At 34.8% G+C, this 576,716-nt stretch overlaps 5 protein-coding genes, 1 long non-coding RNA gene and 17 other non-coding genes across 26 annotated transcripts; 9 read left to right on the top strand and 14 right to left on the bottom strand.

Moving 5' to 3' along the window:
• The first annotated feature begins 194,188 nt into the window (after positions 1 to 194,188).
• LOC101893254 (tyrosine-protein phosphatase 10D) lies at positions 194,189 to 492,670 on the top strand. Of its 3 annotated transcripts, none has more exons than XM_059121458.1 (13): positions 194,189 to 194,556; positions 204,546 to 205,739; positions 459,966 to 460,212; positions 476,570 to 476,851; positions 477,241 to 477,288; positions 482,357 to 483,454; positions 483,517 to 483,948; positions 484,007 to 485,097; positions 485,178 to 485,484; positions 485,828 to 486,510; positions 486,581 to 486,839; positions 486,914 to 487,042; positions 492,415 to 492,670. In XM_059121458.1, the coding sequence occupies exons 2-13, from the start codon at positions 205,350 to 205,352 to the stop codon at positions 492,444 to 492,446; spliced, it is 4,998 nt and encodes a 1,665-aa protein (XP_058977441.1). In that variant the 5' UTR covers positions 194,189 to 194,556; positions 204,546 to 205,349; the 3' UTR covers positions 492,447 to 492,670. The 3 variants fall into 3 exon arrangements, with proteins under 3 accessions (XP_058977441.1, XP_058977440.1, XP_058977442.1); XM_059121457.1 differs by lacking the exon at positions 492,415 to 492,670 and adding an exon at positions 489,340 to 489,713; XM_059121459.1 differs by lacking the exon at positions 477,241 to 477,288.
• Positions 470,006 to 470,076, bottom strand: TRNAG-GCC (transfer RNA glycine (anticodon GCC)). The gene has a single exon. It is a non-coding gene; the product is annotated as a tRNA-Gly (tRNA).
• Positions 470,327 to 470,397, bottom strand: TRNAG-GCC (transfer RNA glycine (anticodon GCC)). Its single transcript has one exon. It is a non-coding gene; the product is annotated as a tRNA-Gly (tRNA).
• On the bottom strand, positions 470,820 to 470,890 carry TRNAG-GCC (transfer RNA glycine (anticodon GCC)). The gene has a single exon. It is a non-coding gene; the product is annotated as a tRNA-Gly (tRNA).
• TRNAG-GCC (transfer RNA glycine (anticodon GCC)) lies at positions 471,387 to 471,457 on the bottom strand. The gene has a single exon. It is a non-coding gene; the product is annotated as a tRNA-Gly (tRNA).
• On the top strand, positions 471,657 to 471,727 carry TRNAG-GCC (transfer RNA glycine (anticodon GCC)). Its single transcript has one exon. It is a non-coding gene; the product is annotated as a tRNA-Gly (tRNA).
• Positions 472,604 to 472,674, bottom strand: TRNAG-GCC (transfer RNA glycine (anticodon GCC)). The gene has a single exon. It is a non-coding gene; the product is annotated as a tRNA-Gly (tRNA).
• Positions 473,028 to 473,098, top strand: TRNAG-GCC (transfer RNA glycine (anticodon GCC)). Its single transcript has one exon. It is a non-coding gene; the product is annotated as a tRNA-Gly (tRNA).
• On the bottom strand, positions 473,312 to 473,382 carry TRNAG-GCC (transfer RNA glycine (anticodon GCC)). The gene has a single exon. It is a non-coding gene; the product is annotated as a tRNA-Gly (tRNA).
• TRNAG-GCC (transfer RNA glycine (anticodon GCC)) lies at positions 474,170 to 474,240 on the bottom strand. The gene has a single exon. It is a non-coding gene; the product is annotated as a tRNA-Gly (tRNA).
• On the bottom strand, positions 474,607 to 474,677 carry TRNAG-GCC (transfer RNA glycine (anticodon GCC)). Its single transcript has one exon. It is a non-coding gene; the product is annotated as a tRNA-Gly (tRNA).
• Positions 492,671 to 498,590: 5,920 nt separating the features above from the next.
• TRNAG-GCC (transfer RNA glycine (anticodon GCC)) lies at positions 498,591 to 498,661 on the bottom strand. Its single transcript has one exon. It is a non-coding gene; the product is annotated as a tRNA-Gly (tRNA).
• Positions 498,662 to 504,431: 5,770 nt separating this feature from the next.
• On the top strand, positions 504,432 to 504,645 carry LOC131802264 (small nucleolar RNA U3). The gene has a single exon (XR_009342125.1). It is a non-coding gene; the product is annotated as a small nucleolar RNA U3 (small nucleolar RNA).
• A 3,136-nt stretch (positions 504,646 to 507,781) lies between these two features.
• On the bottom strand, positions 507,782 to 507,852 carry TRNAG-GCC (transfer RNA glycine (anticodon GCC)). Its single transcript has one exon. It is a non-coding gene; the product is annotated as a tRNA-Gly (tRNA).
• A 104-nt stretch (positions 507,853 to 507,956) lies between these two features.
• Positions 507,957 to 508,028, top strand: TRNAG-UCC (transfer RNA glycine (anticodon UCC)). Its single transcript has one exon. It is a non-coding gene; the product is annotated as a tRNA-Gly (tRNA).
• Positions 508,029 to 508,669: 641 nt separating this feature from the next.
• On the bottom strand, positions 508,670 to 508,740 carry TRNAG-GCC (transfer RNA glycine (anticodon GCC)). Its single transcript has one exon. It is a non-coding gene; the product is annotated as a tRNA-Gly (tRNA).
• Positions 508,741 to 509,543: 803 nt separating this feature from the next.
• On the top strand, positions 509,544 to 509,614 carry TRNAG-GCC (transfer RNA glycine (anticodon GCC)). Its single transcript has one exon. It is a non-coding gene; the product is annotated as a tRNA-Gly (tRNA).
• Positions 509,615 to 509,726: 112 nt separating this feature from the next.
• TRNAG-GCC (transfer RNA glycine (anticodon GCC)) lies at positions 509,727 to 509,797 on the bottom strand. Its single transcript has one exon. It is a non-coding gene; the product is annotated as a tRNA-Gly (tRNA).
• A 54-nt stretch (positions 509,798 to 509,851) lies between these two features.
• On the bottom strand, positions 509,852 to 513,461 carry LOC101893421 (TBC domain-containing protein kinase-like protein). The gene is made up of 7 exons (XM_005183169.4): positions 513,134 to 513,461; positions 512,044 to 513,059; positions 511,829 to 511,984; positions 511,387 to 511,771; positions 511,054 to 511,325; positions 510,699 to 510,992; positions 509,852 to 510,049 (listed from the first exon to the last, which is right to left on the bottom strand). The coding sequence occupies exons 1-7, from the start codon at positions 513,324 to 513,326 to the stop codon at positions 509,945 to 509,947; spliced, it is 2,421 nt and encodes an 806-aa protein (XP_005183226.1). The 5' UTR covers positions 513,327 to 513,461; the 3' UTR covers positions 509,852 to 509,944.
• Positions 513,462 to 515,483: 2,022 nt separating this feature from the next.
• LOC101893588 (uncharacterized) lies at positions 515,484 to 516,802 on the top strand. Its single transcript, XR_225574.4, has 5 exons — positions 515,484 to 515,652; positions 515,886 to 515,983; positions 516,157 to 516,211; positions 516,407 to 516,483; positions 516,679 to 516,802. It is a non-coding gene; the product is annotated as an uncharacterized LOC101893588 (long non-coding RNA).
• A 917-nt stretch (positions 516,803 to 517,719) lies between these two features.
• Positions 517,720 to 519,174, bottom strand: LOC101893697 (small ribosomal subunit protein uS5). Its single transcript, XM_005183170.4, has 2 exons — positions 519,039 to 519,174; positions 517,720 to 518,609 (listed from the first exon to the last, which is right to left on the bottom strand). The coding sequence occupies exon 2, from the start codon at positions 518,606 to 518,608 to the stop codon at positions 517,799 to 517,801; it is 810 nt and encodes a 269-aa protein (XP_005183227.1). The 5' UTR covers position 518,609; positions 519,039 to 519,174; the 3' UTR covers positions 517,720 to 517,798.
• A 708-nt stretch (positions 519,175 to 519,882) lies between these two features.
• Positions 519,883 to 521,028, top strand: LOC101893860 (transmembrane protein 256 homolog). 2 transcript variants are annotated; one of them, XM_005183171.4, is made up of 4 exons: positions 519,883 to 520,036; positions 520,136 to 520,299; positions 520,352 to 520,612; positions 520,674 to 521,028. In XM_005183171.4, the coding sequence occupies exons 2-4, from the start codon at positions 520,192 to 520,194 to the stop codon at positions 520,818 to 520,820; spliced, it is 516 nt and encodes a 171-aa protein (XP_005183228.1). In that variant the 5' UTR covers positions 519,883 to 520,036; positions 520,136 to 520,191; the 3' UTR covers positions 520,821 to 521,028. The 2 variants fall into 2 exon arrangements, with proteins under 2 accessions (XP_005183228.1, XP_011292385.1); XM_011294083.3 differs by having other exon boundaries at positions 519,894 to 520,036; positions 520,139 to 520,299.
• Positions 521,029 to 552,662: 31,634 nt separating this feature from the next.
• On the top strand, positions 552,663 to 562,818 carry LOC101894033 (synaptic vesicle glycoprotein 2B). Its single transcript, XM_005183172.4, has 7 exons — positions 552,663 to 553,028; positions 559,330 to 559,443; positions 559,513 to 559,837; positions 559,902 to 560,268; positions 561,544 to 562,030; positions 562,099 to 562,255; positions 562,322 to 562,818. Exons 1-7 carry the CDS (start codon positions 552,986 to 552,988, stop codon positions 562,545 to 562,547), a joined length of 1,719 nt encoding a protein of 572 aa, XP_005183229.1. The 5' UTR covers positions 552,663 to 552,985; the 3' UTR covers positions 562,548 to 562,818.
• The last annotated feature ends 13,898 nt before the right edge of the window (positions 562,819 to 576,716 follow it).

Raw genomic sequence — 576,716 nt, 5'->3', positions numbered from 1 at the left:
CCTGGAATGTATTCTTTATTTAGAAAGTCTTCTTTATAGAGAAGACTCCTAGAAGGTCACCTATATTCAGAAGTTCTTTAAAGAATCTTTTGCCCGTAGACCTTTCGAGGGTCATCTCGCTGTAGAATATTTTGAAAACATTTCCCCTTCATAGTAGAAATGTATAAGGTCTTCTTTGTATGTAAGATCTTTGGAAGGTCTCTCCGGTATAGAAGGTCCTCTCCGTATAAAAAACCTTTATAAGGTCTTCTTCGCATATAAAAACTAAGAATGATCATCTCGGTACAGAAAACCTTTGGGAGGTATTCTTTCTATAGAAGTCGCTTTGAAGGTTTTCTCGTTTTAGCGAAGACCTATGGAAGGTCTCTGCCAAGGAAAACCGCTATAATATCTTCCCCATATAGAGAAGATCCTTATATGAATAGGTATAAAGAAAACCGTTTTATGGTCTTCTCTGTATATAGGAGACCTTGGGCAGATGTATATAGCAAAGGCTTTTAGAAGATATTATCCGTATATTGAAGAACTTTTCTACGCAAGGAAAACCCTTGGAAGGTCCTCTCCATATAGGGACGATATTTAGGCGATAGGTTAGATTTTTGGAGGGTCTCCTCGGTATGGAAGCCATTTCGAACATATCTTTCTATAGAAATCCTTTGAAAGGTAATTTCCGCATATCGAAAGCTTTTGGAATGTTTTCTCTCTGTAGAGGAAACCTTTGGAAGACTTTCTATGTATAGGTAAGAACTTTGAAAGATCTCCTCCCTATGGAAGACTTTTTAAAAGTCTTGCCCATATTGAGGGTCTCCTCATGTGAAAAGACATTTCCATTTAGATAAAAACTTTGAAAGGTCTTCCCCCCATGAAGACTTCTAAATAGAAGGAATATGGAAGGCTTTCCCGTATAGAATAACTTTGGTAGGTTTTGTCTATATAGATTGCCTTCTCTTTTCTATATAGAAAACCTTTATGATGCCTTTGTCTTCAGATGACACCTTTTGGTTGGTAGGTTCGGTGCCTCTACTATTTCGCTCATTACTTTTAAATTTTAATTTATGATTCCCTGTATCTCCGATATTCGGGTATATTCGCCAACGAAATTTTCACATAAAATTATGGTGCATTTCACCAGCTAAATATTATCCGATGACTATCCAAAAAGCTGGTCTTCAACGCTGTCCTTAGTTAAAACTGTAGGGCGATACAAAATCTTGCCAATTTTTGAGTTTTTAGTCTATTTCATCACTTTCAAGAATCTTCGCTCAATATGATACAATATTAAGTTGAAAAATATCCGACGATTCCACAACCTTTTATTGTAAACCCTAATGAAATATTATAGCATAGTTAAGAAACTCGTAAGTAAATGAGCAATATATAATAGAAGAAAACATTGTACCTCATTTAATCATTACTCTCACACCCTATCATATTAAAAATTGTCCTAAATCACGAAGGGCGCTAAAAATGTTAATGACATCAGTAAATGAAACAGTCAGTCAGGCCATCAGTGATCACATTCAAAAATATCAATTTAATAAAAACAATTAAAACAAGTAAGCAAAGGCTACAGTCGAGCGGGGCCGACCGTTGAATACCCTACAACACTATAATAAACGATACAGTTTATATAGGCGAGATACTCGAAAGAATTGCACAAGATATTGTGACAAATAATAAAAGATAACCATCAGGTTTCGTTCTCCAATTTTCGAATAATAGCAACTTAAACTAATTTGCTCATTTCCAATTTATTGGTAGATGTTGCACTTAAATGGTCTTCCTAGATCTGGAACTAATATTTCCCAAAGACCCATAATCTCTCAGAAGTGGAAAGATTAACATTTATTATTGGTTTTTGACTGAAACGCATCCATATGAGATACAGACATTTGACTATATTCTTCAACTAAATCCGCGTTAACGAAATAGTCAGAAGTGCGTCTTTCCTGTATTTGTGAATTCTCCAAGAAGTCACTGTAATGGACATTTTCGTATTTTGTCTACAAAAGTTGGCAAACTATTTCACACATTGAATATTTTTGGATGGCCATCCAAAACTGCTTGGCTTTTGCAATGTCCGGTAACCCCCATTCAAATGTGCCTGAGGATCGGGCGATAATTACGACCTGCTGACAATTTTGCAGTTTTTTTGGTCCATTTCAACCCCTAAATATATGGCGATCATCTCCAAAAAGAGTAGGCATCTATTCTGACCCTCATCTTATCCCCTTGCAAAATTTCGTACGGATCGGGCCATAAATGCGATCTGTATATGATATCCTAACTACTTAGTTTTGTTAGCTGTAGAAATATTACCAAATGTTTAATTCAAAATGAAAATATGCCAAAAATATGACAAGATTGAAAAAATATGAGAAAATTTTACAAAATCAATATTTTCATCTTTAGAGAGATATTTTTATACGATTTTTTTAAACGTTTTTTCTTTCCTGCCAAGAGGCCATTCTGAGAGAAATCAGTTTAGCCGTTCTCGACATATAAGAGATCTTTCAAGCATATCTTCTTTGATAGACATATATATCGCACATATTTTGCTATATATCCGATGTGTTGGATGTTAACATCAACGTAAAGATCAGAAGTAACCTTGTCATGGCTTTATGATTTCGCCGGGATTTAAAATATTCGCGGTTTGATGAAAAATTTTGAATTTTTTCAATACAAAAGATATGGTCTATTTTACCCGCTAAATATTATCCGATGACCACCCAAATTGGTAGGCTTCTTCCCCTCCCTAAACTCCAGCTACATGCGAAATTCCGCGTCGATTGGTCTATAATTGCTTCTGCAAAATCCGACATTTTTTCAGTATTTGGTCCATTTCAACCCCTAAACATTTGGCGATCATCTCCAAAAGCAATAGGGTTCTATTCTGGTCCAAGCCCCACCTACATTCTAAATTTCGTGAAGATCGGACCATAATTGCGACCTGTAGAGTGATTACAAATTAACATGGACAGACTGACAGACGGACAGACGGACGGACGGACATACATAGCTAGATCGACTCAGCTCGGCGAGCTAGGAAGATTCATATATACTTTCCTATATGGGAAATCAATATTTCGAGGTGTTACATAAATTCTGGCCCAATCAAACTTATAATACCCCCAACACATAGTGTTGTAGGGTATAAAAACAGTAAGTTCGGCAGGGCCGTTCTTTGAATACCCTCCACTATTTGGAAAAAATTTGCAAATTTTCAAGAAAAAAATCCATTGAAAACTATCGCTAAAATCCTAAAAATAGCGAAAATAGGAAATTACTGTTATATTGAGCCTACACAAAGATGGGGACATGTATATGCCATTACGGCATTCAAATGCGAAACTTGAAATAATTCCGGTGAATAATGTCGCTAAAATCATCAAAATACCAAATATCGGGAGGTACCCATATATGGGGGCTATACGAAGACATGGACCTGTACAGACAATTTTCTGTCATAGACCGTAATATCCATTACAAACTTCAAATACCAAATTTGAAACATTTCCGGTGAAAAATATCGCTAAAATCACCAAAACGCCGAAAATAGGGAGGTACCATTATATGGAGGCTATACCAAAACGTGGACCTACATGACACATTTTCAATACCAAAAGTCCTGCAGACATAATATACATTTGAGTAAAATTTTATCAACCTACTTTATTTTGCTCGGAAGCTAGAATGATTTCCACAGACGGACAGACGGACCGATATCGCTATATCTACATAGAATTTTATGCAGATCAAGTATATATACCCTTTTTTGGGCCAAAAATTATATTTCGAGGTGTTACAAACGGTATGATAAACCTAATATACCCTCCATACTATGGTGGAGGGTATAAAAAATTGACTCAGTTTTGAACGACAAACATTTGTCACATTATCTTGTCAATCGGTTAGACAATAATGTGAATCACGGCGACGAATGACGTCGCTTCTAGCTCTGAAACATTTTCAAATGAAATGAAAATTATTAATTAGAAAAATCGTGATCCCTTAGTCGGCATGTCGAAATAACACATGTTTTCCATTAAGAGGATTACAAATGAATCCAACTGTAAAGCAGCAATAGAATTTCACGACTATACCATGGGTATTGTGTGAAATTTATTCATTGCAATATGAATTGAACATTCTTTTGAAAAATTACAAATTAAAAAATCATTTATTACTTTTAGAATTAGTAGTAATGGTTTTATTATGCGAATGCATTTTAATTATATTGCCATGAGTGGCTTGATGCTGAAAGGAGGGGGAGAGGGATTGATTATATAGGACGGGCGTAATTTGGGTGAAGCGATGTTCGTCAATAGGGTTGCCAAGGAAAAATCCTTTAGAAATTATGTTATGACAAGTTTTACAAAAAATCGAAAAATGTAAATTGTTAAATTTTTCACTTCATGTCTTTATAAAATTAAAATTATTTTTTTTCGAGTCCGGAGTGCCCCAAAGGCAATGTATGAAAAATATTTAATTTCTTAAATATATATTTTCAAATATTTAATTATATTTAATATTTAAACCAGTAAAGAAAGTCTTAAAGTCGGGCGGGGCCGACTTTTTGATACCCTACACCACTTTGCTAATTTAGTAGAGCTCCGCATAACAATTAAACGTTTTTATGGGAGAATTCAATCAGACATAATTATAATTTAATTTTATAAGCATTTGTATCTTTTAAATTCGGACTTGTATTGGCCATTTGGGGCACAATTAATTTGAAATCGGATAAAAATATATATGGGAGCTATATCCAAATCTGAACCGATCTTGATAAAATTTGCAGAGATATTTCTGAGCTGTATTTTATATATTTCCCTGAATATCGTTGTTACGGAGTGCATATTACGGCTGTGGGTAACAAATATAATAAATCGGATGAACAGTATATATGGGAGCTATAGCTTATTAGCTTCTAGACTCAATTCGCTAAGTGCCGTTTGGTGCACAATCAAAAGTAAATCGGACGAAGTTATTATTATCTGAACCGATCTCGCTAAAATTTAGCAAATGTATTTATGAGCTGTATTTGATATATTTCCCCAAATATTGTTGTTACAGAGTGCATATAACGGCTGCGGAGGACAAAAATAACAAATCGGATGAACAGTATATATGGGAGCTATAGCTATATCTGAACCGATTTCGATCAAATTTGTCATACTTATTTTCAGGTCCAATCTAATCGTACTTGCAAAATTCCATACTATTCGGGCTGATATTACACGTTTGGTGCACAATAAAAGGGCAAATCGGACGAACATATATATGGGAGTTATATCTAAATTTCGACCGATTATCTCCAATTTCTATAGGGTTCGTGCTTGGGCCAAACAAATGACTTGTGCAAAATTTCATTTGAATCGTCCAATGAATGCGACTTGTACTTTGTTTACAAAAAAAAAAATACATGGACAGACAGACGGACGGACATGCATAAATCGACTGAGAATGTGATTCTATGCAGATCATCAAAAGGAACTAAAATGCACAAAGACATAATACCCTGACCACCTTGTGGTGTAGGGTATAAAAATCCAGAAGGATTCGCAAATTTCACACTGTGGCAACACTGGCTATTATATTTTCAAACGGTTGTTGTCACTGTCTTGACAGCTTAAAATTGCTCCAAAGACATGATAAATATGGGTATGGCTAATTCGCATTGTAGTTGTCTTCGCTGGCAAATAACTTATTTACTTTTGTTGTTGTTGTTAATGCACAAATAAATACATTTATCACACAACACATATGTATATGTATTCAGTAACTTGCCATGGTTCATTCATTACTGTCTCAGTGAGAGTTTGCGAATTCTTACCGGAAAATTTTGTTTCTGCAATAACTTTCAACTCTTCTTCTTCTATTTTGGAAGCAAAGCGAAGTAACCAGACAGACCTGATTTCGTAGTTGTTATTTTTCTACAATACACATCAATATTTTTTTATTCGAATTTAAATGTTTCCATAAGCATCATTAGCAGTATTAGCATACAATGTGTTATAGTTTTTTAATGGATCGGGATGTGGGAAGGATAGCTGACTTACAAATAGTGGATTTTATTTTAATAAAATATGATTAAACAAGTTAAAAAGTATCAATCGGTTCTGCCGACAGCCTAATACCCTCAGCCAGCGTTCGATTATTTAAATATATTTTGACTTTTGTTATAATTATTCAAACTGTTAACCCTCTGTGGAGTGGGTTCTGAGGGAATGGGCCAATATTTTCTTTTTCGTATGGGAACTAAATAAATACGACATAAATATCCACTTCACTTTACATGACAAATGTGATAATTTTTAGAAAATGTGAATATGTGCGAAAGGTACTAGGTATAGTCGACCGAAGTATTACATTTTCATTCTTTATCTAATACATATAAAAATATTGGTATGGGCGGAATTACAAGAAAATCGAACATTTATAATACATTTTATGCGAAATCACAAATGCAATATTCATCCCAGGTTTCTGGTTGACAGAAATGTTTAGATATAGCAAGTTGTAAAGAATCGCTGACTTTTTTCTCAAGTTATGACAAATAAAAGTATTGAAAATTTTAACCCTTTGTGGGTGAGGTACCAGAAGGGGTTCGCAGATATATATTATCTTCACAACAGATCTTTTATTAGCAAAAATGTTTCTACGTGTGAAATTTGAGGACAGTTGGAGGTTTATTTCGCTTTCTTTGATAGTTTTGTTATTAAAAATCTTGGACCATATGTTGGCAGGTAGCAAAAGAAATGATCCTATCTCTACCATCCTTATAACAGATCTTGTGTTGATGGAAATATTAAGATGTACCAAGCCTGAAATGGAATCGGATGTTAATTTTGCTTTTTATGAGCTTTATGAATATTCAAAATTTTGATCCTTTGTGCAGGAGGTACCGAAAGGAGTGGACCGATATAGCACAAATTCACAAGAGATCTTGTGTAACTAGAAATGATGGGATGTGTGATATATAAAGACAACCTGATGCTTATTTCGCGTTTTATGACCTTAATGTCAAAATTTTGACCATTTGTAGGAGAGGTATCAGACGGAATCTTCCGATCTCCACCGCTTTTATAAAAGATCTTGTGTTGATAGAAATATTGAGACGTGTCAAGTCTGAATGGAATCGGATGTTAATTTCGCGTTTCATGAGTTCATGGATATTCGAAATGTTGCACTTTTGTGGGGCAGGTACCAGAAGGAGTGGACCGATATATTCCATCTTCCCAGCAGACCTTGGGTTAGTAAAAATATTGCAATGTGTGTCATTTGCAATACAATCAGACTCTTACATCACATTTTATAAGAGTTATAATTATTCAAAATGTTGATGCTTTGGGGGAGGTACTTCAATGGAGTGGACCGATATATTCCATATTCGCACTGGATCTAGAACTGTTACAAATTATGACTTGAAAAGTTGGAGCATTAGGATTTGAGAAGTTGGAGCAAAATCAGATCATCTTTTTCCTTCTGTGTAGTGAAATATTATCTTTGAAAATGTTGACCTTTTGTGGGGGAGGTATCAGAAGGAGAGAACCGTTATTGCCCATCTCCCAGCTCGATCTAAGTTTGATAATAATATTACGATGTTCCAAGTTTGGACCAAATTTGATACTCCCTTCGACAGTTCTCGTGCGCACCAGCCGGACATACGGACGGACGTTGTCATATCAAATTAGCTGGCAACTAGGCCTTCACGATCAAGATTTTTTTTATTATTTTTATAGATATTTCATACTAAAATACAAAATGAAAATTTTATTATTTTTTGTAAACTCCATATACATATGGAGAAAATATGGATATGATATTTTTAATTTAATTTTTAAAACAGTTTTTAGAAATCTTTTTATTCCAAAATACTGATAACTACCTGTAACCGATTTTACCATTTTAAAATGATTACTTTTGATGAGAAAAACATCAAACGAAATTGGGAACCTCATTAAATAAATACCGCAGCATTTATGCAAAATTCCATTAAAAGCTATCGTGCGGCCATCTGCACGGTATCTTACCATACATAACCTAGTTCTGTCCACTTTACGATATAATAAAGTTTCACGATTTTTGTTTAATATCTTAGTTTTATTAACAAATTCAAAAATTGGCCGAAACATCAAAATAGACGTTTAAGAAAGATTTAACGAAATGAGTACCGGCATATATCGTCATCGATATCAAATACCCTTTGAGCGATATTACCATGTGCTTAAAATTTTAGAAACCGATTGTGATTTTATCAGGTGATTAGACTGATGGGCGTGGCTATAGACCCCTGATTATGCCCATATTAATATACTGTATGAGGTTTCTAATAAATATTTTAAGGTGTTGCCAAGAAAAACTATATAAATGTGGATGTCCTTCCCATGATTAAGCTTTTGCAAAGGCTGCAGCTATATACATATTGGTAGCCCATAGTAATAATGGCAGTGGTGGTGGTTGTGCTGATGTTAAAAAACTTGTTAACATGCTGCTACAGCTTCTTGCGCTAAGAATTATCGCTTCTACCTCTAACATTCTAATGCTGTGTGTGTCTTTGCCAAGCCATTTAGCAGAGAACCCTCCTGGATCATGTGAGAAATTCATTATAACCAGATATATATGTTGTCTGAACATGCATGGCTCTATATGGCTGTTCGTTTTTGTCTTCGACCATTGCATTGTTTTAAGAAGTTTTCATTTGGTTGTCGTACAACAATTGCAATGTATTTTGTATTGTTAATTTAGTTTTAAATGTCATAACAATACTTATTACGGATTTATGATCCATAAATTACCATTGTTCGTTTGTCGTTCAACGTCGTTGTCGATGGGTTGTGGAGTTGACGTTGTTGGGATTTTCTTTTTAATTAAAAGTACGGCAATGGTTGCTCCACAGGCACTATGTGTGTGTGTTTGTAGAATTGTGGAAATGTTGCATGAGATTGATTGACTTTTCCGCTCTTGATGACTTAATAATAGGAATTTAATATTCAATGTTTTTGTTCTTCAGTGTGGCATGGCCAAGAACAACAACAACAACAACAAAATATGGTGCTTAGCAATGTCAAGTTAAAAAAGTTTGCAGCTTTTTGCTGGATAATAACTGGAACAAAAATTCTCATAGAAAATATGAGGAAAGATGTATTAAAAAAATTGAGAAGATCGCAGATTATTTGTGGTGAAAATTCAAAATTATTTTGATTGGTTGGATATGCATGTAGGTATGACATGTCATGTTATGTGACGGAAATGATACATTGTCATGCAGACTGATTTTATGAAAATCGGGACAAACTTGACATGTACTTATTTTTAATAGTCGTATGTGATAGTCTTTCTGTGGATAGTCTCGCTTTCTGGATAGTCCCGCTGTTAACCTTGCTTAAGCTGAGTATACATAAAACGCTTTTTTTTTGACTGGCATAAATCATCAGCTGGCTTCTTCGTAAAGGAAAAAAATGATTTTTAGGTTGACTTAATTCGATTTTTGCCCTAAGCTCCTTTGTTTTTTTTCCTGTCAAAAAACTTTTTATGTATTCTCAACTTTGGACTCAATTCACATATTAAATAATTGTTATACCCTACAACGATATGTGGGGGGGGGTGGGGGTCTATTATAAGTTTGATTCGGGCAAAAATTATGTAACACCTCAAAATATTGGTCCCTGATATAGTAAACTATACAAGGATCTTCCCATCTCGCCGAGCTGAGTCGATCTAGCTTGTGTGTCCGCCCGTCCGTCTGTCCATCTTAATTTGTAATCACTCTACAGGTCCGATCCTCACGAAATTTTGCATGGAGGTGGGGTTGGGGTCAGAATATATGAGATGATCGCATAATATTTAATTTAATCGACGCAGAATTTAGCATGGGGCTAGAGTATAGGGCTGGTCAGAAGCCTACCATAAAAATTTCAATTCTGACCGTTACATTGATGCTCTTATGCAAGATATCACATATATAGCAAAATATCTACAATATCTGAAGGAGATTTTAGTTAAACCGCTTATAACTCAAGAACGGCTGGATAGGTTCCGACAATTCGCACAATTCAGAAAAGGATAAAATATAAGAAAATATGCAAACAAATTAGTGAATATTTTTTTTTTTTTATATTTTTGTCATAATTTTTATCTAAGTGATTTTTATACCCTAAAACACTATGTGTTGGGGGTATTATAAGTTTGATTGGGCCAAAACTTATGTAACATCTCGAAATAGTGGTTTCCCGCATAGGAATGTATATATGTATCTTCCTATCTCGCCGAGCTGAGTCGATCTAGCTATGTATGTCCGTCCGTCCGTCTGTCCATGTTAATTTGCAATCACTCTACAGGTCGCAATTATGGCCCGATCTTCACGAAATTTAGAATGGAGGTGGGGTTTGGGCCAGAATAGAACCCTATTGCTTTTGTAGATGATCGCATAATATTTAGGGGTTGAAATGGACCAAATACTGAAAAATTTCCTGATTTTGCGGTTGCTCTACAGGTCGCAGTTATAGACCAATCGACGTGGAAGTTAGCATGGGGCTAGAGCTTAAGGCTGGACAGAAGTTTTCCAATTTTGATGGTCATCGGGTAATATTTAGTGGGTGAAATAGACCATAGTATTTGTGTTAAATAAAACTCAATTTTTTTATTAAACCGCGAACATTTTTAATCCCGGCGAAATCACAAATAGATGAAGAGGTCAATTCTGACTGTTTCGTAGATGCCGATAGTAAATATATCTGATATATATCGGGAAATATATACAATGTAAATATACAATGGTAGGGGATGTTAGCTAGAATGCATATATCTTAAGAATGGCTGGACCGATTTTGACAAATTTTGTCAATTCAGAATACCCTCTTGTCATAAGAGAATAAAATCTAAAAAAATCGCATAAAAATGTGACAATAATGGTGTTATTATAGATGTTGTAGTATTTTGTGACATTTTTTTATTTTTTCATATTTTTTATCGCATGCGATTTTTTCAATTTGACTTATAATATTGAAGTGTACATTTTGTAATTTTTTTTCACCTTACAACACGGGTTGGGGTTATTATATACAGATTGCAATTATCGTCCGATCTTCACGAATATTTTCACAAGGGTAGAGTTAGGCTCAAAAGAGCTATTGTTTTCAAAGATGACCGCAATATATCTTGGGGTTAAAATGTACCAACAACTAAAAATGTTCCTGATTTTGCAGCCGTTATAAGGTCGCAAATAGAAACAAAAGGACATGAAATCTCGCATGTAGTTAGAGTTTTGGACAGCGGCTTGCGGCTTGGATTATATTTAGCTGTAAAATGGATTACAACAACTAACAGCACGATGGAGTGCGCAAATGTCTCTGGTCAAAATGCTAAGGGCAATATCTGGGCAGTGCTCCTTGACAAAATTTCAAAAGCGAAATCTTCCAAAATGGACTTGGACATATTGTAGTGTTGTAGGGTATCACATGGTCGGCCCCGCGCGACTATAGACTTTGCTTACTTGTTTTTTTATATTTTTGTCATAATTTTTATCTAATGCGATTTTTTCATATTTGACTTACAATATTGAATTTTACGTTTGGTAATATTTTTTACCTTATTACACTATGTTTTTGGATTATTATATTCAAGACGAAATTATCATCCGATTCTCAAGAAGTTTAGCATGTGGATAGAATTAGGGTCAGAATTGAAGTCTATTGTTTTTTTTTTTTTTTCAAGATATATATATATTTAGGGGATCAAATGAACCAAAAATTAAAACTTTCCTGATCTTGAAGAGGTTCTACAGGTCACAATTTAAAACCAATCGACACGGAATTTTGCATTAAGTTAGGGGGTTATGACAGCGTAGAAGTGTAGCATTTTGGACGCTTCGAGAATTATAGTTAGCGGAAAAATGGACCACAAATCAAAGCAACATATGTGTTGGACAGTACTGCATTATTTCAAACAATCAACTAAAATGCGTTTGGGCCTAAAGAGGTTTTCCAATATATTATGATGTTGTAGGATATCACATGGTCGGCCCCTCACGACTATAGCCTTTGGTTACTTCTTAATATATAATATGATTCAGGTCTTTGTAAACATGTCTTCAGAAATTTATAAAAAGTCAAAGCGTTTTGCCTCGAAGATAAAAAGATAATCCATGATTTTTTATCTGGAAGTCCTTAAAAAATTAAAAAAGTCTAGTTAAACCTTGTTAATAATTTTTCCTAAGAAACCATGATATTTTTCTAGAAGATATTGTAAAAAGTATTCTTAAAAACTCCAATTTTTTTGATCACTATATTTTAGAAAATTCTCTTTCAAAAAATCTTTATAAAGTCCCTGAGTTGTGGGCGGAGTTTTCTAAAACATCTTTTGGAAAATCAAAAATTGTTCATACTGAGTTCCTGGAAACTAGTTCTTTACAAATTCTTTACAAATTACCAAGATTTTTCGTCCTTCAAAAAAAATCTTTAAAAATTAAAATTTTAAATAAATTCGTTAGTGGAGGTCTTAAGAAATACTCGCAAAAAGTATTCCCAAGAAATCTTATAAAATCAAGATTCTCAAATTAACGAGATTTGACAACAAAAACCTATAAAAAAAACTATGACTTTTTATAAAGAGGTCCAAATTAATCATTAATTAAAGTAGTTTTGAAAACATTCTCAAAAAAAGCAATAAAAAATTTTCTCCCGATGTCACGAAAAAAATATTTTCATGATTTTGTCCACAACATTTTGTCCTCAGAAATGCACAGTTCTTGGTCCAGATGTCTTTAATAGAGTTTAGATTGGGAGGTTCTTTAAACACAAAAATCCTTTATAGAATCTATTTATAGAAAATAGGTCCTTGGCATTTTTTCTTCAAAAACTTTACCACATTCATCAGGAGGTCCTCCTGGAGTTTTTGGCCAAGGTTCTTGAAAAAAAAATTCTTCAAAAATCTACGATTTTTGCCCTAAAATGTATTCTTAAAAAATCATTAAAAATCAATTGAGTTTTTTAAATCTCTGAATAATTCAAGACTTCAGATCAGGAGGTCCCTGAAAAAGTCATCTTAATGGTCTACAACTTTTGCTCAGCTGCATACCTGAAAAAATTGTTTATAAGATTTTTAGTCAAGAGTTCCTTTAAATTGTTATTAAAAAAAATATACAATTTAATTTAATTTAATTAATGTAAAAGTATTTTCAACAATTTTTTTAAACCCAGATTTTGGAATGTCTTTAAAAACTATTCCCAAAAATCTTTCAAAATCCAAGATTCTTGGTCTGAACATCACTGAAATATCCACATTTTTTGAAAAGAGCATAAAAAATGTATATGTATTTCAAAAGTTTTACCTGGAACCACAAAGTAAGGTCATCTCTCACCAACTGTGTTCTCCATTCCATATTGCCCAATATTGTTGGCAACACTATTCCTAAGCATACTTTTCCTAGTTTATTAGCCATTTTTATTTGAGTTGATTGGGTTGAGCGTGTGCCACAAGTTGTTGTCCTTGTAAGTGCAATTGATGTTATTGTTGTTTGCTTCTTCAGTTCTCTTGGTGATAGAAAAAGACAAAACACCAAAAACTTCAGTTATATAATTTTAGTGCCTGGCTGACAACTGTCATCGGACAGGGTCATAAAATCATATGGTTTATATAGAGCTTGTTAAACATTTGTTTTCTTTGCAATTTGTTGTGGCTGTTGTTGTTGTTGCTAGTACGGATTTGGATTTAGCAACAAATACCTGCACCGCCATCCGAGCAACCAACCAACCAACCTGTTGCTGCTGCTGGCTATGCGGTCTTGCCATGCCAAGTAATTCCTTTTCGGCGATTGACAAATTGTTGACTGAAATTATTTGTTTGAAAATGTGGTCGTTTGTTATTGGCCTACGTTTGAAGACATTTTCGTTTTGCCTTTTTTGTCAGAGTGGATGTTAGTTTTTTGGGGGGAATATACGTTTCGATGATGTTAGAATTTATGAATGAACAAAAAAAGACGAAGAAGAATTTCAATGACTACCAAAGAAGGAAGTTTAAATAAGGATAACAAGAGAAGCGAAAACATAAAAATGGAATTAAAACTAAAGAATTTCAAAAATTGGTGGTCATTATTAGTGCCTTGGGAGTCCATTTGGGAAGATCACAAATTTTGTGTGGCAGTGACAGTTAAGTTGAATAAATGGTAGTTTATCTAAAATAAATATAACTTTATTTTATTAGAAATATGGGTTTGTCGTACAAATAATTTTAAATGCACGGAAATAAAATATCAACTAGTCGGATAGACTCAAATACACTAAACATTGTACTATAATAAAAGAAAACTCGTAAATTAAAAAGGGACGAGTAGAAATGAAATAGTCATAAAAGCAGGACAATATCGATTTCTGGTCTTTCAAGGTCTTTGATCTTAAATCTGTTGAATTACATTGATGTAGAATATTTAAATGTAAAAATATGTAATTTTGTGCCACTTTCTTCCGGTCCAAAAAAAAAAAAAATGGAATATTAAAGGATAAAAGTAATAATGTTTATACAAATTTAAAATTCTTGAAATAAAAATTTCATATTGGATTAAACGTTAAATGTCGCAAAAATCCAGTTCATGAAATGCATTCTAAAGTATACCACTCGTACTAAATTTGTAGGAAAAGAACTGAATTTCTTAATTGCGGAAAAGTTCTAAATTTCTATATACGAAGAAAAATGTACCAAACTTCTAAAATGGTATTATAGGGAAAACTTGAAATATAATATGAGAACCAAGGTTGAAAACCAAAATTTATAGGGTGAGATAAAAAACAGTCAAACGCCATAATTTTTAGATTTTTTTTAAATTTTATTGAATGAAAGCAAAAAATGTCGGAAACATCATCAAATTTTAGAATAAGTTTAGATTCGTTCGAATTGATCACCTTTGATACGAATTATGGCCAATGAAACCGTCACACGCTGCCCGAAGGTTGCTCTGCGGTATTTTGGCCCATTCCCGGCGAAGCGTTTGCTTGAGGTGATCGACACTTTGGTATTTTTAAGTGCCAACCTTGCTTTCCAAAATACTCCAGACACAATAGTCCAACGGATTGGTATCCCGAGATTTTGGTGGCCATTATGCGCTGGAAATGAAGCGGGGAACCTCATTTTGTAACCATTCTTGGGTGGCGCGTGCTGAGTGCGATGGTCCTGTTGGAATGTCCAAGGTCTGCGGCCAAAATGTTTGCGTGCCCAAAGCTTTGATACACCCTCCAGAATATTTTCGCCATAATATTCGGCATTTATTCTGATGCCACGGTCGATTCATACGAGCGGAGAGCGACCATCGATTGTTATGGCGGTCCACACCATCAACATGGCCGGCGCTTGAGTTCTAGTGGCCAACCGTAGGAGCACATTTTCGGCTGACCTCTTTGGCAAGTAAACACGATTTTTTGCTTGTTTACAAAATGCTGGACAATGAATGTTTTCTCATCGGAGCGGAAAAAACTAAATTCGGCAGTTCACCACTTTCGGCCAAGCGAAGCAACTCTTTAGCTCTTTTGAGCCTATCTGTTTTCTGTTGCGGTGTAAGTTCTTCTACTTTTTGGAATTCTTGTACTTTTTGGAATTCCCCGAGCTCATGTTTTCAATATTTGCGATCGAAATATTGCTATATGTTCAGCTCACTAAGGTATCATAAAGTCGACCAGCCCGACTTTAAGCCTTTCTTCACTGGTTAATATTTTTACGAAGAGTACTAAATTGAAATAAATTGAAACTATTTCCTATATAAGTTTGAAACTGCGTCTTATATTTGTACTAAAAGTTCTAAATGATACTAAATCTGGTATTGGGTGGAGGTATTGAGCTGAAATTTGATATAGATGTCATTATTGGTGGCTGTGCTTAAAATAAGGAGGTCTTTTGAGAAATGTGTACTAAATATGTTCGAAAAATACTAAGTGGTACTAAATTGGGTATTGGGTGAAGGGATAGAGCTGGAATCCCAAAATTTGATACTGATCACTCTGTTGGTATTTGGAATTGATATATGGTTGTTTTGGTGTAAGAAGTTTTTGGAAATGTGTAATATAATTGTACGAAAAGTACTAAATAGTACTTAATTTGGTACTGGGTGAAGGAATTGAGCTGAACTCTTGAAATTTGATATGGATGTCACTGTTGGTATCTGTGGTTGGAGAAAGGAGGTGGTTGTTATTTTTACATGCGTACTATAATTGTACTAAATGGTACTATATTTGGCAATGGGGAAGATTATAGAGGTGTAAATCCTAAAATTTTACATTGAATTCATCATTGGTTTCTAGGGTTTACATATGGAGACGTGTAAATGGTTTTGTCCGGAAAATTTGGATATGGCTCCACCGCACAATGGTTTCACTTATACCCCTCTCGATTAACTTCAAAATCTAAAAGGTTAAGTTGATTTTTTTCGCTGCAGAAGTAGCGGGCACTTGCTTCACTATATGAATCTTATTGGAAAAATATAACTGACCTTTAAGTCCTTAATTAAGATATTATGACATCCAAGTGGTTTATGGTAAATGCTGTAAATCCTGGGGCTTTAGGACTCTCTTCTGTAAATGATATGCCTGAAAAAAAAAAAAAAAAAATAAACATCCACACCTTCCGACCATACCATTCATATTCTCCAACATAACCTAAATCAATTGCTTAATTTGTGGCATGCAACTTGCTGTATACATATGTTCTCCTTCCCATAGAGCATAATACTCATAAATGTGATAACAGACAATGTTTGTTACCGCTTCAATCATCCTCATCATCGTCGTCGTTGTCATGACAGCACTGGCCAACACCACTAACAACAGCAGCAAACAATGTAACATCTATTGCAACATCCATTACCCCAATCAATGCTCTGTTCGATTGGAAAACAAGATAAACTATTCAATTAATTTGAGAATCATTTAAATGGACAAATCTAATTTCAATGCCAAGTTGAAGTTTGAAATGTGTGATGAGTTTTTTTTATATATTTTCGTAAAGGAACTGGTTGGAAGTAACTCGCCCCTATGATAAGGTGGCATCCGTATGATTTGCATTCATATATCAATAAATTGACTTGAAATAATTGGAACCAGTGGCTTATGTGTAAGATTTGGGACAAATCATGCTTTTTAATGAGGATATACTAAGAGCATTTTTGCGTTTTATTTATCTGATTTATACGCAAATATTCAGTAAAGAAATATATTTTAAATTTACGATTTTGTGTAAGAAGAGTCAACTAATTGTAACAAAATAATTTCCGTTTTTATAACCTCCACCATACATAGTATGGAAGGTATATTAAGTTTGCCATTTGTAACTTATCGAAATAATAATTTTAGACCTAACAAAGTTCATATATTTTTGATGGGCGTAAAATTCTAAGACAATTTAGCCCTGTTGTAATCACGCTAAGATTGGAAGCTAAGATTTTGGATATATCTGTTTTTGTCTGCAGGAGGGTCAAGTTCGAAGATATTACCCCGATATTTTGTATTTTCATGATTTTAGCCACATTTTCAATGGAATTGTCTGAAATTATGCACAAGGAGGTTTTTGTGAGTACTTTACCCTCTAAAAGTTTTTTATTTGTTATAACCTACAATATATGTATTTTCCTATCTCGCTGGGCTGAGGTGGGGAGGTGGGTTAAAGTCAGACTAGAAGCCAATTGGTTTTTTGAGATGATAGCACAATATTTAGAGGTAAAATTGGAACAAAAATAAAATATCTCGCCCCTCCCCATTTCGCCCCTCAGCCCATTTCGATTGTTTAAATCTATTTTGACTTATCTTATGATTATTCAAATTATTGACCCTCTATGTAGTAACTTCCGAAGGAATGGGTCAATATTGACCATATCGTATCGGACCTAAATAAATATGATAAATATATTGATACGTGCCAGGTTTGGACTATACTGGCCTCTTTCTTCAATTTATATGAGATATGTGATGGTTTTTAAAAAGTTTTGAAATGTGCGTAAGGTGAGGTGAATATTGGTATGGGCATATTTGCCCATTTATATTCAATTTTATGCGAAAGAAACATTTAGATATAGCAAGTTATAAAAAATCGCTGTCTTGTTTCGCAAGTTATGGCAGATAATAGTATTCAAAATGGGGACCCTTTGTGGGTGAGGATCCAGAAGGAGTTCGTAGATATATATCATCTTCACAACAGATCTTGTGTTTAGCAAACATGTTTGTATGTGTGAAATTTAAAGAGAGTTGGATGCTTAAACCTTTGTGGGGGAGATACCAAAAGATATAGTCCGATCTCTACCATCTTTATAACAGATCTTGTGTTGATAGAATTATTGAGATGTGCCAAGTCGGAATGGAATCGAAACATAATTTCGGGTTTGATGAGCTTCATGGATATTCAAAATGTTGACCCTTTGAGCGGGAGATAATAGATGGATGGTGGCCGGATCATCATTTATCTTTCTGTGCATTTTTTTGTGGAAAATTTCGACCTTTTTTGGGGGAGGTACAAGAAGGAGTGGATATCGGTCCACTATCCCATATTCACAGCAGATCTTATGTTAGTATAAATAATGGTATGTTTGATATATGATGATGGCCGGATGCTTATTTCAAATCTTAATTCGACCTCTATCATCTTTATAAAAGATGTTGTGTTGAAAGAAATATTGAGATGTACCAAGTCTGAATGGAATCGGATGTTAATTTCGCATTATATGAGCTTCGTGGATATTCAGAGCCAGAAGGAGTGGACCGATATTATCCATCTTTACACCAGACCTTGGGGTAATAAGAAAATTATGATGTGTAATTGGTAGACAATCGGACTCTTACATCATGTTTTATAAGAGTTATAATCATTCAAAATTTTTTTTTTTTTTTTGAAAATTTCTACTTTTAATTTGGGATGGCATCAGAAGGAGTGGGCTGTTATTGTTGATCTCCGAATTTGATCTAAGTTTGATAATAATGTAACTATATACCAAGTTTGGACCAAATCGGATACTACCTTTGAGACTTATCGTTTGCACCAGCAAACCAGACAGACGGGCGGACATCGCTAGATCGATGAGGGTATAGTAATACGAAAATGTCTTTTAAACCGCGAAAATTTATCGTCCCGGCGCAATCAAAAAGACACGAAAAGTTAATTTCTGACCGTTACATTGATGCTTATATCCGAGATATCGGATATCTACAATCTCATGTATCAAAGAGGGGGATGTTAGTTACACCGTTTATAACTAAGAACAGCTGAACGCATTTTGACAATTTTCACCAGCTTTTGGCAGAAAAGTATAAAAACTATAAAAATCCCATATTATGACGATAATAAAAATGTAAATATTTTTCTGTAATATTTTGTGAATTTTTTGTCAGATTTTTTATAGCATGAGATTTTTTTTTTAAATTTGACTTACAATATTGAATTGCACATTTGTCAATATTTATTTTTACCTTACAACCCTTAGTGTTGTGGATATTATATTCAAGTCGCAATCATTGCCCGATCTTCAAGAAATTTTGAATGGGGGTAGGGTCCGATCGGAATAGAAGCCTATTGTTTTGGAAGATGTTTACAAAAAATATATTACCCGATGACCATCAAAATTGGAAGGTTGCTGCCCAGCCTTAAGCTCTAGTCCCATGCTAGGGTCCGATCGGAATAGAAGACTATTATTTTGGAAGATGTTTACAAAAAAAATTAGGGTTTGAAGTTGACCAAAAATATAAAAATCGTCTAGATATTTCAATGGCCCAACAACTCTCAACAAAGGACCTTGAATTTTTTATGATGTTAAGGTTTATGACAGCGCTGAAGCCTACAATTCTGGATGGTCATCGGATATTATTTAGCTGGAGAAATGGACCACAATTTTATGTGAAAAAATATAAGAATTAACAAAATTAAAAATACATGATAGACGCACCTCTAACCTTTACACTGATGCTAATTTTGTTGAGGAATATAGTCATATATCGGAGATATAGGAAAGAACGAATAAGTTAAAATAAGTTAATTAGTTAAACATTGCCGCCAATTTTAGTGTTGTAGGGTGTTAAATGGTCAGCCTCGCCAGTCTTTGGCCTTTGCTTACTTGTTTGGTCTGGCCGCACCTTATTCCATTTTTTTCTGTTTTATAAAACGTAAGTGTATTCAACATTTGAAGAAATTTTCTTATTCTTAAAGTTTCTTCACCTACCGCTGTGAGTAATGCGTATCGCAAAAGCAGTCGTAATTAATAACATTTTGGGAATAATTACTTGAATTTGATTGAAATAATCAATTTTTGCAAACAATGTGAAACTCCTTAAGTGTGTGCAATATATCATAAAATTTTAAGAAAAATCAATATGATTAATTAATTATAGTACAATGAACTTGCAAACTTATGTATTGATTGATTGGGTTGATTGATCTGGTGCTTCGATGTCAATACATTTATTCCACAAACGTGAAAAGTAATTATACCCTACAACACTATGTGTTGGGGGTATTATAAGTTTGATTGGACCAAAAATTATGTAACACCTCGAAATATTCGTTTCCCACACACGGAAGTATATATCGATCTTCCTATCACGCGGTCCGTCAGTCAGTCTGTCCATGTTAATTTGTAATCAAGCTACAGGTCGCAATTAAGGCTCGATCCTCACGAAATTGAAAATAGAGGTGGGGTTAGGGTTAAAATAGAACTCTATTGTTTTTGGAGATGATTGCAAAATATTTAGGAGTTGAAATGGACCAAAAACTGAAAAATTTCCTGATTTTGCAGTTGCTCTATAGGCCACAATAATGATCCAATCAACGCGGAACTTTACATGGAGTTGGAGTTTGGAACTGCCAATTTGGGCTGCCATCGGACAATATTTAGCGGGTAAAATAGACCCTAACTTTTATATAAGAAAATAGGAAAATTTCCCCTACACCGCGAATATTTTTAACCCCAGATCACAAATACATTTAAAGGTCACTCCTGACCATTAAAGTGATGCTGATAGCCCAGAAATCAGATATATAACAAAATAGGAACAATATATGTTAAAGAAATAGATCTTATTTATTCTGCTTATAAGTCAAGAACCGCTGGACCGATTTTCACAATTCACATCAATTCGGAATGGTCTCTGGCCAGAAAACGATAAAATCTAAGAAAATCGCGGAAAAATATACCGATAAAAAGTGAATATCTTTTGTTCTATTTTTTCAATTTTTTTTTTTCATATTTTTTATCTCATGCGATATTTTCAATTTGACTTACAATTTTGAATTGTATTTTTTTAATTTTACACCCCTCAACACTACGCTTTGAGGGTATTATATGCATGTCGCAATTATCGTCCGATCCTCACAAAATTTTGCATGGGGGTAGGGTTAGGGTCAGAATTAAAGCCTATTGTTCTTAAGATGTCTATTTAGAGGTGCAAATGGACTAAAAAAATTACTTTTTTCTAATTTTGTAGTCGCTCTATAGGCCACAATTGAAAACTTATCGACACGGAATTTCGTATCAGAAGAGAGTTAAGGACAAGGAAGAAGTCTAGCATTTTGAATGAACATTGGATTATATTTAGCTGTATAATGGACCACAACTTTCGTGTGAAATTGTTTTGAATACTTAAACAACCGGGCCAAAAAACTAAGGGTAACCTCTGACGTTATTTCAAAAACGAAATCTTTCAAATTGGATTTGGATATAAGGGGGCTTCTAACATATTGTATATTAAAAATAATATTTAGATTTTTTGGTGGAAATTTGATTTTTTAAATATAGCATATATTTTTTGCGACTGGCTCACTCTTAAAATTAGCATATTTTTTATTTTGATATCATAGTTTTAAAAATAATTTTTTAATTCTTTAATCAACTCACCTCCAGGCATGTAACCTTACACCCCTCTGACGAAAACATCAAATTCGCCATTGTAAACTAATTAAAGGCCTATCAAACTACTGAATACCGTTTAACGATTTGGAACACATAAAATTAATGGTCATTAATTATCGAATTATAAAGGAGGTTTTTTCTATAAGAACTAAGCGGATTATTAGCAATAATTGCGACTAATCAAATTTTTAATCGCCTGATAGGCCAGGTGTTAGAAATATGTGTTAACAAAAAAAACGAAGAAAAACACAATAATTTCGCTTGAGACCTGAGGTTCTTCTCTAAACACCAGATACCACTGAATCATTCAATAATGCTATTGTGGCAGTTGTGAAATAACGGTTTGTTAGGCAATACGCCAGTAGCTAAAATAATATGAAGAGAATTTGATTGGGTTTAGAAAAACCAAAGTGGCCGATTAAAAATTTTAAATATTTAAATGTTATTTTTAAAATTTTATAAACAACAAATTAGCTCCTCAATTTGAAATTTTTTGAGAAGAATGAAAGTGCTTTAAGGGACATGTCGACTAGAAAAATGTTGGCAACAAATCGAATAATTTTCTAAACATGCTGATGCCAGAAAATCAACCGGCAAGCAATGGTTATGGTCGCGGTAAGGATTCTGCCTTTCTGAAACTCTTTTGACTAGAATGAAGGTTCCCCTAAGAAACATCCCCATATTTTTATACCCTCAGCCATATGGCTACAGAGGGTATATATCATTTGATACGGTCAAAACGTGCCTAATCGAAATAACGGTTTTAGACCCTAGGTCTCTTTGGACCAAATCCGTTTCAGAACATTTGGAGTCGATCTAGCGATGTCCGTCCGTCTCTCTGTCTGTCTGGCTGGCTGGTGCGCATGATAACTCTCGAAGGGAGTATCCGATTTGGTCCAAACTTGGTACATTGTAATATCTTTGTCAAACTTAGATCGAGTTCGGAGATGGGCAATATCGGTCCACTCCTTCAGGTACCTCCACCACAAATGGTCGAAATTTAAAAAAAAAAAAAAAATTGCACAGAAGGAGAAACGATGATCCGATTTTGCTCCAACTTTGCAAATCCTAATATATGCGTTAGTGTTAGGTCAGGTGTGAAAATGGACAATATCGGTCCACTCCATCAAGTACCTCCCCCACAAATGGTCAAAATTTTGAATAATTACAACTCTCATAAAATATGATGTACGAGTCCGATTGTCTTCAAATTTCACACATCCCAATATTTATATTAACCCAAGGTCTGGTGTTAAGATGAGCAATATCGGTCCACTCCTTCTGGTACCTCCCCCACAAAAGGCCGAAATTTGCAAAAAATATATTTTTTGCACAGAAAGAGAAAGGATAATCCGATTTTGCTCCAACTTTGCAAATCCTAATATTTGCATCAGTTCTACGTTAGGTGTAAAAATGGACAATATCGGTTCACTCCTTCAAGTACCTCCCCTACAAATGGTCAAAATTGTGAAGAGTTACAACTCTCATAAAATGTGATGTAAGAGTCCGATTGTCTTCAAATGTCGGACATCCCAATATTTATATTAACCCAAGCGCTGGTGTTAAAATGGAATGTATCCGTCCACTCCTTCAGGTACCTCCCCCACAAATGGTCGGAATTTAAAAAAAAAAAAAATTTTTTTGCACAGAAGGAGAAACGATGATCCGATTTTGCTCCAACTTTTCATATCCTAAAATTTGCATCAGTGCTAGGTCTGGTGCGAAAATGGACAACATTGGTTCACTCCTTCAAGTACCTCCCCCACAAATGGTCAAAATTTTGAATAATGACAACTCTCATAAAATATGATGTAAGAGTCCGATTGTCTTTAAATTTCACACATCCCAATCATTTTATTAGCCCAAGGTCTGGTGTAAAGATGGAGTATATCGGTCCACTTTTTCTGGTACCTCCTCCATAAATGGCCGAAATTTTAAAAATATATATTTTCTGCACAGAAAGGGAAGCAATAATCTAATTTTAAAAAACATATCGCTCAAAGAAACCGAAATAAGGATCCAACTCTCTTCAAATTTCACACATACAAGCATTTTTGCTAACACCAGATCTGTTGTGAAGATGCAATATATCTGCGAACACCTGCTGGTACGTCAACCACAAAGGGACACAATTTTCAATATTTTTATCTGTCATAAATTGCGAAACAACTCAGCGATTCTTTACAATTGATTTATCGATCTGCTATAATAATATTTATACCCTATTTATTTAGGTCCGATACGAAATGAGCAATATTGACCTATTCTTTCAAAACCCACTCCATAGAGGGTGAAGAGGGCTGAGGGTATACATCTGTCGGCAAAACCGACCGATACTTTTTTACTTGTTTTAACATAATTTAAACAAATGTTTAACTACCTGCTCCTTTTTTTTGAATAATCATCACAGATTTGGAACCAATATTTGTTAATCACCTACATCCTCAAAAAAAAACGTAAAAATTTTCCATCTTCAAATTTACCGAGGAGGATATTAGTTTAACCATTGCATTATGTACCCACATCCAGGCTTCGATACGAAATTTCAGAATTCCATCTCTATCCCAACAACCAACGGCATATTGTGTGGCTTTTTACATTCTTTGTACGTTTATCGTACGCATTTACACAACCACCTCCTTCTCTTAACTACAGACACCAACTACGATAAATGTCGTCAATCGAATTTCAAGATTTCAGCTTTATCCCTTCACCCAATACCCAATTTCGTACCACTTAGTACTTTTCGAACAATTGTAGTACGCATTTGCAAAACCAGCAGCAGACGTGACCAGTCGAAATAATAGTTTTAGATCCTAGCTCTCTTTGGACCAAATCCGTTTCAGAACATTTGGAGTCGATCTACCGATGTCCGTCCGTCCGTCCGTCTGTCTGTCTGGCTGGATGGTGGCACGATAACTCTCGAAGGGAGTATCCGATTTGATTCAAACTTGGTACATAGTAATATTTTTGTCAAGCTTAGATCGAGTTCGGAGATGAGCAATATCGGCCCACTCCTTCTGGTACCTCCCACACAAAATGTCAAAATTTTCAAAGAAAATAATTTATGCACAGAAAGAGAAAGGATAATCCGATTTTGCTCGAACGTTGCGAATCCTCATATTTTGATCACTGCTAGGTCATGTGCGAAAATCGACAATATCAGTCCATTCCATCAGGGACCTCCCCTACAAAGGGTCAAAATTTTGAATAATTAAAGCTCTTATAAAATATGATATAAGACTCCGATAGTCTTCAAATTCCACACATCCCAATAATTTTATTAGTCCAAGGTCTGGTGCAAAAACGGAATGTATCGGTCCACTCCTTCTGGTACCTCCCCCACAAAAGGTCGAAATTTTCAAAAAATATTTTTTGCACAAAAAGAGAAACGGTAATCCGATTTTGCTCGAACTTTGCAAATCCTCATATTTTCATCAGTGCTAGGTCATGTGAGAAAACGGACAATATCGGTCCACTCCATCAAGTACTTCCCACACAAAGGGTCAAAATTTTGAATAATTAAAACTCTTATAAAATGTGATGTAAGAGTCCGATTGTCTTCAAATTTCACATATCCCAATATTTTTATTAACACAAGGTCTGGTGTTAAGAGGCAATACATCGGTCCACTTCTTTTGGTACCTCCCCCACAAAAGGTCAAAATTTTCAAAAAAAAAAACCGATACTTTTTAACTTTTAATTTTAGACTCATTTGCGAAACAATTAATATCAAACAAATAAAAGACGTATTTTTAAATTACCGCCAAATCTCAAAAACTGATACAATAAAAAAATCTAATTCAGTACTTTTCGTACAATTATATTACAAATCTCCTAAACCAACTCCATATTTTCATTCTACAAATGAACAGCGACCCTAGTACGAAATTTAAGATTTCAAGCACTATTTCTCCACCCCTTACCGAAGTATACCAAATATCGTACTATTTAGTACTTTTCGTGCAAATATATTACACATTTCCAGTTACCTCACTCTAAATCAAACCGTTCCAAATTCCAGCTTCAGCCGTTTCCTCTGGATTTCACTACTCTTTATATGGCTAAGGGTATATATCATTTGATACGGCCAAAACGTGTCTTATCGAAATAACGTTTTAAGAGCCCAGGTCTCTGTGGACCAAATCCGTTTCAAGACATTTAAGGTCGATTTAGCAATGGTCGCGTGTCTGTCTGACTGGTGCGCATTATAACTCTCGAAGCGAGCATACGATTTTATCCAAACATAGTACAACGTAATATTATTACAAAATTTAGATCGAGTTCGGTGATAGGCAATATCGACTCCCCCACAAAAGGTCGAAATTTTCAAAAAAAAAAAAAAAAAATATATATATATATATATATTTTGCACAGAACGAGAAAATATAACCCGATTTCCCTTCAACTTTGAAAATCCTAATATTTGAATCAGTGCTAGGTAAGGTGCGAAAATGAACAATATCGGTCCATCCATTCAGGTACCTCCCCCAAAATGAACAATATCAGTCCACGCCATCAAGTACCTCCGCCCGAAAGCTCCACGCTTTTGAATAATTTTAACTCTTATAAAATGTGATGCAAGTGTCCGATTTTCTTCAAATTATGCAAATCACAAATTATTAACCCAAGGTGTGGTGTGAAGATAAAATATGTCGGTCTACTCCTTGAGGTACCTCCCCCAAAAAAGTTCGAAAATTAGAATATCTATGAAGTTTATAAAACGCGAAATAAACATCCGATTCCATTTAGTCTTGGCACATCTGAATATTTCTATCAACACAAGATATGTTATAAAGATGGTAGAGATCGGACCATTCCTTCTGGTACCTCTGCCACAAATGGTCAAAGTTATGAATAACCAAAAGATTATAAAATTCGAAATAAGTATCAGGTTCTCTTTATATTTCACACATGCCATTATTTCTACTAACACAGGATCTGTTTTGAAGATGTTATGTATCAGTCCTCTGCTTCTGGTACCTCCCGACAAAATTTTGAATATCCTGGAGCTCATAAAACGCGAAATTAACATCCGATTCCATTCAGACTTGGCACATCTGAATATTTTTATCAACTCAAGATCTGTTAAAAATATGGTAGAAATCGGCCCTTCCTACTCATACCTCCCCAACAAAGGGTCAAAGTTTTGAAAAACCAAAACGATTATAAAATCCCAAATAAGCATCCGGCTCTCTTTATATTTCACACATCCCATTATTTCTACTAACACTAGATCTTATGCGAAGATGAAATGTATCGGTCCAGTTCTTCTTGTACATCCCACACAAAGGGTCAACATTTTTAATATCCTGGAGCTCAAAAAACGCAAAATTAACATCCGATTCCATTCAGACCTGACACATCTCAATATTTTCATCCACACTAGTTCTGTTATAAATATGATATAGATTGCACCATTTTTTCTGGTACCTTCCCCACATAGGAACGCTCAAAATAAGCGAAATAAGCATCCAACACTCTTCAAATTTCACACATTTTAAGGAGAAGAACTCCTTCTGGTACTTCGGCCACAATGGGTAACAACTTTCAATACTGTGTTTGTGTGTGTTTGTTTCTCTTTCGAGACGAGCTTAATGATCTGAAATTTGCAGTGAAAAGGAAAGCCAGATAGACACTATCACACACTCACCACTATGCGACGCGTTTTGCCGTTGGTTAAGCGGCTCATAAGGCATATTTGGTGTGGATTATGGCCTACTAGGGCCGATCTGTGGAAAGTAGTATTTATTTCGAACTTATTGCGATTTAGCATATGCGAATCAAACACTAGAAACTCTCCAAGTTCGAATCAAGTTCTATTAGCAGATCTTTTTCACAGCAAAGTTTGTTCTTGTAGTGATGAATTTTTTGTCCACAACAACTACATAGCTTCCAATGCATACACTTGTTTCAGTGCTGCTTTAGGAAGACGGGTTAATGGCCCTGAACTTTGAGACGGTAACTTCTATACTTTAATACTTTTATTTGTCATAAGTTTCGAAATAAGTCAGCGATTCTTTAAAATTTTCTATAATTTGGCCTATACCAATATTTTTATTTGTACTTCGGTCGACTATATCTGGTACCTTAGGCACATTTTAACATTTTCAAAATAATGTCTCATATCACATATATAAAGTGAAGGAAGTAACCAATATAGACCAAACGTGGGTCGTCGCAATATTTATACCATATTTATTTAGGTCCGATACGAAATTGAAAATATTGGATCATTCATTCGGAACCCACTCTGCAGAGGGTCAACAATTTGAATAATCATAACAGAAGTCAAAATATATTTAAGTAACCGAACATTGGCTGAGGGTATTCATCGGTCGGTAATACCGGCTGATACTTTTTAACATTTTTTTTTTGGTTTTTAGTTAGTCAACATTTTGGCATTGACTCCTGGCCGATTTAATATGTTTTTGGATCCTTCGGTTCTATCCGCCGCAGGTGTTATATGGTATTTTGAAGTCCCAAAGAATAGTCATCATTCTCGCAAAAGTTGGTTGGAAAAGCCTCGGAATAGCTGCAGATAATCATAGGTATTTTGATGATCATTCACAAGTTTGCATTTCGAATACTTACAAACGATCTGTTATTTAGGAAAATATTCCAAATTTGTGCAAAGTTTTGGCATTTGGCCCAAAATCGAACCGATTTGATGGTAACCAATTTTAAGCCATATGGCAGAATATATTCTCATTACGAAATTTTAGGGCATTTTGGATTCCAAATTTTAACGAAAAGTACTTTACAAACTGTCACAATTATCCAAAAATAAATCCAAAATTCTACAACAACCTATATGATGCATGTGCATACCATAGTACAATAAAAAGGTAAGGTAGAGCTCCCAGTTGATTACAATTTTTTTCTAAGTGTGCCCGACTTCTGCCAATTTTGTGTATGTATTTGTTGTTTTGAAAAATAAAAACAAAATATATTCAAAATCAATATTTGGTGGAAAATTAATTTGCGGGGCGCGCATTAATAATTTTAACCAGATTTGCCATGGAACTGAAAGATTGAACACTTTAGAACATATTCTTGAGAAAACATCCAGGTATTTCATTCATCTTTCGCGCTATTTGAAATGAAAACCATTTGTTGCCTATAATTTTGAATAATTCTGACAGGAAGCAAGCGTAGCCTCAGGGCTGTATTTCTGTACTTTTACGAAGCTGTTCTACCTCCTTATTGTACCATGGTGCATACTAATTTTTCAATTTTTTAATAAGCCCATAATGTGGTTAGGATATTTTTCCGACTACGCTAGGATATTGAAATTAATTTATATTAAGTTTTATTATTAGTAAATATTATTAACTTATTACCATTCCAAATATATTTATGCAGCAGGCATAAGACAACTAACGTATAATTCAATGGCATCTTTTGCCCATTTTTCATCATCACCGTTGACAACTTTTACTGTGACCTCCTCCAAGGCGGCGGCGTCTTCATTTTAGCATAGCAAAGAGGTGAAAGAACTCCCTTCCTCTTGTGTTTATCATATCGCATGCGGAACTTCCGCTTTTGCATCGGCAGTCGACAAACAGAAGACACGGCACCCTGTCATTGTACTACCGCGGAATTTGAAAGTCAACTTCCCTTTCGGTAAATCGATACAAGTCAACGACTCATGTCAATGTTCGCACAATAATCGATAATCCCAATCGTCATAATAATGAGTAGTAATTTTTTTTTTTTCATTTCATTTCTTATTTGATATAAGCCATCGGTGTATGAATGGCCATAATATGCCGTTTATGAGTTAAAACCAAATTGTGTCACTACGCTTAGTGATAATTGTCTTACAACTATGGTTATTCATCAGTCTGTCTGTCCGTCCCGTTGGTGGATTATTAAATGACAGCCATGATAATCGGATGGATTGTAGACATAACGACAGTGGGACGAGACGCCGGACTGACGGAGAGCCAGACAGGGGAACAGATTGACGGACAACGGCGACACCGTCATCAACGACGACGAACATTTATGCTACTGACCAGCGGGAATGTCAAGTCAAAGTCAGTTTGTATTAACTCATTTGCTATGCACAAATTGTGCCATTTTTATCACGCACACACACTCACACATACCTCCCAATGCTGCTAGCGGAATATTTGGCCCCATGTGTCCGTCCCGTCCCATCCATCCATTGTTGTTGTTGTCATAGTTTTATTGTCAATATACTTGTAATTTTCATATTTTGTTCACTTGATGTCTTGACAAAATCCATCCATGTATGTCTGTCCGTCGATCTGTCCTTCCGCCTGCCACTTTGAGTTAAGGTTTTTAGGGATTTTCAAGCCTCTGGCTACGGAAAATGTAATATTTATCCAAAAAAATACAAAAAATATTAAAAAACTTGTAACAATAATAAATTGTGCCTGTAAATGGTGGCCAATGTCAATGTGCTGTTCGTGAAAAATAGCGACACTGAACATTTATGTAAAGTTCAATGACAATTTTATGTTTTTTGTGGCCCCGGCACTTACAAGAAGTTCGTCAGGTATCAAGTTCATATGTAAATGACATTACATTGCCATCTGAGTTTTGGTTTATTTGGTTAAATAAAAAAATAATTATTTAAATGCCCCGCTAAAAATGTATGGGAGCACAATTGTATATGTGTGTGTGACAGGTCATTTATAAATTGTTAACTGCTAAATATCACATATTTTTGCCGACTCTAGCAGTAGCTAGTGATTTTTGGATATGTCATTGCCAGTGCATAGATTGCCATTTGTCTTGATCAAATATGGCATTTATTTACTGGAAGTATTTAATAATTTTTTGAGGGGATGAATTACATGAAAATACCAGAGAATAACTGTAGTCTACAAAAATATGGTGGCATATTTTGATAGTATCAAATGAAATACCCTGTATAGCAAATATGGCTGAGGTTCCGAAATTGCAAATAAGAGTATGTTTTATACTCATATGTGTATAAATCATTTGATGAGGCCAATATGTGCCGAATCGATCCTGGGCTTTTTTGGATAAAAATCTGTTGGGTGTCCATCCGCCCGTCTGTGTGGTTATTGTTCCAAACCTGGCAATATTTCAATCAAATATAAGTCGAGTTCAGATAAGAGTATTTTCGGCCCTTTTGGTATTTTCCCCACTAACGATCAAAATTGTCAAAGAATATAATTTACCTCATAGGAAGAGAAAGGATTGCCTGATTTTATTCAGATTTTTTCAAAACCTAATATGCTTTTCTTGAAATATGGGATATAGAGGAACACACCTTCTGCAAACTCCCCCAATAAAGGGTCAACATTTTAAACAATTATAAGTGTCACAAAATAATGAAAACAAAAAAAAAACAATAAGGAAAGGTCAAAAGTCGGAAGGGACCGACTAGTAGTAGAGTTCCTGTGACAAAAAAATTTATATTGGGAATTTATGAACCGATCTCGAGGAGTATCTGATGTCTAGTGTTAAATTTTATTGTTTTGGAGTGCATATTACGCATGTGAGGGACTTAAAACCCTAAATCGGATGAAACATATTCATGTAGCAATATCTGAAGCAATATCTGTTTTTAGGCTGAAGTCGGTCAGAAATGCCAAAAGTTTGTCCATTTGGGATAATATTGATCATTTGGTGCACAAAAAATCTGAAATCGGATAAAGTTATATATGGGAGTTAAATCCGAATCTGCACCGATCTTGACAAAATTTTCAAATCTCATTTCTGAGCTGTATCTTATATCTGGTACCAAAGACTATTTTTGTGGAGTGCATATTATGCATGTAAGGGTTTCAAACACCAAATCGAATGAAACATATTTATGGAAGTTATAGCTATATCTGAACCGATTTTCACAAAAATTAATGTACTTACTTCTTGACTGAAATCGAATGTGCCAAAAATCTGGTTATTGGTCTGCAATTAACCTGAAATTAGTTGGAGATATATATGGGAGCTATATCTCAATCTGAACCGATCTCGATATCAAATATCGTTCTTGTGGAGTGCATATTACGCATGTGAGGGACTTAAAACCCCAAATCGGATGAAACATATATATGGGTGCTATAGCTATATCTGAAGCGATTTTTTCTAAATTTGATGAAAACATTCAGATCATCATTGGGAGCTATATCTGAAACTGAACCGATTCTCACCAACTTCAATAGGGTCGCCCTTGGGCCAAATATACATTGTTAGGAAAATTTCATCCCAATCGGATAAAAAATGCGACTTGAATTTTGTTCACAAAAATACATGAACTGGCGGCCATGCTCAAATCGACTTAGAAAGTGGTTCTATGAAAATTCTCAAAAGTAACTATGGGTCTATTTCGATCCGATAGGGATATAAACTTGAACTTTGGTCAGGGATAGGAATAAGGTTTGTTGTAAAGAGGTGTTTTTGAAAATGTTTGCCAAGCTGACGAACTGTACCAATTTTAGTATAATTTGGTATCCTTTAAAAATTCTTTAAAAAATCCACGTTTATGGTCTTTTAAATATCCTTTAAAAATTCTTTAAAAAAAAGTAAAGGTGGAATATTGAAATGTTGGTATCTGTTGGGTATGGTCAAAATGAAGGGGTGGTTTTGGAAATGGGTACTACTAGCATACGAAAGGTATTAAATGGTACTTAATTTGAAATAGGGTTACGAAATTTTGCACTAGGGGCATTCTTCTGAAATTCGTACTAAAAGAGTCGGAGGAGTACTTATGTAGGAGAATGAGGTACAATGAAAATGAAATTTGTTAATACAGTCACTGATGGAGTGCAGAATAGATGTACGAAAGGGTTTTTGAAAAACGGAACTTTAAGTTCTCAAAATGGTACTAAATTTCTAAAATTGATAGGGTTAAAAACTTGAAATTTGGTATGAAAATCAAGATTGGAAATTAAGTTCGATATACTATACAAAATGGTACTATTTTTTTTTTTTTTTTTTTTTTGAGATCTGGTAGTGGTTTTGGATATGCGTACTATAGTTGTTCGAAAAGTGTACTAAATTGTACTAAATTGAGTATTGGGTGAAGGTATAGAGCTGAAATCCTCAAATTCAATATTGTAGTCCTGTTGGTATCTGGGATGGGGATATGGAGATGTTTTCGAAAATGTGTATTATAAGTGTTGAGAAAGTACCAAATAGTACTGAATTTGATATTGGGTCAAGTAATAGAGCTGAAATTTTGAAATTTGATGTTGAAGTCACTGAAATAGTTTTGTACTGAAAAATTTGATGTGGGTCCATAGTGCAATAGTTTTACCAATACCCTCCTCGGCAAATTTCAAAAGGAAATATCTTTGGTATAAAAGGAAAACAGTTTTCTAATATTCTTTCCGAAAAAGGAAATGCTTGAATAAAATATAAAAACTTTAAAGTCTGAAAATTTAGTTTCGACTAAAAATTTTTGTCAAACTGCACAAGTAGTGCATTTTGAGTACTAACAAAAAACAGCAGCTAAGTTCGTGCCGTGCCTTGCCGAATTATTAATACCCTCTCCAATTTGGAAGGAAGTTGAAAATTTTCAAAAAAAAAAATCCATTGAGAAATATCGCCTAAATGAATGAAATATCGATATATGGGAGTTATACGAAGACATAGACAACCATAAGTAATTTTCTGCCATTCCGAGCTTAAAAAGATATGGGGGTTATACGAAAACGTGGATGGCCGATTTACGAACATACCCTGCATATTGGCAAAATTAAAAATTATTCGTGATGGAATTCAAGCGTGCTCTCTTTATATTTTTCTAGAGAACCACAAGTGGCTATCTTTAGAGCACTCCGGCATTTAAATGCGAATAAATATTTTGTGTCTCATACCATCGCTCGTTGCCGTGATACTGGTAGCGAAGCCCGACGTCAAGCAAGTAGACGGAAGAAAACAGCCACATCAGCAGAAATGGTTCGAAAAGTAAAGAAGCGACTTGATCAAAACCCGCGTTGCAGTAGCCAAAAAATGGTTCGTGAGGTAAATATTGAAAAATTAGCTCGTGGTAAAGCCATTGAAATTCCGAAAAGTGCAAGAACTTACACCGTAACGGACAAAAATAGACTCAAATAAGCTAAAGAGTTGCTTCGCTTGACCGAAAGTGGTGAGTAGTTTGTTGTTTAGTAGTTTGTAAACAAACAAAATGAACCTGTTTGCTTGTCAAAAAGGTCAGCTGAAAATGTGCACCTTCGGTTGGCCACCAGAACTCAAGCGTCGGCCATGGTGATGGTGCGGGCCGCCGCAGTACTTCAACATTCAACAGGTCTCAGCACCATCGCATTCGGCACGCGCCACTCAAGAATGGATACAAACTGAGGTTCCTCGCTTCATTTTCAGTGCACAATGGCCACCAAATTCTCCGGATACCAATCCGTTGGACTATTGTGCCTGGAGTATTTTGGAAAGCAAGGTTGGCATTGAAAAATACCAAAGTGTCGATCACCTCTAGGAAGCGCTTCGCCGGGAATGGGACGAAATACCGCAGAGCAACATTCGGGCAGCGTGTGACGGTTTCATTGGCCGTTTGAAGGCCATAATTCGCGCCAAAGGTGACCAATTCGAACAAATCTAAACTTATTCTAAAATGTTATGCTATTTCCGACATTTTTTGCTTTCATTCAATAAAATTTAAAAAAAAAAATGTAAAAGTTATGGCGTTTGACTTTTTTGCGGTTTTTTTATCTCACCATTTATAGACAGCTAGTTCAACACCGTTCAATTTGCTTTTGTCGTAAGAGGCGCAATTTTCATCACATATAACGCACCTGAGTACCTTGAGGACCCCTTGCCCATCTACGCGTTTGCAAATGAGTCTTACGGGTTGCATTTCATTAATAAACACTGAGGTCTCCGACCTTTGTTTTGTTATGGTAGAAACTTCTGGGTCAAAACTAATTAAAATATTAGAATAAAGTATACTTGAAATATTATTATTTAAGAATTTTTAATTTTTATTTTTTATAAAAACATTATTTATATAATTATTTTCTCTCCCTTTCAGACAACTTTAATTGGAAATTTCCTTGCGTCTGCACCTGAGGTAAGTAATAAATTTAATTCGTTTATTACGAACTAACAAAAACACATTTCAACATAATAAACTTAGAAAGTAATATTTCATCGAATTCCACCACCTGTGGCTAAAACATAACTTCTTACATGCCACACTCGCCACGAACACCCAAACAAAAAACACCGAGTTACAAAACATTGAAAACCATTAAGACTTTTAAGGCATTAGAACAGTCAGAGCAGAGAAGAGCACACGCCATAGGAGCCGAAATAAAACCGATAATTATCCGCTTTATTGTTGTCGGCATAATTGTTTCATTTCTCTCCCTCTCTCTCTCTCCCTTCTTATTTTCCTCTTGCCAAAGTTAATTGATGGCTCCCCCAAAGCAATGGAAAGCCCAAATTAAGATAGGCATATCCATAACAAACCCAACACCCGTCCGCCCGCCCGCCAATGGCATGTGCCACTAGCTTAGCGCCCTTTCCAACTTCTAAGGAATAGCATGCGCCAAATTCAAAAGTTAAATAAAAACACTGAATGAATTTATATCGTAAAAATTTACGCTCAACTGATTTTCATGCCGTCAATTGTTGTTGTCTATAGTTAAATGCTTACAAAAACAAAAACAATGCTTATTAAATTAATTAAAAGCCACTAACGGTACTACTCCCGTGGAGTTTGGTTAGTACCTTTACTGCTACATGGTCATAACTAGAATTCCACTAAACTAAGGCAAAGAAGAAGAAGATGGTGGATGATGCCATGTCAGGCTGTATTCGTAAATCAGCATTTTCCAAATACTGGAGGCGGCCAACGACCATAAAAGTCCAGGTCGAAAAGAATTTTCTTCGCAACTGCGGCAGTGTGTGGCATATGTGTTGTGGCAGAGCAATGGAATTATTGCCGTATTTGTTTGTTTGTTTGCTTATGCTCATGTCGACACAGCAATTAGCTGCAGAATACCACCTTGTCGTTGCAGAAACTAATTTCAGTCATCCTAACCTTAAACTTGAGATGTCCAGCTCACCTGAAGTTGCTCATGTTGACTGATAGCTAGCTAGTGATGTAAACGCATCTAGTTATGGCCTTCGATGTTAGAATTACTGCATATGGAATTTATAAGATCGTACGCATACAACAGTTGTAATAAAGACATACAGTGGGTCATATAAATGAAATCGACGATATATGTTGTAGATTATTAGGTAAGGACCCAACTAAAACCAGTAAGGAAAAGTCAAAAGCCGGGCGGGCCGACTATTTGATATCCTACAAGAATTTATTTGAAGTAGATCATACCACCCCTAAACATTTGGCTTAAGGGCTGTTATAGTTTGGTTTCATGGGGAACTAATATGTGGGTGGCATATCCAATTCTAAATCGGTTTTCACTAAACTTAACGGAGATTTTTTATACCAAATAATATTACTATAGAGTGAATGATATCATTTCGAGAAGGATTATATTAAAAAATATATATCGGAGCCGAGTTTCGACAAATGCAAACGTACGTCTCGAAATTCACTCAATTTGGGCTGATATTAGCCATTAGGTGCACAATAAACCTGAAATCGGATTAAGGATACATATGGGAGCTATATCCAAATCTTAGCCGATCTCGATAAAATTTTGCAAAGGTATTTTCGAGCCCTATAAGATATCTGGTACCAAATATTATTCTTGTAGATTGCTCATTACGAATGTGAGGAATTTGTACACCAAATCGGATGAAACATATACAGGATGAGATGAAAAAACTATAACCAACTTCAGACTGCCGTGAGAATTTTTTACAAAAAAAAAAATTCAAGTGTGATTGTGTGATTTCTTTATATTTGGCTGGAAAACCACAAGTGGCTATCGTTAGAGCACTCCAGCATTTAAATGTGAATATATCTTTTGTGTCTCGTACCATCGCTCGTTTCCGCGATATTGGTAGCGTAGCCCGACGTCAAGAAAGTGGACGGAAAAAAACAGCAACATCAGCAAAAATGGTTCGAAAATTAAAGAAGCGAATTGATCGAAACCCGCATCGCAGTGGCCAAAAATGGCTTGTGAGCTGAACGCATCGCAATATTCCATTCGGCAAATATTGAATAATTAACTCGGGGTAAAGCCATTAAAATTCCAAAAAGTATAAAAACTTATACCGCAACAGAAAGAAAATAGACTCAAAAGAGCTAAAGAGTTGCTTCGCTTGGCCGAAAGTGGTGAACTACCGAATTTGGTTTTCTCCAATGAGAAAACATTCGTTGTCCAGCAGTTTGTAAACAAACAAAATGATCGTGTTTACTTGCCAAAGAGGTCAGCTGAGAATGTGCACCTTCGGTTGGTCACCAGAACTCGAACTCCGGCCATGGTGATGGTATGATCCGCCATAATAGCCGATGGTCGCTCTCTGCTCGTATTAATCGACCGCGTCAGAATAAATGCCGAATATCACCCAAGAATGGTTACAAAATGAGGTTCCTCGCTTTATCTCCAGCGGACCATGGCCACCAAAATCTCCGAATACCTATCCGTTTGACTATTGTGTCTGGAGTATTTTGAAAAGCCATGTTGCCACTAAAAAATACCAAAGTGTCAATCACCTAAGGCAAGCGCTTCGCCGGGAATGGTGGCACGCGCCACCCAAGAATGGTTACAAAATTAGGTTCCTCGCTTCATTTCTAGCGCACAATGGCCAACAAATTTGGAAAACAAGGTTGGCACTAAAAAATACGAATGTGTCAAGCAAGCGCTTCGCCGCGAATGGACCAAAATACCGCAGAGCAACATTCGGGCTGCGTGTGACGGTTTCATTGGCCGTTGGAAGGCACGAATTATGGCCTTCAAAGGTGACCCAACCGAACAAATCTAAACTTATTCTAAAATTTGATGCTATTTCCAACATTTTTTGCTTTCATTCAATAAAATGTAAAAATTATGGCGTTTGACTTTGTTGAATTTTTTTATCTCACCCTGTATATGGGAGCTAAAGCTATATCTGATCCAAATTTGATGTGCTTGCTTCCAGACTAAATTCGGTCAAATGTACAAAAATTCAGGCCATTTGGACTGATTTTGGCTATATAGGACACATTTAACCCGAAATCGGTTGAAGATATATATGGGAGGTATATCCAAAGCTGAACCGATTCTCACCAATTTCAATAGGGTTCGTCCTTGGGCCAGACAAATACTGATTGGAAAATTTAATCTCAATCGGATAATAAATGCGACTTGCATTCTTCTATGAAGATTGTCAAAAGTAGCATTGTTTCTATATCGCTTCGTTCTCCATGTTACAAACAAATGCAAAAAGGCATAATACCCTTATCACTATGTGGTGTAGGGATAACAATCGAATTATTATATTTTACAAGTATGGATTAGAGAGAGGAAGCGTATGAGTTACCAGCTAATACATTTTCTGATGTCGAAGTCCGAGGCGAAGGAATAACTCGACTTAAACTACGGGTTTTAATATTTATACCTTCAGAGAGTATGCGGCACAGATAGTTTTATCGTAATTACGGTTTATCGTGCTTCTTTAGACCAAACCCGATTCTGGATATTTGGAGTCAGTCTAGCAGTATATACCTGCCAGCCTAGTCGGTATGCACGAAGACTCTAACTGATTTTGAAAATGGTTTGTCCCTATTGGTGGCTGGTTTGTGATAAAGAGATGGTTTTGGAAATGTGTACCATAATTCTATGATATGAACTGAATTCAGAATTGGAGTAAGGGATAGAGATAGAAATTCTGAAATTTGATATTTAGATGTCTAAGCAATATTTTTAGAAGGACTTTCCAGATAACAATTATTGATTTTTTATATTTATTTTACATGGACTTTCCAGACCGAAGACTGTGATTTTTTTGTGATTATAAGTTTGATTGGGCCAAAAATTATGTAACACCACGAAATATTGATTTCCCACATAGGAAAGTATATATGGATCTTCCTAGCTCGTCGAGCTGAGTCGATCTAGCTATGTATGTCCGTCCGTCCCTCTGTCCGTCTGTCCATGTTAATTTGTAATCACTCTACAGGTCGCAATTATGGCCCGATCTTCACGAAATTTAGAATGGAGGTGGGGGTATGGAATAGAACCCTATTTATTTTGGAGATGATCGCATAAAATTTAGGGGTCGAAATGGACCAAAAACTGAAAAAATTCCGGATTTTGCTGTTGCTCTACAGGTCGCAATTATAGACCAAACAAAGCGAAAGTTAGCATGGGGCTAGAGCTTAGGGCTGGGCAGAAACCTTCCAATTTTGATGTTCATCGGGTAATATTTAGTGGGTGAAATAGGCCACAACATTTGTGTTAAATAAAAGTCAAAATTTTCATTGAACCGCGAATATTTTTATTCCCGACGAAATCACAAATAGACGAACGGGTCAGTTCTGACCGTTACGTCGATGCCGATAGTAAATATATCGGATATATATGGCGAATATTTACAATGTGTATATACAAAGGAAGGGGATGTTAGCTAGAATGCTTATATCTCAAGAATGGCCGGACCGATTTTGACAAATTTTGCCAATTCAGAATGCCCTCTTGGCATAAAAGCATAAAATCTTAAACAAATCGCATAAAAAAATACCAGTTGTGATGTTAAAATAGATTTTGTAGTATTTTGTGACATTTTTTTATTTTTCATATTTTTTATCGCATGCGATTTTTCAATTTGTCTTATAATATTGGAGTGTATATTTTGTAATATTTTTTCAGCTTATTATTGGGGTTATTATTATATTATATTATACAGATTGCAATTATTGTCCAATCCTCATGAAAATTTTCATAAGTGCAGGGTTAGGCTCAAAAGGGCTAGGCCTATTGGTTTTAAAGGTGTCCGCAATATATTTGGGGGTTGAAATGGACCAACAATTCAAAATGTTCCTGATTTTGCAGCCGTTACAAAGGTCACAAATTGAAACCATGGGCATGAAATCTCCCATGAAGTTTGAGTTTAGGACAGCGGGTTGAATGGACTATTACTTTTGTGTGAATAAATACCAGCATTACCTACATGCGATATCCGAAATACACAAAGGCGAACTTCTGGTTTTTTTACGTGACATTATTTCAAATGCGATATCTTCTGTAATTTGGATTTGGACATAAGGGGGCTTCTATCATATTGAAGTGTTGTAGGGTATCACATAGTCGGCCTCGCACGACTATAGCCTTTGCTTACTTGTTTTTTTTTTTAAGAATAATCAAAGCTTCATTGACAAAAAATTGAAATAAAACGTCCGAAACTATGGCTTTTCTAGATAAAAGTCGTAGTTTTTTTAATGAAACTGTTTTAGAAGGACTTCCCAGATACTTATTTTTATTTATTTTTTTCAAAGACTTTTTAATTTTTTCAAAATATTTCTACAAAGACCTTCCCTCCGAAAAGTGGATTTTAAAACAATACATTAACAAGCATTAGCAAAAATTCTGCGTACATTCAAGGTCTTCATGCCCAGAAATCGTGGACTCTGTAGAGACACCATTTATTAATAACATCCTGACCAGAAATGGTGGATTTTCGTTAAGGAACATATTTTTTCTTCATTATTTTATGTGGAGCTTTCAAATTATTAACAACAGGTTGCATTTAATATAGGCACGAAATAGGTCCACAATTTGATATAAGAACCAGTTAAAGGCAGCTCCAGATATTCAATACCTCGAAAAATGTTTTTTTTTTAAACAAATTCTGTTTTTGAGCATTTCGTATGTTTCAACACCAATTTCGAACTGAATAGGCATATTTTTAAATATTAATGGATAGAAAATACGTTCAGTGTAGGTTCAGGGTTTTTTAATGCCCTCATAAAACGAAAGCGTACAATTATGGTTTGTAATTGAAACCATATTTGCAGGATTACAAAATTAAAAATTGCAGCCCGAATATACCTTCAAATCAATGCCGAAGTAATAAAACTCCGAGTTTTTCCATATAATACATAAGATTTTGTTTCGGAGTTGAACCAGAGTTAAAATAGTTTAAAGAGAATACGGTGTTGGAGGTTTATTAATAATGGCTCTAACCCGCGGCATTGGTATAAGCCACATGATATAAAATATAACAATGATATATGCAGTCTGTTTTTTCTAAGAAAATGAAAAATACTGGGATTATTTATAGACCCATTGGAGTTAAACCTCGAAGTAGTTCTCAACAATAACAATTTTTTTCCTTCCCTTAAATATCATTTTATTTCCCCATACTTCACTGTGCCACAATGGGTGATCATTTCTGTTTAAAATGACCACCTCAAATGGACTTTTATCATTAAATGTTTTGATCGATTGAAGGCTGACTGACTGATTTGCTGGCCGGTTAGTTCGTTGGTCCGGCTGTGACAATTGTCGTTTTATTTCACTCCTGGTTATTGTCCATAATTGTCGCACACACAGAGACGCTTAAGGAAAAAAGTCTCCAAAGATTTGGGCAAATATCTCATTAAAATCTAAAATCAATTGGAGCTAAGTTCTGCGATAACCATCGTTGTTGTTGCTACAGTTGTTGTTGGTTAGTCATTCAGTGTGGTCTTACCAAAGTTGGGACTGGCTTGGTGGTTTTGTACTATTTTAGCCAACATTAATGACATTATTTCAAGGATTATGCGGACAATGTCGTCGCTTTAACATTTAGTTATTTTTTCTTAACAATATTTTCCCACTGAATGTTGAACGGCAAGTTAGGGGCATGCTGTGCATCGGCTTGTTTGTGATTGTATATATTGCATATGTATGAGTGGAAAATGAATAAAAATATATATTTTTATTAAATACTTTCTGTATGAAATTAAAAATATTTGCTATTTTTGTGAAGGATAGGTATTTTCTATTAGAGGTTTAAGTTTATGTTACACTTTGGATAACCCAAGGTATCTCATGTGTCAGGGTTCTCGGTAGATTTATGTCAAATAAAGGGACATCTTTTTATATCCTAAGCCATATGGCTATATACCCTCTATATATCATTTGATACGGCCAAAATAACGTTGGAATCGAAATAACGGTTTTAGGCCCTAGGTCTCTTTGGACCAAATCCGATTCAGGACATTTGGAGTCGGTATAGCGATGTACGTCCATCTGTCTCTCTGGCTGGTTGGTGCACACAATAACTCTCGAAGGGAGTATCTGTAATATTATTATCAAACTTAGATCGAGTTCGGAGATGGACAAAATCGGTTCACTCCTTCTGGTCCTCCCCCACAAAAGGTCAACATTTTCAAAGAAAATAATTTACAGAACAGTGTTTGGCTTGCTTGTTTGGGATACCATAGTATTTTGTTGTTGCAAAATCGTCAGGCAAAATCCCATTATTGTTGTTTTTATAAAAACAACGTTTGTTTTTTATAAAAACAACAATAATGGGATTTTGCCTGACGATTTTGCAACAACAAAATACTATGGTATCCCAAACAAGCAAGCCAAACACTGTTCTATTAATAGACACAGGCACGGTCGACGAAGGGTTTTTTGTTGTAACAGACAAAACAAACTTACATGGTTATGTAACTTCGTTCAGGTTGAACGAAAGCATAACAAGTGGAGAAAGATGTAAATGTTTATAAGTGCGGTTGTAAGATTTAGAAGATTTTCCAAAAGAATTTCAGTTTTATGTAATTCTTTTGTTCCTCTTCTATTGAGCTTACGATCTCGTCACTTGGGTAAAAAATGTTTTTTGTCATAGAAGTTATTTTTTAAAATAACTTCTGGGGAGAATATCCCAGACAAGAAACAAGGGAACTGATGAGGATTGGTGGCTCTTTCCGAAACCTAGGTATTCCCTGCCTTACCCCCTGGTAAACATTACCCCCTGGTCCACTCCATCATGTCCCTCCCCCACAAATTGTCAACATTTCGAATATTTATAACTCTTATCATATGTGAAGTAAGAGTCTGATTTTCTTCAAATTACACACATCACAAAAACTTTCTTCTGGTATGAAGATGGAATATATTTGTCCACTCCTTCTGGTACCTATACAAAAGGGTCAACATTTATATAATAACCATGAAACTCATAAAACGCGAAGTTAGACTTGGCACATCTCAATATTTCAATCAACACAAGATCTGTTATGAAGATGATGGAGATCGGACCATTTTTTGTGGTACCTTCCACACATAGGGTCAAAAACATCCGTTTCTCTTTATATTTCATATCGGGATATATCGGTCTAATCTTTCTGGCGAAGCGCATGCTTGGGGTGATCGACACTTTGGCATTAGGCATTAAATGTCAACCTTGCTTTCCAAAATACTCCAGACACAATAGTCCAACGGATTGATATCCGGAGATTTTGTTGGCCATTGTGCGCTGGAAATGAAGCGAGGAATCTCATTTTGTAACCATTCTTGGGTGGCGCGCGCTCTGTGTGCGATGGTGCTGAGTCCTGTTGGAATGGCCAAGGTGTGCGGCCAAAATGTTTGCGTGCCCAAGGCTCCAGAATATTTTCGCGATAATATTATTCTGATGGTCGATTAATACGAGCGGAAAGCGACAATCTGCTGCTATGGCGGCCCACACCATCACTATGGCCGGCGCTTGAGTTCCGGTGGCCAACCGAAGGTGCACATTTTCAGCTGACCTCTTTGGCAAGTAAACACGATCATTTTGTTTGTTTATAAACTGCTGGACAACAAATGTTTTCTCATCGGAGAACCACTTTCGGCCAAGAGAAGCAACTTTTTAGCTCTTTTGAGTCTATTTTTTTTCCGCTGCTGTGGAAGTTCTTGAACTTTTTGGAATTTCAGTGGCTTTACCCTGAACTCATTTCTGCTGATATTGCTGTTTTCTTCCATCCACTTCCTTGACGTCGGGCTACGCTACCAGTGTCGCGGTAACAAGCCATGATACAAGACACAAAAAATTTATTCACATTTAAATGCTGGAATCCTCTAACGATAGCCACTTGTGTTTTTCCACCCAAATATAAAAAATGACACTACCACGCTTGAATTCCATCACGAATAACTTTTTTGCTGGAAAATTCCCACCAAAATTCTTTCGTACGCTGATAAACAATATAATGAGCTGTCACTGGAATAATTTTAACAGCTATCGGACGTGTGGCTTAGAAATGACATCAGTCTGAAGTTTGTTGCAGTTTTTTCATCTCACCCTATATATATTTCATCCGATTTGTTGTTTAAATCCCTCACATTCGTAATATGCATCCGACAACAATGATATTTGGTACCAGATATCAGATACAGCCCAGAAATTCTTTCCCCAATTTTATCAAGATCGGTTCAGATTTGGATATAGGTCCCATGTATATCTTCAATGGATTTAACGGGTTTATTGTATTTTGAGCAAGTGCGCCTCTGAAAAAATTTGAGAAAACTCAATCTTCGATGTAGTTCGGGAGCAAAATTCATTTAAAATCGAGCAGATTCTACCATTGTCGAGCACTTTTTTAGCTTTTGTTTCTATGAAAATGTATTTTTCTGTACAAGATTAACCCCCTCTTTACCTCTCTTCTACAGAACGCAGCGACATCACATCAGGAGTGACTCGGGACTGCTCCCACACAAAATGGATGAGTAAAGAAAAGGAGTAAATATGTGCTCTGTTAAGAATAATTTGGCAATTCATTAAAAATTATTGCAAGATCCTTAAAAAAAACATTGAGGTGGGTATTACTGTTTTGCAGTGATGAATTTTGTAATTTGGTCTTTCGAAACCTTTTAATTTTTTTCGCAAAAATAATTTCCAATTCTTCATTCTATGTATTTTTGGAATTCATTTCTTTCATGTTTTTTCATTTTTCAAAAACGAAATATAAATAAAAAAAATTCTACCAACAATTTCATCTAACGGAACAATCATTTAAGACCAATTATTGCTGTTTTGTTACGTACGTCTTGTCTCATTCATGCCAATGGTCATTGCTTTTAAACCAAAAAGAAACGAAACGAGACGAGAAAACAAAAAACCTAGCCGTCTGACACCACTAATTAATGGTTGTCTGAAAATCAGACTCTAATCGATTTCAGTGACACTTAGTTTTCCAAAGAATAATAAATATTATGCCAAAAAAAAAAAAAAAAAAAAAAAAACAAGTCAAACAATTACCCCAGGGTAATGCCGTTGAAAAGAAAGGAAAACAAAATAATCGAATTTCAAGCTTTCGTTTGGGCAATTATTAACGATAAATGACTCTAATGATCCGCGAAGAAGCTTCAAGTAAAACGTAGACATGGACTAATTGAGCTACTATCGCAGAGGGGAAAATTCCCGATATAAAATCACTCATCACCGGTTGCTGGAAGATAAGTGTCATGAGCTAACTTGAGGGCTAGATGAAAAAAAAAAAAGAAAAAAAATGCAAATCAAAATTTTGAAGAATGAAATTTCGAATTACAATACCGGTAGTCTAATAAAGCACGCTATTTGTGAACTTTGGCGTCCGGTTCATATCTACGGCCAACGGCAAATTTATTTTTTTTTTTCGTAACTTTTCTTGTGATTAAAAGTTACAATGATTACTGGACCGGTGGTAAAGCCCACCGACAAAAATTACTGTCTTTCTTTTGCCGAGAGTTATATTTATGGCATTAGCACCTCATCAGAGTGTGTGTGTGTTTGTGTGCGATTTTTTTTCATTTCGATCGTTTGATGCGGTCAATAGTTCTATAGTTTTTTGTTCTTCCTCCTTCTCTGCTTTTCTTGCAATATTTCTTTTCACATGTGTATGTCTGGCGGAATTCATTGAACCTTCCTTCCAGTTCACACCCAATGAATGCATTTTATTTGCGATCCAGACTTAATCTCACGTTTGATCTTAACGTTCTGCGATAATCGAATTGTAGTGTTGCACCGGCGCAGAATTGTATTTTTACGTACGTTTCTGCTGATTAGATATGAACTTACTATTATTTCCTTTTTTTATTTATTCTGCTCTTCTCTGCACTTCGGCGGCTGTATGTGATTCTTTGGGTTTCTTATATGCATTCTCTAGATTGACAGTAAATTCCCAAGACATCCAATTTAGTGGTGCTGTTGCCGCAGCCGATGAGGATGATTTGTGAGTAAATTGGACGCCATTGACAGAAAATTGAATGGAGTTACGTCGTCGAGTAAATAATTGAGTATTGTCACTTTTCACATTTTTAAGTGTTCGGCAACAATGTATTATACCAAATTATTTTTGGAATATTTGTTAAGTTTTTGTATTAACATTAGGCAAGGTATCTTCTGGCAAGTAATTGTTTGTGATAAAGAGATGTTTGGGGAATGAACATGGAGAAATATTTTCGTACTGGCAATATTCTGGCAATTACTATAAAAATTAAATGTAGTTCTTTGGTAGTTATATCTGTTGAAATTTTCGTCTGAGGTTTTATGGAAAGAAAAATTGGCCACGTCCACTTTTGACGTGTACCTTTTGAGTAATTCTGTTTTAATCCTATTTATGTCTTTGATTAAGGAAAAAAATCAAGCCCTCTTTTGCGCTCACTATCTATATATACACAAATAAGTTGCATAGTGTTAGTCATTGATGTTCTCCGGAATGCATAAACCGATTCAGTTCCAGCAAACTTCATTTCAGCAAGTAAAAAAACATCTAAGTTTGGCTGGGCCGAACTTTAAATACCCTCCACGCTTTTGAAGGATCTTGAAAAATTTCCCAAAAAAAAAAAAAATGAAAAATATCACTTAAATGAAAACCCATAGACTATACAAAGACGTCCTTCATAATGTTTTGTCATAGGCTGTGGTACCGATTTCGAACTTCAAATACGAAAATTGAAACAATTTTGTTCAGCAATGTCGCTAATATCAAATTTGCAACAGTTCCGGTGAATAATGTTGTGAATATCATTAAAACCCGAATAAAGGGAGATACCGTTATATGGGAGCTATACAATATCGTTGACCAATATAGACAATTCTCTCCCAGAAGGAACTCCTTCTGTAGAACTTCAAGCAATTCCATTGAAAAATCTGGAAAAAATCATTAATAATACCGAATATTAGGAGGTACTGTTATATGGAGGCTATACGATATCGTGGACCGATATAGCCCATCTTCGAACTTGACCTGCCTGCACACAAAAAACTGATCTGTGCATTGAGATAGCTTTTTATCTTAATACGTTTTGACTCTAGCGTGATTACAAAGGACGGACATGGCTAAATCGATGAGATGTATGGTGGAGGGCTTAAAAATGACGTCAATATCAAAGTTGTTATATCCTCCACCATAGTATGGAGGGTATATTAAGTTTGTCATTCGGTTTGTAACACCTCGAATATTTACAAAGTATATATATTCTTGATCAGCATAAATTTCTATGTCGATTTAGCGATGTTCGTCCGTCTATCCGTCTGTGGAAATCACTCTAGCTCCCGAACGAAATGAAGTAGGTTGATAATATTTTACTCACATGTATAATATGTCTGCAGGCCTTTTGGTATTGAAAATGGACCATGTAGGTCCACGTTTAGGTATAGCAGATATATAATGGTGCCTTCCTATTTTCTGTCTTTTGGTGATTTAAGCGACATTATTCACCGGAATTGTTTCAAATTTGTTATTTGAAGTTCGTAAGGGATGCCACAGCCTATTACAGAAAATTATCTATGCAGGTCTAGGTTTCCGTATAGCCCCTATATGAAGTATTTTGATGATTTTAGCTGCATTTTTCTCCATCAAGTTTCGTAATTGAATATTGTAATGACCTATGACCAAAGTTGTCTATGGAGGTCGACGTCATTGGTATGGGCAAAATTACAAGAAACTCGAACATTTTATTTTTATGCAAAATCATAAATTCCATATTCATCTCAGGTTTCTGGTTGAGAGAAATATTTAGATATAGCAAGTTGTAAAGAATCGCTGACTTGTTTCACAAGTTATGGCAGATAAAAGCATTGAAAATTGTGACTTTTTGTGGATGAGGTTCCGAAGGGGGTTCGCAGATATATATCATCTTCACAACAGATCTTGTGTTAGCAAAAATGTTTGTATGTGTGAAATTAGAAGAGAGTTGGATGCTATTTCGCCTTCTTTGAGGGTTTTCTTTTTCAAAATCTAGAGTCCTATGTGGGACAGGTACCAGAAGTAATGGTCCAATCTCTACCATCTTTAAAACATATCTTGTGTTGATGGAAATATTGTGATGAAACAAGTCTGGAATGGAATCGGATGTTGCTTTCGCTTTTCATAAGCTTCATGGATATTCAAAACTTTGAGCCTATGTTGGTGAGGCACTTGATGGAGTGGATCGATATTGTCCATTTTCGCACCTGACCTAGCACTGGTGGAAATATTAGGATTTGCAAAATTAGAGCAAAATTGGATTATTGCTTCTCTTTCTGTGCAGAAAATATTTTTTTCTTGAAAATTTTGACCCTTTGTGGGGGGGTTACCAGAAGGAGTGGACCGATATACTCTATCTTCACATCGAACCTTGGATTAATAAAAATATTGTGATGTGCGTAATTTGAAGATAATCCAGATTTATAAAAGTTATAATTATTCAACAATTTAACCCTTTGTGGGGGAGGTACTTGATGTACCTGATCTAGCACTGGTGCTAGATTTGCAAAGTTGGGGTAAAATCGGATTATTCTTTCTCTTTCTGTGTAGTTACGTATTTTTTGAAAATGTCGACCTTTTTGAGGGAGATGCCAGAAGGAGTGAACCGATGTTACCCATCTCCGAGCTTGATCTAACTTCGATAATAATATTGCGTTGTAGCAAGTTTGGACCAAATCGGATACTCCCCTTGAGAGTTGCCGCTCGCACCATCCAGCCAGACGGACAGAGGGACATCGCTAGATCGACTCCAAATGCTCTGAAACTGAATTGGGTCAAAGAGACTCATGGTCTATACACGTTATTTTGATGAGGCACATTTTGACCGCATCAAATGATATATACCGTCTCCAGCCATGTGGCAGAGGGTATAAAAATATATTTATATATCTAACAAGTAAAAAAGCTGCTAAGTTCGGCCGGGTCGAACTTTTTTTGCCCTCCACTATTTGCAAGAAAGATTTGATAAAAATGTCGTCGGAAAATACCGCTCACATGAAAAACGTTATAGGGGGGCTATACGATGACGTTATCCTGCAATTTGTGTCATTGGCTGTAGTAACTGTTCTGACTTTTATATACGAAATTTTAAATAATTGCTGTGAGTAATGCTGCAAAAATAATGAAAAGACCGACTCTGGGGGTACTGTTATATGGGCGCTATACTGAAATGTGGAACTATTTAGATGATTCTCTTCTAGAGGGGTAAAGTACTCAGAAGGAACCCCTTGCGTAAATTTAAAGACAATTCCATTAAAAAAATTGTCTGAAATCATCAAAGTACCTAAAATGGGGTGGGTGTTATATGAGGCTACACGATATCGTGGACCTATGTAGACAATTCTCTTCAAGGGTATAAAGTACTTACAAGGAACTTCTTGTGTGAATTTTCAGACAAATGTAGCTAAAATCATCAAAATACCGAATATCTGGGGGAACCGTCATATGGGGGCTATACGATATTCTGGACCGATATAAATAATTCTCTTCCAGGGGGTAAAGTACTCCCAAAGAACTTCTTGTGTACAATTTCAAACAATAAAATCATCCAAATACCGAATATCGGGGGGTAACGTTATATGGGAGCTATAAGATATGGTGACATACCTTTGCAAAATTTTGGCTTCCTATCTTTACCTTCGTATGTATGGTGGATTGTATAGAAATATGATTTATACAGCAGTGTGAAATATCTTTTGCTCGCCCACATCGGATATTGCCTCCTCGTAATTGCCTTTTATTTATGAATAGCGAAAACCCCCTGCTTTGTAACTCTAGTTCATGCAGCTTGATGCTAGAGACTCAAGCTACTTTTCTAGTAGCCTATTAAATTCTAATCATTGTTGTTTTGCCCCAAGGAAACGTTTCTATTTTTTTTTTTTTTTTTCATTTAAAAAAACACGGTTGTGTGGGTTTTTTTGTTCGCTGAACTTTTCTTTGTTGCTTTCGATGGTGTTGGGTAGTTGTTGTTGTCGGTGCCTTGGTCATTATACGCTGATGCTCATGTTGCATGTGGCTGCCACTAAATAACCGCTGAAACGATATTTTGCCATTTTGCTATGGAGGCGTCTTTCGATGGGCATTGTTTGGTTAACGCCCAACTCCTACTGTTTGGCGTCGGTTCATTTCATTGTTTGTTGTTATCTGCATTTATTTATTATTATTTTGTCGGTTTGTTTTCATTTCATTTCGTTTTATTTGTTTGTTTGGATGGTGTGATGCAAAATAACAAAGATTGCGATTTTCTTGACTTGGGATTATGATTTGTATAAATTGTCAAGATTCTTATCGTCGGAACAAAAATCGGGGGAGAACTGTTGGGAATAAATGCATTTGATATCCGTGGCGTTTTGCTACTTGTTTCTCGTACGCTCTTCAAAGCTTTGTCTGTTTGCATGTCTTTCTGACTGACATTCGACAATGGGTCTGGTTTGTGCCCATAATTACCTTTAAGTGTTGAACTGTCAAGGTGTAGGGGTATGTTTTTATTTTTTGTCATGACCAAAGAAGTTAATTATTTTCTTGTTATTGCTGTTGTTGGGAAGTCCACAGCCAGCCAGCCATTATTTATAAATATCAATCAATGTCAAAGGATAATTTGCATTCAATCATTTTGATGGTTGCGGTGGGGTGTTTGTTTGGTTAACGACTGACTGCATTTGCAATAACCCAGTTTCAACTGGTAGCGGCAAGAAATTTGAGGAATTTATTGTAAAATAATCGATTGCAGAAAAACAAAATGAAACCACTTACAAAATGATGATAATTGATTCCAATAAAGGATCAATCAAAGTCAGCATCGGACACATGTTTGTCACAATTCATTATGCAAATATTACTGTGCTTAATAGTTTTTTTTTTTTATTTATTTAAATAAATTCATCAGCGAACAGCAAGCATGTTCGGCGTGTAAATATGTGAAGAATTTTTTCAATATAGGTCAATTAGAAGCACACGATTAACTCGTTAACTTAGATGGTAGTTTTTTTTTTTAACAGAGATTTCTGCTCTCATTCATGTTTAGGGAAGTAATTAGATATTATCCATTTACTTAGTGCACCATTTCAGTCCATTAGAATTAGATTATTTAGAAATTGAATTTTCCAAAAAAAAAACTAAAAACAAGTAAAAAAAGCTGTAAGTTCGGCCGGGCCGATATTGAATACCATCCACCATTTGGTACAAATTTCGCAATTTTCAAAAAATTAAAATCCATTTAAAATTCTGTTAAAATCTTAAATATACCGAATGTAGTCGTATATTAGGGTCTATACGACGACGTGGACCTGCATACGCAACTTTTGTCATAAGTCTGCACAAAGAATTTTCTGGCCAAGGCTGTATTATCCATTACGAACTTCGAATACCAAATTCGAAACAATTCCGGTTAATAATGTCGCTAAAAACATCAAAATACCGAATATCGGGAGGTAGCGTTATATGGGGGCTATATGAAAACGTAGACCTACCTGGCCCATTTTCTGTCTTATGTTGTAGTATCCATTACGAACTTCGTATACCAAATTTAAAACAATTCCGGTAAAGAATGTCGATAAAATCATCAAAATATCGCATATCGGGAGGTAGCGTCACATGGGGCTATACGAAGATGTGGACCTACATGGCCCATTTTCAATACCAAAAGTCCTGCATAATACACATTTCAATAAATTTTTATTAACTTACTTCATTTCGTTCGGAAGGTAGAGTGATTTCCACAGACGGTTAAATCGACATAGAACTTTATGCTGATCAAGAATATATATACTTTGTGGGGTCTAAAATGTATATATCGAGGTGTTATAAACGGAATTACAAACTTAATATACCCTCCATACTATGGTGGAGAGTATAAAAAACTAGTAAGGAAAAGTCAAAAGTCGGGCAGGATCTACTATATGATACCCTACACTACTATGGATATTTAGTAGAGCCCTTGTAACAAAAGAATTTATTTGAAGTAGATCATACCACCCCTCAACATTTGGCTTTAGAGCAGTTATTGTTTGCTTTCAGAGGGAACTAATATATGGGAAGCATATCCAATTCTGAATCGATTTTCACTAAATTTGACGGAGACTTTTTAATGTTTTATATCAAATAACATATAGAGTGCATGATATCACTTCGAGAAGGATTCTATAAAAAAAAATATTTCGAGCCGAGTTCCACAAATGGAAATTCACTCCATTTGGGCCGATATTAGCAATTATCTGCACAATAAACCAGAAATCGAATTAAGAGCTATAAAAAAATCTGAGCCGATCACAAAACAATCTTGGAGAGGTACTTCTGGGCTGTATCTGATATCCAATTGAGCTGATATTAGCCATTACTTGCACCATAAACCAGAAATCGGATGAAGATATATATTGGAGCTATAACCAAATCTGAACCAATCACAAAACCATTTTGGAGAGGTATTTCTGGGCTGTATCTGATATCTGGTACCAAATATAATTTTTGTCGAATGTTTTTCAACAAATTTGATCTATTTGCTTTTAGACTGAATTCAATAAGATGTGTCAAAATTCAGGTCATTTGGACTGATATTGGCTATTTGGTGTAATATTAACCCGAAATTGGTTGAAGATATATACGGGAGTTATATCCAAATCTGAACCGATTTTGATAAAATTTGGCAGAGGTATTTTCGAGAAGTATCTGATGCCCGGTACCAAATATCATTCTTGTGGAGTGCATATATCGCATGTGAGGGACTTACAACCCCAAGTCAGATGAAACATATATATGGGAGCTATAGCTATATCTGAACCGATTTTCACCACATTTGGTGTGCTTACTTTTAGACTGAGTTCGGTGGGATGTACCAAAATTCAGGTCATTGGAATTTATATTTTGCCATTTGGCCCACAATTAACACGAAATCGGTTGAAGATATATGGGAGCTATACCTAAATCTGATTGAATTATAAACAATTTCAATAGGGTTCGTCCCTGGGCCAAAGAAATATTGTTTGTAAAACTTTATCTCAATCGGATTATAAATGCGACCTGCATTTTATTCACAAGAATACATGGCCGGACGGGTGGATAGACGGATTGACACACATAAATCGACTCTGAAAGTGATTGTATTAAGATCCTCAAAAGTAACTATGGATCTATCTCGCTCCCTATTACAAACAAATGCACAGATACAAAATATCCTTACCACTATTTGGCTCGGTCTCCCAACGTGTGAACATGCCAGCAGCAGCTGGACATGAGAAAAGCAGGAACATGATAAATTTAGTCCGCATACACGAAGGGGTTGTCCTTCGGATTTATTAATTTTCTAGCAAATGCCAAGCGTTCAGGAAACTGCAATCTTTTGATATTGAGTGGTATTTCTGTTGCAATTAGAGGATTCGATGTAGCAACATACTTCCCCGTAATAATCATATCCTCAATTAAATTTTGTGTAGTTTTTTACTTTTAGCCTAATACCATTTCAAAGGCGTTGTGGGTCAATGCTTTTTAATAAAATAATATCCCAATCTGAACCGATTTCAATATGATATGACAAAATTTACTTTTACACCGAATTCCATAACATCTTCCATTTTTCACCGAAATTGGAGGTACATACCTTGTTTGGTGCATCAAATATGTAAAATCGGCCGAGAATATATATGGGAGCTACACTGGTGGCCAAAACTAAAGCAACTGAAATTACAAGGAGAATGAATGCCATGTAACTTTTTCAAAAATTAAGAAAATGAGAAAGTTTTTCTTGTTTTAAATTAGGTACTTTATTCACTTTTTAAAAACCTAAAACATAAAACCAAAATTCATTTTTATATAAAAAATAATGTTTGGTAAAGTCAATTAACCCGATTTTGGCTTGGACAAAACAAAAGCAACTCTGTTGTACATTCATATAACCGCTGCAATTTCAGTGGTTTTTACTGTGATATTTATCGCTTTTTGCTTCCTTCGACAATTTCGCTTGTCATAAATCCTTTTTGAGAAGTTTTTTACAACAGTATATGTTTTTCTTTTCGTTTTTTAAGTACTGCCAAAAAAATTTAAAAATGGCTAGAAACAAATACTGTACCTGAATAAAACAGCAAATTATCAGTGATTATCAAAACAACATATCACAGAAAATGATTTCCGAGAAATATTTCATAAATATTTATGTGATTTCATAATTATGTCTGTGCACTAAGTCGGTTTTTTGAAACTGGATCAGTAGTAACAGTCCATAACGGATGAAGGCCGTGAAGAACTTCAGCCCATACTGATCCACAAATTGTGAGAGAAATAAAAAACAACTATTTAAGAGTTCAACAGGATTGGTGAGAGAGCAATCATTGGATATAAGCTCGAGATCAGTGCGTAGACGAGTAGTGGCAGCTGGTCTGCGTGCCCGTAAGACATCAAAAAACCATTTATATCTGAAAAAATCAAAAAGGCTTTCGGAAACGATAATATTAAGTGGAATCAAGCTCAATGGAAAAAACATTATTTCTGGGATGAGTCTACGTTTAATATTAAAGGCTCAGACGTGAAAAATTTTACGGTGAGAAGACCAAAAAATGAAGGACTCAAGCCGCAGTGTTGCAAAGGTACAGTGAAGCATGGGGGAGGGTCAAAAATGGCGTGGCGCTATTTTTCTTTCTATGGACTTGGGTCTATCCATAAAATAAAGGAAGTTGTGGATCCGTTTGTTTACAAAGATGTGTTGGACATCACGTTGTTCCCTTACGCTGAGTAAAATATTGGGCTGATTTGTGTGTTTCAGCATGACAATGATCCCAAACTTGTATCAAAACTTGTCAAATATTGGTTGCGGGAGTCAAAAATTCATGTTTTGCTATGACCGGCACAATCACCTGACCTAAACTCCTTAGAAAGCCTTTGGAGTATCGTAGATAGGAAGATCAAGAGAGATTCCGAAATAAATAAGCACAACATTTTCTAAAGAATTCGGGGTGCCTGGGAAAGCACACCCAAGGATCAAATTGAGCGTGTTATAGATTCAATGCCTCGTAGGTGTGCAGCTGCTATCAAAAATACTGGTTATGCTATCGACTACTAGCCAAAATTTAATTATTTTAAAATAAAAATCAAAAGTTGCTTTAGTTTTGACCAAGCAAAAATTGGGTCATTTTAGTTTTCCACATATTATTTTTCGTTCAAACTTATTTTTGTATTTTTATTTTTAGTTTATTGAAAGAGAATTAAACCCCTCATTTAAACTGGAAAAATAATTACGATTTGTTTATTTTTGTAAAAGTTACAGGACATTTATTGTCTTTGCGATTTAAGTTGCTTTAGTTTTGGCCACCAGTGTATATCTAAATCTTAACCAATTTCTAATTAATTTGTCAAATTTATTATTGTAACCAAATTCCGCCCCACGCTTAGAATTTCATTGGAATCGGACATACATATCGTGTTTGGTGCATAACATGAAATCGGCCGAAATATGTGTATGGGATCTATACCCAAACCTCCACCGATTTTAGTACAATTTGGCAATTTTTTTTTTTTTTTTTTTTTTTTTTTTTTGGTACCAAATTTCGTCTCTCTGCCCGTATTTCATTAAAATCGGACATACATATCGCGTTGGGTGCATCAAATATATTAAATCGACCGAAAATATATATGGGAGCTATATCCAAATCTGATATATCCATTTGAATATAATATCCATTTGAATATAATTTGACAAATTTATTTTTGTACCAAATTTAGTCACTCATGCCGAATTTCTTAACACACATTCCAAATTTCGTTCGAAAATATATATGGGAGGTATATACAAATCTATACCGATTTCAAAATAATTTGGCAAATTAATTTTTGTTTTAAAGTCCGTTACGCATTTCAAATTTAGAGACTGTATCTGTAATCGATCAATAGATATGTAAATATAAAATGTAAATTTTTGGGAGGTAACTCCGATTCTGTTCCAAGTGGAATTTCAAAAATATGTATAGCCTATGTTACTTTCTGGCGATGTTGCAGTATACTTGGAAATTTTCAGGAAAATCTGTTCAGCGGTTTTCGAGTCCATAAATTACAAACTAGCATTTTCCTCTTAATATACCTCCGGAAGGTAGCGTTATATGGGGGATATACGAAAACGTGAACCTGCATACGAATTTTTTGTCATAGGCTGTAGTACCCATTAAGATCTTCCAATACGAATTTTGGAACGATTCCGGTGAATAGTGTTTCTGAAATCATCAAAATACCGACTATAGGAGGGTACCGTTATATGGGCGCTATACGAAGACGTGGACCTGCCGACAAAACTTTTTGTCATATGCTGTAATACCCATTACGAACTTCAAATATGAAATTTAAAATATTTCCGGTAAATAATGTCGCCAAAATCATTAAAATATCGAATATCGGTAGGTATCGTTATATGGTGGATATGCGAAAAAGCAAACCTACATACGAAATTTTTTGCCATAGGTTGCAGTACCCATTAAGATCTTTTAATATCAAATTTGAAACGATTCCAATGAATAATTTTGCTAAAATCATCAAAATACCGAATATCGGGTGGTACCGTTATATGGGGGCTATACGCAAACGTTGACCTGCACAGACAATTTTCTGTCTTAGGCTGTAGTATCCATTACGAACTTCAAATACCTAATTTGAAACAATTCCGGTGAATGACGTTGCTAAAATTATTAAAATACCGAATATCGGGTGGTACCGTTATATGGGGGCTATACGAAAATGTGGATCGACATGGCCCATTTAAAACAAAATTTGGTCTTTAATTATCTCTTTTATTTCCGGCAAAATTAACATTATTCCTAATTCGTTGTAAATTTTCTCATAATTGCACCGTCCAATAGCCAGTCTATGATGTGGAAAATTTCAAGCGGATTTAATTAATCTCAGTGTTTTAATCAAGACCCCAGAAGAGTTTCGTCTTCGTAGTCCAAGCTTTGTTAAGTTTTTTATAGCCTTAATCGCCAGAATTTAAGGAGAGCGTGGAATACTAATCCGAAAATGCTCGAAAAATTTAAAAGAGGGGCTAATTTGCCCCTTCTATTTAGGTGGTTTTTCTTTCTCAATCTGCTTGACTTTTCCTCTAATTATTGGAAAAAAAATAAATTTGTCGCACATTGTAATAGCAGAACAATACCAGAATTCTCCTGTCCATCATAAACAAACATATTTATCAAACATTCTAAATGTAGACCCATTGTGCAGCACACTTCTATCCATCTGATTTGTTCCTCCATATATTACGTGTATATGCACCCAGACACTAATGATAGAGGTAGGTGTTTGGGTGTAATTTTATTACCTAGTATCTTAACCACCGAAAATTGTTTTGTGTTCCTTGGCAGATTGTTGCAGAAAATAAGGCTTTTGTTGAATAAGTTAGCAGCGATGGTGTTGCTGGCACACAGCCTGCACTGAAGTAATAAAAATGTCTCTCTCTCCGTGTATTTGACCATGAATGGTGTGGTGTAGCTGCATTTGCAATAACAACAATCTCGGCTATCTTGTCGCATATTTCTCCTCTGAAACAGATGTGGTGGCAATAAACTAATTTTTAGCCTTCCTAACATACACACAATTAGTATGTTTGTTGTCGATGTTGGTGTTGTTCTGACTCCATTTATTATTGACGGCAAACTGTGCGGGTCGGTAAATCATTATTTGGCGTTTTCTGTCGTCTCAAACAATACCCTCAGGATAGTCTCCACGAAAAACTCGTTGGAGTGTGGCAAAGTCTTCGCAGAACAAATCATAAACAAATTTTGATTTAATAGGGGCGTTTGTCTGTGGACACATTTTATTTTACCAGTGTGTGTTTTTTGCAGTTTTTTTAATTTTATTTGTCCCAAAAAATCCTTAGGCTATTTGAACGTGCTTAGAATGTTTGACAGCTAATTGTTGAAAAAATGCAATTTGTGAAGACATTAACATTGGTACGCAATTGAAATTTTATAAATTAATAATTGTAGGTTCGTTCAACACTTTCATCACATACACCCGGGGGTTATGATTTTATGCGGGATGTTTAATTAAGGTGTCCTTTTGGGATATATATTGAAAGTATGAAGAATACATTTAGGCAAAATATTTTGTAAATTGCAATAATTTTGAATCAACATGTGTAAAAGTTTTGCCGGCATTTGCAACACCAATGCAAGAATCTACAGCACGTTTTTAGATATTTTGATTATCAAAATGTTGTAGTGACGGAAAATATTACTTTCGTACGTAAAACTTATCAAAAGCTTCAGAAAACTTCGGGAAGAAAATCAATGTCCTGTTCTTCCAAGTAGAGGTCAATTTTAGTTACCCTTTACCTTTACCCCACAAAGCATATATATTCTTGATCAGCATAAAGTTTTATGTCGATATAGCGATGTCCGTCCTTCTGTGGAAATCACTCTAGCTTCTGAACGAATTGAAGTAGATTGATAAAATTTTACATAAATGTATAGTATGTCTGCAGGACTTTTGGTATTGAAAATGTAGATCCACGTTTTGGTATATCCCCCATATAACGGTACCTCCCGATATTCGGTATTTTGATGATTTTAGCGATATAATTCACCAGAATTGTTTTAAATTTGGTATTTGAAGGTTGAAATAAATACTACAGCCTATGACAGAAAATTGTCTGTGCAGGTCCACGTCTTCGTATAGCCCCCATGTAACTATACACCCTGATATTCGGTATTTTGATGATTTTAGCGATATTTTTCACCGGAATAGTTTCAAATTTGGTATTTGAAGTTCGTAATGGATACTACAGCCTATGACAGAAAATTGTCTGTGCAGCTCCACGTCTTCGTATAGCCCCCATATAACGGTACCTCCCGATATTCAGTATTTTAATGATTTTAGCTACATTATTTACCGATTTTTTTTGTTAAGTTTCGCATTTGAATATTATAATGGCTTATGACAAAAGTTACCTATGCAGGTCCATGTCGTTGTATAGACCCTAATGTAACAGCTACATTCGGTATTTTTAAGATTTCAACAGAATTTTTAACGGATTTTATTGTTTTTGAGAATTGCTAAATTCGTTCCAAATGGTAGAGGGTATATAAAGTTCGGCCCGGCCCAATTTACATCTTGTTGTTATTCTTCACAACGGCAGAATTTCAATAATACTGTTGCCTTATACAAGTGGTGCATTATTTAATAATATTTTGTACATTTCGCACCGCCATATAAGGCATTTTATGAAATAATTGCAGTTCTTAATACTACATTCATTGAAATACAGTGGCTGGGTTTTTAGAAATTCGAACTAAAATGGTACAAGTTTTCCGTAATTTGTAATGAGAGTCACTGATGTAGTGCAGGATAGACGTACCAAACGGTTTATGTAAATTTGAACTTTAATGTTATGAAAAGTTAAAAAACGTACTGAATTTCTAAAATGGTTCCAATTGGTATCGTGTGAATGGATAGAGCTAAAAACTTGAAAAGTGGTATAACAATCAAGGATGGGAATTTAGCTTGATATTTGAAGATGGTTTTGGAAATGTGTACTAAGCGTGCGGACTGCAGAAAATTGTACTAAATTTTGGAACAGTTTGGTTTGGGATGAAAGATGAAACTGGAATTTTAAAATTGTGGATTAGGTCCCCTGGTGGTGATAGGTTTGTAATAAAGGGGACACTTCGGAAAGTCCACAAAAAGTACTAACTAGTACTGTAATTGGTACAACTGTGTTATTGAGTGAACAGAGAGTACTTCAAATCTGAAAGTTGGTATAATGGACATATGGTGTTGGTTTTGGAAATGCGATTTATATATGTACGAAAATTACAATTCGGAACTTTGATACCTAAATTACTGATGGTATCTGTGTTTCAATATTTGGTGGAGGTTTGGAAATGCGTACTATATTTGTACGAAAAGTGCTAAATGGGGTATTGGGGAAAGGTATAGAAAAGTAATCACGAAATTTGATATTAAAGTCTTTGTTGTAGTAAATGGTACTAATTTTAATCACAGTACTACAGTTTGAGATATGAGTACTAAATTTCGTATTGGGCTGGGATCCTAAAATTTGATATTGAGGTCTCTGTTAATATCTGGAAATGGGTATTAAGTGCGCGAACTGTACTTAATGGTACTAAATTTGGAACGGTTTGGTTTCGAGTGATCGGATTAAGCTAGAATTACGAGGTTTTGTATTGGAGTTCATGTTGATTGTAGGTTTATGATAAAAACGTGATTTTGGAAATGTATACTACAAGTGCACAAAAAGTACAGAACCGTACTATATTTGGAACAATTCGGTATTGATAGATAGATAGATAGTGCTTGAAATCTAAAAAGTAATATTAGGGTCGCTGATCATGTGTAGCCTGGACATATGGAGGTGCTTTCGGAAATGTGTATTATAATTATGAGAAAAGTACAAAATTGTACTATCTTGGCAATTGGTATCAATATAAAAAATAAAATTCTAAAATTTCATATTTAGATTATTGATGGTTTTTGGAATTGAGATATGGAGGTAGTGTTGGAAATGTGTGCTATGTACGAAAATCACTAAGTGTTATCAGAGCTGGAATACAAATATTTAAAATTGAGGTCTCTCTTGGTATTGGTCTTGGTTGTTGAGACCTGGTAGTGGTTATGCAAATGCGTACTACAATTGTACGAAAAGTACAATTTATAACGAAATTTGATATTGGCTGAAGGAATAGATCGAAAATCCTGACATTTGATACATCTATCTTTTGGTATCTGAGAGTGAGATTTGTAGGTGAATTCAGAAATACATAATATATTATACGTAATATATTATATTAGTAAATTTGGTTTTGGGCGAAGGAAAAGAACTGGAATCGTAAAATTTGAGTTTGAGGTCTCTGTTAGAATCTAGGATTGATATATGGAGTTGGGTTGGGAAATGTATACTATAATTGTACAAAAAGTACTAAATTTCACTAAATTTTGTATAGGGGGAAGGAATAGAGCTGAAATCCTGAAATTTAATATAAATGAGACGGTTAGTATCTGATGTTGATATTTGAAGCTGGCTTCGGAAATATATACAATATTTGTACAAAAAGTTTTAGTGGCACTAAATGTGGGATTGGGTGTTACAAAGATAAAATTCTGAAATTTAATATATATAAGGCATATAATATATATTTTAAGGCGTCTTTCGAAAAGTACTAATTGCTACTAATTTTGAATCAGTTTTGGCGTCTAGGATGGAAAGAAGTAGATTGTTTTGGATATGCAGGAAAGACATTACAAATTGTCAAAACAAAAAAAAAAAGAAACAGAATACGTTAAAAATACTGTTAAAATCATAGAAATATCTAGTATAGGGAGTTACCGTTATACTGGGGATATACGAAGACGTGGACCTGTATCAGTAATTAGGAACTTCAAATTGCAAATTTGAAACATTTCTGGTGTGACACAAAACAGGTACAATTATATGAAGAATATACCAAAACTTGGAACTATATTGAATATCGATGCACTCCACTAAGTACCTACCCCACAAAGGGACAACATTTTAATTATTCATAAATCTCATAAAACGTGAAATTAACATCAGATTCCATTCCGACTTGACATATCTCAATATTTCTATCGACATAAGATCCGTTATAAAGATGGTAGAGATCGAACCATTTATTCTGGTACCTCCCCTACAAAGGGTCAAAGTTTTGAATAAAAAAACGATCATAAGATCCGAAATAAGAATCTTGCTCTTTTCAAATTACACACATCACAAAATTTTTATTAACCCAAGGTCTGGTGTGAAAATGGAATATATCGGTCCACTCCTTCTGGGTTGAAATTTTGAATGTCCATGAAGCTCATAAAACGCTTAATTAATTAACACAATATCTGTTATAAAGATGGTTACCACTAAGAGTCAAAGTTTTGAAAAAAAAATCAAAATATGCATCCGGTTCTCTTCATATTTCACACATTCCATTATTTTTGCCAACACAACATCTGCTGTGAAGATGGGATATATCGGTGCACTCCGATTCCATTCAGACATGGTACATCTCAATATTTCCATCAACACAAGATCTGTTATAAAGATGGTTGAAATTGGGCTTCATATTGTACAAGACTTTAAAAAACAAAACGTTCAAAAAAAGCGAGTCTAACTCTCTTAAAATTTAACACATATAAACATTTTTGCTAACACAAGATCTGCAAACCTCTTCTTGTGTCTCACCCACAAAGAGTGACCATTTTTATACCCTCCACCATGGGTAGGAGGGTATATTAACTTTGTCATTCCGTTTGTAACACCTCTAAATATTCGTCGTAGACCCCATAAAGTATATATATTCATAATCAGCATAAAATTCTAAGACGATTTAGCGATGTCCGTCTGTCTGTTGAAATCACGATAGAGCCCACATTATTTGACGTAGACCTTTGAAATTTGGCACAAGTGTGTGTATTGTCCCTAGGATGGTTGGTATTGAAAATGAGATATATCGGTCCACGTTCTGGTATAGTCCCCATATAACGGTACCTCCCGATATTCGGTATCTTGATGATTTATGCCACATTTTTTCACGGATTTATCTGAAAATTGGTATTTGTAGGTCATAACGGGTCCCTGAGCGTGTGGCAAAACATTGCATGTATAGGTCCACGTTTTGGTATAGCCCCCATATAACGGTACCTACCGATATTCGGTATTTTGATGATTTATGCCACATTTTTTCACGGATTTGTCTGAAAATTGGTATTTGTAGGTCACAACGGGTCCCTGAGCGTGTAGCAAAACATTGCATGTATAGGTCCACGTTCTGGTATAGTCCCCATATAACGGTACCTCCCGATATTCGGTATTTTGATGATTTATGCCACATTTTTTCACTGATTTGTGTAAAAGTTGGTATTTGTGGGTCATAATGGGTCCCAGCTCGTGTGGCGAAACATTGTAATTATAGGTGCACGTGTTGGTGTAGCCCCTATATAACGGTACCTCCCGATATTCGCATTTTAATGTTTTTTGCCACATTTTTTCTAATGTTCTTTTACCCTAGGGTGGAGGGTATTAAAAGTTTGGCCCGGCCGAACTTAATGTTTTTTTACTTGTTTTATCTGTCATAGAGATGAATGTGGAATGTATGATTTCGCATAAAATTTGATATAAAATTTAGATTTTCCTTGCGCATACCAATATTTTTATGTGTATTATTTGAAGCTTGAAAATGGAATACTTCGGACGACTACGTATTGAACCGCACACACATTTTAACATTTTCTAAAAATTATATGGAAGTAACTTATATAGTCCAAACCTGGCAAGCTCCAATATTTATATCATATTTATTAAGGTCCGATACAAAATGGACAATATTGGCCCATTCCTTCGGAACCTATTCCATAGAGGTTTGACAATTTGAATGATCATAACAGAATTTTAAATATATTTAAATAATCGAACATTGGCTGAGGGTATACATCTGTCGGCAGAACCGTCTGATACTCTTTAACTTGTTTTTCTAACAATTAATATGTTGCAATTTTTTAATTTCCTTTGAATTCCTGCTCAAGATTTAATATCAAAATTTGAATGAATAACATTATTATAACTGTTCATCGTGTGCGGTCCTTTTTGCATCTCAGGAATTGCATTGCTCTGCAAATATAGAGTCAAACAAAAAAATTGAACAAGCAACCACTTCTAATTATGTTGTCATGGTTCTTTCAGATGCAATAAAATCAGCCAAGCAAAATTCTCTTCCTCCTTTTGGGATGGCAATTAAAACCGAAACCAAAAAACCATGTACCACGAACATGATTTATGGATTATGGCAAAATGGTAAATTGTTGCCTCTGTTCAAGTTGTTGTTCATTCCGAGGCTGCTCATCATGCTCATTTTTTCGATAACAATCAGTTTGTCATACCCGAACGAGCCAAAGAAAGAAAGACTTACTCCTCTTTGGAACATTTTCTTGACTTGATGTCAATACCTTTGAAAGTATTTTTTTTTTTCGTTAGAGAAAACAAAGCGAAACACTAAATGAAGATTTGGTAGAATTTTTGTTTAATTGTTGTATTTCAGGCAGCCAGCCAGCCAGCCTGCCAAGCAGTCCGGAAAAATGTAGACTTCTTACCAATCATTAAGAGTGGCGCAAAAATTAAGCTTCGCCAGTCATTTAGCGAATGAATGAATGACTGATAATGTCTATGTTGTTGTTGTTGCTGTTATTTTCTTTTTTACTCCACGGCACGGGGATGGGATGTTATGAAATATGCCATTTTGTTGTTATTGTTATTTTTTGGTTAGGGATGACTTAAAGCTTGGAGCATGAGCTGGAGAGATGGTTGGAGTGATGAATATGTCAATGCTCTGTAGCGGTAAAATGTCGAAGCTGATGCGGATGAAGAGTAAAATGTTAATGATTTGGTTTCTTGATTTTGTCATTAACACCGGAACGAAATTCCATGAAGAGCATGAATTTGCTGCCGTTGCTGCGGCTGCTGCTACTTAAAGTTGAATGGAACAAACAAGAACACTTCCTAATTAGTTTTAAGTAATGATGACAACTCTGTTTTTTTCCAAATGGCATTACATCATGGATTTTGGGAAAAGGGGGAGAGGGAGGTGATGATGGAAGGGGAGTTAGTTAAGATCACTAATAATATTCTTAAGATCTTAGTGAGGTCTTATAAATTTCTAACAATATTAACAACAATTAAAAAAATTATCTCCAGAGGGGGATAAATCTTCATCCCGGGTAAACAAACTCTGGACCTGGATCCTCTCCCATAACCTGCCACGATTTTTCACTGCTATATAACACATTTGTTCAAGTCAATTGAACATATGATTTATTATCTGTCTTGCAGTGCGTTCTTAATACGTCAACAAAACATTATTTTGACATTGCAAAATTACTGAATTTTAAAATGGAATTAAATATTACATTGGTTTTTTTGTTTGCCCTTTGCAAAAAATTTTAAAGTTAAAAACAATAAAACAATAAATCAATCATCGACACATTTTTGAAACAGAAATGTTAAGACATTGACAATTTGTTTGCATTTTTTGTTGTGTGGCTGTTGCAACATCTTTTGTTTTAACCGAACGGGAAGATGATCAACATTGGCGACAGTTATGGCATTGCGAGGTGATGTACAACGAGATAATGGGCGGTGGTAGATCTAACTATCGATTGAATGTCAAGGGTAATTGATCATGTGATAAAAAGGTAAATTATGAGATTATCTTTCGATTTTCTGGATGTAAAATATAGACCAGACAATTTCAACGATCTTTTTAGTCGAGAGTATGAGCGATTTCGAAAATGGGGAGTCCGTTTTTGGAATTGTCAGTAAATCCTGGAGATCCTGTAAATATATCCTGGAATATATTCTTTGGAGGAGACTTTAAAACGAGGTTGGGGAGAAAAAGATGTATACTGTCGGCAAAAAGGAACCTTGAAATACGAAAAGGGATGCTGAGAACTGAAGGTATGAAAAAAGGCGTTGGACTAGAATGAGAATGAGGGGAGATCTCGTCGTGTTTAGTCAGACAAATACTTTTAGTAGCATTATATGTCTCCAATGCTCCATGTTTCGAAGTGGGGAAGTAAAAATCGAGATCCATCAGAGTAAATTAATGAAACGATAAAAATGCTGCAGTCCGACTAGAGATCCTTGGGTCAGTAATACAAATACCCGAGCCTGCAAAAAATGAAGAGCTTGTCAAACATATACACGGAATTAGGCAAGAATTAATATTCATAACATTGGCTGAGTGGACAGGGTGTCCAACAAACATTAAGTGTAGCGACATTAAATACAAGTCGAAAACTAGTGTTCTAAACTAACACATACTTGCACTTGGTGGCAAAAGGCACTAACACGATATTTCCAGATTATAGGATTTAGGAAGATATTTAATATTAAAGTGTCTTTAATTAAACCATTATTTGGTGATGAGATCTGAGAGAACAGAACAATGAGATCTGATTGTCCACGAAAGATCGACATTTGGCCAGGAAATCCTAAAAAGTTTTTTTTCAAAATCGGCAAGTACTTCTCAGGACGGTTTTATAAATATTTTCGTGAAACATCTGCAAATTTCCCCCGAATCTTAAAAAATCACGATTTTTTGCCATTAAGTCTAGAAAGAGTAAATTTATATATATGCGCACCAGCCAGCCAGACAGATGGATAGACAAATCTAGACCGACTACCAATGTTCTGAAACGGAGTTGATCCAAAGAAACTTAGGGTCTAAAGCCGTTTTTATTACCGACATTTATGAGATTAAAATTATATATTTATATATATATTTATTTATATATATATATATATATATATATATATATATATATATATATATATATATATATATATATATATATATCCTAATTTTAATCTCATAAATGTCGGTAATAAAAACGGCTTTAGACCCTAAGTTTCTTTGGATCAACTCCGTTTCAGAACATTGGTAGTCGGTCTAGATTTGTCTATCCATCTGTCTGGCTGGCTGGTGCGCACGATAACTTTCGAGGTATGTATCCGATTTGGTCCAAAATTCGTACAATATGTGAGTTCGAAGGTGGGCAACTTCAGTCCACTCTTTCTGGTACCTCCCCCACAAAAGGCCAAAATATTAACTGAAAATCATTTACATCATAGAATGATAATGAATAGTACCTCCCCCACAAAGGGTCAATATTTTGAAATATTATAACTATTGTAAAATGAGAAATAAGTGATGACCGACGATACATTTTTACTGGTTTTCATACTAATTTTGGTAAATTCTGGTAATTTGAGTAAGATAAAAACATCCTTCCAAAAGATTACCAATGTAGATCCCCATATGAAGGAATCCCCTTATTGCTAAGGGCGTAGAAAATCTATTCGCCGAAATTTTTCAATATAGGTCAATGTTTTCAAGTAGCACCAATATATAGGTTCCTCCTGATTTTACCTATTTCCAGGATCAACAACAGCAACCTATATGTAGCTAATATATATATTAAGGCTACTTTGGGGGTAAAGAGCCACTTTACATAAGAATGTTTACCTATGTAAATTTTCGTATAGATTCCAGCTCCCAGCTTTACGTGCTGAGATTGATATGGTAGAAGTTACCTTATGCCCAAATCCAGGGACCTTTGCCTAATATTTACGCACTCCGTCGTGCTGTTAGTTGTTGTGGTCCATTTTACAGCTAAATATAATCCAATGGTCTGCCAAAATGCTAGACTTCTTCCTGTCCGTAACTCTCTTCTCAGGCGTATCGATTGGCTTCAATTGTGTGATTAGGAAATGTAAAAATAAAATACTAAATATTTTGCGATCATCTCCAAAAGCAAAATACAGAGGGGATCTCCAAATATAGACTAATCTATATGATTTGCCTGTCTATGATATTTGGCTATATTCGTCAAAGAAGTCAGCATGAAAAAGCCAGAATTTCGCCTTTTGTATATTTTGGATATCGCCTGTAATGTTGGTATTTTCTTCACACAAAAGTAGTTGTCAATTCTACCCGCTGTCCTAAACTCCAACTCCATGCAAGATTTCGTGTCCTTTGATTTCTATTATCTTTATAACGGCTGCAAAATCAGGAACATTTTTAGTTGTTGGCCCAGTTCAACCCCTAAATATATCGCGGATTTTTAAAAACAATAGGCCTATCTTTTCTGAGCCTTACCCTACCCTTGTGAAAATTTTCGTAAGGATCGGATAATAATTGCAATCTGTATATAACCCCAACCTGTGTTGTAAGGTGAAAAAATATTACAAAATATTATAAGTCAAATTAAAAAAATCGCATGCGATAAAAATATGAAAAACTTAAAAAAATTCAGAAAATACTACAAAATCAACATTAACATCATTATTGGCATCTTTTTATGCGTTTTTTTTTTTTTTTTTTTTTTTTTTTTTGATTTTATACTTTTATGTCAAGAGGGCATTCTTAATTGACAAAATTTGTCAAAATCGGTCAAGCCATTATTGAGATATAAGCATTCCAGCTAACATCCCCTTCCTATGTATATACACATTGTATATATTTCGCTACATATATCCGATATATTTACTATCGACATCTACGTAACGATCAGAATTGACCTTCTCGTCTATTTGTGATTTCGCCGGGATTAAAAATATTCGCGATTTAATGGAAAATTTAACTTTTTTGACAAAGGTTATGGTTTATTTCACGCACTAAACATTACCCGATGATCATCCAAATTGGAAGGCTTCTGTCCCGCGTCGATTGGTCTATAATTGTGACCTGTAGAGCAACTGCAAAATCAGGACATTTTTCAAATATTATGCGATCATCTCCAAAAGCAATAGGGTTCTATTCTGACCATAACCCCACCTCTATATTCAATTTATCGGGCCATAATTGCGACCTGTAGAGTGATTACAAATTAACATGGACAGTCGGCTTGATCCAGGAAGGATAGGAAGATTCATATATACTTTCCTATATGGAAAACCAATATTTCGAGGTGTTACATAATTTTTGGCCCAATCAAACTTATAATACCCCTAACACATAATGTTGTAGGGTATAAAAAGCAGCTAATTTTGAGTGGTCCGAACTTTTTATACACTCCATCATTTAGAAAATATATCTGTATATGCCGAAATTCGACTATTCGAGAGATATGCGTCACTTCTGTTATTAGCACCATCAAATCCAAGTTTCAAACAATCAAAATATCGAATATGGAAGGAACTGGGCTACAGAAAAACGACGACCTTTAAGAAATTGTTCTATATAAGCAGAAGATCCTATTACGGAATCAAACTACTCAATTTGAAGAGATTCCGTTAAAATGTGGCTAAAATCGTAAAAATATCGAAGGAGCTGTAGTAATACTTGAACCTATGCCTCCATACGATTTAGAAACCTTTACAAACTCAAAACACTAAATTTAAAAATATTCCTAAAATGTGGCTAAAATCGGCAGGTACAATTATGTGGGGGATATTTAGAATCTTTTTAAAATTTGAACCTTTAGAGACACTTTTCTGCAACAGGATATAGAATCCATTATTAACTCCAAATACCGAACTTTATGTTATTCCGCTATAAACTGAGGCTTAAATCATCAAAATACCGGATATGAAAATTATCACTCACTGGTTTCAATTTCGAATTTTTGTGAGGAGACACCTGACGGTACTGACCGATATTAAAAATCGATGTGCAATGTTTGGACCCAATCGGATAGTCGATTCGACAGATATCCTGCGCAAATTGACAGATGGATAGCAACGCCACAACTATTCATACCCTCAGTAGTCATACTTTTGTGTAATCTGCTCTGCCTTTTCCTTTTTTCTACATAACGACATTTGTAGCGAAACCAAAAGCCACCTACCACTCGATTCCCAATGCCAGGAGCCACTTGTTTTCGCTTTCCATATCCAACACCACACCGAATTTATTTGTTTGTGCAACAGAAATTCAGTTTCATTTCAACAAAAAAAGGAACAACAGAAAAAAACAGCGCCCAAAGATGACTTCACAGTAAAAACACAATTTAATTTGTCATCTTCAAAAGCCTTTAAGGTAATCAAAACATAACATTAAGGCAATCGGGCTAAATCGAAGATCACCGGCCAGACCAAAAAGTAAACCCTCAAAAAAATCTGTGAATATAAACACCAAGCCATGTGTAGGCTCCATAAATGGTCAACAGCAATACAGTAGCCTGCATTGTTTTGGCTTTTTTATGGTCTTTTTCTTTTTTTTTTTTCATTTCAAAATTGCGTTCAATATTTGTGTCTGTGATGATAAAGTAGGTCAACACTAAATCCAAAAAGTGTTCAAAGGCGACTGCTCCCCAAAAACCGATTTTCGACGACACACTGGCGGATAGTGAGACAGGCGCAACAGTCCAGGCACTTATGAGTCTGCCAGATATAGCCTTAAGAACATATCCAGCCACTAAACGCCAAGAGCTTCCAACTTTTTTCGTTTGCTTGCTTTGCTTTTTTGTGGCCACCAAGCAGACAGAGAGACAGAGTTTAAGGCAATGTAAAGAGTATCCCTCATCTGTTGAATACTAATTAGTAACAAGCCATTGTTTCATTTAATTCTTTTGCCTTTTTTTGTGGAATGTTTTTTCGTTCGTGTGTTTGTTTGTTTTTGTTCTTTGTATGGAAAATGCGTACAACTTCGGAAAAAAATCTGGCAAATATTCTACAAACAAAAAATTGCAATGACAGAGGTCTCACGAATTCGTGTATGTTAGCGGTGTCAAGAAGAGGATTGTCTGCGATTTTTTTGAAATAAATTTTGAAATTGACATATGGCCTGTGTTTAAACTGTCAACCAATTGTCCATTCATCCATCCAATTCCCTCCAGCTCCTTAGAACTCCTTCTTTCTTCACAAAACCGATTTGTTAACAGTTTTATATTTTCCTCTTCTTTTCAAGCTAACCTGCAATGTCTTATTTTGTATCACTGATGGGGCAAATTAAACAGTTCCATTAAATTTAATTATTTAATTAATATGTAAGTGGAAAGTCAGTGACCATCAGTTAAACGTAATGAGTTTTCTTTGGTTTTATCTTTTACGCTCATACATGTCGGCCACATCACTTTTCTACCGTTCTACGATGTGCTTACACTCAAATTCCAATCTATAATTTTGATCAATACTTTATGTAATAATATTTAATGTCATATTAAATTAATCTAATTTTTCCTTGCAGGCTTTTCATCGATGCCATCGAATGGACATGTCTTTTTAAAATGGAAGGCCATTTCATTGCTTGAGATTTATGGAGAGGTTTGGGGTGGCCAGGTAAGTGAAATAATCCACGTTTATGTGTCCTAACGGTCCTTGAAAAATATTTCTTAAAATTAACGTTTATGTGTCCTAATGGTCCTTGAAAAATATATCTTAAAAAATCTACGTTTATGGGTCCTAATAGTCCTTGAAAAATAATTTTTAAAAAATCCACACTTTTAATAGACCTTGAAAAATATTTTTTAAAAAATCCAACCTTCTAATAGTCTTTGAAAAATAATTTTTAAAAATCCAAGCTTTTAATAGAGCTTGAAAAATATTTTTAAAAAAAATCCACCCTTCTAATAGTCCTTGAAAAATCTTTAAAAAAAATCCACCCTTCTAATAGTCCTTGAAAAATAATAAAAAAAAAATCCACGTTTCTAGTAGTCCTTGAAAAATATTTCTTAAAAAATCCACGCTTCTAAAAGTCCTTGAAAATTAATTTTTAAAAAATCCACGCACCCCATAGTCCTTGAAAATTAATTTTTAAAAAATCCAGTCTTCTAATAGTCCTTGAAAAATATTATTTAATTTTTTTTTTAAATCCATGCTTATGGTTGTTATAGTCCTTGAAAAATAGTTTTTAAAAAATCCACGCTTCTAATAGTCCTTGAAAAATAGTTTTTAAAAAATCCACGCTTCTAATAGTCCTTGAAAAATAGTTTTTAAAAAATCCACGCTTCTAATAGTCCTTGAAAAATAGTTTTTAAAAAATCCACGCTTCTAATAGTCCTTGAAAAATAGTTTTTAAAAAATCCACGCTTCTAATAGTCCTTGAAAAATAGTTTTTAAAAAATCCACGTTTCTAATAGTCCTTGAAAAATAGTTTTTAAAAAATCCACGCTTCTAATAGTCCTTGAAAAATAGTTTTTAAAAAATCCACGCTTCTAATAGTCCTTGAAAAATATTTTTTAAAAATCCACGCTTCTAATAGTCCTTGAAAAATAGTTTTTAAAAAATCCACGCTTCTAATAGTCCTTGAAAAATAATTTTTAAAAAATCCACGCTTCTAATAGTCCTTGAAAAATAATTTTTAAAAAATCCACGCTTCTAATAGTCCTTGAAAATAATTTTTGAAACTCCACGCTTTTAATAATCCTTGAAAAATAATTTTTAAAAAATCCACGCTTCTAATAATCCTTGAAAAATAATTTTTAAAAAATCCACGCTTCTAATAATCCTTGAAAAATAATTTTTAAAAAATCCACGCTTCTAATAATCCATGAAAAATAATTTTTAAAAAATCCACGCTTCTAATAATCCTTGAAAAATAATTTTTAAAAAATCCACGCTTCTAATAATCCTTGAAAAATAATTTTTAAAAAATCCACGCTTCTAATAATCCTTGAAAAATAATTTTTAAAAAATCCACGCTTCTAATAATCCTTGAAAAATAATTTTTAAAAAATCCACGCTTCTAATAATCCTTGAAAAATAATTTTTAAAAAATCCACGCTTCTAATAGTCCTTGAAAAATAATTTTTAAAAAATCCACGCTTCTAATAGTCCTTGAAAAATAATTTTTAAAAAATCCACGGTTCTAATAGTCCTTGAAAAATATTTTTTTAAAAAATCAACGCTTCTAATAGCCCTTGAAAATAGTTTTTAAAATATTCACGCTTCTATTAGTCCTTGAAAAATAATTTAAAAAAAAATCCACGCTTCTAATAGTCCTTGAAAAATAATTTTTAAAAAGTCCACGCTTCTAATAGTCCTTGAAAAATAATTTTTAAAAAAATCCACGCTTCTAATAGTCCTTGAAAAATATTTTTTAAAAAAATCAACTCTTCTAATAGCTCTTGAAAAATATTCTTTAAAGGATCCACGCTTATATGAGTCCTTGAAAAATATTGTTTAAAAATCCACGCTATGGGTCGTAATAGTCCTTGAAAAATTCTTTTCAGAAAATCCTCGGTGTAGATTTTTCCAATTTGGCCAACCTAGTTCATGTCTCCAGAATTTTTTCAATATTATGTCAGATATTAGGAAAAGTATCAGGTATTACAGAACAATTGCAAAACAACCAACTACCATTTAATTAAATTAATTAATGTTCAAACAAAACATTAAAAACCCACAGACAATCATCAGCGACAAAAGATGCACCTGAATGCTCCAGCAGTACCAACAATACATCCATTCGCAAAGGAACTAAAAGTTGCTTCTTTTTTCTGCTTGCCAAAGTCCAAGCTAACGGTTCTGGTATATCAAGCTATTTATATTTCACGCCTTCGAGTTACATACAAAAAAGAGAGAGAAAAAATTATAGTTGGGATATCGAAATGATAAGGCATTGCCATCAACTACTTCATCATCATGCCCATAATCGTCAACAGCTGCAGTTGCTGCTGCTGCAGTTCTAATTCCCGATGTATGTGTTTCATAATACGCCTTAGATTTGTAACGCCAGGATTGGTGACCGACCAACCGACCACATAATTCTGCATGGAATATGCAGCAAGGCGTTTGTTGTTTGATAGACTGTCGTTTCCGTCTGTCCAACCCAGCTAGCCAGCCAATCAAACACTTGGCAGCGGGCCTCACCACCACAACCGGCGAACCGGTCATGTAAATTATCCTCGTGTTTGACGCGTGTATTTAGAAAAGTCCATTACATTCCTGGTATACATTTTTTTTTTGCAGATTCAGACTTAAGATTGTACTTGTTTCGAATTAAACTTGTTATTCAGTCATGTAACATCTTGTAGAACAACAACAACAAGTTCTGCCATGCATTTCTAAGATATGAAATTAAAAACTTAAACAAAAAGAGATGATGACGGACACAGTCAGTGAAAGAAAGATGATGTGATATATTAAGAAGAGGGAAGATTCTTAAAATCACAGAGTCACGTCTATTTGCTTTAGGCCATTTGAAATCAACTTTTTTTTTGTTCTGCAAAAGTTCGAATCGTAGTTTTTAGTTTTGGAGTGATGGTTAATTATAAATTAACATTTGTAGTTCTTTAATTTTATGTTTCATTACTCTATATTTAGATTTGTGAATGAAAGAATGATTATAAAAATCGATTATTTAAATTGAAGTCAGTGCTTTGAAATGATAATTAATGGGTAATGAAGTGATATGAGGTCACATGACATAATAAGAGGACTTAATGATAAGAGATTGGCAAGAATGCTTTGAAATCTTGCGAAAATCATGGAATGGACAATTTGTGGTTGAAGTTAGAACCTGGCTCCTTGCCAAGTAAATACCCCCTCTTATAGACGAAGAAGTGAGCTAAAATTTTCTATGTTCACAACTGACCTAAATTACGATTTTAAGCTTTCTTTTGCTTTTTAAGCTTTCTTTGGTACATGTGGACCGATGTGGCAAAAATCATTAAAATACCGAATATCGGTAGAGCTCATTATGACCTACAAATGCCAATTTTTAGAAAAATCTGTGGAAAACATGGCAACAATCATGAAAATAACGCCACCGACTCCAGAACCCATTACGAACTCCAAATACCAATTTTTCGAAAAAAAAAATGAAAAAAACTTTGACGAAAATCATCAAAATACCGAATATCTGAAGATACCGTTATATGGCGGCTATACCAAACCGAAGACCGATACATCCCATTTTCCACACCAACCATCCTAGACACAATTCAAATTGTTCTGCCAAATTGTGAAGCTTTGCGTCAAATAATGTGGGCTGTATTGTGATTTCAACAGATGGAAGGACACCGTTAAATCGACTTAGAATTTTATGCTGATTATGAATATACAGGGTGAGATAAAAAAACTGCAACAAAGTCAAAAGCCATAATTTTTACATTTCATTTTTAAATTTTATTGAATGAAAGCAAACAATTTCGGAAATAGCATCAAATTTTAAAACAAGTTTAGATTTGTTCGAATTGGTCGCTTTTGGCACGAATTATGGTCTTCAAACGACCAATTAAACCGTCACACGCTGCCCGAATGTAGCTCTGCGGTATTTTAGGTGATGGACGCTTTGGTATTTGTTTACAAACTTCTGGACAACGAATGTTTTGTCATCGGAGAAAACCAAATTCGGCAGTTCACAACTTTCGGCCAAGCGAAGCAACTCTTTAGCTCTTTTAAGTCTATTTTCTTTCCGTTGCGCTGTAAGTTCTTGCACTTTTTGGAATTTCAATGGCTTTACCCCGAGCTCATTTTTCAATATTTGCCGAATGGAATATTGCGATATGTTCAGCTCACGAGCCATTTTTCGGCCACGGCGACGCGGTTTCAATCAAGCCGCTTCTTTACTTTTCTTTTTTTAAAGAGTGTTGAATGCTAATTTCGCTTTCTTTGAGTGCTTTGTTTTCAAAATCTTGAAACCTATGTGGGGGAGGTAGCGAAAGAAATGGTTCGATCTCTACCATCTTTAAAACAGATCTTGTGTTGATGGAAATATTGAGATGTACCAAGTCTTGAATGGAATCGGATATTAATTTCGCTTTTTATTGTCTTCAAGGATATTCAAAATTTTGAGCGTTTGTGGAGGAGGAACTTCATGCAGTGGACCGATATTGTCGACTTTCACACCTGACCTAGTACTGAAGCAAATATTAGGATTTGCAAAGTTGAAGCAAAATCGGTTTATCGTTTCTCTTTCTGTGCAGATTTTTTTTTTTTTGAAAATTTCGACCTTTTGTGGGGGAGGTGCCAGAAGGAGTAGACCATTGTATTTCGTCTTAGCACCAGACCTTGGGCTATTAAAAATATTGGGATGTGTGAAATTTGAAGACGTCACATTTCAAAAGAGTTGTAATTAATCAAAATGTTGACCCTTTGTTGGGGAGGTACTTGATGGAGTGGACCGATATTGTCGCACCTTACTTAGCACTGATGGGAATACTAGGATTTGCAAAGGCAACATCGGATCATCATTTCTCTTTCTCTGCAATGAAATATTTTCTTTGAAAATTTCGACATTTTGTGGAGGAGGTACTAGAATGAGTAGACCGATATCGCCCATCTCCGAACTCGATCTAAGTTTGATGTGTATCTTACGATGTACCAAGTTTGGATAAAATCGGATACTCCCTTCGAGAGTTATCGTGCGTACCAGCCAGCCAGACAGACAGAGAGATGGACGGTCATCGCTAGATCGACTCCAAATGACCTACGGTCAAAAACCGTTATTTCAACTAGTCACGTTTTGACCGTATCTAATGATATATACCCTCTGTAGCCATATGGGTATAAACATAAAGTGGTTGTGGCCGTTGTATGAGGGCCATGCCAAAACGAGAACCTCTGCTCCGTCATAAAATCTTCTTAAATACCAAATTGAAACAATTTCGATAAATGTGACTAGGACTATCAAAATGCTGATTATCGGTGGGTAGCTTTAAACGTGCGCTATAGGGAAACATGGACCTAAATACTCAATGTTCTGCACCGAGCTAGAATCCATTATGAATTACAAATACACATTTTTAGACAAATCCGTGGAAAAATGTGTCAAAAATCATTAAAATACAGAATATCGGGAGGTACCGTTATATGGCGGTTATACCAAAACGTGGACCGATATATCTTATTTTCAATACCAATCATCCTAGTTACAATACAAGTTGTTCTGCCAATTTTTGAAGCTGCACGTCAAATAATGTGGGCTCTATCGTGATTTCAACGCAGACACATACGGACAGACAGACAGGCGGACATCGTCAAATCGACTTTGAATTTTATGCTGATCATGAATATATGTACTTTATGGGGTCTACGACGAATATTTAGAGATGTCACAAACTGTACGACTAATTTAGTATGCCTTCCTTTTCAAGGTAGAGGGTATACAAATTTCTTGTTTTGTAAGGGACTCCACTACAGAATTCAGGACTATTCTGAGCGAAAGTTTTTAAGTTGTCTCAGATTGTAAGAAATACTTTGTACATACTTTTGAGTGCGATTGAAGCGCTGGGAAAATGTAGCAATAGAAAATAAATGTTCTAAAATTAAATATTTCCCAGCCGCCATAAAATATCACATGTGAAGAATTCAGTGATCCTGTGCGCTGACGCATACGACAATGTGTCAGATAATAAAGGTTATGACCCACACGCACAGATATCGATGCGTTCAGTAGATGCACAAGACCACTTGAATGAAATGTCAAGCAGCCCTGCAATGTTCTCCATTCAATATTAGAATAGATATGAATAATTGTGTGGCTGCGATTAGGTTAAGTTAGATTAGTTTCAGTAGCACTTAAGAAACATATTTTTTAAATAAAATCAAAATTGAATCAACAGCCAAACCATTCGGTCGGATTTCTCTTCTCACAGAAAAAAGGATAGAGTTGACAATCGAAGAGGGAGATTGGACTTTATTCTTATCATTAAAAACATAGATCCTCCGAGCAGGATCCAGAACAGAATTGAAATATCACCCTAACGAAGCAGTCGTGTTTCTTTTCTTACTAAATATTGCTCCTGTCGAGCCGAAAACGGAATAGAGTTGACAATCGAAGAGGGATATTGGACTCTATTCTTATCATTAAAAACATTGATCCTGCGAGCAGGATCCAAAACAGAATTGAATCCACAGACAAACCTTTAGGTTGGTTTTCTTTTCTCACCGAAAACAGAATAGAGTTGACAATCGAAGAGGGAGATGGGACTCTATTCTACTTTACACAGATTAATTTCAAGATCATCTCAAAATTATTTTCCATAGTAGAAACCGAAGGCCGGATATAGTTAACTATTTTTCTGTTCAATAATTTCTTTTAATTTTCAATTTTGATTACTTTTGACAGAGTAATTGCCCAATCAATTAAATAAATCAGTTTTAGCCTGACTAAAATATAGTCAATCCCGTACTTTCCAAATACCAATAACATCAAGCCAAAAACTCACACTTTGTTGTGGCGAATTAAATCCCATCAAATACAAACTGGTCTTCAATAAATCGATTGCAACATTGTTGCAAGTTTGAGATGTCCGATTAAACTATTAAACAACTATTGTTTGTCTTTTTGCAAACAATCAAATCCCTGTTCTTTTCCATTTTTTTTTTCTCATGAATTAAAAAGTTAACACATGATTCTGCTGCGAAAGAGGCGTTTTGTATTTATTTACTCGTTTAGTAGCAAGTACCACCATTTAATCAGCAGTTGACTTCCGTTTTCCGCTTTATTGGCCAATTACTCATACTTCCCCAGTGGAGGTGTCAAAACATCAGCTGTTGGAAAGGATGTCTGCATTGTTGGCATAATACAATTTCCACATTCGTGCAAGAGGTAAGGAGACTTTGTCATTTAACCATTTACATTTTAATTTGACAATAATAATGAGCGCGGAAAGAAAGAAGGAAGGCTGACATGCGGACGTCTTTGTTCGATTGTCTATTTAATTGTGTTTCATGATTATAATTGTAGAATTATTGTTTTCTTTTTGTCTGTTTTTCATTTGTCGCCATTTCTGTTATTTGTCGCAACGTTTAATACCACATTAAAGGGGGAAACAACTATTCACCGGGCGGCATTTAAATGTGGCTAATGGGACATGCCACCCATAAGCTCATATGACACATTTATGATGGAGCGATGTGACCACGACTTGAGTTCACAAATGTCGATGGCATTTCTAGCTTTGGCGAATAAGATGAAATGTAAACGTCCACAATAGGCATGGCTTTCTTTCTCTCTCTTTCTCCTTTCTTCCTTCTTTTTCACCCGACCATCATTTCAGTTAAGGCAATCCCCGATGGTGGACAATCGCACAAATGACTGACTGAATTTATGTCCGCTAATTGTATTAAATGACCATTTTATTGTAATTGCAGCTACCAGAGTGCAATTTTTAAAGAAGCTCTCCTTCTCCTAGATTCTGTCATTAAGAGATGAATTAAAAGCAAATGGTGGTGCAATTAAATATTGCGGAATTTAATTAAATTTAATTGCATTTAGGAAATAATTTTCTATAATATAAAATAAATTGCATAAGCAAATTATGTCAAGTCGTATTCGAATAAAAAAAGATGTAAATTATACAATAAGAGGCTTAAATCATTGAAAAATAAAAAATATAAAATTGCTATGAAAAATGTTGTATAATCAAATAAAACATAATGATTTTTAATCGTCGTTCTTGACATATTACCACTTGTTATAATCTACATCTTATATATGGATATGTTATATTACGATTGTTATTTCGTTTGTAATTCATCGAAAAAAAAAATCATTTAAAAGCTATAAAGCTTAAAATTCTGAACCTATTTTCATATGTCCAAGGTAATTAATCTAAAATTCGCAGGAATCGTCATTTTCCAACATTTGGATTTCCAACATTTGGTCCATGATTACATCATGTATTGGAATGGAAGATATCGATCCACTTTTTTTTGTAGAATTTTCAAGGTTTTCACATTTTCCAATGAAATTACGCATACTTTGTATTCTGAGATTCACAAAAAACGTCAACCTTGTACAAAAAAAAAAAAATAATAAATAAATTAATAATAATAATTACAATAATAAATCAGTCCAGACCGGACCCGTTTTTGGATATCCCAAACACTAAAGAAAACCAAAACCAGTAAAGAAAAGTCAGAAGTCGGACAGGACCGAGTATATGACACCTATCCTATATATTATCTGAACCGAACTTGATAAAATTTGATCTATGAATTGCTAGGCTGTATTTGATATCTGGTGCTAAACATCAGTCTTGTGAAGTGCATATAACGAATGTAAGGGACTTAAACAGCAAAATTGGATGAAACATATATATGGGAGCTATAGCTATATCTGAAGCGATTTTCACCAAATTTGAAGCGCATGCTTGTATGCTGGATTCGGTCGGATGTAGCAAAATTTACGCTATTTGGACTGATATTAGCCATTTGGTGCACAAGGAACTTAAAATCGAATGAAGACATATATGGGAGCTATATCTAAATTTGGACCGATATTCACCATTTTCAATAGGGTTCGTCCCTGATCCATCTCAATCGAATAATAAATGCGACCTGCATTTTGCTTACAATAATACATGGACTGACAGACAGACGGACGCGGACGGATATGCATAAATCGACTCAAAATGTGATTCTATGCTGATCTCCAAAAGGAACTATGGGTCTATCTCGTTTCCATCTCCATGTTACAAACAAATTCACAAAGACATAATACCCTTACCATTGTGTGGTGTAGGGTATAAAAATGTTCAACACAGGCAAAAAACAAGTACAAAAGCTGTAAGTTCGGCCTGGCCGAAATTTGAATACCCTCCACCATTTGGAACAAATTTGGACATTTTCAAAAAAAAAAAAAACAAAAATTAATAAAATCCTTTAAAAATAATATACGAAATTTGAAACAACCCCGGTGAATTATGTCCCTAAAATCGTCGAAATATCGAATAACGGGAGGTACGATATCGTGAACCTACAAATATGGACATTGCTCTTCCAAGGTGTAAAGTGCTTAGAAAGAACTTCAAGTATGGATTTTAAGACAAACCCAAAAATGTAGCTAAAATCATCAAAATACCAAATAAAGAAAGGTACCGTAATACATTCCCCATATAACGTCATCGTGGACCTATATAGACAATGCTCTTCTAGGGACAAAGTACTCAGAAGTAACTTCTTTTCTGAATATTAAGACAATTTCATTTGAAAATATGGCTATATCACCATATGGATGCTATACGATATCGCGGACCGATATAGCCCATCTTCGAAATTAATCTGCCTGCAGACAAAATTCTGAGCTGTGCAAAAATTCGTTTTGACTCTAGCGTGATTACAACAGACGGACGGGCTGACAAAGCTATATCGTCTTAGAATTTTACGCTGATCAAGAATATATCTCCTTTGTTAGGTCTAGAATTATTATTTTGATGAAAAGCAAGCGGCATGACGAACTTAATATACTCTTCATACTATGTATGTATGGTGGAGGGTATAAAAATTACGGAAAAAATCCAGCACATTATGAAAGAAAGGGCTAAACAAGTTATGTGGCAGAGGTACCAGAAGGAATGGTTCGGTCTCTACCGTTTTTATAACAGATCCTGCGTTGATAGAAATATTCTGATGTGCCAAATATTCGGATGTTAATTTCGCGTTTTATGAGCTTAATGGATATTCAAAATTTCAAATTTTGTAAGGGAGATACCAGAGAGAGCGGGCCAATATATTAAAAATTCAAAATTTTGACCCTTTGATGGGGGAATTACTTGATGGAGTGGACCGATATATTCAAATTTTAAAATTTTGATCCTCTGTTGGGGGAATTATTTGATGGAGTGGACCGATATTGTTCATTTTCACACCTGACCTAGCACTGACGCAAATATTAGGATTTACAAAGTTGGAGCAAAATCGGATTATCGTTTCCCTATCACTGCAGAAAATATATATTTTTTGAAAATTTCGACCTTTTGCGGGGAGGTACCAGAAGGAGTACCTAGACTTAATAACAACCACAGACAACATGAAGACGCCACATGATCTACATACAAATGTTGAGGTTTTCCGATTTTGGTAGTTCATTTTATTTTTAGCTTACAATGAGAGATTCGCAGCTTTTCACATTGGTTTTGGAAACTCAAAAATCCTGTTTAACCCGAAATGAAATTCTTAACATATCTCTTGAATTATTGACATTTAATCCTAAGGCTAAAGTGTTTCTATTTATTTATGCACTTACTAACATAGTTTTATAGCTGATGTTGTTGTTGTATATTAACAATGGGCGTTTGCGTTTCATATTACACAAATAATGTCAAGCGGTAAGGACAAGCTTTGTGTGTCTGTGCCTCACGAGGTGGTTGTTGTGTCCCCACTTCAACTTTATATGAATACATAGCAGTGATACTTCCTCACAGTGATTAAAATTGGATAATTTAAAACATCAAAAAAAGATAAGTAGTGGAGAATTCAGATGAGATGAAGAAGATGTTCCCTACTCCCACAATTTATTTTTACTGAACCAAACCCCTGCTTTTGGTTATGGCCAATATCTTAAACTCCTTTCCGCATGTATAGTGGTTCCGTATATAATAAAAGTATATTTCCAGGATTTGGTCGAAACGTTATAACTTGATATATTCACAGGTACAAATTTGCATCTGCAAAAGTTTATTTCCAAAATATTTGTTACATCCCACAACAATTAATTCCTAAACTGCCACAGGTTTTTGCTTCAACAACATATTCAGATTTTCCAGCTAAAAAAAAAATCATAACCAATAAATTCCCATATTTTTTTAACTATTTTTAATTAAAACCCAATGGCTGAGTGCATTCATTGTCAGGATAGGAAATTAATAAAAGAAAGGAAGAAGTGGTTTGGTTTGAAGTGGCCACTTCTTGTCGTTGCCATTGTTTTTGTTTCTAGTCTTGTTTATTACCTTGGCACTGACCAGCTAGTAAAGCAACAACCTCCACCAACACTGCACTCCAGCCACTCAAAGTTGGCCTGGCACACAACAAGTGTTTCAGGATTTCCAGTTTTTCCAGCACTGCCCTCCATACGGCCTTCAATTTGCACTTTACCATGGTGGGAAATATTGGCCATCTGTAATGGTGGAAGTCGTGTTCATAGTCGTAGTGGGTATTATGTGTTAGTAGTGTATTATGTCCATGTCGGACAACTGCCAGCTGGCTATCTCTCAGGCTGTCCGGCTAACAATTCGTCTGCATGGATTGCCGCCAGGCAGTCACTCAGCCAGCCAACTATCCAACCATCCACCATATATCCATAATAATTTCCCCACCTTCGTTTGCTTCCATTTTTGTTAGTTGGTTTGGTCATTGGGAAAAAAGAGTCAAACCTTTTAACTTCATATGCCGGTTGGCTGGATGGTTATACTTGTATGTATGTATGAGTTTCCCAGTGTTCGGTTTGTTTTCTGTTTATTTTTCGGTAACCAGATTTACTCTCTGCACTTGTGGTTGTAACGGTGCCTTGATTGCTTTTCAATTGGTTACTTGTTTTGGCCATTAGCATGTTGTGGGTTTCCAATAACTCTTAATTATGCAAATTTGTTTGTCTATGGCTGGATTTTCGTTACATCGATTTAGATAAATATTGTCTCATAAATTTTCGAAGCTGCAGGTTGGTTTTTGTGTGCGGCACTATCAGAACAAGATAGCCGAAGGAAGCTGAGATAAATTGTGGCAAAATTCAGGAAGCCATAGAAGCACTCAGAGGGGAGTAGATATTCATTCTAGTCATTTTTAATTTCAAATTGGAATTTCATGTTCAATTATGGCATTTTTATTGGATATTGAGTGTAATATTTCTGATTTTGTTGTTGGGAAATTGTGGGGGGGATATTTTATACATTCAATATTTGGTTGCATTGATAATTGATAATACTGTCAGGATTTTATTAAATAAATAATTATAAGATAAGAAAAAAGGTAGGGCTCTTAAAACGTTTTGCAGAAACAACGTTTTAAGCAGCTAAAAAATTTGGTAAATGTATTAGCAATAAATAGAACAACTTGGATCTCTCCGATAAAATTTTAGATAGAAGCCGCAAAATTGTTCAGCATTTTTTTTTTTGTCCATATTTGAGTTGCGACATGACCCCCCCATGTCTCTGCTTTCTAAAGTAAGTAAAAGAAAACACGATTCTGCACCAGTATAGGCGCAAACATTATATTCAGGGTGAGATGAAAAAACTGCAACAAAGTCAAACTCTATAATTTTTACATTTTTTTTATACCCTACACCACAAGGTGGTCAGGGTATTATGTCTTTGTGCATTTGTTTGTAACAGGCAAAAGGAAACGAGATAGACCCATAGATCCTTTTGATGATCTGCATAGAATCATTTTCTGAGTTGATTTATGCATGTAAGTCCGTCTGTCCGTCCGTCCGTCTGTCCATGTATTTTTGTGAACAAAATGCAGGTCGCATTTATTATCCGATTGAGATGAAATTTTCCAAACAACATTTGTTTGGCCCAAGGTCGAACCCTATTGAAATTGGAGATAATCGGTAAAAATTTAGATATAGCTCCCATATATATCTTCGTCCGATTTGCGTTTTATTGTGCACCAAACGTGTAATATTAGCCCGAATAGTATGGAAATAAGCATGCCAAATTTGATGGAAATCGGTTCAGATATAGCTATAGCTCCCATATATATTTTTCATCCGATTTGTTATTTTAGTCCTCCGCAGCCGTAATATGTACCCTGTAACAACAATATTTGGGGAAATATATCAAATACAGTTCAGAAATACCTTTGCTAAATTTTATGGAGATCGGTTCAGATTTGGATATAGCTCCCATATATAATTTCGTCCGATTTAACTTTTATTGTGCACCAAACGTCTAATATTTGTCCAAATGGGATGGAATTTGGCACATACCCCCGAATTGAGTCTAGAAGCTAGTATGTCAAATTTGGTGAAGATCGGTTCAGATATAGCTTTTGCTCCCATATATATTGTTCATCCGATTTTTTGTATTTGTTACCCACAGCCGTAATATGCACTCCGTAACAACGATATTCAGGGAAATATATCAAATACAGCTCAGAAATACCTTTGCTACTTTTTATCGAGATCGGTTCAGATTTGGATATAGCTCCTATATATATCTTTATATGATTTCAAATTAATTTTGCACCAAATGGGCAATACAAGTCCGAATTTAAAAGATACAAATGCTTCGGCATATTTAGTCCTTTGAACTTTAAATTATAATTATATTCATAGCGTGTATGATTGAATTCTCCCATAAAAACTTTTAATTGTTATGTGGAGCTCTACTAAATTAACAAAGTAGTGTAGGGTATCATAAAATCGGCCCCGCCCGACTTTAGGACTTTCTTTACTGGTTAGTCCTAGTAAAGTCACGAATTTGTCTCGTCTGACCGGTTTATTGACGCTCATATCCAAGATATAAAATCTCATATATCAATGAATGAAAGGATGTTAGTTAGACAGCTTATAAGTCGAGAACGGCTGGACGGATTTTGACAATTCTCACAAATTCGGGATATCCAAAAAGGATAAAATCTAGAAAATCGCCTGAAAATATGCCAATAAAATAGTTCACATTCTTTTTGATTTTTTTCATATTTTTTATTGCTTAAGGTTTTTTAAATATTTGGCTGTTTAGGGGTTCAAATGGACAAAAAGTTGAAACTTTCCTGATCTTGCAGGGGCTTTAAAGGTCACAATTAAAAACCAATCATCACCGAATTTTGCATGAGGTTAGGGTTAAGGGAAGCGCAGAAGTGTAGCCTTTTGAACGACCCTTGAATTATATTTAGCGGGTAAAATGTACCACAATTTTTGTGTGAAAATATCCCCGGTAAAAAACCCAGGTAACATTTGAGCAGGAGAATATGACATTATTTTAAATAAACGACTAAAATGTTTTTGGTCTTAAGGAGGTTTTACAATATATTACAGTATTGTAGGGTATCACATGGTCGGCCCCGCATGCCGATACTACTACTTGTTATAAAATACCTTTAGGTGTAGTGACACCAGAAGAAGTGGACCGAGATTGTCATTTTTTTACATTTGACCAAAGTCCGTTAAAAGTAAATTTCAACTAAATCAAATTCGCTCATCTATTTCTACGATGTATGTGATCTCTTTACGCTCTCCCCCTCTCTGTTCTCTCTATAATCTAAAAATATTCCACATAATGTTGGCTATTTATAGCATTGTCATATTTCCAAACACATTTTAAGCGACAAGAAATATCACTTACTGAAATTGTACAAAATCTATAACTCAACATGAAATTTGAGACATCTCTTTTAATATTCCAGACGAGTACAAATTACAAAATAATATTTCGAGTTTATCACACCCAACTTCTTGTTTAGGAGCCAGCTGTGCGTACATCAAACGATATTAAATGGATTGCCACGACATGGAAATAACATCGTCGTCAGGACATAATATATTACACAGCTAATATTACAATGTTGCTGTGTTGTCGTCGATTCAAAAAAACTGAAATCAGGTCAAACAAATACCGTAGCCCGATGTCCGTCCATCCGTCTCATCATTACAACTCAATGGCATTACCGAAATGTATCAAATTCAGCTAATAATTTTAAATATTTAATAACATTATCAACTGTGTAAGCGATCCGTAAATGTTATATTACGCTACGCAATGTCGGCTACTTAAAGACAACAACAAGTCATCTCAAGGCTAAATGCAAAATAATTTACACACGAAACATTATTCACTAGTCTACTTTTTTCGGTATGATTTGAAACGGTCATCGTGCAGTTTTTGCATTGACACCATGGCAGTCGGTGTTGCAAAATAAATTTCAAATGACACTTTAGCATGCAAACATCCGCGGCTGGTTCCAAACGGAGTGTAAATGAAAGAATTCACCAGAATTTCTAACTCGTATTACCATCAAACAAATTGTTACACTCCAAGTGTCCACATTGGTTTTCTGTTTCTATGTATTTTGGTCGCATTCGTCGGTAAGAAACAACGCAGCAAGTTTGATTTGCATATGCGAAAAAAACGAAATTCATGGATGGACATTTAACATATGGCAGGACATTAATTTAAATTACTAAAAAGCTGTTCAAATTTGGAGTGGCATCGTCATGAAATACGATTCACGCATGTTGTATGGTGACAAACAGCACAGTAGCGGATTCAGTTTTAAGAAAGAACAAGTTCGAATGTCTATGTCTGTTTTTGTCGACGTATATAAGACCTATGATCTGTATTGGATTGCACAGGAAAACAAGTTAAAGAATATCAGTTGGTTTTGCCGACCGATTCATACCGATTCCTTTATTAATTTAATTTAATTTTTTTATACCCTCAGCAATGTGGCTAGAATGGTTATATATCATTTGACTCATCGCAACGGTTTCGACGGTTTCTCTTTGGACCAAATCCGTTTCAGGACATTTGGAGTCGATCTAGCGATGTCCGTCCACCATCCGTCTGTCTGCTGGCCAAGCTTGGTACATCGTAATATTATTATCAAACTTAGATCCTTCTGATACCTCCTCAACAAAAGGTCGAAAATTTCAAAGAAAGTAATTTACTGCACAGAAAGAGAAGGGATAATCCGATTTTGTTCCAACTTTGCACATCCTAATATTTGCATCAGTGCTAGGTCAGGTGCGAAAATGGACAATATCGGCTCACTCCACAAAGGGTCAAAATTTGGATTAATTATAACTCTTATAAAATGTAATGTAAAAGTCCGATTACCTTAAAATTACACACATCACAGTATGTTTATTAACCATGGTCTACTTCGGTACCTCCCCCACAACGGGTCAAAATTTTAAATATCAATGAAGCTCGTAAAACGCGAAATTAACGTCCAATTCCATTCAGACTTAGCACATTTCAATACTTCCATAAACACAAGATCTGTTATAAAGATGGTAGAGATCGGACCATTCAGATTGATCCCCACAAAGGGTCAAGATTTTGAATAATGAAAACGATGATAAAATCCCAAATAGCCTTCGATTCTCTCCATATTTCACACATCCCATTAGTTCTACTTACACAAGATCTGCTGCGAAGATATGATATATGGTACATTCCCCACAAAAGGTCGAAATATACAAAAAATACTTTACTGCACACAAAGAGAAAGGGTGATCAGATTTTGCTCCAACTTTGAAAGATTTGGAATAGCCATGAAGCTCGTAAAACGCGAAATAAGCATCCGATGCCTACCAAACTTGGCACATCCCAATATTTATATCAATGCAAGATCTGATGTGAGAATTGTGGATATCGGTTCACTCCTTCTAGTACTTCACCCTCAAAGGGACAACATTTTGATTAACCCAAACGCTAATAAAATGTAAAATAAGCATCCGATTTTCTTCAAATTTCACACATGTCAATATTCCTACTTGCACAAGATTTGCCGCGAAGATGGGATTTATTGGTCTATCCCTTCTGCCAAACGGGTCAAATATTCGAATACCCATGAAGATCATAAAACGCGAAATAGGCATCCAATTCCTTTGAAACTCGGCAAATCCCAATATTTTTATCAGCACAAGATCTGGTGTTAAAATATCTATCGGACAACTCCTCCTGACACCTTCCCACAAAGGGTTTAAAATTGTAAGTAACCAAAACCCTCGTAAAATGCGAAATATGCATCCGATTCGATCAAAACGCTTATAAAAGCGAAACGAGCATTCGATTCACTTTAAATTTCACACATCCCAATATTCATACCTACCAAATATCTGCTGTGAAGGTAGGATGTATCGGGCCACTCCTTCTGTTAATTCCCCGCAAAGGGGTAAACATTTGGTATAATTATATCTCTCATAAAATGCGAAAAAAGGCCTTGTAATGTTCAAATTTTGCCACATTATTTTGAGGATGAATATTTAACCTACTCTAGGCCACGTTCTAATTGAAACTGGAAGATTTAAAGGTGGAAACAAAGTAAATTATTTATACCCTACAACACTATGTGTTGGGGGTATTATAAGTTTGATTGGGCCAAAAATTATGTAACACCTCGAAATATTGGTTTCCCACATAGGAAAGTATATATGGATCTTCCTAGCTCGCCGAGCTGAGTCGATCTAGCTATGTATGTCCGTCCGTCCGTCTGTCCGTCTGTCCATGTTCATTTGTAATCACTCTACAGGTCGCAATTATGGCCCGATCTTCACGAAATTTAGAAGGGAGGTGGGGCTAGAGTCAGAATAGAACCCTATTTCTTTTGGAGATGATCGCATAATTTCTTGATTTTTTTATCATGTAGCTAGAGTTTAGGGCGGGGAAGAAGCCTACCAATTATGGTGGTCATCGGATAATATTTAGCGGGTAAAATAGACCATGTCTTTTGTGTTGAAAAAATTCAACATTTTTCATTAAACCGCGAATATTTTAAATCCCGGCGAAATCACAAAGCCATGACAAGGTTACTTCTGACCTTTAGATTGATGTTAACATCCAACAAATCCAATATATAGCAAAATATGTGCGATATATATATATATATATATATATCAAAGAAGATATGCTTGAAAGGTCAATTATATGTCGAGAACGAGTGAACTGATTTCGACAGTTCTCATTAATTCAGAATGGCCTCTTGGCAGGAAAGAAAACCCGTCTAAAAAAGTCGCATAAAAATATCTCTCTAAAGATGAAAACATTGATTTTGTAACATTTTCTCATATTATTTCAATTTTGTCATATTTTTGGCATATTTTCATTTTGAATTAAACATTTGGTAATATTTCTACAGCTAACAAAACTAAGTAGTTAGGATATCAGGATATCATATACAGATCGCATTTATGGCTCGATCCATACGAAATTTTGCATGGGGATAAGATGGGGTCAGAATAGAAGCCTACTCTTGTTGGAGATGATCGCCATATATTTAGGGGTTGAAATGGACCAAAAAACTGCAAAATTGTCGGCAGGTCGTAATTATCGCCCGATCCTCAGGCACATTCGAATGGGGGTTAGCGGACATTGCAAAAGCCAAGCAGTTTTGGATGGCCATCCAAAAATATTCAATGTGTGAAATAGTTTGCCAACTTTTGTAGACAAAATACGAAAATGTCCATTCCAGTGACATTTTGGAGAATTCACAAATACAGGAAAGACGCACTTCTGACTATTTCGTTAACGCTGATTTCGTTGAAGAATATAGTCAAATGTCTGTATCTCATATAGATGCGTTTCAGTCCAAAACCAATAATAAATGTTAATCTTTTGCCACTTCTGAGAGATTATAGGTCTTTGGGAAATATTGGTTCCAGATCTAGGAAGACCATTTAAGTGCAACATCTACCAATAAATTGGAAATGAGCAAATTAGTTTAAGTTCCTATTATTCGAAAATTAGAGAACGAAACCTGATGGTTTTCTTTTATTATTTGTCACAATATCTTGTGGAATTCTGTCGAGTATTTCGCCTACATAAACTGTATCATTTGTTATAGTGTTGTAGGGTATTCAACGGTCGGCCCCGCTCGACTGTAGCCTTTGCTTACTTGTTTTAAACTATTTTTAGGATTTTCAGTCCAAAAGTCAAAATGTTTTTAACATTTCCTACCCAAATTATTTTCCGTTTTAAATTTCCTGTCCAAATATTTTTTTTTTTAAGAATTTTTAAGATTTTCTTGCCCAAACCCGTGAATTTTGTCAACATTATTTTTTGAAGAACTTTGTACATTTTGTAAATACTACAACCCATAACCTGTGATCACACATTGTTCGTACATACATAAATATATGTCTTCCAGTAGCTTATTTTTTTTTTAAAGTTTTAAACCCACAGTGTATGGCACACATAATTCGGTCCGATCGCATTCAACACCTTCTTTACTTGTTTTCTGAAAGTGACTTAAAAAAGAACAATGAATTTCCAAAATTTTCTAAATCCGCCTATGCCACCCCTACCTCGGTAATTTATGGACATTAAAAGGTTTTTGAACTTTTGCAAAAAAAAAAAAAAAAAAAAAAAACTAAAATAAAAATAAACCATCAAAAGTGGGTTCATAAATTTATTTTATAATGTAAATTTATTTAATTTTTCACAATGAATAATAACAATATGTATGTGATTTTCATTAGAGGGTTGACAAAGAACAAAAAAAAACGGTAACAATAATAGCAATTCTAAAGCGACGCAGTTGTCAGGTCAATAACCACACTAGCACCCATCTAGTAGTTAGTCGACTAGGCAACAAAAACCCCCCAAATATCCCCAGCTTTACGCTCGATCAATCGCAGATTATAGCAAACAACAGAGCATTTCTTTGATCAATTGTGCCAGTGACTTATGACAGCTTAAGAAGAGAATGAGATTAATAAACACATACTCGTGGACTAAGGCAAATCGCTAAACCATATACCCCTCCTGGCTGGGACCTAAAACGGTACAATAAATAAAATTAAAATAATAACAATGATTTCTATATTGAACAATAAAAATTTGAAAAATAACAAAAAAATAAAGTGTCATCTCTCACATTTGCAAAATAAAAGCAAACTGAAAAACAACATCTGCTGCTGCTGCTGCGGCTACGCGCGTACCACTAACCAACTAACAAGCCAAAGGGAGGCTATTGTTTTAAAATTTGCTAAGCAGCTATGAACTATGGTTAGTTAGGAGAACAATACAACCAGACACATGCTTTCAAGAATCGCCATTGTCCGTTACAATTATTATCATAATAATACGACTATGTGAATTTTGGATATTAAATACATATATTTTTTATAGCATGTTTTTAGATGAAGACTTGATCTGGTACTCTACACAAGGCAAATGCGAAATCTAATTCATATTACGAGAGAACCCATTAGATGTCCTTTAATTTTACTTGGGTAGGTAGGACGTATTAAATGTAGTCGAGGGATGGGAATTCCAACTATTTGTGGCAATTTCAGCAAGGACGTTCTTTATGGTAGAATGGCATTTTAAATTGAATGGGAATTGATATCATATTCTTCGGGAGTTAATACATTCAAAGTTTGTTCCTTTGCGGAGGAGGTGCCAGAAGAAATAAAATAATTTAAAAAATATCAGTCGGTTTTGCCGACAGATGTATACCCTCAGCCAATGTTAAATAATTTTACTATATTTTGACATCTGTTATGATTACTCAAACGTTTGACCCTGTTGGTAGGTTCCAAAGGAATGGGCCAATATTGTCCATTTCGGATCGGACCTAAGTAAATATTGGATACTTCCTTCACTTTAAATGTGATATGTGATGAATTTTTGAAAATGTTATAATGTTCCTGATGTACCGGATATAGTTGACCGAAGCATTCCACATTATTTGACGTAGAGTTTCAAAATTTGGCAGAACAATTTGTATTGTGTCTAGGATGGTTGGTATTGAAAATGAGATATATCGGTCAACGTTTTAATATAGTCTCCATATAACGGTACCTCCCGATATTCTGTATTTTAATGATTTTAGCCACATTTTTCCACTGATTTGTCTAAAAATTGGTACTTGTAGGTCATAATTGGTTCTAGCTCCGGCGTTGAAACATTTTATATATAGGTCCACGATTTTGTATAGCTACAATATAACGGTACCTCCAATATTCGGTGTTTTGATGATTTTTACCACATTTTTTCACAGCTTTGTCTAAAAATTGGCATTTACATCTCATAATAGGTTCTAGCTTCGGTGGCGAAATATAGTGTGTATAGGTCCATGTTTTGGTATAGCCCCCATATTACGGTACCTCCCGATATTCAGTATTTTAATGATTTTTACCACATTTTTCCACTCTACGATATTTATAACAGATCTTGTGTTGATGGAAACATTGAGATGAGCCTAGTATGAATGGAATCTGATCTTAGTTTCACGTTGTATCAGCTTCATGGATCTTCAAAATTTTGAACCTTTGTGGGGGAAGTACCAGAAGAAATGGTCCGATCTCTACCATCTATATAACAGATCTTGTGTTGATCGAAATATGGCGATGTGCAAAGTCTGAAACGAATCGGATGTTAATTTCGCGTTTTATGAGCTTCATGGATATTCAAAATTTTGAACCTTTGTGGAGGAGGTACCGGAAGGAGTGGACCGATATATGCCATCTTCACATAACATCTATTATAAATAGAAATAAGTGGATGTGTGGAAAACTGCTAGAAACGGATGCTTATTTCGGAATTTGTAGTCGTTTTTGTTATTCAAAACTTTGACCCTTTGTGGGGGATATACCAGAAGAAATGGTCCGATATCTACCATATTTATAAAAAATCTCGTGTAGATAAAAATATAGAGATATGCCAAGTCTGAATGGAATCGGAAGTTAATTTCGCGTTTTATGACCAGATGGATATTTCGATTTTTAATAGTTTGGTTATTCAAAACGTTTATCCTTTCTGGGGGAGGTACCTGAAGGAATGTTCCGATATTTACCATCTTTATAAAAGATATTGTGTTGATCAAAACATTGACAGATACCAAGTCTGAGGGTTATTAGACGGTAATTTCGCGTTTTATGAGCTCCATGGATATTCAAAATTTAGAACCTTTTTGAGAGTGGACCGATATATCTCATCTTCACAGCAGATCTTGTGTTAGTAGATAATGGGATGTGTGAAGTATAAAGGGAACAACGTGGCTATTTCGGATTCTATCAAAAGATTGACCCTTTGTGGGGCAGGTACCAGAAGGAGTGGACCCATATATTTTATCTTCACACCATACCTTGGGTTAATAAAAATATTGTGATATGTTTTATTTAAGACAATCGGACTCTTATATCACATTTTAAAGGGTTATAATTATTCTAAATTTTGTGCTTTTGTGGGAGAGGAGTGGACCGATATTGTCCATATTCGCACCTGAATTGGCCCTGATGCAAATATTAGGATTTGCAAAGTCGGAGATTATAATTGCTTTTTCTGTGCAGTATTTTTTTTTTTAATTTTAGAACTTTTGTTGTGGAGGTACCAGAAGGAGTGGACCGATATTGCCCATCTCCGAACTGGATCTAAGTTTGACAACAATATTACGATGTACCAAGTTTGGACCAAATCGGATACTCCCTTCGAGAGTTATCGTGCGCAACAGCCAGCCAGACGGACGGATATCGCTGATCGACTCCAAATGTCGTGATACAGATTTGGTCCAAAGATACCTAGGGTCTAAGACCGCTATTTCGATCAGACTCGTTTTGGCCGTATCAAATAATATATACCATCCGTAGCCATATGACTGAGGGTAAAAAAATGGTCGATTCCGGGGAAGATAATTTTTGGCCGGAAGTAATATTTTCACACTTGGCAATTATATTGATATGTGCGAAACCTCAAGGTAACGGGCACTTATATCACATTTTTCGAGCGTTAATACTATTCAAAATTTGATTCTTTGCGGAGGAAGTGCCTGAAGAGTACTCCCATTATTAGCACATTTATGGTACTAAAATGAGACTCCTCTTGAGATTAGGCTCCTAAATTAGGTTATAAACCATTTAGATCAATGCTGTCGAATTTATTTTCTTTCCCATATAATATGGCTACAACACAAGTTCTATTTTTTCTCAAATTATAGTTTTTCAGCAAAAATTAAGCTTAGAGCTTTAAGCTTGAGCCTTTACTTTTGTAGTACACCTCTAAATTCTACCTCTGCCAATTTTGTATTTTCTCCCCACCAAAAAACAGAGCCACGAGCCTATTGTCAAAATATTTGCAAATTTTCAATATCAATCATTTGTCCGAAATCAAGACATTCATATTGGCTTCTATTGTTTCGCAAAAAAAAAGCAGAACAAAAGACTAAAAATAAAATTTTTGCAAACTCACAAATTTTTAGCACACCATAGAACTCCGTCTAGACCTCTGACATGTCATGAAAGAGAAACAAAATTTTGCCGAAATTTATTGAAACTTAAAAAATGTTTGCAAATTTCAAAGTATAAATAAAAATAACCAAACGATTAGATTATGATATCATTAATGTTGTCTACGCGCTGTGGCTGCGAGGTGACAAAGAACCAACTGTAAATGTCATCTGCTGGCAGATAAAGTGCCATAACTAATTTTTATTGTATGAATGTATAATTAAATAGACGATATGCATTCTTTGTGTTTTGTTTTGTGGTCTGATCAGTTTTGGTTAAATCGAGGGGTAGTTTGACAGTCGGTTGGTGACTCAGAGAAGAACTCGAGTGGTTATTGTATATGGGGCGCATGAACAACTCGAGTATTTCTTAAAGACCTACCAAAAAAAGCCTTCCGGAAACTTTCGAAAAATTAACTTTTCTGTATAAAAAATTTAAAAAAAAATACTATCATCTTAAGCTAATTGCAAATGGACCAGATAAATAATTTTGTATTATTATTATTATTATTATTATATTATTATTATTATTATTATTATTATTATTATTATTATTATTATTATTATTATTATTATTATTATTATTATTATTATTATTATTATTATTATTATATTATTATTATTATTATTATTATATTATTATTATTATTATTATTATTATTATTATTATTATTATTATTATTATTATTATTATTATTATTATTATATTATTATTATTATTATTATTATTATTATTATTATTATTATTATTATTATTATTATTATTATTATTATTATTATTATTATTATTATTATTATTATTATTATTATTATTATTATTATTATTATTATTATTATTATTATTATTATTATTATTATTATTATTATTATTATTATTATATTATTATTATTATTATTATATTATTATTATTATTATTATTATTATTATTATTATTATTATTATTATTATTATTATTATTATTGTTATTATTATTATTATTATTATTATTATTATTATTATTATTATTATAATTATTATTATTATTATTATTATTATTATTATTATTATTATATTATATTATTATTATTATTATTATTATTATTATTATATTATTATTATTATTATTATTATTATTATTATTATTATTATTATTATTATTATTATTATTATTATTATTATTATTATATTATTATTATTATTATTATTATTATTATTATTATTATTATTCTTATTATTATTATTTTTTTGTTTTTTTTTTTGGTTTTTTTGAAAATCTAGAATGTTTGCGACTCTGTTTTCTGAAAAAAAGTAAAAAACATTAAGTTCGATGGGACCGAATTTTTAATACCCTCCACCTTAGGGTAATGGAAAAACTAGAACCAATTTTTATACATATTCATGGGAAAATGTGTCATAAATATTACTAAATTTGCTATTCAGTGAAGGGATAAAATCATCAAATTTGATATTCAGTTATCTGGCGGTATCTGGAATTAAGACATGGAACGGTCGGGAAATGAGTTCTAAAATTATACAAAAAGTACTAAATGTTACTGAATTTGGTATTGAGTAAATCAATAGAAAATTTGATATTGAGGTCACAGTTTCTATCTAGTGTTGAGATCTGGTGGTAGTTTTGTAAATGTGTACCATAATTGTACGAAAACTACTTAAAGGTACTAAATATTGTACCATTCATAGTGGGACAAACTGATAGGGTAATAATATTTGTTTATTTTTGAATGAGGGCTCACTGATGTAGGCATGCCAAAGGGTCATTTTAGTATTCGAACTTCGTCGAAATACAAAAGGTAACATAACTAGTACCTTTTGCTACTTTAGTATTTTTCGTACACTTGTGGTTCGAATATGAAATGTCTATGCTACGCCACACCAGTGAGCCCTTATTTCAAATTTCAAAATGCTGCAGCTATTCTTTCACCCCAATAGAAATACTACTATTTTTAGTACTTTTCGTACTCCTAATATTCGAATTTCCTAAAAACACTTTACCAATGAGCCCTCATTTCAAGAATTCGGACTCCCTCCGTTCACTCCATACAAATGATACCATATTATATACCTTAAAGTGCTTTTCGAGCAGAGAAAGGTCGAATTTCCAAAACAAACTCTTTGGTACACTCCACAAGTGAGCCCTCATTCCAAATTTCAGAAATCCGACTCTATCGCCAATAAAAATGGTACCATATTTAGTACATTTTCAATTTCCAAAAACCAAAAAAACCACCTTTGGTACATCCATGCTACACTCCACCAATGACTTTAAAATTTCATAATTTTGAAATGATACCATATTTGGTACACTTTGATACTTTTCTTAACCCTTTAATATGAATGTTCAAAAATCCAGCCTTTCTCACACCTTCTCCCCAACAAATGTCAATATTCCAGCTTCAGCCAGTTCTTATGGGAGCTGATGAATCAGTCAGTCAATCGAACTAGTAGAGGGTAAAATAAACAGACTTCTTTTGATTCCAGTACCACATATTTCGCGCTTCAAAGCAAAAGTGACATTCTATCGAAATTTAGGAACTTTAATCCACCTCCATGGGTGGCCCCTCATTCCAAAATTTAGAGTTCTAAAATGGAATCAGATTTGGTACATTTTAATACTATTCGTAACCATTTAGTATAAGATTTCAAAAATATTTGAACATTGTTGGTACTTTTTTGTACAATTTCTGTATACCCTGTAATTTTAGCGCCTCACGCCAGTAGTTACATCCATGGTCAAATTTAGGAATCCCAACACACCTCCTTCGTATATTTTGTGCCTAAAACTTCCCATTTTTAATTTCGAAACTGGAATCAATATTCAAGTTTCACAATCTCTAACGGTATAATATGTATGTACTCTTGGTAAATTTTTAATACACATTTCTAAACAAACAACACCTTATCTGTTGCCTTGCTCATATAGTGGCTTGCATCCGAAAATTTAGAATCCTAACTGATTGTAAAATTTGAAGATTGTATCCTCGTAAATATAGCATTTTTAGTCCCTATAAAGATGACTTTATGGTATAACTATTTCCAGCGGGACAGGCAGATTGACACGTTCGCCATCTTTAGTCCTGAAACGGATGTCTCATCAAAAACCAGTTATTTATATATAATTACCATAACTGTGTATAGGACATTTTTCAGATTATAAATTTTTAGTCCTGTGAACAATTTAGTGGTCTGGAGGACCCATTCACATACATTTTTCAACTTAAGTCACATTCTGACATATTCCGTCCTTGGCGAAATTCTTCTTATTTTTACCCGCGATTTGCTGTCTTCACATCTGTTCATTGGCGCTTTATCATCTTCTCGTCGCCACTCCATATTTCATCCCTTTTATACCCAAATTTCCTAGCCACTTCTTTATGCGGAAATAAAACACGTCCCAACCTCATAGACAAATCAAAAGCATATATTATTCGAAACAATAAATTCATGCTAAGCTTCTTAGCATTTTTATGAGCGAGTTGACACATCGCGTTTTTAAACGTCAACATCTTATTTACAATAAAATGTGACAAATGGTCATAACTGAAACACTTTGGCTCATATCTCAAACACATACACACACACACGTACACAGATACTCTTTTGACATCTGGAGAGCCAAGAAAACCTAGCATCTGTCTATTGTCCATAACCACGTCTGGTTGGAGAATTTCATGGCTTTTTCAAGACAATACAAATCTTGGATATTGAATTTCAATTTCACTCTGATCACTGGCGATTTACATAATGTCAACATAATTTTCAATGGCCAAATCCATCCCCACAGCCACAGTGGAGCTGATAGACAATGCGGCAGCCCCCCAACAATAGCCACCGACTTAATCATTGTCTTTTTGTTCAATTTCATGCATAATTAAATGCTTTTTCTTAACACTTGAAGACAATGGGGGAATTTTTGGATTAAGGCAAACAAAAAAAAAGCTCTATTTTGATACAATATTCATTGGCATCATCTTCTGTGCGGATTAAGTTTGAAAAATGTATCGAAATACGTTGACACCAGGGGAGAATATGAATTTTTGGTGGCTAGACTTTCCGTCCGATTATTGTATGAATTTTGGAATTCTGGAAGATCAAGATGACTTTCGTATTTCCTCTTTCTCACCCTCTTGACAGAATCGAATTCTGAATTTTATTGATTTTGTAACTAATTTATAGAGTTCCTTTCTCTACGGTTTTGTAACATATATTACATATTAAATGGCTCATTAGTTCTGAAGAATGAGAAAGATTCCAATATGATTTACAAAGCATTGGATTAACATAAATTTGCGTATGAAAGGAAAGAGTGTTTTTTTGGAACTAGAATATGCTCTATAATGTCTGGTCATCATATTTCATTCATTGGTAGATGTAAATCTAATGTTTACACCAAGCTTTTTCAGTCTGGCTAGATCGAACGGTTTGTACATTTCATTATGACATTAGGTTGCAAAAATCTGAATTTAAATGGCAAATATCATCCCAAATGGACTGAATTTTGAAAATTCTGACTTCATTTATCCTAAAATCTAGTGCTCCAAATTTTGGTGAAAATCAGTACAGATATAGCTATAGCTCCCATATATATCTTTCATCCGATTTGGTGTTTAAGTCCCTCACATATAGCCCAGAAATACCTCTGCCAAATTTTATCAAGATCGATTCAAATTTAGATATAGCTTACATATATATCTTCAACCGATTTCGGGTTAATTGTGCGCTAAATGGCCAATATCAGTCCAAATGACCTGAATTTTGGCATATCCAACCAAATTCGGTGTAGAAGCAAGTACATCAAATTTGGAAAATCTGTTCAGGCATAGCTTCAGCTCCCATATATATGTTTCATTCGATTTGGTCTTTAAGTCCCTCACATACGTAATATACATTCCACAACAATGATATTTGGTACCAGATGGTTATTTGCTTATCGAAATCGGCCAAGATTTGGATATAGCTCTCATATATATCCTAAATTCGATTTCAGGTTTATTGTGCAAATAATGGCTAATATCAGCCCAAATGGAGTGAATATGGGAACGTACGTTTGCATTTGGTTGAGCTCGGCTTCGACATATATTTTTATACCCTTCACCAAATTTTTATACACCTCGAAATATACATTTTAGACCCCACACAGTATATACATTCTTAATCAGCATACAATTCTATGTCGATTTAGCGATGTCCGTCCGACTGTGGAAATCACTCTAGCTTCGGAACGAAATAAAATAGGTTGATATAATTTTACTCAAATGTATGTTATGTCTGCAGGAATTTTTTTTATTGAAAATGGGTCAATTTAGGTATAGCACCCATATATTGGTACCTCACTATTTTCGGTATTTTGGTGATTTAAGTTACAGAAAATTGTCCGCCTATGACAGAAAATTGTCCATGGAGGTTCACGTCTTCATATAACCACCCATATAATGACACCTCCCGACATTTGGTATTTTGATGATTTTAGCTGCATTATTAACCGGAATTGTTTCAAATTTGGTATTTGAAGTTCATAATGTAAGCTACAGCCTATGACAGAAAATTGTCTGTGCAGGTCGATGCCTTCGTATAGCCCCCATGTAACGGCACCTTCCGATATTTGGTATTTTGATGATTTTAGATACATTATTCACCGAATTTTTTCTTCAAGTTTCGCATTTAAATATTGTAATGGCTTATGATAAAAGTTGCCTATGCAGGTCCAGGTCGTCGTATAGACCCTAATATTTTTAATATTTTTGAGATTTTAACGGAATTTTTAAGGGATTTTATTTTATTTTTTTTTTAATTTCTAAATTTATTCCAAATGGTGGAGGGTATTCAAAGTTCGGCCCGGCCGAACTTACAGCTTTTTCACTTTTTTTTTATTTTTTTTTTGAGTTTTGAGTGAGAAAAATATTGAAGTGCTCATATTTTCCTAATATATATAATGTTAAGAGAGAGTTCTTTATTTCGGTAATTTATAGTGTGTGTTGGAAATTTGCATAAACTCATATAAGTACAGTTTTAGGTAAGATTTAGCTTTGATGTATTCTGAGACCTATAGCAGAATTATATGACAAACTAGCAAGTGCACGCCACTTTGTCAGCGAAAAGGCCACTTTAAAATTTTAGATTCGTTCCACCAGTACATTTTAATCCTCCCAATTTACAATTTGTTCATTATTTCTTGAAATTTTCAAACAAAACTTCTAACATCGTACTAGCTTTTCGGTTACACCAGTTCGATAGCATTTTATACATATTCAAGTTTCTTCTTTATTGAAAAGGTTAATCGAAAAATGAGATTTTTTTACCAAAACTCTTTAAAATCTCCGTTTTGAAGTTTACCGAAGAGCATATTAGTTAAATCCATGCACAATGCTTCCACATCCAATTTTCTGGCCAGAACTATTTCAATATCTTTTCGTAATAAAACTTGGCCACCAAAAGTAACTTCAATGTAAAATTTCCGGATTCCAGCTCTACCTATTCACTTAACGGCGAATTTAGTACCATTGTAGTACGCATTCCTGGAAATGTGCACCTCCGGTTGGCCACCAGAACTCAAGCGCCGCCCATGGTGATGGTGTGGGCCGCCATGACACCCAATGGTCGCTCTCCGTTCGTATTAATCGACCATGGCATCAGAATAAATGCCGAATATTATCGCGAAAATATTCTGGAGGGTGTATTAAAGCCTTGGGCACGCAAACATTTGGGCCGCAGACCTTGGACATTCCAACAGGACTCAGCACCATCGCACTCAGCACGCTTCCTCGCTTCATTTTCAGCGCACAATGGCCACAAAACTCTCCGGATACCAATCCATTGAACTATTGTGTCTGCAGTATTTTGGAAAGCAAGAATGGCACTTAAAAATACCAAAGTGTCGATCACCTCTAGCAAGCGCTTCGCCCGGAATGGGCCAAAATACCGCCGAGCAACATTTGAACAGCGTGTGACGGTTTCATTGGCCGTTTGAATGCATAATTCGTGCCAAAGGTGATCAATTCGTACGAATCTAAACGTATTCTTAAAATTGATGCTATTTCCGACATTTTTTGCTTTCATTTAATAGAATTTAAAAAAAGGAAAAATTATGACGTTTGACTTTGTTGCAGTTTTTTATCTCACCCTGTATGTATCGATAACAGTCGTCCACTCACTCTGCTAACTCCACCCCAAATCGATGGTTCTTTAAATTTAGTCTAAACTTATGCCCAAAAATGTATCAAAATTATGTATGGTTCGAATCGACGAATTCAATATCGAAGCACACAATCAAAAACCCCCACTAGATATGGAGACAATTTTTTGAAAAAAAATCTAATTAAAAAAAGTACCCTATATCTAAATAAAATTCGAAGACGAGTCCCTTTATGTGTACTTACTAAGAAAATATCAAATTTTATACAAGATTTTTAATATGATTTTTACAAATAAATTTTCTAAATAGATTTTGCTAGTCTACGGTAAGGATAATTTTCGAAAGATTGGCCGAAGTATTTGTAAAGTTTAAAATGTCACTCTCTTTTGAGGATATTGTGCAATTCGTTTGTGTCTCTCAACCAAACATTTTTCCGGAATCGGAAGGGTATTATTTTTCTCGACTAAGACTCAACTACTCAATTGGACAGCAAACATGTCATGTCACAGAGAAAAATAATATCATATTCTTTTTATCATTTTCTTAAAAACTTTTTGCAAAAATGAAGTTAAAAAATATTTTGCAAAATGTTTTCAAATCATCCATTAAATTCGGAAATATTTACACATCAACATTTTGAACAACACTTCAACTTCAATACAAAACCGCTAAAGACTCCATTTTAATTCTCTTATACAAACTACATGGCACATACACATATTTGAACATCTTCCAATTCATTTAATTCTATTAATAACCCGTTTAATCTAAATAAAAAGGATAAAAATGTCAATACGCCATTTAACTAATGTTAAATAGAATATTATTACTCTGACATTAGTATTTTACATAAACTATTTGCAATAAATGAAAAAATAGAAATAACTGACTGGATCAATTAGTTTTAAAACGTCATCCCCATAGCCAAGGTGCCATAGAAATGTTTAAAATATGACATCGGTGCTGCAACGTCAAAAGAATTCCCTTGGCGGCTGTTTGGCAGATGTTAAAAATCTGATTTCTTTCTTCTTCTTCTTCGAGGAAAGTGTCGAAGCCAATAACTAGAATCAATTAAATACAACTGGGATGGCCATGATTTGAACATTAATTGTAACAGATGGAAATCTTGTTTCTTTTTTCGCGTTAGATGTAAAATTTAAATATTTCAAGTTTTTTGGTTTGCAGTATCGGCCTACATTAACGCAGAGCTTTTAAGTTATGAGTGAAATATTTGATTTATGTCTAACTGGATCACTTATTAAAAAAAAAATATGTATGGTTTTTCGACATGTGCTTGTCATTAAACTGTTATTAATATGAGATGGGTTGATTTCACATTTAATTTTCGGTTTGGTTGACGATTAGACATGTTTCTACTGCAGGAGGGTTGTCGGTAGTTTCTGATTTTCTGAATAATTTACTGTCTTCAGACTAACAGAATCGTTAGTCAGGAATACAGGGTCATTTACACAAGGTTTTCGGATCGTTATTCCACAGGAGCTTCGGCTTGTTGTCCAGTAGGAGCTTCGGATCTTTGTTTCACATGGGTTTCTGTTCGTTATTACACCTCTTCACAGGAGCTGGGTTTCTTGTCCAACAGGAACTTGCTATCATTGTTCCACAAGGGATTCGGCTTATTTTTCCACAGGAAACTCGTCTCGTTGCTCCACAGGACCTTTCGCTTGTTGTTCCACAAGATCTTCGACTTTTTCTTCCACAGGATTCTTTGGCACGTTGTCCCACAGGATCTTAGGCTCGTTGTCCGACAGGACTAACAGTCTAACAGGACTTTCGTCACTCTACAGGAGTCTTTGTCTTGTTCTTTCATAGGAGCTCGACTCGTTGTTCAACAGGATCTTCGGCTCATTGTTCTACGGAAACTTCGGCTCGACGGTCAACAGGAGTGTACCGTATTGTAGGTCAAACATTGGAAGTAGTCATTAACCAAACTTATCCACAGAGTGCTGCCGAATCCGAACGAGTACCGAGTCCATCTTAGCAGGTCTGGACTTCTGCTCCCTAACAGAAGTCTGAGTTACTTCTGAGCTACAGCATCTAAGACGACTTGGACATCTTCTTCCTAAAATTTCTACCGTGAATCGCCGTAATCGATCAACTGTCCCCCTATCGGTCTGAGAAGACCTGGACATCAACCTACATCGTAAACCCTGATTATCTTCTACTCTACAAATCCCGATTACGGCGACATTACATCCATGTAATGGTTCGCTGGGTATACACCCTGTAAAGATTGCCTCACTTAATGTCGTGGTTGTGACTTTATGACAGATAAAATTATTGTGAGCCTTTGTGGGTGAGCTACCGGAAGGGGTTCACAGACATATTTTGTGTTGGCAAAAAATGTTTGTATGTGTGAAATTTGAAAAAATTTACCCCCTATGTGGGGGAGGTACCAGAAGAAATTGTCCGATCTCTACCATCTTTACAGTAGATCTTGTGTTGATGGAAATATTGAGATGTAGTTAGTCTGAATGGGATCGGATGTTTATTTTCAGTTTTATGAGCTTCATGGAAACCCAAAATTTTGACTCTTTGTGGGGGAGGTACCTGAAGGAGTGGACCGATATATTCCATATTCACACCGAACCTTAAATTAATAAAATTATTCTGATACTTGTAATTTGAAGAGTACAGGATGCTTATTTAGGATTTAATGATTGTTTTGTTTATTCTAAACTTTGACTCCTTGTGGGGTAGGTACTTGAAGGAATGGTCCGATCTCTACCATCTTTAAAGCAGATCTTGCGTTGACAAAAATATTGAGAAATGGCAAGTCTGAATGGATTCGGATGTTAATTTCGCGTTTTATGAGTTACATGGATATTAAAAATTCAGACCCTTTGTGGGGTTGGAAGACGTCCGATTGTCTTTAAATTACTAACAACACATTTTATATGAGTTGTAATTGTTCAAAATATTAACCCTTGATGGTGTGGACCAATTTTCACACAATTTTCGCACCTGACCTAGCACTGATCCTTTCTCTGTCCAGTAAAAAAAAAATATATATATATATATATATATATATATATATATATATATATATATATATTTTTTTTTTTTTTTTTTTTTTTTTTTTTTTTTTTGATATTTCAACCTTTTGTGGGGAAGTACCAGAGTAGACCAATATTTACCTTCTTCAAACTCGATTTAGGTTTAATAATAATATTGGGATGTATCAAGTTTGGATCAAATCAGACACTCCCCTCCAGAGTTACCATGCGCATCAGACAGCCAAAGGGTCAGACAGACGGAAGGACACCGTTAGATCGACGTATACAATTATACATATCTTGTGTAGCTATATGGCTGAGGGTATAAAAAATATATATATAATATATCGTAAAATCCATCCACTTTTTGTTTAGATCTGGAAAATGCTGGTCCACTTCCTATTGACAACATAATTCTTACTTTCATAAAATATTAAATGAGTCATATATCAAATCCAAAGTCGGTAACAAAAATTAAATAACATGCCGGGATGGTGCCAGAAGGAGGCATTTATATATTAAATGCCTCCTTCTGGCACTTCCTCCACAAAAGGTCAAAAGCAAATTTAAGACAATTGAAAATGTGTACCCTATCTCTCTTGTAACCTAAACACAAAAGGTTGAAAACCTAAAATGGTCAGAGCATCTATTGAAAAATCAAGGGAGTCTTAGAATCAGTTCTTACTGTGTATGGCGGTATGCATATCCACGATATTTGTCTTTAATATTTTGGATCTCTCGCTTAGATGAGCAATGTATGTCAAAAACGTCTGTTTGGAAAATACCCCATTTCAAGACATATTACACTGCCCATCAGTCTATCTGGATGGTATTCAGGGTAGTTGAGTTCCTAATTCCGACTATTTTATCTCTCTTTAATATTTTTTCTCTCTCTCCCTCAAATGGGTTATTTGTGTCAAAAACGTTAATTAGAATTTTTTGGAATCGAAGGTCAAAATTAAACATTTAACATATATTTAGTCATAAGACGAGAATATACATCTGTCAATATGTAAGCATTGTTAGAAAGGTATTTTGCCATCCAAATTAATTTTCAATGCCATTAATTCTTGTTCGCAAATTTTTCATTATTTTCAACCGTTGCTTTCACTTTAATTTATGAAGGCAAAAATGTAGAATTTATAGCATGTTATGCAATTTCGTTAAATACCTCAATTCGACACTAAATTTTCTGCTATATATTGTCAAAATTTCAAACAAAAAACCGACCACTTTTTTTTAAAAAGAATGTTAATAAAGAAATTATTAAAACTTAATTCAGTATCAATCCAAGAATTTTCTCCGGAAAAATAGACGAAATATTTGATCAAATATTACGTTCATAACCAGCCGTAAACATTTCCCAGTAAAATGGCTCACACTTTTTTTGAAGATATTTATCCGCAATAACAATCTACAAAATGCCGCAAATGCAATTGTGGCCAAACGATAACAATAAAAAAAAAACTACAACAACTACATGCGTCTATATCTCCAGCGATCAGCCAACACCTCACACCTATGCAATACATCATAATTTTCCTGTCACTCATTGCAGCGGGCAAGTTTGTTTTTCCACCACCAACAACAACAACGTCATCATTGCCAATGCCAACTTCATCGTCATGGCCATCTATCGTATATGAATCATTAAGACAATGATTAAAATGCCATAAGATTGGTTGGGTTGTTTGGCTAGCTGGTTAGCTGGCTTGGCTTGCCATTGCTTTGTTGGAAAATTGCAAGCAGTGACATTAGCACCAACAACTGAAAAAAGTGCTGCTAGCATCAGCAGGCCACAAACAATAATAAAATGCTGACAAACAGAGACCCCACTGCCAAACAATGGCTGGCGCGATTTACAACACGTCAATCAAACAACAGCTGCGGGAGTTGGTAATATTCGAGAATGGCTGAGATGTGGAGTGGGCTAACTTAAGTTTCCTTGAAAGTTAGGAACCTTTTCTTTAAATATACATGTAGGAATGTATATAAATTTTATATTTTCCCATTTTCCTCAGACTTTGTCGTCTACGGATAAATTCGGTTTAAAGAAATGTATTTCCGTGTAAGTCTGCCGGTCTTTATAGTTTTTATACCCTCAGCCATATGACTACAGAGGGTATATATCATTTGATACGGTCAAAACGTGCCTAGCCGAAATAATGGTTTTAGACCCTAGGTCTCTTTGGACCAAATCCGTTTCAGAACATTTGAAGTCGATCTAGCGATGTCCGTCCGTCTGTCTCTCTGGCTGGTTGGTGCGCACAATAACTCTCGAAGGGAGTATCCGATTTGCTCCAAACTTGGTACATCGTAATATTTTTGTCAAACTTAGATCGAGTTCGGAGATGGGTAATATCGGTCCACTCCTTCTGGTACCTCCCCCACAAAAGGTAGAAATTTTCAAAAAATATATTTTTTTGCACAAAAAGATAAACAATAATCCGATTTTGCTCCAACGTTGCAAACCCTAATATTTGCGTCAGTGCTAGGTCAGGTGTGAAAACGGACAATATCGGTCCATTCCATCAAGTAACTTGCCCACAAAGGGTAAAAATTTTGAATAATTTTAAGTCTTATAAAATGTGATGTAAGAATCCGATTGTCTTAAAATTTCACACATCCAAATATTCTCATAAACCCAAGATATGGTGTTAAAATGGAATATATCGGTCCAATCCTTCTGGTACCTCCCCCACAAAAGGTCGAAATTTTGAATATCAATTAAGCTCATAAAACGCGAAATTAACTTCGGATTCCATTTCAACTTGGCACATCTGAATATTTCTATCAACACAGGATCTGTTAATATCCATATCCATGAAGCTCATAAAAAGTGAAATTGACATCCGATTCTATTCAAGACTTGGTACATCCCAAAATTTCCATTAACACAACACAGTCCAAACCTAGCACGTCGCAATTTTTATATCATATATAAAAAAAGCACAAACTATACAGGGTGAGTAAAACGTTTGGCACGAATTATGGCTCTCAAACGGCCAATGAAACCGTCACACGCTGTACGAATGTTGCTCTGCGGCATTTTGGTCCATTCCCGGTGAAGCGCTTACTTGAGGTGATCGACACTTGGGTATTTTTTAGTGCCAACCTGGCTTTGTAAAATACTCTAGACACAATATTCCGACGGATTGGTATCCGAAGATTTTGATGGCCATTGTGCGCTGCATTATGTAGCCATTCTTAGGTGGCGCGTGCTGACTGCGATGGTGCAGAGTCCTGTTGGAATGTCCAAGGTCTGCGGCCAAATTGTTGTGGCTTTAATACATCCTCCAGAATATTTTCGCGGTAATATTCGGCATTTATTCTGATGTCACGGTCGATTAATACGTGCGGAGAGCGACCATTGGCTGTTATGGCGGCCCACACCATCACCATAGCCGGCGCTTGAGTTCTTGTGGCCAAACGAAGTTGCACATTTTCAGCTGATCTCTTTGACAAGTTTGGAATTTCAATGGCTTTACCCCAAGCACATTTTTCAATTTATTTACATTTAAATGTTGGAGTGCTTTAACGATAACCACTTGTGGTTTCCAGCCCAACATAAGGAAATCACACTATCACGCTTGAATTCCATCACGAATAACTTTTTTTCTGAAAAACTCTCACCAAATGCTTTTCTTCGCTTGTAAGCAGTATAATGAGCTGTCACTGGAATAATTTAAATAGCTGTCGGACGAGTGGCTTAGAAATTACAGCAATCTGAAGTTGGTTGCAGTTTTTTCGTCTCACCCTGTATATCATGAAATGTGAATGTAGTTGTCAATACATTCCAAAACTGACACTTGTAGTATTTGTATTAGGCTTAGATGGGATAGGAAAAGGATAATGTTCCCCATAAAAGTTTAACAGTTTGAAGAATCATAACGCAACGCTGAGGACATACATCTGTCGGCAAAACCGACTGATAATTTTTAACTTTATTTTTACATTATTTTTTTATAAATTTCACAATTTCCGTAGTGCCCATGAAGAATTCCTTTTTGATGTAGCCGGGAATTCCTTGAAAATGTTTTTAAAAAATCCTTGATTTTTACATTGCCTCGAAGTCCTTGAAAAATAATTTAATACCATAAATTCCATGAAAAATATTTAAACAAATTTCATGATTTATATGCAGACAAAAAAATGGGGAATACTTTCAAACAATCTACAACTTGAAAAATATTTTAAATAAGTTCACGATTTTCTGCCAGGAAATCCTTGGGAAATAGGTTTTTTTAATTCACGGTAAGACCTTAGAAATATTAAAAAAAAATGTTTTTCCTAAAAAAATATTTAAGAAAATCCTAGGATCCTTCAAAAATATTTTAAAATAATGCATGCTTTTTATACAGCCGAGAAATGATTGAAAAACTTTATTTAAAAATTTCCAATTTTTATAAATAATCTTTGACCATTTTCGTGAGAATATCCGACAAGCATTGCCGATATATTCCCATGATCCACCTGATCTAGTATTTTTTCGATGTTTGAAGGAAATCGGACATCGATTTCACACTGTACGAGTGTGTTTACCATGTTTCAAGGAGGTACAAGATGTAGTTTATCAAACAGTCATTTTTAGTCGTATCAAATCATATATTCTGCCTACACTTTGATTGCAACTTTATTGATTTGACTCACTTCTGCACTCAACGCTTTTATGGTGCCAACAAGATGCAAGTTGTTAGATAAAGTTATTAAAGAACCGATTGACAATGAAACAACTTTACAAGTGCAGCCAGTCATAGCTACAAAACGACCAGCAAACATTGAATTGCAACTGCAAACAGTTTGCAAAAACAAAAAAAGCAACAATTTCATAATAACAATAATTGGTCAAAACCCATTGCAGAGAATAAAATCGGCTTGGAAGGAATAACAGACGGGGAGAGAGAGAGCGTGACAAACACTATAATCCTAACATGAAGAACTCGTAGGTGATTTTATTCAATTGATCGTGCTTACATACATGTGTACATTATCTGTATGAATATCTACAGAGATACCAGATTGACTGGATTTGTGTGTGTCTGTGTGTGTGTGTGTGAATGTCATGATGCCCGGCTGGATGACAGACTGACTATCTTTTGGCCCCATTGAGTGGAGTGCACGTCATCTGGCCCAACAACAACATCGGCAAACACTTTAATTGCTTTAAACAATTGTACATAATTGTAATAGAATTTCAATTAAATGATCTTGTTGTTGTTGGTAATTATTGTTTTTGTTGATGGCTTGTTGTTGCTGTGTTGTGTTGTGTTGTAAGACAGGCAATGTTATGTTAAACATAATATTACCGAAGATGTTCGAATGGGGTATAAACGATGGATGAGAATGCTTATTTTGTAAATACTAGAATCATTTTCTTTTTTCTTCCTTTAAAAGAGTACCCTTGGTTAATAAACATATTTAAACCTTAATCAACTGTATTTGAAAGTAGGATACACAATTTATGGCATTCAGTTAATATTTAATAAAAATACTAAATGTTGGATTTAATCAACAACAAGTAAAAAAGTATCGGCCGGTTTTGCCGACAGATGTATACCCTCAGCCAATGTTCGCTTATTTAAAAATATTTTGACTTCTGTTATTTAATATTTCGAAAATTCACGTTTTATGAGAGTTATAAAAAATGTTGACCGTTGTGGGGAGTTAGCAGAAGGAGTGAACCAATATTGTCCATCTTCACAACAAATCTTGTGTTGATAGAAGTTTTGGGATGAGCCGAGTTTGAAAGTACTCGGATGCTAATAATAATAATTGTATGTGCTTAATGGTTATTATCCTTTGTCGGGGAGGTTCTATAAGGAGTGGTCCATTCAATCCATTCTTCATATTGCTTAAGTAGAAGCATTTCTATGCGTGAAATTTGAAGACAATCGGACTCTTATTTCATATTATTTATTTATTATAAGAGTTATAATTATGCAAAATTTGATAGAGTAAACCAATATGGTCGATTTTAGCACCTGACATAGCACTGGCAAAAATATTTGGATGTACAAAATTTGCATAAAATCGAACGATCCTTTCCATTTCTATGAGGTCAATTATTTTTTTGGAAGTTTTGGGCTTTAAGGGTGGAGTGAACCGATTTTGCTCACCTCCGAACTCAATCGAAGTTTGACCATAACATTACTATGCACCAAGTTTGCACCAAATCGGATACTCCCTTCGAGAGTTATCGTGCGCACCAGCCAGACAGACGAACATCTCTAGATAGACTACAAATGCCTTGAAAAGGGTTTGGTCCAAAGAGACCTAGGGTCTAAAATCGTTATTTCGATTAGGCACGTTTTGGCAAATGATGTATACCCTTTATAACCATATGGCCCAGAAATACCTCCCTCAAATTTCATCGGTTTGGATATAGCTTCTATATATATCTTGATCTAATTTCACGTGGAATGGATTTTGGCACATTCAACAGAATTTTTTTTTTATTTGGTGAAACTCGGTTCCCATAATGGTTATTAGGGATCTTTATCATTTCAAAAACATTTTTCAACGAAGGTGTTTCAAACTTGTTCACAATATGTAGTAGATAAATAGCTACATAGGTGCAAGTTTTGGTATGGCCCCATATGACTTTGATGAGTATACCCTCAGCCATATGGCTAGAGAGGGTATATATCATTTGATACGGTCAAAACATGTCTAGTCGAAATATCGATTTAGATCCTGGGTCTCTTTGGACCAGATCCGTCTCAGGATATTTAGAGTCGGTCTAGCGATGTACGTACGTCTGGCTGGTTTGTTCAAACTTGGTACATCGTAATATTTTTGTCATATTTAGATCGAGTTCGGAGATGGCCAATATCGGTCTACTCCTTCTGGTACCTCCCCCCAAAATGTCGACATTTCAAAAAAAAAAATATTTTATTGCACATGAAGTGCTTGGCCAGGTGCGAAAATGGAAAATATCGGTCCACTCCATCAAATACCTCACCCACAAAGGGTCAACATTTTGAATACTTATAACTCTTATAAAATGTCATGTAAAAGTCTGATTGTCTTAAAATTTCACACATCTCAATATTTTTATTAACCCAAGGTCTGGTGCTAAAATAGGATATATTGGCCCACTCCTTCTGGCACCTCCCCCACAAATGGTCAAAATTTTGAATATCCATGAAGCTCATAAAACGCGAAGTTAACATCCGTTTCTATTCACACTTGGTACATCTGAATATTTTCATCAAAACAAGATATGTTATAAAGATGGTAGAGATCGGACCATTTCTTCTGGTACCTCCCCCAAAAAGGGTCAATTTTTTTAATTACCAAAACGTTTGTTAGATCCGTAATCATTCCGTAATAACATTTTATTTATATTTTACACATCCCATTACTTCTACTTACTTAAGATATGCTGTGAAAATGGGATACATTGGTCCACTCCTTCTGGGACCACCCCACAAAGGGTCAAAATTTTGAATATCCATGAAACTCATAAAACGCAAAATTAAACATCCGATTCCATTCAGACTTCGTATATCTCAATATTTCCATCAACAGAAGATCTTTTAAAAATATGGTCGGGATCGGACCATTTCTTCTGGTACCTCCCCCTCATAGGGTTCAAGATTTTGAAAAGGTCAAAGAAAGCTTAATAAGCATCCAACTATCTTCAAATTTCACACACAAACATTAAAGACTAATATCTGTCATAACTTGCGAAACAAGTAAGCGATGTTAATTTCGCGTTTTATGAGCTTCATGGATATTCAAAATTTTAACCCTTTGTCGATCTTCATACCAGACCTTGGGCTAAAATATTGTTATGTGTGTAATTTGACTACAATCGCAAACATACATCACATTTTATATAAGTTCTAATTATTAAAAATCTTGACCCTTTTTGGGGGATGTACTAGATGGAGTGGACCGATATTGTCCATATCCGAACTCGATCTAAGTTTGGCCATAATATTACAATGTACCAAGTATAGATCAAATCGGATACTCCCTTCGACAGTTATTGTTCACACCAGCCAGGCAAATGGGCGGACATCGCTCGATCGACTCAAGATGTCCTGAATCGGATTTGGTCCATAGAGACCCATGGTCTAAAACCGTTATTTCGAAGATTCACGTTTTGGCCGTATCAAATGATATACCCTCCCTAGCCATATAGCTGAGGATATAAAAATAATTCGGACGTCTAATAAAAAAATTCAATGTATTTTTCCTTCAAGGTTCGGGGTGTCAAAATTTCAACAGGGCAGGGGTTACAGGGGGTATATATCATTTGATACGCAAACATATCTGGCTGGCTGGTCTGCACTGTAACACTCGAAAAAGCACAAAATTTGCACCCCTTAAATTTTTTCCTCAAACTGAGATCACACAGAGCGAGTTGTCCCACACATTCGGGTGAAATACTTCCAACCACAGATCTAGTGTAAATATGGGATACATGGGGCCACTGTTTGCGGTACCTAACCCGAAATATCAATAATAATATCTCTCGTAAAATGAGAAATAAATGTCTGATATTCATCCTTAGAGTCCACTCTTTTTAGTACTTCTTCCACCAAAGTTCAAACATTTTTCAAAAAAAAAGCTATGTTCGGCCCGACCGAAATTTTAATATCCTCTACCATTTCGAAAAAACCTAAAAATTAAAAAAAAAAAACGTCGAAAAATACCGCTCAAATGAAAACCGTTTATTAAGGTTGTAAAGACGTGGTCCTGCATAAGTAATTTTTTGTCATAGGTTGTTATATTACCAAACTTCCAAACCAATTTGAAACGATTCCGGTTAATAACGTCGCCAAAATCATCGAAATACCGAATAACGGAAGGTTTCGTCATATGGAGGCTATACGAACCGTTGATTGATATGTCCCATATACGAACTCAACCTGCCTATTGGAAAAATATGCCAAAATTTAGACTTCTTCTCAATTCGTTAGCGAGATAGCGAGTTTACAACAAACTGATAGACGGACAGACAGACGGCCATCGCTAAATGGACTTAGAATTTTAGGCTGATCAGGAATATATACCAAGTAACCTTATATTTGCAGCCATGAAACATTTCATTTCTCGTCAAAAATGTTTTATAAAATATTCTTTCTCCAATTCGCCACCAAGTTTTATATCTTTTTGGGTAGCGGAAGGAGTTTCTTAACTTATAAGAGCTCAAGATTTGCAAAGCTCCTTCGTCTTAATATGGTAGATTATTCTTTATTGCACAAAACACTCATTTTTTGATATCTTCCCTGCAAAACATTTTTTGATGGAATTAAATCACTTAAAAACTACATCCCACTGTGCACTGAACAGAACAAGTGTTGGTGCTTCATCACCTAAAGACACCAAACGTCAGTCATCCGAACGAAACAAAATTATTAGGCGGCATGTGGAATTTGCAAAGCTTCGACAGATAAGCAAACACACCAACAAACCGACTGTCAAATATACAGACATTGAAAACGTTACAATTTAGTTTCGTCCCGATTTCATACCCTCTCTCTCTCTGTCTCTCTTCTTTCGCCTCAAAAGATCGCGTGCCAAACACTCGATTGAAATACAACATCGCATCGCACATCAGAATCTAGCCCCGATATTTTCTTTCTCAACAAACAATCCGTAAAGATTTACATTATGCCGGCCAACGTAAAGACGGAACTTGCGGCGGCACGTACTTGCAAAGTAAGTGGATCTATCTGCCTGGCTGCCTACCAATGGATGATGTACAACGATGCTCAAACCAAAGAGAAAGAAAGAAAACGACGAGGAGGAGGTGGATGAATGAAGTTAAACATATTATTTAGATATGTAAAAAGTACGCAAAGAGGAGGAAGATGATGCTGCTGCAGCTGGTCTTCAGCGATGTGCGCACGTATGTATTCATTATTTATATTTTTTCTATTGCAGTTTTTGGTTTTATTTTGAACAAGTAACTCCACATTCATATCAAAAGTACCCCATTCTCGCCTTGCTGGGATTTATGAACGAAAATTCAGTAGATGACAGCCAGTGAAGTATGGCCAGCCTGCCGGCTTGACAGCGTACTTATTCTTAAACGATGTCCAGTCGGCCAGCCAGCCAGCCTGCCTGACAGGCATGCATGCAACATAGTAAGCCTTAAAACTAGACTTGGATAACTGACTGCCACACTTGCCTAGTTAAATGTTCCTCTAGATGAGTGGTAGATGAATGACTGACTGACTAGTAAGCCGGCCTGCCTGCCGACCGACCAAAGCTGGCTGCGTGAGTGACCATCGACCAGATATGTAAAAAGAAATAAGTCTTAATATTTTTAGGAAAACTCCAAAAATGGAAAACAGGAAGTCATTTGCAATATTCTTGATATCAGGAATTACGCCATGTTTAGCGTTGATTGCAAGCGTTGTAAGCGATGAAGACGACAAACGAGATGTTGGATTCGCAAGGCAATTGTAAAGCTCTAGAGTTGTGTGTGTGGCATGAAAAAGGCATATTTTTATAAATTATACCCTGCAACACTAAGTGTTTAGGGTATTATAAGTTCGATTGGGCTAAATATTATGTAACACCTCGAAGTATTGGTCCTCGACATGGGAAACTTTATATGGATCTCGCCGAACTGAGTCGATCTAGCTATGTATGTCCACCCGTCCGTAGGCCCATGTTAAATTGTAATCAAGCTACAGGTCGCAATTATGGCCGATCCTCAGGAAACTGAAAATGGAGGTGGGGATAGGGATAGGGTCAGAATAGATTTTTTTGAAATGATCGTGAAATATTTAGGGTTGAAATGGACCAAAAACAGAAAAATTTTGCTTGATTTTGCTGTTGCTCTACAGGCTACAATTTTTGCATGGGCTGGGCAGAAGCCTACCAATTTGGACAGCCATCGGACAATATATAGCTGGTAAAATAAGCTATAACTTTTATGTCACATAATACGAAAACTTCCACTAAACCGTGAATATTTTTTAACCCGGCCTAATCACAAATGCAAGAAAATTTTACTTCTGACCATTACAGTGATATTGATAGCCAAGATATGGGAATTATATTTAACTGTAAAATACATCACAACTTTCATGAAAAATGTTTTTCAATACCTATCAGCATGACAAAGAACGTAATTATAGGGCAAATGCCCCCGGACAAAAAGCTAAGGGTAACATCTGAACAGGGCTCTATGACATCATATCAAAAACTAAATCTTCCAAAAGGGATTTGGAGGTAGGATATGCTATGATGTGGTCGGCCCTGCACGACTAAAGCCTTTGCTTACTTGTTTTGTAATCAATATACAGGGTGAGATAAAAAAACTGAAACCAAGTCGAACGGCATAATTTTTACATTTTTATACCCTACAACACTATGTGTTGGGGGTATTATGAGTTTGATTGGGCCAAAAATTATGTAACACCACGAAATATTGGTTTCCCATATAGGAAAGTATATATGGATCTTCCTATCTCGCCGAGCTGAGTCGATCTAGCTATGTATGTCCGTCCGTCTGTTTGTCTGTCCATGTAAATTTGTAATCACTCTACAGGTCGCAATTATGGCCCGATCTTCACGAAATTTAGAATGGAGGTGGGGCTAGAGCCAGAATAGAACCCTCTTTCTTTTGGAGATGATCGCATAATATTTAGGTATTGAAATGGACCAAAAACTGAAAAATTCCCTGATTTTGCAGTTGCTCTACAGGTCGCAATTATAGACCAATCAAAGTGTAAGTTTGCATGGGGCTAGAGCTCATGGCTGGGCAGAACCCTTCTAATGTCATCGGGTAATATTTAGTGGGTGAAATAGACCATAACATTTGTGTTAAACGAAAGTCAAATTTTCCATTAAACCGCGAATATTTTTAATCCCGGCGAAATCGCAAATAGACAAACAGGTCAATTCTAACCGTTACGTAGATGCCGATAGTAAATATATCGGATATATATAGCGAAATATATACAATATGTATATACAAGGGAAGGGGATGTTAGTTAGAATGCTTATACCTCAAGAATGGCTGGACCGATTTTGACAAATTTTGTCAATTCAGAATGCCCTCTTGACATAAAAGTACAAAATCTATAAAAATCGCAGAAAAATATGCCAATAAAAATGTTAATATAGATTTTGTAGTATTTTGTGACATTTTTTAATTTTTTCATATTTTTTATAGCATGCGATTTTTTCAATTTGACTTATAATATTTTGTAATATTCTTTCACCTTACAACACAGGTTGCTGATATTATATAAGTATTGCAAATATCGTCCGATCCTCACGAAAATTTTCACAAGGGTAGGGTTGAGCTCAGAAGGGCTAGGGCTTGCTTTTGGAAATGATCGCAAAATATTTAATATTAAATATAATGAACCAAAAACAGAAAAAATTCCTCATTACACAATTGAAGCATTTTGGATGGAAAATGGACCACAAAAACTAGCAGCATGCTTAAATATTGGGCAAATGTCTCTGGTCCGGTCAGTACTCCGCGACATAATTTCAAAAGCGAAATATTCCAAAATCGATCTGGATATAAGGGGGCTTCTAACATATTGTGGTGTTGTAGGGTGGGTATCACATGATCGGCCCCGTACAACTATAGCCTTTGCTTACTTCTTTTTATCTGTGTTAGATAAAATGAAATGCTTTGGTCCAATATATCTGGTACTCCACGCGTTCTTCAACATTTTCCAAAAATAATTGAATATCTCTTATAAAGTGAAGAAAGTACTCAATATAATTCAGATACGAATTGTACACAAGCATTTTGGTGATAATTTTCCAGAAAAAAAGTTATTCGCGGTGGAAGTTAAGTGTGATTTTTTTATATTTGTCTGGAAAACTCCAGCATTAAAATGTGAATAAATCTTTTGTGTCTCGTACCATCGCTCGTTACTGTGATACTGGTAACGTCAAGGAAATGGACGGAACTAAACAGCAACATCAGCAGAAATGGTTCGAAAAGTAAAGAAGCGACTTGAACGAAGCCTGCGCCGCAGTGACCGTAAAATGGCTCGTGAGCTGAACGTATCGCAATATTCCATTCGGAAAATATTGAAAAATGAGCTCGGGGTAAAGCCATTGAAATTCTAAAAAGTGCAAGAACTTACACCATAACAGAAAGAAAATACACTCAAAAGAGCTAAGGAGTTGTGCCGGCTATGGTGATGGTGTGGGCCGCCATAACAGCCAATGGTCGTTCTCCGCTCGTATTACTCGACATCAGAATAAATGCCGAATATAATCGCGAAAATATTCTGGAGGGTGTATTAAAACTTTGGGCACCCAAACCTTTTTGCCGCAGACTTTGGCATTCCAACAGGACTCAGTACCATTGCACTCAGCAAGCGCCACCCTAGAATGGTAACAAAATGAGGGTCCTCGCTTCATTTCCAGCGCACAATGGCCATCAAAATCTCCGGATACCAATCCGTTGGACTATTGTGTCTGGAGTATTTTGGAAAGCAACGTGGGCACTAAAAAATACCAAAGTATCGATCACCTCTAGCAAGCGCTTAGCCGGGAATTGGCCAAAATACCGCAGAGCAACATTCGGGCAGCGTGTGAAGGTTTCATTAACCGTTTGAAGGCCATAATTCGTGTCAAAGGTGACCAATTCAAACAAATGATGCTATTTCCGACCTATTTTGCTTTCATTCAATAAAATTTTAAGAAAATATATAAAAATTATGGCGTTTGACTTTGTTGTAGTTTTTATATTATTTTATCTCATCCTGTGCATTGTGGAGGGTATAACAAAGAACCTTTAACTTTTTATCTAAGCTAATTGTACATACAGCGATCTTATATATGAAACTTTCATATTTATCACCTGATTTTTCTCATTTTACATGCAAACTGCAAGCTTGTGGCATGTTCTCAGATTCTGAGATTTATTTTTAATCCTGTTATCGATAATCTGCATGAAGATGGAAATTATGTTCATACTATGGAATCACAAATTTCATCCCTTAACCCAGTAGCATTGGCAAAAATCACAAACAATTCAAAAAATCACAATCCTCATATTTTGCCACTGCCTGTCTCTGTAAAAATAGAAATGCTTAAAAACACCTTTTCATATTCCCACGCTTGTGTTGTCAGCTTGTGGATTTTAAGGACAGTTTTGAATAAAAGAACAAATGAAAACAAAAACATTTCTCAAATCTCATACGCCCTTTTGACGATCATATTTTTGAGGATCAAACAATGACAGCCATTCAAACATGTGTGCCTAGAAACAATGGATGTAAGAGTATTTGCTGCTAAACGAAAAGGGAAGAGGAGATATCTACAAAATAAATAGAAATAAATATCGAATTGCAAAATATGGACCTAAAAATATATGCAGGACAATAGATAGATTCTTCTATTTCCCAAAATGAAAAAGAGCAAATGGTGACACTCAATTTATTTCCTTTTGGTGGCTGTGTGGATTTTGTACTAAATATGCCAGAATTGCCATTTTACACGTACCTGCAAAAACATGTAGGCCACCACCATCTACCTGCCCTAGTTTAGTGTCCCGATTTTATGCAACTGAAAATGGCATTGCATAAAAATTAAAATTCTAACATTTACTTTTGTTTTGAGAACTTTGTGTTTAATCCTCTCCTGAGTTCGAATATCATACAAAATCCCATTTAAATCTCTTTTGTCCAAAAAAAAATACTAAAATGAAAGTGACAAGGACGCTGAGGTCAAAGTGAAAGTGCTCTAGTTATGGTCACTGCTAACGTAAAGGATTTATTTTTTTAGCTACCTGACCGTTGGGTCAATTGAATATCCAAATGGTTTCCTTTTTATTCCTGACTACCATTGTTATCCTTTTGTATTTTCGATAATTAGTTTTCGTTTATCATTATTTGCTTATCATGCCAAAGGACATACGACATGAAAATTGTTCTGAAAACTTGGAAAAGTGAAAGTGTGCCAATTATGTTGGAATCTTTAATGTTTGAGAATGGTTAAATACTTTTAAATGAATGAAGCCTTGAAATGGACAATGAAATTCTTTGAAGAGATAGTAAATGCAATGCTATAGTGAGAGGTCAAGGTTGGTAGTTATCGTTGCCTAAAATTGACAGCTAATTATTTGGTCTGTTTGTTACTGAAGGTGTAAGGTCCCATCCATATTAATTAACGAGGAAGGAGATTCACGGATTGGACCATGAACTCCAAGGCGAAACAACTGCAGTTAATAGAACCTTGAAATTCAATATGATCTCATAAAAGGATGATAAAAGGCTGGATTTTAGGAAAATAGTACTTATAATTGCGGTGGGTAAGACCAGGGTCTGTGACACTTTGCTTGAATATCATGGGTAAAAGGATCTTCGGTGAAATATGTTATAGTGTTCGAAATGTACTCAAAGGTAGTAAATAGTACACCATTAAATTTGCATGGAAATCGCCTTGATTGAATTTTTCGAAGAGTCGCGCTTTAAGAGTACGAAATGTGTCTCGAAGTGGATTTATGTAAATTTCAAGATGAAAGGGATTCCGAAACTCCATATTTTAATAATTCGAAAATTGCTATACAGTACAAAATGGAACAGCATTTCTTTCGATCGACCTATATGAGCTAGAACTTTAATATTCTGCATGAATATCATTCTTGGATGAGATCAGGATGACCTTTTGGAGATTCGTACTTTTAGTGTCTGAAAAACACGAAAAGGTACTAAATAGTACTAGATTGATATAGATCCATCGAATTTACACAAGAATGCTTGGGGGAGATAAGATGGAATTTTTTGTAGATTTGTTTAAATTTACGATAAGTACTGGGAATTAAATATGGTAAAACAATTGTGACAGAGGTAAAATAGCAGGAGATTTTTGATAATTTGTAGAGGGTAGAGATCGGAGATATTCATAAATTCACACTTTAAGAGAACGAAAAGAAATTAAAGGTACACCATATTTATTTAGCTATGGCAAAAATGGTTAATAGGCGTAAGGTATTCTTGCTTGGGGCTAGACTTCGGAAGAGAGACGAGATACCGTGGGATTCTCCAAACTTTGTACTACAAGTATACTAAAGTATTATAATTTTCAAAAGGGTACACAGTTTCCATTGGACTATAGATATGAGCTTTCACATTTTGGAATGAATTCTGTGAGATTATGTAACATTTAAAAAAATTCGTAGTGTAGAGTACAAAAAGTTCTAAAATGTTCTAAATAGTAAAACATTTATAAAAATCTTTCGATTCGGACAAGACTAGAAAGAGCACGTTACTTCGTCAGCGAAGAGTCCACCTTGAAATTTTAGATGCGTTCCAACAGTTCGTGTTTGGCCTTTTATAACCTCCACCATTGTATGGAGGGTATAATAAGTATGTCTAAAATGTATACTTCGAAATATACATTTTAGACGCCACAAAGTATATATATTCTTGATCAGCATAAAATTCTATGTCGATTATCGTTCGTCTGTGGATATCACTCTAGCTTCCGAACGAAATGAAATAGGTTGATAAAATTTTACCCAAGTGTGTATTATGTCTGCAGGACTTTTGGTATTGAAAATTGTCCATATTTTGGTATCGCCCCCATATAACGGCCCCTCCCGATATTCGGTACTTTGATGATTTAAGCGACATTATTAACCGGAATTGTTTCAAATTTGGTATTTAAAGTTCGTAGTGGATACTACAGCCTAAGACAGAAAATTGTCTGTGCAGCTCCACGCCTTCGTATAGCTCCCATATAACGGCACCTACCTATGTTCGCAATTTTGATGATTTTAGCGATTTTTTCAATTTTCGCATTTGAATATTTTAATGGCTTATGACAAAGGTTGCCTATGCAGGACCAAGTCGTCGTATAAAACCTATTTTTAATATTTTAACAGAATTTTTAACGGATTTTATTTATTTATTTATTTATTTATTTATTTTTTTTTTTTTTTTGAAAATTGCTAATTCGTTCCAAATGGTGGAGGGTATTCAAAACTTTTTTACTTGTTTAGTACTGAAAATGTTAAATTTATTCAGTTTGGCCAGAATGATGTTAATCAAAACTTCAAACATCGTACAAAATTTTCTGAAAGTCTGCATTTTTTTACATATTTTTGGTTTTCGAAAATAATAATAGGATAATGTTTACATCTTACACCAAAAAGTCTTCAAAACTTTAACGTCCCAATATAACAACCCTGGAAACCAACAGTGACCTCAATATCGAATTGGAGCTCTATTCCTTCACCCAGCAACGTATCTAGTAACATTTAGAACGCATATCTAAAACAATCTACATCTCTCCATCCTGGACACAAAGAGTAATCCATAATTAGTATCATTTAGTACTTTTCGTACATTATAGTACTCATTTCCAAACCCACCTCCATTTCTTAATCCAAGGCGTCACCAGACACCTAAATATCAAATTTTAGGATTGCAGCTCTATTCATTCACCCAATACCCAATTTAGTACAATTTAGTACCAAACCCAACTCCATAATGTAATCGCCTAACACCATCTGCATCAAATTTCAGCTCTATTCCTTCACCGTATACCAAATTTATTACTATTTAATACGCTTCGTATAATTCTAGTTCTAATTTGCAAAATATTTCATATTTCAGTCCTAGACACCAACTACTCGTTTGCAAAACTCCTAACATAACATTTACAATAACAAGTTTAGTACCTTTCGTTCAAATATGGGATGTATTTCCGAAATCTGCATATCTTAACCAGAACACATTTCCAAAACCACCTCAATTCTCAATTCCCGATACCAACAGAGACCCAAATATTAAATTAGAGGATTTCAGTCCTACCCCTTCACCCAAATCCAAATATAGTACAATTCAGTACTTTTCGTGCAAATATTAGACGCAAAAATCGATACCTTCAGTAATCTAAATATCAAAATTCAGAATCTTATTTGTATTCCTTCCTTCAAAAGGTCTCCAATACATAATTTCAAAATTTCCACTTCATTCGTTCACCCTAAACCAAACTTTATCAAATTTAGTATAATTCGGACACTTACCACATATTTCCAAAACACTACCAAATTTCAAGTTTTTAGCTCTATCCGATCACATAATACCAATTGCTACCATTTTAGATGTTTAATATCATGTCACTTTTCGTAACCTTAGAGTCCGGATTTCCAAAAAACCATTTGACACAGCCTTATCGCACGCCTACGCACCAAGATTGACCTCGGTCAATATTTCAAAATTCTTCAGCCGTTTCGTCTGGGCATCGATTCTAGATCAGTTAGTTATTTCACTACTCTTTTATGTATTCAGATGATATGAATGTATCCCCATCTTACTTACTTACTTAGTTATAAAAACGAGTAAACTGAAGTTGATGTTTTCCCTACCAAGTTTTAAAAGGCTCGCGGTTGACCATTCACGTCCCAACTGAAATATACGATCGATTGCAAAAGTTCCACAGTATCATATACAAATTCTTGAAGCGAAACATTCATTACTTTGGAGTGGCGATGACAGATTGTACATCCCTTCGACTTCCTAAAAAAAAACGCAGTACCACAGTATATTCCTGAATCAGTTCAGTCGTTTTTAAATCTAACAGGAACATATCCCATCTCCAAATATTGTTGTTACAGAGTGCATATTACGGCTGCGGAGGACTAAAATAAGAAATCGGATGAGGTTCGTCCTTGGGCCAAACAGTACATAATAAATGCGAACTGTACTTTGTTCATAAAAATACATGGACTGACGGACGGACGGACATGCATAAATCTACTCAGAATGTGATTCTGTGCCTGTTACAAACAAATTCATAAAGACATAATACTCTGACCACCTTGTTGTGTAGGGTATAAACATAATACCATGACCACCCTGTGGTGTAGGGTACAAAAATAGAGTTTTATAGATATGGACATAGCTGGTAATGAATAAAATAATGAAAATAAAAATCGGTCACATACAAGAAACTGCCTTCACATTTATGTAAACAATATTTAAATTTACATATTTACCGGTGGTTATTGATTTTATCAGATTTTTTCTCTCTAATCCCCAGATTTATGATAAAAATTAATTACAACTTAACTTCGACCACACACATTCTCGTTCAGCCATCGATAACAAATAGATAGTTATCCATCACGAAACGGAAGAAGCTAAGAAAATGACGTGCCGACAACTTTTAAAACCAATACATACGATCGAAGCAGCACACCTGTACTTATTTTTCCAACTAAGTGAAAGAAGCAAAAGAAGAACCCACTTCTAGGAATTACTAAGAATTATGATTTTAATTAATTTAATAAAAAATATTAAAGCTCATAGAGAAACAACAGATGTTGAAATTTATAAAAAGTTGAATGCACTGAAAAAATGAAACAATTCTATTCTCGGTAGCAATTTAGAAACAAAATGAAAGTAGTGGCTACTATGAAGAACATTAAACTGATTAAAGTAATTAAAATAAAATATATGTTTCAACTACCTCGATAAATCAGCTGTTGATTGGACGGCATTCATTCTTTGAAACATATTTTCTTAATTCAAAGCTTAGATCATGACATGCCTTAAAATAATATTATTAAAGGTATGATAACAGCTCTGACAGTCCGTCATAGGGGTAGATGATTCTGAGTCTTTCAATCCTTGAAAAATCTTTTTCAAGTACAGAATTGAGTTCACGTATCAAAATCTATATAAAGGATATACCAACTAGGATGCAGATATTTAAAAAAATCGTGAAACTTTATTATGTCATAAGGTACACAGAATGAGGTTATGCATGGAAAAATATATCGTGTGGCACACATGCGATTTTTTTTTACGAAATTTTAAATGAACGTTTTGCATTAATGCAAAGACTTAAGTCGTAGTCGATTTATTCGCGTAAACCATTGAATTCAAAGACCCCAAAGAAACATTTCTGAAGGTGTCAAATTTAAGAGCTCAAAACCCCGAAATAACACGACCGAAAAATGACTGACGCAGCAATTGCATTTTTTCTCTGGCAGTATGACATATGTCGCCGTCTTGTTGCAACCACATACCCTTCACACTCGTTTCTTCAATTCTAGGCAAGAAAAAACAGATTATCATTTCACGATACCGATTTCACGATTGCGTTCGTGTTGGGATACCCTTTACAGGGTGATATGAAAAAACTGCAATCAACTTCAGACTGCTGTCATTTCTAAGCCAACCGTCTAATAGCTGTTAAAATTATTCCAGTGACAGCTCATTATATTGTTTACAAGCGTACAAAAGCATTTTGGTAAGAACTTTCCAGAAAAAAAGTTACTCGTGATGGAATTCAAGCGTGACAAGTGGCTATCGTTACAGCACTCCAGCATTGAAATGTGAATAAATCTTTAGTGTCTCGTACCATCGCTCGTTACCGTGATACTGGTAGTGTAGCCTGACTTCAAGGATGTGGGCGGAAGAAAACAGCAACATTAGCAGAAATGGTTCGAAAAGTGGAGAAGCGACTTGATCGAAACATGCGTCGCAGTGGCCGAAAAATGACTCGTGAGCTGAACATATCGCAATATTCCATTCGGCAAATATTGAAAAATGAGCTCGGGGTAAAGCTATTGAAATTCCAAAAAATGCAAGAACTTACACCGCAACAGGAAGAAAATAGACTCAAAAGAGCTAAAGAGTTGCTTCGCTTGGCCGAAAGTGGAGAACTGCCGCGTTTGGGTTTCTCCGTAAACAAAGAGGTCCGTCTGAATCGCCTTTTTACTTTTCGAGGTGGTCAACAAATATTTTGGATTTGAAATGGACCATAAACAGAAAATTTGTCGCTGTTCCACAGGTCATAATTATAGATCAATGAGGGCGGCATTTTGCATAAAGCAATAGTTTAGGACGGAGCTAACTCCTAGCATTTGGAGTGGAATATACCATAACCTTTATGTCAGAAAATACGAAAATTTCCATCCGAAAATCTCAAGAAAGGGATATTAGCCAGACCACTTATAGCACAAGAACGGCTGGACGGATTTGGAAAATTCTGACCAATTCAAATTAGCATCTCGGCAAAAAAATAAAATCGTATAAAAATATGCTAGCAAAAATGTGAATATTTTTATGCCCTCAGCCGTATAGCTAAAGAAGCTCATTGATACGGCCAAAACGCGTCTCATCGAAACAACGGCTTTAGACCGTGTCTCTGGGTTTTATGTCTCTCTGGACGAAATCGGACATTTGGAGTCGATCTGGATTTCGTCCGTCTGTCTGGCTGGCTGGTGCGCAAGGTAACCCTCGAAGGTATCCGATTTAATCCAATCTTGGTACATCGTAATATTTTGTCAAACTTAGACCAAGTTCGAAAATGGGCAATATCAGTCTACTTCTTCTGGTACGCCCCACACAAAATGTTAACATTTTCAAAGAAAATAATTTGCTGCACGGAAAATGAAAAGATAACCTGATTTTCCTCCAACTTGAGACTCCTAATATTTCCAACAGTGCTAGGTAAGGTGCCAAAATGGATAATATCGGCCCACTTCATCAAGTACCTCCCCCAGAAAGGGTCTACATTTTGAATAATTATATTTCTTATAAAATGTGATGTAAGTTTCCGATTGTCTTAAAATTACACTCATCACTACATACACTATTCAGACTTGTGAAGATGGGATTTATCGGTCAGCTCATAAACGCGAAATTAATATCCGATTCCTATCAGACTTGGCACATCGCAATATTTCCATCGACACAAGATCTGCTATAATGATGCTAGATATCGGATCATTACCTCCCTCACATAGGGTTCATGATTTTGAAAAACAAAGCGAAATAAGCATCCAACTGTCTTCAACTTTCACACATATAAACATTTTTGCTAACACAAGATCTGTTGTGAAGATGGTATAAAACTGCGAACCCCTTCTGCTACCGCATCCAAAAAGGGTCACAATTTTCAATTTCAAAAATCAAACTATATTTAAATAATCGAACATTGGCTGAGGGTATAAATCTGTCGGCAAAACCGACTCATATGTTTTAACTGGTTATTTCCTTAAATTAATTAAATTGTATTTCCAACTATATTTTTTTATATTCAGGTCTGTTTTAAATAGTCAATGGTGATGGTGAACGTCTGCTTCCTCATTTCCTTTCCCTTGCGGTTTAGGCACGAGTTTTTGTTGTGGAGCTTTAATGGGGCGGTTTAGGTTGACTGCTTGTTTTCATTTGTGGGTGTTCTTTTTGCTGGCCATGAGTGAGTGAGTGCTAAGCACGAGTTCAACACACATGAGCCGTCGCGCATGCGCCTTTCTTGTCTTGTGCTTACTCAGAAAACAAGAACATTGTTCTGGTTGTCAGGTGCAGTCAAGCCTCAGCAGAAGATGTGTGGTTGGTTTGGGTGGTGGAACAATCATTTCACCAGAATTTCCTTTCTTTTTCGTAGCAAAGAAGGGGGGTAGTGGTGGCGATGGCGACTTTGGTGGTTACGGTTGCTATTGGTCTTTGTTGTTGAATTTTTTCTTTCTTTATTGCTTGTAAAAAAACTACTATTATTGTCTGGAGCATACGTCAATATTTCTCGTATATGGTGGTCATAATTTATGGGCTTTTCTTCGTTGGTTCGTTTCTTTATTGTTATTTGTTTAAAATGGGCGAATGCCTGGCTGGCTGACTGCCTGCCTGACGAACCCGACACATGAATAATGTTTTGAGTGTGGTCTTTTTGATCCTCTTATTTTGTTCCTCGGCTTGTTTATGTTTTGTTTTTTTTTTATGATGATGGGTCAGTCATATAAGCTTTATTGTTCTCGTCAGCCGATATAAGTTAATAGGGCATTTGTGGTTGGAGATATCATATCATTCATGATGGCTAGTTGGCACATCAAATACCGACTTATTCATAAATAAGAAATGAGTGAATGAATGAATGAACGAATGTGAAGATTGGAGAACTAAATTGCAGATAAAAAATTATATGTTTGCACTTAGTCGGAAACTAGTTATCATTACGCACTGTTAACCGTTAGACGGAGGGAAGTATTTGTGTCTATTCGAAGGTATATTTAAGTAGTTCATAGATCGTAATTTTGTGCTCATAAATATAAGGTTGGCATGTGTCCATTCTTATTTAGAACTCATAAAGGGAGCTGCCCTCTTTTTTTCTATAGCTTACCCCAATTTTCAATTGAAAGAAATAAACATTTCAGAATTTATTATGACGAATTCTAATTCGAAATAAATGAAATGCAAAAGTAGTTATAGTTAACTAAAATTGTTGTGCAAATTAAAGTTTGTATAGAAAATAAAAAATCCAATGTTTCAAAAAAGTACAAAAATAAAATTTTTACTCGTAAGAAAAAGATTCAGGAAGGAGTCGACCGAAAACAGTACAGGGTGTGGAAAAAACTGCAACCATCTTCAGACTGCTGTCATTTATAAGCCACTCGTCCGACAGCTGTTGAAATTATTCCAACGACAGCTCATTATATTGTTTACAAGCGTACAAAAGCATTTTGGTGAGAATTTTCCAGAAAAAAAGTTATTCATGGTGGAATTCAAGGGTGATAGTGTGATTTCTATATATTTGGCTGGAAAACCACAAGTGGCTATCGTTAGAGCATTCTAGCATTTAAATGTGAATAAATCGTATGTGCGTCTTACCATCGCTCGTTACCGTGATGGTAGTACCGTAGCCCGACGTCAAGGAAGTGGACGGAAGAAAACAGCAACATCTGCAGAAATGGTTCGAAAAGTAAAGAAGCGGCTTGATCGAAACCCGCGTCGCAGTGGCCGAAAAATGGCTCCTGAGCTGAATATATCGTAATATTCCATTTGGCAAATAATTAAAATTGCACCGCAACAGAAAGAAAATAATCTTAAAAGAGCTAAAGAGTTGCTTCGCTTGGCCGAAAGTGGTGAACTGCCGAATTTGGTTTTATCCGATGAGAAAACATTCGTTGTCCTGCAGTTTGTAAACAAAAAAAAATGATCGTGTATACTTGCCAAAGAGGTCAGCTGAAAATGTGCACCTTCGATTGGCCACCAGAACACCAGCGCCGGACATGGTGATGGTGTGGGCCGCCATAACAGCCGATGGTCACTCTCCGCTCGTATTAATCGACCGTGGCATCAGAATAAATGCCGAATATTATCGCGAAAATATTCTGGAGCCTTGGGCACGCAAAAATTTTGGTCGCAGACCTTGGACATTGCAACAGGACTCAGCACGCGCCACCCAAGAATGGTTACCAAAGTGTCGATCGTCTCAAGCAAGCGCTTCGCCGGGAATGGGCCAAAATACCGCAGAGCAATATTCGGACAGCGTGTCACGGTTTCATTGGCCGTTTGAATTCCACACTTCTCGCCAAGTTTTTTTTTATTTCACCCTGTATTGAGATGTGCCAAGTCTGAATGGAATCGGATGTTAATTCCTGTTTTATGAGCTTCTTGAATATTCAAAATTTTGACCCTTTGCGGGGAGGTACCAGAAGGAGTGGACCGATATATTCCATCTTCACAGAAGATCTTGTGTTATTAAAAGTATTGTGATGTGTGGATTTTACGGACAATCAGACTCTCACATTACATTTTATGAGAGTTATAATTATTCAAAATTTTGACCCTCTGTGGCGGAGCTTCTTGATGGTGTGGACCGATATTGCCCTTTTTCGCACATGAACTAACACTGATGCAAATATTAGGATTTGCAAAGTTTGAGGAAAATCGGATTATCGTTTCTCTTTCTGTGCAGTACTTTTTTTGGAAAATTTCTTAATTTTGTGGGGCAGGCATCAGAAGAAGCCCATCTCCGAACTAGATCTAAGTTTGATAATAATATTACGATGTTCTAAGTTTGTACCGGAAAGTTAATATACCCTTCACAGATGGATTGTGAAGGGTATAAAAATGTCAAACCGACCGGCCGTTCGAACTGTACAAAGCGGCCGCTATGTAACTTGCTTAAAATTCGTAGTCCTTTTCAAAAATTTCTGGACAAGAAAAATAGATTTTAAAAAAAATATTATTCCGAAGTCCTCCCAAACGAAAATCATGGATATATACAAAAAAACAAAATGAACGATTAAAAAACAAAGTCTTTCCGGAAAGACATTTTAACATGGTAGATGGTACAAAAAGCTTGACCATTTGTTATATAAAATAATATTTCCTATCTTTAAAAATTATCAATTTTTTGGAACTTATTATTATTATTATTTTTCAGCAGACACTATCGACCACAGATGCAACGTCACATTAAGGCAGATAATTCTCTTCCCAAAAAAAAGTTTCATTGCCAAACATACATTGATTGCCAACAAGTCCTTTGAATCACGATTTTTGCAACATTGTAGCAGCTAACAAGGAAATCGGTTGTTAACAAACAACTACATTATGATTATGGCTAACAAGAACTTCGACAACATGTGGCAAGAGGCAACACAATACTGGCAAAGGTAAGAACGTACATTATGGTAGCATATCATAGGGACAACCATTTTTAAATAAGATGTCTAAAATGTTAGTAATTGTTTAGAAGTTGTTCAAAAAAAATAATTATTGGTACTTCGGAATCTCGATAGATTAACTTAGGTAAAATAACACCATATTTTTGAGTGGAATTTTCCTTAAATGATCTACATATCAGAAAAGTTTGATTTTTTTGAATATAATACTTTTGCCAAGTTCCTACAAAATATAGGGTATTGGAAATTCGTTGAAATCTACCACCAAATTTTCTATAGTTCTACCATCCATAGGTGGGCCCACCGACACGATCACATTATTACATGTCTTGTGCACATTTGTCAACCACATGTTCATGCTTCAAAAACAGAAGCTCGTAACTGGGCTGGACATCTCCTTCGTGTGGTTGTCCTCCTTTTTTTCAGATTTATCGATTATATGAGTTTTTAATAGAAACGTTGGTGTTTGTGACATTTTTTTTTTCATTATGATCGCCCGGATTTCTTTCTAATACTCCTCTCATACTTGGTTAGACAAAAACTACAGTAGCCCATCTAAATCGTTTCTCGTTCACACACATAGTCCAATAATTGTCTATTATTACTTCATTGTTATTAATTTGATTTTGAGTGCATTCGGGAATAGTTTGCAGTTATTTGAAATATGTTAAACGTTGACTTGATGATTTGTTTGTTTTTTTTTTTTTTAAATATTTGTTTTTCTTTTCTTGTGGCTGGGTATTCACTCAACCGACCAGGTATTTAGATCAAAAAGACAAGTTGTCAGGCTGGCGGGATGGGTTTGGTGTAGGGATGTCGGTTTTGAAAATGTTTGATATTTAACGAATAAGTGTATATTTGATATTTTGTTTACCCACCATAAAATTGGGTTAAATTAAGTCGTTTACAATTCACTTTTAAACTTCCGACTGTATCCCATATTTGTGTCTCCTACAATGTGATTGTATAGCTATATTCAACACACCCAAAAGTTAATTTCGAAAGCATTTCGTTGAGCCCAATGGAATATGTCTGGTGAGTGTCATGTCGAAAAATTCAAAAATTAATTGTCTTATTAATTTGGAAGTACTTAAATATGTTTTTTTTTTTTTTAATCGAAGTATTTGTAGTAGATCCGGCTCCGGTTCCGGTTTTTTTGCAAGACTTCTATTATTTGGAAACCTCGTAAATTCTACTCTGTCTAACTAACATCTTCCAGCCTCGAAAAGGGCCTGCGATTAAAAGTTCTCATTTTGGTACGGTAATGTTAGCCACTAAACAAGGTATGAACAATTGAAAGATTTTTTTATAATAGCAAAAATGTCGATAATTGAAAAAATATCAAGTCCATCTATTACTGTTATGACGATAATTTTACAGCTCTGATTCCGAATTTGCCTTTGTGGTCAAAATTCGGTTACTTTAAACTGATAAAATTATATTTTTATACCTTTTCCTTGGTTTTACAATTACAATCTTCAACTTTTGTAATAAATGCTTTATAGTCGGACTGGGGTCTGGCTAAGGCCACCCTACTATGAAGAGTATATTAAGTTTGTCATTCCGTTTGTAACTCCGCGAAATAAGCATTTTATATCCCACAAAGTATATGTATTCTTGATCACATTAGATTTTATGTAAATTCGGCCATATACGTCTGTTTGCTGAAATCCCGAACGGAAATCATCACGAAGAGAATGGAGTAGGTGATCAACATTTTCCTTAAATATATTTAAGTTCTGTAAAGTTGCTGGCATTGAAAATGGGATAATAGGTCCCACATTTGTTATAGCCTCCATATAACGCTATAATCTGCATTAGGGTATTGCTGAGGTTTTAGTCATATTTTTAAACGAATTGGTACTGGAATCGACAGATTCTTTTACTAGCGGGAAAAAAACTTTCGAAAAACTGTCCTTATATGTCCAAATGGTGATATGGATACCATATATCAATACCTTCCGACATACTGTATCTAGACGATTTAAGACACATTATCAAAGGAATTTTCTCAAAGTTGTCATTTGGAATTCTCAATAGGTACCATTTTTTTGCGGCAGATGATTTTCTATACAAGCAAACGTTTTCGTATATCCCCCATGTAAGAGAGACCCCCGATATTCGATATTTGAAAGATTTTAGACAAATTATTTAACTATTTTTTTCCAAAGCTTCTATTTGGAGTTCGTAATAGATCCCACCTTTGTGGTATTTTTCTTGTAGTTCCCACATTCCCTGCTGAAAGTCTATCCAGGTCCACGGTTTCGTATACCCCAATATTACGGTCCCCCACGATAATCGGTATTTAAATGACACCTTATACCACAATATTCGGTATTTGGATCATTATACCCTCAGCCATATGGCAAAAGAGGCTATATATGGTCAAATCGTGCCACATCGAAAGCACGGTTTTAGACCCTAGTTTTCTTTGAACAAATTCCGTCGATATAGGGGTATCCGACCATCTGTCTGCTGCGTAATAGGTGCGCACGATAACTCTGGTAGGGAGTATCCGATTTAGTCCAAAGTTAGTACACCGTATTATTATTGTCCAACTTAGATCGAGCTCGGAGATTGGCAACATCAGTCCATTCCTTCTGTCACCTCCCCCACAAAAGGTCAAAATTTGTAAACAAAATAATTAACCTGATAGAAAGAGAAAGGATCATTCGATTTTGTACAGACTTTACAAATCTCAATATTTTTGTCAGTGCCAGGTCAATTGTTGAAATGAGCAATTTCAGCATACTCCGTTATGTACCTCCCCACAAAAGGTAACTATTTTCAATAATTATAAATATTGCAAAATATGAAATAAGCATCCGATTCTCTTCAAATTCCACACATCTCTATATGTATTTGAACACAAGAAGAGATATATCTTTCCAGGCCTTCTGGCAACCACCCCAAAGGGGGTCAACATTTTGAATAACTGTGAAGCTCATAAAACGCAAATTGAGCATCCGATTATTTTTAAACTTGGCACACATAATCAGGTGAGAAGATGGAATATGTCAGACTTCTGGTACCTCCCCCACAATGGGTCAACATTTTGAATAATTATAAATCTTGTAAAATTTGAAATAAGCATCCGATTCTCTTCAAATTTCACACATCCCTTTATTTATTTTAATACAAGATCTGGTGTGAGGACGGATGGATATATCGGTCCACTCTTTCTAGTTCCTCCCCCACAAAGGGGACAACATTTTATATACCTATAAAGCTCATAAAACGTGAATACGGCAGCTGATTATTTTCAAACTTGGCACACATAACCAGGTGTGAAGATGGAATATTTTAGACCTCTGTACATCCCCCACAGAGAGTCAAAATTTTGAAGAATTATAACTCTTATAAAATGAGATTTTCTTCAAATTTTACACATCACCATATTTCTACTAAAGCAAGACCTGCTGTGAATTGGCGCACCCCTTCTGGTATCTCCCTCACAAAGGGTCACAATTTTCAATATTTATGTCTCTTATAATTTGCGAAACTATCAGCGATTCTTTTAAAACTTAGTACACATCGGCTCCTCCTTTTGGTACCTCCCTCACAAAAGGTATGAATTTTGATTAATTATTCGCATCAACTTGCAAATAAATATTAGATGTTCATCCAAATATTTTTTTCAGTATTAGATAAAGTGGAATTCTCCGGTCCAATATGAATATGACACTCACGCACATTTCTTATTTTTCCAAAAATTATTACATTTCTCATGTACACGTGAATGAAGTAGTCGATATAACCCGAACCTGTCAAATTTATATCGGTCTCCTTTGGAACCTGCCCCATAAAGGGTCAACAGTTTGAATAATCATGACGCAAGTCAAAATGCATCTAAATAAGCGAACAGTTGCAGAAGGTATATATTTTTCGGCCAAACCGACAGATTCTTTTATATAGACATTCCGATTTTTTTAACCACTACAGGTTGAATCAGCAGCAATTTTATATTTGGAGTGCTCATCATAATCACTTTCTCCTCACATACATTTCCCCCTTGATTTTTAGTATTTTGAAGATTCCTTTCACAATTACAAACCAAATGAGCAAAACTTTGACATTTCGGAGTGACAAAGTTAGTATACCCTCCATAGTATGGTGGAGGGTATAAAAATGTTCGGCACATAATTTGGTGTAGCCTCCATATAAAGTTAATTAATTAGGAACATTTTCTTATCACAAAAAAGTTTCGACATGGGTCCAATTTATTCCGTAGTACCCTTATACCAGTCGCTCTTAATTTTCGGATTTCTATAAGCTGAAATTTGTCAAATCGGGAACCCAATATTTTTTATACCCCCACCTTGGAAAGGAGGATATATTAACTTTGTTATTCCGTTTGTAACATCCTTAAATATTCGTCGTAGACCCCATAAAGTATATATATTCATAATCAGCATAAAATTCTATGTCGATTTAACAATGTCCGTCTGTCTGTCGGTCTGTCTGTTGAAATCACGATACAGCCCACATTGTTTGACGTAGAGCGCCAAAATTTAGCAGAGCAATTTGTATTGTATCTAGGATGGTTGGTATTGAAAATGAGATATATCGGTCCACGTTCTGGTATAGTCCCCATATAACGGTACCTCCCGATATTCGGTATTTTGATGATTTATGTCACATTTTTTCACGGATTTGTCTGAAAATTGGTATTGGTAGGTCATAATGGGTTCCAGCTCCGTTGGCGAAACATTGCATGTATGGGTCCATGATTTGGTATAGCCCCCATATAACGGTACCTCCCGATGTTCGGTAATTTGATGATTTTGCCACATTTTTTCACGGATTTGTCTAAAAAGTGGTATTTGTTGGTCATAAAGGGTTCCAGCTCCGGTGGCGAAACATTGCATGTATGGGTCCATGATTTGGTATAGCCCCCATATAACGGTACCTCCAGATATTCGGTTTTTTAATTTTAATTTTGATATTTGTGGGTCATAATGGGTCCTAGTTCGTGTGGCGAGTCATTGTAATTATAGGTCCACGTTTTGGTATAGCCCCCATATAACGGTACCTCCCGATATTCGGCATTTTAATGGTTTTTGCCACATTTCTTCTAATGTTTCCTTTACCCTAAGGTGGAGGGTATTAAATGTTTGGCCCGGCCGAACTTAATGTTTTTTTACTTGTTTCATATTATGGCCATGTGTATCATAACGGCATCCCTAGTTGAAAGGTTCGCTTGCTAGCTGCCGACATGCCTGTTGGTCTTTGGCTAAATTCCAGGTTTTTGCTACAAAAACACGTCCACCTATCTGTGTTTTCCATAAAAACGACAACAAAAACATATTTATTTTAACTATATGTAGTTTACGCTTCTTCATCGTTGTTGTCATTGTTGGTGTTGTTTTTTTTTTTTTTGTTATTTTGTCTAATATCCAAACGTCACCTTGACAGTCATCAAAGTGGCCGTTTGTAGTGTTGTCTTTTCGCGCTGCGGCTTATCATCGATCACTTATGCAATTGTACGTGAATTCTCGTAGCCCGTGATACAAATAAGTGTACACACACACATACATATATGTACGAGTACACATATGTACATACATACATATGTAAGTAACCATCATCACATCGCAACTACTCCAATCAACTTCGTCGTAGCTGATTGAACATAAAATTCTTGTTATAATCAAATGACAGCTTGGTTTGGTTTGCCCGTCCTCCAACTGCAACTTGTCGGGTTCGTTGTTGCTATCGCAGCGGCGGCGGTGATGGTGGTGACGATGATCACGATGAGGACGGTGACGGTGGTGGTGGTATCTATCAAAAGCCTTAGTTTTCCTTGAAAAATTACGCCGGTGAACTGGATTTTTGTTTTGCTTAGGAATTTTATTAATTTGTGAAGTTGTGTGGATGTTTTTGTTTTTTTTTTTTTTTTCTCTTCAGCCTGATGTAAGAAGGAATTTCTCTATTTGTCATTTTTTTCCAATCGTTGTTGTTTTTCCATCATCTCCTGTGTTTCTGTGTTCTTTGATAGGCGTTTGTGTTGATTGCAGTCTTGGTATGTCGTCGGTGTCCCCACCACATTACACCAGTCATCGTCTGAGCAAACATCCCAGCAAATGACATAGAATCAATTTATAATCGACATACAATTTATTACAGGTTTCTTCGGCGTGTGCGTATTCGTTGGTAATCAGGACATTTCAATTACACCAGGCAACAAAGTAATCTTGAGTAGCATTGTGGGGAGGTAATTTTGGAAATAAGTTTATTGATTTTACTTTGTCATATATCAATCAGCGGGATGGAAGAATGAGTTCTTAATTGGAAGTTGAATGTCTACCTTTGTGGTTTATTTTAAAAATCAGTAGTTGTTCTGGTATTGCTACTGCATATTCTCCCCTGTTTTTTGACGAAGGACCTTGGTTGCTTGTAATCTTTTTTATTTTGGCTGATTTTCATTGAACACTTAATGCAGGGGTTTACTTTCGTTTTCGAAAAGTCCACTCTGAAATTTTAAATTCGTTCCAAGAGTTCGTCTTAGGCCTTTTTATGCCCTCCACCATAGTATGGAGGGCATATTAAGTTTGTCATTCCATTTGTAACATCTCAAAATATACATTTAAAACCTACATAGGCATATATTCTTGATCAGCCTAAAATTCAATGACGATTTAACGATGCACGTTCGTCTGTCTGTCTGTCCCTCTGTGGAAATTACTCTAGCTTCCGAACAAAATGAAGTAGGTTGATAAAATTTTACTCAAATGTGTAAAATGTCTGCAGGACTTTTGGTATTGAAAATAGGCCATGTAGGTCCACGTCTTCGTATAGGCCCCATACAACGGTATCTCCCGATATTCGGTATTTTGATGATTTTAGCGACATTATTTATCGGAATTGTTTCAAATTTGGTATTTGAAGTTCGTATTAGATACTACGGCTTAAGACAGAAAATGGGACATCTAGGTCCATATCTTCATACAGCCCCCATATAACGGACCTCCCGATATTCGGTATTTGGATGATTTTAACGACATTATTTACCGAAATTGTTTCAAATTTGGTATTTGAAGTTCGTAATAGATACTTCAGCCTATGCCAGAAAATTGTCTGTGCACGTCCACGTTTTATAACCCCCATGGCACCTCCCCATATTCGATATTTTGATAATTTTAGCTATATTATAAACAGATTTTTTCAAGTTTCGCATTCGAATATTGTAATAGCTTGTGACAAAAGTTGCCTATATAAGTCCACGTCGTCGTATAGACCCTAATATAACGGCTATATTCGGTAGTTTTAAGATTTTAACATAATTTTTAACGGACTTTTTTTTTTGAAAATTGCACATTTGTGCCAAATGGTGGAGGGTATTCAAAGTTCGTCCCGACCGAACCTACATCTTTTTTACTTGTTATACCCTCCACCATAGTATGGTGAAGGTTTGTCATTCCATTTGTAGCACCACAAAATATACATTTTAGACCCTACATAGGTATACATTCTTGATCAGTCTAAAATTCATTATCGATTTAACGATGCGCGTCCGTCTGTCTGTCCCAAAATTTTACCCAGATGTGTGTTTGACCTGCTGGACATTTGGTATTGATCCACGTCTTCGTATAGCCGCCATATAACGGTACATCCCTATATTTGATATTTTTATTATTTTAGCGACATAATTCACCAAATTTTTTTCAAATTTCGTATTTGCACTTCGTAATAAGTACTGCAGTCTTTGACAGTACTGCAGTACCGCCATATAACGATACCCCCAATATGCAGTTCTTGCTGATTGAAATTTTTCTAAGTTTCGTATTTGAATTGCATATGCAGGTCTAGGTCTTTATATAACGGTACCTCCCTATTTTCAATATTTTGATGCTTTTTCAAACATTATTCACTGGCATTTTTTTAAGTTTCGTATTTGAATAATGGCCTATAACATAACTTGCCTATGCAGGTCCACGTCTTTGTATAGGTTCTCTATATTCGGTATTTGTTATGACGTTAACAATATTTTTCAATATTTCAAAATTTTTTTCCAAATTCCCTCCAAATGATAGAGGGTATTAAAAGTTCGGTCCAGCCAAGCTTAAATGTTTTTAACCTGTTAGTCCTCAAAATGCACAATTTTCTCAGTTTGAAAAACATTTTTTTAATTAAAACTTCATGCGTCGTACTAAATTTCCGGACTTGGAAGGTTTCATTTATAATTAAAGTTTTTTTTCCTTTTCGAAAAGATTAATAGGAAAATGTAAAAGTCGTAAAAATCTTTAATTTTAAAGTTTACCGAGGAGGTTATTAGTAAAAATTTAGTACTTTTCGTACAATTTTAGTACACATTTTCAAAAGCAACTACATATCTTAATTCCAGATACCAACAGAGACCTCAATATCAAATTGCAGGATTGCAGCCCTATCCGTTCAGCCAATTCCAAATTTAGTACCATTCAGTAGTTTTCGTACAATTGTAGTAGATATTTTCGATGCCATATCTTAACCAAAGACTCCTCCATACCTCAATTCCAAATACCAACTGTCTGAGGTCTCCCCATATCACATTTAAGGATTCCAGCCCTATCCGTTCACGGAATTCCAAATTTAGTACCAATTGGTACTTTTCGAAAAAAATTGGAACAGCATCGCTAAATATAGTACCACTCAGTACTTTTCGTACAATTATAGTATGTCCAGGCTATGCATGAAAAGCTACCCTTATACCAAATTTCAGATTTCAAGCACTATCTGCTCACCCAATACCAAGGATAATAAATACGGTATTATTTAGTACTTTTCTTTTATTGCTATACACTAACAGGAACCCTAATTCCAAATGTCAAGCAATATTAGTATTTAGTACATTTCGTACGCTTTCTGAACGTATTGCCAAACCCAACTCGTTATCTTAACCCTACCCACCAACAAAGGCCCCGATACCAATGTTTAAATTTCCAAATCAATCCCTTAAGCCAAAATCAATTTGTACCGAATTTAGAACCATTTAGTACAGTTGTTAAACTCAGTACACATTTCAAAAAATAACTACTTCCCAAACATAATTTTTATACCAAATGTCAAGGTTTTAGCTGTATCTGTTCACAAAATACCAAACGGTACGGAATTTACAGCTCCATTGGTTCACCCAAATCCAAAATTTTACCAAATTTAGTTCCATTTAGTACACATAGGTAGATATTTACATAACTACCTGTATGATTCAACAGAAATCTTATTTGCAAATTTCAAGATTCCATCTCCACCGGTTCTCCCAAAATTTAAATTGTACCAAATTTAGTACGGTTCAACCAAATTTCGTATTTCTACCTCCATATGCCAACATTAATTTTAAATTTAAAATTCAGGATCCCATCCGTTGCGCCAAATTCAAATTGTACCAAAATTTAGGTCCACTCCTTCTGGTATCTCCCCCATAAAAGGTCAAACTTTTCACATAATATAATTTTTCGTAAAAAGCAAGAACGGGTCATCCAATAATTTTATCTAACCAGTGCGGAACCCTAGCATGGTCAAAAGCTAGAATAATTATAAAGCAAGTCAATAAATATGTAAACAAACACACATTGGCTGAGGGTATACATCTGTCGGCAAAACCGACTGATACTTTTCAATTGGTTTTTGTCAGTTTTTCGCATTGATTAGATTACCTATTCTGCTCCTCTTAGATTTCACAAGGACTCCATTAAAAGTAGTACGTCCATCGGCTTTCAATATATTCACCACCGATATACTGACCGATATAAGTCTAAACAACTTGGTCGAAGTTCTTATATATTTTGACAACATTCCATCATTCAATTTTATAAACCTAAAAACCTTAACCTATCTCTTAGCACATCATTTTCCTCACAATATTGCCTCTCATAATTACCTGGCGTTCTCTGTCAATAAGAACAGACATGCCTTACATAATTTCATGTTTTCATGTTGGCATTGTTTGTTGCTGTTGTTTTTTTTCTTTGCATCGACGACATTAAATAAATTTAATAAATTATTGTTTTCTTCTTCGTCGTTATCGCGCAAATTGGGTTGTCATATCCTTTAGAGACCGGTTGTAATGCTTGCACAATCAGCATGCAAGTGCATGTAAATCTATAATTTTATAGTCAGCAGTTCTAGTTAATGCCAATCAAAGAGGCAAGCAGGCAGGCTGGCAGCCCGATCAGCCATAAACTAATTCGCACGGAAGTTTGGACAGTTCTGCTATTTCCATCTGTTTGGCATCAAAAAGGAAATAATAAGTAGGTGTGGAAAACCAAACAACAACAAGAACTACAACGAAACAATTCAAATTGTCTAGCAAATGAAGATTTATGAAATGTTTATGAGAAAGGCTTAACTGAAGAGCGGGGTTAACAAACTCATTAGAAACAAAGAAAAAAAAAACAACCAAAAATTGATCACTTCCAGATGTTATGGCATTGCTAGATTTTGTTAATTCTTTTAAATCTTTTTAATTCACAAAATAAATGATTATCACCCCTTTAAACGCTCAAAGGACCTTGAATAAGTTGAGAAGAGAAAAAAAGACATTTGAAAATAATTTGCCCCTCTTCCTCAATTCACATGTCTATCAAACAAGTGACAGACACAGGCTGGCAGATAAGGGTGCTGGTGTTGCTAGGGCGACGACATCGGCCTTTTTCATGAAATAAGGAAATAAGGATTTCTTTGCTTTGTTCATTTGCTAAACGATAAGTGTGCCTCGTCATAGCCTTGAGCCATGGGAATTTATAATCAATTTGGCATAGAGCAGGTAAAATTAGAAAAAAATGGCTCTCTTTCTGTTATGAAGAGCATTTTGAGGTGAGCCTTGTGATCAATCTTTGTTCATGCGTTAAGGGCTCTTGTACAGCTGAATGTCCTTTTGAATTTCGAAATGAAATCTCTTCACATTTCTTTATGCGTTGAACATAGTCATCATGCGAACTTCCATGTGAATTATTGACGGTGGCAAATGGTTTTTCCGGGAAATCTGAGATTCTGCCCATTTTTATTACAGGTGCTGCTACTTAATATGAAATTTGATATTTTTCGCTAACATATTTTTTTTTTTTTTTTTTGGGAAAATTATGATCCGGATGTGTGGTGAAAATCAAATGCTACAAATATTTGAAATGATTTTTCATATAATTTTCTCATCACTTATTTGTAGCTGAACTTAAATTTGAAAACCTTCCCTGTTCCGCTTCATTGTTCCCCAGGTTTTACATCTTTGGTGCTCACTTGTAAATAGTCGATGTATAAAGGAAATATCTTGCCAGGAAATCCTTAAAATAATTTTCAGACATTTTTCGATTGGTTTTCAATTACATCAAACTTAAGTAGTCCTCAAAAATGCTCTTACAAAATCGGCAATCTCTTGATTCGAAGCCCATAAAAAGTATGGTTCCAAATTCCTTGATTCTTTTTTATAGCATAAAGTCCAACAAAAATATTTTTTTATAAAATCCACGATTCTTAAAAATGGCCTTTAAAAATCCATGATTTCTTAGCGGGAAATCTTAAAAAAATGAAAACTAAAATTTAAAAAATAATTTTCCCAAAAAAAAAAAACAATAATTCTTTACAAGGAGGTCTCTAAAAACAAGTTAAAAAGTGTCAGTTGGTTTTGTATTCCCTCAGCCAATGTTCGATTGTTTAAATATACAGGGTGAGATAAAAAAACTGCAACAAAGTCAAACGCCATACTTTTTACATTTTTTTTTTTAATTTTTTGAATGAAAGAAAAAATTTCGGAAATATAATTAAATTTTAGAATAAGTTTAGATTTGTTCGAATTGGTCACCTTTGGCACGAATTTTGGCCTTCAAACGGACAATGAAACCGTCACACGCTGCCCGAATGTTGCTCTGCGGTATTTTGGCCCATTCCCGGCAAGCGCTTGCATGAGGTGATCGACACTTTGGTATTTTTTAGTGCTAACCTTGCCTTCCGAAATACTCCTGACACAATAGTCCAATGGATTGGTTTCCGGAGATTTTGTTGGCCATTGTGCGCTGGAAATGAAGCGAGGAACCTCATTTTGAAAACATTCTTGGGGGGCGCGTGCTGAGTGCGATGGTTCCTGAGAGGCCCAAGGCTTTTATACACCCTTCAGAATATTTTCGCTATATTATTCGGAATTTATTCTGATGCCGGAATATTGCGATATGTTCAGCCCACGAGCCATTTTTTCAGAATATTTTCGTTATAATATTCGGCATTTATTCTGATGCCTCGGTCGATTAATACGAGCGGAGAGCGACCATCGACTGTTATGGCGGCCCACAACATCACCATAGCCGGCGCATGAGTTCTGTTGGCCCACCGAAGGTACACATTTTCAGCTGACCTCTTTGTCAAGTAAACACGATCATTTTGTTTGCTTACAAACTGCTGGACAACGAATGTTTTCTCATCGGAGAAAACCAAATTCGGCAGTTCACCACTTTCGGCCAAGGGAAGCAACTCTTTAGCTCTTTTGAGTATATTTTCTTTCTGTTGCGGTGTAAGTTCTTGAACTGTTTGGAATTTCAATGGCTTTACCCCGAGCTACTTTTTTAATATTTGCCAAAAGGAATATTGCGATATGCTCAGCTCACGAGCCATTTTTCGGCCACTGCGACGCGGGTTTCGACCAAGTCGCTTATTTATTTTTCGAACCATTTCTGCTAATGTTGCTGTTTTCTTTCGTCCACTTCCTTGACGTCGGGCTACGATACCAGAATCACGGTAACGAGCGATTATACGAGAAACAAAAGATTTATTCACATTTAATTGCTGAAGTGCTCTAACGATAGCCACTTGTAGTTTTCCAGCCAAATATAAAGAAATCACACTATCACGCTTGAATTCCATCACGAATAGATTTTTTTTCTGGAAAATTCTTCCCAAATTTCTTTTGTACGCTTGTAAACAATATAATGAGCTGTCACTGGAATAATTTTAATAGCTGTCGGACGAGTGGCTTAGAAATGACATCAGTCTGATGTTGGTTGCAGTTTTTTCATCTCACCCTGTATACATCTCATCCGATTTGGAGTTTAATTCCCTCACATTCGTAATATACACCCCACAAGAATGATATTTGGTATCAGATATCAAATACAGCCCTGAAATACCTCTGTAAAATTTTGTAGATATCGGATCAGATTTAGATATAGCTTCCTTATATATTCTCTATCCGATATCAGGGTTATTGGGCTAATATAAGCCCAAATTTTCTTTAGTCTATTAAGCAGCCCAAGTAGACTAAATTTTTGGAAATTCCGACTGAATTCATCCTAAAAACAAGTACTTCAAATTTGGTGAAATTCGGTTCATGTATAGCTATATCTCCCATACATATGTTTCATCCGATTTGACGGTAAATTCCCTTACATGCGTAATATGCACTCCACAACAATGATATTTGATACCAAGCACCAGATACTCCTCGAAAGCACCTCTGCCAAAATTTATCGAGACCGGTTTAAATTTTTATATAGCTTCGATATACATCTTCATCCGATTTCATAGTTATAGATCACCATATATGTAATATCAGCTCAAATTGAGATAGATTTTTTCATATTCAACCGAATTTTACCATTTGGTGAAACTCGGTGCGGCACATCTATTGCTCGAATAAATATTTTTACACCCTCCACCATAGTATGGAGGGTATATAAAGTTTGTCATACATCCTTGTAGCACGTTGAAATGTACATCTTAGAGAGCACAACGTATATATATTCTTGATCAGCTCAAAATTCTTTGTCGAATTAGCGATGCACGTCCGTCTATCCATATGTGGGAATCACTCCAACTTCCGAACAAAATGAAGTAGGTTGATAATATTTTACTCAAATGTGTATTATGTCTTCAGGACTTTTGTTATTAAAAATGGGTCATGTGGGTCCACGTTTTGGTATAGCCCCCATATAACGGTACCTCTCGATATTAGGTATTCTTAAGGTTTTTAGCGACATTATTCACCGGAATTGTTTCAAATTTGGTATTTGAAGTTCGTACTGAATACTACAGACTATGACAGAAAATTGTCTGTGCAGGTCCACGTCTTCGTATAGCCCCCATATAACGGTGCCTACCGCTATTCGGTACTTTGATGGGTTTAGCGATATTATTCACCGGAATTGTTTCAAATTTACTATTTGAAGTTCGTAATGGATACTACTGCCTATGACAGAAAACTGTCTGTGCGGCTGATTTTCTACTTATGGATTTTTACAACTCATTCGTATAGCCCCCTTATAACGGTACCATCCGACATTCGGTATTTTGATGCTTTTAGCGACATTATTCACGGGAATTTTTTCAAATTTGATATTTGAAGTTCGTACTGAATACTACAGCCTATGACAGAAAATTGTATGTGCAGGTTCACGTCTTCTTTTATTTTAGCTACATTATTCACCGATTTTTTTCAAGTTTCGCATTTAAATATTCTAATGGCTTATGACTAAAGTTGCCTATGAAGGTCCACGTCGTCGTATGGACTCTATTAGAAGGGCTGCATTCGGCATTTTTAAGATTTAACAGAATTTTTAACAGATTTTATTTTTTATTAATGCGAAATTCGTTCCAAAGATCGGCCCGGCCGAACTTACAGCTTTTTTAGGTTCATAGTCGGCATGTTCTACCTCACATAAATTCCTACTATAAACTCTTTTGTTACGGGAGTCCTACTAAATACGCATAGTGGTGTAGGGTATCAGAAAGTCGGCCCCATAATGCCTTTGACCTTTCCTTACTGATTCGATTTTGCGGCCTGACTCCCATACCTGTTGCTGCCACTACTCATTACGTGGTAATGAGGAACAAAACTTATTTTGCTTTGTAACTTTTTTGCAGATTAACGATTATTTTCAACCTACTGGTAATGCTGGTTTATGGCTGTCAAATTTTTGCAGAATATTACTCCATTCCCAAAATAAAACAATCGAATTTTCTTGTCTACATTACATTATCTATGATTTCTCATAGGCAGACTTCTTGCCTCCAAAAGTACTACTTACTTCGCATGACTTCTTCATTTTCCCACTAACCTATAAAAATCAAAACTTCAACCTAACTCCACTTTTTAAATGAATTTGACCACCCTGTGATACGATTATTTTGTAATTAGCCAATAAAAAAACATTAAAAAATTAATTGCTTTCACATTTCGTATTTCACACGAAAGACATAAATCAATATTATGGCTGCCATAAAAATGTTTATTTGTGTAAATTTGTTGGCTAATTATGTATTTTGCATAGATTAGTGAGAGAGAGAGAGAGAGAAAGAGAGGGAAAAAGCAAACTACAACTAAACGACTACTGAGTGGCAGATAAAAACTAACATTAAAAGAATAAGTATTCATTTTGTTCTGTAATAAACTTGTGGCAATTAGTAGCGTTACGCTTCGGTATTTCTCCACCTTTGAGCATTTGATTTATGAATGGACTTACGCTAATCATGTATGGGAATATTAACATATTTCAATTTTCATAGAATAGAACCAACTGAGAAGAACCTAATATTATTGTAATTTAAATTTGTTTATGACTTCATTTCTATTTCCAGTAAAATGCCAAAGGCTAACAAAACAGAATTCTTAACTGCGAATTCTAATGACGATTGCGAATGCAAATGGCTGAGTTAATGTAAGTTGTTTTCTTTTTCCACTTTTTTGCATTTTTTGCCATGATTAGCTAAAGAGATTAACAATGCAAATGCCAGCTGAGCTTTCAAAAAACGATCATTATCATTAATAATGTTTGGGAGAAAAATTGGAAAAATACTTCAGTGAGTGAAGAATTTTTCATTCAAACCATAGATAAATGCATAGATTTAGTTTTTTACAAATAATTTATCTTTGCGCGCGTATTTAAATATTTACTAAATTCAAATGGAACATAAAATACAAATTACCATAAAGCAGGAGAAAGAGAGAGAGGAGGGAAATTGTAAGATTTAAATGCAGATTGTTATGCGATGCGTCGTCGATGTTTGTCAAATGAAGAATATGTATGATTCGTGTTCTTTGTTTCTTTTTCGTTCGTTCAGAATTTCTTAGGAACTGTCTTTTTTTGTCTGAACAATAAATCTCCCATAAAGGAATCTTTAAGAAAATTTATGTTAAATCACAAACTAAAATCAATATGCAAGTGCTAACGAGGTGAGTGTGATAAGAGATGTTTGCATGTCTTGAAACACATTTTTGGTTAAGTTCTACTAAAACAAGAGATAAGTTCGCTGGACCGATCTTTTTATACCTTCTACCACCTAATTCCGTTGAATATCGAGGCCGAAACCTTCAAAATGACGATGATCACGAAGTACCCCTGCATCCAAGCTATACCAAATAATGAACCTACAGGTCACGAGCCATTTTTCGGCCATTGCGACGCGGGTTTCGATCAAGTCGCTTCTTTACTTTTCGAACCATTTCTGCTGATGTTGCTGTTTTCTTCCGTCCACTTCCTTGACGTCGGGCTACGTTGCCAGTATCACGGTAAGGAGCGATGGTACGAGACACAAAAGATCTATTCACATTTAAATGCTGGAGTGCTCTAACGATAGCCACTTGTTGTTTTCCAGACAAATATAAAGAAATCACACTACCACCCAAAATGTTAAGTTTCAGCCCATATGGGCAGAAGTTGTCTAGAAATCTTCAATATACCGAAAATCAGGAAGTGCCGTTAGTTTTTCCGATGAGAAATATGGCCTTTATAACATCAATCTTCAAATTAATGACAATGAAGGTTTACTGTTTTTCTTGTAATGAAACCCCAAAATGACATATGACGGTTGACTTTGTTAAAAATTGTGGCTGAAGACTCCAATATATCCTTAATAGCGAGGTACACTTATATGGGATGTATGGCTCTGAAGCTTTTTCCCACAATTTTTCTCCTAGAATTCAAACAGAACTGGTCTTTGATAGAAATATTGTTCTAGAAAAGGTGTAAATATAGGAACAGTTTTTCATATATATGCCACATAGCATAAATCCCATAATAGCGGCCGATTCTAGTTATTTGGTTTTTATTCCCATATTTTCCATTTCGAGTGTCTGTAAATAGAAAATTGCAAAAAATGTTTAATTTATATCCATATTTCGTCATATATGTATGCATTTTTCATAAGCCATCGGACCAAGAATGTGGAGTTTTTGAATATTTTTCTCCTGACCGTCGAGGCTTTTTAAGGAAAATTTTGCCGTGGGTCTCGTAGTTTCCTCCTCTCTGTATATTTTCATTTTTTTCGAAGACTTTCTTCCCAGGCTTTTTTTATAAGACAACTAGACCGAAATTCGTTCTTTAATGTGCTCAAGAATTCACCAAAATCGGAAAATCGTACATTATTTAAGACCAAAATTCGTAAAATTAAAAAATATGTTTTTAAGAGTCTTCTGGCCGAAAAACTTTGATTTTCATTTAATGGCTTTCAAGACCTACTTTTTTGAAAATATTTCTACCGACCTCCTGACCGAAAACTGCGAAGATTTTGAAGGATCTCCTAACGGACCATAACAGATTTTTAAAAACATGGATTTTATATAAAATTTTGTTCTGAGACTTCCTGTTCGTAAATCATAGCTTTTTTGAGAAAATATCTTCAAGGACTTCCTGATTGAAAAATCCTAGTTTTTAAAGTGTCTCATTTTATTAAAGGGCTTTCGTGGAGACAAGGACTTTCTGGAAATCATTGTGCATATTTTCAGAAAATGTTTAAGGATCCGCAGATCTAAAATCGCTAATATTTACAGAAAGTGATTCAAGGACTTCCTCTTCGAAAGAGGCGTGTTTCAAGAAAATATGTTCATTAACTTACTGACCGAAAACAGCCCATTGATTAAGGAAATGTTTTCAAGGGCCTTCCGAAGAGGCCCTGATTCTATCCAAATATCATGAATTAAAAAAAATCAAATATTTTCAAAGAATCAAAAATGTTGGATTTTTAAAAAAATTTTGAGTCTAATGTGGAATACTTTCTTGGGTAAAATTTGAGGGTATTTCAATGTTTTTAAAACTCTTCTTAAATAATTCCTGGCAAAATGTTCAACAAAAATCGTGATTTTTTTCAAATTTTAATGGACCCCCAGACTAAACATTTTCTTTTCAGAGATATGTGTTCAAGATCCTCCTAAACTCGAGAATTTATTAGATTTAGATTGTTGTAAAGGATCTCTAAAGGGAGTTTAATAGAAAGTTTTAAGAAAAAAATTTTGAGAAAGAGTTTTCAAGGACCCCTCGAACGAAAATCATGCATTTTTTTAAGGAAACGTTTTGAAGACCTCCTGACTAAAAGTCTTGAATTTTGAAGGACTTCTTGGAAAATCCTTGAATCTGAAAATTGTTTTTTTGGGTAAATACTTTATATTTGTTTTGAAACACTTCCTTAGAAAAATCTAAATTTTTGATAAAATGGTTTCAAGGACATTTTTTTAAAAATCTTGGTTTTTAAAAAAAATCGTGGATTTTTAATGACACTATCAAGGACCTTTATTTATCAAGAATTTATTTGGAAAATGTTTTGAAGGGTCTCCTGACCAAAAATCATTGATATTTTTTTGAGATTTTTCTTGAACAAAAAGACAGGAAGTCAAAAAAATAATAAATCAGGCCTCTGGCCGAAAATCTTAGATTTTAAGAAAATTTTCAAGGAAATCCTGATCTAAAATCGTACATTCTTTAGAAATTTTTTAAGACTTTAAGGCGAAAATTCGTAGAAATTTTTAAGACATTGCTTTCAAGGCACAGCTGACCGAAAGTCGCGGATTCAAGAAGAAAATTTTCTCAAGGACCACCAGACACAAAATAATGGATTTTTTGGGAAAACATTTTCAAGGACTCTTGAACTAAATTTCTGGACTTTAATGTTGCATTTTTAAAGAAACATTTTGAAAAATTCCAGAATAAAAACCTTAGGGTTTTCAATAAATGTTTGCAAGAAACCCCTGACCGAAAATCATGGAGTTTCAAGGAAAATCTTCTCAATAATCACCGGACCAAAATCATGGTTTTGGAGAAAATACATAGAAGTCCCTCCTAACCGAAAATTGTACATTTTGTAAGAGTATTTTTCAATATTCTGTTGACCTGCTAGATTTGTTTTACAAAATGTTTTCAAGGACCCCCTATCCGAAAATTGTGGATTTTTGCGAAAATATTTTTGACCCTGAATGTAAATCTTCGATTTTTTGTAAAAAAAAATATTTTTAAGGGGCGAAAATTGTAGATTTTTAGGAAAAACGTTTCAAGGCCTCCTGACCGAAAATCGTTTTAGGAAAATATTTTTAAGGGCCTTTGGACCAAAAAGTTATTTATATTATTCAAGTTTTTTGTTTGAAATGAAAATCGATTTTTGTAAGAAAACATGGTCAAGTATCTTATGACCTTCTTAAGCATATTCTGGAAAACCTACTTAGAATCTTGCCATTCTATTAAAACTATTCTAGGACTAGGACTTCCTGAAAAAAACGTTAAAGAACATGATGACAAAAAATTTTAGGTTTTAGGGACTACAGAAATGGGCCTTGAGTTTGATGCTAGACACAAATATGTGGATATTTAAGCTATTTTTTTCATAGTCCTTTAGACCGAAAATCATTGATTTTTAAGGATTTCCTAGAATAACCTCGAGTTTGGTGTTACTCAATAAATTTCTTGAACAAAATTAGTGAAGTTCTTATAAAAGCCTTTCTTTAATAGCTTCCTGCATCGAGGATTTGTGTAGGGAAATATTCAGAGAACCCTCCAGATAGACAATCGTTTTCTTTAAATGATTTAAAGGATCTACTTACAATAAAGTTGTTTTTATATATTTTAATGAAAGTCCTGGTAAGGAATAGTGCATTTTTAGAAAAAAAAATAACATTTTCTGCTTAAAGGTCATAAATTTCTTTTCAAGGAATTCCTGGTAACTTACTTAAAAAAAAATTCCAAGCATTTAGAAGTTAAAATCTCTTTTTAATAAAAATTATTCACCAAAAATCAAGGATTTTATAAAAAAATGTTCAGGACTTTATTCTACTTGGGAAAAGTTAGCCGAACGAACTTTGTAACTTTGGATTTATTTTAAGAACGTTGTTTAAGATTTCCAAATTGACGTATACATACTTGTTTCATATTGTGAAAAAAATGATGAACTTTAAAACTTCTGTCAAAATCTACATTAGAACCATTTTTTACCAAGTTCACCAGAAAAAATATTTAAACATTTTTTTTTTTTAATTTTTGAAATTTTTTATATGCTTTATGAAAATTTCCCAACACTTGTATGCCAACCATCCACCTTTACAATAACAAAAAATATATTCAAAATTTATTAACAATTAAATATATTTGCCAATTGTATTCGAAGTGGTGTTCCCTGTGAAAAGTTGATGGTTATGGTCAGCTAAAAGACGGCAAACAGCCACAAATACGCAATTCATTGTTGTGTTACAACTTTTACTTTACAACTCCCAGGCTGCTGGGATTTGAAAAAATCGCAACGACGACGAAGAAGAAGAAAAGCATTGTTTACAAGGAACGCATGCCACAAATACTTGATTTAATGTTATGCCACAACAAGATTTCGAAGGCAAGCCGAGGAGGAGAAGACGAAGTTGACGAAGAACAGCCAACAATCACTAGCAATGACAATAAAACAATAATCATAAGCATCAACGGCTTGCCGCATCATTTTTTCGTAGACATCGGGTTTGCATCCTCTCAAGTTTGGTAATAGTACCGCCATCGTGATGTTGTTGCTGCGTTTGATCCTTTGAACAATTGACAGTTATTCAAATTTTGACTTTTCCAACGAAAGGTCCAGCATTCGTTTTCGTGAGTGTGTGCGTGCGAATACATTCAATAAAATAAACCTGCAACCTTAGTTGCCGGTTGGTGTTGCAATCTTCAAGGTTTCCCCTGCAGGAATATTGGGCCCCTCTTTCTCTTTTTTTGCTTTCGCATTGGCAAAGAACCCAGCATGACACTACAATGATTGGCATGCCATGGACTCTGACTCGGATTTTATTTCTCTGACTCCGACAAGTCAGACAGTGACTTTTCTGCGGTTATTTCACGTCCACGCCGCACAGACTGTCTGGACGACTTTGTGGCAACATGTTTGCTTTGCCAACCAAACCAAATCGAGAATCGAAAAATTCATCGTGTTGCATTTCTTGGCTATATGCAGATCCCAAGCTCGCCTGTATTCCTGACCAACGGCATATGCAAGCCACTTTACAGGTGTGCGTTGCATGCCGCACATTTCAATGGATATGAGTTGCATGCTAATTGAAAAAGATCATTTAACAGCGAAGATGAGTGCAGCGAATAGAAATGGTCGTGCGATTTTCGTTATGGTTATTCGATGTGAATGGTCGATATTTTGCGGAGAGATTACACTGAGAGAAAAGGCTTTTCCAAGGGTCGTCATTGCAGAGAATACATTTAAAGGACTTCTAAGATGTTCTTCAATGTTTTCTTTTTTAAGAGAAGACCTTCAAAAGGTCTTCTATGGCGAGAAGACCTTCTACAGGTCTTCTATGGCGAGAAGACCTTCTACAGGTCTTCTATGGCGAGAAGACCTTCTACAGGTCTTCTATGGCGAGAAGACCTTCTACAAGTCTTCTATGGAGAGAAGACCTTCTACAGGTCTTCTATGGAGAGAAGACCTTCTACAGGTCTTCTATGGAGAGAAGGTCTTCTATGGAGAGAAGACCTTTTACAGGCCTTCTATGGAGAGAAGACCTTTTACAGGCCTTCTATGGGGAGAGAAGACCTTCTACAGGTCTTCTACCTTCTACTGGTCTTCTATGGAGAGAAGACCTTCTACAGGTCTTCTATGGAAAGAAGACCTTCTACAGGTCTTCTATGGAGAGAAGACCTTCTACAGGTCTTCTATGGAGAGAAGACCTTCTACAGGTTTTCTATGCCGAGAAGACCTTCTAAAGTTTTTCTATAGCGAGAAGACCTTCTAAAGGTCTTCTATGGAGAGAAGACCTTTTACAGGCCTTCCATGAAGAGAGAAGACCTTCTACAGGTCTTCTACCTTCTACTGGTCTTCTATGGAGAGAAGACCTTCTACAGGTCTTCTATGGAGAGATGACCTTCTACAGGTCTTCTATGGAGAGAAGACCTTCTACAGGTCTTCTATGGAGAGAAGACCTTCTACAGGTCTTCTATGGAGAGAAGGTCTTCTATGGAGAGAAGACCTTTTACAGGCCTTCTATGGAGAGAAGACCTTTTACAGGCCTTCTATGGAGAGAAGACCTTCTACAGGTCTTCTATGGAGAGAAGGTCTTCTATGGAGAGAAGACCTTTTACAGGCCTTCTATGGAGAGAGAAGACCTCCTACAGGTCTTCTACCTTCTACTGGTCTTCTATGGAGAGAAGACCTTCTACAGGTCTTCTATGGAAAGAAGACCTTCTACAGGTCTTCTATGGAGAGAAGACCTTCTACAGGTTTTCTATGCCGAGAAGACCTTCTAAAGGTTTTCTATGGCGAGAAGACCTTCTACAGGTCTTCTATGAAGAGAAGACCTGCTATAGGTCTTCTATGAAGAGAAGACCTTCTAGAGGTCTTCTATTAAGAGAAGAACTTCTAAAAGTCTGCAATGGCGAGAAAACCTTCTAAAGGTCTTCTATGACGAGAAGACCTTTTAAAGGTCGTCTATGGCGAGAAAGCCTTCTAAAGGTCTTCTCTAGAGAGAAGAGGTCTTCTCTGGAGAGAAAACTTTCTATAGGTCTTCTAGGGATAAAAGACCTTCTACAGGTCTTCTAGGCATAAAAGACCTTCTACAGGTCTTCTACGGAGAGAAGACCTTCTACAGGCTTTCTATGGAAAAGGAGATCTTCTAAAGGTATTTTAAGTCTTCTATAGGTCTTCTATGAAGAGAAGTTCCCAGTTGTTCTTGGGAAACAACCTCGACAATTCTTCTGTAAATAGTAGTCCTTTTAAAACCTAGAATAATTTCCAGAAGCCTAAGTAGATTAAACCATCTCAAGATTTTCTTTGGGTGGGAAAACTAGTTTTCCTTCAAAATATTCACATCCTGTAAAATATTAAAACCCAAAACGAACATTTTCCCTCCGTGTAATCACTGGAGAACGCATTATGCCACGCACGTTTCGCCGCAACGCAAGGCAAGCCATTTCTTAGGCGCCTTTTGACGTCAGTTTATTTTTGAAATCTTTTACGCTTTGCTATTTGCTTATGGGCCCGGTGTGCGTCGGTCTTCGTGTTGTTTGTGTAAATCTACTTTACACTTCTATCAGAATCGGGTTACCAAACAAACACCTGAATGAATGAATGAACGACTGAGTGACGTTTGCTTTGGTCTTCGATTTTATTTCTCTTTTGGTTTCTTTCTAATCTAAGGTCTTACATTTCGATTTGTTTTAGCAGCCGCAACAAAAAAACAACCATCAATTACATCAAGAGCACGAAACGAAAAAGAACTGTTTTGCAGAACATGATCTGCAGGCGAACTTGCTGCTCGATACAAATCGATTTTAACATTCAAATCAATAACGCATATCGTAATGCCGATGCCAACTTAAATCACGGCTCGATCATGCGCGTTGAAAAAAAAAGACAAGAAATGAAGAATGTTAGCGCGTACGCAATCGTAAACTTCAATGAAATCCTTATTAAATAACGGTGCCACAGAGGTACATACCCATACATCTAGTATACGTTTAGGGTACATGTATTACAACCAGAACTATGACCATAAATATGTTATTGAATAGAAGTAAAACATGGTTGAAAGCAAAATATATGAAGACAGTGATATTGGAATATTTAGATTTAAGAGGATCATTTTTAAGACAACTTAAATGAGGAATTGTTAGAACATATCGTGAATTTCTAAAAACAATTTTTTGGTGGAGATTCCGGAGGTCAATCTTGACCATTTCGTATCAGATATAAGTCTGATATTATTATTACAACGTGCCAATTTTGGAATATATCGAACATTTTCTCCACTTTATAAGATATATTTGATAATTTTTGAAAAATTTTGAAATTGGCGAGAGGTACCAGATATAAAGGATCAAAGTATTTCACGTAATATTATACTGATGCAAATATTGGGATATGCAAACATTAAACAAAATCGAATATTTTTTCCAATTTTATGCGATTAATTGTTAATGGGGGAAACATCCCAGAGGGAGTGGGTTGATGGTTGTGAGAGATAAAAGTAATGCAAATTGTGAACCTATGGCTGATGGTATAAAGAACATATCACAAGAAATTAGTAGTTAATTTCTGGTCACTAGAAGTTGATAGATAATCTTATACAGGGTTGTCCATATTCGACGGACCCATCTGGCAACGCCATAACTTTTGACAGAGATGTCACATCGCTTAATGACATACCGCGTTTGAAGCGTCAGTCCATGCAGATTTTTACCATGAACCAATACACGCCACGAGCCACGTCACAGGAGAAGTCAATTGTGAAAACTGAACGTTTTTTTTTCAAACATTAAATATGTGAGAAGTGCGCCTTCTAAGAACACCATTAAGCGTTTATACGAGCCGTACGAGCCAGTGTTGAGAGGTCCCCAAGAACATCCCAAAACGCCGTTCTCAGCAGTTGGGCATGGCTCGGTCCACTTTACAACGGATTATTCGCATTGATTTGCATTTGTTCCCGTACAAAATTCAATTGACGCAAAGAATGTTGCCTACGGAAAAGCCTCGTCGATTGGAATGGGCCCAAAGAGTCATGGGTCCGTCGAATATGGGCAACCCTCTATAATGACTTTTCTAGGCTGCACATAAGATGTTATGTATGGATCTCCCCATCTCGCCGAGCTGAGTCGATCTAGCTATGTCCCTCGCATCACTATACAGCTCCCTCGCAAGATTCAACATGGAGGTGTTTTATGGTCAAAATAGAAGCAGAAAAATTTCCTGATTTTGCAGTTGCTCTACAGAACGCAATTATACAGGGTGAGATGAAAAAACTGCAACCAACTTCAGACTGCTGTCATTTCTAAGTCACTCGTCCGACAGCTTTAAAAATTATTCCAGTGACAGCTAATTATATTGTTTACAAGCGTACAAAAGCATTTTGGTGAGAATTTTCTAAAAAAAAAAAATATATTCGTGATGGAATTCAAGCGTTTTAGTCGGATTTCTTTATATTTGATTGGAAAACCAAAAGTGGCTATCGTTAGAGCACTCCAGCATTTAAATGTGAATAAATCTTTTGTGTCGTACCATCGCTCGTTACCGTAGCCCGACGTCAAGGAAGTGGACTGAAGAAAACTGCAACAGCAGCAGAAATGGTTCGAAAATAAAGAAGCGACTTGATAGAAACCCACGTTGCAGTGGCCGAAATATGGCTTGTGAGCTGAACATATCGCAATATTCCATTCGGCAAATATTAAAACATGAGCTCGGGGTAAAGCCATTGATATTCCAAAAAGTACAAGAATTTACACCGCAACCGAAAGAAAATCGACTCAAAAGAGCTAAAGAGTTGCTTGTCCAAAAGTGGTGAACTGCCGAATTTGGTTTTCTCCGATGAGAAAACATTCGTTGTTCAGCAGTTTGTAAACAAATAAAATGATCCTGTTTACTTGCCAAAGAGGTCAGCTGAAAATGTCCAAACTCAAACACCGGCCATGGTGATGGTGCCAATAACAGCCAATGGTCGCTTTCCGCTCGTATTAATCGACCGTGGCATCAGAATAAATGCCGAATATTATTGCGAAAATATTCTGGAGGGTCTTGGGCACCCAAACAGACTTGGACATTCCAACACGACTCAGCACCATCACACTCAGCACGCGCTGAGTGGTTACAAAATGAGGTTCCTAGCTTTATTTGCATCGTACAATGGCCATCAAAATCTCCGGATACCAATCCGTTGGACTATTATGTTTGGAGCATTTTGGAAATCACTAAAAAATACCAAAGTGTCGATCACCTCAAGCAAGCGCTGCGCCGGAAATGGGTCAATATACCGCAGAGAAACATTCGGGCCGGGTGTGACGTTTGATGACCTTAATTCGTGCCAAAGGTGACCAATTCGATTAAATCTAAACTTATGCTAAAATTTAATGCTATTTCCGACATTTCTTGCTTTCATTTTATAAAATTTTAAAAAAAAGTTATGACATTTGTGGGGGAGGTACCAAAAGGAGTGGACCGATATTGCCTGTTTCCGAACTCGATCTAAGTTTGATTTAATTAACAAATTTCGAAATGTGTTCATTAAAATAGCAGTAATTCATTAATTAATACACAAACAGACACAATTTATACATATTAACCTTAGTATAACCTTATATGAAGTTTGCAGAATCAAAATGTGTTCACGCATTGTAGAGAACATCAATAACTAACACAGCACAACTTATTATATCCTCAGCCACATGGATACAGAGTATATATATCATTTGATACGACCAAAACGTGCCTAATCGAAATAGCGTTTTTAGACCCTCGTTGTCCGTACGTCCCTTGGTTTGTCTGGCTGGTGAGCACGATAACTCTCGAAAGGAGTATCCGATTCGCTCCAATCTTGGTACATCGTAATATTATTGTCAAACTTAGATCTAGTTCGGAGATGGGTAAAATCGGTCGACTCCTTCATGTCAACATTTTCAAAGAAGTTAATTTACCTCATACAAAGAGAAAGATTCATTCAATTTAGTGAAAAATTTACAAATCATAATATTTTTATCAGTGCCAGGTCAGGAGCGAAAATCGACAATATTAGTCCACTCAGTCAAATACCTTCCCCACAAAGGATGAAAATTCGGAATAATTATAACTCTTATAAAATAAGAAATAAGTCCGATTGTCTCCTAATTTCACACTTCCTAATATTTTTATTAACGAAAGATCTTGTGTGATTATGGGAAATATCGGTTCACTCCCCCAGTTACCTTCCCCACAATCTCCCCCACATGGAACTCATAAAACGCGTTATGGGCAATATATCTACTAACACAAGATCTGGTGTGAAGATGGAATATATCGGTCCACTCCTTCTGGTACCTCCCCCTTAACGCGTCACAATTTTCAATACTTATATTTCTCATAATTTGCGAAACAAGTCAGCGATTCTTTTGAAATTTGTGAATATAAAATTTATCGGCTCACTCGACAAAATTTTAAAATTGTGATTAACGTTTATTCGCATAAACTTGGAATTAATGTTAGATTTTCTTTAAATTTTGATCATCCCAATATTTTTTCAGTAAAAATCGACAGATAATCTTTAACTTGTTATACCCTACACCACATAGTGGTAAGGGTATTATGTCTTTGTGCATTTGTTTGTAACATGGAGAAGGAAACGAGATAGACCCATAGTTACTTTTGAGAACCTTCATAGAATCACTTTCTGAGTCGATTTATGCATGTCAGTCCGTCTGTCCATGTATTCTGGTGAACAAAATGCAGGTCGCATTTATTATCCGATTGAGATGAAATTTTCCAAACTATATTTTTTTGGCCCAAGGACGAACCCTATTGAAATTGGTGAGAATCGGATCAAATTTAGATATAGCTCCCATATATATCTTCATCCGATTTCGGGTTAAATGTGCACCAAATATTCACTATCAGTCCAAATTACCTGAATTTTGGCACACCCAACCGAGTTCGGCCTAGAAGCAAGTATATCAAATTTGGAGAAAATCGGTTCAGATATAACTATAGCTCCCATATATATCTTTCATCCGATTTGATCTTTAAGTCCCTCACATTCCTACTATGCACTCCACAACCGTGATATTTGGTACCAGGTATTAGATGGAGCACAGAAATAGCTGTTTTAAATTTTATCGAAATCGGTTCAGATTTGGATATAGCTCCCATATATATCTTCATCCGATTTAGGGTTAATTGACCACCAAATGGCCAATATCAGCCCAAATGGCCCGAATTTTGGCACATGTGACCGAGATTAGCCTTAAAGCAAATACAACAAATTTGGAGAAAATCAGTTCAGAAACAGCTATAGCTCCCATATATATCTTCATCCGATTTCGGGTTAAATGTGCACCAAATGTCCACTATCAGTCAAAATTACCTGAATTTTGGCACACCCAACCGAGTTCGGCCTAGAAGCAAGTATATCAAATTTGGAGAAAATCGGTTCAGATATAGCTATAGCTCCCATATATATCTTTCATCCGATTTGGTGTTTAAGCCTCTCACATTCGTAATATGCACTCCACAAGAATGATATTTGGTACCAGATATAAGATACAGCCCAGAAATAGCTGCTTGTAATTTTATCGAAATCGGTTCAGATTTGGATATAGCTCCCATATATATCTTCATCCGATTTCGGGTTAATTGTGCACCAAATGGCCGATATAAGTCCAAATGGACTGAATTTTAGTACATCGGACCAAATTCAGCCTAGAAGCAAGTATATCAAATTTAGTGAAAATCGGTTCAGATATAGATATAGCAACCATATATATGTTTCATCCGATTTAGAGTTTTAGTCCCATACATTCGTAATATTCACTCCACAACCGTGTTATTTGGTACCAGGTATTAGATGGAGCACAGGAATAGCTGTTTTAAATTTTATCGAAATCGGTTCAGATTTGGATGTAGCTCTCATATATATCTTCATCCGATTTCGGGTTAAATGTGCACTAAATGGTCAATATCAGCCCAAATCACCAGTCTGGAAGCTAATACGTAAAATTTGGAGAAACCCGGTTCAGAGATAGCTATAGTTCGTAAAATGCACGATAGAATTAGATAGATTTTGATTTTGTACCAAATATCTCATAGAGCTCTGAAATGCCCTGTATAAACCTTTTTACGAGAGCTCTACTAAATATGCATAGTGGTGTAGGGTATCATATAGTCGGCCCCGCCCGACTTTTGAGCTTTCATTACTGGTTTTTATAATCATATTATATTATTAAATATAAAATAATATTTTTATCCACTGTTCTGCACAACATGAGACCGCACTATTTGTAAGCAATTTCTAATAACACGCTTATGTTTGTTTTTTTTCTCTGGAGGGAAAAGTGCGTGTTTTAATCGAAAACATTTTACCTTTGTTTTTTCGCTTCACTTCCTTATAAAGCGTAGAATATGTTTTGCATCTTTGCATTTTGTTGTAATTCATTCTTTACCAAGTAAAAGTTTAAAACAACACAAAGAAAAAGAGGAAATAGAGAAAAAGTAAATACACAATACGACTAAAGTTCAACAATGAACATTTTTTGCTTTAAACCCATGTGATTAGTTTTTCCTTTTTTTCATTTTCCAATAGGAAAACAATCAACCTCTGAGATATGTTATGTAATTTTAAAGGTTGCAATAAACGTATGGGAAAGATCAGATAGAATCATTTTATAATAATTTTCCTTTAATTCGTTTCATTGGTTCTTCCTTCTCCGGAACGTGATCAATGGAAAAAATTAAAAACTTTTCTGCTTTATTTCCTTTTCACTGGATTCTTGTCATGTGACGGCTTCTTTTTACTGTTTAGCTGGAAATATATTAAATTACAGTTTTTAATATTTTCAATTAAACAATAAAGAGAAGCCATGACATGCCAATAATCTGGTGAAAAGGAAATAAAAATATCATATCATCATATGAAGCGAGGAACCTTATTTTGTACCCATTCTTGGGTGGCGCGTGCTGAGTGCGATGGTGCTGAGTCCTGTTTGAATGACCAAGGTCTGTGGCCAAAATGTTTGCGTGCCCAAGTTTTTAATACACCCTCCAGAATATTTCCGCGATAATATTCTGCATTTATTTTGATGCCACGGTCGATTAATACGAGCGGAGAGCGACCATCGGCTGTTATGGCGACTCACACCATTACTATGGCCGGCGCTTGAGTTGTGGTGGCCAACCGAAGGTGCACATTTTCAGCTAACCTCTTTGGCAAGTAAACACGATCATTTTGTTTGCTTACAAACTGCTGGACAACGAATGTTTTCTCATCGGAGAAAACCAAATTCGGCAGTTCAACATTTTCAGCCAAGTCTTTTGAGTCTATTTTTTTTCTGTTGTGGTGTAAGTTCTAGCACTTTTTGGAAATGCAATGGCTTTACCCCGAGCTCATTTTTCAATATTTGCCGAATGGAATATTGCGATATGTTCAGCTCACGACCCATTTTTCGGCCACTACGAAGCGGGTTTCGATCCAGTCTCTACTTCACTTTTCGAACCATTTCCGCTGATGTTGTTGTTTTCTTCCGTCCACTTCTTTGATGTCGGGCTACGGGCTGCCAGTATCACGGTAACGAGCGATGGTACGAGACACAAAATATTTATTCACAATTAAAAGCTGGAGTGCTCTAACGATAGCCACTTGTGGGTTTCGAGCAAAATATAAAGAGGTCACACTATCACGCTTGAATTCCATCACGAATAACTTTTTTCTGGAAAATTCTCACCAATATGCTTTTGTACGCTTGTAAACAATATAATGAGCTGACATTGGAATAATTTTAAATGCTGTCGGACGAGTGGCTTAGAAATGACAGCAGTCTGAAGTTGGTTGCAGTTTTTTCATCTCGCCCTATAAATATACTATCTGCTAAAAAGTAATTTGGGATTTAAGGTACATTTTAAAATATTTTAAATGTGCACTAATGTTCAACATAGATTTAGGGTTTTTTTTACAGAAGAAGTAGTGGCATTTTGTTTAACAGACGATTTCAACCTTAAATTATATTGTTAATAAAATTTTTAGTAATTTTCTTTTATTGAATTTTTGGAAATTTTTATAAAACGTCCATCTTCTATTACCTTTCTCCCAACATTGATGTAATGAAAACTTAATTAAAATATATTTACTTTATTACGACAACAGCAACAAAAAAATGCCTGACTGGCAGACAGCAAGGCAAACACTTAGCCCAAAGTAGATATCCCCACTGTCATGGCTGCATCATTCCCGACCCACATGACAAACCCGAGTAAATAAAATTCATTAAAGACTAAAGGAAATTCCCTTGCCAGATAAGACGAAGAAGATACTCGACGTAGTCGTCGAACAGCAACCTAAATAATGGTCTTGCCGTCGAGTCGTTGTTGTTGTTGCAGTTGCTGTTCTGTTGATTTTGCAGTCACGGTGTATCATCACCCTCACCCAGGGCGGGCGACTACATGTTAAACTTACGATCGATGTTTAAACATATTTTGAAGGCTTAAGTAATGGTCATTAATAGTGGTTACACCCTCATCGCTAGCAGAACAAAAAAAAAAGAAAAATACCAATGCACATTGGGGCTAATATAATTAAATTTTTTAGAGGCATAACATCAAAACGATTCCTTTCAGTTTAGGGTACCAAGTCAGCCCTTGCGCAGACTCCATGACTGAAAATATTTTAGTGGAAATAACCTGGAAGAAACCCTGGCAGAGTATTTTTTTATAAAAAAATGTTGATTTCCCAAGGCTGAGTGCTTCCCATAGAAAAATTCTCAGACACCATGGCTCAGACAGACTGCATTTCTCCATTCTCCGGGCATTTTTATTCCCTCTACCCTGGTAAGGATTAAATTTTTGACCCCATAAAGGATATAAATTTACAATCAGCATATATTTCTAAGTCCATTTAACGATGTACGTCTGTATGTCCGTCCGTCTGTTGAAATCTCCATACAGTACCTACAGTACACAGTATTCGTCGTAGAAATTTGACACAATAGTTTGTATGGTGACTACGATGGTTGGTTTTCGTATAGGCTCCATATAAAAGGTACATCCCAATATTCGGTATTAACCACATTCAAAATTGTTCTAAATTTGGTAATGAGAGTTAATAACGGGTTGTACCTCCGGTGTCAGGACATTGTATGCATATGTCCACTTTGTTCCAGTAGCACCCATAAAACAGTACCTCCCGATAATCGGTATTTTTATTATTTTAATCCTATTTTTCAATGGAATTGTTCCAAGCTTGGTACTAAGAGTTTTTAACAGGTTTTACCTCTGGTGGCTGAACATCGTCTGTATAGGTCTATGTTTTACTTTAGCGCCAATATAAAGGTAACTTCGGATATTCGGTATTTCGACGAGTCAAACCACATTTTCTATCGAATTTCTCTAAAATTCAGGTTTTGTAATTCGTAATGGGTTCAAGCTCGGTATTTTGACCATTAAGGCCACATTTTTTTATCGGATTTGTTTCAAATTCGGTATTTATAGTTCATAATCATATAGTTCATGCCATCTTCACAGCAGATCTTCTGTTAATAAAAATATTGAGATACGTGAAATTTGAAAAGAATCGGGTTCTTATTCCGTATTTTCACAAAGATATAATTATTCAAAACCTTGACTCGTTGCGAGCGAGGTACCAGAAGGATTAGTCCTATATATGTTATCTTCATACCAAATATTGTGTTGATAAAAATATTGAGATGTGCAAGAAGACAGTCGGACTCTTATTTCACATTTTAATCCAAAATTTTACCCTTGGTGGGGATGTACTTGATGGAGTAGGCCGGTATTGTGCATTTACTTGGGCACTGATTCGAATATAGGATTTGCAAAGTTTGAACAAAATTGAATAATCATTTCTTGTTCTATGAGGTACATATTAATACCCTCCACCATAGTATGGAGGGTATATTAAGTTTGTCATTCCGTTAATAACACCACAGGGTTAGATGAAAAAGCTGCAACCCAGTTCAGACAGCTTTCATATTTAAGCCACTTGTTCGACAGCTGTTACAAAGGCATTTTGGTGAGAATTTTCCAGAAAAAAAGTTATTCGTGATGGAATTCGAACGTGATAGTGTGATTTCTTTATATTTGGCTGTAAAACCACAAGTGGCTATCGTTAAAACACTCCAGCATTTAAATGTGAATTAATCTTTTGTGTCTCGTACCATCGCTCGTTATCGTGACACTGGTAGTGTAGCCCGAAGTTAAGGAAGTGGATGGAAGAAAACAGCAACATCAGCAGAAATGGTTCGAAAAGTAAAGAAGGGACTTGATCGAAACCCGCGTCGCAGTAGCCAAAAAATGGCTCGTGATCTGAACATATCGCAATATTCCATTCGGCAAATATTGAAAAATGAGCTGGTGGTAAAGCCATTGAACTTCTAAAAAGTGCAAGAAAGCGCATCAGAAAGAAAATAGACTCAAAAGAGCTAAAGAGTTACTTCGCTTGGCCGAAAGTGGTGAACTGCCGAATTTGGCTTTCTCCGATGAGTAAACATTCATTGTCCAACAGTTTGTAAACAAATAAAATTATCGTGTTTACTTGCCAAGGAGGTCAGCTGAAAATGTGCTTTCGGTTGGCCTTCAGAACTCAAGCGGCGGCCGTAGTGATGGTGTGGGATGCCATAACAGCCGATGGTCGCTCTTTACTCGTATTAATCGACCGTGGCATCGGTATAAAAAAAATATATATTATCGCGAAAATATTCTGGAGGGTGTATTAAAGCCTTGGGCACGCAAACATTTTTGCCGCAGACCTTGGACATTCCAACAGGGCTTAGCACCATTGCACTCAGCACGCGGCACCTACAAAATAAGGTTCCTCGCTTCATTTCCAGCACACAATGGCCACTAAAATCTCCGTATACCAATCCGTTGGACTATTGTGTCTGAAGTATTTTGGAAAGCAAGGTTGGCACTAAAAAATACCAAAGTGTCGATCACCCCAAACAAAGTATCGATCACTTCCCCGGGAATGGACAAAAATACAGCAGAGCAACATTCGGGCAGCGTGTGACGATTTCATTGGCCGTTTGAAGGCCTTAATTCGAGCCACAGGTGACCAATTCGATTAAAATTAAACTTATTCTAAAATTTGATTCTTTTTCCGACATTTTTTGCTTTCATTCAATAAAATTTAAAAAAAATTAAAAATTATGACATTTGACTTTGTTGCAGTTTTTTATCTCAGCCTGTATATGGAATCTATAGCTCTATCTCAGCCAAATTTAATCAAATTTGGCAGCTTTGATTCTAGGTGGGGTCTGCCAAAATCATCCAAATTGAACGAATATTACATATATGGCGCACGATAAAATTTAAGTCGGACGAAGATATGTATGGGGGATATATCTTAATTTAAGACTTTTTAAGATAAATAACTCACCCATCTCAAAAGGGTTCGCCCTTGTGGAATATCTCATCTCAATCGCATAATAAATGCGATTTGTACTTTGTTTTCAAAAAATACATCGGCAGACGGACTGACATTCATAAATCAACTCAGAATATCATTCTATGAAGATCATCAAAATGAACTATGAGTCTATTTCGTTTGCTTCGGCAAATACATGATAACCTGCACCACAATGTGGCGCAGCATATAAAAATAAAAAGACTTTCTGACCAAACATCGTGGATTTATTGATAAAGCTGCTGAAGGGCCTTCTGACCAAAAATCGTGGATTATCTTAAGAAGATCCTTTGAACAAAAGTCTTGAATTTTTATGAAAAAAGTTGATAGCTCACGGACCAAAAGTCTGGGTTTTTTATGGAAAAAAATTGAAACACTCTGACCGAAAATTTTTGAAGGAAACGTTGTAGGACTTTACTACGAAAGTAGTGGATTTATGATTTAATAAGTTAGAGGACACACTGACCAAAATCATGAATCCTTCTAAGAAACAAGTTGAAAGAGCCTTTGGCAAAACAGGCAAAACATAGAAATTATCGTCAAAGTGTTTTGACATTATTTTTGGGATGTTTGACATTCAAAATCGAAACATATTGGTCCACGTTTAGGTAAAGCCCCATACAAGGGTACCTCCTGATTTTCGATATTTTGGAGGTTTCGGTGCTAACTAAATCAGCAACAAGTTGCTGTTTCTTTGTGGGAATATTAACTCTACCTCAGACCGAAAAAATATTTTTTAACCAGTAAAAAAGCAGTAAGTTCGGGCGGGCCGAACTTTGAATACCCTCCTCCATTTGGAACGAATTTGGAAATTTTCAAAAAAATAAAATCCTTAAAAAATTCTGTTAAAATTTTAAAAACACCGAATATAGCCCTTTTATTGGGGTCACGACGTGGACCTACATAGGCATTGTTGGTCATAAGCCAAATTCGAATCTTGAAATAGGGAGGTATCGTTATATCAGAGCTGTGCGAAGATCTGGACCAGCATAGACAATTTTCTGTCATAGGCTGTAGCATCCATTACGAACTTCAAATACGACATCTCAAACAATTTCGGTGGGCATTGTACCTAATCTCTTCAAAATACCGAACATAAGGAGGTACTGATATATGGGGCCTATACGAAGACCTGGACCAGCATAGACAATTTTCTGTCACAGACAGTAGTTCCCATTACGAACTCTGAATACGTAATTTGAAACTACTCCGGTGAATAATGTCTATAATCATCAAAATACCGAACATCGGGAGGTACCGTTATATGGGGGCTATATGAAAACGTGGACCTACATGAATCATTTGCGAACTTAACCTGCCTACTGGCAAAATAAATATGTGTACAAAATATTAGCCTTCTATCTTAATTCGTTCGAAGGATAGCGTGATTACAACAGACATACGGACATCATTAAATCGAATTAGAATTTTACTCTGATCAAGAATATATATACTTTATTGGGTCTGACATGAGTATTTCGAGGAGTTACAAACGAAATGACAAAGTTAATATAACCTCCATGGTATGGTGAAGGGTATAAAAATATTTACTGTACTTTGTAAACAAATCAAATGCAATTTACAGATATTATCTCTGCTTCATGGCAGATATCCATCAGCAAACCAGATTATCCCTTCCAATCTAACCATTGCAAGTCCTTACAACATGTCCCAGAGATCGATTTTATATTTCAAAATTATTTTAGCCTAGCTACTATGTCCTCCATGTTATGTGCCAGCTTTGAAATTTAGGATCGCCATTAAGCCAATGTGGCCAAGCTGAGAGCCAGCATTGCCAACGAACCAACCAAGTTAAATAACCTCAGACCTATACTGAGTTTGGAACACCGCATGTGGTGAATCTGAGTGCCGTAACATGCTGAGAATGTGTGCAAATAAGAAAGTCTGAAGGTGTGTCCAGAATTAAGTGAAAAAAGAATACCTACCAACAACAACAATTCCGAAAAAAATGAAAAATTGTGGAAAAATAAATGAGAAACTGCATCCCAAATGCACCAACAAAAAATAAACTCTTAACCAAAAAACAAAAACAAAAAAAGAAACCAAAACAAAGTGTCAGACATTAGGTCACAGCTGATGAATGCAGGAAATGTTCAAACCAATGGCGTGGACAATCTCTCACGCAGTCAGACAACGAACTGGGCGGACAGACAGCAAACTAAACAAACTATCCGATACATTTCTCTGCCTGAAAGGTAGGAAGTGTTGCATTAGTCGCTGACTTATGATTCGGCTGATGAATTGGTCACCACGAAAGGGAGGGCCAACAGACACAAGGATGGTCATTACAATGTTTTATTGACACAGTCCATTTTAAAGCATTTTAGATGTATGTGTGTGTTTGCGTGCGTGTCCATGGCTGGAATCATAAATGTAAATGAGTTTCTTATGGATTTATGACACAGCCCTGATGGATATGACGGACTGACTGGCTCTCTGAGTGGCAGACATTAATATCCGAGGTATTCTTATTTTTATTGATTTGTGTGACATCGCAGACGCCACCCGCCGTCAAACTACCGGAATGTCGTTATTCAATGAATAGGCATAGAGTTAAACCTAAAGGTTACACTTGTTGTCATTTCTCTCCAATTGCAGGATATTCGCAAAATTCTCAGCATGTTGTTATCTAAGGAATCTTAGAGATAAGATAGTGTGCAAGGATTTTATGAAATTAGAAAATTTTATTTAGGGTTGGGTTTGCAGTTATGGCGAAGGGAGAAAATATGTTAAAGTGAAATTTATGTTAATAAGAATAACTTAATATTGTTCTTAGAAATTGTGGGTAATAAATATTGAAATTTCACTTGATATTTGGGGACTCAGGAAATCCTTTATTAACTTTTATTTACCAACTGTGCATGCACATTTTTTGAAATTAAAATAAAATTTATTAGAAACCCGTTCATTAGAATAATAATCCCACAGACTGAAAATACAGAGGTGGTCTGTCGGTAAGCTTCATTAAACAGACATCGAATTAAAAAAGTTGTAAAATATCATCAGTTGGTCATGCCGACAGATGTATAAATGATGACGCTTGGTGGGGAAGGCACCAGAAGGGATAGGCGGATATATATCACGTTCATATCAGATTTTGTGTTGATAAAAATATTGGAAAGTGTGAAATGTGAAGACAATCGAATGAAGTTTTCGCAATATATGAGCGTTCAGTTTTTCAAAATGTTGAAAATGTTCCCAACGTGACAACTCCTAAGCTGAACGATATATGATATTTTTTATACCCTCAGTCATATGGCTAGTGAGGGTATATATCATTAGGCCAAAACGTGCCTAATTAAAATAGCGGTTTTACACCTTAGGTCTTTTTGGAGCAAATCCGTTTTAGGACATTTGGATTCGATCAAGCGATGTCCGTCCGCCCAATAACTCTCGAAGGTAGTTTCCGATTTGGACCAAACTCGTTGCATCGTAATGTTATTGTCAAACTTAGAACAAGTTCGGAGATGGGCAATATCGGTCCACTTCTTCTGGTACCTCCACCACAAAAGATCAAAGTTTTCAAAAATTATATATATATTTTACTGCAGGATAATCTAGTTTTGCCCCAAATTTGCCAATCGTAATATTCGCATTGGTGCTAGGTCAGATGCAAAAGTGGACAATATCGATCCACTCCTCCCCTCAGCACCTCCCGCTCAAAGGCTCAACATTTTGAATAATTATTACTTTTATAAAATATGAAATAAGAGTCTGCTAGTCTTCAAATTTCGCACATTCCAATATTTCTACCAATACAAGCTGTGGTGTGAAGAAGGAATATATCGAACCACAACGGATCAGTATTTTGAATAACTATATCTCTCATGAAATGCGAAATAAGCAGCCGAATCATTCTTAACTTCATACATTCAAATATTTGTACAAACACAAGATCTGAGGTGAAGATGGTAGATATCGGCCCACTTATTCTGGTACCTCCCACACAACGAGTCAAATTTTTTTGACTAACCATTAAGCTCATAATGAGCATCGGTTCCAGTCAAACTCGGCACATACCTATAGTTATATCAACGCAAGATCTAATGTGAATAAGGTATATATCGGACCTCCCTATTGGTACCTCCACCACAATATTTTAAATATTTATAACACTTATAGAATGTGAAAATAATTATCCGATTGTCTTCGAAGTTCATACATCTCAATATTTCTATAACCACAAGATCGGTTGTAAATATGGGATATATCAGAGGACCCCTTCCGGTACCTCCCTCACAAATGGTCAACGTTTTGAATAACCAAAAGGATAATAAAATCCGAAATAAGTATCCGGTTCTCATCATATTTCACACATTCCATTATTTCTACTAACACAAGATTTACTGTGATGATGGGATATATCGGCCCACTCCTTCTCGTACCTCCCTCACAAAGGGTCAAAATTTTGAATATTCATGAAACACATTAAACGCGAAATTGTCATTCATTCAGACTTGGTACATCTCAATATTTCCATCAACACAAGATCTTTATATATATAAGGTAGAGATCGGACCATTGCTTCCGTAGTGCTCCTCCACGTAGTGTTCAAAATTTTGAAAAAACAAAACGCTCAAAGAAGGCGGAATAAGCATTCAACCGTCTTTAAATACATCATACCGTCATACATACAGACATTTTTGCTAACACAAGATCTCTTGTGAAGATATTATATATATATATATATATCTTCATCTTCATCTATTAGATGAAGTGGAATATTTCGGTCCGCTAAATCTGGTAACTCGCCCACAAAGGGGCACAATTTTCAATACTGTCATCCGTTTTTTTTTTTTTTAATTTTGTCCATACAAATATTTTTATCTGCATTTGATGAAGTATGAAAATGGAAAACTTCGCTCGACTATATCTGGCACCACACACACATTTTAACATTTGGTAAAAATTATCACATATGTCATATATAGTCCAAACCTGACACGTCGCTAAATTTATATCATTTTTATTTCGGTCCGATACGAAAATGTCAATATTGGCCCATTCCTTCGGAATCCACTCCATAGAGAGTCATCAATTTGGATAATTATAACAGAAGTCAAACTATATTTAAACAATCGAACATTGGCTAAGGGTATATAAATCTGTCGGCAATACCGACTGATACTTTTTGTTTTTTTTTTTTTTTTTTTTTTTTTTTCAGGGCAAGCTTGATCATTCCAAGTTTTCATCTCCAATATTAATCCATGAAGATATATTGTATCTTAAGGAAAGTTTCAATATATATCAAAGGCTAGGTTGAATCATATATATATGAAAAATAAAAATTATTTTTTCCCAACCACTTCAGAATACAATGCTATTCGTGTAAGCAATGCTCACAAGTGTAAATCTTCCTCTCAAATCCCAAGAGTATGCCCAAGTCCATTCCCAACTATTAATCGTACAATTACTAACGCCTCAACCACCTCATACCCCAAGAGAACAATTGTGCTGTGTAATTGGTGATAGAATTCATGTTTGCCTCGCTTCGAAATTTGTAATTCATTGCAAGTGGAAAACGTTTTTCAATGCTTCGAACTTGGTATTCAAGATATTTTTGTGTTTTTCTTTGCAGATTTTGTTTTTACTTTGTTGTTACTGTTGCATAATTTTCTGCGCAAGTATGTACGTATGTTTCATTTTCCATCCCGACTGAACAAGTGTTGGATGGGGTTTTGTTAGGATTACTGCAGTGAGTGATGTCTGTTGTTGCTGTGCTCCCAGCGGAGTTGAAGGTGGCAGAGCAGCAGTGGCATTAGTGGTGGTAGCTTGGTGTTTCCATCTCATGTTGCATATTTTTGTCAGATAGTTTTTTGCTAATGCAAATGGAACGGGTTTACAGGTATATGTGGGAGATTATGCAGATTTTATTGCGACATTTCTATTAAAATTTCTATTTAGTATACTAGGGTAAGTGTGCCTAAGTTCGGCATGTCCCAGTAGTCGGCACTTTTTATTTTTAAGCCCAAATAAATGAAACTGTTATAACTAAATATATTTTGTTTACTTCAAATATATTGTCAGCTATCTTTGTGCACAATTTTGCTGAGAAAAGATGAATTATTCTAATAAAAACTAAATTTTTTGTCTGTGAAGGTTCTCAACAATTCATATTCTTAAGAAAAGTACAATAAAGATGTCGAATCAGTTTAACTAAACAAAAATATTATATTTTAATGAATTAATTTATTATTATTATTAATTATTCTTACAAAAAAAATTGGTATGCCGACTACTGGCAAAAACGCATTGTTTTAATAAAACTACAAATTTATGAAATTTAATAAAAAGTTATTAAAACTTTATTTATTATTGCAAAAACTATACAAAATTTCGAATCTGAATAAATTAACCTTGTAATAATTGAAAAGTTCCACTCAGAATGGTGAGCGATTAAAAACGCGAAAATCCTAAAAGTGCCGACTACTGGTACACTTACCCTATTTGAGTTTTAATATAATCTTAACAAATTTTGGAGGGTCCATCTGTAAAATGATTTTTATACACACCTCCAAAAAGTGCCTCATCGAAATAAAGATTTTAGTTTCGTTTATGATCTTAGCAGATATTTTAATATTTAAAATATATATTGCTTTTCACATACAATACATGTAAACGTATGTTGTCATAATACTAGCTTCAAACTTGCTATACCCTTAGTGCGAATCGTGTTGTAAGTCTAGAACAATCTACATGGCCATGGTTTTCATTATTAGCGTCCATATTTCATAACAATGAATATGAAGGAAAAAATGGAAATTGCCTATTTATGTAGAGGTAGACTACTAATTAGTATGCTTTCCTTGTATTTCCATTTATTTATGCTACAACATTTATGAAGAATTCCTTCACAGATACTTTGGATTCTATTACATTTAATAAGCGTATATTATAGTGTAAATGACGAGGGATGCGCGAAAATTTGCAGAAGTATTATTATTAATAAACGTTGGTAATTATATTTTATTCACATATATTCAATATGAACTTTAAACACACATATTCAGGGTGAGATGAAACAAGTTAAAAAGCAGGAAGTTCGGCCGGGCCGAACTTTGAATACGCTCCACCATTTGAAACGAATTTGGAATTTTTCAAAAAATAAAATCCATAAAAAAAATTCTATTAAAATTTTAAAAATACCGAATATAGCCGTTATATTGGGGTCTATACGACGTGGACCTTAACATACATGAGCATTGTTTGTCATAAGCCATTACCATATTCAAATTCGAAACTTGAAACTTGAAATAAACGGTGAATAATATAGCCAAAATCATAAAAATATCGTACAGAGGGAGGTACCGTTATATCGGAGCTTTGCGAAGACCTGGGCCAGCATAGACCATCTTCTGTCACAGGCTGTAGCATCCATTACGAACTTCAAATACGACATCTCAAACAATTTCGGTGGGTATTGTACCTAAACTCGTCAAAATACCGAATATAAGGAGGTACTGATAAATGGGGCCTATACGAGGACCTGGACCTGCATACACAATTTTCTGTCATAGACTGTAGTTCCCATTACGAACTGTAAATACGTAATTTGAAACTACTCCGATGAATAATGCCGCTAAAATAATCAAAATACCGAATATTGGAAGGTTCCGTTATATGGGGGCTATACGAAGACGTGATCCTGCACAGACAATTTTCTGTCTTAGCATGTAGTATCCATTACGAATTTCAAATACCAAATTTGAAACAATTCGGGTGAATAATGTCGCTTAAATCATCAAAATACCGAATATCGGGATGTAGCGTTATATGGGGGCTATATGAAAACGTGGACCTACATGGCCCATTTGCGAACTTAACCTGCCTACTGGAAAAATAGACATGTGTGCAAAATTTTAGTCTTCTATCTCATTTTGTTCGAAAGATGGCGTGATTACAACAGACTGACGGACGGACAGACAGGCGGCACCGCTAAATCGACTTAGAATTTTACGCTGATTAAGAATATATTTACTTTTTTGGGTCTGAGTATTTCGAGGAGTTAAAAACAGAATGACAAAATTAATATACCCTCTATAGTATGGTGGAGGGTATAAAAACTGCAACCAACTTCAGACTGCTGTCATTTAAGCCACACTAAGCCACTCGTCATTATTTTGTTTACAAGCGTACTAAAGCATTTTGGTGAGAATTTTCCAGGAAAAAATGTATTCGTCATGGAATTCAAGCGTGATCGTGCGATTTATGTATATTTGGCTGGAAAACCACAAGTGGCTATCGTTAGAACACTCCAGCATTTAAATGTGAATAAATCTTTTGTGTCTCGTACCATCGCTCGTTACCGTGATACTGGTAGCGTAGCCCGACGACAAGGAAGTGGACGGAAGAAAACAGCAACATTAGCAGAAATGGTTCGAAAAGTAAAGAAAGGACTTGATCGAAACCCGCTCCGCAGTGGCCGAAAAATGGCTCGTAAGCTGAACATATTGCAATATTCCATTCGACAAATATTGAAAAATGAGCTCGGGGTAAAGCCATTGAAATTCCAAAAAGTGCAAGAACTTACACCGCAACAGAAAGAAAATAGACTCAAAAGAGCTAAAGAGTTGCTTCGCTTTGCCGAAAGTGGTGAACTGCTGAATTTGGTTTTCTCCGATGAGAAAACATTCGTTGTCCAGCCGTTTTGTAAACAAACAAAATGATCGTGTGCACCCTCGGTTGGCCACCAGAACACAAGCGCCGGCCATGGTGATGGTGTGGGCCGCCATAACAGCCGAAGGTCGCTCTCCGCTCATATTAATCGACCGTGGCATCAGAATAAATGCCGAATATTATCGCGAAAATTTTCTGGAGGGTGTATTAAAGCCTTGGGCACGCAAACATTTTGGCCGCAGACCTTGGACATTCCAACAGGACTCAGCACCATCGCACTCAACACGCACCACCCAAGAATGGTTACAAAATGAGGTTCCTCGCTTCATTTCCAGCGCACAATGGCCACATAAATCTCCGAATACCAATCCGTTGGACTATTGTGTCAGAAGTATTTTGGAAAGCAAGGTTGGCACTTCGTGCCAAAGGTGACCAATTCGAATAAAATTTAAACTTATTCTACAATTTGATGCTATTTCCGACATTTTTTGCTTTCATTCAATAGAATTAAAAAAATTAAAATTAAATTAAAATTATGGCGTTTGACTTTGTTGGAGTTTTTATCTTACCCTGTATAAACCCATGAAACCAAAGCCAAAATTAGTAACATTTAGTACTCATTTGCAAATCTGTCCCATATGTCAATTCTAGACCCACAGTTATAGCAATATATACTTCACGGTATCAAGCCCATTCATTCACCCAATACCAATTTTAGTACCATTTAGTACTTTTCGTAAAAATATATGAAATATTTCTAAACCATCTCGAAATGTCCTGCCTACAGATGAACAACCACAAACGACATTTCTAAAACAACCTACATATCTAAACCACAGACACCAACATTGGCACCTATAAAAATTTCAGGATTTCAGCTCAATACCAAATTTTGTACTAGTTAGTACTTTCCGTACAATTATTGTACACATTTCCGAAATCACTTTTACATTTTCCGAACCTCTTTGATATATAAAACTTTATTTCCAACCTTGATCTTCATACCAATTTTCCAGGTTTTGACTCTTTCCGTTCACGTTATACCAAATGGTATACAAACAACTTTTCGTAACCTTTCCAAAAACCCTTTAGTACATTGAGTCCTGCACCCTATCACTAATTTCATTTCAAATTTCAGAATTCCAGTCGATTCCGTTTATCTAATACAAAATTCAAATTTTTGATACACTTTAGGACTTTTGGTACTCTTTTAGTATGAGTTTCCAAAAACGCCTGCGCACCAAGAATGATCCTCGTGCAAAATTTCAAGATTTTACCTTTAGCCGTTCCGTCTGGCCGTTGATTCTCAGTCAGTCCGTCATGTCACTACTCTTCTACATATATAGTTATAGATGTAAAAAACTGATTGATACTTCCTATCATGTTCTATTCCTCTTTATATGTTTTAGGCGGAGCTCCATCAATATCATTCAAGAAAATCATTTTGCACTGAGGATGAGCCTCGTACATTAATATCATATCTGTTTGCCGTTCATGTTACTCATCCTCCTTTGAGACAAAAAAATATTTCATACATTTTTATTTCTCAATATAGACATAATTAAATTCTGTTTATTTTTTAAGTCAAGTTATTTGTTGATGGAACATGCCACACTGCTACATTGTATGTCTTAACCACAAAGGGCATACATCTGCTGTGGTTGTTGCTCAATATATTTTTCAATGAAATTCAGAAAATATATGAACATATGTATACAATAATACATATATTTAACAAACACAAACTTGAACAAAATACGAAAGCAAATGAAAATCTAACTGACCCATTTAAGAGAAAAAAAATTGCACTTTGGAATAAATTATTTCTTATATACTTTCCTTACATTTACTATTTCCATAAGAAGTTCCACCTGCATTTGTCCATTCTATGGTCCACGATGAAATTTTTAACGCATTTTCAGAATGTCCAAACCCCGAGAAAAACTCTACATTCACATCCTTACATACCATATGTACTTTTACCATTACCACCAGCAGCACCACAACCACCATCGCCTTAAAGCTACGCCATTGTACACCAAAACACCAAGAACCTGCAAAAATAATAATAAATTATTACATTTGAGATTGCGCACCACAACAATTTCCATTTTAATGCGGAGAGTGAATTAAACGTGAGCCAAATTAGATGGTGATGATGGCGATGATGTTGGTGGCACGAGAATAATAGAAGTCATCGGCGAAGACATGACCACCAAACCTTGGTTGTGGTGCAACAGTGTTTCAATTGCGAGTTCTCGGCAATAAATTGGAGAAGGGAATATCTACATGGTCTACCCCAAAAAATGTCGAAATTTTCACACAAAAAGTTAGTGCACAGAAAGAGAAAGGATAATCCGATTTGGGTCCAACTTTGCAAATCCCAATATTTACATCAGTCCTAGGTCAGGTGCGAAAATTGACAATATCGGTTCACTGCTTTTGGTACATCCCCCAAAAAAGGTCGAAATTTAAAAAAAAATACATTTTTTGCACAGAAAGAGAAAGGATAATCCGATTTTCACAAATATTTATATTAATCCAAGGTCTGGTGTGAAGATGGAATACATTGGTGAACTCCTTACGGTACCTCCCCCCAAAAGGGTAAAAAAATTTAAAATAACTATGAAGCTCATAGAACGCGGAATGAGCTTTCGATCCTTTTCAAACTTGGCATATCCCAATATTTCTAGAAGGTGAAAAGGTGGAATATATCGGTCCACTCCTTCTGGTACCTTCCCCACAACTGGTCAAAATTTTGATCAATAATTAAGCTCATAAAACACGAAATGAGCTTCCGATTCTTTTCGAAAATTGCACATCACAATAGTTCTAACCACACATGATCCGGGGTGAAGATGGCAAATATAGGTTAACTCCTTAAGGTACCTCCACCACAAGGGGTCAAAGTTTTGAATAACCAAAAGGATTATAAAATCCGAAATAAGCATCCGGTTCTCCTCATATTTCACACATCCCATTATCTCCACTAACACAAGATCTTCTTCTAATACCTTGAAAATTTGAATATTCATGAATCTCATAAATTGCGAAATTAACATTCGATTCCATTCAGACTTGATACATCTCAATATTTTCATCAACGCAAGCTCTGTTATAAAGATGGTAGAGATCGGACCATTTCTTCTGGTACCTCCCCCACAAAGGGTCAAAGTTTTAAATAACAAAAACGATTATAAAGTCCGAAATAAGCAGCCGATTTCTTCATATTTTACCCATCCCATTATTTTTACCAAAACAATATCTGCTTTGAAAATGGGATATTTTGGTCCACTCCTTCTGGTACCTCCCCCACAAAAAATTAAACATTTTGAATATCTATGAAGTTCATAAAAGGCGAAATTAACATCCGATTCCATTCAGACTTGATATATTTCAATATTTCTATCAACACAGGATATGTTATGAAAACGGGGGAGATCGCACCATTCCAAAGGGTTCAATATTTTGATAAACCAAATGCTCAAAGAAAGCGAAATGAGCATCCAACTCTCTTCAAATTTCACACATGCAAACATTTTTGCTTGCAAAATACCTCTTCTAAAGATGATATACATCTGCGAACCCATTCTGGTACCTCACCCACAAAAGCTCACAATTTTCATTACTTTTATCTGTCACAACTTGCGAAACAAATCAGAGATACTTTACAACTTGCTATATCTAAATATTTCTCTCTACCAGACATATAAGATGAATATGGAATTTATCAGAATTTATAACTTCGCATAAAATTGGATGTAAATGTTAGCTGAAGGATGATAATGGAATACTAAGGAATATCTAGTACCTAACGCACATTTTAACATTTTCTAAAAATTATGACATATCTCACATGAAGTGAGGGAAGTGACCAATATAGTCCGAACCTGGCACGTCGCAGTATTTATATCATATTTATTTAGATCCGATGCGAAATGGACAATATTGTGTCCTTCCTTCGGAACCTACTCCATTGAGGGTCAACAATTTGAATAATCATAACAGAAGTCAAAATATTTTTAAATAATCGAACATTCACTGAGGAAAAACCGACTGATACCTTTTAACTTTGTTATTTTAATTTTGATGATTTTTGATGATTTTGAAAACACTGTGCCAAAAATACAACTTCCTCCTAAATTGCTGTTATATTATTAAATCCATTTTTTTTTGTTTTCCTGCTCATTCTGTGGAGCACTGGGCCAGCGAGGCATCAAGTCACTGGTGATTTTCGCTAGTTGTCTCGTTACCTAGTCTGCACGCCTGCCAGCCTATCCAAATGGCATGTCTCTTCTGGTGGTGCATCCATGTTTCTGTCCAGCAATCCTCTTATCTATCTACTCATGTCTTTTGGTGGGTATGTACGTCCCCCTCTCTCTCTCTCTCTGTGTCTGTCTGCCCGCCTTTTTATTTACTAGCCATTGTTTATGTTTCCGAGTTATCCCCCGTCTTTCTCTGGAATATTGCATTTCAAAAACAAAAAGGTATGCGTAGGCACATTCAACTCCCGCGGAACATATCCCAGACACCATCTCTCAACAACAACATACACATACCTACAAACAGACCACTAATGTGTGGTAAATATCTAAGCATGTTCAAATCATTACTCGCTATGGAATGGTATGGCATTAGTTTACCATAAGTCGACTAAAAACCACAACTTTATCTGAAAATAGCTGAAGAAGGAAAAACATGAACAGCAACCTAAGGGTATGGAGCAGCCACAGCAACAAGTACCCAGAATACAATTATCAATAGGCATGACTTTAGTTCAAGTTTTGTTCTACTCCTTGGGTTTGAAATGATGTTCACTTGGTGTACTTTTATTCTGCCGATATACGTGTGGGTATTACTAGTGCATGTAAAAACATGTGTGTGTTGAGTTAGGCGTATGTGTACCTTCAATTTTATATATAGCTGTAGGCTATAAGGGTACGTATCATTTAATACGGCCAAAAGTGTTTAGATCCTCTGTTTCTTTGGAGAAAATCCATTTCAGGACAGTTGGAGTCGATATAAACATCGTGATTATGACCAAAATTGATACGACAAAAGTTAAATTTTCAGATTTTCCAAAAAAAAAAAAAAAAAAAAATTAGGTTCGAAAATTGTTGCGTATCTTATCCCAAATGGTCAAAATGTTTAACGATATTATCTTACATATTCGCACAACCCTATATTAGGTTTCGGTTCACTCATCTTAGCATCTACATCTCTAAAGTTTAATATTTTAAAAAATATACGTATATACTTCACAGAGATCGAAGAAGATGTCCGATATAGGTCATTCATGTCACTGGGTTATATTTATATCGAACTTATGTCAAGTTCAGTTATTTGTCCTACCTCTCTTACCCAAGCTCAAAATTTTCAATATTAAAAAATTTAATGAAATTGTAAATCCGTATCCGATTTATTCAAACCTTGCAATCTCGTGTCGACTTCTTGAAATCGAAATATTGTTAGTAATATTAAATCTGTTATGAAATCAAAATGCAGGGTGAGATAAAAAAAACTACAACCAACTTCAGACTGCTGTCATTTCTAATCCACTCGTCCGACAGCAGTCAAAATTATTCCGGTGACAGCTCATTATATTGTTTACAAACGTATAAAAGCATTTTGGTGTGAGTTTTCCAGAAAAAAGTTATTCGTGATGGAATTCAAGAGTGATAGTGTATATATTTTGCTGTAAAACCACAAGTGGCTATCGTTAGAGCACTCCAGCACTTAAATGTGAATAAATATTTTGTGTCTCGTACCATCGCTCGTTACCGTGATACTGATAGCGTAGCCCGACGTCAAGGAAATGGACGAATAAAAAACAACAACATCAGAACTGAAGCGCCGGCCATGGTGATGGTGTGGGCCGCCATAACAGGCGAAGGTCGCTCTCCGCTCGTATTAATCGACCATGGCATCAGAAAAAATGACGAATATTATCGCGAAAATATTCTGGAGGGTGTATAAAAGCCTTGGGCACACAACGTTTTGGCCGCAGACCTTGTACATTCCAGCAGGACTCAGTACCATCGCACTCTGCACGCGCCACCATGTTGTTACAAAATGAGGTTCCTCGCTTCATTTCCAGCGCACAATGGCAACCAAAACCTCCGGATACCAACCCGTTGGACTATTGTGTCTGGAGGATTTTGGAAAGCAAGGTTGGCACTAAAAAATACCAAAGTGTCGATCACCTCAAGCGAGCGCTTCGCCGGGAATGGGCCAAAATACCGCAGAGCAGCGTGTGACGGTTGGCCGTTTGATGCTATTTCCGACATTCATTCAATAAAATTAAAAAAAAATAAATGTAAAAATTATGGCGTTTGACTTTGTTGCAGTTTTTTCTTCTCTCTCTGGCAAAAACTGTGGATTTTTTCAAGGACTTCATTCTAAAAAATCTGATATATTTTTAGATTATTTTTTCAAGAATTTTCTAACAATATTTTTATTTGAAGATTTCATTTTCAAGGATATTATCCCAAAATCGTAAATTTTTTAAGATTACTTTTAAAAAAGTATTGTGGACTTTGTGTTTTTAAGTGTTTCATCCCAAAAAATGTCTTGAATTTTTAAGAATGCATTTGCAAGGGCTTTTTATCCAAAAAATGTTGATGCTTATAAGGCTTTATGCTCTATAATCGTGAATATTGTAAAAAATTCTTTAGGACTTCCGGAAACTTTGGATGTTGTTAGAATATTTCTAAAGGATGTCATGCCGAGAGTTCGTAGTTTTTAATAACATGTTTTTGTCCAAAAATTCAGGAATGTTGAAAGAATCGATTTTTTTTTTGAATTGAATTGAACGAACAATGGTAAAAGTATTTTTTTGAGGCAAAAAAATTAAACCTTTAAAACATCAACCAGATTAAATCATGAAAGCTCATGAATTACATCAAATTAGCATTCGTCAGGTAATCCCTAAAATTGTCACACAAAATCCCTTTTTTATGGCATGATGTTCTTGAAAAAAAATTAATCTTTATTTGTACGAATCATATAATTTAATGTTTGGAGATTATTTTATGCAAATGTTGACCACGACTTCGCCTCAAAAAGTCCATCCGCTTATTGAAATATTGGCATTCTCTTTCCAACATTTCGGCGAACAAATATATCATTTTTGTTCTCCAATGCGTCAATTGAAGCGGGGTCGTCTGTATAGACATAACATTAACAAAGCTCCACAAAAAATTGTCTAAAGGTATATAAAATTCTAAATCGCTAGATTTAGTCGATTAATTTGTCTGTCCCGAAAGTGAAATATTTTATTTATTTTTTTTTTTTTCTAAGAAAGAAAAGAAGGTCTTTTGGAAAATCTGTTTTTTTATAGTTTTGATATAGCCAAATAACCATACATAAATGGATAAGTTTAGAAAAAAATCAAAGTATGTACATTGTTCTTAAATTCCTATACAATTACAGAGACATTTTTACACAGGTTACAGACTACAACTGCCATACTTAGAGTATATTATCCTTATCCTATGCCGAAAAACAACTATATTTTATCCAAGCAACTGTCTAATATGCTCTATGTTTGGTCTGCAATTCCGCCCATTTAAAAACTCATTTATTATAAAACACAGGCCTCTTAGAACATCTTACATTATCAAGATGTCATTCAACCTCATTTCTTATTCTTCCCATTTTAATCATCGCATTGACTTGTGACAATGCCAATCACATAGAAAAAAATCTGTCAATATTGACAGATAAAGTAATAGATAATAGAGGACAGATTATTATGGCCAACAATTATGCACATTTTTAGTTTTGCACGAAGAGGTTTTGATGTTCTTGAATTACCCCAGGATGTATTGATGAGCGTAGGCATAGTGGGAAGTTTTTTAAAGATACGATACCAAAAGGCAATTGAAAGGATCTTAAGATATAATCATATAAAATTTCGAAATTTTTGTTTTGTTGTTGTAAAATTAGAAAGAAATTACCAGAAAATGAGAAAAATAGTGGTTCCAAACTTTCTTCATAGAAATTCATATATATATATAGATGATATATAAATAAGCATGATCCACTATAACTTCTTTTTTCCTGGAAAAATTCGAAAATCTATTCACCACCGCTACGCACTCCAAAAGTACACATGTTTTGTAACGTGTCTGTTAATTTTCTTTTTTCTTCTGCTTTTCCTTGCTGTTCTTACAAGTAAGTTCATGTTACGAAATCATGTTGCCACAATGTGAAAAATAATAGCAAAGAATAATGATCTGCAACGAAACTGCTGAATAAGTGATAAGTGCCCCAATGCGTTTTATTTTGTTACGTATGTGGCTGTTGTTGCTGTCGCAATGTATGTATGTTTGTATGTATGCAACTTTTGCAAGAGAAGGAAAACTAATTAAAACGGAAAAGGTATGATACAATTGACCAACTTTCCATATTTGGTGGAAAAATGTCGGATCTTGTCTTTGTTATGGTTTAGTTTGTACAATGTGAATGCCAATATTGCCACAATGGTGGGGCCAAGTATGAACCAAGAAGAAATAAAAAAAAAACTTGGCAAAGCTTCTCAAATAAGAGCTATAGGTCTTCTCATAGAAGAGCTATAGGTATTCTCATAGAAGAGCTATTGGTCTTCTTATAGAAGAGCTATAGGTCTTCTCATAGAAGAGCTATATGTACTCTGATAGAAGAGCTATAGGTACTCTCATAGAAGAGCCGAAGGTCTTCTCATAGAATAACCGAATATCTTCTCATAGAGGACCCGAAGGTCTTCTCATAGAAGAGCAGAAGGTCTCCTCATAGAAGAGCAGAAGGTCTTCTCATAGAAGAACCGAAGGTCTTCTCATAGAAGAACCGAAGGTCTTCTCATAGAAGAACCGAAGGTCTTCTCATAGAAGAGCCGAAGGTCTTCTCGTGGAAGAGCTATAGGTCTTCTCATGGAAGAGCTATAGGTCTTCTCATAAAAGAGCTATAGGTCTCCTCATAAAAGAGCAGAAGGTCTTCTCATAGAAGACCGCAAGGTCTTCTCATAGAGGACCCGGAGGTCTTCTCATAGAGGACCCGGAGGTCTTTTCATAGAGGACCCGGAGGTCTTCTCATAGAGGACCCAGAGGTCTTCTCATAGAGGACCCGGAGATCTTCTCATAGAGGACCCGGAGATCTTCTCATAGAGGACCCGGAGGTCTTCTCATAGAGGACCCGGAGGTCTTCTCATAGAGACTCGGAGGTCTTCTCATTGAAGACTCGGAGGTCTTCTCATAGAAGACTCGGAGGTCTTCTCATAGAAGACTCGGAGGTCTTCTCATAGAAGACTCGGAGGTCTTCTCATAGAAGACTCGGAGGTCTTCTCATAGAAGACTCGGAGGTCTTCTCATAGAAGACTCGGAGGTCTTCTCATAGAAGACTCGGAGGTCTTCTCATAGAAGACTCGGAGGTCTTCTCATAGAAGACTCTGAGGTCTTCTCATAGAAGACTCGAAGGTCTTCTCATAGAAGACTCGGAGGTCTTCTCATAGAAGACTCGGAGGTCTTCTCATAGAAGACTCGGAGGTCTTCTCGTAGAAGTCTCGGAGGACTTCTCATAGAAGTCTCGGAGGACTTCTCATAGAAGAGCTGGATGTTTTTTCATAAAAGAGCTAAAAGTCCTCTCATAGAAGAGCTATAGGTCTTCACATAGAAGAGCTATAGGTCTTCTCGTAGAAGAGCTATAGGTCTTCACATAGAAGAGCTATAGGTCTTCTCGTAGAAGAGCTATAGGTCTTCTCGTAGAAGAGCTATAGGTGTTCTCGTAGAAGAGCTATAGGTCTTCTCGTAGAAGACCTCCGATAGGTCTTCTCGTAGAAGACCTCCGATAGGTCTTCTCGTAGAAGACCTCCGATAGGTCTTCTCGTAGAAGACCTCCGATAGGTCTTCTCGTAGAAGAGCTATAGGTCTTCTATTAGAAGAGCTATAGGTCTTCTCGTAGAAGAGCTATAGGTCTTCTCGTAGAAGAGCTATAGGTCTTCTCGTAGAAGAGCTATAGGTCTTCTCTTAGAAGAGCTATAGGTCTTCTCGTAGAAGAGCTATAGGTCTTCTCATAGAAGAGTTATAGGTCTTCTCGTAGAAGAGCTATAGGTCTTCTCATAGAAGAGCTATAGGTCTTCTCATAGAAGAGCTATAGGTCTTCTCATAGAAGAGCTATAGGTCTTCTCATAGAAGAGCTATAGGTCTTCTCATAGAAGAGCTATAGGTCTTCTCATAGAAGAGCTATAGGTCTTCTCATAGAAGAGCTATAGGTCTTCTCATAGAAGAGCTATAGGTCTTCTCATAGAAGAGCTATAGGTCTTCTCATAGAAGAGCTATAGGTCTTCTCATAGAAGAGCTATAGGTCTTCTCATAGAAGAGCTATAGGTCTTCTCATAGAAGAGCTATAGGTCTTCTCATAGAGGGCAAATAGTTCTTGACTAGAAGGTGAATAGGTCTTTTCAGAGCAAAACCAATTAGTCTCCTCATAGAAACCCGAAACTCTTTTCTCTCCCATTTTCCCAGTGCCGCTTACTGACCCTCCCAGCCTTTGAAAAGGGTTTTTTTGTGAATTAGAAATGTCGTGAATCCTCTGCATTTACTTCATTTCACATATGTATGTCTGTCTAAATCTTGAGATTATTTAAGTTTTTTTCCTCCAGCCTTTCCTTGCCAGAATAGCAAAAAAAACTTGAAAAAACGTCCGAATAATCCTAGACTAGACCGGACCAGATAAAGTGCAATGGGCTGGCATGCAAGCTCATGAGACTGGCATTTAGTTGGGACAACAGAAAAAAAAATAAACTCAGAGCCCGGTTTGATCACATATTAGACAAAACATCATTATAGGCATCAATCAGAATTGTTGGCCATATATGGCCTGACATCTTCCAGAGATTCTCCTCGTCGAGAACAACATTAGCAACCACATCTTTGCAAAGAATAGGGAAGCTCGTGATGAATTTGACATTTTTTTTTTGTTCAATACAAATAAAATCTCACGTTTTATGGCTTTTTTATTGATTTCAGCCCGAAAATAGCATTCGCAAGAGCAGCACATACATGGTACATGTTAGTATACGAGTGTGTGTGTGTGTAGTTCTGTTTGGGATGGTTAAATTCTAGTTCGGAAAACATAGCTGACAAGACATTCGCTAAATGTTGAACAAGTGCAAAATGCAATTAGTTGCGCTATATTTGCAACATTAAAGGAAACTTTGTTTTACTGACCTCTCTCATTTCGTTGCTGTTGCTATTGCTGTTTCCGCTTTTTTTTTTCTCTTTTACGCGGCACCGGCATAACGCTGTTTTGACTATCTTTAGCAGTGTTTTCGTACCCCAGTTTAACAAAACATTGATGCATTTACTGCTGATTATAGGATCGTAATGCACAGTGATTCAAGATACAAGAAACTTTACTTGTTTTCACAATTTTATAAAACCGGACTACTAATGACGTCCACTATTGGGAAGGTCGGAAACCATAGAAAATCTCGATAATGTATCGAAGTACTTTCATGGGTGTGCTGTTCCAGAATATTGCCAAGAACCAAAATTTTTTTTAATTTTAAGAATGTTACACATTTTTATTCCCTCAGACGCAATATATACGGGGTGAGATAAAACAAGTTAAAAAGCAGTAAGTTCGGCCGGGCCGAACTTTTAATACCCTCCACCATTTGCAACGAATTTGGAAATGTTCAAAAAATAAAATCCTTAAAAAATTCTGTTAAAATTTTAAAAATACCGAATATAGCCGTTATTTTGGGGTCTATACGACGTGGACATACATAGGCATTGTTTGTCATAAGCCATTACCATATTCAAATTCGAAACCTGAAATAAACGGTGAATAATGTAGCTAAAATCATCAAAATATCTTATATAAGGAGGTGCTGTTAAATTGGAGCTGTGCGAAGACCTGGACCAGCATAGACAATTTTTTGTCACAGGCTGTAGCATCCATTACGAACTTCAAATACCACATCTCAAACAATTTTGGTGGGTATTGTACCTAAAATCGTCAAAATACCGAATATAGGGAGGTACTGATAATATGGGGCCTATACGAAGACCTGGACCCGCACAGACAATTTTCTGTCACAGGCTATAGTTCCCATAACGAACTTCAAATACCAATTTTGAAACAATTCTGATGAATAATATCGCTAAAATCATCAATATACCGAATATCGGGAGGTACCGTTATATGGGGGCTATACGAAGACATGGACTTGCAAAGACAATTTTTTATCTTAGGGTGTAGTATCCATTTGGAACTACATGGCCCATTTACGAACTTAACCTGCCTACTGAAAAAATAAACATGTGTGCAAAATTTTAGCCATCTATCTCAATTCATTCGAAATATAGCGTGATTACAACAGACAGACGGACAGACGGACACACAGACGGAAATCGCTAAATCGACTTAGGATTTTACGCTGATCAAGAATATATATACTTTGTTGGGTCTGACATGAGTATTTCGAGGAGTTACAAACGGAATGACAAAGTTAATATACCCTCCATAGTATGTTAAGTCCATGTTAATTTGTAATCACTCTACAGGTCGCAATTATGGCCCGATCTTCACGAAATTTAGAATGGAGGTGGGGATAGGGTCAGAATAGAACCCTATTTCTTTTGGAGATTATCGCATAATATTTAGGGGTTGAAGTGGACCATAAACTGAAAAAATTCCTGATTTTAAAGTTGCTCTACAGGTCGCAATTATAGACCAATCAAAGCGGAAGTTAGCATGGGGCTAGAGCTTAGGTTTGGGCAAAAGTGTTCCAATTTTGATTGTCATCGGCTAATATTTAGCTGGAGAAATAGACCATAACATTTGTGTTAAACAAAAGTCAAATTTTCCATTAAACCGCGAATATTTTTAATCCCAGCGAAATCACAAATAGACGATCAGGTCAATTCTGGCCGTTACGTAGATGCCGATAGTAAATATATCGGATATATATAGCGAAATATATAAAGATGCCAATAATGATGTTAATGTAGATTTTGTAGTATTTTGTGAATTTTTTTTATTTTTTCATATATTTCAGTTTGACTTATAATATTGAAGTGTATATTTTGTAATATTTTTTCATCTTACAACACAGGTTGGGAATATTATACACAGATTGCAATTATCGTTCGATCCTTACGAACATTTTCACAAGGGTAGGGTTTTGCTCAGAAGGACTAGGCCTTTTGTTTTAAAAGATGTCCGCAACATATTTAAGAACTGGACCAACAACTAAAAATGTTCCTGATTTTGCAGCCGTTATAAAGGTATAAATAAATCATATAGATGTGTCTAAATTTGGAAATACAGAGGGGTGTCTTGCTTTTGGAGATGATTTCAAAATATGGCTGGTCAAATGAACCACAAACAGACCAAATTTCTTGATCACACAATTTAAGCCCATCGACACGCCTGAGTAAAGAGTAAGGAACAGGGAACAATTCTAGCATTTTGGATGACTATTGGATTATATTTAGCTGTAAAATGGACCACAAGAACTAACAGCACGACGGAGTGCATAAATATTGGACAAATGTCCCAGGTCAAAATGCTAAGGGCAATATCTGGGTCGTGCTCCGGGACATAATTTCAAAAGCGAAATCTTCCAAAATGGATTTGGACATAAAGGGGCTTCTAATATATTGTAGTGTTGTAGGGTACGACTATAGCCTTTTCTTACTTGTTTTTATATATTTTTTTAATTTTATTGAATAAAAGGAAAAAAATATCGGAAATTGCGTTAAATATTAGAATAATTTTAGATTTGTTCGAATTGGTCACCTTTGACATGAATTATGGCCTTCAAACGGCCAATGAAACCGCTCGTATGTTGCTCTGCGGTATTTTGGCCCATTCCCGGCGAAGCGCTTGCTTGAGGTGATCGACACTTTCGTATTTCTTAGTGCAAACCTTGTTTTCCAATATACTCCAGACACAATAGTCCAAGGGACTGGTTTTCGGAGGTTTTGGTGTCCATTGTGATCTGGAAATGAAGCTAGGAACCTCATTTTGTAACAATTATTGGGTGGCGCGTGGCTGAGTGCGATGGTGCTGAGTCCTGTTGGAATGTCCAAGGTCTGCGGCCAAAATGTTTGCATGCCCAATGCTTTAATACACCCTCCAGAATATTTTCACGGTAATATTCGGCATTCTGGACAACTAATGTTTTCTCATCGGAGAAAACCAAATTCGTCAATTCACCACTTTCGGCCAAGCGAAGCAACTCTTTAGCTCTTTTGAGTCTATTTTCTTTCTGTTGCGGTGTAAGTTCTTGCACTTTTTGTAATTTCAATGGCTTTAACCCGAGCTCATTTTTCAATATTTTCAAACGGTCAATGAAATCGTCACACGCTGCCCAAATGTTGCTCTGCGGTATTTTGGTCCAATCCTTCTTGGGTTGCGCATGCTGAGTGCGATGGTGCTGAGTCCTGTTTGAAATTCCAAGGGCTGCGGCCAAAATGTTTGAGTGCCCAAGGATTTACATATCCCCCAGAATATTTTCGCGATAATATTCGGCATTTTTTCTGATACCACGTTCGATTAATACGAGCGGAGAGCGACTATCGGCTGTTATGACGGCCCACACCATCACTATGGCCGGCTCTTGAGTTCTGGTGGCCAACCGAAGGTGCACATTTTCAGCTGACCTCTTTGCCAAGTAAACACGATCATTTTGTTTGTTAACAACCTGCTGGACAACAAATGTTTTCTCATCGGAGAAAACCAAATTCGGCAGTTCACCACTTTCGACCAAGCGAAGCAACTCTTTAGCTCTTTTGAGTCTATTTTCTTTCTGTTGTTTCTGTTCTTGCACTTTTTGGAATTTCAATGGCTACTGCGACGCGGGTTTCGATCAAGTCGCTTCTGTACTTTTCGAACCATTTCTGCTGATGTTGCTGTTTTCTTCCGTCCACTTCCTTGAATCCGGGCTACTCTACCAGTATCGCGGTAACGAGCGATGATACGAGACATAAAATATTTATTCACATTTAAATGCTGCTATTAGAGCACAATAATAGCCACTTGTGGTTTTCTAGCCAAATATAAAGAAATCACACTATCACGCTTGAATTCCATCACGAATAACTTTTGTTCTGGGAAATTCTCACCCAAATGCTTTTGTACGCTTGTAAACAATATAATGAGCTGTCACTGGAATAATTTTAACAGCTGTCGGACGAGTAGTTTAAAATTGACAGCAGTCTGAAATTGGTTGCAGTTTTAACATCTCGCCCTGTATAATTAGGTATTAGGATCACTTTATGTTCGATGGGGTTGATATATGGAGAAGTATTTTGAAATACTTAAAAAAAGGTTCGAACAGTACTAAATTGTATTGAAAGTGGTATATAGTGTAGAAAGAGGTCTGTGATTGTGCATTTTGGTATCAGGATCGTTGTGAGTATGTAGCATCTGATAAATGGGTCACTGGGGTTGAATTGCGTGTAGACAATAGGTTATCCCGGAAATCCGTACCATATTCTTTTCGAAAATTACTACATTTTGTATAGAGCGTAGAATGGAAATGAGATTCTGAATTTTGGTATAAGGCTCCACTAAAATTGTGAATTTAAAAATTTATTTAGGGTTAGAGGAATTACCAAAAACAGAGCTGAGTCAGAAAAAAATGAATAATTCATTAGAGGAGATTGAAAAGAGTTATGAAGATTTAAAAATTTAGGCCTTGCGGGAGAGGTACCGGATGGTGTAGGTCGATATTGTTGATTTTCTCAACTGAAATCTTCCGTTTGTATGCCAAAGTAGGAGGGAGAGTTACAACCAAAGGAAGCGACCTAATATAGGCGCAGCCTCATGCTACTAGGGATATATAACATTTATTTCGTTTGAGAACTTTTAGAGTCGATCTTGAGATGTCTGTCTGCTATTCAGTATGGCTGGTAAACTCATGTAGTAACTTTGGACTTTATAGGAAACACAACTCGTTTTATATGAGATTATCAAATTTCGTAATGAGATACCAGGAAGGGTGGACTGATATATAGACTCTTTTCTGTTATACCCCATTTTCAGCAGATGTACAAGTTTTCATTTACATATTCGGTATTTCTGTGATGTGCCGAGTATACACCGAATAAAATACCGCATTTGAGAACTGACATACACACCAGCAATCCAGACAGGTTACATCGAATCAAAATACTCTGAAGCGATTTTGCCCAAAGACCTATAGGGTATAACACCGTTATTTCGATGGAACAATAAACGTATACCAAAGGTCATTTTTTTCTTGGCTCTTGGCAACTAAAAACCTAATCTTCCAAATAACAACAAATTGTGTGTAGTACACAGACAATAATGATTTAATCCACTGTTCGCCACTACGTAATAGGCAAATCACTCGTCACACCGCATCGCTTTTTGCACAATCCACCATGGCACGTTCTATCCTTTTTATTCCCGTTGTTCACCATTTTAGCTAGTGTAGACATCAAAAAGGAGGCTCTAATTAAACTGTTTGTCTTCGCCAAGTGGCCGTCGCAGCTCGACTAGTCGTTCGTTGTGTCACTTTGAGTGTTTTATTGATTTCCTCAAGACATGAATTATTGCCAATACAAATACGGCGAGATAATGTCTGGAGACACGCGAATAGTTTAATATGGTCAATCGAGACCTATAATTGGTTCATAATATAAACGAAGAGAATATTATTGTTGATATGCCCAGCAGTTGTTGGGGATATGAACAAAATGTGATATGTAGATTGATCTGACACAGCGCCATCCAACGGTGAATAGCAGTACTACGAATTTATGTATTTTTCGAATTTCGTAATTCACAGCGAAGACGTATTTTTCGGAGTTTACATTTAAGTCTAGACACAATCTACACTCGAGTTGACAGGGTTGCCTAGGTCATAAGGGTTACTCTATAAAGAAAAACTTAAGTTTTCTGTAGCTTTGTTTGAAAGTTGAAGAAATTTTCTAGAGAAATTAAGTCCACACAATATATTATTTGTACCAAACAGATATCGATCCTAATAATGCTTTATGATGTTTGTGACTTTTCGAAGGAATATTTTTACATTCGATAAAGTAAGAAATATTTAATTGTTTACAGCTTTCAAAAAAATTGATTATTATACCCTCAGCCATATGGCTACAGAGGGTATATATCATTTGATACGGCAAAAACTTGTCTCATCGAAATAACGATTTTAGACCCTAGGTCTCTTTGGACCAAATCCGTTTTAGGACATTTGGTGTCGATCTAGCGATGTACGTCCGTCCGTCTGTCTGGCTGATGCGCACTATAACTCTCGAAGAAAGTATCCGATTTGATCCAAATTTGGTATATCGTAATATTATTGTCAAACTTAGATCGAGTTCGGAGATGGACAATATTAATTCATTCCTTCTGGTACCTCACCCATAAAATGACCACATTTTCCAAGAAAATAATTTCCTGCACAGAGAGAGAAAGGATAATCCGATGTTGCTCAGACTTTCCATATCCTAATATTTGCATCAGTGCTAGGTAGGGTGCGAAAATGGACAAGATCGGTTCAGTCCATCAAGTTCCCTCCCCTACAAGTGGTCAATATTTTTAATAATTACAATTCTTGTAAAATGTGAAGTAAGATCACGATTGTCTTCAAAATTCACACATCTCAATATTTTTATCAACCCAAGGTCTGGTGTTAAGATGGAATATATCGGTCCACTCCTTTTGGCACCTCCCCCACAAAAGGTCGAAATTTTCATAAAAATATTTTTGGCACAGAAGGACAAAGGATAATCCAATTTTGGTCCAACTTTGCAAATCCTAATATTTGCGTCAGGTGCGAAAATGGACAATATCGGTTCACTCTATCAAGTACCTCCCCCACAAAGGGTCAAAATTTTGAATAATTATAACCCTCATAAAATGTGATGTAAGAATCCGATTGTCGTAAAATGTCACACATCCCAATATTTTTATACCATCATTTTAACAAGATGTGTTAAAATGATGGTAGAGATCGGAATACTCCTTCTGGTACCTCCCCCACAAAGTGTGATAGTTTTGAATAAACTACACGACCATAAAAATCCGAAAAAGGCATCCAGTTCTTTTCTCAAGTTAGACATATCACAATATTTTTATTAGCCCAAGGTCTGGTGCGAAGATGGTATATATCGGTCTACTCCTTCTGGTACCTCTCCCACAAAGGGTCAAAATTTTTAATATCCGTGAAGATCATAAAATTAATATCCGATTCCATTCAGACTTGGTACATCCCAATATTTCCATCAACACAAGATCTATTATAAAGATGGTAGAGATCGTACGATTTCTTCTGGTACCTTCCCGACATAGGGTTAAATATTTTGAAAAATTTTCACATTCAAACATTTTTGTTAACGAAAGATCTGTTGTAAAGATGTCACCCCCTTCTGGTGCCACACCCCCAAAGGAGTACATATTTAAATACTTTTATCTTTACAACTTGCTATGTCTAAATATTAATTTCAACCAGAAACCTGAGATGAATATGGAATTTATGAATTCGCATAAATTTGGATATAAAAATTCGATTTACTTGTATTTTTTACTCCGATATATTTATCTGTATTATATGAGGTATGAAAATGGAATTCTTCGGTCGACTATACCTGGTACCTCCGGCACATTTTAACTTTTTCTAAAAATTATCATATAAAGTGAAGAAAGTTGCCTATAAAGTTCAAACCTGGCACGTCGAAATATTTTTACACATTTATTACACAAAATGAACGTTATTGGTCCATTAACATTAACAATTTTCATAAAAGAGAAAGCATAAAACACAAATTGGTTGGAAATTATCGACCATTTCGAAAAAATATTTGCAGGGAGTGTGAATATTAGCAAAAACCTTAAATTTCAACCAAAGCCGAGAAAATATTCAAAATCAGGAATCACATGTAGAATATACAATATAGTGGATTTATTTTAAGGAAGAATTTATACAAATTGAGAACACGAAATTACAGTCGATCGATTTTTTACTGAATAGTTCAAAATGATGAAAATGTGGTATAAAGGTAGCAAACGTCTCTGCGAATGTTCTAAGCTCTGCCCAAAATATTGCAAATTCTGTAGAAATTTTTACAGCCTGCAGATGGTCTGTTATAGTTTACATATACCATCGATTTGCAAAAATTAAATTAAATATTGAAATTTCTATATATTATACATTAATTCACATTTTTTATTGCTCTAATACAAAAGACTTAAGCACCAAACACGAGTTTTTTTTTTCACCATAGCTCCATCTAGTGCTTATAGTCACTCAGTTAACGCATAGCAAAGTCAACAACCTAAACGAATAAGATAACAAGATAAAAAAATTCACATGGGTAAAATGTTTGTATTGTCAAAGATACGAACAGAGAATGGATAATAAAACAGAATGGGCATAATCATAGACATACACATATGACACAATGGAGGTTGATATATTTTCCATATAACAGGTGGCTCTCAAAATCTTTTGCTCATTTTTTTACCCTCCACCATACTATGAAAGGTATATTAACTTTATATATATATTCTTGATCAGCGTAAATTCTAGGTTGAATTGGCCATGTCCGTATGTATGCCTGCTGCTTGTAATCACGCTAAATTGAAACAAATTGAGATGGAAGTACAAATCAGATTAAGTTCGTGAATAGTCCGAGTCGTTTTGCGTTTTCGTGTACCCCGCATATGACTGTACCTCCAAATATTCGGTATTTGGATGACTTTAGCGACTGTATTCACCGGAATTGTTTCAAATTTCTAATTTCAAGATCTTAACGGGTACTACAACCTAAGACACAAAATTATCTATGCCAGTGCACGACTTCGATACTACAGTCTATGACAAATAATTACTTATGCAGGTCCTCGTCTTCGTATAGTACCCATATAACGGTTTTAATTTAAACGGAATTTTTCTCCGAATTATTTTCAAAAAATTTTAAGTTCCTTCCAAATGGTGAAGGGTATTTTAAAATGTGGGACCGGCCGAACTCTCTCTCTCTCTCTCTCTCTCTCTCTAGAAATAATAAGATATTTTTCAAGTGCATCTTTAGCACGCCGCTGGTGATGAAGGTATGATGTATTATACAGGGTGGCACAAAAGTAATTTTACTATCAGAGTGTTATAAATCTAAGATTGACCCCTAAATGTCTTAATTACAGCAAAAAAACATTGGAAGTTTATTTCTGCAACAACAAATTCATAGCATTTTCTGATAGGAGGATTACTTTTGTCCCACCTTTTATTTAAGTAGCTAATTTTGCATAGCAAGCGCTTATTGACCGAAATTTATATGGTGCCCATATGAAGGCGATTGGGGATATAGGAGAATTATATATTTTATTTTTTCGTAGTTTACTCTTATATCACCATTTGGTTGAGAAATTTATGTTGGGTTGAAGATGTTCAATAGGAATGAAATTTATGAAATATCATCTAATTCAGATATTGACATATATTCTTATCCGAGGCTAGTTGTTGGTGAAGGTCTGGGTGTAATTTGGTTGTATGTGTTTCTGTGAATGATGCTAAAATGGTGGTAACGATAGGTACCTCAGGATGTTCTTTTACGAAAATTTCAGCCGACTACTTAAGCCAGTAAAAAAATTCTGCAATGTACTTGCACCGTGTATCCAATGTCTCAAAAAATAATAAATAAAATTCGGTTAAAATCTTAAAACTACCGAATGTGGACCTCTATAGGCAATCTTTGTCATAATCCATTACAATATCCAAATGCGAAAGTTGAAAAAAAAATCGGTGAATAATGTAGCTATAGCTGTACCAAAACGTGGACCTGCACAAACAATTTTCTGTCTTAGGCTGTAATATCCATTACGAACTTCAAATACCAAATTTTAAACAATTCCGGTGAATAATGTCGCTAATATCATCAAAATACCGAATATCGGGAGGTACCGTTATATGGGGGCTATACGAAGACTCGAACCTGCATAAACAATTTTCTGTCTTAAGCTATAGTATCCATTACGAACTTCAAATGCCAAATTTGACAATTTTCTGTCTTAGGCTGTAATATCCATTACGAACTTCAAATACCAAATTTGAAACAATTCTGGTGAATAATGTCGCTAAAGTCATCAAAATACCGAATATCGGGAGATACCGTTATATGAGGCCATATCAAACATGGCCCATTTTCAATACCAATAGTCCTGCAGACATAAAATACATTTGAATAAAATTTTATCGACCTATCTCGTTTCATTCGGAAGATTTATACAGACGGACGGACTCTGCTAAATCGACATAGAATTTTATGCTGGCCAAGAATATATATACTTTGTGTGGTCTAAAATGTATATTTCGAGGTGTTACAAACGGAATGACAAACTTAATATACCCCCCATACTCCTGGTCCTATATTCACGAGAATGAATCTTGAAACTTTAGACACACGAAAGGATCCATTAAAAGGAGACCATAGATTCAAAAAGAAAGACCGACGTCGTTAAATCTGACTCACAGACCCCGGCTTCTTCTCCACAGCCTTGGTGTTTAGAAATAGAGCATGAGAGTTATTTTCTATAGGTATAAGTAATGCCAGGTAAAAAAAAATGTTTTCATCTATGATGATATATATGATCATCAGAGTGATGATTCTCATGAAAACTAAAATTAGCAAAGGTTCGTTTTCGCAAATTTTACTCCGATCTGAAGAGGTCTTTATTTCGATTTTTTCTCATATGTGTCTCATTAAATGTAAATGACTCCATCTCCAAAGAAATGCAAACACATTTTAACTCATAACCAAAACAAATTATTCAAAATATTTTATCTACCGCATCTAGATAACGAATTGTGATACAAATGGTACGAAAAATTGTACACACACCAAACAGATTTTGCATCCCTCATATTCCAACCAAAGCAAACATACCAACAACAACAACAACAGCAAACACAAATTCCAATTGAATTCACAATGAGAACCGTGATGACTGTGTTGTGTTCGCTCGCTCGTTCATTCATTGCGGCCGTCATTCGAGTTTCAACCGTGTTCGAGGTAACATCGTGTCGACGGATAACGTGGAAAAGTGACGCGAATTTGCTCTCTTGTGGGAATTTTTATACGCTGAGAGGAACTCTCTCGCCGGAGAGAAGAAAAAACACCGAAATAAAAGTAAAGGGAAACAAAAATAGTTATCGGTACGCCGCGTGTGTTTGTTTGTGTGTTTGAATGTGATGATTATTCTCCTCATTGTGAGTTAAACAAGTGGAAAAGGAAAAATTCAGAAAAAAAATTAAAGTTATACAGATGTGTGTATGTATGGATACATACATGCATGAATAAAGTTGGATACGGAGAATAAGAAGAAGAGAAGAAGCAGAAGAGCAAAAAGGTATACAATATGAAAAATAGCAACAGCAAAAACAATAACAACAAAACAAATATAAATAAATACGGAAACAAGAAATAAAGAAAAGTGCAATACATACAAACGCACACACCGCCAAACATAATTTTTTCGAGGAGGAAAAGTGCGTGCGTGCGTGTGTTTGTAAAGAAAAAAAAAACAACAACAATAGAGGAAGGTGTGTTTCGAAAAAAATGAAATTGGAAAAAAATTAAAAAATTATAATTAAAAAAAAAATATTGGAGTCTGTAAATTGGATATTCAACGCCCGCTCCCACCCATTATGTAGCAGTGTGTGTGTGATCAAAAATTGTTTAATGTTTGTGTATTTTTTTCTTTTCAATGTGAGAGCGGTATTTTTTTGCAGTGTTTGATTATTCTTTGTTGTTTTTGTTGTACCAATAAAAGAAAGTATTTCTACCGTCTGGAGTTGTTGTTGCTTTCCGTCTGCCCACTCTAGTCGGTTTTGTTTACCATGCGTGCGTCTATCGTTTTTATTTTTTGCTCTCTGCCATAAAAACGTCATACTGTCTGTCTGTCTGTCGGCCTTTCTTTCTGTTTTTAACTCTCATTGCCGTCTGTTATTTTTTTGTTTTTGCCTTCTCGTTTGTTGACGCGTCACATACCTTTGCATTGTCTGTCTGTCTGCTTTCATGTTTGTCGGTTTCATACCAGCATAACAACAACTCCAACTCTCAAATCAAACCAAACTCCATCCAACTCTCATTGCCAATAACAATAACAACATTGGTGTGCTTTGCTCAAAGCAGAGCTGAGAGTCACAAAGGCCATGATGATGATGCTCTTTCATCTGTGCTCCCCCCTTACAAATGACAGCGGGCCTTTCAACTGAGAATTTTTTTTGTTATGAATATGAAATAAGAAAAGAAAAACAACCCAGCCGAGAAGCATTTCTTATGGGAAGGATATTTTTTCCTGTGTGATAAGATTTTTCCGGGAAAATTTCACCTGTGTCTTTATTATTAAAAAAAAAAAAAAAAAAAAAAAAAAAAAACAAACAACAACAAGAGAATAATAATTTCATTTAAAAATGGTGGGAAACTAAATTTTGTGTGCCTCTTTTCGTATTATATCCCAAAATGTAACCGAAATAAATTTCACCCAAAAATAAAAGAACCGGTAAAAAGTGATCGCAAACAAAAACAACAACAACAGCAAGCAATTTGGATTTGATTTCTTTTCATTAAATATGTTAAACACGTTTCTGACTGACTAGCTGGGCTGGCTGGCTGTGTGACTGGCTAAAAAGATACCAAAAGCGAAAGAAAAAATAAAACGGCCAAAGAAAACAACAAAACAAAAACCAAAAATAAAATAATTTTAATTAAAATGCCAAATGAGTTTATCCAACCGAAAAAAATGTGTATTCCAAAATGTGTTAAGGAAAAAGTGTTTTAAAATTTGGAAAAAAATAAATGAAATAATATTGAGAAAAGTGAATAAAAGTATTGTCTTCTTGATAATATATTATAAGAAATAAATTGGAATTTTTGAAATCAATGTGATCATGAATATCAAAGGATAATTCCCGTACAGTGTTTCATTAGTAAACTTAAATTTTTAAAAGGAAAAGCCTTTACCCTTAGTAAATAGAGTTGGGCTTTGGCTGTGTGGGAATAAATGCACGGGAGTATTTAAATTCTCAGTTTTATTTATACCCTACACCGCATAGTGGTAAGGATATTCTGTCTCTGTGCATCTGTTTGTAATTTGGAGAAGGCGGCGAGATAGACCCATAGTTACTTTTGAGGATCTTCATGGAATCACTTTCTAAATCGCTTTATGCATGTCAGTCCGTCCGTCCGCCTGTCCATGTATTTTTGTGAACGAAATGCAGGTCGCATTTATTATACAATTAAAATGAAATTTTGCATATACACTGGTGGCCAAAACTAAAGCAACTTAAATCGCAAAGACAATAAATGTCCTGTAACTTTTACAAAAATAAACAAATCGTAATTATTTTTCCAGTTTTAAATCAGGGGTTTAATTCACTTTTAAGAAACTAAAAATAAAAATACAAAAATAATTTTGAACGAAAAATAATATGTGGAAAACTAAAATGACCCAATTTTTGCTTGGTCAAAACTAAAGCAACTTTTGATTTTTTATTTTAAAATAATTAAATTTTGGCTAGTAGTCGATAGCATAACCATTATTTTTGATAGCAGCTGCACACCTATGAGGCATTGAATCTATAACACGCTCAATTTGATCCTTGGGTTTGCTTTCCCAGGCACCCCGAATTCTTTAGAAAATGTTGTGCTTATTTATTTCCGAATCTCTCTTGATCTTCCTATCTACGATACTCCAAAGGTTTTCTAAGTAGTTTAGGTCAGGTGATTGTGCCGGCCATAACAAAACATGAATTTTTGACTCCCGCAACCAATATTTGACAAGTTTTGATTCAAGTTTGGGATCATTGTCATGCTGAAACACCCAAATCAGCCCAATATTTTACTCAACGTAAGGGAACAACGTGATGTCCAACACATCTTTGTAAACAAACCGATCCACAACTTCCTTTATTTTATGGATAGGCCCAAGTCCATAGAAAGAAAAACAGCGCCACGCCATTTTTGACCCTCCCTCATGCTTCACTGTACCTTTGCAACACTGCGGCTTGAGTCCTTCATTTTTTGGTCTTCTCAACGTAAAATTTTTCACGTCTGAGCCTTTAATATTATCAATAAAGAAAAAAAAAAAAAAAAAAAAAAAAATATTAAACGTAGACTCATCCCAGAAATAATGTTTTTTCCATTGAGCTTGATTCCACTTAATATTATCGTCTCCGAAAGCCTTCTTGATTTTTTCAGATATAAATGGTTTTTTGATGTCTTACGGGCATGCAGACCAGCTGCCACTACTCGTCTACGCACTAATCTCGAGCTTATATCCAATGATCGCTCTCTCACCAATCCAGTTGAACTCTTAAATAGTTGTTTTTTATTTCTCTCACAATTTTTGGATCAGTACGGGCTGAAGTTTTTCACCGCCTTCATCCGTTATAGACTGTTACTACTGATCCAGTTTCAAAAAACCGACTTAATATACAGAAATAATTAAAAAATCACATAAATATTTATGAAATATTTCTCGGAAATCATTTTCTGTGACATGTTGTTTTGATAGGCACTGATAATTTGCTGTTTTATTCAGGTACTGTATTTGATTCTACCCATTTTTAAAATTTTTTTGGGCAGTACTTAAAAAACGAAAAGAAAAACACATACTATTGTAAAAAACTTCTCAAAATGGATTTATGACAAGCGAAATTGGCGAGAATCGGTTCAAATTTAGATATAGCTCCCATATATATCTTCAACTTATTTCGGGTTTAATTGTGCACCAAATGAACTGAATTTTGGAATTTCCGACTAAATTCATGCTAGAAACAAGTACTTCAAATGCGAAAATCGGTTCAGATTTAGTTATAACTCCCATCAGATACCGTTCGAACATACCTCAGCCAAATTTAATCGAGATCGATTCAGATTTTTATTTAGCTTCGATATACATCTTCATCCGATTTTACGCTTATTGTCATAGGGTGAGTTAAAAAAAAACTGCAACAAAGTCAAACGCCATAAATAGCATCGGAAATAGCATCAAATTTTAGAATAAGTTTAGATTTGTTCGAATTGGTTACCTTTGGCACGAATTATGGCCTTCAAACGGCCAATGAAACCGAACCGAATGTTGCTCTGCGGTATTTTGGCCCATTCCCGACGAAGCACATGCTTGCAGTGATCGACACTTTGGTATTTTTTAGTGCCAACCTTGCTTTCCAAAATACACCAGACGCAATAGTCCAACGCATTGGTATCGGGAGATGCTGATGGTCATTGTGCGCTGGAAATAATTTTTTTACAGTTATTGAAATTCATTTATTTTATGAGAGTTATTAACAGAAGTAGAGATCAAATATAAATACTGACTTAGGTTGAACTACATCGGGTACTCGACTCGAAAGATAAGAATGATTTACGAACGATATATACTATTTTCACATTTATTCTAATAAAGAAAAATTCAAAAATTCGTCTATTTCCGTTACTCAAATTTTGAACTTTTGCGACGGAGGTACATGAATGAGTAAACCAATAGTGGACATTTTCACACCTGATAATCGGTTTTTAAATGATTTTTGCCACATCTTTTTCACGGAATTTTCTAAAAATCGGCATTTGTAGGTTATAATGGGTTTTAGCTTATGTGGCGAAACATTGTAGGTATAGGTCCACCTTTCGTCATAGTCCTAATATTACGGTACCTCCCGATATTCGGTGTTTTGATGATTTTTGCACAATTTTTAATGGATTTGTCCAGAAATTGGTATTTGTAGTTCATAATGGGTTATAGCTCGTGTGGCGAAACATTGTGTGTATAGGTCCTCGTTTTGGTATAGCCCCCATATAACGGTACCTGCCCGATATTCGATATTTTGATGGTTTTTGTCACATTTTTCCACGGATTTGTCTAAAAATTGGTATTTGTAGATCAAAGTGGGTTCTAACTCCAGTGGCGGAACTTAGTATATATAGGTAGCGCACATATAACGATACGTACCGATATTCTGTATTTTGATACTCCTAGTCACATTTACCTCATAATTGTTTCAAATTTGGTGTTTTAGAAGAGTTGATAGATGACAGTACTTGAAGTATAAAATTATCTACACAGGTTCCCGTTTTGGTATGGCCCCACATGACGGCTTCACTCACTTTTTGGATTTTTGATAAGTTTAACTTCATTATCCAAATGGTCTTACTGGTATATGAAGTTTAAAGTGAAACAGGCTTGAATTCAGATACATTTATATAAAAATGTTTCTTTACCCTAAGGTAGAGGGTAGTTAAAGTTCGGGCCGGCCGAACTTAATTTTTATACCCTACACCACAAAGGTGGTCAGGGTATTATGTCTTTGTGCAGGCAAAAGGAAACGAGATAGACCCATAGTTCCTTTTCATGATCTGCATAGAATCACATTCTTAGTCGATTTATGCATGTGTGAAACTTTGCACAAATCATTTGTTTGGCCCAAAGACGAACCCTATTGAAATTGGAGACAATCGGTAACAATTTAGATATAGCTCCCATATATATCTTCGTCCGATTTGCCTTTTATTGTGCACCAAACGTGTAATATCAGCCCTAATAGTGTGGAATTTTGCACGTTCGATTAGATTAAGCCTGAAAATAAGTATGCTTAATTTGATGGAAATCGGTTCAGATATAGTTGTAGCTCCCATATATATTGTTCATCCGATTTGTTATTTTTATCCTCCGCAGCCGTAATATGATCTCTGTAACAACAATATTTGGGGAAATATATCAAATACAGCTTAGAAATACATTTGCTAAATTTTATCGAAATCAGTTCAGATTTGGATATAGCTCCCATGTATAACTTCGTCCGATTTACCTTTTATTGTGCATCAAACGTCTAATATTTGTCCAAATGGCATGGCATTTGGCACTTACAACCAAATTGAGTCTAGAAGCTATTATGTCAAATTTGGTGAAGATCGGTTCAGATATAGCTATAGCTCCCATATATACTGTTCATTCGATTTGTTATATTTGTTACCCACAGCCGTAATATGCCGTAATATGCACTCCGTAACAACGATATTCAGGGAAATATACCAAATACAGCTCAGAAATATCTTTGCCAAATTTTATCGAGATCGGTTCCGATTAGGATATAGCTGCCATATATATATTTATCCGATTTCAAATTAATTCCGCACCAAATGGGAAATACAAGTTCGAAATTAAAAGATACAAATGCTTCGGCATATTTAGTTCTTTGAACTTTAAATTATAATTATAATCAAAGCGTGTATGCGGAGCTCTACTAAATTAGCAAAGTGGTGTAGGGTATCATAAAGTCGGTCCCGCCCGACTTTAAGTTACTGGTTTTACTTGTTTTTAATTTTTCTTTTTAAAAACAAAGTCTAATATGGTTTAGTTTTCATTTAATATTTTTCTATGACAAACATAAACATTTTTCAGTACAAAAAAAAGTCTGTTACGATAAAAAAAAAGAATATGTTATAAATTGAAAATGTTGTCAATCATTGGTGGAAAAATCGTTAATAAGTGTTCCCATCAATTTTTTCGTTTTCTCATTTCCTGTTAACAAACGAAAAACAAATTTGAAAAGAATTTTCATTCACATACTGTTGTAAAACCAAATATGTATTCTGGTCGGAAGGAACCAAGATTTTGATGAAATAAATGTAATCTCTTGAGGAAATTACGGACTAGTGTAAGACATTGATTTTTATTGGAACAAATAATTTTCAATATTCCATATGTTTTCCAAACAGTGTCATATAGTGCTTAACCTTAGATTTTATTCGATTTGAAAGAAGGGATAAAAATGCCCCAATCATTACAAATAATTCTCAGTGAAACAGTGCCAAAATGCAATACATTTTTTTTACAACAATCTAATTTTCCAGTGAAAATTTAAATGTCGACGGGTTCTAATAAAACTTTCCAAAACAAAGTTAAAATTACTAAAACTGAGTGAATAAAGGCAAATACATTTGAAGGAGTGAATTAAAAAAGTAAACCATAATAACTGAAATCGTGTAGCAAAAATACACCAATAAACACCTTTCCAGCAGAAAAGAAATCACACCCAACGTTCAATGACAAATCAATCTGAACTAAATTAAATCGCTTAAATAAAACCAGACTCCGCTAATAAAACAAATATTTTTAACACATTTCATTGGAATTACCCTCTTAAAACTTGTTTTGTTACGATTTGGTATTGATGTTCTTTGCAGCTCGCTCGTACCTTTGATTCAACCAGTTTGTGAAACCTTTTTGCCAGTTTCTGTTTTTGGGTTTTATTTTTGCCATTAATTTTATCATATTTTTTTTTTTGCAAAGTCCAAAATCTGAAATGTGCCAAAAAAACCTAACCATTTTTAGCATGACTATTTGCTGCGTTTTATAGAGAAAAGTGAAAGAGGTTTGTGGTCATTAACTTAGAGAAAAGTTCCATTCAATTGCAAGTATTTCATTAACGCTTTTTTTAGCTTCCTCATGTGATCGCAAGTTTACTCTCAATTTTTTTTGAGTTGTTTTGTTGTTAATTTTATTATCTTCGGAGTACTAAATAAAGACTACAATGGTTGAATCTTATTTCAAGTTCCCCATTCGCAGTGGCCGCAGCAGCACACATTTTGGTATTAAAGTTTAATGTTATGTGTGTTTTGTTCGATGATACTTTCGGGTGGAGAGTTTAAGCGTTATATGGCATTACCAGATTCGGTTTTTATGAAAGGGAGTTTTTTTTAGCATCAGTATTTATTGCATTTTACACCAATTTCAAATAAATAATTCAATTAATTCAAACCCGATTTAGTTATCTATACTAGTCCAATCTGATGCTACGTTATGCCTCAATTTTTAACCGAATCAGCTGTAATTTTAAACAAGTAAGCAAAGGTTGAAGTCGGTCCATTTGGTAGTCTACTACAATACATTTTGCGGCAAAGCTTCTGCAGATCTGAAAACTATAATGAAGATTCCCCCAAAAAACATATCTATCACATAATAAAATTAAATCTCTAAAAAAGCATCGATATTTTACCAACTACTACTTCAAAATACCTAATTCGTTCCTGCGGAGAGATGAGAAATATCGCAATCATGCATTTATGATTTCTCTAATTTTCGTATTTTTTCACATCTCCAAAAAAACATCGGTATCTTAGGAAGCGAAAAATACGAAAATTTTCACACAAAATTGTTGTCCATTTCAACAGCTAAACATTATTCAATGACTACCCAAAAAGCTTGGCTTCAGCGCAGTCCTAAACTCTAACCTTATTAAAAATTCCAGTCTATTGGTCCTCAGTTGAGAACTGTAAAGCGATCGCAGAATATTAATTTTTTTTTCAATTAAAACTTTCCAAGCGAACATCTTCCAAAACATAAGCTTCTATTCTAATCGAAACCCTACCCCAATAAAAATTTCGTGAAGATCGGATTATAATTGCGATCTGAATATAATATCACCAATACATAGTATCGCAAGGTGAAACAAGTTAAAAAGCAGTAAGTTCAGCCGGGCCGAACTTTGAATACCCTCCACCATTCGGAACGAATTTGGAAATTTTCAAAAAATAAAATCCTTAAAAAATTCTGTTAAAATTTTAAAAATACCGAATATAACGCTTATATTGGGGTCTATACGACGTGGACCTACATAGGCATTGTTCGTCATAAGCCATTACCATATTCAAATTCGAAACTTAAAATAAACGGGAAAAAATGTAGCTAAAATCATCAAAATATCGTATATAGGGAGGTACCGTTATATCGGAACTCTGCGAAGATCTGGACCAGCATAGAAAATTTTCTGTCATAGGCTGTAGCATCCATTACGAACTTCAAAAACGAAATCTCAAACAATTTCGAATGTTGCTCTGCGTTATTTTGGTCCATTCCCGGCGAAACGCTTGCTTGATGTGATCGACACTTTGGCATTTTTTAGTGCCAACCTTGCTTACCAAAACACTCCAGACACAATAGTCCAACGGATTGGTATCCGCAGATTTTGGTGACCATTTTGACCTCATTTTGTAATCATTCTTGGGTGGCGCATGCTGTGTGCGATGGTGCTGAGTCTTGTTGGAATGTCTAAGGTCTGCGCCAAAATGTTTGCGTGCCCAAGGCTTAAATATACTCTACAGACCATTTTTGCGAAAATATTCGGCATTTAATCTGATGTCGATTAATACGAGCGGAGAGCAACCATCGGCTGTTATGGCGGCCCATACCATCACCATGGCCGGCGCTTGAGTTTTGGTGGCCAACCGAAGGTGCACATTTTGGCAAGTAAACACGATCATTTTGTTTGTTTACAAACTGCTGGACAACGAATGTTTTCTCATTTATAAAAATCAAATTCGGCTGTCCACCATTTTCGGCCAAGCGAAGCATTTCTGCTGATGTTGGTATCAACTTCTTTGAAGTCAGGCTATACTACCAGTATCACGGTAACGAGCGATGGTACAACACACAAAAGGTTTATTCACATTTAAATGCTGGAGCGCTCTAACGATAACCACTTGTGATTTTCCAGCCAAATATAAAAAAATCGCACCATTACGTTTTAATTCCGAATATCTTTTTTTCTGTGTAAAAATACCGAAAGTCGGGAGCTACCGTCCTATTGGAGCAATAGAAAAACGTGGACCAAGATAACCCATTTTCCTTTGCAATCATCCTAGATTCAATTGAAACTGTCATACCAAATAAAATAATTCGGACATCTTTATTTTGACTTCGATAATATGGGTATCACACTAATAAGTCTGAATCTATAAAAGTTAGTGAAATATATGGCACCAATTAAGATATGTTAAAATTTAAGCTTTAATTCAAAATAACATTTGTCACAACCTAAAAGGGATCATTTTTTTTTGTTTTTGTTGTAGATTTTTTTTAAAAATCCAAAAACCAGTTTTTGTTTAGAAAATGTAATTAGCTATCACCTTAAACCCAGTTTCATATCTGAACTTAAGACATCCATTTCCCGAAAGTTTACCTTGCCAGTTTTATAAGGGCTGCCTGTGGTTTAATTGACGGTTTTTTCCACTACGTTCCTCTTAACAAAATTTTGTCCATTTTTTGTTTTGTTTTGTGAGTATAAAACTTTTTAAGATTTGCTACTTTTTAGTTGGATAGAAACATATGCTTATTTTAATATTGTATAGGATTTACTTTATGTTAACTTTTTATTTTCTCTAAAATAATTTGCCTAAGATGGGCAACCCTGTAACAATCACTCAGCGCTGCAAAATATTCAATAAACAAATCATTGCAAAGCAAGTTAAATAAATCTCCTCTCACATAATTAATCTCTATTCGAGTCAAAGATCACGGTTCTAATATTTGCATTCCTTCTCTTTTTTTCTTTACAGTTATCTCTTACGGCGGTGGTACAACTCTACATCTCTCTCCTAAAAAATAAACAACATTTTGTAAAAATGTTTGACATATCATTGCAGTTTTGACAAATTATTTAAATCAACAACCAACCAATACAACAACAACAAACTTCCAATAAAAATCATGACCAATTTATCAAAGACTTAACGTATAACCCAAAAACAAACTTAGTTTTTAATAAATCAAACAAAACTCCAAATAACAAAGAGTGGCTCTCTTTCGCTCTATTCATCTCTCACCAAGCAACTCCCCAAAACAAAAAATCACAACAACAGCAATCGAAGATAACAAAAGCAGAAATTAAAATACGCACAACAACTATTTGTGGTGGGGTCTGTCTCTTGCTCTCCACAGTTGATTTTTGTTATTCTTTTTTTGTGTTTTATTACACCCAAACCAGTTTGTTGTAAGCTGTGTCTGTGTCCGTCTCTCTCGCCTCCCCGTGTGTCCCTGTCTCTTCATAATTTGTGCTACGTGAATAAAGTAAAGTGTCTCTCTCTGTGTGTAAACGTGTTTGTGTGCAATGCCCCACTGTTAAAGTAATAAATATTTTAACTGGATACCACCTCCTACACCGATTTCCACCCTCCCGGCCTAGAGCGGTGTTTTTGCAAATAAATTGAGAAAAAAAAATAACAAATAATAACAACAAACACAAAACCCCTCAACAAACAACAACAACAATCATCATCATCATTAGCATCCAGAGAAAAATTATTGTCGATTTATGTGTGGAAGCGAATATAAGAAATTATTAACAACAAAACAGCAAAAAAATGTTAATAAATAAACATTATTTAAATGACTTGAAGTCTTCAAAAATGTTGGCCGCCAACAACACCGCCATCACCATTACCGCCATCTCTACCACCACCGATTGCCCCACCAACAGCAGCCGCTCTTCTACGAACAAACATAAAACCAATAGCAAAAATAGTAATCCCACCCCAACCATGACCACCAACACCCCCTCTACAATGTTTACACAGCGGATAAAACAGCAGCGGCAAACGCAGTTATCCATTGGAGGAACGTCAGCGCCATCGTCTTTGTCGTTGCCGACGTTGCTGTCGTCATTTCGTCGCTCTCTATCATTGTCGTCACCTCCAGTACCAACACAACGAAATCTTCTCATTGGATTTATTTTAACTATTTTATATGTACAGGTGAGTGTGCAATGAACGGTAGAAATAGTACTAGTCGTCTCTCGTAGAATAAGCTAGCCCGCCAGTCATCCAAAAAGCCAGCCAGCCACCAAATCTCTGAAGTGAATGGTCCCGTCCGGTCCGATAGCTTTGAATAAACAATTGCTTGGAGACCTGTTTTATACCTTTGTTTAATTCAGTTGTTCTTGTTGTTGCTCTCCGTGTGTATTTCTGGTATTTCTTATCTGTCGTTCTTTGCAGTTCTTTATGTTTTCATTTTTTTATGTTTATTCTTCGATTCATTGAAGTCTGTGTTGTGTCTATTGGAAGCCACACCAAACGGAATAGTAAATTGGCCTGCACCCCCCTCCAACCTCTCGGATATGGTGGGTTGTGGTGGTGTGTGTAACTGTTTTATGGCAATTTTTGAAATACCTTTGGTCAGCTGTTTGTTTGCTTGACCAGTTTTCCATGGCTTATTGGTTTCGAATCAGAATTTAATGCAAGGCAGCTGGTTTTTCTTGTCATAATAAAGAGCTCAATAATATGTTCAAATTATTCCTAATTTTTTTGCGATAACCCAAAAGTCTAGTAAATGAAAACGATTGAAGAGAGCAATTTTAGCAGGTGAGTCAGTGAGGTTTACAAATTCTTGCTTGGAACATTTTTGCAGAAAGAATTATCCAGTATTATCAGGAGATCATCACTTTTATACCCTTCACTATAGTATGGAGGGTGTATAAAGTTTGTCACACCGTTTTTAACTCCTCGAAATGTACATTTTAGACCCCACAAAGTATATATATTCTTGATCAGCATAAAATTCTATGTCAATTTAGCGATGTCCGTCCGTCTATCCGTCTGTCCGTCTATGGGTATCACTTTAACTTCCGAACGAAATTTTTGTAGGTTGATAAAATTTTATTCAAATGTTTTTTAATGTCTGCAGGACTTTTGGCGTTGAAAATGACCCATGTAGGTCCATGTTTTGGTATTTTCCCCATATAACGATACCTCCCGATATTCGGTATTTCGATGATTTTAGCGACCTTATTGGAATTTTAGCGACCCTGGAATTGTTTCAAATTTGGTATGTGGAGTTCGTAATGTATACTACAGCCTAAGACAGAAAATTGTCTATATAGATCAACGTCTTCATATAGCCCTCATATAACGGTACCTTCCGATAATCATTTTTTTTTTTGGTGATTTAACCGACATTATTCACCGGAAATGTTTCGAATTTAGTATTTAAAGTTCGTAATGGATACTACAGCCTATGACAGAAAATTGTCTGTGCAGGTCCACGTTTTCGTATAGCCCCCATATAACGGTAACATCCAATAATCGGTATTTTAATGATTTTAGCGACATTATTCGCCGGAATTGTTTCCAATTACGAATTTAGAGTTCGTAATGGGAACTTCAGTCTCTGACAAAAAATTGTCTATGCAGGTCCAGGGGTTCGCATAGGCCTCATATATCAGTACCTCCCTATATTCGGTATTTTGACGAGCTTAGGTACAATACCCAGCGAAATTGTTTGAGATGTCGTATTTGAAGCTCGTAATAGATGCTGCAGCCTGTGACAGAAAATTGTCTATGCTGGTCCAGGTCTTCGCACAGCTCCGATATAACGGTACCTCTCTACATGCGATATGTTAATGATTTTAGCTAAATTATTCGCCATTTATTTCAAGTTTCGAATTTGAATATGGTAATGGCTTATGACGAACAATGCTTATGTAGGTCCACGTCGTATAGACCCCAATATAACGGCTATATTCGGTATATTTAAAATTTTAACAGAATTTTTAAGGTTTTTATTTTTTCGTTCCAAATGGTGGAAAGTTCGGCCCGGCCGAACTTACTGCTTTTTAACTTGTTTTGGTCTCAAAACGTGTCTCATCGAAAAAATGGTTTTAGACATTCTTTGGACCAAATCCGTTTCAGGATATTTGGAGTCGATTTAGCGATGTCCGCCCGTTTGTCTGTCTGGCCGGCTGGCTGGTACGCACTATAACTCTCCAAGGGAGTATCCGATTTGTTCCAAACTTACGACATCGTAATATTTTTGTCAAATTTAGACCGATTTCGGAGGTGGGAAGTATCGGTCCACTCCTTCTGGTACCTCCCCCACAAAATGTCAGCATTTCAAGAAAATAATTTACTGCACAGAATGAGAAAGGATAATCCGATTTTTTTCCAACTTTGCAAATCCTAATATTTGCGAAAATGGATAATATCGGCTCACTACATCAAGTACCTCCCTCACAAACGGTCAGAATTTGGAATAAATATAACCCTTATAAAATTTGATGCAAGATTCCGATTGTCTTCAAATTATAGACACCACAATATGTTCATTAATCCAAGGTCTGGTGTGAAGATGGAATATATCGGTCGGGTACCTCTCCCACAAAGGGTCAAAAAAAAGAAGCTCATAAAAAGCGAAATTAACATCTGATTCCATTCAGACTTGGCACATCTCAATATTTCCATCAACACAAGATAGTAGAGATCGAACCATTCCTTCTGGTACCTCCCCCACAAAGGGTTAAAATTTTGAATAACCAAAACGATTATAAAATTCGAAATAAACATCCGATTTTCTTTAAATTACACACATCACTATATTTTTATTTGCCCAAGGTATGGTGTGAAGATGCAGGGATATATTGAGGTAGCTCCCCTACAAAGGGTCAAAATGTTGAGTACCCATGCAGCTCATAAAACACGAAAATTACGTGCGATTCCATTCAGTCTTTATCCATCTAAATATTTCCGTCTAAATTCATTCATCCATCTTCTGAAATTTACCACATACTAACATTTTTGTTAACCCCAGATCTGTCGTGAAGATGATATACATCTGCTAACCTCTTTCTGATACCTCACCCACAAAAGGTCACAATTTCCAATACTTATATCTATCATAATTTGCGAAACAAGTATGCGATTCCTTACTACTTGCTATATCTAAATATTTCTCTCAACATGAACTCTGATATGAATATGTCATTTATCGAAATTTATGATTTTACATAAAAATTGGATATAAATGTTCGATTTTCTTCAAATTTTGCTCATACTAATATTTTTATCTGTTTTAGATGAATTATGAAAATGGAATACTTTGGTCCGCTATATCTGTTACATCACGCATATTTCCACGTTTTCCAAAAATTTGCACATATCTCATATAAAGCCCAGGAAATAATCGATATTGTCCAAATCTGTCACGTTGTAATATTTATATCAGTCTTAGGTCAAATACGAATTGGTCAATATTGGCCAACTGCTTCGTAACCTCCCCCATAAAAATTCAAGAGTTTTAATAAACATAATGCGGAGATGGGGGTATCAATCTGTCGGCAAATACGACAGATACTATTTGACTTGTTTCTTTTTTTTAATTTCAATGTACACAAGCCTCTATGGGTTGGAAAATTGCTATTGAACTTGATAGTACTCGTTTGTAGATCTAAATCGCAAATAATTTTATATTTGCAGTTCGTAATAGGCTCTACAGCCGGTGTCAAAACATATTTGTCCACGGTTCCCAAATAACGGTGGACATTCTGTATTTTGGCAATTCAGCTACATTTTTCTGTAAAATTGTTTAAATTTTGCCATTTTAGACTCGCAATCGTTAAAAAATCTTTCAGTGGAACATTATTTATAAAGGTTCCTGTTTTAATATGACTTTTATGGTATTTTGAAAACTTTAACTGGACTCTGCAACGAAACTCACTGTTATTTCCAGTTTAAAGTGACATTTAAATTCGACGCAGCCAAACTTAATGTTTTTTTATTGGATTTTGAAAGTTTTGGATTACTTTAATGGTTCAAAAATGGGTCATGTCTGTCCACGCTTTGGTGTAGCCCCTTTAAACGGGTAAATTCCGATTTAAAGAAATTTGTATACCCTCAGCCATATGGCTACAGAGGGTATATATCATTTGATACGGTCAAAACGTGCCTAGTCGAAATAACGGTTTAGACCCTAGGTCTCTTTGGACCAAATCCGTTTCATAACATTTGGAGTCGATCTAGCGATATCCGTCCGTCCGTCCGTCCGTCCGTCCGTCTGTCTGTCTGGCTGGCTGGTGCGCACGATAACTCTCGAAGGGAGTATCCGATTTGGTCCAAATTGGGTACATCGTAATATTTTAGTCAAACTTAGATCGAGTTCGGAGATGGGCAATATCGGTCCACTCCTTCTGGTACCTCCCCCACAAAAGGTCGAAATTTTCAAAAAAATATATATATTTTGCACAGAATGAGAAAGGATAATCCGAATTTGCTCCAACTTTGAAAATCCTAATATTTGCGTCAGTGCTAGGTCAGGTGGGAAAATGGACAATATCGGTCCACTCCATCAAGTACCTCCCCCACAAATGGTCAAAATTTTGAATATCTACAACTCTCATAAAATGTGATGTAAGAGTCCGATTGTCTTCAAATTTCACACATCCCAATATTTATATTAACCCAAGGTTTGGTGTTAAGATGAACAATATCGGTCCACTCCATCTGGTACCTCCCCCACAAATGGTCAAAATTTTGAATAATTACTATCTCATTAAATATGATGTAAAAGTCCGATTGTCTTCAAATTTCACACATCCCAATATTTGTATTAACCCATGGTCTGGTGTGAAGGGTGAATACATCGGTCCACTCCTTCTGGTACCTCCCCCACAAAATATTGAAATTTTGAGTACCCATGAAGCTCAGGCCAAATTAACATCCGATTCCATTTAGACTTGGCACATCTGTCGCAATATTTCTATCATATTTTTGGGTCCGATAGGAAATGGGCAATATTGGCCCATTCCTTCAGGACCTGCTCCATAGAGGGTCAAACGTTTGAATAATCTTAACACTAGTCAAAATATATTTAAATAATCGAACATAGGCTGAGGGTATATATCTGGCGGCAATACCGACTGATACTTTTTAACTTGTTTTTGTTGAAGTCATATTTTCCATTAAAAATGGCCAATCTTCGGTATTTGTGAGTTCTTGTTATTTTTAAACACTTCTTAAAAATTAACAATATATGTCGACCTTTTGTTATAGCTCTAACCCAGCAAAATTTTGGAAGGCGGTCCCAACACAAATACTTATTAGAAATCAATCAAATTATTATTTCAACAAGGACAAGTGGTGCCGAATTTAAAGAAAGTTTTTCCGACATACCATTAACCATTTTTAATGGATTATGAATTAGGAAAGATTTTCCTTCAATGTATGCCACAATTTTTCCATAGATGTTGAACCCCCCATTAAATATTACATGCTAAATAAAAATAAATTAGCTTTCCTCGACTTAGTAAATGTCAAACGCCGATTCCGGATTCTCGGCTCTGTTTTTCACTTGTCTTTCTCTCGAAAAATTAATATTTCAGCGAGCATTTTGATATTTGCTAATGAACTTCAATATTTCAGGCACAAAAAAAACGAGCATTAACCTTAAGTGCACGCCTACAGATAAACATTTAAATACATTTTTTTTCGTTTATTTACAACAACGGGTTTTGCAAATCTTTCACAATCTTTATCAACGTACTTCTCAAACAACAAAATTATGCGAAAATACATGAAAACATGATTTCTCCTTTATTTGTTGAACATAAACGATTTCACATAACTTCCAAAACGTATGCGTCATTCCGCATCATGGTGGTGGTGGTGCGGTTTATTTGTTTTCTTACATTTTTTGCCGATGCCTATCGCACCAGTTGTGGGAGTAAAGTCATTGTCAGTCGATGATTTCGTTTACCGACAGACATTCAAAAATTAAACCTTCGGCTGAGAATTAGTAAATTTCAAAAACAACAACCAATTGTTTGCTCAGTTTTATATGGGGTTTGGAATTAAGTATTGAATACCTTGAATTTTTTGCAGTGGTTATTTGTTTTGAATATTGTGTTCGAAATACTTAATGGTTGTGAGAAAATAAATAAATTCCCATCCAACCCTCGAAATATGATTTCATATGGATTTTGAAATATATAAATCATCGAAATTGTTCGAAGACTTTTTTGTTTTTCCTGAATAAAATTTCCTTATTAAAGATATGAGCAAGCCTATACAGGGTGAGATAAAAAACTTCAACAAAGTCAAACACCATAATTTTTTTTAATTTTTTTTTTTTGAATGAAAGCAAAAAATTTCGGAAATAGCATCAAATTTTAAAATACGTTTATATTGGTTCGATTCGGTCACCTTTGGCACCAATGAATCCGTCGCACGTTGCACGAATGTTGCTCTACGGTATTTTGGTCCATTCCCGGTAAAGCGATTACTTGAGTTGATCGATTCTTTGGTATTTTTTAGTGCCAACCTTGTTTTTCAAAATACTCCAGACACAATAGTCCAACAGATTGGTATCCGGAGAATTTGGTGGCATTGTGTGCTGGAAATGAAGCGAGGAAACTCATTTTGTAACCATTCTTGGTTGGCGCGTGCTGAGTGCGATGGTGCTGAGTCCTGTTGGAATGTCCCAGGTTTGCGGCCAAAATGTTTTCGTGTCCAAGGCTTTAATACACCCTCCAGAATATTTTCGCGATAATACTCGGCATTTATTCGGATGTCACGGTCGATTAATACGAACGGAGAGCGTCCATCGTCTGTTATGGCGGCCCACACCATCACCAGGGCCGGCGCTTGAGTTCTGGTGACCAACCGAAGGTGCACATTTTTACCTGTCCTCTCACGATCATTTTGTTTGTTTACAAACTGCTGGACAACGAATGTTTTTTGATCGGAGAAAACCAAATTCGGCAGTTCACCACTTCACCATTTTCGGCCAAGCGAAGCAACTCTTTAGCTCTTCTGAGTCTATTTTCTTTCAGTTGCGGTGTAAGTTCTTGCACGTTTTGAAATTTCAATGGCATTACCCCGAGATCATTTTTCAAAGTTTGCCGAATGGAATATGGCGATATTTTAAGCTCACGAGCCATTTTTCGGCCACTGTGTCAATCAAGTCTCTTCTTTAATTTTCAAACTATTTCTGCTCATAATGCTGTTTTCTTTCGTCCATTTCCTTGACGTCGGGCTACGCTACCAGTATCACGATGGTACGAGACACAAAAGATTTATTCACATTATAATGCTGGAATGCTCTAACGATAGCCACTTGTGGTTTTCTAGCCGAATATAAAGAAATCACACTATCACGCTTGAACTCCATCACGAATGATTCTCACCAAAATGATTTTGTACGCTTGTAAACAATGTAATGAGCTGTCACTTGAATAATTTTAACAGCTGTCGGAGTATGAAAATGATCTCAGTCTGAAGAGGGTTACAGTTTTTTCACCTCACCCTGTATGTATATGGGAGATATATCCTAATCTCATCCGATCTCAATAAAATTTGAGAGAGGTAGTTTTGAGCTCCATAATTTATCTAATACCAAATATCATTCTTGTGGAAAGCATAGTACGTATGCGAGGCACTTAATATCATAAATCGGATTAAATATATATATGTGACAGCTTTACGTATATCTGAACCGATTTTCACAACCTTTCATGTACTTGCTTCTACACTGAATTCGGTGACAAAATTCAGGTCATTTGGACTGATATTGGCCTTTTGGTGCACAATTAACCTGAAATCGGTTGAAGAGATATATGGGTATTATATCTAAATTTGAATCGATTCTCACCTAATCACAGACGGACTGACATGCCTAAATCGACTCAGAAAGTGATTCTATGAAGATCCTCTAAAGTAAATATGGGTCTATCTCGCTTCTTGCACAATGACATAATATCCTGTCTACAGTGTGGTGTGGGGTATAAAAATATTGCAAACTTTAAATATTTATATTTTTGTCTAAATAGTTTTGATTATTTTATATATAAATATTATATTTTATTCATCAAAATTGAGAAAATTCTTATTTCTAAAACTTGATTTTATATGCAAACCCCCAGTTTGGTCACCCTAATCACTGCAACCCAACTATTCTATGGTGGGGGAATAGGATTATTTGCAATTAGTTTGATTGTAATTTGTTGTTGTTGTTGTTGTTATTGTCATCTTCAACACAAATGAATTGTTTGCATGCATTTCAATTGTTAATAAATCCAACAAAAGCAACAACAAATAATAATAACACAAAGCTTTTAGGCGATCGAAACAAATGGAAAGAAGATTAAAAAAAGGCGCAATTCAATTGAGTAGATTGATGATACCGTTCTGTTTTTTATTTTTTCATCTCCGAGGAAGGGGGATGAGGAAAGTTTGGATTACAAAGTAATTAGCCATATATCTACAATTGCAATTAATAGTGTAATAAACATTACATTAATGAAAAACTAAACATTATATATGTGCATGCTAATGGAATAATAATTAAAGTCATTTCATTACGTGATGTTTTTTTTTCGATATTATAAAATTAGAAAAAAATGGAAAAAATTGCTGATAATTGTTAAGTAATGAAGTGGGAAATTAATAGACCTATAGAACGTTATTTGTGGAAATTTAATTTGATTTATAAATGGTTTTAATTTAAATTTACTTTCATCAATATGCGGTTTATACCCTTAGCCATGTGACTATGTAACCTATCGGCTCACTGCTTCTCGTACCTCCCGCACAAAAATGTTGATTAACAATTATTAACATAAAATTGGAAATAAATGTTCGGTTTTCTTTAAATATTCCATATCCCAATATTTTTAAGGGTAGTGGAAAACTTCGGTTCACTTTATCTTGTACCCTTGCGCATTTTAACATTTTCCAAAAAATATTACATATCTCATATAAAATGAAGGTAGTGGTCGATATAGTCCGAATTTGGCCCGATGTAATATTTATATTAGTCTAAGGTCAGACTATTCCCTTGGAGCTTCCCATAAAAAATCAGTTACACCTACATCGTCAGCGAAAAATCCACCTTAACATTTTAGTTTTGTTCCAACATTTCGTGTTAGACCCTTTTCATACCCTCCACCATACATATACCCTACATACATTAAGTTCGTCAATCCGTTTGTATCTCATCAAAATAATAATTTTAGATGTAACAAAGTATATATATTATTGATCATCGTAAAATTCTACGACGATTTAACCCTGTCCGTCTGTTGTTATCACGCTAGAGTAAAAACGAATATAGATAGGAAACTAAAATTTTGCACAGATCAGTCTTTTGTCTGCAGGCAGATCAAGTTCGAAGATGGCCTATATTGGTCCACGATATAGTATGTCGTCTATATAACGTTACCTCCGGATATTCGATATTTTTCAATGGAATTATCCCCATACAACGGTACCACCGATATTCGACATTTTGATGATTTTGGCAACATTTTTTTATCGGAATTGTTTTAAATTTATTATTTGAAGTTCGTAATGTCCACGTCTTCGTATAGCCCCCATGTAACGATACCACCCGATTTTCGATATTTTAATGATTTTGGGGACATTATTAACCGTAATTTTTTCAAAATTCGTATTTAAAACTAGTAATGGCTACGGGTAGGTCCACATATATTCATATAATCCACATATAACAGCAACTTCCTTTATTCGGTATTTTGATGATATAAGCCACATTTTTTACAGGAATTACTTCAAATTTCGTAATTAAAGTTCGTAATGGGTACTACAGCCTATGACAAAAAATTACTTATGCACGACCACGTCTTCGGAAAGCCCCTATACAACGATTTCCTTTGAGCGGTATTATTCGACGGAATTTTTTTTTTTGGAAATTTTTCAAGTTCCTTCAAAGTGTTTGAGGATATTCGAAGTTCAGCCCGGCCGAACCTTCTGCTTGTTTACTTGTTAGTACTAAAAAGCCACAATTTGTTGACTTTGACAACATTTTTTAATCAAAAATTCATATATCGTACTAAATTTGAAAACTTTCAAGGTTTTATATATTAGTCAAATTATTTCTTTTTAGGAGAGAATATCAGGAAAATGTTTACCTTTTACACCAAAAAGTCTTCAAACTCTTTCATTTTGAAGTTTGCCGAGGAGGAAATTAGTAAAATCATTGCACAACGGACACACATTCACTTTTTCTGTCCAAAAATATTTCAACGTCTTCTTCTATAAACCCTAGAAACAAAGAGGGATCACAGTATCAAATTTCAGCCCTATCCAAATACCACCAAATACCAAATTAAGTAACATTTAATGCGCATATCCAGAACAATCAACATATCTCTACCTCGGAAGCAAACATCGATCCAAAATCCCCATTTAGTAGTTTTAGTTCAAATATTGGACTCATGTCCAAAAAACCTCCATATCTCAATGCCTGATACCAACATAGACCACAATCGGCCCTATTACGGTTTTCGTCGGCGTCGCAAAATGAAGTCGAGGCGACAATAATGATATTAGGGTTGTCGTTTTTTGTCGATAGCGACAAATGGTTGCCATTATCATTGTCGATACAACAGTCGACGTGAAGTCGATTTTTGAGAATATCTGTCGCCGTAAAAAATTGTGACGACATAGTACTTTTTAGTCGACGTTGATATTGTAAGCATTTTGTATTTGATATTTGACCATGAAAATAACAACAGCAAAACAATTTGAACTTTTGGTTTCCGAATTGATTGAGGATTTACCAAAGGTCATGTTCCAGCAAATTTTAATTCACATTGGGAATCCATTACTACAAAATTAAATGTAAACGGGCCTCCGATTAGAGACTCCGATGGCTGGCAAAAAGTATGTAAAAATTAAAATTATTTTTGTATGTTTTTATTAGTTGGTTTTCTAAAATTGTTCTTGGTTTGGAAAGATTAAAAATTTAAAACTAAAAAGAAACTTGTGCACAACAAGGGTGAAACCAGCAGCAATGGAAGTGGCATTTTTAAGCAAATGAGTTTGTCGCCTTTGGAGGAGTCTGTCGCGAATATAATGCAGTTTCAAAAGTTATGGAATCCACCAGGTCGTGCACTTGGAATAGAAAATAAGGAAAACATAAGTGTAATAGACGTTATAGTTCATGAAAATGAGCATGTGGACAATGCTAAAAAAACAATGTTAAAAAGTCACCAAGGAAAGCAGAAACTATTGAACTCTTGAAAGAGCGGCGTAAACTTTTGGAACAATACAATCAAGAGCCAGGCAATGCAAATATGTTTGTTGGCTGCCTTAACACTCGCCGCTGCACTACAAATACATTCTTCTCTTCATCCTCCCTTGAACTTAAGATATGTAACGCATTTATAATCTTCATTTTTTCACTATATTTTTTATTTTTCCGAAAGAGTCCAAATTAGAATTCAAAATACCAAAAAAATATATATTTTTTTTTTGTCAATAACAAGGAAGTGTTGCCAACGTTTTTTTTTTAATTGTTGCCAACTTTTATTTTAAACTGTCGATGTCGCTTCTATGCCTTACCATAATACCATTTTTGAATCGAAGCGACGGCGAGGGCGACTCGCACATAAAGTCGACGACGACTATAGCAACGACAGCCGTAATTGGGCCGAATATCAAATTTCGGTACTCCAGTTCTATGCCTTCCTCAAATACCCGATTTAGTACCATTTAATACTTTTCAAACAATTTTAGTACACATTTCCCAAACCACCTCCTAAATTTGGAGATCCTAGTTAATTATAGTACCAGTACTTTTCGTAAAATTATTGTACACATTTCCACCACAGACACCCACGGTGACATCCATATCAAAATTCACCCAGTACGAAATTAAGTAGCATTTACTTCTTTTCGTGCAGTTAAAGTTTGCATTTTAAGTACACTCTCATCCTATGATTTTGACTTCATTTCAGGATTTCAGCTCCTTAATTTGGTACAATTACCAATTTGGTACAATTATAGTACACATATCAAAATCCACCTACTTCTCTCAACCAGAGACACCAACAATGTCATCGATATTAAATTTCAGCCCTATCCTACTATTTAGTACTTTTCGTACAGTTATAGTACACATTTCCCAAACCAGTAAATAATCACTATAGTAGCACTAAGTACTTTTCTAAAACAGTACCATTTGGTATAATGTGAACGAATAGTGCTGGGAAAGTAAGTTTGACATATAACTGTGGTTTTGGAAATGTGTACTGTGCAAACTATATTCACACATTTCCAAAACCACAGTTATATGTCAAACTTTGTTTCCCAACTCTATTCGTTCACATTATACCAAATGGTACTGTTTTAAAAGTTAAGTAACATTTTAGATCTTTTCGTAACCGTAAAGTTCGAATATCCAAGAACCTTTTGTTTCATCTATTCTACACAACATCAGTAACTCACATACCAAATTTCTGAATTCTAGCTCATTCATTTTAGTATTTTTCGTACTCTTTTAGTACGAATTTCTAAAAACCCAGCCATATCACACGCCTACGCACAAAGACTCGCCCCTCAGCTTCAGGCGTTTCGTCTAGCCGTTGATTCTCGGTCAGTCAGGCAATTATTTCACTACTGATACCTTTTAACATATTCTAAACGAAATGTAATGCATTTATTTGAAATATGTAACACAATTTTTAAAATTTTTTTGTTAACATTAGAATGTATTAATTGTTAGACGCGTAAGTGTAATACTCATGTAAGTGGACACGTGTTTTAAACTGCCAAATTGTGCCGCTGTCAATTACACATTAAGTTATGAACAACAAACACCTCAATCTCGAATGCTTCAATTAAAAATACATACATCATTAATTATGTGTCTGACAAATTGGAAATTGGCTTTTGCATAAAAGTTTCGTTGACTTTTTACCTTTGGCGGCATTATTGGTCACAGTGCTTAGATTCGATGTATAATTTTTTTTTTAATTGCAAATAAAGGAAAATGATTTTTGTGATAAGAAAAAAATTTAAAAATCCTAAAACATCAACGGGAAATGTAGGTCCCTGTGGGTACATTGGACATTGGACATATATCACAACTCCCGAAGGCTTTTCCGATTTAGTCTAAACTTTGCACTCCCCAGGATAGTGAGGTAAAAAAATGGACAATATCGGCTTAATGTGAATAAAAAAACCCTCAGTCCTATATTAGGTGCAGTAATTTTACATGTAAATCCAGTACCAAATACTTTTATCATCTTTGGCTCAAATTTTTTTAAAGGTCATTTTTTTACAAACCATGACATTTCAAAAGACATTAGCGATTTTGTCCAATTTTTGAGGTGCTAAGGCTTTTAAAGGATATATTTTTTTTTCAAGCCCAAGACCAGATTCTCCTCAAAGAGAAATTTTGCCAAGAATAGAGACTACTTTTCAAAGGTCGTTAATTTTTAACATTTTTTCAAGGACTTCCGTGATTATTCCATACTAATCCAAAGTTCTAAAGGCCCTTACATGTTTTGACCCTACGTAAAGGGACCCATATGTTTTGAGATATATTTCGCAATATTTAGAATAGAGCATTGTAATTTGTTAGAGATCATTGGATTACTCCCAGGAACATTGGTACGAAAAATGAGTCATATCAGTCTTTGAGTATTTTGAGTTCTTATTATGTGGAAAAGCTATTTACAAACAAGGAAAAACGCCTAAGTTCGGCCCGGACGTACTTCAAATACCCTCCATCATTTGGAAGAAACTTGAAAAACCTAAAAAAAAAATCATAGAAAAATACGGTTTAAATGAAAACCTTTACATGGGGGCTATACGAAGGCAAAGACATAGGTTTAAAATCTTTCAATACATTGTTTCGAATTTTGTATTGGAAGATTGTAATGAATACTTCAAACGGTCTATAACAGCTATGGGCAGCCTCGGACGAAAAAGTATAAACAAACCAACACGAACTCGCAATGAGAATAAGAATCAGTCGTCGATGAGACACCGACGAATGAAGACGTGTGTGGCTGCTCGCATTGCTATCGTTGATGCACTTAGCGAAACAATAGTTTCATTATTATTTTATTTCAGCTTAACTACATACCAGAATGCTACAATCATATTTTATGGTTAACAAGTAAAAAAACATTAAGTTCGGCCGGGCCAAACTTTTAATACCCTCCACCCTAGGGTAAAAGAACATTAGAAAAAATGTGGCAAAAACCATTAAAATGCGAATATCGGGAGGTACCGTTATATAGGGGCTACACCAACACGTGCACCTATAATTACAATGTTTCGCCACACGACCTAGGACCCATTATGACCCACAAATACCAACTTTTACACAAATCAGTGAAAAAATATGGCATAAATCATCAAAATACCGAATATCGGGAGGTACCGTTATATGGGGACTATACCAGAACGTGGACCTATACATGCAATGTTTTGCTACACGCTCAGGGACCCGTTGTGACCTACAAATACCAATTTTCAGACAAATCCGTGAAAAAATGTGGCATAAATCATCAAAATACCGAATATCGGTAGGTACCATTATATGGGGGCTATACCAAAACGTGGACCTATACATGCAATGTTTTGCCACACGCTCAGGGACCCGTCGTGACCTACAAATTCCAATTTTCAGACAAATCCGTGAAAAAATGTGGCATAAATCATCAAAATACCGAATATCGGTAGGTACCGTTACATGGGGGCTATACCAAAACGTGGACCTATACATGCAATGTTTTGCCACACGCTCAGGGACCCGTCATGACCTACAAATACCAATTTTCAGATAAATCCGTGAAAAAATGTGGCATAAATCATCAAAATACCGATTATTGGGAGGTACCGTTATATGGGGACTATACCAGAACGTGGACCGATATATCTCATTTTCAATACCAACCATCCTAGGGACAATACACACACTTGTGCCAAATTTCAAAGGTCTACGTCAAATAATGTGTGCTCTATCGTGATTTCAACAGACAGACAGACAGACAGACAGACGGACAGACAGACAGACATTTTTTATTTAACTACTTTTGTATCGATTATTTTTAAATTAATCAGTGAATTGTTTTTTTTAATTTAATTTAATTTTTTATTTATGTTTTTAGTTGAATTAAAACTAAATTTAAATATTGGTATTTATAGAAAACATTTCCTCCTATAATATGCTAGTACACTGTAATAATAATAATATCATTATGCATTAGTTGGCGCCAACAACTCATGAAATTTCTTTGAGTGGACGTTCACTCTCTCGCACTAATACACACAGTGATGCCAACATTTTGAGAGCTAAAAGCGTAATTAAAAACCAGAAAAGCGTAAATGGCGTAAAAATTTTCCTTAAAAAAGCGTAAAAAGCGCTATGTATTTTTTTCTAACCAAAATTGTCAATAAAACACTTTTTTTAAACTAAATACTGTTTTATTCAAAAATTTAGATCGTATCTTATATAAACATTTCATTAAACAAACGTTGTTTTTATAAAAACAACAATAAAGAGTTAAAGCCTGACCATTTTGCAACAACAAAATAAACATTTCATGTATATAAGCGCATACATATTTTTAAACAAGTAAAAAAGCAGTAAGTTCGGCCGGGCCGAACTTTGAATACCCTCCACCATTTAAAACGAATTAGGAAATTTACAAAAAAAATCCATTAAATATTCTGTTAAAATCTACAAAAATACCCAATATCGGAAGATGCCGATATATTGAGGATATACGATATTGTGGACCTTACCGACAATTCTATTTCAGGAGGTAAAGTACTCACAAAGAACTCCTTGTGTAGAATTGCAGACAATTCCATTGAAAAATGTGTCTTAAATCAACAACAACATATATAAATATTTCATGTATATAAGTGCATACAAATTTTTAAAAAAATATGATATATTAGGAACATTTTACATGTGGTTAAAACTTGCAGACATACACATTTTTACAAACAATTATGTTCACCCATAAAACCCATAGCTTCAAATTCAGTTGAAGTTTTGTAAACTCGTACAACAAAGCAGCCATGTATAAACTTACGTTTTTTTCTCGTTCATTTCACTTTTCCTTCAATTGGTTTATAATACACAAAATTCTTCATTTTATTATGGTTTATTAAAAAAGAGTAAACAAAAGAACTTCAATGACAGGAATGACACGTAAAGAATTTGTAAAGAACTTGCGACAAGTAGATGTCATACTATCAAAATATTCGAATGTATAAACATTGTTATATTTAAAAATCTAAAACGCGCTAAAAGCACCAACAGAAAAGATGAAAAGCGTAGGTACAGTGTTTTTTTTTTCGTTTCGCGCTATGCCCACTATTTTGGCGTTTTAGGGGGTCTAAAAAGCACCATAAATAGCGCGAAAAGCACTAAGTTGGCATCGCTGAATACACATTCATTTTTTGTTTTGAGCACCCCTGGTCTATAATGTCGCTAAAATCATCAAAATACCGAATAGTGAGAGATACCGTTATGTATGGGATATATGGAAACTCAGTCCGACATGGCTCATATAAGAAATTAACCTGCCACTAGCAAAATACACATGTGTGCAAAATCTGAGCCTTCTATCTCAATTAGTTCGAAAGTACGGACATCGGCAGACATACGGACATCGTTAAATCAACTTAGAATTTTCACATTTTTTACTAGAATATATATACTTTGTGAGGTCTAACATTAGTAGTATGAGGAGTTACAAATGGAACGACAAAGATAATTTACCCTCCATAGAATGGTAGTGGGTATAAAAATTTTTAATATGGGTCCAACTTTTGATTACAAGGGTCTGGGCCACATTTTGTATTTTCTGTTTCAAATTTCCATTATTTTCAACATTCTGGTAATGTATAAGGTAGTTTGTTTACATTACCTAGTAATGGATTAATTGTCTCATATAGTTTGGTTATTACTAGGTTTAATTATGTGCTCCCCTACATCACAAATACCAAATTTAAACACCTATTCCATAATAAAATCACCTAAATCCGCGTTTCTTTACACTGTCCTAAGCGATAGTCTCAATTTGACAGATAAATAATTTTTGTGTTTTTTTTATTATTTATCGTAAGAGCGTAAAAACAACAACTGTCTACTTTTCAATAATTAAAATTGATTGATGTAATTGAGTACACTTGGGCTGATTGTTGTCACCAAATCGATTACGAATCGATCGAAATGATGGCAGTGACTGAGCGAATGCAACAATTATCCGGCCAACAAACATATCACAGATACTGGGTACTCCTCTAGCAAGTCAAGTCCATTAAAGACTCAGTCGCATACGTGTGTGTGTGTTGGGGGACGTGTGTTGGGAGTGCGAGTTATGTGTTGGCTATTTTCTATAATTATGTCACTTTAAGGTGATTGATTGTTTATTTTGGTTGCAGTTTTTTGTTTTTCTTTTCTTTTTTCTCTTTCTCTCTCTCTCCTCAGGAATGCCAAAAGCACTGGGTGAAAATAACTTTCACTAATTGAATGGTGCGCGCAAAAATAAAGAAATAGTCGAGTCGAGTTAAATCATTTAATTGTTTAGCTAGAAATGACACAGCGTTTGTGTGTGTGTGTCCTACAAGATACAGGGAGGAGTTTGAATGGTTTTATGTGTTACACAAAATAATTGATTGATTTTTTTTTTTCAATTATAAATGGGGTTATAAATAATTCAGTGCATATTAAATTATTGTTATTTAATGACATAAATATGAAGACATATTTTACTTCTACTCAATGTTGCATATCATTTATTTTAATAGGACTACTTTATACCCTCCACCATAGTATGGAGGGTATATTAAGATCGTCATTCCGTTTGTAACTCATAAAAATAATAATTTTAGACATGACCAGCGTAAAATTCTAAGACGATTTATATCCGTACATCCGTCTGTTGTAATCACCCTAGAGTCCAAACAAATAAAGGTAGGAAGCTAAAATTTTGCACAAATCAGTAATTTGTCTGCAGGCAGGTCAAGTCCGAAGATGAGCTATATCTGTCCACGGTACCGTATAGTCCCCATATAACGGTACCTCCCGATATTCGGTTCTCAGTACTTTATCCACTATCTACATAGGTCCACAATATCGTATATCCCCCATATAACGATGCCTCCCTATATTCGGGTTTCTAATGGTTTTACCTACATTTCTCAATGAAATTGTCTAAAAACCCATACTAGAAGTTCTTGCTAAGCACTTTACACCTTGGGAGATTTATTGGATATTTTGACGATTTTATGGGCATTATTCACCGGAGTTTTTTCAAATTTCGTATTTAGAGTTCGTAATGGGTTCTAAAGCCTAATTGCTTATCCAGGCCCAAGTTTTCGTACAGCCTCCATATAACGGTACCTTCCTATATTCGGTATTTTGACGATTTTGCCGACATTATTCAGCAGAGTTGTTTCAAATTTCGTATTTAGAATTCGTAATGGATAATAAAGCCTATGACAGAAAATTGTCTATGCAGGTCCAGGTCTCCGTGTAGGCCCCATATATCAGTTCGACCTATATTTTTTAGTTTCTGATTTGAATATTGCATTGTCTTCGTATAGATCCCAATATAACGGTTATATATAACAGAATTTTAAACGGATTTTCATATTTTGAAAATTTCCAAATTCGTTCCAAATGTTGGAGGGTACTCAAACTTCGGCCCGGCCGAACTAACAGTTTTTTACTTGTTATTTATTTATTTTTTTATACCTTCGGCATATGGCTTGAGAGGGTATATATCATTTGATATGGCCAAAACATGCCTCATCGAAATAACCGTTTTAGAGCCTGAGTCTTATTGGACCAAATCCGTTCCAGGTCATTTGGAGTTGATCTAGCGATGTCCGTCCGTCTATCGGGCTGGCTGGTGGCACAATAACCCTCGAAGGGAGTATCCGATTCGGTTCAAACTTAGATCGATTTCGGAGATGGGCAATATCGGCCCACTTCTTCTGCTACCTCCCCACAAAGGGTCAACATTTTGAATATCTATGAAGCTCATAAAACGCGAAATAAACATCCGGTTCGTTTCAGACTTGGTAAATCTCAATATTTCTATCAACACAAGATATGTTAGGAAGAAGATATATATTGGACCATTCCTTTAATATACCTCCCCCACAAAGGGTCAAGGTTTTGAATAGCCGAAACCATTATAAAACCCGAAATAACCATCCGGTTCTCTTCATATTTCACACATCCCACCAATTCTACTACCACAAGATCTGCTTTGAGGATAGTTTATATCGGCCTCCTTCTTGTACCTCTCCTTCTGGTACCTCCCCCACAAACGGTCAAAATTTTTAATATCCTTGAAGCTCATAAAACGCAAAATTAACATCCGATTCCATTGAGACTTGGTAGGTCCCAATATTTCCATTAACACAGGATCTGTTATAAAGATTTTACATATCGCACAATTTCTTTTGATACCTGCCCCACATAGGGTTCAAGATTTTAAAAAGCAAAACGCACAAAGAAAACGAAATAAGCTTCTAACTCTCCTCAAATTTCACACAGACAAACATTTTTGCTAAAGAAGGATCTGTTGTGAAGATGATACACACCGGCGAACCCCTTCTGTTACCTCACCCACAAAGGGTCACAATTTTCAACACGTTTAACTGTCATAACTTGCGAAACAAGTCAGCGTATCTTTACAACTTGATATACCTAAATATTTCTCTAAACCAAAAAACCTGAGATAAATATGGAATTTACGATTTGGCATAATGTAGTCCAAACCTGGCACCTCGCAATACTTATATCATATTAATTTAATTCCGATACGAAATGGACAATATTGGTCCATTCCTTCGGAGACTACTCTATAGAGGGTCAACAATTTGAATAATCATAACAGAAGTCAAAATATATTTAAATTATCGAACACTAGCTTTGGGTATACATCTGTCGGCAAAACCGAATGATCCTTTTTAACTTTTTTTGGTTTGACGTTCATATCTCATAATTTAAGATTCGTGGAGACAGTGGTAAAAAATGTTATGTGTCATTATCGATTCTGTAATTGTTCTATTCACATTTAATCATAAGTTAAAATTCTGCATCTCTTTTAATTTGAGGCATTAGTCAAAGGATGCTTCTTCCGAATGCCTAATGTTCGACAAGAGTTTGTTAATGTTGATATACCGCATTATCACTATTTTATCGTCTTCGTAAAATTCATTTCATATCGAAAAATTGTTATTAATCTTCTAAGAAGCGTTTATTTTTATATTTTGTTAATCTGACGTAAAATCTCATTTCAGTTATGTTTAAAATCTTCAGCGTCCTCACATGTTTTAAGCAAAACAGCCTTTTTTAGCTACGTTGAATAAATAATTAATTATCATAGTAGGCCTCTCTTCGCTCATCCACATTTCCATCTTTGGCGACCTATTAATTTCTTCCCACGCACACACGCTACTCTAACAAAGTTCAAAGACCTATCTATTTTCGTTTTTTTATTGTCTGTTTATATTTTGTTTATAAATATGTTTTTGTTTACAGTTTGTATTTTGTTGTTGTTGCTATTTTGAATTTAGATCAAATAACCTTAGAGCGTGAAGGTGATAAATTACACAGTAGAATGGAGTGACACTTGTATACATTGTTCAAACAACTAATGCTGTTACATATTTGAATTGTATTTAGGGGTCAACATTTTCCTTACACGTGTATATTTGCCCGATAAGATATTTTCTCTAGGGAAGATCTTAACAAGGTCTTCTTTCTGTGAAATAGATTTAATACATTTTTTGTCTATAGTCGGTCTTTATTGACTATAGAACAATTTCCACAAGCTTTTCCGTTTATAGCTGACTTTTAAGAGGTTAGGTTAGGCTAAAAAATCACTAAAAGAGCTTCTGCCTATAGAAGAACTAGAATATATCTCCGAAAATGGAAATGCTTTGGGAAGTTATCTCTTCATGAAAAAGCTTTAAAAGATCTTCTTCAGTCGGTTTTTTGTCGACACATCTATAGCCTCAGCCTATGTCAGTTTATAAAATATATTTTGACTTCCATTGTTATTGCTCAATATGTTGACCCGTTAAGAAGGAGATACCGAAGAAATGAACCAATATTACAGACTTCTCATCTGAACTAACGCTCATATATTTATTACGACGTGCCCTATTCGGACTTAATCTGCCTTCACTTTATGTGAAATAAATAATAATAATTTTATTTTAATTTATATACATGAGGTATTGGACTAAAGGATTCCGCTTCATTTCATACTGATAAAAATATTAGGATGTACAAAATTTGAAGAAAATCATACATTATTTGGGAATAATTGTTAATCATAATTGTAATCCCTGTGGGGGAGGTTCCAGAAGGAATGAGACGATAAATTCCATATTCACTTTAGATTTCTGGATGATTTGCATTTTATGAGGGATATAATTATTCAAAATGTTGATTCTTCTTCATACAAATATGTAGATTTACTAAGTTTGAAAATAATCGCATGTACATTTCGCATTCTATGAGAGATATAAATATTCACAATTTTGACCCCTTTCTGGGGGAGGTACCAGAAGGATTGTACCAATATATTCCATCTTCACACCAGATCTTTTGTCAGTAGAAATACTGTGTTCTAAGAAAATTGAAGAGAATCGGATGCTTATTTCGCATTTTATATGGGTCATAATTATTCCAAATTTTGACCCTTTGTGTGGAAGGTACATGTTGGAGTGGATCTATATTGCCCATTTTCGCACCTGACACAGCACTAATACAAATATTGGTATTTGCAAACTTTGCAGTAAATTATATTTTGTAAATTATTTTCTGTGAAAATTTGTACCTTTCGTGTGGGAGGGACCAGAAGGAATGGACCGATATTACCCATTTCCGAACTCGAACTAATGTTGATAATAATATAAGAATGTACCAAGATCGACTCTAAATATCCTGAAACGGATTTGGTCCAAAGGGATCTTGGTTCAAAAACCCTTATTTCGTTGAGGCACTTTGTGCCGTATCCAATTATATATACCCTGGATGAGGGAACAATTTCCCTCTTTCACTAAACATTTACAAAACTCTCCTTTCCATAGAAATATTTTCTTTTTTATAGAAGACCCTTTATTTGCATATTAGACGTTGAAAATGCATAAAAGGATTTTAAAGGTTTCCTTATATAAAAAACCTTTTAAGGTCTTTCGTGTCATAGAGAACTTTTAAAGAACATTTTCTTAATAGACATTATATATTCCAGGTAAAAATGACCTCTGAAAAACATTCGTCCGATATTGAATATTAAAAGATATTCTATTTTTTCTGGAGACTATTGTAAGGTTGTCTTTTTAAAAGATTGCAGGCTCTCATAGAGGCCTGACTAAGAAAAAAATGTTTTGCCTACAGAACACTTTTCCGATGACTGTTTATAGACAAATCAGAAATCTTCTGTCTATAGAAGACAGAGGTTTAAAAAATCTTCATTCTTCAAAAGACTTCCATTCAAAGAAGTCCTTCTCCTGTGGCAGTCCTTAAAAATACTTTTTCTATGAAAAATTTCAAACGGTCTCTATAGAAGTCTTTGGAACGATTTTCTCATTGTCGGATTTTTATTAAAAATATTTTACAACGTTTTCATAGACAAAGAAATTGCGGATTTTTAATATCTTCTATTTTTCTAGGACCAAAATAACCTTATTTTACAAAAATTTCCTTCAAGATCAGCTGAAATCTTGAACTTTTAAGGAATAGTTTTAAATGGTCTCCCTTTTGGAAAATGGCAGATTTTTAAAGAATATATTTTCAAGGACCCCTCAACGAAAATCATGAATATTTAATAACATTTTCGGAAGGACACACTGCCCGCAATTTTTAAATTTGAAAAAAATCAAGGATATGCCGATTAAAAATCGCAGATTTAACAAAAATTGGAAACCTCGTACCCGTGTTTAAGACATTTGCCTAGGACTTTCGAGTTATATTTAAGAATATTTTGTCGGGGTCTTGCTGGACAAATTTTTTGATTTATTACAAATTTCATGTTTAAGATTTTTTCAATGTTCTTTTTACCAAAAACCATGATTTTTATAAAATTTTTAAAGAACCTCTTGATCGAAATTCAGGGATTTTTAAAGTAAAACTTTGTAAAGGACGTCTCGGCCAAAGAGTTTTTTTTTTTTAAGAAAAATATTTTTAAGAACCTTTTGACGAAAACAATGAATTTTTTAAGAAAAATTGTTTCAAAATCACCTCAACGAAAGTAGTAAAGTATTTAAAAGGAAGGCATCAGGTCTTTTCACTTCAGAATTCATTTTAAGTGTATTCTGTGCACGAAAGACCCCTCAAAGCTCTAATCTCCATAGAAAAGTTTTATCAGTTCAATATAAGACCTTAAAAACACACATGAAAAAGTCTTCTCTTTACGGAAGACCTAGAAAAGATCTCTCCATAATAATGGAGAATGATCTACTCCCAATAGAAAATCGTGAAAAGGTATTTGTTTTATAGAAGTACTGTCAATGGTCTTCTCTATATAGAAGACTTAGAAGATTTCTTTTTTCATAGAAAGACCTTGATAAGATTTTTATCTCTTCGAAAGACCTTTGAAATGTGTTCTCTTTGTACAAGACCTCTGAAAGGATTCTCTCTTTATAGAAGGCCTCGAAACGGCATTCACTAGATGGAGGAAATATTTTCTCTAAGAATACCTTGAAAAGGTCTCCTTTTAGTAGAAGACTTTGAACAGGTCTTTGTTCTACTGAAGAGCTTTACAAAAGTTTCCTGTTATAAAAGGCCTTAAATTATCTTCTCTACAGAAATGCTTTTCTCTCTGTAGAAAACCTTTTAAATGTCTTCCATCAATAGACCTTGAAAGGGTTTTCTCTTGACGAAAAACTTTAAAAGTCTTCGTTCTTTAGAAAAAGATTTAAAATGTGTCATTTTCAGGTTTTCTCTCTATAGAAGACCTTTAAGGGCACTCCCTTTTGAAGAGGTCTTTTCTTTATAGAAATTTTTTTTCTATAGAAATAATTGGAATAAAAATGCCTTGTCTCTATAAAAGTCCTTAAAAAGTTCTTTTCTCTATAAAATTCCCTGAGAAGGTCCTTTAGCTATAGCTGACCTCTAACTACCCTCTAAAGAAGCCCCTAAAATTATCTATCATCAATAGACTACCTTAGGAAGGTCTTTTCTTCATAGAAGACCTACATTGAGTCTTCCCTTCATAGAGGTCCTTGAACGGGTCTTCAGCCTATAGTAGACTTGAAAAATATCTTCTTTTTATGGAAGCTATTCCCTCTGTAGAAGACTTTAAAAAAATATGTCTCAATAGAACAAGTATTACTTTTATAGAAGACTTTGAAAAAGTCTTCTCTCTCCAAAGAAAACCTTGGAAAGGGTTTTTCCCTATAGTTGACTTTTTATCTATCTATGGTCTTCTAACCGTAGAAAGTCTTCTGCCCATAGAAAACTTTTAAAAGTTCTGCAAAAACCTGTTTTCAAAATTGTTTCTCTTTAAAACTTTTCTATCTTTTTGGCTACCACATCTCTTTATCGCTCAAGTTTCTGTTTTATTTAATAACCAGATATATAAAAACATGCACACACACACACATACATTCGCATAACACTCTCAAATTACTCTTATATAAAATAAATTTAAACTTATTAAGCCAGCGCGAAACGTGACTGAATGTCAGAATTTGTCATTCGCTCGATATGGTGAATACTGAAATTTGCCAAACAAAATGTGACTATTCAGTTAAACCATAATTTATTTATACAAAAAAAATCTATAAAAAAACTCAAGCACAATACGAGCGTTGAGCCACGGTTTTAAAGAAATTTGATGGACTGACGGTGCGGATGATGATGGTGATGACGATGACGCTTTCATGATAAAATAGCCAAATGATGTGGAAAATGAATATTTGCCATATCGAAAATATTGTGATTATAATGTGACAAACTTGTTCATATTACATTCCTTCAAAAATGACATATGTGTTTGCGTGAGTGTGTGTGTTTTATTTTCCATTGGGTTATCTAACCAAAATAGGGCTGTGGAATAAATTTGTTAGCGTACATACAGGGTGAGATGAAAAAACTTCAGACTGCTGTCATTTCAAAGCCTCTCGTGCAACAGCTTTTAAAATTATTCCAGTGACAGCTCATTATATTGTTCACAAGCGTACAAAATCATTCTGGTGAGAATTTTCCAGAAAAAAAGTTATTCGTGATGGAATTCAAGCGTGATGGTGTGATTTCTTTATATTTGGCTGGAAAACCACAAGCGGCTATCGTTAGAGCACTCCAGCATTTAAATGTAAATAAATCTTTTGTGTCTCGTACCATCGCTCGTTATCGTGATACTGGTAGCGTAGCCCGTAGTCATGGAAATGAACGAAAGAAAACAGCAACATCAGCAGAAATGGTTCGAAAAGTACAGAAGCGACTTGATCGAATCTCGCGTCGCAGTGGCCGAAAAATATTCCATTCGGCAAATATTGAAAAAATGAGATCGGGGTAAAGCCCTTGAAATTCCAAAAAGTGCAAGAACTTACACCGCAACAGAAAGAAAATTAACTCAAAAGAGCTAGAAAGTTGCTTCGCTTGGCCGAAAGTGGTGAGCTGCCGAATTTGGTTTTTTCTCCGATGAGAAAACATTCGTTGTTCAGCAGTTTGTAAATAAACAAAATTATCGTGTTTACTTGCCAAAGAGGTCAGCTGAAAAGGTACACCTTGGGTTGGTCACCAGAACTCAAGCGCCAGCCATGGTGATGGTGTGGGCCGCCATAACAGCCGATGGTCGCTCTCCGCTCGTATTAATCGAATGAATAAATGCCGAATATTATCGCGAAAATATTCTAGAGGTTGTATTAAAGCTTTGGACACGCAAACATTTTGACCGCAGACCTTGGATATTCCAACAGACTCAGCACCATCGCACTCAGCACGCGAGTTAATTCTTGTAGTAATCCGAGTATAAAAAAAACACAAGTTTATTCGTTGGTTGCTCAAAAATTACTCCTGTTTATTGAAAACAATAATTAAAAATGAAAGTTACGATTATAAACTTATTTAAAGTGAAAATTGCAATAACTGCATTTTGACAATTTATAAAATTATTAGTAATTCTATAGCTGGTGGCCTGTTTACAATTCTTTGAAATTTAAATATATGCTTATTTAACAATTCTTTTATTGAACAATTCTTTATTTTACAGTTCTTTTTCGGTCTGTTGAACTATTTAAAATTCTTACTAATTTTATATGTAGCAATTCATACGGTTATTGACTTATTAGCAATTCTTAATAATTTTTATTATTTATTTGCTTGATTTAACCTTGGTGGCTTTGTAGGTGCTTGTGTTAATGTTGTTGTTGTTGATGTTGTTTCTGTAACTCCTCCCCCCTTAGTATGGAGCGATGGCCAAAAGAATTGATGGTCAGAAGCGACAACAGTATTGGCGGGAAGTTCATTTACCACTAATTTTGTCTTCTGTTTCATTATATAGGTGAAAATTACAATTCCAATTATTAACATTAAAGTTCCATAATTTATGTGTCTGTGAAGTTCTGTATTGTTTGATAACTCTTCGATGGCTAACTTATTTTCTAGATGGTACTCTTTGAGTTTAGGTATATTTAAAGTTTCTATTGTAGACAAAGGTTTTATGTTTATTTCTGTGGGTAGTTTTACAATAAAATCGTCCCAATATATGTTTGGGTTATCTTCGTAGATAATTCCGTTAATAATAACATTACAGTTTTTAAAATTTATTAATAAGTTGCCTTCAATATTATGTTTTTCGGAGTTACATGATGTTTTCATTTCTGTGGTCGGTAAATTTTTTATTAACACAAGTCCTTGTTCAGGTTGTGATATTTCTGTAATTTGGCCTATATTATTGAGATTACAATTAGCTTCTAAATTACTTATGATTTTTCCAAAGCATGAAGAATTTTCCATAGTTTCTTGTAGTGAACTTTCTTTACAATAATATATGTTTTCGATTTTCTTACATAAATTTTCGAAATATTGAATTTTATTATTATTATAAATTGTGTAAGGTTTTATAACTATTTCTTTTGTTTTATTAATTGGTATAGGAATTGTATGGGAAATTGTGTAATTGGTTAATGGGATGTGGGGAATTTGAATGTTAAAAACGATATTGGTATCATTGTAAAATGCCTGTAATTGTAAGAGTTCATATAAATGTTCTGTTGTATCAATTTTAATTGACTGATTCTCTAAATTGTTCCCTATTTCTTCTAACTCTTGCGTATTTAATATCATCTTGGGTATAATTCCGAGGCTAGACAATGTCATCGCTTCAGAAACATCTTTAATATGATTTGTCAGTAAATCAATGTGGAAATTAATCTGATTTAAATACTGCATATCATTTATAAGTCTTGAGTTGGAATTTATGCTATTTTGAGAATTCTTTATTGACTCTACTATTATATCTTGTTCTTTATTTATGTGGTCTGTGATATTTTCTATTCTTTCAATGATTCTAGTACTAAGTATATTCTGTTTACTGGTTTCAGTTTGTAATTTATTTGTTAGATTAAATATAGCCTGGTTAATACGGAGAGCATCATTATCGTCCATATTACCTGTGATAAATTTAACTGCTGAACCTATACCATTAAATAATCCTCTTTTCCTGCGGTATTTAGGAGTTATTGAATTCAATTTATCCTTAAGGTCTTTAAGTTTAAATTTTGTTACCTTTAAGGAATCTCTGTTGTAATATGTGGGAGTAAATTGTTTGACAGATTCCTCAATTTTCATGACATTATCCTTATAAGAATCTAATTTTATTATATGTATAAGGTTGATATAGTCAATTATTGTTTTAGCAGTTCCCAGTTTTATTTGTAATAATCCCTGGGTGTCTTTTAAATTGTGTATCTCCAGTGTTTGTGTGTGTATCATGGGTATTAATAATATTAAAATTATAGTTCTTATTGACATTATTGTTGGTAACGTTGACTGGAATCGGTTGTCCTTAAAGTAGTTTTCCTTGGCAGATGTCCGTACAGATGTCCTCTCTTGTTGGTTCTGCTTTTCCTCGTGATGATCCGTCACGGATGCTGGTTCTGTTCTGTTCTTTTCAGACGATTATCCTTCGTCTTCTATGTAATTCCGTGCGCTTTTTTTTTTTTTCGTTTGCGATAAACCGTCACAACACTTATTTAATTTTTTTTTTTTTTTTTTTTTGTAGCGCAGGAACCAGAACTACCCGACTGCGCCAGTTAATTCTTGTAGTAATCCGAGTATAAAAAAAACACAAGTTTATTCGTTGGTTGCTCAAAAATTACTCCTGTTTATTGAAAACAATAATTAAAAATGAAAGTTACGATTATAAACTTATTTAAAGTGAAAATTGCAATAACTGCATTTTGACAATTTATAAAATTATTAATAATTCTATAGCTGGTGGCCTGTTTACAATTCTTTGAAATTTAAATATATGCTTATTTAACAATTCTTTTATTGAACAATTCTTTATTTTACAGTTCTTTTTCGGTCTGTTGAACTATTTAAAATTCTTACTAATTTTATATGTAGCAATTCATACGGTTATTGACTTATTAGCAATTCTTAATAATTTTTATTATTTATTTGCTTGATTTAACCTTGGTGGCTTTGTAGGTGCTTGTGTTAATGTTGTTGTTGTTGATGTTGTTTCTGTAACTCGCGCCACCCAAGAATGGTTACAAAATGGGGTTCCTCGCTTCATTTCCAGTGCACAATGGCCACCAAAATCTCTGGATACCAAAACGTTGGACTATTGTGTCTGGAGTATTTTGGAAAGCAAGTTTGGCACTAAAAAATACCAAAATGTCCATCACCTCAAGCAAGCGCCTCGCAGGGAATGGGCCAAAATACCGCATAGCAAGGTCATAATTCATGCTAAAGGTTACCGATTCGAACAATTCTAAACTTATTCTAAAACTTGATTCTATTTCCGACATTTTTTGCTTTTATTAAACCTAATTTAAAAAACAAGTAAAAAAGCTGTAAGTTCGGCCTGGCCGAACTGAATACCCTGCACCATTTGGTACACATTTGGTAATTTTCAAAAAAATAAAATCCGTTAAAAATTCTGTTAAAATCTTAAAAATACCGAATGTGATCGTAGATTAGGGTACATACGACGAAGTAAACCTGCATAGGTAACTTTTATCATAAGCTATTACAATATTCAAATGGGAAACTTGAAAAAATCTGTTTATAAGGTAGCCCAAATCATCAAAATACCGAATATAGGGAGGTACCATGGGGGTTATAAAACGTGGACCTGCACAAACAATTTTCTGGCATAGGCCATTACGAACGTAAAATACAAAATTTGAAATAATTCCGATAAAAAATGTCCCAAAAATCATCAAAATACCGAATATCGGGGGTACCGTTATATGGGGGCTATACGAAGACTTGGATCTGCACAGACAATTTTCTGTCATAGACTGTTGTATTCGTTACAAACTACAAATACCAAATTTGAAGTAGTTCCGGTAAACAATGTCCCTATAATCATGAAAATACCGAATATCGGGAGGTACCTTTATATGGGGGTTATACGAAGACGTGGACCTACATAGCTCATTTTCTGCTGTATTATCCATTACGAACTTCAAATGCCAATTTTGAAACAATTCCGGTAAATAATATCGCTAAAATCATCGAAATACCGAATATCGGATGGTACCGTTATATGGGGGCAATACGAAGACGTGGATCTACATTGTCCATTTTTTGTGTTATGATGTAGTATCAATTACGAACTAAAATACTAATTTTGAAACAATTCCGGTAAATAACATCGCCAAAATCATCAAAATACCGAATATCGGGAGGTACCGTTATATTGGGGCTATATGAAGACGTGGACCTACATGCCGATTTTCAATACCAAAAGTCCTGCAGACATAATACACATTTGAGTAAAGTTTTATCAACTTACTTCATTTCGTTCGGAAGCTAGAGTGATTTCAACAGACGGACGGACATTGCTAAATCGACATAGAATTTTATGCTGATCAAGAATATATATACTTTGTGGGGCCTAAAATATATATTTCGATGTGTTATGGAATGACAAACTTAATATACCTTCCATACTATGCTGTAAAAATTATGCTGTTTGACTTTGTTGCAGTTTTTTTATCTCACCCTGTATCTGTCTAAAAATTTCCCATTTTCTTTTTGTAGGCCAAATGCCAAAAATGTTATTATATGTGAGCAAAAAAATACTATGTAATTTAATTTGTTATATTATTGTGGTTTAATAATAAAAAATACCATAGCATATTAAAATAATATGTTGAATATTTTAATAAACTTGAAATATTTAACATTGTTGTTTATTCGTGGATTCTACTGGCTTAACAGAAATTTAATGTAGTTCATGTTTGTAGCAGTGTTTTGTTTTTTGTATGACTCCGCAACAACAGCAGCAACTAACCCAAATTATATGCAGATAATATTCATTATTAACATACCAAATGACCCAAATACAATTGCGAAAAGAGAGAATGCTGACATTAAAAAAAAAAAAGAAGTCACATGTGTTGGTTGGAGTTTTTTCACTTCTTTGGTTTATAAATACGGTTAAAACGACATTAATATAACCACAATTAATGTGGTTGAATTTATGAAGTGGTAAATAATTTACAAATTAACCTGAAAAAAGTGGACAAAGTATCACTAGTTTTAATGCAATTTAGACAGATTCTGAGCCAAAACTGGCCAATAAAAAAGTGAAATTGTGAAATTTTCAAAGAAAGACGTTGGGATACGCTATCAGTATCACGGTAACGAGCGATGGTACGAAACACAAAAGAATGCTGGAGTCCTCTAAAGATAGCCACTTGTGGTTTTCCAGCCAAATATATAGAAATCCATCACGATTGACTTTTTATACCCTCAGCCATATGTCTACAGAGGGTATATATCATTTGATACGGCCAAAACATGCCCACCCGAAATAACGGTTTTAGGCCCTAGGTCTCTGTGGACCAAATCCGTTTCAGGACATTTGGAGTCGACCTAGCAATGTCCGTCCGTCTCTATGTCTGTGTGGCTTGTGCGCACGATAACTCTCGAAGGAAGTATCCGATTTGGTCCAAACTTGGTACATCGTAATATTCTTGTCAAACTTAGATAGACTTCGGAGATGGTCAATATCGGTTCACTCCTTCTGGTACCTCCCACACAAAATGTCAAAATGTTCGAAGAAAATAATTTATTGCACGGAAAGAGAAGGGATAATCCGATGTTGATCTAACTTTGCAAATTTTGATATTTGCCTCAGTTCTCAATCAAGTGCAAAAATGAATAATATCGGTCCACTCCATCAATTACCTCCCCCACAAAGGGTCAACATTTTGGATAATTATAACTCTTAAAAATATGATGTAGGAGTCCGATTGTCCTCAAATTTCACACATCCTACTATTTTTATGAACCCAAGGTCTTGCGTTAAGATGGAATATATCGGCCCACTCCTTCTGGTACCTCACCCACAAAATGTCGAAATTTTCCAAAGAAAAAATGCTGCACAGAAAGAGAAGCAATAATCTGATTTTGCTCCAACTTTGCAAATCCTGATATTTGCCTCAGTTCTCAGTTTGGTGCAAAAATGGATAATATCGGTCCACTCTATCAAGTGCTTTCTCCACAAAGGGTCAACATTTTGAATAATTTTAATTTATATAAAATGTGATGTGAGAATGAGATTGTCTCCAAATTCCGCACATCCTAATATTTTTATTAACCCAAGATCTGTTGTGAAGATGGGATATATCGTTCCACTCCTTCTGGTACCTCCCTCCACAAAGGCTCAAAATGTCGAATATCCATGAAGCTCATAAAACGGATAATTAACATCTGATTCCATTTAGACTTGGTACATCTCAATATTTCTATCAACACAAGATTTGTTATAGATGTGGTAGAGATCGGATCATTCCTTCTAGTACTTTCCCCACAAGGGGTCAATATTTTTAATAACAACAAGAATTATAAAAACCGAAATAAGCATCTGAATCATTTCAAATTACACACATCACAAAATTTTTATCAACCCAAGTTCTGGTGTGAACATGGGATAGATTGGTCCACTCCTTATGGTACCTTCCCCTCAAAGGGTCAACATTTTGAGTATCCATGAAGCTCATAAAACCGAACTTAACAATTGATTCCATTTAGACTTGGTACATCTCAATATTTGCATCAAACCAAGATCTGTTATAAAGATGGGAGAGATAGGACCATTTCCTTTGCCAACTGCACCACATAGGGTTCAAGATTTTGAAAAACTAAACGCTCAAAGAAAGCTAAATAAGCATTCAACTCTCTTCAAATTTCACACCCACAAATATTTTTGCTAACAAATGATCTGTTGTGGAGATGATATATTTCTCCTTCTGGTACCTCACCCACAAAGGGTCAAAATTTTCAACACTTTTATCTATCATAAATTGCGAAACAACTCAGCGATTCTTTACAACTTGCTACATCTAAATATTTCTCTCAACCAAAAACCTGACATAAATATGGAATTTATCGGAATTTATGATTTCGCATAAAATTGGATATAAATTTTTGATTTTTATACCCTACAACAATATGTGTTGGGGGTATTATAAGTTTGATTGGGCCAAAAATTATGTAACACCTCGAGATATTGGTTTCCCATATAGGAAAGTATATATGGATCTTCCTATCTCGCCGAGATGAGTCGATCTAGCTATGTATGTCCGTCCGTTCTTCTGTCCATGTTAATTTGTAATCACTCTACAGGTGGTAATTACGGCCCGATCTTCAAATTTTAGAATGGAAATTTAGAATGGAGGTGGGGCTAGAGCTAGAATAGAACCCTATTGCCTTTGGAGATGATCGCATAATATTTAGGGGTTGAAATGGTCCAAAAACTAAGCAATTTCCTGATTTTGCAGTTGCTCTACAGGTCGCAATTAGCATGGGGCTAGAGCTTAGGGCTGGACAGAAGCCTTCCAACTTTGATGGTCATCGGGTTATATTTAGTGGGTGAAATAGACCATAACATTGACCAACAACTAAAAATGTTCCTGATTTTGCAGCCGTTATAATGGTCACAAATAGAAACCAAAGAACACGAAATCTGGCATGAAATTAGATTTTAGGACAGCTTGTTGTATGGACCACTACTTTTGCGTGAAAAAATACCAACATTTCCATTCTACCGAAACGCTGAAAACAACTTGCATGCGAAATCAAAAATACACAAAAGGCGAACTTCTGGCTTTTTACGCTGATTTCGTTGACGAATATAGCCAAATATCGTAGACAAGCAAATCATATAAATGAGACTAAATTTGGAGATACAGAGCAGCCTCTTGCTTTTGGAAATAATCGCAAAATATTTAGGGGTTTATATGAACCAAAATGGATGGATCATATTTCGCTGTTGAATGGACCACAACAACTAACAGAACGACGGAGTGAGTAAATATTGGGCAAATGTCCCTGATCAAAGTGCTAAGGGCAGTGCTCCGTGACATAATTTCAAAAGCGAAATCTTTCAAAATGGATTTGGACATAAGGGCTAACATATTGTAGTGTTGTAGGGTATCACATGGCCGGCCCCGCACGGCAATAGCCTTTGCTTACTTGTTTTATTAGCATTAGATGAAGTATGAAAATAGAATAATATTTTCAAATCAGTCTTGCTTAGGCTTTCGCAATTGTCAGACGTGCAAACTAACTATCGCTCTCTAGAAGTTGCTTACTCGTTAATAAAAAAAAAAAAAAAAAATTCCAAAACGAAATCTGTCCCATTGCTTGGATGATGAAGTCGGCATGTCTTCATCTAAAATTGCTAAAACTGGGACCAGACGAAACCGTTGGACTCCCTTACAACTCTTAGACAATGATGATGACAATTCAATAACTGCCATGAACAGTGAACAGCCCCAAAGCGGCCAAAATAATAAAATTTCACCCATTAAAGTTTTAACTAAAAACAGTGATATTATAATCAACTTGCTTAATGATAGAAAGATTGATGATTTCTTAGTTAAAAAAATATCAATTGGTTTAAAAATTTTGTGTAATACAATAACAACATATAACAAAGTGATTGCGGTTTTGCAGGAAAAAAACTATCAATACTTCACACATGATCACAAAAACAACAAACCATTTAAAGTTGTCATTCACAGACTAGATAATAAAACAAGCACAGAAGTTAAAAATGAGTTAATATCTCTCGGACTAAAGTGCATTGACGTTAAAGAAGTGAAACGTACTTATGAAAAATATGTTGATACTCTTTACATTGTCCACCTTGAAAGAAGCAGTGTGAAACTACATGAATTGAGAAAAAATATTCGATCTCTTTTCAAAATTATTATTACATGGGACTACCAAAGGCGTATTAAAAACAAAACGGTTCAATGTCGAAAATGTCAAATGCATGGTCATGGAGAGAAAGGTTGTCATGTTGCCATTCTATGTTCGAACTGTGCTGGAAATCACCTCACTTCTGAGTGTCTAACACCAAATAAAATCAAGTGTGCCAATTGCGGTAAAAATCATAAGTCCACTGATGCTTCATGCCCAAACAGAATTATGTACCTAGAAATGAAACAGAAACTAACTTTAAAAACTCACCACAGTAAGAGAAAGAGCATTGAGTTCAACACTAACAATGAGAACTTTCCTCCACTATGCAAGTCTGCTAATAAACCTGTTGTTGTAAACAACTGGAAGCATGTCAACAACAATGATGCCTCTTCACATAATCAATTTCCCGTTGCGGCTGGCAGTACTCTATTCTCTGAGCAAGAATTTTTGCAATTGACATCTGAAATGATCTCCAAACTTGGTCCCTGCACTACCAGAGAACAACAATTTAATGTAGTAGCTGAACTAGCCTTTAAATTTGTTTACAATAATAGTCATAAATGAATTATTCTAACTTAAATATAATATTTTGGAACTCTAGAAGTATCCGAAACAAAATCGTTGAATTAACACATTTTATAGTTTCTAACCATGTTGATATTTGTTGTTTATCAGAGACTTGGTTGAATGACAGTGACGGTTTCAATATTCCCAACTACAAATATGTTAGAAAAGACAGAGTTGGGCAAGCTGGCGGAGGTGTGGCCATAATCATTAAAAATAATATTGAGTTTAAAATTGTCCAAAGTATACCAACCCAAATAATTGAAAACACAGGAATAGAATTAAAGCTAAATGATTCGCAATCGATTAAGTTGTATAGCATATACTTTCCTGGAGGTGTGAATAGTAGTACACTCCGCAGCTTATTTAAATCTGATTTACGTAAAATCTTAAACACCGATGGTAACTATATTTTCTGTGGCGATTTGAATTCTAGACACCGTAATTGGAATTGCCTTCGTTCAAATACCTGGGGTAATATTCTTAATGATTTAAATCCACTTTACCCTTTTACCATCTTATTTCCGAATTGTCCAACCTATATCCCTGCTTCCTCAACGTGTAATCCATCAACTCTAGATTTAATTCTAACTAACATTCCTCTTCTTTTAACAAATCCTCACGTCATTAATGATCTCTCATCCGATCACCTTCCCGTTCAATTTAAACTTTCTGGTAATCCCTCCCGGTCATGCACTTACAAGTTCAATTTTTCTTGTGCCGATTGGAGTGCATATAAGCAGTTTGTTAATTTAAAGTTTCAACACACTAACTTACAGTTTGATATACCTGCAGACATCGATGATCACGTTGACTTCTTCACAAGCACATTGTTAGAGGCAGTTAGACGATCTGTTCCTCTTTTTTCTCTCAAAACCAAGTACTGTAAACTTCCTAATTATATTCTTAACCTTATAAAAATAAAAAATAAGTTTCGCAGAGACTGGATTCGGTATCGCCAAATTGTTGATCACAATGCAATGACTAAGTATAGTTTGATTATCCGTAATGAAATACACAAATATAGAAATTTAGAATGGAATAAAATGTTGCAACATTTGGATAAAGGTTCGAAGCCGTTTTGGAATGTATCCAAAATGTTAAGGAAGAAGTCTCGTTGTTGTCATAGTTTAATTTCTGGAGACCAAGTTTTAATAACAGATATTGACAAAGCCAATGCTTTTGCTAAGACATTTAGTGAAAATCACACAATATCTGACAATATTGGTATACCACAACACATTGAGAATGTAAATGAAACTGTTGAAATGTTAGGAAATATTGATATTGTTACTCCTAGTTCCGAATTTATTACAACTAGTGAAGTTGAATACATTATACGTAACCTTCAAAAAAGAAAAGCTTGTGGTTTGGACGAAGTCAATAATGAAATGCTAAAACATTTAACCGGGAACGCATTAGCATATCTAAGTAATATATTTAACGCATGCCTTAGATTTCAATATTTTCCAATTACTTGGAAAACTGCAAAAGTCATCCCAATTGCTAAACCAGGTAAACCTAATAATAAACCTGAAAATTATAGACCTATTAGCCTACTAAGCACGCTTGGAAAAATATTGGAGAAGATTATTAAAAAAAAGATTTCAGAATTTGTCCATGAAAATAAAATTCTCCCTAATGAACAATTTGGTTTCAGAGACGGGCACTCTACAATACATCAAGTGAAACGTTTATGCAATGACATTCGTATTGGCTTAAATGGTGGGCTGTCTACAGCTTTAGTTTTATTCGACATAGAGAAAGCGTTCGATACAGTATGGCATCGAGGCTTAGTCTATAAACTTATGATTTTTCATTTTCCATCTTACCTCATAAAAATTATTGAACAATTCCTAAGCGGTCGACATTTTTGTGTTTCAGTTAACAATTCTTTTTCAGACTTAATGCCTATTCATGCTGGAGTACCGCAGGGATCCGTTTTGGGACCAATTCTATACAATTTATACTGTTCAGATATGCCGTCTCTTAGTCCGTGTAAATTCGCTTTATATGCCGATGATATTGGAATCTATTATACCGGTCTACTAAGTCATAATATATTAAGCAATGTGCAACATTCAATTGATATATTATGTGACTATTACTTAAAATGGAGAATTAAATTGAATTATACCAAAACACAGTCAATATTTTTCACAAAAAGAAGAAAATCTTGTTTCGTACCCAACAATAACCTTGTTTTAGGAAACGACAATATAACATGGTTAGACAATGTAAAATATCTTGGCATTTGGCTCGATAAAAAACTAACTTTTAAATATCATATAGATCATGTTTTAAATAGGGTTAATATGTACAAACAAATTCTCTATCCATTAATTAATAGGAATTCATTGCTAAGTAATGATAATAAAATCTTAATCTTTAAGGTTATTTTTCAATCCATCATCCTCTATGGTTGCCCAATATGGGGACATTGTGCAAAGTCACATATTAAACGATTGCAAATTGCACAGAATAAAATTCTTAAGATGGCATTAAAACTACCTTGGGATTTTCCGACGGATTGGCTTTACTCTATAAGTAGTGTAAATACGGTTCTATGTTGCATTGAGCAACATATTAGTAGATTCAAAGCCAAATGCTTATTTTCTGAAAATCCTCTGATATTAGGTATTTACCTAGATAACTAAAATACATGTATTTGTGTAAATATTATTTTTGTATAGAAGGTTTTTGCTTATAGTTTTCCTTCAGACACTTTATGATTTATTACTATGTAACTGAATTATTTAAATTTTTTATTATATAATGCTTTAGATATAAGGCCTTGCCACATCTGTGCAATGATTTATAGAAACTAAGATGAATTGTAAATATTAACTATTTTAATAAAGAAAGAAAAAAAAAAAAAAATATTTTCAAATGTCTCATATAAAGTGAAGGAAGTAACCAAACCTGGCACTTCGCAATATTTATATCATATTTATAGGGGTCCAATACGAAATGGACAATATTGGCTCATTCCGTCGAAACTTACTCCATAGAGGATCAACAATTTGAATAATCAAAATATATTTAAATAGGCTGAGGGTATACATCTGTCGGCAATCCGACTGCTATTTTTTAACTTGTTTATATGTCGATGGGCAAACCAACTGAAAGATAACCCAAGGAAAGTAGACTAAAAGTGAAAGGATTCAAACAAGTTTTGGCCGAACAAAAACATCGCATCAAACAAAAATGTGTACTACTAAACTAGTTCAAGGTAAATTTGTTCCATTCATACAAAACAAAACTAAATTGCATGATCTTCTTCACAAAGGGCATTTGATATGGATGGATAACTTTCAATGGATATACAAATGTACAATTTTTGTGAATTGTAATAACAGCGCATATGTGTCTCTGAGTGTGTGTTTTTAACCTAAATGACGTTCAAAAGATTTGTTTTCTTCGAATCACAGCTAATTCAATGCATTTGCCAAAGAGAAAGTCTATTAAATGTCATTATCTCTTAGGCGATTGACGTTGCGTTTCTCTCCTCAGTTTTAGGTAAATGCGTAGCGTAGCAGATGATATGACCAAGTATATATTTAATTTCACCCAAATAAAATCCCAAATGAATGCCAATAAAAGTCAAATGCCGTCAGTAAAACGCAAGAGGCAAACATTCAAGAGATATCAACAAATTGCCAATGGTTATCGAGGCGTTTGACATGTATCAAAGTGACAAGCTTTAATTGGCGGGACAAATAAGTGGCATACTATATTACAATACTAAGATATATTGGGGATAACAACAGCCAATTTTTAAACCCTCCACCATAGTATGGAGGGTATATTAAGTTTGTCATTCCGTTTGTATCACCTCGACATATACATTTTAGACCCCCACAAAGTAGTTTAACATTCTATGTCTATTTAGCGATGTCCGTTGTCCGTCTGTGGAAATCACTCTAGCTTCCGAACGAAATGAAGTAGGTTGATACAATTTTACTCAAATGTATATTATGTCTGCAGGTCTTTTGCTATTGAAAATGGGCCATGTAGGTTCACGCCTTCGTACAGCACCCATAAATCGGCACCTCCCGAAATTCGGTATTTTAATGATTTTAGCGACATTATTCGCCGGAATTGTTTCAAATTTGGTATTTAAAGTTCGTAATGGATGCTACAGCCTGAGACAGAAAATTGGTTGTGCAGGTCTTCGTCTTCCTATAGCTCCCATATAACGGCACGTCCCGATATTCGGTATTTTTATGATTTTAGCGACATTATTTACCGGAATTGTTTGAAATTTGGTACTTGAAGTTCGTAATGAATTCTACAGCCTAGGACAGAAAATTGTCTGTGCAGGTCCACGTCTTCGTATAGCCCCCACATAAGGGTACCTCCCGATATTAGGTATTTTTATGATTTTAGCGACATTATTCACCGGAATTGTTTGAAATTTGGTATTTGAAGTTCGTAATGGATACTTCAGCCTAAGATAGAAAATTGTCTGTGCAGGTCCACTTCTTCGTTTAGCCCCCTTATGTTGGTATCTCCGATATTCGGTATCTCGATGATTTTAGCGACATTATTCACCGGAATTGTTTCAAACTTGGTACTTGAAGTTCGTAATGGAGATCCAAGTCTTCGTATAGCCCCCATATTACGATACCTCCCGAAATTCGGTATTTTTATGATTTTAGCGACATTGTTCACCGGAATTGTTTCAAATTTGGTATTTGAAGTTCTTAATGAATACTACACCCTAAGACAGAAAATTGTCTGTGCAGGTCGACGTCTTCGTATAGCTCCCATGCAGCGGTACCTCCCGATATTCGGTATTTGAATGATTGTTCACCGGAATTGTTTTAAATTTGGTATTTGAAATTCGTATTGGATACTACAGCCTAAGATAGAAAATTGTCTGTGCAGGTCCACTTCTTCGTATATCCCCTATATAACGGCACCTCCCGATTTTCGGTATTTTGATGAGTATTGCGATATTATTCGCCGATTTTTTTCAAGTTTCGCATTTGAATATTGTAATGGCTTATAACTAAAGTTGCCTATGCAACTTCACGTCGTCTTAAAGACCCTAATATAACGGCTTCATTCGGTATTTTTAAAATTTCACCAGAATGTGGATTTTATTTCCCAAATGGTGGAGGGTATTCAAATTTTATTTCGGTTTTCGATATTTGCTGTTCAACTGAAATTCGACCTAAATCGATTTTTTAGGGAATGGAAAAACAATGAATGCATTCAAAGTTAAACTTTTTTATACAGAAATTCAATGTATTAATTAATTGAAAGTCCAGTTACTCATCCCTTCTGCACACACCGGATATTTGTCTGTAAATTCATTGAAAAAAAACACACAAAAGTTTCAATAAAAATTCGAAACAAAAATTTCATTGAAAATGTCAACCGAAAAAAAAACTCGAAATCAAAACAAAACAACGCTGTACGCTTCACAAATAAATGCGGCATAAACAAAAAAAATAAAATACAAAAAATAAATATGTCAACTAAGACAACGAATATTTTGCGCAGAGAAGCTGCAACAACAAAGCCACAACAAACAAAAATAATTTAAACGCTAAGCGGTGGCTACTCCCTCTCACATAAATAGTATCCGAAAAAACACACAAAAATGTACGCTATTCAAACCAATAAGGCCGCACCGAAAAAAAAATATATGGAGCAGCCGACCAACCAACTCACCACCGACAACAGACCATTAACTAGTATGATGTTCGTTTAAAAAGTGCCTCGTCGGGCGTCAATGGGATGATGGTTTTAATTTGTGAGACAATGCTTGACAGAAAAAAAAAATTACAAAAAAAGACCAGGCATTCATATGCATGAATTGTGCTTTGAATTGAACAAACTTTGATACCCACATTCATAATTTTGCGTTTTTTCGCTTCTTCTTTTCCCGCCATGACATTTTCAATTGAGTTATAGCATAATTTTTTTTTTGAAGCCAATTGGAGAGAGAAAGAGGAGGTGGTCAGTGTATAAGGGAGTGTGGGGGTCAGTAGCAACACTGTTTCCAAAAGAAAAAAGAACAATTATGGGAGAAACACTCAAATAAAACAAATTTGGAATATAAATTACGATTCACTCATGTTTAAAAATCATTAACTATATCAGAGCCTATATTAAATTAAATTGACGGATATATTTCTAACAAAAACAAACTTAACAAGCTTTAATATCCTCCACCATTTTGAAGGGACTTGACAATTTTCCAAAAAATTCTGTCGGTTGGGACGAACTTTTAATGTCCTCCACCATTTTACTCGGTTGGGCCGACCGTTTGATATCCTCTACCATTTTGAAGGAATTTAAAAATTTTCTAAAAAAAATCTGTCGAAAAATACCTCTCAACGAAAAACCGTTATATGGGACTATACGAAGACGCGGTCCTGTGTAAGTAATTTTTTGGTCATAGGCTGTAAATACGAAATTTGAAACAATTCCGGTAAAAAATGTTGCTAATACCATTAAAGTATCAAATATCGGTGCTAACGTTGTATGGAAGGACTATACGATATCGTGCACCATATGGACAAGTCTCTCCCAGGGTGTAAAAGTACTCAAAAGGAACTTCTTGTGAGGATTTGCAGACAATTCCACTGAAAATTTGGATTTTGCCTTTGATCTACAGGTCACAACTAAAGGGCAATTGCATGACGTTCGAGTTTAGGACAGGGTGAGATAGGAAAACTGCAACAAAGTCAAACGCCACAATTTATACATTTTCTTAAATTTTATTGAATGAAAGCAAAAAATGTCGGAAATAGCTTCCTATTTCATTTTTGGTCACCTTTAGCACGGCCAATGAAAACGTCAAACGCGATTTTGGCCCACGCTGCGTTATTTTGGCCCATTCCCGGCGATGCGCTTGCTTTAGTGCCAACCTTGCTTTCCAAAATACTCCAGACACAATAGTCCAACGGATTGGTATCCGAAGATTTTGGTGGTCATTGTGCGCTGGAAATGAATCGAGGAACCTCATTTTGTAACCATTCCTGGGTTGCGCGTGCTGAGTGCGATGGTCCTGAGTCCTGTTGGAATGTCCAAGGTTTGCGGCCAAAATGTTTGCGTGCCCAAGGCTTTAATATACCCTCCAGAATATTATTGGATAATATTCGGCATTTATTCTGATGCTACGGTCGATTAATACGAGCGGAGAGCGACCGTCGGCAGTTATGGCGGTCCAAACCATCACCATGGACGGCGCTTGAGTTGTTGCGGCCAACCGAAAGTGCACATTTTCAGCTGACCGCTTTTCTGCCGGTTTCGATCAAGTCGCTTCTTTACTTTTCGAATCATTTTTGCTGATGTTGCTGTTTTGTTCCATCCACTTCCTTGACGTCGGGCTACGCTACCAGTATCACGATAACGAGCGATGGTACGAGACACAAAAGATTTATTCACATTTAAATGCTGGAGTGCTCTAACCATAGCCACTTGTGGTTTTCCAGCCAAATATAAAGAAATCACGCTTGAATTCCATTACGAATAACTTTTTTTCTGAAAAATTCTCAATAAAATGCTTTTGTACGCTTGTAAACCATATAATGAGCTGTCACCGTGGCTCAGAAATGGCAGCAGTCTGAGGTTGGTTGCAATTTTTTCATCTCACCCTGCATGTCCCAACCTCCCACCTAATCTTGTGTTGGCAGGTGCGTTTGGATGTGAAAAGTTTGAAAAGAGCAGGAGTGTAATTTCACCTTTTATGAGAGTTATATTTATTCAAAATTTTATCTCTTTTTGGGGGATGTTCCTAATGGAGAGGGCCGTCGATGGGCCAAAAAAAAACAATTTCCGAAATTACATTGCCAACAAGATGGATATTTCTTGTGCAACTAAACTACTATATTTATTTTTATCTAATAACTATACAATAATAACTGTACTAACTTTATTTTTTTCTCATTTCAGGTATGTGTCAAACCCATTTTGTATCTAAAAACGAGGTACTAACCTTCTTCATAAAAGGTAAGAACAATACCATTTGTAGGTTTCGACTTTTAGACCCCAACTCCTCAACTCATACTCACATATAATCTAATTTTTTATGCCCGATTAATTAAATTAAATGTTGTGCTTAATAGGATCACTACTTTACAAAGGGTGATTTTTTAAGAGCGATAGGAATGTTTAAAAAAATGATGAAAAAAATGTTGATAAAAAAGTGGACCATTGGACAAAGAGCCCAAAAATTTAGCGAAATTTAGTCACAATAGCCCAAATAACCGCTTCAGTGGTGTCGATTAAACTGACCATAAAATGGAAGAAGCACGCGGAGAACCTTCTTGACGAAGTACGCATTTTATACTACAATTCAATGAGGTTTTGGTTTGTGAGACGATTCACAAACTAAAAATGTTTGACAGTGAAACAAACACAAAACGTGCGTGAGCTATTTAAACCATAGTTTCCAAAAAGATAATAGCTAAAAAATTACCCTTTATAAGCGGTATAACAAGGAAGGACAGAAGGACCGATATATCCCATCTTCACAACAGATCTTGTGTTAGTAGAATGGGATGTGTGAAATATAAAGAGAACCTGATGCTTATTTCGGATTTTATAAACGTTTTGGTTATTTAAAACTCTGACCCTATGCGGAGGAGGTACCAGAACAAATGGTTCGATGTCTACCGTTTTTATAACAGATCCTGTGTTGATAGAAATATTCAGATGTGCAAAATCTAAATGGAATCAGATGTTAATTTCGCGTTTTATGAGCTTCATAAATATTCACAATTTCGAACTTTTGAGGGGGAGGCACCAGAAGGAGTGGACCGACATATTCGATCTAATAACTAGATCTTGGGGTAATAAAAATATTGGGATGTGTGAAATTTGAAGACAATCGGGCTCTTACATCACATTTTACAAGAGTTGTAATTATTCACAAATTTTTACCGTTTGTGGGGGAGGAACTTGATGGAGTGAGCCGACATTGTCCATTTTCGCACCGGACCTAGCACTGACGCAAATATGAGGATTTGCAAAGTTAGAGAAAAATCGGATTATCGTTTCTCTTTCTGTGCAGAAAATATATATTTTTGAAAATTTCAATTATGTGGGGGAGATACCAGAAGAGTGGACCGACATATTCCATTTTAATACCAGACGTTGGGTTAGTAAAAATATTGGGATGTGTGAAATTTGAATATAATCGGTCTCTTAGATCACATTTTATACGAGTTGTAATTATTCAAAATGTTAACCGATTGTGGGGAAGTACTTGATGGAGTGAACCGATATTGTCCATTTTCGCATCGGACCTAGCACTGACTCAAATATTAGGATTTGCAAAGCTGGAGCAAAATCGTATTATCGTATCTCTTTCTGGGCAAAAAATATATTTTTTGAAAATGTCGAGCTTTTGTGGGCGAGGCCCATTGCCCATCTCCGATCGATCTAAGTTTGACAAAAATATTACGGTGTAACAAGTTTGGACCAAATCGGATACTTCCTTCGAGAGTTATCGTGCGCACCAGCCAGCCAGACAGACAGAGGGACATGACTAGATCGACTCCAAATGTCCTGAACGGATTTGGTCCAAAGAGACCTTGCGCCGTTTGACGTTTTGACCGTATCAAATGATATATACCCTCTCTAGCCATATGGCTGAGGGTATAAAATCACTATATTTTTGGATAGAAAGGAGAAATTCAACCTACTTCGAACTCGAAATGTGTGAGTCCTGCCGGCTCAATTGGAAATTGGTTGATAAACCTATTATTTGGTAATGGAAGTTTTTTTTTTCTCGTAACCCCCTCCTGCCTCCTTCTCTTGATGAATAAATGCAATTTTTTTTAATAAAATCATATTCTATGGTTTTGCGACAGTCTTGAGTCTTCAGGACTTTATTATCATTTTTTGGAAACCCCAGGAAATAACGATTTAATTTTCATTTTAATTGTTATTAGTTGAATGTCGAAAAATTTCGCATACTCGCATTTTATTTCGGCATGGACCTCCCTCCCAACAAACGTATACTCGTATAACACAACAGTAGCGATTTTTTTTGGCGCTCACAAATTTAAACGATGGCTAATGAAAATTTCCTTTGTTTTATGCAAATTGGGCATGAGAATAGAAACTAAAACAAAAACAAACAAAAAACAGAAAACAAACAAATTATGAACGAATTTTAATGTTCCACGACGACGGCCCAAGAGATTGTCGTTGTCGTCTGACTGCCTCCGTTGCCAATGAAAACCGTGATGATGATGGCGCACTGGTAAAACTAATGCCGACGATGACAATTTCGATTATGTGGATGATGATGCACCACTGCTCGTGGATTGCTACTGCTAACGCCTCAGATGACGATGCTACTGCTGCTGATGATGATTGTGTCTGTCTGTCTGTGGTGATGACGTTGATGATGCTATTGATGGGCGGCTGTTTTGCAAGAGATTCAAATTTTTGTGAGAATTTTCCGTTCACTCACTCATTCTTCTATTGTTTACATTTTGCATAGCTACTGGCTGGCTGGCTAATGATGGGTATTTTAAAAGTTGACATAATATTTTTCTGTTTTTTTTTTCGATTTTTTTTTTTCAAAACAAAACAGCTATTAATCGAAACATTTGTTGGGTTTGGTTTTTATCTGTTTATTTTGTCTATGAAAACATTATCGTTTTTGTTGATTGTTTTGTTGTCCGATTTTAAAAGAATGTAGCAATTTGTTGTCTATTGGCTACAATTGGGATGCGCTAATATTGGCGACCACAATTTTGTTGTTGTTGCTGTGGATTTCTGCGAATAGATATACAAAGACATCAATTAAACATTAATTACGATTTATTGCAGCAATTGCTCTGTGAATAAATTCTGTGCATTAATCTGGGAATATGGCTGCTGCATTTTGGGTCAGCTTTATTGAAATATTAACGAGAGACAGCTTGCAACGTTTGAAGGTTGGTCAATAGGCTTGAATTAAATGGAAATTCAATGAAAAATAAATTATTGGACTAACCTATAAAACAAATATAATGCATGGATCTCACAAATGCATATATCAATATTCAAATTGATTTATCTCAATGACTTTAATCGATTCCGCAAGGTCCATCTTAGCCTCCAGGTCACTCTATATTATAAAGAATAACAAAGAGTCGTGAAATTATTGCTACCGTAATCGGATCTAATTCGAGGATGAAATACATTGAATACATACAGAAGATTATGGAAGTAGAGGTAAAAATTTAAGATGCGTGAATCTAATTTTCAAACGTTAAAATCGAAAAGTAGCCTTTGGAAATGTTCGGATTAGGATTCTTTGAAAACCATTCATTTTAGGTATATTGTGTATTCGTGTCTTAATTCGAGGAAAATTTTGATCACACATTTTGGGTTAAAACTCTCCTTAAACGGGATTGTAGCAAGTCAAAATATTCTAAAACAACACAAGTTAAAACAAGTAAGCAAAGGCTACGATCGTGCGGAGCCGATCATGCGATACCATACAGCACTACAATATGTTCGAAGTCCCCTTATATACAAATCCATTTTGGAAGATTTCGCTTTAAAAATAATGTCAAAGAGCCCTACCCAGAGGTTACCCTTAAGTTTTTGACTCGGAGAATTTGGCCAATATTTACGCAATTCGTAGTATTGTTAAGTATTCAAAACTATTTCACACAAAAGTTGTGGTCCATTTAACAGCTAAATATAATCCAATGACCATCCAAAATGCTAGACTTCTTCTCTGTCGTTAACTCTCTTCTGATGCCAAATTCCGTGTCGATTAGTTTTCAATCCTGGCCTATAGAGCGACTACAAAATTAGAAAAAATTATTTTTTTAGTCCATTTGTACCTCTAAATGTACATCTTAAGAACCATAGGCTTTAATTCTGACCCTAACCCATGCAAAATAAATAAATAAGATCAATTCTTTTACATATATGTTGTACCTAATTTGCTATATATCTGATTTATTGGCTATTTGAATGGCTGTAATGGTCAGAAGTGATCTTTTAATGTATTTCTGATTTGGCTGGGATTTAAAATATTCTCGGTTTAGTGGATATTTTCAATTTTCTTACATAAAAATTAGGGTCATTTTTACCCGCTAATTATTATCCGATGGCCGCCCAAACTGGTAGGTTTCTGCCCAGTCCTAAACTCTAACTCCATGTTAATTTTCGCGTCAATTGGTTCGTAATTGTGGCCTATAGAGCAACTGCAAAATCAGGAATTTTTTCAGTTTTTGGTCCATTTCAATGCCAAAATATCGTGCGATCATCTCCAAAAACAATAGGGTTCTATTCTGACCCTAACCCCACCTCCATTTTCAATTTCGTGAGGATCGGTTCATAATTGCGACCTGTAGCTTGATTACAAACTAACATGGACAGACGGACAGAAGGACGGACGGACATACATAGCTTGATCGGCTCAGCTCGGCGATATAGGAAGATCCGCGTATACTTTCCTATGTGGGAAACCAGTATTTCGAGCTGTTACATACCCCCCAACACATAGTGTTGTAGGGTATAAAAACATTAAGTTGGGCCGGGCCGAACTTTTAATACCCTCTGCCATTGAGTGGCAGAGGATATGGAACACGTTTGGGTGGATACAAACGTGTTCCATTTTGAACAACAAATACCTGTAAGACCGTGTGGATAATGAAGTTAAACTTTTTAAAAAACGATAAAGTGGCTGAGGCTGTTATATAGGGACCATACCGAAACGGGAAGCTATATAGACAATTTTATTTATTTAATTTAGTCTTAAATACCAAATCTGAAACCATTTCGTGGGTAAATGTGGCTAGGATCGAATATCGGCGGGTACCTTTACATGTATTCACTATTCTGCCGCCGAAGCTAGAACCCATTATGAACTACAAATACCAATTTTTATATCCGTAAAAAAATTGGCAAAAATCATCAAAATACTGAATATCGGGAGATACCGTTATATAGGGGCTATAAGAAAACTTGGTCATATATGTACAATGTTTCCCCACCAGAGCTGGAACCCATTACGAATTACAAATCCATAAAAATTTGACATACCGAATATCAGGAAGTACAATTATATGGGGCTATACGAAATCGTGGATCTATGTCTACAATGTCCCTCCATCGTAGCCAGAACCCACTATGAACTGCAAATACCAATTTTTAGACCAATCTGTCGAAACATGTGGCAAAAACTATCAAAATACCTATTATCGAGAGGTACGGTTATGTGGAGACCATACCCAACCGTGGACCGATATATTTAATTTTCAATACCAACAGATGGTACAAATTCTTCTACAAATTCTTGTACCAAATTGTGAAGAGTTACGTAAATAATGTGGGCTGTATCGGAATTTCAACAGACAGACGGGCATCGTTAAATCGAATTAGAATTCTATGCTAATTATGAATATACAGGGTGAGATAAATAAAAACTGCAACAAAGTCAAACGCCATAATCTTTACATTTTGTTTTGACATTTTAATTGAATGAAAGCAAAAAATGTCGGAAATAGCATCAAATTTTAGAATAAGTTTAGATTTGTTCGAATTGATCACCTTTGGCACGAATTATGGCCTTCAAAGGGCCTATGAAACCATCACACGCTACCCGAATGTTGCTCTGCGTATTTTGGCCCATTCCCGGCGAAGCGCTTGCTTGAGGTGATCGACACTTTGGTATTTTTTAGTACCAACCTTGCTTTCCAAAATACTTCAGACACAATAGTCCAACGGATTGGTATTCGGAGATTTTGGTGGCCATTGTGCGCTGGAAATGAAGCGAGAAACCGCATTTTGTAACCATTCTTGGGTGGCGCATGCTGAGTGCGATGATGCTGAGTCCTGTTGGAATGTCCAAGGTGTGCGGCCAAAATGTTTGCATGTTTGAGTTGTGGTGGCCGACCGAAGGTGCACATTTTCAGCAGACCTCTTTGGCAAGTAAACACGATAATTTTGTTTGTTTACAAACTGCTGGACAATGAATGTTTTCTCATCGGAGAAAACCAAATTCGGCAGTTCACCACTTTCGGCCAAGCGAAGCAACTCGTTAGCTCTTTTGAGTCTATTTTCTTTCTGTTGCGGTGTAAGTTCTTGCACTTTTTGGAATTTCAATGGCCGAGCTCATTTCTTAATATTTGCCGAATGAAATATTGCAATAGGTTCAGCTCACGAGCCATTTTTCGGCCACTGCGACGCCGGTTTCGATCAAGTCGCTTCTTTACTTTTCGAAGCATTTCTGCTGATGTTGGTGTTTTCTTCCGTCCACTTCCTTGACGTCGGGCTACGCTACCAGTATCACGGCAACGAGCGATGGTACGAGACACAAAAGATTTATTCAAATTTAAATGCTCAAGTGCCTCATGTGCGTGAAGATAAAAACGTTTTTAATTTTCGAACACTTTCAGTTGTATAACAGTGTATAACAGTTCAAAAACGTTTTTGTATATGAGCGGAAAATAAAAACGATTTTCTAGGGTATAATAAAAACGTTTTTCAACATGTTAGACTTTTAATCTAAGTCATTTGTTTGATATACGAAAAACAATTTTTATTATCCCCTAGTAAATAAAATACTAATACAGAAATAAACACATGAAATGAAAATACATAATTTAAATTGTCAATGTGTAAGAATTATGATTATAAACATTTTTGCATTACATTTATTGCAAAAAAGAATTTGTTGAGAAAATCGTTCCGAATATGAATTGACCCAAGCATTTCATTGTAGAAATTTTAAGAAAAAAATTTATCATCGAAAAATACGATTTTAAAGGACGAAATATGTTTTGGCCTATATCTCAGGATCAAAAAAGGATACGCGTATATGGAAGGTATCGTTAGAAAGGTTATTCCTTCTACTTTCCGAATATGTATTGATCTAAGCATTTCATTGCAGAAATTTTGAGAAAAAAATTTATCATTGAAAAATACGATTTTAAAGGACAAAATATGTTTTGGCCTATATCTCAGGATCAAAAAAGGATACGCGTATATGGAAGGTATCGTTAGAAAGGTAATTCCTTCTACTTTCCGAATATGTATTGATCTAAGCATTTCATTGCAGAAATTTTGAGAAAAAAATTTATCATCGAAAAATACGATTTTAAAGGACAAAATATGTTTTGGCCTATATCTCAGGATCAAAAAAGGATACGCGTATATGGAAGGTATCCTTAGAAAGGTGATTCCTTCTACTTTCCGAATATGTATTGATCTAAGCATTTCATTGCAGAAATTTTGAGAAAAAAATTTATCATTGAAAAATACGATTTTAAAGGACAAAATATGTTTTGGCCTATATCTCAGGATCAAAAAAGGATACGCGTATATGGAAGGTATCGTTAGAAAGGTAATTCCTTCTACTTTCCGAATATGTATTGATCTAAGCATTTCATTGCAGAAATTTTGAGAAAAAAATTTATCATCGAAAAATACGATTTTAAAGGACAAAATATGTTTTGGCCTATATCTCAGGATCAAAAAAGGATACGCGTATATGGAAGGTATCGTTAGAAAGGTGATTCCTTCTACTTTCCGAATATGTATTGATCTATGCATTTCATTGCAGAAATTTTGAGAAAAAAATTTATCATCGAAAAATACGATTTTAAAGGACAAAATATGTTTTGGCCTATATCTCAGGATCAAAAAATGATACACGTATATGGAAGGTATCGTTAGAAAGGTGATTCCTTCTACTTTCCGAATATGTATTGATCTAAGCATTTCATTGCAGAAATTTTGAGAAAAAAATTTATCATCGAAAATTACGATTTTAAAGGACAAAATATGTTTTGGCCTATATCTCAGGATCAAAAAAGGATACGCGTATATGGAAGGTATCGTTAGAAAGGTGATTCCTTCTACTTTCCGAATATGTATTGATCTAAGCATTTCATTGCAGAAATTTTGAGAAAAAAATTTATCATCGAAAAATACGATTTTAAAGGACAAAATATGTTTTGGCCTATATCTCAGGATCAAAAAAGGATACGCGTATATGGAAGGTATCGTTAGAAAGGTGATTCCTTCTACTTTCCGAATATGTGCTGATCTAAGCATTTCATTGCAGAAATTTTGAGAAAAAAATTTATCAATGAAAAATACGATTTTAAAGGACAAAATATGTTTTGGCCTATATCTCAGGATCAAAAAAGGATACGCGTATATGGAAGGTATCGTTAGAAAGGTAATTCCTTCTACTTTCCGAATATGTATTGATCTAAGCATTTCATTGCAGAAATTTTGAGAAAAAAATTTATCATCGAAAAATACGATTTTAAAGGACAAAATATGTTTTGGCCTATATCTCAGGATCAAAAAAGGATACGCGTATATGGAAGGTATCGTTAGAAAGGTGATTCCTTCTACTTTCCGAATATGTATTGATCTATGCATTTCATTGCAGAAATTTTGAGAAAAAAATTTATCATCGAAAAATACGATTTTAAAGGACAAAATATGTTTTGGCCTATATCTCAGGATCAAAAAAGGATACGCGTATATGGAAGGTATCGTTAGAAAGGTGATTCCTTCTACTTTCCGAATATGTATTGATCTATGCATTTCATTGCAGAAATTTTGAGAAAAAAATTTATCATCGAAAAATACGATTTTAAAGGACAAAATATGTTTTGGCCTATATCTCAGGATCAAAAAATGATACACGTATATGGAAGGTATCGTTAGAAAGGTGATTCCTTCTACTTTCCGAATATGTATTGATCTAAGCATTTCATTGCAGAAATTTTGAGAAAAAAATTTATCATCGAAAATTACGATTTTAAAGGACAAAATATGTTTTGGCCTATATCTCAGGATCAAAAAAGGATACGCGTATATGGAAGGTATCGTTAGAAAGGTGATTCCTTCTACTTTCCGAATATGTGCTGATCTAAGCATTTCATTGTAGAAATTTTGAGAAAAAAATTTATCATCGAAAAATACGATTTTAAAGGACAAAATATGTTTTGGCCTATATCTCAGGATCAAAAAAGGATACGCGTATATGGAAGGTATCGTTAGAAAGGTGATTCCTTCTACTTTCCGAATATGTGCTGATCTAAGCATTTCATTGCAGAAATTTTGAGAAAAAAATTTATCAATGAAAAATACGATTTTAAAGGACAAAATATGTTTTGGCCTATATCTCAGGATCAAAAAAGGATACGCGTATATGGAAGGTATCGTTAGAAAGGTAATTCCTTCTACTTTCCGAATATGTATTGATCTAAGCATTTCATTGCAGAAATTTTGAGAAAAAAATTTATCATCGAAAAATACGATTTTAAAGGACAAAATATGTTTTGGCCTATATCTCAGGATCAAAAAAGGATACGCGTATATGGAAGGTATCGTTAGAAAGGTGATTCCTTCTACTTTCCGAATATGTATTGATCTATGCATTTCATTGCAGAAATTTTGAGAAAAAAATTTATCATCGAAAAATACGATTTTAAAGGACAAAATATGTTTTGGCCTATATCTCAGGATCAAAAAATGATACACGTATATGGAAGGTATCGTTAGAAAGGTGATTCCTTCTACTTTCCGAATATGTATTGATCTAAGCATTTCATTGCAGAAATTTTGAGAAAAAAATTTATCATCGAAAATTACGATTTTAAAGGACAAAATATGTTTTGGCCTATATCTCAGGATCAAAAAAGGATACGCGTATATGGAAGGTATCGTTAGAAAGGTGATTCCTTCTACTTTCCGAATATGTATTGATCTAAGCATTTAATTGCAGAAATTTTGAGAAAAAAATTTATCATCGAAAAATACGATTTTAAAGAACAAAATATGTTTTGGCCTATATCTCAGGATCAAAAAAGGATACGCGTATATGGAAGGTATCGTTAGAAAGGTGATTCCTTCTACTTTCCGAATATGTATTGATCTAAGCATTTCATTGCAGAAATTTTGAGAAAAAAATTTATCATCGAAAATTACGATTTTAAAGGACAAAATATGTTTTGGCCTATATCTCAGGATCAAAAAAGGATACGCGTATATGGAAGGTATCGTTAGAAAGGTGATTCTTTCTACTTTCCGAATATGTGCTGATCTAAGCATTTCATTGTAGATATTTTGAGAAAAAATTTATCATCGAAAAATACGATTTTAAAGGACAAAATATGTTTTGGCCTATATCTCAGGATCAAAAAAGGATACGCGTATACGGAAGGTATCGTTAGAAAGGTGATTCCTTCTACTTTCCGAATATGTATTGATCTAAGCATTTCATTGCAGAAATTTTGAGAAAAAAATTTATCATCGAAAATTACGATTTTAAAGGACAAAATATGTTTTGACCTATATCTCAGGATCAAAAAAGGATACGCGTATATGGAAGTTATCGTTAGAAAGGTGATTCCTTCTACTTTCCGAATATGTATTGATCTAAGCATTTCATTGCAGAAATTTTGAGAAAAAAATTTATCATCGAAAATTACGATTTTAAAGGACAAAATATGTTTTGGCCTATATCTCAGGATCAAAAAAGGATACGCGTATATGGAAGGTATCGTTAGAAAGGTGATTCCTTCTACTTTCCGAATATGTATTGATCTATGCATTTCATTGCAGAAATTTTGAGAAAAAAATTTATCATCGAAAAATACGATTTTAAAGGACAAAATATGTTTTGGCCTATATCTCAGGATCAAAAAAGGATACGCGTATATGGAAGGTATCGTTAGAAAGGTGATTCCTTCTACTTTCCGAATATGTATTGATCTATGCATTTCATTGCAGAAATTTTGAGAAAAAAATTTATCATCGAAAAATACGATTTTAAAGGACAAAATATGTTTTGGCCTATATCTCAGGATCAAAAAATGATACACGTATATGGAAGGTATCGTTAGAAAGGTGATTCCTTCTACTTTCCGAATATGTATTGATCTAAGCATTTCATTGCAGAAATTTTGAGAAAAAAATTTATCATCGAAAATTACGATTTTAAAGGACAAAATATGTTTTGGCCTATATCTCAGGATCAAAAAAGGATACGCGTATATGGAAGGTATCGTTAGAAAGGTGATTCCTTCTACTTTCCGAATATGTGCTGATCTAAGCATTTCATTGTAGAAATTTTGAGAAAAAAATTTATCATCGAAAAATACGATTTTAAAGGACAAAATATGTTTTGGCCTATATCTCAGGATCAAAAAAGGATACGCGTATATGGAAGGTATCGTTAGAAAGGTGATTCCTTCTACTTTCCGAATATGTGCTGATCTAAGCATTTCATTGCAGAAATTTTGAGAAAAAAATTTATCAATGAAAAATACGATTTTAAAGGACAAAATATGTTTTGGCCTATATCTCAGGATCAAAAAAGGATACGCGTATATGGAAGGTATCGTTAGAAAGGTGATTCTTTCTACTTTCCGAATATGTGCTGATCTAAGCATTTCATTGTAGATATTTTGAGAAAAAATTTATCATCGAAAAATACGATTTTAAAGGACAAAATATGTTTTGGCCTATATCTCAGGATCAAAAAAGGATACGCGTATACGGAAGGTATCGTTAGAAAGGTGATTCGTTCTACTTTCCGAATATGTATTGATCTAAGCATTTCATTGCAGAAATTTTGAGAAAAAAATTTATCATCGAAAATTACGATTTTAAAGGACAAAATATGTTTTGACCTATATCTCAGGATCAAAAAAGGATACGCGTATATGGAAGTTATCGTTAGAAAGGTGATTCCTTCTACTTTCCGAATATGTATTGATCTAAGCATTTCATTGCAGAAATTTTGAGAAAAAAATTTATCATCGAAAATTACGATTTTAAAGGACAAAATATGTTTTGGCCTATATCTCAGGATCAAAAAAGGATACGCGTATATGGAAGGTATCGTTAGAAAGGTGATTCCTTCTACTTTCCGAATATGTATTGATCTAAGCTTTTCATTGCAGAAATTTTGAGAAAAAAAATTATCATCGAAAAATACGATATTAAAGGACAACATATGTTTTGGCCTATATCTCAGGATCAAAAAAGGATACGCGTATATGGAAGTTATCGTTAGAAAGGTGATTCCTTCTACTTTCCGAATATGTGCTGATCTAAGCATTTCATTGTAGAAATTTTGAGAAAAAAATTTATCATCGAAATATACGATTTTAAAGGACAAAATATGTTTTGGCCTATATCTCAGGATCAAAAAAGGATACGCGTATATGGAAGGTATCGTTAGAAAGGTGATTCCTTCTACTTTCCGAATATGTATTGATCTAAGCATTTCATTGCAGAAATTTTGAGAAAAAAATTTATCATCGAAAATTACGATTTTAAAGGACAAAATATGTTTTGGCCTATATCTCAGGATCAAAAAAGGATACGCGTATATGGAAGGTATCGTTAGAAAGGTGATTCCTTCTACTTTCCGAATATGTATTGATCTAAGCTTTTCATTGCAGAAATTTTGAGAAAAAAAATTATCATCGAAAAATACGATATTAAAGGACAACATATGTTTTGGCCTATATCTCAGGATCAAAAAAGGATACGCGTATATGGAAGGTATCGTTAGAAAGGTGATTCCTTCTACTTTCCGAATATGTGCTGATCTAAGCATTTCATTGCAGAAATTTTGAGAAAAAAATTTATCATCGAAAAATACGATATTAAAGGACAACATATGTTTTGGCCTATATCTCAGGATCAAAAAAGGATACGCGTATATGGAAGGTATCGTTAGAAAGGTGATTCCTTCTACTTTCCGAATATGTGCTGATCTAAGCATTTCATTGTAGAAATTTTGAGAAAAAAATTTATCATCGAAAAATACGATTTTAAAGGACAAAATATGTTTTGGCCTATATCTCAGGATCAAAAAAGGATACGCGTATATGGAAGGTATCGTTAGAAAGGTGATTCCTTCTACTTTCTGAATATGCCTTACTGAATTAATTTTTTTATGAAAGTTACCAGTACATGTCACTGTGCAAGGAGGTTTAGGTCCAATGCTGACACTTCGTAAATGTGTATAGGAAAGGATTGAAATTGGAATTAAAAAACATGCTATCAAGTACCTGCCCAATTAATATATTTTTGTACAAAAGAAAAATATGTTAAAAGTCACAATTAGGTTGTTTAAAAAGTTGTCATCAAGTAGGAATCGAACTTAGGTCGTTCTGAAATCAAACGAAACGGTGGCGCACGCGCATTCCACTAGCCTACAGGCGCACGGGAACAGGCGATAGCTTACATGCTATATATACTGTTATATTGGCTTTGCTTATATGGCAGTATACTGAAAATCTGTTATAAAAGAGCAACAGCTTTTGCTAATAAAAGCTTTCAGAGCTTTTGCAATACATTATTTCTGAAAGTTTTGATCTTTTGTAGGTACAGACCGTCACTTTTATACGAAGAATCGTAAATCTTTGGAATTTTTTGCCTTGGGAAAATTTTCAACATAATTCCCAAATAATGGCACCATAGTGTGTTTGTTTCATTTTCGAAATGAAACAGGAATATATTAAAGTTTTTGGTAATATAAAAAAATAAAGCTTACTAAAATTTTATAACAATGTCCTTGTCGGGATTTGAACCCACGACACATTAAATGTCAACAAAACTGCTTAGCCGACTCGGCCACAGTTTCGACGTGAACGTGGTGGTATACTGTTGTTAATACTACTGAACGTAGGATATTATGTAGATCTTTTTTTGTTGTTGTCAACTTTGATCTTTGATCTAATTTTTATTTATATTATTAATTTTTTATTATATTATTAATTTTTATTTACGTTTTTATGTACATTTATAATATTTTTTAAATTTTTTTTGTACTTATATTTATATTTTCATTATATATATTTTTATATTTAAACTAATACCTTTTTACATTTTTATTTATTTTGTTGTTAAATTTAATCATTTTATTGTATTGTAATACCAACACTACGTTATTTTACACATGCTGGTATCACTTCATTTTTTTTATCCATTTGCATTTATGCGGCATGTTCTATCTAAAAAGCAAAAATGCAAAGAATGTGTGAACCGTTACTTTTCGCACGCACCATTGTTGTTGTGTGTGTTTCAAGTTGATCGTTTGGCAACAACCCTTGTTTATGTTTCCACGAAAAAAATGTTTATGCTACTTTTACAATTCTGGTTCACCATCGCCGCGAGCAAGTGATAGCTCAATTGGTAGAGCGGTTGTGTTTTCGTATTCTGTGTCGCGGGTTCGAGCCGTGGTCAAGGTTTATTTTTTTTAAATAGAATTTTTTTGAATATATTTTTTATTAAGAAAATTTTTTCAAAGCAAGTAAGTAAAGAATACAACTAAAGTATATATATGTATTATATAAGTATATATATGTATATTATATGTATTTATATAAGTTATATTATTGAAGTTTATATGTTGGTTGTATGTACTTATGTGTATGACGTTTTAACGGTATGTAAGTTATTTGTAACTTTTACAGTAACCTTATGTTGTATAACTTATTTTGAAAAAAATTAGTTAATAAAAAATAAATTAAAAAAAAATCCTATTAAAAAAATGAATAGACATACCATGACCGCGGCTCGAACCCGCGACACAGAACACGAATACACAACCGCTCTACCAATTGAGCTATCACTTGCTCCCAACACTGGTGAACCAGAATTGTAAAAGTAAAATAAACATTTTTTTCGTGGAAACATAAACAAGGGTTGTTTGTCAAACGATCAACTTGAAACACACACACAACAACAATGGTACGTGCGAAAAGTAACGGTTCACACATTCTTCGCATTTTTGCTTTATGGATAGGACATTCCGCATAAATGCAAATGGATAAAAAAAATGAAGTGATACCAGCATGTGTAAAATAACGTAGTGTTGGTATTACAATACAATAAAATGATTAAATTTAACAACAAAATAAATAAAAATGTAAAAAGGTATTAGTTTAAATATAAAAATATATATAATGAAAATATAAATATAAGTACAAAAATATAAAAAATATTATAACTGTACATAAAAACGTAAATAAAAATATGAAAACACGAATATAAATTAACGTAAAAATATACATATGCAAGCGAAAAACTGTAATGATAAAAATAAATATAATAATAAAAATAAACTAAAATTACCAGTAAAAATGTAAATAACAATTAAATTAAATATAAATATAATTATAAATACAAAAAATTTAATTGAAAAGTATTTTGTATCGTTGAAATTATATATATATATATATATATATATATATATAATATTTGTATAATTCCATATTTATTTATTTTTATTTTTTTTTATTTCGTATTTATATATATTTATTTTATATATATATATATATATATATATATATATATATATATATATATATATATATATATATATATAAATACGAAATAACAAAAAAATAAAAATAAATTTATAGAATTTAAATATATACAAATTAACAATTAAAAGTACAATTATTAGTATAAATACCAAAATAGTTGCCAATATGTAGGTTCTTAAACATGCCTACATACGTTAACCTGTAACACACTGTCTAAGGGGTTAGATCAATGAAATTAACGTAACCGATTTTGTGTTGATTTTCAAAGTTGACAACAACAAAAAAAGATCTACATAATATCCTACGTTCAGTAGTATTAACAACAGTATACCACCACGTTCACGTCGAAATTGTGGCCGAGTCGGCTAAGCAGTTTTGCTGACATTTTATGTGTCGTGGGTTCAAATCCCGACAAGGACATTGTTATAAAATTTTAGTAAGCTTTATTTTTTTATATTACCAAAAACTTTAATATATTCCTGTTTCATTTCGAAAATGAAACAAACACACTATGGTGCCATTATTTGGGAATTATGTTGAAAATTTTCCCAAGGCAAAAAATTCCAAAGATTTACGATTCTTCGTATAAAAGTGACGGTCTGTACCTACAAAAGATCAAAACTTTCAGAAATAATGTATTGCAAAAGCTCTGAAAGCTTTTATTAGCAAAAGCTGTTGCTCTTTTATAACAGATTTTCAGTATACTGCCATATAAGCAAAGCCAATATAACATGTATATATAGCATGTAAGCTATCGCCTGTTCCCTGCGCCACCGTTTCGTTTGATTTCAGGGCGACCTAAGTTCGATTCCTACTTGATGACAACTTTTTAAACAACCTAATTGTGACTTTTAACATATTTTTCTTTTGTACAAAAATATATTAATTGGGCAGGTACTTTATAGCATGTTTTTTAATTCCAATTTCAATCCTTTCCTATACACATTTACGAAGTGTCAGCATTGGACCTAAACCTCCTTGCACAGTGACATGTACTGGTAACTTTCATAAAAAAATTAATTCAGTAAGGCATATTCAGAAAGTAGAAGGAATCACCTTTCTAACGATACCTTCCATATACGCGTATCCTTTTTTGATCCTGAGATATAGGCCAAAACATATTTCGTCCTTTAAAATCGTATTTTTCGATGATAAATTTTTTTCTCAAAATTTCTGCAATGAAATGCTTAGATCAGCACATATTCGGAAAGTAGAAGGAATCACCTTTCTAACGATACCTTCCATATACGCGTATCCTTTTTTGATCCTGAGATATAGGCCAAAACATATTTCGTCCTTTAAAATCGTATTTTTCGATGATAAATTTTTTTCTTAAAATTTCTACAATGAAATGCTTAGATCAGCACATATTCGGAAAGTAGAAGGAATCACCTTTCTAACGATACCTTCCATATACGCGTATCCTTTTTTGATCCTGAGATACAGGCCAAAACATATTTCGTCCTTTAAAATCGTATTTTTCGATGATAAATTTTTTTCTTAAAATTTCTACAATGAAATGCTTAGATCAGCACATATTCGGAAAGTAGAAGGAATCACCTTTCTAACGATACCTTCCATATACGCGTATCCTTTTTTGATCCTGAGATATAGGCCAAAACATATTTTGTCCTTTAAAATCGTAATTTTCGATGATAAATTTTTTTCTCAAAACTTCTGCAATGAAATGCTTAGATCAATACATATTCGGAAAGTAGAAGGAATCACCTTTCTAACGATACCTTCCATATACGCGTATCCTTTTTTGATCCTGAGAAATAGGTCAAAACATATTTTGTCCTTTAAAATCGTATTTTTCGATGATAAATTTTTTTCTCAAAATTTCTGCAATGAAATGCTTAGATCAATACATATTCGGAAAGTAGAAGGAATCACCTTTCTAACGATACCTTTCATATACGCGTATCCTTTTTTGATCCTGAGATATAGGCCAAAACATATTTTGTCCTTTAAAATCGTATTTTTCGATGATAATTTTTTTTCTCAAAATTTCTACAATGAAATGCTTAGATCAGCACATATTCGGAAAGTAGAAGGAATCACCTTTCTAACGATACCTTCCATATACGCATATCCTTTTTTGATCCTGAGATATAGGCCAAAACATATTTTGTCCTTTAAAATCGTAATTTTCGATGATAAATTTTTTTCTCAAAATTTCTGCAATGAAATGCTTAGATCAATACATATTCGGAAAGTAGAAGGAATCACCTTTCTAACGATACCTTCCATATACGCGTATCTTTTTTTATCCTGAGATATAGGCCAAAACATATTTTGTCCTTTAAAATCGTATTTTTCGATGATAAATTTTTTTCTCAAAATTTCTGCAATGAAATGCTTAGATCAATACATATTCGGAAAGTAGAAGGAATCACCTTTCTAACGATACCTTCCATATACGCGTATCCTTTTTTGATCCTGAGATATAGGCCAAAACATATTTCGTCCTTTAAAATCGTATTTTTCGATGATAAATTTTTTTCTCAAAATTTCTGCAATGAAATGCTTAGATCAGCACATATTCGGAAAGTAGAAGGAATCACCTTTCTAACGATACCTTCCATATACGCGTATCCTTTTTTGATCCTGAGATATAGGCCAAAACATATTTTGTCCTTTAAAATCGTATTTTTCGATGATAAATTTTTTTCTTAAAATTTCTACACTGAAATGCTTAGATCAGCACATATTCGGAAAGTAGAAGGAATCACCTTTCTAACGATACCTTCCATATACGCGTATCCTTTTTTGATCCTGAGATACAGGCCAAAACATATTTCGTCCTTTAAAATCGTATTTTTCGATGATAAATTTTTTTCTCAAAATTTCTGCAATGAAATGCTTAGATCAGCACATATTCGGAAAGTAGAAGGAATCACCTTTCTAACGATACCTTCCATATACGCGTATCCTTTTTTGATCCTGAGATATAGGCCAAAACATATTTTGTCCTTTAAAATCGTATTTTTCGATGATAAATTTTTTTCTCAAAATTTCTACAATGAAATGCTTAGATCAGCACATATTCGGAAAGTAGAAGGAATCACCTTTCTAACGATACCTTCCATATACGCGTATCCTTTTTTGATCCTGAGATATAGGCCAAAACATATGTTGTCCTTTAATATCGTATTTTTCGATGATAAATTTTTTTCTCAAAATTTCTGCAATGAAATGCTTAGATCAGCACATATTCGGAAAGTAGAAGGAATCACCTTTCTAACGATAACTTCCATATACGCGTATCCTTTTTTGATCCTGAGATATAGGCCAAAACATATTTTGTCCTTTAAAATCGTATTTTTCGATTATAAATTTTTTTCTCAAAATTTCTACAATGAAATGCTTAGATCAGCACATATTCGGAAAGTAGAAGGAATCACCTTTCTAACGATACCTTCCATATACGCGTATCCTTTTTTGATCCTGAGATATAGGCCAAAACATATTTCGTCCTTTAAAATCGTATTTTTCGATGATAAATTTTTTTCTCAAAATTTCTGCAATGAAATGCTTAGATCAGCACATATTCGGAAAGTAGAAGGAATCACCTTTCTAACGATACCTTCCATATACGCGTATCCTTTTTTGATCCTGAGATACAGGCCAAAACATATTTCGTCCTTTAAAATCGTATTTTTCGATGATAAATTTTTTTCTCAAAATTTCTGCAATGAAATGCTTAGATCAGCACATATTCGGAAAGTAGAAGGAATCACCTTTCTAACGATACCTTCCATATACGCGTATCCTTTTTTGATCCTGAGATACAGGCCAAAACATATTTCGTCCTTTAAAATCGTATTTTTCGATGATAAATTTTTTTCTTAAAATTTCTACAATGAAATGCTTAGATCAGCACATATTCGAAAAGTAGAAGGAATCACCTTTCTAACGATACCTTCCATATACGCGTATCCTTTTTTGATCCTGAGATATAGGCCAAAACATATTTTGTCCTTTAAAATCGTAATTTTCGATGATAAATTTTTTTCTCAAAACTTCTGCAATGAAATGCTTAGATCAATACATATTCGGAAAGTAGAAGGAATCACCTTTCTAACGATACCTTCCATATACGCGTATCCTTTTTTGATCCTGAGATATAGGTCAAAACATATTTTGTCCTTTAAAATCGTATTTTTCGATGATAAATTTTTTTCTCAAAATTTCTGCAATGAAATGCTTAGATCAGCACATATTCGGAAAGTAGAAGGAATCACCTTTCTAACGATACCTTCCATATACGCGTATCCTTTTTTGATCCTGAGATATAGGCCAAAACATATGTTGTCCTTTAATATCGTATTTTTCGATGATAAATTTTTTTCTTAAAATTTCTACACTGAAATGCTTAGATCAGCACATATTCGGAAAGTAGAAGGAATCACCTTTCTAACGATACCTTCCATATACGCGTATCCTTTTTTGATCCTGAGATACAGGCCAAAACATATTTCGTCCTTTAAAATCGTATTTTTCGATGATAAATTTTTTTCTCAAAATTTCTGCAATGAAATGCTTAGATCAGCACATATTCGGAAAGTAGAAGGAATCACCTTTCTAACGATACCTTCCATATACGCGTATCCTTTTTTGATCCTGAGATATAGGCCAAAACATATTTTGTCCTTTAAAATCGTATTTTTCGATGATAAATTTTTTTCTCAAAATTTCTACAATGAAATGCTTAGATCAGCACATATTCGGAAAGTAGAAGGAATCACCTTTCTAACGATACCTTCCATATACGCGTATCCTTTTTTGATCCTGAGATATAGGCCAAAACATATGTTGTCCTTTAATATCGTATTTTTCGATGATAAATTTTTTTCTCAAAATTTCTGCAATGAAATGCTTAGATCAGCACATATTCGGAAAGTAGAAGGAATCACCTTTCTAACGATAACTTCCATATACGCGTATCCTTTTTTGATCCTGAGATATAGGCCAAAACATATTTTGTCCTTTAAAATCGTATTTTTCGATTATAAATTTTTTTCTCAAAATTTCTACAATGAAATGCTTAGATCAGCACATATTCGGAAAGTAGAAGGAATCACCTTTCTAACGATACCTTCCATATACGCGTATCCTTTTTTGATCCTGAGATACAGGCCAAAACATATTTCGTCCTTTAAAATCGTATTTTTCGATGATAAATTTTTTTCTCAAAATTTCTGCAATGAAATGCTTAGATCAGCACATATTCGGAAAGTAGAAGGAATCACCTTTCTAACGATACCTTCCATATACGCGTATCCTTTTTTGATCCTGAGATACAGGCCAAAACATATTTCGTCCTTTAAAATCGTATTTTTCGATGATAAATTTTTTTCTTAAAATTTCTACAATGAAATGCTTAGATCAGCACATATTCGAAAAGTAGAAGGAATCACCTTTCTAACGATACCTTCCATATACGCGTATCCTTTTTTGATCCTGAGATATAGGCCAAAACATATTTTGTCCTTTAAAATCGTAATTTTCGATGATAAATTTTTTTCTCAAAACTTCTGCAATGAAATGCTTAGATCAATACATATTCGGAAAGTAGAAGGAATCACCTTTCTAACGATACCTTCCATATACGCGTATCCTTTTTTGATCCTGAGATATAGGTCAAAACATATTTTGTCCTTTAAAATCGTATTTTTCGATGATAAATTTTTTTCTCAAAATTTCTGCAATGAAATGCTTAGATCAGCACATATTCGGAAAGTAGAAGGAATCACCTTTCTAACGATACCTTCCATATACGCGTATCCTTTTTTGATCCTGAGATATAGGCCAAAACATATGTTGTCCTTTAATATCGTATTTTTCGATGATAAATTTTTTTCTCAAAATTTCTGCAATGAAATGCTTAGATCAGCACATATTCGGAAAGTAGAAGGAATCACCTTTCTAACGATACCTTCCATATACGCGTATCCTTTTTTGATCCTGAGATATAGGCCAAAACATATTTTGTCCTTTAAAATCGTATTTTTCGATGATAAATTTTTTTCTTAAAATTTCTACACTGAAATGCTTAGATCAGCACATATTCGGAAAGTAGAAGGAATCACCTTTCTAACGATACCTTTCATATACGCGTATCCTTTTTTGATCCTGAGATATAGGCCAAAACATATTTTGTCCTTTAAAATCGTATTTTTCGATGATAAATTTTTTTCTCAAAATATCTGCAATGAAATGCTTAGATCAATACATATTCGGAAAGTAGAAGGAATCACCTTTCTAACGATACCTTCCATATACGCGTATCCTTTTTTGATCCTGAGATATAGGCCAAAACATATTTTGTCCTTTAAAATCGTATTTTTCGATGATAAATTTTTTTCTTAAAATTTCTACACTGAAATGCTTAGATCAGCACATATTCGGAAAGTAGAAGGAATCACCTTTCTAACGATACCTTCCATATACGCGTATCCTTTTTTGATCCTGAGATACAGGCCAAAACATATTTCGTCCTTTAAAATCGTATTTTTCGATGATAAATTTTTTTCTCAAAATTTCTGCAATGAAATGCTTAGATCAGCACATATTCGGAAAGTAGAAGGAATCACCTTTCTAACGATACCTTCCATATACGCGTATCCTTTTTTGATCCTGAGATATAGGCCAAAACATATGTTGTCCTTTAATATCGTATTTTTCGATGATAAATTTTTTTCTCAAAATTTCTGCAATGAAATGCTTAGATCAGCACATATTCGGAAAGTAGAAGGAATCACCTTTCTAACGATACCTTCCATATACGCGTATCCTTTTTTGATCCTGAGATATAGGCCAAAACATATTTTGTCCTTTAAAATCGTATTTTTCGATGATAAATTTTTTTCTTAAAATTTCTACACTGAAATGCTTAGATCAGCACATATTCGGAAAGTAGAAGGAATCACCTTTCTAACGATACCTTTCATATACGCGTATCCTTTTTTGATCCTGAGATATAGGCCAAAACATATTTTGTCCTTTAAAATCGTATTTTTCGATGATAAATTTTTTTCTCAAAATATCTGCAATGAAATGCTTAGATCAATACATATTCGGAAAGTAGAAGGAATCACCTTTCTAACGATACCTTCCATATACGCGTATCCTTTTTTGATCCTGAGATATAGGCCAAAACATATTTTGTCCTTTAAAATCGTATTTTTCGATGATAAATTTTTTTCTTAAAATTTCTACACTGAAATGCTTAGATCAGCACATATTCGGAAAGTAGAAGGAATCACCTTTCTAACGATACCTTCCATATACGCGTATCCTTTTTTGATCCTGAGATACAGGCCAAAACATATTTCGTCCTTTAAAATCGTATTTTTCGATGATAAAATTTTTTCTCAAAATTTCTGCAATGAAATGCTTAGATCAGCACATATTCGGAAAGTAGAAGGAATCACCTTTCTAACGATACCTTCCATATACGCGTATCCTTTTTTGATCCTGAGATATAGGCCAAAACATATTTTGTCCTTTAAAATCGTATTTTTCGATGATAATTTTTTTTCTCAAAATTTCTGCAATGAAATGCTTAGATCAATACATATTCGGAAAGTAGAAGGAATCACCTTTCTAACGATACCTTCCATATACGCGTATCCTTTTTTGATCCTGAGATATAGGCCAAAACATATTTCGTCCTTTAAAATCGTATTTTTCGATGATAAATTTTTTTCTCAAAATTTCTGCAATGAAATGCTTAGATCAGCACATATTCGGAAAGTAGAAGGAATCACCTTTCTAACGATACCTTCCATATACGCGTATCCTTTTTTGATCCTGAGATATAGGCCAAAACATATTTTGTCCTTTAAAATCGTATTTTTCCATGATAAATTTTTTTCTTAAAATTTCTACACTGAAATGCTTAGATCAGCACATATTCGGAAAGTAGAAGGAATCACCTTTCTAACGATACCTTCCATATACGCGTATCCTTTTTTGATCCTGAGATACAGGCCAAAACATATTTCGTCCTTTAAAATCGTATTTTTCGATGATAAATTTTTTTCTCAAAATTTCTGCAATGAAATGCTTAGATCAGCACATATTCGGAAAGTAGAAGGAATCACCTTTCTAACGATACCTTCCATATACGCGTATCCTTTTTTGATTATGAGTTATAGGCCAAAAATATTTATAATCATAATTCTTACACATTGACAATTTAAATAATGTATTTTCATTTTATGTGTTTATTTCAGTATTAGTATTTTATTTACTAGGGGATAATAAAAATCGTTTTTAGTAAATCAAACAAATCACTAAGATTAAAATTCTAACACGTTGAAAATCGTTTTTATTATAACCTTGAAAATCGTTTTTATTATAACCTAGAAAATCGTTTTTATTTTCCGCTCATATACAAAAACGTTTTTGAACTGTTATACACTGTTATACAACCGAAAGTCTTCGACAATTAAAAACGTTTTTATCTTCACGCACATAAGTGCCTCTTGGCCTCTTGATGTTTTCCAGCCAAATATAAAGAAATCACACTATCACGAATTACTTTTTTGCTGGAAAATTCTCACCAAAATGCTTTTGTACGCTTGTAAACAATATAATGAGCTGTCACTGGAATCATTTTAACAGCTGTAGAACGAGTGGCTTAGAAATGGCAGCAGTCTGGAGTTGGTTGCAGTTTTTCCATTTCGCTCTGTATGACAAACATTTTTGTATACAGGTCCACGTCTTCGTATAGCCCCCATATAACGGTACCTCCCGATATTTGATATTTTCATGATTTCAGCGACATTATTTACCGGAATTATTCCAAAGTTCGTAGTTGAAGTTCGTTATGGGTACTACAGTTTATGACAAACATTTTTCTATGTAGCTCCACGTCTTTGTATAGCCCCATATAACGGTTCCTACCGATACTCGGTATTTTTATGAGTTGTGCAACATTATTCACCGGAATTGTTTTAAATTTCGTATTGGGAGATTTTAATGGTTACTACAACCCATGAAAAAAATTTGTATGCAGGTTCACGTCCCGTATGGCCCCTATATAACGGTACCTGCCGAAATTCGGTATTTTCATGATTTTAGCGACATTATTTGCCGGAATTATTTCAAATTTTTTATTTGAAGTTCGTAATGGTTACTACAGCCTATGACAGAAAATTGTCTGTGCAGGTCCACGTCTTCCTATAGCCCCCATATAACGTTACCTCCCAATATTCTGTATATTAATGATTTTAGCGACATTATTCACCTGATAGTTTCAAATTTTGGTATTTGAAGTTCGAAATGGATACTACAGCCTATGACAGAAAATTGTCTGTGCAGGTCCACGTCTTCGTATAGCCACTATATAACGGTACCTCCCTACATTTGGTATTTTCATGATTTCAGCGACATTATTCACCGGCATTGTTTCAATTTTGGCATTTGAAGTTCGTAATGGGTACTATAGCCTATGAAAAAAATTTTCTACGTCTTCGTTTAGTCTACATATAACAGTTTTAATTTTAGTGGTAGTTTTCGAAAGTTTTTTTTTTGAAATTTTTTAAGTTCCTTCCAATTGGTGGAGGCTAATTAATGTTCGGCCCGGCCAAACTTAGTTGCTTTTTTACTTGTTTTTTTTTGGAAAACTTTCCTATTTGTATAAAAATACCCTTTATAAACAGTTCATTTTATGCCAGTACAAATGTACTCTTATTTAATTTAAAATGTGTTTAAAAATAACTTATTTTTGTCATACTCAGATTTATAAATTTCTTATTAAAAGACACACAATTTGTGGTTATCAGATTTAATTAAAAATTCTAAATCCGGTACTTGTACGGCAATTAAAAATTCCCTCAATCGTTTTTTGCCATACATTTTTTCATCTTCTTGTTTGTTCCATTCATATTTTAACATTCCTGGATCGAGTTACAATTTTAATGGCAGACATTAATAAATCTTGTCGCTTCTATGTGGAATTTAACATATTTCGATTTTCCACTATTTCATAGCAACAATAACTGGATAATGCGTTATTTATGTTGTGGTCAGTGCATAAATTTAATAAAAAAAAACAAAAACTAAAATGAAAAATAAAATAAAAACTAAAATCCCCAACCCCTCCTTGCACTCCTGCCCCATAATACCTCCTCGTGTGCAGAAAAACAACATTTATGTTGAAGGTAAACAAGTTTGTCTGCAATTTCCAAGTACCAGCAGACAACGAGTTTATTCATGAGCAATACACAAAAGACAGAAAGAGACATGAATGAACATGAGAAGAAATACAAAAAACCGCGCTACCACCACAAAATCTGTGTAGAAATCTCAAATAAGACACTGGTGTTTATTTTTAAATGTACTGATTTTTTAAAGGAAAAAAATAATAATACTAAAATAGCAATTATTGTCAGATGTGAGGCTTTGTTTGGTTATTTTTGGGATTTACTTTGCAGGCAATTGTTGCTCATAACAAAAAGCCACAGTTATATCCCAGAAATTTTGCGCAAGTGGCACGGAATTGTTTACGATTTTTTAGTAAACAAATATCAAAGAGAAAAGAAAGTTGGTATATAACAATAAAATCTATTGACAGAATTGCGGATTCATGTTTTTTACTACAAAATTATGACTGAATGTTATGGATTTGGTTTTTATACCCTCAACCATATGGCTACCGAGGGTATATATCATTTGATACGGTCAAAACGTGCCTAGTCGAAATAACGGCTTTAGACTCTAGGTCTGTTTGGACCAAATCCGTTTCAGAACATTTGGAATCGATCTAGCGATGTCCGTCCGTCTGTCTGGATGGTGCGCACGATAACTCTCGAAGGTAGCGATTTGGTCCAAACTTGGTACATTGTAATATTTTTGTTAAACTTAGATTGAGTTCGAAGATGGGCAATATCGTTCCACTCCTTCTGGTACCTCCCCCCCCACAAATGCTCAAATTTTTGAATATCCATGAAGCTCATTAAAAGCGAAATCAACATCCGATTCCATTCCAAACATGGTACATCCCAATATTTCCATCAACACAAGATCTGTTATAAAGATGGTAGATCGTACCATTTCTTTTGCTACCTGCCCCACATAGGGATTAAGATTTTAAAAAACAAAACACTCAAAGAAAGCGAAATAAGCATCCCCCTCTTTTCAAATTTCACACATACAAAGATTTTTGCTAACACAAGATCTTTTGTAAAGACGATATATATCTGCGAACCCTTCTGGCACCTCACCCACAAAGGAACACAATTTTCAATACTCTTTTCTGTCATAAATTGCGAAACAAGTCAACGATTCTTAACAACTTTCTATATCTTAATATATGTCTCCCAAGCAGAATCCTGAGATGAACATGGAATTTAAGATTTACCATAAATTGGATAAAAGTATTATTTATATCATATTTATTTAGGTCCGATACGACATGGACAATATTGACCCATTCTTTCAAAACCCACTCCAAAAAAGGTCAAGAGTTCGAAAATTCATAACAGAAGTCAAAATATTTTTAAATATTCGAACATTGGCTGAGGGTATACATCTGTCGGCAAAACCGACCGATACTTCTTTACTTGTTTTTTTTTTTCTAATTTTCCTAAAGATGTGGTTTTTGGCTTTGTCGACAGGATATCACAGTAGATATAAATATTTTTGAGCTATTAAAGGCCATTCCAAAATGTCATTCTCATAAATCTTCACATAATTCGTTGATTATAGTGTGAAGTGCAGGAAGATATATTCTCGAGGATGAACAAATAGTTTACAAACCACCCGAATTTAATGGGTTATCAAAACAGGTTGATAAAGAGGGGCCGTGACAGTGAGGCGGAGGGAAAGTAAGGGGAGTTTGAAATAAGATTTTCAAGAAAAAACGCGACCGACTATATGTACCCTACTCCACTGTGCGTATCTAGCAGAGCTCCCGTAACAAAAAATTATATTGGGAATTTAAATGAACTATGATCCAAATAACATTGCTGTATAGTGCATGATATGATTTCGATAAGAATTATATTAAAAAATATATATTGGAGCAATAGATATACCGGACCGAATTTCACCAAATGGTAAAATTCGGTTTAATATGAAAAAATTTATTCAATTCTGACTGTAGTATCAGCCAATATGTTGAGAAATAACCGCTATATAAAATTCTGAACCGATCTCTGTAAAATTTTAAACACTTATTTTTGAGCTGTATTTGATATCTGTTACCAACAATTATAGTTGTGAAGTGAGTGCATATTACGCATGTGAGGGACTTTAACACCAAATCGGATGAAACATATATATGGTATCTATTCCTATATCTGTACTAGCTTCTAGACTGAATTCGGTCGGATATGCCTAACATCAGGTCATTTAGATTGATATTGCCTATTTGGTGCACAATTAACCCGAAATCGACTGAAGATAAACATGGGAGCTGTATCCAGATCTGAACCGATTTTGACGAAATTTTAAACACTTATTTTAGAGCTATATGTATTATCTTATACCAAAGATGATTGTTGTGGAGTGTATGTTACGCTCGTGATGGACTTTAAACTCCAAATCGGACGAAACACATATAAAAGAGCTAAAGCTATATCTGGACAGATTTAAACCAAATTTGAAGTACTGGTTTCTAGGATGAATTCAGTCGTAAATGCCAAAATTCAGTTCATTTGGACTGATATTAGCCAATTTGATTTCAGATAGTTATATGTCTGGGAGCTATATCCTAATCTGAACCGAAATTTTAGACCCCAAAAAGTATGTACATATATTCTTATATAGAATAAAATATATTCTTGATCAGCATAAAATTCTATGTCGATTTAGCGATGTCCGTCCGTCCCTCTGTCCATCTGTGGAAATCACTCTAACTTCTGTTGATGAAATTATACTCAAATGTGTGATAGGTCAGCAGGACTTTTGGTGTTGAAAATGGGCTATATGGGTCCACGTTTCGCTATAGCCCCCATATAACAGTACCTCCCTATATTCGGTATTTGGAGGATTGTAGCGACATTTTTCGCCGGTATTGTTTCAAATTCCGTTTTTGAAGCTACCATCTGTGACAGAAAATTGTCTATGCAGGTCCAAGTTCTGGTATAGCCCCCATATAACGGTGTCTACCTACATTCGGTATTTGGATGATTTTAGCGATATTCAAATTTCGCATTTGAATTTCGGTATTTTGATGATTTCAGCAACTTTATTCACGGGAATTATTTCAAGTTTCGTATTTGAATATCCTAATGAGCTTACACCCAAAACGTTTTCTTAAATACACCCAAAACGTTTTCAATATAACGATAATCCCCGATATTAAGTATTTTTATGATTTTTGCAACACTTTTCTACAGTTTTTTTTTTTTTTTTTTTTTTTTTTTTTTTCAAAATTTGAAAGTGTCTTCCAAATGGCGGATGGTATTCAAAGTTCGGCCCGGCCGAACGTACTGCTTTTTTTCTTGTTTTCATTTATAAAAGACAATAATCGTACCTATCTAACAGAAGAAAAATAAACCTTTTATCGCATCGACGTAGCCAAAAATGACTTTCGAACAGACCCCTGAAAAATTCGCCCGAATTCGAGCAGGAGGCCTTCAGGCAGCAGAATTCATTTTTTCGATGTTACTCGAATAGGAGTGAGCATATTTTCCATGTTTTTTGAGAGAGAGCATTTGTCCCATTTCTACGTATGTCTATGTGTGTTTTTTCCGTACATTTTTCTCCTTCGTCTCAAAACTAATTTGCTATTATATACACATGCACACAAATCAGAAAACATTTTTTTTTTACTGGCTTACAGTCTATGAGCATACTCTTGCTCCATTAAGAGTGATTTTGGTCCCACTCTTATTTTTCAAAAAGCGCTGATTCGGGAGTTCTCACACACAAAACAAAAGTTATATTGATATTATAATTGAAACAAAGCGTGGAGCATTCAGTTTTTATTTTTTTCAGTTAATTTTCTATACCAAATATCCCCATCTTATTGTGGAAAATGTAAAAGCTCTGTATGAGGAAATATATATCAATTCCAATTTAATCCTACTCAAATTGCTTATCTTCCTTATTAAATGCGTCAGCAGTGTACCATAGCCAGCTTTTTAGCACTACTTGTTGACTATAAATAATAAAACGAGCTGAAAACAAAACAATACGCCAACAGAATTACAAGTAAAGTGCAGTTCAAAACAACGGCAAAAGCAACAGCCGCGGGAACAGCAGCAGCAGCAACAGAAACCTAAAACCACAAAAATAGCTAAAAAAAGGCATAAATCAAACAGCCAATATTGTTGTTTTATTTGCACATAGATACGTTGTTTTTAAATGTGTGTACGTATGTAAATAATTTACACATATCTATAGATATACATCAAAAATAAATACACTTAAAAAATAAGCCAATAAATAAGTTTGCAAACAGAAACAGAAAAAACCCAAAACGCAAGCAAATCAAAGCCAGAGCAACAGGCAAACGGACAGACTCGGTGGCAGCAGACGATGGCAAATACGTCTGTTGTCTATTTTTTATGTTTTCTTTTATTTCTCTTGATTTTGTTAACAAACAAATAAAGGCTAAGACCAGTTTTGTTTTTATTATTTGTATGCGAATTGTTTTTTTTTTTTTTCGAATTTACTTTTTGCATTACTCTTTAAATGCGACCACGGCGCGGTGGTCGCATTAAAAATTACACATTTTTTGTGTTGCAAAAAAAGGCAAATGGTAGGGAAAATAAAACTTAGTTGATTTCTTTGCCCCCAAACATCATGAAATTTTGCAACCATTGTGAAGAATTACGCAAATTTCAAAGTAAAGCTACAGATATTATATTTTTAATCGCCCATATTGACTGTGAACATGAAATGTGTGTGTGTTTTTCTTCCTCTCGGTTTCATATTTAAGCGGTTTATTTTTGCGGTGCACTTTGTATTTATTATTATGTATTTTGTTTGTATTTTTTTTTCGAATTTTATTAGGTTACCACTTTTTTTCGCTGTTGTCTGTCCTCTCACACTTCCGTTTGTTAGAGATGGTTAATAATAAAAAAAAAAATGAAAAATACGACTATGAGCTAATAAAACGATTTTAATTACACTATGCAACAAAGAAAAAATAAATAATTACAGGTAAAATCTAGCAGATTATGAAATTGCAGCTAATAATAGAAGACACGTGTATAGGCGATTTGAAAGTTTGAAGGAGCAAGTTTCCGCCCCTTCATTTTTATACCCTACACCACATAGCGGTAAAGGTATTATATCGTTGTGCATTTGTTTGCAACATGGAGGAGAAAACGAGATAGACCCATAGCTACTTTTGAGGATCATCATAGAATCATTTTCTGAGTCGATTTATGCATGTCAGTCCGTTCGTCTGTCCATGTATTTTTGTGAACGATATGCAGATCGCATTTATTATCCGATTGAGACTACATTTTACAAAGAATATATGTTTGGCCCAAGGACGAACCCTATTGAAATTGATGAGAATCGGTTTGAATTTAGTTAGTAGCATCATATATATCTTCAACTGATTTCGGCCAATATCACCAAATGGCCAATGTCAGTCCGAATGACATGCATTTTGGCACATCCGACCGAATTCAGTCTAGAAGCAAGTACATCGAATTTGGAGAAAATCGATTCAGATGTAGCTATTGCTACATATATTTCATCCGATTTGCGGTTTTAAGTCCCTCACATGCATAATATGCACTCTACAAGAATTATATTTGGTACTCGATAGCTTATTGATCTTGAAAATACATCTATCAAATTTTATCGAGATAGGATACAGCTCCGATATAAATCTTTATCCGATATCAGGTTTATTGAGCACCAAATGGCTAATACCAGCTCAAATGGACGGAATTTCGGCAATTCCAACTGAATTCATCGTAGAAACAAGTTCTTCAAATTTGTTGAAAATTGGTTCAGATATTGCTATGGCTCCCATATATATGTTTTATCTGATTTGGTGTTAAAGTCCCTTACTAGTGTCATATGCCCTCCACAACAATAATCTTTACTACCAGATATCAGATACAGCTCAGAAATACGTGTTGAAAATTTTGTCGAAATCGGTTCAGATTTGGATATAGCTTCTACATATTTTTATTCGATTTCAGGTGTTCTTTTGCACTGAATGGCTAATATCAGCCCAAATGGACTGAATTTTGGCAGTTCCGAGTGAATTCATCGTAGAAACAAGTACTTCAAATTTGGTGAAAATACAGCTCAGAAATACGTTTTTAAAATTCGGTTCAGGTTTGAATATAGCTCCTATAGCTATCTTTATCCGATTTCATGTTATTTATTTTTTGCACTAAATGGCTAATTTCATCTTAAATGGACAGAATTTTGGTTCTTCCGACCGAATTCAGCCTAAAAGCAAGCGCTTCAGATTTTGAGAAAATCGGTTGAGATATAGCTGTAGCTCCAATATATATTTCATCCGTCCCTCATTAAAGTCCATCACTTGCGTCATATGCACTCCTCAACAATGATATCAGATACTGCTCGAAAATACCTCTGCCAAATGTTATCGAGATCGGTTGAGATTTTTGATATAGCCTCGATATACAGGGTGAGATAAAAAAATGCAACAAAGTCAAACGCCATAATCTTTACATTGTTTTTTGAATTTTATTGAATGAAAGCAAAAAATGTCGGAAATAGCATCAAATTTTAGAATAAGTTTAGATTTATTCGAATTGTTCACCTTTGGCACGAATTATGGCCTTCAAACGGCCAATGAAGCAGTCACACACTGCCCGAATGTTGCTCTGCGGTATTTTGACCCATTCCCGGCGAAGCGCTTGCTTGAGGTGACCGACACTTTGGTATTTTTTAGTGCCAACCTTGTTATCCAAAATACTCCAGACACAATAGTCCAACGGATTGTTATCCGGAAATTTTGGTGGCCATTGTGCGCTGGAAATGAAGCGAGGAACCTCATTTTATAACCATTCTTGGGTGGCGCGTGCTGAGTGCAATGGTGCTGAGTCCTGTTGGAATGTCTAAGGTCTGCGGCCAAAATGTTTACATGCACAAGGCTTTAATACACCCACAGAATATTTTCGCAATAATATTCGGCATTTATTCTGATGCCACAGTCGATTAATAGGAGCGGAAGGCGACCATAGGCTGTTATGGCGGCTCATACCATCACCATGGCCGGGGCTTGAGTTCTGGTGGCTAACCGAAGGTGTACATTTCAGCTGACCTCTTTGGCAAGTAAACACGATCATTTTGTTTGTTTACAGACTGTTGATCAACGAATGTTTTCTCATCGGAGAAAGCCAAATTCCAAATTCGGCAGTTCACCACTTTCGGCCAAGCGAAGCAACTCTTTAGCTCTATTGATTCTATTTTCTTTCCGTTGCGCGGTAAGTTCTTGCACTTTTTGGAATTTCAATGGCTTTACCCCGAGCTCATTTTTCAATATTTGCCGAATGGAATTTTGCGATATGCTCAGCTCACGGCCATTTTTTTTTTTTTTGCCACTCCGACGTCGGTTTCGATCAAGTCGCTTCTTTACTTTTCGAACCATTTCTGCTGATGTTGCTGTTTTCTTCCGTCCACTTCCTTGACATCGGCCTACGTTACCAGTATCACAGTAACGAGCGATGGTACGAGACACAAAAGATTTATTCACACTTAAATGCTAGAGTGCTCTAACGATAGCCATTTGTGGTTTTCCAGGCAAATTTAAAGAAATCACACTATCATGCTTGAATTGCATCACAAATATTTTTTTTTCTGGAAATTTCTCACCAAAATACCTTTTTACGCTTGTAAACAATATATGAGCTGCCACTGGAATAATTCTGGAATTATTCTGTATTCAATCGAACACTTATTTTATCACTCTATTTCAGACTTTATCACATTATTCCCTCCTTCACACAGTTCCGACCCCTTTCTTTCTGTCTCCCTATTCTCTTTGCATCCAAAATTCCTTAAACAATTCATCAACTCAGTTTATTTTTGTTTACATCGGGCGAATGATTTCAAATAGCATTTTAATTAAAATTTATTAACATCGTTTATTTACAACTACGGCAACGACAACAACATCATCTCCTACTCCAACTGAATGCCGCTGATGCAACATCGTTGCATGCTGCCGCTGCTGATGCTGCTGCACTGCCATGCATTTCATTACAAATAGTTATGGTTGTTTGTTTTGATTACAGGATATTAACCCTTGACTCCACCACCGCCATCTCAAGAACGGGAGGATATTAAAAAGTGGAAATGTCTTACTCTTGTGTCTTTTCTTGCTGTCTTGAGCATTTCCAATTTTAGGGATTTTGTAGAAGAAGAGTGTTATTATATCTCTTCTCAGACGAACCTAACATAACATGTGTGCACATCGCCTTTGTGTTTATCTGTGTGTGTATATGCCACCTCATTGTAGGAATTGTTGTCAATTTTTTCCTCTGACTCTCTCCATTGAGATATTCTCTTCAGTGAATGCACTTAAATTTAATTTTGTGGTTGAGGACTGTAAGTGTAACGCTTGCCGCCTTTCTTTGGTGCAACCAATCATAGAGTTTCTTGGACAGTTTTCGTAATGACTTTCCTACAATAATTTAAAAAGTATCAGATGTATACCCTCAGCCATTATTCGATTATTTAAATATATTTTGACTTCTGTTATGATTATTCAAATTGTTGACACTCTTTGGAGTATCGGACCTAAATCGGACCTAAATAAAGATGATCTAAATATTGCAAAGTGCCACGTTTGGACTATATTGGTTACTTCCTTCACCTTATATGAGTTATGCGATAATATTCTCCATTTCGTATCGGATTATATTGGTTACTTCCCTCACTTTATATGAGATATGTGATAATTTTTAGAAAATGTGTGAGGTATGGACAATATTACAAGAAAATCGAACATTTATATTAAATTTTATGCGAAATTATACATTCCATATTGATCTTGAGTCGCTGGTTGAGAGAAATTTTTAGATATACCAAGTTGTAAAAAATCTCTGACTTATTTCGCAAGTTATGGCAGATAAAAGAATTAGTGAAGTACCAGAAGGGGTTCGCAGATATATATCATTTTTACAACAGATCTTAGCAAAAATATTTGTCTGTGTGAAATTTGAAGAGAGTTGGATGCTTATTTTGCTACTATTTCTTTGAGAATTTTTTTTTCAAAACCCTGAACCCTATTTGGGGGAGATACAAGAAGAAATCGTCCGATCTCTACCATCTTTATAACAGATCTAGTGTTGATGGTAATATTGAGATGTACCAAGTCTGAATGGAATCGGAAGTTAATTTCGCGTTTTATGAGCTTAATGGATATTCAAAATGTTGACCCTTTGTGGGGGAGGTACCGATATATTCCATCTTTACAGCATATCTTCTGTTAGTATAAATAATGGGATGTTTGAAATATGAAGGGAACCCGATGCTTATATCGGATTTTATGGTCGCTTTTATTATTCAAAACTTTGACCGTTTGTGGGAGAGGTACCATAAGGAACTGTACCATCTTTATAACAGATCTTGTGTTAATAGAAATATTCAGATGTGTCAAGTCTGAATGAAATTAATTGTTAATTTTTTGTTCAGTGAGCTTCATGATTATTCACATTTTAACCATTTGTTGGGGAGTTACCAGAAGGAGTGGATGATATTATCCATTTTCGAACCAAATTTTGGGATAGTAAAAATATTGTGCTTTGTGTAATTTCAAGACAATCGGATTCTTACATCACATTTTATAAGTTAGGGTTATAATTATTCAACATTTTGACCCTTACTTGATGGAGTGGACCGATATTGTCCATTTTCGCACCTGACCTAGCACTGATGGAAATATTAGGATTTGCTAAGCTTGGATGATCGTTTCTCTTTCTGCGCAATTTTTTTTTTTTTTTTTTTTTTTTTTTTTTTTGAAAATTCCGACCTTTGTGGGTGAGCTACCAGAAGGAGTGGATCAATGAATTCCATTTTAACACCAGAACCTGGGTTAATAAAAATATTGGGATGTGTGGAATTTGAAAACAATCGGACTCTTACATAACATTTTATGAGAGTTGTAATTATTCAAAATTTTGACCCTTTGTGGGTCTTGATGGAGTGCACAGATATTGTCCATTTTTGCTAACCTAGCACAGAGACAAATATTATGATTTGCAAAGTTGGAGCAAAATCGGAGTATCTGTTCTCTTTCTCTGCAATGATTTTTTTTTTTTGAAAATTTTAACTGTTTGGGGATACCAGAAGGAGGGGACCGCCCATATCCGAACTCGATATAAGTTTCATAATAATATTACCTTGTACCAAGTTTGATCTTAATCGGATACTCCCTTCGAGAGTTATTATGCGCACGAGCTAGCCAAGCAGACGGAGGGACAGACGTACATCGCTGGATCGACTCCAAATGTCCTGAAACGGATTTGGTCCAAAGAGACGCAGGGTCGAAAACCGCTATTTCGATGAGGCGCATTTTGGCCGTATCAAATGATATACACCCTGAGGGTATAAAAATCGATCAAAACAAGGAGAGAAGCTACCAACATTTTATGCAGTAAAACACCCTCAACCAAATTTAACTTATTTTAAATATTTTCAAAAAAAAAAACCGTTAGCAATTCTATTAAAATCTTAAGAAAGCTGAATATTGGGAGTTACCGTTATATTGCGGTCCATACGAAAATGCGAATGTACATAGCCAATTTTTGTCATAACCATTATGGTATTCAAATACGAAACTTGAAACAATTCCGCAAAAACATAAAAATGCCGAATATAGGGAGTATCGATATATGAAGGCTATACAAAGACCTAGACCTGCACAGGCAATTTTCTGCCACAGATTGTACTGCAAATATGACATTTGAAACCGTTGTGGTAAGTAATGTCGCTGAAATCAGCAAAATACCTGTCACAGGCTGTAGTACCTATTAGGAACTTCAAATACGAAATTTGGAACAATTCCGGTGAAAAATTTCCCTAAAATCATTAAAATACTGAATATAGGTAGGTACAGTTATATGTGGGCTATATCTAAACGTGGACCTATATGGCTCATTTTCAATACCAAAAGCCCTGCATACCAAACGCACATCTGAGTAAAAATTTTATCAACCTTTTTCAATTCATTCGGAAATCGACATAGAATTTTATGCTGATCAAGAATATATTTATACTTAGTAGGGTCTTAAATGTATATTTTGAGTTGTTACAAACGGAATGACAAACTTAATATACCCTCCATACTAATGAATGGTTATGGTCTTAACCGCCGATTTTAGAAATTTCTAATGAAAATTTCACTTTTTTAAGAAATCTTTAATAGCCGATAAAAGTATCCGCAAAAATAGTAAAAATTCATATGAAATTTAAAAAGCCTAAAATCTAAGAAAACTTAGGAAAACCCAAAATCAAAATGATAATTTTCCCTATAAAATCCCCAAATCGGTAATACTGATATCCCTGCTCCGAATCCAAATCGTTTGGGTGTGCATTCATAAAGGTTTCATTTGAACACTTGGATATGAATGAAAAGAACATGGTTTCCTCTTTGTGTGAGCATCATCGTCATTTCTCATCATTTTCCATCAACGCTTTTTGTTTATGCTGCTGCCGCTGATGTTGATGTCTATTTGAGATTTCATGGCTTTACCGCAGATTGCTGTTTCGGTGTGTGTGTGTGTGCAAGTGCAACATATTGTTGCAAGACACTTTTTCTGTTCGTTTTCTTCATTGTGTTCATCTTCAATTTCAATTCATGTTTGTAGACGTTCGAAATTGTTGGTGTTGTTGTTCATGCCACTGTTGTTGTTGCTGGTTTTGTTATTATTAGTATTTGTTTTGTACTTCCTCTCTCTGTTGCTAGTTGGCTGCCTTGCTGCCTGTCTGCCTTTGATGGGTGGTTGGTATTCCAAAGTTTTATTTATTTCCACAGACCCAGACAGAGGGGAGATAGATGTCTGTCGGAGTGAAGTGAAGAAAATGGAATCCCAAATATTTTCTTTGTCTTTTTGGAGACTAACTGCACTTGATCAAGCATTTTTGCCATTTAGAGTTGCCCGCCTTCCTGGCTTTGCTCCGACAGTCTTTCCGTCTGACTGACTGACTGTCTGTCTGTCCATATCTTCGTCGCACTATGTTTCTTTTCGTGATTGTTTGTCTGCATGTCTATCTTTCTGACTGTCTGCGTGTCTCTACTTCCATGCTGGGCTGAAGTGGATAATGCTGTTGTAATTTCACTATTTTGTCGGTGTGTTTTGTTGTTGTTGCATTTGAATACCAGGCGTATTTCATATTGGGTGTAAATGAAGTTCTTCCTCTCAACTGCATCATCACTCGCTGGCTGCTACTTGGGGTGTCAGCCGCTGATTACACTGTCCAATTGACTTGGTGTGGTGTTAATTTTTTCTAATTTATGACTTCTTTTTGTTATTCGTTAGTTCGTTCTTTTGTGCTTTTTCAAGTATCGACCACAATTTGAAATGGTTTAGAGATTTTTAATTTCTTTGTTTTTGTGGTGCGTAAAGCAATTTGTCTTACTGCATTTGTTGGGGATTTAAATGGGCTTAGATTGTGTTTTAGTTGATGTATAAAGACAATTGAAGAAATATGGATTATAAATTTAATTCTTGGAAAATATATTTTTATAAGGCGAAAATGTTTATCGACAGTAGTAGCTGTTGATTTTTTGTGTAGTTTTGGAATTTTTTATGGGCTCAATGATGTGTATGTAAATAATGGAATGACTTGTACCAAATTTATAGAAATTATGTGGTGATAGGAACAATAAACCAAAACCGCAGTATGAATATATTCAAATGCTTCGCACAAAGTTCAAATTTCTGCCAAAGGGGTCTTCACTCAAACCATATAACCCAGTTTAGTAAATTTGTAATCATTCTAGGGGTAAATCTCTTAACTTTTCCATATTTCTAATAAAAAATGTTCCGATTATAGACAGCATGTAAACCTTCTCACATATCTCTATGGAACAATGAAGGCGTAGGGAAAACAACAAAAATTCTATGGGGCGTCCCCAATGAGATAAAAATTAATAACCTTTTATTACTAGGTAGGCAGGAGATTAGTAAGGTAACAGGCATCCTTACGGGGCACCCGGACCTACAAGCTCATCTATATAAGATAGGATATGCAGATAACAGCATATTCATGGCATGCGGGGAAGATGACGAAACTTTGGAACATTTTCTCTGCCAATGCACAGCGTTTTGGAAATATCAGATCCCTATTCTTATGGAACGACTCCATACCAGACCTCAGATCATGGTAAATGATACAAAACAGTTAACAAATTAATGCAACTGAATTTCAAATATAATAGACAATAAACTGCCCGTCTTCTTTCAAAACCCTTTAGTCTATAGCACACAACAGGCCCAGAGTGTGAGTCAAAGTCAAACGCCATAGTTTTTAAATTTTTTAGCATCAAATTTTAGAATAAGTTCAGATTTGTTCGAATTTGTCACCTTTGGCACGAATTATGGTCTTTAAACGGCCAATTAAACCGTCACACGCTGCCCGAATGTTGCTCTGCGGCATTTTGACCCATTCCCGGTGAAGCGCTTGCCTAAGGTGATCGGCACTTTGATATTTTTTAGTGCCAACCTTGCTTTCCAAAATACTCCCGACACAATAGTCCAACGGAAGGGTATCCGGAGATTTTGGTGGCCATTGTGCGCTGAAAGTGAAGCGAGGAAGCTCATTTTGTAAACATTCTTGGGTGGCGCGTGCTAAGTGCGGTGGTGCTGAGTTCTGTCCAAGGTCTGCGGCCAAAATGTTTGTGTGCCCAAGGCTTTAATACACCCTCCAGAATAATTTCGAGATAATATTCAGCATTTATTTTGATCGGCTGTTATGGCGGCCCACACCATCACCATGGCCGGCGCTTAAGTTCTGGTGGCCAACCGAAGGTGCACATTTTCAGCTGACCTCTTTGGCAAGTAAAGGAGAAACCCAAATTCGGCAGTTCACCACTTTCGACCAAGCGAAGCAAATATTTAGTTTTAGTCCATTTTCTTTCTGTTGCGGTTGTGGCATTTTTTGGAATTTCAATGGCTTCACCCCGAGCTTATTTTTCAATATTTACCGAATGGAACATTGCGAGATGTTCAACTCACGAGACATTTTTCGAGCCACTGCGACGCGGTTTTCGTTTATGGTATGCCTCATTTAAAGAAAGACGGGAAATGGGAAATCATCCTTTGGAAGATTTTTGCACTTTCTCATAGAGGGGTCATAGGAGGATTTACCCGATTTTACTCCTACACGAAAACAAGGAAATAGAGTAGACTCGATTTGTGTTATATTCACAGACTGAAACTATACGATCTATGATTAATAGACCTTCTCATAAAAATCGTCATATCCTTTCTAGTTCTATTTTGTACTCTCAAATATATTTTTCATAAACAAATTTTTAATCAATATTTTTTTTAATTTCAGGTACGTTTGCTTATATCCTTTCTGAATTGGTTCGTAGAGGACGGTAAGTGGGACGGGAATCCATTTTTTTCCAAGCACAGATTTTCTCGTTTTCACTCTGGAGAGAAACTTGCTCGCGAGCGGGTGTGACCGAAGTGTGGGAATGCTCGGGAAGTGTAGAGTCTGCTTGATTCCGGGCAAATTTTGCTCCCACTCTTAATCCCGTAAAACGTGCTCGGCATCGGAAAATAGAGTATACTGGATTCTTTTTCTACTCCCATAAGTGCTCCTGCTCCAACTCGATATAGTGTCACTCTTTGTTCGAATTTGAGAGAGTTTTTCAGAGGTCTAATTTTTTTTAAAGCAAAAACCTAAAATGTGAATTTGGAATGAATCTTCTGCAAATAATCGTATTTACTGGTTAAGCAGTAGATCATAATTTTTAAAGAAGTTTGCACACAGAGCAGCAATAAAATTTAGATGTGATGAATTTTGGCGAATTTATCGCTTTGCACATTAGTTAAGATAGGAATTGTGTCATTCTAACAAATAAAAAAGTAGCTAAGTTCGACCGGGCCGAACTTTTAATACCCTCCACCATTTCGAAGGAACTTGAAAAATTTCAAAAAATTCCGAAAACTACCACTTAAATGACAACCGCATTGGGTTTTAGTGTTGCCATGCTAAGTGTAAAATAGGCAAATATATGTGGATTATACGAAGACGTGGACCTGCATACAAAAATTTTTGTCATAGGCTGTAGTACCTATTACGTACTTCAAATACGAAATTCGAAATAATTCCAGTAAATAATGTCGCTAAAATCAAGAAAATACCGAATATCGGGAGGTACCGTTATATGGGGGCTATACGAAGACGTGGACCAGCACAGACAGTTTTCTGTCTTAGGCTGTAGCATCCATTACGAATTTCAAATAGGGTAAGTGTACCAGTAGTCGGCACTTTTAGGATTTTCGCGTTTTTAATCGCTCACCATTCTGAGTGGAACTTTTCAATTATTACAAAGTTAATTTATTCAGATTCGAAATTTTGTATAGTTTTTGCAATAATAAATAAAGTTTTAATAACTTTTTATTAAATTTTATAAATTTGTAGTTTTTTTTAAAACAATGCTTTTTTGCCAGTAGTCGGCACAACTTGCCAATTGTCGGTATGGCATGTTCCAACAGTCGGCATACCAATTTTTTTTTTTGTAAGAATAATTAATAATAATAATAAATTAATTCATTAAAATATAATATTTTTGTTTAGTTAAACTGATTCGACGTCTTTATTGTACTTTTCTTAAGAATATGGATTGTTGAGGACCTTCACAGACAAAAATTTAATTTTTATTAGAATAAATCATCTTTTCTTAGAGAAATTGTGCACAAAGATAGCTGACAATATATTTGAAGTAAACAAAATACATTTAGTTGTAAAAGTTTTATTTATTTGGGCTTAAAAATAAAAGGTGCCGACTACTGGGACATGCCGAACTTAGGCACACTTACCCTACCAAATTTGAAACAATTCAGGTGAATAATGTCGCTAAAATCATCACCGTTGTGCCTACTGGCCAAATAAACCTGTCTGCTAAATTTTAGTCTTCTATCTCGATTCGTTCGAAAGATAGCGTGATTACAACAGACAAACGGACGGACCGACAGACACACAGACAGACAGACGGACATCGCTAAATCGACATAGAATTTTACTCTGATCAAGAATATATACTCTTACATGAGTATTTCGAGGAGTTACAAACGGAATGACAAAGCTAATATACCCTCCATAGTATGGTGGAGGGTGTAAAAACCTAAAGATGTGTACTCCTCTACTTTCAAAGATGGAGTTGCTGTCGTTTTTGTCAACAACCGAAGAAAGATTGGAGCAGCTAAAAAACATTTTTATTGAGGTCGAAGGTTTCTATTCCAGCTAAATTGTTCAACTCCACACCCCTATCCTCTATCCAGTTATTTTTTTTTTTGCACTCCTTTCTAAGCAAAAGACAATATCTGCCATAAATAGTTTACATAATTCCTATATCCAGTCCATGTCAATATTCATAGATTTCCCCATCAACTAAACAAATACAAAAGAAAATACAAACTTAAAATTTTTCCATTTAAAGTCCCCCCTTAATGAATAAATGTACCAAGTCATTCATTCATTTTTCAAATACAACAACAACATCAACAAAAACCCAGAGACAAGTAATTAAGCCAGCATCTGCACAAATAAAATATTTGTAAATTAAAAACTATGCAATAGCTTGTTTTAAAGGCACACAAATGACATCCAACTCCATGATGTTGAAGTTCCTACAAAAAAAAAAAAAAAAAAAAAAACAAAAGGAAAAAGATAAAATGTTAACATTTGTTACGATTAGAATTTGATGTATGTTTTAGTTGCTGCATGCTCTCGTCTTGCATTGTTTTTGGATGCATTCATAGAATGGCTCATAGATTTTTCCTAATATGTGTATGTACGAATAGTTTTCCCCCATCTGTTTTCATCTGACTCCGAATAGGAGGCAATTTCTGTTTTCGGGTTGTTGGCTTTTGTTTGCAACACAAATTACAAACAAACACTCACACACCCACCCATGATCTTTTAGTTATAGATGGCATAAAACTCTCATCAAAATGTTCTCTCAATATTTTCCATGTAAATAGGATGGAGTGCATATTTTTGCTGGAAGTTTATCTAATTCAGCTCCCCACCCCCCACATAAAACTAACTAAAACTCATCTATATGTAAACAATAGAATTTTCGGAATTTATTTGTACAATATGTATTCATCAGGGAAATGTGGGCATATTTTTGTTATAAGGTGTGGATGTGTGTGAATGTGGTGCACAGTGATGTCTGGGGAGATATTGTCTTGTAACTTTAAACTCTGAATGCTGATATTAATAGAGTTCAGAATCTGAATTGCTTGACCAATGTAAATAACGCTGCTACTCTACTGATTTACATTTTCAGTCAAATATGTGAATCGGCGTTAGATAAAATAAGTATCTTGGAAAATGACAATATATCTGAATTTCGGAAAAAATCTCTAAAAAATTCTAAATAATACGTTGGAGCTTAAATTAAAAATCTAAATTAAAATTCAATTTTTGTCACTGCCGATAGTAATATTAATACTAGATAATCCGGCGTTCTCCCAAAATCGAAAATCGAATATTTTATCATTTGACGAAATATTCGTCGAAAACTCCATGAAGTTATACAGGGTGCGGTAAAAAACTGCAACCAACTTCAGACTGCCGTCATTTCTAGGCCACTCGTCCAATAGCTGTTAAAATTATTCCAGTGACAGCTCATCACATTGTCTACAAGCGTACAAAAGCATTATGGTGAGAATTTTTCAGAAAAAAAGTTATTCGTGATGGAATTCAAGCGTGATAGTGTGATTTCTTTATATTTGGCTGGAAAACCACAAGTGGCATTCGTTAGAGCATTTCAGCATTAAAATGTGAATACATCCTTGTGTCTCGTACCATTGCTCGTTACCGTGATGCCTGGTTAGTGTAGCCCGACGTCAAGAAAGTAGACGGACTTGCTCGAAAACAGTGTCGCAGTAGCCAAAAAATGGCTCGCAATATTCCATTCGGCAAATATTGAAAAATGAGGTCGGGGTAAAGCCATTGAAATTCCAAAAAGTGCAAGAACTTACACCGCAACAGAAAGAAAATAAACTCAAATGAGCTAAAGAGTTGCTTCGCTTGGAAGAAAGTGGTGAACTGCCAAGTTTGGTTTTTTCCGATGAGAAAACATTCGTTGTCCAGCAGTTTTTAAACAAACAAAATGATCGTGTTAAATTGCCAAAGAGGTCAGCTGAACCTTCCATTGGCCATCAGAACTCAAGCGCCGGTCATGGTGATGGTGTGAGCGGCCATAACTGCCGATGGTTGCTCTCCGCTCGTATTTATCGACCGTGATATCAGAATAAATGCCGAATATTATCGCGAAAATATTCTGGAGGGTGTATTAAAGCCTTGGGCACGCAAATATTTTGGCCGCAGACCTTGGACATTCCAAGAGGACTCAGCACCATCGCACTCAACATGTGCCACCCAAGAATGGTAACAAAATAAGGTTCCTCGCTTCATTTCCAGCACACAATGGCCAAAAAATCTCCGGATCCTAATCCGTTGGACTATTGTGTCTGGAGTATTTTGGAAAGCAAGTTTAGCACTAAAAAATACCAACGTTTCGATCACCTCAAGCAAGCGTTTCGCCGGGAATGGGCCAAAATACCGCAAAGCAACATTCGGGCAGCATTTGACGGTTTCATTGACCGTTTGAAGGTCTCAATTCATGCTATAGTTGACCAATTCTGGCCTTCGAACAAATTAAAATTTGATGCTTTTTCCGAAATTTTTTGCTTTCATTCAATAAAATTTTAGAAAAATGTAAAACATATGGCGTTTGACTTTGTTGCAGTTTTTTTTATCTCACCCTGTATATAATTTGTTGCGGCCAAAACGCGCCTCATCAAAATACCTGTTTTAGATCCTACGTCTCTTTGGACCAAATGCGTTTCAGGACATTTGGAGTGGATCTAGCGATGTCCGTCCCTCCATCCGTTTGTCTGTCTGCTGTCTGGTGCACACGATAACTCTGTATACGGAGTATAAGATTTGATCCAAACTTGGTACATCGTAATATTATTATCAAACATAGATCGAGTTCAGAGATGGACAATATCGGTCCACTCCTTCTGGTACCTCACCCAAAATGGTCGAAAGCTTAAAAAAGGAAATATTTTACTGCACAGAAAGAGAAAGGATGATCCGATTTTTCTTTGCAACTTTGCAATTCTCAAAATTTGCATCAGTGCTAAGTCTGGTGCGTAAATGGACAATATCGGTCGACTCTATCAAGTACCTCCCCCACAAAGGGTCAACATTTTGAATAATTATATCTTTTGTAAAATATGGTGGAAGAATCCGAGTGTATCCAAATTCCGCACATCCTAATATTTTTATTAACCCAAGGTCTGGCGTTATGATCGAATATATCGGTTCACTACTTCTGGTACCTCCCTCACAAAGAATCCATGAAGCTCATAAAAAGTGAAATTAACATCAGATTACATTCAGACTTGGCACATATCAACATTTATGTCAACAAAAGATCTGTTATAAAGAATGTAGAGATCGAACCATTCATTCTGGTACCTTCAATACAAAAGGTCAAAATTTTGAATAACCAAAACGATCATAAAATCCGAAATAAGTATCCAGTTCTTTTCATGTTTCCCACATCCCATTATTTCGACTTCTGCTGGTACCTTCCCCACAGAGGGTCAAAATTGTGAACGTCCATGAAATTAACATCAGATCCATCCATTCAGACTTGGTACCTCCTCCACAAAGGGTCAAAATTTTTGATTATCCGTAAAGGTCCTAAAACATGAAATTAACATCCGATTCCATTCAGACTTGGTGCTTCGCAATATTTCCATCAACACAAGATCTGCTATAAAGATGGTAGAGATCGAACCCCTCCTTCTGGTACGTCCCCCACAAAGGGCCAAAGTTGTGAATGACCAAAACGTTTATAAAATCCAAAATAAGTATCCAGTTCTCTTCATGTTTCCCACACCGCATTATTTTTACTAACATAAAATCTACTGTGAAGATGGGATATATCGGTCTACTCCATCTGGTACCTCCCCCACAAAGGGTCAAAATTTTAAATATCCATGAAGTTATTAAAACGCGAAATTAACATCCGATTCCATTCAGACTTAGGGTATCTCAATATTTCCATCAACATAAGATCTTTTATAAAGACCGTATTTTTATCGTTCTTCATATGACCTTAATTAAGGACTTGTCTCCAATATATTTTGAATATCTCAGATCGGGATTTAGAATTTGATAAAAGTGTATACAGGGGTATTGAAATTCTACTGTTGTTCTGCATTGTGGCAGGAAGCCTTCAAACTCCTGCCAACACCCAGATTATCTGCTTCCGTTCTGTTTATGTTATATGCCTAATGCCTATTTTCTAACAATATTACCGTAGTTAAATTAACGCCTACCTTCATGTTCCCATACAAATAAATGTAAATGATTGTATTGTCATGACAACATAGAAATTCAATTCTGCAATTTTCTATCTGGTAGTTAACCACACACATTTTCTCTTCAACGGATGAAACACACTGTACAACCTGCATTCTGACAGATAGATGTCATTGTTTTATTATAACAATGACATGAGAGGAGGACGGCAACGAAGACAAAATCCAAGCATGAATGTCACTGTGACAAATTTCTGAATGAATGGATGAAACAAAAGACATATTTCTATGTCGTATTTCTTGTTTGTTTGTCTTTTTTTTCATTTTTTGCACCGACTGACTGACACTAAATGCAAATCTATGGCATGGAAGTAATTCATGAATGAGAGAATTAAATGAATGAATGCAGGAACGAACGAACGAATGCAAAAATGTGAACTAGTTGAGATAATGAATGTTGGCACATGCATATGGGGGAAATCTCTGAGAAAATACGAAACTATTTTCATCTGAAAGACAAAAGTGACACTCGTACTGAGAGGAAGGGGGAAATTGGTGTGTAACTTTTTTCGGGAGTTAATGAAAATTGGAATTAATAAAAAAAGCATTTACGTAAGAACATTTGCAATTTTTAAGAAAATCATTAGGAAATCTGAAAACTTTTTTTTGGCAGATTTACCTTTTGGTCATTCATGAGAACACTTTCGGGAACTCCCCTCTGGTCTTCTATAGGAAAATTTTCTGGCCTTATATGAGAATAACTTCTGGTCTCCTATGAGAATATCTTATGGTTATCGATGTCAACACCTTTGAGCTTTCTATGAGAAGACTTTCTCGACTTCTACGAGAAGACCTTCTTCTGGTCTTCGATGATAAGACCTTCTTCTGGTCTTCGATGAGAAGACCTTTTTCTGGTCTTCGATGAGAAGACCATCTTCTGGTCTTCGATGAGAAGACCTTCTTCTTGTCTTGATGAGAAGACCTTCTTCTGGTCTTTTATAAGACGACCTTCTTCTGTTCTTCTAAAAGAGACCTTCTTCCCTTCCTTCCATGAAAATTATTTCTGGTCTCCTGTGAGAAGGCCTTCTGGCCTTCTATGAGAAGACCTTTTGGCCCTCTATGAGAAGACTTTCTGGCCTTCTGGGACAACACCTTCTGACCTTCTATGAGGAGACATTCTGGCCTTCAATCACTATATCATCTGGACTTCTATGAGAAGACCTTCTGGCCTTCTATGAGAAGACCTTATGGCTCTTCTAAAAAGACCTTTTGGCCTTCTCTAAGAAGACCTTCTGGCCTTCTCTAAGAAAACCTTCTCGACTTCTCTGAGAAGACCTTCTGGCTATCTTTGAGAAGACCTTCTGGCCTTCTCTGAGAAGAAGTTCTGGCATTCTCCGAGAAGACCTTCTCGTCTTCTCTGAGAAACCTTCTGGAGAAGATCTTCTGGTCTGCTATTACAAGACCTCCTGGTCTTCTATTACAAGACCTTCTGGCCCTCTATAACAGTTCCTTCAGGCATTATCTGAAAAGACCTTCGGGCCTTCTGTGAGAAAACCTTCTGGCCTTCTCTGAGAAGACCTTCGGGTCTTCTAGGAGAAGTATTTTAGGTCTGCTGTGAAAAGACCTTCTGACCTTCTATAAGAAGACCTTCTGGCCTTCTCTGAGAAGACCTTCGGGTCTTCTAGGAGAAGTCTTTTAGGTCTGCTGTGAAAAGACCTTCTGCCTTCTCTGAGAAGACCTTCTGGCCTTCTCCGAGAAGACCTTCTGGCCTTCAATGAGAAGACCTTCTGGTCTTCTATGACAAGAACTTCCGGTCATCTATGAAAATACCTTCTGGCCTTTTATGACAAGACCATCTATGAGAAGACCTTCAATGGCCTACTGTGTTCTGTGAGAAGAGCTTCTGGTCCTCTATGAGCAAAACTTCTAGTCTTTTATGAGAAGCCCTTAAGGTCTTCTATGAGAAAACGTCGAGTCTTTATGAGAAATCTTTCGGGTTTTTATGAGAAGGCCTTCTGATCTCCTTTGTGTGGAACAGATGTTTTACTCCGTGATGCACAAACATACCCTCAGGAAATGCTACAAACAAAAAGCACGCAGATACATAATTTATGAGAAATACCTTTAGATAAACCCATTTCATCCAACCTCCCCTTCGAAATCTCTGTGTACGTAACAAGGCCAACATTTACTAATACACACATACACATGCACACAATGAAAGTTTCAGAATTTCTTATCACACATTTTTAATGCAATTAAATCTAACCCTATCTCACAGAGCAAAAATATAACCTGTATCTCACGTGCCAGCACCATCACCACCCCCATTAACATTGGTTACCTTCAACCCATTACAATGGTCTTCCTCCCCCCGCCCTCATTCAACACAGAAGATTACGCACAACAATGGGTCAGCACAAGAAAAACCTAATTATATTAAACCACGGGAGGTTGAATTGATTATGGAAAAGTGGAATGAACACAAAATCATGGGGGTTTATTTAAACGGCAATATTCTGAGCTGTTTTTTTTTTTTTTCAGTTATGGCAAATATTTAGCGGCCGTAAATGTTTGCAAAAAAAAAAAAAAACACACGAAAGGGTTGTTTGTTACAGCGCCACCATCCAACCGCCAATTTTATCAGCACCATCAGCGTCATCAGAACGAATATGTCATTGATGATAAATCCCGGGGTTATGAAGAACAAACCACATTCCATAGCCGCCGATGATGGTTGTTGTTGGCGATGTGGTAATGTTGTTATACACATATGTTGTGTCTGTGTATGGGTGGGAGGGTAGGCATTGATAGTGGATGACCCAACCAACGCTGTCCAATGTCATTTTGAGAAATGTGGTCAACAGTGCAATTAATTGATAAATTATGTCGTTAAAGATGTGCCAATTATAATGGGGGTTTATTAAATTTGCAAATATCGGAATAAACGACAACAACAACAATGTCAGGGGATATTGGATATTAAGACGTGCGAATATAGATATTACCAGAAGAAGAAGGTCATCAAATAGAAGACGAGAAGGCAAGAAAGGCGATAAGGTCTTCTAATAGAAGACGAGAAGGTTTTCCCGTAGAAGACGGGAAGGTCTTCTCACAGAAGACGAAAAGGTTTTCCCATAAAAGACGGGAATGTCTTCTCATGGAAGACGATGAAGTAGAAAACGAGAAGGTCTTCTGATAAGAAGGTCTGGATGATAAGAAGGTCTTCTTATGGCAGACAAGAAGGTCTTCTCATAGAACACAAGAAAGACTTATCGTAAACGACCAGAAACTCTCATCATAAAAGTCCAGAAGGTCTTCTCATAGAAGACCAGAAGGCAAGAAGGACGACAAGGTTTTCTCAATGAAGACGAGAAGGTTTTCTCAATGAAGACGCGGAGGTCTTCTCATAGAGGACTAGAAGGTCTTCTCATAGAAGACCAGAAGGTCTTCTCGTAGGAGACCAGAAGTTCTTCTCATAGGAGACCGGAAGGTCTCCTCATAGAAGACCGGAAGGTCTTCTAATAGAAGACCGGAAAGTCTTTTCTTAGAATACCGGAGACCAACACGTCTTCTCTTAGAAGTCCAGAAGGTCTTCTCATAGAATACCAGAAGGTATTCTCGTAGAAGAAGAGAAGGTCTTCCCATAGAAGGCGAGAAGGTCTTCTCATGGAAGGCTATTCTAGCCTTCTATCTACTCATAGAAGGCAAGAATTTTCATAGAAGACCAGGAGGTCTTCTCATAGAAGACCAAGAGGTCTTCTCATAGAAGACCAAAAGGTATTCTCATAGAAGACCAGGAGGTCTGCTCATAGTCTTCTCATAGATCAAGAGGTCTTCTCATAGAAGACCAAGAGGTCTTCTCATAGAAGAACAAGAGGTCGTCTCATAGAAGACCAAGAGGTCTTCTCATAGAAGACCAAGAGGTCTTCTCATAGAAGACCAAGAGGTCTTCTCATAGAAGACCAAGAGGTCTTCCCATAGAAGACCAAGAGGTCTTCTCATAGAAGACCCGAAGGTCTTCTTAGAGAAGACCCAAATTTTTTCTTGTAGTAGACCCGCAAGTCTTCTTGTAGAAGACCCGAAGGTCTTCTTGTAGAAGACCCGAAAGTTTTCTTATAGAAGACCCGAAGGTCTTCTTGTAGAATACCCGAAAGTCCTCTTGTAGAAGACCCAAAGGTCTCTTTGTAGAAGACCCGAAGGTCTTCTTGTAGAAGACCCGAAGGTCTCTTTGTAGAAGACTCGAAGGTCTTCTTGTAGAAGACCCGAAGGTCTTCTTATAGAAAACCAGGAGGTCTTCTTATAGAAAACCAGGAGGTCTTCTTATAGAAAACCAGGAGGTCTTCTTATATAGTACCAGAAGGTCTTCTCATAACAGATGAGAAGGTCTTCTCATAGAAGACAAGATGCCACGTTCCCTTGAAAAGCGGACATGATTAAATCGTCATAGAAATTTTTAACAGTATCAAGCGGAATACGACAATTTTCAATTTTCATAGTGAGGTGAAGGGTAAAATCAGCTTCCAATGAAATGAGGTGTGAAATGCAAAGAAACCCCAAAAATAAATAATTATTAATAAACCAATCAAACAATAGAAAACAGATTTTATGCCCTCTGACAGGGTATAACGGAATGTCTTGATCCAGCGTGAACATTTAAATACAGAATTGAAATAATCTACCATAAACAAAAACAGAAGAAAAAAAAACACCCAGATGAAAGGGAAAACATAATCTATTCATAGACGATGAAAAATCATAACGGAACAGAACTGCTGCTGTTGTGGCCGGTTGGTGCACCGGTGAAAAGTGAAATACTTTCACCCAAAACAGCAGCAGTTTAACGAAGCGCACAGGGCAAACCGGAGAGTGAGTGAGTGGTTTGTTGGCCTGTGCAGTTATCAACACCATGGTGCCATTAACACTAAAATGAAGCAGAACACAAACAGACACACACCGCCGCCACACACTTTCCGAGGTGAGAAAACACATGAGTCACGTGTTGGATTTCTGCTAACCAGCCAGCCAGCCACTCAGCCACTCAGTCAGACGGTCATACATTTCTACGGCTGATGGAATCTACTGGCCGTTCATTGAAGGCATCACGTTACAATAAAAACAGATTGTCAGCACACGTTAGTGAAAGATTTTCCAAACGGAGTAATGAAAGTTCCACTGCAAAGCGTAATGAGATGAATGCCATAAGGATTCTCGGTGTATTATACCAACCCCCAAAAAATTCTCTTTGCAGTCCAACATTTGTCTTTGTAATCCATTTTCCAGCATTCTCTGTGTTAATAATTTATGTGTACGGAAGACTTTGCATGTGACAAACAGGGTGGGTTTTCAATTTTTTTTTTTTTTTTTTGGATTTTTATTGCGGCTATGTTGCAGCAAAAAAAGAAGAGGAAACACAAAATTTCTTCTCCCTTTTACGATACAAACAGGAATGAAAGAGGGTCGAAACTTTCGTCCATGGCACAAAATCCAACAGTTGCAACATGGTGGGTATAAATGTTAGTTTTTAATTAGCTTGGGGTTTTCCACTAAAGTTTTCCATGTTGCTGTTGTTGTTGCTGTGGGATGGAAGTCTCATACATTAATGAAAAGGGGTTGGGTTCTCTCGGTAATACTCCTTTATCTGAAATTTGTGTGTTATGTTTCCACATGATAATCCTTCGTTTGGGTTCTTTGTTGAAATTGACACTCTTACTAACAATATTTTTATTATTGTTGCTGCTGCTACTGTTCGGTAATTGTCTGGGGAGGGGGATGCCTGCTGTTTTGCCCTTTGCCCCCGTTCGCTTTCACTCTGCGTTTCCTTTGCTTATGACTTTTAATCACAAAATTAAACAACAATATATGTTAACGAATTTCTAATTTACATAGATTACATCTAAGGATTTGTTTGTTTGGTCAAATGCTTTTTAAGGTTGGTTGAATCTCCATACAAAAAAGAGGTTTGTGTGTTGTTGATATGGAGATTATATTTTATTATTATATGAGGAAATGAGCTTTGGACATAATAAATTTTAAAGCATATCATAAACTCTGCATTTTTTGTGTTCTCTCTCAGCTTAGGAACTTCAAAAAGCTTTTTTTACCCTCCACCATACGTTGAAGGGTATATTAACTTTGTTATACCCTTTGGAACTACCCGAAATACTCCTGATAGACCCAACAAAGTATATATAGCCGCGATCATCGTAAAATTTTAAGTCGATATAGGGATGTCCGTCTGTCTGTTGTAATCAAACTATCTTTCGGACGAATTGAGTTAGAGGGCTAAAATTATGGAGACACGAGTATTTTCTCAGTGGGCAGGGTAAGTTCGTAAATGGGTCATGTCGGCCCACGTCTTCGAATAGCCCCCAGATAACGGTACCTTCCTTTATTTCGTATTTTGGAAATATTAGCGACATTATTCATGGGATTTTTTTCAAATTTCGTATTTGAAGTTCGAAATTGGTATTAAATCCCATGACAAACGTTTACTTATGCAGGTCCTTGACTCCGTATAGCCCCGTGCCTCATCGAAACAACGATTTTAGACCCTAGGTATCTATGGATCAAATCCGTTTCAGGACATTTGGAGTTGATCTAGCGGTGTCCGCTTGTCTCTCTGGCTGGTGCGCACTAAAACTGTCGAAATGAGTATCTGATTTGGTCCAAACTTGGTACATCGTAACATTATTATTAAACTTACATTAAGATCGGAGATGGGCCACTCCTTCTGGTACCTCCCCCACAAAAGGTCAACATTTTCAAAAAATATATTTTCTGCACAGTAAGAGAAACGATAATCCGATTTTGCCCCAACTTTGCAAATCCAAACATTTTCAAAAAATATATTTTCTGCACAGTAAGAGAAACGATAATCCGATTTTGCCCCAACTTTGCAAATCCAAATATTTGCGTCAGTGCTAGGTCTTGTACGAAAATGGACAATGTCGGTCCACTCTATCAAGTACCTCCCCAACAATGGTTCAAAATTTTTAATAATTACAACTCTTATAAAATGTGATGCAAGAGTCCGATTGTCCCCAAATTTCACACATACCAATAATTTAATTAGCCCAAGGTCTGGTACCTCCCCTACAAGAGGCCGAAATATTCAAAAAATACATTTTCTGCACAGAAAAAGAAACGATTATCCGATTTTGCTCCAACTTTGCAAATCCAAATATTTGCGTCAGTGCTAAATTAGGTGCGGAAATGGACAATATCGGCCTACTCTATAAAGTACCTCCCCCACAAAGGGTCAACATTTTGAATAATTACAACTCTTATAAAATGTGATGTAAGATTCCGATTGTCTTCAAATTTCTCACATCAAAATATTTTTATGGATCTGGTGTGAATATGGAAAATGTCAGTCCGCTCCTTGGGGTACCCCCCCCACACACAAAATTTCGAAATTTTGAATATCCATGAAGCTCTTGATGACTTCCCACATCTGAATATTTCTATCAACACAGGATCTGTTATAAAGATGGTAAAGATCGGATCATTCCTTCTGGTACCTCTCGCTCAAAGAGTCAAACTTTTGAATAGCCAAAACGTTTAAAAAATCCAAAATAAGCATTATGTTCTCTTTATACTTCACACATTTCCACTAACACTAACAAAAGGCTTAACAAAAGGCCTGTTGTGAAGATGGGATATATCGGTCTACTCCTTCTGCTACCTTCCCACAAAGGCTCAAAATTTTGAATATCCATGAAGCTTATAAAAAACATCCGATTCCATTCAAGACTTGGTACATCTCTATATTTCCATCAACACAAGATCTATTATAAAGATGGAACAGATCAGACCATTTCTTCTGGTACCTCCCCCACAAAGGGTCAAAGTTGTGAATAACCAAAACCATCATAAAATCGGAAATAAGTATACGGTTCCCTTTAAATTTCACACATCCCAATATTTCTATTAACACAAGATCTGGTGTGAAAAAATTATAAATATCGGCCCATCCCTTTTGGTATCTCCCCCACCAAAGGTCAGAAATGCCAATATTAATAAAGTAGGTGAATGAAGTAGTCGATATAGTCCAAATGAGGCACATTTATATGAGAATTAGGTCAGATACGAAATGGACAACATTGGCCCCCTCCTTTGGAACCACCCCCCATAAAGGGCCAACAGTTTGATTAATCGCAGAAAATGTTCAATTTTCTTAAAATAATTGAGATGAGATGAAAAGGAATGCTATGGTCCGCTGTATATAGTACCTCCCGCATATTTTAACAATTTATAAAAAATATGTCATGAATGAAGTAGTCAATATAGTCAAAACTGGTGCTTGTAATATTTATATTATATATATATATATATATATTGATCAGATACGTAATGGAAAATATTGTCGCACTCCTTCTAAACCACTCCCATAAAGGGTCAATTGTTTGAATAATCATATCTCTAGGCTGAGGGTATACATCTATAGGCAAAAAACGACTGATTCTTTTTAACTTGTTTTTCATATTTATTGACTCCTGTCGGCATTTGAGAATGAGAGAATGATTATGTGTGTGAGTCATGTCAGGGTTCTTAGGATCATACAAAGGACAGACACATGTCTGAAATCATTTTTCAATAAATATCTCGTTGCGAAATTAAACTCCTCTCTCTCTCTCTCTCTCTATCTGTCTCTTGTCTTCAATTATAATTTCAAAATATTTGCATTATCACAAACAAGATGACAATGATATTCAACTTGTCAATTATATATAAAAATAACATAATACTCTTGGATCCCTCAATCAAGAAACCTTTCAATGTGAATTCAAAGAAAATATTGCTGGTTGCCATTGACGAACAGACATATATCAACGTGTGGGTGTGTGTGTGTCATTCTGTCAGCAACAGCAGCAACATTTTATGATTCATGGCATAAATGTCAAATTTAATATACGGCCAATGAAATTAGAAAATGCTATCAGTTACAAATGAACACATACACATTAACTCATACATTTTGCTTTGTATTATGCTTTTAGTCATAACAATCAAAAAAGCTGTAAGTTCGGCCGGGACGAACTTTGAATACCCTCCACCATTTGGAAAAAATTTGGTAATTCTTAAAAACAATAAAATCCTTTAAAAATTCTGTTAAAATTTTAAAATTACCGACTATAGCCGGTATATTGGGGTCTATACGGCGACATGGACCTGCATAGGTTACTTTTGTCTTAAGCCATTACAATATTCAAATGCGACACTTAAAAAGTAGGTGAATAATGTAGCTAAAATCATCAAAATACCGAATATCGGGAGGTACCGTCATATGGGGGCTTTACGAAGACGTGGACCTACACGGACAGTTTTCTGTCTTAGGCTGTAGTATCCATTACGAACTTCAAATAGCAAATTTGAAATAATTCCGGTGAATAATGTCGCTAAACTCATTAAAATACCGAATATCGGGAGGTACCGTTATATGGAGGCTATACGAAGACGTGGACCTGCACAGACAATTTTCTGTCTTAGGCTGTAGTATCCATTTCAAAATTCAAATACCAAATTTGAAACAGTTCCGGTGAATAATGTCGCTGAAATAATCAAAATACCGAATATCCGGAGGTAACGTTATATGGGGGCTTAACCACGTTTTGGTATAGTTTGATATATAATGGTACGGTAAATGGGCCATTTTCAATACCAAAAGTCCTGCAGACATAATATACATTTGAGTAAAATTTTATCGATCTACTTCATTTCGTTCAGAAGCTAGAGTGATTTCCACAGACGGACGGACATTACTAAATCGATATAGAATTTAATGCTGATCAAGAATATATATACACTTTGTGGGGTCTAAAAAGTATATTTCTAGGTGTTACAAACGGAATGACCAACTTAATATACCCTCCATACTATGGTGGAGGGTATAAAAATGGGCAATTGAATTATGCATTAATGAAATTAAATTTTCAACGGGAATTTTCACATGTCAAAGGAGGTGGTGGAAGGGAAGATATTTCTTAGAGTTCTTAATCTCCTGTTCGCAATAAACTCTGCAGCAAATAAATGCTATTGAACTATTGCAAAACGAGTCGAAATAATTGCAAAGGCTTTGTGCACCACCCTCTGGAATAAAGTCGTTGACACTGTGGTGGGTTGGCGTAAACGCCCCTTTACTTTTGGGCTACCCACCTACCCACCTCTACATTTCAAAAATGTTTGTAATTATAGTAGTTACAATTTCGATTTGCAGAATTTACTAGCTATAGCTATGGCTTTGTTTCATCAAGTGTGAAATTTGTGCAAAAATTACTTCATTTTTGGCAGTCGCCAGCCCTCAACAAACGCTGGCTTATGTCTGGGTCATAATTATAAGTACTGTTACATTGAGAAGTCTTTCATTAAGGTCTCATGTTCAAGGGTAGTATTGCAAAATACCAATTCGTTGCGAGTATTTTGGTGGTATGTGTGGGTGGCCAGCCATATGTTGCTGTGTTCTGTTTCTTATAACTATGCCCTTTCTCTGGAATTGTACGTTTGAGTCCAGTGGCTTTATTAAACTTAAGTATCTATTACTTTAAGAAATATGTTTCTTTTTTAATTAAGTTTGGCATTCAAAATCGATTTCCGAAAATCTATTAAATTTAATACGGGTATTATCGTTCAAGATATTTGAAAAGGAAGCTTTATTGCCGGCCTATACAAATACATAGGGGTGCTTTTAATGACCCTTTGAATTGTATTTGAGAGAAAAGTTTACGAAATCATTGAACTAATTTTGAACAACTGCTGAGCACGTCTTACGGAGGGTCATAATCATCGATGATATTTTGAATTTTATTTTGGGAAAAGGGATGGTAATTTACCATAAATCATTACTTTTATTGCAGTATTGAATGGATGGAAATTCTAAAATAATGTGTTTGGAAACATAATAAAGCATCCATTAGGCTTAGTTTTTTAAGGGGCAGTATCGAAACAGATGAAACGTTGCCAATGCGTAACAAATTTGTAATGTTGATTTATTTGATATAATTCAAACCAATTCAATAATTCAAACAAATTTTCGTCGAACTACAATGGACCCAAAGGCCACACATAAGAAAGTGTATAAAGAAGCTGTAAAAAAAGAGTTTGAATTTAACAGCAACATCCCACAGCCTATTAACCTTTTTAAAAAAAAGTTAAAAAGTATCAGTTGGTTTTGCCAACAAACCCATCGAAATGTTTTTCGGAGAGGTCCCAACCGTCAAAAAATAAGGGTTTTACGCAATATTTCGTAAAAACATCTAAAAGTTTATCCTGGCTATGTCGGTATTTTGACTTACATTTAAATTGTGACCTCTTATGGAGGAGATACCGAAGGAGATTTTTTAAATTTTTACTGATAATAATATGTGGATATGCATAATTTGACGAAAAGCAGACAGCTAACCATTTTTTTTCGAATAAATTTGGATCACTATATTAAACTTTTTGGGAGAGTTACGAAAAGGAGTGAGCCATATTTAAGTCAGATCTTTGATTGAGAAAAATATGTAGATATATCAAATTTGAAAAGAATCGCCGAGTTGTTCACAAGTTTTGAGTATTGAAAATTGTAAATTTTTGTGGGAGAGGTACCAGAGGGCATAAGCCGCCGATAAGCAAAAATGTTGGGATGTATGAAATTTGAAGAGAATCGGATGCTTGTTTCGCATTTTTGAGAGACATAATTATTCAAAAAATTTATCGCTTGTGGCGGTGGTACCGGAAGGAGTGTCCAATATATTCAATCTTCTAACCTGGTCATGCGTTGTAGGAAATATTGAGTTGTGCCGAGTTTGAAAGGGATCAGATGCTTATTTCGCATTTCAAGAACTTCCTGGCTATTCAAACTTTTGATCCGTTTTGAGGGAGAAGGTATCAGAAGGAGTGGACCGATATGACCCATCTACACAGTAGATCTTGTGTTAGAAGAAATAATAGAATGTGTGAAATACGAAAAAGAATCGGATACTTATTTCGGATTTTATGACCATTTTTGTTTATTCAAAACTTGGACCCTTTGTGGGTCGGGGAGGTACCAGAAGGAATGGTTCGATATATACCATCTTTATATCAGAACTGTTGTTCATAGTAATATTGAGATGTACCAAGTCTGAATGGAATCGGATGTGAATATCGAGTTTTACCGTCTTCATAAATATTAAGAACTGTTACCCTTAGTGGGGGAGGTACCAGAAGGAGTGAACCGATATATTCCATCTTCACACCAGACCTTGGGTTAATACAAATATTGTGATGTGTGTAATTTTAAGGCATTCGGATTCTTACATCACATTTTATAAGAGTTATAATTATTCAAAATGTTGATCCTTTTGAGGGGAGGTACTTGATGGAGTGGACTGATATTGTCCATTTTCGCACCTTTTGCTAATAATAAGATTTGCAAAGTTGAAACAAAATCGAATCATCCGGAGTGGACCGACATTGCCCATATCCGGACTCGATCTAAGTGCGACAATAATATTGCGATGTACTAAAATTGCACCAAATCGGACACAGCCCATGACAGAAAATTGTCTATGCAGGTCACGTTTTGGTATAGCCCCCATACAACGATACCTTCCGATATTCACTATTTTGATTATTTTAGCGACATTATACACCGAAATTCTTTTAAATTAGGTATTATATTCGCGATGGATACTACAGCCTATGCCAGAAAATTGTCTGTGCAAGTCCACGTCTTCGTATAGCCCCCATATAACGGTGTACCCCCCGATATACGGTATTTTGATGATTTTAGCGACATTATTTACCGGAATTGTTTCAAATTTGATACTTGAATTTCGTAATGGATACTACAGCCTAAGACAGAAAATTGACTGTGCAGGTCAACGTTTGGGTATAGCCCCCATATAATGGTACCTCCCTATATTCGGTATTTTTATAAGATTGGCAAAATTATTATTCGGGGTTGTTTTCAATTTGGTATTTAAAGTTTGCAATGGATACTACAGACACAACATAAAGTTATCTCTGCAGGTCCACATTTTCATATATAATGGTATCTCCTTATATTCGGCATTTTCATGATTTTTAGCTACATTATTCATCGAATTTTTTCTAAGTTTCGCATTTGAATATTGTAATGGCTTATGACAAAAATTGCCTATGCCAAATTCGTTCCAGGTTATTCAAAGTTCGGCCCGGCCGAACTTACAGCTTTTTTATTCTTTTTTGAATGTACACCTAAGTCTGTTTTTACACGGTCTTTTTGTACACGGTTTTGATATAACACGGTTTGAAAATTGAATATTTTTAATTTTTTTACACGATTTTATTCCATTTAGCACGATTTGAAATGTTATGTACTTAAATTTTTAAATTTAAATTTAATTTTAACGCATTAAGATAAAAGGTAAGCCAAAAAATATTTTGTATTTATTCAGTTATTTATGTTTTTTAATTTTGTTAAATATTTTATGTATCACTAAAAGAAAATGTCAGATAAAAAACTAAAAGAGAAGGTACTTTCTTTGTAAACCAAGATTAAAATTTTAGATCGCCTTCGAAATGGAGAAGGCTCAACTGCTCTTGGTAAAACATTCGCTTTAAATGAAGCCACAATAAGAACTATAAAGAAAAATGAAATTGCAATTAAGCAATCGGTGATTTCATGAATTCTTGTTCTTAAAAATTCTTGGTTTTCACTAATTTTAATAGGTTTTAGAGATTAGGAACAAATCACCCATTTTTGTATAAGACCAATGTCTTTTTTACACGGTTTTTTTTACACGGCTTCTTCTGGAACCAATCTACCGTGTAAAAACAGACTTAGGTGTATATATGCTATCTATTTTAGAAATAGAGTACAGATGGCGCTCTTCAGCACATCTGTAACATTAGCGTGTTTCGCACCAGTTTTAATGATCCCCGTCATATCTTAATTTTATTGCAACCATTTCAAATATTTATTTATTATTATTTTTTATTTTTTTATGATCATTATTATTTGTTTTTTTTTTTTTTTTTTTTTTTTTTTTTTTTTTTTTTTTTTTTTTTTTTGTAAAATTAAATATCATATTGATACTAATACATTTTCTTTTATCTAACCTTATTATATTAAGCAAGCGTGAATATTAAATTAAATATAGCCATATTCTGGCGAATGGTGTTCACAAGAACTCTACAAAAATTCATCGTATTGATCCCTATACTCAAAAAATCTGTCCATTTTTTGAATATTTCAAAAATATCCAAATATCATTGTTTTAACACATTTAATTTGGTGATTGAAAACGTTTAAATCCTTATCAAGCTTCCCCTCACCACCTTCCCAGAAAATACTTTTTTTTAGTTTTTTTTTTTTTTTCTGTACACCGCCTTAAATTCAATTCGTGGCCGATTTTACGATTTTTTACCTTGCCTTACCCCTTGGTAAACATTACCATCGTTCTCCACTAATAAACAAACGTTGTTTTTATAAAAACCACAATAAAGGGATTAAGCCTGACGATTTTGCAACAACAAACAAGCCAACACTGTTCTAAAATCGAATATTTGAAAAATTGACAAATATTTTTTTGGAAAGAGCTTTTATTTTAATAGAGGTTTTTCCCTTTTCTTGGAATACATAAAAATAATTTGACCCGAATTTGACATGCGATTATAATCTATTGATGAATTGCTGCAATGGAAGTGCTCAAATCAATACCAAGCTCCTCTTTGGTAACTCCTTACAAAATATTTTTATTATTATTTATTTATTTTTTTTAATTTTTCTAATACACCTCCCTTGAATAGAGTCATTTTCCATTTTTTCCTCGAACACGACTCTTTTAATCCTACATGTTAGAATTTAATTTAGTTTTTTTTACTGTAACTCAAAAGAATGTATTTGGTAGACTACTACAACCTTTTGCATAGCTACGAACGATATTAAATTTACAATGTTCGCAATAAAAACAACGTTGTGTATTAACATGAGAATTGTTATTGCATGGGATTTACCAGTTAGATGGTCTCACACCATCTGGGATTTAAGCTGTAGTAATGGGAAACGATCTAAACTCGAACAGAACACAATAAACGATACTGCAAGGGGAGATGGGGGTAGTTTTTTTCGTTCTGATACTGACAACTATTCCATGGTAGTTTCTTCAATCAACAACTGCCGCCACCCCCTCTGGGTGCTGTCACTCTCTCTGGTCCATAGAAACTCTTTTGTTTGCCTATGCCTTCCTCCTCCTCCTCCTCCGCCGCTGCAATTCTCGTGTGTTGTCGTTTGCAGCTACAATTTAATAAAAGTGAAAATTATAATTATTTTTTGTAGGAAGGTTGCTTGCTGACTCGTTAACCAGGGGGCTGCCCTCTTTGTCGGCTTCTTTTCATTATTATTACTATTGTTGTTCTTGTTGTCGATGTTGCTTTAACTCACTCGGTGAGAAAATATTCCATAAAAATTTATGTTTTTGGGACGTGTTAATGACCATATTTTTGTTGTCGTAGTTGTTTTATTCGTTCGATGCACAGCGCACAGCATCTAAAAGTTGTTCTTACTTTAAATGGTGTTGCATGTTAATGCTGCCGTTGTTGCCTTGACTATCGCCTCACGTTTATCGTGCTGTGAATTATGCGATTTTCCCCCTTTCATTTGTTTGGTTTTTTTTTTTTTAATCGCAAAGTTTTGTCGTCTTCCATTTTGGGTAATAAAAATGACAAAAATGCAGTAGTGTTTGCTGTTAGCTCGACAGAGGGTCGTTGAACTTTTAACACAATTTTCGGAATATAAACAAAATAAAATGAAATATTTATGTTTTGTTTGAAATGTTGAAAGATTTTTTCGATTTGTCATAATTCAATCAGAAATATTTTAGTAAATGAATAACCATATAATGTAGCAAATGTCTATTTGTTTTAATAACATAAAATATTTATTGAGAGAATAGTTAGCTAGAAAGTATCGGTTGTCTCCCCTTGAGACACCCTCATTCTATGGCAACAAAAAAATTAATTTTGAAATGGGTACATCTTTAAACTTTTAAAAACATTTATCGTCTTCGCCGTAGATTGTACAGCTTGTCAGGAATGTTTAGTGTGGAAGATAGCTACAAGGCCCTTTCTTTGGAAAGACTTTCAAACATTTTGCATTGAAGAGAATGCAGATTAAAAATCAGAAAAATCCAAGATTTTCTCAAATTTTCGAAGCAATTCTTCTTTCTAAAGGCAACATATTTAACAAGTTGACAAAAAATTTGTAATCAAAACTTTATATTTCATACAAGTTTTTCAGACTATAAAAGTTCTGATATTTTATTCAAGTTTTTCCTCTTTCAGAAAAAATAATAGGAACATTTTTACCTTTACACCAAAAGTCTTCAAAATCTTTCATTTTTAAATTTACCGAGGAGGATATTAAAAACATTGCATAATTGACCCACATAAAATTTTTCTCTCGAAAACTATTTCAACGTCCCCATTTAGAAAATAGAAATCAAATTTAGTAACATTTAGTACGCAAATCCAAAACAATGAACCTCTCTTCATTGTAGCCACCAATAGTGTCCCAAAATTAACACCATTTAGTACTTTTCAAACAATTATTGTACGCAATTGAAAAACACCTCCATATATTAACCAGGGACACCAACAGTAATATCCATATCAAATTAAATTATTTTTACCATATTCCTTAATTTAAAATCAAAATTGGCACTTTTTAGAACTTTTTGCACAGACATAGTACATCTTTTCAAACCCACCTCCATATCTCAATTCCAGATGACAAGAGAAAACTCTGTATCAAATTTGAGGATTCTAACCCTATCTCTTCAACCCCAAATACCAACAGAGACCAAAATATTAATCTTTTGGGATTCCAGCGCCATACATTCACTCAATACCAAATTGACTAAATTTTTGTACTTTTTGTATAATTGTAGTACTCATTTGAAACACCGTTCCACATCTCAATCCTAGACACCAACCGAAACCTTAATATCAAATTTTGGGATATCAGCTCTATCCCTTCACCAAATACCAAATTTAGTACAGTTTAGTACTTTTCATACAAATATAGGACGCATTTCTGGACTCACCTCCAAATCTTAACCTTAGATACCAACAGTGACTTTAACATCAAATTTCAGAATCCCAATCCCAGAATCTATACTTCAGAATCTATCCCTTCACCCACTCCCAGATGTATTAACATTTAGTACTTTTCGAGCAATTGTAGTACGCATCTTCAAAACAATCCCAATATCTCAACCTCAGACACCAACAGCGACCTTTACATCAAATTTCAGGATTTCAACAATTAGTAAAATTATAGTAGGCATATTCAAAACCATCGCAGTATTAAATATCAATATTAAATTTCCAAATTCCAGCTCTATCAATTCACCCAATATCCAATTTAGTACCACTTAGTACGTTTCGAAAACAACGTCCATATCTTAACCACAGACACCAACAGGGACCGCAATGTCAAATTTAAGGATTCCAGCTCTATTCCTTCAAATTTAGTACTATATAGTAATTTTCGTACAATTACAGTACACATTTCCAAAACCACCTCAATATGTCAATTTCAGATAGCAACAGAGACCTCATTATTAACAAGTCAGAATTTTATCTTTATTCCTTCATCAAATATCTAATTTAGTACCATTTAGTACTTTCCGCACAATTATAGTACATATTCCCGAAATCACTTCCATATGTCCAGACTATACATGAAAAGCGACCCTAATACTCTATTTCAAGTTTCAAGCTTTATATGTTCAACCAATACCAAATTGAACAAAACATAGTACCATTTAGTGCTTTTCGTGCACTTGTATACACATTTCCAAAACCACCTCTCTATCACAAACCTACCTCCGACCAGGGACCAGTTTTAAAATTCCAGCTTCATCTGTTCACCTTAGACCAAACTATTCCATATTTTAGTACCATTTAGTACAGCACTCACACTTAGTACAAAATTTCCAAAAACACCTACATATATCAAATTTACTTTTCAACCTTTGGACTCATATCAAATTTCAAGTTGTTAGCTCTATCTGTTCACATAACACAAAATGCTACCATTTTTTAAGTTTTGTACATTTTAAGAACTCTTCGTAACCTTAAAGTTCGAATTTTCAAAAACCCCTTTGGTACACCTATTTTACTCTCCATCAGTGACTCTCATTCCAATTTTCTGAATTCCAACTCATTCCGTTTGTCCAATACAAAATATTCAATTTTTAGTTTATTTTAGTACTTTTCGTACTCTTTTAGTACGAATTTTCAATAACCCAGCCTTTTAGTACACATTTTTCAAAACAACCTTCATATATCAAACTTATTTTCCATCTTTGAGTACCATACAAAAATTTCAATTTTTTAGCTTATCCGTTTTCGTATAGGTCCCAATATAACCGTAAGTCCCTATAATAGGTATTTCTATGGTGTTAGCTGATAAATTATCCTTTTTTTATACCCTACAACACAAGGTGGTCAGGGTATTATGTCTTTGTGCGTTTGTTTGTAACAGGCAAAAGGAAACGAGATAGACCCATAGTTCCTTTTGATGATCTGCATAGAATCACCTTCTGAGTCGATTTATGCATGTCAGTCCGTCCGTCTGTCCGTCTGTCCATGTATTTTTGTAAACAAAGTACAGTTCGCATTTATTTCCCTATCCAGATGAAATTTTGGACAAATCATTTGTTTAGCCCAAGGACGAACCCTATTGAAATTGGAGATAATCGGTCAAAATTTAGATATAGCTCTCATATATATCGCCCGATTTGCCTTTCATTGTGCACCAAACGTGTAATATCAGTCCGAATAGTATGGAATTTTACGATCAGATTGGACCTGAAAATAAGTATGCCAAATTTGATCGAAATCGGTTCAGATATAGCTATAGCTCCCATATATTTTGTTCATCCGATTTGTTATTTTTGTCCTCCGCATATGCACTCATATGCACCGTAATATGCACTCTGTAACAACAATATTTGTGGAAATATATAAAATACATCTCAGAAATACATTTGCTAAATTTTATCGAGATCGGTTCGGATTTGGATATATCTCCCATATACAACTTCGTCCGATTTACCTTTTATTGTACGGCAAACTTCTAGTATTTGCCCAAATTGGATGAAATTTGGCACTTACGACCGAATTGAGTCTGGAAGCTAGTATGTCAAATTTGGTTAAGACCGGTTCAGATATAGCTATAGCTCCCATATATACTGTTCATCCGATTTGTCATATTTGTTACCCACATCCGTAATATGCACTCCGTAACAACGATATTCAAGGAAATATATCAAATACAGCTCAGAAATATCTTTGCCAAATTTTATCGAGATAATATCTTTCATAAAATGCGAGTATATTGCCCAGTTCTCTTCAAGGTTCGCCCGTAACAAGTAACGTAATTTTGTTACTTGTTTTGAAATTATTTTTTTTTTAATATTTCTATTGTCCATTCATTTCCTTTTATTCTATGTGTCATCCTTTCGCAATAGTTGTCTCTTGTTTTATTGTTTTATCACGAGAGCAATGCGAAAGCAATTTGTTCCTCCGAAAATTACAGCAACGATAGCGGCGACAAAACGACCGTTAAACCACCCTTTAGCAAAGCAGTCCATACACAAAAACGATTTAATATCAATTGCAATCTCTCACACACACCACCCTAAAATAGAATCTTAAATCTTGAACTCGGATATGGCGAATATCTACCAATAGTCTTGCAAAAAGTAGTGAATTATTTCACAGAGTGCAGTCGCTCGGATAACGAACGCGGCAACAAAAAGGAGAAAACAATAAACATGACATAATTCAATTGAACGGCAATCGAATCAAAATCTCAATGCAATTTGTTGTGATCGCTGGCAGCAGCTGCTGGCTGGATGGTCGAAGTGATGGATAAAAAAGAAACATCCCTTCAATTGGGTTGCGATAAAAAAAAAATCTGGTCATCTATGGAACAAAAAGTGTTGAAGGCGACGGGGTGGTAGATAAAAAAATAGACGGAAATTCTTTGCATTTTGGGGACCACTGAATAAATAATGCAAGGAAATAAAACTGTTTTTGTTTTTTCTTTGGTTTCATCCTTCCGTTGGCATCCATGAAATCTTTATATGCTGATGCATGGCACATTTACGTCTCGGATATTCCAGTAATTTGTTCATAAATAACTTTTTGGCCTTAATTTCATCAGTGACATTTTATTTGACACTTGCCGCTGATGTACTGTGACATTTCCTTAAGTGACAGTTGAAAATAAGTCGTTGCAGGAAGTGTTTTTCTTTTGGGGGAGAAGGATATGTGTATTAAGATTTCAAGAAGGATGGCATCATTCGCATATCCCTCACACTCTCTAGTCTCTCTTAAGTTGTCCTTGTCATGTGTTCCCAAATAAATGTTTGCTCCCATGTTTGAGTGTATATGTGTGGTACCAAGGTTCCCCTCCCCAAAATAATGCATTTTCACTCCCGAAAGAAAAACAAAAGTAAATAATTGCTTGCTCCGCAGGATATCAAGTATATCACTTACACACACATCCCATCGTCCTGCCAGAATTTATCTATGTGCACTCAAGTACAATTCTTTGTCAGTCACTTTATCAAATCCTTAAATCTTCTATTGTTTTTGTTGTGTTGCATTAATGGATCTGAAGAGAAGGGGAGCGAGGTTGTATGTGAGCGTGTCCTTAAGACGTGAGTAAATACGGATATGTGATCGTACGGCGTACGCTGACTGTGTAAATATTTATTATTATGGGTGTTTCTTCTTGAGGTTATTTTTTGGAGGGGGTCAAAGTTGAAGAGATTTTCATTAGGGCAAAATAGTTTTCTTTTGTTTGAATTCAAACAAGGGAGCTAAGAAGTTCATAAATAAACTATTTTGTGAATAAATGGAATTACGTCCTTTATTTTGGTGTATATCTTTTTAACTACCATTTTCGATGCGATTTATGAAAAGGATATCTTTTAAATGCGGCGCGGATTTTGGGGTGGTTCATTTACTACAACCAAACTCTATTTGGGATCTAAGGCCATATCCATGTTACATATAGGAAGTAAATGGATGAATATGAGTTTTGAATTTGTACTGCTTTATTCCGAACCCACATTTTTGGGTCATCACCGAATTCTGCAAAATATTCGGGATTTAATAGTAGATATAAAAAATTAGAACACTATATTTAAAACTGAAAACTTGCTGCTGAATACAAAAGCTTCTGCTTCTTTAAGACTTTTGTTTATTGCAGGTTTTTTTTTTGGGGAATATATTCCGGATCACTTTCAGTCGATCTAATCATACGAGCGTGTGTCTGAACGACTGATGCTCACGATAACTTTCCAAGGGATTTTTCGATTTATAAGGGAAAACAATGTCAACTGAAAATTTAAAAATATTTTGTATGTGGTAGGACACGAATCCAGTCCAGTAGTGGAATTCTGAAACTCATTTTCTGAGTTACCGAAAAAAGTCGGTAAAATTCAAATTCTTATAATTTCGGTAATTAACGTCGTCGCTAAGACATACAGAAAGATACGAATGTGGTCAACTTTTATTTGCTTTTTATAACAAAATTTTACATCTGAAAGTTGCTGATTTTTGTCTGTAACTCAAAAAATGAGTTAGAGAATCCCACAGGTCTCTGTGGAGGAAATCCATTATAGAATACAGGGTGAGATAAAAAACCGCAACAAAGTCAAATGCCATAATTTTTACATTTTTTTATTTTATTTATTTTATTTTTTTTTTTTTTGTTGAAAACAAAAAATGTCGGAAATAGCCTAAAATTTTAGAATAAGTTTAGATTTCTTCGAATTGATCGCCTTTGGCACGAATTATGGCCTTCAAACGGCCAATGAAACTGTCACATGCTGCCCGAATGTTTCTCAGCGGCATTTTGGTTCATTCCCGGCGAAGCGCTTGCTTGAGCTGATCAGCACTTTGATATTTTTTAGTGCCAACCTTGCTTTCCAAAATACTCCAGACACAATAGTCCAACGGATTGGTATCCTGAGATTTTGTTTCCATTGTGTGCTGGAAATTAAGCGAGGAACCTCATTTTGTAATCATTCTTGGGTGGCGCGTGCTGAGCTCTTTTGGAATGTCCAAGGTCTGCGTGCCCAAGGCCTTAATACACCCTCCAGAATATTTTCGCGACAATATTGGCATTTATTCTGATGCCTCGGTCGATTAATGCGAGCGCAGAGCGACCATCTGCTGTTATGGCGGCCCACACCATCACCAAGTCCGGCACTTGAGTTCTGGTGGCCAACCGAAGGTGCACATTTTCAGCTGACCTCTTTGGCAAGTAAAAACGATCATTTTGTTTGTTTGTTTACAAACTGCTGGACAACGAATGATTTCTCATCGGAGAACAACCAAATTCGGCAGTTCACCATTTTCGGCCAAGCGAAGCAACTCTTTAGCTCTTTTGAGTCCATTTTCTTTCTGTTGTGGTGTAAGTTCTTGCACATTTTGGGAATTTCAATGGCTTTACCCCGAGCTCATTTTTCAATATTTGCCGAATGGAATATTGCGATATGTTTACGAGTCATTTTTCGGCCAATCAAGTCGCTTCTGTACTTTTCGAACCATTTTTGCTGATGTTGCTGTTTTTTCCGTCCACTTCCTTGACGTCGGGCTACGCTACCAGTATCACGGATTGAGCAATGGTACGAGACACAAAAGATTTATTCACATTTAAATGCTGGAGTGCTCTAAAGATAGCCCCTTGTGGTTTTCCAGCCAAATATAAAGAAATCGCACTATCACGCTTGAATTCATCACGAATAATTTTTTTTCTGGAAAATTCTCACCAAAATGCTTTTGTACTTTGTAGACAATGTGGTGAGCTGTCACTGGAATAATTTTAACAGCAGTCGGACGAGTGACTTAAAAGTGACAGCAGTCTGAAATACCAATTTTTAGTCAAATCCGTCAAAAATCATCAAAATATAGAATATCGGGACGTACCGTTATATGGGGGCTAAACCAAAACATGATCCTAACATACAATGTTTCGCCACCGGAGCTAGAACCCATTACGGCCTACAAATACCAAGTTTTAAACAAATCTGTGAAAAAATTTTTTGCAAAAATCGACAAAATACCGAATATCGGGAGGTACCGTTATATGGGAGCTATACAAAAACGTGGACCTGTACATACTATGTTTCGCCACCGGGACTAGAACCCATTATGACCTACAAATACCAATTTTTAGATAAATCCGTGGAAAAAATTTCAAAAATGCAAAAACGTCGACCTATACATACAATGTTTCGCCACCGGAGCTAGAACCTATTATGACCTACAAATACAAATTTTTAGACAAATCCTTGAAAAAATGTTTGCAAAAACATCAAAAGGCCGAATATTGGGAGGTACCTTAATATGGGGGCTATACAAAAACGTGGACCTGTATATACAATATTTTGCCACCGGAGCTAGAACCCATTATGACCTACAAATACTAATTTTTAGACAAATCCGTGGAAAAATTTTTCAAAAATCATAAAAGTACCGAATATCTGGAGGTACCGTTATATGGCGGCTATTACCAACCATTCTAGACACAATACAAATTGTTCTTCCAAATTTTGAAGCTCTACATCAAATAATGTGGACTGGATCGTGATTTCAACAGAAGGACGGAAATCGGAATGACAAAGTTAATATGCCCTCCTTTTCAAGGTGGAGGGTATAAAAATAAGTAACTTCTTTGAGAAATGACACATTTTTTTGGCTTACTAGTAATACACAGATTGTATAGCTGTCATTCCTTGTTGGGCTAAAAGTGGCAGAAGTGTTTACCAAATATTTGCAAGGTATAATCTATACTGTACTTTAGCCATCTATAGTGCAGCCAGTATTAAACTCTCCATATTTGAAATCTTTTGCAATGGACTTCAATAAAAAACATTTTCATATATTTGTTGCCTTTATTTCTTCGAATTATTGAATGACTACTTAATTCATCGTTTAATATTTGATTCCGTACTGAAGGCTAAATTGTGTGTTCAAATAAAGCAAAAAACATCCATCAAAAAAAAATACGACAAAAACAATTTGTTCACAAAACCTACAAAAAAAAAACTATATAACTATGGATGTAAACCACGCATTTACCCCTGAACTACAATTGCATAAACAATGACAACAATAACGTAAATTATGGCATTGTACGAATAATCGAAAAAAAAAACGAAAAAAGAATTAAAACACAACAAAAAACAACAGCAACAACAATAACACTACTGGTATTATCCACCATACATACAACGGACATAGATACTACGGGGGTGGGAGGATGACAATGTCATACACGAGGCATTAAATGAAAGCATTAACGATACAAACCCACAATAAAAACAACAACAAAAAATTGCCGAGACCATACCACCATCATGCAACAGCGGCAAACCAACAAAAGCGGCAGCAGTACTATTCCATTGAACTGAATAAAATGCTTGAAAGCCAGCCTCTAGCCCCTGGCTGGCGGTCAACAGCACCAGCTTAGAGTAGTAGTAGTAGTTGTGGGTAGCAGAGGCAGTATTTTGCCGCAAACCCTCTTCATAACTGAACTAATTTTTATGCAGTTAACGTTTTGCCGGAATTACTCGCAACATCTTAACTTCTCCCCATGGGTTAGTGTGCCATTACTTCCTGCAGTTGCAGAAATCAAATGGAATTTCTCTTCCTCTCTCACCCCCTTTAGCCTAGATGGCGACGTGGTAGTTTGTATTCAAATTGTTGTTCATGTATTTAATTCTCAAATGGGACCTGGCAAAATAGTGCAGTAATCTCTGTGGTGGCAGTGAATGTGGCGGGTGGAAGGAAACAATCGGCTGTCCTGAATTTGTGATGTTCCTGTGAACAGGAATGGTGTGGTAAACAGTTGGTTTCTTTAGAATATAAGCCTTTTTTTAGGTAATGTATTAAATACAGATCACCAATCCGATTCAGGAATCTAAGCTGTATTTGGGACATATACAAAGTCATGAAAAATTGGGAAATGTATTTTGTGGCTTTGATTCATAAAAAATCGGTGTTTAAATATAAAACCTCGGGGTCGGTAGATACATACTTCTATCGCAGATCGTATATAAAAAAATAGCAAGTGCCCGCTACTTAGTTAGCGAAAAGCCCACCTTAAAATTTAAGATTCGTCCCAACAGTTCGTTTTAGGTCTTTAGAGTACTCAAAATGCAAATTTTTTACTAAATTTTTAGACTTTCAAGGTTTTATATATTTTTCAAGTTTTTTTCGAAAAGTATTATTGCAAAATATCCACCTTTTACAACAGAAAGTCTTCAAAATCCTTCGTTTTGAAGTTTTTCGAGGAGTATATTGGTAAAATCATTCCACAATGGACGCACATCCTGTTTTTCTGTCCAAAACTATTTCAAGGTCCCCATATGTAAACCCTAGAAACCAACAGTGACCTCAATATCAAATTTCAGAATTTCAGCTCTATCCGTTCACATAGTACCAAATTTGCTAGCATTTCGTGTTTTTCGTACAAATTATCAAAATAATTTTCATATCTCAACCTCAGATATCAACAGTGACCTGATCAATCTCTGTAATTTCCCCCCTTACCAAATTTGGGACAATTATAGTACACATATCCAAAACTAGCTTCTCAACCACAAACACCAACAGTGCCCTCCATATCAAATATCTGGATTCCAGCTCTATCCCTTCACTCAATACCCAATTTAGTACTACTTAGTACTTTTTGAACAATTATAGCGAACATTTTCAAAACTATTTCCATATCTCAACCTCTGATACCAACAGTGACCTCAATACCATATTTTTAGATATCAGCTGTTTAATTTCCCCCATTGGAAAAATTTGGTACCATTTAGGAAATCATAGTACGCATATCCAAAACCAACTCCTTCTCTCAACCACCGACACCAACAGTGACTTCAATATCGAATTTCTGGATGTCAGCTCTATCCCTTCACCCAGTACCAAATTAAGCACTATATAGTCCTTTTCGTGCAATTTCCAAACTCAGCTCCATATCTCAATGTCAGACATAAACAGAGATATCAATATCAAATTTCGGCATTCCAGTTATGCCTCACCGCCATACCCAATTTAGTACCAAAACCAATTTAGTCCAAAAGCACTCCCATAGCTTTGCCATTGACCAACAGTGACATCTGTATTAAATATAAGGCTTCAGCTCTATTCTTTCGCCCAATACCAAGTTCAGTGCTATTTAGTTCAATTTCGTACAATTATGGTACACATTTCCAAAATCACCTCCCTATCTTAATTCCAGATACTAACAGAGACCTCAATATCACTATTCCTTCAGCAAATACCAAATTTTGTATCATTTAGTACTTTTCGTACAAATGCAGGGCGCATTTCCAAATCACCGCCAAATCTCAAATACAGATACTATCTGTAATCTAAATATCAAATTTCAAAATATTTTCTCTATTCCTTCACCCAATACCAAATTTTGTAATATTTAGTACTTTTCGTATAAATATAAAACTACTTCCATATCTTAACCACAGATACCAAGAGTGACATCTGTATTAAATTTCAGGTTTTCAGCTCTATTCCTTCACCCAATACCAAATTTACTACTTAGTTTCTTTCATACAATTATAGTACACATTTCCAAAATCACCTCCATATTTCAATTCCAGATACCAACAGAGACCTCAACATCAAATTTTAGGATTCCAGCTATATTACTCCAAAATTTAGTACCATTTAGCACTTTTCGTACAAATAAAAAACCTAATTCCAAACCACTGCCAAATCCCAAACACAGATACCATCAGTAATCAAAATATCAATTTTCAAAATTTTATATCTGTCCCTTCACCCAATACCAAATGTAGTAACTTCCGTACTTTTCGTACATGTATAGTACACATTTCAGAAACCACCTTTATATGTCCAACCTACATGTGAACAACTATCCTAATAGCAAATTTCAGATTTCAAGCACTTCCTGTTCATCCGATAGTAAATTGTACCACATATAGTGTTATTTAGTACTATAATCAACTCTTTATAACAAAGCTACCATCAACAGGGATCCCATTACAAAATTTCGAAATTCCAGCACAGTGTGCACACTTAGTACACATTTCCATAACCACATTCATATATCAAACTTACTTTCCAACAATTATTTTCCTATCGAGTTTCCAGTTTTTAGCTTTGTCCGTTCACATAGTACCAAATGGTACCATTTTAGAAGTTTAGTAACATATTTAAACTTTTCGTAACCTAAAAGTTCTAATTTCCTAAAACTCTTTGTTACATCGAACCTGCACTCTATCAGTGACTCTCTTTCCGAATTTCAAAATTCAAGCTCATTCCGTTTATCCCATTCAAAGTTATAACCTCAGCCATATGGCTAGAGAGGGTTTATATAATTTGATACGGCCAAAACTTGCTTCATCGATTTTGTGCAAACTTTGCAGATCTCAATATTTTTGCCAGTGCTAGGACCGGTGCGAAAATGATCATATATTGCTTCTCTACATCAAAAACCTCCCGCACAAGGGTCAAAATTTCGGATAATTATAACTTATAAAATGTGAAATAAGAGCCTGATTATCTTCCAATATTCCAATATTTTTGTTAACACAAGATCTGGTGTGAAGGTAGGATATATCGGCCCACTTCTTCTAGTACCTCCCCCAAAACGGGTCAAAATTTGTAACAACCATGAAGCTCATAAAACGCGAAATGAGCATCCGATTACTTTCAAGCTTTCAATTCGCAATACTTCTGTCAACACAAGATATGCTGTGGTGATTGACTATATCGGACTACTCCTTCTGGTACCTTCCCCACAGCGGGTCCAAATTTTAAATAATTATAACTCTCATAAAACGAGATTTCGAAATTTTATCAAATATCTCATATAAAGTGAAGCAAGTAGTCGATATAAAAACCTGATACGTTTTAATACTTTTTTATCAGACTTATGTCAGATAAGAAAAGGAAAATATGCAGGAAAAAAATATTCGGAACCTCTCCTATGAAGGGTCAACAGTTTGAATAATCATAACGCAAGTCAAAATATATTTAAATAACCGAACATTGGCTAAGGGTATACATCTGTCAGCAAGACCGAGTCATACTTTTTAACTTGTGTTTAGTAAATTTTAATACTTTTCGTACCCTTTAGTAAATTTTAAAAAAATATAGGAGATAATTTTATTCTCAAACGTGGAAAACTTTTCACCTTCCCGGAAAATGTTTTCCTCCAACGAGTTTAATATATCTACTCACGTAGGAGATGTGGTCCAGTAACGTGGACAATTTTATGCAATCTAAAATGAGTCGTCTGAAAAAAATTATAAATTTTCGCAGTATTGGAAAAAATTTACTCAAATCCCCAAAATACTTGAGACACTCTAACCAATAAAAATAAATTAAATTAGCAATTCAATTATACCATTCAAGCCGAACTCAGAAAACTAACTTTAATGATGCTGTAACTACGACATAAAATTCTAATGGAACATCATCACTGCATCATCATCGTCCTCCTTCTTCAGTCAGCAGTCTAGTGTCACTCTAGACGAATAATACCACAAGAGGATATCTCAAAAGGAGCACACATTGACTTGATTCAATGTGAAAATTGCCACAATTTTCCCATTTTCCAGGAGTAACTGGCAAAACTATAAAATATGCCCTTTGTGCAAACATACTTGTTAGAGTCAACACTCCGACATACATACTCACATGAGTACCACAAAAACGAAAAGCACTATGAATTTGTTACTCATACGTATGTGAGTGTGTTTGTACGTTCTTGTGACAAAAATGCTTTGTTGCTGCTGTTGGATTTCTATATATTTAGTTTAGTTTGTTAGTTTATTTTGTGTATGGTGTCCTTAAACTTGCCACAGACTGTGTGGCATGTGACTTTATCAAACATTCACGCCATGGTGCCACAGACAGTTCTAGGCGGCCAGCCAGCCAGCACACCATCCAGGCCAATTGGACGGACAGAAAAATGTCTAGTCGTTGAAAAAATTATTTATATTTTAAACGTCATTCCGCCACAAACGTTTCCCCATTGAAAATTGGTGGTGGCCGTGGTTGGTGGTCGGTCATTATATTGGAAGGGAGGATGTTGCATGGGTCTTTAAAGGGAAATCCACATTTTATAACTAGACATGCAATGTCAATGCCAATGTTATTGGAGAAAAAATGTGCACAAGAAGAAAAAAAAGGGAAATATCGAAACCAAAAATACTACTTTTTCTTTCGGAAAGTGCTAAGAAATGTTTTGAATTGAATGGCAAGAAAATAGAAAGGAATGTTATCGAAACATTACGATATTTATGGCAATGATTATGGCTATTTTATTTTACCGAAAAACACAAACAAGGATATAAAGGCGTGGCATTTGGATGTTGATAGCCTACATGTATTGAAGTTCTGGATTGGGAAAATGCGCTATTTATAGATTGAATATTTTTTAAAGGCTGTATCACAGTAGAACATTAATTCAGTATGCAAAAAAGGAAATATTTTACGTTCTGTATTCGTGGGATCACAGCTAAGAAAAAATGCCTTTTGGATGCAAAGAAGACCCGAGCGGAAATATACAATCGAAGAATTCTGGTCGAATTTTTCACATTGTTATTTATTTTTGGATCTAATAATAAAAATTCCCTATCTCTTATAAATAAAATTTAGTTACTCGTTTTTCGGGGTAAAGCCATTGAAATTCAAAAAAGTGCAAGAATTTACACCGCAACAGAAATAAAATAGACTCAAAAGAGCTAAAGAGTTGCTTCGTTTGGCCGAAAATGGTGAACTGCCGAATTTGGTTTTCTCTGATGAGAAAATATTCGTTGTCCAGCAGTTTGTAAAATAAAAAACAAAACAAAATCATCGTGTTTACTTGCCAAAGAAGTCAGCTTAAAATGTGCACCTTCGGTTGGCCACCAAAACTCAAGCGCCGGCCATTGTGATGGTGTGGGCCGCCATAACAGCCGATGGTCGCTCTCCTTGGTATCAGAATAAATGTCGAATATTATCGCGAAAATATTCTGGAGGGTATATTAAAGCCTTGGGTACAAAAACATTTTGGCCGCAGACCTTGGCATTAAAAAATACCAAAATGTCGATCACCTCAATCAAGCGTTTCGCCGAGAATGGACCAAAATACCGCAGAATAACATTCGGCGAGTGACGGCTTCTTTGTCCGTTTGAGGGCCATAATTAATGTCTAAGGTTACCAATTCGAACAAATCTAAACTTATTCTAAAATTTGATGCTATTTCCGACAATTTTTGCAAAAATGTAAAAATTATGACGTTTGACTTTGTTGCAGTTTTTTATCTCGCCCTGTATGTACTGTATAATTGCACGAAAAGTACTAACAGATACTATATTTGGTATTGCTTGAAGTGATGAAGATAAACTTCTGAAATTTAATATTTAGATTACAGATGGTATTTGTGTTTCAGATTTGGGGGGTGGTTTCGGAAATGCGTTATATATTTGTACGAAAAGTACTAAATTGTACACAATTTTCGTATTGAGTGAATTGATAGGGCTGGTATCCCCAAATTAGATATTCAGGTCTCTGCTGAGATATGGAATTGGTTTTGAAAATGTTTACTATTAACAAAAATACTAAATATTACTAAATTTGGTACTGGGCAAAAGAGTAGGACTAAAATATTGAAATTTGATGCAGGAGAGTGTCATTGTTGGTGCCTTTGGTCCAGATATGGAGTTCGTTTTGGAAAAGTTCAAATAGTCCTAAGTGGTACTGAATTGGGTATAGGGTGAGGGGATATAGTTAAATGTGGGATTGAGATAAGTAGGTGATTTTGGAAATTGTGCGAAAAGTACTAAATAATACTGGGTGAAGGAAATGAGTTGTAAGCCTGATATAGGTGTCATTGTCTGTGATAGAGAGAAGGAGCTGGGTTTGGATATGCGTACTATAATTGTAGTAAGTGTTACTAAATTTGGAAATGTGTACTATAATTGTACGAAAAGTACTGAATGTTACTAAATTTTGGCATTTGGTAAACAGATAGGACTGCAATCCTCAATTTACATATTGAGGCTCTTTTGATATCTGGAATTGAGATATGGAGGTTAAACTTCTTAAATAGTACTGGGTCAAGTAATAAAGTCGAAATCTTGAAATTTGATATTGATGTCACTTTTCGTGTCATTGGTGTCTAGGGTTTACAAATGGGGACGTTGAGATTGTTTTGGAATGAAAGATTATATTTGGGTCCATTGATGATTTTGCTTACATCTTCCTCGATAAACTTCGAAATGAAGGATTTTGAATATTTTTGGTTGTAAAAGGTAAACATTTTCTAATTATTCTTTTCGAAAAAGTTAAATCTTGAATAATATATAAAACCTTGAATGACTGAAAATTTAGTACGATGTATGAAGTTTTAACCAACAATTTTTCGAACTGAAAAAACTATGCAGATTTACATATGGTCTCTCCGCTTAATTAAATTTTGGCATATTCTTCTCAAGTATTCGGTCTGAGAAGTGAAATAATTTTTTCACCGAACTCGCTTCTCAATTAGTCCACACGCGTTCTACGTGGCAGTTGCACCTCCTTGTTAAAATCAAATGTCATATAAGTCAAAGTCTTACATTTTGGACAAATAAAAGTTAGATATAGTCTCACTGTAGCGCTCACCATTCACAGTTACGCTTCGATACCCAGCATCTTTGAAGAAGTTTGGTCCAATGATCTAGTAGCCCATAAACAGCTCCAAACAGTGACTTTTTCGGGATGCTTGGTAAGCTTTTACAATACTTCTGTCTGATATTCGCTCCAAAATCGACCATTCTATTTATTTACGTCCCCTTTGAACCAAAAATGAGAATCGGTTGTACTTATCATAAAATTGAAACGTGCGATGAACTTCTATAACAGAACATGCATTTTGATAACGAAAATTCAATAATTAGCCAGCATTGTTCGTTGGTAAGACGATTAACGATAAAATTATTGACAGTGAAACAAAACACGAAATTTGGGTAAACTATTTAAAGTAGTGTTGTCAAAAATAATATCCTAAGAATCACCCTTTACTTTATTTATTAACCAAAACTCCATATTCTCCAATTTCTCTAACTATTGTCCCCTGTCCTGTGATTCATTGCACATTTTTTATTTTCACAAATTTCCACACGAATATACATTTTATGTATAAAACATAATCTATGTCATAATTTTTCGAAAATAATTTATGATTTATTTACATAAGACAGACAGACAGCATGACTCACACAAACGTGCACCTTTTAAATCGCCGTAAAAAGTTTAATTAAAAATGTGTGTTTGTGTGTGTGTGCGATTTGTAATCCTTTCACCTCATTCAGAACCTCAATTTGTTTGATACAAAAATCCAACACACACAAAATATACATTTATTAATCCTTTGCCATTTATATTTGGACTATTCCTGTTCTATTTACTCATTTCTTTGTCTAGCTTGAATTTTTTTCAACGTTCCTTTAACGCCACCCCTTGTTGTTGTTGTTGTTGTGGATCATGATGTGTCTGGATGACTAACTGCCTTTTGCCCAGTTTGCTTTCTGTTTGCATTATTTTACGTTTGTTTTCCAATTCCGTTTTGTATTAAAATGCAGAAGTCGGGTATTTTTGTAGCTTTGCTTTGTTTCTCGTTACCATTCAACTGCTTTGATTGCTATACGGCTTTGTAGGTTTGAAATTGTTTGAAACACATGCGTTTTATGGCCACTCCTGGACTAATACAGTTGGCTCTTGGTAACTGTAATATTCAAAATTTAGTAATTTGTATCTAAGTTTTTTAAGTAAATGGATTTTTTGACAATTGAAAAATTACAATTTTGAGCTTAATATCTCAAAATATGTTTAGAATTTAATTTCAGTTTTGAATTTATTTTTTTTTCTTTGGGTTACTCATTTTTAAATAAATGGTATGATCACACCAGAACGAAACTTCTTTGGAAAACTGAATTCTAAAAATATTTTTAGCCCAAATTTTAAATTGCAATTATATATCACTGACTGTTATTCACATTAATGAACATTTTCCAGTTCCTCTTATTTATTTCCATCTCTCTCTCTCTGTTTGGAACATATGTCTTAGTTTAAAAACATTTGGTACTGCAGCAATTGTTTTAATTCATTTTGTTGTTGTTTTTTGCATTTATTTAATGTTAGTTTTATTTAAGAGAATTTCTGTTTAATAATAAAATGTTTTGTTTCTTTTATTGCAGGTAAGAGTGAAGAATTGATGAAATGTTGAAAAAATAGGTAACCGTATGAGCCGTGGGTATAATTGCTGTCATGTAAATAATTTTACTTTCATCCATTAAACGACGAACTCTTTAATAAAAAATCCAAGAAAAACAAGTAAAAAATACGTTAAGTTGGACCTGGCTCTAATGCGTCTTTAAACCCCTCAACATATAAAATATCTGGTGGAACCCGATTATAATGGCTATGATGGCGGGACATGTAGCTGAATCGAACACTTTGCACTGCGAAGTAATGTAAAAAAAAAATAAAAATTCAAACTTTCAGTTCTATCCCCAATTCCAATCTTTTCAATTCAATATAAAAAATCAGAATTTCAGTTCTATCCCTTCACCCAATGCGAAATTTAGTAACATTTATTACGTATATCCTCCATCAACAGTAATCTTAAATTAGTACCACTTAATACTTTTTACCCAATATAAACTCTTCTTCTTTCAACCACAAACACCAACCGTGGCATCTATATCAAATTGCAGAATTTCAGCTCTATACCTTAACCCAATAACAAATTAAGTAGCATTTAGTACTTTTCGTACAATTTCCAAACCCACCTCCATATCTCAATTCCAGATACCAACATATATATCAAATTTCGGGATTCCAGCTCTAGCCCGAAATTTTCGAACACTTATAGTACATATTTCCAAAAAAAACCTCCCTATATTAACCACATACACCAATTGTGACATCTTTATAAAATTTCAAAATTTCAACTCTATTCCTTCACCTAATACCAAATTTAGTACCATTTAGTACTTTTCGTACAATTATGATAAATTTTTCCTAAACCAGCTCCATATATCAGTTTCTGATACCAACAGAGATCTCAATATCCAATTCGGCGATTCAAGCCCTATCCCTTCACTCAATACTGAATGTAGTGCCATTTAGTACTTTTCGTACTAAATAGATACATACAGGATACATTTCCAAACCACCGCCAAATCTCAAGCACAGATACCATCAGTAATCCAAATTTCAAATTTCAAAACTCTATCTCTATCCCTATACCCACACATTTCCGAAAACACCTACATATGCCCGGGTCACATTAACAGCGACCTCATATCAAATTTGAGATTTCAAGCACTATCTGTTCACCCATTGCTAAATTGTGCCAAATATAGTACTATTTAGTACTTTTCGTGCACTTATAGTACACATTTCCAAAACCAGCTCTCTATCACAAACACACCATCAAAAGGGACCCCAATACAAAATTTCAGCTTTATACGTTCATCCAAAAACAAGCTGTTCCAAATTTGGTACCATTTAGTACAGCTCGTACATTTAGTACACATTTGGAAAAACCACCTTCATATCAAACAAATCACATAACAAACTTACTTTCCAGCCTTGACCGAATATCAAATTTTTGGCTCTATCCGTTCACATAAGACCAAATGGTATCATACAGTACCATTTTAGAATTTTTCGTAATCTTTAAGTTCGAATTTCCAGAAACTCTTTGGTACATCTATCCTGCACTCTACCAGTGACTCTCATTCCAAATTTCGGAATTATGTAATAACAATAATATTTTGGTTTTAAAAAATTTACTGATACGCATAGGAACGGAACATGGTTCCACATTCAGTCACTTTACCTTTAAGGCTAGATTACACAAGATTTTAAAGTCATATGTAAAGTGACCTTTTCTGAAATTATCTGTAGCATTATAAATTAATACTTTTAGAATAAATAAAATACAAGTGTATTTAGAGTAAAAATTCTGCAGATAATTGAAACAAGAGAGATTTTACGGTGCCGTGTCATAAACCCTACGAACATACAGTTATGGGGATTATGTCCCTCATAAAAATGGGGATGATGATCTGCATAGAATCACATTCTGAGTCGATTTATGCATGTCCGTCCGTCTGTCCATGTATTTTTGTACAGTTCGCATTTATTGCCCTATCCAGATGAAATTTTGCACAAATCATTTGTTTGGCCCAAGGACGAACCCTATTGAAATTGGAGATAATCGGTTAAAATTTAGATATATACCTCCCATATATATCTTCGACCGATTTGCCTTTTATTGTGCACCAAACGTGTAATATCAGCCCGAATAGTATGGAATTTTGCACATACAACCAAACCTAAAAATAAGTATACCAAATTTGATCGAAATCGGTTCAGATATAGCTATAGCTCCCTTATATATTGTTCATCCGATTTCTTATTTTTGTCCTCCGCAGCCGTAATATGCACTCTGTAACAACAATATTTGGGGAAATATATGATATACAGCTCAGAAATAAATTTGCTAAATTTTATCGAGATCGGTTCCGATTTGGATATAGCTCCCACATATAACTTCGTCCGATTTACCTTTTATTGTGCACCAAACGCGTAATAGTAACCCCAATGGGATGGAATTTGGCACATACGACCAAATTGAGTCTGGAAACAAGAATGTCAAATTTCGTGAAAATCGGTTCAGATATAGCTATATAGATATTTTCTTATAGCTATATATATATATATATATATATATATATATATATATTCTTCTCATATATTAGTTCCTTTGGTCTTTAAATTACAACTTTAACCATTGTTACTGTGATTTATTTCTCTCTAATTCCCCATAAAAACTTTTATTTGTTATGTGAAGCTCTACAAAATATGCAAGGTGGTATAGGGTATCATAAAGTCGGCCCGCCCGACTATAAGACTTTATATGCTGCTTTCTTTTTTTAAATAAAGCGTGTGTTATATAGAACTGTATAATATAATTAGTTTAACACCGGTAGGATTCCTATAAAAATGCTAACAATAAATGTGAAAAAACCACTTTAGATTTGACTCAAACATGATGTGTAAACTATACTTTAAGACTTATTGCCTTTGCACGAATATGCTGGCAGGAATATCTTAATATTCTATTTCTTTTAAAGAAGACTTAAATCCATTATATCCCATAGCTTTAAGTATTTTCCCATTGCAAATTCAAAAATAAAATCTCATATCATTCTGTTTGCATTCCTCTACAAGAGTCATTGAAGGGGTTAAGGTTACATTGCATTATGCAATAACAACAACATGCACATATATACAAGGATAACAATTCATACACTCCACCAGCATGCAGTGCATTAATATTTCCACTTTTTTTTTGTCTTCTTCGTTTTTTTTTTTTTTTTTTGCTTCTCTATTTTGTGAAACAATTTCTGATTAAAAAATATTCCGACGACTATAGTTTTGTTGTGATAATGGATGCACTGGGACGAATGAACCTGAAATGCAAAAAAAGGAAAGGAAGAAAAATAAATGTAACAAGAGAATTGCATGCAACATGATGATGACGACGAGGCAGACAGTCGAAACAGACAAACAAATGCGTGGCTGGATATATGGTTGGCTGGCTGACTGATTCGCATTGGGTGATATACTCGGGTGGGTGTTGGTGGTGTAAACTCATCACACACATGAATATGGATACCATGCAAGCCATAATGACATTTTGGTATTACCTTTTCCGTTTTGTTCTTCTTAGCGCCTTTTTTGCATTTCCTTGTAATGCTCGTGGGTGGGTGTGCGTGTGAAATTGCCCTTTTCTGTTTGGCAGCGGCAGCAGCCTCCGCCTTTGTTGTCGTCATCGAGAAAATGGGGCTAAAGTGTTGATGGAATGAAAGCATTTCTTTTCGCCATCATATTGTTTTTATTTGCTCAACATGCGTCAGATAGGCAGGCAGATAGACAGACAGCTAAGAAAGACAGTTATTTAGAAGGATAGGCCAAAGTCAACGCAACAAAAACACATCAAGTGTTTTTCATTTGTAAAGTGTCGCCAAACATACATACCATCATCCCGTCATTGTGTCATCAACATTGCCATAACAAATTGCAATCTACACTGGAATATTGTTTCCGAGTTGATTATTTTCTTCATTTCTTTCAAGTTGTAGATATATTTGCAAGGTTTTTTTCTCTTCTTAAGAAATATGAAGTTCTTGGACATTTCCTTCAAGTTTCTTGACAAAGTTCAAATATTGTCTTGGAAAATATAAAAACGGAACATGTCGCCTTTTGTTAATATTCTAAATGATTTTTTTTCTTCCTCTACTTGTCTATTGTTTCTTTCAATATCAAGAGCGACATTCGGTTTAATTGAAAAAGTTGTATTTGTTTTAAGTTGAAATAAAATAATAGGAAATGCTTAAAAAGGATTTGTATTCTATCAAAGAATTCTGCTATTTTTTGTTGAAAAATAACTATAATTGCCTATAGGATTTTTTACGAAAATTTAAGGATCTTGTATATGCAGAAGTTCCATTAGAGAAGACTCTTTAAATATATTAACTAGACCGAAGACCTGTTTAGGTGTACTCTGTATATAAATGACAATATGGTGGTATCCCATAGACGGGAGAATGTTTAATGGGTATTATATAGACAGAAGATCTTTTCATAGACTTCTTCAGACGAAACCCATTTTAGACAAACGTTCCTTTAAAGGGACAATTTGCGGAGGTATACACAGAAGACCCCTATAGGGTTTGCGGTGGATAAAATACTCTTCAAGGGCTACAAAAAGAAGACCCATTTAAATGTATTCTTTGGTCAGAAGACCATGTCTACTACCTACGCCCTTTAAAGGTGTATTATAGCGTCATAAGGGCGTTATATAGACGTATGCGGCTCTTCCACATTCAGAAAATCCTTTAAACGTTATTTTCAGACACAGAAACTTCTGTAAAATGTCTTGAGCCTATCAACGATCTTCAAGAAGTCTTCTCTGTATCTATGTCCTCTCTCCTCTCCCAAAATAATATGTCTAAAAAGGTCCTCTCTGTAAAGACCAACATGACAATTTCTACTGTCTATAAAATGGCATTTTGAAGTAGTCTGTCTATGGAAGACCTTCACAACGTCCTCTGTCTAAAAACGACCTTCAAAGAAACCCTTAATAAGGTCTTCAATCGTCCTCCTCTTCTCTGTATAGAAGTCTTCTTTGTATAGAAGAACTTTGAAAGGCCTTCTCTAAAGAGAAGACTTTCTAACGACATTTTCTTCACAGGAGACCTTCAAAAGGATCCCCACATAGGAAACCTTCTAAAGGACTTCTCTGCATATAAGGCTTTTAAAATTTATTCTCGGTATTAAAGACCTTTAAAAGGCCTTCTCTTTATAGATGACATACTTTGTATTGAAGACATTGAAAGTAGAAGACCTTTAAAAGGAGAATTAAACGACACTCAAAAGACCTTCTCGATATTAAAGTTCAAAAGGCCTAATCTGTATAGGAGACCCCCAAAGAGCCTTCTCCAATTAAAATACCTTCAAAAGTCCTTCTTAGTATAGAAGGCCTTCAATTGTTCTTCTCTTTAAAGAAGAACTTCATAAGGCCCTCTCTACAGAGTTATTCTCTGTATAAAAGACCTTTAAAAGGTCCTCTCTATACAGAAGACCTTTATGTCTTCTTTGTATAGAAGACTTTTAGAAGGTCCACTCTGTATTGAAAACCTTCAGAAGGTCCTCTCTGTGTATAAGACCTTTAAAAGGTCATCTTTGTATAGGATACCTTCAGAAGGTCCTCTCTGTATAGGAGACCTTTAGAAGGTCTTCCCTTATATAAGATCTTTGAAAGGTCCTATATGTATATTAAAAGGTCCTCTCTATATAGAAGACCTTTAAAAGGTCCTCTCTGTATAGAAGACCTTTAAAAGGTTCTTTCTATACAGAAGACCTTTAAAAGGTCCTTTCTGTACAGAAGACCTTTAAAAGGTCCTTTCTGTACAGAAGACCTTTAAAAGGTCCTCTCTGTATAGAAGACGATTTAAATGATCCTCTCTTTATAGAAGATCTTTAAAAGGTCATCTCTGTATAGAAGCCGTTTCGAAGGTCCTTTTTATATAGAAGACCTTCAGAATGTCCTCTCTATATAGAAGATCTTCTGAAGGTCCTTTTTATATAGAAGACCTTCAGAATGTCCTTTCTGTATAGAAGACCTTCAGAAGGTCCTCTCTGTATAGAAGACCTTCAGAAGGTCCTCTCTGTATAGAAGACCTTCAGAGGCCCTCTCTGTATAGAAGACCTTCAGAAGGTCCTCTCTGTATAGAAGACCTTCAGAAGGTTCTCTCTGTATAGAAGACCTTAAAAAGGTTCTCTCTGTATAGAATACTTTTAAAGGGTCCTCTCTGTATAGAAGGCGTTTGAAAGATCTCTGAGAGAGAGGCATTTAAAAGGTCATCTCTGCATTGAATACCTTCAAAAGGTCTTCTCTATATATAAGGCCTTCAAAAAGCCTTTAAAACAAACCATCTGTAAATAGTATTTCTCTGCATATGGGCTATCTCCCCCGTAAAGAATACCTCCTCCGGGAGACCAATAAAAAAATTTATCTTTATAGAAGATCTTTCAAAGGTCTTATCTGCATAAAATACATTCAAATAATCTTCTTTGTAGAAGGTCTTTACATGACTTTTTCTCTAAGCGACTGTTTTCTTTCTGTAGGATGACTGTACATGGTCTCCTCCCTCTTGTGCGAGATCTCTTTATAAGGGGCCCTTAGAATGACTTCTCTTTGAGGTAGGATTCTTCTAGATCGATTCCTCTCTCTTTCTCTCGGAAAGGACTTTGAAAATAATCTTCCTGTTTATAAAAGACCTGTGAAGAAACTTCTGCCTTTGGAAGACTATAAAAATTAATCAATTTTCATTTAGTCTTCGTTTTTAAATTCTCCTCTTCAAAGTTCAACATTAAAGCTGTCCCCTCAAAAAAGACTTCAATTTCACATGATTCCCATCATCATTCTCGATGCCCTTCGTAGCCACGCTTCATTGCCAAAACCAACAGAACAAAATTTCTTGACTTGATTTATTTGTCTTCCCCTACTGATGTCATTTACGAAGTACACACTTTTTGCGCATAAGACATGGTTTAGCATGCTAATACACCATGTATGAAATTAATTACAACAATAGACAGACGACATGGATAGAAAGTCAACTGGCTGGCTGGCTGGACTGGTAGGTCGATATGTCGTCCGGTGGTCGCCACATGACATTTTTACAGGCAACATGCAACAACACCAGCCGCAACAACAGTGTCGACAGTGCGTTACAGCCAAGGGGTTACACAAACAACAATGCAAAGCAACTCATATTTCAAGTTCAAAAAGTTAAATATTTTGCAAAAAAAAAAATAAAGAGAGAGAGAGGGAAGGCATGACGTAGCAGGGATAGTACACAATGCAACCGGACCCCATTTTTTGTTTGTGTGTTATTTTAGCCCTGCGGCAAGTATGTCATCGAATGGTCGAAATGCACGAGCGAAATAAAGTTAATTTGATACGGTGGACATGACCAGAAAATTGTGAGTGAAGAGAGGATTTATAAGTGCCAACCAACCAACCAAATACCAAGAAGAATGTATGAACGAACGGACGTCAGTCCGGCCAGCCATCTGTGATGGAGTTTTAAATATTAATTTGCATGTCCTTTGAGCACCACAATGTCGGAGTTTTTATATTTTGGCTGGTGTTCGTGTTCATTACGTTTAATTGTGGCATTGGTAATGGTGTTTAAACCCTCGCTACCCAATACCAACGCTGTCAGCAGACACCGCAACATATCCATCAACGTTTGCCTGTTAAGCCTTTGGCGGCTTCTTTTACATTCACATCGAGTATTGATTAAAAACACTTGACATTTCAACACCTTTTTGTTTATTTAATTGGCGAAGGGAACACATGAGCTGACATTTGGACACATGTCACCCTCCCCACTTATCGTACCACTCATCAAAGGTAATTGAATTTTATTGCATTTCTGGGCATTGTTTGTTTTGGACGTACAAATATTTATTCATTGCAAAAAAAATAGTCGACAACAAAGGATGGACATTTAATGAAATCCTATTAGGATTCAGAGAGGATATTGAATATATTTTTAAGGAAATCCATTTAAACGCACAATAAATATTTGGGGTGAAGGGACGGTGTTCTATTAGGAAAATAACCTGTAGACATTTTTTACTATCGTTTTTCAGGAAGTCTAGTGTATATTGATTACCTCTTAGAGGCCTTAAGTAGACAGAAGACCCTCTGCATGGTATACATAAATAAATTAAATTCCTAAACCATCCAATGTATAGAAGACGTATTAAGTGCTTCTTACAATAGAAAGCTTTTGGTAGGTCTCCTATATAGAATACTTCCATAAAAACCTACACTGTGTAAAAAAAAAATTGAAGGTCCTTCTTTTTAAAGACCCTCAAAAGGTCTTTTACATATAGAAGTCCTTTTTTACAAATTTTTTTAAAAAATCGCATTCTTAAGACCTTCTCCGTATTTATAACCTTTAAAAGGATTTTTTCTACTCAGAAAACTTTTAAAATATCCTCTCTGTTAGAAGGCCTTAAAAAGGATTTCTGTTTATAGAAGGTCTTCTTTGTATGCTTAACTTTAAGGTATTCTCTCTCTAGATGACGTCAACCTAAGAAGATCTCCAAATGGTAGTCCCATGAAAAAGGTCTTCACGATACAGAAGACCATTAAAAAGGTCCTCCGGCATAGAAGTGCAAAGATTTTTAAAGACCTTTTTGTATTGAACACATTTAAGGGTTACTTTTGTACAGAAGACTTGAAATGTCACATGTCTGTCGTCTTTAGTCCTTCAGAAGGTCTTCTGCTTATAGAAGACCATCAAAACGTCTTCTGTTTATAGAAGACCTTCAAAAGGTCTTCTGTCTATAGAAGACCTTCAAAAGGTCTTCTGCCTATAAAAGACCTTCAAGAGGTCTTCTGTCCATAGAAGACCTACAAAAAGTCTTCTGTCTATAGAAGACTTTCAAACAATTTTCAGTCCATAGAAACCTTTAAACAATCTTCTGTCAAAAAAGCAAACCTTTTAAAGGTCTTCTGTTAATAGAAGACTTTTAAAACGTATTCTGTTTATAGAAGACCTTCAAAAGGTCTTCTGTCTTTAGAAGACCTTCAAAAGTTATTCTTTTTTAAGAGGACCTTCGAAAGGTCTTCTATCTTTAGAAGACATTCGAAAAAGGTCTTCTTTCATTGGAAGATCTTCAAAAGGTCTTCTTTCTTTGGAAGACCCTTAGAAGGATTTCTGTCTTTAGAAGGCCTTAAAAAGTTATTCGGTCTGTAGAAGACCTTTAAGAGGACTTGAAAGGTCTTATCTTTACAAGACCTTCAAAAGGTGACTGTCTTTAGAATACCTTCAAATGATCTTCTGTCTTTAGAAGAACTTTAGTGGGTCTTCTGTCTATATGAGGCCTTAGGGGGTATTCTGTCTATAGAACACCTTCTACTGAACACCCTCAGAAGGTATTCTGCGTACAAAAGACCTTCAGAAATTATACCGTCTTTAGAAGACCTTCGGAATGTATTCCGTCTCTAAGAGATCTTCAGAAGGTCTTCTACATATAGCAGAACTTCAGTTCGTCTTCCGCCTATAGCAAAGCTTCAGGAGGTATTCTTCCAAGATGTTCTGTCTTTGGAATACTTTGAAGAGATCATCGTCCATAGAAGACTTGTGAAAGTCTTCTGGCTATTGAAGACATTCAAGAGATCTACCTATTAAAGACTTTGAAAGAATTCTCTGCCTTCCATAAACAGAGGGCTTCTAATTGGTATTGTCTTCTATAGACAAAAGACCTTCAGAATTTTAAGAAGGCCTTTATATGGAAGTCCCGCTAATTATAGAAGAACTCCAATATGCTATCTATGTATATCCATAGAAGCTTCGAAATAGGTGTTCTATTTATAGAAGATCTACGACATGCCTTCAATACATAAAGGCCACCCAAGTAGTCTTTCAAATATATGAGGCTCCCAACAGGCCTTCTACAAATGGTAGATCCTGAAGATAAAAGACCTTCCGCAGGCAGAAGACCTCCAGCTGGTTATCTATATTGAGATTTTCTATAGATAGCAGACCTCCAAGAAAGATAGATAAAAGACTTTCAAAATGTCATCTACAGATTGAAGACTTCCAAAGAATATTGACAAACTCGTATTATATAATGGTTTATGCCTTCACCTCTGGGATAAATAGGATACCAGTTAGAAATCTTATCTAGTTCGAAGACCTAATTATAGAATATGACCAAATGTCTTTGTGAAACTTCTAGAAAGGTGTTTTATGAACTCTCTCTATCTTTGCTATTTCGAAGCTTCGAAGTAGGTGTTCTATATATAGAAGATCTACGACATGCCTTCAACACTTAAATGTCACCCAAGTAGTCTTCTAAAAATATGAGGCCCCCAACAGGCCTTCTGCAAATTGTAGAAATTGTATCTATATGAGATGTTCTATAGATAGATAGCAGACTTCCAAGAGAGATAGATAAACGACTTTCAAAATGTCATCAACAGATTGAAGACCTCCAAAGAATATTGACAAACTCATATTAGATAGTGGTTTATGCCTTCACCTCTGGGGTAAATAGGATACCATTTAGAAGTCTTTTCTAGTTCGAAGACCTTATGAAGGGCTTCTGATTAGTAGAACATGCCAGAAGTTCTTTGTGAAGCTTCTAGAAGGGTGTTTTATGAACTCTCTCTCTCTATCTCATACCAATGAAACATTGTTTTTCACAGCCGTTGGTGTCACTACCTTGCATTGTTAAATAGCTGAACAATGTAAATTCCACCTACACCCTCAGGCATTATTTTCAATTGTGAGCCGTGATGGCTCCACCACCACTCAAAACATTCAAAAATTGATTTATTCATTGAGAATTTTTCTCGACAATCTATTCAGACTTGTTGCTTTTGGCAACGAGTTCTTCAACGGCGCTGCTGATGATGATGGCAATGATGATGTAATGAAATGAACGTCACTCTGTCTACGGGCCAAAAGTGGACGCCAACAAAGCAAGTGTGCACTAAATGGAAATCCATTTTGCGAAAAATGCACTTCAATTTGGACATGGACGTCAATGAATACATTAATGTGAATTTTCCAATTCACCTTCTCTTCTCATCGTCAACCCCACTCCCAGAAACGATGATTGAAATTTTTGTGGGCAGTAGAGAGATCTATCTCTCAATTTTCCCCCAAAACATTGCCTGACATTTACGTGGTAGAGCCAGCAACGGGACAACCCAGTTGCATTGTTTGGATGTCATCTGTCTATTGCATATCCGGCTTTTTAGTACTTTTTCAATAATAAATTGCTCAAACGAAAAAAAAAAAAACAAACCACGAACCGAACTGAACTGAATATGCAAAATATAATGACATTGTATTTTTGGATGCTGCGTGCGTGGTCGTCGTCGTCATTGATGTGTGTCTGTGTCCCCCGACTGGAGGCGCAAACAAAAGTGTGCTGCTGCAATTGATGTTTGACGAGGAGGGGAAGCAGTACCCAGTCTATCATCATTCAATGCCTCCGATAATAAACATTTTATGTTTGCCAAAAGCGACCAAAAACGGCATGGAAATTTATGGCAGGAAGTAGTCAGTTTTTTTATTGTTTGGGTGAAATTAAAAACTGTGTGTAGGTGTTGATGGGTGTATTAATGATGCAGAAAGCGATTTACTTGTTCAAGTGTATGTATATTTTTGGCCAGGGGGTCTATTGTAGATCACTGCTTTTGTGAGTAACGAAATTAAAATTGAAAACATGTCCATATGTGTTGTTATCACTTAATTAAGTCGCCAGGTTGAAGGAAAGAAAGAGCTCCTTGTTACCCTCAATTCGAAAATCGAAAATATATCAGAATACACGCGTTTCAAACTATTTACAAGATATTTTGATCCTATGATTTTACATGGACCTGCATTAAAACAATTCGTTACATTGATAGATAGCTATTTATTCAATAAAAATACGCAAGAATAGTAGAATTATAATCGTTCAAATAATCAAAAATTGTAAGTTATAACAGTGGCAATTAATCTCCCATAAAATACCGAAATTTATTGCCGAAACATCCCCCACCATTGTCGTAAATATTGAAAAATTCTGAATACAAATCCTATACTTTCTTTCTGATCCAAACTTCTTTTAAAATAGGTTTTGAGCCCTTACTTCTTCTTCCCCTGCCGAAAGTGAATGAAGTGCAATAATAGAATATATAGTTCTCCTCCTTCTGCAACATTCCAACCAATGCCAAGTATATTAAAGTGATGGGGCTATCGACCTATTTTTGTATGACAAAAGCGAAAGAAAATAATTATTCCAAACGTATTTTTGTAAAATTTAAATTTTAATCAAAAATGTGAAAAACTTATTTGGAAATGTGTATGAGGCATTCTTTGTATTGTCATACAGAAACATGTCCTATTATTTTGATCCAAACTTTGAATACAATATTTTCGGAAATTGCAAATATTGGCTCATTTCCGATATATCCCAATTTCTGCGCCTCCCAATATACAAGAGAGATGAAAAAACTGCAACCAACTTTAGACTGCTGTCACTCCTAAGCCATTCCTCCGACAGCTGTTAAAATTATTCCAGTGACAGCTCATTATATTATTTACAAGCGTACCAAAGCATTTTGGTGAGAATTTTCCAGAAAAAAAGTTATTCGTGATGGAATACAAGCGAGGTAGTGTAATTTCTTTATATTTGGCTGGAAACCCACAAGGGGCTATCGTTAGAGCATTTAAATGTGAATGAATATTTTGTGTCTCGTACCATCTCTCGTTACCGTGATACTGATAGCATAGCCTGACGTCAAGGAAGTGGACGGAAGAAAACAGCAACATCAGCAGAAATGGTTCGAAAAGTAAAGAAGCGACTTGATCGATGCGAAACCCGCATCGCACTGGCCGAAAAATGACTCGTGAGCTGAACATATCGCAATATTCCATTCGCAAATATTAAAAAATGAGCTCGGGATAAAGCCATTGAACTACACCACAACAGAAATAAAATGTATCAAAAGAGCTAAAGAGTTGCTTCGCTTAATCGACCGTGGCATCAGAATAAATACCGAATATTATCGCGAAAATATTCTGGAGGGTGCATTAAAGCCTTGGGAACGCAAACATTTTGGCCACAGACCTTGGACATTCCAACAGAACTTACACCGCAACGGAAAGAAAATAGACTCAATAGAGCTAAAGAGTTGTTTCGCATGGCCGAAAGTGGTGAACTGCCGAATTTGGTTTTCTCCGATGATAAAACTTTCGTTGTCCAGCAGTTTGTAAACAAGCAAAATGATCGTGTTTACTTGCCAAAGAGGTCAGCTGAAAATGTGCACCTCGGTTGGCCACCAGAACTCAAACGCCGGCCATGATGATGATGTGGGCCGCCATAATAGCCGATGGTCGCTCTCCGCTCGTATACATCGCCACGGTCAAATAAATGCCGAATATTATCGCGAAAATGATATGGAAGGTGTTTTAAAGCTTTAGGTAGGCAAACATTTTGGCCACAGACCTCGGACATTCTAGCAGAACTCAGCAACATCGCACTCAGCTCGCGCCACCCAAGAATGATTACAAAATGAGGTTCCTCGCTTCATTTCCAGCGCACAATGGCCACCAAAATCTCTGGATACCAATCCGTTAGACTATTGTGTCTGGAGTATTTTTGAAAGCAAGGTCGGCACTAAAAAATACCAAAGTGTCGATCACCTCAAGCAGGCGCTTCGTCGAGAATGGGCCAAAATAGCAGAGTAACATTTGGCGCAGCGTGTGACGGTTTCATTGTCCGTTTGAAGGCCACAATTCGTGCCAAAGGTAACCAATTCGAACAAATCAACATAAAATTCTAAGTAGATTTAACAAGGTCCAGCTGTCTGTTGAAATCACGATACAGCCCACATTTTTTGACGTAGAGCGTCAAAATTTAGCAGAACAATTTGTTTTGTCTCTAGGATGGTTGGTATTGAAAATGAGATACATCGGTCCACGTTTTGGTATAGTCCCCATATAACGGTACCTCCCGATATTCGGCATTTTGATGATTTTTGACACATTTTTTTCACGGATTTGTCTAAAAATTGGTATTTGTTGCTGATAATGGGTTCTAGCTCCGGTGGCGAAACATTGCATGTATAGGTCTACATTTTGGTATAGTCCCCATATAACGGTACCTACCGATGGTTTTTTGTCACATTTTTTTCACGGATTTGTCTAAAAATGGTTATTTGTTGGCCATAGTGGCTTCTAGCTGTGGTGGCGAAACATTGTATGTATAGATCCACGTTTTGGTATAGCCCCCATACAACGGTACCTTCCGATATTCGGTATTTTGATGATTTTTGCCACATTTTTTCACAGATTTGTCTGAAAATTGGTATTTGTTAGCCATAATGGGTCCTAGTTCGTGTGGCGAAATATTGTATGTATGGGTCCACGTTTTGATATAGCCCTCATACAACGGTACCAATATTCGGTATTTTGATGGTTTTATTCACATTTTTTTTTTCACGGAATTGTCTAAAAATTGGTATTTGTTGGTCATAATGGCTCCGCTGGCAAAACATTGCATGTATAGGTCCACGCTTTGGTATAGCCCCCATACAACGGTACCTCCCGATATTCGGTATTTTGATGGTTTTATTCACATTTTTTCACGGAATTGTCTAAAAATTGGTATTTGTTGGTCATAATGGCTTCTAGCTCCGGTGGCAAAACATTGCATGTATAGGTCCACGCTTTGGTATAGCCCCCATACAACGGTACCTCCCGATATTCGGTATTTTGATGATTTTTGCCACATTTTTTTTTCACGGATTTGTCTGAAAATTGGTATTTGTAGGTCATAATGGGTCCCAGTTCGTGTGGCGAAATATTGTATGTATGGGTTCACGTTTTTGTATTGCCACATATAGCTGTACCTCCCGACATTCATTTTGATGATTTTTGCCACTTTTTCCCACGAATATGTCTAAAAATTGGTATTTGTGGGTAGGTGGATGTAGGGTATTTAAAGTTCAGCCCGGCCGAACTTAATGTTTTTTTACTTGTTTTATCTCACTCTGTGGGTTCTTGTGAATTAAATTTGAATTTATATTTCCCACGTACTCGTAAATCATTACCTTGTAATGGAATATTCCGCACATGTGGCTCGCAAATTTTTCTGGGATATTTTAATTACCAATATTTATTCTATGCATACACAAAACATGTCTCTTAATTATAAATCAATACTCATATCTCTTATCGCGGTTGTTTAACATTTTTTCCTTCAACTTTAATTTTTTCTTTTCCATTCAAAAACTACCAACAACATTTTTTTTTCATTCATTTTCAATATTATTTTTTGGGGACTAGACACAAAAATAGTTGTTGCTTCCATTCTATAAAAATTACAATGCCAATGTTTGGCGGTGGAAAATAGTGCACAATTTCGCTACATTTTCCAAAGCTTGTAATTTGGCGGTGATTATCAACATTATGGTAGCGGTGGTGGTGGCGTGGCGATGATGATGATGATGCAACCCGCCATTGATGTTGTAACTATCAGCACCCCAAAAAAATTAGAGGAAACGGGAAGTACAACATTGAAAAGATTTTTGCAAAATCACTGTCTAGGTAACCGATTAAATGTTGTTTTCATTACAATGGCACCAGAGCCATAACTATGGCAACAATGCTAACAACAATTTATTGTCGAGTAAGGCAGAGGGGTGTTGGTGGTGCTGGTGGGAGATAGTGATAATGGATTTTTTCTGCCAAGGGAAAAATCTTTTGAAATTCTAACATTTTAGCTGCCACCACTACACAGAAAAACTACTACACAAATTATATCCTCAAGTTGGCTACTCTTGCCATTCACATTGTCGTCGGGAAGTTACTTAGCGGAGAAATGTAAGCAGGCCATGCAGAGTGTCGTGCCAGACACAAAGTTTTTGATTCTTCTTCTTTTCTGCTACTTTAGTTTGCCAATACAGAATGTGTAGAGAGAGGGAGAGAGAAAAAAATCAAGAAATAGCTAAATAAATAAAATATCGTGTTAAAAGAAGTTTCATTTGCACAAAGAAAGCAGAAAGAAAACCTCAGTAATTGGCTTTCAAACAACTTTATCCTTGGCATCAAATAGCATTTATTTTGTTTCCTGTTTTGTTTCCTTGTTAATTCCGCAAGTTTAAGGGGAAAAAAGTTAGTTTATGCAATACAAGGTATGAAATGAATATATACTAGGTAAATTTTGCAGTCGAATAGGTTTCTTTAGATCCAATTTTAATATAAACAGGTTAACAAATTGTCATAAGTTTACTTCTGGCGAAAATCGAGAATTCGACGTAACTGACTGACCGATCAAACGATTCATCAATGTTCAGACGAAACGGCTGAAGCTAGAAATTTTTTAGTGAGGGTCAATCTTTGTTCGATGGTGTCAGATAAGGCCAGGTTTTTAGAAATGTGTACTAGAACGGTACGAAAAGTATTAAACGGTACTAAATTTGGTACCCTTTGTATTTAAGGAAACAGTAGAGCTAGAATTCTTAAATTTGAAATTAGGTTCACTAAATATTTGGAATTTGGAATTGGATTCAAGGTTGAAGAGTACAGGGTGAGATGAAATAAATCTGCAACCAACTTCAAACTGCTGTAATTTCTAAGCCATGCGTCCGAAATTATTCCAGTGAAAGCTCATCATATTGTTTACAAGCGTACAAAAGCATTTTGGTGAGAATTTTCCAGAAAAAAAGTTATTCGTTATGGAATTCAAGCGTGATAGTGTGATTTCCTTATATTTGGCTGGAAAACACAAGTGGCTATCGTTAGAGCACTCCAGCATTTAAATGTGAATAAATCCCTTGTGTTTCGTACCATCGCTCGTTACCGTGATACTGCAGCTTTGTTGGCCACCAGTACTCAAGCGCCGGCCATGGTGGTGGTGTGGTCCGGCATAACAGCCGATGGTCGCTTTACGCTCGTATTAATCGAATTCAACAGGACTCAGCACCATCGCAATCAGCACGCGCCACCCAAGAATGGTTACAAAATGAGGTTCCTCGCTTCATTTCCAGCGCACAATGGCCACCAAAATCTCCGGATACCAATCCGTTGAACTATTGTGTATTGAGTATTTTGGCAAGCAATGTTGACACTAAATAATACCAAAGTGCCAATCACCTTAAGCAAGCGCTTCGCGGGAAATGGGCCAAAATACCGCAGAGCAACATTCGGGTAGCATGTGACGGTTTCATTTGCCGTTTGAAGGCAATAATTCGTGTCAAAGGTGACGAATTCGAACAAATCTAAACTTATTCTAAAATTTCATAATATTTCCTACATTTTTTGCTTTCATTCAATAAAATTTAAAAAAAAAATATAAAATTATGGCGATTCACTTTGTTGCAGTATTTTTATCTCAACCCGTAGAGTCGATGTAAGGAGGTAGTTTGGGAAGTGTGTACTAAATTATTATAATTTAAATTTGGAGCTGAAATCCTGAAGTTTTAAGTTAACATTAATGTCGGAGTGTAGAATACAGGGTTGCCCATATTCGACGGACCCATCTGGCAACGCCATAACTTTTGACAGAGATGTCACATCGCTTAATGGCATACCGCGTTTGACGCGTCAGTCCAAACAGATTTTTACCATGAACCAATACACGCCACGCGAGCGCTCTGAAATAGTTGAAATTTACTTTCAACAGAAGAAGTCAATTGTGAAAACCAACGTGCTATTAAAACATTAAAATATGTGAGAAGTGCGCCTTCTAAGAACACCATTAAGCGTTTGTACGAAAAATTTTCGACTTGTAAAGCTCTTTCTAATCCGAAGAGGCCATATAAAAGTCGACCAAGGCGATCGGCCAAGAATATCGCTGCCGTACGAGCCAGTGTTGAGAGGTCCCCAAGAACATCCCAAAAACGCCGTTCTCAGCAGTTGGGCATGGCTCGGTCCACTTTACAACGGATTATTCGCATTGATTTGTATTTGATCCCGTACAAAATTCAATTGACGCAAAGAATGTTGCCTGCGGACAAGCCTCGTCGATTGGAATGGGCCCAAAGGGCCGTCGAATATGGGCAACCCTGTTTGGATATAGAGGAAATTTTCGAAATTTGTACTTATGTGCACGGCAAGTACTAAATTTCGATTTGGGTGAACCGATTGACTTGGAAATCTGAAATTTGTAAGTAACATTACTAATACATTGTGGGATTGGGGTTTGAAGTAAGTTTTGAAAAATTCGTACTTATGTGTACTAAATGGTACTTAATTTTGTACAATTTATATTTTTGCGGCGAACTGATAGGGGTGGGATTAAGATGTATAGGATGCTTTGAAAATTCGTACTTATGTTTATTACATGGTACTAAATTTGGTACAAATTGGAATTACATAGATAGAGCTGGAATTTTGAAATTTGGAAATAAGAATTTTATGGGATTGTATGTTTGAGATTTGAAAAATTTGGATAGAAGGATTGTGGTGTATATGAAGTTTTGGAAATTCGAACATATGTGTACTAAATTGTGGAAAAATATGGTACAACCGATAGGACTGTAATCCTGAAAGCTGTTGGAGTATAAGATTGGGTTATGTAGGATATTTTGGAAATCCGTACTTACGACTATGTGTACTAAATGGTTTACATATTTGGTACAATTTGATATTGAGTGAACAGAAAGTGCTAGAAATCTGAAATTTGATATGATGGTCGCTACTCCTGTTAAACTTGGACATATGGAGGACATTCTGAAATGTGTACTATTATTGTAAAAAAAAAGTACAAGTACAAAAAGTGTTATAATTAGTATTGGAAAAGTACAAAAAGTGTTATAATTAGTATTGTGTGACTACATCGGGCTGGAGTCCTCACATTTGAAAAAAAAAAATCCAGAAATTTGACATATATCTTGGTCTCTAGGATTGAGATATGGAACAGTTTTGCGATAGAGTACTACAATTATACGAAAGGTACTAAATGTTACTAAATTTGGTATTGGGTGAAGGGATAGAGCGGGAATCATCAAATTTGATATTAATGCTTCTGTTCATGTCTGTGGTTAAGATATGGAGGTGGTTTTAGAAATGTGTACTATAATTGTACGAAAAGTACTAAAATTGGTTTCGGGGCAGGAAAAGGTCTGATACTACTTAATTTTGTATGGAGTGAATCCTGGAAACCTGAAAATTGATATTAAGGTATCTGTTGGTATTTGGTGGTGTTTTTTTCAAATGATTCGAAAATTTCCTAATTGTTCAATTTTTGGATCACCGTTGGTGTCTACGATGGAAGTAAATTGTTTTGGCTATGCGTACTAAATGACTTTAAATTTGGCATTGGGTGTACGAATGTTGCTGAAATATTGAATTTTGACATTGATAGGGATATGGATAGGGATTGATAGGGATATAGGAAAAATTGAAAGTGGGTTCATTGTGCAATATTTTACTGATATCCTCCTCGGTATACTTCAAAATGAAAGAATTTGAAGATTTTTTGAGAAAAAAGTGTACACTTTTTTCTATAATTCTTTCCGAAAAGTCAAAAACTTGGGTAATACTTTAAACCTTGAAAATCTTTAAATTTCAATACGATGTATGAAGTTTTGATGAAAAATTTTGTCAAAATAAACAAATTGACCCTTTTGAGTACTAAAACGGTCTAACACCAAATGTTTGAACGAATCTAAAATTTTTAGGTGGACTTCTTCGTGACAAAGTAGCAGATATTTGTAAAAAAAAAATAATGCAAAACAGTGGGCCAGCTACATGCAGCATTACCGACAGTTTGTATATAAAGTGTATGTAGCTTTTTACGAAAATTTTGAAGATTTCGGGTTCTATGCCAGCCAGCCACATAATAAAAAAGCTGAAATGGATCAGAAAAAGGTAGAATAATTTTTCTTCTGGATTTTCGGCTATTAGTGGCCAACATATAACTTCTTATTTCGGGAAATAAGACATTGCAAAAGTAATGGGTTAGTGGGTTTATTTGCCTAAACTGCAAAAAAAACCTTGAGGACACCCATTATTTGGTAAGGGGAATTTTTGCTAGGTGTTTTTTCTTATTTCTTTCAGTGACATATTAGAACTCCATAAGTATTCTTCAGAAATATCAATGGCAAAATACGCAAACTGACTGACATAGTATTTCAGGACAGACTGTCTGGAATAAGGAGTAAAATTATTTATAAATCCAATTTTATTTCATTTTCTTGAAGTTCATTACCCAAATTGGGCCTTAAATCGTAACTACGATTTTAAAAAGGCCATTAACAACATCTGTGTTGGATTTAAAAATCCCTTTGAATTCCACATCATGAGGTTGACAGATTTTTCTGATGTAAGCACTATTACATCAAAGTGGTGGTTAAGTTCTTACCCAGAAAAAAAAAAAACACGATGACACAGTCAAATGAAAATCCAACCCCGCAACAGGATCTAGGTTTATTCCCCCCTTGGTACTTTGGTGTTGTTCTATCCTTAATAGGAAAAACTTTAATACAATCTCTCTCCCCCCATCAAAATCTGGACTTTCTTTTAATGTGAATGTTGTAGAAAAATTCATCATATATCCTAGACAACATCTTGGTTGCAAGCAACAACAACTCCCCCTTTTCCAACACATGATGACGACGATGGTGACGGGAGAATGTAATTCACATAAAGTATCCTAGCCATAAGGGAATGCTGTTGTTGCGAATAACAGGGATGGATGAGTGTAAGGGACACATCAAACATATATATCATTAGTTACGAACTGTTTTATGCACTCGTCCGCTAACTCACAGTTGCCTTACTTTTGTTGTTCCTGTCCCCTTGAATATAATTATACTTCTTCGTCATCGTCTTCTTCGTCTCCGTCTTTTTCCAGCATTTTCATTTTCTCAGTCAACACTTTGCATCATAATTTTTACCCTCTTGTTCAAATAAATAAATAAAAGAGGAGATACTCGAAAAATCAAACCAAAAGTACCATTTTTCCTGGGCTGTCATGGTGAAGACTTTGCTTCTTTCGTGAGCACCTTGGTGCGTTTCGTCTATTGAATTGCTGTGAGGTGAAGAAAATATTCTTTATTTCCGTTTCTTTGACTTGTCAAAAGAGGGGAGGCCGAAGTCGTTTTTTGTTTATTGTTGATTTAAGGTAGAGCGGCGTGCTTGTTAAAAGGTAGTTTTCGTTTTGCAACCCCTTAAAGTTATGTTATACCAATTTAAGGTCGTTAGGTATTTCTGGAAAGCTTAAAGGGATTCCTGGGAAGCTTAAAGTTGTTTTACGACTAAAATACATATAGTTTTTGTCAAGGGAACTTAAGTAATGAAGGTATGGGATCATGTACTTTCCTTAAAGGTAAACTAAAATTCTGCAAAGAAAGGGCGATAAATTGAAAAAAGTGTATTTTTTTCTTTGCCTCTATAATCGATAAACTTTTTTTCTCGAAAGTTCCTTTTGCTTAACCTCCCCATTCATACGATATACGACGAACAGTGATTTAGAATTTAATTGTTCTGACCAAAATCTCCGATATGGGAATCATAATAATAGTCATAACAAGTAAAAAAACATTAAGTTCGGCCGGGCCAAACTTTTAATATTCGACATTAAAATGTCGAATATTGGGAGGTATCGTTATATGGGGGCTATACCAAATCGTGGACCTACACATGCAATGTTTCGCCAACGGAGCTAGAACCCATCATGACCTACAAATACCAATTTTTAGACCAATCCGCGAAAATATGTAACAAAAATTATCAAAATACCGAATATAGGGAGGTACCGTTATATGGGGGCTATACCAAAACGTGGACCTATAATTACAATGACTCGTCACACGAACTGGGACCCATTATGATCTACAACTACCAATTTTTAGATAAATTCGTGAAAAAATGTGTCAAAAATCTTCAAAATACCGAATATTGGGAGGTACCGTTATATGGGGACTATACCAAAATGTGGACCCATACATGCAGTGTTTCGCTACCGGAGCTGGAACCCATTATGACCAACAAATACCAATTTTTAGACAAATCCGTGAAAAAATGTGGCAAAAATAATCAAAATATCGAATATCGAGAGGTACCTTTATATGGGGGCTATACCAAAATGTGGACCTATACATGCAATGTTTTGCCACACGCACAAGGGCCCGTTATGACCTACAAATACCAATTTTCAAACAAATCCGTGAAAAAATGTGGCATAAATCATCAAAATACAGAATATCGGGAGGTACCGTATATGGGGACTATACCAGAACGTGGACCGTGGACCATTTTCAATACCAACCATCCTAGACACAATACAAATTGCTCTGCTAAATTTTGGAGCTCTACGTCAAATAATGTGGGCTGTATCGTGATTTCAACAGACAGACGGACAGACAGACATCGTTAAATCGACTTAGAATTTTATGCAGATTATGAATATATATACTTTATGGGGTCTACGACGAATATTTAAGGAATGACAAAGTTAATATACCCTCCTCTCCAAGGTGGAGGGTATAAAAATAGAGCAAAATATTGTGAAAAGTTTGAAAAAACAGTTATTAGTGCGAGAATTAAATTTTTTCATTTGTAATTTGAAGTATTATTATTTCATTATATTTTATACCCTCCACCATACATAGTACGGAGGGTATATTAATAATATATATATGTATACCAAACAAACAAAGAAATACAGGGTGAGATAAAAAATTGCAACAAAGTCAAACGCCATAATTTGTACATTTTTTTTAATGTTATTGAATGAAAGCCAAAAATGTCGGAAATAGCATAAAATTTTAGAATAAGTTTAGATTTGTTCGAATTGGTGTCCTTTTGGCACGAATTTTGGCCTTCAAACGGCCAATGAAACCGTCACACGCTGCACGAATGTTGCTCTGCAGTATTTTTGATCATTCCCGGCGAAGCGCTTGCTTGAGGTGATCAACACTTTGGTATTTTTTAGTGCCAACCTTGCTTTCCAAAATGCTCCAGACACAATAGTCCAACGGACTGGTATCTAGTGATTTTGGTGGCCATTGTGCGCTGTAAATGAAGTGAGGAACCTCATCTTTTAACCATTCCTGAGTGGCGCGTGTTGAGTGCGACATTCCTATTGGAATGTCCAAGGTCTGCGGCCAAAATGTTTGCGGTCAGGATATTTTCGCGATAATATTCGGCATTTATTCTGATGCCACGGTAGATTAATGCGAGCGGAAAGCCCCCATCCGCTGTTATGGCGGCTCACACCATCGCCATGGCCGGCGCTTGAGTTTTGGTGGCCAACCGAAGGTGCACATTTTCAGCTGACCTCTTTGGCAAGTAAACACGATCATTTTGTTTGTTTACAAACTGCTGATGGACAACGAATGTTTTCTCATCGGAGAAATCTAAATTCGGCAGTTCACCACTTTCGGCCAAGCAAAGCTACTCTTTAGCTCTTTTGAGTCTATTTTCATTCCGTTGCGGTGTAAGTTTTGTACTTTTTGGAATTTCAATGGCTTTACTCCGAGCTAATTTTTCAATATTTGCCGAATGGAATATTGCGACGCGGGTTTCGATTAAGTCGCTTCTTTACTTTTCGAAGCATTTCTGCTGTTGTTTCTGTTTTTTTCCGTCCACTTCGTTGACGTCGGGCTACGCTACCACCAGTATCACGGTAACGAGCAATGGTACGAGACACAAAGGATTTATTCACATTTAAATTCTGGAGTGTTCTAACGATAGCCACATGTGGTTTTCCAACCAAATAAAAAGAAATCACACTATCCCGCTTGAATTCCATCACGAATAACTTTTTTTCTGGAAAATTCTCACCAAAATGCGTTTGTACGCTTGTAAGCAATATAATGAGCTGTCACTGGAATAAATTTAACAGCTGCCGGACGAGTGGCTTAGAATTGACAGAAGTCTGAAGTTAGTTGCATTTTTTCATCTCATCTTGTATTTCGGATTTTACAATCGTTTTGGTTATTCATAACTTTGGCCCTTTGTGGGGGAGGTAACAGAAGGAGTGGACCAAATATATTCCATCTTCACACCAGACCATACTTCACACCAGGGTTAATAAAGATATTGTGATGTGTGTAATTTGAAGACAATCGGACTTGATGAAGTGGACCGAAATTGTCGGTTTAGACCTAGGGTCTAAAACCGTTATTTCGATGCGGCACGTTTTGGCCATATTAAATGATATATACCCTCGCTAGCCACATAGCTGAGGGTATAATAAGGGCCTGGTAGATTGACTTGTGAATGACAAAAATTAGTTATGAAACTCATTATTTGGCATTGGAAGTTTTTTCTGGATATTGACACTCTGGCCGCAAAGTTTTCTAAAAAAATACTCAACTAGTTTCTACGGAACTAATTCTATAGTCCCTGTTCTCATACAAGTCGAAAACCCTTATTTTATATTTAAGAAAAAAAATACCATATTCCCCCTTTAATAGCAAATCTCAAAACATCCTCAACCTTATAAGACGAGGGGAACCCGAGCCATAATTAATCATTTGTATTCAACTAAACGCCCCTTTCAATGGCAAATCAAAACTGAAACATAAATGAGATGAAATTTCAAAATAAAAAGGCAACTAAATTATGCTACACCCCAATGCGGAGCGTTGAAACACATGGGACCCTTCAGCAGCCACAATTCATTGTAGAGATGCTGTTCGCAAAAAAATATTGTTAAAATCTCAATATCCCCATGGACGTAGAGAGGGAGGGGAATCAGTTTGAAGGCAAATAATTGCTCTTGTTTATTTCCCGTTTCGTTACCGTGCGTTTCTTGAACATTGCAAAAATTATCATTTCCGGTATGAATTTGTGTATTTTTAGTTTTTCAAAGGAATGATTTACGTTTCTTTTTTTCTCGTATCTTCCTTTTTTTCATCTTCCATTGAGTATTTAGATGTAGTTTTATTTGTAGAAAAAAACGGTTTCTATTTACTAAAAGTATATGAATTCGGTTTTGTTTTTATTTTCTGTTTTTTTTTCTTTTCTTTACATCCGGCTATTAAGGCTTGTTTTTGTGTTTTTTGTTTTTACATTTGCGTTCCTGTTGAATGATTGTGAAAAATGTTTATTTTGTTTTCACCCCTTTGCATTGGTTGTCTGTATTTTTCTCTCTGCAAATCTTCCAATTAAGTTTTGTGGTAAATCACCAATTTTTTGCTCTTCCATTTTCCTCTTCCCCCTTTGATACGTAGGTTAACATTTGCTGTTGAATGCACTTCAATTCTTTAATGACAATTAATTAGTTGCCCTTTGAAGTGTGCAACTCACGTGTTGGATTTGATTGCAAAAAGGCTGGAACGAGGGACGACTATCACCAGCACGTGTGTGAGTGAGTGCGTGTGTGAACTCTGGACTGTGTCAGTACCATGTCACATAAATGTCATACGCTTGCTGGGGATAATTTATCATGAATATCTGTTGGTTGTTATTAGGGATTTATGAGAAATTCAGAATCCCAGAAAACTCAAACTCAGGCCCAAAGCATGGGCTGTAAAATTATTCTTCTTTTGTTGTTTTTATAGAAAAAAACTCAGCCGGAGTTGGCTGGAGATTTTTTTCTATAGAAAAAGATCCTCCGCAAACTGCTGTTGGCTGGAGATTTCTTTCTATAGAAAAGAAAAATATACTCTGCCATCTGGGGTTGGCCGAAATTTTTTCTATAGAAAAATAGCCTGTCAATATTTTTTTCTATAGAAAAATAACCTCGGGATATGCTCGAGATATTTTTTATAGAAAAATATTCTTCACCAACTGGGATTGGCTCGAGATTTTTTCTATAGAAAAAGATCATCCGCCAACTAAGGGGTTGGTATTTCTGGGTTGGGGTTAGCAGAAATTTTTTCTATAGAAAAATATCATCGGTATATTTTTTCTATAGAAAAATGTCCTCGAAATATTTTTTTCTATAAAAAAATATTCTCGGGATATTTTTTTCTATAGAAAAATGTCCTCGAAATATTTTTTCTATAAATATCCTCGGAATATTTTTTTCTATAAAAAAATATTTCTTTCTATAGAAAAATGTCCTCGAAATATTTGTTTCTATAGACAAATATACTCGGGATATTTTTTTATAGAAAAATATCATCGGGATATTTTTTTTATTTTTTTTCTATTTTTTCTATAGAAAAATATCCTCGGGATTTTTTTTTTCTATTTTTTCTATAGAAAAATATCCTCGGAATATCCTCGGGATATTTTTTTCTATAGAAAAATATCCTCGGAATATCCTCTGGATATTTTTTTCTATAGAAAAATATCCTCGGAATATCCTCTGGATATTTTTTTTCTGTAGAAAAATATCCTCGGAATATCCTCGCAATATTTTTTCTATAGAAAAAAATATCCCGATTTTTTCTCCTTATCCTTGGGATATTTTTCTTTCTATAAAAAAATATCCTGGGGATATTTTTTTCTATAGAAAAATATCCTCGTGATATTTTTTTTATAGACAAATATCCTCGGGATATTTTTTTTTCTAAAGAAAAATACCCTCGGGATATTTTTTTGTCTATAAAAAAAATTTCCTCGGGATATTTTTCTATCCTCAGGATATTTGTCTATCATCGGGATATTTTTTCTATAGAAAAATATCCTCGGGATATTTTTTTATAGACAAATATCCTCGGAATATTTTTTTCTGTAGAAAAATATCCTTGGGATATTTTTTTCTACAGAATATTTTTTTCTACAGAATATTTTTTTCTACAGAATATTTTTTCTCGGGACATTTTTTCTATAGAAAAAGATACTCCACCAACTCCAAAATATCCTCCGCCAACCGAGATTTTTTCTATAGAAAAATATGCTCCACCAAGCGAAAAGATCCTCCGCCATCCGACATTTTTTCTATAGAAAAAGATGCTCCACCAACCGAGATTTTTTTAAAGAAAAAGATCCATCGCCAGCCGAGATTTTTTTTTACAGAAAAACATCCTCCCCCAACCGAGATTTTTTCTATAGAAGCAGATCCTCCGAAAACCGAGATTTTATCTATAGGAATAGGGGTCACACCCTTAGCCAACTGGAGGATGCCATATTTTATATAGAAAAAAGGCAGGCAACTGGGTTGGCCCGAGATTTTTTCAATATAAAAACCTTGTTCAACTATTGTTGTTCTTTAGGGTTGTGGATCTCTGGATAAAGTATTTTTTTTTTGGGTATATGCTAAGGATATCTAAAACATTTATCTAGTCCTTGACAAATGTTCCAAACTCATGTCAAAAAAACAAAATCCATCACCATTCCTAGGCTAATGGCATTAGGAATTAAACCAACAGGACGACAGGAAAAAAGAACATTAACTTTAGAGCGTTAATGCTAACAACACGAGCATAGGCACAAGAAATATAATTATGCAACAGTCATCAACAACAACTCGTGCCACAACATTAACGGCAGCAAAAAAAGATGAATTACATAACAGAAAAAGTTAACAGATCCATAATTGCTTACCGGGTATTGTAACAATATGGCACCTAACGACAACAACAATGGCGATAGACAAAGTTAAACAGGATTTATGGGAAATTTCCCTCTGAACAATTTCCTGCTTCGTCCTTCGACAATGGCCAAGTAGGCGAACGAGCAACAACCAGCAATTAAGCAAGTGAAGTTATATTGTAATCGGGACGACACCCATAAACACTTGGCGATAAAATACAATGTTGTAAGTATGTATCCCCATAGCAGGAGCTGGTGTGGGTGGCCAGAACTGTAATGGGGGTGTGTTGCTTGTTTCGTGTTCTTCTTTTTTTGTGTGGCCTATAGCTGTTAATGAGTGGGGAAATGCAACAAAAGCTTAACACGAGTGCAACTTTAATGCCATACACCACACACCAAATAGCACTGCCATCATCATCATCAACAACAACGACGCCAATGCGCGAGCAAGCCCTGACACCAGACACCTGGGGCATATCATGGTCGCCTCCAATTCACAAAGAAACGGCGGTAATAATATGGCTGGAAGCGAGCAAAGGAGCTGTTGATGTTGATACCACCACCACCAAGCAACCCACAACCACCCAACCATCAAGCACTATTCAGCCAGGATAATGACATAAAGAGGGAATTGGAAACTGGAGGTGAAAAGTTGTAGGAGTTGCACTGCATAATAACAAATGAGTGAGCCAGCGAGCGACAGAGAGGGGCAGAGAAAGGCCAATGGAACATTGCTGCCTGGTTTGGCTGGTTAACATTATGGCTGTCATTATCACTAATTGCAACCTAATAAATTTTGTAAAGTAAGAATGAAAAACAAGCGAAAAAAAAAAACAATTGCGCGAAAAACTGCAGCAACAGTGTTCCTTCATGGAAAACTATTTGAAATAACTTATGACAATTTTAAAAGTTTTGTTAAGTGAAAGAATTTTCGGTTGCTAAGCTAGTTTCGTAGATTTTTCTAAGTTCATAAATGGGCCATGTAGGTCCACGTTTTTATTTAGCTTCCACATAACGGTACCTTTCGATATTCGGTATTTTGATGATTTTAGCGACATTGTTCTCCGGAATTGTTTCGAATTTGGTATTTGAAGTTCGAAATGTATACTACAGCCTAAGACAGAAAATTGACAGTGCAGGTACACGCAACTGTATAGCCCCCATATAACGGTGCCTCCCGATTTTCGGTATTTGATGATTTTTGCGACATTATTCACCGGAATTGTTTCAATCTTCGTATAGGGCCCCATATATCAGTACCTTCCAATATTCGGTATTTTGACGAGTTTAGCTACAAGACCCACCGAAATTGTTTGAGATGTCGTATTTGAATTTCGTAATGGATGCTACAGCCTGTGACAGAAAATTGTCTATGCTGGTCCAGGTCTTCGCACAGCTTCGATATAACGCTACCTCCCTATATACGATATTTTGATGATTTTAGCTACATTATTCACCGTTTATTTCAAGTTTCAGTTTTAATAATGTAATGGCTTATGACAAACAATGCCTATATAGGTCCACGTCATATAGACCCCAATATAACGTATATATTCGGTATTTTTAAAATTTTAGGATTTCAGCTCTATTCCTTTTCTCGATACCAAATTTAGTACTATTTACTACGTTTCCTAAGATTATAGTACACATTCCCAAATTCACCTCCATATCAAAGTGCTAATTTCGGGATTGCCGTCCAATACTCAATTTAGGACTACTTAGTACTTTTCAGCTGTAGAACACAAGTGCTAATTTCCACCTCTTAACCACAGATACCAACAGAGACATATACATTGTATTTTAGGATTTCAGCTCTATTCATTTACCCAATACCAAATGTCGTACTATTTACCACTTACAGGGACCCCAACATAAAATTTCTTAATTTCACCTTCATCCGTTCACGTTAAACAAAACTGTTCCAACTTGGTACCATTTTGTACAATTCGCACACTTAGTACGCATTTCCATAAGCATCTTTATATATCAAATTTACTCTCCAAACTTTATTCTCTTTCCGAATTTCGGTCCTTTCGTTAACAAAATACCAAATGTTACCATTTTAAAGGTTTATTACCTTTATAGAACTTTTTGTAACCTCAAAGTTCGAATTTCCAAAAACCCTTTGCAACTTCTATCCTGCATTCCATCAGAGATTTTTCGGTCTTTCCGTTTGGCCAATACAAAGTATTAAATTTTTAATACATTTTTGTACTTTTCGTACTATTTTAGAACGAATTTCCAAAAACCCAAGCCTAAAAATCGGCTTAGGCTTTCTATAGAAAAATATTTATTGAATATCTGAAATTTTTGAAATTTGATTTATGTCCCAGAATCGGTTGCTGTTTCGCTCGGAGACCATTAGTTCATTGTATGGATAGATATATCTAGTTGTGTGAAGGCTCGCCTAGCCATGATATGCATTAAGGAAACTTGGGGATGATGGTGGGATCTACGTCGAAGAAGAACGTTAGAGTTCCTATCTCCCATAAGCCGAACAGCCGAAGTATTTTGCTTTGTCCTCACATAGTTTACAGTGGGTCAGATATCTGATACTGCAGTGACTACTCATTATGCCCACCATGATTCTTAGATCAGACCTACTAATTGTAAGAAGGGAGCAGTTTCTTTTTCTCGAGATTGTTGGAGCAGATGACCATAGATACCTTGAAACTGGTTTCCAGGTCCAATCTCTTGCTAACTTCTTCGATGAGAGCCTTTTTGAATCGGCTGACATAATAGTTTTGGTTAAAAAAATTAGGTTCCTCGCTTAATTTCCAGCACACAATGGCCACTAAACTCTCCGGATGCCAACTCGTTGGACTATTGTGTCTGGAGTATTTTAGAAAGCAAGGTTGGCACTAAAAAAACCAAACTGTCGATCACCTCAAGCAAGAGCTTCGCCGGGAATGGACCAAAATACCGCAGAACAACATTCAGCAGCGTGTAAAGTTTTCATTGGCCGTTTGAAGGCCATAATTCGTACTAAAGGTGACCAATTCGAACAAATCTAAACTTATTCAGAAATTTGATGCTATTTCCGACATTTTTTGCTTTCATTCAATAAAATTTGAAAAAAAAAATGTAAAAGTTATAGTGTTTGACTTTGTTGCAGTTTTTTTTATCACCCTGTAGGTTGTTTAACAGTCTCTTTAAAGAGTGATCAGTTGACTGGGAACCACCTCGAGCTAGTTCCCGCAGACATTTCATTGCTTTGTCCTGGGACCCAACAAAGTTTAATGAACTCACGTATTTCAAGAAGGACTCCCTTGTAGTCAAGAATGGCTTTCGATTTTGTAACGCTTGACTTGGGGGATTTAAGGGTCACATAACTATCACTGGACCTGAAAAAAGTTTATATGAGCGTTTAATGATTGTATTTTGGCAGAATACCCCAGCACCGGGGCTTTTTTCCACCTTGAACAGACAGTCTGGCCATCTGTGTACATATATGAAGGAGGTTCACCAGCAGCCCAAACGTTCCTATCCATGTCCATAAATTAATCCAGGGCTGAGCTTTCCTATACAAAAAAAAAAATATCGCCCCCTTCATCTAATTTTTTTCTCCAGCTAACATCTTGACTTAAAACCGCCAGAGGTGCTATAAAATTAAGTATTTCCTTAAAAAACAAGTCTAAAGCCGTAGGAATGAATAGTTTTTCTAAAAAAACCCTGGACTGAGTGTTTTTCTGTAAAAAGTCAAAAGCCCTCTGGGGCCAGAGAAATTTCTCAAAAAAAAAAAAAAAAAAATAAATAAATAAATAAAATAGAAGTTTCCAATGGTTGATTTTTTTTTTAAATGCAAAATTTTTAAGGCCCTATCTTCTGAGGTTGTCTGTACATCAGATATGAGTGTTTTCTTTAAAAAAAGTTTTTGACCTTTAGAGCTTAGGTTCTTTATAATATTATCACAATCCCCTAGGGCTCAGTATTTCTGTACTTTAGAATTGGATATTTTCTATTTAAACCATTATAGTGTTCCCTGGGCTGTACATTTATGTAATGTAACCCACGGCAGAGGTCCTTAAGCGAGAAAACTTCAAAGGATCCTTATGCCTGAATATTTTCCAGTGGAACAATTATAAAGCCCCCTATAGCCAAATCTATAAAAAAAATAATAAATTCGCCAATCGTTAAATTAGTTTAAAGACCAAAATTAAAAATCCGACTTGACTGAGCTCTGACATCTGCTCTCTCCAATTGAATTTTACCATTAAAAAATTAAAATCCTTTAAAATAAAATTATAACATCCTTTCGAATCGAAAAGACTGTGATATTAAAAACTTTTGTTTACTTGAAACCAGCCGGAAGTAGTGTCAAAACAATATGACGCGGGTGTTAATTTGGCGGTTGAAAGGATATTACTTTAGCAACAGACGACTGCTTGTAGTGACGTTGGTAGAGTGGTGGTATCCCTTTCGTGTATTTTACTGCCACTAAGCCTTTGTTGACTAAAGTGCAAATAGAAATAAAAAGCCCACCAAATACCAAGGAAGCAAAATACCAAACAAGGCTGAATTATAAAACTTTGGCCAAAGTCCCAGAAGAAGGAAACGAACGAGCGAACGAACAGAGCAAAGCTATCAAGGGACGAACGAAGCAGAGTGCCAAAATAAACAATAGAAATGTTCTCTGGCAAACTATGTTAACTATACCGACATTATGGCCATAATGCCAAAGCAAATAAGAGAAGAAGACGAAAAAAAACCATGGCAGTTGCCATTAAAAATGTGCAACAGCATGGAAGAATAGCAAAAACAACAAAAAAAGAGAAACAAAAATAAATAGAGAATAAAATAGAATAGTTTTACAAGATTCGGTGCGAAAGTTAGGTAGCCGCACAGTAAATAGCACTTCCAAGTCCACGAGACACGTTCAAGCCTCAGAGAAGAGTAATGGCTGTACCGCAAGCAGACGGTTGTATCGGGAACCAGCCAGACAGATGTATGGTCGCCTTGTACTGCCAAAGACAGATAGATGGATGGCCATGATGCAAGAATTGCGCGATACATACAATCCGCCACTGCAACACCAGGTCCATACCACATGCTGTCAATGAACATGGTTTTAATGGCTGGCTGGCTAGTTCCGAAGTTAGTGGTAATGAGAGACGGAGAGAGAGAGGACAGCTAAAATGTATTGCTAGTTGGAGAACGGTGTATAGTTTTCCAGAACATTAGTAGTATAACACAATTTCCCACTGATTATGTCTGCCATCATAGTCTATTATTGCTAGGCGTGTTTTTCTGTGCTTGCTTCCTCTATCTGATAACCAGCCCAGTCCGTCTCCCCTCATTTAAGTTAGTGTGGTTAGATGCACAGCATTTTTGTTTGTTTTTGTTGGCTGTCTCGTAAGTTTTGCCTCTTCCCTCCCTTTATTAATTTTTCAGTTGGCGGTATTTTTTCATCCGCAAAATTTTTACTGTTTTTCGTTTGTAAAACTGCAAATGATGCCAACCAGACGACAGAGTTTGTTCGACGACCACTCCATGTAATTGTCGCCGCATTTGCCGTTGCCATCAAATCGCCGTCTCGCATAGATGTCACTAATTGTCATTTGCAGCGATATCTGGCAGACAAATTTAATATTTGACAAAGTTGTGTAAACGGAAAGTTGGCTGCTCGCTCGTTCGTTCGTTCGGTAATTGAGGAGTTTTTGAATGTTGGCCAAAAAGCCAAACGGAAGAGCCAAAAACTTCTATTTGTTTACAATTATTTCGATAATTCTGACAATATTAAATTTTGTGTACTGCCTATTTAATTTTGAGATATTAAAACTATATCTGAGAAAAATTGTGATTTTACTCTCAGGGATTCAGTATGCCTTGTCAACTCAAAATTGCTTGTTTCTTTCAGTGCGGCGTCTTTCAAATATAGAGTGTAGACTATGATCACTTTAATTTTTTTCAAAATAGGTTTTATTTAAATTTTTAATATTCTTTCGTCGAAATTATCCAAATGTTTTAATAAATATATATCTCCCTCTCTCTCTTTTACAGGTAAGACGACAAAAAACATGAAATATCTATTTTGTAAGTCCCATCTTTATCTTTTGTGTATGACGTCAAAAAAGCTCAGGCGAAGATGGCGTTCGCAATTAAGTTTTAATTAAATTTCCATAATTCGACCTTCAAATATCTATAAATCTAAAAAAAGTATTAGATTTAGTGACTTATGTTTAAAAATATATGTCAAATTGAAAAACCTAGTTGAATGAACTAAAGCATAGATAGCTACAATTCTGAGATATAGATGGCGTTTATCGTGATATATTGTTTAATATCCCGAATTCTTTTTGTTATCTCACATTTTCTACATATTTCCGCCATTCAGACTTCACCTGACAATGTTTGAAACATTTGTTAAAAAGAAAAACCTTGGTCGCATGAACTATGGTTTATGACGCACAAAAAATCTAGGGTATAGATGGCGTTAGCGCACTGCTGAGTATTTTTTCACAATATCAAAAAGGTCTTCCAATTATTTTCTAAAAATTTTCAAAAGACACAGGATCTAATGAGGATTTTTATGCGAAATACATAAATCATCTGTGTCAAGTAGAAAATTATTGGAGTTATAGATGGCGTTCGACATAAGACATTAGCCGTACCTTGTATTTTCAAGAATTGCCAAAGACACTGACTCACTTTCACATTCATGCAAAATATAGGAATGTTTGGATTTGGCAACCAATGTTTGAGACACTAATCTTATAGAAGAGCCTAGTGGCATGGTCTGAGTGGGCTCAAAAATTCTGAGGTATAGATGGCATTCATCCAGAAACATTGTACAACACCCTGGATTCTTATACATATCTCATATTTGTTTCTAAATCTTTCCGACCTTCATGCTTTAGCCATCAATAATTGCAATATTTCTTAAATAGAAAACCGCGGTTAAATGAACCATGGTATATGGCACATTAAAAAAATTGGAATATAGGTGACGTGCTTAATAATGTTTTATATAGTAGCAAAGATGAATTCCAACCATTTTCTAGAAATTCCTTAAAGAAATAAAGCCTTATATCAATCTTCAAAGCCTTATGTCAATATATAAATCTTCAGCCGCCAGTCTTTGAAACACTTATCAAGTCGAAAATCATTGATTGAAGTAGTTTCAAGAGCGCAGAAAACTGAATTATAGATGGCGTTCACATAAAATACTTGGCCTACATTGCATTTTTAAGAATTTCCAAAGACACTGACATACGACAAATATTAAAAATTCAATCCAACCAATGTTTGAGGCATTTATCAAGCAGAAAAGCCTGGTTGAATGGGCTATATTTTGGGTCTCGAAAATTCTTAGGTATAGATGGCGTTCATCGTGAAACATTGTACAACATCGTGGATCCTTTTGCATATCTCATTTTTTAAATCTTTCCGGCATTCATGCTTTAGCAATCAATATTGGAAATATTTCTTAAATATAACAGGTAAAATAGTATCAGTCGGGTTTTTTCCGACAGATGTATACCCCCAACCTTGAGTTATGATTATTCAAACTGTTGACCCTTTATGGGGGAGATTCCGAAGCAGCTGGCCAATATTGACCAATTCGTATATGACCTAAGACTCGTACAAATATTACAACGTGCCAGATTTAGAATATATTGACTACTTCTTATACTTTACATGAGATATGGTCAAATTTTAGGAAAATGTGTCGATAAAAGATATGTAGGACCGTAGTATTCCATTTTCATACTTCATATAAACAGAAAGAAATATTGGTATGTACAAAGTTTGAAGGAAGAAGATTTCGATAAATTACATATTCATATCAGATCTCTGGTTAAGAAAAATATTTACGTATAGCTAGTTGTAACGAATCGCTGATTTGTTTCGCAAGTTATGACAGATAAAAGTATTAAAAATGTTGACCCTTTGTTGGAGAAGTATCAGAAGGAGTTCGCAGATATACATCATCTTTACAACATATCTTGTGTTTGCAAAAATGTTTGTATGTCTGAAATTTGAAGAGCGTTGGATGCTTATTTCGCATTCTTTGAGCGTTTTTCAAAATCTTGAACCCTATGTGGGGGAGGTACCAGAAGGGGTTGGCATATATATACCATGTATCATCTTCACAACAGATCTTGCGTTAGCAAACATATTTGCGTGTGTGTAAGAGAGTTGCATGCTAATTTCACTTTCTCGCTCGTTTTGTTTTCCAAAATCTTTAAGCCTATGTGGGAGATGTACCAGAAGAAATTATCCGTAACATTTCTTATATTGATGGAAATATTGAGATATACCAAGTTTGAATGGAATCGGATTTTAATTTCACGTTTTATGAGCTTCATGGATATTCAATATTTTGAGCTTTTGTGGGGGAGTACTAGAAGGAGTAGACCCACATATCCCATATTCACAGCATATATTGTGTTAGCAGAAATAATGAGATGTGCGAACTATGTGCGAAGAGAACTGGATGCGTATTTCGGTTTTTATCATCCTTTTGGTTATTCAAAACTTTGACAGTTTGTGGGGGAGGTACCAGAAAGATTGCATCGATATATTCCATCTTCACGCTAGACCTTAGGTTAATACAAATATTATGATGTCTGTACTTTGAAGACAATCGGACTCTTACACCACATTTTGTAAGAGTTATAATTATTCAAAATTTTGACAAATTGTGGAGAGGTACTTGATGGAGTGAACCTATATTGTCCCTTTTCGCACCTGACCTAGCACTGACGCAAATATTAGGATTTGCAAAGTTTGAGCAAAATCGGATTATCCCTTCTCTTTCTGTGCAGTATTTTTTTTTTTTTTTTTTTTTTTGAAAATCTTGACATTTTTTGTTCGAGGTACCAGAAGGAGTGGACCGAATATTGTCCATCTCCAAGCTAAATCTAATTTTGGTAATAATATTACGATATACCCAGCTTGGACCAAATTGGATACTCCCTTCGATAGTTATCGTGCGCACCAGCCAGAGAGGCAGACTGACGGACGGATTTAGAAATGGATTTTGTCCAAAAAGACCTAGGGTCTAAAACCGTTATCTCGATTAGGCACGTTCTGGTGTTGTCAAATGACAGCCATATGGCTAAGGGTATAAATAAATTAAAAGTAACCGACAATTCGTCTCAAAGCCCTATGATCTTCTAAACAACTTACCTATGACAATATTTTCGATTCTTACTTCTTTACTGGGAGACGTTTTTCCTTTCTCTCTGGATGTGAAAGTTTATCTCTTACGGAAAAAATCATGTTTTTTGAAGAAAATTTAAAGCCATTTTTTTATTTCTCATAGTTTTCTTTTTTTAATTTCTTCAACTTTTAAAGCATCATTGCTCGCCTCGTAACCTAATGAGGCATATCGAAATTTGTATTTCCAAACACGAATTTCATTAGAATCTCAAGATTTTTGAGAGCATGTTTTTTTTATAGAATTTCATTATGGCACTATTCTTACAAATAAATATGAGGAGAGATTAAAAATTATCAGGAAAATTGCAATGTAAAATAATTACTTTATTATTTCCCTCAATTTTGTACATACGAAATTTTTCAAAATTTAAGTATTAGAAAATTTATATTTAAAAATAGAAATTTATCTTACTTTTCCATTTTACACCACCCCTCCATATACTACTTATGCCTCTATGCATCTTGGCCACACATTAAAAGTTCGAGTACCCACAAAGAGGGTGGCTGGCAAAGTGGAGCTAACGCTTTTGTTTTGTTTTCCTTGTAATATTATGTTTTTTTTTTTTTTCTTTTTGTGCATTTTATTCTAGGAAATATTTTCGCCATAACAACATGCCGGTCGACGGTCGGTTTGCCTTAAGTTTTCCTTTCGCTTTTAATGTTATACTTACTGTTGCTTTTTCTTGGGTGTGTGTGTGAGTGAGTGAGTGTGTGGGTTGTATGTTCGTTTCTCTTGCAGTTTTCATAAGACGAGTATCTGGATTTTCATTCATATCCATGTTGTTTTTTTTTCTCCCCCTCTCAAGGAGCCATAATACATTTCCCCTAGAAAATTTTGTTTGTATACTCAAGAAATCATTCAACCCCGCAAAATATAAACCAATAAGAACAACAACCATAACAATGTTAAGCACAGATGGCGGTTTATTGTTGTTACGCATTTTAGTAGAAAGAATTTGAAGTTTCCGTTTTTTCTTCTTGATTTTGATTTCTTTTATTTGAGCATGGTTGTTTGGCGGAATGTATACTAAAGCACTTTTCAATATTTTTTTTTTTTATTAAACATAATTTTTCTTTAGAATATTTTTTCCGTAATTTAATATCACAAAATTTAAGTATTTTTGTCATAAGACAATTTTAACTCTCAAAGGGAGTGTCTGTAAATTTTGCACATCTACATTTTTGTCTTGGATCGAATTTGAAGCTTGTCAAACCGCTTCCCACTTGGATAAAAAATAATTTACATTACTTTTTATAGAATGTGAAAGAAACGTCCAATTTGGCGGAGACAGAATAAGACAATATGTAAGTCACACTTATATCATGTGCGAAAATCGACAATATCGGCCCACTCCTTTCCCGCAACGAGTCCAAATTTTGAATAATCATAATATTTTAAATGCGAAATAATTTTCCGATTTATTGTACACTTTTACATTTCATTATTTTTAACAACACCATATATCAGATACATTGCTAAAGTTAGACCTGAGCCCGACCACAGATTTTTTCACCTTTCCCATATTTTTATACCCTCCACCATACTATGGAGGGTATATTAACTTTGTCATTCCGTTTGTAACTCCTCGAAATACTCATGTCAGACCCAACAACGTATATATATTCTTGATCAGCGTAAAATTCTAAGTCGATTTAGCGTTGTCCGTCTGTCGGTCGGTCTGTTGTAATCACGCTATCTTTCGAACGAATTGAGATAGAAGGCTAAAATTTTGCACACGTGTTTAATTTCTAGTAGGCAAGTTAAGTTCGTAAATGGGCCATGTAGGTCCACGTTTTCATATAGCCCCCATATAACGGTTCCTCCCGATATTCGGTATTTTGATGATTTTAGCGACATTATTCACCGGAATTGTTTCAACTTTGGCACTTGAAGTTCGAAATGGATACTACAGCCTATGACAGAAAATTATCTGTGCAGGTCATCGTATTCGTATAGGCCCCATGCAACGGTACTTCCCGATATTCGGTATTTTGACGATTTTAGCGACAATATTCATCGGAATTGTTTCAAATTCGGTATTTGAGATTCGTAATGGATACTACAGGCTATGCCAGAAAATTGTCTCTGCAGATCCACGTCTTCGTATAGCCCCCATATAACGGTACCTCCCTATATTCGGTATTTTGAAGATTTTAGCGACATTATTCACCGGAATTGTTTCAAAATTGGTATTTGAAGTTCGTAATGGAAACTACAGTCTGTGACAGAAAATTGTCTATGCAGGTACAGGTCTTCGTATAGGCCCCATATATCAGTACCTCGTACTTGTTTCATTTTACATGGAAAATGTTTTCGAAATACATTATCTAAATGTTTTGTTAATTTCTTTCCAAAATTCACATTGCCATATTTTTATGAAAACTAGATCTCAGCAAGGGAAACATTTCGAATTGATTACTTTTCTCAATTTTTCTATTTACATGTAAAAATTAATTTTTTCCTAGTTGGGTCAAAGTCTTTTCCAAAATGGTTTCAAATTTTTAAAGATCGTCAGTACCAGTCATAAATAAGTCCTCTCCCTTTGGTATATCCCTCAAATGGACATGATTTTCAAACGAATCATATATCTCATAGAAATCGAGGGGAATATCCAATTTGATTTAAGTTCTCACATCCAAATATTTTTTTTTTCAGATTCTGGCCAAAATTTCGCTATAAAATTATAAAACTTAAAAATAAATTATAATTCGATTCGATCGAACATGTCTACTCCAATATAAGACATTCGGAGAAAAAAAACAGAAATTTGAAATTAGAAAAAAAATACAGGGTGAGATGAAAAAACTGCAACCAACTTTAGACTGCTGTCATTTCAAAGCCACTCGTCCGACAGCTGTTAAAATTATTCCAGTGACAGCTCATTATATTGTTTACAAGTGTACAAAAGCATTTTGGTGAGAATTTTCCAAACGAAAAGTTATTCGTGATGGAATTCAAGCGTGATAGTGTGATTTCTTTATATTTGGCTGGAAAACCACAAGGGGCTATCCTTAGAGCACTCCAGCATTTAAATGTGAATAGATCTTTTGTGCCTCGTACCATCGCTCCTTACCGTGATACTGGTAACCTAGCCCGACGTCAAGAAAGTGTCACGGAAATGGTTCGAAAAGTATAGAAGCGACTTGATCGAAACCCGCGTCACTGTGGCCGAAAAATGGCTCGTGAGCTGAATATATCGCAATATTCCATTCGGCAAATATTGAAAAATGAGCTCGGTGTAAAGCCATTGAAATTCCAAAAAGTGCAAGAACTTACACCAGAACTCAAGCGCCGGCCATGGTGATTGTGTGGGCCGCCATAGCAGCCGATGGTCGCTCTCCGCTCGTATTAATCGACCGTGGCATCAGAATAAATGTCGAATATTATCGCGAAAATATTCTAGAGGGTGTTTTAAAGACTCAGCACGCGCCACCCAAGAATGGTTACAAAATGAGGTTCCTCGCTTCATTTCCAGCGCACAATGGCCACCAAAATTTCCGGATACCAATCCGTTGGACTATTGTTTCTGTAGTATTTTGGAAAGCAAGGTTGGCACTAAAAAATACCAAAGTGTCGATCACCTCAAGCCAGCGCTTCGCCGGGAATGGGCCAAAATACCGCAGAGCAATATTCGGGCAACGTGTGACGGTTTCATTGGCCGTTTGAAGGCCATAATTCGTGCCAAAGGTGACCAATTCAAACAAATCTAAACTTATTCTAAAATTTGATGCTATTTCCGACATGTTTTGCTTTCGTTCAATAAAATTTAAAAAAAAAATGTAAAAAATATGGCGTTTGACTTAGTTGCAGTTTTCTTATCTCACCCTGTATTTTAGTACAAAAATTTAAAAATGCTTCCTTTTTACTACTTTTTGTGTATATTAAAGAAGTATTTAAACTCCAATCACAATCATAAATACAGGGTCCTGGGGAAAATACATTTTCATTTGTCTATCCTCCTTTTCATGTCTATCCTCCACAAAAAGCATGCAACCAAAAATCTTCATGTGTGAAAGAAAATCAGAAAGAATGATTATGCGTATGTATGTGTGTGTGTTCTTATTCGACATTGAATATATATTTTTGGGTATGTATCCAAATTTCCCATTTTGTGTGTCCGTGTGGGTGGATAAATGTGAAAACTCCACTTCATTCAGTTTTCTATACTCTGTAGCATTTTCGAGTGTGTATCCATGTTTGTTGCTTCCCAAACACATACATATATAGTGTGTTTGCCGCCTTTTGTGTAGCACTTACTCTCTATTTCGCTCTCTCTCTCTTTCGTGCTATCTCTCTTTCATATTTGCACAAATTGTTTTCACATCCACACATACGTTTGCAAAAACTTATCACAGACATATACCGCTGCTAACTCAACAAGGTGACAGAAACAGCGATGGCTTTGACTTCATAAATTTTTTACATGGTCACGTCTCTGTTTGCAATGACACCTTACATGCTGTTGGTTTTCCTGATTTTCGTTTTAATAAACCGGAAACCAGAAAAAAGTAAACATGTGGAAGCAAAAAACCCCTCATCCTCACATCGCATACACTCCCTACATTCTATCTATCCTTGTGTCCTTGTTGAATGTTATTTTCACAGGTGGCAGGACATTTTCATTTTGTCTCGTGCCTCTTGTTGTTATTAAGTCATGCATGCTTAATTTAATTCGTTGCGATTTTTCATGTTTAACTCTTTCCAATTCACTTGAATCGATCTAGGATGATGTCGAGGACGATGATGTCGATGCAGATGCAAAGGACACAGATATTGAAGGGCGACATAGGTGTTTTGATACACTTGAATGAATGCTGGCGCCAAACTCAATCATATCAATCATATATTTCATACAATTATAGCACACTTTTCCATAATCACCTCCATATCTCAATTCCAGATACAAACAGAGACCTCAATATAAAATTTCAAGATTCCAACTCCATACATTTAACCAATCCAAATAAACCAAATATCAAATTTCGGAACCGTATATCTATCCCTTCAACTAGTACGAAATTTAATAATATTTTGTACTTTTTGTACAATTATAATACACATTTTCGAAACCACCTCCATAAGTCCAGGATACACATGAACAACGACCCTATTAATTAATTTCAGATTTCAAGCACTATCTGTACCCCAATATCACAATTTACCAAATATAGTAATATTCAGTACTTTTCGTGCGATTTCGGAACACATTCCCAAAACTACCTCTTTATCAAAAACATACCATCATCAGGCAGTCAAATGTAAAATTTCAAAATTCCAGCTTCATCCGTTCACCCTCAACCAAACTGTTCGAAATTTGGTACCATTTAGTTCAATTCCCACACTAAGTGCACATTTCCAAACCCCCTTCAAATGTCAAACTTACTTTCCAACCTTGATTCTCATACAAAATGTCAAAATTTTAGCTCTATCCGTTCAAATAATACCAAATGGTAACATATTAGAAGTTTGATACAATTTTAGAACATTTCGTAACCTTAATGTTCGAATTTCTGAAAACGTTCTGCACTCCATCACTCTTATTTCAAATTTCAGAACTCTAGCCCATTCCGTTTGTCCGATACAGGGTTGCCCATATTCGACGGACCTTTGGGCCCATTCCAATCGACGAGGCTTGTCCGCAGGCAACATTCTTTGCGTCAATTGAATTTTGTACGGGAACAAATGCAAATCAATGCGAATAATCCGTTGTAAAGTGGACCGAGCCATGCCCAACTGCTGAGAACGGCGTTTTTGTGATGTTCTTGGGGACCTCTCAACACTGGCTCGTACGGCAGCGATATTCTCGGCCGATCGCCTTGGTCGACTTTTTTATGGCCTCTTCGGATTAGAAAGAGCCTTACCAGTCGAAAATTTTTCGTTTAAACGCTTAATGGTGTTCTTAGAAGGCGCACTTCTCACATTTTTTAATGTCTTAAAAGCACATTGAGTTTTCACAATTGACTTCTTCTGTTGAATGTAAATTTAAGAGAGCTCGCGTGGCGTGTATTGGTTCATGGTAAAATCTGCTTGGACTGACGCTCCAAACACGGTATGTCATTAAGCGATGTGACATCTCTGTCAAAAGTTATGGCGTTGCCAGATGGGTCCGTCGAATATGGGCAACCCTGTACACCCTTTCTGTATGAATTTCAAAAAACCAGCGTTATCACTTGCCTACTCTGACGAGCTATAGTTTTTCGTGGGTAAATGTGACTAGAATTATAAAATTACCGAATATCGGTGGGTACTTATATATGTATGCTATAGGAAAACGTGGACCTAGATATTTCGTGGGTAAATGTGACTAGGATTATCAAAATACCGAATATCGGTGGGAACTAATATATGTGTGCTATAGGAAAACGTGGACCTAGATATTCAATATTTTGCCACCGAACCTAGAACCCATTATGAGCTGCAAATACTATATTCTAGACAAATCCATGGAAAAATGTGTCAAAAATCATCAAAATACCGGGAGATACCGTTATATAGAAGATAAGCGAAAACGTGTATTTATACATACCATGTTCCGCCACCGGAGCTAGAACGGATTATAAACTAAAAATTTCAATTTTTGACAAAACCGCCAAAAAATGCCACTAAAACCATCAAAATACCCAATATAGGGAGCTACCGCTATATGGGGGATATACCGGAGCTAGAACTCATTACGAACTACAAACACCAATTTTTGGAAAAATCTCTGAAAAAATGTGCCGAAAGTCATTAAAATGCCGAATATCTGTAGCTACCATTAGATGGCGGCTATACCAAAACGTGAACCGATATTTCTCATTTTCAACATCAACCATACTAGACAAAAAATTGCTGTGGCAGATTTTGAAGGTCTACCTCAAATTATGTGGACCGTATCGTGATATCAACAGGCAGGCAGAGGGACATAGTTAAATCAATGGTACAATGGAGAGAAGGTAGGTCAACTTTGAAAAAATTGCAAGTGTAGAGGCCTACCTGCTTGGCTTGTAATGTCAGAATTAGTATGAAAAAATAAAAAATCAAACAACTTGTTGCATTTATTTTGAATAAATAATTGAAAACCGCGATAATTGAATGAAAAGTCAACACTTCTTTTCAAAATCATGTATTATATGTCTCTAAAGGATTATTTCGCTACAAAAACTCTGGATTTTGTCGATGCATAAGTTGAAATAAACATTTTGAAAACATCGCAATTAGAATATTTTCTGAACAATTTTTTTTGTTATTAAAAATAAAACTCATACATAAACAAATAAAGACGACATATTAAGCCAAAAAAAAAAATCATATGGTTTCATAGCCCTACCTTGATATCATTGTACAATGGTTAAATCGACTTAGAATTTTATGCTGATCATGAATATATGTACTATATGGGGTCTGCGACGAATATTTGCGGGTGTTACAGACGGGGTGACAAATTTAATATTCCCTTCTTTTCAAAATTGAGGGTATAATAGACAATAATAATTGAACTGTCATTGAACATTGTCTACATTTAAATTAGAATATCGTTACAGGATCTTCTCATAATGTTTTCAAAATCTTGAGAGGTCATTTCGAATTCATTCAATTCAATTTTGAATATAAACTGAATATAAATTCACCTTGCAACCTTCAAACAAATTCAAGATGCTCTCCAATTGGGTATAATACAACTTCGTCTATTACCTGGAGGGGGTAATATTATAGTGGCGATTATTTTCAAGTTATTATGCTAATGTCGCTCTTCTTTTTTTGGGTTAGTTTTGAATAAGTTTTCACGTTCTGAGTGTCTCCATTGCTGCTCTCTGTATTCTGTTGAATGTTTTCCCCCCAGCCTTAAAGTGTTAGTGTCAAGTAGGAAATGTTGAGGTGCTATTGTTGCCGCTGGTTGTTGGTTTGGAACATTGACAAAATGACTTCATTAGTAACAATACAGGTGAAAATGTCAGTTGGAAAGAAAAGAAAGAGACAACAACACAATGCAAGTATTATATATGTAAAGATGTCATTAGGTTTGTTTTGAACGTTAAGCGTCATTTTCACAGTTGTTGTCGCCATTTGTCGCGTCCACGCGATAGTTTTGTTGGTTAAGTATTGTTGTTGCATTTCTTTGCAAGCAACAACAAAATTAAATGTTATTGTGCGGCGTTGAGGGTGTACGAGAATGAGAATGACCTGTATTTTGATTATGAAACCGGTAGTTCTAAAGTTGGTATAAATTGCACTTAAAGTCTGTCAGGCAAGGCTAGAACTAAATAAATGATTGTTGCAACTGAACTTCGTTAAGTTTTTCTTTTTTGAACAATGAAAATCGAGTAAAGCAGCTGTGCAAAGCAGAATTGCATACAATTATGGGAAAATAAGCAAAGTTTCTCAAAGTTTTGTTAAAGTTGAAAAGAGAAAAGTATTTTTTCATAATAATAGCTATAATGAGGAGAAAATTGAGAAAATTTTGAATAAGAAATATTTTGATATGATCAATAATCGACTTACGAGGTGAGATGAAAAAACTGCAACCAACTTCAGACTGCTGTCATTTCTAAGCCACTCGTCCGACAGCTGTTAAAATTATTCCAGTTACTGTTCATAATATTGTTTATAAGCGTACGAAAGTATTTTGGTGAGAATTTCCCAGAATAAAAATTATTCGTGATGGAATTCAAGCGTGATAGTGTGATTTTTTTTATATTTGGCTGGAAAGCCACAAATGGCTATCGTTAGAGCACTCCAGCATTTAAATGTGAATAAATCTTTTGTGTCTCGTACCATCACTCGTTACCGTGATACTGGTAGCGTAGCTCGACGTCAAAGAAGTGGACGGAAGAAATCAACAAAATCAGCAGAAATGGTTCGAAAAGTAAAGAAGCGACTTGATCGAAACCCGAGTTGCAGTGGCCGAAAAGTGGCTCGTGAGCTGAACATATCGCAATATTCCATTCGGCACAAATATTGAAAAAATGAGCTCGGGGTAAAGCCATTGAAATTCCAAGAAGTGCAAGAACTTACACCGCAACGGACAGACAATTGACTCAAGAGAGCTAAAGAGTTGCTTCGAGTTGGTGAACTGCCGAATTCGGTTTTCTCCGAAAACATTCGTTGTCCAGCAGTTTTTAAATAAACACCTTCGGTTGGCCACAGAAACCAAGCGCCGGCCATGGTTATGGTGTGGGCAGCCATAAAAGCCGATGGTCGCTCTCCGCTCGTATTAATCGACCGTGGCATCAGAATAAATGCCGAACATTGTCGCGAAAACATTCTGGAGGATGTATTAAAGCCTTGGGCAGGCAAATATTTTGACCGCAGACCTTGGACATTCATCACATCATCGCACTCAGCACGCACCACCCAAGAACGGTTACAAAATGAGGTTCCTCGCTTCATTTCCAGCGCACAATGGCCACCAAAATCTCCGTGTCTGGCCACCAACATCTCCGTGTCTATTGTGTCTGGCGTATTTTAGAAAGCAAGGTTGGCACTAAAAAATACCAAAGTGTCGATCACCTTAAGCAAGCGCTTCGCCGAAAATGGGCCAAAATACCGCAGAGCAACATACGGGCAGCGTGTGACGGTTTCATTAACCGTTTGAAGACCATAATTTGTAACCAATTCGAACAAATCTTTCACTCAATAAAATCAAAAAAAAATATGGCGTTTGACTTTGTTGTAGTTTTTTATATCACCCTGTACCTGTCCGATTGATACTTTTTAAATTGTTTAAAAAAATAATTATTAACAAACACATTTTACTTCCCTTCAATTCAAATATCCTCTTTTCCGCCTAGAGATTTATTGCCTTAATTTTCGACATATTTAATAAAAGAGAAACGACTTGTTTCTCCAAAACTCCTTTCAAAATAGTCATGAATTTAATGTGCATTTGCATTTGAAATGTCTTCTTGGTTGCATCACAAAATGCCGGAGGTATTTTCAATTTCCGCAATTCAAAGATGATAACATTACATTTCCTTTTTTTCATCACCATGCTGATGATGATGAGAACTACGATGGACAGGAGAGTAACCATAAATGGCACATTAAACGCAAAGAAAGAAAAAAACGAGTTGTGACTTTAAGTAGCGGCAAAATGATACTGACTTGTGCGTAGCTGGAATGCATCCAGACATGACCAAGAGTTATCATCATTCCCCACAAATGATAATAATAATGATGATGATGATGACTATGTCGATGCTGCAGTTGAAATGGCTGCATTTGTTGCTTCAACTGCATCAGTCAGCCACAACGACTACTGGCAACTGCTAGCTAGCTATTCATGATCGGAATATGTAAATTAATCAAAAGCATCAACTTCCACATAATTTGCCAACAATAAATGAGTGTTTGGTTTGTCACCAAAGGAGTGAGAGAGAGAGGGGGGGAAGAGCGGTAGAGGAAAGGGAAGAGAGAGTTTGGCATTGACAATATGCGTTGATATTGCAAGTGTGCTCTATCCGGTACAATGTGGGCTGTTGGTCTGCTGTCTGCGGTGATATACAACTGACTACTTGAACTCGTGTCTCATGTTGGCTGTCGGTAGCATGCCCTCATCCGCCGCCCAACCACCACACAAATGAAAAGTTTCCATTTTTCTTGGTTTCTTTATTAGAAAATGAGATGAATGCTTGGAGTGTTGGTATTTTAATAGTCTGTCTACCGCAATAGAGTAGTGGGTCGCTCATAAATAGGTTTAATGTGAAGTGAGCTTTTATCATTTTCTTTATGTATATTTATGTTTTATGTGAAAACACTAAAAACACCAAGTCATTGAGCTTGAGGTTAATATATGTGTTTTTATGCCCTTCGGCACTGCATGAGAGAGTATTACAGATTGCTTTGGCCAAACAATTTTTAATAACTCCAATATTGGTCCTCAACTCTCCGATCACCATATATCGAAAAACTCTGTCCACATTGAATGTGAGATAAAATAAAAGTCGCAATTATGGCCCAATCCTCACAAAAATTTCAATGGGCACAGTTAGGGTCAGAATTTAATCTAGGGTAAATTTCGCTATTTGTATGGGAGGCTCCGGAAAGTGAGCTGATTTATCCCATCTTTATATGAGATGTGGAAATACTTTGATATGGGAAGCTTGAATAAAACCGAATACTTATTATATTTTTATATGAGCTAATAAAAAAACCAAAAAATTTCAACCATTTCTGATGATCGTGACCTAATAGTAGAAAACTTCTTGTAAAACAAGTGATCTTTGAGTACTACCTTTCTCGCGAGTTAATCGGAGCTTTAAACTTAACATGGATTAAATGAAGTACTCTTTTCTTGAATACAAGATACTAGCAAGTGTCAGCTACTTCGTCAGGGAAAAGTCTACCTTAAAATTTAAGATTTGTTCCAAAAGTTTGTGATAGGCTTATAGTACTAAAATTAACTAAATACTGACTTTCAAGGCATTATATATTTTTCAAAAATGTCCACCTTTCACAAAAAAAAATCTTTCATTTTGAAGTATACTGAGGGGGATATAAGTACAACCATTGCACAATGGACCCCCATCCAAGTTTTCTGTCCAAAATCATTTCATCATCTCCATATGTAAACGCAAGAAACCAACAGAGAACTCAATATCAAATTTCGGGATTTCAGATTCATCAACCCTATATCAAAATTTGTAACACCAAACGTGACCCAAATTTAGTATTTTTTTTTTTTTTTTTTTTTTTTTTTTGTACAATAATAGTACACGTTTGCAAAACCTACTCCACATCTTAATTCCAGACACCAACCAACTTAATATCAAATTTCGAACATTTATAGCACACGTTTCAAAAATCACCTCCTTCTTGACCACCCGTGACATCTAATCAAATACCAAATTTAGTACCGTTTAGTTCTTTTCATACAAATATGGGACACATTTCCAAACTCACCGCTAAATCGCAAACACAAATACCATAAATAAACTAAATTTAAAATTTCAGAATTTTATCTCTATTCCTTCGGCCAATGCCTATATAGTACCATTCAGCACTTATCTACAATTCTGAAACCACCTACACATGAACAGCGAAACTATTGCCGAATTTCAGATTTTATGCACTTTTCACCACGTACCGAATTGTATCAAATATAGTACTATTTAGTACCGTTTGTTCACTTGTAGTACACATTTGCAAAACCATCTTTTTATCACAAATCTACCGACACGGCTTCATCCGTTCAGCTTAAACCAAAATATTACAAATTTTAGTACCATTTAGTACAGTTCGCAAACTTAGTACACATATCCAAAACCACAATCAAAACTGATCCTCGTGCAAAATTAAAAGATTCTAGCTTCAGACGTTTCGTTTGAGCGTTGATGCTCAATCTGTTTTGATGATATCGAACTTTAAAAGCAGGTCACTATGGCCCATCTTCAAACTCGATCTAAAATTTGATATAAATGTTATGATTCGCACACTTTAGACTACCTACTTACGGATGGCCATGGCAAAATCAATTCCAACAAGAAAAAAAGGAGCTAAGTTCGATCGGGCCAAACTTTTAATACCCTCCACCAATTTGGAGGAACCTGAAAATTTCCAAAAAAAAAAACATCCGTTGAAAAATACTGTTCAAAGGAAAATTGTCATATGAGGGCGAAGACGGGACCTTCATTAGTAATTTCTTGTCATATGCTGTAGTACCCATTACGAAATTTAAATTCGGAATTTGAAACAATTCCGGTCAAAAATGTCGCTGAAATCACCAAAAAAAACCGAATATCGGGGAATGGATGCTATACGATATCGTAGACCTATAAAAGAAATTTCTTCAAGGGAGAAAGTACTCAGAAGGAACTCCTGGTGCAGAATTTCAGACAATTCAATTGAAAAAAAAAATGGTAAAAATCATGAAAAAACCGAATATCGGGAGGTGCAGTTATATGGGGGACATTGTGTTGATCTTCAGACAATTCCATTGAAAAAAATGGCTACATTCATCAAAATACCGAATATCGGGAGGTTAAGTTATATAGGGTATATACGATATCGTGGACCTATATAGGTAATTCCCTTCAAGGGGGTAAAGTACTCAGAATGGACTTATGGTGTAGATTTTCAGGCAATTCCATTGGAAAATTTATCTAAAATCTTCAAAATACCGAATATCGGGAGGTACCGTTATATGGAGGATATACGATACCGTAAACCTATATAGACAATTTTCTTTTTCTTCTCATAAAGTATTCACAAAGAACTCCTCAATTAGAATTTCAGACAATTTCATTGAAAATGTGGCAAAAATCTCTAAAATACCGACTATCGGGGGGATGCTGTTATATGGATGCAATACGATATGGAACTTGACCTGCCTGAAGGCAATATACTGATCTATGTACAATTTTCCTTTCTATCTTAATTTGTTTTGACTCTAGGGTGATTACAACAGATAGACGGACGGACAGAACTAAATCGTCTTAGAATTAGGTCTAAAACTATTATTTCAATGAGTTACAAACGGAATGACGATCTTAATATAACCTCTTTACCATGTATGGTGGAGGGTATAAAAAGAGACATGGAATTTAAAACCACATTTTGGACATATCAAAAAATATATCCTCTGTAACAAAAAGCCTGATGGTATAATAACATATTTTCACCATATCCTATATCCAGACGTTAATAGAGATTACCCTCTCCACATTTTTGTATTCTTAATCCTTGTTGCTTCTGTGAAACAAATCCATGTCAATAGCTTGTGACTTTAATCATTCAAATATTGTTACAAAGAAATAAAATAAAGCTTAACCCTCTTTCATGTTCTACAAATTTACACAATGTAAATCAATCACTTTGTTCGTGTGTGGGTGTGTGTGTGTGGGTGAGAGAGAGAGAGAGCGAGAGTGTCGGAGAGATTTCTGTCGTCTACTATTGTGATATGATATCCTAAATACTACACTCACACACATGCATACAACACAAATAAAGGACTGGCCTTAATGGTGAACATATTAATTGCACTAAATGTCAACAGCTGCTTTTGTCGTTGCTGTTGTTGTATTTAGACCAACAATACCCGCTGTCATTCTTTTTGAACTCAAAGCCTCAATTTTGTAACATAGACTAGTTAAGGATGTTAATCCCCTCGCCATAGCTTTATGTATGGAGAGTCAAACGATATCACATTCTCCTTTCAGTTTTGATAATAAGCCAAATTTGCCAGCTCATCAATAGTTTTTGTTGTATTTACAAAAACAAGCAACAGACAACAATGCTTTTTCTAGCCAAAACATCGAAACATTAATCGGTCTCAATGTGGAGATGTCGATTCTCTGTTAAGCCCTAATGTCCTGAACGATTAAAACTATTTGTCGTCTCTTTTGTTTCTTTGCTCCATAATCGCAACAAGAACAACAGCGCAGCAATATTATTTTATAATTTTCCGCTTCTATTGTTTCGTTTTTATTATTTGATAACCTCGAGCTACAATTTATGCTGCTCATCAGGTCCTTGCCCTCAAAATGCAAGCCAAACTATTTACAGGACATCCACACTCAGGGCAACAATGATGCAGCTGATGATGTTGCTTTGAAATGGCACAAAAAAGGATGTTGAGAGCACCTCACAACAACTGTGTGTGTGTAATGGGGTGGGGGAGACGGGGGGCTTGCGTATTTAGTTTATAGTGTGTTTGCTTGTTCTCCTCAGCGCTTGTTAATACGTTTTGTATTGTTGCTGTGTTTGCTGTAAACCGTCTAAACATTTGTTGTACATTTATGTTTTCCTTTCTTTCTTTTTGCTATTCACGCTGTTTGTAGTGTTTTTTACATTACGTTACGTTATAAAAGGTCTAATAAGTCAGGGCAGAGTATTTGTCAAAAGAAACCCTGCTAAAGTTTTCTGTGTACAGACAGAAAATTCTTCCAAGAAGATCTGTCCATAAAAGACCTCCTCTGTTAAAAAGACATATAGAAGGTCTCCCTAAAGGTTTCTGTCGAAAAAGAAAAGCCTTTACCTCAGATCTAGATAATATCTCCCGTATTTTGAAGACCTCGTATATATCCTTTATAGATAATACCTATTTAAAGTATTCAATGTACAGAAGATCTCTTAACCAGGAACACCACTTACAGGCCTTCTGTGTATAGAAGATTTCTTAGAGGTCTTCTCTTCTTAGGTGACCTCTTACAGGTCTTCTCTTTTTAGAGAACTTCTTACAAATCTTCTATATCTGGAAGACCTCTTACAGACCTTCACTTTTTTAAAGACCTCTTCTATAGAAAAAATACCTTTGAAGGGTTTCTTTGTATAAAAGACCTCTTACAGGTCTTCTGCGTATAGAAGGCCTTTTGTGTATAGAAGGCTGCAAGTATTCTGCGTATAGTGACCACTTTCAAGTCTCTTGTATATAAGACCTCTTACAGGTCGTCTGTGTATAGAAGACCCCTCACAGAGGTCTTCTGTCTATAGAAGATCTCTTACTGGTCTTCTGTGTATGGAAGACCTCTCACCGTATTCTGTGTATAGAAGACCTCTTAAAGGTCTTCGGTGGAAGACCTCTCATCGGTCTTCCGTGTATAGTAGATCTCTCACCGGTCTTCTGTGTATAGAATACCTCTCGCCGGTCTTTTGTGTATAGAAGACCTCGGCCGGTCTTTTGTGTATAGAAGACCTCGGCCGGTCTTTTATGTATAGAAGAACTCTCGCCGGTCTTTTGTGTATAGAAACCTCTCGCCAGTCCTTTGTGTACAGAAGTCCTCTCATAGGTCTTCTGTGTATAGAGGACCTCTCATAGGTCTTCTGTGCATAGACCTCTCATAGGTCTTCTGTGTATAGAAAAGCTCTCATAGGTCTTCTATGTATAAAGGGCCTCTTACAGGTCTTCTGTGTATACAAAACCTCTCACCGGTCTTCGGTGTATAGAAGACCTCTCACCGGTCTTCTCTGTATAGAGAACCTCTCATAGGTCTTCTGTGTATAAAGAGCCTCTCAAAGGACTTCTGTGTATAGAAGACTTCTCACAGCTCCTCTGTGTGTGAAAGACCTCTCACCGTATTCTGTGTATAGAAGACCTCTTACTGGTCTTCTGTGTATGGAAGACCTCTCACCGTATTCTTTGTATAGATCACCTCTTAAAGGTCTTCGGTGGAAGACCTCTCATCGGTCTTCCGTGTATAGTAGATCTCTCACCGGTCTTTTGTGTATAGAAGAACTCTCGCCGGTCTTTTGTGTATAGAAACCTCTCGCCAGTCCTTTGTGTACAGAAGTCCTCTCATAGGTCTTCTGTGTATAGAGGACCTCTCATAGGTCTTCTGTATATAGAGGACCTCTCATAGGTCTTCTGTGTATAGAGGACCTCTCATAGGTCTTCTGTGTATAGAAAAGCTCTCATAGGTCTTCTATGTATAAAGGGCATCTTACAGGTCTGCTGTGTATAGAAAAGCTCTCATAGGTCTTCTATGTATAAAGGGCCTCTTACAGGTCTTCTGTGTATACAAAACCTCTCACCGGTCTTCTGTGTATAGAAGACCTCTCACCGGTCTTCTCTGTATAGAGAACCTCTCATAGGTCTTCTGTGTATAAAGAGCCTCTCAAAGGACTTCTGTGTATAGAAGACTTCTCACAGCTCCTCTGTGTGTGAAAGACCTCTCACCGTATTCTGTGTATAGAAGACCTCTTACTGGTCTTCTGTGTATGGAAGACCTCTCACCGTATTCTTTGTATAGTAGACCTCTCACCGGTTTTCGGTGTATAGAAGACCTCTCGCCGGTCTTCTGTGTATAGAAAATCTCTCTCAGGTCTTCTGTGGACAGAAGACCTCTCCGGTTTTCTGTGGACAGAAGAACTCTTCCAGGTCCTCTACGCATAGAAGACCTCTCACATGTCTTCAATATATAGGAGACCTCTCTTTATACAAAAAGTCTTCTATGAGTATCAAAAACCTCTTTCAAGTCTTCTGTTAATAGAAGATCTCCGAATTTCGTTAGTTTATTGAAGACTTCTTTCAGGTCTTAGGAAGACCTCTTAGGCATCTTCTGTATTAAAATTCTTTGAGGTCTTTTGTGAATAAAAGATCCTTTATAGGTCTTCTGTGTATAGAGGGTCTCTCATAGGAATTCTCTGTATAGTAGACCTATCACAGGTCTTCTGCACATATAAGACCGCTTATAGGTCGTCTGTTTATAGAAAACCCCTTTGAATATTTTCGTTTTATTCGGATTTCTCCTCAAAGGATTTTTATCCAAAAGATTCCTTTTTAAATAATTCCTTTCCTTACCTTATTTTTCCGTCCTCATATTTCCACTGGAAGTTCTCTTCCAAGCAATTTTATAAAGCAGCACAATTTGTTAGAAAACTTTGAGTTTGTTCAGATAGAACAAAACTAAATGCATTTAATATTTGCAATAACAATACAACAATTTATATGCTGATCATGACTTTTACAATAGTTGTTGCTTTTCCACATCCGTACACATTCTGTAACAAGGAAATATTCTTTTTTTTTTTTGCTGTATTGTTTTGTTGAATTGTTCTACTCAAGGATATTTAATAACAATTTAAGTCAATACTATCGTGGCCATTACCGACAAATCTCCATTGAAAATACAAAGCTTGTTTTATGTCTTTCTCTGCTGAGAGCCTTTAACTGTCCTTCCTCGCTATTTCAAGAGAGAAAGGGGGAGAGTAAAGGACATTTGACAAGAAAATCGGAAATAATGCTCGTTTGGTCTTTTCACAATGGTGGAGCTGACATTTGCCGGCATGTGAAAAGGGTTGCTTACCCCGTTTTCCTTATTATTCGATGTTGGAAGTAGGGTGGGGGAAGGAGAGGGTTGACTCCAATTTACCCCCTTCTTTTATGTTTCATTTTTATGTATTCCTACAACAAACCAATATGTCACTTCCAATCAAATCTCAAATTTATTGTTATTGCTATTTTATTTCTCAATAAACTTGTTAATCCCTTTGGATGGAATTAAAATGGTTCATTAAAATGGAAATAAATTGTGAGCTGAGGAGTTTGGTAGCGGGAAATGGTGTTTATTCTATATAAAGGGTTTGAAGGTAAGACGGATCATTAGGATAAACAAGTTGTATTGGTTTTTTTTTTTTTTTTTTTGAAAATAAAGAAATAAAAATCAATAGAATAGAATCAATAGAATCAAACGACTGACTCCTTAACACGGCAAAACGGCTGAACATGGACAATTGAAGAAGGGGTCATATCTAATGTGGTAAAATGATATATTTGGGGATTTTGGCGAAATTGTGTTCGTACCACGTTGTTAAGTAATCCCGAAGTACCATAGCTTGAAAGATTTGTGTAGAGGTTCAGCTTTTTTGTGGAAGTCTGGAAGAAGATTCGTACTTTAAGAGTATACATAAAATGCTCTAAGTGGTACAAAATGCCAAAACATTGTTATTATCAATAGTTCTTTAAAATAGTTCACGCGGTGAAGCAAGAAGGGACTTTTGGAAATTCTAACCTTAATATTATAATTAGTACCAGAAGAGTGCGAAAACGCTGTTTTGCCACGAAAGGTAAGAGCTATAATTTTGAAATATTGCGACGGGTTACTTTTTACTTGGCCGAAAGTGGTGAACTGCCGAATTTTGTTTTCTCCGATGAGAAAACTTTCGTTGTCCAGCAGTTTGTAAACAAAGAGGTCAGTTGAAAATGAAATGCGCCGGCCATGGTGTGGGCCGCCATAACAGCTGATGGTCGCTCTTCGCTCGTATTAATCGACCGTGGCATCAGAATAAATTGCCGAATACTATCGCGAAAATATTCTGGAGGGTTTACTAAAGCCTTGTATTTTGGAAAGCAAGGTTGGCAATAAAAAATACCAAAGTGTCGATCACCTCAAGCAAGCACTTAGCCGGGAATGGGCCAAAATACCGCAGACCAACCGTTTGAAGGCCAAAGGTGAAAAAATCCAAGAAATCTAAACTTATTCTAAAATTTGATGCTATTTCCGACATTTTTTGCTGTCATCAAAAATGATGGCGTTTGCTTTGTTGCAGTCTTTTTTATTTCACCCTGTATATCAAACGTGCCTCATCGAAATGACTCTTTTAGACCCCAGGCCTCTTTGGACCAAATCAGTTTCAGGACATTTGGAGTCACTCTAGGGGTATTTTTTCGTCTGTCCGTCTGTCTATAACTCTCGAAGGGACTATCCGATTTGGCCCACACTTGGTACATCGCAATATTATTGTCAAACTTAGATCGTCTTCGTAGATGGACAATATCGACCCAGTCCCTCTGATACCTTCCCTACAAAAGGTCAAAATTGTCAAAGAAAATATTTTACTTCTAAGAAGGAGAGAGTATCATTCGATTTTGTGAAAACTTTGCAAATCCTAATATTTTAGTCAATGCTCAGTCAAGTCAGGTGCGAAAACGGACACTATCTTCTTAATCAATTGAGTACCTCCCCCATAAAGGGTCAACATTTGGAATAATTATAACTCTTATAAAATGTGAAATAATAGTCGGATTGTCTTCAGATTTCACACATCACAATATTTTTATTAACCCTTAGTCTGGTGTGAAGATGGAGTATATCGGTCCATTCCTTCTGGAACCGCCCACACAAAAGAGTCAAAACTTTAAATATCTATGAAACTCATAAAGAGCGAAATTAACATCCGATACCATTCAAATTTGGTAAATCTTAATATTTTCATTACCACAAGATCCTGCTGGTAACTCCCCCACAAAGAGACATGATTTTGAATAACCAAACCGATTATAAAATCCGAAATTAGCATCAGGTTCTCTTTATATTTCACACATTCCATTATTTCTACTAACACAAGATCTTCACAGCAGATGGAATATATAGGTCCACTCCTTCAAGTATCTCCACAACGAAGGGTCAAATCTTTGAAAATCCATGAAGCTCATTAAACCCGAAAATAAAATCTGATTCCATTCAGACTTGGTACATCACAATATTTCCAGAAACACAAGATCTGCTTTTAATGTGGTAGAGATCGGACCATTCCTTCTGGTACTTTCCCCACAAAGGGTCAAAGTTTTGATTAACTAAAGCAATTATAAAATGCGAAATCATCATCAGCTTGTCATTATATTTTACACATCCTATTATTTCTACTAATACAAGATCTGCTTTGAAGATGGGATATATTGGTCCACTCCTTCTAGTTCCTCAAAATTTTGAATATCGATAGTTCATAAGACGCGAGACTAACATCCGATTGCATTCAGACTTAGTACATCTTATTATTTCCATCAACACAAGATCTGTTATAAAAATAGTAGAGATTGAATCATTTCTACAACTACATAGAGTTCAAGAAAACGCTCAAAGAAAACGAAATAAACATCTAACTATCTTAAAATTTCACGCATATAAATATTTTTGCTAACGCATGATCTGTTGTGAAGATGATATATATCTGCGAACCTCTTCTGGTCCCTCACTTACCCGCAAAGGGACACAATTTTCGATTCTTTATCTGTCTTGCTATACCTAAATATTTCTCTCAACCAGGAATCTGAGATGAATATGGAGTTTATCGGAATTTGTGATTTCGCATAAAAGATGTAAAAGTTCGATTTTCTTGTAATATTGCCCATAGCAATATTTTTATCTGCATTAGATCAACTACGAAAATGGAATACTTTGATCGCACATCTGGTATCTCACGCACATTTTACACGATTTCTAAAAATGATCACATATCTCATATAAAGTGAAGGAAGTGGTCTATATAGTCCATGGCTGGCACGTCGCAATATTTATATCATATTTATTTAGATCCTATACGAAATGGACAATATTGGCCCATTCCTTCGGCACCTACTCCATAGAGGGTATCGAATAATCGAACATTGGCTAAGGGTATACATCTGTCAACAAATCCGACTGATACTTTTTATGCTCGTTTTGGTTATTCAAAATTTCGACCGTTTGCGGGGATGGTACCAGAAGCAATGTTCCGATCTCTTCCATCTGTATAAAAGACCTTGTGTTAATTAAAATATTGGGTCCAATTTTTGCGTAGAAATGTGAAATAGTCCTTCGGGGCCTATGAAAAACTTGTCGATAAAAAATGTATGAGACCCCAGAGTCCAGTAAAATATTTACAGGACAATTTCTTCACCCGTACAATTTTTTCTAGAAATGTTATTGGTTCTAATTTTTTTTTTTTTGCGAATATAAATAGTTAGATGGTAATATGCCACAAGTGACATTATCTATAGATCGGGGAAATTTTTATGTTAATGTTCCTGATACAGATTACAGTGTACCCAACAAATTTGTAATACGATCGTGTGGAACTAAAATCTAAACTTTGTAAAATAGAGTTTATTTTTATTTCAAAATATATTACTATGAGAAATATCTTTCCTTTTAATTGTTTTGCAAACAATTTTCATATAACAATATTTAACCCCTAGTCTATATTCATTCAAAATGGAGAACTGTCAATGTTTTATGTTTTATATATTATCTAAATTTATTTTTTTTTTCTTTACAGGTAAGGAATTGTTTTCAAAAAATGAATACCAAACACTTATGAGGCCTTAAAGTTGTAAGTAAATACTTATGTATTTATATAACCCCATTGAATATAAACCTCTACACTGTATGCCCCCATAATCTCCTTGCATGTTCACGGTCATCAATGTCAAAACCATATAATTTTTTTGTGGTTACAAACCCCAAAACGAGTTCATAGTCATTTATTATCACTCTTTAACTCTAGCCTAAAGAGCTCTTCATTTTTGTGCATTTCATTCATTTATAATATTTAAGGAGGAAGTAAATACCTTCTATATGTAGCTGGAGCCAGCTAGCTCATTCACGTCCGCATTTTATCCATCCTTTTGCCAAAGGAAATATGTCGAGACAATGAATTGCAACAACAACTACGACAACAGCAGTAGCAGCAAAAAAAAGAAGTAGTTTTAGGACATGCCTTACGCATCCTGTGTCTATTTAAAACTCATGGCACAAGCAAACTACATTTCCTCTAGCATTGCATGTTTCCGTTTTGGATAATGTCCCAAAAAAACCAACGATGGCGACGACGAAAAAGTTATGAATGGTGATATTTGGGTGCGATGAAATAGAAAGGATCGTATTTTTTAAATGAAAATAAGAAGCAGACGTTAGGTCCGTTTGGGCAGAACTATTTTGTACTGTTTAAATTATTGGTAAAACGTATAGCTTCAAAATCCTTAAAATTTAGGATTATCGTTGTGTTAGCAATATGCCAAATTCTGAAAAATGCGCAAAATATCTGCCTGATTGTCTTCCTAACCAAAAAAGTGTAATAGGAATGTAAAATCTGAACTCTGAAAACTTTATGCATTTATTATTTTTCCAATCCACCAGAGTCAAATCGACTGAGAAATATGGCTGGAGACGCATTGAATTGGCCGTTACTGCTTGAAACTAATGTCGAAGCATTGACTTCGAACTTTATGTTGACCTAGACTATTACAACTTGCCAGAGTAATACAGGGTTGCCCATATTCGACGGACCCATGTTTTGTTATGCGACTTGGGTGCGGTGGAGCGCCGTCTTGTTGAAACCAGAACTGCCTCATACGCTTTCGACGAATAATTGGCATCACAAAATTGGTCATCATGTCGCGATAACGCTCCTGATTAATGTTAAAAGCATGGCCATTTTCATTTTTGAAGAAAAACGGCCCAATGACCGTTTTCGCACTAACGCCGCACCAAACTGTGACTTTTTCGTCATGAAGAGGCACTTCTTGAATCTTCTGAGGCGTAAAAACGGCAATTTTGCTTATTTACGGTCCCTTAGAAGGCGCACTTCTCACATTTTTAATGTTTTAAAAGCACGTTGAGTTTTCACAATTGACTTCTTCTGTTGAATGTAAATTTCGACTATTTCAGAGAGCTCGCGTGGCGTGTATTGGTTCATGGTAAAAATCTGCTTGGACTGACGCTTCAAACGCGGTATGTCATTAAGCGATGTGACATCTCTGTCAAGTTATGGCGTTGCCAGATGGGTCCGTCGAATATGGGCAACCCTGTATATCGATCACCACATTTTTTAAACACTAGAAAGGCTCATGGAAGGTCGTTCTACAGATAGAGGACTGCACGGAATTGTGAGGAGAGCTTTAAACTTTATCAATAGCTCAACTGCAATAATGCACATTTTTCAGTTTAATATTTCGCAATTAAAGTCATATCTGACTGACATCTCTAGAATAATGTTGTATCATTTTTCATTCTCTTTAGAAGACTAAAGTACGAATTTCTGAAAATCATGCCTAATCTCATCCAATAGGGACCCACACGCAAAATTCAGCAATGGCCCTTATCACTCTTTCAGTAGAAATATTTTGCCTTCAAAAACTCCTGCCTTATTCCAACCTGCAATAACAATGTTCTTTTCGAATTTCCAAAAACTATAACCCATTTCGATCCTTAACACCACCAGTTGCCCTCTGCGCAGTTTTAGTAATTGTACAGGGTGAGATAAAAAAAACCGCAACAAAGTCAAACGCCATAATTTTTCATTTTTTTGGCACGAATTATGGCCTTCAACCCTTCAAACCGTCACACGCCAACTTTCCATTCCAAAATACTCCAGACACCATAGTCCAACGGATTGGTATCCGGAGATTTTGGTGGCCATAGTGCGCTGGAAATGAAGCGAGGAACCTCATTTTGTAACCATTCTTTGGTGGCGCGTGCTGAGTGCCATGGTGCTAAGTCCTGTTGGAATGTCCAAGGTCTGCGGCCAAAATGTTTGCATACCCAAGGCTTTAATACACCATCCACAATATTTTCGCGATAATGTTCGGCATTTATACTGATGCCACGGTCGATTAATACCAGCGGAGAGCGACAATCGGCTGTTATGGCGGCCCACACCAGACCATAGCCGCCGCTTAAGTTCTGGACAACGAATGTTTTCTCATCGGAGAATACCTAATTCGTCAGTTCACCACGTTCGGCGAAGCGAAGGAACTCCTTAGCTCTTTTAATTATATTTTTTTCTGTTGCGGTGTAACTTCTTGCACTATTTGGAATAATATTGCGATATGTTCAGCTCACGAGCCATTTTTCGGCCGCTGCGACGCGGGTTTCGATCAAGTCGCTTTTTTACTTTTCGAACTATTTTTGCTGATGTTGGTGTTTTGGTGTAGGGCTACGCTACCAGTACCACGGTAACGAGCGAGGAGGCACAAAAGATTTATTCACATTTAAATGCTGGGGTGCTCTGACGATAGCCACTTGTGGTTTTCCAGCAAAATATAAAGAAATCACACTATCACGCTTGAATTCCATCACGAATAAATTATTTTCCGGAAAATTCTCACCAAAATGCTTTTGAACGCTTGTAAACAATATAATGAGCTGTCACTGGAATAATTTTAACAGCTATCAGACGGGTGGCTTAGAAATGACAACAGTCTGAAGGTGGTTGCAGTTTTTCATCTCACCCGTACTCACCGAACAAATCCAAATTTCTAGCCCTAGCCATTTTTATACCCTACACCACAAGGTGGTCAGGGTATTATGTCTTTGTGCATTTGTTTGTAACAGGCAGAAGGAAACGAGATAGACCCATAGTTCCTTTTGATGATCTGCATAGAATCACATTCTGAGTCGATTTATGCATGTCCGTCCGTCCGTCTGTCCATGTATTTTTGTAAACAAAGTACAGGTCGCATTTATTATCCGATCCAGATGAAATTTTGCAAAGATCTTTTATTTGGCCCAAGGACGAACCCCATTGAAATTGGAGATAATCGGTCAAAATTTAGATATAGCTCCCATATATATATTCGTCCGATTTGCCTTTTATTGTGCACCAAACGTGTAATATCAGCCCGAATTGTATGGAATTTTGCATATACACCCAAATTAGGCCTAAAAATATTTATGCCAAATTTGATCGAAATCGGTTCAGATATAGCTATAGCTCCCATATATATTGTTCATCCGATTTGTTATTTTTGTCCACCGCCGCTGTAATATGCACTATGCAACAACAATATTTGGGGAAATATATCAACTACAGCTCAGAAATACATTTGCTAAATTTTATCGAGATCGGTTCAGATTTGGATATAGCTCCCATATATAACTTCGTCCGATTTACCTTTTATTGTGCACCAAATGTCTAATATTTGTCCAAATGGGATGGAAGTTGGCACTTACGACCGAATTGAGTCTAGAAGTTAGTATGTCAAATTTGGTGAAGATCGGTTCAGATATAGCTATAGCTTCCATATATATTATTCATCCGATTTGTTATATTTGTTACCCACAACCGTAATATGTACTCCGTACCAACGATATTTAGGGAAATATATCAAATACAGCTCAGAAAAATCTTTGCCAAATTTTATCGAGATCGGTTCAGATTTGGATATAGCTCCCATATATATCTTTATCCGATTTCAAATTAATTATGCACCAAATGGACAATACAATTCCGAATTTAAAAGATACAAATGCTTCGGCATATTTAGTCCTTTGAACTTTAAATTATAATTATAATCATAGCGTGTATGATTGAATTCTCCCATAAAATCTTTTAATTGTTATGTGGAGCTCTACTTAATTAGCAAAGTGGTGTAGGGTATCATAAAGTCGGCCCCGCCCGACTTGAAGACTTTCTTTACTGGTTTAGGTGTGGATAAGGCAATTAGTGGAGGTACAAATATGAAAAAGTGGACCTATTTTGATACCACAAAGCGCACCATTATGGTATATTACTTTTCAAAAGTTTTAAACATCAAACCATAAATCTATGTTGAATATTTTTTTCCAGAATAGCTTAGACAACCTGTTGAAAAGAACGTCTCGAGAGATTATAAAAAAGTATTTTTGACGGAACTCATGCCTCAAATCAAGTAGGTTCAATATTGACGCTCTTACCAAGCACCAATATGCAAAATAATATTTTACATCAGATCTTGATCTCAGATGCCTTACACAAAAAAAACTCATACATTTATATATATTTGCTAAATTCTGCATCGGGATGAAGCTCAGACCTTTTCTTAAAATAAAACGATCGAATACCAAAACAATACCCGACCTAGCTAAAATTTCCCATATCATGTTCTACATTTCCAACCCCAAGCTTTTGTGATATCTTATTCACAAAAAAAAAATGAAAAGAAACCAATCAAAGCCTACTTCAATGGGAAAAAACTAGGGCAATTTTCCTAACATTTCTTAGGGCTTTGTTGAAATAGAACCCAATCATTTCACCTGCTAGTGGCAAAACCTAAAAAGAAAAAAACAGAAACAACTCTCAACTCTGCCATGGACGATGATGATGTCAATGTATTCATCCATACGGCATGTTTTTTGTTCACAGCGCATAGATGTTTGACAACAAAATGAATTTTTAATGCAACTTCCTGTTGTTATTATGAGATGAAGAGAGATGGGTGGTTGTGCCACCATACAATCCCACACCTTTTTCCCCTCTTACACTTGAAAAAGCGAGTGCAGTGTATAACCATTTTAAAGACATAAATGTCAGAGTATGCCAAACGCAATCTGACTGCATCGGAAAAGGCTTCAGTTTAGGCCATGTGTATGAAAAAAAACGGGGGCGTCTGTGATGCACAAACGCCGCTTGGCCATGCAAATTAAAAGCAGAACAAACGAAGCTAAACCATAACCAGAATCAGAGCGCACAACACAAACGCTTTCAGTTATGTTTATATAGTTGGGTTATTTTTCTTTTTTTTTTGCAGATTCTTTTCAAAAGTTTGCTTGTGCTCAATTTTTGCAAAAAAAAAGTTCAAACCGCAATAGTTGTTGTTTTAGCTGGCGTTGATGGTTTTGCGGCACGGCAAGCAATTTGAAACTCTTTTGGTGTGGGTAGCACAGAAAAAAAAGGTAGAATCTAAATTGAATCTTTTGTGAGGCAAGAACTCACACGTTTATGAATCTATTGAAAAAAAACAAGTGGAGAAAATGTGGGGAAAACCTCTCCTCTTAAGGAAAAAAAGGGAAAGGAAAACAATGTATAGTCCTGGAAACATAACATTTAAATGGTGTAACAAAGGAGAATATCTAAAGTGTTTTGTATTCCAGAAAAAGGATGCTAGGAGAACATATAACAAACACACAAATAATGTCTCAATTAACCCGTTAGTGGCATGAAAGGAAAATTGAACATCTTGTAAAAATAAATGGGTGCCTTTTCTTGTTGTAATGGTAGTTGAACAAAAGGGGAGTAATTGTTAGCTAGCCTTTTTTTATTCCTTTGATGAGGTGAATAAAATCTCAATTCTATCTTTGGTATCCGAAGAGGACCCAAACATTATGAACTAAAAATTATGTGCGTAGTTTTTATACCCTCCACCATAATATGGAGGGTATATTAACTTTGTCATTCCGTTTGTAACTCCTCGAAATACTCATGTCAGACCCAACAAAGTATATATATTCTTGATCAGCGTAAAATTCTCGATTTAGCGTTGTCCGTCTGTCTGTCTGTCTATCCGTCTGTCTGTTGTAATCACGCTATCTTTCGAATGAATTGAGATAGATGGCTAACATTTTGCACACATGTTTATTTTTCCAGTAGGCAGGCTAAGTTCGTAAATGGGCCATGTAGGTCCACGTTTTCATATAGCCCCCATATAACGGTACCTCCCGATATTCGGTATTTTGATGATTTTAGCGACATTTTTCCCGGAAATAATTTAAAATTTTATATTTAAAGTTCGTAATGGATACTACACCCTAAGACAGAAAATTGTCTGTGCAAGTCCATGTCTTCGTATAGCCCCAGAAGAAATATAACGGTACCTCCCCATATTCGGTATTTTGATGATTTTAGCGATATTATTCACCGGAATTGTTTCAAAATTGGTATTTGAAGTTCGTTATGGGAATTACAGTCTATGACAGAAAATTGTCTGTGCGGGTCCAGGTCTTCGTATATGCCCCATTTATCAGTACCTACCTATATTCGGTATTTTGACGATTTTAGGTACAATACCCACCGAAATTGTTTGAGATATGGTATTTGAAGTTCGTAATGTATGCTACAGCCTGTGACAGAAAATTGTCTATGCTGGTCCAGGTCTTCGCACAGCTCCAATTTAACGGCACCTCCTTATATACGAAATTTTGATGATTTTAGCTACATTATTCACCGTTTATTTCAAGTTTCGAATTTGAATATAGTAATGGCTTATGACAAACAATTCCTATGTATGTCCACGTCGTATAGACCCCAATATAACGGCTATATTCGGTATTTTTAAAATTTTAACAGAATTTTTTAAGGATTTTATTTTTTGAAAATTTCCAAATTCGTTGCAAATGGTGGAGGGTATTAAAAGTTCGGCCCGGCCGAACTTACTGCTTTTTAACTTGTTGTTTCTATGCAAGCTATTCTTTCAATACATGGAAGGTATAAAAATGTTCAAAATATCTCCGTTCTTCTTGTTTAACCTTACCTAGGAATTGGATCGGTCTATTTTCTGACACATGTTAAAAAGTATCAGTCGGTTTTGCCGACATACCTCAGCCAATGTTCGATTATTTAAATGTATTTTGACTTCTGTTATGATTATTCAAATTGTTGACTCTCCAAGAAGTAATTTCCGAAGGAATGAGCCAATATTTTCCATTTCGTATCCGACCTTAATAAATTTGATATAAATATTGCACCTACCAGGTTCAGATTATTGGGCAAAATTACAAGAAAATTGAACATTTATATTAAATCTTATGTGAAATACTAAATTTCATATTTATCCCAGGTTTCCGGGGATGAATATAACCCCAGAAGGGGTTCGCAAATATATATCATCTTCACAGATCCAGTGTTAGCAAAAATGTTTGTCTGTGTGAAATTTGAGTTGGATGCTTATTTCGCTTTATGTGAGCCTTTTTGTTTTACAAAATCTTGAACCCTATGTGGGGGAGATACCAGAAGAAATGGTCCGATGTTGATCATCTTTGATGATGGAAGTATTTAGATATACCAAGTTTGAATGGAATCTCAAAATGGATATTCAAAATTTTGACCCTTTGTGGCGGAGGTTCCAGAAGGAGTGGACCGATATATCCCATCTTCACAGCAGATCATGAGTTAGTATAAATAATGGTATATGTGAAATATTAAGAGAGCCTGATGCTTTAAGATTTTATAACCGCTTTATACTTTGGCCCTTTGTGGGAGAGGTACCAGAAGGAATGGTCCGATCTCCACCATCTTTATAACAGATCTTGTGTTGACAGAAATATTGAGATGTAACAAGTCTGAATGGGGAGAAACCAGAAGGAATGGACCAATGTTGCCTATCTCCGAACTCAATCTAATTTGATAATAATATTACGGTGTACCAAGTTTGAACCAAATCGGATACTCCCTTCGTGAGCATTAGCCAGAAAGACAAACGGACGAACGGACATCGCTAGATCCACTCCAGGGTCCTGTAGTCTAAAACCTTTATTTCGATGAGGCACATATATGGCTGAGGATATAAAAATCAAGCACCTTGTCTTCCATATAGGTTCAAATTTTAACACATAAGTCGTAAGTCCCCTGGGGAAAAAAGTCACATATCACATATACCCCCCTGAAATTATTTCCCAACGTTCTGTTGCATATCACAATTTTGGAGGCATAAGCCACCTGGGGAAAATTGTCCCCATATGCCCACGTTCTGGTTTCCAAGATAACATGGAACAACTTTCCCAAACTAGGGCATAGGACCTTTGGATAAAATTATAATATTATTTTGGAAAAATTTCCTATATGGATTCACGTTCTAGTACATAATCCCCTTGAAAAAAGTTTCTTCAATAGGTTGACATTCTGATATATAAAGCGCATTGGAGATCTTTTTAGGATAATGTTGTTGTTGTTCCTGAAAATCCATGATTATATTCTAGGATTTGAAATGTAAAATTATTTAAAATATTAAATATTATCAAAAAATCCAATTGTGCTCCTTAAAATCACGATGGTCTTTTGAAAATATTTAAATTTCCCATATTTCTCTAAAACCCTGGGTGAAAAATCAAAAAATTAGTTAATTAAATTTAAATCCACCTTAGTCCTTCCTTTATCCTAAAAAATCAACAGTTATGTCCATGAACAAACAACCGAAAAATGTTCTTAAAAATCCTTAAATGTCCTCCAAAAAATATTCAAAATAGTCCTTAAAAATAACCAAAAAAAAAACAGAAAAAGATGTTCGATAGTTCTTCAAAAATATCCCTAAAAACCCCCCAGAAGTTTTTCAATATATTATCTTAAAAAATTCCAAGATGGTTCGATCATCCTTAAAAAATATTCCTAATAAAATCCACAAAAATTCTTCAATATATATTCTAAAAAATTCCACGATGGCCCTTATTCATAAAATTTAAGCAAGAGTTCGATAAATATCTTTAAAAAAGGTTAATAATAAAAAAATTTCTAAAAATCAATATGGTCCTTTAAATTCTTAAATTTAATTCAGGATTCGTAATAAAAAAACCCTTTAAAATACGCAATTGTAAACTTAAATAATATGTTTAACTTAAAACAAAATCCACGGGTGCTGCCGTTGATATGCCTTCGAAATATTCGTAAAAATTCTATTTTTATTGTCCTTAATAGTCTCTCGAAAAGTATCCTTAAAAATCACCATTGTAACCTCTGATAGTTCTTCGAAAGTATTCTGAAAAATCTTAAATTCCTAAATATATATTCTTAAACAAATTACGATTTTAGACTCTGTAGTCCTTTCAGAAGTATTCTGGAAAATCCACATCTAAAGCTTTTGAAAAATAAGAAAAAATAAAAAATCCTCTGACAGTTCCTATAGAAATATTCCTATAAAATTTACGATTTTAGACTCTGATAATCCTTTCAAAAGTATTCTTAAAAACTCCACGTCTATAGTCTTAGACAATCCTTTTTATATCCTATGTTAATCATTTGAAAATATTCTTTAAAAAATATACATAAAATCCAGTTTTGTAGGCTGTAATAGCTTCCTATTTATATATAGTTGACAACCCTTATACTCCTTCGAAAAATAATTTTTAAAAATTAATATATACCTATAGGTTTTGATAAGCCTTGAAAAATATTTGTAAACTAATTCTTGTTTTTACCTTTAATATTATTTCGAAAAATATTCTTAAAATAATTATTTTTTTCATCTGATACTCTTTAGAAAAATATTCTTAAAAATCCAAGTTTATATTCAAAAAATGTTCCTAAAAATATTTTAAAAAATTTCAGAATTTTGAACAGAATATATATATTTTTTAAAAGTTGCCTATTGCTCAAACCCTTCAATAAAAATTAAAAAAAAACACAATTAATTTTTTCGAATAATATTCATAAAAAACAACATTTGAATCCAGATAGTCCTTCGAAAAATACGTTTTTTTAAAATCCACTTTGAAATCCATATATTCCTTCGATTTCTATTAGAAAAATTACGAGTAAATCCTTATTAGCCTTCCAAAAATACTCCGAAAATCCACGTATTTTTTTTAATCCACGTTGAAAATCATGTATTCCTTCGATTGCTATTAAAAACACAAGTAGAATTTACTATTAGCCTCCTAAAAATAAAAATATTCCGTGGAATGTCTCATATGATGATTTGTTTCTTTCCTTTCAATTTCTCGTCATTTTCTCAAGCATATGTTTTTCTATTCTTTAGTTTATACAAATATCAAGCATCGTCCTCCTTTCCAATTGGCCAAAACGCAACTGTTGTTGTTGTCCTACAAGTTCCCATTATCCGAAATGTTTTATGTGGCTAAATAAACAAGGATGCCACAGGTTCAAATGTCATTTTCATCTTATCTCTGTTTTGTATTTGGCATTCTGAAATTTAGGTTTTAAGTTCAAGCAACTCATCATATGCAGAAAACCATTTGGGCATTCTTTTCTTCCATCTTTTCCATTTGTTTCTCTTTTTGTTTTTATTCTCCCATGTCCATAGGCAATAAAACCTTTTATGTCATTGCCTTTATTTATCTTTATTTTTTGCTGCTTTTGTTTCATTCAAACATTTGAATGTGGGTGTATATGTTTTTCTTTCGCCCTTTCAGCTATTTCATTTAGAATTTTCTTTTCTTATTTGCATAAACATCATCAACAGATGTGTTTTGTTGATGAATGTTGAAAATCCGTTTTTCTTAAGAATTTAAATTGAAATTTTAAACTTGGTTTTTGATTTGTGATAATTTCTGCATTGCAAACAATAAATACAGCTAAAGGGAAGGGCCACAAGTTGGCCATCACCAAAAGGGTCAGAAAATTAGTTAAAAATCCTAAAGAATAAAGTTTTAGGAAAGAAAACTATGAATTCTTTGATGAATATTATAATGCCCTAGAAAATGAGGATATCTCATTAAATTTAATAAAATGAATCGTTCATTATATTTTTAAACCCTCAACCATATGGCTAGAGAGGGTATATATATTATTTGATACGGCCAAAACTTCCCTTATCAAAATAACGGTTTTAGAACCTAGGTCTCTTTGGACCAAATCTGTTTCAGGACATTTGGACTCGATCTAGCGATGTCCGACCGTCCGTCTGTCTGGCTGGTGCGATAACTCTCAACAAATCGGATACTCCCCGATTTGTTCTAAACTCGGTACATCGCAATATTATCATCAAACTTGGATCGAGTTCTGAGATGGGCAATATAGCTCCACTTCTTCTGGTACCTCCCCTACAAAAAATCGAAATTGTCAAAAAAGATAGGATAATCCAGTTTTTTTTCAACTTGGCAAATCCTAATATTTGGATGAGTGCTAGGTCAGGTGCGAAAACGGACAATATCGGTCCTTTGAATAACTATAACTCTTATAATATGTGATGTAATAGTCCGATTGACTACAAATTACACACATTACAATATTTTTATTAACCCAAGGTCTGATGTGAAGATGGAAAAAATCTGGTTCATCCCCCACTAAGGGATGGGAATGGAAGTTTTGAATATCAATGAAGCTCATAAAACGCGAAATTAACATCTGATTCCATTCAAACCTGGCACATCTCAATATCTATTAGCACAACATCTGTTGTAAAGATGGTAGAGATCGGACCATTCCTTCTTGTACCGCCCACTCAAAGGGCCAACATTTTGAATAATTATATATCTCATAAAATTTGAAATAAGCATTCGACTCTCTTAACATTACACACATCCCATAATTTCTACTAACACAAGATCTGCTGCGAAGATGGGATACATCGGTCCACTGCTTCTGATGCCTCTTCCACAAAGGGATCAAAATTTATATATCCATTAAGCTCATAAAAGTAACATCCGATTCCATTGACACTTGGTACTTTTAAGTAGTCCTTTCAACACAAGATCTGTTATAAAGATGGTAGAGATCGCACCACACCTTCTGGTACCTCCCCCACAACGGGTCAAAATTTTGAATAATTATATCTCTTACAAAAAGTGAAATAAGCATCCGACTCTCTTAAAATTCCACACATCCCAATATTTCTATTAACACAAGATAAGCTGTGAAAATTGGATTTATCGTCCACAGCTTCAGGTACCTTCCCCACAGAGGGATCAAACTTTAATTACAAAACGCCCTAAAAATATGATATAAGCGTCCGATTCTTTTCAAACTTAACATATCCCAATATTTATACCCACACGAGAACTGGTGTGACGATGGAATACACCTCGGACTACACGTTCTAACACCTTCCCCACAGCGGGTCGGTAGTTTTGAATAATTATATCTCTAATTAAATGTGAAATAAGCAACCGATTCTCTTAAAATTCCACACATCCCAATATTTCTACTAACACTTCCCCCACAGAGGGATCAAATTTTTAATAACAAAACGCTCTAAAAATATGAAATAAGCGTCCGATTCTTTTCAAACCTAACATATCCCAATATATCTACTCACACAAGATCTGGTGTGAATATATCGGACCGCACCCTATGGTACCTCCCCCACAGCGGATCAAAATTTTGAACAATTATGTCTCTAATAAAATGCGAAAAAAGCATCCGACGCTCTTCCCCACATCCCAATATTTCTACTCACACAAGATCTGGTGTGAAGATGGAATATAATGGACCACACCTTCTTGTACCTCTCCCACAACGGATCAAAACGAGCATAAAATTCGAAATAAGCTCCCGACTCTCTTAAAATGCCACACATCCCAATATTTCTAGTAACACAAGACATGGTGTGAAGATGATAGATATCGGCCTAACCCTTGTGGTACCTCCACCCCAAACGAACACAAACCTGATATATCTTAATATTTCCCTCACAAACGATCTGATGTGAATGATTTTTTCTGCCCACTTCTCCCGATATCCATCCCCCACAAAAAGCTAAAATGTTGTAATATTTATATTAGACTTATAATGGCAAAACCCGACTGATACTACTTAACTTGTTGTATATAGGAATAAATATATATTAAAAAATAAATATTAAATTTATGTATGTACTTAGTAAGAGTTCGTCTAGACAGGATATAAATGCCTGCCAATCAAACGATACGTATCTCAGTGAGCACTTCAAACAACTTGAAATTGAAATGACACTCAGTGTATAACATGGCGTATGAATGATGTCAATACTCATACTCATTGCTAACAAGTGGAAAGCCGCTCCCTCTCCTGTCTCTCCCCCTCATCAACAAAATATAAAGTAAACAATATTTTGCGTAATAAAATAAATATTTTACCAACAAAATATGTGAATGACTGACTGACTGAATAAATTCGACAAGTTTTGCGTGTTCGCAGGAAATGCATACATAATGTTTTTATTTAGCAGAAACAAAAAAGAAATTGTTTATAAATACAAATAACAAGAAAATACTTTATACATAAAATACTAGAGGCAAAAAAGTTACTCTCCATTGCCATTCCCAGAAATCCATTTTTGCTCACATAACTCGCACTTAAGAGCGCAGAGAAATGCGAAACGCAACATAAAAGAAATGCAAAAAAAAAGAAAACATTTTAACGTTTGCCATTTGTGGCATATCAGGAGTGACAACAAGAGCAGTAGCATAAAAAAAACAACATAAAAGGGAGCAGCAACAACAACAACCTACACTAACAACTCCAGTTACACATGCAGTCATCATCAGTTATGGTAGCAACAACATCATGGCGACAACAATAACAAAAAACAACAGTTGTAATACAAAAAAGTGCAAGTGAAATTGTTACAACATTTTGTTTCCAGTTTTTTTTTTAAGATTTACGCACACACATAAAATAAATGCAGAGTTTTTTGCAGTGATTTACAGTTTGAGGTTAGTGAATTAGTATTTCCCCTACTAAATTGAGAAATGGCAAATATATATATATATATATATATATATATATATATATATATATATATATATATATATATATATATATATATATATATATATATATATATGGCATCTATCCTATGTGGTCAAACTGTGCACAGCGTAATATTTTCATAATGAGAAATTGAACACCATAAATGGTCGAAATTTTGAAAGATGGTCTAAACTTTCCAAATAGTAAAATTTGAGTCAAACATAGATTGGATGTGAACATAGAAAATATTTTCACTTTTCCCGATTCCTTCCCCATAAATCGTGAAAATTTTGTAAAATGTTAAAAGGTCAAAAACGTCTCTGGTTTTACAAAACTTTCAATATCTCAGTATATTTACCGAAATTAGATGAAGCGCAATAATTATACTGACTGACTTAAGGATTCATCAAAGCCCAAACGAAACGGTTCAAGGTCACTCTTGCCCGAAAGTGTTAGATAAGGCTGGGTTTTTGGAAATTCATACGAGAACATTACGAAAAGTACTAAAAGTTACTGAATATGGTACCGATGTATTTGACAAACCAGAACATCTAGAACTCTCAAATTTGGTAAAATTCCGATTTGGATAACCCGATAGAGCTGTAATGCTGAAAATTTAGACTGACTTACTTAAGAATACATAAAAACCCAGACGAAACGAATGAGGGTTTTTGGAAATTCGTTCTAGAAAATGACGAAAAGCAACAAAATGTCCTGAATATGGTACCCTATGTATTTAATGAACCAGTAGAACCAGAGATCTTAAATTTAGAATGAGGCTAAATTTGGTAAAGTTTCGATTTGATGAACCGATAGAGCTAGAATGCTGAAAATTGGAATTAAGATTGCTATTATACATTGTAGGACTGAGGTATATAGGAAGTTTTGGTAATTCGTACTTATGTGTACTAAATGTTACTGAAGTTGGTATAATTTTAATTTGGGGGAACCGGTGGAGTTTATGTTCTGAAATTTAGAATTCCGATTACTAAGGGACTGTAAGATTGGGGTATGTAAGAAGTTTTGTGAATTCGTACTCTTGTGTACAAACCGGTACTAAATTTGGTGCAATTTAAATGTTGAGAGAACCGGTAGAGTTTGAATCTTGAAATTTGGATATAGGATAGCTTTTGGATTGTATGTTGTAGGCAGATATGGAAATGTGTATTTATATGTACTAAATAGACCCAATTTGGTGCAATTCGGATAAATCAATAGAACTGGTATCCTGAAATTTGAAAATTTCGCATGAAATTTGAAAATAGTATTTCTGTCGGAGTGTAGGATTGGGCTATGTAAAAAGTTTTGGAAATGCTTGGAAATACTTATGTGTACAAACTTTCGTACCATTTGGGAGAACCGGTAGAATTGGAATACTGAAATTTGTATTTGGGCAAGCTGATAGGTATGGAATTCTGAAATTGGGAGATCAGATTTCTATGACATTGTATGATGCAAGTTTTAATGGAACATAAGTACAATAATGGATTGGGATTTGGAAGTAGTTGTGGAAATTCGTATTTATGTATACTACATGGTGCTTATTTTGGTACAAATTGTGTTTGGGCAAAACCGGCAAATCCGTTCCAGGACATTTGAAGTCGATCTAACGTCGATGCCCGTTCGTCTATCTGCTGGCTGATACACACGATAACTCTCGAACGGAGTGTTCGAATTGGTGTAAACTTGGCACATCGTAATAAAATTATCAAACTTACATCGAGTTCGGAGATGGGCAACATCGATCCACTCCTTCTGGTACCTCCTGCACAAATGGTCGACATTTTCATAAAAAAAATATTTTACCACACAAAAAGGAAAAGGATGATCCGATTTTACTTCAATTTTACAAATCCTAATATTTCCATCATTGCTTCGTTAGGCGCGAAAATTGGCAATATCGTTCCACTTCATCAAGTACCTTCCCCACAAGGGGTCTAAATTTTGAAAAACTCATATAAAATGTGATGTAAGAGTCCGATTGTCTTCAAATTACATACATCACAATATTTTTATTAACCTAAAGTCTGGTATGAAGATATATAATATTTCGGCCCATTCCCTCTGGTACTTCCCTTACAAAATTTTAAATATCTATTAAGTTCATAAAACGCGAGATTATCATACGTTTCCATTCAGACTTGGTACATCTCAATGTTTTTTTTATCACCACTAGATCTGATATAAAGATGGTAGAGATCGGACCATTCCTTTTGGTACCTCCCCCACAAAGGATCATAGTTTTGAATAACTAAAACGATCATAAATCTGAAATAACCATCCGGTTCTCTTCATATTTCACACATCCCAATATTTCTACTTACACAAGATTGGCTGTGAAGATGGGATATATCGGTCCATTCCTTCTGATACCTCCTCCACAAAGGGTCAACATTTTGAATTCCGATTCCAGACTTGGTACATATTAATAATTCCATCAACACAAGATTTGTTATAGAGATGGTAGTGGATCAGACCATTTCTTCTGGTACCTCCATCAGAAAGGGTTCAATATTTTAAAAACAAAAGGCCTCAAAAAAGCGAAAGAGGAATCCAACCCTATTCAAATTTCACACACACAAACATTTTTACTAACACAAGATCTATTGTGAAGATGATAAATGTCTGCGAACCTCTTCTGGTACCTCACCCAAAAAGGGTCAAAATTCTAACACTTTTATCTGTCATAACTTTCGAAACGAGTCAGCGATTCTTTACAACTTGTAATACCTAAATATTTCTCTCGACCAGAAACCTGAGAGGAACATGGCATTTATGATTGCCTATAAATTGGACATACATTTTGAATTTTCTTGTAATTTTGCCAATACCATTTTTTTATCTGTATTAGATGAAATATGATACTGGAATACTTCGGTGGACTAAATGTGGTACCCACACACATTTTAATATTTTCTAAAAATTATCACATATCTCATGTAATGTGAAGGAAGTAACCAATAGTCCAAACCTGGAATTTCGCAATATTTACATGATATTTATTTAGGTCCGACACAAAATTGACAATATTTGTCCATTCCTTAGGAATCTCTTCCGTAGAGAGTCAACAATTTGAATAATCATAACAGAAGACAACATATATTTAAATAATCGAACATTGGCTGAGGGTATACATCTGTTGGCAAAACCGACAGATACTTTTTAACTTTTACCCTACACCACAAGGTGGTCAGGGTATTATGTCTTTGTGCATTTGTTTGTAACAGGCAAAAGGAAACGAGATAGAGCCATAGTTCCTTTTGATGATCCGCATAGAATCGCATTCTGAGTTGATTTATGCATGTCCGTCCGTCCGTCTGTCCATGTATTTTTGTAAACAAAGTACAGTTCGCATTTATCCAGATGAAATTTTGCACAGATCATTTGTTTGGCCCAAGGACGAACCCTATTGAAATTGAAGATAATTGGTCAAAATTTATATATAGCTCCCATATATATCGTCGTTCGATTTGCCTTTTATTGTGCACCAAACGTGTAATTTCAGCCGAATAGTATGTAATTTTGCACGTACGATCAGATTGGACCTGAAAATAAGTATGCCAAATTTGATCGAAATCGGTTCAGATATAGCTCTAGCTCCCATATATATTGTTCATCCGATTTGTTATTTTTGTCCTCCGCAGCCGTAATATGCACTCTGTAACAACAATCTTTGGGGAAATATATCAAATATATCTCAGAAATATCTTTGCCAAATTTTATCGAGATCGGTTCAGATTTGGATATAGCTCCCATATATAACTTCGTCCGATGTAGCTTTTATTGTGCACTAAACGTCTAATATTTGTCCGAATGGAATGGAATTTGGCAATTATGACCGAATTGAGTCTAGAAGCTAGTATGTCAAATTTGCTGAAGATCGGTTCAGATATAGCTATAGCCCCCATATATATTTTTCATCCGATTTGTTATATTTGTTACCCACAGCCGTAACATGCACTCCGTAACAACAATATTCAGGGAAATATATCAAATACAGCCTAGAAATATCTTTGACAAATTTTATCCAGATCGGTTCAGATTTGGATATAGCTCCCATATATATCTTTATCCGATTTCAAATTAATTGTGCATCAAATAGGCAATACAAATCCGAATTTAAAAGATACAAATGCTTCGGCATATTTAGTCCTTTGAACTTTAAATTATACTTATAATCATAGCGTGTATGACTGAATTCTCCCATAAAAACTTTTAATTGTTATGCGTAGCTCTACTAGATTAGAAAAGTGGTATTGGGTATCATAAAGTCGGTCCCGCCCGACTTTAAGACTTTCTTTACTGGTTTAAAAACAATTTATTGATTGCATTTTTTCGAACTCGTATTCGGAATCGGATCGAAGTCGCGAAAAAATTTAACTGAAACTTTACTCAGAGTCTAATCAAAACCAGGCTTGAGAGCAGGAAATGGTCACCTGATGCTAAATATGGCAGAAAGGGCAGATGCAAAGAGTGAGATGACTTTTTCAAGTCCAAGTCCTTAGAAATGGAATTTATATTGATTATCATGAGGGAAAATATAATAATAATATTAATTGTTTCAAACTAAGATTCGTTTTCTATTTTATAGCCAGAAAAAACATATGGAAAAAAATATCTTGCTAGCAACAGTATTCATTTAAATGCATAAAATCATTGATTAAAACTATTTTTCAGTATTTTATATACTTCTTCTTTCTCTTTTTTCAGGTAAGAATGGACTGACATGTTTACCGATCTGGAGTGATAACAACTCGTAAGTCTGTAAAAAAAAATCATGTCTTTCAACTCAGATATTCAGTCAGCAGGGGCTACTGGCCAATATATCATCAGTTGTAAAATACTTTAAATAACCCCGCATTTTTGGATCAATCCAAATGTATGATAAAATTTATGAGATATTTTCCAAAAGTGTCCTTTTCTTTCCCATTCAATAACCATTGACTGTTTAAAATAGCAACATAAATTTCACTGCTGTTTATCTTTTCAAAAAAAAAACGAATCCCACGAGAGTACGAAAAAAACTTTAAAATAACACTAGAAACAGTTGTAAACCACAGAAATGAAAAGTTGCTGCCATAAATAAATACTAAAATCAACATTGAGGAAAAAAGTGCAACAAAAATGCAACAACCACTAAAGTGAAAATTTTTTTGCACAATTGTTCAAAGCAAATGCAAAAACAAGCAAACTTTTAAAAAAACAATATATTGCAGGAAAAAAGAAACTACAAACCTTATGTCCTTAAACACTTCAGCCATCTTATGCTCTTGTTGTTATTGTGTACGCCAACATGACCGCTTTTTTGTCACCTGGCCCCACCTGTAAGGCATAATCTTGAAGCTCCTCATCTCGGCCCCACCTGCACAGCGTAATCTCGAAGCTCCTAACTTGCTACCAAGTTACATCTTTGTATGGATTCATATCCATGTTTTTTTTTGTTTTTTGTGTTTTTTTCGTTGGATGGTGTTGTGTTTTGATAGGCGCAACAATCATTCGACATGCCTAGGAAAAAAGAGTGACCCAAATTGTTTTCTTGTTGCCATTTCTTGTTGTCGTCGTTGTTGTTATGTTTTGTCTCTATTTTGCTTCCAATTTCACTTTCATTTTGTGTTCTGCCTTACAAAGGAATGAGGCTAGGAAGTATGACAAACTACCTTTTGTTATCGCCCTTATTTTTCTTCCATTTTTGTGTCTCTGCCTTTTTTGTTGCTACTGTTGTTGTCGCAGCCACACATTTATCTTCCAAATGAAAATGTTTGACACCATAAGATAGGCCCCCTTGGTTTTTTGGCCCCTTGTTTGTTTTGGAAAATCACCATTTCCCACTTGAATGGCCGCTGATTGTGGTATTCATTTGTTTGCCCTGTTTTTCTTTTTTTATTTTCATATTTTCTTTTTCAAAGATTTTCCCAAATGATTTCCTGCAAAATCTGATTGAATAACTCATTGAGACTCTTTTTTCTTTGGAAATTCTTTTCCATAGAATGTCTTTAACCTATAATAGTTTCTTTGGAATATCTTGTGTGGTCCTCCTTATCGTATAAATGGGTATATTTTTCTTTGAAGGTAGTTGATTTAAGGACTTTATGTGCTTTAGAGTCTGGGTTTGTCTTAAGATTTATTTGAGTGGTTTAGATTGAATATGGTTTTATAGAAACGAAAAAAAGATTCTTGTGGCAAATATGGCACACCAATTCAATAGAATTTTACACACATCGAAATTTTGATGCGGTACTTCGTTTTTGTACACTATCCATTAAAAAATTAGGATTGGTATAGACCATTGTGAGCAGAATTTAAATTCCGTACAAATTTCTTTGTGAATCCTTAAAGAGCGGACCTCATTTTAGCATCCCCTCATTTACTGCATAACTATACCATTTTTGTGAATATGAGATTTGATAGTAAACTTTTTCAAAAAAAATCAAAAATGAAGTTTTATTTATTTTTTTTTTTTATTATTTTAGGAGGTGGACATACTGCTACATTTCCAAATTTTGAGTAAAAGCTTAATTTTTCTACATCTTTGAAGAATTTAACAGTTATTTCTCTGTAACTACTACCGCTAGAGGGTTCATTTTTATAAAGGTAGTATTTTTTCGATTTTATCCGCTAGTGAAGAATACTCGTGAGCGGGCATACACGAAGAGTACAAGTGTTTAAATCAAATTTCACTTCTCTCTCTTTTTATTTGGGAGGGTTCGCTTGTAATTCTTCTTCCCTATAAAGTCCATTTATTCGAAAAGTACTCCTCGAGACCTTTCATTTGTGCCCAGCCTCAACACCGCTTCATTTATAAGTTTTATATTCTGTGTTTAAATGTAGAGTTAAGGATTTTTAACTTCTTTAGCGTAATTTTTAATTACAATGTTTTGATTCAGCGATTTCTTTGTAAATTTAAAATTTTTTTACGGAAAATTTTGAAATTTGATAAAATCTAAAATAAATTAAAATACCTTTAATTTTTCTCTGGTTTGCTACCCCTTTCTCTCCCTCTTTATTAAACATTTCTGAACCAAAGAAAAAATCGCCTTGGTTTGTATCTTTGCTAGTTTAATTTATCTTGACTGACATCATTTTAAGTGAATTTTTCTACCACTCGTAAGAACCTCTTATTCGCGTGGCATAGAAAAATGGAATATGTCCCATTTCTGTTTTTTACTCGCAGGTGTACTCCCGAATTCCATTATTGATTGAAACTCAGTCGTATTAGAGCGGGAGTATTTTGAAGTTTAGATGTTATGATATTTATCATTCATTATACCCTCATCCCAATGGCAGAATCATTTAATACAGCCCAAAGGCGGCTCATCGAAATAAAGGGTTTAGAACATAGGTCTATTTGAATGAAATTCTTTTTAAGACATTTGGAGTCGGTCTTGCGGTGTCCGTCCGTCTCTCTGGCTTGTGCTTGTGATGGACAATATCGATCCAATGCTTCCGGTACCTCCCACACAAAAGATCAACAATTTTCAAAGAATGTGGTTTACTTCATAAAAATAGAAAAGGTGCGATAATGGACAATATCGGCCATTCCTTCTGGTACCTTCCCCACAAACAGTCCACATTTTTGAATAACCAATATGTCCATAAAGTGCGAAATAAGCGTCTAATTATTTTCAGGTATGAAGGTGGGAAATATCGACCCACCCCTTCTGGTACTCCCCCACAAAGGGTCAACATTTTGAATAACCAAAACTTTCAAAAATGGAAATAAGCTTTCAATTCTTTTCAAACACCACACATCCCAATATTTCCTCTAACACAAGATCTGGTGTGAAATATCAGCCAACATCTTCTGGTACCTCACCCACAAAGGGTCAACATTTTGAATAACCAAAACATTCATAAAATACAAAACAAGCATATGATTCTTTTCAAAATTTACAAACCCCAATATTTCTACCAACAAAAGATCTGCTGTGAAGATGGGAGATATCGGCTCACTTCTTCTGGTAATCCCCCACGAAAAGTTCAGAATTTTAAATAACCAAAACGCTCTTAAAATGCGAAATGAGCTTCTGAATCTTTTCAGACTTTTCACCAAAGAAATATCTGGTATGAAAATGGACAATATCCGCCCACTGGACAATATCCGCCCATTCCTTCGACATTTTGAATAACCATAATGCAGTTCTAACTCTTTCATTGCAGATACATTTTCATTCAATGTTTAAACCCCCCAACCATACAATGGCGGATATATTAAATTTACCATTTCGTTCGCAACACCTCGAAATTCTCTTGGGAGACCCCAAGAGAATATATATTCCAGATCAGAAAAAATCATAAGGCGGTTTAGCGATGTTCGCCTCTGCCTCTTTTTGAAGTTACGATAGAGTCCACATTATATCCAGAGCTTTGGATTTTGGCACAACGGGTTATGTTTGTCCACGTTTAAGTATAGTCCCAATATAAAGGTTCCTCTTGATTTTCGGTGTTTTGAAGTTTTCTGCAACAATTTCCAACCAAATAAGATAAAATTTGACAAATGAGGATCTCGGTAGGTCTGTTCTCTACTTGCAAAAATTGTTCGATTCAGGTCCCCTAATTAGTATTGCCCTCATGTAACGGTACCTGCCGATTTTCGGTATTTTGAAGGTTTTTGACACAATTTTTTTTACCAAAATGAGATGAAACTTGACAATTAGGGTTCTCGGAAGGTCTGTTCTCTACCTAGAAAAAATGTTCAATTAAGGTCCACTAATTGGAATAACCACCCTAATAACGGTACCTCCCGATTTTTGGTATTCTGAAGGTTTCTGTCATAATTTTCTACCAAATAAAATGAAACTTGACAATTCGGGTTATTGAAAGGTTTGTTCTCTCCTTACAAAAAATATTTAATTTAGGTCTACTAATTGGTAGAGGTCCCATGTAACGGTACCCCCCAATTTTCGTTATTTTTATTCTGCCACAATTTCCAACCAAATCAGCTGAAACTTGACTTGTGGGGTTTTTCAAGATCTGTTTTATCTACTTGCAAAATAATGTTTGATTTAGGTCCACTAATTGGTATAGCCCCCTAATAACGGTACCTCCCCATTTTTGGTATTCTGAAGTTTTCTGCCATAATTCTCAACCAAATAAGATGAAACTTAAAAATCCGTGTTATTGAAGGGTCTGTTCCGTCCTTACAAAAATGTTCGATTTTGGTCCACTAATTGGTAGAGGTCCCATGTAATGGTACCTCCCAATTTTCGGCATTTTTAAGGTTTATATAGCTAACTTTAAACCTAAAGCTATCGGCGAAACCGACACATTTGGCTATCAGTTCGTAAATTCCCTTAGTTTTGATACATCTCGCTTAGATACAAAATTCCTTTATTGTGGAAAATTAATAATTTACAATCTATCTTATAGTAGTTTGGGTTTACCCGACCCATTTCTATGTTTGTTGTCCTTTCAACTTTTCCTTCTTCAGACATACTTAATATTCTTATCAAGAGCAGTCTTTCCTACCTACTACAGATGCTATTCTTGGCATTTCCAAGAAAATGTTTTAATATTTGTTTGAAAGAAAAACAAGAAATCATTAAATTTTAATTCCTTTATATTTCTTGTTTTATGTTTTTCTTCCTCCACTTCTCTTGACTTTTCAACTCAAAGTTCCGCAACATTGCAAAAATTCTCATTAAAAATATTATTTCATTTTACTTAGAAATCCTTAATGCCTTGGCCTTTCATTCGTTCATTCATTCAGATATTTATCCATCCGTCTTCGTTACGAAGACCGGCCAAATAAAACTTTAATGAAAAAAAAAAAAAAAAAATTAAATATTTTATGTGTTTTATGTTGGTTGCGAACACACTCACCCTCCCAACACTGCTAAGAAGAAAGAAATGTTTCCGTAAAACGCGTAAAATGCGTCATTTCCTAGTTGTAACTCGAGCGTTAGCGATGATTAAGTGGGAATGATCCGTACTCTCTTCACAACAAAGCAAAACAAAAAAGGAAAGAAAGGAAAGGAACAAGTTGCAAGAAATCATTGAGGAATTGCAAGGCAATGGGTTTCTGAGAAATAAATGGATATGGGATCATAAAAAATTATGATGTTAACCCTTTGATCTCTGTTCGATGCCAGCTGCCATCAGGTATTATTAATGAATCTGAGAAAAGTTTTTTTTAAATAAAAAATGGTCTTCGTCCTAAAATACTGGGTGAGATGAAAAACCTGCAACCAAATTCATACTGCTGACATTTGTAAACCACTCGTCCGACAGCTGTTAAAATTATTCCAGTGACACCTCATTATACTGTTTACAAGCGTACAAAAGTATTTTGTTGAGAATTTTCCAGGAAAAAAGGTTTTCGTGATGGAATTCAAGAGTGATAGTGTGATTTCTTTATATTTGGCTAGAAACCCACAAGTGGCTATCGTTAGAGCACTCCAGCATTTAAATGTGAATAAATCTTTTTTGTGTCTCGTACCATCGCTCGTTACCGTGATACTGGTACCGTAGGCCGACGTCAAAGAAGTGGACGGAAGAAAACAGCAACATCAGCAGAAATGGTTCGAAAAGTAAAGAAGCGATTAGATCGAAACCCGCGTCGCAGTGGCCGCAAAATGGCTCGTAAGCTGAACATATCGTAATATTCCATTCGGCAAATATTTAAAAATGAGCTCGCGGTAACGCCACTGAAATTTCAAAAAGTGCAAGAACTTACACCGCAACGGAAAGAAAATAGACTCAAAAGAGCTAAAGAGTTGCATCGCTTGGCTGAAAGTGCTCAACTGCCGAATTTTGTTTTCTCTGATGAGAAAAAATTCGTTGTCCAGCTGAAAATGTTCACCTTCGGTTGGCCACCAAAACTCAAGCCTCGGTCATAGTGATGGTGTGGGCCGCCATAACAGCCGATGGTCGCTTTCCGTTCGTATTAATTTACCGTGGCATCAGAATAAATGCCGAATACTATCGCGAAAATATTCTGGAGGGTGTATTAATGCCTTGGGCATTTTGGCCGCTGACCTTGGACATTCCAACAGGACTCAGCACCATCGCATTCAGCACGCGCCACCCTAGAATGGTTACAAAATGAGGTTCCTCGCTTCATTTCCAGCGCACAATGGTCAACACAATCTCCGGATATCAATCCGTTGGACTACTGTGTCTGGAGTATTTTGTAAAGCAAGGTTGGCACTAAGAAATACCAACGTGTCGATCACCTCAAGCATGCGCTTTGTCGGGAATGGGCCAAACTACCGCAGAGCAACATTCGGGCAGCGTGTGACGGTTTCATTGGCCCTTTGAAGGCCATAATTCGTGCCAACGGTTGGTCACCTTTCGAACGAATTCTAAAATTTGATGCTATTTCCGACATTTTTTGCTTTCATTCAAAAAAAAAAAAATTAAAAAAATGTAAAAATCATGATTTACACAATAAAGTAGTCATTTTACTTTAAATATTAAAATACTTCAAATATTCACCTGCTTGGCGATGATTACCCTTACATCACTATGAAATATAATTTTATCAATTTTTTAAATAATATTAAGAATTTATTTTTTAATTTTGTCTTTTTGCAATCGTCCTTCAGTCACATTTCATTTCCCCTTAAGCCATCATTCTTTTGAACTCACTGAGAACATTGACCTTTTTCTGCAGCACTCATTTATTTTTAATCTTCTTTAACGCTCATTATTATATTTGTTTCTTTGGCATAAGACTACTACAAAATAATTGTATCCCTCTTCTAACTATATTTGTCCTTTCTTTCTGAAAAAAACATTAAAGGATAACATCTAAGCATTATTTCTTTTTCTGAGTACGACACTCCCATGACATTTGTGTTTGTAAGGGAAGTTAAAGACAAAGAGATGTAAAATATGTTTTCTGCGAAAGAACAGAGAAAATAACTGTAAAGGGAAAACTATAACTAGTTGCAGTTGGACCATTAACAACAAATGTTGAAAGCTATAGGGAGAAGAATTGGTAAGATAAGTATTAAACAAATTAAGCAATGTGAATTATTTTGAATTTGATTTGTTCAGGTGGACAACATTTTTTAATCAAACTTCACATATCGTACTTAATTTTCATTCAAGACTTATTATTCAAGTTTTTTTCTTTTCGGGCAGAATAATAGGATCATTTCTACCTTTTATACCAAAAAGTTTTCAAAATCTTTTATTTTGAAGTTTACCGAGGAGGACATTATTAAAACGATTGTACAATGGACCCACATCATATTTTCTGTACAAAACTATTTGGACGTCTCAATGTGCAAACCCTAGAAACCAACATTGACCTCAAAATCAAATTTCAGAATTTCAGCCAATACCAAATTTAGTACATTTATAACTTTTCGTATAATTTTAGTACTCATTTGCAAAAACGTTCCATATCTCAATTCTAGATACCAAGATAGACCTCATTATCAAACTTGATGATTCCATCTCTATTCCATAATCTATACTAAATTTAGTAACATATATAAAATATAAAACAATCTTATCTTCGTGCTTCCGGCTGTGATCTAAAATTGGTACCACTTAGTACTTTTATATCCACATTTGCAAACATATCGTATCCAAAGACACCAACAGCGGCCTACAAACAATAATTCAGGTTTTCACATCTACCTCCACCCAATACCAAGTTTAGTAACATTTAGAACATATTGAACAATTATAGAACGCATTTTAAAAAGAGGGTCCATATTTCAACCTCAGATACCAAAAGTGACATCGATATTAAATTTCAGGATTTCAGCTCTATTCCGCCGCTAAGTATCAAATTTAGTACTTGTCCTACAGTTAAAAATCGCATTTTTAAAACCACCTCAATTCCAAATACTAACAGAACCTTTAATATCAAATTTCAGGACCCAAGTTCTATCCCCTTACCAAATACCAAATTTTGTACCACATAGTACTTTTCGAACAATTATAGTACGCAATTTACCACAGATACCAACAGTAGCATCTATATCAAATTTCAGGATTTCAGTTCTATCTTCACCCAATGCCAATTTTAGTACTATTTAGTACTTTTCGTAAAAATATAGGAAGCATTTTTAAACAATCGTCAATCCTCAAACACAGACACTATGAATAATCTAAATATCAAATTTAAGGATTGTATATTTATCCCTACACCCAATACCAAATATAAAACCAGTCAGTACTTTTTGTGCAATTATACTACGCATTTTCGAAAACACATTTGCAGACTACACATGAACAGCGACCGTAATACAAAATTCCAGTTTTCAAGCACTATATGTTCACCCAATATCGAATTGTAACAATTATAGTACTATTTAGTACCTTTCGTGCACTTTTAGTACAAATTTCCAAAACCACCTCTATGTTACAAACCTAACGCCAACAGGACCCCAATACCAAAATTTTAAATTACCAGCTTCTTCCGTTCAACCAATACCAAATTTTACTAAATTTAGTACCATTTAGTGGAGTTCTTGCACTTAGTACACATTTCCAAAACCACTTCCTTATATCAACCCCATTTACATGAATTAATTTTCATACCAAATTTCAAGATTTTATCACTACCCGCTTACATATTTCCAAATGGTACCAAATTTAGTGCATTTTAGTACTTTTGGTACACGTATGTATTTATAGAATTTTGAAAACCCCCTTAGTTTGTCTGTCCTACTTTAGTGTTTTTCCTACTTTTTGGTGTGTATTTCCAAATCTTCTTCATATATAAACCAAATCGCATAAATCGGGAACTTAATGCCAATTTCTGGGATCAAGTTTCCTTACCCAAACACTTAACAATCAAACAATCCCAACCCTACACACTAACAATGAGCATAAGGCAAATTTCAGCTTTAGTGGAACATATACATTAGTACCATTTAGTACTTTCTCGCATTTCCAAACCTAACTCAATCTCAGCCCTAGACACAAGCAGAGTCCAGATAAATCCGTTCAAGCCAAACCAAAATTGTACTGAATTTAGTACAGTTCTTACACTTAGTACAGGTTTCCAAAAAAAAAAACGCCTACTTATATCAACGGTACTTCCCAAACTTAGTTCTTATAACAAATATCAAGATTTTAGCTGTATTCATTCATAAAATACTAAAAGATACGGAATGTAGTGAATTTTAATGCTTTTAGTATATTTCTTGTCCGAATTTCCCAAAACTCAGCTATATCTCACTCTACCCACTAACGTACACCCACATGCAAAATTTTAAGATTCTAGCTTCAGCCTTTTCGCCTGGACGTTGATAAATCAGTAGTCACTTACTCACTCATATTTTAACTCTTATATATACATAGATAAAACCATTATATGGTAATGAGATTTTTTACGGATTTGGAAATTGACTCAATTGAATTGGGCAAAATTTCAAGTTATGATATTAACAGTTTATTAAAGTAAATGTGGCCTATTAGTCCTTCCGAAGCCTAAAAAACTTATTAGTATCGAACTCAGGTCAAGATTTTACATTCTTGTATCTCCCATATTCATGCCCTCAGCCATATGGCTTAAGAGGGTATATATCATTTGATACGGTCAAAACGTGATTAGTCGAAATAACGATTTTAGACCCTAGGTCTCTTTGGTCCAAATCCGTTTCAGAATATTTAGAGTCGATCTAGCGATGTCCGTCCGTCTGTCTGGGTGTCTGGTGTGTACGATAACTCTCGAAGGGAGTATCCGATTTGGTCCAAACTTGGTACATCGTAATATTTTTGTCAAACTTATATCGAGTTCGGAGATGGGCAATATCGGTCCACTCCTTCTGGTACTTCCCCACAAAAAGTTGAAATTATTTTTTCTGCACAGAAGGATAAAGGATAATCCGAATTTGCTCCAACTTTGCAAATCATAATATTTGTGCCAGTGCTACGTCAGGTGCGAAAATTGACAATATCGGTCCACGCCATAAAGTACCTCCCCCAGAAAGATTAAAAAATGTTAATAATTACAAGTCTTATAAAATGTGATGTAAGAGTCCGATTATCTTCAAATTTCACACATATTAACCCAAGGTCTGGCGTTAATACCTCCCCCACAAAAGGTCAAAATTTTCAAAAAAAAAAAAAACAAAAAAAATTCTGCACAGAAAGGGAAGCAATAATCCAAGTTTGCTCTAACTTCGCAAATCCTAATATTTGCGTTACTTCTAGGTCAGGTGCAAAAATGGATAATATCGGTTCACTCCTCAAGTGCCTCCGCCAAAAAGGGTCAACATTTTTAATAATTATAACTCTTATAAAATATGATGTAGGAGTCCGAATGTCATCAAATTTCACACATCCTAATATTTTTATGAACCCAGGATCTGGTAATAAGACGGAATATATCGGTTCACTCCTTCTGGTACCTCCCCCACAAAAGGTCGAAATTTTGAAAATCCATTAAGCTCATAAAACGCGAAATTAACATCTATCAACACAAAATCTGTTATAAAAATGGTAGAGGTTGTACCATTTCTTCTGGTACCTCCCCTCCAGGTTTTAATATTCTGATAAACAAAACGATCTTCAAATTTGACACATACAAGCTTTTTTGCTAACACAAGATCTGTTGTGAAGTTTATATATGTACCTGCTGACTCCTTCTGGTACCTCACCCACAAAAGGTCACAATTTTCAATGCTTTTATCTATCATAACAACTATTCAGCGGTTCCTTACATCTTCCAATATCTAAATATATGTCTCTCAGCCAGAAACCTGAGATGAATATGGAATTGATGAGTTCCTATAAATTGGATATAAATGTTCGATTTTCTTATAACTTTGACCATACCAATATTTTTATCTGTTTTAGATGAAGAATAAAAATGAAATACTTACAGTCGACTTTATCTGGTACCTCACGTACATGTAAACTTTTTCTAAAAAAAAGTAAAATAATACGATACGATATGTCTCTTAATGACAATTATCCTTCAAGCCCTTTATCAATAAAAGTTTCGGGAAACGTCAATTATATTTATTCAGAACATTAAAATTACGTATTTTCCGTTTTCAGTATTTATGTCAATCCATATTATTTCACACTTTCATCATAACGACCATACATCTCATAGAACAACTGTCCATACGACTAACATGCAAAAAAGCAGCTTTCAGCACTTCTACACATTTGTCACATTCCTCTTTTTTCTGGCGTCTCATTCACATGTGTGTGTTTCTTCGTTTTTGTCCTGTTTAATGCCACTTTTTCGCAAGATATGATGATGGCAGCGATGTCATTTTAACGTCATTACAAGATTCGACAATTGTCCAGATAAAAGTGCTGATTCAAATCATACACACACATACGCTTACAAAATGAACAACAACAAAGACAGAGAAAAACTAGCAACTGTCTGGAAAAAAAACGTTGTTCCTTTTTTTGTGGCCATTTCGAGGAAACAAAACTGGCTGACAGTGTTGTCATGTTGAGTATGGCTGTTTTTTTTTTTTTTTTTCATTGCAACACAAAACAGTCTAACAAATGTCTGGCTAAAATCATGGCTCTATATGTGAACAAAAAAAAAGAAAAAAAATAATAAAACTAACAAATGCCACATGTCTCGCTTTGAAGTTGCGGATTTCCTTTGTAACTGGCCAGACCGACAAACAGACAGACAGGCACGCATTCAAAGGACAAAGTGTCGCGTTAGTTATTCACAGAATGTTGCCTCGCATAGCCAGCTTTGGTCAAAAAGAATTTTTGAAATTTCCCCCCTTTGTCCATTCGGGCGTATGAGTTATTTCTCTTTTCTGACACATTGCTCATACGCCCTCCGGTCTTGCATTGAGCATGGCAAACATTTAACATAGTTTTATCTAATCTGGCTATTTGCTAAAGACTTTTACCAACTAATTCTTTAAGTAATTACCAAACGCCACATTTTCTAACTGGTTACAAGTTTTAGTTTTCTTCTCTGTCCCATTTTCCCCGCTCCAAGATAAACATTGTATTATTTTACATGTAATTAGGCAAAGCTTAACACATTTATCAAATATCACAGGAAGGTTTGTAGTTGTGTTGTGTTTTCTGTGCTCTTCTTTCGGGGTTTTTATGCTAATGCGCAATTTTTTCCCTCAAGTAATGGGTACAACTACAGTCTTTCTCCGGGCACAACATCTGCCAAGTTCCCATAACCCTTGCAAACACACCAGCCCCCAAACAGTGTCATTTCACACCTCACTACCACTGGGGGGATGGGCGCTTGCCCGAAGATGTCCACTCTGTTAAGCTTCTTATCTTTAGTTGGCTTGCAAATTATTTTAGTTTTGTTTTATAACCTCGAAGAAGTGCTTAGATGGCAGTTAAATGAATTCAGCTGGAATTAATTAAAAACTTAAAAAAAAAGTATTAAAACGAAGAACTAGAAATACTGCAGTGACAAGAGCAAAAAAGCTGTAATAAATCTCTTCTGTTTCCTTTTATCATCCCTTCTATAATTTTTTGTTTTTTTTTTTCGCTTTTTTGGCACAGATGTAAATGAAAAATATGTTGCTGCACGGTCCTTTCACTTTAGAAAATAAGAAATATTGCCTTGATATATGTCAAGGGAACCGGTAAAACTACAGATGTGTAGTATGGCATTTTTCAATACATTATATAACCAATGTGCTCAAGAACAATCTATTTACATGTACAAACAAGTAAAAAGCTGTAAGTTCGGCCAGGCCGAACTTTGAATACCCTCCACCATTTGGAACGAATTTGGCAATTCTCAAAAACAATAAAATCCGTTAAAAATTCTTTTAAAATCTTAAAAATACCGTTGTTACAAATATGTAGCTGTTACATTAGGGTATATACGACGACATGAACCTGCATAGGTAGCCATAAGCCATTACAATATTCAAATGCGAAAATTAAAAAAAATCGGTGAATAATGTAGCTAAAATCATTAAAATACCGAATATCGGCAAGTACCGTTATATGGGGGCTACAAAAGACGTGTACCTGCACAGACAATTTTCTGTCATAGGCTGTATTATCCACTACGAACATCCGAACCAAATTTGAAATAATTCCGGTGAATAATGACGCTAAAATCATCAAAATACCGAATATCGAGAAGTACCCTTATATGGGGCCTATATGAAAACGTAGACCTACATGGAAAAATAAACATGTGTGCAAAATTTTAGCCTTCTATCTCAATTCGTTCGAAAGACAGCGTAATTGCAACAGACAGACGGACAGACCGACATAGAATTTTACGCTGATCAAAAATATACATATATTGTTGGGTCTGACATGAGTATTTCGAGGATTTACAAACGGAATGCAAAGTTAATGTACCCTCCTTAGAAAGGTGGAGGGTATAAAAAACAGTTGCTAAGAAACGCTACTTGTAGCAAACCAAGTCATTCAAAGATCATTATTATGCCCTCAGCGATATAGTTGCAGAGGGTACATATAATTTAAAGGTCTCTTTTGACGAAACTCGTTTCAGGATATTTGAAGTGGAAATAGGGGTGTGTCTGGATGCCGATCTTGCCCATATCCATCATTCAGACAGACAGACGGACACCCATAGATCGACTTCAAATGTCCTGAATCGGGTTTCGCCCAAAGAGACGTGGGGTAGTATTCAATGATATGAATTCTCTGTAGCCATATGGATGAGGGCATAACAATGATCTTTGACTGACTTGGTCTCCTACAGTTATGCGCTGAGTAACTCTGGAAGGGAGTATCCGGGTTTTTCAAAGCTTAGTAGAATTAGTATTATTTTCAAGTCGGTTGGTGGAATTGGGAATGGGTAATATCGTGCAACTCTTTTTGGTACCTCCTCCACAAAGGCGTAAAAGTTCGAATAATCAAAACCTTTATAGAATGTGAAAGATGAGTCCGATTGTATCCAAACTTCGAACATCTCAATATACCTAACAACTGCAGATCTTGCTGGAATTCCGATTATCGCTTACTATCTTATTTCGTTAGAAATGTTGGGATGTGTAAAGTTTCGAGAAAATCCAAATATCAATTTGAAATTTTTAAGCGTTCTAATTTTCAAATTTTCGTCTTTTCGTGTGGCAAGAGTCGGAAAGAATACATCGATATTTTCCCATTTCGCACCTGACCTAAGGTTAATACAAATAATACGAAGTGCAAGTTCTATATGACATTGATCATATTTTTACCCTCAGTCATATGGCTAGAGAGGGTATACTTCATTTGATACGACCAAAGCGGGCTTCATCAAAATAACGGTTTTAGACCCTAGGTCTCTTTGGATCAAATTCGTTTCAGGACACGTGTAGCCGATCTAGCGATGTCCATACTCGAAGAGAGTATCCGATTTGGTCCAAACTTGTTACATCATAGTATTATTATTAATCCACAAAGGGTCAACATTTTGAATAATTATAACTCTTATGAAATGTGATATAAGAGTCCGATTGTTAATAACCCATGAGCTGGTGTGGAGATGGAATATATCGGTCCACTCCGTCTGGTACCTCCCCCACAAAGGATCAAAATTTTGAATATCCATCAAGCTCATAAAACGCAAAAACATCCGATTAGTACATCTTAATTTTTCCATCAACCATCTATTATAAAGATGGTAGAAATCGGATCATTCCTTTAGGTACCTTTCCCACAAAGGTTCAAAGCTTTGACTAACCAAAACGATGATTAAATCTTATAAAAAGTGACATTAATTTCCGATTCCATTCAGATTTAGTAAATCTCAATATTTCCATCAACACAATACGAAATGAACAATATTGGCCCATTCCTTCGGAACCTACTCCATAGAGGGTCAAAGGTTTGAGTAATCATAACATAATTCCAAAAATTGGCTGAGGGTATACAGCTGCCGGACAAAGGGACTGATACTTTTTAATTTCACTCTAGTTCAGTATACTGATGGTGGTGTCCATTTTCGTTTCGGACCCAAGACTATATTTTGATGTGTGAAGTTCAACCAAATCGAACACTGATTTTGCTTGCCATGGGACATTTATTTTTTAAAAGCTTTATCAATTTTAGGAGGTGTACCATAAAAGTTAGGTCTGCATTATCTATCTGCAAACTTGGCAGGCCAGGCTTACGGACTCATCACACATCTGGACTCTATATATAGTCTCTGTAGCCCTAGTATGACAATCCAGCCAGATTTTTAATCACCGAATTAAATTCCGCTTGCATTTTATTGCTTATTAAATATTTAATGTTTAAATGAAATTTTCATTTGCATCGGAAAATTTCTTCAAATTTGGGTAGTTGATGTTCGTGTTTTATTTTTCTGGTGGTTATGCAAAAAATCTTTTTTTTACATCACGCTTTCCATTTTATTTTGGCATCCACCTCACCAAAACATGAAATATTGTTGTCAGGAAATTGTATAAGGTGTTGTAATTAATTTTTTTTGTGCTTAAATTTGTATAAATTTTACACATGGCTGCCAAAAATTAACAATACACATTTACTTAACTCTCTTGCTGACCTAATAATTGCAGTATTTAAAACAATCAAAATATTTACATTTATATAAGTCTCTGTGAAATCTTTAATTTTTTTCTTCTTTTTTTACTTCTTATATTTTTTTAATTTATTATATTCAATTATAGAAAATGTTCGTTTAAATGTAAGTTGTCCATTATTCTGTTTCCTGGATAATAAAAATTCTAAGTCGGCCTAACAATGCCAGTCCGTCTGTCTGTCTGTTGAAATCACAATACAGCCCATATTATTTGACGTAGAGCTTCAAAATTTGTCACAACATTCTGTATTATGTCTAGGATGGTTGGTATTGAAAATGTATAAATAAAAAAATCGGTCCACGTTTTGGTATAATCTCCTTATAAAGGTTATTCCCGATAATCGGTATTTTGGATGATTTTTGCCACATTTTCCACGGATTTGTCTAAAAATTGGTATTTGTAGGTTATAATAGGTTCTAGCTCCGGTGACGAAACGTTGTATGTATAGGTCCACGTTTTTGTATAGCTCCCACGGTACCTCCTGATATTCGGTATTTTGGTGACTTTAGCGACATTATTCACCGGAATTGTTTCAAATTTGGTATTTAAAGTTCGAAATGGATACTACAACCTAGGACAGGTCTTCGTATAGCCCCCCTATAACGGTACCTGCCAATATTCGGTTTTTTAATGATTTTAGCGTCATTATTCACCGGAGTAGTTTCAAATTACGCATGTAGAGTTCGTTCGTACAGTCTGTGACAGACTTCGTATAGGCCCCATATATAGCAGTACCTCCCTATATTCGGTATTTTGACGATTTTAGGTACAATACTCACCGAAATTGTTTGAGATGTCGTATTTGAAGTTCGTAATGGATGCTACAGCCTGTGACAGAAAATTGTCTATGCAGGTCCAGGTCTTCGAATAGCTCCGATATAACGGTACCTCCGTATATACGGTATTTTTATGATGCTACATTATTCACCGTTTATAATATAGTAATGGCTTATAACAATAAATGCCTATGTAGGTCCACGTCGTATATACCCCAATATAACGGCTATATTCGGTATTTTTAAGATTTTAATAGAATGTTTAACGGATTTTTTTTTTTTTAAATTTAAGAATTTCTTTCCAGATGGTGGAGGGTATTCAAAATCCGGCCCGGCCGAACTTAATGTAGCTTGTTTAACTTATTTTGCTAAATGGGCGGTAATTGTATAATTGTTGCTTAACTGTTATTATGATAATTTTTTGTTTTATTTTTTTTTTTTCTTAATTTAACATTATTAAAATTTGGGTAATGCGGTAATGTTATTGATGGTGTTGCTTTTGTGTTGTTGTTTGGTTGTTTTTTGCCACCTCAAAAATATTGTGTAAGCAAGATATTTAAGCTCATGGAAAATCGTCCATCTTACCACTAAAACCGCATAAACTACTTAGGCATTAAATACACACCGACACACATATTAACCGACAATGTTACAAGTGTTGTAAAGCCACAAATGTGTAGCCGGGTTGAATTTTTATTGGTGGCAGGTGCACAGTGGAGTAGAATGTGGAGGTTTACATTTCAAACTGAAAAAAATAAAACGGGCTACTTTTGGCCAATCTTAAATTGTCTTTTAAATTGTCTTTTTTAAAATTTTTAAAAATTATATATTTTTTATTACAAATTTATTTTAATAATTTCCTTTTACACACTGTTCTTACCAACTGTAGGCAAAAAGCCGTAACAGCCGCCGCCGCCGCCAACGCCACTGGCAGCGCCACCACAATTACACGCAATGCCAATCTGTAATTTACACAAACAAAAGAGCACACCTTCTTAACAATGTATTAACACAATAACAATTAAATAGTTGAAACAAAAGAATTAAAAATCCAAACGCAAATCAGAAAGCAAACAAAACAACAACAGTAGCAACAACAACAACAACCAACCATATCATTTAATTTCAAGGCATAACAAACAACAACAACAACAACAACATATTATTGCACAGCGCAAAACTTAACGCCATTCTCACTGTGATTTGTATGCTCTTTAGATGTTGCTCTTCATTCATTTCCCACCGAATTCACTTTTATTGCCGATGGCAAAAATAAAGAAAGAATCACAAAGTTGTCGGTTTTTTTTCTATTTTTTCGATTAAATTTGCACACAAATCCTGATGCCATACATTGTTGCAAGAAGCCGAAAAAAACAAGATTACAACACTGACAATTTATTTCACAAATGTTGCACACAACATTTGCATTTCAATGCGAAATGAATCGGCAATAATTTTAGCAATGAGTTTCGTTACACCATTTCCAAAGCATTCAAATATATTATAAATTGATATTTAAATAAGAAAAAAATTATTTGTAATTTTGAAATCTAGCAAAAACCTCCTTAAACAAATTTAAAAGTGCCAGTCGGTTTTTCCGACAGACGTATACCCTCAGCCAATGTTCGATTATTTAAATATATTTTGACTTGTGTTATGATTACTCAAATTGTTGACCCTCTATGGAGTAGGCTCCGAACGAATGGTCCAATATTGTCTTTTTCGTATCGGACCTAAATAAATATTATATAAATATTGCGACGGGTCAGGTTTGGACTATATTGGTTACTTCCTTCAGTATATGGGATATGTGATAATTTCTAAAATATATTGTAATGTGTGAGGTATTAGATATAGAGCATCGAAGTATTCCATTTTCACATTTCTTTTAATGCAGATAAAAATATTGGTATAGGCGAAATAACAAGAAAATCTAACATTTATATCAAGTTTTCTGCGAAATCATAAATTCCGATATATTCCATATTCATCTCAGATTTATTGTTGAAAGAAATATTTAGATATCGCAAGTTGTAAAGAATCGCTGACTGAAGTTATGACACATAAATGTATTAACAATTTTGACCTTTTGTGGGTGAGGTACCAGAAAGGGTTGGCAGATGTATTTCATCTTCACAACAGATCCTTTGTTTGCAACAATATTTGGATGTGTGAAATTCAAAGAGTGTGGGATGCTTATATCGCTTTCTTTGAGCGTTTTTGTTTTTCAAAATCTCGAACGCTTTGTGGGGGAGGTACTGAAAGAAGTGGTCCGATCTCTACCATCTTTATAACAGATGTTATGTTGATAGAAATATTGAGATGTGCTAAATCTGAATGGAATCCGATGTTAATGTCGCTTTTTATGAGCTTCATGGATATGAAGAGAAGTGGACGCTTATTTCGGTTTTATAATCGTTTTGGTTATTTAAGACTTTGACCCTTTATGGGGGAGGTTCCAGAAGGAATTGTCCGATCCCTACCATCTTTATAACATATCTTGTGTTGATAGAAATATTGATATGTGCCCTATATGAATGGAATAGTATATTAATTTCGCATTTTGTGAGCTTCATGGATATTCAAAATGTTGATCCTTTGTAGGCGAGGTACCAGAAGGAGTGGACCCATATTTTTCACCTTCGCACCAGACCTTGTGTCAATAAAAATATTGTACAGGGTGAGATAAAAAACTGCACCAAGTCAAAAGCTAAAATTTTAATTTAATTTTTTTAATCTTTTTGAATGAATACAAAAAATGTCGGAAATAGCATTAAATTTTAGAATATGTTTAGATTTGTTCGAATTGGTCACCTTTGGCACGAATTATGGCCTTCAAACGGCCAATGAAACCGTCACACTCTGCCCGAATGTTGTTTTGCGGTATTTTGGCCCATTCCCGGCGAGGCGCTTGATTGAGGTGATCGACACTTTGGTATTTTTTAGTGCCAACCTTGCTTTCCAAAACACTCCAGACACAATAGTCCAACGCATTGGTATCCGAAGATTTTAGTGGCCATTGTGCGCTTGAAATGAAGCGAGAAACCTCATTTTGTAACCATTCTTGGGTGGCGCGTGCTGAATACGATGGTGCTGAGTCCTGTTGAAATTTCGAAGGTCTGCAGTCAAAATGTTTGTGTGCCCGAGGCTTTAATACACCCTCCAGAATATTTTGCGATAATATTCGGCATTTTTATTATGCCATGGTCGATTAATACGAGCGGAAAGCGACCATCGGCTGTTATGGCGGCCCACACCATCACTATGGCCGGCGCTTATGTTCTGGTGGCCAACCAAAGGTGCACATGTTCAGCTGACCTCTTTGGCAAGTAAAAACGAACATTTTATTTGATTACAAACTGCTATACAGCGAATGATTTCTCATCGGAGAAAACCAAATTCGGCAGTCCACCATTTTCGGCCAAGCAAAGCAACTCTTTAGCTCTTTTGAGTCTATTTTCTTTCTGTTGAGGTATTCTTGAAATTTTCGGAATTTCAATGGCTCATTTTTTAATATTTGCCGAATGGAATATTGCGATATGATCAGCTCATGAACCATTTTTCGGCCACTACGACGCGGGTTTCGATCAAAACGCTTATTTACTTTTCGAACCATTCCTGCTGATGTTGCTGTTCTCTTCCGTCCACTTCCTTGACGTCGGGCTACGCTACCAGTATTACGGTATCGAACGATGGTACAAGACACAAAAGATTTATTCACATTTAAATGCTGGAGTGCTCTAACGATAGCCACTTATAGTTTTCAAGCTAAATATACAGAGATCACGCTATCACGCTTGAATTCTATCACGAATAACTTTTTTTTCTGGAAAATTCTCACCAAAATGAAATATAATGAGCTTTCACTGGAATAATTTTAACAGCTGTCAGAGGAGTGGCTAAGAAATGACAGCAGCCTGAAGTTGGTTGCAGTATTTTCATCTCACCCTATTGGTTATTTGTTACACGAAATAAAGTTATCCTTGGCATTTTTTAATATCCCGTCCATAACACATCGAAATGGTGTACATTACACATTATGACATCGATTCAAACTTGGAAACCAAATAACAAGAAAAATCTTCCAAAGCCCAAATATACAATGTCTTTACACATTTAATCTAGTCAGACTGGTATACGAAATGGCAATCATTTAGTTTATATTCAATTACGCAATAACATTACTTTTACCGGTTTGTTAATAATTTCTGCCATTGAATATAACAACTTCTTCTCTGCGTTTGCTTCTTTTTCGCACATTTTTCTTCATCTTCGCTTAACAGTGCTAATTTCCAGGTAATAATGACAAATACCAAAGATACCAAAATGGCACGCATTATCTTTGTCAGTCGATCGTTATAGCAGTAGACTGTTGGTCTGTCTGCCAACCATGTGGTGTTGCTAGCTTGGTTATTAGATATTCATCTTTGAATCGATGCCATCTATCTGTCTACCTATGCGTGCGTAAATATTTGAAATAATTTATTTTCTTGTTTTTATATTACACTAATGAAGATAGCACTGTAATGTAATGCAGAAAAAGTTAAAAGCGTTGAAAGGAAGTGAATTGCGACAAGTATGCCAATACATCTGTCGGAATATTAGTTACATAATATTTCCTTGTTGGTTATCTATTGAATAAGTAGTCTGCAAGAAAACCGGTAAATACATTTGTCTCTAACCTATAGAAGTAGGTACAATATCTGTAATTTCAAAACTAACATTGATAATGCTGCCATTAATTCTGAGCTATTTCAGGAAGTCCTAAAGACAATAATATTTGGAATTATTCATTGACCTCAGCGACATCTACATCTGCATATATTTCTTATGTGATGCATAGTTGAGAACAAATGCCAACTTTAACATTTGCCCTCGGCAAAAAACTCGACTTCTCGTATTCGAAATGTTCTCCAATTGACTAAAAATCGCATTGCATCTTTTCTTTCCAATCCACAGTCGAACATGCTGTGTAAACTGCATTCCTTGGTCTTATTTGCTCAGCCATATGTTTAGAGAGGCTAGATATTCTTTGATACGGCCAAAACGTGTCTCATAGAAGTAACGTTTTTAGACCCTAGGCCTCTTTGGATCAAATTCATTTCAGGACATTAGGAGTCGATTTAGTGATGTCCGACGGTCCGTTCGTACTTCTCTCTGTATATCTGCTTGGCTGGCTGGTGCGCACAATAACTCTCAAAGGGAGTATCCGATTTGATCCAAACTTGGTACATCGTAATATTATTGTCAAACTTAGATCGAGTTTGGAGATGGGCAATATCGGTCCACTCCATCACCAAAAAAAGTTAACATTTTCAAAAAAAAAAAAAATAAATACTACACAGATTTTGAATATTTGCATCAGTGTTAGGCCAGGTGCCTATATCGGTCCAGGTGGAAAATATCGGTCCAATCCATCAAGTATCTGCCCCACAAAGGGTCAAGATTTTCGATAATTATTTTCAAATTTCACACATCCCAATATGTTATTAACCCAAGGTCTGGTGTGAAAATGCTATATCGACCTAATTCTTCTAGTACCTCCCCCACAAAGGATCAAAATTTTGAATATCCATGAAGCTCGCATAATGCGAAATTAACATCCGCTTCCATTCAGGCTTTGTACATCTCAATATTTCCATCAACACTAGATCTGACTATAAAGATGGGATGTATCGGTCCGCTCCTTTTAATACCTTCCCCTCAAAGGCTCAAAGTTTTGATTAACCAAAACGGTTATGAAACCCGAAATAAACATCCGGTTCTCTTTATATATCACACATCCTATTACTTCTACTAATACAAGATCTGCTGTGAAAATGGAATATATCGATCCACTCCTTCTGATACTTCCCCCTTAAAGGGTCAGCATTCTGAATATTCCTAAAGCTCATAAAACGGGAAATTAACATTCGATTCCATTCAGACTTGGTACATCTTAATATTTCCATCAACATAAGATCTGTTATAAAGATAGTAGAGATCGGACCATTTCTTTTGGTACCTCCCCCACAAAGGGTCAAAGTTTTGATTAACCAAAACGATTATATAATCCGAAATAAACACCCGGCTCTCTTCATATTTCAGACATCACAATATTGTTATTAATCCAATGTCTGGTGTAAATATGGGATGTATCGGTCCACTCCTTCTGGTACCTCCCCCACAAAGGGTCAACGTGAAGCTCATAAAATGCGAAATTAACATCCGCTTTCATTCAGACGTCTCACATCTCAATATTTCTATCAACACATGATCTGTTATAAAGGTGGTAGAGATTGGACCATTTCTTCTGGTACCTCCCCCACATAGGGTTTAAGATTTTGATAAAGAAAACGCTCAATGAAAGGGAAATAAGCATCCAACTCTCTTCAAATCTCAGACACACAAAATGTTTGCTAACACAAGATCTGTTGTGAAGATGATCGCTTATATCTGCGGGCCCCTTCTGGTACCTCACCTGCAAAGGGTCACAATTTGCAATACTTTTATCTGTAGCAACTTGCGAAGCAAGCCATCGATTTTGGACAACTTAAAAATATTCCTCTCAACCAGAAACCTAAGATGAATATGGAATTTATGTTTTCGGATAAAATTGGATAAAAATTTTCGATTTTCTTGTAATTTTGCCCATACCAATATTTTTCTAGTACTTCACGCAAATTTTAACATTTTCTAAAAATTATCACATGTCTCATATAAAGTGATGGAAACTGTCTATGTAGTCCAAATCTGGCACTTCGCAATATTTATATCATATTTAGGTCTGATACGAAATGGTCAACATGGGCCCATCCGGGACCTACTCCATAGAGAAGTATGAAAATGGCATACTTCGAAGGAATTAACCAATGTAGTCCAAACCTGGCACGTAACAATAATTACATCATATTTATTTAAGTTCGATACGAAATGGGCAATATTGGTCCATTGATTCGGAACCTACTCCCTAGAGGGTCAACAATTTGAAAAATCATAACAGTAGTCAAAGTATGTTTAAATAATCGTACATTGACTGAGGGTATACACCTTTCGGCAACACCGAGTGATACTTTTAATATATTATTGTTTAATTGTGCAAACAATTTTCGGTAATTATCTCAATAAATCATCACAGACCCCATTAAATAGACAATTATGACCAAAAACAAAAATTAATTATTTGTCATGATGTCCTTGTATTTTGAAAAAGTAAATTACGGACATTAGTTTCATGAAAATGTGTGCGTATGTGTGTTTGTATATCTACAATAATTATAATTTGTTTTTAATCTATAAACAACACCATTCACTTTATGTTCGTCCCAATGTTTATGACCGAAAATAACTTGGGTAAATATTGATAACAATTTATCTGTGATTAACCTTTGCTACTGCTACTGCACTATGTTAGTAAGTGGTTTTATATCTTCTCTTTGTTTGCAGACCATATGTAAATACATATGTACACATTTCGATATCTATAAATTGTTTATGACGTGTTTAAATCAGAAATAATAAATTTATAACATTGTATAAATTACTGAGATTTACATTGTTATTTTATAGATGTGGTGGGTGGGACGATATGCATATAACCACTCATTCATAAAAACATAGATTTCAAACAGGTAAAGGGTTTTGCAGAGGTGGATTTTTTTATCGCAATTTATTATCAAATTGTAATTTAGTAGTGATATTTGAGTTTGATAACCGAATGAAAGAGATAGAAAAAGAATGCAGTAAAAATGAAATTATTTTGGGTTTTCCACTTTGACTATTTCAAAGAATTTTGGGTACTTATTTAGATAATGAAATGAAATTTATTCCATGACTTGGAATGCGTAGTAACTAAGTTAAAAAGTGTCAGTCGGTTTTGCCGACAGATGTATACCCTCAGCCAATGTTCGATTAATTTAATTTAATATATTTTGTACTTCTGCTATGGTTATTGAAATTGTTGACCACCCTCTATAGAGTAGGTTCCCAAGGATTGAAGCAATATTGTCCATTTCGTATCGGACCTAAGTAAATATGATATAAACATTGCGACGTGCCAGGCTTGTGCTATATTGGTTACTTCCTTAACTTTATATGAGATATGTCATAATTTTTAGAAAATGTTTTAATGTCTGTGAGGTACCAGATATAGTCGACCAAAGTATCCGATTTTCATAATTCATCTAATACATATAAAAATATTGGTATGGGCAAAATTAAAAGGAAATCGATCATTTATATCCAATTTTATGCGAAATAATAAATTCCGATAAATTCCATATTCATATCAGATTTCTGATTTAGAGACATATCCAGATATAGGAAGTTGTAAAGAATCGCTGACTAGTTTCGCAAGTTATGACAGATAGTAGTATTGAACATTGCGACCCTTTGTGGGTGAGGTACCCGAAAAGATTCGCAGATATATATCACCTTCACAACAGATCTTATGTTTAAAACTTGAAGAGAGTTGGATGCATATTTCGCTTTCTTTCAGCGTTTTGTTTATCAAAATCGAGATCGCCATGGGGGGATGTGGGGTACCAGAAGAAATGATTCGATCTCTACCATGTTTATTGATGGAAATATTAAGATCTAATGAGTCTGGAATCGGGGGTTAATTTCGTGTTTTATGAGCCTAATGGATAGTCAAAATATTGACCCATTGTGGAGGAGGTACCACAAGGGGTGGACCGATATATCTTCACAGAGTATCTTGTGTTTTGGGATAGGTGAAATTTGAAGGGAATCTTATGCTTATTTTGTATTTTATGAGAGATACAGTCATTCAAAAATTTGACGCTTTACGGGGGAGGTGCCAGAAGGAGCTGGCCGACATCTATCATCTTCAAAACAGATCTTGTGTTAGAAGAAATAATGAAATGTGCGAATTGTGAGAAGAACCGGATGCTTATATCGGATTTTGTAATCGTTTTGGTTATTTAGAACTTTGATCCTTTGTGGGGGAGGTACCAGAAAGAAATGGTCCGGTGTCTATATTTTTATTTTTTTATAACAGATTTTATGTTGATGGAAATATTAAGATGTACCAAGTCTAAATGGAATCGGAAGTTAATTATTCAAAATTTTGACCCTTTGTGGGGAAGGTACCAGAAGAAGTGGACCGATATATTCCATCTTCGAAGCAGATCTTGGGTAAATAAAAATATTGTGATGTGTGTAATTTGAAGACAATCGGTCATAAAATCACATTTTCTCATAAAATCACATTTTATGAGAGGTATAATTATTCAAAAGTTCGACTCTTTATGGGCGAGGTACTTGATGGAGTGGACCGCTATTGTCCATTTTCGCACCTGGCCTAGCACTGATGCAAATATTAGGATTTGCAAAGTTGTAGCAAAATCGGATTATCCTTTCTCTTTGTGTGCTGTAAAATATGCTTTTTGAAAATTTCCACCTTTTCTGGGGTAGGTACCAGAAGGAGTGGACCGATAATGTCAATCTTCGATGTACTAAGATGTACTAAGTTTAGAGCAAATCGGATAGTCCCTTCGAGAGTTAACGTTCGCACAAGTCAGCCAGACAGACCGACAGACATCGCTAGATCGACTCCAAATGTTCTGAAACAGATTTGGTTCAAATGGACCTGGGGTCTAATAGCGTTATTTCGATGAGGCACATTTTGGCCGTATCAAATGATAAATAGCCATATGGCTGAGGGCATAAAAATCAGGGGTATCGTTATATGGGACTATGTCAAAAGTTGGCCTACATTAGCAACAAAGTCAAACTATAGTTTTTAATTTTTTTTAAATTTTATTGAATGAAAGCAAAAAATGTCGGAAACAGCATCAAATTTTAGAATAAGTTTAGATTTGTTCGAATTGGTCACCGTTGGCACGCTGTCCGAATGTTGTTCTGCGGTATTTTGGCATATTCCCGGCAAAGGTGATCGACACTTTGGTATTTTTTAGTGCCAACCTTGCTTTCCAAAATACTCCAGACACAATAGTCCAACGAATTGGTATCCGAAGATTTTGGTGGCCATTGTGCGCTGGAAATGAAGCGAGGAACCTCATTTTGTAACCATTCTTGGGTGCTGAGTGCGATAGTTGTGAGTGCGATAATATTCGCCATTTAATTTGATGCCACGGTCGATTAAACGTAAACCACATTTGCGAATTCACCACTTTCGGCCAAGCGAAGCAACTCTTTAGCTCTTTTATCTATCTTCTTTTAGTTGCGGTGTAAGTTCTTGCACTTTTTGGAATTTCAATAATTTTACCCCGAGCTCATTTTTCAATATTTGCCGAATGGAATATTGTGATATGTTCAGCTCACGAGCGGGTTTCGATCAAGTCACTTCTTTACTTTTCGAACCATTTCTGCTGATGTTGTTGTTTTCTTCCATCCACTTCCTTGACGTCGGGCTACGCTACCAGTAACGCGGTAACGAGCAATGGTGCGAGACACAAAGGATTTATTCCCATTTAAATGCTGGAGTGCTCTAAGCATAGTCACTTCTGGTTTTCCTGCCAAATATATAGAAATCACACTATCACGCTTGAATTCCATCACGAATAACTATTTTTCTGGAAAATTCTTACCAAAATGCTTTTGTACACTTGTACACCGGAAAAATTTTAACAGCTGTCGGATGAGTTGCTTGGAGATGACAGCTGTCTGAAGTTGGTTGCAGTTTCTTCATCTCACCCTGTATGTGCCTCCGAAAAATATTTCGAAGTGTTGCAAACGAAATTACAAATCTAATATACCCTCCAGTTTATGCTTCTTACTCATTGTCTAGTTCATAGAAATCCGAACTGCAACCATATTCAACTTCTTTTTTCTCAAGACTAAAAAAATAGTAGACAGGAAGTACATATTACATTATTATTTTTTTGATTACATAAATGCACCATGCATGTGTTGCATACTTTTAGGTTAATATCTTCATAACAAAGAAAATTCAAAATAATTTGCATATTATACCGTATATAAGTTATAACCTAACCTAGACACCAACTAAAGTGAACGGAGCGAGTCGACAAAGTTCAGCCTCTTTATCTACACAGTAAATAAATACATATCTACCTAACTTCTATTATATGTGTGTGGCAGGGCAAGTTAATAATTATGGAGGCGGAAGGCCTGGGTCTGGTGGTTTTTTTGTTTTTTCTCTCCACAATTTCCACAACAAGTCAAGTTGAATGACGCCTACTTGAAAGAAAACAAGCAGAAGCACTTGTAATTCTAAGCACTTATAAACATAATAATATACAAAAGTCAAAACACAACCCTAGGCCTAAACGTTATTCAGCAGGTTTTTTTTCGTTGTTGTTGATTTTTTCAACCACACACACACACACACACTCTTGGTAGGGCAGACAGGCGGCGACCTGTTGAATTACTTAGTTATAGTACAAAAAGAATGGAATTTACTTTATTCAGAAAGAAATATGAAAAGTTTCTTTTTATTACGCGGCATGTAGTTTTTTGTATTGGGCTTAGAAACTTTTAGTCCTTCCTGGCTTATTTCTTTTTCTCTCGCTCCGCAATGGCAATGGCGTTGAACTTTGTTTTTTCCATTTTCTTTTTATGTAATTTTGTGATGGTTACAACCACAAAACCAGGTTTTGTGAAAGGCGTTTTTTTCTTCTTCACCGAACTGAACTTTAAGCTAGGGTCCTTGACAAACGAAATAAGTACTGAAGCTGACGCTGTGGTGAACACCAAATAACAACGTATGTGTTATATGCCCTGGGAAAAGATCCAAAACAAGCCAGCAATACACCAGGAACATGGAACATCTTTTGTTTTTAGAATGCATTTTCCTTGTGGATTATTTTGGTTTTCTTTTACATCTTTCTTTGTTGTCATAAAAATCACTCTATCTATCTATCTATCTGTGGTGGTTAACGACTTTTAACTTTTACAAGCTACCCTCCTGCAGGGCAAATCCTCTATAGAACTCGAGTATGAAATTGTGTTGACAACTCACACAAGGATAAGCCTTGCACTTCGCTTATCTAAAATGCATTTAACTTTGAATGATATATCCTTCCTTGTGACATTTTCTTCGTCTTCTTCTTTCAGGAAAATGAAAGAAAAACACTGTTGAGTTTCTTTTTATACATTGCTTATGTATTTTACATACCATTACTACTTCAATCAATGAGAGTAATTGTTGTTTCTTTCGAAATGAGTGATGAGGAGCCAGAAAGAGGGGAACATGATAGGAAATTAAGGAATTTAATATTTTTGTGAAATATCCAAAAATTACACTCTAGAAGCCCTTTAAAAGGTTTTATAAGGAGGTAATTTTATTTGCGAGGGACCTCTATAATGGAAAATACATAGTGAAGATCTTCAGAAAATAGCTTTTTTTACAGGTTGAGATAAAAAAACTGCAACAAAGTCAAACGCCATAATTTTTAAATTTTTTTAAATTTTATTGAATGAAAGCGAAAAAATTTCAGAAATAGCATCAAATTTTAAAATAAGTTTAGATTTGTTCCAATTAGTCACCTTTGGCAAGAATTATGGTCTACAAACGGCCAATGACACCGTCACATGCTGTCCGAATGCTGCTCTGCGGTATTTTGGCCCATTCCCGGCGAAGCGCTTGCTTGAGGTGATCGACCCTTTGGTATTTTTTAGTGCCAACCTTGCTTTCTAAAATACTCCAGACACAATAGTCCAACGGATTGGTATCCGGAGATTTTGTTGGCCATTGTGCGCTGGAAATGAAGCGATAAACCTCATTTTGTAACCATTATTTGGAATGTCCAAGGTCTGCGGCCAAAATTTTTGCCTACCCAAGGCTCTAATACACCCACTAGAAAATTTTCGTGCATTTATTCGATTAATACGAGCGGAAAGAAACCATCGGCTGTTATGGCGGCCCACACCATCACACGGCCGGCGCTTGAGTTCAGGTGACCAACCGAAGGTGCACATTTTCAGCTGACCTCTTTGGCAAGTAAACACGATCATTTTGTCTGTTTACAAATTACTGGACAACGAATGTTTTCTCATCGGAGAAAACCAAATTCGGCAGTCCACCATTTTCGGCCAAGCGAAGCAACTCTTTTGCAATTTTGAGTCTATTTTCTTTATGTTGCGGTGTAAGTTCTTGCACTTTATGGAATTGCAATGGCAGCTTGGGTTAATCATTTTTCAATATTTTCCGAATGGAATATTGCGATATCTTCAGCTTACGTGTCATTTTTCGGACACTGCGACGTGGGTTTCGATCAAGTCGCCTCTTTACTTTTCGAACCATTTCTGCTGATGTTGCTATTGTCCTCCGTCCACTTCCTTGACGTCGGGCTATGCTACCAGTATCATGGTAACGAGGGATGGTACGAGACACAAAAAATGTATTCACATTTAAATGCTGGAGTGCTCTGACGATAGCCACTTGTGGTTTTCCAGCCAAATATAAAGAATTTAAACTCTCACACTTGAATTCCATGACAAATAACTTTTTTTCTGGAAAATGCTCACCAAAATGCTTTTGTACGCTTGTAAACAATATAATGAGCTGTCGGACGAGTGACTTAGAAATGGCAGCAGTCTGAAGTTGGTTGCAGTTTTTTCATATCACCCTGTATATATTTTATTAAATATATACTCTATTTTATAAAGGACAGTATAAAACCCAAAAATTGTGGATGTAATAGGTTTTTTAAAAAATATTCTTCAAAGCGCCAATTTTGTATCTGACAAGTCTTCAAAAATATTTAAAAAAAAATCAAGTGTTGTGGTTTCGTTAGGTCTTCATGATATATTTTTAACACAATCCCCGATTGTTGGTCTGAACGACCTTCGAAAATATTCTGAAAAATAGGATTTAGACAAATAAAAGTCCACGATTTTGGCTCCGATAGTTCTATGAAAAAACATACTTTTAAATCCACGAAATATTCCTAAGAAAATACACGGTTGTAGCTCTGTTAGGTCCTAAGAATTTCAGAATGTTGCTCAGATATGACTTCCAAAAATATTGTTTAAAACACTCGATTATGCCACAATAAGCTCTTCCCAAACTATTCTTAAAAAATCACTATAGCATTTAATTTTCCCTTAACATTCAAACGTTGCCAAAACAAGTACAAGTAAAAAATAAACCTTTCTATTTAAATTACTAAAAAATTTAAATATTTTTTTCATTTCAGGTAAGCATTCCAATATGTGTTATGATATATCGTTGGAATTGACGGTAAGTCATTTGAGATCCAATAAATTCCTCCTTTACATCAAGAAAAAAACGTTTTGTTTACCGGTAATTTAAGATTACCAGAAAAAACATATTTTAGAAATGTCTAATATTTTTTCAACAGAAATTGGAAAATGTCCTGAAAGTGGTTAAAAGGTCTGTAAAATAATATCTCCCTCCGCACTCACTACCTCTTATTAATGATGACTTTATCCTAGAGGTATGCAATGAATTAAAGTATGAATAAAAACTTTAATATACCCATTTTCTTGCGAACATTGGGAGTTGCAAAGTTTGCACAAAATCGAATAGAAAATGGATTCTCTCTTTGTGAGGTAAATTATTTTGCCCATCTCGGAACTCGATCTTAGTTTGACAATAATATTACGATGTACCAAGTTTGTACCAAATCGGATTCTCCCTTCGAGAGTTATCGTGCGCACCAGCCAGACAGACGGACGGACATCTCTAGATCGGCACCAAATGTCCTGAAACGGATACCTAAGATCTAAAACAAAATTCTAACCAAAATTCTCCTGTGCCGTATTTATTTTCATTCTCATTAATTTGACTATAAGTTTCAAAGTTTTTCGAGTAAGGGAACGGTTTTCTAGCCAAAAATTGCGAAAAATTGTGAATATTTTATAAACAAAGCCATATTCAATTGGCAAAGTATTGCTTCACTAAAAAGTTCCATGATTATATAAAAATACATTTTCTGCCGAATTTACCTCATTACAATCATTATTTTTTGTCTTTTTTGCAAAATAACGATTCACAAAATCCTTTACATGTTTAGACAGGTTATCTTTTCTCCTCCCTACCCCTAGATATTTTTACCTTCCGCCTCTTCTACTGTGTCATTCATTTTTGTTACATGACTCTGAATAATTTTTTGCAATAAGTTGGAACAAATAGTTTTTTTTATACCCTTCACCATTCTATGGAGGGTATATTAACTTTGTCATTCCGTTTGTAACTCTTCGTAATATTCATAATAAACCCTTCAAAGTATATATATTCTGGATCAGAATAAAATTCTAAGACGATCTGTCTGTCTGTCCGTCTGCCTGTTGCAATCACGCTATATTTCGAACGAATTGAGATAGAAGGCTAAAATTTTACATACATGCATAGTTTACCAGTAGGCAGGTTTAGTTCGTAAATGGGCTATGTCGGTCCACGTTTTCGTATAGCCCCCATATAATGGTACCTCCCGATATTCGGTATTTTGATGATTTTAGCGACATTATTCACCCGAATTGTTTCAAATTCGGTATTTGAAGTTCGTAATGGATATTACAGCCTATGACAGAAAATTGTCTGTGCAGGTCTACGTCTTCGATCTACGTCTTTAGTGACATTTTTCACCTGAATTGTTTCAAATTTGGTATTTGAAGTTCAGTACGGGTACTTGAGCCTATGACAAAAATTTTTGTATGCAGGTCCAAGTCTTCGTATAGCCCCCATATAATGATTCCTCCCGATATTCGGTATTTTGATGATTTCAGCAAACATTATTCACCGGAATTGTTTCAATTTTCGTACTGGAAGATCCTAATGGGTACTACAACCTAACACAGAAAATTGTCTGTGCAGGTCCACGTCTTCGGTACCTCCCGATACTCCGTATTTTCATGATTTTGCGACATTATTTACCGTAATTGTAACAAATTTCGTATTTGAAGTTCGTAATGGTCACTATAGTCTACGCCAAAAAAGTTCGTATACAGATCCACATCTTCGAATAGTTCCCATATATCGGTTTTCATTTAAGTGATGTTTTCGTATTTTTTTTTAATTTTTTCAATTTCCTTCGAAAGGGTGGGTGGAGGGTATTAAAAGTTCGACCCGGCCGAACTTAGCTTATTTTTTACTTGTTTTTTTTTTTTTTTTTTGGGATGGGGTTATATTTGTAGTTTTTTATTTCATTTTCATTTTTTGCGCTCTCCTTTTTTTGTTGTCAAGTATTGTTTAGTGCTTAACACGTTTCGTGACTTGAATAAATTGTTGTCACAACAAACTGTATTATATATGCAATCTTCTTTTGTTTGTTCACTTAGTTCCGTTCTGTTCCAACCATTCATTCATTCATTGGCTGTTTTTTTGTTTGTTTGTTTTTTTATGTTCTCACATCTCGTCGTATGTTAATAATAAAGTATATTCAATAAAAATAATAAACTATATGCATAAATTTTGTTATCCAGGAGACAAAGTAAACAAAACACGTTTTAGAGAAACGAAAAACAAAATTGCAAACATTATCATGTTTGTATAACAACACAATATAAATTCATGGCATACTATTAGGCGTGTGTTTAGGGGTTATGGCTAAAATAAACTTTGCCTGCCAATTTTAAAGGTAAAATAAAATTGTTATTTCCTATAACAAAACAACTATTTGCCATTAAGTTATAATATTTTTATTTTTAAACACTTCATTCCCCTTTTTTAACAGAATTTCCTTGATTTCTGCAATTACTAGCCTTTTTTTTGAGCAAGCACATAGTTCCTCAATTACTACTTTTGTGTGTGGCCTTACTTGTGGTTTGTGGACGAAGTTTTTAATTTGTGTTATATTTATTTTTGTTGTTTTATGGAACTTTAACTTCCTCTAAAGTGACGAAGTTTGAATTTCTGTTCGCAAACAAATAAACCACTGAGGGTAAAATGGCCATTCATAGCAGACATTTGACAAAGTTTTTCAAATTGGAAAATTGAGAGGCCCTTATTGAATTGTTTGATTGACATTATGAATTTTCAATGTTGTTTGCATTTCCATCGAATATTGACTTTTATAAATAATTAATTTTTATTCATGTTTGAAAATAGTTGTGGGACTTTTTCAATGTTCCGAAATGTCATTGAGAATATTTGATATTAATAGAACAATAGAATGGAATACCCAATAAGCAAAGTCAGCAAACATAAAATAGTTTAATATTACAGTGTGAGATGAAAAAACTTCAACCAACTTCAGACTGCTGTCATTTCTATGCCACTAGTCCGACAGCTGTTAATATTTTTCCCGTGACAGCTCATTATATTATTTACAAGCCTACAAAAGCATGTTGGTGAGAATTTTCCAGAAAAAAGTTATTCCTGATGAAATTTAGGCGTGATAGTGTGATTTCTTTATATTTGGCTGGAAAACCGCAATTGTCTATCTTTTTTTTTGTGTCTCGTACCATCGGTCGTTACCGTGATACTGGTAGCGTAGCCCGACGTTAAGGCAGTGGACGAAAGAAAACAGTAACATCAGAATGGTTCGAAAAATAAAGACGTGACTTGATCGAAACCCGCGTCGCAGTGGCCGAAAAATGGCTCGTGAGCTGAACGTATCGCAATATTCCATTCGGCAAATATTGAACAATGAGCTCGGTGTAAAGCCATTGAAATTTCAAAAAGTGCAAGAACTTACACCGCTACGGAAAGAAAATAGACTCAACAAGTTAAAAAGAAGTAAGTTCGGCCGGGCCGAACTTTTAATACCCTCCACCATATGCAACGAATTTGGAAATTTTTAAAAAATTAAGTCCTTAACAAATTCTGTTAAAATTTTAAAAATACCGAATATAGCCGTTATATTAGGGTCTATACGACGTGGACATACATAGGCATTGTTTGTCATAACCCATTACCATATTCAAATTCGAAACTTGAAATAAACGGTGAATAATGTAGCTAAAATCATCAAAATATCGTATACAAGGAGGTGCCGTTAAATTGGAGCTGTGCGAAGACCTGGACCAGCATAAACAATTTTTAGTCACAGGCTGTAGCATCCATTACGAACTTCAAATACCACATCTCAAACAATTTCGGTGGGTATTGTACCTAAAATCGTCAAAATACCGAATATAGGGAGGTACTGATATATGGGGCCTATACGAAGACCTGGACCCGCACAGACAATTTTCTGTCACAAACTGTAGTTCCCATAACGAACTTCAAATACCAATTTTGAAACAATTCCGGTGAATAATGTCGCTAAAATCATCAAAATACCGAATATAGGGAGGTACCGTTATATGGGGGCTATATGAAGACGTGGACCTGCACAGACAATTTTCTGTGTTAGGGTGTAGTATCCATTTTGAACTTCAAATACCAAATTTGAAACAATTCCAGTGAATAATGTCTCTAAAATCATCAAAATACCCAATATTGGGAGGTACCGTTATATGGGGGCTATACGAAGACGTAGAACTGCACAGACATTTTTCCGTCTTAGGGTGTAGTATCCATTTTGAACTTCAAATACCAAATTTGAAACAATTCCGGTGAATAATGTCGCTAAAATCATCCAAATACCGAATATCGGGAGGTACCGTTATACGTGGACCTACATGACCCATTTGCGAACTTAACCTGCCTACTGGAAAAATAAACATGTGTGCAAAATTTTAGCCATCTATCTCAATTCATTCGAAAGATAGCGTGATTACAACAGACAGACAGACGGACAGACAGACGGACATCGCTAAATCGACTTAGAATTTTACGCTGATCAAGAATATATATACTTTGTTGGGTCTGACATGAGTATTTCGAGGAGTTACAAACGGAATGACAAAGTTAATATACCCTCCATAGTATGGTGGAGGGTATAAAAAAGCTAAAGAGTTGCTTCGTTTGGCCGAAAGTGGTGAACTGCCGAATTTGGTTTTCTCAGCTAAAAATGTGCACCTTCGGATGGCCACCAGAACTCAAGCACCGGCCATGGTGATGGTGTGGGCCGCCATAACAGCCGATGGTCGATCACCGCTCGTATTAATCGACAGTGGCATCAGAATAAATGCCGAATATTATCGCGAAAATATTCTGAAGGGTGTATTAAAGCCTTGGGCACTCAAACATTTTGGCCGCAAACCTTGGACATTCCAACAGAACTCAGCATATTTAAGAGGTGTGGTATTCTAGGGGCAGATTACCCTTTATAAGTCTTCTGTAAACAGATGAACTATAATGGTTCTTTTAATGGCAAAGGACTTCTAAAGACAAAAAAACCTTCTTAAAATTTTGGTGGTCTTCTGTAGAGAGATGATCTTCTAAAAGTTTTCATTAGAGAGATGATCTTATAGAAGTTTCTGTAAACAGAAGACTTTAAGAGGTATCTTTTTGAGAGAATATCTTCTAGAGAATTTCTTTTAGAAATCTTCTATAGACGATGGACCATTAGAGAGTCTTCTATGAATATAGGATCCTTAAAAAGTTTTTTATAGAGCAGAAAATATTTTATAGGCAGAAGAAAATTAAGGAGTCTTCTATAAACAGCAGACGTTTTAAGGATCCTACTGTAGAAGGGGGACAATATAAGAGTATTCTGTGAACAGAAACCCTTCTAGAAAATTTCTTTGAACAGATAACCTTCTATATATGAAAGATCTTCAAGAGACTTTACTTTCCATAGTTAGAAAACTGTTAAGAGGTCTTTCATGTATAAATTAGGTTTGATAGGTCCTCCATAGATAAAAGCCGTTAAAAAGTCTTCAGTGGGTAGTAGACATTCAGGAAGTCTTTTATACATATACCATTCCAAGATCATCTGTAGCGCTAACTCAGTTAGAAGTTCTACTAAGGAAAAAGCCCCTCCGACGTCTTTTGTTAGTAGAAGACGTTGTGTGGCGATACTATTTTATGTAGAGCTATAGCTATATCGACCCACGTAGCTGTTGCCTTCATTTTGGATACTCGATAGATAAAATCTATATTTAAAAAAAATCACTAAAGGTCCTTCATATAGCTCCCGTTTTAAAATATGTTGTAGATATCGGATTCTAAGCGAATATAAACTGTTCCTGCAAAAAACTTTTGATTGAGGTCCCAAATAGCTGTACTCTCTCATATACGGTGTTCTAAAGGTTTAATCTACAATCACCAATCGAAATGGTCGAAATTTTTCATTATAGGGTTTCGTTGAATGGAAAAATATTCAATGGCTGTTGATATAAGAATCATACATGCACTGGTCAATTTTTTAGAATTTTGAAAGTCCTTGCCTCTTTTTCACCTAAAGTGAACGTAATTTCATATTATGAAATCCTAGAAAATGCTTAATGTCCTCATTTTGGAATATCCCCTATAGAACGCTAGATGCCAATCTTTTGCGTCAAGTCAAATTTTCCAACTGAATCGGCTGCAACAACAATAGAAAGTAGAAGAATACTTCCAAATATATTCAATATTTTGCATTACTTTATTAAGTCTAATTTAAGAATATTAGGTATTTTAATCGACGGTAGCCACAAATTGTAAGGATTTAGAAGTCACACAATTTCACTCTAATTTATGTTTTCCCATTTTGGTGAGTATAAAAAGTTCGGCTCGGAACTCAAATTCTTTTTTAGTTATTTATCTACAAGTTTTAAAATAATATTGTTTTAAAATAATGAACCTCCCCTCCCTGCCAAAAGCCTCTTTAAACTAATTTAACAACAATAATTTAATTTTGTTTATTTATTTTTACAATAACATATGGTGTGTGGACTTCGTGGTTTAGTCATAAATTCAAGGAAACCACGACGGACTGGGTTAATTAAATTTTGTTTATAAATTTCCACTCGACATATTAATTTAAAAATACACACACATTGACACTTTTACAAATATGAAATAGTTTCAGCTACACGATATATATTTTCAATAACAAAAGTTTTCCCGTAAAAAACAAATAAAAAAACTACAAAGTTGCAATCGAATGGAAAATCGAATAACCAAAGTTATTTACCAGTCGTGTACATACAAACTCATGGACATGCATGCATACATGTATGCACGTACTCACACAACTGTAAAACTGTTCTGGAAATTGTTCGTGAGAATTTTTTGTTAATAACTTTTGGTATGGGCATGTATCATTTTGTAAAAAAAAAGAATTTTCTTTAATTGCTTTCAATTTTTTTTTTTTTTGTGGAAGCAATTAAAACAAACAAAAATTTGAGTTTACTCCATTTTATTGGTATTTTAAGCATGTAAAAATGGAAAATTTTGTGATAATTCTTAATGAGTGGAGCAGACAAAAATTATTGATTGTTTTAATTGTCTACAATTTGGTAGATAAAGTAAACATATGAGGGATATCATATGAAGGACCTTTACTGAATTTGTATACCCTCAGCCATATGGCTACTGAGTATATTTATCATACGGCCAAAACTTGCTTTATCGAAATAACGGTTTTCGATCCTAGGTCTCTTTGGACTAAATCCGTTATATGACATCTGGAGTCGATCTAGCGATGTATATCCGTCCGTCTGTCTGGCTCGTGCGAACCATAACTCTCGAAGGGGGTATCCGATCCGATTGGTCCAAACTTGGCACATCGTAATATTATTATAAAACTTAGATCCAGTTCAGAGATGGGCAATATCGGTCTACTCCTTCTTGTATCTCCCTCACAAAAGTTCAAAATTTTTTGAAAAATTACAACTCTTATAAAATGTGATGTAAGACTCTGATTATCTTCAAATTACACACATCACAATATTTTCTTTAATTCAAGATCTAGTGTGAAGATGGAAAATATAGGTCCACTTCTTCTGGTAGCTCCCCCCAAAGGGTTAAAATATTGAATATTCCTAAAGCTCATACAACGCAACATTAATATCCGATTCCATTCAGACTTTGTATATCTCAATATTTTTAACAACATAAGATTTTTTATAAAGATGGTAGAGATTGGAGCACACCTTCTGGTGCCTCCCCCACAACAGGTCAACATTTTGAAAAATGTAAAAAATCATCAGTCTCTCTTAAAATTTCACGCTTCTCAATATTTCTATAAGTATAGGATCCGGTGTGAAGGTGAGATATATCGATCTACTTCTACTGGTACCTCCCCCACAGATTTTTAATAACAAAACGCCCTAAAAAACGTGAAATAAGCGAACTTCGCACATCTTAATATTTCGACTAACATGAGTTATGGTGCGAAGATATCGTCCTACCTCTTGTGGTGCCTCCCCCACAAACGATCACAATTTTAAATACATGAATGTCTCATAATTTGCGAAACAAGTCAGCGATTCCATTTAAACCTGGTATATCTTTATATTTCCCTCAACAAGAAATCTGATGTGAATTAATTTTTCTGCAAACTCTCTCTGATATCTCCTCCCCAAAAAAGGTCAAATTGTGATTTACAATTATTCGCAAAAAACTGAAAATAAATGTTCGATTTTCTTTATATTTTGCAGGTCTCAATATTTTTTATTAGTATTAGATGAAGTCGAATACTTCGATCCACTATTCCGGTAGCTCACGCTCATTTCAATATTCTCTTAAAATTATCATATATCTCATATCAAGTGATATAGTCCAAATATATCAGACATATATCAGAGAGGAGTTGGACAATATTGACCAACTCCTTCGGAACCTCCCCCATATAGTCTGAACATTGTGAATAATAAATTCGGATGGCAAAATATCTTTAAATAAACTGGCAATAGCTGAGGATATACATCCGTCGGCAATAACCGCCTGATACTTTTCAACTTGTTCTTATTCAAAGGTAGATTCTTTCTAAATGAAGACAAAAAAAACTACTTGGTCCGATATAGCTATAGCTCTACATAAAATAGTGTTGCCACACAAGGTCTTCTACTAACAGCAGACCTCTGAAGAGTTTTTTTCTTAGAAGAACTCTTAAATCGTTTGCGCTACAGAAGACCTTGAAATGGTCTATCTATAAAAGACCTTCTGCATGTCACCTACTCATTAAAGACTTTGTTTAAGGTATTTTCTCTATGTAGGACCTCACAAACATCATTTATCCATGGAGGACCTCTCAACAGTTTTCCAACTATCGAAGACATCTATAAGTTATTTTTTCAATTAAAGACCTCTTGAAGGCCTTTCATCTATAGAAATCCTCTGTAGGAATTTTTGTTCATAGAAGACTCAGCATATTTCAATTTTATTTATCTAATATTGGATAGATAAATAAAATTGAAATATTGTGAGCGATTTTGAATTTCTATTTAAGATTTACATATATTCCTATACATGGATATTATGATATTCAAAGAATGTCAGAGCCTTAACAAATATCTTATGTTTATACTATATCCCCTATATTTGAACTCTAAATGTCTTTCAATTACCTCTCTCCCACATTTTTATCCGTAAATTACCCTTGTAATTTGATCATTCAATGCTATCTATGAACATGAATTTAACTCAATAAAGTCTATCCGTTCATTTACCCATTTATCTATACAAGCAGGTAATTAGCATTCCCTTTGAAAGGCAAGTTATTATGGCCCATCCTTCGGACAACCCACCTAAATACTTCTTCCTTTATCAATTAACCATATACTATGGTATGGTCATTTTCACCAGCAACAACAACAATTTAAAAGGGTGGGGGCAGGGGCTGGAAATTGCATTAGACAGTCAAGTAATCAAGTAGGGGCAATTAGAAGAAGCATTTAGTTTTTGCAAAACGATCCCTTGCACATACTTGAACTTAAAGTTATTAGTTACACATACCCAGTTAAATATTTAGTATTTGTGCAGAAGGCGTATTGTGTATGTAGGAGGTTTCTTTGGATGGCCAAGCAACCCCATCTGTTGTCACTTTAATCCTTGTAGCCTCTCCTACCTCCCGTGTTGTAAACTTTATGGTATACACAAATATGCCCTCATACGTGTGTGTGTATTTGTCTTCCTTTATGTTTTGTCTATTGATTGTTTTGTTGTCTGTCTGTCTTCCAGCCTGGTTTTCACAGATAGTAAAACTTGTGACACAAACTTTTGTCATTTATGTTCGAAGGGTGTTAACAACTAAGTACTCTTCACGAAAAATGGAGTGGGTGTCAACCGAGGGCAGGGACAAAAGTTCGGTGCTGTAGGATAGTTAACGGCCTGGGACATTTATTTGAAACGAAATAGAAGTCCTGTAGGAAGTCTCCCATGAATAATAGTCCTGTAGAATATCTTATATTCTTGGTATTTAAAATAGGATACACCTGTCTATGTTAAGGTATTGTCATCATATAAGGATTGTCTTACATTCATAGGTATTGAAAATAGGCTAGATCTTTAATTTATGGATATTGTCTCCATATAGCGGTACTGATTGCCGTGTTGAAGAATTTCCCAATTTAACTTTTCTGAAAGGTTTCCAATCAATTTTGTACTTTCAGATTCCGAAAATATATAAATCTTCCCGTAGAATTCGATATTTTGAAAGATTTAGTAACTAACCTAAACTTAATACCTGCCATTTTACTTTAATTCCTTTGACTGTAAATTTTCTCCATGCAAAATGTTCAATGTCGGTCCACCTTTAGACATAAATTCTACATAGAGGGCCAACCGATTTATGTTAACCTTTTAAATAAACTGTTTTCTGGTTTCAAAGTCGTTAATATTGACAATATGCACAAGGTCCCCTACGCACACAATTTTCCCCTAAAAGAATCACCGTAAGAAGTTCGAATATATATTGTTTAGCCGAATGTATTTAATACATAGAAAATCTTCTGAAGGTCTTATATGAAAAAATAAAGGAATGTTATTTGGAACATGCATCTATGCACAATTTTTATACTCTTCATCATCAGACGGAGGGTATACTAAATTTGAAAAACCGACTGACACATAAAGTATATCCACCACTTTGGGTGATCCTATAAACTATAAATTTTCTTGATCAGCGTTGAATTCTATGTTGATTTATCCATGCCGATCTTCCGCCCTTTTGTTGAAATCACGAAAATGCTCTGGCTATTTGAAAGTATACATTGCGATAAAGTGAATGCGGCGGAATTTTTGTACTTTGAACGTTTTAGCTGCAATTTCCAACCAAATTAGCTGTAATGTGATATTTTGGTTTCATAGGGCCCTAATTACCATCGAAATCAGCTATAATTCTACATTTCTTTATCTAGGTGCAAGTTAAAAATCTCATCAAGAATTCAATATGGGTCCACTTTATTGTATAGCCCCCATACAACGATAACGACAGATATTCGGTATATCGAAAAGTATATAAAATGATGATCCACTTTTTAATATAGTCCTTTTATATCTCATCGCAAAAAAAATCAATAAAACTCCATTTTTCGGTATGGCTTCCATAAAACGAAACCTTCTAATTTTGAGGTGTTTGAGACCAAATCAGCAGTAACTCACTAAAATTGTCTATGCAAGTCCAGGTCTTCATATAGGCCCCATATGAAGGGCTCACAGCTATACCGAACTAAGTCATAAAAACACAATTCCAAGATATTTAGAGGTAAAGTTAATGCACTGCAATTAATTTCTAGAAGCAATATTTTAGTCTACCAAAAGAAAATGTAAAAGTCTACATTCAAAATTAACTAACGATATTAATTTAAAAGAAAAATAATTTAAATATATTACTAAAAAATATTCAAAAATAAAAAAACCTGCCTTGGTTCATTATTACTCTGAATAAAATTCGAAGGTTTTATAGCAATAGAACCAAGTCAAAAAAAAAAATAAAATAAATTGTTCATTATATGACTAAATATAGTTGATGTTCCGGTTGTAATAAGCAACAATTGTTGATAGCTTTGGTAATGCTTTTTGAATGTCGAAAGTACAAAAATAGTGCTCATCAGATGGTACTTCTGTATTCAGTGAGTTTTGAGCTAGCTGTGCTGCTTTTAAGTGAAGTTCATTTTGCCAAATTAAATTTGTATTTTCGTCTTCATCGAATTTTATTTTCATGTCAAGTTCATCACCTATTCGAAAGGCATCCTTATTCGGAGACTTAAAATGTAAATTGAATTTCGTTTTGCGGAAGTCGTAAGACCCTTCTGATTTGTGTATGCTTTTCCACTGTTGCAGCGAAGCTTACGCACTTTGCCGGGTTCATTTGCCTTTTCAAAGAAAATATTTACTGCACAGAAAAAAATGGACAACGCGATTGTGCTCCAACTTAGCACATGCTAATATTTGGATCAGTGATAGGTCAGTTGCGAAAATGGGTAATATTGGTCCATTCCATCAAGTACCTCCCCCACAAAAGGGTAAACATTTTGAATAATCATAACTTTTATAAAATGTGATGAAAATTTCCGATTGTCTTCAAATTACACAGATCACAATATATTTATTAACCCACGGTCTGCTGTGAATATGGAATATATCGATCCACTACCTCTGGTACCATCCCCACAAAATGTCAACATTTTGAATATCCTTGAAGCTCATATGACGCGAAATTATTCGATTTCATTCAGATTTGGTACATCTCAAAATTTTCATCAATACAAGATCTGTTATAAAGATGGTAGAGATCGGATCATTTCTTCTGGTACCTCCCCACACAGAGTTCAAGATTTTGAAAAACAAAACTGAAAGAAAGCGAAATAATCATCCAACTCTCTTTAGATTTCACACATACAAACATTTTCGCTAACACAATATTTGTTGTGAAGATGGTATATATCTGCGAACCCCTTCCGGTACATGACCCACAAGGGGTCAAGTTTTCAATACCTTTATCTGTCATAACTTGCGAAACAAGTCGGTGATTCTTTACAACTTGCTATATCTAAATATTTTTCTCAACCAGAAACATGAGATGAATATGGAATTTATGGTTTCGCATAAAATTGGACATAAATGTACGATTTTCTTGTAATTGTGTCCATACTAAGATATTATGTGTATTAGGGAAGTATCTCAAATAAAAAAGCAGTAAGTGCGGTCTTTGAATACCCTCTACAATTTGGAAAGAATTTGGCTATTAAAAAATACTTTTAAAAATCATAAAATTACCGAATATAGGGAGTTACCGTAATATGGGAGTATATACGAAAACGTGAACCTGCACAGCCAATTACAATATTTATATGGGAAACATAAAAAGTCCGCTAAATAATATCGCAAAAACATCATAATACCGACTACGAAATATGAAAAAATTTTGGTGAATAATGTCGTTAAAGTCATCAAAATACCGATCATTTCCAATCCCAAAAAAGCCTGTAGACCAAACACGCATCTGAGTAAAATTTTATTAACCTACTTCAAACGGCTCGGAAACTAGAGTGATTTCTACAGATGGACAGACAGTTGATTGGACATCACTAAATCGACATTGAATCGTTGCTGATATCCATATATACACTGATTCAAAGTGAAACACACTGACTTGGTTCATTTTTGCTTTGAATAAAAACGAAAATGACAGTCGTTGACTTAGGTTTTTTAACGTTATCTTTGGAACAAAACACTTTTTGACACTGTGCTTTACAGAGTAAACAGATTTGCCATATGCGGGGACATTGGCACTAGTTTCGGCATTTTTTATTTTTCATGACTTGGTTCGGTATAGCAGTGAGCCCTTCATATATCAGTACCTCCCTATGTTCGGTATTTTGACGATTTTAAGTACAGTACTCACCGAAATTGTTTGAGATGTAGTATTTGAAGTTCGTAATGGATGCTAAAGCCTGTGACAGAAAATTGTCTATGCAGATCCAGGTCTTCGTATAGCTCCGATACGATATTTTGATGATTTTAGCCACATTATTCACCGTTTGTTTCAAGTTTCGAATTTGAATATGGTTATGGCTTATGACAAACAATGCCTACGTCGTTAAGACCCCAATATAACGGCTATATTCGGTATTTTTAACATATTAACTGAATGTTTAACGGATTTTATTTTTTGAAAATTTCTAAATTCGTTCCAAATGGTGTTCAACTACTGCTTTTGAACTTGTTTCTTATATATTTTTCTTTACGAAGCTCAGTAATTATTTTCATCACATATTCACAGATATGATCCCAGTTCCCCACAGAGATCAGTATTACCTCTATTATATTTTCTACTCGTATATCGCTGTTGACTTGCCGTTCTATACTGTACTATACTATACTATACTATACTATACTATACTATACTATACTATACTATACTGTACTATACTATATTATACTATACTATACTATACTATACTATACTATACTATACTATACTATACTATACTATACATACTATACTATACTATACTATACTATACTATACTATACTATACTATACTATACTATACTATACTATACTATACTATACTATACTATACTATACTATACTATACTATACTATACTATACTATACTATACTATACTGTACTATACTATACTATACTATACTGTACTATACTATACTATACTATACTATACTATACTATACTATACTATACTATACTATACTATACTATACTATACTATACTATACTCTACTATACTCTACTATACTATACTCTACTATACTATACTCTACTATACTATACTATACTATACTATACTATACTATACTATACTATACTGTACTATACTATACTATACTATACTATACTATACTATACTATACTATACTATACTATACTATACTATACTATACTATACTATACTATACTATACTATACTATACTATAATATACTATGCTATGCTATGCTATACTATACTAAACTATACTATACTATATACTGCTCTGCTCTAAGGAGTTCAACATCAAATAGTGTTGCTTCTATCTCCTATTTATCATCAATTCATTATCAATCGAATACACAATTTCCAAAAATTATGAGAAAATCCTCTTATATTAAATCCTCACTGTCTCGTACAGTAACAACAAACTGTTACCTAAGGACCTACAACAATTTGTCTAATTGCTTTTGAATGGAATTCCAATAACCTGTCACACAATACAGACACAATACACACTAGTTTCTAAGTAGCCTGTTGGTGCTGTTTGTTTGTCTAACTGTCTGCATACCTTGATGTATCACCCAGTCCTATATATGTAATGTATACATATATGGGACCATCACCCTTAAGCTCTATTTTTTGTAGATTTAAGTATATTTGCATAGTGTGCAACTTCACAAACACACACTCACACGTTCATAGAACTCTTGTCTGTGAATGGAGTTTTGTGCATTGCGATGAGGAGGGACACTTTTCTTTATTTATTTTTCCAATTAACACAGACACCGACATAAAGAGCAAACATTAAAAGTAAATACCAGATTTCTTGCATACGACAATAGAAATCTTGTCATTTCACCTGTCACCGCCTTACCACCACCTTTGTTAATAAATATTGGGAGGAGTATGGCAGAGGATATGTGTTGAAAGGCATTCATTAGAACAATAAACATACCTTTGTATGTGTGTGTGTTTCATTTGAAACACAAATTGATTGTTATTAAAATTATAGGCTTGAAACCTAACTATTCAAATTATTATACGATTTTGTGGTTTTATGTATACAGCAATTATTAATAAAATTTAATTATTTAGAAGTTTATATGTGTGTGTGTTTTCATATGAAATATTTATTGACAAGTGCAGGTTATACTTTTATGTATTATGTTCATTGCCGATAAATATGTATTTTTCCCAAACATCTAAAAGTATGCAATGGCATATATTTAATGTGACGAACCCCGTATACAAAGTCATACACGGTTAGATGAAAAAACTGCAACCAACTTCAGACTTCTGACATTTTTAAGCCACTCATCCGAAAGCTGTTAAAATTAATCCAATGACAGCTCATTATATTGTTTACAAGCGTACAAAAGGATTTTGGTGAGAATTTTTCAGAAAAAAAGTTATTGGTGATGGAATTCAAGCAAGTGGCTATCGTTAGAGCACTCCAGCATTTAAATGTGAATAAATCTTTTGTGTCTCGTACCATCGCTCGTTACCGTGATACTGGTAGCGTAGCCCGACGACAAGGAAGTGGACAAAAAACAACAGCAACAGCAGTAGAAATGGTTCGCAAAATTAAAGAAGAGACTTGATCGAAACCCGCGTTGCAATGGCCGAAAAATGGCTCGTGAGCTGAACATATCGCAATATTCCATTCGGCAAATATTTAAAAAATGAGCTCGGGTGAAGCCATTACAATTCCAAAAAGTGCAAGAACTTACACCCCAACAGAAAGACAAGACACTCAAAAGAGCTAAAGAGTTGCTTCGCTTGGCCGAAAGTGGTGAAAAGTCAAATTTGGTTTTCTCCGATGAGAAAACATTCGTTGTCCACAAAATGCTGGAATAACAAAATTATCGTTTACTTTTGCCAAAAAAAAAGGTCAGCTGAAAATGTGCACCTTCGGTTGGCCACCAGAACTCAAGCGCCGCCCATGCTTGTGTGGCCGGGTGTGGGCCGCCATGAGAGCCGATGGTCGGTCTCCGCTCGTATTAATCGACCGTGGCATCAGAATAATTGTCCAATATTATCGCGAAAATATTCTGGAGGGTGTATTAAAGCCTTGGGCACACAAACATTTTGGCCGAAGACCTTGGACATTCCAACAGGACTCAGCACGCGCCACCCAAGAATAGGTTACAAAACGAGGTTCCTCGCTTCATTTCCAGCGCACAATGGCCACCAAAATCTCCGGATACCAATCCGTTGGGCTATTGCGTCTGGAGTATTTTGGGAAGCAAGGTTGGCAAAAAAAAATACCAAAGTGTCGATCACCTCCAGCAAGCAATTCGCCGGGAATGGGCCAAAATTTGGGCAGCTTGTGACGTTTTCGTTGGACGTTTTAAGGCCATAATTCGTGCCATAGGTGATGCTATTTCGTTGGACGTTTTAAGGCCATAATTCGTGCCATAGGTGATCAATTCGAACAAATCTAAACTTATTCTAAAATTTGATGCTATTCCCGACTTTTTTTGCTTTCATTCAATAACATTTAAAAAAATGTAAAAAATATGAAGTTTGACTTTGTTGCAGTTTTTTCATCTCACCCTGTATATCCAAACGGCCAAACGTGTCTCATCGAAGTAAAAGCTTTAGACCCTTGGTCTTTTTGGACCCAATCCGTTCCAGGACAATTGGAGTCGATCTAGCGATTTCCCTCCATCCGCCCGGTGGCTGGTGCGCACGATAACTCTCGAAGGGTGTATCTGATTTGGTCCAAATTTGGTACATCGTAATATTATTATCAAATTTAGGTCAAGTTCGGAGATGGGCAACATCGGTCCACTCTTTCTAGTAAAGGTCGAAATTTTCAAAAAAAAAGATATTTTACTACAGGATGTTCCGATTATGCTCCAACTTTGCAAATTCTAATATTTCCATCAGTGCTAGGTCAGGTGCGAAAATGGACAATATCGGTCCACCACAAAGGATCAAAATTTTCAATAATTACAACTCTTATATAATGTTATATAAGAGTCCGATTGTCTTCAAATTACACACATCACAATATTTTTATAAACCTAAGGTCTGGTGTGAATGTTTGGAATGTATCGGCCCATTCTTTCTGGAACTCCCCCACTAAAGTGTTAACATTTTCAATATCCATGAGGCTCATAAAACCCGAAATTAACATCTAAATCCATTCGGACTTTTCACATCTCATTATTTGTATCATTACAAGATCTGTTATAAAGATGGTAGAGATCGAACAATTCCTTCTGGTAACACTCCCACAAAAGGTCAAACTTTTGAATAACCAAAACTATTATAAAATTTCAAAATTTTCTAAAAATGATCACAAATTTCCTACTTCGGATCCTACTCCATAGAGGGACACATATTTGAATAATAATAATAACAGAAGTCAAATAATAATCGAACATTGGGTACACATCTGTCGGCAAACCCGACTGATACTTTTTACCTCGTTTTCTTGTCTTACTAAATTCAAATTATTTTAAATACATTTCAAATTTCCCGCTTTTCCCTCATAACGGCAGCACATGAGTAACAGATGTTTCTATTTTTTTTTTAATATTCCTAAAACAATTTTTTTGATTAATTCTTTATCGAGCACATTTGTGTTCTTGGCATTGACTATTAATTCTGAATGACGTATTCTCTTAAACACACAGAGAAGATATATGAGAACGACAATGGTGGAATTTCAAACATTCCTCAAAAAAAGGCCACATTCACACAGAGTTATACGCGTGGTAGCTGATTTTTTGATGGACCTGGCAACAAAGAACGTGACTATTTCGAATTACTTGGCCATGCTTTAATTTCGGCGACGATTAGCCTAATGTCAATGAAAGTAGTTTTTTTATACACATACATACATATAAACGTGTATTTGTGAATATGATTCGAATAAATTTTGCTTAATCTGCATTGCTATTATTGGTCACTTCAATATTCATAAACTATGGCGTTGTATAGCAAGGCATTAAAAAAACTATTTTCTCTGACATCTGTGCTCTGGTACTTATTCCGCCCGCCCATAAACATTGGGCACTTTGCCAAATTGTTTGCAGATATGAATATGGACTTAACTTTGGTTATAAGATGGGTTGGAGGAAATTTTAAGAATTTTAATAGAAATTTCTAAAAATAATGAGAAAATTTTTTTCGATAATAAAACACATATTTTATTATGACGTATTTTGCGGATCAATCTAATGACATCACCTGTAATAGAATATGAAATTTATTTCTTTGGCATTTTAACTCAATATCTTTGATTACATCCATTTAAATATTTCTTCATTTATATATTTTCATTTGCTTAAGTGGTTTTTGATGCTGTTTATATTTATGGACTAATGGAATAATGTAAGCACATAAATGTTGAAATTTTTAATTAATATTTTACAAATAGTAGGACATATTTATTAAAAGAATATAAGATTTTTTTACAAAGATAAGAAAAAAATATTAAACAATGTGAAAAAATTTAAGCTTCTGTCAGAGTGGTATCTCTTCTTGACATTAGGTATGAACAGGCACTAATTTTACACATTTAAGAGATGTTATTATTATTAGCAAGTAAAAACTATATTAAGTTTGGACTATTTAACTCTCCACTAAGTAAAAACTTGACGCATGATTAAAAAAGTTATATTTCAGTCCCTTCAATTTTGATGTTTCTTTGTAGGAGATTATACCTATATTGCATTTTTTGTAAGAAGTTAGCTGATTTGGTGAGAAATTGCGACCAAAACAGCTGAAATACCAAAAATCAGGTGATTCTGATAAAAAAAAAAAATCAGCCTATATTGAATATGAACTGAAATTTCAAATTAAAGCTTATTTAGTCGGATGTTGAGACCGAAATCGTAACATCCAAAATCGAAAGAGTTATGCCACCCTTTCTGAACCCGTATAGTGGATTTGTTTGGAAAATGGGACAAAAACCTTCCAAATGCCGCAACTGAGGAGGTACCGTTATAATGGGGCTATTTATTCTATTTTCAATTCCAAAAAAAAATAATAGCAACCATAGCTTCGATATGTTCAATTTTACTCGCGGGTGAAAAAATACTCACCGAAGGAAATGCTTGAATACCGGTTTGAAAATAAGAGTGGGTGTCGAAATACTCAAAATAGAATACAAGTTTACTCAATGAATGACACTGCTGATTTGTGTGCATGTTTTGTGTTTGATGTTGGCATCTAGGGAAAAAGAGCAGAAACAAGAAAAACCCTCTACCATTTGGAAGGAACTTAAAAATTTCAACAAAATCCGTCGAAAAACTGTTGTATGGGAGCTATACGAAAACGTGGACCTACATAAGTAAATTATTGCCGTAGGCTGTAGTACCAATCCGGAACTTCAAATACGAAATTTGAAACAATTCTTATAAATAATGTCGCTAATATCATCAAAATACCTAGTGTATATGGTATACGATGACGTGGACCTGCGTGAACAATTTTCTGTCATAGTTTTTACTACTCATTACGAACTTCAAAGAAAAACAATTATTAAAATACCGCATATAGAGAGGTACCGATATATGGGGCGTATAGCCCCTGAACCTGCATACAAAAACTTGTGTCATAGGCTGTAGTACCCATTACGAACTTCAAATACGAAATTTGAAACAATTCCGGAAAATGATGTCTCCTAAAATCATCAAAATACCGAATATCTGGAGGTACAGGTTTGTGGAGGCTATACGAAGACGTGGACCTGCATATACACTTTTTGTCACACTTTGTAGTACCCATTACAAACTTCAACTACGAGATTTGAAACAATTCCGGGTAATATTGTCGCTTAAATCATCATAATACCGAATATCGAAATTTGAAATAATTCCGGTAAGAAATACCGCTAAAATTATCAAAATACCTAATATTGAGAGGTACCGTTACATGGGTGCCATATAAAAACGTGGACTTGCCTTCTGGCAAAATATACTTGTGTGCAAAATCTTAGCCTTATATCTCAATTCGTTCGAATGATGGCGTGATTTCAACAGACAAACGGACAGACAGGCAGACGGACTGGTAGTATTTGGAAGAGTTACAAACGGAATGACAAAGTTAATGTACCCTCCATAGTATGGTGGTGAGTATAAAAATTATCTTCTTAGCTAAAAAATAAAAATAGTAGAAAAGACAAGGGCCCAATGGATTTTCTGTACAACCACCCTTCCCATGTTTTTTTTTTTTGTGGAGATTGACGACAAGGTTTTTAACATATTTGGCGCATACTTAGAATAAAACAACAACAACAAAAGATTACTCTCGATCTGCTCTGATATCGATGCCTGTGCAAAATCTCAAAACTAATTAAAAAGCCAGATCGACTCCAAATGTCCTGAAACGGATTTCGTCTCGCGATATACTTAAGATCCAAAGCAGTTTTCCGACGTGGTATATTTTGGTCATATCCTATCCTATCATAGGGTATATATTACCCTCTGTAGTCATGAGGCGGATGGTATAAACCGATGGTTTATCAAAACAGTGATGGCATATTTGTTCGGGATACCGTAGTACTTTGTTGTTGCAAAATAGTCAGGCTTAATACCATTATTGTTGTTTTATAAAAGCAAAGTTTGTTTATTAATGGAAAAATATGGTAATATTTACCAGGGGGTAAGGGAGAGAATACCTAGGTTTCGGAAAGAGCCATCAATCCTTCTCAGTTAAATGCACTAGATATTTCTGCGAGAATACAGTCAAGATAGAGACATGTCGGTTCTTAAACGGCGTTTTGGGTCCTCAAAGTACTCAGAATTTTCCGACATGTTTGACACATGTTGACATGAACGTTTTGAAATTGACTTTCAAATTTATATTGAGAATATATATATATTTTAAAATTTCAATTATTCCGAGGTGTTGCTAATGGAATAGCAAAAATTATATGACCCCAACTCATGTGTCCGGGGTCCCATTTGTAGCAGAAAGTATTGGGAAAACTTTTTTTTTTTTTATTTTTTTTTTTAATATTTTTTACCGAGAGAAACACTCTTAGCTGTGTTTCTGCAAAAAGATAACTCCACTTCTCCATGGAGAAAGCTATGGAAATGTAATATAAATGTTTTAATATAAAACTAGCACATTATGTGAGTATCAGCTAACAATTTACTATATACTATACTTTACTATTTCCTTTAAATTTAAAAAAAAAAATCGTAAAACCCATTTTCCCCTCTCAAATTTATCTGTCTTGTTACTGCGGCATAGGGCTTTGGTATTTACAACCATTTTTCCAATACGAATGTTCTTTTATTTGTCATGTTTTTTTCATTTCAAACCACCATTTACACCAACATCAAACGGAAACAATATCAGTTGTTAGCCAAAAGAAGATGCAAAGGATGTACCCGTTGCGATTGTGGGCCCAGACCAAATACAGGGATCAACTCATTGTTTACTGTAAATGTTGGTGGATATTTTGTCGTCTGTGTATTCAAACACTTTCTCTCTATATATTCAGGAAAATGCGGGCTATGCCATGCTGCAGTTACAACATTCAACTGCTGGAATACAGGAAACAACCATGAGCCTGTGCATACATGTTGGGGTTCACCACAACGAAGAAAACAAAAATGGCACATCGCTCGCACCACCCAGACAATATAAATTCCACATGAATAAGTTCTCCTAGAGGAGTGTGTCTACGAATAGTGTGTTTTTTTCGTATCGTATTCTAGACAGTCATGGTCCTTTGTTTATTTGTTGGCTGAGACTCGGTTGTAAAATACGTAATGTATTGTTGGATTGGATTGAAAGATATAGCTTAAAGCTTTATGTTATATGACACTCTAGTGTTACACAGGGATGGAGGGTAATAATTTATATTTTTTATGTAAAATACTTTTACATTTACATTTTATATTAGATCCAATATCTGGGTATAAAGATATGAAATGTTTTCCAAATTTCCCAAGTTTCTTAAACAATCAAAGAAGACCCCAACTATTTTTTTGAAATTAACTTTTATTGCGAGTTAAGGCTGGTGAATCTGTGGAAATCAAGTTTCCACTCTATTTTATGCAAAGTTTACGCCAAACTATTTCTAATATTTTGGATATTTGGCGTCTCGATTTACTATTTTTCTTTAATTCGAAATTTCACGCACTCAATAACTCGAATCTCTTCTGCTTAAAATCTTAATTTGTTATAGGTACAATTTAACGGCATTTTAAAGGATTCAGATGCATTCTCCAAATGATCTGCAATGTTTCAGAGAATATAAAGCCTTCTGCAGAATTTTTTTTCGCTAGACGATGCAGCTCTCATGTGGCGAAGTCTCTGATTTTCGAAATGCAATGTCAACATTTTTAGCCGAATTCGTTATAAATTAGTTTTTTGGGTACTCCTTGATTAAGTTTGGTTGGGTCGAACTATGAATACCCTCCACCATTTTCAAAAAATTAAAACACGAAAACGTTTACCTGTATGGGCAACTTTTGTCAAAGGCCATTACAATATTCAGATACGAAACTTGAAAAAAAACCCGGCCAAAATCATCAAATTACCGAATATAGGAAGGTACTGATATATGGGGGCTATACGAAGACCTGAACCTGCATGCACAATTTTCTGTCACAGGCTGTACTACTTATTAGGAACTTCAAATACGAACTTTCAAACAATTTCGGTGAAAACAGGCTGTAGTGCCTATTAGGAACTTCGAATACAAACTTTCAAACAATGTCGGCGAATATTTTACCTAAAATCGTCAAAATACCGAATATGCGGAAGTACCGGTCTATACGAAGGCCTGAACCTGCATAGACAATTTTATGTCATCGACTGTAGTTAACATTACGAACTTAAAATACCAAATTTGAAACAATTCCGGTGAATAATGTCCATAAAATTATCAAAATACCGAATATAGGGGGGCCGTTGTATGGGGGCTACACCATATTGTAGACCTATATGGACAATTCTATTTCAGGGGGTAAAGTGCTTAGAAATAACTTCTTGTGTGGATTTTCAGACAATTCTATTGTTGTATGTGCTAAAATCATTAAAATACCAAATGTCGGGAGTACGGTTATATAGGGGCTATATGATATCGTGGACCGATATAGAACATCTTCGAACTCGACCTGCCTGCAGACAAAAGACTGATCTTTGGAAAAATTTAACTTCCTATCTTTTTTTTCGTTTTCACTGCAGCGTTATTACAAGATATGGACGGACGGTCAGGGCTGAATTGACTAAGAATTTTACGCTGATCAAGAATACACAGGGTGAGATGAAAGAATTGCAACCAACTTCAGAGTGCTGTCATATCTAAGCCACTCGTCCAGCAGCTGCTAAAATTGTTCCAGTGACAAGCGTACAAAAGTATTTCGGTGAGAATTTTCTTGAAAAAAAGGTATTTGTGATGGAATTCAAGCATGATAGCGTGATTTCTTTATATTTGGCTTGAAAACCACAAGTGGTTATCGCTAGAGCACGTTAACGAAGCGATTTGATCGAATTCTGGTCGCAGTGGCCGAAAAATGGCTCCTGAGCTAAACATATCGTAATATTCCATTCGACAAATATTGAAAAAATGAGCTCGGGGTAAAGCCATTGAAATTCCAAACAGTGCAAGAACTTACACCGCGACAGAAAGAAAATAGACTCAAAAGAGCTAAAGATTTGCTTAGCTTGGCCGAAAGTGGAGAACTGCCCAATTTGGTTTTCTCCAATGAGAAAACATTTGTTGTCCAGCAGTTTATAAACAAACAAAATGATCGTGTTTACTTGCCAAAGAGGTCAGCAGAAAATGTGCACCTTCGGTTGGCCACCAGAACTCAAGCGCCGGTCATGGTGTGGGCCGCCATAACAGCCGATGGTCGCTCTCCGCTCTTATTAATCGACCGTGGCATCAGAATCAATACCGAATATTATCGCGAAAATATTCTGGAGGGTGTATTAAAGCCTTGGGCACCAAAACATTTTGGCCGCAGACCTTGGACATTCCAACAGAACTCAGCACGCGCCACCCAAGAATTGTTACAAAATGAGGTTCCTCGCTTCATTTCCAGCACACAATGGCCACAAAAATCTCCGGATCCAATCCGTTGGTCTTTAGTATTTTGGAAAGCAAAGTTGGCACTAAAAAATACCAAAGTGTCGATCACCTCAAGCAAGCGGCCCAAAATACCGCAGAGCAACATTCGGGCAGCGTGTGATGGTTTCATTGGCCATTTGAAGGCTATAGTTCGTGCCAAAGGTGACCAATTCTAACAAATCGAAACTTATTCTTAAATTTGATGCTATTTCCGACATTTTTTTCTTTCATTCAATAAAATTAAAAAAAAAAAAAATACAAAATATGGAGTTTGACTGTGTTGCATTTTTTTTTATCAGGTGTGTATTTAAAACAATTAAAAGCATTTAAATCAATTCCCGATAGTTATTTATGGAATTTCTGAGAATATTTGTAATTTGTATATTTTACCCATACTATAGCCCTCCTAAACTTCCAAAGTTCTTATTTGTATGACTCTGGATGAATATTTTGACCTTTGGATCATTATGTAACATTTGGAGCATTTTAAAGTAATCGAGTAATATCTACATACCATCCCTGGCATTTGAATAAGAAAATCCAATTGTTGTGCCCATGCAACTGCACAATATTTGCCAGACAATATTTAATCCCAATACATACGGTTTTAGTATTACCCAAAGCCCTAAAGTATGCAATGGAAATAACAAAAAAAAAACATTAAGAAACAAACAACAAAAAAAACTAGCTTGTTTGTTGTCCCTCCATAAATTATTTCCACTATTGTTGTTGTTAATTAAAAATTTCCGTGTTTGATGGGAAAAAGAACACAAAAAATATATTTCCCCTAGTTAATCATGTCTAGTTAACATTGTCTGGAATTAAGTTTCACATAATTGTGATTTTATCAAATTCTGATTTTAATTGTAAAAGTCATGCAACGCATGTGAGTAACAAGTTCATATTTTAGTTTTCACATCATTTGTTTTTTTTTTTTTTTTTTTTTTTTTGAAAATTGATTATAAATTTGAATTTGACATTTTAAACACTGCCAACAATTAAATTTTGTTACTTCTTTCTGTTCTTTCTCTTTACAGTTTGGTCATTGTGCCGATTTAGAAATAAGCATACCCAACAATCAGGGTATAGACGGTGCCTTTTACCGTCTAGACTATAGTCCGCCATATGGTTATCCCGAACCAAATACCACAATCGCCTCCAATGAAATCGGCGATGAAATACAATTTTCGCGTGCTTTACCCGGTACCAAATACACGTTCTCGTTATACTACACCAATGGTACACATCGTGATTGGCCAACATGGACGGTGTCTATAACTACAGGTAAGTCGAGAGTGTGTGTGTTATTGGCATAATTACAGGTTGTGTGGCAGTGACAGTTTTTTTGCTTTGTTTCCTTTGCTAATGACTTTAAATGTTTGCCGACACACAACTGTCATTTGCGCCGTTTTTAAAATCACAGGATATCAATTGAATTAAATTTACTTTTCATAATTATTTATTGAAGTTTAATTGTATGTTGTAATCTACTATATAATGGAAAATTGAAATGATTTTTAAATACATGTAAGTGTATTTTATTGATGTGTCATAATCTACATGATTTTTCCATTTTCATTTAGTATTGTTTATTTCAATGAAAGCGATTATTTTTCAAATAGGAGGGTGGTATTTGTAAAATTTGAAAATTTAATGTGTAGCAACAGCCTATGACTGTAGATATAAATGTAATTCGGAAAACCATTCTGAAAATTACTAAGGCGGACCATACAGCATGTTAGTCATATGTAGAGCTACTTCTTCAAGTCATATTTTGCATTTTTATAGCATGCTTTTAGGCGCTCCCAACAAATTTTAAACTAAAACCAGTAAAAAAAACAAGTAAAACAACATTAAGTTCGGCCGGAGCAAACTTTTTATATCCTCCACCTTAGGGTAAAGGAAACATTAGAAGAAATGTGGCAAAAACCATTAAAATGCCGAATATCGGGAGGTACCGTTATATGGGGGCTATAGCAAATCGTGGACCTACACATGACCATTATGACCAACTAATACCAATTTTTAGACAAATCCGTGAAAAAAATGTGGCAAAAAAATTAAAATACCGAATATCGGGAGGTACCTTTATATGTAGGCTATACCAAAACGTGGAACTGGGTATTATTTATCAATGGGTATTATTTATCAAAATCCCCCAATTTGAGCTGTTATTACAATTTTTAGGCACAATAAATGTGAAATCGGCTGATCATATATATGGGAGCTATATTAAAATCTGAATCGATCTCTATAAAATTTAGCAGAGATATTTCTATGTTGTAGCTGATAGTTGGCACCAAATATAGCTGTTGTGGAGAGAATTTTACAGGTGTGAGGGAGTTAAATACAAAATCTGATGAAACATATATATGGCACCGATAGCTATATCTTAACCGATTTTCACCAAATTTTGTACACTTTTTTCCAGGCTAAATTCGTTTGCATGTTCCAAAATCCGTCCAATTCGGGTTTATATTAACCATTTGGTAAAAAATAAACTTGAAATCGTATAAAGATATATATGGGAGCTATATCCAAATCTGAACTGATCTCGATAAAATTTAGCAAAAGCATTTCTGCAATGTATTTAATATATTTCTCCGAGTATCGTTGTTACGGAGTGCATATTACGGCAATGGAGGAGTAATCTAACAAATCGGATTATGAATATGTATGGGAGCTATAGCTATAACTGCCAATTTTCGCAGCATATATGAAAAAAGATTGGCATTAAAATACGTTATATGGGTCCTGCCCCGATTTTTAGTACTTTAAAGATCTAATCAGCAATTTTCGTTTCGGATTCTCTGCTGGTGAAACTCTCCTTGCAAAAAAACGCTTTGTTAACTTTAAGGCTTCAAACATTTAACATTTTAACAGCTCAGCTGCACTTTGACATTTTGGGTTTGAAAAGGATAAATTTCTCCTCGGAAAAAATCTTCCCGTAGGTCCAATTGTTAGTTTCAGGTTCTTAGAGTACATAAAGCCTTCTTGAAGAAAATGCCCCAAAAAGGTACACTGATATAATTCTCATTTTCAAAACCACAAAAAATGATTTAATTTAGGTTTAGGTTTTGTGAATGGCAGATTCTTGCTAATGGAAATTTTTATCGTATGGCCCTCATATGACGGTACACCCCGATATTCGGTTTTTTTATTTTAGGCACATTTTTCAATGGAATTATCCGAAGTTCTACACAAGGAGTTCTTTGTGGGTACTTTACCACCTGTTACAGAATTGTCTATAAAGGTACACGATATCGTATATCCCCCATAAAACGGTACCTCCCGATATTCGGTATTTTGATGATTAAATCCATTATTTTCAATGGAATTGTCATTGTCATTCACGCAAGAAGTTCCTTCTGAGTATTTTACACCTGAAAGAGATTCGTCCATAAAGGTCCACGATATCGTATATGTCCCATATAACGGTACCTCCCGATATTCGGTTGATGATTTATTTACTGAATTGTAAGAAAATCCACCCAAGAGGTTCCTTTCGAGAACTTTACTCCCTGGAAAAGAATTGTTTATATAGGTCCCCGATATCGTATATCCCCCATATAACGGTTCCTCCCGATATTGGGTATTTTGATGATTTTAGCCACATTTCAATAAATTGCCTGAAAATCCATACAAGGAGTTCCTTCTGAGTATATAGCCCCCATATAACGGTATCCCCGATATTCAGTATTTCGACATTTAGCGACACTTTTGACCCGATTGTTTTCAAATTTCCTATTTATTGAGTAATAAGTACTACAACCTAATGATTACTACAACCTATTCCATAAATTTGTCTATGCAGATCCACGTCTTCGTATAGCCCTCATATAACTGTACCTCCCTTTATCAAGTATTTTGATGACATTAGCAACCTTATTAACCGGAATTGTTTAAAATATGATGATATTAGCGAATCGATACTGCAGCCTATGACAAAAAATTACTTATGCAGGTCCATGTCTTCGTGTATCCCCCATATAACGGTTTTCATTTAAATGGTATTTTTCGTGGTATTCAAATTATTCAAGATCCTTCAAAATGGCTTAGTGTATTAAAAGTTCATCCCGGCCGAACTTAACTGTTTTTTTTTACTCGTTAAGAGTTTGAAGCTAGCTAATTTAACGGAAATTCCACATTAAAGCTCTGCAATGTAAACGAATTGTCTATAATTTCAATACCCCATTGTAGAGGGTATAAAAACCCAGCCCGAATGAACTTAATATCATTTGTACTTATTTTTAGAAATGTTGTCCCTTTTTGAGGTATATTTCAAGATGTTATATTTATATCCTACAACACTATTTGTTAAGGGTATTATAAGTTTGATTGGGCCAAAAATTATGTAACACCTCGAAATATTGGTTTCCCACATAGGAAAGTATATATGGATCTTCCTATCTCGCCGAGCTGAGTCGATCTAGCTATGTATGTCCGTCCGTCCGTCTGTCCATGTTAATTTGCAATCACTCTACAGGTTGTGATATATCGGTTAATATATCGGCTATATATAGCGAAATATATATAAATATTTTACAAAGATCCCACACAATTCTAGCCTATTGCTGTTTTATTCCTTATTTTATTTAATTTCCCATTCATCTCTGGATTTCGTAATTATCTCTTACAATCCTTGTTATGAATCTCTCCGTTTCTTTAAGTTTCTAGTGCTTACCTACAAATTCGAAACTTATGCAATGTTGCCAAAAAAGAAATAGAAACCAAACTTTTTTTTTCATTTTCATATTGTTGACCTTTAATGTCTTAACAAGACCAAAGTAGCACACAGCTGGTTAACACGAAAACGTTTTAATGAAGCTTGTGAAATTCTCGTGAAACAAGAAACTTTCTTCATTTCAGGCAATGCTTGCATTGTGATGAAAATGTATTCTGTTTTTTTTTTTCGATGCTTTACTTGGCAACTTTATCATGGCTAACATTGTTGTCGTTGTTGGCCTTGCCTCATTCTGCAATGGCTAGCTACCAACATAAAATTTTCTCTGTTCTCGGGGTATAATTAAATTTCCCCCTATTTCACAACAACAGGTCACAAAACATTGTGCCAACATACAGCCATTGGGGGGTATAGTTATGTCTTGGATTACCCCACCTAAATGTCGGATGTACCAGCTAAACCAAAGTATCATCTTTCACCTTTTTCACTTTGCATTTTGTTTTTTTTTTTTTTGGGGGGTATTATTAAAAATAATGAAATTAAAAATTGCAAGTTAGTCAAACAAAACAAAAACGAAGTAAAAATGTAAATAACATTTTTTGTTTTTGTACAACACAAATTATTGTTATTAATTGGATATTAATGTGAGCATTGCGTCATAATTGTTGAATAAAAACGCAATATCATTACGAACATCGCTCAAGCGTTTCGCATTTGTTTGTTATTCACTGGAATTTGTTGGCTATTGTATTTTTTTCAGTTTATTGTGAAAGTAGTCAAATTTACTGGCAATTGCAATAATACTTTGTGAATTGTATATTATTATATATAGCTGAGAATCGATGTAACAAAAAATGAGTAATTTAGGAAGAGATGTATGAAAAATATAAATTGTCTGTTTGTTTTTATTATACCCTACACCATACTGTATTTGTGCATTTGTTTGTAACATGCAGAAGGAAAAGAGTTGGACCCATTGTTCTTTTTGATGATCTGCATAGAATCAGATTCTGAGTCGATTTATGAATGTCCGTCCGTATATGTAAATAAAGTACAGGTCGCATTTATCATGATAAAATTTTGCAAAAAACATTTGTTTGGTCCAAGGACGAACCCTATTGAAATTGAAGATAATAGGTCAAAATTTAAGTATAGCTCCCATATATATATTCGCCCTATTTGCCTTTTATTGCGCACTAAATGTGACATATAAGTCCATATACGCAAATTGAGCTTAAAAACAAGCGTATCAAATTGGGTAGAAATCGGTTCAGATATAGTCATAGCTCCCATATATATTATTCTTCCGATTTGTTACATTTCTCCTCCACAGCCGTAATATGCACTCTGTAACAACGATACCCGGAGAAAAATATCAAATACATCTCAGAAATACTTTGGTCAAATTTTATCGAGATCGGTTCAGATTTGGATATAGCTTCCATATACAGGGACAGATAAAAAACTGCAACAAAGTCAAACGACATAATTTTTACATTTGTTTTTAATTTTATTAAATGAAAGCAAAAATGTCGGAAATAGCATTAAATTTTAAAATAAGTTTAGATTTGTTCGAATAGGTCACCTTTGGCACGAATTATGGCCTTCAAATGAAGGCGTCACACGCTGCCCGAATGTTGCTCTGCGGTATTTTGGCCCATTTCCGGCGAAGCGCTTGCTTGAGGTGATCGACACATTGGTATTTTTTAGTGCCAAACTTGCCTTCCAAAATACTCCAGACACAATAGTCTAACGGATTGGTATCCGAAGATTTTGGTGGTCATTATGCGCTGGAAATGTAGCGAGGAACCTCATTTTTTAACCATTCTTGGTTGGCGCGTGCTGATTGCGATGGTGCTGAGTCCTGTTGGAATGTCCAAGACCAAAATGTTTAATAACCCTCCTGAATATTTTCGCGATAATATTCGGCATTTATTCTGATGCCACGATCGATTACGACGAGCGGAGGGTGAACATCGGCTGTTATGGCGGCCCACACCATCACATTGGCCGGCGCTTGAGTTCTATTTGCCAATCGAAGGTGCACATTTTCAGCGGACCTCTTTGGCAAGTAAACACGATCAATTTGTCTATTTACAAACTGTTTTCTTATCGGAAAAAATCAAATTCGGCAGTTCACCACTTTCGGCCAAGCGAAGCAACTCTTTAGCTCTTTTGAGTCCATTTTCTTTCTGTTGTGGTTTAAATTCTTGCACTTTTTGGAATTTCAATGGCTTTACCCCGAGTTCATTTTTCAATATTTGTCGAATGGAATATTGCGATATGTTCAGCTCACGAGCCATTTTTCGGCCACTGCGTCGTGGATTTTGATCAAATCACATCTTTATTTTTCGAACCATTTCTGCTGATGTTGCTTTTTTTTCCACGCTTCGGTTTACGCTTCCAGTATCACGGTAACGAGCGATGGTACGAGACACAAAAGATTTATTCACATTTAAATGCCGGAGTGCTCTAACGCTAGCCACTTGTGGTTTTCCAGCCAAATATCAAGATATTACACTATCGCGCTTGAATTCCATCACGAATAACTTTTTTTCTGGAAAATTCTCACCAAAATACTTTTGTACGCTTGTAAGGAATATAATAAGCTGTCACTGGAATAATTTTAATAGCTGTCGGACGAGTGGCTTAGAAATGACAGCGGTCTGAAGTTGGTTGCAGTTTTTTCATCTCACCCGTATATGCAATTTTCTGCAATAGAAGGTAGTACCCATTATGAACTCCAATTACCAAAATTTGAAATAATTCTGATAAAAAGTATGAATATCTGGAAATACATTAATATTAACAAATTCAATATACCTTCCGTATTAAAAGAGGCAATTAATGGTGTCAAATACAAGCATAGAATACATTTTATATTTCCTCAGGCATAATTCTGGTATATAGCCAATTATTTTACATTAGCACAACAATTTTATTGAATATATAGTCCCCATTTTCAGTATTTGATTGTTTAAACTACAATATCCAACCGAATTTGATGTAATACAAACTTCGGGTTATCCGTACAACAATTTTTCAAAGTAGATTTACAGTTTCAGCCAATACTACATCTTATGTAAATAAAACCCCCAATAATTTAAAAATAATTAATGACGTTACATTGTACGTTACACTTTTATATCTACTACCTTGAAAAGGAGGGTATATCAACTTTGTCATTCCGTTTGTAACATCCCTGAGTATTCGTCGTAGACCTCATAAAGTATATATATATTCATGATCAGCATAAAATTCTAAGGCGATTTAACGATGTCCATCTGTCTGTCAGTCCGTCTATTGAAATCAAGATATAACCCACATTATTTAACGTAGAGCTGAATTCAAGTTCGTCCTGGCCGAACTTAATGTTTCTTTGCTTGTTTAAGGTTTCTTCGGTTTCAATCATTTTCGTAAAAAATCATTAGATTTAATCCAATCTAAATGACTATAAATTTAATAAATAAACATTTATTTTATTTAAAAATAAAAATTGTAATTTAAAACTAAAATGCTTTATTGCTTCTCTAATTAGTTTTTATGTCTTGCATTAAACGTTCTCCTATTGCAAAATAAACAGACAATATGATTGATAGATGTAGAAGAAGAACCCATGAAACCTGCAGCAGAAAGGACATTTCTGAAAAGAATGGCAAATGAAAATGTTTACTCCAGCTTTAACAATGGCCAGTGACCGGCTCATTAAGAGAAAATAGAGGAGGGAAGAAGAAGAAGAATAAGAAGAATGGCAAAGGACGTGACCTACTGCCACTGATGATGGTTGATATCACTTTGGCAACGCTAACCGAGTAGGAGGTAAAATAATTATGGCGTTTGCGCCACAACACCTTTGTCTTGAATGACAACAAAACCCACATAATGACACTCCAGGCTAAACCTTAGGGAACACAAAATAAATAGAATTAATTTATGTCAATGTACAACACAAGGCAAATTGTGTGAGTGTGTATGTGAGGCCAATTGGGTTTTGTTTGCCGTCCTTGTCCTCCTTGCCCTGCCATGTAATACAGGCCTCACCTCAAAAACTGACCCAAAGAGAATATTCTTAGGCGTTTTTTTTTTGCCATTGATGGCCGAACCGAACGGTCATCACATAGAGTGAGCACAGACGATGCTTAGGTCATATAAATTAATGTTTTTACGTGTCCATGTACTTTGTATTCACACACACATAGAGGCATACATAACAGAAGATGGTGGGGCGGTTATGCTGTTTATGTATTCTGTAAGTTAAGTTTTCTTAGATTAGCCTAGGAATAGATAGATTTTAATTAGTTTGTTGTTTGGTGGTTAATAGGTGAAATAAATTTCGCTTGAACATTTTATGGATTTTCGCAGAATTTATTAAAGTAATGAACTTAAAACATTAACTTACTTACTTGAATTCACAAATTAATACTCTTCATAACATTAGTATTTATACCCTCAGTCATATGGTTATCATTTGATACCAAACCCGTTTCCGGTCATTTGGAGTCGATCTAGCAATGTAATATTATCATCAAACTTAGATCGGGTTTGGAGATGGGTAATACCGGTCCACTCCTTCTGGTACCTCCACCCCCAAATGGTCGATATTTTCAAAAAAAAATATTTTACTTCACAGAAAGAGAATGGATATTCCGAATTTGCCCCAATCATGCAAATCCTAATATTTGCATCAATGCTAGGTCAGGTGCGAAAATGGGCAACAATGGTCCACCACAATGGGTCAAAATTTTGAATAATTATATCTCTCATGAAATGTGATGAAAGAGTCCGTTTGTCTTTAAGTTACACACATCACAATATTATTATTAATCGGACCTTCTGGTACCTGCCCCAAAAATTTGGAATAATTAATTCTATCATAAAAATTCGGTTCTCTTAATATTTCACACATCCCATTATTATACCCTCCACCATAGTATGGAAGGTATATTAAGTTTGTCATTCCATTTGTAACACCTCGAAATACACATTTTAGACCCCTCAAAGTATATATATTATTGATCAGCATAAAATTCTATGTCGATTTAGCGATGTCCGTCTATCCGTCTGTGGAAATCACTCTAGCTTCCGAACGAATTGAAGTAGATTGATAAAATTTTGCTTCAGGACTTTTGGTATTAAAATGGGCCATGTAGGTCCACTTTTTGGTATGGCGGTACCTCCCGATATTCGGTATTTTGATGATTTTAGCGAAAGTCTTCACCGGATTTTTTTCAAATTTGGTATTTGAAGTTCCTAATGGATACTACAGCCTAAGACAGAAAATTGTCTGTGCAGGTCCATTGTCTGTGCAGGTCCCATTTTATCGACATTATAACCGACTTTTTTAAGTTTCGCATTTGAATATTGTAATGGCTTGTGACAAATGTTACCTACGCAGGTTCATGTCGTCGTATAGACCCTAATATAATAGCTACATTCGGTATTTTTAAGTTTTAACAAAAGTTTTAACGGATTTTATTGTTTTTGAGAATTGCCAAATTCGTTCAAAATAGTAGAGGGTATTCAAAGTTATTCAAACTTACAGCTTTTTTCCTTGTTTTTACTAACACAAGATATGCTGTGAAGGTTCATAAAACTCGAAATAAAAATCCGATTCCATTCAGACTTGGCACATCTCAATATTTCTACCAACACAAGATCTGTTATCAAGATGGTAGATCTCGAACCATTCCATTTCCCAAAATAGAGTTCAAACTTTTGAAAAACAAAACGGTTAAAGAAAGCGAATTAATCAAGCAACTCTCTTCAAATTTCACACATACAAACATTTTTGCTAACACAAGATATGTTGTGAAGATGATATATATCTGCGAACTCCTTCAGGTACTTCACTCACTGAGAACCACAATTTTTAATACTTTTGTCGTTTGTCATAACTTGCGAAACAAGTCAGTAATTCTTTAGAAAATTGCTATATCTAAATATTTCTCTCAACCGGAAACCTGAGATGAATGTGAAATTAACCGGAATTAATGAGCATTCTACCACTGAACCACCGATGCTTATGAAAATATTTAAAGAGGCAGAGAAATACATTTTTTTAGATAGTGTATGGAAAATTGATTCCAATGATGGAAATTAATAAAAATTAGCAATTAACATGTTCCTCCTTAAAAAAGTCTTGACAATTAAAACGACAGTCTGTGGTACCATTTAATCCCTTCATCCAAAACTTATTTCATCCTTTTTCAGAACCTACATTTTTCTACTCTTTTAACTTTTCTTAAGATTTTTTTGTTGGAGATGAAACCTCATTTTGGGGCTTCTTAAATGACATTATTAGCCAAACTTTCATGAAGGTTTCAGGAAAAATTAGAAAAAAAAAGTTGATTCATTGTGACCAAAACTAGATCACCGCTGGTAAAAAAATCGAATTGCATCGGCCGGGAATCGAACCCGGGCCGCCCGCGTGGCAGGCGAGCATTCTACCACTGAACCACCGATGCTTGTAAAAATATAAATAGTACTTAGTAAAATGTTTTATTACATATAATTCGCATATGCAAAATTCAGTTTATTCGAATGCAATGTTCAGATTAAAAACTATAAGAATGAATAACTACTTTCCTTCAGATATACCAAAATATGTCCTTTTAATATTCAAGACTTCTTTACAGACCCATTTTTTGGATATAGCGATGTCGTATTCTCGTTTTCTCCGACAATACATTTAACATGACTAAAAAAATATAGAATTGCATCGGCCGGGAATCGAACGCGGGCCGCCCGCGTGGCAGGCGAGCATTCTACCACTGAACCACCGATGCTTATAAAAAGTGTTCATATCCTTCAAAGCAATTTAATGTCCTTATAATTCGCATATACTATTTTCTATCACAAAAATTGAACCTAACTCAAAGAGTTATTAAGATGCAATTCTGAAATTTAGCAAGTAAATATGCTTGGATCAAAATAAGTAACCTTCACCATGAAGAAATAAACTTTAAAAAACTGTATCGAGATTCCGTATTCGAACTACTCCCATTTAAAACTGTAAATACCAGTCAAATCGAAGGAAAACGAGGTGGCAGCTTCTAAAGTTTTAATATCGGCAGGGTGATGAGATAAACTACCCAAGTTATCTTAAATGGGACCGTACCAATATATTGGTAAAGCGTAGAAATTCTCATTTTACTATGTTTATCCCCAACTTGCTGTAGCCATGTCCATGACTAAAAAAAGGTCGAATTGCATCGGCCGGGAATCGAACCCGGGCCGCCCGCGTGGCAGGCGAGCATTCTACCACTGAACCACCGATGCTTATAAAAAGTGTTTATATCCTTTAAAACAATTTAATGTGCTTATAATTCGCATATACTATTTTCTATCACAAAAACTCAACATAGCTCAAGAAGCTATTAATTAACAAGTAAATAGGCCTGGATCAAAAAAAATACCCTGCGCCATGAAAAAAAACATTAAAAAATCTGCATCGAGATGCCGTATTCAAGATATTCCCCTTTAAAACTTTAAATATCAGTAAAAGCAAAGGAAAACGATGTCGCACCTTCTAAACTTTCAATATCAGCAGGTATAGTTGTATGAAATACCCAAGTTATCCCAAATTGCACCGTACCAATATATGCGGCTAAAATAAAAAATGAAAGTCTTAATTTTACTATGTTTATCCCCAAACTGCCATGTCTAGAATAAAATGTATATAAAGGAAAGCTATTGAAAATAGCAGCATCGAGATTCAATATTAAATATTTGAACTCCAATTTGTCAAGGCCATTACTAGAAAAATATAAAGCATTGCATCGGCCGGGAATCGAACCCGGGCCGCCCGCGTGGCAGGCGAGCATTCTACCACTGAACCACCGATGCTTGTAAAATTGTCCCAAAACATACATCAACATGGAGTGCCTAAAAATTCGCATATCATATTTTATGTCTTATTCGAAATATATAATCCTTTTAATTTAAAAATTTAAGATTTAAATCTGCGGCAGTACGATACCTCTAAAAATAGATTAAAGATCGGAAAAAGATGCTAATTAAATTGATACCTTCGATTTGACTATAAGCATCGGTGGTTCAGTGGTAGAATGCTCGCCTGCCACGCGGGCGGCCCGGGTTCGATTCCCGGCCGATGCAATCTGATCTTTTAAGATTTAAAAACAATCTTAAAATGCAGATGAAATTAAAGTGGTTCTACATAAGTAATACCTAAATAATACTATAAAAAGTTAAGCCCTTTTTAAAATCTCCGATGTAAAATCACCCCTTTCGGAGGCGCAGTATAGAAGAAGTGTTTTGTTTGGTGATTATTGTGGGATTATAAATTCGAAATTGAGCTATACAAGTTTGAACTAGTAAACAAATTCGTCGAAAAATATGTTTAAATTTAAATGAAAAACGCTATACCCAGACGGTGACCTGCATGCGCAATTTTATCCGTAGGTACCGTTATATTTGGGGAAGACGTAGACCTGCATAGACAATTTTCTGTCATAGGTTTAAGTATCCATTACGAACTTGAAAAACGAAATTTAAAACAATTCCGGCGTATAATCGATTGAATCGTCAAAATACCGAATATTGAGAGGTAGCTTTCTATATAAATTCGTTCGGAAGATAGTGTGATTACCACAGAAAAACATCGCTACATCGGCTAAGAATTTTACGCTGATCAAAAATGTATATACTTTGTTGGGTCCGACATAATTACTTTGAGAAGTTACAAACGGAATGACAAAGTTAATATACCCCTCATAGCATGATGGAGGGTATAAAAATGAAGTATTCAAGAAAAATGTGTGGCATTTTAATGATGTTCTTCGATAAAATAGACCAATTGCAAAAAACCTCGATAGATTCTGATTTTAAAACCTTTTTCGCTCTTAAATAAATTTGGATTCACAATTCGATTATAAGAGTCTTAGTTCTATTGAAGTCTGTTCATTTTGCTGAATATACAAAAACCCCTACAGCTAGTACTACAACAAAAAGGAAATTTGGCAATATAGAGCCTGCATCGGCCGGGAATCGAACCCGGGCCGCCCGCGTGGCAGGCGAGCATTCTACCACTGAACCACCGATGCTTATACAGATTATTTTTAACTGTAAAATCTCTATGTAAGAGTTCAATTTGATATCAATAAAATTATAATGCCCTCTTACCACAAATCTCTGTTTCTTAAGCTCTAATCAGTTTACGTACAAATATACTTAAACTATTGACATTGTCTTTTAGTCAACGATTGAAGTTCATCATCAGGCCTTTGGCGAAGAAAAAGCAGAGCTGAATTCATATATGTTCCCACTTACAATGATTTTTTACGCTTTTGTTTGAGATTTAAACACCTAATATTTTTTAGGTCAAAATGGGTTAATACGCATCGACTATGTGTCAAGACATTTCCTATACTTAATGGGTTACAAGATTTTTGTGCAAGCATCGGTGGTTCAGTGGTAGAATGCTCGCCTGCCACGCGGGCGGCCCGGGTTCGATTCCCGGCCGATGCAGACAACTCTTTTACCACTTCAAATTTGGAGTTCCATCGAAAATTTTCCATAAGCTGATAGCAGAAAGAATGAGAATTAATATTAATAATGGAATCTCTACATACCACAAATAACGATTTTGAAAATTGTTGTATTTGTGGTGGTAAGTCTAACATCACTCCGAAAACTGTTTACAAATAAAGAAGATCAATGCTTTTAAACAAAAAATTAGGTTGCATCGGCCGGGAATCGAACCCGGGCCGCCCGCGTGGCAGGCGAGCATTCTACCACTGAACCACCGATGCTTATGCTAAGTCCTCGTAACCCACCAAGTATCGACAATGTCTTGACATATTAACCCATTCTTTAACAAACTTCCAAAATTAATTCTTATCTTTATTCAATGAATGTATTTAAATATATTTAAAAGTAAATCAATGCAGCCGACTTATCAGTTGTCTTTAACTCTTTCACAATATCAGCGCTCTTGAAGACATTAAACTATTTTAAAAATAAACAAAGAAGTGTTGATTATGTTCACAATTGATAGGGTTCATTGAGTGTCAGATTAAATTTAACTCCAGACATTCATACGTTTAAGAAAAATTGCCACTTTATCAAAAAAAAAAAATTGGGTAGGGAAATTAAATTTTGGATTTTACCGAATTTGCTTGAGTTTTGAAATACCCCTTTTGATAATTACCTTTTTCGGTTTACCGATTCAGTTATTTTATAAAAATACCAATGCCTAGCAATAAGTGGTCGAAAATACCAACTTAACACAAATTGAAGCCAATCTGAGCCACCTATCCATTTTGTTAAATATCTCAACTATTTTTGCCCAAAATGCAAGAATTTGACTTCCACAAGATGTGGTTCCAACAAGACGGTGCCACACTTTCATATAGCTGTTAAAAATCTTCATTTAATTTGATGTGAATCAAAAATTATTTCTTTCCGCCACAAGAATTTGCCGTCGAATACACCACAGAAACATTCCACATTGACACGTACGAAGTCAATGCCACTCAAACTTTTAACAATTTTAATAGTATTCTGCAGCTAAACCCAAGTTCTTGGAAAATATTGGACTGCATCGGCCGGGAATCGAACCCGGGCCGCCCGCGTGGCAGGCGAGCATTCTACCACTGAACCACCGATGCTTATGTATATTGAAGAGATTATTTTTATTAAATAATTCAAATACTAAAGTAAGATTTTAAAAAAATATTAGTTTCAATTTTGAAATTCCAATATGTGAGATTCAACCCACAGTTTTCAATATTGCCAATATACAATATACTTCTTTCATTTCTTATAAAAACCCTTTGTATCAAAATCTCAAGATGGGACTTGGATTATTTTAGAAATCGAATTTACATTTTAGTAATATTTTAGAAGATATATTTTATCTTATATAAGAATTGGTATAAATTTCATTTTACTCATCACTCTGTTCCCTTTATTATTTAAATTCATGAATATCCCCTCTTGGAGAGCTCGAGAGATAATCTTCTAAAAACGTTGCCTGCATCGGCCGGGAATCGAACCCGGGCCGCCCGCGTGGCAGGCGAGCATTCTACCACTGAACCACCGATGCTCATAGAAGTCATTTAGATTTACGAGGCTTATTCAAACAAGATAGAAAATATCAGTCGGATTGATTGGAAAAAAATCAAAGTTTGCAATGCTTGCAGAAAATCTGACATTAATTTCATATATTTTGGGAGTTATTATTTTTCTTTTAAATGATGACTTATTGTGTGGAGTTAGCAGAAGAATTGGACCAATATATCCCACCTTCACTCCTGTTCGTAGTAGTGTTATTTTTTGGGGAAAATCCTAAAATTATTTTGATGATTATAAGAATTTTGATTATTTAAAATTTGAACATATGCGGTCTAGGTACCAGACGACGCAGTTAGATGTTGTACATTTTCAAACCTGGCGTAAGTCTGATATACATAATATGATGTCCAAAATGTCAACTAAATCGATTTTGAAAATTTGGATTTTTGGTGGCAGAGGTAGCAGAATGTGTGGACCGATATATCTCGTCTTTAAAGACATCCGAAGTTTGGAGCAAATCAGATGCTTCTACACAAGAATTACAGCTAGGTTGACTCTAAGTGATGTGGAACCGGTTTCATCCAAAGAGACATTTCGATTAGTTTCATTTTTGGTCATATCCAATGATAAATATTCCCCCGGTAGTCATACTACTGTAGTATAAAAATATAGTTATTGAGCTGATCCCCGTGACACATTTCTTTTTTAGAAAAGAACAAGTAAAACAACAGCTAAGTTCGGCCGGGCCGAAATTGTAATAACCTCCACCATTTGGAAGGAATTTCAACAAATTTGATTATCTTTATACAGGGTCTATACGAAGACTTGGATCTGCATAAGTAATTTTTGTCATATGCTGTAGTACCCATTAGGACCTTTAAATACTAAATTTAAAAACAAATCCGTTGAATAATGTCGCTAAAATCATCAGAATACCGAATAAAGGGAGGTGCCGTTACATGGGGCTATACAAAGACGTGGATTATTCGGTCAATATTGTAAAATCGTCAAAATACCGAATATAGGGAGGTACCGATGTTTGGGGCCTATACGAAGAACTGCACTTGCATAAGTAATTTTTTGTCATAGACTGTAGAACCCAATTACGAACTTCAATTACGAAATTTAAAACAGATCGGGTGAATAAAGTCGCTAAAATCATAAAAATACCGAATATAGGTAGGTACCCATATTTAGAGGCTATACAAAGACGTGGGCCTGCATATACAATTTTCTGTCATAGGTTGAAGTATTCATTTCAAACATCGGATGCGAAATTTGAAACAATTCGGATAAATAATGTCGCTAAAATCATAAGAATATCGAATATCGGGAGGTACCGGTAAAAGGTGCTATACAAAGACGTGGACCTACATTTAAAATTTTTAGGCATAGTCTGTAGTACCCATTACAAACATCGAATAGAAATTTGAAACAATTCAGGTGAATGATGTTGTTAAAATCATCAAAATACCGAATATCGGGAGGTACCGTTATATGGGGGCTATACAAAGACGTGGACCTGCATGGCCAATTTTCCGTCACAGACTGTAGTACCTATTAGGAACTTCAAATACGAAATTGAAACAATTTCGGTGGATATTGTACCTAAATACCGAATATCGGGTGGTACCGTGGTACATGGGGGCTATATATGGACTAACATGGTCCATTTACGATCTTAACTTGCCTTCTGGGAAAACATATATATATTGTAGCCTTCTATCTCAATTCGTTCGAAGCAGACATACAGACGGACAGTTACATGATATGTAAAGTGGCATTTAACTGTACTACAACAAATAAAATTTTTCATTCCGCTTTTATTAAATAAGTTTTATAAAAAAATTAATTTAATTTGTTGAAATATTTAATAATAAATAATAAACTAATATTATTTTTATTTCCCCTTTTACTTTACAGCACCCGATCCACCCTCAAACCTCTCCGTTCAGGTGCGTAGCAGTAAAAATGCCATCATTCAATGGTCGCCACCGCTGCAGGGCAATTACACTGCATTTAAAATCAAAGTTCTCGGCCTGTCAGAAGCTTCCAGTTCATATAATCGAGTATTCAATGTCAATGATTCAACATTCCAACACAGTGCTAAGGAACTGACACCGGGTGCCACATATCAGGTGCAGGCCTACACCATATACGATGGCAAAGAATCGGTGGCCTATACAAGTCGAAATTTCACCACAAGTAAGTCACGTCGATTAAATCCAGATGATACCACGAAACAACCAAATAAATGTTCTTTTTGATGATTTAAAAAAAATTGATTTATAATTTATCAAAAATTTCATTTTATTATTTTAAGTTTTTTTTTTTGGTTTGATTAAATTACAAAACAAAAACCTATTTCACTTCCATTTATGTTTATTTATTTTGGTGGTTTTTTTCCTAAATGGTTTTGGTTTTATTGTTGCGCGCTTTTGTTTCCAATATTTTGTTCTTATGTTTTATGTGGCGTGGAAATTCTGTAACTAATATTAATAAACAAAAAAAAAACATTATTATTAAACCAACACAATTTTCTCTCTAATCTAACAAAACAAATTTAATAAAACGCTTAACCCACCCATAAAAAGTACGGAGAACACGGCATAAAGATTTACTGGACATTAAAATCTTAAGAGGTAAAAAAATTCAAAACAATTGGCTTATACATTTTTTTGTTTTGCAAAAAATTTCTAAATTATGGCATATATAATAACAACAATGTGTATGTAAAATTGTTTGTTTGTTGTGTATTGAATGTATAATTACTAATGAATTTATAATACAATAATATGCTATGTACATGTGAACGTACCCACAAAAGTTATACACACAGAAATTAATCCATGTAAACTGAAAAATATGTTAAATCATCGCGATAAGTCTCTCGATAAATCTACTTTTGGTATTAAAAAACGTCAAATTCGACATTTTATTATTGAAATAATTGCAAAAGTCAAGTTTTTGTAATCAATTCTTCTATTATAGATTTCTTTTAATTTTTTTATACAAGTCAAAAAGTTTGAATTTGAATCGATTTAGTCCACTGTGGTATATTTTTAGGCGTTTGAAGATAATTAATGGACCGAAAAATATTTTTGTTCGTTGCAGACAAAAATCGTAAATTTAAAAAATTGACCTTAGCTCTCGTCAACGTATTCATATTTGTTAACAATTAATGCTATATATAGAAAACGAAGAGCCTACAAGTCGACTTTTCCTCTCGTAAAGGTATTAATCTTAAACAAAAGTTCGAAATACTCTTTTTCTATGATATGGTACCCCATAAAGTACGAAATGGATGATCCATCACATGTCTAGATTACAAAAGTAAATAATAAACCCACAACGTAGATGAAAATGTCCGATTACAAATTATATTATAGTCATGGGTCAAGTGAAATTTTCATAACATACTGTAAGGAGCTCCCAGCAACTTTTTATACCCTACAACACTATGTGTTGGGGGTATTATAAGTTTGATTGAGCCAAAAATTATGTAACACCTCGAAATATTAGTCACCGACATAGGAAACTATATATGGATATTCCTGTCTCGCCGACCTGAGTCGATCTAGCTATGTGCAGGGTGAGATTTGTAGTACCAACCTTGCTTTCCAAAATACTCCAGACACAATAGTCCAACGGATTGGTATCCGGTGGCCACTGTGCGCTGGAAATGAAGCGAGGAACCTCATTTTGTAACCATTCTTGGGTGGCGCGTGCTGAGTGCGATGGTGCTGAGTCCTGTTGGAATATCCAAGGTCTGCGGCCAAAATGTTTGCGTGGCCAAGCCTTTAATACAGAATATTTTCGCAATAATATTCGGCATTTATTCTGATGTCACAGTCGATTAATACGAGCGGAGAGCGACCATCGGCAGTTATGGCGGCCGTACCATCACCATGCCCGCCGCTTGAGTTCTGGTGGCCAGCCGAAGGTGCACATTTTCAGCTTACTTCTTTGGCAAGTAAACACGATCATTTTGTTTGTTTACAAACTGCTCGACAACGAATGTTTTCTCGTCGAAGAAAACCAAATTCGGCAGTTCACCACTTTCGGCCAAGCGAAGCAACTCTTTAGCTCTTTTCAGTCTATTTTCTTTATGTTGCGGTATAAGTTGTTGCACTTTTTGGAAATTCAATGGCTTTACCCCGAGCTCATTTCTCAATATTTGCCGAATGGAATATTGCGATATATTCAGCTCACGAGCCATTTTTCGGCCACTGCGATGCGGGTTTCGATCTTTACTTTTTGAACCATTTCTGCTGATGTTGCTCTTTTCTTGCGTCCACTTCCTTGTCGTCGGGCTACGCTGCCAATATCACGAAAACGAACGATGGTACGAGACACAAAAGATTTATTCACATTGTGGTTTTCCAGCCAAATATAAAGAAATCACACTATTATGCTTGAATTCCATTACGAATAACTTTTTTCTGGAAAGTTCTCATTAAAATGCTTTTGTACGCTTGTAAACAATATAATGAGCTGTCACTGGAATACTTTTAACAGCTGTCGGACGAGTGGCTTAGAAATGACAGCAGTCTGAAGTTGGTTCTAGTTTTTTCATCTCACCCTGTATATACTATACATTACTAAAAATACTCTTGAATTTAATTTATAATATACTTCAAGTATAACTGCATTAATTTATGAACATGTATGAACAGTATTATATAAAAATGCAACTGATAATAGTGGAACAAGACACCCTATATACGACTCTAACATAATTTGTAGTCGGGCCTTAAGCACTACTGAATTCCACTTTTCTGCTAACTTTATAAAACAAGAAATTTGAGTGAAGATTTTAGACTTCTTTGTGAATGCCGAAAGCTAATGAAACATATGTGTGTTTTTACACTTTTTATTTTAGTAAAAAAAATATGAAAAACTCAGTTGGATTTGTCTTTTTCTTCGGGATTCACTTTCATATCGTCATACAAAAACAGGTCCATATACTCATAATCGATTTTGAATTACATATTTTTTTCTGTGTGTATACTAATACTTTTTCTACCTTACTATTCTTATTATTTTATTCTATAATATTTAATTTTAACATAAAATAATTTTATTATATCCAAATTCTTGCTTTCCTATTTTTAATGTCCCTTTATTTTTTGTTATTAAAAATTTGCATTTACAATTAATTCTATATTTTAATTGTTCTATATGTTTGTATTGTTCAACATTATACTGAATTATTTTTTAACACAAAATAATAATCGTTATGTACTATGTGCCGAAAATGTTTTGTTGCCTTTTTATTGCTAAAAATTAAACTCGTTACAATTTATTATTTTTGAAGCGTAGCGTACTTTAGTAACACCATATGAAATTAAAGATAAATCGTTTGTCCTCCTCCTAATGTCCATAAATACTAAATAATTATGACAGATATTTTTTTGTAGCAACAAATCCAATGTACAAAATTTTAGACCATTTAGTTTAAAAAATATGAGTAGGACATTTAAAACATTAATAATTAAGGGGAAATTGTTATATGAGGATCAATCGAAAATCTAAATAAACATTTGATCATTTTTGTTCTAACTTATTCCTATGTCTAAATGCCAAACGATTTTCCGTACATTAAAAGTTTTAGTCCACCAAAGGTAGTACTTAAGGTAAATGTTCTATTATGTTATTTTACCATTTCTATAAGACATTAAGAGAAATCGCCATTACTTTCTGAAGAAATTTACAAAAGAAAGAAACTTAAAAATTTTCAAAAATACGAAGACGTGGATCTGCTTACGTAATTTTTTTGTCTTAGGCTGTAGAACCCATTAACGTCTTCAAACGCAAAATTTGAAACAATTTCGATGAATAATGTCGCTCCGCTATATGGGGGCTATGCGAAGACGTCGGCCTGCATATGTAATCTTTTGTCATGGTCTGTGGTACCCATTAATTTTTTAAGTACGAAATTTGAAACAATTCCGAATATTGGGAGGTACCGTTATATGGGGGCTAGACCAAGACGTCAGCCTGCATATGTAATCTTCTGTCATAAGCTGTAATATATTTAATATATTTCATTAAGATTTTCAAATGCGAAATTTGAAACAATTTTGGTAAATAATTTCGTTAAAATCATCAAAATACCGAAAATCGGAGGTTCCGTTAAATGGGGGCCATACGAAGACGTCGGCCTGCATATGTAATCTTTTGCCATGGTCTGGGTTACCCATTAACTTTTTCAAATACGAAATACTGTAATGTGGGACCTATACGAAAACGACCAATACGTAATCTTCCCACTGGCAAAATACAACTGTGTGCAAAACTCAATTCGTTCCAAAGATATCGTGATTGACGGACCGACAGAAATACATCGGTAAATCCACTTGGAATTTTACGCTGATCTAGAATAGGGTCCGTCATGATTATTTCGAGGAGTTACAAACGGAATGACAAAGTTAATGCCCTCCATACTATGGAGGGTATCATAGTATGGTGGAGGGCATCAAAAACGTCTCAAAATGTTTTGGCCCAATTTCTGTAGCAATATTAATTTTAAATATATTTCAAAAATCGATTCAATGAGGTGTTTTTACCATAAAAGTTCCTTAAAGTTACAGAGATTACCACAGGCCGGCGGACCGTCGCATATCTTCTTTATAGTGTAGTATATGATTATTTTGCGGATAACATAAATGACGGATATCGCAAAGTCAAGTTGACCGGCTTGATACCGGGTTGTTGGCATAACATTATCATGTGGACATTAAGATCGAAACAAGATCATCTAATCCAATCACCAATACAACCAACACTAAATCTCATGACGGAGGATATAACAACTAAAGGAAATATTTGTAATTTTGTAAATAGTTATCAAACTTATTATTTTAAATTAATTTTTATAATATATATTTATTTGTCCCTATTTCTAAGTATATCTATATGCACTGCATTGTTGTTGCAGTTTCCTGTTCCCCAATTTATGTCTATTATTTGGCTATCATTACTTCAACACTTCATTCATATCCTTCTTTTTGGCAATGGTTACATGCAAAAAAATCCATTATCCCATTTCGGTTTTGTTTTATTCATTTGCCAAAGTCAATTTAACTTTAATGTAGAAATTATTAAATCCTTTCATGTGCCACTTATGCGGATTGCATTTCCTAACCATTTAGCAGCATCATCCATTCAATGTAATACTATCGCTATAGCACATTGCCGATTATGGGTCGTGGAGTGCATGCCGATAGGCAGCCAGGCATGTTGTTATGACGATGATAATGCTCTTTTCTGGCCATATCCTGTAACAGGGTAGTCATAGTATTGTACCCTCCAACTGCTTATTTTTTCCAGCTTGCATACTTGAAATTGATTTTGAAGCTTGCACATAACTGTAAAATGCTACACACATTCCAGTATCAACGGAACATAATATGCATTTACAACCACAATAGCATCTTTTTTTACGACATACACTTAAATGTACATACGTATGTACATACATATACACATACCACAAAACTAGTAAAAACCAAATTTCACATGAAATCAATTTTCCGTCTTTTTTTCTTTTCCCCTTCGTATCTGTAAATTCATTGAACAAACATCCACAACTTTGGAAATGCCTTCTTCACCTCATCATTGCAACGATACCACCAATTCAAACAATTCGACAATTCCATGTTCGTTCCCCCATTATCTCGTCCGCCTCCTTGCCCTTTGGCTGAGCAGAACCCAATACACCGGGTAAATTCATTGTATGGTTTCGTAATGAGACCACGTTATTGGTCCTGTGGCAGCCACCATATCCTGCCGGCATTTATACACACTACAAAGTCTCAATAGAACCACCAGATGCCTTGGAAAGTGTTTTATATGTGGAAAAGGAAGGTGAACCACCGGGACCGGCACAGGCAGCATTTAAGGGTTTGGTACCAGGTCGAGCCTATAACATCTCGGTACAAACCATGTCAGAAGATGAAATATCCCTACCCACCACAGCTCAATATCGCACTGTACCATTAAGGCCGCTAAATGTAACATTTGACAAAGACTACATAACGTCGAATTCATTTCGGGTACTGTGGGAGGCCCCCAAAGGAATATCAGAGTTTGACAAATACCAGGTTTCACTGGCCACCTCAAGGCGACAGTCAACAGTGACGCGCACAGATGATCCCATAGCATATTTCGATTTCCGTGATATACCTGAACCGGGAAAAACCTTCAATGTCATAGTCAAAACAGTCTCGGGAAAAGTAACATCATGGCCTGCTACCGGAGATGTAACTTTACGGCCCTTGCCGGTACGGAGTCTTCGATCATTCAACGATGATTCAAGCAATAGCATGATCATCACCTGGGAACCCGATCCAACGTCCACACAAGATGAATATCGTATTGTTTACCATGAATTGGAAACTTTCAATGGCGATACCAGCACCCTGTCCACCGATCGTACACGCTTCAATTTGGAAAGTCTTTTGCCCGGACGCAATTATTCGGTATCAGTACAGGCCCTTTCTAAGAAAATGGAATCCAATGAAACTACGATTTTTGTGGTTACTCGACCATCCTCGCCCATCATTGAAGATTTGAAGAGCATTAAAATGGGCCTCAACATTAGCTGGAAAAGTGATGTCAACTCCAAACAGGAACAATATGAAGTGCTCTACTCTCGCAATGGCACCTCGGAAGTTCGGACTGTTTTCACCAAGGAATCACGATTGGTTATCAAAAATCTGCACCCTGGAGCCGGTTATGAGGTTAAAGTGTTTGCCGTCAGTCATGGTTTGAGAAGTGAACCACATTCCTATTTCCAGGCAGTTTGTAAGTATCAAAATACCTATTTTTAAACATACAAATAATTCAATCCTTTTTATACTCAACAGATCCCAATCCTCCTCGCAATCTCACCATTGAAACGGTGCGCAGTAATTCCGTCTTGGCCCATTGGGCTCCACCCGAAAACAGTGACTTTACAGAATACAATATACGTTATCGCACCGAAAGTGAACAGCAGTGGGTACGATTGCCCAGTGTTCGTTCGACGGAGGCCGATATCACTGACATGACCAAAGGTGAAAAATACACCATACAAGTGAATAGCGTAAGTTTTGGCGTCGAAAGTCCCAATCCGCAAGAGGTAAACACAACTGTACCACCAAATCCTGTCTCGAATATTATACCCTTGGTGGATTCACGTAATATTACCTTGGAGTGGCCTAAGCCAGAGGGTCGTGTAGAATCATACATTCTCAAATGGTGGCCCACAGACAATCCTACCAAAACCCAAACGAAAAATGTTTCCGAAAATAAATCAAGTAAGTTTTACTCTAAACGCAAATGTAAACATATCTAATTTTGAATCTCTTCTTACAGCCGATGACATTTCCACTGTACGAGTCCTCATTGGGGACCTAATGCCGGGAGTGCAATATAAATTTGATATACAAACCACTTCGTATGGAATTTTCTCAGGCACCACTCATCTCTCCACACGCACAATGCCTTTGATACAATCCGAGGTGGTGGTGGTCAATGACAAACAAGAGGATGAACGCGATACAATTACCCTCTCCTACACACCCACTCCACAGTCATCTTCGAAATTCGATATCTATCGTTTCTCATTGGGTGATCCTGAAATCAAGGACAAAGAAAAGTTGGCCAATGACACGGATCGCAAAGTCACCTTTACCGGTTTGGTACCGGGTCGTTTGTACAACATTACCGTCTGGACAGTGAGTGGCGGCGTTTCCAGTCTTCCCATACAGAGGCAAGATCGTCTATTCCCCGAACCTATTACCCAATTGCATGCCACCAATATAACCGACACCGAAATCTCCTTGAAATGGGATATACCCAAGGGGGAATTCAATGATTTTGATGTACAATATTTGACAGCCGACAATATTCTCGCACAAAACATAACAACACGCAATGAAATCACCATTGCCGATTTGAAACCTCATCGCAACTATACTTTTACCGTGGTAGTACGTTCCGGTACCGAATCTTCGGTATTGCGAAGTAGTTCTCCCCTGTCAGCCAGTTTTAGTACCAATGAAGCGGTACCTGGCCGCGTAGAAAGATTCCATCCCATAAATGTGGAACCCAGTGAAATACTATTTGAATGGCTGTTGCCACAGAGTGAAGCTAATGGTATTATACGACAATTTTCCATTACCTATATGAATATCAACAATGCCACGGAAAGGAAAACTGTAGATTTCGATTCATCCGAATCGACTGGGTCAATAAAGAGTTTAAAACCCGGCGAAACGTATGTCTTTAAAATACAGGCTAAAACTTCAATTGGTTATGGACCGGAAAGAGAATATAAACAAACAATGCCCATCTTGGCACCACCCAAACCGGCAACCCAAGTTGTGCCCACCGAAGTCTATCGCAGTTCGTCGACCATACAAATACGTTTCCGTAAAAATTATTTCTCCGATCAAAATGGAGTGGTGAGTGTGCATTTTTTATTGGATTTCTTCCAAAAATATAATTTTTAATACGTTAAAAATTATTTTTTTTTTAATTTCAGGTTCGTATGTATACGATTATTGTGGCCGAAGATGACAGTAAAAATGCCTCAGGTTTAGAAATGCCCAGCTGGCATGATGTTCAATCGTACAGCGTTTGGTTGCCATATCAAGCTGTAGAGCCCTACTATCCATTTGAGAACAGTTCGGTTGAGGATTTCACGATTGGTACTGAAAACTGTGATAATCGCAAGAGTGGCTATTGTAATGGACCCCTAAAGTCAGGCACCACTTATCGTGTAAAAGTTCGAGCTTTCACTGCACCAGATAAATTTACCGATACCGCCTACAGTTTTCCCATACAAACAGGTGAGTTAAGGGACCAATTAAAAACTTATTCCTTTAATACAAAAAAAAAGAAAGCAATAGGATTAAACCTGATTAATATCCCCAAACCATTAAATATATTTTAAAAACTATTACCTTTATTTAAATGTGACTCTTTATAAATCGTCTTATGTCTTGCTTACACAAAAAAATTACATTTTTGTCTTACACAAATTAAAAGATCTACTAACCTCTCCTGGTAAGTTATTTAGAATCGACTGAGAATTTGGATTTAATTTCATTATATATTATATATTGCCATTTTAATAACACATTTCCTTGTTTTGTTTCTGTCTTTTCTTCACGTTTTTCCAACACATTTTAGATCAAGACAATACTTCATTGATTGTTGCTGTTACTGTGCCATTGACAATAATTTTAATACTACTTGTTACCCTGGTATTCTATAAGCGACGTCGAAATAATTGCCGTAAAACGACGAAAGATTCTAGGGCCAATGACAATATGTCACTACCCGATAGTGTAATTGAACAAAATCGTCCAGTGCCGATTAAAAACTTTGCCGAACACTATCGCATGATGTCGGCCGATTCTGATTTCCGTTTCAGTGAGGAATTCGATGAACTTAAACATGTGGGTCGCGACCAGCCCTGTACATTTGCCGATTTGCCATGTAATCGTCCGAAGAATCGTTTTACCAACATTTTGCCCTACGATCATTCACGTTTCAAGCTGCAACCAGTTGATGATGATGAGGGTTCAGATTACATCAATGCTAATTATGTACCGGGCCATAATAGTCCTCGTGAGTTTATTGTCACCCAGGGACCGTTGCATTCAACCCGTGACGATTTCTGGCGTATGTGTTGGGAAAGTAATTCTAGGGCAATTGTCATGCTCACCAGATGCTTTGAGAAGGGTCGCGAAAAATGTGATCAATATTGGCCGAATGATACCGTACCAGTATTCTATGGAGACATAAAGGTGCAAATACTAAACGATAGTCATTATCCAGATTGGATTATGACCGAGTTTATGGTGTGCAGGGTAAGTTTTTGGGTCGAAATAAATTTAAATGTCCATATTTTTTTTATATTATTTTTCTTTTCTATTTTAGGGAAGTGAACAGCGTATCATACGTCATTTCCACTTTACCACTTGGCCCGATTTCGGTGTGCCAAACCCACCACAAACTCTGGTGCGTTTTGTTAGAGCTTTCCGCGATCGCATTGGTACAGATCAACGGCCCATTGTTGTGCACTGTAGCGCTGGTGTTGGACGTTCGGGCACATTTATAACATTGGATCGTATTTTACAGCAAATAAATACATCTGATTTTGTTGATATCTTTGGTATTGTTTATGCCATGAGAAAAGGTAATATTTTTTAATGAAGGACTTGTTGGAAAAAATTTATTTAATTTTAATTTTTTTTTTTTACAAATCAATAGAACGTGTTTGGATGGTCCAAACAGAGCAACAATATATTTGCATCCACCAATGTCTATTGGCTGTGTTAGAGGGTAAAGAGAATATAATCTGTCCTCCCCGTGAAATGCATGACAATGAGGGTTATGAGGGTAAGTCATCTGTTTGTTTTCTTTTATTTTCCAATAATTCAGATTAGTTTTTGGTTTATTTGATAAATTGGTTTGGTTAAAGAGGTTTTTCTTAAGGATTATGGATATCTACTTATATTGTTTTAAAATTTCGTTCTAATGGTTATCGTGCAAAGTAAAATATGAAAATTATGGAAAATGGTGCAAACTAATTTACAAAACTAGTGCTTATATAGTACGTAGATTATATCAGTAGCATTGAAATAATATAGGTTAAATATAAATTTTGCTTAGCCCCTTTGGAAAATGTCGTTTTTACAACACAGTGGCTGTAAAATTTTAATGAAGCAAGAAACATTAAAATGTCAACATGTATTAACAATTGATGGCATGACTTCAGAGATGTCTATATTCAAGTTGAAAGCGACTTCTAAGCTAAATAGAGGGTTATTTTACCTTTATTTTTTATTAGAAGTTTATGCCTCTTAATTAGGAATGTTGGTTTGACTATCATGCCTATCAATATAAACCTACTAATATAGTGTTGTCTAATATACAAATAATACTATTACTTATAAAACAATTCAACATTTTTGATTCAATTACAATTTGAAGAATGCTAATATTTATTGCCATATTTTCCAAACTCTGTTTGCCTCTAACTTCACAGTCTAAAATATATGTACTTGCGGGAAATATCCTATTGATTCTATTGATTCACAGTGTTTCTCTTTCTTTCACATTTTGAGTAAATTGAAATTATAAATGTTCATGACGACGTGACAACGTGTATCCCCATGCTAAGTGTTTGTGTGAAATCATTGCTATTCAGCTACACCACACATTATGAAAGAACTAAATTTAGCTTTTACAACAATGCCAAATTTTTCAATGAAATTGTCTGAAAATCCACAAAATGAGTTCCTTCTGTGTAATTTACCCCGTGGAAGAGTATTGTCTATATAGGACCACGATATCGTATATCACCTATATAACGGTACCCCCTATATTGGGTATTTATTATGGTTTTGCTACAATTTTCAATGGAATTGTCTAAAAATCCATACTAGAAGCACTTTACCCCTCGGAAGAGAAATGTCTATATATGTCCACGATATCGTATTGCCCACATACAACGGTACCCCCGATATTCGATATTTTGACGATTTGAGGGACATTATTCGTAATGGGTACTACAGCCTATGACAAAAAATTATTCGGTATTTTGATGGTCTTAGCGACATTATTCACCGAAGTTTTTTCAAATTTCGTATTGAGAGTTCGTAATGGGTACTACAGCCTATGACAAAAATTTGTCTATGCAGGTCCTGGTCTTCGTATAGACCCCATGTAGACCTCCCTATTCTCCCGGTTCTTCGGTTAATTTGGACATAATTTCTTTAATGATGATCTTTGTGTTTTCCTCAAAACTCTTTAAATTAATAAATGTGATATTAAACAAAAAATAACAAAGCTTTTTATGATGTATCCATTCTGAGTTATTTAAAATTAAATTTTTCTATTATTAGCTGTTGGGCACAGACATTTTTTAGATATTTTGATAGAGAGCCGAAAAATATTATTCATAGGGAGACAAATCAAATTAAGCATAACGACAAAATTACATTCACATCCTGCATATACATATATGCTCAATATTATTTAAATATAGTGAATGTAGAACAATTTCTAAGAAAAAATGTTTAATAAACTATTACTATTTTTTTTTTGTATCCTTAAAATTTTCATAAAAAGGAAGAATGCAAGCTCATTTTCAATACTTTACAAATCATTTAAATTCGGATGCACATTTTAGAGGGTATTCTCATACTGAATTCAAATGACTCTACAACAACAATGTTGTTTTAGAAAAACGTTAGTTGTTGCAATTCCATATATAAAAATATGTCTTGATTACTTCACGCAATTTATAGTTATTATAATTAATAAATAAATAAAATATATATTTAATTGAGTCTAGTAAACCATATGAACGATTTTTTAAAACAATATAAAGTCATTTTACATTAATAAATCTTCCTGTACATCTACACACAATATTTTATATTTTACAATCTGAATTATTTCTAAACATATATATCATGCTTAATCGCGCACATACAAAATGATTTATTTGGTGTTGGGTTTCAATGCGTAACTAACATTCCACAACAACTATTTTTCTCTTTTCTTCCCTAAAACAAAATAAATAAATTTAAACAAAAATATTTCCTTAAATAAATAAAAAACACAAAAATTAAAATATTATTTGCACCACACACAAAAAAACATAAAACCATAAATTCCCCACATAAAAGGACAAGCATGTCAATTTGATGAAAATGGTGAAATTATTGCCACCATTGAAGGCCATAATGAAATGCACGATATGATACTGCAACCCGAGGATGCCGAAGCCATTGACGATGAAAATGCTGGCATTATTAACGACGATCAACAGCCGCTGACCAGTTTTGGTGGTGGGGCTATACACAGTGCTTCCATGACATCCTTTGGCACATCTGGCCAGGCTTATGCAAGTGATTCTTTGGACAGATGACATACGGCCAATCAGAACGATAACAACAATTCCGTGGTTATCGTTCTGGTTGACAATAAGCCTAGTTCGATGATCTGTAAGGAAGGTTCCATAGATGTCATTAGCATTGGTGGCGGTGGCAATACGACCACGACCACCAGCAGTAATAGTGCCAATTCGCAACAACAACTCAATGGTATCGGTGCTGGCGACGGCCACCGAGGTTCAATAGCCACCATAACAAATGGTCACAATACTTTACAACATAGGCGAAAATCACAATTAATAACATTTAGTTCATCTTCCTGTGATATTAAGAATAGTCTTAGCCATGAATATATTATGGTCAATAATAATAGTAATGCAACTAACAATAATTCCTCTGCGAATGGAATCACTGGCAGTCACATAAATGCCCGGGGCAGTACTGGCAGTGGTTCTCAGACGGGCAGTGCCCATAATACACGCCTCAGTTTTGCCGAGGAAGATATTATGATAATAGCAGCACATCAGCCATCGTCCCAGGCACAGCAACAACAACAGCAGCAACAGCAAACGCAAGTGCAAATTCAAAACGGCTCAATAACAGGTTCAAATGGCAGTGCCTGTGGTTCCATGGATCATGGTAATGATCTGGACGACGATGTCTTTCGTCGACATTCCCTTGAGGTGGACGAAGAGGCTCAGGATGCTCTGTACAATGAAGAATATGGTACACATATCGATGCCAAATCCAATAATGCCAATAACGATGATAGCGGTGGCGGTAGTTATGAAGACTCACACGCTTTGCATAGTTCCCTAGGTGGTAGTAATCGCAATAGTTTAGAAAAGGACGATGATGAAATCGAAGTTGATGTCATTAGCACCGATGCCAGTTGTTATGATCAATTGTTGGGCAGTAGTTGTAATACGCGCAACGACGACGACGAAATTGCCACCATTGTGGGTGATGCGGAAAATTATACGAAACTTTCGAAACATAATATGAAAACGAATGGATTGAATGGTGTCGGTTCATATGGAGTTGTGAATAGTAGTGCCATTGGAGGAGGAGGAGGTGGTGTTGGTAATGGTGGTAGTATTGGTGAAACTGGTGGTGGTATTATATATGCCAATCCGTTTATGGGTTTGTACAAATTTTCTATATATTATTAGTAGTGTGGTTGTTGTTACTTCAGCCAAAGTAATTGCATGCGTTTTTTAATTTAATTTATATTATATATTTAATATAACATTGTTTAAAACTTTTTATTCTCAGCTAGAAAGTTTAAAAAGAGAAAATGCTTTTATTATTTTTCTTAAACTATTATTATATCCTCCATCATAGTTTGGAGGGTATATTAAGTTTGACCCCCATTTCGTTCGTAACACCTCGAAATATACATTTTAGACCCCAAAAAGTAAATATATTCTTAATCAGCATAAAATTCTGAATAAAATACCATCCGTCCGTCTGTGGAAATCACTCTAGCTTCCGAACGAAATTCGGTATTCTGATGTTTTTAACAATTATTATTCACCGGAATTGTTTCAAATTTAGTATTTTAAGTTCGTAATGGATACTACAGCCTATGACTGAAAATTGCCTGTGCACGTCCACGTTTTGGTATAGCATAGCCCCCATAAAGGTACCTCCCTATATTCGGCATTTTAATGATTTTAGCTACATTATTCACCGGAATTGCATTCAATTTGATACTTGAACTTAGTAATGAATACTACAGCCTATGACAGAAAATTGTCTATGCAGGTTCACGTTTTGGCTCAGCCCTCATATAATAGTTCCTCCTTGTATGCAGTATTTTGATGATTTTAGCTACATTTTTCACCATTTTTTTTTTCAAGTTTCGCATTTGAATATTGTAATGGCTTATGGCAAAAGTTGCCCATGCAGTTTCAAGTCGTCGTAAGATTATAGCAGAATTTTTAACGGAGTTTATTTTTTGGAAATTGCCAAATTCGATCCAAGTGGTGGAGGGTATTCAAAGTTCGTCGTAGCCGAATTCATAATGTTTTACTTGTTTTTATTAAGAAATGATTTGGATTAATCCATTTTCAATGGTTGAACTTTCCCAGCTAACATTTTATTCCGAATTCTTTCGAAATTAAGTCCGAATTTCTGCTGAAATGTCCGTTTCTGGTTCGGGGTTCCTTTCGATTTGGGTACAAAAGTTAAATGGACGTGGCCACTGAATTCGGAAAGTTCATACGAGGCAATTTCTAAAACAATTTTAGAGAAATTGGCAAATTTCTAAAAAAAATAATTAGAAATCTCGGAAAAATATAAAATTAGATACCTCGGAAAAATTTATTAACTGTGTTCCTACAATATTTTCAAAAGAAATGATTATGTTTCTCCTTGAAATTTCTCTTTGCAAATTCACAAAAAACGTCCTTGAAAGATCCTTGGTTATGAAAACGTTTAAACATATATTTTTTTCATTCATTGACCCCCATTTTTTAAACTGAAAGTCTTCTACCTCAAAATCGAGAACAAATTAATATAAAATCTACACATGGCCAATATAAATGAAATTTGTTTCATATGGGTAAAATAAGGCACCCAATAGTTTTTACGTTGCTGACCCTTATTTTGAATTTTGATGGCAATAAAAAACCATCGTTATTAAAATATTTATCCCTTATTTTATTATTATTTTTACTTACCTCTTTCATAATTAATAACTATAAATGTTTAAATCATCTTAAGATATATAGTTTAAATTTCCAAAATACCCTTTCTCATCCCATATATTATTATGTTCTCATACTAACATTTGTTATTAATTATATTGCAAAATAATTTTATTCACTTCATAATTAATTAATTTGAATATTTTAATTTTTCCAGATGATGAGGGCATCGCTGAATCTGGTATGTAAGATGTTGTCGCCGGAACATGTCCCGTAAACGTACATCCAATGCTTCCTGGTCCACCTTATATATGTCCATCCCTTACTTCCCTTAAGCGTCAGCGTAGTGAATATTCCTCAATGTTAGGGATATAGTATCATACAATAATAATAAACAAATATACATAAACATATACATATGTAGACATACATACTTGACAAATTCTGATATTAGATATACATATATAAATATATACAGTGGTGGCCATATCATATGCAACTAAGATTCATCTACGTTAAAAGGCTATATAAATTTGTAAATTTCACAACGAAGTATATAAAGATGGGTTAATTATAGTCAATACGTTCTTACGATTTCAAATTATTATCAAAATGTGCATCTTTTGTTTACATCTCTATGTTTACAGGTGTTTTGTTGACAAATATGAAATTTGGTGTGGTCAAAACATATGCAACTTTATATATTTGGTTTAAATAACGGCATTTTTACAATTTCGTTTGTTCTATTGTTCTTCTTATTATTAGCTAGAGACACTACGTAAAGAGATTTAAAGCTACCTTCACATTTTTATTGCGTTGCTTTTTTCACAAAGCTAAAATAGAGTTTGTTCAAAAATGGCACGCGATAAATTTGGACTTGAGCTCAGACAACGAATTGTGACTGCGTATTCTTCTGGATTATCACAAAAATGTATTGCCGAGAAATATACCGTTCATAAAAGCTCCATATCGCGCATCATTAATAATTACAAAAAAAAATCACAAGTCTCTGTTATACACCGTGGTGGTCGAAGTCGAAAAACAAGCGATCGGACGGACAAATTAATAATCAGACACGTGAAAAAAGACCCATTTATATCATCCTCTAAGATAGTGGAAAGATTTCAGTTGCCAGTTTCTGCTCGCACCATCCGTAGAAGACTTTTACAAGCCTCCCTCTGCGCAAGACGTCCTGCAAAAAAACCACTGATATTCAAGCGAAACCAGAAAAAGCGTTTGGAATTTGCTAAAGCTCATATAAATTGGACAGAAAGTAAATGGAGAACTATATTATTTAGTGATGAGTCCAAATTTAACATCATTGGTAGCGATGGCATGTGCTATGTAAGGCGACCAGAAGGAAAACGACTCGAAGCACGTTACTGTAAAAAAAGGTCAATCATGGAGGGGGCAATATAATGGTGTGGGGTTGTTTTTCTGGTGCTGGAGTTGGCCCACTGCATAGAATTGTTGGTATTATGGATAGATTTATGTATAAAGACATATTGCAAAGGGTAATGCTCGCATACGCAGAATATAATATGACATTGCGGTGGGTCTTTCAACAGGACAACGACCCCAAACACGCTTCGAAGGTGGTCAAATCGTGGTTTGCCGATAATAGAGTTACGGTAATGGAATGGCCACCCCAATCCCCAGATTTAAACCCAATAGAGAATCTGTGGGAAATTGTAAACAAAAAAATTGATCGAGAAAATTGTACAAGTTTAGATGTTTTATTTTGCCGGCTGGAAGATGCCTGGAAATCAATCCCAAAAAGCGTCATTGACAATCATATAGCGTCAATGCCTCGAAGATGTCAGGCTGTAATCGACAACAACGGATTTGCAACAAAATATTAACTTTATTTGCACTTTACTGAGCTCGATTTAATTAGTTGCATATGTTTTGTCCACTTCATAATAAGACTGAATATCTTTTTCTAATTTTTTTTTATAAATGAATTGAATATCTATGGAGTATATGTTTTTTTCTTAAACTACAAGCAATAAAAAATAATATATAAAAAAATAATTGCATAATTTTGTTTTCAGAAAATTTTTTCACGGTTTTTGGTAAAGGTTAGATTTCAGTTGCATATGATATGGCCACCACTGTATATACTATTAATCCATATAAATAATAACATGTATATTTATGAAAAGCCACATAAAACAAAACTAAAATCAATCATTAAAAGCAACAAAATTGTATTTAATGATATTTATTGAAACAAAAAGTATAAGAAAGTAGAAGAAAATCTAACTCGAAATATTAAATTAAAGGAAAATTGTAAAACTCATCATTATTTAGGAATCTCTCGCCAATAAGAACAAAACGTGAAAAACAACAACAGAACATATATAAACAATGTATTTTTAGATAAAAAAGGAAAACAAACAAGGACACTTAATTAAACTATTTTACATTAAATGTATACAACAAGAAAAAAACATATAATATATATTAAATATTTAAAGGAAAATGTAATTTTTTTATTTCGTAAGTTTAACAAAACAAATATTTCATATTATAAATAATTAAAACAAAAACATGATTTTGACAATGCAATCTAGATGGAGGATTACATTAAATTTTTAATATTTTCAACTTATCATTCTTCAGATAAACTCTATTTAAAAAGCACAATTTTTAATCGGGATTTTAATTCCGTTTAACTTCTTATCATATACGAAGAAAATTTAAATGACCGAACTCTTGGTGGAAAATAAAGTCCAAATATTTTGTTTAATGTTTTCAGTAAATGCCAAAGTCTATTTTTGAATTTAGAACGATATAATTGAACTGAAATTATATTAAAATACATCCAATATTGTGTCATATTATCTTACAACGTCAAGTAAATTTCCTACAGATTTACATAAATTTCATTTTTCCACAATCCTCTTTTTAAATTGCATTTTCTTCAATTTGTGTTTAACAAAAAGGCAACTATATACAATTTTTTTAGATGCAATTGTTTTATATATACACACACCCACACACACACATAATGTAACATTAATCGAGAAGAAAATATTTTGTTAAATTATTATATTTTTACAAACAAGAAACTGTATTATTTTTGAGTTGTTTTATTATTATTTTGCCGTTTGAAACTTTTGCTTGTGTCAATGTGAATCAAAAAGAATATGAAAAACATTTGCAAACAAATTGTAAACGATATGAAATGCAATAATTTAAATTTATAAGTGTAATTGTTAATATTCACCATAGTTATTCTTTTAACGCCAATGTATTTTATTTAATTACAACCCTTTTCTTTTCTGTTTTTTGTTTTATCTATACAAATATGATTTTTAATTTCTTTTGAATTGTTTCCGTTTAATTTTCATTTGTTTAAGAATTTCCCGCGTCCATAAAAAACAAGAAACAAATAATTGTAAATTTTTATTGTGTATGTTTTGGTTTAAATAAATAAATAAAAAACATCACTCATCTATGAAAAAAAGAATGTTGTTTTACTGATTTGGTGTAAGGACCTATTTGGAGTAATTTTGGGTAAATTGTCTCGTTTATTTCTGAAGTATTTTTGTGTTACAACTGGGTATATGGGTTTACGCCTAAAAGCATACTTTAAAGTGTATATGAATATTGATGTAAATACAAATTTGGTAACACTGGCATTGGCTTCGGGATAGCGCCATCTATTGAAACACATGATTGAAAAATGAAAATCAAAATTTTCTCTATTGAAATTTTCTCAAAAATAACAGGCCGCTAAAAAATTCAACATTTATATTTCGAATTATTTTATGAATAAAAAACTTTTAAATTTAAATTTTATAGACAAAGATCTTATGGAAATGCGTACATATGCTTGTAATGCCGGAGATATTAAAATCAAATCAAGTTTATTACATATACATACATTGTTATACCCTTTACCATTCTAGGGAGGGTATATTAGCTATGTGATTCTATATTATAGCTTTGCAACTTCTATTCATGATAGACCCTACAATGTATATATATATACTGGATCAGCGTAAAATTCTAAGACGATTTAGCGATGCCCGTCTGTCTGTGTGCCTGTCTGGTTGTTATAATGACGAACGAGATAGGTAGAAGGCTAACGAACGAATTGAGATAGAAGGCTAACATTTTGCACCCATGTGTATTTGGCCAGTAGGCAGGTTAAGTTCGTAAATGGGCCATGTTGGTTCACGCTTTCGTATAGCCCCCATATAACGGTACCTACCTTTATTCGTTAGTTTAATGATTTTAGCGACATTATCCACCCGAATAGTTTCAAATTTCATAATTAAAGGTCTTATTGGGACCTACAGCCTATGACAACCAATGACTTATGCAGGTCCATGTCTTCGTATAGCTCCCGTATAAAAGTCATCATTTAAAGGGTATTTTTTCGGAATTTTTTAAGTTCCTTCCAAATGGTGGAGGGCATTAAAAGTTCGGCCCGGCCGAACTCAGCTTCTTTTTTACTTGTTTTGGATCAAAATGAACTTTGCCAGTTCGGTGAAATCTACAAACTTGTCAGAAGTATAATTCAGTTTAAACTATGCTTTCAGACACACATATCTGCATATTTATTAAAATAAAAATTTAATGAAATTTGTGGGTAAACAGGCATCCTAGCTAATTTGACGGATATGACTAGATCTACTTCAAATGTTATAAATCTTTTTTTTTTTTTTTTTTTGAGAACATAAATGAGGCATAAACATAAATAAGTGAACATTTGTCGAATGTATGATGCAAACTTCCGCACAATTTCACTTGTTTGGACTTAAACATATTTTTCAATTAACAAATTTAATTTATAGGACAAATTTCAAAACACTTACTACGTGATTTTATTTGAGATAGACTTGAGTGAATTGTATCATTCAAAAAACAGAAAACTAAATTACATTTTTACTATAAAATATGCATTTCCAAAATATTTAAAGGCGTATAATTTTTGAGGAAATCACTATGAAGAAAAAATGTAAATTCATTTTTCAATCATGTGTTTCAATAGATGGCGCTATACCCATGTCATTGCCAGTGCTACCAACGTTACAAACATGCCACAACTGTCATTTCGCTTTTAAGTAGAAGTATGCTTTAAGGCGCAAGTAAAATTCCCTGCAACGGGCTCATCACATTTTTATTTTTTTTTTTCATTACTTCTAATTTGTCCATTTACGTGCTAAAAACAAGACTTAATCAATCTGAATTGAATTATTTTTTCAATACTGGTACCAAAACTGATGACACACATTGACATTGCTCTAGATTTTATATGACATTAAGATAAAATTAGAAGTGTGGAATAATTTAAGATTGACATTTATATTTTCTTCTTTATAACAACTATTACGAATTTTTCACCAGGGAAGGAACATTTCTTATTTATGTCCGACAGAGTCTTGTAGTTCGGACTCTTGGGCGGCCAATTAATAATTAAAATTTTGTAGACAAAAAAATGTAATTTAAAGTTAGTTCGAGAAAATTTCAATACAAGTGTGTAAAGTGACTTAATCTGCGATAGACTGTATTAAAATGTATCTTTTAGAACAAAAATACACATAAATTACATTATTACTATAAAAATATTCATTTCCAAAAAAAATAACGACCTGTCATTTTTGAAGAAATTACAACGAAGAAAAATTGTAAACTCATTTTTTAATCATGTGTTTCAAAAGATGGCGCTATTTTCATGTCAGTACCAGTGCTGCCAACGTTACAAACATATCACAACTGCTATTTCGCTTTTAAATAGAAGTATGCTTTTAGGCGCAAGCAAAATTCCAACCGGCTCATCGAACTTTTATTTTTTCCACTCTTGTTGTGTAGTTATGCATATTATAAAAATAAAAAGAAATATAGAAGAATTACAGATTGGAATTTATATTTGCATTCTTATTAAAACAGGTTTTCAGAACGAAAGGAACGTTGTCTTATGTTTGGCTGTCAATTATTAATTACAAAGAAGTTTCCATTTCAAAACGTATCCACATGTATTATTACATATTCTGTTTAAATGACATTAATATTTTTACCTCAATGCTAAAAAACTTAATGGTTGAAATTTCACTATTAGTAAAAATTTCGAAATATATATAAATAAATTTAGTTAGTATTTCTTTTGTGTAGTGGAATTCTTTAACTCGTTTTTTTATTTACCGACAAAAGTCGCTAAAATTAAAATGCTTATAAATTCGGTATTTATCGAAGTTTGTCCGTAAGTAGTCGCTAAGACCTACCGATTGATACAAATTTTGTCAAGTTTAACTTCTTTTTTATATGAACATTTTAGTTTCTAAAGTTACTGATTTTTGTCGGTAAGTCAAAAAAAAAAAGTTAGAGAGAGAATGAATACCACTACTGAATGATTATGTCCACAAAAGCTAAAAAGCGAATTGCATCGGCCGGGAATCGAACCCGGGCCGCCCGCGTGGCAGGCGAGCATTCTACCACTGAACCACCGATGCTTGTGACGTTTATTACGCTTATAAGGCAAACGACGTACAGTTTGGAAACTACTGAGAGTACACAAAACCAAAAAGAAAAAAACCGTCACATGCTTTTAGCTTTGTTCGTATTTGTCGAATTTCTGAAAGTGGCAACTAGCGGCAGTCTACTAAACACAGTACATAACATTGAACACGTATTAAGTGTCTCATATGACGTACCTTTATCACATAATTAATGTCGCCTAAAAATAGGAACGATTTATTAATTTAAACAAGTAAAAAAACTTTAAGTTCGGCAGGGCCGAATTTTTAGTACCCTCCAACATTGGATAAAGAAAACTATTTTTTATAAAAGTATCTGAATTTCAACGTGTTCCACTCTAAACTGCAAATATCAGTAAGGCCGTTGGATATTGATGTTAAAAAAAAACATAAAATGGGTGAGGCCGTTATATGGGGGTCTTACCAAAATGGGAACCAATATAGGCAATGTTACACTTAAAGGATTGTCATCTACAAAATCTTCTTAGATACCACTTTTTAAACAATTTCGTGCATAAATGTGGATTATCAAAATACCGAATATCGGTGGGTATAGTAATATGTGCACTACAGTAAAGCGTGAATTTATATATTTAGGGATGTTGCAAACGGAATGACAAAGTTAATACACCCTCCTTTTCAATGTTATAATTGAATTCGTTTATTGAACTGAAAAAACTGAGAATACATATTTGACAACAAACATATTGATATCAAAGCCTATTAAGATTATGTTAATAATATTGGACAAAGTGTTTTATGCTAAAGTACAATATTTGATTCAATTCTCAACACTCTACCTGAATTAAATATTTCTTACATTATAATTACAAAACAATACAAGTTGGAAACTAAGCAATGCCAAAAACTCCTTTAAAATATTCCAACTTCTGTGGAGTTACTGCCTTGGTAAAAACGTCAGCAACCATTTCTTTTGTTGAAAGATACTTCAAAGATATTTCATTGTTGTCAATTTTCTGTTTGATAAATTTGGCTTTAATATCCACATGCTTTGTCCTTGACGAATACTTGTTATTTGTAGCCACTTGTATAGCTCCTTTGTTATCACAATACAAAACCATGTTGACATTGTTGTTGGGATTGAGTTCTTTTTCTAGTCGTTTCAACCAAACAGACTCCTGTATAGCTGCAGTTATTGCCATGAACTCAGCTTCCGTTGAAGATAGTGCCACCGTTTTTTGTCTTTTTGTGGACCAGGATATTGCTGCTGATTGAAAAATAAAGACATAACCAGTTGTCGAATGGCGGTCGTCCAAACTTCCAGCCCAATCTGCATCGCAATAGCCGGTAATATCTTCTTCTAAATTTTTCTTATAGATGAGCCCTTGTTCTATAGTTCCTTTGAGATAACGCATTATTCTTTTTACAGCTTCCCAATGCGCTCTACCAGGATTTATTCCGAATCGGCTCAGGATATTCACAGCATAGTATATATCAGGGCGCGAAACCTGAGCAGCGTACAACAAGCACCCAATAGCTTCCATATACGGTGTTTTCGACATTTTTTCCTTTTCAACTTCGGTTTTAGGGGACATACTTTCGTATAACTTCTTATTATAGTCCATTGGAGTTGAGGAAGGGTTACAGTCATTCATTCCGAAACGTGTCAATACATCTGATATGTACTTAGACTGATCAATTTTGATTCCATCTTCAGTTCGGGATATTGTCATACCAAGAACATTAGACACTTCCCCCATGTCTTTCATTTTAAATGTTCTTGAAAGTGTATTCTTGACAGAATTTATTTCGTTTTCGTCATTGGAGAATATAATTACATCATCTACGTATATTGCAATATAAATCTTCTTTTCATCTGTCACCTTTGAATATACGCATTGATCCACTTCTCCTTGTACAAAACCCATATCGATAAGTTCCTTGTTTATGGTTTCATTCCATACTCTCCCAGATTGTTTCAAGCCGTATATGGATCTGTTAAGCTTACAGACTTTATTAGAAGCATCACGGAAACCTTCGGGTTGTTCCATATATATGGTTTCTTTTAAAATCCCGTTTAAATAAGCGCTAACGGCATCCATCTGATGAATCTTCATGTCATATTTTGCTGCCAATGCTGCTAAATACCTTATTGATTCATACCGAACAACTGGAGAGAATGTTTCCATATAATCGATACCTTCAGTCTGTGTAAATCCCTTTGCGACTAGTCTTGCTTTCCATCGCAACGTGTTTCCATTGGAATCTTGCTTGGTCTTGAACACCCATTTTGACTTCAGAGCTTTGCATCCTTCAGGAAGTTGAACCAAAGTCCAAGTATTATTGACTTTCAAAGAATTCATTTCATCTTGCATGGCTTTTTTCCAATGTTCAGAATCTTCAGACGACATTGCCTGTTTTATAGTCTGGGGGTCTGAAGAAACATATTCTATTGCAGAAAATGCCGTTGATCGTTGATTACGGTTTGCTATCCTTTCTGATCTTCTAATATTTTCAGACGTTGGTATTGGTCGTGAATTACATTGATTTGGTTCCCATTCTTCATCATTTGGGTCCACATAGCCATTGTTATCAAAACATTCTGAATCCAAAAACTCACTATCAGTTTCAGAATCACTACGAGGCTCATTTTGAATTACATTATTGCCATCCAATTCGGTTGACTCCATATTCGTTGATACATTATTCACTGTTTGGTTCAAAACATTATCCATTTCTTCATCTGGAGATTGAATTAGCAAAGGATTGTACAGATTAGAAGATGGCGTTTCAATGTTTGAGTGAACATTTTCAAGGAATACCACGTCACGGCTAACAATTATTTTTTTATCACTTGGATCAAATAATCGATACGCTTTACTTTCCGTGCTGTATCCAACCATGATACATTCTAATGACTTTGGATCAATTTTAGATCTTCGTTGTTTTGGTACATGGACCAAAGCTGGACATCCGAAGACTCTAAGATGCTTCAAATTTGGTTTTCGACCCGACCATAGTTCTTCGGGACATCCTTCATTTCCTCGGCATGGCACTCTATTTATCAAGTACGATGCGGTAGAAGCAGCTTCTGCCCAAAAACGTTGATCTAATCCACTGTCGATAAGCATACATCTTACCCTTTCTATAATCGTCCTATTTATTCGCTCGGCTACACCATTTTGCTCGGGTGTATATGGACATGTTTTTTGATGTATTATTCCACTTTTTTTCAAGAATTCAGAAAAATGTTTGCCGGTGTACTCACCCCCATTATCCGATCGTAGAATCTTGATTTTTTTAGAACACTGGTTTTCCACTAAAGCCTTGAATTCTAAAAATTTCGGAAATACCTCAGACTTTTTCTTGATTGGATAGACAAACAGTTTTCTTGAGTAGTCATCCACAAATGTCAACAAAAAACGAGCTCCCGAGAACGAACTTTCTTTTAGTGGACCAACAACATCCGAATGAATAATTTCCAATAGCTCTTTGGCTTGAGTACCGACTTCTCTACTCACTTTTCGGGTTTGCTTTCCCTTCACGCAGACAACACATGGTTCAGAACATTCTTTGCCAAAATTTATGCCAACATTTGCGCTCTTGACATCACCCAGTTTCGCATTACAGATATGCCCCATCCTTCGGTGCCACAAATTGAAATCATTGGCCATGGTAAAAGCTTTACCCTTTTCCTCTTTCGAATTGCATTCTAACCGGTACAATTGATTCTGCGCAGTTGCCGTTGCTATAACACGTCCATTTTTATCAGAAATGCGGCATTTTTCACCTTCAAAAGTCACCCTTTTTCCATTCTTAGCCATTTGTCGAACGGAGAGTAAGTTGGTACACAAATCTGGAACATACTCCACGTCTTTGATTGTAACACATCTCTTATTTTTTCCAGAGCCAACTTCAATATCAACATATCCAATGGAGTCCACTACGAGTTCATGCTTATTCGCAATAATCACCTTTTTATTAAAAACATCACGGATGTTGTACAAGTGGTTCTTCTCATTCGTCATGTGGTTGCTTGCTCCACTATCAACGTACCAGGCATTTAAACAATCTGAACTTGAAGTGGATTCCGTAGCTTTTGCACACGCGCTCACATCGGTAGTTGTAGCAAATAAAACATCCGACTTCTTTTCATGCTTCCTTGTAGCTCCATTGTCATTTGGCTTCAATTTGCTGGGACAATTTCTTGAGATGTGTCCAAGTCCACTGCAATTGTAGCATTTGATTTGCTTCTTACCTTTCTTGATACCTTTAGATTGTAACGCCGATTCTTTTTCTGGAGCTCGATCGAATTTCGCATCTTGAAGTAGAACATTCTTCACCTTATCCACCGTCAATTTCTCCTTGGTATTTTCCACGGCCATCACAAGCGGTTTAAAGTCATCCGTTAATCCAGCTAACATTAGAGATGCAGTCAACTCATCGTCAATGTTTAAGCCAGCATTTTTCACTTTAATAGCCACTATAACGATGTCATTGACGTATTCCTGAATGGATCCATAGTTCTGTAGCTTGATGTTCACAAATTGCTTCAGCAATTCAACTTTTCTGGTAAGGCCCGTATCTTCGTACGCATTCATCAATGCACTCCAGGCATTTTTCGCGGTAGTTGAAGTTGCAATGTGGCCGTAATTGTCTGGTTCAATCATCAATGTTATCTCGGCTAAAGCTCTCGCATTCAATTCAGCATCAGCGGTATTATCAACACATGCCTTCCAGCACCCTTTAATGACCAGATATGATTGCGCTTGCCTCTTCCAAACATCAAAGTTTTCGCGTCCACGCAATCTTTCTAGCGGAAAAGCTATGTTATTACCAGCCATTTTAATTTTTTTTTCACAAACGTCACTAGTTTTCAATATTAAAAAATGTATCTATTTTGTTTTGCCGAATATTTTTTTCAAACGTGACTAAGGCCCATAACCTGTTATAATTGAATTCGTTTATTGAACTGAAAAAACTGAGAATACATATTTGACAACAAACATATTGATATCAAAGCCTATTAAGATTATGTTAATAATATTGGACAAAGTGTTTTATGCTAAAGTACAATATTTGATTCAATTCTCAACATTCAAGGGGTGTATACAAATAAAAAGGAAAGAAAAATAACAGACAATTAATTCTAAAGAAACAGGTTTCTGTCAAAATTTTTTGGCAAATCTCACTATTTTAAGCAAAAATGTTTTTGCAATTTTATGTCTTTATTTAGTTTTCCTTCAAAAGAACTTTTGAAGATATGAACCTTGAGTATTTAGGTGGGAAAATTGTTTTTATATTTATTTTTTATGCAGTGAGAAAAATGTTTGCTAAATTTAAAAAAAATTACTATTTCTGCGCGAAACAGGTTTAATTATTTCATTTTCTATGGCGTTGAAACATTTTCCGCTTTCCTATTAATCAAATATACAAGATCCATGCCTCCAATGTCGTTAATAAATTCAAAATAAAAAATGCAAAAGTTATATGATATAATTTGTTATCTTAACTTATCACTAGTTCCATTCACATGTGGGCAATCACATAATACTTAATTTGCTTGACTGGTTATCGACTTGCTACATATATATGCATGTCTGCATTAGTATTCGTTCGTGTTTAGTACAACACAAAGTATACGTACAATAACGAAGACGAGAAATAAAAGACACGCCGACAATGTGATTTCCAATGAATTCAGATATTCGTGTCATTCGTACAAATTCTCATTCACTTTCAAATGTATTTCACTGAAATAGTTAAGGCTGTCGGTGGAGAAGTTAAGACTATACTTCACAGGATCATTTCTGTAGTCAGTCTTCAATTACTTTCATTGCAAAATGGAAAACCATCAACCCGCGATGAGGAGGTACATCGTTTTATCTGTAGCGTGAGGTTTTGAATTTTGTCTTTTATTGCCAGATTTCTCCGGTTAATTGGGACAAAGTTTCTTCGATGATCGCTCGATTAAACGGATAAAACGACTTCTGAGTGGTGTTCATTTGAAATAATAAATTTGAAAGTTTTTTAAAAGGTGGGAAGTTGTGAATGCAGATAGCATGTTTGTCGTTCAGTGTTGCCGCTTATGTATAATTACCACCTATCGCGTGTATAAATTTGTGTCTATCGTGGAAATTCTGATATTTTAGTGGAGTACGAAAAGTTTACAACTATGTGAAAACTTAAAACCAGAGGTAGTTAAAAATTTTTATGGAAAAATTAATTTTTCCCACAAGAAGTTTATTAACTCTACATAATAATTCTTCCCTTCCCAAATGCTTCTGCAAACGAATATTGATTAATTATTGGAATTGTTTTTATTATTTTTTATATATTAAGCTTTGAAATATACATTTTTTTATACGTTTGGTATTGAAAATGGGCCATGTACGTCCACGTTTTGGTATAATCCCAATATAACGGTACCTTCTGATATTCGGTATTTTAATGATTTTAGCGACAATATTCATCGGAATTGTTTCAAATTTGGTATTTGAAGTTCGAAATATATACTACAGCCTAGCCCCCACATAATGGTACCTTCCGATATTCGGTATTTTGGTGATTTTAGCGACATTCTTCACCGAAATTCTTTCAAATTTAGTATTTGATGTTCGTAATGGATGCTACAGCCTATGACAGGAGATTGTCCACGTCTTCGTATAGCCCTCATATAACGGTACCTCCCGATATACGGTATTTTGATGATTTTTGTTACATTATTTACCGAAAAGTTTTAAGTTTCGCATTTGAATACTGTAATGGCTTATGACAAAAGTTACCTATGCAGGTCAATGTCCTCGTACATACCCTAATATAACAGCTACATTCGGCATTTTTGAGATTTTAAAAAGATTTTTAACGGATTTTATTGTTTTTCAATATTGCCAAATTCGTTCGAAATAGTGGAGGGTAATCAAAGTTCGGTCCGGCCGAACTAACAGCTTTTTTATTTGTTTTATTATTGAATTTGTATGAAATGCATTGTATTTTTTTGTTTTTGTTTTATATAGTAATTTTTAATTAATACATATTGATGAATATTCCTCTGCTCCACGTAGTGGATGATAAGAGATTTTGTACACCAAAAAATAAATCAGAAAAAATTGAACATTGATTATTTACATAATTTGCTCTGTCAAGTGTGGTTTTCCGTACGCACTGTAACAATATGTTACATTTTTGGCTTGGTTTGCATTCTTAGTCTTATCGTGTGGTTCCTAATTATACCCTACACCACATAGTGGTAAGGGTATTATGTCTTTGTGCATTTGTTTGTAACATGGAGAAGGATACGAGATAGACCCATAGTTACTTTTGAGAACCTTCATAGAATCACTTTCTGAGTCGATTTATGCATGTCCGTCCGTCTGTCCGTCCGTCCGTCCGTCCGTCTGTCCATGTATTCTTGTGAACAAAATGCAGGTCGCATTTATTATCCGATTGAGATAAAATTTTCCAAACAATATTTTTTTGGCCCAAGGACGAACCCTATTGAAATTGGTGAGAATCGGATCAAATTTAGATATAGCTCCCATATATATCTTCATCCGATTTCGGGTTAAATGTGCACCAAATGTCCACTATCAGTCCAAATTACCTGAATTTTGGCACACCCAACCGAGTTCGGCCTAGAAGCAAGTATATTAAATTTGGGGAAAATCGGTTCAGATATAGCAATAGCTAGCATATATATCTTTCATCCGATTTGATCTTTAAGTCCCTCACATTCCTACTATGCACTCCACATATTTGGTACCAGGTATTAGATGGAGCACAGAAATAGGTGTTTTAAATTTTATCGAAATCGGTTCAGATTTGGATATAGCTCCCATATATATCTTCATCCGATTTCGGGTTAATTGACCACCAAATGGCCAATATCAGCCCAAATGGCTCGAATTTTGGCACATGTGACCGAGATTAGCCTTAAAGCAAATACAACAAATTTGGAGAAAATCGGTTCAGAAACAGCTATAGCTCCCATATATATCTTCATCCGATTTCGGGTTAATTGACCACCAAATGGCCAATATCAGCCCAAATTACCTGAATTTTGGCACACCCAACCGAGTTCGGCCTAGAAACAAGTATATCAAAATTTTGGAGCACAGAAATAGGTGTTTTAAATTTTATCGAAATCGGTTCAGATTTGGATATAGCTCCCATATATATCTTCATCCGATTTCGGGTTAATTGTGCACCAAATGGCCGATATAAGTCCAAATGGACTGAATTTTAGTACATCGGACCAAATTCAGCCTAGAAGCAAGTATATCAAATTTAGTGAAAATCGGTTCAGATATAGATATAGCAACCATATATATGTTTCATCCGATTTAGTGTTTTAGTCCCATACATTCGTAATATTCACTCCACAACTGTGATATTTGGTACCAGGTATTAGATGGAGCACAGGAATAGCTGTTTTAAACTTTATCGAAATCGGTTCAGATGTGGATATAGCTCCCATATATGTCTTCATCCGATTTCGGGTTAATTGTGCACCAAATGGCCGATATAAGTCCAAATGGACTGAATTTTAGTACATCGGACCAAATTCAGCCTAGAAGCAAGTATATCAAATTTAGTGAAAATCGGTTCAGATATAGATATAGCAACCATATATATGTTTCATCCAATTTAGTGTTTTAGTCCCATACATTCGTAATATTCACTCCACAACCGTGATATTTGGTACCAGGTATTAGATGGAGCACAGGAATAGCTGTTTTAAACTTTATCGAAATCGGTTCAGATGTGGATATAGCTCCCATATATGTCTTCATCCGATTTCGGGTTAAATGTGCACTAAATGGTCAATATCAGCCCAAATCACCTGCATTTTCGTAAATAAGACCGAATTCAGTCTGGAAGCTAATACGTAAAATTTGGAGAAACCCGGTTCAGAGATAGCTATAGTTCGTAAAATGCACGATAGAATTAGATAGATTTTGATTTTGTACCAAATATCTCATAGAGCTCTGAAATGCCCTGTATAAACCTTTTTACGAGAGCTCTACTAAATATGCATAGTGGTGTAGGGTATCATATAGTCGGCCCCGCCCGACTTTTGAGCTTTCCTTACTGGTTTTTAAATTAGTTAAAGGAAAAAAACGGAAAAAGTATTATTGCATCGGCCGGGAATCGAACCCGGGCCGCCCGCGTGGCAGGCGAGCATTCTACCACTGAACCACCGATGCTTGTATGTTTAGCGACCAACTGACACAGCCAAACCACTGTGTATATTTTTTGTTTGTGCCAATATTTGAGCAAAAAAGTACTACGACATCGCCAATACGTCAGGGCGTTGGTGGTGTAATGGTCAGCATAGTTGCCTTCCAAGCAGTTGATCCGGGTTCGATTCCCGGCCAACGCACATCTTTTTTGATAAATTGCCGTGTTTCAGTTACGCCACGTTATGTGGAATGTAATATTTTAAGGAAGTGGGAGAAAATTCCATTAAGTTTATATATACGACTAGTTGTGTTTAAAACTATTTAGAACAACTTTATAAATAACGGCACCTCCCGACATTCGGTATTTTGATGATTTTAGCGACATTATTCACCTTTGTATCAAATTTGATATTTGAAGTTCGTAATGAATTCTACAGCCTAAGACAAAAAATTGTCTTTGTAGGTCCACGTTTTGGTATAGTCCACATATAATGGTACCTCCCTATATTCGGTATTTTAATGATTTTAGCTACATTTTTCACCGATTTTTTTTAAGTTTCATATTTGAATATTGTAATGGCTTATGACAAAAGTTGCCTATGCAGGTCCAAGTCGTCGTTTAGACCCTAATACGAGGGCTACGTTTGGTATTTTTAAGATTTTAACAGAATTTTTAACGGATTTTATTTTTTTTGAAAATTTCAAATTCGTTTCATATGGTGGAGGGGATTCAAAGTTCGGCACGGCCGAACTTGCAGCCTTTTTACTTGTTATTGGTAATCTAACGTTCTCGTAATGGTTAATGCTGAGTTTCATTAATTATATAAAAAATAAAAACGATTGCATCGGCCGGGAATCGAACCCGGGCCGCCCGCGTGGCAGGCGAGCATTCTACCACTGAACCACCGATGCTTGCTTTTCAAGTCGGCCGCTTTGAAATTTTTGGGGAACAAAAAATAACCCACACCCTGTTTCATTAATTTGTAGAACCAAGCTGCAGATGAAAAAACACTACTTAAATTGCAATTTGCTCGGCATCCTGCATCTTGTAAAAAGTTAAAATAAAGAACTAGCAAAGCAACAATGCCCAAGCGGACCGAACATGTATAATGTCGTCGATGAGTTGCTACAAACAATCTTATGAATCCGCTTCATTAACACACTCTAAAAATGTTCTTCGCGGATAGTCAGTCAAGTCTAGCATGAAAAATTTAAGATAACCCACCGTAAATTTTTATTTATGCCTCTTTACTTATGAAAGATGGAGAATATGGTAAGAGTGATGACTGACCTTGTCCCGTTGAAGGTATCTCGAACTTACATGTAGAATCCAGAATTGCATACAATTAATAATACTTTATGTAGTTATCCCATGTTCCGAATCACTTAACAGTGACATTTGGATGACTTTCAAAAACAAACATCGAACTTTAACTTTTAAAGATGGCACGACAATTCCACATCAACACATATACCAAAATTAATAGATGTCTTTCACTTTTAATACATACTCTGTACTCTACACTATGTTCTACATACATACGTAAAGGTAAACAATTACAAATGTTAGTATTGTACAAAGAAACATCCAACTCTATCTATCCGCACCTGAATCTATGTATTTAATATAAAATCCATTTTTTTGCCAGCATCAACTGAATAATGTCAAGTAACATGACAATGCCCGGTTTAATCTTAGCCCGCAGTACTTTCAAGCATCGGTGGTTCAGTGGTAGAATGCTCGCCTGCCACGCGGGCGGCCCGGGTTCGATTCCCGGCCGATGCAAATAGCTTTTTTATAATTTCATTATAGAAAATTTTAGAACAAAAATTCCCGGCCGATACAATCTACTTTTTTTATAAATTCATTATAGAAAATATAAGAACAAAAACGTAACTGCATCGGCCGGGAATCGAACCCGGGCCGCCCGCGTGGCAGGCGAGCATTCTACCACTGAACCACCGATGCTTATATTTAATTATTTAAAAGAAAATTTTTGAGAATAAATATATATTTAATATTTAAATATTGTATAAATCACACATACAAATTGAAAACAATTAATGCGAGATCTTAATTTCTAAGGAAATTATTTTAATTAAATATTAATTACGTTTAATTAGAAACTAAGATATTCGGTTCTATTGAGTGTAAAATGTTGAATCCTTGGTGTAATATACAAACACGTGATACTCCACATTCCACAAGAAATTTAGAAAACTGCAAAATTCAAGAGAGTTACGGTTAAAATTGTTGTACTTAAAAATTACAAGACATGCATACACAGATTTCTAAATATCAATAAAAATTGTTGATTTACATTTTGAGCATAAATTATTTTCTATTAACTAATATGTTAATTAAGAAATAATAGCAGATTCTAAAAAAACTTAAGAATTTTAGGTGAATGTCAGAAAGAACCAACAACAAAAACTAATAATTCGGATAAAAGACTGCGTGGACCCGATAAAGGCCGCAAAATCGTCCACTCTATATATCAACATATCTTATCATTATGAGATTTATGGAAATATTAAAAGAATCATGTAAAAAAGTAATATTTCTAGAGGAAATATTTTAGAGGGCAATGGGACCGTTTTTTTCTCCGTATAACTTGATCAACCAATTATACCAGCTTTGATAATTACATTTACATAAAAGCAGAAATCAATTCCCAATATATTTCATTGGTTCATTATTTCATTGGTTCATTTTTTGGGAAGGTTCAAAAATAATGAACAAGAGCTGATTCTAAAATTTCTACGAATTATCTTCTAAAGATGTTCCAATGTGAAATCAAATGTTTTCATTATGACAAATATTAAATTCGAACTTATCTTTATCCGAACTTTATTTTATAAAATCTTACCTCCACAGCGTTTTCATGGACATTACTAATACAAATTATGATACGATTGTGCATTTTCTCCTCCAAAAGTGGTTCATTTAGTAATTCCAAAGATTTTTCGTCCATGTTGATGTTGCTAAATGGTATATTTATGCTATCAGGCAAATGAACACGATTGAATTCAGACACACTTCGTATATCCAAACAAAGCATAGCGTTTGGATCATTTCTAAGCATGAAATGCAAATCGTTGGCACTGATCCGTGGTGACATTTCTTTTTGTAAATGAGCCAGAGTGACATCCGGTGTGATATCCTAAATTAGGTAATTTGTGTTATTATTTATTCGAAATAATTATGTCATTTATGTCACTTACAAATGGTCCAAGTTCCTTTTCTCTAACTACATGAAATCGGTGGGCTATACTCTTCGGTGTAGACTCATACATTTTTTGTGATTCCACCACACAGTTTTCCATCACAATGTCTGGTAAATCCGAAAAAAGTAGTATACATTCATTGAATCCAGATGCCAAGAGAGTGGATTTCAATTGTTTTAGAATTGAAATTCCAATGTAAAGGGGATACGAATTGTCGCCCAACATTAGCTTATCCCATAAATGAAGAATCTTATGCAGAGGAAAAACATCTGAAAAATGTCAATATTCTTAAATAGAAAATTATGTAGAAAAAAACAGAGATTCACTTACGTGAAAACATTGTTAAAAACCAAGGTATTGCAAATAATTCTGGTATAAATGCTATATTCGATAAATGCTGCGCCAATACTGGCTCATGAAATGCAGTTAATTGAGAAAATTTACAAAGATATTCTTTAATAATGGCTGAATTGTCTTTGAGGAAAAACCATTGTAAATATTTTGGTATAAACTTATAGACACTATGAAAAGCAAGTTCTTCGTTGTTGAAATTTAAATACAAAAATGGTGCAGTAAGTGAGTCAAGTCCCTGCCAATAGACATATTGGGGATGGGCAGTTACCCAAGCTTTCAGCAGCCTTTTTAGCTTTAGATGTCCCTCAGGCGAGGATAAGAGTTCATCATATTGATGGCAACGTGGTATATCCACTTCGATCTAAAGAGAACATTATTGCCTAAGAATGAATAATATGCTTTTCAAAAAAATGTATACCTGGCGATCAGTTGAGGTGGGTGTAAATTTATCAATCTTTTCATAACTCCCATTTGGTATTACATCTAAAAGACATGCCCATATTTGACCTCTTAGCAGAGGGGGTATGTCAATTGCAGCTTCTTTTCTTATTGTCTCTGATGTATAAGGATATCCCTAAAAAATTGTAATTATGTAGAAACAGATTTGGATTTTGAAGTGGTTTTGTCACTTACCTGAAGCAAGCGAGAAAATAGGCGAACTCTATAAAATTGATATTCAATGTCTTTTTCGCGTATCACCAAGGGCAACTGGTCCATACCGACTCCAAAATTATAAGGAAATTTTGGTGAATGTATAAGGGGATAGTATGCCATTGCGGGAATCTTACTTAAGCGATCCAATAGATTTTGCATTTTTAATATCACCACACGATCATCCATCAAATACGATTGGCTTCGTTTTGGTCCAGCTATATTCCCATTTAAACATACAACTTGAGGGATAGACAAAATGGGAGCTTCGCTACGTATAAGCCCCTCTTTTTTGAGTTCTGCTTGAACATCCCCACCGGCCAATTGCCACCAGTAGTAAATTTGCTCCAAGGGCATGCGTAGCAAAAGTGTTGAGGACTTTTCCTTGGGTGTTACTAAATACAAATCGAGATTCCTTACAAAAAGTGGATGGTTCAGAATTTCTTGCGGTAATGGTCTATCTGTTGGTTTTACAGCCAAACATTGTTCGACAAGGTTCCGCAAGTCTGGATCCAGTTCTTGATACATTTCAAGTTTATCATGTTCCCTTGCTATCTTCTCAAAGACATTTGAGGACTGACAGAAGGAAAGAATTTTTCTTGATATACTTGAAATTTTAAGATTTGGCCAGAACTGAGTTTGTAGCAAAAGTTCTGCAACTATCATACCCAGAGACCATATATCGCTTTTGCAATTATTTTTAATGCCAACCAGTCTTTCTGGAGGCATGTACTTTATGTTTCCAATGGGAAATGCAACATGATCTCCACTTTTTGTCATGTAAAATAAACCATAATTAAATAACTTGACATTATTATAAGCATCCAAAAGTATGTGTTTTGGTTCAAGATTGTGTGCAACAAGCTTGTGTTCATTTAGTTCCTTCAAAGCAGATGCCACTTGATAAAAAAGCCTCAGTATTAAATCATTATTTAGTTTATCTTTACATTTTTCCTGCAAAGTTGTGCCATGATACTCGGAAACCACTACCGTTCGCTCTATAAAGAGGAAATCAAAGTATTAAGATAACGTTTTTTTCGGGGATTATTAAAGGGGCGTTGCTCACACATACCATGTTTCCCCCGTATAACATCCAAATACTGACACAAATTAGAATGTCTTAATTCTTTAAGCTTTTGCGATCGACCCAATATCGCTATGGAATTCGGTGTCAAGGGGAGTCCATTGCTACCACAGACCTCGCCAGCATGTGCCTTGGCAAAAAATGTTATTGCAGCCATCAAAGATTCCTGTTTATTCACCATCTTTTATGCCAAATGTGTATCCCTTTTTATAATCTCGATATTTACAACAGGGAAAACATATTCTTTAACAATAAATGTAAATAAATGAATCTAGAGAAACAACCCGTAGAGCAGGCAAACAATCGATGACCATTTTATAAGAGAGTATCGATTGACAGTTTTCCCTATCGATATTATACAACGAGCTGCCAGTACTAAATCAATCGTTTTTTTTCTGGGAACTTTTTTTATAATTCAAAAGCATGTAATTTTATAATAATTTCTCTGGCGATATCCAAAAGCATGATCTGTTATTTTTGATGTGAATATTCAGGAGGGTGAATATTCAACTTGTTGCAACGATTTTGAATATATAACAAAAAATGCGAAAACCCAATGAAAGATTTAATGAATGATATAAATATTTATTTCGGCATAAAAAGTGGAGATTTTGCATTTTGAATACGACGGTAAATGAATATTTTCTAAACAAGAAAATTCAAAAATTTGAATCGATTGGTAGCTTGCATATCGTGTATGGCAGAATTACAGAAGGTAAAACAATGATATATTTCGTGCCCTTATTCTGTCAAGACATATACATATTTTTTGTATGTATGTGTATTGTTTTGAATAAAAATACAATAATTTGAAATTATTTCAAAATTTGGTTTCAAAATAAATGCAAATTTTCGACGTTAATAGGCAACACTTTGCCCGATAATGGGATAAAATAGTATTGTCCTACTATTTCAGATTCAATCTTGTGGAATAACCTCAACATTCCATTCTTGTTTCGCGGTTTTTCTCCAATATAAGAATTTTGTTTAAAAAAATTAACCAAACCAACTGTTGCACATTTTAAAGTCTATTTGACACTATAAGACTCCAACACAGAGTTGAGTTTTTCTAGCCATGACGAACACTGAACATTTTGCTAGGATACATCATAATATGGAAAGATGGGATCGATGATGGGAGGGGATAGAGATAAATTTGAGGGAGTAATGCGCAGGTAATGATCAGTTTTTCCTTTTAGTACGAATTTCCAAATCAGCTGTACCAAACCATAAAATCTCTTTATGTCGCATTGGAATGTGTCGCACTAATATACATGTATACCTGATATCAAGTTGTAGAAAAAAGCTGACTTTTAAACATATATTTTGCTTGTGGGTCCGATCTATCAAAACATATACCCGGATTGTATAGTTGTATGTTTAGTTTTGAATAATAAACTCAGTGTATTTTAACTCCATTTTAGTAATTCTTCTTAGATAATCCTGAATTTAAATATTGTAACAAATTTAAGTGATTTTTTTTATTTTTGAAATGTTTTATCATTTTATCAAAATTTCAAACCTCAAAAAATGAAACTGTGACGGAGCCGGTTTTTTAAACAAACAATGATATATTTAAAAAAAATTTAATAAATAATACAAATTTCGATTGCACTTATTTGTGGTTGAGGTTGGACCTTGCGTAGTTGGTATTACGGCCGTTCAGAACATTGCATAGAAGAGGAGTAGTATTTTTGCAATATGATCTCTTAGGACTTAATTCCAAAATACAGTACTAGCATGGTACAATGAAGAGAAGGTAGGTCAACTTTAAAAAAATTGCAAGTATAGAGGTCTACCTGTTTGGCTTGTAATGTCAGAATTAGTATCAAAACAATAAAAAATCAAACAACTTGTTGCATTTATTTTGAATAAATAACTGAAAACCGCGATAACTGAATGAAAGGTCAACACTTCTTATCAAAATCATGTACTATGTATCTCTAAAGGATTATTTCGCTACAAAAACTCTAAATTTTGTCGATGCATACGTTGAAATAAACATTTTGAAAACACCCGAATTTTAATATTTTCTGAACAATTTTTTTGTTATTGAAAAGAGAACACATACATAAACAAATAAAAATGACATATTAAACCAAAAAAATAAAAAAATTAAAATCATATGGTATCATAGCCCTACCTTGATATCATTGTACCATGAGTACTAGAAAGCTTCTGGAATATACTGTAATGGACAAATCTCATATCTATGACACAAACGAAAGAATTTGTGTACGCCGCCTCGCCACTAACTACAATTACTTCATATTTCTATATTGGCAGCACTGCAACAATAGCGAGTAGATAGACCATGAGCGAGTAGAGTGCTGTGAATTTTCAAAACTTCAAATAAGTCAACATACTCGCCGGAAAAATTTCTTTACCAAAAAGATTTCCGAGCAAGCGGTTCGTTTCTCGAAGAGATAGAGGAGAATAAAAACTGTTACAGTAATGGCGTTCCGTGAAAAGGATAGAAATTATCAACAATCGTATGCTGGATAATGGTAAGAACCCATAAATAAATTATTGCTTTTAAAGTTTTCAATTATGATGAGACTGATGACGAGACTGAGTTTTTTAACTTTTTCGTGAAATCGTGTGTATTTTTCATACAATTCCACAACTACAAGTTTTAAAACTAAGATGTTACGGCAGTCTGAATTGATTTGTAAAACATAAAATTTATCAAATGTATTTTGAAATATGGATAATCAATCATGAAATGTTTTCTTCACAGATTGGCTAGAGTGATCAACCACGTGGATTTTTCATAGCAACCAACAAAATGGCGGTCTCGATGATATTCATTCGGCGCCTATCTCATCTTATGTTGAGGTAAATATTTAATTTCTTTTATAAATGTGCATTCCGTTTATCTGATGAAAATTACACAGACCTGTACTGAGAAAATTTTGAAAGAGAATTACAATCCCTGATAGCAACAATATAATATAAATCTTCGATAAAATATATATCATATTTCTAATGTAGATTTTTGTATTTTACAGGCACACACAGTCTGAAAAACGTGTTTCGCCAAAGGTCTTCTAATTCAACAAAAAGGTTAGTATTTGCGAAATAATTATTTCAATTTAAGATCAGTCGATATGATGAAAATCCTTCAATCTTTCCTTTTGCGGTTTCCACCGGAAGCTTTGCTAGTGACGGTTAAGGATTGTCTGATCCTCATTACTATTAATTATTATTGTCTGAAAAAAAATTCATGCATTTACTTATTTATATAAATTCTTTTTACAGAATGACGACATTCAGATGAAATGAACGGTTCCATTTCGCAACGTTTAAGGCTTTAAAATTGACGTCCCTTGATAAAGGTTAGTATAAAGTATATATTTTCATATATCTAGATAGTAAATGATGATATCCCTAATCTCTTCCTTTTGCGGTTTCCACCGGAAGTTCTGCTAATGACGGTTTAGGATTGTCTGATACGTTTTTATTATTAAAATTGATATTTAAAATGCTAACATTTATACAAAAACTTATCAAGTTATTTTTTCTTCTTGCAGGTTTATTGGGATGTATCTTTTCCTTGCGGAAGAAATGCTGCTTTCAAAAAAGTCGTGGGCTTAAGAATCGACATGAAACTATTAAATATACATAAATAAAGAATAAACTCAAAATAAAACCATATTTTCATTGTCTTCTATTTGACGGGATGTATACTTTAAGTTTTCATTACTACAACTTTAAACACAGAATCTTTAAGGAATATTTCAATTATTTATGAGTAAAAAACATTAAATTCGACCGGGCCGAACGTTTAATATCCTCCACCTTAGGGTAAATTTAGATAATGCAGCTAAGCTTATAAAAAACCATTAATTGAGTGAGGCCGTTAAATAGGGGCCCTTCCAAAATGGAGCCTCTAGTCAAGTTTATACTTTAAGGATTGCCATATATCAAATCTTCTAAAATACCGTATATGAAACAATTATATGGGTAAATGTGACTAGGATGATCAAAATACCGAATATCGGTGGGTATCGTTATATGTGCTCTATAGGAAAACGTGGAACTAAGTATTCAATGTTCTGCAACGGACTAAAACCCATTATGAACTACAAATACCAATTTACCAAAACGTGGACCTATACATACAATGTTTCGCCATCGGAGCTAGAGCCTATAATGACCTAATAATAACAAATATTAGACAAATCCGTGAAAAAATGTGGCAAAAATCATCAAAATACCGAATATCGAGAGGTTATTATGGGGACTATACCAAAACATGAACACATTGTTCTGCTAAGTTTTGACGCTCTACGTCAAATGTGATTTCAACAGATAGGCAAATATGCGGACATAATTAAATCGACTTAGAATTTTATGCTGATTATGAATGTACTTTATGGGGTCTACGACAAAGTTAATATACCCTCCTTTCCAAAATGAGAGGGTATAAAAATTATCTATGGCTGACTAATGTTTTCCCCTAGTTTTAATCAATCGAGCCTTTTTTCAAATAGGTCGAATTCCGCCATTGGCCATTATAATAAAAAACATAATGGCCAATGGCCGTAAATAAAAAACATTAAATCGTTAAGTTTACTTCTCCGAAGAGTTGTCATTTTTATTTAAGATGTTCTCGAACATCAATGCACAATTTCATACATGATTACTTTTTTAGGCATCAATGTTATGGCGGGCACCGGGCTTATCGGCCAAGAAATCAGCGAATTGTTGGTAGGGAGTAGCACCCAAAGGCATATCCTTCCACAAATCGGGTGTCAAGTAAGCATAGGTCTTAGCAATGGCAGCATAAGTAGCCTTGGCGAAGTTACCCAAAGTGCCGGTGGAGCCACGGGCAGAGGTATAACAATCTTGAATACCAGCCATGGTCAACAACTTCTTAGGTACGGGAGCAGATACAATGCCGGTACCACGAGGAGCAGGGATCAAACGTACAGAGACGGAACCGCACTTGCCGGTAACCTTGCATGGGACGGTATGGGGTTTACCGATCTTGTTACCCCAGTAGCCACGACGTACAGGGACAACAGACAATTTAGCCAAGATGATAGCACCACGAATGGCGGTGGCAACTTCCTTGCTGCACTTAACGCCCAAACCAATGTGACCGTTGTTGTCACCGATGGCAACGAAAGCCTTGAAGCGGGTACGTTGACCAGCACGAGTTTGTTTCTGGACAGGCATGATCTTCAAAACTTCATCGCGCAAGGCAGAGCCCAAGAAGAAATCGATGATTTCGAACTCTTTGATTGGCAAAGAGTACAAGTAGATTTCTTCCAAAGAGTTGATTTTGCCATCACGAACCAAACGGCCCAATTTGGTGACTGGAACCCATTCCTTGGAGTCTTCCTTGCCACCACGTCCACGACCGCGTCCACGACCACGTCCACGGCCGCGACCACGACCACCACGAGAACCAAATCCTCCACGGAAACCACCACGGGCTGGAGCTGCGTCCGCCATTCTGCAATGTAAACAAAAACCACATTAATAATATGAAACTTTTATTCAACTAGAGCAGACAATGAGGTTATGTTGCACACGAATCAGACACCTTTAAACCATCCTTAGATCAAAACCATGCTGAGATAAATTTGATCTTCTGGTGGAAACCGCAAAAGGAAAATATGAAAATATCATCATATTGAATGAGAAAAAATAATCATAATTTCACGATAACAAAGAACAAATTTAAACATTTTCACATTATATTGAAAACACGTGGCGACCAGTCAATATGGCAGACATTTCATTTTATAAAATTAATGGAATTCATTCAAATATTTATTAGAATCTATTACAAACATGCTATGATTATTTCTTCTCAACTATGCAACACAAATTTATTTTCACAATCACAAATTATTTTTGAAAAATTTTATTTAATACTTACTTGTAGTTATATGCAAGTTAAAACGGTGAAGGTAAAAAACCGAATGAACGAGACACACTTCGTCATTTTGCCACCAAGCTACATTCGTTTCAGGGATGCAAATATTAGTACGTTTCGTTAAATTCAGTATATTATTTTATGGTTGTTCACATGATCTAGTCAGTTTCATATTTAATGTTTTTTGTCATATTTTTTGAACATTAGAAAAATTAAGAACTTTTTGTATAAAATTCCGAACATATTTACCTTTTCAAAAAAACAATGTTCGTATTGAAAATTTAAAGAATTAGCCGAAATAAATACTGTAAAAAAACGGTACGAAAAAATATTAGAAACCTCTTTTTGTACACAAAAAACTGGCAAAATGTTTAGTGGGCAAATATTTGATGAACTAATTTTATTGGACAGCAAATACAAAAACAATTGTTTTTGGGAAAATAAAATTTTTATTCCAAACTAAATTTTGTTAACTATGTATACATATGCCGCGCAAATGGTTTGTGCGGTACTATTGTCAGATATCAGACGAAAAACGTTGTTATCAGAACTTTGAAAGGAAGAAAAAGGAAAGGTTATTCTAAAACAAAACTATTTCGACTTTCATCAAATATACTCAAACTACACAAAATTACAAATAAATGTTTAAATACTGCTAAGCCTGTCCCCCAATTAGACATTTTTACTTGTTTTCATACGTCATATGGATGTCATAGTTCGTATTTTTTTCTTTTCTACAAAATTTTAGGGATTAAATAGAAAACATTTGCATTTATTTATGTAGTTACCTGATGCAGGCGTCCATTTATATGGCATAGTCTACATAAAAGGAGGAAGCAAGTTATCAATTCGTAATGCATGCAAACGAGAGTGCATATCTTTTTTCTCTTTCTACACAATGGTCACTCTTCTTTGACTTTTTTCTAAGTTTTATGGATTGCCGGTATTTGTGCTGTTTCTTGTTTTTTATTTAAAATTCGGGGAATTACAGAAATATTTATGTACGTATATGCTTTTTTTATATATCAATATATTAAAAAGTTTTGAGAACGAAATTTCTAAATAAATCCTTTTAACTGTTTCTATTTTTTGTGGTAAAGTAGCAACAAGTTAATTTGCAACAGCTGTAAGAAGAAGAAACGAAAAGCAACATAAAATGACAATTACTGACGGTCTACATTACATAGCAGTGGGCAATCCATTGAGCAAAGCTGTTATTGGAACAACATCTTCATTATTCAGAGCCAATTCCGCTGGATTAAGTGTAATGTTTAAGTGAGAATTCATGAACATATAATTAATTTTATTTTTTCTAGTCTTCAAATTCCCAAACAATGTCAAAAAATTTGGTAAAAGCCTTGCCTACGTTGTGGGAGTTATCTGGACGTAATCACAATTTTGTTCGTTTGGCTGGCTTAAGTGGAGCGGCTGCCGTAATTTTGGGTGCCGTTGGCAGTCATCATGCTAAATTTAAAGATAATGCTGAAATGCGTGCAATTTTTGATACTGCCAATCGCTTCCATTTCTTTCATTCAATTGCGTTATTGGGTGTGCCACTGGCCAAGTATCCGATGGTGGTTGGTATTAATTATTTCGGAGATACTGAGCACATAATAATAATATTATTTATTTTTTTAGTCTGGCGCCTTGATGGTTTTGGGCACAGCACTTTTCAGTGGTTGTCTGTACTATCGTGCATTTACCGGCAATAAGCCTCCATTTGCCAGAATGGCGCCTATGGGCGGAACATGTCTCATTGTTGCCTGGCTATCTTTTATGTTGTAGAAAGTAAATTTTGTCAATGCACTAAAAATGCCGATCATTGATAATGTAATATTTTAATATTTAAATTCTAAATTTTGTACTAAAACTTGTTTTATATAATAAAACCTTTTTTTCTATGATTTCCTGTGGATGCTGAAAATGTATAAAAAATAATATATTGCATAATAATCACATGAATTAAACAATACAAAATGTAACTATTCAATAATGCATCGATTTTGTAATTGCGTTTGCAACCACTTTAAGAATTAATATGCAAATTCTCAAGATATGTAGCCATCATTCACAAAAAAATGTATCCATAATTGTGAACAGATTATATCTGACTGTTAAAATCTGAATAGTGCTGAGACCTTTGTATTTAACAGAGAATCTTTGATTACGTTAAGGGTATTTGTTAGTTATCATGGGTAATAATAGCTCACGTTTTGGTATAGTCAATTTAGGTGTTAGTCACAATTTCTAACTTTTTCGTTGTAATTTGTGTTCTCATTAAATTAGTTTCGTAACATGTTGTTGCACACGATGAAGTTAAAATACCTACTTGTTTAGTTTTTGAATTCCTTTTTTCTATGTTCCTTGTAGTCGCATAGAAATACCGTCCTATTTTATAAATTTTGAAGGCTTTCCCTAATTTAGTTTTGAGCTTCTCAGATATCATTAGCCAAATATACTAAATGTTCACATGTGAGAATTGTCGCCAGTTTCCTGTCCATTTTGTCCTTCACACAACGATATAACTCCAATCTTCTGGTTATACCCCACAACACTATGTGTTGGGGGTATTATAAGTTTGATTGGGCCAAAAATTATGTAACACTTCGAAATATTGGTTTCCCACATAGGAAAGTATATATGGATCTTCCTGTCTCGCTGAGCTGAGTCGATCTAGCTATGTCCGTCCGTCCTTCGGTCCGTGTTAATTTGTAATCACTCTACAGGTAGGTCGCAATTATGGCCCGATCTTCACGAAATTTAGAATGTAGGTGGGTCTAGGGCCAGAAGATTTCGGAGATATTCACATAATATTTAGGGGTTGAAATGGATCAAAAACTGAAAAATGAAATGAAATAGACCATAACATTTGTGTTAAATAAAAGTCAAATTTTCCATTAAACCGCGAATATTTTTCATACCGGCGAAATCACAAGTAGACGAACAGGTCAAGTCTAACCGTTACATAGATGTCCGCAATATATGATGTCCGCAACTTAAAATGGACCAACAACTAAAAATGTTCCTGATTTTGCAGCCGTTATATAGGTCAGAAATAGAAACCAAAGGACACGAAATCTTGCATGAAGTTGGAGTTTAGGACAGCGGGTAGAATAGACCACTACTATTGTGTGAAAAAATACCAACATTACTTACAGGCGATATCCGAAGTACACAGAAGCAAACTTCTGGCTTTTTTGCTGATTTAGTTGACGAATATGGCCAAATATCCTAGACAAGCAAATCATATAGATGAGTCTAAATTTGGAGATACAGAGGGGTCTCTTGCTTTTGGGGATGATTGCAAAATATTTAGAGGTTCAAATGAACCAAAAACAGAAAAAATTTCCTGATCACAAAATTGAAGCCAATCGACACGCCTGAAAAGACAGTTAAGGACAGGGAAGAATTCTTGCATTAAAAGCACGACGGAGTGCGTAAATATTGGACAAATGTCCCTGGTCAAAATGCTAAGGGTAATATCTGGACAGTTCTGCGTTAAATAATTTCAAAAGCGAAATCTTCCAAAATGGATTTGGACATAAAGGGGCTTCTAACATATTGTAGTGTTGTAGGGTATCAAATGGTCGGCCCCGCACGACTATAGCCTTCGCTTACTTGTTTTAATAATGGCTTTTAAATATTCTCATTTTCAATTTGTTTTTGTGTATTGCGTGTAAAGTAAGCCAGGAAAATGTTTGAGTTTTTGGGAGAGAGGTCTGAAGAAAAAGTAAATTTTACCTCATTTTTAAGAATCAAAGTACAAATGACGGGCTATAGTTTATCTACGTACGTATTGTTATCAATCAATGTTGGCTGATATTGCCCTGTTTTTGAAATTTTAAGTATTTAATGTCGCATTTCTTAATCATTTACATTTTTTTTCATATTTTTGTTGGTGTATTGCGAACTTCTTTTTTCTTTTTAGACAGAAAATATCGTCAGCAACACTAATCACAAAGCTTGCACCAATTGCTTAATTGAGGTTCATATCGTAATTTCAATATTATAACGGATATGCATTTATGCATACAATTTTGATATTGTTCCTTGCCTAGTAAGGAAATGACAACTGCTTGATGAGTCAGACCATATGATACCCTACACCACTCTAGATATTTAATATACATTTCCCCCCTTTCAAATTTAGTACCCCAATAAATGCCAAAACTGCAGCAACGTATATGCCGAAACTATACCAGAAACGAAAAAGTAAAATCGGCTGAAATAGGTAGATGCTATTACTGTTTTGAAAATTCAAATTTATCCAAACTTAATAGAGAATTTTGGTTAAATGTCAAGTTTATCGGTTATCTGATGAGTAGCACCTTCTACAGTTTTCGTTTCCTTCCCAACTATTAAACGCTTAAATTTAAAGTAGCGTTTGACAATAGGCAACTGTAAATGACTGAGAACAATAGCGAATCTTGAAAATGAGCATTTCATATGCCACACTGGCCATCCCGTCTTTGTCTTAAAAAATCGTTTATCTCATCATTTGCTAGAAGATAATTAAAGCAAAAGTAGATGTTAAAACATCACCCTCATATACCAATACAACCACAAACAGACAAGTGTAATAACAAGATTATCGTTTTTGAAATTGCATTTGACTGAAGTAAAACATTTGAGGAAATTTACGTGACATTTACTTGGAACGTTATTTCATCTAGACTTCCGTAAGCCGTCATGTGTTTATATTGATTGCTTTGGTATTAAGTAATAAATCATAAAATTGAATAATATTACGGAAATGATGGCCTGGAAAAAGAATTGTGGAGGCTGCATTGTTAAAATTTCAGTCAATTTTATGCATTCAATTTCACATTAGCATATCGATTGACAAATGTTACTACTCTTATTAATATAATGTTCAAATTATGGAAGAGGTTCTAAAAACCAATTGCGTATAATTCATTGGTTCGCATATGCTGCCAAATTATTTTAATTCAATATTCTATGACAAAACTTGCTAATTGTTAAACCAATAAATGTGTGTGACATAATTATAACTTTATAAAACTACAATTGATTTTTATTTTGGGCTTCAAATCGACACACGAAATGAGATTTATGTTTGACTTTACAATCGGGAATTTGATATTTCTGTACTTATCTCTAAACGTTTATCTACATGAAATTTAGCATAATCGTAACAAATGGATTTATATGAATTCATACAGCCTAAATCTACCTAACTGAAATAGTTGAGTAAATCGACAAGATCGGTCCACTTCTTCCGCAGCATGGTACAATTAATTGAGGTTAACCTACTTCAAAGTACTATAACCAGTCCTGCATTTTCCGTTATTTAGATTGTAAAAATTTAAATTCATAGAAAATAAATGTTGACTATGACATTTTTTAATATGAATAGTTTTGAAAAAACTGGTAAATATATGATTGCACGATGTTACCTTCTTAACGTCGAAAAATTGGTCGACTCCTTCTGGTACTTCCCCACAAAAGGTCAATATTTTTATGGAAAAATTACCTTATAGTAAAAGAGAGGATCATCTAGTTTTTATTAAACTTTGAAAGTCCTTATATTTTCATTGGTGCTAATTGAGATGTGAAAATGTATAATATCGGCCTACTCCATCAAGTACCTCCCGCAAAAAGGGGAACATTTAGACAAATTATAGCTCTTATAAAATGTGAAATAAGAGTCCGATTGTCTTCAAATTTCGCACATCTCAGTACTTCTACTAACGCAAGTTTTGGTACGAAGAACTTATTGAACGAACTACCTCTTCTGGTACCTCCCCCACAACTGGTCAACATTTTGAATAACCATAAAGATCATAGAAGGCGAAATGAGCACTGTATTCCTATCAAACTCGTCACATCCCAAAATATAAGAACTGGTGTGAAGATAGGATATATCGGCCCACAACTTTTGGTACCACCACCACCATGAATGTTGGAAAACAAAACGCCATAAAATGTGAAATTAGCACCGATTTTTATTAAATTTACACGTCCGAACATTTTTGCCAACAAAAGTGTCTCATAATCAATCTCTCATAACTTGCAAAACAAGTCAGCGATTCTTTTTAAACATGGTACATGAATATATTTCTCCCAACAAGAGATCTGATGTGAATGCGGAATTTATCGGTCCACAGCTTCTGGTACCTCCCCCACAAAAGCTTAAGATTTTTATAAAAATTTATTCCTATAAAATTGAAAATTAATTTCCGATTTTCTATAAACTTTTCACATCTTAATATTTTTTATCAGTTTTAGATGAAATGGAACATTAAATACACATTTTAGACCCAACAAAGTATATATGTTCTTGACCAGCATAAAATTCTATGCCGATTTAGCGATGTCCGTCCGTCTGGCTGTCTATCCGTCTGTTCGTCTGTGGAAATCACTCTAGCTTCTAAACGAAATGAAGTAGATTAATAAAATTAAACTCAAATGTATATTATGTCTGCAGGAGTTTTGGCATTGAAAATGGGTCATGTAGGTCCACGTCTTCGTATAGGCCCCAAATAACGATACCCCCCGATATTCGGTATTTTGATGATTTTAGCGACATTATTCACCGGAATTGTTGCAATTTTGATATTTGAAGTTCGAAATGGATACTACAGCCTAAGACAGAAAATTGTCTGTTCAGGTCCACATTTTCGTATAGCCCCCATATAACGGTATCTCCCGATATTCGGTATTTTGATGATTTTAACGACATTATTCACCGGAATTGTTTAAAATTTGGTATTTAAAGTTCGTAATGGATACTACATCGTATGACGGGAGACTGTCTGTGCAGCTCCACGCCTTCGTATAGCCCCCATATAACGGTACCTCCCGATATTCGGTATTTTGATGATTTTAGCGACATTATTCCCTGGAATTGTTTCAAATTTGGTATTTGAAGTTCGAAATGGATACTACAGTCTAAGACAGAAAATTGTCTGTGCAGGTCCACGTTTTCGTATAGCCTCCATATAACGTTACCTCCCGATATTTTGATGATTTTAGCGACATTATTTTTAGCGCCATAACTACTACAAATGAGCCGTTTGATTAGTATGTAGGGTAAAAATTGAGCGATATTTTGTTTAATATTCTGTGTAACCAATGAAGCATGACCGATCCGAGTCTGTTTACTTTATATATGAATAGGTGATCACCAGACTGTTGACAATAATCAATATCGAATGGGTTTTTTTGGATATTGTGATCGTGGGAAAGATAAATATAAAATCTATTTTTGATGCCATATAAAATGACACATGCGTGTGGACAAAATTATTGTTGGTAAAATCGAATGGGCTGAATAAAAACGGATTTTTATCAGAGTGGCCAATTTAAGCATTGAGACTGAGTGAGAACTGTGACGGATGTGTGAAATTAAAATGTTGCTGTTCATAAATGAAAAATGATTTTTTCCACATGCAAAACAGTTGTGGATTTATGTTATTATTAGGACCAATGCATTCAAATTATTAAATTGGAAATTAATTTCCGATTTTCTATAAATTTTGCAACCCCAATATTTTGATCAGTATTAGATGAATGGAACACTTCGGTCCTCTATAAATGGCACCTCACGCACATTTCCCAAAAATTATCACATGTCTCAACCATTCATTAAAAAAGATAGGTCTTTAAAGGAGACATAAAGTCTCAAGGAAGGACCGATCACTTTTGGAGTTTAAATGTGTTATACAATATTAATGTAAGTGGTTTTGAGAAAAGTCCTGATTGTCAACTATATCAATTAATAAATTAATCCTATACAAGCTAATTCGTTATACTTTGAATTAATCTATTATACGCTTGTGTAAACGAAAAGTACAAAAACGTGAATGCGAACTTGAAATCTCGTGCAAAATGCCACTTCAAATCACATCTTTTAATCAAAATAAAAACAAAAGTCGCGCGACTTATATTTCCTTGTATTATAGCACAAAAGTACGCTGAGCAAAAAAAATGATAAAGCCCAGTTGTCTCCCCAAATTCCTAATGAATGAAACGTTACGTTCGCTTGTGGGGGTGGGGTGGTATGTATCTACGTTAATGCAAATAAACAATTAGCATATTTAATTTGTTTTATGACTTCTTATCTTACCTGTGTACCTCCGGCGCACATGTAGTACATGTGTGTTTAGTTTCTTTGGTGACATTTCTATGATATTTGCAGGTTATTATTCATACGCAAATGTCATCGTCAAATTTGTACCAAGGTTACTATGTGGAATGAGTGCGTTGAATAAAAATAGATTGGCATATTCTAGGCGCCAACAATTATGAAAACAATATCCTGTTTTTTTTTTTTTTAATTTGACACAAAAATTGTTTTCCAAAACTTGTAATATAGTACTTTATTGTACTAGTTTTAAATTTTTTACACTTCAACACCGTTCATATACACGAAAACCTAGAAAAACTTGTAGGCAAATTGAAGAGAGTAAGAAAATATATGGTGTTTTCTTTTACTACTTTTTGCTGGGTGAAATTCTTCAAGTATAACTAGTATCAGTTTCTGATTGTCTTAAATGTTAATTTTAAAGGTTTGCCATTTAAATTAGACATATTTACCAGGTTTCAGTTTCCGTACTCTTTGGAGAAAACAGTTCTCTCAGAGCGAATATGACATTTCTCTTTCTTTTGCTAGTTTTACCAATGAACAATTACAGGAATATAACAATTTTTTTTTAACTTTAAGGTATAACTCCTACATAATAGAACGAATTGAGGTAGAATTCTAACATTTTGGAAATATTTGTATTTTGAAAGTAGGTAGGTTAAGTTTGTAAATGGGACATGTAGGTCTACGTTTTCATGTAGCGCCCATACCCTTACCTTCCAATATTCGGTGCTCTGATGATTTTTTCGATATTATTTTAAATTTCGTATTTTAAGTTTGTAATAGATACTAAAGCCTATGACAAAAATCGCGTATGAAGATCCACGTCTTCGTATAGCCCCCACATAACGATACCTCCCGATATTCGGTATGATGATTTTAGCGATATTATTCACCGAAATTGTTTCAAAATTAATAGTTGAAGTTCGTAATGGGTACTACAATGTATGACAAAAAATTGGCCAGGCAGGTCCATGTTTACGTATAGCCCCCACATATAACGGTACCATCTGATATTCGGTATTTTGATGATAGGTGTGTCTGGTCGTCTAAAATTTGTATCAATTGTTACAAATCAGAAAGATGTTGCTGGACAATTCTTGCAGGAAAAGTAACCAGACACACCTGATTTTAGAGACATATTTTACCAGAATTGTTTCAAATTTCATATTTAAAGTTCGTAATAGGTGCTAAAACCTGTAAGAAAAAATTACTTATGAAGGAAAACGTCTTCGTATAGCCCCCATATAAGGGGTTTATTTGAGAGGTATTTTTCTACGGAATTATTTTGAAATTGTTCAAGTTTCTTAAAAATTGTGGAGAGAGATTTAAAGTTCGGCCAGGCCGAAATTAGCTCCTTTTTTCTTGTTATATTAATTTCTATCCAAAGAGTTAATATTTGATATTATTAAATCTTAATGTGTAGAAAACATTACAAAACATTCTCGCCTGGATTTTTGGAAATTCGTACTAAAAGGGTACGAAAAGTACTAAAACATAATGCTTCGTATTGGACAAACAGAATGAGCTAGAATTCTGTAATTTGGAATGAGAGTCACCGAAGGAGTACAGGATAGATGTAACAAAGGTTACGTAAAAGGTTCTAAAATGTTACTAAACTTTTAATTTTTTGAATTTCTGAAGGGATAGGGAAATTTTGTATGAGAATCAAGGTTGAAAAGTAAATTTTATATATGAAGGTGGTTTTGGAAATGTGTACTAGGTATAAAGAAGGGTCCTAAAAGAAACTACATTTGGAACATATTGGTTTAGAGTGAACGGATGAAGCTGGGATTTTGAAAATTTGTTTTGACTTCATGTTGGTGGTAGGTTTGAGAATTAAAGTTGGTTTTGGAAATGTGTACGAAATTTACTAAATTTTGAAATTCGATATTGAGCTCGATGTTGGTAGCTAGGGTTTACATATGGACAAAGAAATTGGATGTAAGTCTATTGTCCAATGGTCTAATAGCCCCCTCGGTAAACTTCAAAACGAAATAATTTAAAGGCTTTAAAATGTAAACTATTTTCTATTATTTTTTCCAAAAAAGGGAAACCTTGAATAATATTAAAGTCTTGAAAGTCTAAACATTTAGTACGATGTATGAAATTGTGCTTTTTGAATACTTAAAAGGCCTGTTGGGAACGAGTCTAAAATTTGTAAGGTGGCTACTTTTCGCTGACGAATATATGTGAATTAAGAAAAAATACCAAATTTATAATCGAGCAAATATCTCAAATAATATTACATTTTATAAGAATTCTCCAACACACCTTGATATTTACAAAAACACAATATGCCAAACTCATAGCAACAATAAAAATGTTTATGACATTTAAGATACAATTGTTAATGTGCAACACTGCCCATCTCATCTTTGTGTTGTCGCTTGTGTTTTCGTTTTATCACTGCCAGCTAATCCGTACACATTTTTAAAATACAATCTAGAATTTTCGTTTTTAACGAGATATATTAACAAAATAAACAGAAAAAAATAATTATCTACAGTTAGAGAACCTTTATAGAGAACAATGGAAAATAACAGATTTGAGGCGCTTAACGGCCGAGGGTGATATCTTGAAGGAGTTTTATTTCTGGAATGACAAACAGGAATCATGCGATTATAAAGTTGAGAAAATGTTTACTTCACAATTCACTTTTTAGCAAAAACAAAAGTGAAAAATATGGCAATAAAATGTTAAAATGTTATCAAAAATTTTAATTTTTAAATACGATTATTATTTTAAGATACGAAATGAGCCTGAGTATTTTATTGCTTCATCTACACTATTATATAGATGCAATAAAACACGTTTAGATGAAATTCAAATTCTTCCATACTTTGCTTATTTTTAAGCACTCTTTCTATGAGAAATTAAATGTTAAAATAATATATAAATTCCGATTCCATTTAGACTTCGCACATCTCAATAATTCCATAAACACAAGATCTGCCATAAAGATGGTAGAGATCGGACCATTCCTTCTGGTACCTCTCCCACAAACGGTCAAAGTTTTAAATAACCAAAACGATCAAAAAATCCGAAATAAGCATCCGGTCCTCTTCAAATTATACACAGCACAATATTTTTATTAACCCAAGGTTTGGTGTGATGGTCCACTCCAAAAAATGTCGGAAATAGCATCAAATTTTAGAATAAATTTAGATTTGTTCGAATTGGTCTCCTTTGGCAGAATTATGGTCTTCAAACGGTATTTTGCTCTGCGGTATTTTGGCCCATTCTTGGCGAAGCGCTTGCTTGAGCTGATCGATACTTTGGTATTGCCAACCTTGCTTTACAAAATACTCCAGACACAATAGTCCAACGGATTGGTATCCGGAGATTTTGGTGGCCATTGTGCGCTGGAAATTAAGCGAGGAACCTCATTTTGTAACCATTCTTAGGTGGCGCGAGCTGTGTGCGATTGTGCTGAGTCCTGTTGGAATGTTCAAAGTCTGCGCCCAAAATGTTTTCGTGTCCTCCAGAATATTTTCGTGACAATATTCGGCATTTATTCTGATGCCACGGTCGATTAATACGAGTGGAGAGCGACCATCGGCTGTTATGACGGCCCACACCATCACCATGGCCGGCGCTTGAGTTCTGGTGGACAACCGAAGGTGCACATTTTTAGCTGACCTATTTGGCAAGTAAACAGGATCATTTTGTTTGTTTACATACTGCTGGACATCGAAAATTTTCTCATCGGAGAAAACCAACTTCGGCAGTTCAACACTTTCGGCCAAGCGAAGCTACTCTGTAGCTTTTTGAGTCTATTTTATTTTCTATATTTTCTTTCCGCTGCGGTGTAAGTTTTTGCTTTTTTTGGAATTTTAATGGCTTTACCCCGAGCTCATTTTTTCAATATTTGCCGTATTTGCCAACCCCTTCCGGTACCACACCCACAAAAGGTCACAATTCTCCAATTTTTGTCTGTATTATATGAAGTATGAAAATGGTATACTTCGGTTTGCTACATCTGTTACCTCTCGCATATTTCCACATTTTCCAAAAAATTGCACATATCTTATATAAAGTATAGGAAGTAGTCGATATAGTCCAAATCTGGCACGTTGTAATATTTTTATGTATCTTAGGTCAGATATGAATTGGTCAATATTGGCCAACTGCTTCTGAGCCTCCCCCATAAAGGGTCAACAGTTTGAATAATCTGTTGGAAAATCCGACGGGTACTATTTTACTTGTTATTCCACAAATTTTCTGACATTTTGAACGCAAAGCTATCACAATATCAAATCTGACATATATTCTTAACCTATTTTTCCGAAGATATTACCCACAATATATTTGCTCCCAGTAAAAATCCTATATATTTCATAAAAAAAAACAAACCACTCTGACAAAAAAGGGGGTGTGACATCTATTCAAAACTCACGATAATAACTGACATCACATCATATAATTATATCTCGTGCGAAATATTATGATTGTGGCGGTTGTTACGGTTGCAACGAGAAAAACGATAAAGCCGAGTTGTCTCCCCAAATTCCCAGCGAGCAGAAAAAGAAGAACGCTGCATCATCATGTGCCGCGTCTTATCAAAACACTCACTCAACGGCAATAAAAGTGTACAAATATCATTTAAATAAAATAATTTATGCGGAAAAAAATATAAAATAAAACGAACATTGTACGTTCTAGATATAGTTAAACTTTATAATTTAATTTGACAAACAACTTAAATGTCGTTGTTTAGTCTGAATTCTGAATTCCAGAATATGTATCCAAGTAGTTTTCAACATGGCAACATACAATATTTGGAAAAGAAAACCTTGATATTTTCAACAAACAAAATAACTACGTTATTCCGACAAATACCAGCCAGCGATGCAGAGTTTTTTTTTATTAAAGTTTTGAGGAATAAGAAAATTAAATTGAAGTATATAAAGAATTATTTTTTAATATTTTAAAATGTCTTGAAAAAATATTCTTGTTTTGCAACGAAATAAGCTCTCTCTTTTAATGGTGAATATAGTCAAAGAGTGAGAAGTGACATTTGCTCTGAGAAAACAACTTGGAATAGAAAGAACGAGAAGGCAAAACTAGTAAGGCTATCAAAAATAGAACACAAACGAATGTAATTAGCCAATCAGAAGATGCTTAACATGCAACCATTTTAATTAAGTCTGTCAAATTTATTTGGTGAAAAGTAGTCAAGAGCGTAGCCAATCATACTCTCTGGGAGTTGTTCAAGTAAGACGCAGTATGGCATATCATTTCTGAACGTGTCATTTCCAAGTAACTTTTACATCAGTATGCCATTTGCAAATGCAAATTACTTTAATATAATTAATATATTGAATTTTAGGTGTAAGAAGTAGAACAATTTTATAATTTTTCGATATAATTTCTATTTTTTTGTGGTTACCAAAGAAAAATAATAAAAATATAATATATAAATAAAATAATGGGTTTTATTAAAAATACTCAAAATATATTTGTTGTCCTATGACAAAACCTGCAGGGATCTACAATTTTTTACCTTTTTTTGTTCTATAAATCCCCAACGTTTTTTTGTATGGAAACACACATCTACAAGCTTTCACCATTTATTGGGAAAATTTTTCAAATTTATATAAGTTATAGTATAACTTTGATTTTTATGGAATTTTTATGCATTGTCATATATTATTTACCATAATGAATTTTAGAAATTTTAAATTTCTATTGCAATATTTTGTGCAGAATATGAGAAAGACTTAAGGAATATTGTTAGGATTGCTTAAGTCTGGAGTTTTCTTCCAACTATCATATGACATAAAATCCAATAAATTTCGTTTATGGTAACGGGAATCATGTGATCTAACACACACATATGAGATTTTAATTTAAATAGGTTAAAAATTTGTTAGAGTAGCAATTTGTTTAGAAATGTTTGTAGTCTCTCCACTCAGCAATTGCATGGAGAGACTTTATCTGGGCAGCAAATTTTTCTGCGAGGATGTGGGATTCTTTAAATCTAATTACACAGACACGAATTTAAATAAATTTATGTAGGGGCCTAAACTGAGTTGTGAGCTAACGCAGATAATTTTTCATGCAATGTTTCTGGAAAGATTCGCTTGTGCGTGTTTTTTGAGAGTGTTCATTTTTTAATTTTTAAGAGCTATAGGAACGTTTTTGAAAAAAAATATCTGTCGATTTTGCCGACAGAATTATACCCTCAGCCTATGTCGACTTTTGTTATGATTATTCAAATTGCTGACTCTCTATAGAGTGGGTTCCGAAGGAATGGGCCACTTCGTATCGGACCTTAATAAATATGATATATTGGTACGTGTCAGGTTTGGACTATATTGGTTACTTCCTTCACTTTATATTAGATATGTGATAATTTTTAAAAAATGTTCAATAGTCGACCGAAGTATTTCATTGTCATACTTCATCTAATACAGATAAAAATGTTGGTATGGGCAAAATAACAAGAACATCGAAGATTTATATTCAATTTTATGCGGAATCAGAAATTTCTTATTCAGCCCAGGTTTCTGCTTGAGACAAATATTTAGTTGTAAAGAATCGCTGACCGATCTCTACCATATTTTTAGCAGATCTTGTGTTGATGGAAATATAGAGATGTACAAAGTCTGAATGGAATCGGATGTTATTTCGCGTTTTATGTGGTTATTAGTGGACCGATACATTCCATCTTCACAGCAGATTTTAACCGTTTTGGTTATTCAAAATTTTGACCCTTTTTAGGGAAGACACCAGAAGGAATGCTCCGATCTCTGTCATCTTTGTAACAGATCTTGTGTTGTTGGAAATTTTGAGATGTACCAAGTCTGAATGCAATCGGATGTTAATTTGCGTTTTATGTGCTTTATGGATATTAAAAATGTTTATCCTTTGTGGGGGAGGTACCAGAAGGAGTGGACCGATACATTCCATTTCCACAGCAGATCTTGTGTTTGTAGAAATAATGTGATGTGCGAATATGAAGAGAATCGGATGATCGTTTTGGTTATTCAAAACTTTGACCCTTTGTGTGTTAGGTACCAATAGATATGGTCCGATCTCTACCATCTTTGTAGCAGATCTTGTGTTTATGGAAATATTGAGATGTGCCAAGTCTGAATGGAATCGGATGTTAATTACGGCTTTTATGAACTTCATGAATATTCAAATTTTTACCCTTTGTAGGGGAGGTACTAGAAAGAGTGGACGAAATATATTTCATCTTAACATCATACCTTGGTGTAATTAAAAATATTGTGATATATTTAATTTGAAGACAATCGGACTTTTACATCACATTTTATAAGAGTTATAATTATTCAAAATGTTGACCCTCTGTGTGGGAGACCGATAATGCCCTCTTTCGCACCTGACCGAGGCACTGACGCAAATATTGGGATTTGCAAAGTTGGAGCAAGATTGGATTATCCTTTCTTTTTCAGTGCAGTAAATAATTTTCCTTGAAAATTTTGACATTTTTGTGGGAAGTACCAGAAGGCGTGGACCGATATTGCATATCTTCGAACTCGATCTAAGTTTGACAATAATATAACGATGTACCAAGTTTAAACCAATTCGGATACTCCCTTCGAGAGTTATCGTTCGCACCAGCCAGACAGACAAACGGACGGATATCTTCGGATACCAATCCGTTGGACTATTGTGTCTGGAGTATTTTGGAAAGCAAGGTTGGCACCAAAAAATACCAAAATGTCGATCTCCTCAAGCAAGTACTTCGCCGGGAATGGGCCGAAATACAGCAGAGAAACATTCGGGCAGCGTGTGACGGTTTCATTGGCCGTTTGAAGGCCATAATTCGTGTCAAAGGTCACCAATTCGAACAAATCTAAACTTATACTAAAAATTGATGCTATTTCCGACATTTTTGGCTTTCATTCAATAAAATTAAAAAAAAAAATGTAAAAATTATGGCGTTTAATTTTGATGCAGTTATTTATCTAACTCTGTATTCTGTAAGTAGGTATTACTTGATATTTCGAAATAAATATGACACATTTTGCGATACCACTATGGAAAATCAAATCGACAATAATAAACGTCCTTCCAATTTTGTGTCAGTAGTTTTCGAGATATTGGCATATATTTGGTAAATTTAGTTGTACGCACTCAAAACGAATAACTTTATTACATTAACTACACCATATAAAGTTGTCTAGACCTAAATTTGTAAGCTTTGATTCTTTGATGTATCAAGGTTTTGGATTATATAGAATTTATGACTTCATTAACATTCCTGCCTACAGAGCACAAAATATCATTCCTAACCCTGCCTATAACTATATAAAGTATTGTACTATAACTATAATCGGACTTTCAATGTTCTCAAAAGTAAATTTTCAACCTAAACTCCTGCAATATTTATTTACTTTGGGAGGTGTGTCCCACCACTCAGGCAACTCACCAAAGTGCCATTTAAGTAATAGTAAAACAGAAGCCTTATAATATTTTGCTAAACCAAATGATAAAGCCCAGTTGTCTCCCCAAATTCCTAAAGATAGAATTGTTTGGCGTCGACTTTATTTCACCAGATAATAAAAATAGCTTCTTATCGCGACAATTCTTTCTGGGCTAACATTTTGCATGACGATTTTTATGATAGAAGATTAGCGGCTGAGTGTGTGTGTGATTGTTGTTGTTGCAAATGTTTTGTTAAAAATGTGTTTTTCTTATAACAAATCTAGAAAGAAAACAAATGACTTTTGTAAGAGTTCAAATATCAGGCAGTATGTGAATGTCCACAACGGGTTGGGGTTTATAATATTTTGTTAATTTATAGGCCCAGCAAATAAAATGTAATTTCGGTAATAATGTATTATAATGTATTCGTAAAAATGTTGAGATGTTTAAAAATATATTTTTGTTTTGCCAAAATCAGGTAAATCAGGTACGCATGAGATTACACAGAGATTTGAAGAAACGAATTTGGAGCAAAAAACGGAAAACATGTTTACGTTTTGTTTCACATTTTGTAAATCCCCAAAAATTTTTAAATAATGTTTAAGTACTTACCGGTTAATTTATGATTGTTATGATGAATGTCAGGTACGATGATGGTTTCTGCAAGAAAATAGTTAAAAATAGCTACATTAGTGGGAAGTAAACAAGTTCTACTTTACTTCGAGGCCTAAATAGGTCATAAATTAAGTAATATAACAAGCATATTAAAAATCGTCTGTGGGAAGGGTTTCCATCCCCGAAGAAACTATAGCCAAATCGATAGGAAAATATGATTGAAACACTCGCAATAAATAAAACTATTTTTCGCCAGTAGCTACATAATAAGAACTCAAAATATCAAAATTTGACAGGATCAAATGGAAAAGATGACTAAAACGCAAATAAAACAAGTAAAAAAGCTATAAGTTCGGCCGGGCCGAACTTTGAATACCCTCCACCATTTGGAAGGAATTAGGCAATTTTTAAAACAACAAAATCCGTTAAAATTCTGTCAAAATCGTAAAAATGTCGAATGAAGCTGTTATATTAGGGTTTATACGACGACATGGACCTAAATAGATAACTTTTGTCATAAGCCATTACGATATTCCAAAGGGAAACTTTAAAAAAATCGGTAATAATGTAGCTAAAATCATTAAATTACAGAATATCGACAGGTACCGGTACATGGGGGCTATACGAAGACGTGCACCTGACAATTTTCTGTCTTAGGCTGTAGTATCCATTTCGAACTTCAAATACCAAATTTGCAACAATTCCAGTGAAAAATGTCGGTATAATCATCAAAATACCGAATATTGGGAGTACCCTTATATGGGGTCTATACCAAAACGTGGACCTATGCATACAAAGTTTCACCATACGGGCAAGAACCCATTATGACCCACAAATACCAATTTTTAGACAAATCCGCGAAAAAATTTGGCAAAAATCGTCAATATACCGAATATCGGGAGGTACCGTTATATGTGGCTATAGGAAAAAGTGGACCTACACATGCAATGTTCCGCCTGCGAAACTAGAACCCATTATGACGTACAAATACCAATTTTTTCATAAATCCGTGGGAAAAATGTGGCGAAAATAATCAAAATACCGAATATCGGGAGGTACCGTTATATTGCGGCTATACCAAAACGAGGACCAATATATCTCATTTTAAATACCAACCATCCTAGACACAATACAAATTGTTCTGCCAAATTTTGAAGGCCTACGTCAAATAATGTGGGCTGTATCGTGATTTCAACAGACAGACAGGCGGACAGACGGACGGAAATCGACCTAGAATTTTATGCTGATTGTGAATATACTTCATGGGATCTACGATTGATATTTAGGGATGTTACAAACGGAATGACAAAGTTAATATACCACCTTTCCAAGGTAGAGGATATAACAAGTAAAATAGTATCAGTAGGATTTGCCGAAAGATGTATAATACCTCCCATTTGTGGGGGAGGTACCAGATAAAATGGTCCGATCTCTATAACAAATCTTGTGTTGATAAAAATATTAAGATGGATGTCAATTTCGCGATTTATGAGCTTCATGGATATTAAAAATTTTGACCCTATGTGGGGGAGGTACCAGAAGTAATGGACCATTATATCCCATTTCACAGCAGATCTTATGTTTAGTAAAAATAATGAAGATAACCTGATGCTTATTTCGGATTTTATAATCGTTTTGGTTACTCAAAACTTTGACCCTTTGTGGGGAGGTACCAGAAGTTATGGTCCGATCCCTGTCTGAATGGAATCGGGTGTTAATTTCACGTTTTATGAGCTTCATGGATATTCCAAATGTTTACCCTTTGTGGGGGAGGTACCAGAAGGAGAGGACCTATATATCCCAACTTTACACCAAATCTTCGGTTAATAAAAATATTGTAATGTGTGTAATTTGAAGACAATCGGACTCTTACATCTTATTTCATAAGACTTATATTAATTCAAAATTTTGCCCCTTTGTGGGGGAGGTACTTGATGGAGTCGACCGATATTGTCCATTTTCGCACCTGAACTAGCATTGATGCAAATATTAGGATTTGCAAAGTTGGTGTAAAATTATATCATTCTTTCTCTTCCTATGCAGTAAAATATTTTTTTTTGAAATTTTCGATCTTTTGTGAGGGTAAAGGGTCGGTATTGCCCATATCCGAACTCGATTTGATAATAATATTACAATGTACCAAGTTTGGACTAAATAAGATAATTCTTTTGACGGACGGACATCGCTAGATCGACTCCAAATGACACGAAACGGAATTGGTCCAAAGAGACATAGGGTTTAAAATCGTTATTTCGAGGTTTTGACACGTTTCATGAGGTAATACATTTTATGGGGTTTTTAAAAAATCGAAAAATCGAATATATCGAAGTTTTAAATTCTTCAAAATTTCAAAACATTTGTAATACCTCCGTTTCATTTATTTTAATTCCGATTTAATTAAATTCAAAATGATTCCATACTAAAGTACCATGGTGCGTATAACTCATACCATACAGTATACGCAACCATGTCCTATATATTCCTAACATTCCAAGAATTTGCGATCATTTTCAGTAGTTCAATTCCCTCAAATTTTAAAATCGCCTTAGCTGTTGATCCCAGAAAAATACTTTCTTTATTACTCTCCTCTTTTTGCTGGAACGCAAAGAAAAGAAAAAACATGTGGATCATATAAAAAGCCTGAAATCTTTATTGCCCCAACCGACTCGAGCAGATACGCAGATAGACGGATACTACGTGACATGTGCAGCACTGCGCATCTCGTCTTTGTGTTTTCGTGTTGCTAGCTAATCTTTACAATGGTGCCGCGGATCTGTTGCTGCTGTTGGCGATACATTTGGAAAAATAAACACAAAAAAATATAATTTAGTAGAAGATCATTTAGGCGACATACGAATACAACAAATAAAGTTGCAATGGAAAATAACCATTCTGCTGGGTATTTAATTCAAATGAGGTCGGAGGGAGTTATATTTCTGGAATGTAAATAGCGACGGTGCGAAGAGTTATAAAGTTCTGGGATGGGTACGTTAAAATTTACTGCGATTTTAAAAGAAAATAGGTTTTGAAATTTGCGTTAGGTTGAGAATGAAATCAGGGGGGAGATGAATGGTGGAAATTTGTAGTGAAATTGTGAATGAACATACTGGAATTGGACTAAGGCTAGAACTCTGATATTTTGATTGTGGCTAACTCAATGTAAGATAAAAAAAATAGATAAATTTCATCGAGTTGAAAAAAAAAATCGAAATTTCTTGAAATACTGGTTTTCTAAGAACGAACTAATTTTAAAATCAAGTAAATTGCATTTAAGTAAAAAGGTTACAAATATATAACCTCTGATATCTATTAAAGCTTTGATTTGATATTAGAAAAAATTAATATTTGAAATCGTTCTAATAATTGTACTAATAAAGTACTGGACCTAATACCGTACGACGATTCCTCGGAGATCAGAGATGAATATGATGAGGCGTGGTTTGGAAAAACATTTCTGACATTGTACTTTGTACGTCCCTATCTTTTGTATCCAGCAACGAAATGTACATAGAAAAGTACCATATTAGGAAAAGTTGTAGCAGATTTCAGATTTTTTAAGAAAATATTCTAAATTTTCGAATACGTTATTTTAATCAGGAATAATTTTGCAAAAATCTATCAGTATTTGAGGAAAAGAAGGGGCGGGCCGACAAAATATATATTCGACCTTAATATAAGTTTGATAAAAATACTGCTACTTTTGTCGAAATCAGGTACTCTTTTTAAAGGGAGCCAAATCAAAAACCATTTTTAGAACCTTGCAAAATTTTTAAATTGTTATTCGTTGTTGTTTTGTTGTTATTCGGAATGTGTCATTTGCAACTTGTAATTTTCTGTTTTTCGTATTTTTATACCCTCAGAGGGTAAATTTCATTTAATTCTGCCAAAACGAGCCTCATCGAAATAACGATTTTAGATCCCAGGTCTCTTTGGACCAAATCCGTTTCAGGACATTTGGTGTCGATCTAGCGATGTCCGTCTATCTGTCTGTCTGTCTGGCTGGTGCGCACAATAATTCGCGAAGGGAGTATCCGATGTGGTCCAAACTTGGTACATCGTAATTTTATTATCAGAGGTGGGTAATATTGGTCCACTCCTTCTGGTGCAAACGGAAATAAGTTCGAAATTTTTAAATAAAATATTTAGCTGCAAAGGAAGAGCAAGGATGATCCAATTCAGCTCCAACTTTGCAAATTCTAATATATGCATCAGTGCTAGGTAAGGTGCGGAAATTGACAATATCGGTCCACCTCAACAAGTACCTCTCCACAAAGGGTCAAAATTTTGAATAAATACAACTCTTATAGAATTTGATTTAAGAGTCCGATTGTCTTCAAATAAAACACATCGAATTATTTTTATTTGCTCAAGGTGTGGCGTGAAGATGGAATTTATCGCTCCACTCGTTCTGGTACCTCCCCCACCAAAGATCAAAGTTTTGAATATCCATGAAGTTCATAAAACGCGAAATTAATCTCCGGTCTCATTTAGGCTTGGCACATGTTAATATTTCCATCAACACAAGATCTGTTATAAAGATGGTAGAGATCGAACCATTCCTTCTGGTACCTCCTCCACAAATCGTCAACATTTTGAACAACCAAAACGATCATAAAATCCGAAATAAGCATCCACATCTGTTCATTTACACATCCCATTATTTCTACTAGTACAAGATCTGCTGTGAAGATGGAATTTATCGGTCCACTCGTTTTGGTACCTCCCCCAAAAAAGGTCAAAATTGTGAATATCAATGAAACTCATAAGACCCGAAATGGACATATGATTCCATTCAGATTTGGCTCATGACAATATTTCCATCAACACAAGATCTTTTATAAAGATGGTAGAGATCGGACCATTCCTTCTGGTACCTCCCACACTAAGGGTCAGAGTTTTAAATAACCAAAACGATTATAAAATCCGAATTAAGCCTCCTGTTCTCTTCAAACTAAACAAATTACACAAAATCACAATATTTTTATTAAACCAAGGTCTGATGTTGAGATGGAATATATCGATCCACTCCCTCTGGCAACAACCACACCCCCTTAAGGGTCTAAATTTTTAATATTTATGATCTGATTAGTACTTTTATCTGCCATAACGAAACAAGTCGGTGATTCTTTACAACTTCCAATATTTAGAGATCGGACCATTCCTTCTGGTACCTCCCACACTAGGGGTCAAAGTTTTGAATAACGGAAACGATTATAAAATCGGAAATAAGCATCCTGTTCTCTTCAAATTACACAAAATCACAATATTATTATTAAGCCAAGCTCTGGTGTGGAGATGGAATATATCTATCCACTCCTTCTGGTAACAATCTGCCACCCCACGCCCCCTCTAAAAAGGTCTACATTTTAAATATTTATGATCTGTTTATGATATGAATTTTATCGAAATTTATGATTTCGCATATAATCGGATATATACGTTCGATTTCCTTCGAATTTTGCACATACCAATATTTTTTTTATCTGTATTAGGTGAAGATGGAATACTTCGGTCTGCTACATCTTCCAAAAAATTGCAAATCTCTCACATAAAGTATAGGAAGTAGTCGGTATAGTCCAAATCTGGCACGATGTAATGTTTTTATCAGACTTAGATCAGATACGAATGGGACAATATAGGCCAAATGCTTCGGAACCTGTCAACAGTTTGAATAATCCTAACTCAAGGCTGGGGGTATACATCTGTCGGAAAAGCCGACTGGTACTATTTTACTGGTTTGAATATATAATGAATTCGATTGTGAGAATCTAATTGTATGCGTTCATAGTGAATTTTCACATTTAGCTCTAATACAATTCATTTATCTTGGAGAATATATTTCTTCAAACTCCCCGTGTCCCAAAACAAACTATAATTCCATTGGAACACCCTAAGAACGACATGAAATTTCATAGAGTAAATTTCTAATTCAAACTCCATTTTGCAATTTTTATTTGTCTAAGAAGGTGTGTGTTGTTTAGACTCTAGCGTCATAGGCCTGATACATACCTTCCTGCCTACCTACCTTCCTAACATCTGGCTATGGCGAATATAAAATTACTCACATTTTACTACACCACACAATGCTAATCGTAAAGAATACAAAAGTCTCGCGAGTTGTGGAATAAAAAAACGATAAAGCCCAGTTGTCTCCCCAAATTCCTGGCAAATGAAACTTTTATTATCGGGAAAACCCCACAGTCCCCCTTTAATTAAAAAGGCGTTTCGTGACAATATTCCAGCAGCAGCCGCAGCAGCAGTTGATTCAAGAAAAGTGTTAATTGCCCTTGTTTGTAAAAACAGTTTCTTTCTACTTCTTGTTATTGTTGTTGTTGTTGCTGCAGGGTATTAAAGGTAAAGTCTAGTACTGACGACTGTACTGAATATATATGGCTGTCTAGAAAATAGTTTTAACTTAGCAACTTAAATAGAACTTAATCATGTGAAGAATAAAAATAGGTTATCCGCAATAGTCTAATAGGTGTTATTTAATCGAGTCGCGATGCCATAAAGCTCTCAAGGTCTATTGGGTGATTTCGTGGAAAAAACTGTAAAACACTAAATACTGAAATTATGAAGTTGGAAAATTGAAACCCTTAGATGTGTATTTTAAGAAAACCAAAGGATGGGTTTGCGTAAGTTGATCTTTGAGGTGTGGCGTAGTTAATTTTTGTGGAATGAAAAACTTGTTTATACCCTTCACCATACATCGTATGGAGTTCGTCACTGAGAAATATTAATTTTAGACCCAACAGCGTAAAATTTTAAGATGATCAGCGTAAAATTTTAAGACGATTTAGCCCTGTCCGGCCGTCCATAAGTCCGTCTGTTGTAGTCTCGCTAGATTCGAAACGAATAAAGATAGGAAGCTAAAATTTGGCAGCGATCTGTATTTTGTCTGCAGGCAGATGGGCTATATCGGTCCTCGATATCGTATAGACCTCATATAACCGGTACCCTCGATATTCGGTATTTTGATAATCTTAACCACATTTTTCAATGGGATTGTCTGAAATTCTACACAAGGGGTTCTCTGTGCGTACCCCCTGAAAGAGAATTTTCTATATAGGCTCAAGATATCGTATGGCCCCCATACTATGATATCCCCCGATATTCGTTATTTTTATGATTTTAGCCGCATTTTTCAATGGAATAGTCTAAAAATTCACACTAGGAGTTCCCTATATGTACCTTACCCCCTGGAAGAGAATTGAAATTTAGCATAGCACCCATATAACGCTACCCCGAGATGTTCGGTATTTCTAGGATTTTCGCGACCGGAATTGCGTCAAATTTTGAATTTGAAGTTCGTAATGGCTACTACAACCCTTAATTTTGATGATATTAGCAACGTTATTCACCGGAATTACGTCAAATCTCGTATTTGCAGTTCGGAATCGTTACTTATCCAGTAACACGGTATTTTTCGACGGTTTTTTTTTTTAAAGTTTGCAAGTTCCTTCCGTATGGTGGAGGGTAAAAAAAGTTTGGCCCACCGAACTTAGCTGATTTTTTATTTGTTTTGTATACAACGCCTTTTCAACTTCAAAATGTTCCACAAGAAGTCTGTTGCCGATAGATATATGTATGCTCTTAGTCTATCTACCTATATCTACATGAAAGTAGTGAAATAACTGACTGACTGATCTAGAATCTATGTCCAGAAGAAACGGCTGAAATTTAATTTTTTACGGGGGTCAGTCTTAGCGTGTACTTAAAATGTTCTAAAAATTGAATACTTTGTGTCCGACAAACCGAGAATTTGGAATGAGAATCACTGATGGATTACAGGATAGCTGTGCCAAATGTTTTTGGAATGTAGGACCTTTAAGGTTACGAAAAGTTCTAAAATGGTACTAAACTTCTAAAATGGCGCCACTTGGTATTATGTGAATGGATAGGGCTAAAAACTTGAAGTTTAGTTGAGGTTACAAATTAAGTTTGATATATGAAGGTGGTTATGGAAATGTGTGCTAAGTGTGCGAACTGTAAAAAATTGGACTAAATTGGATTTGGATGAGCAGATGAAGCTGGAATGTAGAAATTTTTAATTGCGGTCCCTGTTGGTGGTAGGTTTGTGATAAAGAGGTGGTTTTGGGAATGTGTACTACAAGAGCATGCAAAATACTAAATAGTACTATATTTGGAAAAATTTAGTATTTGTTCACCTAATAGTGCTTGAAATCTGAATTTTGGCGTTAGAGTCGCTGTTCATGGGTAGCCTGGACATATGGAGGTAGTTTCGGAAATGTGTACTATAAGATTAGATTTGGCGGCTGTTTGAAAATGGGTCTTATATTTGTACGAAAAGTACTAAATGGTACTAAATTTGATATTGTGTGAATGGATAGGGCTAGAATCCTCAAATTCGATATCGAGGTCTCTGTTGGCATCTGGAATTGAGATATGGATGTGATCTTGGAAAGGTGTGCTACAAGTGCATTAAAAGTACTAAATTGTACTAATTCTGGTACAATTTGGTATTAAGTGAACGAATAGTACTTGATGCGTAGTAATCATGCGTAACCTGGAAATATGGAGATGCTTACGGAAATGTGTACTATAATTGTACGAAAAGTACTGAATGGTAATGGGTTCGGAAATTTGATATTTAGATTACTGATGGTATCTGTGTTTAAGATTTGGCGGTGGTTTGGAAATGTGTCATATATTTGTTCGAAAAGTACGAAATGGAACTAAATTTGGTACTGGATGAAGGGATAGGGCTGGAATCTTCAAATTCGATATTGAGGTCTCTGTTGGTATCTAGAATTGAGATATAGAGGTGGTTTTGGAAATGTGTACTCTAAATGTACAAAAAGTACTAGATTTAGTATTGGGTGAAGGAATAGAGCTGAAATCCTAAAATTTGAAATGGATGTCACTGTTGGTGTCTGTGGTTGAGGGAATAAACTATGGATATGTGTACTAAAATTTTACTAAATGGTACTACTTTTGGTAACGGGGAAAATTAAAAAGCTGGCATCCAGAAATTTGATATTAAGGTTACTGATATTGATATCTGAGATTGAGATATCGAGATTGTTTCGAAAATGTGTATTCTAATTGTTCGAAAAGTACTAAATGCCACAAAATATGGAATTGAGTGAATGTATAGAGTTGGAATGCAGAAATTTGATATTGAGGTATCTATTGGCATTTGCTGATGGTTTTTGAAAATGCGTACTGTGATTGTTCGAAAATGGAGATAAAGAGAAAGGGCTGAAATTCTTAAATTTTACATTGAGGTAACCGTTGATTTCTAGGGTTTGCAAACAAGAAATTGGATGCGAGTCCATTGTGCAATGATTGAATACTAATATTATCCTAGGTGAACTCGAAAATTATAGATTTTTCAGACTTTTTAGTGTTAAAGGTAAATATTTTACCAATATTCTTTCCGACGAAGTAGCGTGGTTGTTGTTTTTATTTCATTTCTAAATACATAATTTTAACAATTTAGTTTATCTTGTGAAATATGTGCCACACTACTCAACTCATCTTTGTCGCTTTTGACAGACTGCGCTATCTGTCCAAATAAAATGAAAGCTATCACACCAGTGTTTTTATCTGTGACATTAAATGACAGTCGTTGCAGCTAGAGGCCCTGACATCTTATATAAGACAAAATACCGACTTTTTCGTATATACACTTGACAATTCGTTTTCTGTTTCGTATTTAAGGTTTCCAGATCTAAACAAATGGATTTAGACCAGTAAATCAAAAATTAGGGGTTCTGTGTATAATACAGGGAGAGATAAAAAACTGCAACAAAGTCAAACGCCATAATTTTAACATCTTTTTTTTTAATAAGTTTAATAACCATCACACGTTGCCCGAAAGCTGCTCTGCGGTATTTTGGCCCATTCCGACGAAGCGCCAAAATGCTTTTGTACGCTTGTAAACAATATAATGAGCTGTCACTGGAACAATTTTAACAGCTGACGGACGAGTGGCTTAGAAATGACAGCAGTCTGAAGTTGGTTGCAATTTTTTCATCTCATCCTGTATTTCTGGACAAAGAGCTCTCACGGTGTAAAAGGCATGTCTGGATTCGAAAAAGACAATCAAATGTTGAAACCGCGATCCATATGCTGGAATCAGTATAAGTGCTCATAAAACTTCGATCTTCTACAGTGACAAATTTTATAAGAGCCCATCTGCAATGGTCGTTATATGACCTTTTACAGGTTTTCTATAAACAGAGAACTCCAAAGGTAAATTGTATTTTATAGGACCTTTATGGGTTTCCTCCAAATAAAATATCATCTACAGAATTCTTTTAGAGATAAGATATAGGGCTTCTTTCTGCAGAGTTTCTGTCAACATTAAACCATTTGGTACAATTTGGTTCGTAATACTAAAGCCTATGACAGAAAATTGTCTATGCAGGTCCACGTCTTCATATAGCCCCCATATAATGGCACCTCCCGATATTCGGTATATTGATAATTTTAACGGCATTCTCTGGAAATGTTTCAAATTTGGTATTTGAAGTTCCTAATGTATACTACAGCCTGAGACAGAAAATTGTCTGTGCAGATCCAAGTTTTTGTATAGCCCCCATATAACGATACTTCCCGATATTCGGTATTTTGATGATTTTAGCGACGTTATTTACCGGAATTGTTTCAAATTTGCTATTTTAAGTTCGTAATGCATACTACAGCCTATGACAGAAAATTGTTCATGCGATCCACGTCTTCGTATAGTCCGCATATAATGGTATCTCCCGATATTCGGTATTTTGATGATTTTAGCGACGTTATTTTCCGGAATTGTTTCAAATTTGCTATTTTTAGTTCGTAATGCATACTACAGCCTATGACAGAAAATTGTCTGTGCAGGTCCAAGTATTCGTATAGCCCCCATAAAATGATACTTCCCGATATGCGGTATTTTGATGATTTTAGCGACGTTATTTACCGGAATTGTTTCAAATTTGATATTTTTAGTTCGTAATGCATACTACAGCCTATGTCAGAAAATTGTCTTCATATAGCCCCCATATAACGGCACCTCTCGATATTCGGTATTTTGATGATTTTAGCGACATTATTCACGGGAATTTTTTCAAATTTGGTATTTGAAGTTCGTAACGGATACTACAGCCTATTACAGAAAATTATCTGTGCAGGTCCACGTCTTCGGTATAGTCTCCATATAACGATACTTCGCGATATTCGGTATTTTGATGATTTTAGCGACGTATTTACTGGAATTGTTTCAAATTTGCTATTTTATGTTCGTAATGGATACTACAGCCTATGACAGAGAATTGTCTGTGCAGGTCCACCTCTTCGTATAGGTGCCATATAACGGTACCTCCCTATATTTGTTATTTTGGTGATTTTAGCGACATTATTCACCGGAATTATTTCAAATTTGGTATTTGAAGTTCGTAATGGATACTACAGCTTAAGACAGAAAATTGTCTGTGCAGGTCCAAGTTTTTGTATAGGCCCCATATAACGATACTTACCGATATTCGATATTTTGATGATTTTAGCGACGTTATTTACCGGAATTGTTTCAAATTTGCTATTTTATTTTCGTAATGGATACTACAGCCTATGACAGAAAATTGTCTGTGCAGGTCCACTTCTTCGTATAGCCCCCATATAACGGCACCTCTCGATATTCGGTATTTTAGTGATTTTAGCTACATTATTTACCGAATGTTTTTTTTTTCAGTTTCGCATTTGAATATTGTAATGGCTTATGATAAAAGTTGCCTATTTTTTGAAAATTGCCAAATTCGTTCCGAATGGTGGAGGATATTCAATGTTCAGCCCGGCCGAACTTACACCATTTTTACTTGTTAAATATAAAAACGTTTTGACAAATGTTCACTAATTGAGTAGAATTCATTGAATCGACTCACATCTTTCAATCTCTCATAAATAGAAGGCCTTCTACAAATCTTAAAAATTGGAATACTTTCTATGCGTCTTCTGTCATATGTTATATATATATCAATTTGTACAGTTCTGGTAACAACAGAAAATCTGGTGGTTCTCAATGAATAGAAAATTGTGTTCAAGTCTTTACAAATAAAAGATCTTCCATATGTTATCTATGGAGAGAAAACCTTGTTTCTTATACAGGATAATTATTCATACCCTATTTCACCACTTTTAAGGTCACATGGACATTTTTTCTAAAAACTATTTCCATAGCAATATATTATTTTCTTACTTTAATCAATTCGTGGACCTGTTGCCTTTCGCAATGGACTTTGATACGGGTCCATATATATATGCCTGGGATGATTCATACATTTTACAAAAAAAAAATGTAAACTTTGCAAGCAAACAAACATACTTTTACTCTTTACACTATTGTTTACATTCAAAAGAAAACGAAAGCGACATCTATATCCGTGCAATGACATTATCACATCTCGTAATCATAACAAATGTGTCACACAAATGACAATAATTGTCAGCGTAAGTATAACGAACGAACGAACGAAGTCATCGTAACGGAAAACAAAGTAAATGGCAAAATAATGATAAAGCCCAGTTGTCTCCCCAAATTCCTGATGAATGGAATCGTTGTAGTGGTGTGGTTATAAAAAAAAACAACGATACAACACTGCATACACATGTGTATCTACATACGTCAAGTTTAAAATTTAGCAGGCATCTTATCTTATCCACGAGCAAGCAGAAGTGTAGAGATGGGGCGTGGTTGGAGAAGGTGTTTTCCAAAAAGTAAAGAGTCTTTAAATGTGTGTTAGTGCCATAATGATGAGGGTGACGATGATCCTCCACACGGCAATAAACTTTGTTGTCGTGTGAATTTGCAATTATTTGCATATGGCTTGGCAGCTTAATTAGAGTACCATAATAGTTTATAATGATATTATATATTTTCTTAAGAAAGAAAGAAAAATAAAAGAAAAACATTGTTATTTTGTTGTTAACCGTAGGCAACAAAATTGGGAAAAACAAACTATATTTAAATTTAATATTTTGCCATGGTAACATCTAGAATCCAAAGGAATTTGAATTTAGCATGATAAACAAAATTAACTGTTCCAGAATATCTATGTATGCTGGAAGAGAGAAAAAGAGAGATAAAAAATGTTGTGTTTTATTGCTCTCTTAAATCGTGGGTGGTATTTTGTTGGATTAGCTGGCAAGCGAAAGAGACATCCTTTTTGGAATATTTAAAAGGAATTTGAAAGGAAATATAGAAGGAATAAAAAGGAAAACATCTAGGCAAAAATTTTTCAAGAAGTTATATTGAATTACATTTTCGAAGAACTGAATTCCCTTATATTGCTACCCAACATTTCTAGTAATGAAAACTATTTTCTCTCTACCATATTTTCAATCATATTTCGCTAACTTTAAATATTTTTTAATACTTGGTATTTAGGAACTTTCCTTGCAGAAACTTATCGATATAGGTCCAGGATATGGTATAGCCCTCCTCCTGTTAGTTTTATTAAGAATCACGGCCTTTTTCCAATCGGTTTGCCTTCAACTTGTCTCTCAGAACGTAGAATGAGTGAGTGATGGATGTACCAAAGCGATGTTGGAAATTCGCATTATAAATGTACGAAAAGTACTAAAATGTACTACATTTGGTACGATTTCGCATTATGTGAACGGTTAGGTCTAAAAACTTGAAATTTGAAATGGGTATGAAGGTTGAGGAGTAGGGTCGATGTAAGGAGGTCGTTTTGGAAGTGTGTACTTTTTAATACGAAAAGTACTAAACGGTACTAAATTTTGTACAATTTGAATTTGGAGGAACGGATGGAACGAGAGTTTTCGGTATGGAGGTAATTTTCAAAATTTGTATCTATGTGCAGGAAAGGTACTAAATGGTACTAAATTTGGAACAATTGGATTTGGATCAATTTGGAAATCCTTAAATTTGAAAATAAAATTACTTTGCATTGTAGGAATGTGGTATGTGGGTAGTTTTGGAAATTTCTACTTATGTGTACTAAATAGTACCAAACTTGGTACAATTAAAATTTTGGGAGAACCTATAGAGTCGGAATTCTGAAACTTGGAAAGAAAATTACTATTGCATTGCAGGACTTGGGTAGTTTTGGAAATGTGTACTTATATGTACCAAATGGAACTAAATTTTGGTACAATTGATATTTTGGTAGAACCGTTAAAGTTGGAATTCTGACGTTTGGAAATAAGATTTCTAGTGGACTTAAGTGTATTAAATTGTACTAAATTTAGTACAATTTGGATTTGGGTGAATGAATAGAGCTGGTATCTGAAAATTGGAAATAAGATTGCAGTCGGAATATAGGATTGGGATATGTAGGTAGTTTCGGAAATTTGTATTAATAAGTACTAAAATGTACTAAATTTGGTACAATTTGGATTTAGATGAAGCAATAGAGATGGAATTTCGAACGTACTAATTTGAATTTAATACTTTTTTATTGGAGGAAATAAGCTAGAATTTGGAATGAAAGTCACTGGTGCACTGCAGGATAGGTGTACCAAAGAATTTTTAGAAATTCAAATTTAAAATGTAGTAAACGTTCTAAAATTGTACTAAACTTCTAAAATGTTAACATTACCTGCTACGTGAACGAATAGAGCTAAAAAACTTGAAATATGATATGAGATTCAAGGTTGGAAATTTATTTGATATATGAAGGTGGTTTTGTAAATAGGTACTAAGTGTACGAAAATATGGAACAGTTTGGTTTAGGTTGATTGTCTAAAGTGGGAATTTTATCCCTGTTGTGGTAGATCTGTGATAAAGAGGTGGTTTTGCAAATATGTACTACAAGTGCACAAAAAGTACTAAATAGTTCTATATTGGGTACAATTTTATACATTACTTGAAATCTGAAATTTGGTATAAGGGTGGCTTTTCATGTGTAGCCTGGACACATGAAGATGGTTCCGACAATGTGTATTATAATTACACGAAAAATCCCGAATGGTACTATATTTGGTATTGAGTGTATGGAAAAGAGATGCGATTCTGAAATTTCATATCTTGAATACTGATCATATGTGTGCTGAAAATTTGGCGGTAGTTCGGAAATGCGTCCTATATTTTTACAAAAAGTACTAAATGGTACTAAATTTGGTATTAACTTCCTATAATTGGTATTTTCATGATCTGTAGCCAAATTTTTCAATGGAATTGCCTGAAAGTCCACACAAGGAGTTCCTTTTGAGTATTTTACCACCTGGAAGAGAATTGTCTACATAGGTCCACGATATCGCATACCCTCCCCATACAACGGTACCTCCCGATATTCGGTATTTTGATGATTTGTAGCCACATTTTTCTATGGAATTGTCTGAAAATCCACACAAGGAGTTCTTTCTGAGTATTTTTCTACCTGGAATAGAATTGTCTACATAGGTTCGCGATATCGGATAACCCTCATACAACGGTATCCCCCGATCTTCGGTATGTTGATGATTTTAGCGGCAGTATTCACCGGAATTTTTCAAATTTCATATTTGAAGTTCGTAATGGGTACTTCAACCTATGACAGGAAATTTTCTATGTAGGTCCACATCTTTGTATAGGGCATTTTTTGAAAATTTTCAAGTTCCCAATAGTCTAATATCGAGTTTATAGTTTTACAAAGTGCGACCTTTACCTTAAAATGTTATTTTTTAATATTTATAAATTCCTGATATTTAGGTAATATTTAGAAATTATGCTCCCGTTTAAAGAACGTTTTTTCACTATTTGGAGACTCACTTGAGAGTCGTTTCTTGGCTTGTAAGTATTGTAAGATGCCTATCTATAAAAGACCTAAAAACAACTTCCTTTCATAGAAGACAAATAGAAGGTATAGATTGAAGACCTGTAGAAGGTCTACAGAAGAATAGTATTCATAATGGACCTAAAAAAGTTCTATCTACAGAAGGTCTGTAAAAGGTATTATACCATGAGAAGATCTAAAAAAATTGTCTTTTCTTACTAGAGGGGTCTAAAAAAGGTATTATTTTTATTTTACAGGTCTTTTATAGATAAAATACTTTTCTCTCAAAAGCGCTTCTATGTAAAATTTTTGTAACTTCTTGTCAAATTACCTACTGACACGGAAAAGCTTATCACAAGAAAACCAAAGGCCCACAGTGGTAATGGCCTGATAGAATTTCTGTTATGTTTCGCAATGATATGTAGTCTCTTACCCCTTACGAATAACTATCTGTGTTTGTGTGTGTGTTTTGATGCTAGCAATATATTATATCTTTAATGCCTTAATAACTGCCGGTGAAAGATTTTTGTTTACATTTTTTTTTCATCTTAAAATTTGTTTATTGAGTTTTCATCTCAGTGCTCGAGTACGAACGAGCAAATGACGCTTGCACCATCCTTTTACCCGAAGATTACGTTATTTGTTGTTTTTTTGCTTTTTTGCAAAATCAAATCAAAATACCGCCGTTTTTTTTTGCGGCTATCTTTCAATGGGATGTGTTTTTGCTCGCTCTCTTTCTCCATAGACGTTTTTGCCTATAAAAGTGTTTAATTTGTCACATAGAAAATCAGTTAGTTCCGATGTGAGGATCCAAAAAGTATAACATCTTCATCACTCGCTTTGCTTAGAGGGAGAAGAACTACGACAGCAACGCGCAAAAATCAGAAGGCATCAGTACAATAATTGCTACTTCAAAACAAGTGACAGTTATTGATGTTGCAAATTGAAAAGTTAAATAAAATTGTGATTTTTGTGTAAACAGAAAAAATCCAAAAAAAAAAAGATTTTTGAAAAAATTATTATTTTTTCATATTGAAAAATAAGTTGAAGCGTAGCTGATTATTTTTGTATTCTGTAACTTTAAAGCGGCTTTTAACAAAAAAAAAAAAATGTGTGAATTTAAAAACAAACCAGAAAGTGTGACTCGTGGTGGTAAGTTTGGAAATTTAGTTTGTTTTCATTAAATTTATTTTTGTTATGAAATAGAAATAGAAAAAATGTGACAAAAATTGTATTTTTATAAATGCCACAATTTCTCAATGATAGAATAAATTCAGGATTTAAAAATATTTGTTTCCAAAATTGGAGAAAAGGGTAAGGGACTTGCCAATTTCATATCCATTTAATATTTGCAATCTTGGCGGGAACTTTTTTGTTAAGGATGATACATTCAGGGATCTGAAAATGGAGGAAAAAAAAATTATAAATGCTAATTATAAAAAAAAAGGAAGAGCCCTCTACTTCGTTAAAAAAAATAAATTTTAGATATGTTCCAACAGTTTAAGTTCGACATTTTTAGCACTCAAAATTCACAATTTGTTTGAAAATTTTGGTGATTCAGTCGACATTATTTACCGGAAATGTTTCAAATTTGGTATTTAAAGTTCGTAATGGATACTACAGCCCATGACAGAAAATTGTCTGTGCAGGTCCACTTCTTCGTATAGCCCCCATATAATGGTACCTCCCTATTTTCGGTATTTTGATGATTTTAGCGACATTATTCACCGGAAAGGTTTCAAATTTGGTATTTGTAGTTCATAATGAATACTACAGCCTATGACAGAAAATTGTCTGTGCAGGTCCACGCCTTCGTATAGCCCCCATATAATGGTACCTTCCTATTTTCGGTATTTTCGTGATTCAGTCGACATTATTTACCGGAAATGTTTCAAATTTGGTCTTTGAAGATCGTAATAGATATTACAGCCTTAGACAGAAAATTGTCTGTGCAGGTCCACACCTTCGTATAGCCCCATATGACGACACCTTCCGATATTCGGTATTTTGGTGATTCAAGCGACATTTTTCACCGGAATTGTTTCAAATTTGTTCTTTGAAGATCGTAATAGATACTACAGCCTATGACAGAAAATTGTCTGTGCAGGTCCACGCCTTCGTATAGCCCCCATATAATGGCACCTTCCTATTTTTGGTATTTTCGTGATTCAGTCGACATTATTTACCGGAAATGTTTCAAATTTGGTCTTTGAAGATCGTAATAGATATTACAGCCTTAGACAGAAAATTGTCTGTGCAGGTCCACACCTTCGTATAGCCCCCATATGACGACACCTTCCGATATTCGGTATTTTGGTGATTCAAGCGACATTTTCACCGGAATTGTTTCAAATTTGGTATTTGACGTTCGTAATGGATACTACAGCCCATGACAGAAAATTGTCTGTGCAGGTCCACGTATTCCTATAGCCCTATATAACCTAGCCCTATATAACCTAACCCTATATTCGGTACTTTGATGATTTTAGCGACATTATTCACCGAATTTTTTCAAGTTTCGCATTTGAATATTGTAATGCAGGTCCGTTGTATATGCCCTAATATAAGGGCTACATTCGGTATTTTTAAGATTTTAACAGATTTCAGATTCAGATTTAACGGATTTTATTTTTTTTAATTGCCAAATCCATTCTAAATGGTAGAGGATATTCAAATTTCGGCCCGGCCGAAATTATAGCTTTTTTAGTTGTTTTTAGTACATTTTGGTATTTTTCGTACTCTTTTAGAGAGAATTTCCAAAAACCAAGCCTTCTTCATAAGGAATTGATTTTCGTCCCTAGATGGCATTTAATGACCAATAATCACATTAATTTTGGAACGCCATCTGCACTTTAAAGTTTATGAATGTATCTCAATTTCCCTTTGAATAAATTGTATGGTTCAAGGTGCTAAAAGAAGAATACCAAATAATTGTTGCATAGGGGTTTTTTAATAATTAAGTTACACAATTGGCAAATATTATGCTATATGTGTTACAAACGCCACCTATATTTTGCTATATGTGTTACAAGCGCCATCTATATTTTATTTATATATATATTTTGATTATATACATAAAAGTTCTTATATATGCATTACAACAACATATTATATCCCTATGAGGGCAGTGGGATCAGATTTATTTCTCAGTCCTAAATATACGCTATATTTGCAGTAAGATTTTTGATTGTGTGTAATATGAGCGTCATCTGCACGCCAATATTTGGCAATTTCCTTTATTCGTCACCGACAACATTGCATAATTCTAGGCGCTTAATATAGAGCAACAGTTCATTATTTTCTTTAATTAAGATACAAAAATTTCAAAATGGTATAATAATCTCCCAGACAAGATGTAAATGTTACCAAATTTTTAGTCTGCCAAGTGACTTTAAAATAAATTTAAATACAAAAAAAAAAATAAATAAATAAATAAATAAATAAATAAAAATAAATAAATAAATATAAATAAGTACAATGACCGTGCATTCTATTTAAATTTCTTTTTTTATTAATATAAACATATTAATTTTTTGTGGCGGATTACAACACAAAATTAATTAACTTTCAACAATGTTATGGATCAGAGTACAAATTTGCATTGATCACCATTACCGGTGATAAGTGTAGCTTGAGGATGCTCTCGTCACTTAATCGGAAATTATTTTGAATTTTCTTCTGCAAATCTTAGCTTTATACCATTTTTACTCTCAATGCCGGCGTGGCTATCAAATTGTAATGTCAATAAACATTTTTCGTTGCAATCATCCATCGATGAAGAAATGACAATCATAAATGATGCATTCCATGGTGCAAAATAATCAGACGTCTTAAATCTGTACAAGAGGGAGCTAGTCAATTAATTAGAGCTATTTATAAAAAAGTCGCGAATCTTTAAATAATAAACGACAGAGATTATTGTTGGAAAAATGCAGTATTGAGTGGAACTAAAATCTAAAACAAAACAAAAAAAATTAATAAATTGTTATATTTTTATTATTGATTACACGAAAAAAAAAACAAAAAAAAATAAGAATGGATTCTTATGAATACAGTAAGTGGTTATTTTCCCCTTATAAACACAACAAGTGCTAATTGCCGGGCATACACAACAAAACAATTAATATTAATCGCTGCAATTGATCTGTTTATATTATTGTTTGGCATATTTGAAATTATTCAAATTTAAATCATTTGCTTCCTTCATATCGAGCGAGTACTCAGACAGGCACACACACAAACAAACATACACCTATTGCTGAACTATTCCAATACAAAAGCCATCGCGCCTCATCGTAAGTGAGATTTTTAATTAAAAGTCCATTGGGTGTCAAAATTAATTTTCTCATTTAAATATCTATAAAATTTGTAATTGCTGACATTAAAACACACATCGAACTTAAGAAGATTTCCAGAAATGTCGAGGGCTTGGCATAACAAATTAAAATAAAAGAAAATAAAAACAAACGAACGATTCGCAATCAATATTATATGAAGATTCCTCACAATTGTTCGGTATCAATTAAAAAGCGCCCAGAGAATAATTGATTGTGTGTGTTTTCATATGTTTTTGTTGTTGTCTGTGTTATGGAAAGTTCTGTAGATTTCATAATGATAGACAGAGGCATACATGGCGGTGGTGGGAGTGTGTGATTGATGGTGGCTGTAAAACTGATTAAAATCAAAAATTTAAATTCAGATTCAAACTGGTCTTATATGTTTTAAAAGTTAAAAATTACTCCAAAAATTTTCAAAAAAAAAGAAAAGTTCTCATGGGTAATTTACTTCATTTCAAAATTTGTCATAGCTAATGAGTAATTGGAACGCCATCTATGGTTCAAAAACATTAAAGTTCTGATCAATTCCAAGAAGCCAAATTCTAAAAATATTTTATTCTAAATAATATATTTTAGTATCATTAACTACTTCGATATTGTCATGAAACAGCTGCCTCTTGCCAATGTGTATTTTTAGCGCCATCTACACCTCAAATACATTAAAAACTTTAAATATTTTTCCTGACAAAATGTAGAGGGCTGATTTTCTGAACTTACATACATTTTCAAGTTATCAGATATTCAAAAGATTTGTTTAAATGACAATTTTTCTTAGTAAAATGTTAAATAGGAACACCATCTACACATCATTATTTTCAAGAAAAAAAGGCATTAAAGTTGCTTTTTGTCAGGGTGTATTTAAGTGTCATCTACATATCAAATACATTGAGGTATTCAAGCAATTTTCCTGATTAGATCTAGAGGACTAACTATTAGAACATAAACAAATTTTTATGTTATGAGACATTAAAAAGATTTTACATAAATTTTTTTTTAGTTAAATATTTGAAAAAGAGTACCATCTACCCTGCAAATAACTTGAAGTTTTAAAATATAATTCCTGATTAGTTCCAAGAGGGGTTGCCTTCAGGTGATATACATATGTAATTAAACGTTGTGCGAGACCATTTTTCTTTAAATAAAATAATTTGATGAAGGTCACAGAAGAGGAAAAATTACTTGTGTCAATGTATAAAAAGAACGCCATCTGTACTTTAGATACAATGAAGTCTTTGAGTATTTAGCTGATCATTTTCAAGGGACTAACATTCAGATCTTATATGTATTTTCGAATGTTAACAAAATGTTCAATATTTTCCCAACAAAATTAATTCTTATATGTACATAGCCTTCTCATTAGACAGGTGTGCAAAGGAAACGCCATCTATTCGTCAAATACCTTGAAGTATTCTAGTGTTTTCCCAATCAGTTGCAAGGGACTAAATATCAAATTGTATTTTTAATTTTCTCGAGTACTCCCATATTTTTTGAATAAGAAATAGGTACTTTACCTTCTCACTAGATGGGGGCAAAAGAAAAGAAGAAACATTGCTTATTGTCAATGTGTTATAGGAACGCCATCTTTACTTGAAAAATATTAAAGTAGTCGTGTAGTTTTCCTGGTCAGATAAAGAGAGGTTAATTTTTTAAATTTATATGAATTTTAATGTTGCCAGTAATTCCAATATTTTTCCAATGAAAAATTTGTATTCTACCTTTTTAATAGAAAAAATTTCCAAGTATAGATGGCGTTCCAAATGTAATTAACCATTTTCAACTTTTGTGCCGTTGGTAGCGAATTTTTTGAATGCAATGATATTGAAATATATTTTTCGGGAATTGAATGAAAGGTTTTTTGAGATTTGCTTTATTTTTGGAGGATAGAAGGATATTTGAAATATAGATGGCGCTGAACTTACCTATTGATTTAAAAATTTTCAATTTTCCTTTCCGCAACGATATTAAAATATATTTTTCGGGCATTGAATGAAAGGTCCTATTTCAGGATTTGCTTGACTTCTGGATAATAGAAGGATATTTCAAATATAGATGGCGCTCACTTTACCTATTATGTTTAACTTTCCTGCCCTAGGTATTTTTTTTGGTAAAGCAAATTGATTGAGACCTATTTCTTCGGATATAGAATAATAGGTTTTTTTTTGCCGAGATTTCCATTACATTCGAAAATTTTTATGTCGATCGCTTGCTTCTTATCCATCTCCTAAATACCCCTTATAAGCTACCAATTCAATATCTCCATTTAATAATAAATTCCCTTTATGGTATAACATTTCAATTTAATAAACTTTCTTTTTAAAGAATTTCCATGGCTGGCAAGGTTGTTTTTTATTTGGGTCGTGTGCTTTTTATTTACCGAATCTACTTTCTTCTTCTTTTTCACGTCAGCAATCACTTTACCTCACATGGTCTATGGTGGGTGGTGATGCTAACTGTTTGAGCCAGCCACACGAATTCATTTTGATTTTTCTTTTGTATGTGTTAAATTAAAATATCTATAGAAGATAATAAAAATAACATTGTCGAAAAAATTATCTGCAACTGATAATAATAAACGAATTTGTTCTGCTGATAATAAATCAGTCACAAATTGGGAATATTAAACATCCGGAGGAAGTTGAAAAAAAACCCGGTAAATGGTTAAAAATAGGCTGACGTTTGAGTCAGTTTAAAAAAAGGGTGTGATGAGAGAGAGAGAGAGCGGGCGTGGGAAATAAAAAGAGAAAAAATGAGTTGATAATAACTATGTTTATATTTTCTTCAAATCAGTTTTCAAATGTTTTTCAAATTAAAAATCAATTAAAGGCCTATTATTGTTATATATCTTATCAGATTGTTCGCACCTTTTTTTTTAACGGATGGAAAATTTTAAATAGGGATACGTAAGTCGACATTCGATTGACTCACATTTGGTATTGAAATGTCTAAAAAACGATTCTTTAAATTAAAAAACTCAAGTTTTCGTAAGCCATATTCGATTTTGAGATCATAGGGCAAATAATATGCCATGACTTAGGAGATTTTAGTTTAGATTTTTATTTATTTTTAAATAATTCCCACAAAAAATAACAAAAACACATGTTTCTTTTCATTTACAGCCGAGAAATCCAAGCTCACAGTTTCCACAGTGGAAGGGGGTGGCAATGGCACTTTTACTCCCACACCATTGAGTAAAGGCACCGAATATTATGAAACTGCATTGGAGGCAACAAGTAAGAAGCATAATAATGAATAAAATACAATAACAAAATAATAATACAAATTCTCTCCTCTCTCCATAGCTTTTGGCAAATTTAATTACCTGTTGATTTTGATAAGTGGTCTCATACTTGCCAATGTCTTGCTGGAGACATTGGGCATAAGTTTTGTATTGCCCGTATCACAGTGTGATTTGAATTTATCGGTACAGGAACAGGGCATAATGAGTGCCATTGGATTTGCGGGGATCATTAGCAGCTCACATCTGTGGGGATTTTTGGCGGACACAACGGGGAGAAGGAGTGTTATACGGCCAACATTGCTGGTGGGATTTCTAATAACAGTTGTCTCGAGTTTTTCGACCAATTTCTGGACATTGGTTATCCTGAGATATTTGAATGGCATATGGTAAGATAATCACTTTTTTCCCTTAAAGATGGAATTTTTAATAAAAATTTCTATAATTTTCCAGCGTTTCCGGCGGCTCGGCCACCATCTATGCCTATTTGGGTGAATTCCACACGCAAAAGAACCGTTCGAGAGCCATAATGGGTTCGGCATTTATTTTCGGTGTTGGTGCAATGCTAATGCCTGCCATTGCCTGGATTTTCATCAATCAAGAATGGCGTTTGCCATTGCCATTTTTGGGTTTGACCTACAAGCCATGGAGGTTGTTTATGGTTGTCTGTGGCCTCCCCGGTTTGCTGTGTGGCCTCAGTCTATTCAAAATTCCCGAGAGTCCTAAATTTTTACTCAGCCTGGGTCAGGAGGAGAAATGTGTGGAGATTCTGCAGAAGATCTATAGCATCAATACCGGAAAGGCGAAAGAGGAATTTCCGGTAAGTAAATTGAAAGAAATTATTTCATATAAAAGAACTTCGGGCCATTTGAGAAATGGGAAGGGTATTTCACTTTCTGAGAGGTATTTTATCTGCAGACCTCTTCTTTACATGGGAGAGATGTATAAGATCTTATAAAAGGCCTGTAAGAGATTATCGATCTTTAAAAGGCCTATGTACAAAAAACCTTCCATAAACAGATTTGTGAAGGGTCGTCTATATATAGAAGGCCTCTCCGAGGTCTTCTATTTATAAAAGACATATTCGAGTCCTTCTATCCATTGAAGACCCATAACATTGAACCTCTAATAAGACATCTACATATAGGAGGCATGTGAGTGATCTTTGGCCTATAGAAGTCCCGTGAGAGGTCTTCTATCTATGGAGGATCCATAAGGGTGACACTATCTATGGATGAACTGCAAGAGGTCTTCTGTCTTCTGAAAAGTCATAAAAGACCTGTAATAGGTCTTTACATACGGAAGAACTATGAGAATTCTCCCATCTATAGAAGGCATGTGGAAGTGCTTTTATCTATGGAAGACCCATGAGAGCTCTACTGTACATAGTAAACTCATAAAAGGCATCGTACCAATTGACGACCTATAGGTCTTTTATCCATAAAAGACCTATAAAAAATCACAAGAAGGCTTTCTAAAACAGAGGTAATCGATCTTCAGAAGTCCTTCTATCCATGGAAGACCCATACAAATATATCCAACAAGATATCTACATATAGAAGGCCTGTGAGTGATCTTCTGCCTATAGAAGAGCTATGGGAGGTCTTATATCTATGGAGGACCTATAAGGGTGATATTATCTATAGACAAGATAATATCAAGAGGTCTTCGGTCTATGGAAGTCTCCTGAAAAGTCATAAAAGATCTCTAATAGGTATTTATATTCGGAGAATTTTCCCACCTATAGAAGGCATGAAGAAGATCTTTTACGTATGTAAGACCCATGAAGGCATCGTATCTATCGAAGGCCTATAAAAGGGGTTTTATCCATAAAAGACCTGTACAAAAATCTCAACAAGGCTTTCTATAACAGAGGTCATGGATCTTGAGAAGTCCTTTTATCCATGGAAGACCCATAAAATACATCTAACAAGACGAACCGATCCGCAAACGGTCTTCAGTCTATGGAAGTCTCCTGACAAGTCATTATAGGTCTCTAAGAGGTCTTTATATTCCGAAGAACTGTCTATCTACCTCTCAACCTATCAATCTACTCTTCAAATATTAATTACCCAAAATTTCCATTCTTTTCCAGATCGCCCATGTCCAAGAGGATTTGGATAGCGGTAGCAACAACAATAAACCTCAAACACCAGCCGATCTAAGTGGTCGTTCAAATCCCATACTCAACGTACTCAAATCGATGTGGACTCAAACTCAGCCATTGTTCAATCGTCAATATGCCCGGACTACCATCCTTATTTGTACCATACAATTTTTCATTTTCTGCACCTCGAACGGCATGTACATGTGGTTCCCATCGATTTTGAATAGTGTGGCCGAATTTATGAATGAGAATCCGAACAACAGGACCTATATATGCGAGGTGGTCTATGCCAAACAGAAAGCCACAATGGAATTGGAAATGGCATTGAAACAGGATGCAAATTTGGTTGGGGAATGTAATGAGAAATTGGAAATCTCCACGTATCAACATTCGTTGACGTTGGAAGTTTTGTATGCGGTGGGATTTGCTCTGATTGGCGGTATTATCAACAAGGTTGGCAAGCGTTTGATATTATGTAAGTTCGAGGTGATTTCAAATTCAAATTTGGACATAAAAATAATGAATATTTCCCAAACGTTTTAGTTGTCTGCTTGGCTGTCTGCGGTGCCTGCGGTGTTGTTCTGATATTTGTGGACCAACCTATGATTGCCATTTACCTCTATGTGGTCTTGTTGCTCTGCGGTTTGGGCATCAATGTCTTGAGTGCTGCCACTGTGGAATTATATCCCACACGTTTAAGGTAATTATTCCTTAAAAAATTTATGGAAATATTTTTAAACTAAATCTTCCGTTTTTCAAATTCCAGAGCCATGGCTGTTTGCATTTCCCTAATGATGGGTCGTTTGGGCAGTGTAGCAGGAGCCAATATTGTTGGCGCCCTCATCACCAATCATTGTGACAGTGCCTTCATTGCATCTGGAGTATCGCTAATCGTTGCTGGTTTCCTTGGTTTCCTTATTGTCAAGAACAACAAGAAAGGTCAAACGGAGGCCCCCCGACGTCTAAGCTTGGTCTCCATGACGGGGAACTAAACAACAAAACAAAAAACAAACTATTTGGCAAAATTGCAATGTAATTTTGCTTTGCCAGAATGTATTTGATATTCCGTTATTTTGCTAACGAAATTCGTATTACCTATATGTAGTAGGTGCAGAATTTCGCCATTCCATAAGTAGTATTAGTTGTTAGTGTTCCTAGTTTGTAGTTAACGATAAGTATTTAGTTTTAGTGCTAGGGAATTTCACAAAGTCTGATTTTTAATTGTTCTCATTAAAAGAAAAAAACAACAACAAAAACCAAAACTCACAAAACTTACCTGATCACAATTCAGAAATCCATAAGTCTGCATTTTTATATGTAATTGTTGTAATTATTTATTAATAAATGTGCATAGATATAAAATAAATAAATTTTTGAGTTTTTATTACGTGTTAAAGAGACCTGTTGGGAATTCGCAAAAAGGTGCACGTCTTCGTATAGCCACCACATAACTGTACCCCCCGATATTTGGTATTTTCATGATTTTTAGCAACAGTATTTACCGGAATCATTTCAATTTTCGTATTTGAAGTTTGTAATGGGGCCACGTCTTCGTATAGCCCCCCTATAAGGGTAGCTCCCAATATTCGGTATTTTCATGATTTTAGCGGCAGTATTTACCGGAATCGTTTCAAATGTTGTATTGGGAGATCTTAATGGTTACTACAACCTATGGAACAAAATTTCGTATGCACCACGTTTTCGTATTGCCCCCATATAACCGTATCTCCAGATATTCGGTATTTTGATGATTTTAGCGACATTATTTACCGGAATCATTTAAAATTTCGTATTTGAAGTTCGTAATGCGTGCATCAACCTATGACAGAAAATTGTCTGTACAGGTCCACGTCTTCGTATAGTCCCCATATGCCGGTACCTCCCAATACTCGGAATTTTTATGATTTGTGCGACATTATTCATCGGAATTGTAACGAATTTCGTATTTAAAGTTCATAATGGGTACTACAGCCTATAACAAAAAAATCGTATTTAGGTAAGGCTGTATTATCCGTTACGAACTTTAAATACAAAATTTGAAACAATTCCGATAAATAATGCCGCTAAAATCTTCAACATACGAAGATCGGGAGGTGGCGTTGTATGGGGGCTATATGAAGACGTGAACCTGCACAGACAATTTTCTGTCATGTGGTGTAGTATCCATTACGAACTTCAAATACCAAATTTGAAACATTTCCGACGAATAATGTCGCTAAAATCATCAAAATACCGAATATCGGGAGGTGCAGTTGTATGGGGGCTATATGAAGATGTGAACCTGCATAGACAATTTTCTGCCATAGGCTGTTATATACATTACAAACTTTCAAAACCAAATTTGAAACAATTCCGGTGAATAATGTCGCTAAAATCATCAAAATACCGAATATAGGGGGGTGCCGTTATATGGGGGCTATACCAAAACGTGACCCATTTTCAATACCAAAAGTCCCGCAGAAATAATATGCATATGAGTTAAAGCTTAGCAACCTACTTCATTTCTTTCAGAAGCTAGAGTGATCCATAGACGGACGGACAGCTAAATCGACATAGAATTTTATGCTGATCAAGAATATACGTATGGATCATGCGATTTGGAGTTTTAACTCCCTCACATGCGTAATATGCACTCCATATATATCTTCGACCGATTTCGGGTTTATTGTGCACCAAATGGCTAATATCAGCCGAAATGGACCGAATTTTGGCAATTACGACTGAATTCATCCTATAAACTAGTATTTCAAATTTTGTGTAAATCGGTTCAGATATAGCTATAGGTCTCATACATATGTTTTACCCGATTCGAGGTTTAAGGTCCCTCACAAGCGTAATATGCATTCCACAACAATAATCTTTGGTACAAAATATTAGATACAGGTTCGAAATAAGTGTATCAAATTTTTTCAAGATCGGTCCAGATTTGGCTATAGCTCTCATATATATCCTTAACCGATTTCGGGTTATATGTACACCAAATGACCAATATCAGTCCAAATCATCTGAATTTTGACATATCCGACCAAACTCAGACTAGAAGCAAGCACATTAAATTTTGACATATCCGATCAAACTCAGACTAGAAGCAAGCACATTAAATTCGGAGAAAATCGGTTCAGATATAGCTATAGCTATATATATATATTTCATCCGATTTGGTATTTAAGTTCCACACATCCGCATTTTACGCATTCGACAACAATGGTACTTGGTAGCAATTATCTTATAGAGCTCTGAAATACCTTTGCCAAATTTTATCAAATTTTATCGGCAAAGAACCTGCATAGTGGTATAGGGTATCATATAGTCGGCCCTGCCCGACTTTTGACTTTTCCTTACTGGTTCTAACTATATTAAGCGGAAACATAAAATAAATCGGGCCACTATTTCTGATACCTCAGCCGCATAAGGAAAAAAGATATTAATGTGATATATTTTCACACTATTTAATAAATATATGTAAATAAGTTAAAATTAATACATAACATTAATTTTCTTAATTACTTTCGGTTACAACACCAGTATTACACCATTGCAACTACCAGTATAAAAGTGGCCCGAAATGCCATGGCCCGAAATATAAAATAAAGTGCCTGTAAGTATGCTTCACAATGAGGCACGTCTATCAATCTATAAATATCGTATTCTTTTCTTAATAGTTTTACATCGGGCGAAAAACATTGGTTGTATACAGTTGGGCCACAAGTTGCATATAATTGGTTTAAGCACTTTGTGCATTTGTTTGTAACTTGCAAACTAAAAATGCTCTAAACTCAATATTTAAGGAGTTATGGCCATTTTAAAATTATGATTAATTCACACTTAAAAAAGTGATCACAAATAATAGCTAAAAACGCTTTAAACTCAATATTTAAGGAGTTATGGCCATTATAAAATATTGACTAATTCACACTTAAAAAGTGATCACAAATAATAGCTAAAAACGCTCTAAACTCAGTATTTAAGGAGTTATGGTTATTTTAAAATTATGAATAATTCACACTTAAAAAAGTGATCACAAATAATAACTAGAAACGCTCTAAACGCAATATTTAAGGAGTTATGGCCATTTTAAAATATTGATTAATTCACACCTAAAAAGTGATCAAAAATAATAGCTAAAAACGCTCTAAACTCAATATTTAAGGAGTTATGGCCATACTAAAATATTGATTAATTCACACTTAAGAAAGTGATCACAAATAGTAGCTAAAAACGCTCTAAACTCAATATTTAAGGAGTTATGGCCATTTTAAAATTATGATTAATTCACACTTAAAAACGTGATCACAAATAATAGGTAAAAACGCTCTAAACTCAATATTTAAGGAGTTATGGCCATTTTAAAATATTGATTAATTCACACTTAAAAATGTGACCACAAATAATAGCTAAAAACGCTGTAAACTCAATATTTAAAAAGTTATGGCCATTTTAAAATACTGATTAATTCACACTTAAAAAAGTGATCACAAATAATAGCTAAAAACGCTCTAAACTCAATATTTAAGGAGTTATGCCCATTTTTAAATTATGATTAATTCACACTTAAAAAAGTGATCACAAATAATAGCTAAAAACGCTCTAAACTCAATATTTAAGGAGTTATGCCCATTTTTAAATTATGATTAATTCACACTTAAAAAAGTGATCACAAATAATAGGTAAAAACGCTCTAAACTCAATATTTAAGGAGTTATGGCCATTTTAAAATATTGATTAATTCACACCTAAAAAGTGATCAAAAATAATAGCTAAAAACGCTGTAAACTCAATATTTAAAAAGTTATGGTCATTTTAAAATACTGATTAATTCACACTTAAAAAAGTGATTACAAATAATAGCTAAAACCGCTCTAAAGTGATTATTTAAGGAGTTATGGCCATTTTAAAATTATGATTAATTCACACTTAAAAAAGTGATCACAAATAATAGCTAAAAACGCTCTAAACGCAATATTTAAGGAGTTATGGCCATTTTAAAATATTGATTAATTCACACCTAAAAAGTGATCAAAAATAATAGCTAAAAACGCTCTAAACTCAATATTTAAGGAGTTATGGCCATTTTAAAATATTGATTAATTCACACTTAAAAAAGTGATCACAAATAATAACTAAAAACGCTCTAAAGTGAATATTTAAGGAGTTATGGCCATTTTAAAATTATGATTAATTCACACTTAAAAAAGTGATCACAAATAATAGGTAAAAACGCTCTAAACTCAATATTTAAGGAGTTATGGTCATTTTAAAATTATGATTAATTCACACTTAAAAAAGTGATCACAAATAATAGCTAAAAACGCTCTAAACTCAATATTTAAGGAGTTATGGCCATTTTAAAATTATGATTAATTCACACTTAAAAAAGTGATCACAAATAATAGCTAAAAACGCTCTAAACTCAATATTTAAGGAGTTATGGCCATTTTAAAATTATGATTAATTCACAGTTAAAAAAGTGATCACAAATAATAGCTAAAAACGCTCTAAACTCAATATTTAAGGAGTTATGGCCATTTTAAAATTATGATTAATTCACAGTTAAAAAAGTGATCACAAATAATAGCTAAAAACTCTCTAAACTCAATATTTAAGGAGTTATGGCCATTTTAAAATATTGATTAATTCACACTTAAAAAGTGATCACAAATAATAGCTAAAAACGCTCTAAACTCAATATTTAAGGAGTTATGGCCATTTTAAAATATTGATTAATTCACACTTAAAAAAGTGATCACAAATAATAACTAAAAACGCTCTAAAGTGAATATTTAAGGAGTTACGGCCATTTTAAAATTATGATTAATTCACACTTAAAAAAGTGATCACAAATAATAGCTAAAAACGCTCTAAAGTGAATATTTAAGGAGTTATGGCCATTTTAAAATATTGATTAATTCACACTTAAAAAAGTGATCTCAAATAATAGCTAAAAACGCTCTAAAGAGAATATTTAAGGAGTTATGGCCATTTTAAAATATTGATTAATTCACATTTAAAAAAGTGATCACAAATAATAGCTAAAAACGCTCTAAACTCAATATTTAAGGAGTTATGGCCATTTTAAAATATTGATTAATTCACACTTAAAAAAGTGATCACAAATAAAAGCTAAAAACGCTCTAAACTCAATATTTAAGGAGTTATGGCCATTTTAAAATATTGATTAATTCACACTTAAAAAAGTGATCACAAATAATAACTAAAAACGCTCTAAACTCAATATTTAAGGAGTTATGGCCATTTTAAAATTATGATTAATTCACACTTAAAAAAGTGATCACAAATAATAGCTAAAAACGCTCTAAACTCAATATTTAAGGAGTTATGGCCATTTTAAAATATTGATTAATTCACACTTAAAAAAGTGATCACAAATAAAAGCTAAAAACGCTCTAAACTCAATATTTAAGGAGTTATGGCCATTTTAAAATATTGATTAATTCACACTTAAAAAAGTGATCACAAATAAAAGCTAAAAACGCTCTAAACTCAATATTTAAGGAGTTATGGCCATTTTAAAATATTGATTAATTCACACTTAAAAAAGTGATCACAAATAATAGCTAAAAACGCTCTAAACTCAATATTTAAGGAGTTATGGCCATTTTAAAATTATGATTAATTCACACTTAAAAAAGTGATCACAAATAATAGCTAAAAACGCTCTAAACTCAATATTTAAGGAGTTATGGCCATTTTAAAATTATGATTAATTCACACTTAAACAAGTGATCACAAATAATAGCTAAAAACGCTCTAAACTCAATATTTAAGGAGTTATGGCCATTTTAAAATTATGATTAATTCACACTTAAACAAGTGATCACAAATAATAGCTAAAAACGCTCTAAACTCAATATTTAAGGAGTTATGGCCATTTTAAAATTATGATTAATTCACACTTAAAAAAGTGATCACAAATAATAGCTAAAAACGCTCTAAAGTGAATATTTAAGGAGTTATGGCCATTTTAAAATATTGATTAATTCACACTTATTTAAAATATTGATTAATTCACACTTAAAAAAGTGATCACAAATAATAGCTAAAAACGCTCTAAACTCAATATTTAAGGAGTTATGGCCATTTTAAAATTATGATTAATTCACACTTAAAAAAGTGATCACAAATAATAGCTAAAAACGCTCTAAACTCAATATTTAAGGAGTTATGGCCATTTTAAAATTATGATTAATTCACACTTAAAAAAGTGATCACAAATAATAGCTAAAAGCGCTCTAAACTCAATATTTAAGGAGTTATGGCCATTTTAAAATTATGATTAATTCACAGTTAAAAAAGTGATCACAAATAATAGCTAAAAACGCTCTAAACTCAATATTTAAGGAGTTATGGCCTTTTTAAAATTATGATTAATTCACACTTAAACAAGTGATCACAAATAATAGCTAAAAACGCTCTAAACTCAATATTTAAGGAGTTATGGCCATTTTAAAATTATGATTAATTCACACTTAAAAAAGTGATCACAAATAATAGCTAAAAACGCTCTAAACTCAATATTTAAGGAGTTATGGCCATTTTAAAATTATGATTAATTCACACTTAAACAAGTGATCACAAATAATAGCTAAAAACGCTCTAAACTCAATATTTAAGGAGTTATGGCCATTTTAAAATTATGATTAATTCACACTTAAACAAGTGATCACAAATAATAGCTAAAAACGCTCTAAACTCAATATTTAAGGAGTTATGGCCATTTTAAAATTATGATTAATTCACACTTAAAAAAGTGATCACAAATAATAGCTAAAAACGCTCTAAACTCAATATTTAAGGAGTTATGGCCATTTTAAAATTATGATTAATTCACACTTAAAAAAGTGATCACAAATAATAGCTAAAAACGCTCTAAACTCAATATTTAAGGAGTTATGGCCATTTTAAAATATTGATTAATTCACACTTAAAAAAGTGATCACAAATAATAACTAAAAACGCTCTAAAGTGAATATTTAAGGAGTTATGGCCATTTTAAAATATTGATTAATTCACACTTAAAAAAGTGATCACAAATAATAGCTAAAAACGCTCTAAAGTGAATATTTAAGGAGTTATGGCCATTTTAAAATATTGATTAATTCACACTTAAAAAAGTGATCTCAAATAATAGCTAAAAACGCTCTAAAGAGAATATTTAAGGAGTTATGGCCATTTTAAAATATTGATTAATTCACACTTAAAAAAGTGATCACAAATAATAACTAAAAACGCTCTAAAGTGAATATTTAAGGAGTTATGGCCATTTTAAAATATTGATTAATTCACACTTAAAAAAGTGATCTCAAATAATAGCTAAAAACGCTCTAAAGAGAATATTTAAGGAGTTATGGCCATTTTAAAATATTGATTAATTCACATTTAAAAAAGTGATCACAAATAATAGCTAAAAACGCTCTAAACTCAATATTTAAGGAGTTATGGCCATTTTAAAATATTGATTAATTCACACTTAAAAAAGTGATCACAAATAATAACTAAAAACGCTCTAAAGTGAATATTTAAGGAGTTATGGCCATTTTAAAATATTGATTAATTCACACTTAAAAAAGTGATCACAAATAATAGCTAAAAACGCTCTAAACTCAATATTTAAGGAGTTATGGCCATTTTAAAATTATGATTAATTCACACTTAAAAAAGTGATCACAAATAATAGCTAAAAACGCTCTAAACTCAATATTTAAGGAGTTATGGCCATTTTAAAATTATGATTAATTCACACTTAAAAAAGTGATCACAAATAATAGCTAAAAACGCTCTAAACTCAATATTTAAGGAGTTATGGCCATTTTAAAATATTGATTAATTCACACTTAAAAAAGTGATCACAAATAATAACTAAAAACGCTCTAAAGTGAATATTTAAGGAGTTATGGCCATTTTAAAATATTGATTAATTCACACTTAAAAAAGTGATCACAAATAATAGCTAAAAACGCTCTAAAGTGAATATTTAAGGAGTTATGGCCATTTTAAAATATTGATTAATTCACACTTAAAAAAGTGATCTCAAATAATAGCTAAAAACGCTCTAAAGAGAATATTTAAGGAGTTATGGCCATTTTAAAATATTGATTAATTCACACTTAAAAAAGTGATCACAAATAATAACTAAAAACGCTCTAAAGTGAATATTTAAGGAGTTATGGCCATTTTAAAATATTGATTAATTCACACTTAAAAAAGTGATCTCAAATAATAGCTAAAAACGCTCTAAAGAGAATATTTAAGGAGTTATGGCCATTTTAAAATATTGATTAATTCACATTTAAAAAAGTGATCACAAATAATAGCTAAAAACGCTCTAAACTCAATATTTAAGGAGCTATGGCCATTTTAAAATATTGATTAATTCACACTTAAAAAAGTGATCACAAATAATAACTAAAAACGCTCTAAAGTGAATATTTAAGGAGTTATGGCCATTTTAAAATATTGATTAATTCACACTTAAAAAAGTGATCACAAATAATAGCTAAAAACGCTCTAAACTCAATATTTAAGGAGTTATGGCCATTTTAAAATTATGATTAATTCACACTTAAAAAAGTGATCACAAATAATAGCTAAAAACGCTCTAAACTCAATATTTAAGGAGTTATGGCCATTTTAAAATTATGATTAATTCACACTTAAAAAAGTGATCACAAATAATAGCTAAAAACGCTCTAAACTCAATATTTAAGGAGTTATGGCCATTTTAAAATTATGATTAATTCACAGTTAAAAAAGTGATCACAAATAATAGCTAAAAACGCTCTAAACTCAATATTTAAGGAGTTATGGCCTTTTTAAAATTATGATTAATTCACACTTAAACAAGTGATCACAAATAATAGCTAAAAACGCTCTAAACTCAATATTTAAGGAGTTATGGCCATTTTAAAATTATGATTAATTCACACTTAAAAAAGTGATCACAAATAATAGCTAAAAACGCTCTAAACTCAATATTTAAGGAGTTATGGCCATTTTAAAATTATGATTAATTCACACTTAAACAAGTGATCACAAATAATAGCTAAAAACGCTCTAAACTCAATATTTAAGGAGTTATGGCCATTTTAAAATTATGATTAATTCACACTTAAACAAGTGATCACAAATAATAGCTAAAAACGCTCTAAACTCAATATTTAAGGAGTTATGGCCATTTTAAAATTATGATTAATTCACACTTAAAAAAGTGATCACAAATAATAGCTAAAAACGCTCTAAACTCAATATTTAAGGAGTTATGGCCATTTTAAAATTATGATTAATTCACACTTAAAAAAGTGATCACAAATAATAGCTAAAAACGCTCTAAACTCAATATTTAAGGAGTTATGGCCATTTTAAAATTATGATTAATTCACACTTAAACAAGTGATCACAAATAATAGCTAAAAACGCTCTAAACTCAATATTTAAGGAGTTATGGCCATTTTAAAATTATGATTAATTCACAGTTAAAAAAGTGATCACAAATAATAGCTAAAAACGCTCTAAACTCAATATTTAAGGAGTTATGGCCATTTTAAAATATTGATTAATTCACACTTAAAAAAGTGATCACAAATAATAACTAAAAACGCTCTAAAGTGAATATTTAAGGAGTTATGGCCATTTTAAAATATTGATTAATTCACACTTAAAAAAGTGATCACAAATAATAGCTAAAAACGCTCTAAAGTGAATATTTAAGGAGTTATGGCCATTTTAAAATATTGATTAATTCACACTTAAAAAAGTGATCACAAATAATAGCTAAAAACGCTCTAAACTCAATATTTAAGGAGTTATGGCCATTTTAAAATATTGATTAATTCACACTTAAAAAAGTGATCACAAATAATAACTAATAACGCTCTAAAGTGAATATTTAAGGAGTTATGGCCATTTTAAAATATTGATTAATTCACACTTAAAAAAGTGATCTCAAATAATAGCTAAAAACGCTCTAAAGAGAATATTTAAGGAGTTATGGCCATTTTAAAATATTGATTAATTCACATTTAAAAAAGTGATCACAAATAATAGCTAAAAACGCTCTAAACTCAATATTTAAGGAGTTATGGCCATTTTAAAATTATAATTAATTCACACTTAAAAAAGTGATCACAAATAATAGCTAAAAACGCTCTAAACTCAATATTTAAGGAGTTATGGCCATTTTAAAATTATGATTAATTCACACTTAAAAAAGTGATCACAAATAATAGCTAAAAACGCTCTAAACTCAATATTTAAGGAGTTATGGCCATTTTAAAATTATGATTAATTCACACTTAAAAAAGTGATCACAAATAATAGCTAAAAACGCTCTAAACTCAATATTTAAGGAGTTATGGCCATTTTAAAATATTGATTAATTCACACTTAAAAAAGTGATCACAAATAATAGCTAAAAACGCTCTAAAGTGAATATTTAAGGAGTTATGGCCATTTTAAAATTATGATTAATTCACACTTAAAAAAGTGATCACAAATAATAGCTAAAAACGCTCTAAACTCAATATTTAAGGAGTTATGGCCATTTTAAAATATTGATTAATTCACACTTAAAAAAGTGATCACAAATAATAGCTAAAAACGCTCTAAACTCAATATTTAAGGAGATATGGCCATTTTAAAATTATAATTAATTCACACTTAAAAAAGTGATCACAAATAATAGCTAAAAACGCTCTAAACTCAATATTTAAGGAGTTATGGCCATTTTAAAATATTGATTAATTCACACTTAAAAAAGTGATCACAAATAATAGCTAAAAACGCTCTAAACTCAATATTTAAGGAGTTATGGCCATTTTAAAATTATGATTAATTCACACTTAAAAAAGTGATCACAAATAATAGCTAAAAACGCTCTAAACTCAATATTTAAGGAGTTATGGCCATTTTAAAATATTGATTAATTCACACTTAAAAAAGTGATCACAAATAATAGCTAAAAACGCTCTAAAGTGAATATTTAAGGAGTTATGGCCATTTTAAAATTATGATTAATTCACACTTAAAAAAGTGATCACAAATAATAGCTAAAAACGCTCTAAACTCAATATTTAAGGAGTTATGGCCATTTTAAAATTATGATTAATTCACACTTAAAAAAGTGATCACAAATAATAGCTAAAAACGCTCTAAACTCAATATTTAAGGAGTTATGGCCATTTTAAAATATTGATTAATTCACACTTAAAAAAGTGATCACAAATAATAGCTAAAAACGCTCTAAACTCAATATTTAAGGAGTTATGGCCATTTTAAAATTATGATTAATTCACACTTAAAAAAAGTGATCACAAATAATAGCTAAAAACGCTCTAAACGCAATATTTAAGGAGTTATGGCCATTTTAAAATTATGATTAATTCACACTTAAAAAAGTGATCACAAATAATAGCTAAAAACGCTCTAAACTCAATATTTAAGGAGTTATGGCCATTTTAAAATATTGATTAATTCACACTTAAAAAAGTGATCACAAATAATAGCTAAAAACGCTCTAAACTCAATATTTAAGGAGTTATGGCCATTTTAAAATTATGATTAATTCACACTTAAAAAAGTGATCACAAATAATAGCTAAAAACGCTCTAAACTCAATATTTAAGGAGTTATGGCCATTTTAAAATATTGATTAATTCACACTTAAAAAAGTGATCACAAATAATAGCTAAAAACGCTCTAAAGTGAATATTTAAGGAGTTATGGCCATTTTAAAATTATGATTAATTCACACTTAAAAAAGTGATCACAAATAATAGCTAAAAACGCTCTAAACTCAATATTTAAGGAGTTATGGCCATTTTAAAATATTGATTAATTCACACTTAAAAAAGTGATCACAAATAATAACTAAAAACGCTCTAAAGTGAATATTTAAGGAGTTATGGCCATTTTAAAATTATGATTAATTCACACTTAAAAAAGTGATCACAAATAATAGCTAAAAACGCTCTAAACTCAATATTTAAGGAGTTATGGCCATTTTAAAATATTGATTAATTCACACTTAAAAAAGTGATCACAAATAATAACTAAAAACGCTCTAAAGTGAATATTTAAGGAGTTATGGCCATTTTAAAATTATGATTAATTCACACTTAAAAAAGTGATCACAAATAATAGCTAAAAACGCTCTAAACTCAATATTTAAGGAGTTATGGCCATTTTAAAATATTGATTAATTCACACTTAAAAAAGTGATCACAAATAATAACTAAAAACGCTCTAAAGTGAATATTTAAGGAGTTATGGCCATTTTAAAATTATGATTAGTTCACACTTAAAAAAGTGATCACAAATAATAGCTAAAAACGCTCTAAACTCAATATTTATGGAGTTATGGCCATTTTAAAATTATGATTAATTCACACTTAAAAAAGTGATCACAAATAATAGCTAAAAACGCTCTAAACTCAATATTTAAGGAGTTATGGCCATTTTAAAATTATGATTAATTCACACTTAAAAAAGTGATCACAAATAATAGCTAAAAACGCTCTAAACTCAATATTTAAGGTGTTATGGCCATTTTAAAATATTGATTAATTAACACTTAAAAAAGTGATCACAAATAATAGCTAAAAACGCTCTAAACTTAATATTTAAGGAGTTATGGCCATTTTAAAATATTGATTAATTCACACTTAAAAAAGTGATCACAAATAATAGCTAAAAACGCTCTAAACTCAATATTTAAGGAGTTATGGCCATTTTAAAATTATGATTAATTCACACTTAAAAAAGTGATCACAAATAATAGCTAAAAACGCTCTAAACTCAATATTTAAGGAGTTATGGCCATTTTAAAATATTGATTAATTCACACTTAAAAAAGTGATCACAAATAATAGCTAAAAACGCTCTAAACTCAATATTTAAGGAGTTATGGCCATTTTAAAATATTGATTAATTCACACTTAAAAAAGTGATCACAAATAATAACTAAAAACACTCTAAAGTGAATATTTAAGGAGTTATGGCCATTTTAAAATTATGATTAATTCATACTTAAAAAAGTGATCACAAATGATAACTAAAAACGCTCTAAAGTGAATATTTAAGGAGTTATGGCCATTTTAAAATATTGATTAATTCACACTTAAAAAAGTGATCACAAATAATAGCTAAAAACGCTCTAAACTCAATATTTAAGGAGTTATGGCCATTTTAAAATATTGATTAATTCACACTTAAAAAAGTGATCACAAATAATAACTAAAAACACTCTAAAGTGAATATTTAAGGAGTTATGGCCATTTTAAAATTATGATTAATTCACACTTAAAAAAGTGATCACAAATAATAGCTAAAAACGCTCTAAACTCAATAATTAAGGAGTTATGGCCATTTTAAAATATTGATTAATTCACACTTAAAAAAGTGATCACAAATAATAGCTAAAAACGCTCTAAACTCAATATTTAAGGAGTTATGGCCATTTTAAAATTATGATTAATTCACACTTAAAAAAGTGATCACAAATAATAGCTAAAAACGCTCTAAACTCAATATTTAAGGAGTTATGGCCATTTTAAAATATTGATTAATTCACACTTAAAAAAGTGATCACAAATAATAGCTAAAAACGCTCTAAACTCAATATTTAAGGAGTTATGGCCATTTTAAAATTATGATTAATTCACACTTAAAAAAGTGATCACAAATAATAGCTAAAAACGCTCTAAACTCAATATTTAAGGAGTTATGGCCATTTTAAAATTATGATTAATTCACACTTAAAAAAGTGATCACAAATAATAGCTAAAAACGCTCTAAAGTGAATATTTAAGGAGTTATGGCCATTTTAAAATTATGATTAATTCACACTTAAAAAAGTGATCACAAATAATAGCTAAAAACGCTCTAAACTCAATATTTAAGGAGTTATGGCCATTTTAAAATATTGATTAATTCACACTTAAAAAAGTGATCACAAATAATAGCTAAAAACGCTCTAAACTCAATATTTAAGGAGTTATGGCCATTTTAAAATTATGATTAATTCACACTTAAAAAAGTGATCACAAATAATAGCTAAAAACGCTCTAAACTCAATATTTAAGGAGTTATGGCCATTTTAAAATTATGATTAATTCACACTTAAAAAAGTGATCACAAATAATAGCTAA

This window comes from Musca domestica, unplaced genomic scaffold (assembly GCF_030504385.1).
Source record: "Musca domestica strain aabys unplaced genomic scaffold, Musca_domestica.polishedcontigs.V.1.1 2, whole genome shotgun sequence".
In the NCBI taxonomy this organism is placed as follows: Eukaryota; Metazoa; Arthropoda; class Insecta; order Diptera; family Muscidae; genus Musca; species Musca domestica.
The sequence above is the reverse complement of the archived record's forward strand: the minus strand, read 5'-3'. Positions and strand labels throughout refer to the sequence as shown.

Excerpts from the sequence above, each read along its gene's own strand:
- LOC101894033 (XM_005183172.4), top strand. The coding sequence starts at position 552,986 with ATGTGTGAATTTAAAAACAAACCAGAAAGTGTGACTCGTGGTG. Across the intron at positions 560,269-561,543 it reads AGGCGAAAGAGGAATTTCCG|ATCGCCCATGTCCAAGAGGA; the intron begins GTAAGTAAATTG and ends ATTCTTTTCCAG. Across the intron at positions 562,031-562,098 it reads TGGCAAGCGTTTGATATTAT|TTGTCTGCTTGGCTGTCTGC; the intron begins GTAAGTTCGAGG and ends CAAACGTTTTAG.
- LOC101893421 (XM_005183169.4), bottom strand. The coding sequence starts at position 513,326 with ATGGTGAATAAACAGGAATCTTTGATGGCTGCAATAACATTTTTTGCC. Across the intron at positions 513,060-513,133 it reads TGTTATACGGGGGAAACATG|AGCGAACGGTAGTGGTTTCC; the intron begins GTATGTGTGAGC and ends TCCTCTTTATAG. Across the intron at positions 510,993-511,053 it reads AAAAGGAACTTGGACCATTT|GATATCACACCGGATGTCAC; the intron begins GTAAGTGACATA and ends TACCTAATTTAG.
- LOC101893254 (XM_059121457.1), top strand. The coding sequence starts at position 205,350 with ATGTTAATAAATAAACATTATTTAAATGACTTGAAGTCTTCAAAAATG. Across the intron at positions 460,213-476,569 it reads GACGGTGTCTATAACTACAG|CACCCGATCCACCCTCAAAC; the intron begins GTAAGTCGAGAG and ends TTTACTTTACAG. Across the intron at positions 485,485-485,827 it reads CAGTTTTCCCATACAAACAG|ATCAAGACAATACTTCATTG; the intron begins GTGAGTTAAGGG and ends AACACATTTTAG.
- LOC101893860 (XM_005183171.4), top strand. The coding sequence starts at position 520,192 with ATGACAATTACTGACGGTCTACATTACATAGCAGTGGGCAATCCATTG. Across the intron at positions 520,300-520,351 it reads CCAATTCCGCTGGATTAAGT|TCTTCAAATTCCCAAACAAT; the intron begins GTAATGTTTAAG and ends TATTTTTTCTAG. Across the intron at positions 520,613-520,673 it reads TGGCCAAGTATCCGATGGTG|TCTGGCGCCTTGATGGTTTT; the intron begins GTTGGTATTAAT and ends TTATTTTTTTAG.
- LOC101893697 (XM_005183170.4), bottom strand. The coding sequence starts at position 518,608 with ATGGCGGACGCAGCTCCAGCCCGTGGTGGTTTCCGTGGAGGATTTGGT.